This window comes from Cavia porcellus, unplaced genomic scaffold (genome assembly GCF_034190915.1).
Source record: "Cavia porcellus strain 051 isolate PalLab524CR breed Dunkin Hartley unplaced genomic scaffold, mCavPor4.1 scaffold_11, whole genome shotgun sequence".
NCBI lineage: Eukaryota > Metazoa > Chordata > Mammalia > Rodentia > Caviidae > Cavia > Cavia porcellus.
The window spans coordinates 84,881,640-85,458,355 of record NW_026947494.1 but is presented as its reverse complement, the minus strand read 5'-3'; positions in this window follow the sequence as shown (position 1 = coordinate 85,458,355).

The following is a 576,716-nucleotide window of genomic DNA, read 5'->3' as shown; positions in this document are numbered from 1 at the left end:
TTAAACCTAACTCTAAACCTCACCCTAACCCTAACTCTAACCCTAACTGTAACCCTAACACTAACCCTGACCCTAACCCTAACCCTAACACAAACCCTAAACCGAATGTTAACCCTATTCCTAAAACTAACCATACCACTAACCATTACCATAACCCTAACCTAATCATAACCATAAATCTAACCATAACCTGAAGCCTAACCCTAACCCTATCCCTAACACCTAACCCCTAAATTTAACGCTAACACTAAACCTAACCCTAACCCTAAACGTGACCCTAAACGCTGAGCCTAACCCTAAAAATATCCCTAACCCTAACCCTAAACGTAACTCTAAAGCTAACCCTAATCCTAACTCTAAACCTAACACTAACACTAACACTAAGCCTAACACTCAACCTAACCTCTAATGCTAAACCTAATCCTAAACCTAACCCTAAATCTCAACCTAACACTAACCCTAACCCTAAAGCCAAACCCTAATCCTTACCCTAACCCTAACTCTAAGCCTAACCCTACTTAACACTAACCCTAACTCTAACCCTATATCTAACACCTAACCACTAACCCTGACCATAACCCTAACCCTAAACCTAACCCTAACCCTAAAACTAACGCTAACACTGACCCTAAAACCTAACCCTAAAACAATCCCTAACACTAACTCTAACCCTAACACTAACCATAAAACTAATTGTAACCCTAAACCTAACAGAAACCCTAAGCCTAAACCTAACACTCTCCCTAACACCTAACCCCTAATTCTAACCCTAACTGTAACCCTAACCCAAACCTTAACCGTAACCCTAACCCTAAGCCTACACCTAAGCCTAACTTCTAATCCTAACCTTAAACCTAACCCTATCACTAAATGTAAACTTAAACCTAACCCTAAACTCTAACACTAAACCTGAACCTAACCCTAACCCTAACACTAACCCTAAACCTAACCCTAACCTAACACTAACCGTAATCCTAACACTAATCCTAACCCTAACCCTAACGCTATCCATAACACCTAACCACTAAGCCTAACCCTAACCCTAACCCTCACCCTAACCCTAACAATAACCCTAAACCTAAACCGAATGTTAACCCTAATCCTAAAACTAACACTAACACGAACAATTACCATAACACTAACTTAATCGTAACCATAAATCAAACCATAACCCGAAGCCTAAACCTAACCCTAATCCTATCCCTAACGCCTAACCCCTAAACATAACCCTAACCCTAACCCTAAACGTAACCTTAAACGCTGAGCCTAACCCTAAAAATATCCCTAACCCTAACCCTAAACGTAACTCTAAACCTAACGATAATTCTAACTCTAAACCTAACACTAACACTAACACTAAGCCTAACAGTCAACCTAAACTCTAATGCTAACGCTAACCCTAACCCTAACCCTAAACCTAACCCTAAACCTCAACCTAACCGTAACACTAAACCTGACGCCAAACCCTAATCCTTACCCTACTCTAACTCTAACCCTAACCCTACTTAACACTAACCCTAACTCTAACCCTATCCCTAAGACCTAACCACTAACCCTGACCATAACCCTAACCCTAACACTAACACTAACTAATTGTAACCCTAAACCTAACAGGAACCCTAAGCCTAAACCTAACACTCTCCCTAACATTTAACCCGTAATCTTAACCCTAACTCTAACCCTAACCTTAACTGTAACCCTAATCCTAAGCCTACACCTAAGCCTAACTTCTAATCCTAACCTTAAACCTAACCATAACCCTAAACGTAAACTTAACCCTAACCCTAACCTCTAACACTAAACCTAAACCTAACCCTAACCCTAACCCTAACCACTAACCCTAGCCTTAACCTTACCTCTAACACTAACCTCTAACTCTAACCTTAACCCTAAAACTAACCATAAACCTAAACCTAACACTAACCATTACCCTAAACTCTAACCCTAACCCTAACCCTAACCTTAACAATAAACATAACCTTAATGCTAAACTTAAAACTAACCCCTACCCTAATGTTCCCATAACCCAAAACCCTAACCCTAAACCTAACACTATCACAAACCGTAACCGTAACACTAATCATAACCCTAACCCTAACCCTAACCCTGAAACCCTACCAAAACCTAAATTATAACCCTAACCCTAAACCTAAACCTAACCCTAACCATAACCATAACCCTAAAGCAAAATTCTAAAGCTAACCCTAAATCTAAACATAAGCTTAAACCCTAACCATGACCCTAAACTTAACCTCTAAGCCTAACCTAACCATAACCCTAATGCTAACCTCTAACCCTAACCCTAAACCTAAACCTAACCCTAACGCTAAACTCGAACCGTAACCCTAACCCTAACTCTAACACTAAACCTAACCTCTAACCCTAACCCAAATCCTAACCCTACACCTAACTTCTAAACCAACCCTAATCCCAACACTAAACCAAAACCTAACTGTAACCCTAACACTAAACCGAGCCCTAACCATAACTCTAACCCTAACCCTAACCCTAACCCTAACCCTAACCTTATCCCTAACAACTAACAACTAACATAACTCTAACCCTAACCCTAAACCTAACACTAACCCAAAACATTACCCTAAACCTAACCCAACCATAACTCTAAACATAACACTAACCAAAACCCAAAACACAAATCCTAAACATAACCCTAACACTAACCCATACTTCTAAACCTAAACCTAACCCTAACCCTAACTGTTACCACTAACCCTAACCCTAACACGAACCCTAACACAAACACTAAACCAAACCCTAACTCTAACAATAAACCTAACCCTAACCCTAACACTAACACTAACACTAAATGCTAACCCTAACTCTAAATCTAACAATAACCCTAATCCTAACGCTAAACATAACCCTAAACCTAATGCAAACCTAAACCAAAACTTAATCCTAACCATAATCCATAAACCTAATCCTAACCCTAACGCTAAATGTAACCTAAAACCTAACCCTAACACTAACACTAAACTCTAACCCTAACCCTAACCCTAACCCTAACAATAACCCTAACCCTAACCCTAAAACTGTACTCGAACCGTAATCCTAAGCATTACCCTATCCCTAACCTAACACTAATTCCAACCCTAACCATAACCCTAACCCAAAACCTAACCTAAACCTAACACTAACACTATACCTAGCCCTAACCTTAACATCTAACACTAACCCTAACACTAACATTAACCCTAACCCTAACATTAACCCTAACCCTAAACCTAAACCTAACCCAAACACTAACTCTAAACCTAACACTATTTAACACTAACCCTAACTGTAACCCTATCCCTAACACCTAACCACTAACCCTGACCATAACCCTAAACCTAAACTTAACCCTAAAAATAACGCTAACCCTAATCCTAAAACTAGCCCTAAACATAACCCTTAACCTAAACTAACCTAATCCTAACCCTAAACCTAAACATAACCCGAAGCCTAACTCTAACCATATCCCTGAAACCTAACCTCTAGCCCCTAAACATAACCTTAAACATAAGACTAACGCTAACCCAAACACTAACCCTAGCCCTAAACCTAAACCTAACCCTAACGCTAACACTATCACTAACACCTAACCACTAACCCTAACCCTAATCCTAACCCTAAACCTAAACCTAACCCTAATCCTAACTCTAACCCTGACCATAACCCTAACCCTAACCCTAAACCTAACCCTAATGCTAACCCTAACAATAACCCTAGCCCTAAACCTAAACCTAACCCTAACCCTAACCCTGACCATAATCCTAACCTTAACCCTAAACCTAAACCTAACGCTAACCCTAATCCTAAAACTAGCCCTAACCATAACCCATAACCTAACCCTAACCTAATCATAACCCTAAACCTAACCGTAACCAAAAGCCTAACCCTAACCCTATTCCTAACACCTAACCCATAAATATAACACTAAAGCTAACTAACCCAAACCGTAACACTAACCCTAACCCTAACCCTAAACCTAAACCTAAGCCTAACTACAACCCTAACCCTAACCCTAACACTAACCCTAACCCTAACACTAAGACTAAATTCTAAGCCTAACACTAACTCTAACAATATCCCTAATGCTAGCCCTAAACTTATCCTCCAACCTTTAGCCTAACCCTTACATTATTTTGAAACCTAACCCTAAACCTAACCCTAAACCTAAACCGAACCCTAACACTAACACTATCTGAAAACCTAAATCCTAGCCCTAACCCTAACCATAACCATAACCATAACACTAACCTTAACCCTAACCCTAACCTCTAACCCTAACCCTAAACCTAACGCTCTAACCCTAAACCTAACACTAACACTAACCCTAACCCTAATGCTAATCCTAAACCCTACCGCCAAAACCTAATCCTAACCCTAACCCTAACACTAACACTAACCCTAAACCCAATTTTAAACCAAACCCTAACCCTAAACCTATCTAACCCTAGCTCTATTCCTAATCCTAACCCTAACCCTAAAACTAACCATAACGATTACCCTCACACTAACACTAACCTTAAACTCTAATCCAAACCCTAACCATAAGATTAAACTCTAATTCTAACTGTAAATCATGCCTCTAACTCTAAGCCTAACCCTAACCCTAACCCTAAAACTTATCCTAACACTAACACTCACCCTAAACTCTAACCCTAACCCTAACCATAACCCTAAACCTAACCAGAAGCCTAACCTAAAACGCTAACCCTAAGCCAAACCCGGATACTAACAATAACCCTAAACCTAATCCTAAACCTAACCCTTAACTCTAACCCCAATGCTAACCCTAATCCTAACACTCTAACCCTAACCATAACACCAACCCTAACCATAACGCCTAACATGAAACCATAATCCTAAAACTAACCCTAACTCTAACCCTAACACTAACACTGAACCTAACCCCAATCCTAAACCTAAAACTAACCCTAACACTGTCAAAACCTAACTCTAACACTAACCCTAAGCCTAAACCTAACCATGTCACTAACCTTAAACCTAACCTTAATCCTAACCCTAACCCTAACCCTTACCCTAACACTAATCTCTAACACTAAACCTAACCCTAAAACTAACCCTAACACTAACACTAAACTTAACTTCCAACCCTAACCCTAGTCCTCAACCTAACCGTAAACATAACCCTAATGACAAACCCTAATTCTAATCCTAACCCTGAATCTAACCCTAACCCTAAACCTAACCTACACCTAACACTAACCTGAAAACTAACCTATCCCTAACACTTAAACCCTAACTCTTACCCCAACCCAAAACCTAATGCTAACTCTAATCCTCATCCGACAACTAACCCTAACCCTAAGCATTACCTTAACCCTAACCTAATCGTAACCCTAACCCTAACCGTAATCGAAAGCCTAACCATAACCCTATCCCTAACACCTATCCCCTAAACCTACACTAACCCTAACAATAACCGTAACGCTAACCATTATACTAACCCTAAACCTAACCTTAATGCTAACTGTAACTCTAACCCTAACCCTAACACTAACCCAAACCCTAAACCTAACACTAACTCTAACCATAAACCTAACCTATAAACATAACCCTAACCCTAACCCTACCCTAAAACCAAACGTAACTTCTAACCCTAACCCTAATCCTAAACATAAACCTCAACATAACACTCACTGTAATACTTACGACTAACCCTAATCCTAAACCTAACACTAACCCTAAGCCTAAACCTAAACCTAAACCTAACACTAACCCTAGCCCTAAAACAAACCTAAATTATAAAACTCACTCTAAACCTAACCCTATACCTGAACCTAAACCTAACCCTAACCATAACCCTAAAGCTAACTTCTAACACTAACCATACCCCTAAACCTAGGCTTCAACCATAACACTGACTCTAACCCTAACTTCTAAGCCTAACCCTAACCCTAACCAAAAACCCTAACCCTAACGCTAACCCTAATCCTAACCCTAAATATAACGTTAACTTCTAACCATAACCCTAACATTAACCCTAACACTAACGCTAACCCTAACCCTAAACTCGAACGGTAAACCTAACCCTAACAGTAACTCTAACCCTAACTCTAAACCTAACTCTAACCACTAACCGTAACCCTAAACCTAACACTAACCCTAACCATAGACCTAAACCTAACCGTAATGCTAACCCTAACACTAATCCTAATGCTACCCTAACCCTAAACTCTAACCGTAACCTTAACCCTAACATTAACGCTAATCCTAACCCTAAACTCGAATAGTAACCCTAACCCTAACCCTAACTCTAACCCTAAAACTAACACTAACTGTAACGCTAAACCTAAACCTAACCCTAAAAATAACCCTAAACCTAACCCTAACGCTAACCCTAATACTAACCCTAACCCTAACCTAACCCTAACCTCTAACCCTAACCTCTAACCCTAACCTCTAAACCTAACCCTAACCCTAACCCTAACCCTAACCCTAACCCTAATGTTAAACCCTAATGCCAAACCCTACTCCTAACCCTAACACTAAACCTAAACCTTACCCCAATCCTAACCTTAACGCAAAACCTAACCCTAACCCTGTCTAACCCTAAACCTAAACCTAAACTAAAACCTAACACTAACACTAACCCTAACTCTAACCCTAACCCTAACCTTTAAACACAACCCTAACCCTAACCCTAAAACACTAAACTTTACTTCTAAACCTAACCACAATCCTGAACCTAAACCTCAACCTAACACTAACCATAACCTTAAAGACGAACCCTAACCCAAATCCTAACCCTAACCCTAACCGTAAAAATAACCCTAACCCTAAACCTAAACCTAACCCTAGCTCTAACCCTAACCCTAAATCTAACACTAACACTAACCCTAATGCTAACATTAATACTAAATTCTAACCCTAGCCCTAACTCTGACAATAACCCTAACCCTAACCATAAACCTATCCTCTAACCCTAAACCTAACACTTACCCTCTCACTAATCCTAAACCTAACCCTAACCCTAAACGTAAATCAAACCCGAATGCTAACCCTAGCCAAAAACCTAAATTCTAACCCTAACCTTAACCCTAACCCTAACACTAACCCTAACCCTAACCCTAACTCTAACCCTAAGCCTAACCTCTAACCATAACCCTAACCCTAAAGCTAAACCTAACACTAAACTTAACTTCTAACCGTAACCCTAATCCTGAACCGAAACCTCAACCTAACCCTAACCATAACCCTAAAGACAAACCCTAATCCTAATCCTAACCCTAACCCTAACCCTAACCTTAACCCTAATCCTAATGCGAACCCTAAACCTAACCCTAACCCTAACTTCTAACCCTAACACTAACCTTAAACCTAACCCTAACACAAACCTAATTTCTAACCCTCACACTAACCCTAACCGTAAACATCAACCTAACCATAACCCTAACCATAAACCTAAACATGACTTCTAAACCTAACCCTAACCCTAAACCTAACCTTCAACCCTAACCTTAACACTACCCCTAACATCTAAGCCTAGACCTAAGCCTAACCCCAACCCTAATCCTAACCCTAATCCTAACACTAAATCTAACCTTAACTTCTAACTCTAAACCTAACCCTAACACTAACCCTAAACTCGAACCGTAACCCTTACCCTACCCCTAACCATGACCCTAACCCTAAACCCTAACTTTAACAATAATCCTAATTTCTAACCATAACCCTAACCCTAACCCTAACCCTAAACCTAAGCCTAAACCTAACCCTAATGCTAACCCTAACACTAACCCTAACACTAAACTAACTCTAACCTCTAACCCTAACCCTAACCCTAACCCTAACACTAACACTAACACAAACCCTAACCTAACCCTAACCTCTAACCCTAACACTAACCCTAACCCTAACCCTAACCCTAACACTAACACTAACCCTAATGACAATCTTAACCCTAACTGTAACCCTAACACTAACCATAACGCTTACCCTAGCCCTAACACTAACATTAAACTCTAACCCTAACCCTAACCGTAACCCTAACCGTATCCATAAGACTAACCTCTAACCCTAACCCTAATCTGAACTGGAACACTAACCATAACCCTAACCCTAACACTAACACTAACCTCTAACCCTAACCATAACTTTAACCCTAACCATAACCCTAACTAAAAATCCTAATCCTAACTCTAACTCTAACCCTAACCCTAGCCTAAACCTAAGGCTAACCCTAACCCTAATCCAAAAACTAACACTAACCCTAACCCTTACTGTAACCCTAACAATATTGTAAACCTAACACTAACCATAACCCAAAGCCTAAACCTAAATCTATCCCTATCACAGATCCCTGAAACCTAACCCTAACCCTAACCTTAAACCTAACAGTCACAGTAACCCTAAGCCTAACCCTAACTCTAACCCTAATCCTAACCGTAACACTAACGCTAACCCTAACCCTAAGCCTAACACTAAACTCTAACCCTAACCCTAACCCTAACAATAACCTACACTACCCCTAAACCTATACTCTAACCCTAATCCTAAGCCTTATTCTATACCTAACCCTAACCCTAACCCTAAAAATAAATCTAACACTAAACCTAAACCTAAACCTAAACCTAACCCTAACCATAACCCTAAACACTAACACTAATGCTAACACTATCCCCAACCCTAACCCTAAACCTAACACTAAACCTAACGCTATAACTAACTATAAACATAACCCTAAAGCTAACCATAAGCTGTAAACCAAATACCTAACACTAACACTAAAAAACCTGACTTCTAACCCTAAACCTAGTGTTAACTCTAAACCTCAACCTAACCCTAACCCTAACCCTAATGCTAAACCTTATGCTAAAACTCAAACTAACATGAACCCTAATCCTAACGCCAAACTCTAATCCTAACCCTAATGCTAACCCTATCCCTAACCCTAACCCTAATCCTAACCTAACCTTATCCCTAAAACTAATCCTATCCCTAACACCTAACCACTAACCCTAACCCTAACCCTAACCCAAAACTAACCCTAAACCTAAACCTAACCCTAACCCTAAAACTAACGCTTACCCTAACCCAAACCTAATTGTAACCATAGCTCTACCGTTCCCGAAGCCTAACACTAACCCTATCCCTAACACCTAACAGCGAAACATAACCCTAACCCGAACCCTAACCGTAAGGCTAACACAAACCCTAAACCTAACCCTAACCTTAACCCTAACTCTAAACCTAACCCTAACACTAACCCTCACCCTAACACTAATGCTAACCCTAAATTCTAACTCGAACCCGAACCCTAAAAATAACCCTAACCCTAAACCTAAACCTGTACTCTAACCCTAATCCTAACCCTTACCCTATCACTAACCCTAACCCTAATCCTAACCTTAACCCTAAACCTAAACCAAACTCTAACGCTAACCCTAACTGAAAACCTAAACCCAAACCTAACCAAAAACCTAAACCCTAAACGTAAACCTACAACTATCCCTAAACCTAACCCTCACCCTAACCCTAACCCTAACATCTAGCCCTAACCCTAACCCTAACACGAACCCTAACCTTAACCCTAACACAAAGTTAAACCTAACCTTAACCTTAAAACAAACCTAACTTCTAACACTAACCGTAAACGTAACCCTAAACTTCAACCTAACCCTAACCCTAAATCTAACCATAACCCTAAAGCTAACTTCTAACCCAAACCCTAACACTAAACCTAAGCTTCAAACGTAACCCTAGGCCTGGCCATCGGTGTGCAGAGGAGGAGCTGGGCAGATCTGGGGTGTCTTCATTGGCCTCTCTGTGTGTCTGGAGGACTGTGGATATCTCCGCCCAGACTGCTGGAGTCCCTCCAGGATTCCAGGTGCAGTGAAGGGGAGAGGTGGATTTGAGGCTTCTACATCCGCCTCCCCATCCCGGTTGCACTTGCAGAACTGCTGAGCTCCCGACGTGTGGGCGGGCCCACACTGTCACCCGAGCCCAGCCTGTTTTGCTGCCGTGCCTGGCCATCAGTGTGCAGAGGAGGAGCTGGGCAGATCTGGGGTGCCTTCATCGGCCTCTCTGTGTGTCTGGAGGACTGTGGTTATCTCCGCCCAGACTGGTGGAGTCCCTCCAGGCTTCCAGGTGCAGTGAAGGGGAGAGGTGGGTTTGAGGCTTCTACATCCGCCTCCCCATCCTGGTTTGCACTTGGAAAACTGCGGAGCTCCCAATGGGTGGGTGGGCCCACACTGTCACCTGAGCCCAGCCTGTTTTGCTGCCGCGCCTGGCCATCAGTGTGCAGAGGAGGAGCTGCGCAGATCTGGGGTGCCTTCATGGGCCTCTCTGTATGTCTGGAGGACTGTGGATATCTCTGCAAGTAAGGAGGGATCACAGGTTCCTGAGGCACCGCGGCCTGTGGTGAGTACACTAACCCGGCTGCGATTGAAGAATTGTGGAGCTTCCAAGGGGCAGGTGGGAATGCAGTGTCCCTGAGGCCCAGCGTGTCTGGAACTGCAGAGTTCTGAGCAGGCAGAGGAGGGCCACTGGTTCTGCAGGCCCAATGGCTTGGGGTAGCATGGTGCCAGAGTCTCAGTAGCTGCAAACATGGAAGGGGATTTTCAACAGATCCTGAGGAAGCTTTCAAATAACACTTGAAACACAGAAATGACAAAACGAAAGACCAAATTACAACCTCAAACCTACAGCCCATCTCAAGAAACCCTAGGAGCAATGTATATAGAAGAAAATATATCCCATCCACCTCATATATCGGACACAATAGCCACTGAAATTGACAAGCAAATCCAGGAAGCTTTAAAGAAATTCAAACTCAAAATAATCTCCCAGATAAAAGAAGAAATGATAAAAGAAATAAAAGAGATTCTAAATATATCTAAAGAAAACACAGATAAAAAATTGGAGGAATTAAACAAAAAGATAGAATCCCTAGACGAGCACTATAAGAAACAAACAGAATACATAATGCAGATGCACAGAGATATACAGGAAATAAAAAACTCCACTGAAAGTTGTAAAAACCACCTTAATGAAAGTGAAGATAGAATTTCAGACCTTGAAAACAGGATTGCAGCTAGTGAACAGGAAAGGAAAGATCTTTTGAAAATAACAAGGAATCAGGAAACAACAATTCAACAACTGCAAGACGATGCAAAGAAGAATAACATAAGAATGATAGGGATTAATGAAAGAGAGAGAGACAACATGAAGGATGTCAGGAGGATATTTAGAGAAGTAATAGCTGAAAATTTCCCAAGCATGAGATCAGAAACTGTCATCAGGATCAGTGAATCATATAGAACTCCAAATAGACATAACCAAAATAAAACTACAACCAGACATGTAATAATCACCATCCCAGAAATCCAACACAAGAATAGATTATTAAAAGCTGTCACAGAGAAAAGACAGATCACTTATAAAGGAAAACCTATCAGAATCACAGCAGACTTCTCAGCACAAACGATAAAGTCAAGAAGAGCATGGAGTGAAGTATTCCAGATCCTAAAGCAAAATGATTTCCAACCTAGACCGATATATCCTGCAAAACTATCATTCAAAATAGATGGTGAAATACGATACCTCCATGACAAAGAGCAGCTGAAGAACTTCATGAACACCAAACCAACCCTGCAAAAAATATTGAAACACAATTTAGATACACAAAGGAAAAAACCACTAAGCAAAGCAAATAATTAAACAGAACAGAAAGATAAAGATGCAACAGCAGAGAGATAACATGTCAACAATAAACCAGCATTTAACAGTAATAACCATTAATGTAAATGGTCTCAATGCACCAATCAAAAGAAACAGACTAGCAGAATGGAGCAAGAAACAAAATCCAACCATATGCTGTTTACAGGAAACCCATCTAACCCAGAAGGATACTCACAGACTGAAATTCAAAGGATGGAAAACAATTCTTCATGCAGCAGGAATCCAAAAAAAGGCAGGAGAAGCCATTCTGTTTGCAGACAACGTGAACTTTAAACCAACAATGACCATAAAGGACAAAGAAGGTCACTACATACTCGTAAGGGGAAAACTCCAAGAGGAAGAGATAATTAAATATATACGCACCAAACTCCAGAGCACCCAGTTATATAAAACAATTATTAACAGAAATGAAAACTCAAATTATCAGTAACACAATTGTAACAGGAGACCTTAATACACCACTGACACCAAGGGACAGATCAACCAGACAGAAAATGAGCAAAGAAATAACAGAACTGAATCACACCTGTGAACAAATGGGTTTGATAGACATATACAGAATGTTCCACACAACAACATCAGAATACACATTCTTCTCAGCAGTACATGGATCATTTTCTAAAATAGACCATATATTAGCTCACAGAACATATTTAAACAATGCAAAAGAGTTGAAATCATCCCTTGCATGGTATCGGATCATAGCACTCTGAAATTAGAAATTAATGATAAAAGATACTGCAAAAATCTCGCAAACACATGGAAACTGAATAACACACTCTTGAGTAATCAGTGGGTCTCAGAAGAAATTAAAGAAGAAATTAAACAATACCTAAAAGAAAATGAAAATGCAGATAAAACTTACCGGAATCTGTGGGATGCAATGAAAGCCGTCCTGAGAGAAAAATTTATTGCTCTGAGTTCCCACATCAGGAAAACAGAACGAATACAAATAAATAACTTGATGCTACACCTCAAACAGCTAGAAAAAGAAGAGCAAGTCAAGCCCAAAGCCAAAAGAAGAGAGGAAATTATAAAAATCAGAGCAGAAATCAATGCAATAGAGACTAAGAAAACAATCCAAAGAATCAACGAATCAAAGAGTTGGTTCTTTGAAAGAATAAATAAAATCGATAAGCCCCTAGCCAACCTTATTTAAAAAAGGGAAGAAAAAGCTCAAATTCATGCAATAAGAAATAAAAAAGTGAAATCACTACAGACCCAATAGAAATACAGAATATCATCAACACCTATTTCGAAAACCTCTACTCTCAAAAGTTTGATAACACAGAAGAAATAGACAGATTCTTAGAAGCATATGAAGTACCAAAGCTAGATCAAGTGGATGTAAAACTGTTGAATAACCCAATCTCTGCTAATGAAATTGAAAATGTAATTAAGTCCTTACCCACCAAGAAGAGCCCAGGCCCAGATGGATTACCTGCAGGATTCTACAAGAAATACAAAGAAGACCTAATGCTGACACTCCTCAAACTATTCAATGAAATTGAAAGGGAAGCAATCCTTCCTAAGTCATTCCTGGAAGCAAATATTACTCTAGTACCAAAACCTGAGAAAGACCCAACTAAAAAAGAGAACTATAGACCGATCTCCCGAATGAACACAGATGCAAAAATCCTCAATAAAATATTGGCAAATAGGATCCAGCAAATCATCAAGAAGATTATACACCATGACCAAGTGGGATTCATCCCAGGAATGCAAGGATGGTTCAACATAAGCAAATCAATAAATGTAATCCACCATATCAATAAAGCCAAAAATAAGAATCACATGATCATTTCTATAGATGCAGAAAAAGCCTTCAATAAGGTCCAACATTTATTCATGATAAGAACTTTACAGAAAATTGGAATAAATGGTCTTTACCTCAATATAATAAAGGCCATTTATGACAAACCAACAGCCAGCATCATACTAAATGGCCAAAAATTGAAAGCCTTTACTTTAAAATCGGGCACAAGCCAAGGATGTCCTTTATCACCACTCTTATTTAATATAGTACTGGAAGTACTAGCCAGAGCAATTAGGCAAGAAAGAGAAATAAAAGGGGGTAAAGATGGGAAAAGAAGAAGTTAAATTATCATTGTTTTCAGATGACATGATACTCTACACAGAAGACCCCCTAAACTCCAGTGAAAGACTCTTTGATACAATAAATAAATTCAGTAATGAGGCTGGATACAAAATCAATACTCAGAAATCAATAGCATTCCTATACACGAACAACAAAATCACAGAGAGGGAAATAAGAGAAACTGGACTATCCACATTAGCAAGCAAAAAAATGAAATATTTAGGAATTACTCTTACGAAAGAAGTGAAAGACTTATACAGTGAAAATTATAATACACGGAAAAAGGAAATTGAAGATGATCTCAGAAAATGGAAAGACATCCCTTGCTCATGGATAGGAAGAACAAACATTGTGAAAATGGCCATTCTCCCAAAACTGTTATACAGATTCAATGCAATCCCAATAGAAATACCATCGACATACCTTATAGATCTAGAGAAATCACTCCTAAATTTCATCTGGAACCAGAAGAGACCTAGAATTGCAAAGGCAATTCTAAGCAGCAAAGACAAAGCAGGAGGCATCACAATCCCTGACTTGAAGTTATACTACAAAGCAACAGTAGTAAAATCAACATGGTATTGGAATCAAAACAGAGCCGAAGATCAATGGAATAGATTAGAAAATACAACCACAAATACAAACACACTCAACCACCTTCTCTTTGATAAAGGAGCCAAGCAGGTTCACTGGAAGAACGACAGTCTCTTTAATAAATGGTGCTGGAAAAACTGGCTCTCCATTTGCCGAAAACTAAAGCTAGACCCATGTCTATCACCATGTACTAAATTAAAATCTAAACGGGTCAAAGATCTGAATATTAAAACAGAAACACTAAATCTATTGGAAGACAAATTAGGTAGAAACCTTGGAGACGTAGGAGTAGGTAAAGAATTCATGAACAGGACACAAACCGCACAGGAAATACTTCCCAGAATCAATAACTGGGACCACTTCTTATTAAAAAGTTTCTGCATGTCAAAAGAAATCTCCAGCATAGTGAAAAGAAAACCCACAAACTGGGAAAAGATTTTAGTGAACTCTCTCTCAGACAAGGGACTCTTGTCTAAAACATATAAAGAATTAAAAAAACTCATACCTCCAAAATTCAAAGATCCAATCCAAAAATGGGCATCTGAGATGAATACGCAATTCTCAGATGAAGAAATGCAAATGGCAAATAAATACATGAAAAAATGCTCATCATCATTGGTCATTAGAGAAATGAAAATTAATACCACACTGAGATACCATCTCACTCCTGAAAGAATGGCCAGGATCAAGAAAACCAACAACAAACGCTGGAGAGGCTGTGGGGAAAAAGGAACTCTCCTGCACTGTTGTTGGGAGTGTAGACTGGTACAGCCTTTGTGGAGATCTGTCTGGAGACTTCTCAAAAAGTTGGGATGGAAAATCCCATTTATTCCAGTTATTCCACTTCTAGGGATATTCCCAGAAGAACTGAAAGCATCATACCACAGTGATATATGTGCACCTATGTTTATAGCAGCACAATTTGTAATCGCCAGATCTTGGAAACAACCCAAGTGTCCATCAACTGAGGAATGGATAAAAAAGTTGTGGTATTTCTATACAATGAAGTATTATTCAGCTATAAAGAAGGATCACATTGAGATATTTATCAATAAATGGGCGCAGCTGAGACTATACTCATAAGTGAAATAAATCAATCTCGCATGTGTGAATACCGAATAGTTTCCCTAATGTAAGTAATGATTCAAATATATAAAATATGTGGTAATCATGATTCCCCATTATGTGGCCTTGAAGCCTTATAAAGTTTTCACTCATTAATTAGAAAGGCTTTATTCTGGGCTTCTTGATATGGAAATATTTGAAGCTATAGTATATGAAGTTTTATCGAAATATTTCAAAGAAAAGCCAGACACTATGGTTGTCCGGAGCCGCTTTCGTCCTGCGGAATGGAGCACATGAACACTCAGCCTCTGCAAGCACCTTTATTGACTGGGCAGCAACCTCAATACATGTCCGTCCTCGACGGCTTCTTCCGTGTTGTGCGTCGGGCACTTCCTATACTTGGGCTTATATAGCTAATGTTATCCAATCATGGGATTACACGTGGGGACAGGCGATTGGGCGGCAACAAGGAAGCAATCAATCATTACCATATATGGCGGGGACAGTAAGCCGAGCAAGAACCAAGAAGCAGGATGTGTGTGCCATCTTGGGCACACGATGGGCGGGGGAGCAGCGGAGGCGGCAGGCGGGTGCCATCTTATGAATATGCTCTCATGAATAACATGGCAGGCTCCCAACATCTCCCCCTTTCTTATTTACAAGCAAATGACAGTGAGGTCTTCCAAGTGACTACAGTGGTCTGTACCCCGCTGTGCATGGCTCTGAGGTCATCCCCCGGCACAGGTTGGCCACCCCCGCATCGGAAGGGACCTCCAAGCCTCATCCTTTTGCGCAGGGCTAGGGTAATTTGGATGAAACCTAGATGCATACAGACATATAGCCTGACATCTCTCTTCAAAAACCCCAAGAGTAGAATGTCATGCAGTACCATCTGGTCTCGCACCTTGGTGCCTCTTGCTGTCATTGTGTGGAATGGGGCCTGTCTTAGGTTGAGCAAGGTGGGGTACCTCAGTCTTACCCGTCTTTGGCTCACCCATCCAGCATTTTATAACTGATGCTCTGCGACATGGAGGAGATATGCAGCCGCCTGGCTACCGGATGGGCCCCCCTCCGCCAGCTGCATTGCCGCCATAGCTGTGAACTTGACCTGCTGCTGGGTTTGCATCAAGCGGTCTAGCAAGCATTTGACGACCACCAACCCCACCAGTATGGCAACAACAATCAGAATCCAAGTAGTCAAATTGGGCCAAGAGAACCAGGAAGTGACATGGTCCCACAAACCTTTTAGAACATCCCTCAGGGTAGACAAATCAAACCTAACTGGGTTTAATTGAACCTTTTCTATCTCGTTTAACTCGTGATTAACAATCACAGACAGATTATGAAATTTTGGCAGATAAGTGTCCTGTAACCACGCGGTCATAGTTTTGTGGTTTCAGTCAAGTTGGTGTGAACGGGAGTGACACACACCCGGAAGGACAGCCACCTCTGGTCGCAAAGTTGAGTGGCGACCTGCCACAGGGCATCGATCTCTTGTCCGATGAGTTGGATTTCTTCTTGTAGCCAGAGTATTGCTTTGCTGTTTAGCTCTATCTGTTGCCTTTGAGCCTTGATGGTCTCTCGTGTGGCGTTGCTCAGCCGATTGACTGCATCCATGGTCAGCGTGAGCTGCTCGGAGGTCCATGCCTGCAAAACAGCCTGTCCCACTTCAGGGACAAACAGAGAAGAGACCACCCCCGCTGCCTGCCACAACCAATCTTTTATCCCTCCTTTTGTTCCGGTTGGCAACGAGGAGAGTGTCCTGGGCTTGGACAGGAACCCAAAGATCAGGGAGAGAACAGCATAGGCTGCTCATTTTTTTTTTTTGTCTTTTTTGTTTTTATCAGTACCAGGGATCAAACTCACGACTGCCTGTTTGCAAGGCAGGTGCTTATGCCACTGAGCTAAACCCCCAGCCCCTCCTGTCCCTCTTAGTGACGGCAGGCACAGGAGAGGTATTTCCTTGCAATTTGATGCCCAAGCCTTTGCCAGGGGTATAGCCCATCCGTTTCATCATGTTTTGAGCCACCTCGGAACATCCCGTATTGGCCACACTCAAAACATTTTTTACTCTTTTGCATCTGCTGTTGTGTTGCTGGAGGGCGGGAGCTGAGGGCGGCATTAATAGACGCGCTCACCAGGGTTGCAAGGCCTGAATTGGAAAGCAGCCCCCCTACCTCTCTGCATAACTTGGTCCAAGTCTCTAGACTCTTATTTTTGTGCGGTGTAATCACTGCACGGCAATCCTTGGTACACTGTTCAAAGACTAGCTGTTTTACCAGGGGCTGGGCTACACTAGGGTCTGGAAAGACCTTGCCAGCGGCATCTAACATCCTGGCCACAAAATCAGAAAAAGGCTCTGTCGTTCCCTGCACAATTTTAGTAAGACAGGCGGTATGTTCGCCTGGCTTGGCAAGCTGTTTCCAAGCGGCAATAGCGCACTTGGTAATTTAATCATAAACTGCCTGAGGGTGCTGGATTTGATCCTGTGCATGGGCTCCCTGGCCTAATAACATATCTTTGTTCCATCTAGCATTGCGCTCCCTAGCGTTCTTTTCGGCTTGCTCCCCACAATACTCGTCGTTCCAAACCTTCCAGTCCATAAATTGGCCTGGAGACAGGCATGCCTTTGCAAGCTGTGCCCAATCCGAGGGTGTCAAAGGGGTGGTTCCTATATTATCCAAAAGAGCCTGCGTAAAGTGGGCGTTGGGGCCGTAAGTGGAGACTGCCTCTTTTAACCCCTTAACCACTTTCATGTCCAGGGGCTGATAATAAGGCACGCCGGCCTGGTCCTGGAGGACCGGGTAGAAGCTGGGAGCATCATACGAGGCAAGGCCCCTACGCAAGACGTCCCATAAACGGCCATGAAATGAGCGGTGTCTGGAGGACGGAAGTGTGGCAGGGAAGGGAGGGGGCGGCCCCCAGCCTCCAGGTGTGCTCATTTCCTGGGGTGGCTCCCAGGGAGGGGCAGACGGGGTTGGTCTCGTCCCGCCTGGGGTATGTACTTCCTGTATATCATTCTCCACTCTCTCGAGCTCTTCCTCTAAGCTCTCCATCAACCCTTTACATAAGGCTCCAGCAGGATTATGAACTTTCTGCCCTGTATTGCGATGTGGGCCTATCTTACTGTCAGTTTCCTCCTTTGGGCCCAACTTAGGGTCTTCCCCCTCTGAATCTGAATGGCTCGGTGAGCCAACCTCTGAGGCCTCCCTGGAGCTCTCCGAGCGTGCCTGCTCGAAAGCGTGGCATGCCTCTTTGAGTCCCTGGGCTGCGCCTACCATACTTTCGGTTCTCAGACATGCACGAGCCATCTCCCAAATGGGGTGAACCATGGGGTCGACACCCGTGCCTTGCTCTTCTGCAAATTGAATGTCTCGTCCTAATTTCTCCCAGGAGGGCAAGGTGAGGGAGCCGGTGGGCAGGAACCACGGGGCCAAATCGTTGATGCATTTGAAGAATTGTAAAACCATTTGTTTTTCCATCCTAATTCCTCGTGCCCCAAGCAACATCCGCAATGATAGGGCGAGGGGGCCACAATTAACATTGCCCATTTCAGCAAATATAGAAAGCCCCGAGGCGCTATAGCCAGCAGGGGCCTGCCCTTCCTTTTCGGGCAAAATCGACCCTAACAAGGGGTCGACTAACAAATCCCTTAAAGTGCGTCCACCAAGGGCCGGGTTGAGCCTCCACTCACCCGCAGGTACGTACCGTCTCTCAACGCAGTCACAGGAGTTGCAGAAGGCACGGGAATGGTTTCGAGTCCCCGTACGGGCCACCAGCTGTCCGGAGCCACTTCCGTCCCGCGGAATGGAGCACACGAACACTCAGCCTCTGCAAGCACCTTTATTGACTGGGCAGCAACCTCAATACATGTCCGTCCTCAACGGCTTCTTCCATGTTGTGTGTCGGGCACTTCCTATACTTGGGCTTATATAGCTAATGTTATCCAATCATGGGATTACACGTGGGGACAGGCGATTGGGCGGCAACAAGGAAGCAATCAATCATTACCATATATGGCGGGGACAGTAAGCCGAGCAAGAACCAGGAAGCAGGATGTGTGTGCCATCTTGGGCACACGATGGGCAGGGGAGCAGCGGAGGCGGCAGGCAGGTGCCATCTTATGAATATGCTCTCATGAATAACATGGCAGGCTCCCAACATATGGTAACTACTATTAAGTAAGGTTATATGGTGGTGAAGTACTAGGTTGCTGAAACAGTCAAGCTTTGACCTCTATTGTTATATTGTTATGTCCTGTTTTATCTCAATCTCCCCCTTATTCTTTAAAAAATTAGTTATTTCTGTTTGTCTTAATTAAGGGGAAAAATTTAAAAAATTAGGATATATAATAGTAACTCTTTTTGATTTCCTATTAACTTGTTTTGAAGTATTGTAATACTCCCACAATCTTGTTTTGACTGATTAGACTCTGTTCCATTCTGTATGATAGTATCAAGTTTGAGGGTATAGGCAACTACTTTGAAGGCAATAAGATTCACTAAGATGCCCATGCTGGTTTGACTATTGTCTCCTTTGGAAGTCCTGTAATGTTTACAATGCCTAAGTTTTATTGGTCTTGTTCTCTACTGTTTTGTCCAACTTTATGATATCTAATGAGATAGACAATTCTTTGTAAGGAAACAAGAGACAACGTTAATAACCATTGTTGATAAACTTGTACTCTGTTCTACACCATGTGCTATGTCTATCCTTGGTTTTGACTGACAGCTTTGTTTCGCCATATTTGACTGTATTCTCTTCCCACCAAAAAAGTAATAAGAACTAAGGAGTAATAAAATCCAAAATGTGTAAATTTTGTTGTAAAAAAGAGAGGGGAAAAAAAGAGCTCTAACGGATATAACAGCAAGTGTGTTTAGGGGTGTTAAATAGCTGACTATATCAATGTTTTTGGATCACTGAACACAGCTGTTTGCAGTCTCCAAGTTTGAATGTCCACTTTGTATTCTTTGATACTGTGATTTGAGCAAGTATTTTCAAGATGATAATATGTAATCTATTAACAGGTGATTTCCTACTGTTATGTTTTTTTTTTTGTAGTTCTGTATTTCGTGTACCCTTACACCGTTTGTATTGTTTTGTGTTTTTTTTTCCTCTTAAATAAAATAAAAAATATATATAAATGTAATGCGAACCCCTAACAATAACACTAACCCTAACACTAAAGCTAAACCTAATCCTAAACTCAAACTGTAACTCTAACCCTAACACTAACTTTAACCCTAACCAGTAACACTAACCCTAAAACTAACCCTAACCCTAACCTCTAACCATAACCCTAACCCTAACCCTAAAACTAACCCTAACCCTAACCTCTAACTCTAACCCTAACCCTAATACTAAATCAAATTTCTAACCCAAACCGGAACTCTAAGCCTAAACCTAAACCTATCCCTAAACTTAAACCTGACCGTAACCCTAAACCTAACTCTAAAACCTAACCCTAACCCTAACACTGTACATAGCCCAAACCCTAAAACCAAACCTAACCCTAAACCTCTCTAAACCGAACGCTAACCCTAACTATAAACTCGAACCGTAACCCTAACCCTAACCCTAAACATAAACCTAACCCTAACCCTACACTCTAACCCGAAACCTAACCCTAACCCTAAACTTAAACTCTAACACTAATCCTAACCCTATCCCTAAAACTAACCTCTAACACTAACCCTAACCATAACCTTAACCCTAAGCCTAAACCTAACATCTAACAGTAACCCTAAAATTAACACTAACCCTAATGCTAACCATTACCCTAAGCCTAACACTAGCCCTTACCCTACCCTAATGCTATCACTAAATTCTAACCCTAACCCTAACAGTAACAATAACCATAGCCCTAAACCTAAACTGAATGCTAACGCTAACCCTAACCGAAAATCTAAACTCTAAACTTTAACCTAAAATTATCCCTAACCCTAAACCTAACCCTAAAGCTAACCCTAACCCTAACACTAACTCTAACCCTAAACTCTAACCCTAAACCTAACCCCAACCCTAACCCTAAACTTAACCCTAAAACAAACCTAACTTGTACCACTAACCCTAACCCTAACTGTAAACCTCGACCTAACCCTAACCCTAACCGTAACCCTAAAGCTAACTTCAAACCCTAACCCTAACCCTAACACTGACCCTAAGGTTCAACCATAACCCTAAGACTAACTCTAACCTCTAAGCCTAAATGTAATCCTAACTGTAAACCTAACCCTAATACTAACCCTAAATCTAATGCTAATTTCTAACCATAACCCTATCCCTAAACCTAAACCTAACCCTAAAGCTAACCCTAACCATAACACTAACTGTAACCCTAACCTCTAACCCTAACCATAACCCTAGCCCTAACCCTAAACCTCAAACTAACCCTAAGCCTTGCCCTAACCGTAACCCTAAATCCTAACCCACACCCTCACACTAATCCTAACACTAATCCTAACCCTAAAGCTAACCCTAACCCTAAACTTAATCCTAAACCTAACCCTAACCATAACACTAACCCTAACTCTAACACTAACCTCTAAACTTGACCCTAACCCTCACACTAATACTAACCCTAACACTAACCCTAACCCTAAATTTAATCCTAAGCCTAACCCTAAACCTAACACTAACCCTAACCCTAACCCTAAGACTAACCTCTAAACTTAACCTTATCCCTAACCCTAACCCTCAACATAACCTTAAACTTAATCCTAAACCTAACTCTAAACCAAACACTAACCCTAACACTAACCACTTAACTTAAACCTAACCCTAACCATAACCTTAATCCTAACAAAATCCTAGCTTCTAAACCTAACCATAATGCTAAAACTCAACTTAAACCTAACCCTAAACATAACACTAAATTCTAACCCTAAACTGAACCCTAACGCTAACCCTAACTGAAAATCTAAACACTAACCCTTAAGCTAAAACTATCCCTAAACCTAACCCTAAACCTTAAGCTAACCCTAACCCTAACACTAACTGTAACCCTAACCTCAAACCCTAACCATAGACCTAACCCTAACCTTAAACTTAACTCTAAAACAAACTTAACTTCTAACACTAACCCTAACCCTAAAGGTAAACATCAACCTAACCCTAACACTAACCATAACCGTAAAGCTAACTTCTAACCCTAACACTAACACTAACACTAAGCTTCAACGCTAACCCTAAACCTAACTCTAACCTCTAAGCCTAACCCTAACCCTAACCGTAACTCTAACCCTAATCCTAACCCTAAATCTAATGCTAACTTCTAACCATAACCCTAGCCCTAACACTAACGCTAAGCCTAATGCTAACCCAGCTTTAAACTCAAACCGTAACCCTAACCCTAATCCTAATTCTAACCTCTAACCCTAAGCCTAACCCTAACCCTAAACTTAATTCTAACCCTAATCCTAACCATAACCATTAACCTAACCCTTACCAAACCCTATCACTAAACCTAACCCTAACCCTAAACATAACCCTAAATGTAACACTAACCCTAAGCCTAAATCTAAACCAAACCCTAACTCTAACCCTAACACTAATCCCAACACTAACATTAACGCTAACCCTAACACTAACACAAAGCTCGGACCCTAAAAATAACCTAACGCTAACTCTAAGTCTATCCTCTAACCCTAATCCTAACCCTTACCGTATACCTAAACGTAACCCTAACCCTAAACATCAACCTAACCCTAAGACTAAAATTAACCATAACCCTACATCCTAACCCTAAGCTTCACACTAATCCTAACCCTACACTAACCCTAAACCTAACCCTAAAAATAACCCTAAACTTAATCCTAAAAATACACCTAACACTAACAATAACCCTAACACTAACAATACCACTAACACTAGACCTAAACTTAATTCTAAACCTAACCTAACCCTAACACTATCCCTAACACAAACCTCTAAACATAACCCTAAATGTAACTCTAAATATACCATAAACCCTAACCTTAATCCTAACACAAACCTGACTTCTAACCCTAACCCTAACCCTAATCCTAAACCTCAAACTACCCCTAACCCTAACCATAAGCCTAAAGCTAACTTCTAACCCTAAACCTAAGCTTTAACCCTAACCCTAAACATACCCCAAGCCTCTGAGCCAAAACGTAATCCTAACCCTAACACCAACCCTAACAATAAATCTAACGTGAACCTCTAACCATAACCCTAACACTACCCTTCACGCAAAACCTAACCCTAAACTCGAACCGTAACCCTAACGCAAAAACTAACCCTAACACTAACCCTAACCCTAACCTGTAACACTAACCCTAACCATAACACTAACCCTAAATTCTAAACATAACCCTAACCCTAACAATAACATTAACCTAACCCTAACTCTAACCCTAACTCTAAACTCGAACCCTAACCCTAACCCAACACTAACCTTAACCCTATCACTAACCTCTGACCCTAACCCTAACACTAACACTAAATCTAATTTCTAACTCAAACCCTAACCCTAACACTTATCCTAAACCTAACCCTAACCCTAAACCTAACAGTAACCCTAAACCTAACTTTGAACCCTAAACCTAACCCTAACACTATCCCTAACCCTACACCTAACCCTAAAGTGAATGGTGAACCTGACCCTAAACTCCAACCGTAACCCTAACCCTAACCCTACACCTAACCCTAACAATAAACTCTAACCCTAAACCTAACGTTAACCCTAACCCTAAACCTAACCCTAAATTCTAACACTAATCCTAACCCCAACCCTAAGACTAATCTCTAACACTAACCCTAACCCTAAACCTAAGCCTAAACCTAACCTCTAACCAGAACTATAACACTAATCCTAACCCTAGGCCTAAACCTATGCCTAACCCTAAACATAATGCTAACAATAAGCCTAACCCTAACCCTAAACCTATCCTCTAACACTCATCATAAGCCTTACACTATCCCTAACAGTAAGCCTAACCCTAACCATAACCATAACCATAACCCTAACCCTAACCCTAACCCTCTAACTCTAACCCTAACCCTAACCCTAACCCTAACCCTAACCCTAACCATAACCCTAACCATAACCCTAAACCTAACCCTAAGCCTAAACTCAAACACTCATTTGAAGACTAACACTAACACTAATCTCTAAATCTGACCCTAACCCTAACCCTAACCCTAAGCCTAAACCTAACAACAAACCGTAACCTTAATCCTAACACTAACCTAACCCTAACCATATCCCTAACACCTAACCAGTAACCTGACCCTAACCCTAACCCTACCCTAACCCTAAATGTAACGCTAAACCTAAACCTAAAACTACCCCTAAACATAACCTTTACCCTAACACTAACCTAATCATAACCCTAAACCTAACCTTAATCCGAACCCTAACACTAACCCTATGTTTAACACCTAACCCCTAAATATAACTCTAAACCTAACCCTAACCCTAAACGTAACCCTAACCCTAACCCTAATCCTAAAACTAACCCTAACCCTAACACAAAACTAACTTCTAACCATAAACCTAACCCTAACACTAAACCTCAACCTCACCCTAACACTAACCCTAACCCTAAACCTAACCCATACCTCTAACCCTAACCCTAACACTAACACTAACCCTAAACCTAACCCTAACCAAACCCTAACCCTAACACTAACCTTAATCCCTAACCTTAATCCTAAACCTAGCCCTAACCCTAACACTAACCCATACCTCTAACACTAACCCTAACACTAACCCTAAAACTAACCCTTACCCTAACCCTAACACTAACCCTAAACTCTAACAATAAACCTAACCCTAACCATAAGCCCTACCTCTATCCCTAACTGTAACGCGAACCCAAAACCTAAACATAACCCTAAACCTAACCCTAACCATAACCATAACACCAATGCCAAATCCTAATCATATCCCTAACCCTAACCCTAACACTAACCCTAAACCTAAGTCTAAACTTAACACTAACGTTAACACTAATATCTAACCATAAACTTAATCCTAAACCTAACCCTAACCCTAACCTTAACCCTAACACTAACCATAAACCTTACCATAGCAATAATCTCTAACCTTAACCCTAAACCTAACCCTAAAGCTAATCCAATGCTAAACCTAAAATTAACACTAAACCTAACGCTAAACATAACCCTAAACACTAACCCTTACCCTAACATTATTACTAACCCTAAACCTAAACCTAATCCTAAACCTAACACTGAACCTAACCCTAACCTTAACCCTAACCTAACCATAACTCTAACCCTAACCCTTAACCCTGAGACTACGCCTAACCTGAATCCTAACCCCAGCCCTAACCATAACCAAAACCAAAGATAACCCTAACAATAACCCTAACCCTAAGCCTAAACCTAACCCTAACCCTAAAACTAAAACTAAACTTAACACTAACACTAACATCTAACTGTAAACTTAATCCTAAACCTAACCCTAATGCTAACCCTAACCTTAACACTACACTAACCCTAACCCCAATACTAACCCTAACCCTAACCATGTCTAACCCTAAACCTAACCATAACCCTAGCCCTAACACTAACACTAACCGTAATCGTAACCCAAACCATAAACCTAAAGTTAATCCTAACCCTAACCCTAACCCTAACCCTAACACTAACCCTAACCCTAACCCTAATGCTAACACTAAATTGTAACCCTAAACCTCAAACTAAACCTAACACTAACCATAACCTTAAAGCAAACTTCTAAACCTAAGCCTAACCATAAACCTAAGCTTAAACACTAACCATAACCCGAACACTTAACTCTAAGCCTAGCCTAACCCTAACCCTAAACTTAACCCTAACCCTAACTGTAACACTAACGACAAACACTAATTTATGACCCTAAGTCTAAACACAACATTAACCCTAACCGAAACCTAACCTAAATCTAAAACTAAACTATCCCTAACACCTAACTCCTAACCCTTACACTAACCGTAAACCTAATGCTAACTCTAATCCTAAAACTAAAACTAACCATACTTCTAACCCTTACCCTAACCCTAACCTAATCGTAACACTAAGCCTAACCTTAATCAGAAGCCTAACCATAACCCTATCCCTAACACTTATCCCCTAAACCTAACCCTAACCCTAAGCCTAAAGCTAACCGTAACACTAACCCTAACCCTAAACGTAACCCAAACAATAACCCTAACCATAACACTAACATTAACCCTAAACCTAAACCTAAATCTAACCCTAAAACTAACCTCTAACCATAACACTAACGCTAACACCAAACATAACTTCTAACCCTAACCCTAACACTAAATATAAACCTCATCCAAACCCTAACCATAACCCTAAAGAGAACCCCTAATACTTATTCTAACCTTAACCCTAACACTAACCCTAACCCTAAACCTAACCCCAACCGTAACTCTAACTTAACCCTAACACTAAACCTAACACTAACCGTAACCTTAACCTAACCCTAACCTTTAAAACTAACCCAACCCAAACCCTAACCCAAATCCTAACCCTAACCTCTAACTATAACCTTAACGCTAACCCTCTAACAGTAACCCTAACCCTAACCCTAATCCTAAAACCTAACACAAACCCTAATCCTAACCCTAACCCTAAGCCTAACACTAACCCTAAACCTAACCCCAATCCTAGTCCTAACACTAACCCTAAAACTAACCCTGTCTAAACCTAACGCTATCTCTAAACCTAACCCTAACACTGACCCTAACACTAACCCTAACACTAACCCTAACGCTTGCTTTAACACTAACATTACCCGTTAAATCTAACCCTAACCCTAACCATAACCCTAAAATTAACCATAAGACTAAATTCTAACCCTAACCCTAATGGGAAGCGGAACACTAACCATAATTCTAACCCTAAATCTAACACTGACCTCTGACCCTAACAATAACCGTAACCCTAACATTAACCCTAACCCTAAATATAAATCTAACCCTAACGCTAACCCTAACAATAACAATAACAATAATCCTAAACCTAACTCTAAAACTAACCCAAAATCTAACCCTAACTTTAACCATAACCCTAAACCTAACCTCTATGTCTAACCTTAACACTAACCCTAACAAACCTAACTTCTAACCCTAACCCTAAACCTAACTCTAACCCTCAACCTAACACTAACCCTAAACCTAACCTTAACCCTAACCCTAAACCTAAACCTAACCAAATCCTAAACCTAACCCTAAAAATAAACCTAACGCTAACCCTATTCCTAAAATAACCCCAAAACTAACCCTTGCCCTAAACCTAACCTAATCGCAAGCGTAGCCCTAAACATAACGCGAAGCCTAACCCTAGTACTATTCCTAACACCTAACCCCAAAACATAACCCTAAGCGTAACCCTAATTCTAACCAATATAGTAACCCTAACCCTAACCCTAAACCTAACCCTAACCCTAACTCCAACCCTAAGCCTAACCCTAACATTAAACCTAACCCTAATGCTAACACTATTTCTAACCCTAACCCTAAATCTAACAGTATCCCTTACTCTAACCTTAACCTATCCTCTAACCCGAAGATTAACCATTAATGGATCACTAACCCTAACCCTAACCCTAACCCTAACCCTAAACCTAACCCTAACCCTGAACCTAACCCTAACCCTAATGCTAACAAAAACTGAAAACCTAAATCCTAACCCTAAACCTAACCCTAACCCTAACCCTAACCCTAACCCTAACTCTAACCCTAACCCTAAACCTAACCCTAACCCTAACCCTAACCCTAACCCTAATTCAAACCCTCCCCCTAACCCTAACCCTAAACCTAAGCCTTACCCTAAAACTTACTCTAACCCTAACCCTAACCCTAACACTAACAGTAACCATAAACCTAACTTTAACACTAAAACTAACCCTAACCCTAACCCTAACCCTAAACCCTAACCCTAACCCTAACCCTAAAACTAACCCTAACTCTAACCCTAAAACTAACCCTAACCCTAACCCTAACGCTAATCCTATCCCTAGCCGTAACCCTCTATCCCTAACCTCAAACCCTAACACTAACCCGAACCGTAACCCTCTAACCCTAACTTTAACCCTAAACCTAACCCTCTAACTCTCTAAACATAACCCTAACACTTATCTTGTAATCCTAACCCTAAGCCTAACCATAACCCTAAACCCAACCGTCACCCAAACCTAATCCTATCCCTAATCGTTACCCTAACCTAACACTAACCCTAACCCTTACACTTAATCTAACCCTAAGCCTAACCCTATCCCTAACCCTAACCATCTAACACTCTAACCCTAACACTAACGCTAAACCTAACCCTAACATTAACACAAACCCTAACCCTAAAACTATCCCTAACCCTAATCCTAAACCTAACCCTAACCCTAACACTAACCATAATCCTCTAAACCTAAGCCTAACACTATCCCTAAGCCTAACCCTGTAACGTTCTAACCCTAACACTCACCCTAACCCTAAGGCTAACCCTTAACCTAAACCTTACCCTTACTCAACCCTAACCCTAAACCTAACCTAAACCTAACAATAAATTTAACCTTAACATAAATTCTAACGGTAACACTAACCCTAAAACTTAACACTAACCCTAGCCCTAACACTAACCCTAACCCTAAACCCTAACACAAACCTTAACCCTAACCCTAACTGTAACAGTAACTCTAACTCTAAACCTAACCCTATACATAACCATAACCCTAACACTAACCATCCAATCGTCTAACCCTAGCCATAATCCTAAACCTTACCCTAACCCGAACCCTAACCCTAACCCTCTAACCGTATGTCTAACCATAATCCTCTAACGTGAACCCTAAACCTAACCCTAATCCTAACAATAATCCTGTAATGCTAAGCATATCCCTAACACTAACCCGAATCCTAACCCTCTAAAACTCTGACCCTAACCCTAACCATAACCCTAAACTTAACCCTAACCCTAAAACTAACACTCTAACGATAACCCTATCCTTAAGCCTCTAAAGCAAACCCTAACCCGAACCCTAAACCCAACACTCTAACCCTCTAACACTAACCCTAAATCTAACCCTAAATCTAACATTAACCCTAACCCTAACCATAACCCTAACCCTAAACATCCAACCCTCTAACCCTAAACCTAACATTAACCCTAAACCTAATACTAACTGTAAAGCTAACCCTAACACTAACCCTAATCCGAAACCTAAGCCTGAGCCTAAAACTAACCTTAAACCTAACCCTAACCCTCTAACACTAAGCCTAATCCTACGCCTAACCCTATCCCTCTAACGCTCTAACCCTAACACTAACACTAACCCTAAATCCTAACCCTAACCCTAACCCTAAAACTAATCTTAACCCTAAACCTAACCCTAAATCCTAACCGTAACCCTAACCCTAAAACTAACACTAACTCTAATCATAAACCTAACCCTATCCCTAGCCATGATCCTCTATCCCTAACACTAATACTAACCCTCAAACCCTAACACTAACCCTAACCGTAACACTCTAACCCTAACCTTAACCCTAACCATAACCCTCAAACTCTCTAAACATAACCCTAACACTTACCTTCTAATCTTAACCCTAAGCCTCACCATAATCCTAAAACCAACCCTCACCCAAAGCTAACCCTAACCCTAACCTTTACCCTAACCCTAACACTAACTCTAACACTAACTCTTAAACTTATTCTACCCCTAACCCTAACCCTAACTCTAACACTAAAAATAAATCTAACCCTAAACCTAACACTAACCCTAACACGAACCCTAACCTCTAACCTTAAGCCTAACCCTATCCCTAACGCTAACCCTCTAACACTATAACCCTAACACTAACACTATCACTAACCCTAAACTTTACCCTAACCCTAACTCTAACCCTAAAACTAACCCTAAAACTAACCCTAACCTAAACCCTTACCATAACGCTAATGCTAAAACTAACCCTAACTCTAACCCTAACCCTAACCCAAGCCCTAGGCCTAACCCTCTAACCCTAACACTAATACTAACCCTCATACCCTAACACTAACCTTAACTGTAACCCTCTAACCCTAACCTTAAACCCCAACCTAACCCTAACCCTCTGACTCTCTAAATATAACCAGAACACTTACCCTCTAATCCTAACCCTAAGCCTAACCATAACCCTAAACCCCAAACCTAATCCTAACCCAAACCGTTACACGAACCCTAACACTAACCCTAACCCTAACCCTAACACTTACTCTAACCCTAACCCTAACCCTAACACTAACCCTAACAATAAACCTAACCCTAACAATAACCCTAACCCTAACACTCTCACCCTAATCGTAAAACCAAACTGAACCCTAACTGCCACCCTAATCCTAAACCTAACCCTTAACGTGAACCTTACCCTTACCCCAACCTTAACCCTAAACCTAACCTAACCCTAACACTAAATCTAACCCTAACTGTAACTCTAACTCAAACCCTAACCCTAACAATTAACACTAACAATAGACCTAACACTAACCCAAACACTAAACCCTAACACCAACCTTAACCCTAACCCTAACAGTAATAGTAACTCTAAGTCTAACCATAACCCCATCCATAACCATAACCCTAACACTAACCATTCTATCGTCTAACCCTAGCCCTAACCCTAACCCTTATCCTAACCCTAACCCTAACCCTAATCCTCTAACCATAATTCTAACCATAATCCTCTAACGTGAACCCTAACCCTAACCCTAATCCTAAAAATAACCCTCTAATGCTAACCATATCACTAACACTAACCCGAACCCTAACCTTCTAACGCTCTAACTCTAATCCTAACCCTAAACGTAACCCTAACCCGAAATCTAACACTCTAACCCTAACCCTATCAATAATCCTCTAAATGTAACACTCTAAACCTAAACATAACTCTAACCCTAACACTAACACTAAACCTAACCTCTAACCCTAACGCTAACCCTGACCCTAAGACCAACCCTAACCCTCGAATCCTAACGCTAACGCTAACCCCAACCCTATAAACCTAACCAAAGTGATAAAACTAACCCTAAACATCCAACACTCCAACTCTAAAACTAACCTTAAGCCTAACTCTAATACTAACCGTAACGCTAACCCTAACACTAAACCTAATCCTAAACCTAAGCCTTACATTAAACCTAACCTTAACCCTAAACCTAACACTCTAAACCTAAGCCTACCCCTGCCCCTAACCTTATACCTCTAACACTCTAACCCTAACACTAACACTAACACTAACCCTAACCCTAAAACTAAACCTAACCCTAACACTAACCCTAACACTAACCATAATCTAACCCTAACCCTAAAACTAACACTAACCCTAACCCTAACCCAAACCTTAAACCCTAACCCTAATCCTAACCCTGAAACTAACCCTAAATCTAAACCTAAGCCTAACCCTATCTCTAGCCCTAACCCTCTATCGCTAACACTAATACCTACCCTCAAACCCTAACACTATCCCTACCGTAAGCCTGTAAACCTAACTTTAACCCTAACCCTAACCCTAACCCTTTAACTCTAAACATAACCCTAACACTTACCCTCTAATCCTAACCCTAAGCCTAAGCATAACCCTAAACCCAACCGTCACCCAAACCTAATCCTAACTGTTACCCTAAACCTAACACTAACTCTAAGCCTAACACTTACTCTAACCCTAACCTTAACCCTAACACTAACCCTAACCCTAACACTAACCCTAAACCTAACCTAACCCTAACCCTAAAACTAACACTCTAACTAAACCTAAATCTAACCGTAAGCCTAACCATATCCCTAGCCCTAGCCATCTATCCCTAACACTAATACTAACCCTTAAATCTTAACACAAACCCTAACCGTAACCCTCAAAACCTAACCTTAACCCTAACCCTAACCATAACCCTCTACCTCTCTAAACATAACCCTAACAATTACCCTCTAAACCTAACCCTAAGACTAACCATAAACCAAAACCCTACCGTCACCAAACCTAATCCTAACCCTAACCGTTACCCTAACACTAACACTTACTCTAAAACTAACCCTAACACTAACACTAAAACTAACCATAAAACTAACCCTAACCCCAACCCAAACCCTAACAATCTCCCTAACACCTAACCCCTAACCCTAACCTTTACCCTAAACCTAACACTAACTCTGACCCTAACACTTAATCTTACCCTACCCCTAACCCTAACACTAACTCTAACACTAAACATAACCCTAAACCTAAAACTCACCCTAACCCTAACCCTAACACTCTAACCCTAAGCCTAACCCTATCCCTAATGCTAACCCTCTAACACTATAACCCTAACACTAACACTATCACTAACGCTAACCCTAACCTTAACCCTAAAACTAACCCTAACACCTAACCATAAACCTAACCCTAAAACCTAACCATAACGCTAACCCTAAAAATAACCCTAACTCTAACCCTAACCATAACCCTAGCACTAGGCCTAACCCTCTAACCCTAACACTGATACAAACCCAAAAATCCTAACACTAACCTTAACCATAACTCTCTAACCCTAACCTTAACACCCACCCTAATCCTAACCCTCTAACTCTCTAAATATAACCCGAACACTTACCCTCTAATCCTAACCCTAAGCCTAACCATAACCCTAAACCCAACCGTCACCCAAACCTAAACCTAACCCTAACCATTACACGAACCCTAACACTAAACCTAACCCTAAACCTAATACTTACTCTAACCATAACCCTAACCGTAACACAAACCCTAACCATAAACCTAACCCTAACCATAACCGTAACCCTAACACTCTCACCCTAATCATAACCCCAAACCGAACCCTAACCCTCACCCTAACCCTAAACCTAACCCTTAACCTAAGCTTTACCCTTGCCCCAACCCTAACCCTAAACCTAACCTAACCCTAACACTAAATCTAACCCTAACTGTAACTGTAACACAAACCCTAACCCTAACACCTAACACTAACACTAGACCTAACACTAACCCTAACACTAAACCCTAACACCATCCTTAACCCTAATCCTAACAGTAACAGTAACTCTAACTCTAACCCTAACCCTATCCACAACCATAACCCTAAAATTAACCATCCAATTGTCTAACCCTAGCCCTAACCCTAACCCTTACCTAACCCTAACCCTCTAACCATAAGTGTAACCATAATACTCTAACGTGAACACTAACCCTAGCCCTAATCCTAAAAATAATGCGCTAATGCTAACCATATCACTAACACTAACCCGAACCATAATCCTCTAACCCTCTAACTCTAACCCTAACCATAAACCTAACCGTAACCCTAAATCTAACACTCTAACCCTAACCCTATCAATAAGTCTCTAAACGTAACACTCTAAACCTAAACATAACCCTAACACTAACACTAACACTAAACCTAACCTCTAATCCTAACGCTAACCCTGACCCTAAGACCAACCCTAACCCTCGAAACCTAACCCTAACGCTAACCCCAACCCTCTAAACCTAACCAAAGCCATAACCATAACCCTAAACATCCAACACTCTAACCCTAAACCTAACGCTAACCCTAACCTTAATACTAACCATAACGCTAACCCTAACACTAACCCTAATCCTAAACCTAAGCCTTACGTTAAACCTAACCTTAACCCTAAATCCTAACCCTCTAACACTAAGCCTAATCCTACCTCTAACCCTATCCCTCTTATGCTCTAAACCTAACACTAACACTAACCCTAACCCTAAACCTAACACTAAACCTAACGCTAACCCTAACACAAACCCTAACCCTAACACTAACACTAACCCTAACCCTAACCCTAAAACTAACCCTAACCCTAACCCAAACCCTAACCATAACCTTAAGCCCTAACCCTAATCCTAACCCTGAAACTAACCCTAAATCTAAACCTAAGCCTAAACCTGTCAGTAGCCCTAAGCCTCTATTGCTAACAATAATACTAACCCTCAAACCCTAACACTAACCCTAAACGTAACCCTCTAAACCTAACCTTAACCCTAACCCTAAACCTAACCCTCTAACTCTGTTAACATAACCCTAACACTTACACTCTAATCCTAACCCTAAGCCTAACCATAACCCTAAACCCTTCCGTCACCAAACCTAATCCTAACACTAACCGTTACCCTAACACTAACACTAACACTAACCCTAACCCTAACACTTACTCTAACCCTAACCCTAACTCTAACACTAACCCTAACCATAAACCTAACCCTAACCATAACCCTAACCCTAACACAATCACCCTAAACGTAACCCCAAACCTAACACTAACCCTCACCATAACCCTAACCCTCACCCTAACCCTAAACCTAACTCTTAACCTAAACCTTGTCCTTACCCCAACCCTAACCCTAAACCTAAACATAACCCTAACACTAAATCTAAACCTAACTGTAACTCTAACACTAACCCTACCCCTAACACCTAACACTAACCCTAGCCCTAACACTAACCCTAACCCAAAAGCCTAACACAAACCTTAACTCTAACACAAACAGTTACAGTAACTCTAACTCTAACGCTAACCCTATCCATAACCATAATCCTGACACTAACCATCCAATCGTCCAAACCTAGCCCTAACCCTAACCGGAACCATCCAACCATAATTCTAACTATAATCCTCTAACGTGAAGCCTAACCATAACCCTAAGCCTAACAATAACCCTCAAACGCTAACCATATCCCTAACACTAACCCGAACCCTATCCCCCTAACCCTCTAACCATAACGCTAACCCTAACACTAAAACTAACCCTAAAGCTAAAATTAACACTCTAACCCTAACTCTATCCCTAAGCCTCTAACCCTAACCCTAACCCAAACCCTAAACCTAAACTCTAACCCTCTGACCCTAACCATAACCCTAACCCTAACACTAACACTAAACCTAACCTCTAATCCTAACGCCAACCCTGACACTAAGACCAACCCTAACCCTCTAAACCTAACCCTAACGCTAACCCCAACCCTCTAAAATTAACCATAAACATAATCCTAATCCTAAACATCCAACCTTCTAACCCTAAACCTAACCCTAACCCTAATACTAATACTAACTGGAATGCTAACCCTAACACTAACCCTAATCCTAAACCTAAGCCTTATGCTAAACCTAACCTTAACCCTAACCCTAACCCTCTATCCCTAAGCCTAACCCTATCCCTAACACTAAACCTCTAATGCTCTAACCCTAACACTAACACTAACCCTAACCTAACCCAAAACCTAACCCTAACCCTACCACTAACACTAACCCTAACTATAACCCTAAAACTAACTCTAACCCTAACCCTAAGCATAAAACTAACCCTAAAATCTAATGCTAACCCTAACAATAAAAGTAACCCTAACACTAACTCTAACCTTAACCCTAGCCCTAGCCCTAACCCTCTAACCCTAACACTAATACTAACCCTCAAACCGTAACACTAACCCTAACAGTAACCATCTAACCCTAACCTTAACCCCAACCCTAACCCTAAGCCTCTAACTCTCTAAACATAACCATACCACTTACCCTCGAATCCTAACTCTAAGCATAACAATAAACCTAAACCCAACCTTCACACAAACCTAATCCTAACCCTAACCGTTACCCTAAAGGTAACACTAAACCTAAACCTAACACTTATTCTAACCCTAACCCTAACCCTAAAACTAGCTTAACACTAACACTAACCCTAACCCTAACACTAAACCTAACCCTAACCCTAAACCTAACCCTAACCATAACACTAACCCTAACCTCTAAGCCTAAGCCTAACCCTATCCCTAACCCTAACCCTCTAATTCTCTAACCCTAAAACCAACGCTAAACCTAACCCTAACCCTAAACCTAACCCTAACACTAACACTAACCCTAACACTCTAACTCTAAGCCTAACCCTATCCCTAACCCTAACCCTCTAATGCGCTACCCTAACACTAACGCTAAACCTAACCCTAACCCTAACACTAACCCTAAACCTAAAACTAACCCTAACCCTAACACTAAGCCCTAACTCTAACCATAACCCTAACCCTATCCCTACCCCTAAACCTCTATCCCTAACACTAATAGAAACCCTCAAACCCTAACACTAACCCGAACCGTAACCCTCTAACCCTAACATTAACCCTAACCCTAACCCTCTAAACATAACCCTAACACTTACCCTCTAATCCTAACCCTAAGCTTAACCATAACCCTAAACCCAAACATCACCCAAACGTAATCCTAACCCTAATCGTTACCCTAAACCTAAGACTAACACTAACCCTAACACCTACTCTCACCCTAACCCTAACACCAACCCTAAACCTAACACTCAACATAACCTTAACCCTAACACTAACCCTTAACCTAACCCTAACCCTAACACTAACCGTAACCCTAATGCTAACCCTAACCCTAAAACTAAACCTAACACTAAGCTAATCCTCAGCCTAACTCTACCCTAACCCTAACCCTAACAATGACTCTAACACTCCCACCCTAAACGTAACCACAAACCTAACCCTAACCCTCACCCTAACCCTAAAAATACACCTTAACATTATCCTTACTCTTAACCCAACCCTAACCCTAAACCTAACCTAAACCTAACAATAAATTTAACCCTAACTTTAACTCTAACCCTAACAGAAACCCTAACACCTAACACTAACCCTAGACCTAACTCGAACCCTAACCCTAACCCTCTAACCATATGTCTAACTATAATCCTCTAAGGTGAACCCTAACCCTAACCCTAATCCTAAACCTAACCTTACCCTAAACTTAACCTTAACCCTAACTCTAACCCGCTAACCCTAAGCCCAACCCTACCCCTAACCCTAACCCTCTAACGCTCTAACCCTAACCCTAACCCTAACCCTAACCCTAAACCTAACAATATCCCTAACCCTAATACTAACCGTAACGCTAACACTAACACTAAACCTAATCTTAAACCTAAGCCTTAACCTAAACCTAACATTAACCCTAACCCTAACCCTCTAACCCTAAGCCTAACCCTACCTCTAACCCTAACCCTCTAACGTTCAAACCCTAACATTAACACTAACCCTAAACCTAACCCTAACCCTAACACTAACCCTAACCCTCTAACACTAAGCATAACCCTATCCCTAACCCTAACCCTCTAAAGCTCTAACCCTAACACTAACACTAAACCTAAACTTAACCCTAAATTAACCCTAACCCTAAAACTAAACATAACCCTAATCCTGACCCAAAAACTAACCCTAAGCCAAACACTAAACCCTAACCCTAATCCTAACCCCAAAACTAACCCTAACTCTAACCCTAAGCCTAACCCTACCCCTAACCCTAACCCTCTAACGCTCTAACCCTAACACTAACACTAATCCTAACCCTAACCATAAACCTAACACTACCACTAACCCTAATACTAACCATAACGCTAATGCTAACACTAATCCTAATCCTAAACCTAAGCCTTACCCTAACCTAACTTTAACCCTAACCCTAAACCTCTAACCCTAAGCCTAACCCTACATCTAACCCTACCCCTCTAATGCTCTAAACCTAACATTAACACTAACCCTAACCCTAACCCTAAACCTAAACCTAACCCTAACACTAACCATAACCCTAACCCTAACACTAACCATAACACTAATCCTGACCCAAAAACTAACCCTAACCCTAACCCTAACCCTAAACCTAACCCTAAACTTAACCTTAACCTTCAAACTAACACTCTAACCCTAACCCTATCACTATCCCTAAGCCTCTAAAACTAACCCTAACCCTATCCCTAAAACTAACCTCTAACCCTCTAACCCTAACCATAACCCTACCCCTAACACTAACACTAAACCTAACCTCTAACCCTAACGCTAACCATGACCCTAAGACAAAACCTCACCCTCTAAACCTAACCTTAACGCTAACCCCAACCCTCTAAACTTAACCATAACCATAACACTAACCCTAAACATCCAACCCTCTAACCCTAAACATAACACTAACCATAACCCTAATACTAACCGTAACGCTAAACCAACACTAACCCTAATCCGAAACCTAAGCATTACCCTAAACCTAACATTAACCAAAACGCTAACCCTCTAACCCTAAGCCTAACCCTACCCCTAACACTATACCTCTAACGCTCTAACCCTAACACTAACTCTAACCCTAACCCTAACACTATCCATAACCATAACCCTAACACTTACCATAAAATCATCTAACCCTAGCCCTAACCCTAACCCTAACCATAACAATAACCGTAACTGTCTAACCCTAAGCCGAATGCTATCCCTAACCCTAACCCTGTAACGCTCTAACCCTAACACTAACGCTAACCCTAACCCTAACCCTAAACCTAATCCTAACCCTAACACCAACCCTAACAATTTAAACCTAAGCGTAACCATATCCCTAACCCTAACCCTCTAATGCTCTAACCCTAAAACTAACACTAACCCTAACACGCTCACCCTAAACGTAACAACAAACATAACCCTAACCCACACCCTAACACTAAACCTGAACATTAACCTAAACCTTACACTTACCCCAACCCTAACTCTAAACCTAACGTAACCCTAACACTAAATCTAACCCTAACTGTAACTCTAACCCTAATGCTAACATCTAACACTAACCCAAGCCCTAACACTAACCCTAACCCTAAACCCTAACACAAACCTTAAACCTAACCCTAACAGTAACAGTAACTCTAAGTCTAACCCTTACCCTATCCATAACAATAACCCTAACACTAACCATCCAATCGTCTAACCCTAGCCCTAACCCTAAACCTTACCCTAACCCGAATGCTAACCCTAACCCTTTAACCATAAGTCTAACCAAAATCCTCTAACGTGAACCCTAACCCTAAACATAATCGTAACAATAACCCTCTAACGCTAACCATATACCTAACACTAACTCAAACCCTAACCCTCTAACCCACTAACCCTAACCCTAAACCTAAACCTAAACCTAACTGTAACCCTAAAACTAACACTCTAACCCTCACTCTATCCCTAAGCCTCTAACCCTAACCTGAACCCGAACCCTAAAACAAAACTCTAACCCTCTGACCCTAACCATAACCCTAACCCTAACCCTAACACTAAACCTAACCTCTAAACCTAACGCTAACCATAACCCTAAGACCAACCCTAACCCTGTAAACCTAACCCTAACGCTAACCACAACCATCTAAACCTAACCATAACCATAACCCTAATCCTAAACATCCAACCCTCTAAACCTAAGCCTAATCCTAACCCTAACACTAAACCTCAAACGCTCTAACCCTAACACTAACACTAACCCTAAAACTAACCCTAAACCTAAACAAAACCCTAAGACTAAGCCTAACACTAACTCTAACCCTAAAACTAACCCTAACCCTAACCCTTACCCTAACACTAAAACCAACCCTAAACCCTAACCCTAACCCTAAAACTAACCCTAACGCTAACCCTAACCCTAACCCTAACCATAGCTCTAACCCTGTAACACGAACACTAATAGTAACACTCAAAACCTAACACTACCCCTAACCATAACCGTATAACCCTAACCTTAACCCCAACCCTAACCCTAGGCCTCTAAGTCTCTAAACATAACCCTAACACTTACCCTCTAACCCTAACCCTAACCCTAACCCAACCATCACCCAAACCTAATCCTAACCCTAACCGTTACCCTAACCATAACAGTAACCCTAAACCTAACACTTACTCTATCCTTAACCCTAACCCTAACCCTAACACTAACCATAACCCTAACCCTAACAATAACACTAACCCTAACCCTAACCCTAAACCTAAACCTAAACCTAACTCTAACACTAACACTAACCCTAACCCTCGAACACATAGCCTAACACTATCTCTAACCAAAACCCTCTAACGCTCTAACCCTAACACTAACGCTAACCCTTACACTAACCCTAACCCTAAACCTAAACCTAAACCTAACACTAACCCTAACCCTCTAACACTAAGACTAAGCCTATGCCTAACCCTAATCCTCTTACGCTCTAACCCTAACACTAACCCTAACCTTAAATCTAACACTAACCCTAACACTAACCATAAACCTAACCCTAAAACTAACCCTAACCCTAACTGTAACCCTAACCCTAAACCCTAACCCTAACCCTAACCCTAAAACTAACCCTAACTCTAACCCTAACCCTAACCCTATCCCTAGTTCTGACGCTCCAACCCTAACACTAATACTAACCCACAAACCATAACACTAACCCAAATCCTAACACTCTAACGCTCTAACCCTAACACTAACACTAACACTAACCCTAAAGCTAACCATAACCCTAACAATAACCCTAACCCTAAACCGAAACCTAACCCTAGCCCTAAACCTAACACTAACCCTAACACTAACCCTAACCCTAAACCTAACCCTAACCCTAAAACTAAACCTAACCCTAACCCTAACCCTAACCCTAACCTAATCCTAACTCTAACCCTAACCCGAACACTCTCACCCTAAATGTAACCCCCAAACCTCACCCTAACCCTCACCCTAACCCTAAACCTAACACTAACCCTAACTCTAACCCAAAACCTAACCCTAACCCTAACCCTAACCCTAACACTCTAGCACTAAGCCTAACCCTATCCCTAACCCTAACCCACTAACGCTCTAACCCTAACACTAACGCGAACCCTAACCCTAACTCTAACCCTAATCCTAACCCTAAACCTAAAACTAACCCTAACTCTAACCCTAACCCTAACCCTAACCCTAAATCTAACTTTAACTCTCACACTAACCCTAAACCTAGACCTAGCCCTGACGCTCTAACCCTAACAATAATACTAACCCTCAAACCCTAACACTTACCCTAACTGTAAACCTCTAACACTCTAACTCTAACACTAACATTAACCCTAACCCTAAACCTAAACCTAACCATAACCCTAACATTAACCCTAACCCTAAACCTAACCCTAACCCTAACCCTAAGCTAACCCTAATCCTAACCCTAACCCTAACTCTCTCACCCTAAACGTAACACCAAACCTAACCCTAACCCACACCCTAACCCTAAACCTGAACGTTAACCTAAATCTTAAACTTACCCCAACCCTAACCCTAAACCGAACCTAACCCTAACACTAAATTTAACCCTAACTGTAACTCTAACCCTAAAGCTAACACCTAACACTAACCCTAGCCCTAACACTAACCCTAACCCTAAACCCTTACACAAACCTTAACCCTAACCCTAACACTAACAGTAACTCTAACTCTAAACCTAACCCTATCCATAACCATAACCCTAACACTAACCATCCAATCGTCAAACCCCAGCCCTAACCCTAAACATTACCCTAACCCGTATGCTAACCCTAAACCTCTAACCCTAACCCTAACCCTAACTTTAAACTTAACTCTAACCCTAAAACTAACACTCTAACCCTGACCCTATCCCTAAGCCTCTAACCCTAACCCTAACCAGAATCCTAAACCTAAGACACTAACCCTCTAACCCTAACCATAACCCTAACCCTGACCCTAACAATAAATCTATCCTCTAAACTTAACGCTAACCCTGACCCTAAGACCAACCCTTACCTTCAACACCTAAAATTAACGCTAACCCGAACCCTCTTAACCTAACCATAACCATAACCATAACCCTAAATATCCAGCCCTCTAACCCAAAATCTAACCCTAACCCTAACCCTAATACTAACCGTAATGCTAAACCTAACACTAACCCTAATCCTAAACCTAAGCCTTACTCTAAAAATATCCTTAACCCTAACCCTAACCCTAACCCTCTAACCCGAAGCCTAACCCTACCCCTAACCCAATCCCTCTAACGCTCTAACCCTAACACTAAACCTAACACTACCCCTAACCCTAAACCCTAACCCTAACACTAAAACTAACCCTAACCCTAATGCTAAACCTAAAACTAGCCTTAAACCCTAACCCTAAACTTAACCCTAAAACTACCCCTAACTTAAACACTAACCCTATACCTAGCCGTAACCCTCTATCCCTAACACTAATACTGACCCTGAAACCGTAACATTAACCCGAACCGTAACCCTCTAACCCTAATATTAACCCTAACATTAACCCTAACCCTAACCCTCTAACTCTCTAAACATAACCCTAACACTTACCCTGTAATCCTAACCATAATCCTAACCATAACCCTAAACCCAACAGTCACACAAATGTAATCCTAACCCTAATCGTTACCCTAACCCTAACACTAACCCTAACCCTAACACTTACTCTAACCCTAAGCCTAAGCCTATCCCTAACCCAAACCATCTAACGCTCTAACCCTAACACTAACGCTAAAAATAACCCTAACACTAACACTAATCCTAACCCTAAAACTAACCCTAACCCTAAACCTAAACCTAACACTAACCCTAACAATAACCATAACCCTCTAACCATAAGACTAACACTATCCCTAACCCTAACCCTGTAACGTTCTAAACCTAACCCTCACCCTAACCCTAAACCTAACCCTTAACCTAAACCTTATCCTTACCCAACCCTAACCCTAAACCTAACCTAAACCTAACAATAAATTTAACCCTAACTGTAACTGTAACCCTAACACTAACCCTAACACCTAACCCTAAACCTAACCCTAACCATAACCATAATGCTAACCCTAAAACTAACTCTAACTCTAACCCTAACCATAACCCTAGCACTAGGCCTAACCCTCTAACACTAACACTGATACTAACCCTCAAACCCTTACACTAACCTTAACCGTAACTCTCTAAACCTAACCTTAACACCCACCCTAATCCTAACCATCTAACTCTCTAAATATAACCCAAACACTTACCCTCTAATCCTAACCCTAAGCCTAACCATAACCCTAAACCCAACCGTCACCCAAACCTAATCCTAACCCTAACCATTACAAGAACCCTAATCCTAACCCTAACCCTAAACCTGACACTTACTCTAACCCTAACCCTAACCCTAAAACTAACCCTAACCATAAACCTAACCATAACCCTAACCCTAACACTCTCACCCTAATCGTAACCCCAAACCGAACCCTAACCCTCACCCTAAACCTAAACCTAAAACTTAACCGAAGCTTTACACTTACCCCAACCCTAACCCTAAACCTAACCTAAACCTAACACTAAATCTAACCCTAACTGTAACTGTAACACAAATCCTAACCCTAACACCTAACACTAACACTAGACCTAACACTAACCCTAACCCTAAACCCTAACACCAACCTTAACCCTAACCCTAACAGTAACAGTAACTCTAACTCTAACCATAACCCTATCCATAACCATAACCCTAAAACTAACCATCCAATTGTCTAACCTTAGCCCTAACCCTAAACCTTACCCTAATCCTAACCCTAACCCTAACGCTCTAACCATAAGTCTAACCATAATACTCTAACATGAACCCTAACCCTAACCCTAGTCCTAAAAATAACGCTCTAATGCTAACCGTATCACTAACACTAACCTGAACCATAACCCTCTAACCCTCTAACTCTAAACCTAACCCTAAACCTAACCATAACCCTAAATCTAACACTCTAACCCTAACCCTATCAATAAGCCTCTAAACGTAAGACTCTAAACCTAAACATAACCCTAACCCTAACAATAACAATAACACTAAACTTAACCTCTAACCCTAATGCTAACCCTGAACCTAAGACCAACCCTAACCCTTGAAACCTAACCCTAACGCTAACCCCAAGCCTCTAAAACTAACCAAAGCCATAAGCCTAACCCTAAACATCCAACACTCTAGCCCTAAAACTAACCCTAACCCTAACCCTAATACTAACCATAACGCTAACCCTAACACTAACCCTAATTCTAAACCTAAGCCTTACATTAAACCTCATCTTAACCCTAAATCCTAACCTTCTAACACTAAGCCTAACCCTACCCCTAACCCTATCCCTCTAATGATCTAAAGCTAACACTAACACTAACCCTAACACTAACCCTAAACTTAACCCTAACCCTAACACAAACCCTAACCCTAACCCTAACCCTAAAACTAACCCTAACCCTAACCCTAACCCTAACCTTAAACCCTAACCCTAATCTTAACCCTGAAACTAACCCTAAATCTAAACCTAAGCCTAACCCTATCAGTAGCCCTAAGCCTCTATCGCTAACACTAATACTAACCGTCAAACCCTAACACTAACCCTAAACGTAACCCTCTAAACCTAACCTTAACCCTAACCCTAACCGTAACCCTCTAACTCTCTAAACATAACCCTAACACTTACACTCTAATCCTAACCCTAAGCCTAACCATAACCCTAAACCCTACCATCACCAAAACTTATCCCAACCCTAACCGTTACCCTAACCCTAAAACTCACCGTAACCCTAACACTTACTCTAACCAAAACTCTAACCTTAACACTAACCCTAACCATAAACCTAACCCTAACCCCAACCCTAACCCTAACACTCTCACCCTAAATGTAACCCCAAACCTAACACTAACCCTCACCCTAACCCTAAAAATAACCCTTAACCTAAACCTTGCACTTACCCAACCCTAACCCTAAACTTAAACATAAACCTAACACTAAATAAAAACCTAACTGTAACTCTAACACTAACCCTACCCATAAAACCTAACATTAACACTAGCCCTAACACTAACCCTAACCCAAAAGCCTAACACAAACCTTAAACCTAACCCAAACAGTAACAGTAACTCTAACTCTAACCCTAACCCTATCCATAACCATAATCCTGACACTAACCATCCAATCGTCTAAACCTAGTACTAACCCTAACCGGAAATCTCTAACCATAATTCTAACTATAATCCTCTAACGTGAACCCTAACCATAACCCTAATCCTAACAATAACCCTCTAACGCTAACCATATCCCTACACTAACCCGAACCCTATCCCTCTAACCCTCTAACCCTAACACTAACCCTAAACCTAAACCTAAACCTAACCCTAAAACTAACACTCTAACCCTAACTCTATCCCTAAGCCTCTAACCCTAACCCTAACCCGAACCCTAAACCTAAACTCTAACCCTCGGACCCTAACCATAACCCTAACCCTAACACTAACACTAAACCTAACCTCTAATCCTAACTCTAACCCTGACACTAAGACCAACCCTAACCCTCTAAACCTAACCCTAACGCTAACCCCAACCCTCTAAAATTAACCATAAACATAACCCTAATCCTAAACATCCAACCTTCTAACCCTAAACCTAACCCTAACCCTAATCCTAATACTAACCGTAATGCTAACCCTAACACTAACCCTAATCCTAAACCTAAGCCTTACGCTAAACCTAACCTTAACCTTAACCCTAACACTCTAACCCTAAGCCTAACCCTATCCCTAACACTAAACCTCTAACGCTCTAACCCTGACACTAACACTAACCCTAACCTAACTCAAAACGTATCTCTAACCCTACCACTAACCCTAAACCTAACTCTAACTAAAACTAACCCTAACCCTAACCATAACCTTAAACTAACCCTTAAATCTAACGCAAACCTTAACCATAAAAGTAACCCTAACGCTAACTCTAAACCTAACCTTGGCCCTAGCCCTAACCCTCTAACCCTAACACTAATACTAACCCACAAACCGTAACACTAACCCTAACAGTAACCCTCTAACCCTAACGTTAACGAAAACCATAAACCTAAGCCTCTAACTCTCTAAACATAACCCTACCACTTACCCTCGAATCCTAATCCTAAGCCTAACAATAAACCTAAACCCAACCGTCACACAAAACTAATCCTAACCCTAACCGTTACCCTAATGGTAACACTAAACCTAAACCTAACACTTATTCTAACCCTAAACCTAACCCTAAAACTAGCCTAACACTAACACTAACCATAACCCTAACACTAAACCTAACCCTAAAGCTAAACCTAACCCTAACCATAACACTAACCCTAACACTCTAACCCTAAGCCTAACAGTATCCCTAACCCTAAACCTCTAATGCTCTAACCCTAAAACCAACGCTAAACCTAACCCTAACCCAAAACCTAACCCTAACCATAAAACTAACCCTAACACTCTAAACCTAAGCCTAACCCTATCCCTAAGCCTAACCCTCTAATGCTCTAAAACTAACACTAATGCTAAACCTAACCCTAACACTAACACTAACCCTAAACCTAAAACTAACCCTAAACCTAAACTTAACCCTAACACTAACAGTAACCCTAACCCTAACTTTAAACCTAAAACTAACCCTAACCCTAACCCTAAACCCTAACTCTAACCCTAACCCTAACCCTATCCCTACCCCTAACCCTCTATCCCTAACACTAATAGTAACCCTGAAACCCTAACACTAACCTGAACCGTAACCCTCTAACCCTAACCTTAACCCCAACCCTAACCCACTAACTCTCTAAACATAACCCTAACACTTACCCTCTAATCCTAACACTAAGCTTAACCATAACCCTAAACCCAACCGTCACCCCAACCTAATCCTAACCCTAATCGTTACCCTAACCCTAAACCTAACACTAAAGCTAACTCTAAACCCTAAACCTAAACCTAACCCTAAAACTAACCCTAACCCTGATGCTAACCCTATCCTGAGCCTGGCGCTCTAACCCTAACACTAATACTAACCCTCAAACCCTAACACCAACCCTAACCCGAACTCTCTAACGCTCTAACGCTCACACTAACTCTAACCCTAACCCTAAACCTAAACCTAACCATAACGCTAACACTAACCCTAACCCTAACCCTTAACCTAACCATAACCCTAACACTAATCGTAACCCTAATGCTAACCCTAACCCTAAAACTAAACCTAACCCTAACCCTAATCCTAAGCCTAACCCTAACCTAACCCTAACCCTAACAATAACTCTAACACTCTCACCCTAAACGTAACCCCAAACCTAACCCTAAACCTCACCCTAACCCTATACCTAACCCTTAACCTAAACCTTACCCTTATCCAACCCTAATCCTAAACCTAACCTAAACCTAACAATAAATTTAACCCTAACTGTAACTCTAACCCTAACACTAACCCTAACACCTAACACTAACCCTAGACCTAACACTAACCCTAACACTAAACCCTAACACAAACCTTAACCCTAACCCTAAAAGTCACAGTAACTCTAACTCTAAACCTTACCCTATCCATAACCATAACTGTAACACTAACCATCCAATCGTCTAACCCTAGCCCTAATCCTAACCCTTACCCTAACCCGAACCCTAACCCTAACCCTCTAACCATATGTCTAACCATAATCCTCTAACATGAACCCTAACCCTAATCCTAATCCTAACAATAAACCTCTAATGCTACCCATATCCCTAACATTAACCCGAACCCTAAGCCTCTAACCCTCTGACCCTAACTCTAACCATAAACCTAAACTTAAGCCTAACCCTAAAACTAACACTCTAAACCTAGCCCTATCTCTAAGCCTCTAAAACAAACCCTAACCCAAACCCTAAACCTAACACTCTAACCTTGTAACCCTAACACTAACGCAAACACTAAACCTAAACCTAACCCTAACCTTAACCATAACCCTAACCCTAAACATCCAAACCTCTAACCCTAAACCTAACCCTAACCCTAACCCTAATACTAACTGTAACGCTAACCCTAACACTAACCCTAATCCGAAACCTAAGCCTGACCCTAAAACTAACCTTAACCCTAACCCTAACCCTCTAACACTAAGCCTAACCCTACGCCTAACCCTATCCCTCTAACGCACTAACCCTAAAACTAACACTAACCCTAACACTAACACTAAACCTAACCATAAGACTAACCCTAACCCTAACCCTAACCCTAACCCTAATGCTAAAATTAATCCTAACCCTAACTCTAACACTAAACCCGAACCCTAACCCTAAAACTAACACTAACTCTAAACATAAACCTAACCCTATCCCTAGCCATAACCCTGTATCCCTAACACTAATACTAACCCTCAGACCTTAACACTTAACCTAACCGTAACCCTCTAACCCTAACCTTAACCCTAGCCCTAACCCTAACCCTCTAACTCTCTAAACATAACCCTAACACTTGCCTTCTAATCCTAACCCTAAGCCTATCCATAAACCTAAACCCAACCGTCACCCAAACCTAATCCTAACCCTAAACTTTACCCTAACCCTAACACTAACTCTAACCCTAACACTTAATCTTACCCTACCCTTAACCCCAACCCTAACTCTAACACTAAAAATTACCCTAACCCTAAACCTAACCCTAACCCTAACACTAACCCTAACCCGTTAACCATAAGCCTAACCCTATCCCTAACGGAACCCTCTAATGCTCTAACCCTAACACTAACACTATCACTAACACTACCTTAACCCTAACCCTAACCCTAACCCTAAAACTAACCCTAACACTAACCGTAACCCTAACCCTAAGCCCTAACCATAACCCTAACCCTAAAAAAAACCCTAACTCTAACCCTAACCCTAACCCAAGCCCTAGGCTTAACCCTCTATCTCTAACACAAATACTAACCCTCAAACGCTAACACTAACCTTAACCGTAACCCTCTAACTCTAACCTTAACCCCCACCCAAACCCTAAACCTCTAACTCTCTAAACATAACCATAACACTTACCCTCTAACCCTAACCCTAACCCTAACCCTAACACTCTAACTCTAAGCCTAACCCTACCTCTAACCCTAACCCTCTAACGCTCTAACCATAACATTAACCCTAACCCTAACCCTAACCCTAAACCTAACCCTAACCCTAACACTAACCCTAACCCTCTAACCCTAAGCATAACCCTATCCCTAACCCTAACCCTCTAACGCTCTAAACCTAACACTAACACTAACTCTAACCCTAAAACTAGCCCTAACCCTAACCCTAACAGAAACCCTAACATTAACCCTAACCCTAACCCTAACACTAAAACTAACCTTAACACTAACCCTAACCCTAACCCTAAACCCTAAACCTAACACTAAATCTAACCCTAACTGTAACTCTACGACTAACCCTAACGCTAACACCTAACACTAACCCTAGCCATAACACTAATCCTAACACTAAACCCTAACACAAAACTTAACCCTAACCCTAACAGTAACAGTAACTCTAACTCTAAACCTAACCCTATCCATAACCATAACCCTAACACTCACCATCCAATCGTCTAACCCTAGCCCTAAACCTAACCCTAAGCCTAACGTTAACCCCAAACATAACCCTAAACCTAAACCTTACCGTCACCTGAAACCCAACCCTAACCCTCTAACCATAAGTCTAACCAAAATCCTCTAACGTGAACCATAAACCTAAGCCTAATCCTAACAATAACCCTCTAAAGTTAACCATATGCCTAACACTAACCCGAAACCTAACCCTCTTACCCTCTAACCCTAACCCTAACCCTAACCCTAAACCTAACCCTAACACTAAAATTCACACTCTAAACCTAACCCTATCCCTAAGCCTCTAACCCTAACCCTAAATCGAACCCTAAACCTAAACTCTAAACCTCTGACCCTAACCATAACCCTAACCCTAACCCTAACACTAAAACCATCATAGAATCCTAACGCTAACCCTAAACCTAAGACCAACTATAACCCTCTAAACCTAACCCTAACGCATACCCCAAACCTCTAAACCTAACCATAACCATAACCCTAATCCTAAACATCCAACCTTCCAACCCTAAACCTAACCCTAACCCTAATCCTAATACTAACCATAATGCTAACCCTAACACTAAACCTAATCCTAAACCTAAGCCTTACCCTAAACCAAACCTGAACCCTAACCCTAACCCTCTAACCCTAAGCCTAACACTATCCCTAATACTAAACCTCTAACGCTCTAACCCTAACACTAACACTAACCCTAACCCTAACCCTAAACCTAACCCTAACCCTAACACTAAAACTAAACCTAACACTAACCCTAAACCTAAACCATAACCCTAACCCTAAAACTAACCCTAACTCTAACCCTAACCCTAACCCTACCCTAGGCTTAACCTTCTATCCCTAAATCTAATACTAACCATCAAACCCTAACACTAAAACTAACCGTAACATTCTAACACTAACCTTAACCCTAATACTAACCCTAACCCTCTAACTCTCTAAACATAACCCTAACACATACCTTCTAATCCTAAACCTAAGCCTAACCATAACCCTAAACCCGACCGTCACCCAAACCTAAACCTAACCCTAACCTTTACCCTAACCTTAATACTAACCCTAACCCTAACACTTACTTTTACTCTAACCCTAATCCTAACCATAAACCTAACCCTAACCCTATCCCTAACACTAAACCTCTAACGCTCTAACCCTAACACTAACACTAACCCTAATCCTAAACCTAAACCTAACCCTAACCGTAACACTAACCCTAACCCTAACTGTAACCCTAAAACTAACCCTAACCCTAAACCTAAACCTAAAACTAACCCTAAACACAAGCCCTAACCCTAACCCTAAAACTAACCCTAACTCGAACCCTAACCCTAACCCTAACCCTAGTCCTAGCCCTAACCCTCTAACCCTAACACTAATACTAACCCTCAAACCCTAACACTAACCCTAACCATAACCCTCTAACCCTATCCTTAACCCCAACCCTACCCCTAACCCTCTAACTCTCTAAACATAACCCTAACACTTACCCTCTAATCCTAACCCTAAACCTAATCATAACCCTAAACCCAACCGTCACCCAAACGTAATCCTAACCCTAACCGTTACCCTAAACCTAACACTAACCCTAACTCTAACACTTACTTTAACCCTAAGTCTAACCCTAACCCTAACACTAACACTAACCCTAACCATAAACCTAACCCTAACCATAAACCTAACCCTAACATTCTCACACTAAACGTAACCCCAAACCTAACCCTAAACCTAATGCTTACCTTAAACCTTACCCGTACCCCAGCCCTAACCCTAAACTTAACCTAAACCTAACACTAAATTTAACCCTAACTGTAACTCTAACACTAACCCTAACACCTAACACTAACCCTAGCCCTAACACAAACCCTAACCCTAAACCCTAACACAAACCTTAACCCTAACCCTAATAGTAACAGTAACTCTAACTGTAACCATAACCCTATCGATAACCATAACCCTAACACTAACCATCCAATCGTCTAACGCTAGCCATAAACCTAACCCTAAGACTAACGCTAACCCTAAACCTAATCCTAAACATAACCCTAACCATAACCCTTACCCTAACCCGAACCTAAACCCTAACACTCTAACCATAAGTCTAACCAAGATCCTCTAACGTGAACTCTAACCCTATTCTTAATCCTAACAATAACCCTCTAACACTAACCACATACCTAACACTAACCCGAACACTGACCCTCTAACCCTCTAAACCAAAACCTAACCCAAAACCTAAACCTAACCCTAAACCTAAACCTAACCCTATCGCTAAAACCAACCCTCTAACCCTAACCATATCAATAAGCCTCTAATCCTAACCCTCTAACCCTAACCATAACCCTAAACCTAACCCTAACACTAAAGCTAACCTCTAATCCTAACGATAGCCCTGACTGTAAGACCAACCCTAACCCCCTAAACCTCACACTAATGCTAACCCCAACCCTCTAAACCTAACCATAACCATAACCTTAATCCTAAACATCCAACCTTCTATCCCTAAACCTAACCCTAACCCTATTAGTAACCATAATGCTAACCCTAACACTAATACTAACCCTAAACCTAAGGCTTACGCTAAACCTAACATTAACCCTAACCCTAACCCTCTAACCCTAAGCCTAACACTATCCCTAACCCTAACCCTCTAATGCTCTAAACTTAACACTAACCCTAGCCCTAACCCTAACCCTAAACCTCAACCTAAACCTAAACCTAAACCTTAACCTAAACCTTACACTTACCCCAGACCTAACCCTAAACCTAACCTAACCCTAACACTAAATCTATCCCTAACTGTAACTCTAACACTAACCCTAACCCTAACACCTAACACTAACCCTAGCCCTAACACTATCCCTAACCCTAAACCCTAACACAAACATTAAACCTAACCCTAACAGTAACAGTAACTCTAACTCTAATGCTTACCCGATCCATAACCATAACCCTAACACTAACCATCCAATCATCTAACCCTAGCCCTAACCCTCACCCTTACACTAACGCGAACCCTAACTCTAACCCTCTAAACATGTCTAACCATAATCCTCTAATGTGAACCCTAACCCTATATCTAATCTTAGACCTAAGCCTTACCCTAAACCTAACTTAAACCCTAACCCTAACCCGCTAACCCTAAGCCCAACCCTACCCCTAACCCTAACCCTGTAACGCTCTAACCCTAACACTAACCCTAACCCTAACCCTAAACCTAAACCTAACCCTAACCGTAACACTAGCCCTAAAACTAACACTCTAACCCTAACACTATCCCTATCTCTAAGCCTCTAAACCTAACCCTAACCCAACCCTAAAACTAACACTCTAACCCTCTAACCCTAACCATAACCCTAACCCTAACCCTAACACTAAACCTAACCTCTAACTCTAACGCTAACCATGACCCGAAGACCAACCCTCTCTCCCTAAAACTAACCTTAACGCTAACCCCAACCATCTAAACCGAACCATAACCATAACCCTAACACTAAACATCCAACCCTCTAACCCTAAACCTAACACTAACCATAATCCTAATACTAACCGTAACGCTAACCCTAACACTAACCCTAATCCAAAACCTAAGCGTTACCCTAAACCTAACATTAACGCTAACCCTAACCCTCTAACCCTAAGCCTAACCCTACCCCTAACACTATACCTCTAACGCTCTAACCCTAACCATAACACTAACCCTAACCCTAAACATAAAACTAACCCTAAACGCTAACCCTAACCCTAACCCTAAAACCAACCCTAATTCTAACCCTAACCCTAACCTTAGCCCTAGCCCTAACTCTCTAACCCTAACACTAATACTATCTCTTAAACCCTAACACTAACCCTAACCGTAACCCTCTAACCCTATCCTTAACCCCAATGCTACCCCTAACCCTCTAACTGTCTAAATATAACCCTAACACTTACCCTCTAATCCTAACCCTAAGCCTAATCATAATCCTTAACCCAACCGTCACCCAAACGTAATGCTAACCCTAACCGTTACCCTAAACCAAACACTAATCCTAACCCTAACACTTACTCTAACCCTAACCCTAACCCTAACACCTAACACTAACCCTAGCCCTAACACTATCCCTAACCCTAAACCCTAACACAAACCTTAACCCTAACCCTAACTGTAACAGTAACTCTAACACTAACCCTAACACTATCCATAACCATAACCCAATCCTAACCCTAACACTAAACCTAAACTCTAACCCTAACGCTAACCTTGACGCTAAGACCATCCCTAACCCTCTAAACCTAACACTAACGCTAATCCCAACCCTCTAAACCTAACGATAACCATAACCCTAACCCAAACATTCAACACTCTAACCCTAAACCTAACCATAACCCTAACCTTAATAATAACCGTAACGCTAACACTAACACTAATCCTAATCCTAAATGTAAGCCTTACCCTAAACCTAACCATAACCCTAACCCTAACCGTCTAACCCTAAGCCTAACCCTACCATTAACCCTATCCCTCTAACGCTCTAACCCTAACACTAACACTAAACCTAACCATAAACCTAAACCTAACACTAACCCTAACACTAACCCTAACCCTACTCTAAACTGAACTCTAAAACTAACCCGAACCCTAACCCTAACCCTAACCCTAAACCCTAACCCTAAACCTAACCCTAACCCTGAAATTAAACCTAAATCTCACCATAAGCCTAAACCTATCCCTAGCCCTAACCCTCTATACCTAACACTAATACAAACCCTCAAACCCTAACACTAACCCTAAACGTAACACTCTAAACCTAAACTTAACCCTAGCCCTAGCCCTAACCCTAACCCAATAACTCTCTAAACATAACCCTAACACTTACACTCTAAACCTAACCCAAAGCCTAACCATAACCCTAAAACCTACTGTCACCCAAACCTAATCCTAAGCCTAACCGTTATCCTAACACTAACCCTAACCCTAACACTAAACTGAACACTAACACTAACCCTAACCATAAACCTAAACCTAACCATAACCCTAAAACTAACACTCTCACCCTAAACGTAACCCCAAACCTAACCCTAACCTTCAACCTAACTCTAACCTTTACCCTAACCCTAAACCTAACTCTTAACCTAAACCTTGCCCTTACCCCAAGCCTAACCCTAAACTTAACCCTACTCCTAGCACTAAATCTAACCCAAACTGTAACTCTAAGACTAACACTAACCCTAACACGTAACACTAACCGTAGCCATAACACTAACCCTAACACTAAACCCTAACACAAACCTTAACCCTAATCCTAACTGTAACAGTAACTCTAACTCTAACCCTAACCCTATCCATAACCGTAACCCTAAAACTAACCATCCAATCATCTAACCCTAGCCCTAAATCTTACTCTAAGGCTAACGCTAACCCTAAACATAACCTTAAACCTAACCCTTACCCTAACCTGAAAACCCCACCTAACACTCTAACCATAAGTTGAACCAAAATCCTCTAATGTGAAACATAACACTAACCCTAATCCTAACAATAACCCTCTAAAGTTAACCATATGCCTAACACTAACCCGAATCCTAACCCTCTAACCCTCTAACCCTAACCCTAACCCTAACCCTAAACCTAACCCTAACACTAAAACTCACACTCTAAACCTAACCCTAAACCTAAGCCTCTAACTCTAACCCTAAATCTAACCCTAAACCTAAACTCTAACCCTCAGACCCTAACCATAACCCTAACCCTAAACCTAACACTAAACCTATCCTCTATTCCTAACGCTAACCCTTAACCTAAGACCAACTATAACCCTCTAAACCTAACCCTAACGCTTACCACAAACCTCTAAACCTAACCATAACCCTAACCCTAATCCTAAACATCCAAACCTGTAATCCTAAACCTAAACCTAACACTAATACTAACCATAATGCTAACCCTAACACTAACCCTACACATAAACCTAAGCCTTAAACTAAACCTAACCTTAACCCTAACCCTAACCCTCTAACCCTAAGCCTAAAAGTATCACTAATACTAAACCTCTAATGCTCTAAACCTAGCACTAACACTAACCCTAACCCTAACACTAAACCTAACCCTAATACTAACCCTAACCCTAACACTAAAAATAACCTAACACTAACCCTAACCCTAAACCCTAACCCTAACCCTAAAACTAACCCTAACTCTAACCCTAAAACTAACCCTATCCCAAGCACTAACCCTCTGTCCCTAAAACTAATACTAACTCTCAAACCCTAACACTAACCCTAACCGTAGGCTTCTAACCCTAACCTTAACCCTAACACTAACCCTAACTCTCTAACTCTCTAAACATAACCCTAACACTTACCTTCTAATCCTAAACCTAAGCCTAAACATAACCCTAAACCCAACCGTCACCCAAACCTAATCCTAACCCTAACCTTTACCCTAACCCTAACACTAACCCTAAACCTAACACTTAATCTTGCCCTAACCCTAACCCTAATCCTAACCATAACCCTAACCCTAAACCTAACCCTAACACTAAACCTATCCCTAAACCTATCTGTTACCCTAACACTAACCCTAACCCTCTAACCCTAAGCCTAACCCTATCCCTAACCCTAAGCCTCTAACGTTCTAACACTAAAACTAACACTAACACTAACCCAAAACCTAACCCTAACCAAAAACACTAACCCTAACCCTAACCCTCTAACCACAAGTCTAACCATAATCCTCTAACCTGAACCCTAACCCTAACCCTAATCCTAACAATAACCCTCTAATGCTAACCATATGCCTAACACTAACCCGAACCCTAACCCTCTAACCCTCTACCCATAACCCTAACCCTAACACTAAACCTAACCCTAACCCTAAAACTAACACTCTAACCCTAAACCTATCCCTAAGCCTCTAAACCTAACACTAACACGAACCCTAAACTTAAACTCTAATCCTCTGACCCTAACCATAACCCTAACCCTAACCCTAACACTAAAACTAACCTCTAATCCTAACACTAACCCTAACTCTAAGACCAACACTAACCCTCGAAACTTAACCCTAACGCTAACCCCAACCCTCCAAACCTAACCATAACCATAACTTTATCCTAAACATCCAACCTTTTAACCCTTAAACTAACCCTAACCCTAAGCCTAATACTAACCATAATGCTAACCATAACACTAAACCGAATCCTAAACCTAACCTTAACCCTAACCCTAAGACTCTAACACTAAGCCTAACCCTATCCTTAACACTAAACCTCAAACGCTCTAACACTAACACTAACACTAACACTAACCCTAAACCTAGCCCTAAACCTCTAACCCTAACACTAATAGTAACCCTCAAACCCTAACATAAACCCTAACCATAACCCTCTAACCCTATCCTTAACCCCAACCCTACCCCTAACCCTCTAACTCTCTAAAAATAACTCTAACATTACCCAATAATCCTAACCCTAAACCTAATCATAACCCTAAACCCAACTGTCACCCAAACATAATCCTAACCCTAACCGTTACACTAAACCTAACACTAACCCTAACCCTAACACTTACTCTAACCATAACTCTAACCCTAACACTAACCCTAACACTAATACTAACCCTAACCATAAACCTAACCCTAACCATAACCCTAACCCTAACCCTCTCACACTAAACCTAACCCCAAACCTAATCCTAACCCTCACCATAACCCTAAACCTAACCCTTACCCTAAACCTTACCCTTACCCCAACCCTAACCCAAAACCTAAACTAACCCTATCACTAAATCTAACCCTAACTGTAACTCTAACCCTAACCCTAACATATAACCCAACCCTAGCCCTAACACTAACACTAACCCTAAACCCTAAAACAAACCTTAACCCTAACCCTAAGCGTAACAGTAACTCTAACTGTAACCCTAACCCTATCCACAACCATAACCCTAACACTAACCATCCAATCGTCTAATCCTAGCCGTAAACCTAACCCTAAGACTAACGATAACCTGAAACCTAATCCTCAACCTAACCCTAACCATAACCCTTACCGTAACCTGAACCTAAACCCTAACCCTCTAACCATAAGTCTAACCATGGTCCTCTAACGTGAACCCTAACTCTAACCTTAATCCTAACAATAACCCTCGAACACTAACCACATGCCTAACACTAACCCGAACCCTGACCCTCTAACCCTCTAAACCTAACCCTAACCCTAAACCTAAACCTAAACCTAACCCTATCCCTAAAACCAACACTCTAACCCTAACCATATCAATAAGCCTCTAATCCTAACCCTCTAACCCTAACAATAACCCTAACCCTAACCCTAAAACTAACCCTACCTTTAACCCTAAACCTAACCCTAGCCCTTGCCCTAACCCTCTAACACTAACAGTAATACTAACCCACAAACACTAACACTAACATTAACCATAACCCTCTATCCCTAACCTTAACCTTAACCCTAACACTAACCCTCTAACTCTCTAAACATAACCCAAACACTTACCCTCTAATCCTAACCATAAGCCTAACCATAACCCTAAACCCAACCATCACCCAAACCTAATCCTAACCCTAAACTTTACACTAACCCTAACACTAACCCTAAACCTAACACTTACTCTAACCCTAACCATAAGCCTAACCATAACACTAACACTAACCCTAACCATAAACCTAACCCTAACCATAACTCTAACCATAACACTCTCACCCTAAACGTAACCCTAAACCTAACACTAACCCTAAGCCTAACCCTAAACCTAAATCTTAATCTAAACGTTACCCTTACCCCAACCCTAAACCTAAACCTAACCTAACCATAACACTAAATCTAACCCTAACTGTAACTCTAACCCTAACGCTAACCATAACACCTAACACTAACCCTAGCCCTAACACTAACACTAACCCTAAACCCTAAAACCAACCTTAACCCTAACACTAACAGTAACAGTAACTGTAACTGTAACACTAACCCTATCCATAAACATAACCCTAAAACTAACCATCCAATCATTTAAACCTAGCCCTACGCCTAAACCTTACCCAAACCTGAACCCTAACCCTAACCCTCTAAACATAAGTCTAACCATAATCGTCTAACGTGAACCCTAACCCTAACCCTAATCCGAACAATAACCCTCTAATGCTAACCATATCCCTAACCCTAACCCTAACCGTAACCATAACCCTAACCCTCTAACCCTCTAACTCTAAAGCTAACCCTAAAGCTAACCCTAACCTTAAATCTAACACTCTAACAGTAACCCTATCAATAAGCCTCTAACCCTAACCCTCTAACCATAACCATAACACTAACCCTAACACTAAACCTAACATCTAACCCTAATGCTAACCCTGACCCTAAGACCAACCTTAAGTGTCTAAACCTAGCACTAACGCTAACCCCAACACTCTAAACCTAACCATAACCACAACCCTAACCCTAAACATCTAACCCTCTAACCCTAAACCTAACCCTAACCCTAACCCTAACCCTAATACTAACCGTAATGCTAACCCTAACACTAACTCTAATCCTAAACCTAAGCCTTACCTTAAACCTAACCTTAACCCTAACCCTAAACATCGAACCCTAAGCCTACCCCTACCCGTAACCCTATCCCTCTAACGCAATAACCCTAACACTAACACTAACCCTAACACTAACCCTAAACTTAACCCTATCCCTAACACTAACCCAAAACCTAACACTAACACTAGCCCTAAAACTAACCCTTACCCTAACCCTAATCCTAACCCTAAACCCTAACCATAACAATAAACCTGAAACTAACCCTAAATCTAACACTAAGCCTAACCCTATCTCTAGCCCTAATTCTCTATCGTTAACACTAATACTAACCCTCAAATCCTAACACTAACCCTAACCGTAACTCTCTAAACCTAACCTTAACCCTAACCCTAATCCTCTAACTCTCTAAACATAACACTAACACTTACCCTCTATACCTAACCCTAAGCCTAACCATAACCTTAAACCCTACCATCACCGAAACCTAATCCTAACCCTAGCAGTTACCCTAACCCTAACCCTAACACTAACCCTAACACTTACACTAACACTAACCCTAACCCTAACACTAACACTAACCCTAACCATAAACCTAACCCTAACCTTAACCCTAAACCTAACACTGTCACCCTAAACGTAACCACAAACCTAACCCTAACTCTCACCCTTACCCTAAAACTAAACCTTAACCTAAACCTTGCCCTTACCCCAAACCTAATCCTAACCCTAACCTAACCCTAACACTAAATCTAACCCTAACTGTAACTCTAACCCTAACCCTAACCCTAACACCTAACACTAATCCTAGACCTAAAACTAACCCTAACCCTAACCCTAACACAAACCTTAACCCTAAACCTAACAGTAACAGTAACTCTAACTGTAACCCTAACCCTATCCATAACCATAACCCTAACACTAACCATCCAATTGTCTAACCCTAGCCCTAAACCTAACCCTAAGCCTAACACTAACCCTAAACCTAACCCTAAATCTAACCCTAAACCTAAGCCTTACCATAACCCGAACCCTAACCCTAAACCTCTAACCATAAGTCTAACCATAATCCTCTAAAGTGAACCCTAACCCTAACCCAAATCCTAACAATAACCCTCTAACGCTAACCATATGCCTAACACTAACTCGAACACTAACCCTCTAACCCTCTAACCCTAACCCTAACCCTAAACCCAACCCTAACCCTAAAACTAACACTCTAACAATAACCATATCCCTAAGCCTCTAACCCTAACCCTAACATGAACCCTAAACCTAAACTCTAATCCTCAATCCCTAAACATGACCCTAACACTAACCCTAACCCTAACCCTAACCCTAACCCTAACCTAAGCATTACCCTAAACCTAACCTTAACCCTAACCCTAAACCACTAATAATAAGCCCAAACCTACCCCTAACCCTAACCCTCTAAAGCACTAACCCTAACACTAACCCTAACCCATACACTAACCCTAAACCTAACAATAACCCTAACCCTAATACTAACCATAACACTAACACTAACACTAAACCTAATCCTAAACCTATGCCTTACCCTAAACCTAACATTAACCCTAACCCTAAACCTAAACGTAACCGTAACCCTGGCACTAATCCTAACCCTCTAACCCTAAGCATAACACTATCCCTAACCCTAACCCTCTAACGCTCTAACCCTAACACTAACACTAAACCTAACTCTAAGTATAACTAACCCTAACCCTAACCCTAACCCTAACCCTAATCCTAACGCAAAAACTAACCCTAACCCTAATCCTAAACCCTAACCCTAACCCTAACCCTAAAACTAACCCTAACTCTAACCCTAAGCCTAACCCTACCCCTAACACTAACCAAAACAAATCCTAACCCTAACCGTTACACTAACCCTAACACTATCCCTAACCCTAACACTTACGCTAACACTAAACCTAATCCTAACACTAACACTACCCCTAACCATAAACCTAACCCTATCCATAACCCTAACCCAAGCACTCTCAACCTAAACATAACCCCAAACCTAACCCTAACCCTCACCCTAACCCTAAACCTAACACTTAACCTAGACCTTGCCCTTACACCAACCCTAACCCTAAACCTACCCCTAACCCTAACACTAAATCTAACCCTAACTGTAACTCTAACCCTATACCTAACCCTAACACCTAATACTAACCCTAGCCCTAACACTAATCCTAACCCTAAACCCTAACACAAACCTTAACCCTAACCCTAACAGTAACGAGAACTCTAACTCTAACCCTAATACTATGCATAACCATAACCCTAACAATAACCATCCAATCGTCTAACGGTTGCACTAATCCTAACCCTTACCGTAACCAGAACCCTAACCCTGACCCTCTGCACATAAGTCTAACAATAATCCTCTAAAGTGAACCATAACACTAACACTAATCCAACAATAACACTCTAATGCTAACCATATCCCTAACACTAACCCAAACTCTAACCTTCTAACCCTCTAACCCTAAACCTAACCCTAACCCTAAACCTAAACCTAACCCTAAACATAAAATTAACACTCTAACACTAACCCTATCCCTAAGCCTCTAACACTAACCCTAACCCAAACCCTAAACCTAACCCTCTAACCCTCTAACCCTAACAATAACACTAACTCTAAACCTAACACTAAAACTAACCTCTAACACTAACGCTAACCCTGACACTAAGACCAACCCTAACCCTCTAAACCTAACCCTAACTTTAACCACACACCTCTAAACCTAACCATAACAATAACCCAAACCCTAAACATCAAAACCTCTAACCCTAATCCTAACCCTACCCCTAACCCTAAACCTAACCCTCTAACCCTCTAACCCTAACAATAACCCTAACCCTAAACCTAACACTAAAACTAACCTCTAACACTAACGCTAACCCTGACACTAAGACGAACACTAACCCTCTAAACCTAACCCTAACGTTAACCACACACCTCTAAACCTAACCATAACAATATCCAAACCCTAAACATCGAAACCTCTAACCCTAATCCTAGCCCTACCCCTAACCATAAACCTAATACTAACCATAACGCTAACACTAACACTAACCCTAATATTAAACCTAAGCCTTACCCGAAACCTAACCTTAACCTAACGATAACCCTCAGCCTAAACCTAACACTAACCCTAACCCTAAACCTCAACCTAACCCTAACATTAACACTAACACTAACCCTAATCCTAACCCTAAAACTAACACTAACACTAACCCTAACCCAAAACCCTAACCCTAACCGCAACCCTAAAAGTAACCCTAACTCTAACCCTAAACCTAACCCTAGCCCTAGCACTAACCCCCTAACCCTAACACTAATACTAACCCTCAAAACCTATCACTAACCCTAACCATAAGCCTCTAAATCTAACCTTAACCCAACCCTTACCCTAAGCCTCTAACTCTCTAAACATAACCCTAACACTTACCCTCTAATCCTAACCCTAAGCCTAACCATAACCTTAAGACCAACCATCACCCAAACCTAATCATAACCCTAACCGTTACCCTAAACTTAACACTAACCCTAACCCTAACAATTACTCTAACCCTAACCCTAACACTAACACTAACAATAACCCTAAACATAAACCTAACCCTAACCCTAACCCTAACCCTCTCACCCTAAACGTAACCCCAAACCTAACCCTAACGCTAACCCTCTAAACCTAAGCCTAACCCTATCACTAACACTAAACTTCAAATGCTCTAACCCTATCCCTAACCCTAACCCTAAACCTAAACCTAACCCTAACAATAACCCTAACCCTAACTCTAACCCTAAAACTAACCCTAAACCTAACCCTAAACCTAAAACTAACCCTAAACCCTAACCCTAACATTAAACCTAACACTAACCCTAAAACTCACACTCTAACACTAACCCTATCATTAAGCCTCTAACCATATGCCTAACACTAACGTGAACCCTAAACCTCAAACCTTCTAATCCTAAACCTAAACCTAACCCTAAACCGAAAAACTAACCCTAAAACTAACACTCTAACCCTAACCCTATCCTTAAGCCTCTAACCCTAACCCTAACACGAACCCTAAATCTAAACTCTAATCCTCTAACCCTAACCATAACCCTACCCCTAACCCTAACACTAAACTTAACCTCTAATCCTAACGCTAACCCTGACCCTAAGACCAACCCTAACCATCTATACCTAACCCTAAGGCTCACCACAACCCTCTAAACCTAACCATAACCATAACCCTTATCCTAAGCATCCAAATATCTAACCCTAAACTTAACCCAAACCCTAATTCTAATACTAACCATGATGCTAACCCTAACACTAAACTGAATCCTAAAGCTAAGCCTTACCCTAAACCTAACCTTAACCCTAACACTAACACTCTAACCCTAAGCCGAACCCTATCCCTAAAACTAAACCTCTAACGCTCTAAACCTAATGCTAACACTAACACTAACCCTAACCTTAAACCTAAACCTAACATTAAAACTAACCTTAACCCTAACTCAAACCCTAAAAGTAACCATACCCTAATCATAAACCTAAAACGAACCCTAAACCCTAAACCTAAACCTAACCCTAAAATGAATCCTAAATCTAACCCTAACCCTAGCTCTAGAGATAACCCTCTAACCCTAACACTAATGCTAACCCTCAAACACTAACACTCAACCTAACCATAACCCTCTAACCCTATCCTTAACCCCAACCCTAACCCTGTAACTCTCTAAACGTAAGCCTAACACTTACCCTCTAATCCTAACCCTAAGCCTAATCATAACCCTAAACCCAACCGTCACCCAAAACAAATCCTAACTGTTACCCTAAACCTAACACTATCCATAACCCTAACACTTACTCTAACCCTAACCCTAAACCTAACATTAACACTAACCCTAACCATAAACTTAACCCTAACCCTAACACTTACCCTAACCCGAACCCTAATCCTTACCCTCTAAACATAAGTCTAACCATAATCCTCCAACGTGAACTCTAAAAATAACCCTAACCCTAACCCTAACCCTCTAATGCTAACCATATCCCTAACACTAACCCGAACTCTAATCCTCTAACACTCTAACCCTAACAATAACCCTAAAGCTAAACCTAACCCTAACATTAACACCAACCCTAACCCTAACCCTAACCCTAACCCTAAAACTAACCCTAACCATAACCCTTACCCTAACCCGAACCCAAACCCTAACCTTCTAAACATAAGTCTAACCATGAACCTCTAACGTGAACCCTAACTCTAACCCTAATCCTAACAATAACTCTCTAATGCTAACCATATGCCTAATACTACCCCGAACCCGAACCCTCTAACCCTCTAAACCTAACCCTTAACCTAACCCTTACCCTAACCCTAAGCCTAAAACTAACACTCTAACCCTAACCATATCAATAATTCTCTAATCCTAACCCTCTAACCCTAACCATACCCCTAACCCTAACCCTAACACTAAATCTAACCTCTAATACTAACGCTAATCCTGAACATAAGACCAACCCTAACCCCCTAAACCTAACCCTAACGCTAACGCCAACCCTCTAAACCTAACCATAACCATAACCCTAACCCTAAACATCCAACTCTCTATCCATAAACATATCCCTAACACTAACCATAATGCTAAGCCTAACACTCAACCTAATCCTAAACCTAAGCCTTTTGCTAAACCTAACATTAACCCTAACCCTAACCCTCTAACCCTAAGCCTAACGCTATCCCTAACCCTAATCCTCTAACGCTCTAACCCTAACATTAAAACTAACCCTAACCCTAATACTAACCGTAACGCTAACACGAGCACTAAACCTAATCCTAAACCTAAGCCTTACACTAAACCTAACCTTAAATCTAACCCTAACACTCTAACCCTAAGCCTAATACTACCTCTAACCCTAACACTCTAATGCTCTAACCCTAACATTAAACCTAACCCTAACCCTAAACCTAAACCTAACACTAAACCTAACACTAACCCTCACACTCTAAAACTCAGTGTAACCATATCCCTAACCCTAACGCACTAACGCTCTAACCCTAAGCCTAACACTAACCCTAACCCTAACCCTAAACTAACACTAACACTAACCCTAACCGTAATCCTAAGCCTAATAGTAACCATAATGCTAACCCTAACACTAACCCTAATCCTAAACCTAAGCCTTACGCTAAACCTAACATTAACCCTAACCCTAACCCTCTAACCCTAAGCCTAACCCTATCCCAAACCCTAACCCTGTAACGCTCTAAACCTAACATTAACCCTAAACCTAACCCTAACCCTAAACCTCACCCTAACCCTAAAACTAAACCTTAACCTAATCCTTACACTTACCCCAACCCTAACCCTAAACCTAACGTAACCCCAACACTAAATCTAACCCTAAATGTAACTCTAACACTAACCGTAAACTTATCACTTAACAGTAACCCTAGCCCTAACACTAACCCTAACCCTAAACCCTAACACAAACCTTAAACCTAACCCTAACAGTAACAGTAACTCCAACTCTAATCCTAAACCGATCCATAACCATAACCCTAACACTAACCATCCAATCATCTAACCCTAGCCCTATACCTCACCGTTACCATAACGCGAACCCTAAGCCTACCCTCTAACCATAAGTCTAACCATAATCCTCTAACGTGAACCCTAACCCTAACCCTAATCCTAACAATAACCCTCTAACGCAAACCATATGCCTAACACTGACCCGAACCATAACCCTCTAACCCTCTAACCCTCTAACCCTAACCCTAACCCTAATCCTAAACTTATGCCTTACCCTAAACCTAAACTTAACCTGACCCTAACCATAAACCCTAACCCTAACCCTAACACTAAAACTAACCCTAACTCTAACCCTAACCGTAACCCTAGCCCTAGCCCTAATGCTCTAACCCTAACACTAATACTAACCCTCAAACCCTAACACTAACCCTAACCATAACACTCTAACACTATCCTTAAACCCAACCCTAACCATAACCCTCTAACTCTCTAAACATAATCCTAACACTTACACTCTAATCCTAACCCTAAGCTTAACCATAACCCTAAAACCAACATTAACCCAAAACATATCCTAACCGTAAACCTAACCCTAACCCTAACACTATCCCTAACCTTAACACTTACTCTAACCCTAACCCTAAACCTAACACTAAAACTAACCCTAACCATAAACCTAACGCTAACCATAACCCTAACCGTCTCACACTAAACGTAACACCTAACCTAACCCTAAACCTCAACCTAACCCTAAACCTAACCCTTAACCTAAACTTACCCTTACCCCAAACCTAACCCTAAACCTAACCTAACCTTAACACTAAGTCTAAACCTAATTGTAACTCTAAACCTAACCCTAACCCTAACACCTAACACTAACCCTACCCATAACATTAACCCTAACCCTAAACCCTAACACAAACCTTAACTCTAACCCTAAAGAAACAGTAATTCTAAATCTAACCCTAACCCTACCCATAACCATAACCCTAACACTCTAAACATAAGTCTAACCGTAATCCTCTAACGTGAATTCTAACCCTAACCCTAATCCTAACAATAACCCTCTAATGCTGACCATATCCCTAACACTAACCCGAACTCAAAACCTCTAACCCTCTAACTCTAACCCTAACCCTAACCCTAAAAGTAACCATAACCCTAAAACTAACACTCTAACCCTAACCCTATCCCTAAGCCTCTAACCCTAACACTAACCCGAACGCTAAACCTAACCCTCGAACCCTCTAACCCTAACCATAACCATAACCGTAACACTAGCACTAGACCTAACCTCTAACCCTAACGCTTACCCTGACACTAAGACCAACACTAATGCTCTAAACCTAACCCTAACGCCAACCCCAACACACTAAACTTAACCATAACCATAACGCTAACCCTAAATATCCAACCCTCTAACCCTAAACCTAACCCTAACCCTAAACCTAATCATAACCCTAAAACTAACCCTAATTTTAACCCTAACCCTAACCCTAGACCTAGCCCTAACCCTCTAATCCTAACACTAATACTAACCCTCAAACACAAACCCTAAACCTAACCCTAACCCTCTATCCCTAACCTTAACCCTAATCCAAACACTAACCCTCTAACTCTCTAAACATAACCCAAACACTTACCCTCTAATCGTAACCATAAGCCTGACCATAACCCTAAACCCAACCATCACCCAAACCTAATCCTAACCCTAAACTTTACACTAAAACTAACACTAACCATAAACTTAACACTTACTCTAACCCTAACCCTAACCCTAACACTAACACTGACCCTAACCATAAACCTAACCCTAACTGTAACTCTAACCCTAACACGCTCACCCTAAAAGTAACCCTAAACCTAACCCTAACCCTCACCCTAACCCTAAACCTAATCCTTAATCTAAACCTTACACTTACCCCAACCCTAAACCTAAACCTAACCTAACCCTAACGCTAAATCTAACCCTTACTGTAACTCTAACCCTAACCCTAACACAAACACGTAACACTAACCCTAGCCCTAACACTAACCCTAACCCTAAACCCAAACACCAACCTTAACCCTAACCCTAACAGTAACAGTAACTGTAACTCTAACACTAACCCTATCCATAACCATAACCCTTACACTAACCATCCAATCGTTTAAACCTAGCCCTATGCCTAAACCTTACCCTAACCCGAACCCTAACCCTAACCCTCTAAACATAAGTCTAACCATAATCCTTTAACGTGAACCCTAACCCTACCCTAATCTGAACAATAACCGTCTAATGCTAACCATATCTCTAACCCTAACCCTAACCATAACCCTAACCCTCTAACCCTCTAACCGTAACGTTAACCCTAAACCTAACCCTAACCTTAAATCTAACACTCTAACCCTAACCCTATCAATAAGCCTCTAAACCTAACCCTCTAACCCTAACCCTAACCCTAACACTAAAATTAACATCTAACCCTAATGCTAACCCTGACCCTAAGACCAACACTAACCCTCTAAACCTAACACTAACGCTAAAACCCAACACTCTAAACCTTACCATAACCATAACCCTAAACCTAAACATTTAACCCTCTAACCATAAACCTAACCCTAACACTAACCCTAATACTACCTGTAATGCTAACCCTTATACTAACCCTAATCCTAAACCTAAGCCTTACCCTAAACCTAACCATAACCCTAACCCTAACACTCTAACCCTAAGCCTAACCCTACCCCTAACCCTATCCCTCTAACGCTCTAACCCTAAAATTAACACTAACCCTAACACTAACCCTAAACCTAACCCTATCACTAACACTAACCCTAACCCTAAAACTAACACTAACCCTACAACTAACCCTTACCCTAACCCTAACCCTAACCCTAAACCCTAACCCTAACCCTAACCCTGAAACTAACCCTAAATCTTACCCTAAGCCTAACTCTATCTCTAGCCCTAACCCTCTATCCCTAACACTAATAGTAACCCTCAAATCCTAACACTAACCCTAAACCTAACACTCTAAACCTAACCTTAACCCTAACCCTAACCCTAACCCTCTAACTCTCTAAACATAACCCTAACACTTACCCTCTATACCTAACCCTAAGCCTAACCATAACCTAAAACCCTACCATCACCCAAACCTAATCCTAACCCTAGCCGTTACCCTAACCCTAACACTAACACTAACACTAACACTTACACTAATCCTAACCATAAGCCTAACCCTAACCATAACTCTCACCCTTACCCTAAACCTAACCCTCAACCTAAACCTTGTCCTTACCCCAAACCTAATCCTAACCCTAACCTAACGCTAACACTAAATCAAACCATAGTGTAACTCTAAACCTATGCCTAACGCTAACACCTAACACTAACCCTAGCCCTAACACTAACCCTAACCCTAAAACCTAACACAAACCTTAACCCTAACCCTAACAGTAACAGTAACTCTAACTCTAACCCTAACACTATCCATAACCATAACCCTAACACTAACAATCCAATCGTGTAACCGTAACCCTAACCATAAACCTTAGCCTAACCCGAACCCTAACCCTAATCCTCTAAACATAAGTCTAACCATAATTCTCTAACGTGAACCCTAACCCTAAACCTAATCCTAACAATAACCATCTAATGCTAAGCAAATCCCTAACACTAACCCGAACTCTGACCCTCTAACCCTCTAACCCTAAACCTAACCCTAACCATAAAGATAACCCTAACCCTAAAACTAACACTCTAACATTAATCCTTTCCCTAAGCCTCTAACCCTAACCCTAACCCGAACCCTAAACCTAACATTCTAACCCTCTAACCCTAACCATAACCATAACCCTAACCCTAACCCTAACCCTAACACTAAATGTAACCTCTAAACCTAACGCTTACCCTGACCATAAGACCAACCCTAACCCTCTAAATCTAACCCTAACGCTTACCCCAAACCTCTAATACTAACCATAACAATAACCCTAATCCTAACATCCCACCCTCCAATCCTAAACCTAACTCTAAACCTAACCCTAACCCTAATACTAACCATAAAGCTAACCCTAACACTAAAACTAATCCTAAACGTAAGCCTTACCCTAAACCTAACCTTAACCCTAACCCTAATCCTCTAAACCTAAGCCTAACCCTATCCCTAACAGTAAACCTCAAACGCTCTAACCCTATCCCTAACCCTAACCCTAAACCTAAACCTAACCCTAACAATAACCCTAACCCTAACTCTAACCCTAAAACTAACCCTAAACCTAACCCTAAACCTAAAACTAACCCTAAACCCTAACCCTAACACTAAACCTAACACTAACCCTAAAACTAACACTCTAACCCTAACCCTATCATTAAGCCTCGAACCATATGCCTAACACTAATGCGAACCCTAAACCTCAAACCTCCTAATCCTAAACCTAAACCTAACCCTAAACCGAACACTAACCCTAAAACTAACACTCTAACCCTAACCCTATCCTTAAGCCTCTAACCCTAACCCTAACACGAACCCTAAATCTAAACTCTAATCCTCTAACCCTAACCATAACCCTACCCCTAACCCTAACACTAAACTTAACCTCTAATCCTAACGCTAACCCTGACTCTAAGACCAACCCTAACCATCTATACCTAACCCTAAGGCTCACCCCAACCCTCTAAACCTAACCATAACCATAACCCTTATCCTAAACATCCAAATTTCTAACCCTAAACCTAACCCAAACCCTAATTCTAATACTAACCATGATGCTAACACTAACACTAAACTGAATCCTAAAGCTAAGCCTTACCCTAAACCTAACCTTAACCCTAACACTAACACTCTAACCCTAAGCCGAACCCTATCCCTAAAACTAAACCTCTAACGCTCTAAACCTAACACTTACACTAACCCTAACCCTAAACCTAAACCTAAACCTAACCCTAACACTAACCTTAACCCTAACTCAAACCCTAAAACTAACCCTAACCCTAATCATAAACCTAAAACTAACCCTAAACCCTAACCCTAACCCTAACCCTAACCCTAAAACGAATCCTAACTCTAACCCTAACCCTAGCTCTAGAGCTAACCCTCTAACCCTAACACTAATACTAACCCTCAAACACTAACACTCAACCTAACCATAACCCTCTAACCCTATCCTTAACCCCAACCCTAACCCTAACCCTGTAACTCTCTAAACGTAAGCCTAACACTTACCCTCTAATCCTAACCCTAAGCCTAATCATAACCCTAAACCCAACCGTCACCCAAAACAAATCCTAGCCCTAACAGTTACACTAAACCTAACACTATCCCTAACCCTAACACTTACTCTAACCCTAACCCTAAACCTAACACTAACACTAACCCTAACCATAAACTTAACCCTAACCCTAACACTTACCCTAACCCGAACCCTAACCCTTACCCTCTAAACATAAGTCTAACCATAATCCTCCAACGTGAACTCTAAAAATAACACTAATCCTAACAATAACCCTCTAATGCTAACCATATCCCTAACACTAACCCGAACTCTAACCCTCTAACACTCTAACCCTAACAATAACCCTAACCCTAACCCTAAAGCTAAACCTAACCCTAACATTAACACTAACCCTAACCCTAACCCTAACCCTAACCCTAACCATAACCCTTACCCTAACCCGAACCCAAACCCTACCCTTCTAAAATAAGTCTAACCATGATCCTCTAATGTGAACCCTAACTCTAACCCTAATCCTAACAATAACCCTCTAATGCTAACCATATGCCTAACACTACCCCGAACCCGAACCCTCTAACCCTCTAAACCTAACCCTTAAGCTAACCTTTACCCTAACCCTAAGCCTAAAACTAACACTCTAACCCTAACCATATCAATAATCCTCTAATCCTAACCCTCTAACCCTAACCATAACCCTAACCCTAACCCTAACACTAAATCTAACCTCTAATACTAACGCTAACCCTGAACATAAGACCTACCCTAACCCCCTAAACCTAACCCTAATGCTAACTTCAACCCCCTAAACCTAACCATAACCGTAACCCTAACCCTAAACATCCAATCCTCTATCCATAAACATAACCCTAACACTAACCATAATGCTAACCCTAACACTCAACCTAATACTAAACCTAAGCCTTTTGCTAAACCTAACATTAACCCTAACCCTAACCCTCTAACCCTAAGCCTAACGCTATCCCTAACCCTAATCCTCTAACGCTCTAACCCTAACATTAAAACTAACCATAACCCTAATACTAACCGTAAAGCTAACACTAACACTAAACCTAATCCTAAACCTAAGCCTTACACTAAACCTAACCTTAAAACTAACCCTAACACTCTAACCCTAATCCTAATCCTACCTCTAACACTAACCCTCTAATGCTCTAACCCTAACATTAAAACTAACCATAACCCTAACCCTAAACCAAACACTAAACCTAACACTAACCCGAACACTCTAACCCTCAGCGTAACCATATCCCTAACCCTGATGCACTAACGCTCTAACCCTAAGCCTAACACTAACCCTAACCCTAACCCTAAAATAACCCTAACCCTAACACTAACCCGAACCCTAATCCTAACCCTAAAACTAACCCTAACCCTAAACCCTAACCTTAACCCTAACCCTAAAGCTAACCAAACTCCAACCCTAACACTAACCCTCAAACCCTAACACTAATGCTATCCGTAACCCTCTAACCCTAACATTAACCCTTACCCTAACCCTAAACCTCTAAACTAACCCTACCCCTAACCCAATACCTCTAACGCTCTAACCCTCACACCAACACTAACCCTAAACCTAACCTTAACCCGAAAACTAACCCTAACTCGATCCCTAAACCTAACCCTATCATTAGTCCTAACCCTCTATCCCTAACACTATTACTAACCCTCAAAACCTAACACTAACCCTAGCCGTAACCCTCTAAACCTACCTTTAACCCTAAACCTAACCCTAACGCTCTAACTCTCTAAACATAACCCTAACCCTAAACCTCTAATCCTAACTCTAAGCCTAACCATAACCCTAAACCCAATGGTCCCCCAAACCTAATCATAACCCTAACCGTTATGCTAACCCTAACACTAACCCTAACCCTAACACTTACTCTAGCCCTAACCCTAACACTAACACTAACACTAACCCTAACCATAAACCTAACCTTAACCATAACACTAACCCTAGCACTCTCAACCTAAACGTAACCCCAAACCTAACCCTAACCCTCACCCTAACCCTAAACCTAAACCTTAACCAAAACCTTACTCTTATCCCAACCCTAACCCTAAACCTTACCTAAAGCTAACACTAAATCTAACCCTAAAAGGAACCCTAACCTTAACCCTAACCCTAACCCTAACCCTAACCCTAACACTAACCTAGCCCTAACACAAACCCTAACTCTAAACCCTAACACAAACCTTAAACCTAACACTAACAGTAACAGTAACTCTAACTCTAACCCTAACCCTATCCATAACCATAACCCTAACACTAACCATCCAATCATCTAACCCTAGCCCTAACCCTAAACCTTAACCTAACCCGAACCCTAACCCTAACCCTCTAACCACAAGTCTAACCATAATCCTCTAACGTGAACCCTAACCCTAACCCTATTCCTAATATTTATCCTCTAATGCTAACCATATCCCTAACACTAACCTGAACCCTAACCCTCTAACAATCTAAACCTAACCCTAACCCTAACCCTAACCCTAAACCTAACACTCTAACCCTCTAACCCTAACCCTAACCCTAACCCTAACACTAACTCTATCCCTAACCCTAACCCTAAAATTAACACTAACCCTAACCCTAATCCTAAACCCTAACCCTAACCCTAACCCTAAAACTAACCCTAAATCTAAACCTAACCCTAACCCTAACACTAGCCCTAACCCTATCCCTCTAACACTAACATTAACTCTAACATTAACACTCAAACCCTAACACTAACTAACATTAACACTCAAACCCTAACACTAACCCTAACCGTAACCCTCTAACCCTAACCTTAACACCAACCCTAACCCTAACCGTCTAACTCTCTAAACATAACCCTAACACTTACCGTCTAATCCTAACCCTAAGCCTAACCATAACCCTAAACCCAACCGTCAGCCAAACCAAATCCTAAACCTAACTGTTACCCTAATCCTAACACTATTCTTAACCCTAACACTTACTCTAACCCTAACCCTATACCTAACACTAACACTAACCCTAACCATAAACCTAAAACTAACCATAACCCTAACCCTAATACTCGCACCCTAAGCATAACCCCAACCCTAACCCTAACCCTCCCCCTAACCCTAAACCTAACCCTTAACCTATACCTTACCCTTACCCCAACCCTAACCCTAACCTAATCTAACCCTAAACTAACACTCTAACCATAACCCTATCCCTAAGCCCCAACCCTAACCATAACCTGAACCCTAAACCTAAACTTCTAACCCTCTAACCATAACCATAAACGTAACCCTAACCCTAACCATAACACTAAAGCTAAGCTCTAACGATAACGCTAACCCTGACCCTAAGACCAACCTTAACCCTCTAAGCCTAACACTCACGCTAACCCCAACCCTCTAAACCTAACCATAACCCTAACCCTAACACTAATACTAATCGTAAGGCTAACCCTAACACTAAAACTAATCCTAAACCTAAGCCTTACCCTAAACCAAACCTTAACTCTAACACTAACCCTCTAACCCTAAACCTATCCCTTCCCCTAACCCTACCCAACTAACACTCTAACCCTAACACTAACAGAAACCCTAACCCTAACCCTAAACCTAACCCTGACCCTAACACTAACCCTAACCCTAACCCTAAAACTAACCGTAACGCTAACCCTAACACTAACCCTAACCCTAAATCTAACCCAAACGCTAACCCAAGCCCTAGCCCTAACTCTCTAACCCTAACACTAATACTAACCCTCAAATCATAACACTAAGCCGAACCGTAACACTCTAACCCTAACCATAACCCCAACCCTAACCCTAACCCTCTATCTCTCTAAACATAACCCTAACACTTACACTCTAATCCTACCCTAAGCCTAACCATAACCCTAAACCCAACCATCACCCAAACCTAATCCTAACCCTAACCTTTACCCTAACCCTAACACTAACCCTAACCCTAACACTAACTCTAACCCTAACCCTAACACTAACAGTAACACTAACACTAACCCTAACCGTAAACCTAACCCTAACCATAACGCTAACCCTAACACTCTCACCCTAAACGTAACCCCAAACCTAACCCTAACCCTAACCCTAACCCTCACCCTCACCCTAAACCTAATCCTAAACCTAAACCATAACCTAAACCTTACACTTACCTCATCCCTCACCCTAAACCTAACCTAACCCTAACACTAAATCTAACCCTAACTGTAACTCTAACATTAACCCTAACACCTAACACTAAACCTAGCCTTAACACTAACCCTAACCCTAAAACTTAACACAAACCTTAACCCTAACCCTAACAGTAACAGTAACTCTAACTCTAACCCTAACCCTATCCATAACCATAACTCTAACACTAACCATACCATCGTCTAACCCTAGCCCTAACCCTAACCCTAACCCTAACCCTAACCATAACCCTAACCCTTACCCTAATACGAAACCTAACCCTAACCCTCTTACCATAAGTCTAACCATAATCCTGTAACGTGAACCCTAACACTAACACTAATCCTAAAATTAACTCTCTAATGCTAACCATATCCCTAACACTAACTCGAACCCTAACTCTGTAACGCTCTAACCCTAACCCTAACCCTAACCCTTACCCTAAAACTAACACTCTAACCCTAACCCTATCCCTAAGCCTCTAACGCTCTAACCCGAAGAGTAACCCTAACCCTAATCCTAACCCTCTAACGCTCTAACTCTAACATTAACACTAAACCTAACCCTAACCCTAAACCTAACCCTAACCCTAACACTAACTCTAACCCTCTAACCCTAAGCGTAACCCTATCCATAACCCTAAATCTCTAACGCTCTAGCCCTAACTCTAACACTAACCCTAACCCTAACCCTAAACTAACCCTAACACTAATCCTAACCCTAACCCTAACCCTAACCATAAACCGAACCCTAACGCTAATGCTAACACTCTAACCCTAAGCCTAAACCTATCCCTAACACTAAACCTCTAACGCTCTAACCCTAACACTATCACTATCTTAACCCTATACCTAAACCTAACCCTAACCATAACCCTAACACTAACCGTCTCACCCTAAACGTAACCCCAAACCTAAACCCAAACCTCACCCTAAACCTAAACCTAAACCTTAACCTAAATGTTACACTTACCCCAACCCTAACTCTAAACCTAACCTAACCCTAACACTAAATCTAACCCTAACTGTAACTCTAACACTAATCCTAACCCTAACACCTAACACTAACCCTAGCCCTAACACAAACCCTAACCCTAAACTCTAACACAAACCTTAACCCTAACCCTAACAGTAACAGTAACGCTAACTCTAATCCTAACCCAATCCATAACCATAACCCTAACACTAACCATCCAATCATCTAAACCTAGCCCTAAACCTCACCCTTACCCTAAGCCGAACCCTAACCCTAACCCTCTAACCATAAGTCTAACCATAATCCTCTAACATGAACCCTAAACCTAACCCTAATCCTAAACCTAAGCCTTAACCTAAACCTAAACTTAGCCCTAACCCTAATCGTCTAACCCTAAGCATAACCTACCCCTAACCTTAAAACTCTAATGCTCTAACCCTAACATTAAAACTAACCCTAACCCTAATACTAACTGTAAAGCTAACACTAACACTAAACCGAATCCTAAACCTAAGCCTTACCCTAAAACTAACCTTAAAACTAACCCTAACACTCTAACCATAGACTAACCCTACCTCTAACCCTAACCCTCTAACGCTCTAACCCTTACACTAACACTAACCCTAACCCTAAACTAACCCTAACCCTAACACTAACCCTAACACTCTAACCCTCACCGAAACCCTATCCCTAACCCTCTAACGTTCTAACCCTAACACTAACACTAACCCTAACCCTAACAATAACCCTAAACTAACCCTAACCCTAACACTAACCCGAACCCTAATCCTAACACCAAAACTAACCCTAAACCTAACCCTAAACCTTAACCCTAACCCTAAACCTAAAACTAAACCTAACTCCAACCCTAACCCTAACCCTCAAACCCTAACACTAACCCTAACAGTAACCCTCTAACCCTAACATTAACCCTTACCCTAACCCTAACCCTCTAGACTAACTGTACCCCTAACCCAATCCCTCTAAAGCTCTAACCCTAACACCAACACTAACCCTATCCCTAACCCTAATCCTAAAACTAACCGTAACTCTATCCCTAAACCTAACCCTATCCCTAGCCCTAACCCTCTATCCCTAACACTATTACTAACCCTCAAACCCGAACACTAACCCTAGCTGTAACCCTCTAAACCTACCCTTAACCCTAAACCTAACCCTAATGCTCTAACTCTCTAAACATAGCCCTAACACTTACCCTCGAATCCTAACCCTAAGCCTCACCATAAACCTAAACCCACCCGTCACCTAAACCTAATTATAACTCTAACCGTTACCCTAACCCTAACACTAACCCTAACCTTAACACTTACTCTAGCCCTAACCCTAACCCTAACACTAACACTAACCCTCACCATAAACCTAAACCTAACCATAACCCTAACCCTAACACTCACCTTAAACGTAACCCCAAACCTAACCCTAACCCTCACCCTAACCCTAAACCTAAACCTTAACCTAAACCTTACCCTTACCGCAAACCTAACCCTAAACCTAACCTAAACCTAACACTAAATCTAACCCTAACTGTAACTATAACCCTAACCCTAACCCTAACATCTAACCCTAACAGTAACAGTAACTCTAACTCTAACACTAACCCTATCCATAACCATAACTGTAACACTAAATATCCAATCGTCTAACCATAGCACTAAACCTAAACTTTACCCTAACCCGAAACCTAACCATAACCCTCTAACTGTAAGTCTAACCATAATCCTAACCCTAACCCTAAACCTCTTCCTATCATTAACTTCTAATGCTAACCATATCCCTAACACTAACCCGAACCCTAACCCTCTAACACTCTAAACCTAACCCTAACGCTAATCCTAAAATTAAACCTAAACCTAAACCTAACACTCTAACCTTCTAACCCTAAACATTACCCTAACACAAAACCTACCCTCTAAACCTAACGATAACCCTGACCCTAAGAACAACCTTAACCCTTTAAACCTAACCCGAAGGCTAACCCAACCCTCTAAACCTAACCATAACCATAACCCTAACCCTAAACATCCAACAATCTAACCCTAAACCTATCCCTAACCCTAACCCTAATACTAACAGTAATGCTAACACTAACACTAACCCTAATCCTAAACCTAAGCCTTACCCTAAACCTAACCATAACAATAACCCTAAAACTCTAACCCTAAGCCTAACACTACCCCTAACCCTATTCCTCTAACGCTCTAACCCTAACACTAACACTAACCCAAAAACCTAACCCTAAACCTAACACTAACACTAACACTAACCCTAACCCTAACCCAGCCCTAAAACTAACCTTAACCCCAACCCTAACCCAAACCTTAACCCTAACCCTAAACCCTAACCCAAACCCTAACCCTAAAATGAACCCTAACTCTAAACCTAAACCAAACCGTATCCCTAGCCCTAATCCTATATCCTTAACACTATTACTAACCCTCCAACCCTAACACTAACCCTAACAGTAACCCTCTAAACCTAACCTTAAACCTAACCCTAACCCTAACCCTCTAACTCTCTAAAGATAACCCTAACATTTACACTCTAATCCTAAACCTAAGCCTAACCATAACTCTAAACCCAACCATCACCCTAAACAAATTCTAACCCTAATCGGTACCAAAAACCTAACACTAACCCTAACGCAAACACTTACTCTAACACTACCCCTAACACTAACAGTAACCCTAACCCTAACCCTAACCCTAACCCTAACCCTAACCCTAACCATAACCTAACACTAAACCTAACGCTAACCCTAAACCTAACCCTAACCCTAACACTAACTCTAACCGTCTAACCCTAAGCCTAACACTATCCCTAAGCATAACACTCTAACGCTATAATCCTAACACTAACGCTAACACTAAACATAACCGTAAACCTAACCCTAACCCTAACACTAATCCTAACCCTAAACCTTACCCTAAAACCCTAACCCTAACCCTAACCCTAACCCTAAAACTAACCCTAATTCTAAACCTAACCGTAACCCTATCCATAGCCCTCACCCTCTAACACTAACACTAATACTAACCCTCAAACATTAACACAAACCCTAACCGTAACCCTTTAAACCTAACCTTAACCCCAACTCTACCCCTAACACTCTAAGTTTCTAAACATAACCCTAACACTTACCCTCTAATCCTAACCCTAATCCTAACCCTAACCCTAAACCCAACCATCACCAAAACCTAATCCTAACCCTAAAAGTTATCCTAACCCTAACACTAACCCTAAACCTAACACTTACTCTAACCATAACCCTAACCCTAAACCTAACCCTTAACCTAAACCTTACCCTTACCCCAACCATAACCCAAACCTAACCTAACCCTAACATTAAATCTAATGCTAACTAAACCCTTACCCTAACCCTAATCCTAACACCTAACACTAACCGTAGCCCTAACACTAACGCTAACTCTAAACCCTAACACAAACCTTATCCCTAACCGTAACAGTAACAGTAACTCTGAATCTAAACCTAATGCTATCCATAACCATAGCCCTAACACTAAACATCCAGTCGTCTAGCCCTAGCCCTAAACCAAAACATTACACTAACCCAAACCCTAACCCCAACCCTCTAACCATAAGTCTAACCAAAATCCTCTAACATGAACCCTAACACTAAACCTAATCCTAACAATAACAATCTAATGCTAACCATATCCCTAACACTAACCGGAACCCTAACCCTCTAACCATCTAAACCTAACCCTAACCCTAAACTTAACCCTAACCCTAAAACGAACACTCTAATCCTAACCCTATCCCTAAGCCTCTAAGCCTAACCCTAACCCGAACCCTAAACCTAACAATCTAACCCTCTAACTCTAACCATAACCCTAACCCTAACCCTAACACTAAATCTAACCTCTAACACTAAGGCTAACCCTGACCCTAAGACTAACCCTGACCCTCTAAACCTAACCGTAACACTAACCCCAACCCTCTAAACCTAACCATAACCATAACCATAACCCTAAGCATCCAACCCTCTAACCCTAAACCTAACACTAACCGTAACCCTAATACTAACCGTAACACTAACCGTAACACTAACCCGAATCCTAAACCTAAGCCTTACCCTAAAACGAACCTTAATCCTAACAGTAACACTCTAACACTAAGACTTACCCTACCCCTAACCCTATCCCTCTAAGGCTCTAACCCTCACACTAACCCTAACCCTAACACTAACCCTAAACTTAATCCTAACCCTAACCCTAAACCTAACCCTAAAACTAAACCTATCCCTAACCCAACCCCTAACCCTAACCACTAAACCTACCCCTAAACCTAAAACAAACCCTAACTTGAACCCTAACCTTAATCCTATCCCTAGCACTAACCCTCTATCCCTAACAATAATACTAACCCTCAAACCCTAACAGCAACCCTCACTGTAACCCTCTAACTCTAACCATAACCCTAATACTAAACCTAACACTTAAACTAACCTCTAACCTTAAGGCTAACCCTGACCCTAAGACCAACCCTCACCCTCTAAACCTAACCCTTACGCTAACCTCAACCCTCTAAACCTAACCATAAGCATAACCCTAACCCTAAGCATCCAACACTCTAACCCTAAACCTAACCCTAGCCCTAACACTAATACTAACCGTAACATTAACCGTAACACTAACACTAATAATAAACCTAAGCCTTACCCTAAAACTAACCTTAACCCTAACAGTAACACTCTAACACTAAGACTTACCCTACCCCTAACCCTATCCCTCAAACGCTCTAACACTAACACTAAACTTAACCCTAACACGAACACTAACCCTAACCCTAAACCTAAACCTAAAAGTTAACCCAACCACTAACCCTAAAACTTAACACTAATCCTGACCCTAAAACTAACCCTAAATCTAACCCTAACCCAAACCCTATCCTTAGCACTAACCATCTAATCCTAACACTACTACTAACCCTCAAACCCTAACAGTAACCGTAACCCTAACACTAACCCTAACCCAAACCCTAAACCTAACCCTAACCCTAACACTATCCCTGACCCTCTAACCCTATCCCTAACCCTAAACCTCTAACTATCTAATCCTAACACTAAAGCTAACGCTAAACCTAACCCTAACCCTAAACCTAACCCTAACACTATCACTAACCCTAAACCTAACCCTAACCCTAAAAGTAACCCTAACCCTAACCCTAAAACCTAACCATAACCCTAACCTTAAAATAACCCTAACACTAACCCTAACCATAACCCTAAACCTAACCCTAACCCTAACCCTAAACCCTAACCATAAACCTAACCTTAAACTAACCCTAACACTAACCCTAACCATAACCCTAAACCTAACCTTAACCCTAACACTAACCCTAACCCTAACACTTAATCTAGCCCTAACCCTAACCCTAACACTAACACTAACCCTAACCATAAACATAACCCTAACCATAATCTCAACCCTAACACTCTCACCCTAACCGTAACCCCAAACATAACACTAACGCTCACCCTAACCCTAAAGCGGAACCTTAACCTAAACGTTATCCTTACCCCAAACATAACCCAAAACTAACCTAACCCTAACACTAAATCTAACCCTAACTTTAACTCTAACACTAACCCTAAACCTAATACTAAACCTAGCCCTAACACTAACTGTAACCCTAAACCCTATCCATAACAATAACCCTAACACTAACCATCCAATTGTCTAACCCTAGCCCTAACCCTAAACTTTACCCTAACCCGAACCCTAACCCTAACCCTTTAAACATAAGTCTAACCATAATCCTCTAACATGAACCCTAACCCTAACCCTAATCCTAACAATAGCCCTCTAAGCTAACCGTATCCCTAACACTAACCCGAACCCTAACCCTGTAACCGTCTAACCCTAACCCTAACCCTAACCCTAAACTTAACCCTAACCCTAAAATTAACACTCTAACCCTAACTCTATCCCTAAGCCGCTAACCCTAACAACAACCCGATCCCTACACTTAACACTCTAACCCTCTGATCCTAACCATAACCCTAACCCTAACCATAACACTAAACCTAACCTGTAACCCTAATGATAACCCTGACCCTAAGACCAACCCTAACCCTCTAAACCTAACCCTAACGCTAACCCCACCTCTCTAAGCCTAACCATAACCATAACCCTAACCTTAAACATCCAACCCTCTAACCCTAACCCTAACCCTCACCCTAACCCTCTAACCCTAAACCTAATAGTAACCCTAACCCTAAACCTAACCCCAACCCTAACACTAACCCTAAACTTTACTCTAACCGTAAATCAAACTCTCTAACCCTAACTCTATCCCTAATCCTCTAACCCTAGCCCTAAACCGATCCCTAAACACAACACTCTAACCCTCTAACCCTATACATAACCCTAAGCCTAACCCTAACATTAAACCTAACCTCTAAACCTAACGCTAACCCTGATCATAAGACCAATCCTAACCCTAACGCTAACCCTAACCCTCTGATCATAACTATAACAATAACCCTAACCCTAAACATCCAACACTCTAAACCTAAACCTAACCCTAACCCTAACCCTAATACTAACCATAATGCTAACCCTAACACTAACCCTAACTGTAAACCTAAGCCTTACCCTAAATCTAACCTTAACCCTAACCCTAACACTCTAAACCTAACACTAACCCCACCCTTAACCGTATACTTCTAAAGCTCTAACACAAACACTAACACTAAACCTAACCCAAACCCTAACCATAAAACTAACCCTAAATCTAACCCTAACCCTAACCCTATCCCTATCCTTAACCCTCTAACCATAACACTATTACTAACCCTCAAACCCTAACACTAACCCTAGCCGTAACCCTCTAAACATAACCTTAACCCTAACCCTAACCCTAACGCTCTAACTCTCTAAACATAACCCTAGCACTTACCCTCTAATCCTAACCCTAAGCCTCACCATAACCCTAAACCAAACCATCACCCAAACTTAATCCTAACACTAACCGTTACATTAACCCTAAAATTAACCCTAACCTTAACACTTACTCTGGCCCTAACACTAACCCTAACACTAACACTAACCCTAACCATAAACCTAACCCTAATCATAACCCTAACCCTAACACTCTCACACTAAACGTAACCCCAAACTTAACCCTAAACCTCACCCTCAACCTAAACCTAAACCTAAAACTTAACCTAAACCTTACCCTTACCACAACCCTAACCCTAAACATAACCTAAACCTAACACTAAATCTAACCCTAACTGCAACTCTAACCCTAACCCTATCCCTAACCCTAACACCTAACACTAACCCTAGCCCTAACACTATCCCTAACACTAAACCCTAACACAAACCTTAAACCTAACCCTAACAGTAACAGTAACTCTAACTCTAAACCTAACCCTATTCATTACCATAACCCTAACACTAACCATCCACTCATATAACCCTAGCCGTAACCCTAAACCTTACACTAACCAGAACCCTAACCCTAACCCTCTAAGCATAAGTCTAACCATAATCCTTAAACATGATCCCTAACCCTAACCCTAATCCTAACAATAACCCTCTAATGCTAACCATATCCCTAACACTAACCCAAACACTAACCTTCTAACCCTCTAACCCTAAACCTAACCCTAACCGTAAACCTAACCCTAACACTAACCCTAACCCTAAACCTTACCATAAAACTAACCCTACCCCTAACACTAACCCTAAACCTAAACCCTAACCCTAACCCTAACCCTAAAAATAACCCTAACTCTAAACCTAACTTTAACCCTATCCATAGCCCTGACCCTCTAACACTAACACTAATACTAACCCTCAAACACAAACACTAACACTAACCATAACCCTCTAACCCTAACCTTAACCCAAACCTACCCCCAACCCTCTAACTTTCTAAAGATAACCCTAACACTTACACTCTAATCCTAACCATAAGCCTGACCATAACCCTAAACCCAACCATCACCCAAACCTAATCCTAACCCTAAACTTTACACTAAACCTAACACTAACCATAAACCTAACACTTACTCTAACCCTAACCCTAACCTTAACACTAACACTAACCCTAACCATAAACCTAACCTTAACCATAACTCTAACCCTAACACGCTCACCATAAATGTAACCCTAAACCTAACCCTAACCCTCACCCTAACCCTAAACCTAATCCTTAATATAAACCTTACACTTACCCCAACCGTAAACATAAACCTAACCTAACCCTAACGCTAAATCTAACCCTTACTGTAACTCTAACCCTAACCTTAACACAAACACCTAACACTAATCCTAGCCCTAATACTAACCCTAACCCTAAACCCTATCACAAACTTACCCTTTAATCCTAACCCTAAGCCTAACCATAATCCTAAACCCAACCATCACCCAAACCTGATCCTAACCCTAACCGTTACTCTAACCCTAACACTAACCCTAAACCTAACACTTACTCTAACCCTAACCCTAATCCTAACACTAACCCTAACACTAACCATAACCCTAACCCTAACTCTCTCACCCTAAACGTAACCCCAAACCTAACCCTAACCCTCACTCTAACCCTAAACCTAACCCTTAAACTAAACCTTACCCTTACCCCAACCATAACCCAAACCTAACCTAACCCTAAAACTAAATCTAACGCTAACTAAACTCTAACCCTAACCCTAATCCTAACACCTAAAACTAACACTAGCCCTAACACTAACGCAAACCCTAAACCCTAACATAAACCTTATCCCTAACCGTAACAGTAACAGTAACTCTAAATCTAAACCTAACTCTATCCATAACCATAACCCTAACACTAACCATCCAGTCGTCTAACCCTAGCCCTAACCCTAAACCTTAAACTAACCCGAACCCTAACCCCAACCCTCTAACCATAAGTCTAACCAAAATCCTCTAACGTGAACCCTAAACCTAACCCTAAACCTAACAATAACCCTCTAATGCTAACCATATCCCTAACACTAACCCGGACCCTAACACTCTAACGCTCTAAACCTAACCCTAACCCTAACCCTAAACTTAACCCTAACCCTAAAACTAAAATTCTAATCCTAACCCTATCCCCAAACCTCTAAGCCTTACCCTAAACCAAACCCTAAAGCTAACACTCTAAACCTATAACTCTAACCATAACCCTAACCCTAACACAAACACTAAATCTAACCTCTAACCCTAAGGCTAACCCTGACCCTAAGACTAACTCTGACCCTCTAAACCTAACCCTAACGCTAACCCCAACCCTCTAAACCTAACCATAACAATAACCATAACCCTAAGCATCAAACCCTCTAACCCTAAACCTAACACTAACCCTAACCCTAATACTAATCGTAACGCTAACCGTAACACTAACCCTAATCCTAAACCTAAGCCTTACCCTAAAACTAACCTTAAGCCTAACCGTAACACTCTAACACTAAGCCTAACCCAACACCTAACCCTATCCCTCTTACGCTCTAACCCTCACACTAACACTAAACCTAACCCTAACCCTAAACTTAACCCTAACACTAACACTAACACTAACCTTAACCCTAACCCTAACCCTAAAACAAAACCTAACCCTAACCCAACCCCAACCCTAAACCCTAACCCTACCCCTAAACCTAAAAATAACCCTAACTCGAACCCTAACCCTAACCCTATCGCTAGCACTAACCCTCTATCCCTAACACTTATAGTAACCCTCAAACCCTAACAGTAACCCTCACCATAACCCTCTAACTCTAATCATAACACTAACCCTAAACCTAACACTTAACCTAACCTCTAACCCTAAGGCTAAGCCTGACCGTAAGACCAACCCTCACCCTCTAAACCTAACCCTAATGCTAACCCCAACCCTCTAAACATAACCATAAGCATAACCCTAACACTAAGCATCCAGCCCTCTAACCCTAAACCTAACCCTAACCCTAACCCCAATACTAACCGTAACTCTAACCGTAACACTAAACCTAATCCTAAACCTAAGCCTAAACCTAAACCTAACCTTAACCCTAACCGTAACACTCTAACCCTAAGCCTAACCCTACCCCTAACCCTATCCCTCTAACGCTCTAACCCTAACACTATCACTAACCCAAAACCTAACACTAAACTTAACCCTAACACTAACCCTAACCCTAAACCTACACCTAAAACTCAACCTAACCCTAACTCAACCACTAACGCTAAACCCTAACACTAACCCTAAACCTAAAACTAACCCTAACTCTAACCCTAACCCTAACCCTATCCTTAGCAATAACCCTCCAACCCTAACATTACTACTAACCCTCAAACCCTAACAGTAACCCTAAACCTAACACAAAACCTAAGGCTAACCCTAAACCTAACCCTAACCCTAACACTATCCCTAAAATTCTAACCATAAGCCTAACCCTATCCCTAACCCTAACCCTCTACTGCTCTAACCCTAACACTAACGCTAACCCTAACCCTAAACCTAAACCTAACACTAACCCTAAACCTAACCCTAACCCTAAAACTAACCCTAAAGCTAAACCCTAACAGTAAACCTAACATTAAACTAAACCTAACACTAACCCTAACCCTAAATCTAACCCTAACACTAACACTAACCCTAACCCTAAAACTAAATCTTACTCAAACCTTAACCATAACCCTATCCCTAGCCCTAACCCTCTAACCCTAACCTTAACCCCAACCCTAACCCTAACCCTCTTACTCTCTAAACATAACCCTAACATTTACCCTCTAATCCTAACCCTAAGCCAAAGCATAACCCTAAACTCAACCGTCACCCAAACCTAATCCTAACACTAACCGTTACCCTAAACCTAACCCTAACCCTAAACACACACTCTAACACTAACCCTATCCCTAAGCCTCTAAACCTAACCCTAACGCGAACCCTAACCCTAAAACTCTAACCCTCTGACCATAAACCATAACCCTAACCCTAACCCTAACACTAAACCTAACTTCTAAACTTAAAGCTAACCATGACCCTAAAAACAACCCTAACACTCTAAACATAACCCTAACACTAACCCGAATCCTCGAAACCTAACCATAACCATAACCCTAACCCTAAACTTCCAACCCTATAACCCTAAACCTAACCCTAACCCTAACCTTAATACTAACCGTAATGCTAACCCTAACACTAACCCTAAACCTAAATCTAAGCCTTAACTTAAACCTAACTGTAACCCTAACCCTAACACTCTAATCCTAAGCCTAACACTACCCCTAACACTATCCCTCAAACATTCTAACCCTACCACTAACACTAACCCTAACCCTAACCCTAAACCTAAACCTAAACCTAAACCTAACGGTAAAACTAACCCTAACCCTAAACTTTAACCCTAACCCTAACCCTAAAATGAACCCTAACCCTAACCCTAACCCTAAACTTTAACCCTAACACTAACACTAAAACTAACCCTAACTCTAACCCTAACCCTAACCCTATCCCAAGCCTTAACCCTCTATTCCTAACATTATTACTAACCCTCCAACCCTAACACTAACCCTAACCATAACCCTCTAAAACTAACCTTAACTCTAACCCTAACCCTAACCTTCTAACTCTCTAAACATAACCCTAACACTTACCCTCTAATCCTAACCCTAAGCCTAACAATAACCCTAAACCCAACTGTCACCCAAACCTAATCCTAACGCTAACCATTACCCTAACCCTAACACTAACTCTAACCCTAACACTTACTCTAACACTAACACTAACCCTAAGCTTAACCATAACCCTAACCTAAACCTAACACTAACACTAACCCTAACGCTAACCCTAAACCTAACCCAAAAGTTAATACTAACTATAATGCTCTAACCCCAAACCTAACACTATCCCTAATCCTAAACCTCTAACGCTCTAACAGTAAAACTAACACTAACACTAACCCTAACCCTAAACCTAACCCTAAGCCTAAACCTAACCCTAACCCTAAAACTAACCCTAACCCTAACGCTAATGCGAAACCTAACCCTAACCCTAAAACTAACCCTAACTCTAACCCTAACCCTAATCCTAGCCCTAACCATCTAACCCTAACCTTAACTCCAACCCTAACCCTAACCCTCTAACTCTCTAAACATTACCCTAACACTTACCCTCTAATCCTAACCCTAAGCCTAACCATAACCCTAAACACAACCGTCACCCAAATGTAATCCTAACCCTAACCGTTACCCTAACCCTAACACTAACCCTAACCGTAACACTTACTCTAGCCCTAACCCTAACCCTAACCCTAACACTAACACTAACCCTAACCATAAACCTAACCCTAACCATAACACTAACACTAACACTCTCACCCTAACCGTAACCACAAACCTAACACTAACGCTCACCCTAACCCTAAACCTGAACCTTAACCCAAACCTTCACCTTACCCCAACCATAACCCAAATCTATCCTAACCCTAACACTAAATCTAACCCTAACTTTAACTCTAAAACTATCCCTAAACCTAACAGTAACACTAGCCCTAACGCTAACTGTAACCCTAAACCCTAACACAAACCATAACCCTAACACTAACTGTAACAGTAACTCTAACTCTAACCCTAACCCTATCCATAACCATAACCTTAACACTAACCATCCAATCGTCTAACCCTAGCCCTAACCCTAAACCTTATGCTAACCCCAACCCGAACCCTAACCCTCTAACCATAAGTCTAACCATAATCCTCTAACGTGAACCCTAACCCTAACCCTAATCCTATCAATAACCCTCTAATGTTAACCATATCCCTAACACTAACGCGAACCCTAACCCTGTAACCGTCTAACCCTAACCTTAACCCTAACCCTAAACTAACACTCTAACCCTAACTATATTCCTAAGCCTCTGACCCTCACCCCAACCCGATGCTTAAACCTAACACTCTAACCCTCTAACCCTAACCCTAACCCTGACCCTAATACCAACACTAACCCTCTAAACCTAACCCTAACACTAACCCCAACTCTCTAAACCTAACCATAACCATAACCCTAACCTTAATCACCCAAACCTCTAACCCTAAAACCTAACCGTAACTCTAACCCTAACCCTAACACTAACCCTAAACCTTACTGTAACCAAAAAAATAACACTCTAACCCTAACTCTATCCCTAAGCCTCTAACCCTAGCCCTAAATTGAACCCCAAACCTAACACTCTAACCCTATCAATAACCCTAAGCCTAACCCTAACACTAAACCTAAAATCTAACCCTAATGCTAACCCACACCGTAAGACCAAACCTAACACTGTAAACCTAACCCTTACGATAACCCCAACCCTCTGAACCTAACCATAACCAAAACCCTAACTCTAAACATCCAACACTCTAAAACTAAACCTAACCCTAACCCTAACAGTAATACTAACTTTAACGCTAACCCTAACACTAACCCTAATCCTAAACCTATGCCTTACCCTAAACCTAAACTTAACCCTAACCCTAACCGTAAACCCTAGCCCTAACCCTAACACTAAAACTAACCCTAACTCTAACGCTAACCCTAACCCTATCCCGAGCCCTAACCCTCTAACACTAACACTGATACTAACCCTCAAACCCTAACACTAACCATAACCGTAACACTCTAACACTATCCTTAACCCCAACCCTAACCCTAAACCTCTAACTCTCTAAACATAATCCTAACACTTACACTCTAATCCTAACCCTAAGCCTAACCATAACCCTAAACCCAACATTCACCCAAAACATATCCTAACCGTAAACCTAACCCTAACCCTAACACTTACTCTAACCCTAAGACTAAACCTAACACTAAAACTAACCCTAACCATAAACCTAACGCTAACCATAACCCTAACCCTAACCCTCTCACACTAAACGTAACACCTAACCTAACCATAACCCTCACCCTAACCCTGAACCTAACCCTTGACCTAAACTTACCCTTACCCCAAAACTAACCCTAAACCTAACCTAACCTTAACATTAAATCTAACCCTAACTGTAACTCTAAACCTAACCCTAACTCTAACACCTAAAACTAACTGTACCCCTAACATTAACCCTAACCCTAAACCCTAACACAAACCTTAACTCTAACCCTAAAAGTAACAGTAACTCTAAATCTAACCCTAACCCTATACATAACCATAACCCTAACACTAACCATTCAATCGTCTAACCCTAGCCCTAACCCTAAACCTTAGCCTAACCCAAACCCTAACCCTAACACTCTAAACATAAGTCTAACCATAATCCTCTAACGTGAATTCTAACCCTAACCCTAATCCTAACAATAACCCTCTAATGCTAACCATATCCCTAACACTAACCCAAACTCAAAACTTCTAACCCTCTAACTCTAACCCTAACCCTGACCCTAAAAGTAACCCTAACCCTAAAACTAACACTCTAACCCTAACCCTATCCCTAAGCCTCTAACCCTAACACTAACCCGAACGCTAAACCTAACCCTCGAACCCTCTAACCTTCACCATAACCATAACCATAACACTAACACTAAACCTAACCTCTAACCCTAACACTTACCCTGACACTAAGACCAACACTAACGCTCTAAACCTAACCCTAACGCCAACCCCAACACACTAAACTTAACCATAACCATAACGCTAACCCTAAATATCCAACCCTCGAACGCTAAACCTAACCCTAACCCTAAACCTAACCCTAAGCCTAAAACTAACCCTAATTTTAACCCTAACCCTAAACCTAGCCCTAGCCCTAACCCTCTAATCCTAACACTAATACTAACCCTCAAACACTAACCCTAACCCTAACCATAACCCTCTATCCCTAACCTTAACCCTAATCCAAACACTAACCCTCTAACTCTCTAAACATAACCCAAACACTTACCCTCTAATCCTAACCATAAGCCTGACCATAACCCTAAACCCAACCATCACCCAAACCTAATCCTAACCCTAAACTTTACACTAAACCTAGCACTAACCATAAACCTAACACTTACTCTAACCCTAACCCTAACACTAACACTAACACTAACACTAACACTAACACTAACCCTAACCATAAACCTAACCTTAACCATAACTCTAACCCTAACACGCTCACCCTAAATGTAACCCTAAACCTAACCCTAACCCTCACCCTAACCCTAAACCTAATCCTTAATCTAAACCTTACACTTACCCCAACCCTAAACATAAACCTAACCTAACCCTAACGCTAAATCTAACCCTTACTGTAACTCTAACCCTAACCTTAACACAAACACCTAACACTAACCTTAGCCCTAACACTAACCCTAACCCTAAACCCTAACACCAACCTTAACCCTAACCCTAACAGTAACAGTAACTGTAACTCTAACACTAACCCTATCCATAGCCATAACCCTAACACTAACCATCCAATCGTTTAAACCTAGCCCTATGCCTAAACCTTACCCTAACCCGAACCCTAACCCTAACCCTCTAAACATAAGTCTAACCATAATCCTTTAACGTGAACCCTAACCCTACCCTAATCTGAACAATAACTGTCTAATGCTAACCATATCTCTAACCCTAACCATAACCATAACCCTAACCCTCTAACCCTCTAACCGTAACGTTAACCCTAAATCTAACCCTAACCTTAAATCTAATACTCTGACGCTAACCCTAACAATAAGCCTCTAAAGCTAACCCTCTAACCCTAAGCATAACCATAACCCTAACCCTAACACTAAAACTAACATCTAACCCTACTGATAACCCTGACCCTAAGACCAACACTAACTCTCTAAACCTAACACTAACGCTAAACCCCAACACTCTAAACCTTACCATAACCATAACCCTAACCCTAAACATTTAACACTCTAGCCCTAAACCTAACCCTAACACTAACCGTAATACTACCTGTAATGCTAACCCTAACACTAACCCTAATCCTAAACCTAAGCCTTACCCTAAACCTAGCCTTAACCCTAACCCTAACACTCTAACCCTAAGCCTAACCCTACCCCTAACCCTATCCCTCTAACGCTCTAACCCTAAAATTAACATTAACCCTAACACTAACCCTAAACCTAACCCTATCACTAACAATAACCCTAAGTCTAAAACTAACACTAACCCTACAACAAACCCTTACCCTAACCCTAACCCTAACCCTAACCCTAAACCCTAACCCTAACCCTGAAACTAACCCTAAATCTTACCCTAAGCCTAACCCTATCTCTAGCCCTAACCCTCTATCCCTAACACTAATAATAACTCTCTAATCCTAACACTAACCCTAACCGTAACACTCTAAACCTAACCTTAACCCTAACCCTAACCCTAACCCTCTAACTCTCTAAACATAACCCTAACACTTACCTTCTATAACTAACCCTAAGCCTAACCATAACCTAAAACCCTACCATCACCCAAACCTAATCCTAACCCTAGCCGTTACCCTAACCCTAACACTAAAACTAACCCTAACACTTACACTAACCCTAACCATAAACCTAACCCTAACCATAACTCTCACCCTTACCCTAAACCTAACCCTTAACCTAAACCTTGCCCTTACCCCAAACCTAATCCTAACCCTAACCTAACCCTAACACTAAATCTAACCGTAACTGTAACTCTAACACTATCCCTAACCCTAACACCTAACACTAATCCTAGCCCTAACACTAACCCTCACCCTAAACCCTAACACAAACCTTAACCCTAATCCTAAAAGTAACAGTAACTCTAACTCTAACCCTAACACTATCCATAACCATGAACCTAACACTAACAATCCAATCGTGTAAGCCTAACCCTAACCCTAAACCTTACCCTAACCCGAACCCTAACCCTAATCCTCTAAACATAAGTCTAACCATAATTCTCTAACGTGAACCCTAACGCTAACCCTAATCCTAACAATAACCCTCTAATGCTGAGCATATCCCTAACACTAACCCAAACTCTAACCCTCTAACCCTCTAACCCTAAACCTAACCCTAACCCTAAAAGTAACCCTAACCCTAAAACTAACACTCTAACATTAATCCTTTCTCTAAGCCTCTAACCCTAACCCTAACCCGAACCCTAAACCTAACATTCTAACCCTCTAACCCTAACCATAACCATAACCCTAAACCTAACCCTAACACTAAACGTAACCTCTAAACCTAACGCTAACCCTGACCATAAGACCAACCCTAACCCTCTAAATCTAACCCTAACGCTTACCCCAAACCTCTAAACCTAACCATAACAATAACCCTAATCCAAACATCCCGCCCTCCAATCCTAAACCTAACCCTAAACCTAACCCTAACCCTAATACTAACCATAAAGCTAACCCTAACACTAAACCTAATCCTAAACCTAAGCCTTACCCTAAACCTAACCTTAACCCTAACCCTAACCCTCTAAACCTAAGCCTAACCCTATCCCTAACACTAAACCTCAAATGCTTTAACCCTATCCCTAACCCTAACCCTAAACCTAAACCTAACCCTAACCCTAACAATAACCCTAACCCTTACTCTAACCCTAAAACTAACCCTAAACCTCACCCTAAACCTAAAAGTAACCCTAAACCCTAACCCTAACACTAAACTTAACACTAACCCTAAAACTAACACTCTAACCCTAACCCTATCCCTAAGCCTCTAACCATATGCCTAACACTAACGCGAACCCTAAACCTAAAACCTTCTAACCCTAAACCTAAACCTAACCCTAAACCGAACACTAACCCTAAAACTAACACTCTAACCCTAACCCTATCCGTAAGCCTCTAACCCTAACCATAACACGAACCCTAAATCTAAACTCTAATCCTCTGACCCTATCCATAACCCTACCCCTAACCCTAACACTAAACTTAACCTCTAATCCTAACGCTAACCCTGACCCTAAGACTAACCCTAACCATCTATACCTAACCCTAAGGCTCACCCCAACCCTCTAAACCTAACCATAACCATAACCCTTATCCTAAACATCCAACTTTCTAACCCTAAACCTAACCCAAACCCTAATTCTAATACTAACCATGATGCTAAACCTAACACTAAACCGAATCCAAAAGCTAAGCCTTACCCTAAACCTAACCTTAACCCTAACACTAACACTCTAACCCTAAGCCTAACCCTATCCCTAAAACTAAACCTCCAACACTCTAAACCTAACACTTACACTAACCCTAACCCTAACCCTAAACCTAAACCTAACCCTAACACTAACCTTAACCCTAACTCAAACCCTAAAACTAACCCTAACCCTAATCATAAACCTAAAACTAACCCTAAACTCTAACCCTAACCCTAACCCTATAACGAATCCTAAGTCTAACCCTAACCCTAGCTCAAACTTAACCCTCTAACCCTAACACTAATACTAACCCTCAAACACTGACACTCAACCTAACCGTAACCCTCTAACCCTATCCTTAACCACAACCCTAACCCTAACACTGTAACTCTCTAAACGTAAGCCTAACACTTACCCTCTAATCCTAACCCTAAGCCTAACCATAACCCTAAACCCAACCGTCACCCAAAACAAATCCTATCCTTAACCGTTACCCTAAAACTAACACTATCCCTAACCCTAACACTTATTCTAACCCTAACCCTAAACCTAACACTAACACTAACCCTAACCATAAACTTAACCCTAACCCTAACACTTACCCTAACCCGAAGCCTAACCCTTACCCTCTAAACATAAGTATAACCATAATCCTCCAACTTGAACTCTAAACCTAACAATAATCCTAACAATAACCGTCTAATGCTAACCATATCCCTAACACTAACCCGAACCCTAACCCTCTAACACTCTAAACCTATCCCTAACCCTAACCCTCTAACTTTCTAACCCTAACACTAACACTAGCCCTAACCCTAACCCTAAACTAACCCTAACCCTAACACTAACCCGAACCCTAATCCTAACACAAAAACTAACCCTAAACCTAACCCTAAACCCTAACCCTAACCCTAAACCTAAAACTAAACCTAATTCCAACCCTAACCCTAACCCTCAAACCCTAACACTAAACCTAACAGTAACCCTCTAACCCTAACATTAACCCTTACCCTAACCCTAACACTCTAGCCTAAATCTATCCCTAACCAAATACCTCTAATGCTCTAACCCTAACACCAACACTAACCCTATCCCTAACCCTAATCCTAAAACTAAACCTAACTCTATCCCTAAACCTAACCCTATCCCTATCCCTAACCCTCTATCCATAACACTATTACTAACCCTCAAACCCGAACACTAACCCTAGCTGTAACCCTCTAAACCTACCCGTAACCCTAAACCTAACCCTAATGCTCTAACTCTCTAAACATAGCCCCAACACTTACCCTCGAATCCTAACCCTAAGCCTCACCATAACCCTAAACCCAACCGTCACCCAAACCTAATTATAACTCTAACAGTTACCCTAACCCTAACACTAACCCTAACCCTAACACTTACTCTAGCCCTAACCCTAACCCTAACACTAACACTAACCCTAACCATAAACCTAACCTTAATCATAACCCTAACCCTAACACTCTCACCCTAAACGTAACCCCAAACCTAACCCTAACCCTCACCCTAACCCTAAACCTAAACCTTAACCTAAAGCTTACCCTTACCCCAACCCTAACCCTAAACTTAACCTAAACCTAACACTAAATCTAACCCTAACTGTAACTCTAACCCTAACCCTAATCCTAACATCTAACACTAACCTAGACCTAACACAAACCCTAACCCTAAACCCTAACACAAGCCTTAAACCTAACCCTAACAGTAACAGTAACTCTAAATCTAACACTAACCCTATCCATAACCATAACCGTAACACTAAACATCCAATCGTCTAACCCTAGCACTAAACTTAAACTTTACCCTAACCCTAACCCTAACCATAATCCTCTAACTTGAACCCTAACCCTAAACCTCTTCCTATCATTAACCCTCTAATACTAACCATATCCCTAACACTAACCCGAACCCTATCCCTCTAACACTCTAAACCTAACCCTAACCCTAATCCTAAAATTAAACCTAACCCTAAACCCAACACTCTAATCCTCTAACCCTAAACACAACCCTAACACAAAACCTACCCTCTAAACCTAATGATAACCCTGACCCTAAGAACAACCTTAACCCTTTAAACCTAACCCTAAGGCTAACCCCAAACCTCTAAACTTAACCATAACCATAACCCTAACCCTAAACATCCAGCCATCTAACCCTAAACCTATCCCTAACCCTAACCCTAATACTAACCGTAATGCTAACACTAACACTATCCTTAATCCTAAACCTAAGCCTTACCCTAAACGTAAACATAACAATAATCCTAACCCTCTAACCCTAAGCCTAACACTACCCTAACCCTATTCCTCTAAAGCTGTAACCCTCACACTAACACTAACCCTAACAATAACCCAGCCCTAAAACTAACCCTAACCCCAACCCTAACCCTAACCCTAACCATAAACCCTAACCCTAACCCTAACCCTAAAACGAACCCTAACTCTAAACCTAAACCTAACCCTATCCCTAGCCCTAATCCTATATCCTTAACACTATTACTAACCCTGCACCCCTAACACTAACCCTAACTGTAAACCTCTAAACCTAACCTTAAACCTAACCCTAACCATAACCCTCTAACTCTCTAAAGATAACCGTAACATTTACACTCTAATCCTAAACCTAAGCCTAACCATAACACTAAACCCAACCGTCACCCTAAACTAATCCTAACCCTAAACGTTACCCTAAACCTAACACTAACTCTAACCCAAACACTTACTCTAACATTAACCCTAACCCTAACAGTAACCGTAACCCTAACCCTAACCCTAACCATAATCATAACCTAACACTAAACCTAACGCTAAAGCTAAACCTAACCCTAACCCTAACACTAACTCTAACCCTCTAACCATCAGCCTAACACTGTCCCTAACCATAACACTCTAACGCTATAATCCTAACTCTAACGCTAACACTAAACATAACCGTAAACCTAACCCTAACACTAACCCTAACCCTAACCCTAAACCTTACCCTAAAACTAACCCTAACCCTAACCCTAACCCTAACCCTAACCCTAACCCTAAACCCTAACCCTAACCCTAAAACTAACCCTAACTCTAAAACTAATCGTAACCCTATCCATAGCCCTCACCCTCTAACACTAAAACTAATACTAACCCTCAAACATTAACACAAACCCTAACCATAACCCTTTAAACCTAACCTTAACTGCAACTCTACCCCTAACACTCTAACTCTCTAAACATAACCCTAACACTTACTATGTAATCCTAACCCTAATCCTAACCCTAACCCTAAATCCAACCATCAGCGAAACCTAATCCTAACCCTAAAAGTTACCCTAACCCTAACACTAACCTTAAACCTAACACTTACTCTAAACATAACCCTAACCCTAACACTAACACTAACACTAACACTAACGCTAACGCTAACACTAACACTAACACTAACACTAACACTAACACTAACCCTAACCCTAACCATAACCCTAACCCAACCCTAACCCTAACCCTAACTCTCTCACCCTAAACGTAACCCCAAACCTAACCCTAACCCTCACCCTAACCCTTAAACTAAACCTTACCCTTACCCCAACCATAACCCAAACCTAACCTAACACTAACACTAAATCTAACACTAACTAAACTCTTACCCTAACCCTAAAACTAACACCTAACACTAACCCTAGCCCTAAAACTAACGCTGAACCTAAACCCTAACACAAACTTATCCCTAACCGTAACTGTAACAGTAACTCTGAATCTAAACCTAACCCTATCCATACGCATAGCCCTAACACTAACCATCCAGTCATCTAACCCTAGCCCTAAACCAAAACCTTACACTAACCCAAACCCTAACCCCAACCCTCTAACCATAAGTCTAACCAAAATCCTCTAACAAGGGGCTGGAGGTTTAGCTCAGCGGCATAAGCACCTGCCTTGGAAGCAGGCAGTCGTGAGTTCGATCCCCGGTACCGATAAAAACGAAAAAGCCAAAAAAAAAAAATCCTCTAACATGAACCCTAACACTAACCCTAATCCTAACAATAACAATCTAATGCTAACCATATTCCAAACACTAACCCGAACCCTAACCCTCTAACCATCTAAACCTAACCCTAACCCTAAACTTAACCCTAACCCTAAAACTAACACTCTAATCCTAACCCTATCACTAAGCCTCTAAGCCTAACCCTAACCCAAACCCTAAACCTAACACTGTAACCCTCTAACTCTAACCATAACCCTAACCCTAACCCTAACACTAAACCTAACCTCTAACACTAAGGCTAACTCTGACCCTAAGACTAACCCTGACCCGCTAAACCTAACCCTAACACTAACCCCAACCCTCTAAACCTTACCATAACCATAACCATAACCCTAAGCATCCAACCCTCTAACCCTAAAACTAACACTAACCGTAACCCTAAAACTAACCGTAAAACTAACCGTAACACTAACCCGAATCCTAAACCTAAGCCTTACTCTAAAACGAACCTTAACCCTAACAGTAACACTCTAACACTAAGACTTACCCTACCCCTAATCCTATCCCTCTAAGGCTCTAACCCACACATTAACACTAACCCTAACCCTAAGCCAGCCCTAAAACTAACCCTAACCCCAACCCTAACCCTAACCCTAAACCTAAACCCTAACCCTAACCCTCACCCTAAAACAAACCCTAACTCTAAACCTAAACCTAACCCTATCCCTAGCCGTAAACCTATATCCTTAACACTATTACTAACCCTCCAACCCTAACACTAACCCTAACCATAAACCTCTAAACCTAACCTTAAACCTAACCCTAACCCTCTAACTCTCAAAAGATAACCCTAACATTTACACTCTAATCCTAAACCTAAGCCTAACCATAACACTAAACCCAACCGTAACCCTAAACTAATCCTAACCCTAAACGTTACCCTAAACCTAACACTAACTCTAACCCAAACACTTATTCTAACACTAACCCTAAACCTAACAGTAACCCTAAACCTAACCCTAACCCTAACCATAACCATAACCTAACACTAAACCTAACGCTAACCCTAAACCTAAAGGTAACCCTAACACTAACTCTAACCCTCTAACCATAAGCCTAACACTATCCCTAACCATAACACTCTAACGCTATAATCCTAACGCTAACGCTAACACTAAACATAACCGTAAACCTAACCCTAACCCTAACACTAACCCTAACCCTAAACCTTACCCTAAAACTAACCCTAACCCTAACCCTAAACCTAACCCTAATCCTAAACCGTAACCCTAACCCTAACCCTAACCCTAAAACTAACCCTAACTCTAAACCTAACCGTAACCCTATCCATAGCCCTCACCCTCTAACACTAAAACTAATACTAACCCTCAAACATTAACACAAACCCTAACCATAACCCTTTAAACCTAACCTTAACCCCAACTCTACCCCTAACACTCTAACTCTCTAAACATAACCCTAAAACTTACCCTGTAACCCTAACCCTAATCCTAACCCTAACCCTAAACCCAACTGTCACCGAAACCTAATCCTAAACCTAAAAGTTACACTAACCCTAAAACTAACACTAAACCTAACACTTACTCTAACCATAACCCTAACACTAACACTAACCCTAACCATAACCATAACCCTAACCCAACCCTAACCCTAACCCTAACTCTCTCACCCTAAACGTAACCCCAAACCTAACCCCAACCCTCACCCTAACCCTAAACCTAACCCTTAAACTAAACCTTACCCTTACCCCAACCATAACCCAAACCTAACCTAACCCTAACACTAAATCTAACGCTAACTAAACACTTACCCTAAGCCTAACACCTAACACTAACCCTAGCCCTAAAACTAACGCTAACCCTAAACCCTAACACAAACCTTATCCCTAACCGTAACAGTAACAGTAACTCTGAATCTAAACCTAACCCTATCCATACGCATAGCCCTAACACTAACCATCCAGTCATCTAACCCTAGCCCTAAACCAAAACCTTACACTAACCCAAACCCTAACCCCAACCCTCTAACCATAAGTCTAACCAAAATCCTCTAACATGAACCCTAACACTAACCCTAATCCTAACAATAACAATCTAATGCTAACCATATTCCAAACACTAACCCGAACCCTAACCCTCTAACCATCTAAACCTAACCCTAACCCTAAACTTAACCCTAACCCTAAAACTAACACTCTAATCCTAACCATATCCCTAAGCCTCTAAGCCTAACCCTAACCCGAACCTAAAACCTAACACTCTAACCCTCTAACTCTAACCATAACCCTAACCCTAACCTTAACACTAAATCTAACCTCTAACACTAAGGCTAACCCTGACCCTAAGACTAACCCTGACCCTCTAAACCTAATCCTAACCCTAAAACTAACCCTAACCCTAACCCTAACACTAACGCTAAACCTAACCCTAACCCTAAAACTAACCCTAACTGTAACCCCAACCCTAACCCTAACCCTAATCCTAGCCCTAACCATCTAACCTTAACCTTAACTCCAACCCTAACCCTAACCCTCTAACTCTCTAAACATTACCCTAACACTTACCCTCTAATCCTAACCCTAAGCCTAACCATAACCCTAAACACAACCGTCACCCAAACGTAATCCTAACCCTAACCGTTACCCTAACCCTAACACTAACCCTAACCCTAACACTTACTAGAGCCCTAACCCTAACCCTAACACTAACACTAACCCTAACCATAAACCTAACCCTAAACATAACACTAACACTAACACTCTCACCCTAACCGTAACCACAAACCTAACCCTAACGCTCACCCTAACCCTAAACCTGAACCTTAACCTAAACCTTAACCTTACCCCAACCATAAGCCAAATCTATCCTAACCCTAACACTAAATCTAACCCTAACTTTAACTCTAAAACTAACCCTAAACCTAACAGTAACACTAGCCCTAACGCTAACTGTAACCCTAAACCCTAACACAAACCATAACCCTAACACTAACTGTAACAGTAACTCTAACTCTAACCCTAACCCTATCCATAACCATAACCTTAACACTAACCATCCAATCGTCTAACCCTAGCCCTAACCCTAAATCTTACCCTAAACCGAACCCGAACCCTAACCCTCTAACCATAAGTCTAACCATAATCCTCTAATATGAACCCTAACCCTAACCCTGATCCTATCAATAACCCTCTAGTGCTAACCATATCCCTAACACTAACGCGAACCCTAACCCTGTAACCGTCTAACCCTAACCCTAACCCTAACCCTAACCCTAAACTAACACTCTAACCCTAACTATATCCCTAAGCGTCTGACCCTCACCCCAACCCGATCCTTAAACCTAACACTCTAACCCTCTAACCCTAACCAAAATCTGACCCTAAGACCAACACTAACCCTCTAAACCTAACCCTAACACTAACCCCAACTCTCTAAACCTAACCATAACCATAACCCTAAACTTAATCACCCAAACCTCTAACCCTAAAACCTAACCGTAACTCTAACCCTAACCCTAACACTAACCCTAAACCTTACTGTAACCAAAAAATAACACTCTAACCCTAACTCTATCCCTAAGCCTCTAACCCTAGCCCTAAATCGAACCCCAAATCTAACACTCTAACCCTCTAACCCTATCAATAACCCTAAGCCTAACCCTAACACTAAACCTAAAATCTAACCCTAATGCTAACCCACACCGTAAGACCAACTCTAACACTGTAAACCTAACCCTTACGCTAACCCCAACCCTCTGAACCTAACCATAACCAAAACCCTAACCCTAAACATCCAACACTCTAACTCTAAACCTAACCCTAACACTAACACTAATACTAACTTTAACGCTAACACTAACACTAACCCTAATCCTAAACCTATGCCTTACCCTAAACCTAAACTTAACCCTAACCCTAACCGTAAACCCTAGCCCTAAACCTAACACTAAAACTAACCCTAACTCTAACGCTAACCCTAACACTAGCCCTAGCCCTAAGCCTCTAACCCTAACACTAATACTAACCCTCAAACCCTAGCACTAACCCTAACCGTAACACTCTAACACTATCCTTAACCCCAACCCTAACCCTAACCCTCTAACTCTCTAAACATAATCCTAACACTTACACTCTAATCCTAACCCTAAGCCTAACCATAACCCTAAACCCAACATTCACCCAAAACATATCCTAACCGTAAACCTAACCCTAAACCTAACACTTACTCTAACACTAACCCTAAACCTAACACTAAAATTAGCCCTAACCATAAACCTAACGCTAACCAAAACCCTAACCCTAACCCTCTCACACTAAACGTAACACCTAACCTAACCCTAACCCTCACCCTAACCCTAAACCTAACCCTTGACCTAAACTTACCCTTACCCCAAAACTAACCCTAAAACTAACCTAACCTTAACACTAAATCTACCCCTAACTGTAACTCTAAACCTAACCCTAACCCTAACACCTAACACTAACCCTACCCCTAACATTAACCCTAACCCTCACCCTAACCCTAAACCTAACCCTTGACCTAAACTTACCCTTACCCCAAAACTAACCCTAAACCTAACCTAACCTTAACACTAAATCTACCCCTAACTGTAACTCTAAACCTAACCCTAACCCTAACACCTAACACTAACCCTACCCCTAACATTAACCCTAACCCTAAACCCTAACACAAACCTTAACTCTAACCCTAAAAGTAACAGTAACTCTAAATCTAACCCTAACCCTATCCATAACCATAACCCTAACACTAACCATCCAATCGTCTAACCCTAGCCCTAACCCTAAACCTTAGCCTAACCCAAACCCTAACCCTAACACTGTAAACATAAGTCTAACCATAATCCTCTAACGTGAATTCTGACCCTAACACTAATCCTGACAATAACCCTCTAATGCTAACCATATCCCTAACACTAACCCGAATTCAAAACCTCTAACCCTCTAACTCTAACCCTAACCTTAACCCTAAAAGTAACCCTAACCCTAAAACTAACACTCTAACCCTAACCCTATCCCTAAGCCTCTAACCCTAACACTAACCCGAACGCGAAACCTAAATCTCGAACCCTCTAACCCTAACCATAACCATAACCGTAACACTAACACTAAACCTAACCTCTAACCCTAACGCTTACCCTGACACTAAGACCAACACTAACGCTCTAAACCTAACCCTAACGCCAACCCCAACACACTAAACTTAACCATAACCATAACGCTAACCCTAAATATCCAACCCTCTAACGCTAAACCTAACTCTAAACCTAAACCTAACCCTAACCCTAAAACTAACCCTAATTTTAAACCTAACCCTAACCCTAGCCCTAGCCCTAACCCTCTAATCCTAACACTAATACTCACCCTCAAACACTAACCCTAACCCTAACCATAACCCTCTATCCCTAACCTTAACCCTAATCCAAACACTAACCCTCTAACTCTCTAAACATAACCCAAACACTTACCCTCCAATCCTAACCATAAGCCTGACCATAACCCTAAACCCAACCATCACCCAAACCTAATCCTAACCCTAAACTTTACACTAAACCTAACACTAACCATAAACCTAACACTTACGCTAACCCTAACCCTAACCCTAACACTAACACTAACCCTAACCATAAACCTAACCTTAACCATAACACTAACCCTAACACGCTCACCCTAAATGTAACCCTAAACCTAACCGTAACCCTCACCCTAACCCTAAACCTAATCCTTAATCTAAACCTTACACTTACCCCAACCCTAAACATAAACCTAACCTAACCCTAATGCTAAATCTAACCCTTACTGTAACTCTAACCCTAACCTTAACACAAACACCTAACACTAACCATAGCCCTAACACTAACCCTAACCCTAAACCCTAACATCAACCTTAACCCTAACCCTAACAGTAACAGTAACTGTAACTCTAACACTAACCCTATCCATAGCCATAACCCTAACACTAACACTAAAACTCACCCTAACTATAACCCAAACCCTAACCCTAGCCCTAGCCCTAACCCTCTAACCCTAACCTTAACCCCAACCCTAACCCTAGTCCTCTAACTCTCTAAACATAACCCTAGCACTTATCCTCTAATCCTAACCCTAAGCCTAACCATAATCCTAAACTCAACCGTCAGCCAAACCTAAACCTAACCCTGACCGTTACCTAACCCTAACACTAACCCTAACCCTAACACTTACTCTAGCCCTAACCCTAACACTAACACTAACCCTAACCATAAACCTAACCCTAACCATAACCTCAACCCTAACACTCTCACCCTAACTGTAACCCCAAACATAACACTAACGCTCACCCTAACCCTAAAGCGGAACCTTAACCTAAACCTTATCCTTACCCCAAACATAACCCAAAACTAACCTAACCCTAACACTAAATCTAACCCTAACTTTAACTCTAACACTAACCCTAAACCTAATACTAAACCTAGCCCTAACAATAACTGTAACCTTAAAACCTATCCATAACCATAACCCTAACACTAACCATCCAATTGTCTAACCCTAGCCCTAACCCTAAACTTTACCCGAACCCGAACACTAACCTTAACCCTTTAAACATAAGTCTAACCATAATCCTCTAACGTGAACCCTAACCCTAACCCTAATCCTAACAATAACCCTCTAATGCTAACCGTATCCCTAACACTAACCCGAAACCGAACCCTGTAACCGTCTAACCCTAACCCTAACCCTAACCCTAACCCTAAACTTAACCCTAACCCTAAAATTAACACTCTAACCCTAACTCTATCCCTAAGCCTCTAACCCTAACCCCAAACCGATCCCTAAACTTAACACTCTAACCCTCTAATCCAAACCCTAACCCTAACCATAACCATAACACTAAAACTAACCTGTAACCCTAATGCTAACCCTGACCCTAAGACCAACCCTAGCCCTCTAAACCTATCCCTAACGCTAACCCCACCTCTCTAAGCCTAACCATAACCATAACCCTAACCTTAAACATCCAACCCTCAAACCCTAACAATAACACTAACCGTAACACTCTAACACTATTCTTAACCCCAACCCTAACCCTAACCCTCTAACTCTCTAAACATAATCCTAACACTTACACTCTAATCCTAACCCTAAGCCTAACCATAACCCTAAACCCAACATTCACCCAAAACATATCCTAACCGTAAACCTAACCCTAACCCTAACACTTACTCTAACCCTAACCCTAAACCTAACACTAAAATTAGCCCTAACCATAAACCTAACGCTAACCATAACCCTAACCCTAACCCTCTCACACTAAACGTAACACCTAACCTAACCCTAACCCTCACCCTAACCCTAAACCTAACCCTTGACCTAAACTTACCCTTACCCCAAAACTAACCCTAAACCTAACCTAACCTTAACACTAAATCTACCCCTAACTGTAATTCTAAACCTAACCCTAACCCTAACACCTAACACTAACCCTACCCCTAACATTAACCCTAACCCTAAACCCTAACACAAACCTTAACTCTAACCCTAAAAGTAACAGTAACTCTAAATCTAACCCTAACCCTATCCATAACCATAACCCTAACACTAACCATCGGATCGTCTAACCCTAGCCCTAACCCAAAACCTTAGCCTAACCCAAACCCTAACCCTAACACTGTAAACATAAGTCTAACCAAAATCCTCTAACGTGAATTCTAACCCTAACCCTAATCCTGACAATTACCCTCTAATGCTAACCATATCCCTAACACTAACCCGAACTCAAAACATCTAACCCTCTAACTCTAACCCTAACCCTAACCCTAACCCTAACCCTAAAAGTAACCCTAACCCTAAAACTAACACTCTAACCCCAACCCTATCCCTAAGCCTCTAACCCTAACACTAACCCAAACGCTAAACCTAACCCTCCAACCCTCTAACCCTAACCATAACCATAACCGTAACACTAACACTAAACCTAACCTCTAACCCTAACGCTTACCCTGACACTAAGACCAACACTAACGCTCTAAACCTAACCCTAACGCCAACCCCAACACACTAAACTTAACCATAACCATAACGCTAATCCTAAATATCCAACCCTCTAACACTAAACCTAACCCTAAACCTAAACCTAACCCTAACCCTAAAACTAACCCTAATTTTAAACCTAACCCTAACCCTAGCCCTAGCCCTAACCCTCTAATCCTAACACTAATACTAACCCTCAAACACTAACCCTAACCCTAACCATAACCCTCTATCCCTAACCTTAACCCTAATCCAAACACTAACCCTCTAACTCTCTAAACATAACCCAAACACTTACCCTCTAATCCTAACCATAAGCCTGACCATAACCCTAAACCCAACCATCACCCAAACCTAATCCTAACCCTAAACTTTACACTAAACCTAACACTAACCATAAACCTAACACTTACTCTAACCCTAACCCTAACACTAACACTAACACTAACACTAACACTAACCCTAACCATAAACCTAACCTTAACCATAACTCTAACCCTAACACGCTCACCCTAAATGTAACCCTAAACCTAACACTAACCCTCACCCTAACCCTAAACCCAATCCTTAATCTAAACCTTACACTTACCCCAACCCTAAACATAAACCTAACCTAACCCTAACGCTAAATCTAACCCTTACTGTAACTCTAACCCTAACCTTAACACAAACACCTAACACTAACTATAGCCCTAACACTAAACTTAACCCTAAACCCTAACACCAACCTTAACCCTAACCCTAACAGTAACAGTAACTGTAACTCTAACACTAACCCTATCCATAGCCATAACCCTAACACTAACCATCCAATCGTTTAAACCTAGCCCTATGCCTAAACCTTACCCTAACCCGAACCCTAACCCTAACCCTCTAAACATAAGTCTAACCATAATCCTTTAACGTGAACCCTAACCCTACCCTAATCCGAACAATAACTGTCTAATGCTAACCATATCTCTAACCATAACCATAACCATAACCCTAACCCTCTAACCCTCTAACCGTAACGTTAACCCTAAATCTAACCCTAACCTTAAATCTAACACTCTGACGCTAACCCTAACAATAAGCCTCTAAAGCTAACCCTCTAACCCTAAGCATAACCATAACCCTAACCCTAACACTAAAACTAACATCTAACCCTACTGATAACCCTGACCCTAAGACCAACACTAACTCTCTAAACCTAACACTAACGCTAAACCCCAACACTCTAAACCTTACCATAACCATAACCATAACCCTAAACATTTAACACTCTAGCCCTAAACCTAACCCTAACACTAACCGTAATACTACCTGTAATGCTAACCCTAACACTAACCCTAATCCTAAACCTAAGCCTTACCCTAAACCTAGCCTTAACCCTAACCCTAACACTCTAACCCTAAGCCTAACCCTACCCCTAACCCTATCCCTCTAACGCTCTAACCCTAAAATTAACATTAACCCTAACCCTAACCCTAACCCTAACTGTAACCCTAACACTAACCCTAACCATAAACCTAACCTTAACCATAACTCTAACCCTAACATGCTCACCCTAAATGTAACCCTAAACCTAACCCTAACCCTCACCCTAACCCTAACCTAATCCTTAATCTAAACCTTACACTTACCCCAACCCTAAACATAAACCTAACCTAACCCTAAAGCTAAATCTAACCCTTACTGTAACTCTAACCCTAACCTTAACACAAACACCTAACACTAACCATAGCCCTAACACTAACCCTAACCCTAAACCCTAACACCAACCTTAACCCTAACCCTAACAGTAACAGTAACTGTAACTCTAACACTAACCCTATCCATAGCCATAATCCTAACACTAACACTAAAACTCACCCTAACTATAACCCAAACCCTAACCCTAGCCCTAGCCCTAACCCTCTAACCCTAACCTTAACCCCAACCCTAACCCTAGTCCTCTAACTCTCTAAACATAACCCTAGCACTTATCCTCTAATCCTAACCCTAAGCCTAACCATAATCCTAAACTCAACCGTCAGCCAAACCTAAACCTAACCCTGACCGTTACCTAACCCTAACACTAACCCTAACCCTAACACTTACTCTAGCCCTAACCCTAACACTAACACTAACCCTAACCATAAACCTAACCCTAACCATAACCTCAACCCTAACACTCTCACCCTAACTGTAACCCCAAACATAACACTAACGCTCACCCTAACCCTAAAGCGGAACCTTAACCTAAACCTTATCCTTACCCCAAACATAACCCAAAACTACCCTAACCCTAACACTAAATCTAACCCTAACTTTAACTCTAACACTAACCCTAAACTTAATACTAAACCTAGCCCTAAAAATAACTGTAACCCTAAAACCTATCCATAACCATAACCCTAACACTAACCATCCAATTGTCTAACCCTAGCCCTAACCCTAAACTTTACCCGAACCCGAACACTAACCTTAACCCTTTAAACATAAGTCTAACCATAATCCTCTAACGTGAACCCTAACCCTAACCCTAATCCTAACAATAACCCTCTAATGCTAACCGTATCCCTAACACTAACCCGAAACCGAACCCTGTAACCGTCTAACCCTAACCCTAACCCTAACCCTAAACTTAACCCTAACCCTAAAATTAACACTCTAACCCTAACTCTATCCCTAAGCCTCTAACCCTAACCCCAAACCGATCCCTAAACTTAACACTCTAACCCTCTAATCCTAACCCTAACCCTAACCCTAACCATAACAATAAACCTAACCTGTAACCCTAATGCTAACCCTGACCCTAAGACCAACCCTAGCCCTCTAAACCTATCCCTAACGCTAACCCCACCTCTCTAAGCCTAACCATAACCATAACCCTAACCTTAAACATCCAACCCTCTAACCCTAACCCTAACCCTCACCCTAACCCTCTAACCCTAAACCTAATACTAACCCTAACCTTAACCCTAAACCTAACCCTAACCCTAACACTAACCCTAAACTTTACTCTAACCCTAAATCAAACTCTCTAACCCTAACCCTATCCCTAATCCTCTAACCCTAGCCCTAAACCAATCCCTAAACACAACACTCTAACCCTCTAACCATATCCATAACACTAAGCCTAACCCTAACATTAAACCTAAACTCTAAACATAATGCTAACCCTGACCATAAGACCAATCCTAACCCTAACGCTAATCCTAACCCTCTGAACATAACCATAACAATAACCCGAACCCTAAATATCCAACAATCTAACACTAAACCTAATCCGAACACTAACCCTAACACTAACCATAATGCTAACCCTAACACTAACCCTAACCGTAAACCTAAGCCTTACCCTAAATCTAACTTTAACCGGAACCCTAACACTCTAAACCTAAGCCTAAACCCACCCTTAACCGTATACCTCTAACGCTCTAACACTAACACTAAAACTAACCCTAACCCAAACCCTAACCCTAAAACTAACCCTAAATCTAACCCTAACCCTAACCCTATCCCTAGCCTTAACCCTCTAACCGGAACACTATTACTAACCCTCAAACCGTAACACTAACCCTAGCCATAACCCTCTAAACATAACCTTAACCCTAACCCTAACCCTAACGCTCTAACTATCTAAACATAACCCTAGCATTTACCCTCTAATCCTAACCCTAAGCCTCACCATAACCCTAAACCAAACTGTCACCCAAACCTAATCCTAACACTAACCGTTACCTTAACCCTAAAACTAACGCTAACCCTAACACTTACTCTGGCCCTAACACTAACCCTAATACTAACACTAAATCTAACCATAAACCTAACCCTAACCATAATCCTAACCCTAAAACTTTCACCCTAAATGTAACCCCAAACTTAACCCTAAATCTCACCCTCAACCTAAACCTAAACCTAAAACTTAACCTAAACCTTACCCTTACCCCAAGCCTAACCCTAAACACAACCTAAACCTAACACTAAATCTAACCCTAACTGCAACTCTAACCCTAAACCTATCCCTAACCCTAAACCAAACCCTACCCTTAACACTAACTCTAAACCTAACCCTAATCCTAAACCTAACCCTAACCCTAACCCTAAACCCTAACACTGAAACCTACACCCTAAACCCTAACCATAACCCTAACCCTAAAACTAACCCTAACTCTAACCCTAACCCTAAACCTAGCCCTAGCCTAACCCTCTATCCCTAACACTAATTCTAACCCTCAAACCCTAACACGAACCCTAACCATAACCGTCTAACCGTAACCTTAACTCTAACCCGAACCCAAACCCTCTAACTCTCTAAACATAACTCAACACTTACCCTCTAATCCTAACCCTAAGCCTAACCATAACCCTAAGCCCAACCATCACCCAAACCTAATCCTAACCCCAACACTAACCATAACCCTAACACTAACCCTAAACCTAATACTTACTCTAGCCCTACCCTAACCCTAACATTAACACTAACACTAACCCTAACCATAAACCTAACCATAACCATAACACTAACCCTAACACTCTCATCCTAAACGTAACCCCAAACCTAACCCTAACCCTCACCCTAACCCTAAACCTAAACCTTAACCTAAACCTTACGCTTACCCAACCCTAACCCTAAACCTAACCTAACCCTAACACTAAATCTAACCCTAAATGTAACTCTAAACCTAACCCTAACCCGAACACCTAACACTAACACTAGCCCTAAAACTAACCCTACCCCTAAACCCTAACACAAACCTTAAACCTAACCCTAACAGTAACAGTAACTCTAAATCTAAACCTAACCCTATCCAATAACCATAACCCTAATGCTAACCATCCAATTGTCTAACCCTAGCCCTAAACCTAAGCCTTACCCTAACTGGATCCCTAACCTTAAACCTCTAACCATAAGTCTAACCATAATCCTCTAACGTGAACCCTAACCTTAACCCTAATCCTAACAATAAGCCTCTAATGCTACCCATATCCCTAACACTAACCCAAACACTAACCCTCTAACACTAACTCTAACCCTAACCCTATACCTAACCCTAACGCTAATACTAACACTCTAAGCCTAACCCTATCCCTAAGCTTCTAAACATAATACTAACCGGAAGCCTAAACCTAAACATCTAACCCTCTAACTCTAACCATAACCGTAACCCTAACCCTAACACTAAACCTAACTTCTAACCCTAACGCTAACCCTGATCCTTTGAACAACATTAACCCTCTAAACCTCACCCTAACGCCAACCCCAACCCTCTAAACCTAACCATATCCATAAACCGAACCCTAAACATCCAACCTTCTAAACCTAAACCTAACCCTAACCCTAACCGTAATACTAACCGTAAAGCTAACACTAACACTAACCCTAATCATAAACATAAGCCTTATCGTAACCTAAAATTAACCCTAACCCTAACACTCTAACCCTAAGCCTAACCCTACCCTAAGCCTATCCCTGTAAAGCTCTAACCCTAACACTAACACTAACCCTAACACTAACCCTAAACCTAAACCTAACCCTAACACTAACCCTAACTCTAACACTAACCCTAAAACTAACCCTAACTCTAACCTTAACCCTAAACCCTAAGCCTAACCCTAACCCTAAAACTAACCCTAACTCTAACCCTAATCCTAACCCTATCCCTAGCCCTAACCCTCTATCCCTAACACTAATACTAACCCCCAAACACTAACACTAAGACTAACCATAACCCTCTAACCCTAACCTTAACCCTAACCCTCTAACTCTCTAAACGTAACCCTAACACTTACCCTCTAATCCTAACCCTAAGCCTAACCATAACCCTAAATGAAACCATCACCAAAACAAATCCTAACCCTAAACTTTACCGCAACCATAACACTAACCATAACCCTAACACTTACTCTTACCCTAACACTAACCATAACCCTAACCCTCACCCTAAAACTAAACCTAAGCCTGAACCTAAACTTAACATTAACCCTAACACTAACCCTAACCCTCTCTCCCAAAGCCTAACCCTATCCCTAACCCTAACCCTCTATAGATCTAACCCTAACCTTAACAATAACCCTAACCCTAAACCTAAACCTAACCCTAACACTAACCGTAACCCTAAAACTAAACCCAACACTAACCCTAACCCTAACACTTACTCTTAACCTAAGCCTAACCCTGACCCTAAAACTAACCATAACCCTAACACTAATCCTAACCCTAAACCCTAACCCTAACCCTAAAACTAACCCTAACTCTAACCCTAACCCTTACGCAAGCCCTAGCCCTAACCCTCTAACCCTACCACTAATACTAACCCTCAAACCCTAACAATAAACCTAACCATAACACTCTAACCTTAACCTTAACCCAAACCCAAACCCTAACCCTCTAACTCTCTAAACATAACCCTAACAATTACCCTCTATTCCTAACCCTAAGCCTAAACATAACCCTAAACCAAACCATCACCCAACCTAATCCTAACCCTAACCGTTAACCTAACCCTAACACTTACTCTAATCCTAACACTAACCCTAACCATAAACCTAACACTAACCATAACCCTAACCCTAACAGTCTCACCCTAAACATAACCCCAAACCTAACACTAACCCTCACCCTAACCCTAAACCTAACCCTTATAATAACCGTAACACTAAATCTAACACTAACCCTAATCCTAAATATATGCCTTACGCTAAACTTAACTTTAAGCCTTATCGTAACCTAACCTTAATCCTAAGCCTAACCCACTAACACTAAGCCTACCCCTACCCCTAACCCTATTCCTCTAAAGCTTTAATCATAACACTAAATCTAACCCTAATCCTAAACCTAAAACTAACGCTAACCCTAAACCTAACCCTAACCCTAGCCCTAAAACCTAACCTTAACCCTAACCCTAAAATGAGCAGTAACTCTAACAATAAACCTAACCCTATACGTAGCCCTAACAATCTAACCCTAACACTAATACTAACCCTCATACCCTAACACTAACACTAACCGTAACTCTCTAACCCTAACCTTAACCCCAACCCTAAGCCTAACCCTCTGACACTCTAAAAATAACCCTAACACTTAAACTCCAATCCTAACCCTAAGCCTAACCATGACTGTAAACCAAACCGTCACCCAAACCGAATCCAAACCCTAACCGTAACCCTAACCCTAACCCTAATCCTAACCCTAACTTACTCTAACCCTAACCATAAGCCTAACCCTAACCCTAACGCTAACACTAACCCTAACCATAAACCTAACCCTACCCATAACCGTAACCCTAAAACTCTCACCATAAACGTAACCCCAAACCTAACCCTAACCCTAACCCTCTAACCCAAAATGTAACCCAAAAGCTAACCCTAAACCTCACCCTAACCCTAAACCTAACCCTTAACCTAAACCTTTCCGTTACCACAACCCTAACACTAAACCTAACCTAAACTTAACACAAAATCTAACCTTAACTCTAACTCTAACCCTAACCCTAACCCTAACACCTAACACTAACCCTAACCCTAACACTACCACTACCACTAACACTAACCCTAACCCTAAACCTAACCCTAAACCAAACACTAAACCTAAACCCAACCATAACCCTAAACCTAACCTAACCGTAACACTAAATCTAACACTAACTGTAACTCGAAACTTCACCCTAACCCTAACTCCTAACACTCACACTAGCCCTAACAGTAACCCTAACCCTAAACCCTAACACAAACCTTAAACCTACACCTTACTGTAACAGTAACTGTAACTCTAACCCAAACCCTATCCATAACCCTAACCCTAACCATCCAATCATCTAACACGAGCCCTAATGCTAAACTTTACCCTAACCCGAACCCCACCCCTAACCCTCTAACCATAAGTCTAACCATAATCCTCTAACGTGAAACCTAACGCTAACCCTAATCCTAACAATAACTCTCTAATGCTACCCATATCCCTAACACTAATCTGAACCCTAACCCACTGACCCTCTAACACTAACCCTAACCATAACCCTATACCTAATCCTAACCCTAAAACTAACACTCTAACACTAACCCTATCCCTAAGCCTCTAAAGCTAACACTAACCCGAACCCTAAACCTAACACTCTAACCCTCTAACTCTAACCATAATCCTAACCCTAACACTAAACCTAACCTCTAACCCTTACGCTAACGCTGATCCTAAGAACAACCCTAACCCTCTAAACCTAAACCTAACGCTAACCCCAACCCTCTAAACCTAACCATAACCATAACCCGAACCCTAAACATCCAACCCTCTAACCCTCAACCTAACCCTAACACTAACCCTAATACTAAACTTAACGCTAACCCTAACACTAACCCTAATCCTAAATATAAGCCTTACCGTAACCTAACCTTACCCTCACCCTAAGCCTCTAACCCTAAGCCTAACACTACCCTAATGCTATCCCTCTAATGCTCTAACCGTAACACTAACACTAACCCTAACACTAACCCTAAACCTAACAATAACCCTAACCCTAACACTAAAACTAATACTAACCCTAACCCTAACCCTAACCCTAACCCTAAATCTAACCCTAAAACTAACCCTAACTCTAACCCTAAACCTAACCCTATCGCTAGGCCTAACCTTCTATCCCTAACACTAATACTAACACTCAAACACTAACCCTAACCCTAACCCTAACCGTAACAGTCTAACACTAACCTTAAACCTAACCCTAACCCTAAAGCTCTAACTCTCTAAACACAACCCTAACACTTACCATCTAATCCTAACCCTAAGCCTAACCATAACCTTAAACCCAACCGTAGCCCAAAACAAATCCTAACCCTAACCTTTACCCTAACCCTAACACTAAGCCTAAACCTAACACTAACCCTAAACCTAACCCTAAACCTAAACCTAACCCTAACCATAACAGTAACCTTAACGCTCTAACCCTAAGCCTAATCCTATTCCTAACCCTAACCGTCTAACGCTCTAACCCTAACACTAATGCTAACCCTAACCCTAAACCTAACCCTAACCTTAGCACTAACCCTAACCCTCTAACCCTAAGCCTAACTCTATCCCTAAGCCTAACCCTCTAACGCTCTAACCCTAACACTAACGCTAACACTAACCATAACCCTAAACCTAGCCCTAACCCTAATACTTACCCTAAACCTAACCCTAACCCTAAAATTAACACTAACCCTAACCCTAAACCTAAACCTTAACTTTAACCCTAACCTTAAAATAACCCTAACGCTAACCCTAACCCTAACCCTAAACCTAACCCTAACCCTAAAACTAACTCTACCCTTAACCCTAACCCTAAAACTAACACTAACCCTAACCCTAAACCCTAACTCTAAACCCTAACTCTAAACCCTAACTCTAATCCTAACAGTAACCCTAATCCTAAAACTAAACCTAACTCTAACCCTAACTCTAACCCTATTCCTAGCCTTAACCCTCTAACCCTAACAGTAATACTAACCCTCATACCCTAACATTAAGCCTATCCGTAACCCTCTAACACTAACTTTAATCCCAACCCGAACCCTAACCCTCTAACTCTCCAAACATATCCCTAACACTTACCCTCTAATCCTAACCCTAAGCCTAACCATAACCCTAAACCCAACCGTCACCCAAACTTAATCCAAACACTAACACTAACGATAACCCTAACACTAACCCTAACCCTAACACTTACTCTAGCCCTAACCCTAACCCTAACACTAACGCTAACCCTAACAATAAACCTAACCCTAACCATAAACCTAACCCTAACACTCTTACCCTAAACGTAACCCCAAAGCTAACCATAACCCTCAACCTAACTCTAAACCTAAACCTTAACCTAAACCTTACGCTTACCCAACCCTAACCCTAAACCTAACCTAACCCTAACACTAAATCTAACCCTAACTGTAACTCTAACCCTAACCCTAACCCGAACATCTAACACTAACCCTATCCCTAACACTAACCATAACCCTAAACCATAACACCAACCTTAACCCCAACCCTAACAGTAACAGTAATTCTAACTCTAAACCTAACCCTATCCATAACCATAACCCTAACACTAACCATCCAATCGTCTAAACCTAGCCCTAAACCTAAGCCTTACCCTAACCCGAACCCTAACCCTAACCCTCTAACCATAAGTCTAACCATAATCCTCTAACGTGAACCCTAACCCTAACCCTATTCCTAATAATAACCCTCTAATGCTACCCATATCCCTAACACTAACCCGAACCCTAACCCTCTAACACTAACCCTATCCCTAACCCTATATCTAACCCTAACGCTAATACTAACACTCTAAAACTAACCCTATCCCTAAGCCTCTAAACATAATACTAACCCAAACCCTAAACGTAAACCTCTAACCCTCTATTTCTAACCATAACCCTAACCCTGACCCTAGCACTAAACCTAACCTCTAAACCTAACGCTAACCCTGATCCTATGAACAACCCTAACCCTCTAAACCTAACCCTAACACCCCAACCCTCTAAACCTAACCATATCCATAACCCGAACCCTGAACATCCAACCTTCTAACCCTAAACCTAGCCCTAACCCTAATACTAATCATTACGCTAACACTAACCCTAATCCTAAATATAAGCCCTATCGTAACCAAACCTTAACCTTAACCCTAACCCTCTAACCCTAAGCCTAACCCTACCCTAACACTATCCCTCTAATGCTCTAACCCTAACACTAACACTAAACCTAACACTAACCCTAAACCTAACCATAAGCCTAACACTAACCCTAACTCTAACCCTAATCCTAAAACTAACCCTAACTCTAACCCTAACCCTAACCCTATCCCTAGCCCTAACCCTCTAACCCTAACACTAATACTAACCCTCATACCCTAACACTAACACTATCCGTAACTCTCTAACACTAATCTTAATCCCAACCCTAACCCTAACCCTCTAACTCTCTAAACATAACCCTAACACTTACCCCCTAATCCTAACCCTAAGCCTAACCATAAGCCTAAACCCAACCATCACCCAAACCTAATCCTAACCCTAACACTAACAATAACCCTAACACTAACCCTAAAACTAACACGTACTCTAGCCCTAACCCTAACCCTAATGCTAACACTAAGCCTAACCATAAACCTAACCCTAACACTCTCACCCTAAACGTAACCCCAAACCTAACCATAACCCTCACCCTAACCCAAAACGTAAACCTTAACCTAACCTTACGCTTACCCAACCCTAACCCTAACCCTAAAACTAACCTAACCCTAACACTAAATCTAACCCTAACTGTAACTCTAACCCTAACCGGAACACCTAACACTAACCCTAGCCCTAACACTAACCATAAACCTAAACCCTAACACCAACCTTAACCCTAACCCTAACAGTAACAGTAACTCTAACTCTAACCCTAACCCTATCCATAACCATAACCCTAACACTAACCATCCAGTCATCTAACCATAGCCCTAAACCTAACCCTAAGCCTAACGCTAACCCTAAACCTAACCCTATCCCTTACCCTAACCCGAACCATAACACTAATCCTAACAGTAACCCTAACACTAAAACTAACACATCTAACCCTAACCCTATCCCTAAGCCACTAACCCTAAGCCTAACCCGAACCATAAACCTAAACTCTAACCCTCTGACCCTAACCATACCCCTAACCCTAACCCTAACACTAAACCTATCCTCTAATCCTAACGCTAAACCTGAACCTAACAAGAACACAAACCCTCTAAATCTAACCCTAACGCTAACCCCAAGCACCTAAACCTAACCATAACCATAACCCTAATCCTAAACATCCAAACCTCTAACCATAAACCTAACCCTAACCCTAATCCTAATACTAACCATAATGCTAACCCTAACACTAACCCTAATATTAATCTAAGCCTTACCCTAAACCTAACTTTAACCCTAACCCAAACCCTCTAACCCTAAGCCTAACCCTATCCCTAACACTAAACATGTAACGCTCTAAATCTAACACTAACACTAACACTAACCCTAACCATAAACCTAACCCTAACCCTAACACTAAACCTAAGCATAACCCTAAACCTAAAACTAAACCTAACCCTAACCTTAACCCTAAAGCCTAAACCTAACCCTAACTCTAAACCTAACCCTAACCCTCTTACTCTCTAAACATATCCCTAACACTTACCTTCTAATCCTAACCCTAAGCCTAACCTTAACCCTAAACCCAACCGAAACCCAAACCTAATCCTAACCCTAAACTTTACCCTAACCCTAACACTAACCCTAACCCTAACACTTACTCTTACCCTAACCCTAACCCTAACCCTAACCCCAACACTAAACCTAACCCTAATCCTATCCCTAACCCTAACCTCTAATGCTCTAACCCCAACACTAACACTAACACTAACCCTAACACTAAAACTAACCCTAACCCAAACACAAACCCTAAAACCAACCATAACCCTAAACTTAACCTAACCCTAACACTAAATCTAACACTAACAGTAACTCTAAACTTCACCCTAATATTTACACCTAACACTAACACTAGCCCTAACACTAACCCTAACCCTAAACCCTAACACAAACCTTAACCGTAAAACCAACTGTAACAGTAACTCTAACTCTAACCCTAACCTTATCCATAACCATAACCCTAACACTAACCATCCAATCATCTAATCCTAGCCCTAATGCTAAACCTTACCCTAACTCGAACCCTAACCCTCTAACCATAAGTCTAACCATAATCCTCTAACGTGAAACCTAACCCTAACCCTAATTTTAACAATAACACTCTAATGCTAACCATATCCCTAATTCTAACTCGAACCCTAACCCTCTAACCCTCTAATCGTAACCATAACCCTAAACCTAAAACTAACCCTAACACTAATCGTAACCCTAACCCTAAGCCATAAACCTAACCCTAAACCTAAAACTAACCCTAACTCTAACCCTAAAACTAACCCTAACCCTCTAAACGTAAAACTAATACTAACCTTCAAACCATAGCACTAACCCTAACCGTAGCCCTCTAACCCTAACCTTAACCCCCTCCCTAACCCTAACACTCTAACACTCTAAATATGACCCAAACACTTACCCTCTAATCCTTACTCTAATCCTAACCATAACCCTAAACCCATCGGTCACCCAAACCTAATCCTAAACCTAACCGTTACCCTAAACCTAACACTAAAACTAACCCTAACACTCACTGTATCACTAACCCTAACACTAGAACTAACACTAACCCTAATCATAAACCTAACCCTAACCATAAGCATAACCCTAACACTCTCACTCTAAACGTAACCCCAAACCTAACCCTAACCCTCAACCCAACACTACACCTAACACTTAACTTAAACCTTACACTTACTCCAACCCTAACCCTAAATCTAACCTAAACCTAACACTAAATCTAATGCTAACGGTAACTCTAACCCTAAACCTAACCCTAACAACTAACACTAACACTAGCCCTAACACTAACCCTAAACCTAAACCCTAACACAAACCTTAACCCTAACCCTAACAGTAACAGTAAATCTAAATCTAAACCTAAACGTAACCCTATACATAACCATAACCCTAACACTAACCATCCAATCGTCTAACCCTAGCCCTAATGCTAAACCTTACCCTAACCTGAAACCTAACCCCAACCCTCTAAACATAAGTCTAACCAAATCCTCTAAAGTGAACACTAACCCCAACCCTAATCCTAACAATAACCTTCTAATGCTAACCATATCACTAACACTAACACGAACCCTAACCCTCTAACTCTCTAACCCTAACCCTAACCCTAAACCTAACCCTAACCCTAAAGCAAACACTCTAACCCTAACCCTATCAATAAGACTCTAAACCTAACCCTCTAACCCTAACCATAACCCTAACCCTAACTGTAACACTAAACCTAACCTCTAACCCTAAAGCTAACCCTGACCCTAAGACCAATCCTAACCCTCTAAACCTAACCCTAACGCGAACCCAAACCCTCTAAAACTAACCATAACCATAACCATAACCCTAAGCATCGAACCCTCTAACCCTAAACCTAAACCTAACCCTAACCCTAATACTAACCGTAACGCTAACCCTAACACTAACGCTAATCCTAAACCTAAGCCTTATGCTAAACCTAACCTTAACCCAAACCCTAACCCTCTAACCCTAAGCCTAACCCTACCCCTAACCCTATTCCTCTAACGCTCTAAACCTAACACTAACAATAACCCTAACCCTAAACCTAAACCTAACCCTAAACCTAAAACTAACCCTAACCCTAACCCAAAACCTAAAACTAAGCCTAATCCTAACCCTAACCCTAACACTAAACCTAAGCCCTAACCCTAACCCTAAAACTAACCATAACTCTAACCCTAACCCTAGCCCTAGCGCTAACCCTCTAATCCTAACACTAAAACTAACCCTAAACCCTAACACTAACCCGAACCGTAACCCTCTAACCCTAACCTTACCCCCACCCTAACCCTAACCCTCTAACTCTCTAAACATAACCCTAACACTTACCCTCTAATCCTAACCCTAAGCCTAACCATAACCCTAAACCCAACCGTCACCCAAACCAAATCCTAACCCTAAACGTTACCCTAACCCTAACACTAACCCTAACACTTACTCTAACACTAACCCTAACCCTAAGCCTAACCCTAATCCTAAATCTAACCCTAACTCTAACCCTAACCCTAAACCTAGCCCTAGCCCTAACCCTCTAACCCTAACACTAATACTAACCCTCAAATCCTAACTCTAACCACAACCGTAACCCTCTAAACCTAACCTTAACCCTAACCCTACCCAAACCCTCTAATTCTCTAAACATAACCCTAAAACTTACCCTCTAAACCTAACCCTAAGACTAACCATAACCATAAAACTAACACACTAACCCTAACCCAATCCCTAAGCCTCTAAACCTAACCCTAACCCGAACCGTAAACCTAACCCTCTAACGCTCTAACCCTAACCATAACCCTAAGCCTAAACCTAACACTAAACCTAACCTCTAACCCTAACGCTAAACCTGAACCTAAGACCAACCCGAACCCTCTAAACCTAACCCAAACACTAACCCCAAACCTCTAAACCTAACCATGACCATAACCCTAACCCTAAACATCCAAACCTCTATCCCTAAACCTAACCCTAAACCTAACACTAACCCTAATCCTAAACGGAACACTAACCCTAACACTAACCCTAATCCTAAAACTAAATCTTACCCTAAACCTAAACTTTACCATAACCCTAACGCTAACACTAACCCTAACCCTAACAATAACCCTAACCCTAAACCTAAACCTAACCCTAACATTAACACTAACACTAACACTAACCCTAACCCTAAAACTAACCGTAACACTAACCCTAACCCTAACCATAACCCTAAAAGTAACCCTAACTCTAACCCTACCCCTAGCCCTAGCCCTAACCGTCTAACCCTAAGACTAATACCCTCTAAACCTATCACTAACCCTAACCATAACCCTCTAACCCTAACCCTAACCGAAACCCTAAGTCTCTAAACATAACCCTAACACTTACCCTCTAAACCTAACCCTAAGCCTAACCATAACCTTAAACCCTACCATCACCCAAACCGAATCCTAACCCTAACCGTTAACATAAAACTAACACTAACACTAACCCTAACACTTACTCTAACCCTAACCCTAACCCTAACGCTAACACTAACCCTAACCATAAACCTAACCCTAACCATAACCCTAACCCTAACCCTCTCACACTAAACGTAACCCCAAACCTAACCCTAACCCTCACCCTAACACTAAACCTTACCCTTAACCTAAACCTTACACTTACCCCAACCCTAACTCTAAGCCTAACCTAACCCTAACACTAAATCTCACCGTAACTGTAACTCTAACCCTAACCCTAACCCTAACACCTAACACTAACCCTAGCCCAAACACTAACTCTAACCATAAACCCTAACACCAACCTTAACACTAACCCTAACAGTAACAGTAAATCTAACTCTAAACCTAACCCTATCCATTACCATAACCCTAACACTAACCATCCAATTGTCTAACCCCAGCCCTAAACCTAAAACTTACCCTAACCCGAAACCTAACCCTAACCCTCTAACCATAAGTCTAACCATAATCCTCTAACGTGAAGCCTAACCCTAACCCTAATACTAAAAATAACACTCTAATGCTAACCATATCCCTAACACTAACCCGAACGCTAACCCTCTAACCCTCTAAACCTAACCCTAACCCTAAACCTAACACTAACCCTAAATTTAACACTCTAACACTAACCCTATCAATAAGATTCTAAAACTAACCCTCTAACCCTAACCATAACCCTAACACTAACCCTAACACTAAACCTAACTTCTAACCCTAAAGCTAACCCTGACCCTAAGACCAACCCTAACCCTCGAAACGTAACCCTAACGCTAACCCCAACACTTTAAACCTAACCATAAGCATAACCCTAACCCTAAACATCCAACCCTCAAACCATAAACCTAACCCTAACTATAACACTAATACTAACCGTAATGCTAACCCTAACACTAACCCTAATACTAAACCTAACCGTTACACTAAGCCTAACCTTAACCTTAACCCTAACACTCTAACCCTAAGCCTAACCCTACCCCTAACCCTATCCCTTTAATGCTCTAACCCTAGCACTAACATTAACCCTAAACCTAACCCTCTAACCCTCTAACCCTAACCACAACCCTAACCCAAACCCTAACAGTAACAGTAACTCTAATACTAACCCTAACCCTATCCATAACCATAACCCTAACACTAACCATCCAATCCTTTAACCAAAGCCTAAGCCTTACACTTACCCTAACACGAACCCTAACCCTAACCCTCTAACCATAAGTCTAACCATAATCCTCTAACGTGAACCCGAACACTAACCCTAACCCTGACAATAACACTCTAATGCTAACCATATCCTTACACTAACCAGAATCCTAGCCCTCTAACCCTCCAACCCTAACCCTAACCCTAAACCTAACTCTAACCCTATATCTAACACTCTAACCCTAACCCTATCAATAAGCCTCTAAACCTAACCCTCTAACCCTTACCATAACCCTAAACGAAACCCAAACACTAAACCTAACCTCTAAACCTAACACTAACCCTGACCCTAAGACAAACCCTAAGCCTCTAAACCTAACCCTAACGCTAATCCCAACCCTCTAAACCTAACCATAAGCATAACCCTAACTCTAAACATCCAACCCTCTAACCCTAAACCTAACCCTAACCCTAACCCTAATACTAACCGTAATACTAACCCTAACACTAACCCTAATCCTAAACCTAAGCCTTACCCTTAACCTAACCTTAACCCTAACTCTAACTCTCTAACCCTAAGACTAACCCTACCCCTAATCTTATCTCTCTAACGCTGTAACCCTAACTGTAACACTAACCCTAAACATAACCCTAAACCTAACCCTATCCCTAACACTAAACCTAACCCTAAAACTAACCCTTACCCTAACCATAACCCTAACCCTAACCCTAACCCTAAACCCTAACCCTAACCCTAACCCTGAAACTAACCCTAAATCTAACCCTCAGCCTAACCCTATCTCTAGCCCAGACCCTCTATCACTAACACTAATACTAACCCTCAAACCCTAACACTAACTCTAACCATAACCCTCTAAACCTAACCTTAACCCTAACCCTAACCCTAACCCTCTAAGTCTCTAAACATAACCCTAACACTTACCCTCTAAATCTAACCCTAAGCCTAACCATAACCTTAACCATCACCCAAACCTAATACTAAACCTAACCGTTACCCTAACCCTAACACTAACACGTACTCTAACCCTAACCCTAACCCTAACACTAACACTAACACTAACCCTAACCCTAACCCTAACCATAACCCTAATCCTAAAACTGTAACCCTAAACGTAACACCAAAGCTAACCCTAACCCTCACCCTAACCCTAAACTTAACCTTTACCTAAGCCTTGCACTTACACCAACCCTAAACCTAACCCTAACACTAACACTAAATCTAACACTAACTGTAACTCTAAACCTAACACTAACCCTAACACCTAACAATAACCCTAGCCCTAAACTAACCCTAACCCTAACACAAACCTTAACCCTAAACCTAATAGTTACAGTAACTCTAACTCTAAACCTAACCCTATCCATAACCATAACCCTAACACTAACCATCCAATCATCTAACCCTAGCCCTAAACCTAACGCTAAGCCTAACGCTAACCATAAACCTAACCCTAAATCTAACCCTAAACCTAAACACTACCATAACCCGAATCCTAACCCTAACACTCTAAACATATGTCTAACCATAATCCTCTAACGTGAACCCTAACCCTAACCCTAACCATAACACTAACCCAAACACGAACCTAAACCAAACCCTAACATTAACATTAACACTAACCCTAACCCTAACCCTAAAACTAACCCTAACTCTAACCCTAAACCTAACTCTAGCACTAGCTCTAACCTTCTAACCCTAACACTAATACGAACCCTATAACCTATCACTAATCCTAACCATAACCCTTTAACACTAACCCTAACCCTAACACTATAAACATAATCATAACACTTACCCTATCAACCTAACCCGAAGCCTAACCATAACCTTAAAACCTACCATCACCCAAACCTAATCCTAACCCTAACGGTTACCCTAAACCTAACACTAACCCGAACCCTAACATTTACTCTAACCCTAACCCTAACCCTAACGCTAATACTAACACTAAACCTAACCATAAACATAACCCTAACCATAACCCCAACCCTAACACTCTCACCCTAAACGTAACCCCAAACCTAACCCTAACCCTCACCATAACCCTAAACCTAACCCTTAACCTAAACCTCACCCTTACACAACTCTAACCCTATACCTAACTTAAACCTAACAGTAAATCTAACCCTAAATGTAACTCTAACCCTAACCCTAACACTATCACCTAACACTAACCCTAGCCCTAACACTAACCGTAATCCTAAACCCTAATAACAACCTTATCCCTAACCCTAACAGTAACAGTAACTCTAACTCTAACCCTAACACTATCCATAACCATAACCCTAACACTAACCATCCAATCGTTTAACACTAGCCTAAGCCTAACACTTAACCTCACCTGAACCCTAACCCTAACCCTTTAACCATAAGTCTAACCGTAATCCTCTAACGTGAACCCTGACCCTAAACCTAATCATAACAATAACACTCTAATGCTAACCATATCCCTAACACTAACACGAACCCTAACCCTCTAACCCTCTAAACCTAACCCTAACCCTAAACCTAACCCTAACCCTAAATCTAACACTCTAACCCTAACCCTATCAATAAGACTCTAAAGCTAAACCTCTAACCCTAACCATAACCCTAACCCTAACCCTAACCATAACACTAAACCTAACATCTAACCCTAACGCTAACCCTGTCCTTAAGACAAACCCTAACCCTCTAACACTAACCCTAATGCTAAACCTAATCGTAACCATTTATCTAACACTCTAACCCTAACCCTATCAATAAGCCTATAAACCTAACCCTCTAACACTTACCATAACCCTAAACCTAATGCAAACACTAAACCTAATCTCTAACCCTAAAGCTAACCCTGACCCTAAGACTAACCCTAACCCACTAACCTAACCCTAATGCTAACCTCAAACCTCTAAACCAACCATAACCATAACACTAACCCTAAACATCCACCCTCTAACTCTAAACCTAACCCTAACCCTAACCCTAATACTAACCATAATGCTAACACAAACACTAACCCTAATCCTAAACCTAAGCCTTACCCTAAACCTAACCTTAACCGTTACCCTAACCCTAAACCTAACCCTAGCCCTAATCCTAACCCTAAACATAAACCTAAACTTAACCCTAACATTAACACTAACCCTAGCCCTAAAACTAACCGTAACACTAATCCTAACCCTAACCCTAAACCCTAACCCTAACCCTAAAAGTGACCCTAACTCTAACCCTAACACTAACCCTAGCCCTTGCCCTAACCCTCTAACACTAACACTAATACTAACCCTCTAAACCTAACACTAACCGTAACCGTAATCCTCTAACCCTAACCTTAACCTAAACACTAATCTTAACCCTCTAACTCTCTAAACATAACCCTAACACTTACCCTCTAATCCTAACCCTAAGCCTAACCATAAGCCTAAACACAACCATCACCCAAACCAATCCTAACCCTAACCGTAACCTAACCCAAACACTATCAATAACACTAACGCTTACTCTAACACTAAAACTAAACCTAACACTAACACTAACCCTAACCATAAACCTAACCCTATCCATAACCCTAACCCTAATATTCTCACCCTAAACGTAACCCCAAACCTAACCCTGACTCTCACCCTAACCCTAAACCTAACCCTTAACATAAACCTTACTCTTACATCAACCCTAAACCTAACCTAAACCTAACACTAAATCTAACCCGAACTGTAACTCTAACACTTACCCTAACCCTCACACCTAACACTAACCCTAGCCCTAACACTAACCCTAACCCTAAACCCTAACACAAACCTTAACCCTAACCCTAACTGTAACAGTAACTCTAACTCTAAACCTAACCCTATCCATAACCATAACCCTAACCCTAACCATCCAATCGTCTAATCCTTGCTCTAAACCTAACACTTACCCTCTAAACATAAGTCTAACCGTAATCCTCTAACGTGAACCCTAACCCTAACCCTAATCCTAACAATAACCCTCTAATGCTAACCATATCCCTAACACTAACCCAAACTCTAACCTGTAGCCCTCTAACCCTAACCCTAAACCTAAACCTAACCCTAAAACTAACACTCTAAACCTAACCCTATCCCTAAGCTTCTAACCCTAACACTAACCCGAACCCTAAAAATAACCCTCTAACTCTCTTACCCTAACCATAACAATAACCATAACTCTAACACTAAACCTACACCTCTAACCCTAACGCACAACCTGAACTTAAGACCAAACCTATTCCTCTAAACCTTACATTAACACTAACCCCAAACCTCTAATCCAAAAGATAACCATAACCCTAAACCTAAACGTCCAGCCGTCTAATCCTAAGCCTAACCATATGCCTATCCCTAACCCTGTAATGCTCTAACACTAACACTAACACAAACACTAACCCTAACCCTAACCCTAAACCTAACTCTAACCCTAACACTAACTCTAACCCTAAACCTAAACCTAAAACTAACCCTAACCCTAACCCTAACTCTAAATCCTAACCCTAACCCTAACCCTCTAACCCTAACACTAACACTAACCCTCAAACCCTAACACTAAGCCGAACCGTAACCCTCTAACCCTAACCTTAACCCCAACCCTAACCCTAACCCTCTAATTCTCTAAACATAACCCTAACACTTACCCTCTAATCGTAACCCTAAGCCTAACCATAACCCTAAACCCAACCGTCACCCAAACCTAATCCTAACCCTCTTACCCTAACCCTAACACTAACCCTAACCCTAACACTTACTGTAACCCTAACCCTAACGCTAACCCTAAACCTAACACTAACACTAACCCTAACCATAAACCTAACCCTAACCATAACCCTAACACTAACCCTCTAACCCTAAACGTAACCCCAAACCTAACACTAACCCTCACCCTAACCCTAAACTAAACCTTAACCTAAACCTTACACTTACCCCAAAATTAACCCTATACTTAACCTAACCCTAACACTAAATCTTACCCTAACTGTAACTCTAACACTAACCCTAACACCTAACACTAACCCTAACCCTAACACTAAACCTAACCTCTAACCCTAACGCAAACCATGACCCTAAAAACAACCCTAACCCTTTAAACATAACCCTAATGCTAACCCCAACCCTTCAACTTAACCGTAAACATAACCCTAAACCTAAACATCCAACCCTCTAACCCTAAACCTAACCCTAACACTAACCCTAATACTAACTATAACGCTAACACTAACACTAACCGTAATGCTAAACCTAAGCCTTACACTAAACCTAACCTTAACCCTAACCCTAACCCTCTAACCCTAAGCCTAACCCTACCCCTAACCTTATCCCTCTAACGCTCTAACCCTAACACTAACACTAACCTTAACCCTAACCCTAAACCTAAACCTAAACCTAACCCTAACCTTAAAACTAACACTTTAACCCTAACCCAATCCTTAAGCCTCTAACCCTAACCCAAACCCAAAACCTAACCCTCTCACACTCTAACTCTAACCATAACCCTAACTCTAACCCTAACAGAAACAGTAACTCTAATTCTAATCCTAACAATATCCATAACCATCAACCTAACACTAACCATCTAAATGTTTAACCCTAGCCTAAGTCTAACACTTACGCTAACCCGAACCCTAACCCTAACCCTCTAACCATAAGTCTAACCATAATCCTCTAACGTGAACCCGAACACTAACCCTAACCCTGACAATAACACTCTAATGCTAACCATATCCTTACACTAACCCGAACCCTAACCCTCTAACCCTCTAACCCTAACCCTAACCCTAAACCTAACCCTAACCATATATCTAACACTCTAACCCTAACACTATCAATAAGATTATAAACCTAACCCTCTAACCCTTACCATAACCCTAAACCTAACCCAAAAACTAAACCTAACCTCTAACACTAACGCTAACCCTGACCCTAAGACAAACTCTAAGACTCTAAACCTACCGCTAACGCTAACCATAGCCCTCTAAACCTAACCATAAGCATAGCCCTAACCCTAAACATCCAACCCTCTAACCCTAAACCTAACCCTAACCCTAACCCTAATACTAACCGGAATGCTAACCCTAACACTAACACTAATACTAAACCTTAGCCTTACCCTAAACCTAACCTTAACCCTAACTCTAACCCTCTAACCCTAAGCCTAACTCTACCCCTAACGATATCTCTCTATCGCTCTAACCCTAACACTAACACTAACCCTAACCATAACCCTAAAACTAACCCTATCCCTAACACTAACCCTAACCATAAACCTAACCCTAAAACTAACCCTTACCCTAATCCTAACCCTAGCGCTAAACCCTAACCCTAACCCTAAACCTGAAACTAAACCTAAATCTAACCCTAGCCTGACCCTATCTCTCTCCCTGACCCTCTATCCCTAACTATAATACTAACCCACTAACCCTAACTGTAACCCTCTAAACCTAACCTTAACCCTAACCCTAACCCTAACCCTTAAGTCTCTAAACATAACCCTAACACTAACCCTCTAAACCTAACCCTAAGCCTAACCATAACCTTCAACCCTACCATCAACCAAACCTAATCCTAAACCTAATCGTTACCCTAAACCTAACACTAACCTTAACACTAACATTTACTCTAACCCTAACCCTAACGCTAACACTAACACTAACCGTAACCATAAAACTAACCCTAACCATAACCCTAACCTAACACTGTCACTCTAAACGTAACCCCAAAGCTAACCCTAACACTCACCCTAACCCTAAACCTAACCCTTAACCTAAGCCTTGCACTTACAACAACCCTAAACCTTACCCTAACACTAACACTAAATGTAACCCTCACTGTAACTCTAAGCCTATCACTAACCCTAACACCTAACACTAACCCTAGCCCTAACACTAACCTTAACCCTAACCCTAACACAAACCTTAACCCTAAACCTAACAGTTACAGTAACTCTAACTTTAACCCTAACCATATCCATAACCATAACCCTAACACTAACCATCCAATCGTCTAATCCTAGCCCTAAACCTAACCCTAAGCCTAACGCTAACCGTAAACCTAACCCTAAATCAAACCCTAAACCTAAACAATACCATAACCCGAACCCTAACCCTAACACTCTAAACATAAATCTAACCGTAATCCTCTAACGTGAACCCTAACCCTAACACTAACCCTAACACAAACCTAAACCTAACCCTAATGTTAACAGTAACACTAACCCTAACCCTAACCATAAAAGGAACCCTAACTCTAACCCTAACCCTAACTCTAGCCCTAGCCCTAACCTTCTAACCCTAACACTAATACTAACCCTCTAAACCTATCACTAATCCTAACCATAACCCTCTAACCCTAACCCTAACCCTAACCCTAACACAATAAACATAACCCTAACACTTTCCCTCTAAACCTAACCCTAAGCCTAACCATAACGTTAAAATCTACCATCACCCAAACCTAATCCTAACCCTAACTGTTACCCTAAACCTAACACTAACCCTAACCCTAACATTTACTCTAACCCTAACACTAACCCTAACGCTAACACTAACACTAACCCTAACCATAAACCTAACCCTAACCATAACCCTAACCCTAACCCTCTCTCCTAAACGTAACCCCAAACCTAACCCTAACCCTCACCATAGCCCTAAACCTAACCCTTAACCAAAACCTTACCCTTACACAACTCTAACCCTATACCTAACTTAAACCTAACAGTAAATCTAACCATAACTATAACTCTAACCCTAACACTAACCCTAATACCTAACACTAACCCTAGCCCTAACACTAACCGTAACCCTAAACCCTAATACCAACCTTATCCCTAACCCTAACAGTAAAAGTAACTCTAACTCTAACCCTAACCCTATCCATAAACATAACCCTAACACTAAACATCCAGTCGTTTAACCCTAGCCTAAGCCTAACCCTTACCCTCACCGAACCCTAACCCTAACCCTTTAACCATAAGTCTAACCAAAATCCTCTAACGTGAACCCTGACCCTAAACCTAATCCTAACAATAACACTCTAATGCTAACCATATCCCTAACACTAACACGAACCCTAACCCTCTAACCCTCTAAACCTAACCCTAACCCTAAACCTAAACCTAATCCTAAATCTAACACTCTAACCCTAACCCTATCAATAAGACTCTAAACCTAACCCTCTAACCCTAACCATAACCGTAACCCTAACACTAAACCTAACATCTAACCCTAACACTAACGGTGTCCCTAAGACCAACCCTAACCCACTAACCCTAACACTAATACTAACCCCAAACCTCTAACCCTAACCATAACCATAACCCTAACCCTAAACATCAAACCCTCTCTCCCTAAACCTAACCCTAACCCTAACCCTAATACTAACCGTAATGCTAAAACTAACACTAACCCTAATCCTAAACCTAAGCCTTACCCTAAACCTAACCTTAACCGTTACCCTAACCCTAACACTAACCCTAACCCTAAACCTAAACCTAAACTTAACCCTAACATTAACACTAACCCTAACCCTAAACCTAACCCTAAAACTAACCGTAAGACTAACCACAACCCTAAACCTAAACCCTAACACTAACCCTAAAAGTGTTCCTAACTCTAACCCTAACCGTAACCCTAGCCCTTGTCCTAACCCTCTAACCCTAACACTAATACTAACACTTTAAACCTAACACTAACCGTAACCGTAATCCTCTAACCCTAACCTTAACCCCAACCCTAACCTTAACCCTCTAACTCTCTAAACATAACCCTAACACTAACCCTCTAATCCTAACCCTAAGCCTAACCATAAGCCTAAACCCAACCGTCACCCAAACCAAATCCTAACTCTAACCGTAACCTAACCCAAACACTATCCATAACACTAACGCTTACTCTAACCCTAAAACTAAACCTAACACTAACACTAACCCTAACCATAAACCTAACCCTATCCATAACCCTAACCCTAATATTCTCACCCTAAACGTAACCCCAAACCTAACTCTAACTCTCACCCTAACCCTAAACCTAACCCTTAACCTAAACCTTACCCTTACCCCAACCCTCAACCTAAACCTAACCTAAACCTAACACTAAATCTAATCCGAACTGTAACTCTAACCCTAACCCTAACCCTCACACCTAACACTAACCATAGCCCTAACACTAGCCCTAACCCTAACCTCTAACACAAACCTTAACCCTAACCCTAACGGTAACAGTAACTCTAACTCTAAACCTAACCCTATCCATAATGATAACCCTAACACTAACCATCCAATCGTCTAATCCAAGCCCTAACCCTAGCCCTTACCCTAGCCCTTACCCTAACCCTTACCCTCTGAACATAAGTCTAACCATATTCCTCTAACGCGAACCCTAACCCTAACCCTAATCCTAACAATAACCCTCTAATGCTAACCATATCCCTAACACTAACCCGAACTCTAACCCTGTAACACTCTAACCCTAACCCTAACCCTAAACCTAAACCTAACCCTAAAACTAACACTCTAAACCTAACCCTATCCCTAAGCCTCTAACCCTAACACTAACCTGAACCCTAAAAATAACCCTCTAATCCTCTTACCCAAACCATAACAATAACCATAACTCTAACACTAAACCTACACCTCTAACCCTAATGCAAAACCTGGCCTTAAGACCAAACCTATCCTTCTAAACCTTACCTTAACGCTGACCGCAAATCTCTAAACCAAACGATAACCATAACCGTAACCCTAAACATCCAGCCATCTAACCATAAACCTAACCCTAAGCCTAATACTAACCGTAACGCTAACCCTCAGAGTAACCCAAATCCTAAGCCTATGCTTTACCCTAAACCTAACCTTAACCCTAACCATAACCATAAACCTAAGCCTAAAACTAACACTACCCTTAACCCTAAACCTACTACCTAACCCTAACCCTAACACTAACCCTAACCCTAACCCTAAAAGTAAACCTAACAATAACCCTAACCCAAACTCTAAACTCTAACCCTAACCCTAAAACTAACCCTAATTCTAACCCTAACACTAACCCTAGCCCTAGCCCTAACCCTCTAACCCTAACACTAATACTAACCATCAAAACCTATCACTAACCCTAATCGTAACCATCTAACACTAACGTTAACCTAAACCGTAACCTGAACCCCCTAACTCTCTAAACATAACCCTAACACTTACCCTCTAATCCTAACCCTAAGTCTAACCATAACCCTAAACCCAACCGTCACCCAAACCTAATCCTAACCCTAACCGTTACCCTAAACCTAACTCTAACCCTAACCCTAACACTTAATCTAAACCTAACACTAACTCTAACACTAAGCCTAACCCTTATCATAAACCTAACCCTAACCATAACCGTAACCCTAAACTTCAAAGCCTAAAAGTAACCCCAAACCTAACCCTAACCCTCACCCTAACACTAAACCTAACACTTAACCTAAACCTTACCATTACCCCAACCCTAACCATAAACCTAACCTAAACCCAACACTAAAACTAACCCTAACTGTAACTCTAACCCTAACCCTAACACCTAACACTAACCCTAGCCCTAACACTAACCCTAACCCTAAACCCTACCACAAACCTTAACCCTAAACCTAACAGTAACAGTAACTCTAACTCTAACCTTAACCATATCCATAACCATAACCCTAACACTAACCAACCAATCATCTATCCGTAGCCGTAAACCTAACCCTAAGCCTAATGCTAACCCTAAACCTAACCCTAAAACTAACCCTAACCCTAACCCATACCCTAACCCGAACCCAAATGCTAACCCTCTAACCATAAGTCTAACCATAATCCTCTAACGTGAACCATAACCCTAACCCTAAACCTAACGCTAACACTAAAACTAACACACTAACCCTAACCATATCAATAAGCCTCTAAACCTAACCCTCTAACCCTAACAATAACCCTAACCCTAACCCTAACACTAAACCTAACCTCTAAACCTAACGATAACCCTGACACTAAGACCAACCTTAACTCCCTAAACCTAACCCTAACGCTAACCCTAACCCTCTAAACCTAACAATAACCATAACCCTAACCCTAAACATCTAACCCTCTAATCCTAAGCCTAAACCTATCCCTATCCCTAACACTGTAGCGCTCTAACACTAACACTAACCCTAACCCTAACCCTAACCCTAAACCTAACTCTAACCCTAAACCTAAACCTAAAACTAACACTAACCCTAACCCTAACCCTAAACCCTGAACCTAAGCCTAACCCTAAAACTAACCCTAACTCTAACCCTAAACCTAACCCTAGCCCTAGCCCTAACCCTCTAACCCTAACACTAATACTAACCATCAAATCCTAACACTAAGCCAAACCGTAACCCTCTAACCCTAACCTTAACCCCAACCCCAACCCTAACCCTCTAACTCTCTAAACATAACCCTAACACTTACCCTCTAATCGTAACCCAAGCCTAACCATAACCCTAAACCCAACAGTCACCCAAACCTAATGCTAACCCTTTACCCTAACCCTAACCCTAACACTTACTCTAAGCTAACCCTAACGCTAACCCTAAACCTAACACTAACACTAACCCTAACCATAAACCTAACCCTAACCATAACCCTAACACTAACCCTAAATTAAACCTTAACCTAAACCTTACACTTACCCCAAAACTAACCCTAAACCTAACCTAACCCTAACACTAAATCTTACCCTAACTGTAACTCTAACACTAACCCTAACCCTAACACCTAACACTAACCCTAGCCCTAAAACTAACCCTCACCCTAAACCCTAACACAAACCTTAACCCTAACCCTAACTGTAACAGTAATTCTAACTCTAATGCTAACCTGATCCATAACCATAACCCTAACACTAACCATCCGATCATCTAACCCTAGCCCGAAACCTCACAGTTACCCTAACACGAAACCTAACCCTAACCCTCTAAGCATAAGTCTAACCATAATCCTCTTACGTGAACCCTAACCCTAACACTAAACCTAACCCTAATCCTAAACCTAAGATTTACCCTAAACCTAACCTTAACCCTAACCCTAACTCTCTAACCGTAAGCCTAACCCTACACCTAACCCTAACCCTCTAACGCTCTATCCCAAACGCTAACACTAACCCTAACCCTAACCCTAAACCTATCATTAACCCTAACCCTAACACTCTCACACTAATCCTAAACCTACCTCTAGCCCTAACCCTCTAACACTCTAACCCAAACGCTAACACTAACCCTAGCACTGACCCTAAACCTATCTTTAACCCTAACCCTAACACTCTCACACTAAGCCTAACCCTACCTCTAGCCCTAACCCTCTAACGCTCTAACTGAAACGCTAACACTAACCCTAACCCTAACACTAACCCTAACCATCTAACCCTAAGCCTATCCCTATCCCTAATCCTAACCCTCTAATGCTCTAACCCTAACACTAACTTTAAACCTAACCCTAACCCTAAACTAACCCTAACCATAAAACTAACACTAACCATAATCCTAACCCTAAATCTAATTCTAACCCTAACCCTAAACCCTAACCCTAACCCTAAACCTAAAACTAAACCTAACTCTAACCCTAACCCTAACCCTATCCCTAGCACTAACCCTCTAACCCTAACACTAATACTAACCCTCAAACCCTAACACTAACCCTAACCGTAACCATATAACCCTAACCTTAACCCTAAACCTAACCCTAACCCTCTAACTCTCTAAACATAAACCTAACATTTAACCTCTAATCCTAACCCTAAGCCTAACCATAACCCTAAACCCAACCTTCACCCAAACCTAAACCTGACCCTAACCGTTAACCTAACTCCTAAAACTAACCCTATTCCTAACACTTACTCTAACACTATCCCTAAACCTAAAACTAACACTAAACCTAACCATAAACCTAACCCTAACCATAACCCTAACCCTAACACTCTCACCCTAAACATAACCCCAAATCTAACCCTAACCCTCACCCTAACCCTAAACCTAAAGCTTAACCTAAACCTTACCCTTACCCCAACCCTAACCCTAAACGTAACCTAGTCCTAACAATAAATCTAACCCTAACTGTAACTCTAACCCTAACCCTAACACTTACTCTAACACTATCCCTAAACCTAACACTAAACCTAAACCTAAACCTAACAATAAACCTACGCTAAACCTAACACTAAATCTAACCCTAACTATAACTCTAACCCTAACCCTAAACCTAACACCTAACACTAACCCTAGCCCTAACACTAACCCTAAGCCTAACACAAAACCTAAACCCTAACACAAAACTTAACCCTAAACCTAACATTAACATTAACTCTAAATATAACCCTAACCCTATCCATAACCATAACCCTAACACTAACCATCCAATCGTCTAACCCTAGCCCTAACCCTAACCCTTACGCTAAACCGAACCCTAACACTAACCTTCTAAACATAAGTCTAACCATAATCCTCTAACGTGAACCCTAACCCTAACCCTAATCTTAACAATAACCGTCTAATGCGAACCATATCCCTAACACTAACCCGAACCCTAACCCTCTAACACTAACCCTAACCCTAAGCCTATATCTAACCCTAACGCTAATACTAACACTCTAAACCTAACCCTATCTTAAGCCTCTAACCCTAACCCTAACCCGAACCCTAAACCTAACACTCTAACCCTCTAACCCTAACCATAACCCTAACCCTAAAATTAACACTAAACCTAACCTCTAACGCTAACCCTAACCATGATCCTAAGACCAATCCTAACCCTCTAAAGCTAACCCTAAGCTAACCCCAACCCTCTAAACCTAAATATAACCATAACCCGAACCCTCAACATCCAACCCTCTAAACCGAAACCTAACCCTAACCCTAACACTAACACTTAGTCTAACCCTAACCCTAACCCTAACATTAACCCTAACCCTAAAACTAACCCTAACTCTAACCCTAACACTCTCACCCTAAAAGTAACCCCAAACCTCAACCTAACCCCCACCCTCACCCTAAACATAAACCTAAAACTTAACCTAAACCTTACCCTTACCCGAATCCTAACCCTAAACCTGAACTAAACCTAACACTAAATCTAACCCTAACTGTAACTCTAACCCTAACCCTAAACCTAACACCTAACATTAACCCTAGCCCTAACACTAACCCTAACCCTAAACAATAACACAAACCTTAACCCTTACTCTAACAGTAACAGTAACTCTAAATATTCCCTAACCCTATCCATAACCATAACCCTAACACTAACCATCCTATCGTCTAATGCTAGCGCTAACCCTAAACATTACCCTAACCCGAACCCTAACCCTAACCTTCTAAATATAAGTCTAACCATAATCCTCTAACGTGAACCCTAACCCTAACCCTAACCCTAATAATAACCGTCTAATGCTAACCATATCCCTAACACTGACCCAAACTATAACCCTCTAACCCTCTAACCCTCCCCCTAACCCTAACCCTAAAACTAACACTCTAACCCTAACAATATTTTAAGCCTCTAACTCTAACGCTAACCTGAACCCTAAACCTAACACTCTAACTCTCTAACCCTAACCATTACCCTAACCGTAAAACTAACACAAAACCTAACCTCTAACTCTAACACTAACACTGACATTAAGACCAATCCTAACCCTCTAAACCTAACCCTAAAGCTAAACCCAACCCTCTAAACCTAACTATAGCCATAACTCGAACCCTAAACATCCAACACTCTAAACCTAAACCTAACCCTAACCCTAAACCTAACACTAAACCTAAACCTGAACCTAACCCTAACCTTAACCTTAACCCTAACCCTAAAACTAACGCTAACCCTAACCCTAACACTCGCACCCTAAAAGTAACCCCAAACCTAACCCTAACCCTCACCCTCACCCTAAACCTAAACATAAAATTTAACCTAAACCTTACCCTTATTTCAACCCTAACCCTAAACCTGAACTAACCCTAACACTTAATCTAACCCTAACTGTAACTCTAACCCTAACCCTAACCCTAACCCTAACATCTAAAAGTAACCCTAGCCCTAACACTAACCCTAACCCTAAAACCTAACACAAATTTTAACCCTAACCCTAACAGTTACAGTAACTCTAACTCTAACCCTAACCCTATCCATAACCATAACCCTAACACTAACCATCCTATCGTCTAACCCTAGCCCTAACATTAAACCTTACTCTAACGCGAACTCTAAACCTAACTCTCTAACCATAAGCCTAACGATAATCCTCTAACGTGAACCCTAACCCTAACCCTAATCCTAACATTAACCCTCTAATTCAAACCATATCCCTAACACTAACATGAACCCTAACCCTCTAACCCTCTAAACCTAAACCTAACCCTAACACTAACCCTATCCCTAAGCCTCTAATCCTAACCCTAACCCGAAACCTAAACCTAACACTCTAACCCTATACCCCTAACCATAACCCTAACCCTAACACTAACACTAAAACTAACCTCTAATCCTAACGCTAACCTTGACCCTAAGAAAAACCCTAACCCTCTAAACCAAACCCTAACTCTAACCCAAACTCTCTCAACCTAACCATAACCATAACCCTAACCTTAAACATCCAACCCTCTAACCTTAAACCTAACCTAACCCTAACCCTAACACTAACCCTATTCCTAAACCAAAGCCTTACCGTAAAGCTAACATTAACACTAATCCTAAACTTCTAACCCTAAGCCTAACCCTACCCATAACACTAACCCTCTAACGCTCTAAGCTAACACTAACACTAACCCTAAACCTAACCCTAAACCTAATCCTAAAACTAACAGCAACCCTAACCCTAACCCTAAACCTAAAACTAACCATAACCATAAACTAACCCTAACCCCTAACCGTAACCCTAAACTTAAAACTAACCGTGAATCTAACCCTAAACCTAACCCTATCCCAAGCCCTAACCGTCTATCCCTAACACTAATACTAACCCTCAAACCATAACACTAACCCTAACCGTAACCCTCAAACCCTAACCTTAACCCTAACCCAAACCTAAACCTCTAACTCTCTAAACATAACCCTAATACTTACAATCTAATCCTAACCCTAAGACGAACCATAATCCTAAACCCAACCATCACCCAAACCTAATCCTAAAACGAACCGTTACCCTAAACCTAACACTAACCCTAACCCTAAATCTTACTCTAACTCTAACCTCAACCCTAACACTAACCCTAACCCTAACCCTAACACTAACCCTTACCCTAAACCTAAATCTAACCCTAACCCTATCACTAACCCTAACTCTCTAACACTAAGGCTAGCCCTATCCCTAACCCTAACCCTCTAACACTCTGACCCTAAAACTAACACAAATACTAACCCTAACCCTAAACCTAACACTAACCCTAACACTAACCCTAACCCTTACCGTAACCCTAAAACTAACCCTAACCCTAACCATAAACCTTAACATTAACCCTCTGTCTCTCTAAACATAACCCTAACACTTACCTTCTAATCCTAACCCAAAGCCTAACCATAACCCTAAACCCAACCGTAACCTAAACTTAATCCTAAACCTCACCGTTACCCCAACCCTAACACTAACCCTAACCCTAACACTTACTCTAACCCTAACCCTAACCCTAACTGTAACCCTAATCCTAAAACTAAACCTAAATCTAACCCTAATCCTAAACCTAGCCCTAGCCCTAACCCTCTAACACTCACATTAATACTAACCTTCAAACCCTAACACTAACCGTAATGGTAACCCTCTAACCCTAACCTTAACCCGGACCCTAAACCTATCCATCTAACTCTCTAAATAAAACAAGAACACTTACCCTCTAATTCTAAAACTTAGTCTACCCATAACACTAAACCCAACCGTCACCCAAACCTAATCCTAAATCTAACCATTACCCTAAACCTATCCCTAAAACTATTACTAACCTTAACCCTAACCCTAAACCCTAACCCTAAACCTAACCCTAAAACTAACCCTAACTCTAACCCTAAAACTAACCCTAGCCTTAGCCTTAAACCTCTATCCCTAACACTAATACTAACACTCAAACCCTAACACTAACACTAACCGTAACCCTCTAACACTAACCTTAACCCCCAGCCTAACCCTACCCCTCTAACTCTCTAAATATACCCCGAACACTTACCCTCTAATCCTTAGCCTAAGCCTAACAATAACCCTAAACCCAACTGTCACCCAAACCTCAACTTAACCCTAACTGTTACACTAACCCTAACACTAACCATAACCCTAACTCTTACTCTAACACTAATCCTAACCCTAACACTAACACAAATCCTAACCATAAACCTAACCATAACTATAACCCTAACCCTAACACTCTCACCATAAACATAACCCCAAACCTAAACCTAACCCACACCATAACCCAAAAACTAACCCTTAACTTAAACCTTACACTTGCCCCAACCCTAGCCCTAAACCTAACCTAATCCAAACACTAAATCTAACCCTAAATGTAACTCTAACCCTAACCTTAACCCTAAAACCTAACACTAACACTAGAGCTAACACTAACCCTAATCCTAAACCCTATCACAAACTTTAACCCTAAACCTAACAGTAACAGTAACTCTAAATCTAAACCTAAGCCTATCCTTAACAATAACCCTAACACTAACCATCCAATCGTCTAACCCTAGCACTAACACTAACCCTTACACTAACCCTAACCCTAACCCTCTAACTATAAGTCTAACCATAATCCTCTAACGTGAACCCTAACCATAAACCTAATCCTAACAATAACCCGCTAATCCTAACCATATCCCTAACACTAACCTGAACACTAAAGCTCTAACACTCTAACCCTAACCCTAACCCTAAATCTAACACTCTAAACCTAACCCTATCAATAAGTCTCTAAACCTAACCCTCTAACCCTAACGATAACCCTAACACTAACACTAACAATAAACCTAACCTCTAACCCTAACGCTAACCCTGACCCTAAGATCAATCCTAACCCTCTAAACCTAACGCCCTAACGCTAACCCCAAACCTCTAAACCTTACCAAAACCATAACCATAACCCCAAACATCCAACGCTCTAACCCTAAAACTAACACTAACCCTAATACTAACCGTAACGCTCACCCTAACACTAAACCGAAACCGAAACCTAAGCCTTACCCTAAACCTAACTTTAAACCTAAACCTAACCTTCTAACCCTAAGCCTAACCCTACTCCTAGCACTAAACCTCTAAAGCTCTAAGCTAACACTAACACTAACCATTATTCTAACCCTAAACCTAATCCTAAACCCAACACTAACCCTAACACTAAACCTAAAACTAACCGTAACCCTACCCCTAACCCTAACCCTAAACCCTAACCCTAACCCTAACCCTAAAACTAAACCTGACTCTAACCCTAAACCTAACCCTATCCCTAGCCCTAACCCTCTATCCCTAACACTAATAATAACCCTCAAACCCTAACACTAACCCTAACCGTAACTTTCTAACCCTAACCTTAACCCTAAACCTAATCCTAAAACTCTAACTCTCTAAAAATAACCCTAATACAAACCGTTTAAATCTAACCCTAAGCCTAACCATAATCCTAAACCCAACCATCACCCAAACCTGATCCTAACCCTAGCCGTTACGCTAAACCTAATACTAACCCTAACCCTAACACTTACTCTAACCCTAACCGTAACCCTAACACTAACACTAACACTAACCCTAACCCTAACCCTAACCCTAACCCTAACCCTAACCCTAACTCTAACCCTAACCCTAAATCTAACGCTAACCCTAACACTTGCCCTAAAACTCTAACCCTAAGGCTAACCCTATCCCTAACCCTAACCCTCTAACGCTCTGACCCTAAAACTAACACAAATACTAACCCTAACCCTAAACCTAACCCTAACCCTAACACTAACCCTAACCCTCTAACGCTCTAAACATAACCCTAACACTTACCCTCTAATCCTAACCCTAAGCCTAACCATAACCCTACACCCAACCGTTACCGAAACCTAATCCTAACCCTCACCGTTACCCCAAACCTAACACTAACCCTAAACCTAACACTTACTCTAACCCTAACCCTCACCCTAAGCATAACCCTAATCCTAAAACTAAACCTAACTCTAACCCTAATCCTAACCCTAGCCCTAGCCCTAACCCTCTAACCCTCACACTAATACTAACCCTCAAACCCTAACACTAACCCTAACTGTAACCCTCTAACCCTAACGTTAACCGTGACCCTAACCCTAACCATCTAACTCTCTAAATAAAACCCGAACACTTACCCTCTAATCCTAACACTTAGCCTAAACATAACACTAAACCAAACCGTCACCCAAACCTAATCCTAACCCTAACCGTTACCCTAACCCTAACCCTAAAACTACCACTAACCTTAAGCCTAACCCTAAACCATAACCCTAACCCTATCCCTAACCCTAAACCTCTAACTCTCTAAACATAACCCTAATAATTACCCTCTAATCCTAACCCAAAGCCTAACCATAATCCTAAACCCAAACATCACCCAAACCTAATCCTAACCCTAACCATTACCCTAACCCTAACCCTTACCTTAACCCTAACCCTAACCCTAACCCTCTAACCATAAGTCTAACCATAGTCCTCTAACGTGACCCCTACACTAACCCTAATACTAACAATAACCCTCTAATGCTAACCATATCCCTAACACTAACATGAACACTAACGCTCTAACCCTCTAACCCTAACCCTTAATCTAAATCTAACACTCTAACCCTAACCCTATCAATAAGCCTCTAAACCTAACATTCAAACCCTAACGATAACCCTAACCCTAACACTAACACTAAACCTAAGCTCTAACCCTAACACTAACCCTGACCCTAAGATCAATCCTAACCCTCTAAACCTAACCCACTAACGCTAACCCCAACCCTCTAAACCTTACCAAAACCATAACCCTAACTCCAAGCATCCAACCCTCTAACCCTAAAACTAACCCTAACCCTAATACTAACCGTAACGCTCACCCTAACACTAACCCTAAACCGAAACCTAAGCCTTACCCTAAACCTAACTTTAAACCTAACCCTAACCCTCTAACCCTAAGCCTAACCCTACCCCTAACAATAACACTCTAACGCTATAAGCTAACAATAAAACTAACCATTAAACTAACCCTAAACCTAATCCTAAACCTAACACTAACCCTAACCCTAACCCTAAACCTAAAACTAACCATAACCTTAACTAACCCTAACCCTAAACCCTGACCGTAACCCTAACCCTAAAATTAACCCTGACTCTAACCCTAAACCTAACCCTATCCCTAGCCTTAACCCTCTATCCCTAACAAAAATACTAACCCTCAAACACTAACACTAACCTAACCGTAACCCTCTAACACTAAACTTAACCCTATCCCTAACCCTAAACTTCTAACTCTCTAAACATAACCCTAATAATTACCCTCTAAACCTAACCCTAAGCCTAACCATAACTCTAAACCGAACCGTCACCCAAACCTAATCCTAACCCTCACCGTTACCCCAACCCTAACACTAACACTAACCCTAACACTTACTGTAACCCTAACCCTAACCCTAAGCCTAACGGTAATCCTAAAACTAAACCTAACTCTAACCCTAATCCTAACCCTAGCCCTAGCCCTAACCCTCTAACCCTCACACTAATACTAACCCTCAAACCCTAACACTAACCCTAACGGTAACCCTATAACCCAAACCTTAATCCCGACCCTAACACTAAACCTAATCCGAAACCTAAGCCTTACCTTAAACCTAACCTTAACGCTAACCCTAACCCTCTAACCCTAAGCCTAACCCTACCCCTAAACCTATCCCTGTAACGTTCTTACCCTAACACAACACTAACCCTAACCCTAAACGTAAACCTAACCCTAATACTAACACTAAAACTAATCCTAACCCTAAACCTAACACTAAGACTAACACTAACACTAACCCTAACCCTCTAACCCTAAGCCTAACTGTATCCCTAACCCTAGCCCTCTAACGCTCTAAACCTAACACTAACACTAACCCTAACACTAACCTTAAACCTAACCCTGACCCTAACACTAACCCTAACTCTAACACTTACTCTAACCCTAACCCTACCCCTAACCCTCTAGCAATAAGTCTAACCATAATCCTCTAATGTGAACACTAACCCTAAAACTAATCCTAACAATAACCCTCTAATGCAAACTTTATCCCTAAAACTAACCCAAACCCTAACCCTCTAGCCCTCTAAAACTAAACCTAACACTAAACCTAACCCTTACCCTAAATCTAACAACCCAAACATAACCCTATCAATAAGCCTCTAAACCTAACCCTCTAACACTAACCCTAACCCTAACCCTAACACTAACTCTAACCTTAACCCTAAACCTAACCCTCTAACCCTAAGCCTAACCCTACCCCTAACCATAACCTTAACCCTAAAACTAACCCTGACTCTAACCCTAACCCTAACCTTAAACTCTAACTCCAACCCTAATGCTGAAACTAAGCCTAAATCTAACCCTAAGGCTAACCTTAGCCCTACCCCTAACCCTCTATCCCTAACACTAATACTAACCCTTAAACCCTAACACTAACCCTAACAGTAACCCTCTGAACCTAACCTTAACACTAACCATAACCCTAACCCTCTAACTCTCTAAACATAACCCTAATATTTACCCTCTAAACCTAAGCCTAAGCCTAACCATAACCCTAAACCCTACCATCACCCAAACCTAATCCTAACCCTAACCATTACCCTAACCCTAACACTAACCCTAAACTTAACACTTACTCTAACCCTAATCCTAACCCTAACCATTGCGCCAACCCTAACCATAAACCTATCCCTAAACCTAACATTAAATCTAAACCTAACTGTAACTCTAACCCCAACCCTAACCCTAAAACCTAACACTAACCCTAAACCTAACCCTAACCCTAACACGAACCATAATGCTAACCCTAACACTAACCCTAATCCTAAACCTAAGCCTTACCATAAACCTAACATTAACCCTAACCCTCACCCTCTAACCCTAAGACTATCCCTATCCCTAACCCTAACCCTCTAATATTCTAATCCTAACACTAACACTAACACTAACACTAACCCTAACCCTAAACCGAACCCTAACCCTAACACTAACTCTAACCATAACCCTAAATGTAAAATTATCCCTAACCCTAACCCTAACCCTAACACTAACCCTAAATCCTAACAATAACCCTGCAACTAAACCTAAATCTAACCCTAAACCTAACCCTAGCCCTAGCCATAACCCTCTAACCCTAACACTAACCCTCAAAACCTAACACTAACACTAACCATAACCCTATAACACTTACCTTAACTGCAACCCTAACCCTAACCCTCTAACTATCTAAACATAACTCTAAAATTAACCCTCTAATCCTAACCCTAAGCCTAACCATAACCCTAAACCCAACTGTCACCAAAACCTAATCCTAACTCTAACCGTTACACTAACCCTAACATTTACACTAACCCTAACACTAACTCTAACCCTAACTCTAACATTAACCCTAACCATAAACATAACCATAACCATAAACCTAACACTAACCCTCTCACCCTAAACGTAATCCCAAACCTAACCCTAACCCTCACCCTAACCCTAAACCTAACCTTAACCGAAACCTTACACTTACCCCAACCCTAACCCTAAACCTAACCTAACCCTAACACTAAATCTAACCCTAACTGTAATTCTAACCATAACCCTAACCCTAACACCTAACACTAACCCTAGCCCTAACACGAATCTAAACCTAAACCCTAACACAAACCTTAACTCTAACCCTAACATTAACAGAAATTCTAACTTTCACCCTAACCCTATCCATAACCATAACCCTAACACTAACCATACAATCGTCTAACCCTAGCCCTAACCCGACCCCTTACCCTAACCCGAACCCTAACCCTAACCCTAACCCTAACCCTCTAACGCTCTAACACTAAAACTAACACTAACCCTAACACTATCCCAAACCCTAACACTTCGACTAACCCTAACACTAACCCTAACACTAACTCTAACATTAACCCTAACCATAAACAGAACCCTAACCATAAACCTAACACTAACCCTCTCACCCTAAACGTAATCCCAAACCTAACACTAACCCTCACCCTAACCCTAAACCTAACCCTTAACCGAAACTTACACTTACCCCAACCCTAACCATAAACCTATCCCTAGCCCTAACGCTCAATCCCTAACACTAACACTAACCCTCAAACACTACAAACTAACCCTAAACCTAATCCTAACCCTAACCCTAAAACTAACACTCTAAACCTAACCTTAACCCTAACACTAACCCTAAACCTCACCCTAACCCTCTAACTCTCTAAACATAACCCTAACACTTACCTTCTAATCCTAACCCTAACCCTAACCCTAACCCTAACCCGCTCACCCTGACCCTAAGACCAACCCTAACCCTCTAAACCTGACCCTAACGCTAACCCCAAACCTCTAAACCTAACCATAACCAAAACCATAACCTTAAACATAAAATCATCTAACCCTAAACTTAACACTAACCCTAACCCTAATAATAACCGTAACACTAACCCTAACACTAACACTATTCCAAAACCTAAGCCTTACCCTAAACCTAACATTAACCATAACCTTAAACCTCTAACACTACCCCTAACCCTATCCCTCTAAAGCTTTAACCCTAACAATAACACTAACCCTAAACCTTACCCTAAACCTAACCCTAACCCAAAAAATAACCCTAAACCTAACCCTAACCCTAAAACTAACCCTAACCCAAAGCAAATCCCTAAACCCTAATCCTAACCCTAACCCTAAAACTAACGCTAACTCTAAACCTAACCCTAACCCTATCCCTAGCCATAACCCTCTATCCCTAACACTAATACTAACCCTCAAACCTTAACACTAACACTAACCGTAACCCTCTAAAAATAACCTTAACCCTAACCCTAACTCTAAACCTAACCCTAAACCTAAACCAAATCTAAACCTAACCCTAACCCTAACACTAACCCTAACCCTCTAACCCTAATAATAACCCTATCCCTAACCCTAAACCTCTAACGCTCTAACCCTAATACTAAAACTACACCTAACCCTAACACTAACCCTAACTCTAAACCTTACCCTAACCCTAAACCTAACCCTAATACTCTAGCCATAAGTCTAACCATAATCCTCTAACGTGAACCCTAATCCAAAACCTAATCCAAACAATAACCCTCTAATGCTAACCATATACCTAGCACTAACCCGAACCATAAACCTCTAACCTTCTAACCCTAACCCTAACGCTAACCATAAACATAACCCTAACCATAAAACTAACACTCTAACCCTAACCCTATCCCTAAGCCTCTAAACCAAACCCTAACCATACCCTAACACTCTAACCCTCTAACCCTAACCATAACCCTAACCCTACTCATAACACTAAACCTAACCTCTAACCCTAATGCTAACCCTGACCCTAAGACCAACCCTAACGCTCTAAACCTAACACTAACGCTAACCCCAACCCTCTAAACATAACCATAACCATAACCCTAACCCTAACCCTAAACATACAACCCTCTAACCCTAAACCTAACCCTAACCCTAAACCTAATACTAACCGTAACGCTAACCCTAACACTAAACCTAATCCGAAACCTAAGCCTTACCTTAAACCTAACCTTAACGCTAACCCTAACCCTCTAACCTTAAGCCTAACCCTACCCCTAAACCTATCCCTGTAATGTTCTAACCCTAACACAACACTAACCTTAACCCTAACCCTAAACCTAATCCTAACACTAACCCTAACCCTCTAACACTAAGCCTAACCGTATCCCTAACCCTAACCCTCTAACGGTATAACCCTAACACTAACCCTAAACCTAACCCTGACTCTAAAACTAACCCTAACTCTAACACTTACTCTAACCCTAAACCTACCCCTAACCCTCTAGCCATAAGTCTAACCATAATCCTCTAACGTGAACACTAACCCTAAAACTAATACTAACAATAACCCTCTAATGCTAACCATATCCCTAACACTAACCCGAACCCTCACCCTCAAACCCTCTAACCCTAAACCTAACACTAAACCTAGCCCTAACCCTAAATCTAACAACATAAACCTAACCCTATCAATAAGCCTCTAACCCTAACCCTCTAACCCTAACCCTAACACTAACTGTAACCTTAACCCTAAACCTAACCCTCTAACCCGAAGCCTAACCCTACCCCTAACCCTAACCTTAACCCTAAAACTAACCCTGACTCTAACCCTAACCCTAACCTTAAACCCTAACTCCAACCCTAACCCTGAAACTAACCCTAAATCTAACCCTAAGGCTAAACCTAGCCCTACCACTAACCCTCTATCCCTAACACTAATACTAACCCTTAAACCCTATCACTAACCCTAACAGTAACCCTCTGAACCTAACCTTAACCCTAACCCTAACCCTCTAACTCTCTAAACATAACCCTAACATTTACCCTCTAAACCTAACCCTAAGCCTAACCATAACCCTAAACCCTACCATCACCCAAACCTAATCCTAACCCTAACCATTACCCTAACCCTAACACTAACCCTAACCTTAACACTTACTCTAACCCTAACCCTAACACTTACGCCAACCCTAACACTAAACCTATCCCTAAACCTAACATTAAATCTAACCCTAAATGTAACTCTAACCCTAACCCTAATCCTAACACCTAACACTAACCCTAAACCTAACACTAACCCTAATACAAACCATAATGCTAACCCTAACATTAACCCTAATCCTAAACCTAAGCCTTACCATAAACCTAACACTAACCCTAACCCTAACCCTCTAACCCTAAGACTATCCCTATCCCTAACCATAACCCTCTAATATTCTAACCCTAACACTAACACTAACACTAACACTAACACTAACACTAACACTAACCCTAACCCTAAACCTAAACCTAAACCTAACCCTAACCCTAACACTAACTCTAACCCTAACCCTAAAACTAAAACTAACCCTAACCTTAAATCCTAACAATAACCCTGAAACTAAACCTAACTCTAACCCTAAACCTAACCCTACCCATATCCATATCCCTCTAACCCTAACACTAATACTAACCCTCAAAACCTAACACTAACACTAACCATAACCCTATAACCCTTACCTTAACCCCAACCCTAACCCTAACCCTCTAACTATCTAAACATAACCCTAAAATTAACACTCTAATCCTAACCCTAAGCCTAACCATAACCTAAAACCCTACCATCACCCAAACCTAATCCTAACCCTAGCCGTTACCCTAACCCTAACACTAACACTAACCCTAACACTTACACTAATCCTAACCATAAACCTAACCCTAACCATAACTCTCACCCTTACCCTAAACCTAACCCTTAACGTAAACCTAATCATCCAATCGTCTAACCCTAGCACTAAACCTAAACCTTATCCTGACCTGAACCCTAACCCTAACCCTCTAACCATAAGTCTAACCATAATCCTCTAACGTGAACACAAAACCTAACCCTCATCCTAACAATAACCCTCTAATGCTAACCATATCCCTAACACTAACTCGAACTTTAACACTCTAATCCTCTAACCCTAACCCTAACCCTAACCTTAACCCTAAAACTAACCCTGACTCTAACCCTAAACCTAACCTTAAGCCCTAACCCCAACCCTAACCCTGAAACTAACTCTAAATCTAACCCTAAGGCTAACCCTAGCCCTACCACTAACCCTCTATCCCTAACACTAATACTAACCCTTAAACCCTAACACTAACCCTAACGGTAACCCTCTGAACCTAACCTTAACCCTAACCCTAACCCTCTAACTCTCTAAACATAACCCTAACATTTACCCTCTAAACCTAACCCTAAGCCTAACCATAACCCTAAACCCTACCATCACCCAAACCTAATCCTAACCCTAACCATTACCCTAACCCTAACACTAACCCTAACCTTAACACTTACTCTAACCCTAACCCTAACACTTATGCCAACCCTAACCCTAAACCTATCCCTAAACCTAACATTAAATCTAACCCTAAATGTAACTCTAACCCTAACCCTAATCCTAACACCTAACACTAACCCTAAACCTAACCCTAACCCTAATACAAACCATAATGCTAACACTAACATTAACCCTAATCCTAAACCTAAGCCTTACCATAAACCTAACACTAACCCTAACCCTAACCCTCTAACCCTAAGACTATCCCTATCCCTAACCCTAACCCTCTAATATTCTAACCCTAACACTAACACTAACACTAACACTAACACTAACACTAACCCTAACCCTAAACCTAACCCTAAAACTAAAACTAACCCTAACCCTAACCTTAAATCCTAACAATAACCCTGAAACTAAACCTAACTCTAACCCTAAACCTAACCCTACCCCTAGCCATATCCCTCTAACCCTAACACTAATACTAACCCTCAAAACCTAACACTAACACTAACCATAACCCTATAACCCTTACCTTAACCCCAACCCTAACCCTAACCCTCTAACTATCTAAACATAACCCTAAAATTAACACTCTAATCCTAACCCTAAGCCTAACCATAACGCTAAACCCAACTGTCACCCAAACCTAATGCTAACCCTAACCGTTACATTAACCATAACACTAACCCTAACCCTAACACTTACACTAACCCTAACACTAACCCTAACCCTAACTATAACATTAACCCTAACCATAAACATAACCCTAACCATAACCCTAACACTAACCCACTCACCCTAAACGTAATCCCAAACCTAACCCTAACCCTAACCTTAAACCTAACCCTTAACCGAAACCTTATACTTACCCCAACCCTAACCCTAAACCTAACCTAACCGTAACACTAAATCTAACCCTAACTGTAACTCTAACCCTAACCCTAACCCTAACACCTAACACTAACTCTAAACCTAAACCCTAACACAAACGTTAACTCTAACCCTAACATTAACAGAAATTCTAACTTTAAACCTAAACCTATCCATAACGATAACCCTAACACTAACCATCCAATCGTCTAACCCCAGCCCTATACCTAACCCTTACCCTAACCCGAACACTAACCCTAACCCTCTAACCATAATGCTAACCATAATCCTCAAACGTGAACCCTAACACTAACCGTAACCCTAACCCTAACCGTCTAAAGCTCTAACACTAAAACTAACACTAACCCTAACCCTAACACTAAACCTAACCCTAACCCTAAACCTAAACCTAAACCTAACGCTAAACCTAAAACTAACCCTATCCAAAACCCTAACACTAATCCTAAACCCTAACGCTAGCCCTAACCCTAAAACTAACCCTAAATCTAACCATAAACTTAAAACTATCCCTAGCCCTAACCCTGAATCTCTAACCCTAACACTAACCCTCAAACACTAACACTAACCCTAAACGTGATCCTAACCCTAACCCTAAAACTAACACTCTAACCCTAACCTTAACCCTAACACTAACCCTAACCCTCACCCGAACCCTCTAACTCTCTAAACATAACCCTAACACTTACCTTCTAATCCTAACCCTAAGCCTAACCATAACCCTAAACCCAACCGTCAGCTAAACCTAATCCAAACCCTCACCGTTACCCCAAACCTAACCCTAACCCTAACCCTAACACTTACTCTAACCCTAACCCTAACCCTAAGCCTAACTCTAATCCTAAAACTAAACCTAACTCTAACCCTAATCATAACTCTAGCCCTAGCCCTAACCCTCTAACACTCACATTAATACTAACCTTCAAACCCTAACACTAACCATAACGGTAACCCTCTAACCCTAACCTTAACGTGGAACCTAAACCTAACCATCTAACTCTCTAAATAAAACCCGAACACTTATGCTCTGATCCTAACACTTAGCCTAACCATAACACTAAACCCAACCGTCACACAAACCTAATCCTAACCCTAACCGTTACCCTAACCCTATCCCTAAAACTACCACTAACCTTAACCCTAACCCTAAACCCTAACCCTAACCCTAAAACTAACCCTAACTCTAACCCTAAAACTAACCCTAGCCCTAGCCCTAACCCTCTATCCCTAACACTAATACTAACACTCAAACCCTAAAACTAACACTAACTGTAACCCTCTAACCCTAACCTTAACCCCCAGCCTAACCCTAACCCTCTAACTTTCTAAATATACCCCGAAAACTTACCCTCTAATTCTTAGCCTAAGCCTAACCGTAACCCTAAACCCAACTGTAACCCAAACCTCAACTTAAACCTAACCGTTACACTAACCCTAACACTAACCATAACCCTAACTCTTACTCTAACACTAATCCTAACCCTAACACTAACACAAACCCTAACTATAAACCTAACCATAACCATATCCCTAACCCTAACACTGTCACCCTAAACGTAACCCCAAACCTAACCCTAACCCTCACAATAACCCTAAACCTAACCCTTAACCTAAACTTTACACTTACCCCAACCCTAGGCCTAAACCTAACCTAACCCTAACACTAAATCTAACCCTAACTGTAACTCTAACCCTAACCTTAATCCTAACACCTAACACTAACACTAGCGCTAACACTAACCCTAATCCTAAACCCTATCACAAACTTTAACCCTAAACCTAACAGTAACAGTAACTCTAAATCTAAACCTAAGCCTATCCTTAACCAAATCCTAACCCTAACCATCCAATCGTCTAACCCTAGCACTAACCCTAACCCTTACCCTAACCCTAACCCTAACCCTCTAACCATAAGTCTAACCATAATCCTCTAACGTGAACCCTAACCCTGATCCTAATCCTAACAATAACCCTCTAATCCTAACCATATCCCTAACACTAACCTGAACATTAACGCTCTAACCCTATAACCCTAACCCTGACCCTAAATGTAACACTCTTATCCTAACCCTATCAATAAGCCTCTAAACCTAACCCTCTAACCCTAACGATAACCCTAATCCTAACATTAACACTAAACCTAACTTCTAACCCTAACGCTAACCCTGACCCTAAGATCAACCTTAACCCTCTAAACCTAACCCCCTAACGCTAACCCCAACCCTCAAAACCTTACCAAAACCATAACCATAACCCCAAACTTCCAAACCTCTAATCGTAAAACTAACCCTAACCCTAATACTAACCGTAACGCTCACCCAAACACTAACCCTAAACTAAAACCTAAGCCTTACCCTAAACCTAACTTTAAACCTAACCCTAACTTTCTAACCTTAAGCCTAACCCTGCCCCTAACACTAACCCTCTAATGCTCTAAGCTAACACTAACTCTAACCATTACCCTAACACTAAAACTAATCCTAAACCTAACACAAACCCTAACCCTAACCCTAAACCTAAAACTAACCGTAACCGTAACCCTAACCCTAAACCCTAACCCTAAACCTAACCCTAAAACTAACACTGACTCTAACCCTAAACCTAAACCTATCCCTAGCCCTAACCCTCTATCCCTAACACTAATAATAATCCTCAAACCCTAACACTAACCCTAAGCGTAACTCTCTAACCCTAACCTTAACCCAAAACCTAACCCTAAACCTCTAACTCTCTAAACATAACCCTACTACTTATACACTAATCCTAACCCTAAGCCTAACCATAATCCTAAACCCAGCCATCACCCAAACCTGATCCTAAACCTAACCGTTACCCTGACCCTAACACTAACCCTAACCCTAACACTTACTGTAACCCTAACTCTAACACTAACACTAACCCTAACCCTAACCCTAACCCTAACACTAACTCTAAACCTAACCCTAAAACTAACCCTAACCCTAACACTAGCCTTAAAACTCTAACCCTAAGGCTAACCCTATCCCTAACCCTAACTCTCTAACACTCTGACCCTAAAACTAACACTAACCCTATCCCTAACCCTAAACCTAACCCTAACCCTAACACTAACCCTAACCCTAACCGTAACCCGAACCCTAACCGTAACCCTAAAACCTAACCCTAATCCTAACCGTAAAACTAACCCTGACTCTAACCCTGAACCTAACCCTGTCCTTTGCCCTAACCATCTATCACTAACACTAATAATAACCGTCAAACCCTAACGCTAACCCTAACCGTAACTCTCTAAACCTAACCTTAACCCTAAACCTAATCCTAAAACTCTAACTCACTAAACATAACCCTAATACTTACCCTTTAATCCTAACCCTAAGCCTAACGATAATCCTAAACCCAACCATCACCCAAACCTGATCCTAACCCTAACCGTTACTCTAACCCTAACACTAACCCTAAACCTAACACTTACTCTAACCCTAACCCTAACCCTAACCCTAACCCTAACCCTAACACTAACACTAACACTAACCCTAACCCTAACCCTAACACTAACACTAACACTAACTCTAAACCTAACCAAAAATCTAACCATAACCCTAACACTAGCCCTAAAACTCTAACCCAAAGACTAACCCTATCCCTAACCCTAACCCTCTAACGCTCTGACCCTAAAACTAACAATAACCCTATCCCTAACCCTAAACCTAACCCTAACCCTAACACTAACCCTAACCCTAACCGTAACCCTAAAACTAACCCTAACCCTAACCCTAACCCTAACCCTCTAACTCTCTAAACATAACCCTAACACTTGCCCTCTAATCCTAACCCTAAGCCTAACCATAACCCTAAACCCAACTGTCACCGAAACCTTATCCTAACCCTCACCATTACCCAAACCTAACACTAACCCTAACCCTAACACTTACTCTAACCCTAACCCTAACCCTAAGCCTAACCCTAATCCTAAAACTAAACCTAACACTAACCCTAATCCTAACCCTATCCCTAGCCTTAACCCTCTAACACTCACATTAATACTAACCTTCAAAGCCTAACACTAACCATAACGGTAACCCTCTTACCCTAACCTTAATCCGGACCCTAAACCTAACCATATAAGTCTCGAAATAAAACCCGAACACTTACCCTCTAATCCTAACACTTAGCCTAACCATAACACTAAACCCAACTGTCACCCAAACCTAATCCTAACCCTAACCATTACCCTAACCCTATCCCTAAAACTACCACTAACCTTAACCCTAACCCTAAACCCTAACCCTAACCCTAACCCTAAAACTAACCCTAACTCTAACCCTAAAACTAACCCTAGCCCTAGCCCTAACCCTCTATCCCTAACACTAATACTAACACTCAAACCCTAACACTAACACTAACCGTAACCCTCTAACACTAACCTTAACCCCCAGCCTAACCCTAACCCTCTAACTCTCTAAATGTACCCCGAAAACTTACCCTCTAATTCTTAGCCTAAGCCTAACCATAACCCTAAACAAAACTGTCACCCAAACCTAAACTTAACCCTAACCGTTACACTAACGCTAACACTAACCATAACCCTAACTCTTACTCTAACTCTAATCCTAACCCTAACACTAACACAAACCCTAACCATAAACCTAACCATAACCATAACACTAACCCTAACACTCTCACCCAAAATGTAACCCCAAACCTAACCCTAACCCTCACCATAACCCTAAACCTAACACTTAACCTATACCTTACACTTACCCCAACCCCAGCCCTAAACCTAACCTAACCCTAACACTAAATCTAACCCTAACTGTAACTCTAGCCCTAACCTTAACTCTAACACCTAACACTAACACTAGCGCTAACACTAACCTCAATCCTAAACCCTATCACATACTTTAACCCTAAACCTAACAGTAACAGTAACTCTAAATCTAAACCTAAGCCTATCCTTAACTATAACCCTAACACTAACCATCCAATCGTCTAACCCTAGCACTAACACTAACCCTTACCCTAACCCTAACCCTAACCCTCTAACTATAAGTCTAACCATAATCCTCTAACGTGAACCCTAACCCTAACCCTAATACTAACAATAACCCTCTAATCCTAACCATATCCCTAACACTAACCCGAACACTAACGCTCTAACCCTCTAACCCTAACCCTAAACCTAAATCTAACACTCTAACCCTAACCCTATCAATAAGCCTCTAAACCTAACCCTCTAAACCTAACAATAAACCTAACCCTAACACTAACACTAAACCTAACCTCTAACCCTAACGCTAACCCTGACCCTAAGATCAATCCTAACCCTCTAAACCCAACCCCCTAACGCTAACCCCAACCCTCTAAACCTTACCAAAACCATAACCCTAACTCCAAGCATCCAATCCTCTAACCCTAAAACTAACCCTAACCCTAATACTAACCGTAACACTAAACCTAAACCGAAACATAAGCCTTACCCTAAACCTAACTTTAAACCTAACCCTAACCTTCTAACCCTAAGCCTACCCCTACCCCTAACACTAACCCTCTAATGCTCTAAGATAACACTAACACTAACCATTACCCTAACCCTAAACCTAATCCTAAACCTAAAACTAACCCTAACCCTAACCCTAAACCTAAAACTTACCGTAACCCTAAGCCTAAACCTAACTCTAAACCCTAAACCCTAACACTAACCCTAACCCTAAAACTAACCCTGACTCTAACCCTAAAGCTAACCCTATCCCTAGCCCTAACCCTCTATCCCTAACACTAATACTAACCCTCAAACACTAACACTAACCCTAAGCGTAACCCTCTAACACTAAACTTAACCCTATCCCTAACCCTAAACTTTTAACTCTCTAAACATAACCCTAATAATTACCCTCTAAACCTAACCCTAAGCCTAACCATAATCCTAAACCCAACCATCACCCAAACCTAATCCTAACCTTAACTGTTACCCTAACCCTAACACTAACCCTAACCCTAACACTTACTCTAACCCTAACCCTAACACTAACACTAACCCTAACCCTAACCCTAAAACTAACCCTAACCCTAACCCTAACCTTAACCCTAAAACTAACCCTGACTCTAACCCTAAACCTAACCTTAAGCCCTAACCCCAACCCTAACCCTGAAACTAACCCTAAATCTAACCCTAAGGCTAACCCTAGCCCTACCCCTAGGCCTCTATCCCTAACACTAATACTAACCCTTAAACCCTAACACTAACCCTAACGGTAACCCTCTGAACCTAACCTTAACCCTAACCATAACCCTAACCCTCTAACTCTCTAAACATAACCCTAACATTTATCCTCTAAACCTAAGCCTAAGTCTAACCATAACCCTAAACCCTATCGTCACCCAAACCTAATCCTAACCCTAACCATTACCCTAAACCTAACACTAACCCTAACCTTAACACTTACTCTAAACCTATCCCTAACCCTAACGCTTATGCCAACCATAACCCTAAACATATCCCTAAACCTAACATTAAATCTAACCCTAACTGTAACTCTAACCCTTACCCTAACCCTAACACCTAACACTAACCCTAAACCTAACCCTAACCCTAATACGAACCATACTGCTAACCCTAACACTAACCCTAATCCTAAACCTAAGCCTTACCATAAACCTAACATTAAACCTAACCCTAACACTCTAACCCTAAGACTATCCCTATCCCTAACCCTAACCCTCTAATATTCTAACTCTAACACTAACACTAACACTAACACTAACACTAACCCTAACCCTAACCCTAAACCTAACTCTAACCCTAACACTAACTCTAACCCTAACCCTAATCCTAAATCCTAACCCTAACCCTGAAACTAAACCTAATTCTAACCCTAAACCTAACTCTAGCCCTAGCCATAACCCTCTAACCCTAACACTAATACCAACCCTCAAAACCTAACACTAACACTAACCATAACCCTATAACCCTTACCTTAACCCCAACCCTAACCCTAACCCTCTAACTATCTAAAGGTAACCCTAAAATTAACCCTCTAATCCTAACCCTAGCCTAACCATAACGCTAAACCCAACTGTCACCCAAACCTAATGCTAACCCTAACCGTTACATTAACCCTAACACTAACCCAAACCCTAACACTTAAACTAACCCTAACACTAACCCTAACCCTAACTCTAACATTAACCCTAACTATAAACATAACCCTAACCATAACCTTAGCACTAACACTCTCACCCTAAACGTAATCCCAAACCTAACCCTAACCCTCACCCTAACCCTAAACCTAACCCTTAACCGAAACCTTATACTTACCCCAACCCTAACCCTAAACCTAACCTAACCCTAACACTAAATCTAACCCTAACTGTAACTCTAACCCTAATCCTAACCCTAACACCTAACACTAACCCTAGCCCTAACACTAACTCTAAACCTAAACCCTAACACAAACCTTAACTCTAACCCTAACATTAACAGAAATTCTAACTTTAACCTAACCCTACCCATAACCATAACCCTAACACTAACCATACAATCGTCTAAACCTAGCCCTAACCCGAACTCTTACCCTAACCCGAACCCTAACCCTAACCCTCTAACCATCTGTCTAACCATAATCCTCAAACGTGAACCCTAACCCTAACCCTAACCCTAACCCTCTAATGCTCTAACACTAAAACTAACCCTAACCAAAACCCTAACCCTAACCCTAAACCCTAACGCTAACCCTAACCTAAAACTAACCCTAACTCTAACCCTAACCTTAAACCTATCCCTAGCCCTAACCCTCAATCCCTAAAACTAACACTAACCCTCAAACACTAACAGTAACACTAAACCTAATCCTAACCCTAACCCTAAAACTAACACTCTAAACCTAACCTTAAACCTAACACTAACCCTAACCCTCACCCTAACCCTCTAACTCTCTAAACAAAACCCTAACACTTACCTTCTAATCGTAACCCTAAGCCTAACCATAACCCTAAACCCAACCGTCACCCAGACCTAATCCTAATCCTAACTTTTACCCTAACCCTAACACTAACCCTAACCATAACACTTACTCTTACCCTAACCCTAACCCTAACCCTAACCCTAACACTAACAATAAACCTAACCCTAACGCTAAACCTATCCCTAACCCTCACACTAACCCTAATACTCAAACCCTAAGCCTAACCGTATCCCTAACCCTAACCCACTAACGCTCTAGCCCTAACACTAACACTAACACTAACACTAACCCTAACCCTAACCCTAAAACTAACCCTAACACTAACCGTAACCCTAACCCTACACCCTAACCCTAACCCTAACCCTAACCCTAAAACTAACCGTAACTCTAAACCTAACACTAACCCTAGCCCTAGCCCTAACCCTCTAACCCTAACACGAATACTAACAATCAAACCCTAACCCTAACCCTAACTCTAAACCTAACCTGAAGCCCCACTCTAACCCTAATCCTCTAACTCTCTAAATGTACCCTGAACACTTACCCTCTAAACATTACCCTAACTCTAACCATAACCCTAAACCCAACCGTCACCCAAACCTAATCCTAACCCTAACCGTTACCATAACCCTAACACTACCTTAACCCTAACACTTACTCTTACCCTAACCCTAACCCTAACACTAACCCTCTAACACTAACCCTAACATTAACACTCTCACCCTAAATATAACCCCAAACCTAAACCTAACCATCACCCTAACCCTAAACCTTACCCTTAACCTAAACCTTACCCTTACCCCAACCTTAACCCTAACCCTAACCTAACCCTAACAGTAAATCTAACCTTAACTGTAACCCTAACCCTAAACCTAACGCCTAACACTAACACTAGCTGTAACAACTAACCCTAACGCTATACCCTAACACCAACCTTAAAACTAACCCTAACAGTAACTGTAACTCTAACTCTAAATCTAACCCTATCCATAACCATAACACTAACACTAACCATCCAGCTGTCTAACTCTAGCACTAACCCTAACGCTTTCCCTGAACCAAACCATAACCCTAACCCTCTAACCATAATCTAACCATAATCCTCTAACCTGTACCATAACCCTAAACCTAATCCTAACAATAACCCTCTAATGCTAACCATATCCCTAACATTAACACGAACCCTAACCCTCTAATGCTCTAACCCTAACCCTAACCCTAAACCTAACCCTAACCGTAAATCTAACACTCTAACCCTAACCCTATTAAGAAACCTCTAAACCTAACCCTCTAACCCTAATAACCCAAACCCTAACCCTAACACTAAACCTAAAATCCAAACCTAACACTAACCCTGACCCTAAGACAAACCCTAACACTCTAAACCTAACCCTAATGCTAACCTCAACCCTCTAAACCTAACCATAACCATAACCATAACCCTAAACATCCAACCCTCTAACCCTAAACATAACCCTAACCCTAAAACTAATACTAACCGTAACGCTAACCCTAACACTAAACCTAAACTGAAACCTAAGCCTTACCCTAAACCTAACCTTAACCCTAACCCTAATGCTCTAACCCGAAGCCTAACCCTACCCCTAACCTTATCCCTCTAACGCTCTAACCCTAAAACTAACACTAAACACAACCCTAACCCTAACCCTAAAACTAACCCTAACCCTAACTCTACAACTAACCCAAACCAAAACCCTAACCCTAACCCTAAACCCTAACGCTAATCCTAAACCTAAAACTAACCCTAACTCTAACCCTAACCTTAAACCTATCCCTAGCCCTAACCCTCAATCCCTAACACGAACACTAACCCTCAAACACTAACACTAACCCTAACCCTAATCTTAACCCTAACACTAAAACTAACACTCTAAGCCTAACCTTATCCCTAACACTAACCCTAACCCTCACCCTAACCCTCTAACTCTCTAAACATAACCCTAACACATACCTTCTAATCGTAACCCTAAGCCTACCCATAACCCTAAACCCAACCGTCACCCAAACCTAATTCTAACCCTAACCTTTACTCTAACCCTAACAGTAACCCTAACCATAACACTTACTCTTACCCTAAGCCTAACCCTAACCCTAACCCTAAACCTAACCCTAACAATAAACCTAACGATAACCCTAAACCTATCCCTAACCCTAACACTAATCCTAATACTCTAACCCTAAGCCTAAATCTAGCCCTAAATCTAACCCTCTAACGTTCTAACCCTAACACTAAAACTAACACAAACCCTAACCCTAAACCTAAAACTAAACCTAACACTAACCGTAACCCTAACCCTACATCCTAACCCTAACCCTAACCCTAAAACTAACCCTAACTCTAACCCTAACCCTAACCCTAACCCTAGCCCTAGCCCTAACCCTCTAACCCTAACACGAATACTAACAATCAAACCCAAACCCTAACCCTAACTCTAACCCTAACCTGAAGCCCCACGCTAGCCCTAACCCTCTAACTCTCTAAATATAACCTGAACACTAACCCTCTAAACCTTACCCTAAGCCTAACCATAACCCTAAACCCAACCTTCAAGCAAACCTAATCCTAACCCTAACCCTAACACTAACCCAAACCTAACACTTACTCTAACCCTAACGCTAACCCTAATACTAACACTAACCCTAAAGATAAAGCTAACACTAATCATAACCCTAACCCTAAACTTAACACTTAACCTAAAAATTGCACTTACCCCAACCCTAACCCTAAACCTAACATTAAATCTAAACCTAAATGTAACTCTAGCCCTAAACCTAACCCTAACACCTAACACTAACCCTAACCCTAACCCTAATACGAACCATAACACTAACCCTAACACTATCACTAATCCTAAACCTAAGCCTTATCATAAACCTAACATTAACCCTAACCCTAACCCTCTAACCCTAAGACTATTCCTATCCCTAACCCTAACCCTCTAATATTCTAACCCTAACACTAACACTAACAATAACCATAACCAAACCATAAATCTAACCATAACCCTAACACTAACTCTAACACTAACCCTAAACCTAAAACTAACCCTAACCCTAACCCTAACCCTAACCCTAACCCTAAACCTAAACCCAAACCCTAACCCTGAAACTAAATCTAACTCTAACCCTAAACCTAACCCTACCCCTAGCCCTAACCCTCTAACACTAACACTAATACTAACCCTCAAAACCTGACACTAACACTAACCGTAACCCTCTAACCCTTACCTTAACCCCAACCCTAACCCTAACCCTCAAACTATCTAAATATAACCCTAAAATTAACCCTCTAATCCTAACCCTAAGACTAACCATAACCCTAAACCCAACTGTCACCCAAACCTAATGCTAACCCTAACCATTACGTTAACCCTAACACTAACCTTAACCCTAACACTTACACTAACCCTAACACTAACCCTCTCACCCTAAACATAATCTCAAACCTAACCCTAACCCTCACCCTAAACCTAAACCTAACCCTTAACCAAAACCTTACACTTACCCCAACCGTAACCCTAAACCTAACCTAACCCTAACACTAAATCAAACCCTAACTGTAACTCTAACCCTAACCCTAACCCTAACACCTAACACTAACCCTAGCCCTAACACTAACTCAAACCTAAACCCTAACACAAACCTTAACTCTAACCCTAACATTAACAGTAATTCTAAATTTAACCCTAACACTATCCATACCATAAGCCTAACACTAACCATCCTATCGTCTAACCCTAGCCCTAAACCTAACCCTTACCCTAACCCGAACCCTAACCCTAACCCTCTAGTCATAAGTCTAACCATAATCCTCTAACGTGAACCCTAAACCTAAAACTAATCCTAACAATAACCCTCTAATGCTAACCATATCCCAAACAATAACCCGAACCCTAACCCTCTAACCCTCTAAACCTAAACCTAACACTAAACCTAACCCTAACCCTAAATCTAACAACCTAACCCTAACCCTATCAATAAGCCTCTAAACCTAACCCTCTAACCCTAACCCTAACCCAAACCCTAACCCTAACCCTAACCCTAACCCTAACCCTAACCCTAACCCTAATACTAACCTTAACGCTAAACCTAACCCTCTAACCCTAAGCCTAAACCTACCCCTAACCCTATACCTCTAACGCTCTAATCCTAAAATTAACACTAACCCTAAACTTAATCCTAACCCTAACCCTAACCCTAACATTAACCCTAAAACTAACCCTAATCTTAACCCTAAAACTAACCCTGACTCTAACCCTAACACTAACCTTAAGCCCTAACCCTAACCCTAACCCTGAAACTAACCCTAAATCTAACCCTAAGCCTAACCCTAGCCCTACCCCTAACCCTCTATCCCTAACACTAATACTAACCCTTAAACCCTAACACTAACCCTAACAGTAACCCTCTGAACCTAACCTTAACCCTAACCCTAACCCTAACCCTCTAACTATCTATACATAACCCTAACACTTACCCTCTAAACCTAACCCTAAGCCTAACCATTACCCTAAACCCTACCGTCACCCAAACCTAATCCTAACTCTAACCGTTACCCTAACCATAACACTAACACTAACCCTAACACTTACTCTAACCCTAACCCTAACCCTAATACTAACACTAACCCTAACCATAAACCTAACACTAACCATAACCCTAACCCTAAACCTAACACTTAACCTAAAAATTGCCCTTACCCCAACCCTAACCCTAAACAAAATCCTAAACCTAACATTAAATCTAATCCTAACTGTAACTCTAACCATAACCCTAACCCTAACAAATAACACGAACCCTATATACTAACCCTAACCCTAATACTAACTATAATGCTAACCCTAACACTAACCCTAATCCTAAACGTAAGCCTTACCATACACCTAACATTAACCCTAACCCTAACTCTCTAACCCTAAGACTATCCCTATCCCTAACCCTAACCCTCTAATATTCTAACCCTAACACTAACACTAATCCTAACCCTAACCCTAAACCTAAACCAAACCCTAACACTAACTCTAACCCTAACCCTAAACCTAAAACTAACCCTAACCCTAACCCTAACCCTAAATCCTAACCCTAACCCTGAAACTAAATCTAACTCTAACCCTAAACCTAACCCTAGCCCTAGCACTAACCCTCTAACCCTAACACTGATACTAAAGCTCAAAACCTAACACTAACACTAACCGTAACCCTCTAACCCTTACCTTAACCCCAACCCTAACCCTAACCCTCTAACTATCTAAACATAACCCTAAAATTAACCCACTAATCCCAACCCTAAGCCTAACCATAACCCTAACCCAACTGTCACACAAACCTAATGCTAACCCTAACCGTTACGTTAACCCTAACACAAACTCTAACCCTAACACTTACACTAACCCTAACACTAACCCTCTCACCCTAAACGTAATCCCAAACCTAACCCTAACCCTCACCCCAAACCTAAACCTAACCCTTAACCGAAACTTTACACTTACCCCAACCCTAACCCTAAACCTAACTTAACCCTAACACTAAATCTAACCCTAACTGTAACTCTAACCCTAACCCTAACACTAACACCTAACACTAACCCTAGCCCTAACAGTAACTCCAAACTAAACCCTAACACAAACCTTAACTCTAACCCTAACATTAACAGTAATTCTAACTTTAAACCTAACCCTATCCATAACCATAACCCTAACATTAGCCATCCAATCGTCTAACCCTAGCACTAAACCTAACCCTTATCCTAACCTGAACCCTAACCCTAACCCTCTAACCATAAGTCTAACCATAATCCTCTAACGTGAACACTAAACATAACCCTCATCCTAACAATAACCCTCTAATGCTCACCATATCCCTAACACTAACTCGAACTTTAACACTCTAATCCTCTAACCCTAACCCTAACAATAACCCTAATCCTAACCCTAACCCTAAAACTAACCCTAAACAGAACCGTAACCCTAACCCTAAACCCTAACGCTAACCCTAACCCTAAAAGTAACCCTAAACCTAACCCTAAACCTAACGCTAACCCTGATCCGAAGACCAACCCTATCCCACTAAACCTAAACATAACGCTAACCCCAACCCTCTAAACCTAACCATAACCATTACCCTAACCCTAAACATCCAGCCCTCTAAACCTAAACGTAACCCTAACCCTAAACCTAATACTAACCGTAACGCCAACCCTAACACTAAACCTAATCCTAAACCTAAGCCTTACCCTAAACCTAACCTTAACCCTAACCTAAACCCTCTAACTCTAAGCTAACCCTACTCCTAACCCTATCCCTCTAAAGCTCTAACACTAACACTAACACTAACACTAACCCTAACCCTAAACCTAAACCTAACACTAAGCCTAACACTAACCCTTACCCTAACCCTAACCCTAAAACTAACCCAAACCCTAACCCTAACCCTCACCTTAACCCTAACCCCTAAGCCAAACCCTAACCCTGAAACTAACCCTGAATCTAACCCTAAGCCTAACCCTATCCCTAGCTCTAACCCTCTATCCCTAACAGTAATACTAACCCTCAAACCCTATCAATATCCCTAACTGTAACCCTCTAAACTTAACCTTAAACCTAACACTAACCCTAACCCTCTAACTCTCTAAACATAACCCTAACACTTACCATATAAACCTAACCTAAGGCTAACCATAACCTTAATAATTAACATCACCCAAACATAATCCTAACTCTATCCGTTACCCTAACGCTAACACTAACCCTAACCCTAACACGTACTCTAACACTAACACTAAACCTAACCAAAAACCTAACCCTAACCCTAACCCTAACACTAACCATCCAATCGTCTAACCCTAGCCCAAAACCTAACCCTAAGCCTAACACTCACCCGAAACCTAAACCTAAACTTAAACCTAACCCTAAAATTAACAATCTAACCCTAACCCTATCCCAAAGAATCTAACCCTAACCCGAACCCGAAAACTAGCCCTAAATTCTGACCCACTGACCCTACCCATAAACCTAACCCTAACCCTAATACTAAAACTAACCTCAAATCCTAACACTAACACTTACCCTAAGACCAACCCTAATGCTCTAAACCTAACCCTAACGCTGACCCCAACACTCTAAAACTAACCATAATCATAACCCTAATCCTAAACATCCAAGCTTCTAACCCTAAACCGAACCCTAACATGAATGCTAAGACTAACCATAATGCTAAACCTAACACTAACCCTAATCCTAAACCTAAGCCTTACCATAAACCTAACATTAACCCTAACCCTAACCCTCTAACCCTAAGATTATCCCTATCCCTAACCCTAACCCTCTAATATTCTAACCATAACACTAACACTAACAATAACCATAACCAAACCATAAACCTAACCCTAACCCTAACACTAACTCTAACACTAACCCTAAACCTAAAACTAACCCTAACCCTAACCCTAACCCTAACCCTAACCCTAAACCTAAACCCTAACCCTAACCCTGAAACTAAATCTAACTCTAACCCTAAACCTATCCCTAGCCCTAGCCCTAACCCTCTAAGCCTAACACTAATACTAACCCTCAAAACCTAACACTAACACTAACCTTAACCCTCTAACCCTTGCCTTAACCCCAACCCTAACCCTAACCCTCTAACTATCTAAACATAACCCTAAAATTAACCCTCTAATCCTAACCCTAAGCCTAACCATAACCCTAAACCCAACTGTCACCCAAACCTAATGCTAACCCTAACCGTTATGTTAACCCTAACACAAACCTTAGCTCTAACACTTACACTAACCCTAACACTAACCCCCTCACCCTAAATATAATCCCAAACCTAACGCTAACCCTCACCCTAACCCTAAACCTAACCCTTAACCAAAACCTTACACTTACCCCAACCGTAACCCTAAACCTAACCTAAACCTTGCACTAAATCTAACCCTAACTGTAACTCTAACCCTAACCCTAACCCTAACACCTAACACTAACCCTAGCCCTAACACTAACTCAAACCTAAACCCTAACACAAACCTTAACTCTAACCCTAACATTAACAGTAATTCTAAATTTAACCCTAACACTATCCATAACCATAATCCTAACACTAACCATCCTATCATCTAACCCTAGCCCTAAACCTAACCCTTACCCTAACCTGAACCCTAACCCTAACCCTCTAACAATAAGTCAAACCATAATCCTCTAACGTGAACACTAACCCTAACCCTCATCCTAACAATAACCCTCTAATGCTAACCATATCCCTAACACTAACTCGAACTTTAACACTCTAATCCTCTAACCCTAACCCTAACAATAACCCTAATCCTAACCCTAACCCTAAAACTAACACTCTAACCCTAACCCTATCCCTAAGCCTCTAAACCAAACCCTAACCCGAACCGTAAACCTAACACTCTAACCCTCAAACCCTGACCATATCCCTAACCCTAGCCGTAACACTAAACCTAACCTCTAACACTAAAGATAACACTGACCCTAAGACCAAACCTAACGCTCTACACCTAACCCTAACGCTAACCCCAACACTCTAAACCTAACCATAACCATAACCCTAACCCTAAACATACAACCCTCTAACCCTAAACATAACCCTAACCCTAAACCTAATACTAACCATAACGCTAACTCTAACACTAAACCTAATCTGAAACCTAAGCCTTACGCTAATCCTAACCTTAACCCTAAACCTAACCCTCTAAAACTAAGCCTAACCCTACCCCTAAACCTATCCCTCTAACGTTCTAACCCTAACACTAACAGTAACCCTAACCCTAAACCTAACCCTAACACTAACACTAAACCTAACCCTAACCCTAAACCTAACACTAACGCTAACACTAACTCTAACACTCTAACCCTAAGCCTAACCCTATCCTTAACCCTAACCCTCTAACGGTATAACCCTAACCCTAACACTAACCCTAACCCTAACCCTAAACCTAACCCTGACCCTAACACTAACCCTAACTCTAACACTTACTCTAATCATGACCCTAACCCTAACCCTCTAGCCATAAGTCTAACCATAATCCTCTAACGTGAACCCTAACCCTAAAACTAATCCTAACAATAACCCTCTAATGCTAACCATATCCTTAACACAAACCCGAACGCTAACCCTCTAACCCTCTAAACCTAAACCTAACACTAAACCTAACCCTAACCCTAAATCTAACAACCTAACCCTAACCCTATCAATAAGCCTCTAAACCTAACCCTCTAACCCTAACCCTAAACCTAACCCTAACCCTAACACTAATACTAACCTTAACGCTAAACCTAACCCTCTAACCCTAAGCCTAAACCTACCCCTAACCCTATACCTCTAACGCTCTAACCCTAAAATTAACACTAACCCTAAACTTAATCCTAAACCTAACCCTAACCCTAACATTAACCCTAAAACTAACCCTAATCTTAACCCTAAAACTAACCCTGACTCTAACCCTAACACTAACCTTAAGCCCTAACCCTAACCCTAACCCTGAAACTAACCCTAAATCTAACCCTAAGCCTAACCCTAGCCCTACCCCTAACCCTCTATCCCTAACACTAATACTAACCCTTAAACCCTAACACTAACCGTAACAGTAACCCACTGAACCTAACCTTAACCCTAACCCTAACCCTAACCCTCTAACTATCTATACATAACCCTAACACTTACCCTCTAAACCTAACCCTAAGCCTAACCATTACCCTAAACCCTACCGTCACCCAAACCTAATCCTAACCTTAACCGTTACCCTAACCGTAACACTAACCCTAACCCTAACACTTACTCTAACCCTAACCCTAACCCTAATACTAACACTAACCCTAACCATAAACCTAACACTAACCATAACCCTAACCCTAAACCTAACACTTAACCTAAAAATTGCCCTTACCCCAACCCTAACCCTAAACAAAATCCTAAACCTAACATTAAATCTAATCCTAACTGTAACTCTAACCATAACCCTAACCCTAACACCTAACACTAACCCTATATACTAACCCTAACCCTAATACGAACTATAATGCTAACCCTAACACTAACCCTAATCCTAATCGTAAGCCTTACCATAAACCTAACATTAACCCTAACCCTAACTCTCTAACACTAAGACTATCCCTATCCCTAACCCTAACCCTCTAATATTCTAACCATAACACTAACACTAACACTAACAATAACCAAACCATAAACCTAACCCTACCCCTAACCCTAACCCTCTAACACTAAACCTAAACCTAAAACTAACCCTAACCCTAACCCTTACCCAAACCCTAAACCTAAACCCTAACCCTAACCCTGAAACTAAATCTAACTCTAACCCTAAACCTATCCCTAGCCCTAGCCCTAACCCTCAAAGCCTAACACTAATATTAACCCTCAAAACCTAACACGAACACTAACCATAACCCTCTAACCCTTGCCTTAACCCCAACCCTAAACCTAACCCTCTAACTATCTAAACATAACCCTAAAATTAACCCTCTAATCCTAACCCTAAGACTAACCATAACCCTAAACCCAACTGTCACCCAAACCTAATGCTAACCCTACCGTTACGTTCACCCTAACACTGACCTTAGCTCTAACACTTACACTAACTCTAACACTAACCCTCTCACCCTAAACGTAATCCCAAACCTAACCCTAACCCTCACCCTAACCCTAAACCTAACCCTTAACCGAAACCTTACACTTACCCCAACCGTAACCCTAAACCTAACATAACCCTTACACTAAATCTAACCCTAACTGTAACTCTAACCCTAACCCTAACCCTAACACCTAACACTAAACCTAGCCCTAACACTAACTCAAACCTAAACCCTAACACAAACCTTAACTCTAACCCTAACATTAACAGTAATTCTAAATTTAACCCTAACACTATCCATAACCATAAGCCTAACACTAACCATCCTATCGTCTAACCCTAGCCCTAAACCTAACCCTTACCCTAACCTGAACCAAACCCTAACCCTCTAACCATAAGTCTAACCATAATCCTCTAACGTGAACACTAACCCTAACCCTCATCCTAACAATAACCCTCTAATGCTAACCATATCCCTAACACTAACTCGAACTTTAACACTCTAATCTTATAACCCTAACCCTAACAATAACCCTAATCCTAACCCTAACCCTAAAACTAACACTCTAACCCTAACCCTATCCCTAAGCCTCTAAACCAAACCCTAACCCGAACCGTAAACCTAACACTCTAACCCTCTAACCCTGACCATAACCCTAACCCTAGCCGTAACACTAAACCTAACCTCTAACACTAAAGCTAACACTGACCCTAAGACCAAACCTCACGCTCTACACCTAACCCTAACGCTAACTCCAACCCTCTAAACCTAACCATAACCATAACCCTAACCCTAAATATACAACCCTCTAACCCTAAACATAACCCTAACCCTAAACCTAATACTAACCATAACGCTAACTCTAACACTAAACCTAATCTGAAACCTAAGCCTTACCCTAATCCTAACCTTAACCCTAACCCTAACCCTCTAACACTAAGCCTAGCCCTACACCTAACCCTATCCCTCTAACGTTCTAACCCTAACACTAACAATAACCCTAACCCTAAACCAAACCCTAACACTAACACTAAACCTAACCCTAACCCTAAACCTAACACTATCGCTAACACTAATTCTAACCCTCTAACCCTAAGCCTAACCCTATCCCTAACCCTAACCCTCTAACGGTATAACCCTAACACTAACACTAACCCTAACCCTAACCCTAAACCTAACCCTGACCCTAACACTAACCCTAACTCTAACACTTACTCTAATCATGACCCTAGCCCTAAGCCTCTAGCCATAAGTCTAACCATAATCCTCTAACGTGAACCCTAACCCTAAAACTAATCCTAACAATAACCCTCTAATGCTAACCATATCCCTAACAATAACCCGAACCCTAACCCTCTAACCCTCTAAACCTAAACCTAACACTAAACCTAACCCTAACCCTAAATCTAACAACCTAACCCTAACCCTATCAATAAGACTCTAAATCTAATCCTCTAACCCTAAACCTAACCCTAACCCTAACACTAACCCTAACCTTAACGCTAAACCTAACCCTCTAACCTTAAGCCTAAACCTACCCCTAACCCTATACCTCTAACGCTCTAACCCTAAAACTAACACTAACCCTAAACCTAACCCTAAACCTAACCCTAATCCTAACATTAACCCTAAAACTAACCCTAATCTTAACCCTAAAACTAACCCTGACTCTAACCCTAACACTAACCTTAAGCCCTAACCCTAACCCTAACCCTGAAACTAACCCTAAATCTAACCCTAAGCCTAACCCTAGCCCTACCCCTAACTTTCTATCCCTAACACTAATACTAACCCTTAAACCCTAACACTAACCCTAACAGTAACCCTCTTAACCTAACCTTAACCCTAACCCTAACCCTAACCCTCTAACTATCTATACATAACCCTAACACTTACCCTCTAAACCTAACCCTAAGCCTAACCATTACCCTAAACCCTACCGTCACACAAACCTAATCCTAACCCTAACCGTTACCCTAAACCTAGCACTAACCCTAACCCTAACACTTACTCTAACCCTAACCCTAACCCTAATACTAACACTAACCCTAACCATAAACCTAACACTAACCATAACCCTAACCCTAAACCTAACACTTAACCTAAAATTTGCCATTACCCCAACCCTTACCCTAAACCTAACCCTAAACCTAACATTAAATCTAATCCTAACCCTAACCCTAACCCTAACACTAACACCTAACACGAACCCTATATACTAACCCTAACCCTAATATGAACTATAATGCTAACCCTAACACTAACCCTAATCCTAAACGTAAGCCTTACCATACACCTAACATTAACCCTAACCCTAACTCTCTAATCCTAAGACTATCCCTATCCCTAACCCTATACCTCTAATATTCTAACCCTAACACTAACACTAATCCTAACCCTCACCCTAAACCTAAACCAAACCCTAAAACTAACTCTAACCCTAACCCTAAACCTAAAACTAACCCTAACCCTAACCCTAACCTTAAATCCTAACCCTAATCCTGAAACTAAATCTAACTCTAACCCTAAACCTAACCCTAGCCCTAGCACTAACCCTGTAACCCTAACACTGATACTAACGCGCAAAACCTAACACTAACACTAACCGTAACCCTCTAACCCTTACCTTTACCCCAAGCCTAACCCTAACCCTCTAACTATCTAAACATAACCCTAAAATTAACCCTCTAATCCTAACCCTAAGCCTAACCATAACCCTAACCCAACTGTCACACAAACCTAATGCTAACCCTAACCGTTACGTTAACTCTAACACTAACTCTAACCCTAACACTTACACTAACCCTAACACTAACCCTCTCACCCTAAACGTAATCCCAAACCTAACCCTAACCCTCACCCCAAACCTAAACCTAACCCTTAACCGAAACTTTACACTTACCCCAACCCTAACCTAACCCTAACCTAACCCTAACACTAAATCTAACCCTAACTGTAACTCTAACCCTAAGCCTAACACTAACACCTAAAACTAACCCTAGCCCTAACAGTAACTCAAAACTAAACCCTAACACAAACCTTAACTCTAACCCTAAGATTAACAGTGATTCTAAATTTAAACCTAACCCTATCTATAACCATAACCCTAACACTAACCATCCAATCGTCTAACCCTAGCCCTAAACCTAACCCTTATCCTAACCCAAACCCTAACCCAAACCCTCTAGCCATAAGTCTAACCATAATCCTCTAACGTGAACCCTAACCCTAAAACTAATCCTAACAATAACCCTCTAATGCTAACCATATCCCTAACAATAACCCGAACCCTAACCCTCTAACCCTCTAAACCTAAACCTAACACTAAACCTAACCCTAACCCTAAATCTAACAACCTAACCCTAACCCTATCAATAAGACTCTAAATCTAATCCTCTAACCCTAAACCTAACCCTAACCCTAACACTAACCCTAACCTTAACGCTAAACCTAACCCTCTAACCTTAAGCCTAAACCTACCCCTAACCCTATACCTCTAACGCTCTAACCCTAAAACTAACACTAACCCTAAACCTAACCCTAAACCTAACCCTAATCCTAACATTAACCCTAAAACTAACCCTAATCTTAACCCTAAAACTAACCCTGACTCTAACCCTAACACTAACCTTAAGCCCTAACCCTAACCCTAACCCTGAAACTAACCCTAAATCTAACCCTAAGCCTAACCCTAGCCCTACCCCTAACTTTCTATCCCTAACACTAATACTAACCCTTAAACCCTAACACTAACCCTAACAGTAACCCTCTTAACCTAACCTTAACCCTAACCCTAACCCTAACCCTCTAACTATCTATACATAACCCTAACACTTACCCTCTAAACCTAACCCTAAGCCTAACCATTACCCTAAACCCTACCGTCACACAAACCTAATCCTAACCCTAACCGTTACCCTAAACCTAGCACTAACCCTAACCCTAACACTTACTCTAACCCTAACCCTAACCCTAATACTAACACTAACCCTAACCATAAACCTAACACTAACCATAACCCTAACCCTAAACCTAACACTTAACCTAAAATTTGCCATTACCCCAACCCTTACCCTAAACCTAACCCTAAACCTAACATTAAATCTAATCCTAACCCTAACCCTAACCCTAACACTAACACCTAACACGAACCCTATATACTAACCCTAACCCTAATATGAACTATAATGCTAACCCTAACACTAACCCTAATCCTAAACGTAAGCCTTACCATACACCTAACATTAACCCTAACCCTAACTCTCTAATCCTAAGACTATCCCTATCCCTAACCCTATACCTCTAATATTCTAACCCTAACACTAACACTAATCCTAACCCTCACCCTAAACCTAAACCAAACCCTAAAACTAACTCTAACCCTAACCCTAAACCTAAAACTAACCCTAACCCTAACCCTAACCTTAAATCCTAACCCTAATCCTGAAACTAAATCTAACTCTAACCCTAAACCTAACCCTAGCCCTAGCACTAACCCTGTAACCCTAACACTGATACTAACGCGCAAAACCTAACACTAACACTAACCGTAACCCTCTAACCCTTACCTTTACCCCAAGCCTAACCCTAACCCTCTAACTATCTAAACATAACCCTAAAATTAACCCTCTAATCCTAACCCTAAGCCTAACCATAACCCTAACCCAACTGTCACACAAACCTAATGCTAACCCTAACCGTTACGTTAACTCTAACACTAACTCTAACCCTAACACTTACACTAACCCTAACACTAACCCTCTCACCCTAAACGTAATCCCAAACCTAACCCTAACCCTCACCCCAAACCTAAACCTAACCCTTAACCGAAACTTTACACTTACCCCAACCCTAACCTAACCCTAACCTAACCCTAACACTAAATCTAACCCTAACTGTAACTCTAACCCTAAGCCTAACACTAACACCTAAAACTAACCCTAGCCCTAACAGTAACTCAAAACTAAACCCTAACACAAACCTTAACTCTAACCCTAAGATTAACAGTGATTCTAAATTTAAACCTAACCCTATCTATAACCATAACCCTAACACTAACCATCCAATCGTCTAACCCTAGCCCTAAACCTAACCCTTATCCTAACCCAAACCCTAACCCAAACCCCCTAACCATAAGTCTAACCATAATCCTCTAACGTGAACACTAAACCTAACCCTCATCCTAACAATAACCCTCTAATGCTAACCATATCACTAACACTAACTCGAACTTTAACACTCTAATCCTCTAAACCTAACCCTAACAATAACCCTAATCCTAACCCTAAACCTAAAACTAACCCTAAACAGAACCGTAACCCTAACCCTAAACCCTAACGCTAACCCTAACCCTAAAAGTAACCCTAAACCTAACCCTAATCCTAACGCTAACCCTGATCCGAAGACCAACCCTATCCCTCTAAACCTAAACGTAACGCTAACCCCAACCCTCTAAACCTAACCATAACCATTACCCTAACCCTAAACATCCAACCCTCTAACCCTAAACCTAACCCTAACGCTAAACCTAATACTAACCGTAACGCCAACCCTAACACTAAACCTAATCCTAAACCTAAGCCTTACCCTAAACCTAACCTTAACCCTAACCCAAACCCTCTAACCCTAAGCTAACCCTACTCCTAACCCTATCCCTCTAAAGCTCTAACACTAACACTAACACTAACACTAACCCTAAACCTAAACCTAACACTAAGCCTAACACTAACCCTAACCCTAAACCTAACCCTAAAACTAACCCTAACCCTAACCCTCACCTTAACCCTAACCCCTAAGCCTAACCCTAACCCTGAAACTAACCGTGAATCTAACCCTAAGCCTAACCCTATCCCTAGCCCTAAACCTCTATCCCTAACAGTAATACTAACCCTCAAACCCTATCAATATCCCTAACTGTAACCCTCCAAACTTAACCTTAACCCTAACACTAAACCCTAACCCTCTAACTCTCTAAACATAACCCTAACACTTACCCTCTAAACCTAACCTAAGGCTCACCATAACCTTAATAATTAACATCACTCAAACATAATCCTAACTCTATCCGTTACCCTAATGCTAACACTAACCCTAACCCTAACACGTACTCTAACACTAACCCTAAACCTAACACTAACACTAAACCTAACCAAAAACCTAACCCTAACCCTAACCCTAACCCTAACACTAACCATCCAATCGTCTAACCCTAGCCCAAAACCTAACCCTAAGACTAACACTCACCCGAAACCTAAACCTAAACTTAAACCTAACCTTGAAATTAACACTCTAACCCTAACCCTATCCCAAAGAATCTAACCCTAACCCGAACCCGAACCCTAAACCTAAACTCTAACCCTCTGACCCTACCCATAAACCTAACCCTAACTCTAACACTAAAACTAACCTCAAATCCTAAAACTAACACTTACCCTAAGACCAAACCTAACGCTCTAAACCTAACCCTAATGCTGACCCCAACCCTCTAAACCTTACATAATCATAACACTAATCCTAAACATCCAAGCTTCTAACCCTAAACCGAACCCTAACATGAATCCTAAGACTAACCATAATGCTAACACTAACACTAACCCTAATCCTAAACCTAAGCCTTACCCTAAACCTAACCTTAACAATCATCCTAACACTCTAACCCCATACCTAACCTTACCCCTAACACTAAACCAATAATGCTCTAACCCTAACACTAACCCTAACCCTAAAACTAACCCTAAACCTAACCCTAACCCTAACACTAACCCTAAACCTAACTCTAAACCTAAAAATAACTCTAACCCTAACACTAACCCTAAAACTAAACCTAAACCCTAAAACTAACCCTAACCCTAAAACTAACCCTAACTCTAACCCTAACCCTAACCCTAGCACTAGCCCTAACCCTCTAACCCTAACACTAATACTAACCCTCAAACCCTAACACTAACCCTAACCATAACCTTCTAACCCTAACCTTAACCCCAAACCTAACCCTTAACCTCTAACTCGCTAAACATAAACCTAACACTTACCCTCTAATCCTAATCCTAAGCCTAACCATAACCCTGAACCCAACTCTAGGCCAAACCAAATCCTAAACCTACCCGTTACCCTAACCCTAACACTATCCATAACCCTAACACTTACACTAACCCTAACCCTAAAACTAACACTAACACTAACCCTGACCATAAACCTAACCCTAACAATAACCCTAACCCTAACATTCTCACCCTAAATGTAACCCCAACTCTAACCCTAACCCTCACCCTAACCCTAAACCTAACATTTAACATAAATCTTACCCTTACCTCAAACCTAACCCTAAACTTAACCTAAACCTAACATTAAATCTAACCCTAACTGTAACTCTAACCCTAACCCTAACTTTAACCCTAACACCTAACACTATCCCTAGCCCTAACACTAACCCTAACCCTAAACCCTAACACAAACCTTAACCCTCACCCTAACAGTAACAGTATCTCTAAATCTAACCCTAACCCTATCCATAACCATAAGCCTAAAACTAACCATGCAATCGTCTAACCCTAGCCCTAAACCTAACCCATACCCTAAACCTAGCCTTCTAAACATAAGTCTAACCATAATCCTCTAACGTGAACCCTAACCATAACCCTAATCCTAACAATAACCTTCTAATGATATCCATATCCCTAACAATATACCGAACTTTAACCCTCTATCCCTCTAACCCTAACCCGAACCCTAAACCTAACACTCTAACCCTCTAACCCTAACCATAACCCTAACCCTAACCCTAACACTAAACCTAACCTCTAACCCTAATCCTAACCCTGACTCTAAGATCAATGCTAACCCTATAAACCTAACCCTAATTCTAACCCAAACCCTCCATACCTAACTATAACCATAACCCGAACCCTAAAATTCTAACCCTCTAAACCTAAACCTAACCCTAAACCTCACCCTAACACTAAAGCTAAACCTAACCCTAACCCTAACACTAACCCTAACCCTAACTCTAGCCCTAACCCTAACATTAACCCTAAAACTAACACTAACGCTAACCCTAACCCTAAACCTAAATCTAACCCTAACCCTAACCTTAACGCTAGCCTTAACCCTCTAAATGTAACACTAATATTAACACTCAAATCATAACACTAACCCAAACCGTATCCCTCTAAACCTAACCTTAACCCCAACCCTAACCCTAACCCTCTAACTCTCTAAACATAACCCTAACACTTACCTAATCCTAACCCTAAGCCTAAACATAACCCTAAACTCAACCGTCACCCAACCTAATCCTGACCCTAACCGTTACCCTAACCCTAACACTAACCCTAACCATAACACTTACTGTAACCCTAACACTAACCCTAACCATAACACTAACATTAACCCTAACCATAAACCTAACCCTAACCATAACCCTAACCCTAACACTCTCACCCTAAACGTAACCCCAAACGTAACCCTAACCCACACCCTCACCCTAACCCTAAACCTAAAACTTAACCTAAACCTTACCCTTCCCGCAACACTAACTCTAAACCTGAACTAACCCTAACACTAAATCTAACACTAACTGTAACTCTAACCCTAACCCTAACACTAACATCTAAAACTAAGCCTAGCCCTAACACTAACCCTAACACTAAACACTAACACAAACCTTAACCCTAACCCTAACAATTACAGTAACTCTAACTCTAACCCTAACCCTATCCATAACTATAACCCTAACACTAACCATCCAATCGTCTAACCCTAATCCTAACATTAACCCTCTAATTCTAACCATAACCCAACACTAACACGAAGCCTACCCCTCTAACCCTCTAACCCTAACCCTAACCCTAACCCTAAACTTAACCCTAACCCTAAAACTAACACTCTAACTCTAACCCTATCCCTAAGCCTCTAACCCTAACCAGAATGCGAACCCTAAACCTAACACTCTAACCCTATAACCCAAACTATAACCCTAACACTAACCCTAACAAAATCCTAACCTCTAACCCTAACGCTAACATTGACACTAAGACCAACCCTAACCGCTAAACCTAAACCTAACTCTAACCGAAATTCTCTCAACCTAACCATAACCACAACCCTAACCTTAAACATCCAATCCTCTAACCTTAAACCTAACCTAACCCTAACCCTAACACTAAACCTAATCCTAAACCAAAGCCTTACCCTAAACCTAACCTAAAGCCTAACCCTAAATCTCTAACCCTAACACTAACCCTACCCCTAACACTATGCCTCTAATGCTCTAACCTAAAAAAAACACTAACCCTAATCGTAACCCTAAACCTAATCCTAAACCTAACACTAACCCTAACGCTAACCCTAAACCTAAAACTAACCCTAACCCTAACATTAACCCTAACCCTAAACCCTAACCGTATCCCTAACCCTAAAACTAACCCTGACTCTAACACTAAACCTAACCCTATCCATAGCCCTAACCCTCTATCCCTAAAACTAATACTAACCCTCAAACCCTAACACTAACCCTAACCATAACACTCTAACCCTAACCCTAACCCTAACCCTCTAACTCTGTAAACATAACCCTAACACTTACCCTCTAATCCTAACCCTAAGCCTAACCATAATCCTAAACCAAACCATCACCCAAAACTAATCCTAACGCTAACCGCTAGCCTAAATCTAACACTAAACCTTACCCTAACACTTACTCTAAACCTAATACTATCCCTAACACTAACACTAACACTAAACCTAACCCTAACCCTAACACTAACACTAACCCTAACCCTAACCCTAAATCTAACCCTAACCCTAACACTAACCCTAACCCTTTAAACCTAAGGCTAACCCTATCCCTAACCCTAACCCTCTAACGCTCTGACCCTAAAACTAACACTAACCCTAACCCTAACCCTAACCTTAACACTAACCCTAAACCTAACCGTAACCCTAAAACTAACCCTAACCCTAACCCTAAACCTAAACCCTAACCCTAACCCTCTAACTCTCTTAACATAACCCAAACACTTACCCTCTAACCATAACCCTAAGCCTAACCATAAGCCTAAACACAAGCGTCACCCAAACCTAATCCTAACACTCACCGTTACCCTAACCCTAACACTAACCTTAACCCTAACACTAACTCTAACCCTAACCCTAACCCTAAGCCTAAACCTAATCCTAAAACTAAAACTAATTCTAACCCTAATCCTAACCCTAGCCCTAGCCATAACCCTCTAACCCTCACACTAATACTAACCCTCAAACCCTAACACTAACCCTAACAGTAACCATCTAACCCTAACCTTAACCCCGACCCTAATCCTAACCGTCTAACTCTCTAAATAAAACCCGAACACTTAACTTCTAATCCTAACACTTAGCCTAACCATAACCCTAAACCCAACCGTCACCCAAACCTAATGTTAACCCTAACCGTTACCCTAACCCTATCCCTAAAACTATCACTAAACTTAACCCTAACCCTAAACCCTAACCCTAACCCTAACCCTAAAACTAACCCTAACTCTAACCCTAAAACTAACCCTAGCCCTAGCCCTAACCCTCTATCCCTAACACTAATATTAACACTCAAACCCTAAAACTAACACTAACCGTAACCCTCTAACCCTAACCTTAACCCCCACCCTAACCGTAACCCTCTAACTCTCTAAATATACCCCGAACACTTACCCTCTAATCCTTAGCCTAAGCCTAACAATAACCCTAAACCCAACTGTCACCCAAACCTCAACTTAACCCTAACTGTTACACTAACCCTAACACTAACCATAACCCTAACTCTTACTCTAACACTAATCCTAACCCTAACACTAACACAAACCCTAACCATAAACCTAACCCTAACCATAACCCTAAACCTAACACTCTCACCCTAAATGTAACCCCAAACCTAACGCTAACCCTCACCATAACCCTAAACCTAACCCTTAACCTAAACCTTACACTTACCCCAAACCTAGCCCTCAACCTAACCCAACCCTAACACTAAATCTAACCCTAACTGTAACTCTAACCCTAACCTGAACCCTAACACCTAATACTAACATTAGCGCTAAAACTAACCCTAATCCTAAACCCTATCACAAACTTTAACCCTAAACCTAACAGTAACAGTAACTCTAAATCTAAACCTAAGCCTATCCTTAACAATAACCCTAACACTAACCATCCAATCGTCTAACCCTAGCACTAACCCTAATCCTTACCCTATCCCGAACCCTAACCCTAACCCTCTAACCATAAGTCTAACCATAATCCTCTAACGTGAAACCTAACCCTAACCCTAATCCTAACAATAACCTTCTAAAGCTAACCATATGCCTAACAGAAACCCAAACCCTAACCCCAAAACACTCTAACCCTAACCCTAAACCTAACCCTCTAAACATAAGTCTAACCATAATCCTCTAATATGAACCCTAACCCTAAACCTAATCCTAACAATACCACTCTAATGCTAACCATATCCCTAACACTAACCCGAACACTAACGCTCAAACCCTCTAACCATAAACCTAACCCTAAATCTAACACTCTAACCCTAACCCTATCAATAAGTCTCTAAACCTAACCCTCTAACCCTAACGATAACCCTAACACTAACACTAACACTAAACCAAACCTCTAACCCTAACGCTATCCCTGACCATAAGATCAACCCTAACCCTCTAAACCTAACCCTCTACCGCTGACCCCAAACCTCTAAACCTTACCAAAACCATAACCCTAACCCCAAACATCCAACCCTCTAACCCTAAAACTAACCATAACCCTAATACTAATCGTAACGCTAACCCTAACACTAACCCTAAAACGTAACCTAAGCCTTACCCTAAACCTAACGTTAAACCTAACCCTAATCCTCTAACCCTAAGCCTATCCCAACCCCTAACACTAAACCTCTAACGCTCTAAGCTAACACTAACAATAACCCTAACCCTAAACCTAAACCTAATCCTAAACCTAACACTAACCCTAACCCTAACCCTAAACCTAAAAATAACCGTAAACCTAACCCTAACCCTAACCCTAACCCTAAAACTAAGCCTGACTCTAACACTAACCTAACCCTATCCCTAGCCCTAACCCTCTATCCCTAACACTAAAACTAACCCTCAAACACTATCACTAACCCTAACCGTAACCCTCTAACCCAAACCTTAACCCTAACCCTAAAATTAACCCTCTAACTCTCTAAACATAACCCTAATACTTGCCCTCTAATCCTAACCCTAAGCCTAACCATAACCCTAAACCCAACTGTCACCAAAACCTAAACTTAACCCTAACCGTTACACTAATCCTAACAATAAACCTAAACCTAACCCTAACCATAACACTAACCCTAGCACTAACCATAACCCTAACTCTTACTCTAACACTAATCTTAACCCTATCACTAACACTAACCCTAACCATAAACCTAACCCTAACCATAACCCTAACCCTAACACTCTCACCCTAAACGTAGCCCCAAACCTAACCCTAAACCTCACCATAACCCTAAACCTAACCCTTAACATAAACCTTACTCTTACCCCAACCCTAACCCTATACCTAACATAAGCCTAACACTAAATCTAACCCTACCTGTAACTCTAACTCTAACCCTAACCCTAACACCTAACACTATCCCTAGCCCAACACTAACCCTAACACTAAACCCTAACACAAACCTTAAACCTAACCCTAACAGTAACAGTAACTCTAACTCTAACTCTAACCCTATCCATAACCATAACCCTAACACTAACCATCTAATCATCTAACCCTAGCCCTAGCGCTAACTCTTACACTATCCTGAACCCTAACCTTAACCCACTAACCATAGGTCTAAACATAATCCTTTAACGTGAAACCTAACCCTAACCCTAATCCTAACAATAACCCTCTAATACTAACCATGTACTTAACACTAATCAGAACCCTAACCATCTAATCTTCTAACCCTAACCCTATCCCTGAGCCTCTAACTCTATCCCTAACCCAAACCCTAATCCTAAACCTCCAAACCTCTAAACCTAACCCTAACCTAACCCTAACCCTAACCCTAACTCTCTAAACATAACTCATAACACTTAACCTCTAATCCTAACCCTAAGCCTAAACATAACCCTAAACCCTACTGTCACCCAAACCTAATCCTAACCCTAACCGTTACCCTAAACCTAACACTAACCCTAACCCTAACACTTAATCTAACCCTAACCCTAACCGTAACACTAACACTAACCCTAACCCTAACCGTAAACCTAACCCTAATCATAACCCTAACTCTAACACTCTCACCCTAAACGTAACCCAAAACCTAACCCTAACCCTCACCCTCACCCTAAACCTAAACCTAAACCTTAACCTGAACCTTACCCTTGCCCGAAGCCTAACCCTAAACATAACCTAACCCTAACACGAAATCTGACCCTAACTGTAACTCTAAACCTAACCCTAACCCTAACACTAACTCTAGCCCTAACAATAACCCTAACCCTAAACCCTAACACAAACCTTAACCCACACTCTAACAGTAACAGTAACTGTAACTCTAAACCTAACCCTATCCATAACCATAACCCTAACACTAACCATCTAATCGTCTAACCCTAGCACTAACCCTAACCCTTAACCTAACCCAAACCCTAACCCTAACACTCTAACCATAAGTCTAACCATAATCCTCTAATGGGAACCCTAACCCTAACCCCAATTCTAACAATAACCCTCTAATGCTAACAATATCACTAACACTAACCCGAACGCTAACGATCTAACCCTCTAACCCTAACCCTCACCCTAAATCTAACACTCTAACCCTAACCCTATCAATAAGCCTCTAAACCTAACCCTATAATCCTAATGATAACCCTAAACCTAACATTAACACTAAACCTAACCTCTAACCATAAGGCTAACCCTGACCCTAAGATCAACCCTAACCCACTAAACCTGACACCCTAACGCTAACCCCAACCCTCTAAACTTTACCAAAACCATAACCCTAACCCCAAACATGCAACCCTCTAACCCTAAACCTAACCCTAACCCTAATACTAACTGTAACACTAACCCTAACACTAACCCTAATCCGAAACTTAGGCCATACCCTAAACCTAACTTTAACCCTAACCCTAAGCCTAAAACTACCCATAACACAATCCCTCTGACGCTCTAACCCTAACACTAACACTAACCCTAAACCTATCCCTAAAACTAACCCTAACCCTAACACTAACACTAACCCTAACCCTAACGCTCTAAACCTAACCCTAACAGTAACCCCAACCCTAAACCCTAACACAAACCTTAACACAAAACCTAACAGTAACAGTAACTCAAACTCTAACCCTAACCTAATCCATAACCGTAACGCTAACACTAACCATCCAATTCTAACCCAAGCCCTAAACCGAACCCTAAGCCTAACGCTAACCCTAAATCTAACCCTAAACCTAACCTTAAACCTAACCCTAACCCTAACCCTAACCCAAATCCTAACCCTAACCCTCTAACCATAAGTCTAACCATAATCCTCTATCATGAACCCTAACCCTAACCCTAATCCTAACAAAAACCCTATAACACTGACCATATGCCTAACACTAACCCAAACCCTAACCCTCTAACACTCTAAACCTAAACCTAACCCTAAACCTAACCCTAACGCTAAAACTAAAACTGTAACCCTAGCCCTATCTTTATCCTCTAACCCTAACACTAACCCTAACCTTAACCCTAACCCTAAGTCTAACCCTAACCCTAACACTAACCCTAACCCTCCAACCCTAAGGCTAACCCTATCCCTAACACTAATCCTCTAACGCTTGGAGCCTAAAACTAACAATAACCCTAACCCTAACCCTAACCCTAAACCTAACCCTATCCCTAACATTAACCTTAACCCTAACCGTAACCCTAAAACTAACCCTAACCCTAACCCTGACCCTAAACCCTAAACCTAACCCTCTAATTCTCTAAACATAACCCTAACACTTACCCTCTAATCCTAACCCTAAGCCTAACCATAACCCTAAACACAACCGTCACCCAAACCTAATCCTAACCCTCACCGTTACCCTAACCCTAACACTAACCATAAGCCTAACCCTAATCCTAAAACTAAACCTAACGCTAACTCTAATCCTAACCCTAGCCCTAGCCCTAACCCTCTAACCCTCACACTAATAATAACCCTTAAACCCTAACACTAACCCTAACTGTAAACCTCTAACCCTAACCTTAACCCTGACCCTAACCCTAACCGTGTAACTCTCTAAATAAAACCCGAACACTTACCCTCTAATCCTAACACTTAGCCTAACCATAACCCTAAACCCAACTGTCACCCAAACCTAATCCTAACCCTATTCGTTACCCTAACACTAACCCTAAAACTACCACTAACCTTAACCCTAACCCTAAACCCTAACCCTAACCCTAACCCTAAAACTAACCCTAACTCTAACCCTAAAACTAACCCTAGCCATAGCGCTAACCCTCTATCCCTAACACTAATACTAACACTCAAACCCTAACACTAACACTAACCGTAACCCTCTAAGCCTAACCTTAGCCCCCACCTAACCCTAACGCTCTAACTCTCTAAATATACCCCGAACACTTACCCTCTAATCCTTAGCATTAGCCTAACCATAAACCTAAACCCAACTGGCACCCAAACCTAAACTTAACACTAACCGTTACACTAACCCTAAAACTAACCATAACCCTAACTCTTACTCTAACACTAATCCTAACCGTAACACTAACACAAACCCTAACCATAAACCTAACCTTAACCATAACCCTAACCCTAACACTTTCACCCTAAACTTAACCCCAAACCTAACCCTAACCCTCACCATAACCCTAAACCTAACCCTTAACCTAAACCTTACACTTACCGCAACCCTAGCCCTAAACCAAAGCTAACTCTAACACTAAATCTAACCCTAACTGTAACTCTAACCCTAACTCTAACCCTAACACCTAAAACTAACACTAGTGCTAACACTAACCCTAATACTAAACCCTATCACAAACTTTAACCCTAAGCCTAACAGTAACAGTAACTCTAAATCTAAACCTAAGACTATCCTTAACCATAACCCTAACACTAACCATCCAATCGGCTAAACCTAGCACTAACACAATACCTTACCCTATCCCGAACCCTAACCCTAACCCTCTAATCATAAGTCTAACCATAATCCTCTAACGTGAACCCTAACCCTAACCCTAATCCTAACAATAACCCTCTAATGCTAACCATATTCCTAACACTAAGCCGAACCCTATGCTCTAACCCTCTAACCCTAACCCTAAACCTAAATCTAACACTCTAACCCTTACCCTATCAATAAGCCTCTAAACCTAACCCTCTAACCCTAACGATAACCCTAACCCTAACCCTAACACTAACCCTAATCCTAAACCAAAGCCTTACACTAAACCTAACCTAAACCCTAACCCTAAACCTCTAACCCTAAGCCTAACCCTACCCCTAACACTATCCCTCTAAAGCTCTAACGTAAAACTAACACTAACCCTAACCCTAACCCTAAACCTAATCCTAAACCTAACAATAACTCTAACGCCAACCCTAAACCTAAAACCAACCCTAACCCTAACAGTAACCCTAACGCTAAACCCTAACCCTATCCCTAACCCTAAAACTAACCCTGACTCTAACCCTAAACCTAACCTTATCCATAGCCCTAACCCTCTATCCCTAACACTAATACTAACCCTCAAACCCTAACACTAACCCTAAGTGTAACCCTCTAACCCTAACCTTAACCCTAACCTTAACCCTAACCCTCTAACTCTCTAAACATAACCCTAACACTTACCCTCTAATCATAACCCTAAGCCTAACCATAATCCTAAACCCAACCATCACCCAAACCTAATCCGAACCATAACTGCTACCCTAACACTAACACTAACCCTTACCATAACACTTACTCTAACCCTAACCCTAACACTAAACTAACCCTAACCCTAAAACTAACACTAACACTAACCCTAACCCTAACCCTAAATCTAACCCTAACCCTAAGACTAACCCTAACCCTCTAACCCTAAGGCTAACCCAATCCCTAACCCTAATCCTCTAACGCTCTGACCCTAAAACTAACACTAACCCTAACCCTAACCCTAAACCTAACCCTATCCCTAACACTAACCCTAAACCTAACCGTAACCCTGAAACTAACCCTAACCCTAAACCTAAACCCTAAACCTAACCCTCTAATTCTCTAAACATAACCCTATCACTTACCCTCTAATCCTAACCCTAAGGCTAACCATAACCCTAAACACAACTGTTACCCAAATCTAATCCTAACCCTCACGTTTACCCTAACCCTAACACTAACCCTAAGCCTAACCATAATCCTAAAACTAAACCTAACTCTAACTCTAATCCTAACCCTAGCCCTAGCCCTAACCCTCTAACCCTCACACGAATACTAACCCTTAAACCCTAACACTAACCCTAACTGTAAACCACTAACCCTAACCTTAAACCCGACCCTAACCCTAACCGTCTAACTCTCTAAATAAAACCCGAACACTTACCCTCTAATCCTAACACTTAGCCTAAACATAAACCTAAACCCAACTATCACCCAAACCTAATCCTAACCCTAACCGTTACCCTAACCCTAAAACTACCACTAACCTTAACCCTAAACCTAAAACCTCGCGCTAACCCTAACCCTAAAACTAACCCTAACTCTAACCCTAAAACAAACCCTAGCCTTAGACTTAACCCTTTATCCCTAACACCAATACTAACACTCAAACCCTAACACTAACACTAACCGTAACCCTCTAAGCCTAACCTTAACCCCCACCCTAACCCTAACCCTCTAACTCTCTAAATATACCCCGAACACTTACCCTCTAATCCTTAGCCTAAGCCTAACCATAACCCTAAACCCAACTGGCACCAAAACCTAAACTTAACGCTAACTGTTACACTAACCATAAAACTAACCATAACCCTAATTCTTACTCTAACACTAATCCTAACCCTAATACTAACACAAACCCTAACCATAAACCTAACCCTAACCATAACCCTAACCCTAAAACTCTCACCTTAAACGTAACCCCAAACCTAACGCTAACCCTCACCATAAACCTAAACCTAACCCTTAACCTAAGCCTTACACTTAACCCAACCCTAGCCCTAAACCTAAGCTAACCCTAACACTAAATCTAACCCTAAATGTAACTCTCACCCTAACCCTAACATTAACCCTAACACCTAACACTAACATTATCGCTAACACTAACCCTAATCCTAAATCCTATCACAAACTTTAACCCTAAACCTAACAGAAAGAGTAACTCTAAATCTAAACCTAAGCCTATCCTTAACAATAACCCTAACACTAACCATCCAATTGTCTAACCCTAGCCCTAACCCTAACCCTTACCCCAACCCGAACCCTAACCCTAACCCTCTAACCATAAGTCTAACCATAATCCTCTAACGTGAACCCTAACCCTAACACTTATTCTAACAATAACCCTCTAATGCTAACCATATCCCTAACACTAACCCGAACCCTAACGCTCTAACCCTCTAACCCTAACCCCAAACCTAAATCTAACACTCTAACCCCAACCCTATCAATAAGCCTCTAAACCTAACCCTCTAACCCTAACGAAAACCCTAACCCTAACACTAACACTAAACCTAACCTCTAACCCTAACGCTAACCCTGACCCTAAGATCAACCCTAACCCTCTAAACCTAACCCCCTAACGCTGACCCCAACCCTCTAAACCTTAACAAAACAATAACCTTAACTCCAAGCATCCAACCCTCTAACCCCAAAACTGACCCTACCCCTAATACAAACCGTAACACTAACCCTAACACTAACCCTAAACCAAAACCTAAGCCTTAACCTAAACCTAACTTTAAACCTAACCCTAAACCTCTAACCCTAAGCCTAACCCTAAGCCTAACACTAAACCTCTAACGGTCTAAGCTAACACTAACTCTAACCCTAACCTGAAACCTAAACCTAATCCTAAACCTAACACTAACCCTAACACTAACCCTAAACCTAAAACTAACCATAACCCTAACCCTAAACCCTAACCCTAACCCTAAACCTAAAACTAACCCTGACTCTAACCCTAAACGTAACTCTATCCCTAGACCTAACCCTCTATTTCTAACACTAATACTAACCCTCAAACCCTATCACTAACCCTAACCGTAACCCTCTACCTTCATTAACCCTAACCCTAACACTAACCCTCTAACTCTCTAAACATAACCCTAATGCTTACCCTCTAATCCTAACCCTAAGCCTATCCATAACCCTAAACCCAACTGTTACCCAAACCTAAACTTAACCCTAAACGTTACACTAACCCTAGCACTAACCCTAACCCTAAACCTAACCCTAACCCTAACACTAACACTAACACTAACCATAACCCTAACTCTTACTCTAACACTAATCCTAAACCTAACACTAACACTAACCCTAACCATAAACCTAACCCTAACCATAACCCTAACCCTAACACTCTCACCCTAAACGTAACCCCAAACCTAACCCTAAACCTCACCATAACCCTAAACCTAAAGCTTAACCTAAACCTTACCCTTCCCCCAACCCTAACCCTAACCCTAAACCTAACCTAACCCTAACACAAAATCTAACCCTAAGTCTAACTCTAAACCTAACCCTAACCCTAACACCTAAAACTAACACTAGAGCTAACATAACCCTAACCCTAAACCCTAACACAAACCTTATCCCTAATCCTAAAAGTATCAGGAACTCTAACTCTAAACCTAAGCCTATTCTTAACCATAACCCTAACACTAACCATCTAATCGTCTAACCCTAGCACTAACCCTAAACCTTAACCTAACCCAAACCCTAACCCTAACACTCTAACCATAAGTCTAACCATAATCCTCTAATGGGAACCCTAACCCTAACCCCAATTCTAACAATAACCCTCTAATGCTAACAATATCACTAACACTAACCCGAACCCTAACGATCTAACCCTCTAATCCTAACCCTCACCCTAAATCTAACACTCTAACCCTAACCCTATCAATAAGCCTCTAAACCTAACCCTATAATCCTAATGATAACCCTAAACCTAACTAACACTAAACCTAACCTCTAACCATAAGGCTAACCCTGACCCTAAGATCAACCCTAACCCACTAAACCTGACACCCTAACGCTAACCCCAACCCTCTAAACTTTACCAAAACGATAACCCTAACCCCAAACATTCAACCCTCTAACCCTAAACCTAACCCTAACCCTAATACTAACCGTAACGCTAACCCTAACACTAACCCTAATCCGAAACTTAGGCCTTACCCTAAACCTAACTTTAACCCTAACCCTAACCTCTAACCCTAAGCCTAAAACTACCCATAACCCAATCCCTCTGATGCTCTAACCCTAACACTAACATTAAACTAACACTATCCCTAAACCTAACCCTAACCCTAACCCTAACACTAACCCTAACCCTAACACTCTAAACCTAACCCTAACCCTAACCCCAACCCTAAACCCTAACACAAACCTTAACCCAAAACCTAACAGTAACAGTAACTCTAACTCTAACCCTAACCTAATCCATAACTGTAACCCTAACACTAACCATCCAATTCTAACCCAAGCCCTAAACCTAACCCTAAGACTAACGCTAACCCTAAATCTAACCCTAAACCTAACCCTAAACCTAACCCTAACCCTAACCCGAATCCTAACCCTAACCCTCTAACCATAAGTCTAACCATAATCCTCTATCGTGAACCCTAACCCTAACCCTAATCCTAACAGAAACCCTATAACGCTGACCATATGCCTAACACTAACACAAACCCTAACCCTCTAACACTCTAAACCTAAACCTAACCCTAAACCTAGCCCTAACGCAAAAACTAAAACTGTAACCCTAGCCCTATCTTTATCCTCTAACCCTAACACTAACCCTAACCTTAACCCTAACCCTAAGACTAACCCAAACCCTAACACTAACCCTAACCCTCTAACACTAAGGCTAACCCTATCCCTAACCCTAACCCTCTAACGCTTGGAGCCTAAAACTAACAATAACCCTAACCCTAACCCTAAACCTAACCCTATCCCTAACACTAACCCTAACCCTAACCGTAACCCTAAAACTAACCCTAACCCTAACCCTGACCCTAAACCCTAAACCTAACCCTCTAATTCTCTAAACATAACCCTAACACTTACCCTCTAATCCTAACCCTAAGCCTAACCATAACCCTAAACACAACCGTCACCCAAACCTAATCCTAACACTAACCGTTACCCTAACCCTAACCCTAAAACTACCACTAACCTTAACCCTAACCCTAAACCCTAACCCTAACCCTAACCCTAAAACTAACCCTAACTCTAACTCTAAAACTAACCCTAGCCATAGCGCTAACTCTCTATCCCTAACCCTAATACTAACACTCAAACCCTAACACTAACACTAACCGTAACCCTCTAAGCCTAACCTTAACCCCCACCCTAACCCTAACCCTCTAACTCTCTAAATATACCCCGAACACTTACCCTCTAATCCTTAGCATAAGCCTAACCATAACCCTAAACCCAACTGGCACCCAAACCTAAACTTAACGCTAACCGTTACACTAACCCTAAAACTAACCATAACCCTAATTCTTACTCTAACACTAATCCTAACCCTAATACTAACACAAACCCTAACCATAAACCTAACCCTAACCATAACCCTAACCCTAAAATTCTCACCCTAAACGTAACCCCAAACCTAACACTAACCCTCACCATAACCCTAAACCTAACCCTTAACCTAAGCTTTACACTTGCCCCAACCCTAGCCCTAAACCTAAACTAACCCTAACACTAAATCTAACCCTACTGTAACTCTAACCCAAACTCTAACCCTAACACCTAACACTAACACTAGTGCTAACACTAACCCTAATACTAAACCCTATCACAAACTTTAACCCTAAACCTAACAGTAACAGTAACTCTAAATCTAAACCTAAGCCTATCCTTAACAATAACCCTAACACTAAAAATCCAATTGTCTAACCCTAGCACTAATCCTAACCCTTACCCTATCCCGAACCCTAACCCTAATCCACTAACCATAAGTCTAACCATAATCCTCTAACGTGAACCCTAACCCTAACACTTATTCTAACAATAACCCTCTAATGCTAACCATATCCCTAACACTAACCCGAACAATAACACTCTAACACTCTAACCCTAACCCTAAACCTAAATCTAACACTCTAACCCCAACCCTATCAATAAGCCTCTAAACCTAACCCTCTAACCCTAACGAAAACCCTAACCCTAACACTAACACTAAACCTAACCTCTAACCTTAACGCTAACCCTGACCCTAAGATCAACCCTAACCCTCTAAACCTAACCCCCTAACGCTGACCCCAACCCTCTAAACCTTAACAAAACAATAACCTTAACTCCAAGCATCCAACCCTCTAACCCCAAAACTGACCCTACCCCTAATACAAACCGTAACACTAACCCTAACACTAACCCTAAACCAAAACCTAAGCCTTAACCTAAACCTAACTTTAAACCTAACCCTAAAACTCTAACCCTAAGCGTAACCCTACCCCTAACACTAAACCTCTAACGCTCTAAGGTAACACTAACTCTAACCCTAACCTGAAACCTAAACCTAATCCTAAACCTAACACTAACCCTAACACTAACCCTAAACCTAAAACTAACCATAACCCTAACCCTAAACCCTAACCCTAACCCTAAACCTAAAACTAACCCTGACTCTAACCCTAAACGTAACCCTATCCCTAGCCCTAACCCTCTATTTCTAACACTAATACTAACCCTCAAACCCTATCACTAACCCTAACCGTAACCCTCTACCTTCATTAACCCTAACCCTAACACTAACCCTCTAACTCTCTAAACAAAACCCTAATGCTTACCCTCTAATCCTAACCCTAAGCCTATCCATAACCCTAAACCCAACTGTTACCCAAACCTAAACTTAACCCTAAACGTTACACTAACCCTAACCCTGACCCTAACCCTAAACCTAACCCTAACCCTAACACTAACACTAACACTAACCATAACCCTAACTCTTACTCTAACACTAATCCTAAACCTAACACTAACACTAATCCTAACCATAAACCTAACCCTAACCATAACCCTAACCCTAACACTCTCACCCTAAACGTAACCCCAAACCTAACCCTAAACCTCACCATAACCCTAAACCTAACGCTTAACCTAAACCTTACCCTTCCCCCAACCCTAACCCTAACCCTAAACCTAACCTAACCCTAACACAAAATCTAACCCTAAGTCTAACTCTAAACCTAACCCTAACCCTAACACCTAACAATAACACTAGTGCTAACATAACCCTAACCCTCAACCCTAACACAAACCTTATCCCTAATCCTAACAGTATCAGGAACTCTAACTCTAAACCTAAGCCTATTCTTAACCATAACCCTAAAACTAACCATCTAATCGTCTAACCCTAGCACTAACCCTAACCCTTAACCTAACCCAAACCCTAACCCTAACACTCTAACCATAAGTCTAACCATAATCCTCTAATGGGAACCCTAACCCTAACCCCAATTCTAACAATAACCCTCTAATGCTAACAATATCACTAACACTAACCCGAACCCTAACGATCTAACCCTCTAACCCTAACCCTCACCCTAAATCTAATACTCTAACCCTAACCCTATCAATAAGCCTCTAAACCTAACCCTATAATCCTAATGATAACCCTAAACCTAACATTAACACTAAACCTAACCTCTAACCATAAGGCTAACCCTGACCCTAAGATCAACCCTAATCCACTAAACCTGACACCCTAACGCTAACCCCAACCCTCTAAACTTTACCAAAACCATAACCCTAACCCCAAACATTCAACCCTCTAACCCTAAACCTAACCCTAACCGTAATACTAACTGTAACGCTAACCCTAACACTAACCTTATTCCGAAACTTAGGCCTTACCCTAAACCTAACTTTAACCCTAACCCTAACCTCTAACCCTAAGCCTAAAACTACCCATAACCCAATCCCTCTGATGCTCTAACCCTAACACTAACACTAAACCTAACACTATCCCTAAACCTAACCCTAACCCTAACCCTAACCCTAACACTAACCCTAACCCTAACGCTCTAAACCTAACCCTAACCCTAACCCCAACACTAAACCCTAACACAAACCTTAACCCAAAACCTAACAGTAACCCTAACCCCAACACTAAACCCTAACACAAACCTTAACCCAAAACCTAACAGTAACCCTAACCCCAACACTAAACCCTAACACAAACCTTAACCCAAAACCTAACAGTAACAGTAACTCTAACTCTAACCCTAACCTAATCCATAACCGTAACCCTAACACTAACCATCCAATTCTAACCCAAGCCCTAAACCGAACCCTAAGCTTAACGCTAACCCTAAATCTAACCCTAAACCTAACTTTAAACCTAACCCTAACCCTAACCCGAATCCTAACCCTAACCCTCTAACCATAAGTCTAACCATAATCCTCTATTGTGAACCCTAACCCTAACCCTAATCCTAACAAAAACCCTATAACGCTGACCATATGCCTAACACTAACCCAAACCCTAACCCTCTAACACTCTAAACCTAAACCTAACCCTAAACCTAACCGTAACGCAAAAACTAAAACTGTAACCCTAGCCCTATCTTTATCCTCTAACCCTAACACTAACCCTAACCTTAACCCTAACCCTAAGTCTAACCCTAACCCTAACACTAACCCTAACCCTCTAACATTAAGGCTAACCCTATCCCTAACACTAACCCTCTAACGCTTGGACCCTAAATCTAACAATAACCCTAACCCTAACCCTAAACCTAACCCTATCCCTAACACTAACCCTGACCCTAACTGTAACCCTAAAACTAACCCTAACCCTAACCCTGACCCTAAACCCTAAACCTAACCCTCTAATTCTCTAAACATAACCCTAACACTTACCCTCTAATCCTAACCCTAAGCCTAACCATAACCCTAAACACAACCGTCACCCAAACCTAATCCTAACCCTCACCGTTACCCTAACCCTAACACTAACCGTAAGCCTAACCCTAATCCTAAAATTAAACCTAACTCTAACTCTAATCCTAACCCTAGCCCTAGCCCTAACCCTCTAACCCTCACACTAATAATAACCCTTAAACCCTAACACTAACCCTAACTGTAAACCTCTAACCCTAACCTTAACCCCGACCCTAACCCTAACCGTCTAACTCTCTAAATAAAACCCGAACACTTACCCTCTAATCCTAACACTTAGCCTAACCATAACCCTAAACCCAACTGTCACGAAAACCTAATCCTAACCCTAACCATTACCCTAACCCTAACCCTAAAACTACCACTAACCTTAACCCTAACCCTAAACCCTAACCCTAACCCTAACCTTAAAACTAACCCTAACTCTAACTCTAAAACTAACCCTAGCCATAGCGCTACCTCTCTATACCTAACCCTAATACTAACACTCAAACCCTAACACTAACACTAACCGTAACCCTCTAAGCCTAACCTTAACCCCCACCCTAACCCTAACCCTCTAACTCTCTAAATATACCCCGAACACTTACCCTCTAATCCTTAGCATAAGCCTAACCATAACCCTAAACCCAACTGGCACCCAAACCTAAACTTAACGCTAACCGTTACACTAACCCTAAAACTAACCATAACCCTAATTCTTACTCTAACACTAATCCTAACCCTAATACTAACACAAACCCTAACCATAAACCTAACCCTAACCATAGCCCTAACCCTAAAACTCTCACCCTAAACGTAACCCCAAACCTAACCCTAACCCTCACCATAACCCTAAACCTAACCCTTAACCTAAGCCTTACACTTACCCCAACAATAGCCCTAAACCTAAACTAACCCTAACACTAAATCTAACCCTACTGTAACTCTAACCCTAACCCTAACATTAACCCTAACACCTAACACTAACATTATCGCTAACACTAACCCTAATCCTAAACCCTATCACAAACGTTAACCCTAAACCTAACAGTAACAGTAACTCTAAATCTAAACCTAAGCCTATCCTTAACAATAACCCTAACACTAACCATCCAATTGTCTCACCCTAGCACTAACCCTAAACCTTACCCTATCCCAAACCCTAACACTAACCCTCTAACCATAAGTCTAACCATAATCCTCTAACGTGAACCCTAACCCTAACACTTATTCTATCAATAACCCTCTAATGCTAACCATATCCCTAACACTAACCCGAACCCTAACGCTCTAACCCTCTAACCCTAACCCTAAACCTAAATCTAACACTCTAACCCCAAGCCTATCAATAAGCCTCTAAACATAACCCTCTAACCCTAACGAAAACCCTAACCCTAACACAAACACTAAACCTAACCTCTAACCCTAACGCTAACACTGACCCTAATAATCAACCCTAACCCTCTAAATCTAACCCCCTAACGCTGACCCCAACCGTCTAAACCTTAACAAAACAATAACCTTAACTCCAGGCATCCAACCCTTGAACCCCAAAACTAACCCTACCCATAATACAAACCGTAACACTAACCCTAACACTAACCCTAAACCAAAACCTAAGCCTTAACCTAAACCTACCTTTAAACCTAACCCTAAACCTCTAACCCTAAGCCTAACCCTACCCCTAACACTAAACCTCTAACGCTCTAAGCTAACACTAACTCTAACCCTAACCCGAAACCTAAACCTAATCCTAAACCTAACACTAACCCTAACACTAACCCTAAACCTAAAACTAACCATAACCTTAACACTAACCCTAACCCTAAACCCTAACCCTAACCCTAAACCTAAAACTAACCCTGACTCTAACCCTAAACGTAAACCTATCCCTAGCCCTAACCCTCTATTTCTAACACTAATACTAACCCTCAAACCCTATCACTAACCCTAACCATAACCCTCTACCTTCATTAACCCTAACCCTAACACTAACCCTCTAACTCTCTAAACATAACCCTAATGCTTACCCTCTAATCCTAACCCTAAGCCTATCCATAACCCTAAACCAAACTGTTACCCAAACCTAAACTTAACCCTAAACGTTACACTAACCCTAACCCTAACCCTAACCCTAACCCTAAACCTAACCCTAACCCTAACACTAACACTAACACTAACCATAACCCTAACTCTTACTCTAACACTAATCCTAAACCTAACACTAACACTAACCCTAACCATAAACCTAACCCTAACCATAACCCTAACCCTAACACTCTCACCCAAAACGTAACCCCAAACCTAACCCTAAACCTCACCATAACCCTAAACCTAACGCTTAACCTAAACCTTACCCTTCCCCCTACCCTAACCCGAAACCTAACCTAACCCTAGCACAAAATCTAACCCTAAGTCTAACTCTAAACCTAACCCTAACCCTAACACCTAACACTAACACTAGTGCTAACATAACCCTAACCCTAAACCCTAACACAAACCTTATCCCTAATCCTAACAGTATCAGAAACTCTAACTCTAAACCTAAGCCTATTCTTAACCATAACCCTAACACTAACCATCTAATCGTCTAACCCTAGCACTAAACCTAACCGTTAACCTAACCCAAACCCTAACCCTAACACTCTAACCATAAGTCTAACCATAATCCTCTACTGGGAACCCTAACCCTAACCCCAATTCTAACAATAACCCTCTAATGCTAACAATATCACTAACACTAACCTGAACCCTAACGATCTAACCCTCTAAACCTAACCCTCACCTTAAATCTAACACTCTAACCCTAACCCTATTAATAAGCCTCTAAACCAAACCCTCTAATCCTAATGATAACCTAACCCTAACATTAACACTAAACCTAACCTCTAACCATAAGGCTAACCCTGAACCTAAGATCAACCCTAACCCACTAAACCTGACACCCTAACGCTAAACCCAACTCTCTAAACTTTACCAAAACCATAACCCTAACCCCAAACATTCAACCCTCTAATCCTCAACCTAACCCTAACCCTAATACTAACCGTAACACTAACCCTAACACTAACCCTAATCCGAAACTTAGGCCTTACCCTAAACCTAACTTTAACTCTAACCCTAAACTCTAACCCTAAGCCTAAAACTACCCATAACCCAATCCCTCTGACGCTCTAACACTAACACTAACACTGACCATAAAACTATCCCTAAACCTAACCCTAACCCTAACCCTAACACTAACCCAAACCCTAACCCTCTAACACTCTAAACCTAAACCTAACCCTAAACCTAACCCTAACGCTAAAACTAAAACTGTAACCCTAGCCCTATCTTTATCCTCTAACCCTAACACTAACCCTAAACTTAAACCTAACCCTAAGTCTAACCCTAACACTAACACTAACCCTAAGCCTCAACCCTAAGGCAAACCCTATCCCGACCCTAACCCTCTAACGCTCGGACCCTAAAACTAACAATAACCCTAACCCTAACCCTAAACCTAACCCTATCCCTAACACTAACCCTAACCCTAACCGTAACCCTAAAACTAACCCTAACCCTAACCCTGACCCTAAACCCTAAACCTAACCCTCTAATTCTCTAAACATAACCCTAACACTTGCCCTCTAATCCTAACCCTAAGCCTAACCATAACCCTAAACACAACCGTCACCCAAACCTAATCCTAACCCTCACCGTTACCCTAACCCTAACACTAACCGTAAGCCTAACCCTAATCCTAAATCTAAGCCTAACTCTAACTCTAATCCTAACCCTAGCCCTAGCCCTAACCCTCTAACCCTCACACTAATAATAACCCTTAAACCCTAACACTATCCATAACTGTAAACCTCTAACCATAACCTTAACCCCGACCCTAACCCTAACCGTCTAACTCTCTAAATAAAACCTGAACACTTACCCTCTAATCCTAACACTTAGCCTAACCATAACCCTAAATCCAACTGTCACCCAAACCAAATCCTAACCCTAACCGTTACCCTAAAACTAACCCTAAAACTGCCACTAACCTTAACCCTAACCCTATACCCTAACCCTAACTCTAACCCTAAAACTAACCCTAACTCTAACCCTAAAACTAACCATAGCACTAACCCTCTATCCCTAACACTAATACTAACACTCAAACCCTAACACTAACACTAACCGTAACCCTCTAAGCCTAACCTTAACCCCCACCCTAACCCTAACCCTCTAACTCTCTAAATATACCCCGAACACTTACCCTCTAATCCTTAGCCTTAGCCTAACCATAACCCTAAACCCAACTGGCACCCAAACCTAAACTTAACCCTAACTGTTACACTAACCCTAAAACTACCCATAACCCTAACTCTTACTCTAACACTAATCCTAACCCTAACACTAACACAAACCCTAACCATAAACCTAACCTTAACCATAACCCTAACCCTAACACTCTCACCCTAAATGTATCCCCAAACCTAACCCTAACCCTCACCATAACCCTAAACCTAACCCTTAACCTAAAGCTTACACTTACCCCAACCCTAGCCCTAAACCTAAGCTAACCCTAACACTAAATCTAACCCTAACTGTAACTCTAACCCTAACTCTAACCCTAACACCTAAAACTAACACTAGTGCTAACACTAACCCTAATACTAAACCCTATCACAAACTTTAACCCTAAGCCTAACAGTAACAGTAACTCTAAATCTAAACCTAAGCCTATCCTTAACCATAACCCTAACACTAACCATCCAATCGTCTAACCCTAGCACTAACACAATCCCTTACCCTATCCCGAACCCTAACCCTAACCCTCTAATCATAAGTCTAACCATAATCCTCTAACGTGAACCCTAACCCTAACCCTAATCCTAACAATAACCCTCTAATGCTAACCATATTCCTAACACTAACCCGAACCCTATGCTCTAACCCTCTAACCCTAACCCTAAACCTAAATCTAACACTCTAACCCTAACCCTATCAATAAGCCTCTAAACCTAACCCTCTAACCCTAACGATAACCCTAATCCTAACATTAACACTAAACCTAACCTCTAACCCTAACGCTAACGCTGACCCTAAGATCAACCCTAACCCTCTAAACCTAACCCTCTAACGCTGCCCCCAACCCTCTAAACCTTACCAAAACCGTAAACCTAACTCCAAGCATCCAACCCTCTAACCCTAAAACTAACCCTAACCCTAATACTAACCGTAACGCTAACCCTAACACTAACCCTAAACCGAAACCTAAGCCTTACACTAAACCTAACTTTAAACCTAACCCTAACCCTCTAACCCTAAGCCTAACCCTACCCCTAAATCTAAACCTCTAACGCTCTAAACATAACCCTAATGCTTACCCTCTAATCCTAACCCTAAGCCTAACCATAACCCTAACCATAAACCTAACCCTAACCATAACCCTTACCATAACACTCTCACCCTAAACGTAACCCCAAATCTAACCCTAAACCTCACCATAACCCTAAACCTAACGCTTAACCTAAACCTTACCCTTCCCCCAACCCTAACCCGAAACCTAACCTAATCCTAACACAAAATCTAACCCTAAGTCTAACTCTAAACCTAACCCTAACCCTAACACCTAACACTAACACTAGTGCTAACATAACCCTAACCCAAAACCCTAACACAAACCTTAACCCTAATCGTAACAGTAACAGGAACTGTAACTCTAAACCTAAGCCTATGCTAAACCATAACCCTAACACTTACCATCTAATCGTCTAACCCTAGCACTAACCCTAACCCTTAACCTAACCCAAACCCTAACCCTAACACTCTAACCATAAGTCTAACCATAATCCTCTAATGGGAACCCTAACCCTAACCCTAATTCTAACAATAACCCTCTAATGCTAACCATATCACTAACACTAACCCGAACCCTAATGATCTAACGCTCTAACCCTAACCCTCACCCTAAATCTAACACTCTAACCTTAACCCTATCAATAAGCATCTAAACCAAACCCTCTAATCCTAATGATAACCCTAACCCTAACATTAACACTAAACCTAACCTCTAACCATAAGGCTAACCCTGAACCTAAGATCAACCCTAACCCACTAAACCTGACACCCTAACGCTAACCCCATCCCTCTAAACTTTACCAAAACCATAACCCTAACCCCAAACATTCAACCTAACCCTAAACCTAACCCTAATACTAACCGTAACGCTAACCCTAACACTAACCCTAATCCGAAACCTAGGCCTTACCCTAAACCTAACTTTAACCCTAACCCTAACCTCTAACCCTATGCCTAACACTACCCATAAACCAATCCCTCTGATGCTCTAACCCTAACACTAACACTAACCCTAACACTATCCCTAAACCTAACCCTAACCCTAACCCTAACACTAATCCTAACCCCAACGCTCTAAACCTAACCCTAACCCTAACCCCAACCCTAAACCCTAACACAAACCTTAACCCTAAACCTAACAGTAACAGTAACTCTAACTCTAAACTTAGCCTAATCCATAACCGTAACCCTAACACTAACCATCCAATTCTAACCCAAGCCCTAAACCTAACCCTAAGCCTAACGCTAACCCTAAATCTAACCCTAAACCTAACCCTAACCCTAACCCTAACCCTAACCATAAGTCTAACCATAATCCTCTATCGTGAACCCTAACCATAACCCTAATCTTAACAATAACCCTAAAACGCTGACCATATGCCTAACACTAACCCGAACCCTAACCCTCTAACACTCTAAACCTAAACCTAACCATAAACCTAACCCTAACGCTAAAACTAACACTGTAACCATAGCCCTATCTTTATCCTCTAACCCTAACTAACCCGAACCCTACACCTAAACTCTAACCCTCTGACCCTAAACATAACCCTAACCCTAACACTAACCCTAACACTAAACCTAACATCTAATCCTATCGCTAACCCTTACCCTAAGACCAACCCTAACCCTCTAAACCTAACCCTAACGCTAACCCCAACTCTCTAAACCTAACCATAACCATAACCATAAAACTACTCCTAAACATCAAACATTCTAACCCTAAACCTAACACTAACACTAATCCTAATACTAACCATAATGCTAACACTAACACTATCCCTAATCCTAAACCTACGCCTTACACTAAACCTAACATTAACCCTAACCATAACCCCCTAAGCCTAACCCTATCCCTAAAACTAAACTTCTAACACTCTAAACCTAACACTAACACTAATCCTAGACCTAACAATAAAACTAAACCTAACCCTAAAACTAACCCTAACCCTAAATCTAACCCTAAAACTAACCCTAACCGTATCCCTAAATCTAAAACTACCCCTAAACCATAAATCTAACCGTAAACCTAAAATTAACCCTAACTCTAACCCTAACCCTAAGCCTAACACCAAACACTAACACTAGCCCAGCACTAACCGTAACCCTAAACTCTAACACCAACCTTAACCCTAACCCTAACAGTAACAGTAACTCTAACTCTAACCCTAACCCTATCCATAACCATAAACCTAACACTAACCTTCCAATCGTCTAACCCTAGCCCTAACCCTAACCCGAACACAAAACCGAACCCTAACGCTAAACCACTAACCATAAGTCTAACCATAATCCTCTAACGTGAACCCTAACCCTAATCCTAACAATTGCCCTCTAATGCTAAGCATATGCCTAACAATAACCCACACCCTAACACTCTAACCCTCTAACCCTAACCCAAACCCTAACACTAAACCAAAACCTAACCCTAAAACTAACACTCATACCCTAGCCCTATCCTTAGCCTCTAACCCTAACCCTAACCCGAACCCTAAACCTAAACTCTAACCCTCTGACCCTAACCATAACCCTAACCCTAACACTAAAACTAAACCTAACCTCTAATCCTAATGCTAACCCTAACCCTAAGACCAACCCTAACCCTCTAAACCTAACCCTAACGCTAACCTGAACCTTCTAAACCTAAACATAACCCTAATCCTAAACATCCAAAATTCTAACCCTAAACCTAACACTAAAACTAATCGTAATACTAACCATAATGCTAACCCTAACCTTAACCCTAACCCTCTAACCCTAAGCCTAACCCTATCCCTAACACTTAACCTCTAAAGCTCTAACTCTAACAGTAACACTAACCCTATCCCTAACCCTAAATCTAAACCTAACCCTAACACTAAACCTAAACCTAAATCTAAACCTAAAACTAACCCTAGCCCTAGCCCTAACTCTCTAACCCTAACACTAATACTAATGCTCAAACCCTAACACTAACCCTAACAGTAACCCTCTAACCCTAACCTTAACCCCAACCCTAACCCTAACCCTCTAATTCTCTATAAATACCCCTAACACTTACGCTCTAATCCTAACACTTAGCCTAAACATAACCCTAAACCCAACCGTCACCCAAACCTAATCCTAACCCACAGCCTAACCCTAACCCTAACACTTACTCTAACCCTAACCCTAAACCTAACACTAAACCTAACACTAACCCTAACCCTAAAACTAACACTAATCCTAACCCTAACCCTAGCCGTAACCTAAAACCCTAACCCTAACCCTAACCCTGAAACTAACCGTAAATCTAACCCTAAGCCTAAACCTATCCCTAGCCCTAACCCTCTATCCCTAACACTAATAGTAACCCTCAAACCCTAACACTAACCCTAACCATAACCCTCTAAACCTAACCTTAACTCTAACCCTAACCATAACCCTCTAACTCTCTAAACATAATCCTAACACTTACCCTCGAAAAATAATCCTAAGCCTAACCATAACCTTAAACCCTACCATCACCCAAAACTAATGCTAAACTTAACAGTTACACTAACCCTAACACTAAGCCTAACCTTAACACTTACTCTAACCCTAACCATAACCCTAACACTAAAACTAACCCTAACCACAAACCTAACCCTAACCATAACCCTAACCCTAACACTGTCATCCTAAACGTAACCCCAAAGCTAACACTAAACCTCACCCTAACCCTAAACCTAACCCTTAACCTAAACCTTGCCCTTACCACAACCCTAAACCTAACCCTAACCCGAAACCTAACACTAAATCTAACACTAACAGTAACTCTAACCCTAACCCTAACCCTAGCACCTAACACTAACCCTAGACCTAAAACAAACCCTAACCCTAACCCTAATACAAACCTTAACCCTAACCCTAACAGTAACAGTAACTCTAACTCTAACCCTAACCCTATCCATAACCATAACCCTAACACTAACCATCCAATCGTCTAACCCTAGCCCTAAACCTATCCCTAAGCCTAACGCTAACCCTAAACCTAACTCTAAGCCTAACACTAAACCTAACCCTTACCCTAACCCGAACCCTAACCCTAACCCTCTAACCAGAAGTCTAACGATAAACCTCTAACGTGACCCTAACCCTAACCCTAATCCTAACAATAACCCTCTAACGCTAATCATATGCCTAACACTAACACGAACCCTAACCTTCTAACCCTATAACCCTAACCCTAACGCTAACACTAAGCCTAACACTAACCCTAAAACTAACACTCGAACCCTAGCCCTATCCTTCTCCTCTTACCCTAACCCTAACCCGAACCCGAAACCATAACTCTAACCCTCTGACCCTAACCATAACCCTAACCCTAACCCTAACCCTAACAGAAAAACTAACCTCTAATCCTAACACTAACCCTGACCCTAAGACCAACCCTAACCCTCTAAACCTAACCCTAACACTAACCCCAACCTTCTAAACCTAACCATAACCATAAGACTACTCCTGAAGATCCGAAATTCTAACCCTAAACCTAACACTAACACTAATCATAATACTAACCATAATGCTAACCCTAACCCAAACCCTAACCCTCTGACACTAAGCCAAACCCTATCCCTAACACTAAACCAATAACGCTCCAAATCTAACAGTAACACTAACCCTATCCCGAAGCCTAAACCTAAACCTAACCCTAACACTAAACCTAACCCTATATTGAAACCTAAAACTAACCCTAAACCTAATTCTAACATTAACCCTAAAACTACCCCTAAATCCTAACCCTAACACTAACCGTAAAACTAACCCTAAATCTAACCCTAAACTTAACCCTAGCCCTAGCCCTAACACTCTAACCCTAACACTAATAATAACCCTCAAACCCTAACACTAACCCTAACAGTAACCCTCTAACCCTAACCTTAACCGCAACCCTAACCCTAACCCTCTAACTCTCTAAACATAACCCTAACACTTACCCTCTAATCCTAACCGTAACCCTAACCCTAACCCTAACACTCTCACCTTAAGCGAAACACCAAACCTAACACTAACACTCACCCTAACCCTAAATCTAACCCTTAACATAAACCTTACCCTTACCCGAACCTTACCGCTAAACCTAACCTAAACCTAACACTAAATCTAACCCTAACTGTAACTCTAACCCTCACCCTAACCAATACACCGAACACTAACACCAGCCCTAACACTAACCCTAACCCTAAACCCTAACAGGAACCTTAACCATAATCCTAACAGTAACAGTAATTCTAACTCTAACCCTAACCCTATGCATAATCATAACCCTAACACTAACCTTCCAAACGTCTAAACGTAGCCCTAAACCTAACCCTTACCCTAACCTGAACCCTAAACCTAACCCTCTAACCATAAGTCTAACAATAATACGCTAACGTGAACCCTAACCCTAATCCTAACAATAACCCTCTAGTGCTAACCATATCCCTAACACTAACCCGAACCCTAACCCTCTAACCCTCTAACCCTAACACTAACCCTAAACTTAACCCTAACACTAAGTCTAACACTCTAACCCTAACCCTATCAATAAGCCTCTAAACCTAACCCTCTCACCCGAACCATAAACCTAACCCTAACACTAACACTAAACCTAACCTCTAATCCTAACGCTAACCCTGACCCTAAGACCAACCCTAACCCTCTAAACCTAACCTCCTAACGCTAACCCTAACCCTCTGAACCTAACCATGACCATAACCGTAACCCTAAACATCCAACCATCTAACCCTAAACCTAACTCTAACACTAACACTAATACTAACCGTAACGCTAAAACTAACACTAACCCTAATCCTAAACCTAAGCCTTACCATAAACCTAACCTTAACCCTAACCCTAACCCTCTAAACCTAACCCTAACACACTAACCACAACCCTAAGCCTAACGCTAACCCTAAACCCAACCCTAAACCTAAGCCTAAATCTAACCCTTGCCCTAACCCGAAAGCTAACCCTAACCCTCTAAGCATAAGTCTAACCATAATCCTCTAAAGTGAACCCTACCCCTAAACCTAATCCTAAAAATAAACCTCTAACGCTAACCATATGCCTCACAGTAACCCGAACCTTAACCCTAAAATCCTCTAACCCTAACCCTAAACCTAAACCTAACACTAACCCTAAACTTAACACACTAACCCGAGCCCTATCCTTAGCCTCTAACGCTAACCCTAACCCGAACCCTAAACCTAAACTCTAACCCTCTGACCCTAACCATAACCCTAACCCTAACCCTAACAGTAACACTAAACCTAACCTCTAATCCTAACGTTAATCCTGACCCTAAGACCAACCCTAACCCTCTAAACCTAACCCTAACGCTAACCCAAACCCTCTAAACCTAACCATAACCGTAACCCTAATCCTAAACATCCAACATTCTATCCCTAAACCTAACAATAACACTAATCCTAATACTAACCATAATGCTAACCCTAACACTAACCCTAATCCTAAACCTAAGCCTTAACCTAAAACTAACATTAACCGTAACCTTCACCCTCTAACCCTAAGCCTAACCCTATCCCTAACACTAAACCTCTAACGCTCTAACCCTAACACTAACACTAACCCTAACACTAACCCTAAACCTAAACTTAAACCTAACACTAACCCTATACCTAACTCTATCCCTTAAACTAACCCTAACACAAACCCTAATATCCCCTAATCCCTAACCCTAAACCTAACCCTAAAACTAAACCTAAATCTAACCCTAACCCTAACCCTAGCCCTAGGCCTAACCCTCTCACCCTAACACTAATACTTATCCTCAAACCATAACACTAACCCTAACAGTAACCCTCTAACCCTAACATTAACCCCAACCCTAACCCTCACCCTCTAACTCTATAAACATACCCCTAACACTTACCCTCCAATCCTAACCCTAAGCCTAACCATAACCCTAAACACAACAGTCAGCCAAACCAAATCCTAATGCTAACCGTTACCCTAACCCTAACACTATCCCAACCCTAACACTTACTCTAACCCTAACCCTAAACCTAACACTAACCCTAACCCTAACCCTAAAACTAACACTAACCATAACCCTAACCCTAAACCCTAACCCTAACCATAACCCTGAAACTAACCGTAAATCTAATCCTAAGCCTAACCCTATCACTAGCCCTAACCCTCTATCCCTAACACTAATAGTTACCCTCAAACCCTAACACTAACCCTAAATGTAACGGTCTAAACCTAACCTTAACTCTAACCCTAACTATAACACTCTAACTCTCTAAACATAACCCTAACACTTACACTCGAAACCTAATCCTAAACCTAACCATAACCTTAAACCCTACCGTCACATAAAACTAATCCTAACCCTAAACCTTACACTAAATATAACACTAACCCTATCCCTAACTCTAACACATACTCTAACACTAACCATAACCCTAACACTAACACTAACACTAACCAAAAACCTAACCCTAACCATAACACTAACCCTAACACTGTCACCCTAACCCTAAACCTAACCCTTAACCTAAACCTTGCCCTCACCACAACCCTAAACCTAAGCTAACCCGAACCCTAACACTAAATCTAACACTAACAGTAACTCTAACCCTAACCCTAACCCTAGCACCTAACACTAACCCTAGACCTAACACTAACCCAAACCCTAACCCTAACAAAAACCATAACCCTAACCCTAACAGTAACAGTAACTCTAACTCTAACACTAACCCTATCCATAACCATAACCCTAACACTAACCATCCAATCGTCTAACCCTAGCACTAAACCTAACCCTAAGCATAACGCTAACCCTAAACCTAACCATAAACCTAACCCTAAACCTAACCCGAACCCTAACCTAATCCTCTAACCATAAGTCTAACAATAAACCTCTAACGTGAACGCTAACCCTTACGCTAATCCTAACAATAACCTTCTAACGCTAATCATATGCCTAACATTAACACGAACCCTAACCTTCTGACACTCTAACCCTAACCCTAACCCTAACACTAAACCTAACCCTAACCATAAAACTAACACTCGAACCCTAGCGCTATATTTCGACTCTTACCCTAACCCTAACCCGAACCCCAAACCAAAACTCTAACCCTCTGACCCTAACCATAACCCTAACCCTAACTGTAACAGTAAATCTAACCTCTAATCCTAATGCTAACCCTGACCCTAAGACCAACCCTAACCCTCTAAACCTAACCCTAACGCTAACCCCAACCTTCTAAACCTAACCATAAACATAAACATAATCCTAAACATCCAAAAATCTAACCACAAACCTAACACTAACACCAATCGTAATACTAAACATAATGCTAACCCTAACCCTAACCCTAACCCTAACCCTAACCCTAAGCCTAACCCTATCCCTAACACTAAACCTCTAACGCTCTAACCCTATAATTAACACTAACCCTAAACCTAACCCTAAACCTAAACCTAACCCTAACACTAAACATAATCCTAAATCTAAACATAAAACTAACCCTAACCCTAATTCTAACCCTAACCCTAAAACTGTCCGTAAACCCTAACCCTAACCCTAACGCTAAAACTAACCCTAACTCTAACCCTAACCTAACCCTAGCCCTAGCCCTAACCCTCTAACCCTAACACTAATACTAACCCTCAAACCCTAACACTAACCCTAACAGTAACCCTCTAACCCTAATCTTAACCCCAACCCTAACCCTAACCCTCTAACTCTCTAAACATAGCCCTAATACTTACCATCTAATCCTAACCCTAAGCCTAACCATAACCCTAAACCCAAACATCAGCCAAACCAAATCCTAACACTAACCATTATCGTAACCCTAACACTATCCCTAAAACTAACACTTACTCTAACCCTAACACTAACCCTAACACTAACACTAGCCCTAACCATAAACCAAACCCTAACCCTAACCCTAACACTCTCAACTTAAGCGAAAACATAAACCTAACCCTAACCCTCACCCTAACCCTAAACCTAAACCTTAACATAAACCTTACACTTACCCGAACCCTATCCCTAAACCTAACCTAAACCTAACACTAAATCTAACCCTAACTGTAACTCTAACCCTAACACTAACCCTAACACCTAACACTAACACCAGCCCTAACACTAAACCTAACCCTAAACCCTAACACGAACCTTAACCCTAACCCTAACAGTAACAGTAATTCTAAATCTAAACCTAACCCTATGCATAACCATAACCCTAACACTAACCCTCCAATCGTTTAACCCTAGCCCTAACACTAACCCGAACCCTAACCCTAACCCTCTAACCATAAGTCTAACAATAATACTCTAACGTGAACCCTAACCCTAACCCTAATCCTAACAATAACCCTCTAATGCAAACCATATCCCTAACACTAAAACGAACCGTAACCCTCTAACCCTCTAACCCTAAAACTAACCCTAAAATTTACCTTAACCGAAAATCTAACACTCTAACACTAGCCCTATCAATAAGCCTCTAAACCTAACCCTCTCACCTGAACAATAACCCTAACCCTAACCCTAACACTAAACCTAACCTCTAACCCTAATGCTAACCCTGACCCTAAGACCAACCCTAACCCTCTAAATCTAACGCCCTAACGCTAACCCCAACCCTCTAAACCTAATCATAACCATAACCGTAACCCTAAACATCCAACCATCTAAACCTAAACCTAACCTTAACCCTAACCCTAATACTAACCGTAACGCTAACACTGACACTAACCCTAATCCTAAACCTAAGCCTTACCTTAAAGCTAACCTTAACCCTAAACATAACCCTCTAACCCTAACCCTAACACTAACCAGAACCCTAAGCCTAACGCTAACCCTAAAACCAAGCCTAAACCTAACCTTAAATCTAAACCTTACCGTAACCCGAAACCTAACCCTAACCTTCTAACGATAAGTCTAACCATAATCCACTAACATGAACCCAAACCCTAACCCTAATCCTAACAATAAACCTCTAAAGCTAACCATATGAATAACAGAAACCCGAACCCTAACCCTAAAACACTCTAAACCTAACCCTAACCTTAACCCTAAACCTAACCCTAACCCTAAACCTAACCCACTAACCCTAGCCCTATCCTTAGCCTCTAACCCTAACCCTAACCCGAAACCTAAACCTAAACTCTAACCCTCTGACCCTAACCATAACCCTAACCCTAACACTAACCCTAACCTCTAATACTAACGCTAACCCTCACCCTAAGACCAACCCTAACCCTCTAAACCTAACCATAACCGTAACCCTATCCTAAACATCCAACATTCTAACCCTAAACCTAACACTAACACTAATCCTAATACTAAACATAATGCTAAGCCTAACACTAACCCTAATCCTAAACCTAAGCCTTAAACTAAACCTAACATTAATCCTAACCCTAACCCTCTAATCCTAAGACTAACGCTATCCCTAACACTAAACCTCTAACGCTAAAACCCTAACACAAACACTAACCCTAACACTAAACTTAAACCTAAACCTAACCCTAACATTAATCCCAACCCTAACCCTAACCCTCTAATTCTCTAAACATACCTCTAACACTTACCCTCTAATCCTAACCCTAAGCCTAACCATAACCCTAAACCCAACATTCAGCCAAACCAAATCCTAACCCTAACCGTTACCCTAACCCTAACACTATCCCAACCCTAACACTTACTCTAACCCTAACCCTAAACCTAACACTAACCCTAACCCTAAACCCTAACCCTAACCCTAACCCTGAAACTAACCGTAAATCTAACCCTAAGCCTAACCCTATCCCTAGCCCAAACCCTCTATCCCTAACACTAATACTAACACTCAAAGCCTAACACTAACCCTAACCATAACACTCTAAACCTAACCTTAACTCTAACCCTAACCATAACCCTCTAACACTCTAATCATAACCCTAAAACTAACCCTCGAAACCTAACCTAAGCCTAACCATAACCTTAAACCCTACCATCACCCAAACGTAATCCTAACCCTAACAGTTACCCTAACCCTAACACTAACCCTAACCGTAACACTTGCTCTAACCATAACCATAACCCTAACACGAAAACTAACCCGAACCACAAACCTAACCATAACCATAACCATAACCCTAACACTGTCACGCTAAACGTAACCCCAAAGCTAACCCTAACCCTCACCCTAACCCTAAACCTAACCCTTAACTTAAACCTTTCCCTTACCACAACCCTAAACTTAACCCTAACCCGAACCCTAACACTAAATCTAACACTAACAGTAACTCTAAACCTAGCCATAACCCTAGCACCTAACACTAACCCTAGACCTAACCCTAACCCTAACCCTAACCCTAACCATAACCCTAACACTAACTATCAGAATCGTCTAACCCTAGCCCTAAACCTAACCCTAAACCAAACGCTAACCCTAAACCGAACCCTAAACCTAAACCTTACTCTAACCCGTACCCTAACCCTAACCCTCTAACCATAAGTCTAACAATAAAACTCTAACGTGAACCCTAACCCTAACCCTAACCCTAACATTCTAACCCTCTAACCCTAACCCTAACACTAACACTAAACCTAACCCTAACCCTAAAACTAACACTCTAACCCTAGCTCTATCTTTCGACTCTTACCCTAACCCTAACCCGAACCCCAAACCAAAACTCTAACCCTCGGACCCTAACCATAAACCTAACCCTAACCTTAACCGTAACAGTAAACCTAACCTCTAATCCTAACGCTAACCCTGACCCTAAGACCAAGCCTAACCCTCTAAACCTAACCCTAACGCTAACCCCAACCTTCTAAACCTAACCATAACCATAAACATAATCCTAAACATCCGAAAATCTAAGCATAAACCTAACACTAACACTAATCGTAATACTAAACATAATGCTAACCCTAAACCTAAACCTAAACCTAACCCTAACCCTAAGCCTAACCCTATCCCTAACACTAAACCTCTAACGCTCTAACCCTATCATTAACACTAACCCTAACCCTAACCCTAAACCTAAACCTAACCCTAAAACTAAACCTAATCCTAAATCTAAACATAAAACTAACCCTAACCATAATTCTAACCCTAACCCTAAAACTATCCGTAAACCCTAAACCTAACCCTAACCCTAAAACTAACCCTAAACCTAATCCTAACCCTAACCCTAACCATAAACCTAACCCTAACCCTAAAACTCTCACCTTAAGCGAAACCCCAAACCTAACCCTAACCCTCACGCGAACCCTAAACCTAACCCTTAACATAAACCTTACACTTACCCAAACCCTATCCCTAAACCTAACCTAACCCTAACACTAAATCTAACCCTAACTGTAACTATAACCCTAACACTAACCCTAACACCTAACACTAACACCAGCCCTAACACTAAACCTAACCCTAAACCCTAACACGAACCTTAACCCTAACCCTAACAGTAACAGTAATTCTAACTCTAAACCTAACCCTATGCATAACCATAACCCTAACACTAACCCCCCAATCGTTTAACCCTAGCCCTAACCCTAAACCTTACCCCCAACCCGAACCCTAACCCTAACCCTCTAACCATAAGTCTAACAATAATACTCTAACGTGAACCCTAACCCTAACCCTAATCCTAACAATAACCCTCTAATGCTAACCATATCCCTAACACTAACCAGAAACCTAACCCTCTAACACTCTAACCCTAAAACTAACCCTAAACTATACCCTAACCCTAAATCTAACACTCTAACACTAACCCTATCAAAAAGCCTCTAAACCTAACCCTCTCACCCGAACAATAACCCTAACCCTAACCCTAACACTAAACCTAACCTCTAACACTAATGCTAACCCTGACCCTAAGACCAACCCTAACCCTCTAAATCTAACGCCCTAACGCTAACCCCAACCATCTAAACCTAACCATAACCATAACCGTAACCCGAAACATCCAACCATCTAAACCTAAACCTAACCTTAACCCTAACCCTAATACTAACCGTAACGCTAACGCTAACACTAACCCTAATCCTAAACCTAAGCCTTACCCTAAAGCTAACCTTAACACTAAACATAACCCTCTAACCCTAAACCTAACACTAACACTAACCACAACCCTAAGCCTAACGCTAACCCTAAACCCAACCCTAAACCTAATCCTAAATCTAACCCTTACCATAACCCGAAACCTAACCCTAACCTTCTAACCATAAGTCTAACCATAATCCACTAACGTGAACCCTAACCCTAACCCGAATCCTAACAATAAACCTCTAAAGCTAACCATATGAATAACAGAAACCCGAACCCTAACCCTAAAACACTCTAATCCTAACCCTAACCTTAACCCTAAACCTAACCCTAACCCTTAACCTAACACACTAACCCTAGCCCTATCCTTAGCCTCTAACCCTAACCCTAACCCGAAACCTAAACTTAAACTCTAATCCTCTGACCCTAACCATAACCCTAACACTAATCCTAACCTCTAATATTAACACTAACCCTCCCCCTAAGACCAACCCTAACCCTCTAAACCTAACCATAACCGTAACCCTAATCCTAAATATCCAACATTCTAACCCTAAACCTAACACTAACACTAATCCTAATACTAACCATAATGCTAATCCTAACACTAAACCTAATCCTAAACCTAAGCCTTAACCTAAACCTAACATTAACCCTAACCCTAACCCTCTAACCCTAAGATTAACCCTATCCCTAACACTAAACCTCTAACCCTATAACCCTAACACTAACCCTAACACTAACCCTAAACCTAAACCTAACCCTAACATTAACCCCAACCCTAACCCTAACCCTCTAATTCTCTAAACATACCCCTAACACTTACCCTCTGATCCTAACCCTAAGCCTAACCATAACCCTAAACCCAACATTCAGCCAAATCAAATCCTAACCCTAACCGTTACCCTAACCCTAACACTATCCCAACCCTAACACTTACTCTAACCCTGACCCTAAACCTAACCTAACCCTAGCCCTAAACCCTAACCCTAACCCTAACACTGAAACTAACTGTAAATCTAACCCTAAGCCTAAGCCTATCCCTAGCCCTAACCCTCTATCCCTAACAGTAATACTAACCCTCAAACCCTAACACTAACCCTAACCGTAACCCTCTAAACCTAACCTTAACTCTAACCCTAACCATAACCCTCTAACTCTCCAAATATAACCCTAACAATTACCCTCGAAACCTAACCTAAGCCTAACCATAACCTTAAACCCTAACATCACCCAGACTTAATCCTAACCCTAACTGTTACCCTAACCCTAACACTAACCCTAACCCTAACACTTACTCTAACCCTAACCATAACCCTAACACGAAAACTAACCCGAACCACAAACCTAACCATAACCATAACCATAACCCTAACACTGTCACCCTAAACGTAACCCCAAAGCTAACCCTAACCCTCACCCTAACCCTAAACCTAACCCTTAACATAAACCTTACCCTTACCCGAACCCTATCTCTAAACCTAACCTAACCCTAGCACTAAATCTAACACTAACAGTAACTCTAAACCTAACCCTAACCCTAGCACCTAACACTAACCCTAGACCTAACACTAACCCTAACCCTAACCCTAACACAAAACTTAACCCTAACCCTAACAGTAACAGTAACTCTAACTCTAGCCCTAACCCTTTCCATAACCATAACCCTAACACTAACCATCCAATCGTCTAACCCTAGCCCTAAACCTAACCCTAAACCTAATGCTAACCCTAAACCTAACCCTAAACATAACCCTAAACATAACCCTTACCCTAACCCGAACCCTAACGCTAACCCTCTAAACATAAGTCTATCGTTAAACCTCTAATGTGAACCCTAACCCCAACCCTAATCCTAACATTAACCCTCTAACGATAATCATATGCCTAACACTAACACAAACCCTAAACTTCTAACCCTCTAACCCTAACCCTAACCCTAACACTAAACCTAACCCTAACACTAAAACTAACACTCTAACCCTAGCCCTATCCTTCACCTCTTACCCTAACACTAACCCGAACCCAAAACCAAAACTCTAACCCTCTGACCCAAAACATAACCCTAAACCTAACCCTAACCCTAACCCTAACCCTAATCCTAACCCTAACCCTAACCATAACCCTAATTCTAAACATCCAAAATTCTAACTGTAAAATTAACACTAACACTAATCGTAATACTAACCATAATGATAAAACTAACCCTAAACCTAACCCTAACACTCTAACCCTTAGCCTAACCCTATCCCTAACACTAAACCCCTAACGCTCTAACCCTAACAGTAACACTAAACCTAACCCTAACCCTAAACCTAAACCTAACCCTAACACTTAACCTAACCCTAAATCTAAACTTAAAACTAAACATAACCCTAGCCCTAGCCATAACCCTCTAACCCTAACACTAATACTAACCCTCAAACCCTAACACTGACCCTAACAGTAACCCTCTAACCCTAACCTTAACCCCAAACCTAACCCTAACCCTCTAATTCTCCAAACATAACCTAAACACTTTCCCTCTAATCCTAACCCTAAGCCTAACCATAACTCTAAACCCAACTGTCAGCCAAACTAAATCCTAGCCCTAACCGTTACCCTAAACCTAAAACTATCGCTAAGCCTAAGACTTACTCTAAGCCTAAAACTAACCCTAACACTAACACTAACACTAATCCTAACCGTAAACCTAACAATAACCCTAACCCTAACACTCTCTCCTTAAGCGAAACCCCCAACCTAAACCTAACCCTCACCCTAACCCTAAACGTGACCCTTAACATAAAACTTACACTTACCCGAACCCTATCCCTAAACCTAACCTAACCCTAACACTAAATCTAAACCTAACTTTAACTCTAACACTAACCCTAACGCTAACAGCTAACACTAACACTACCCCTAATACTAAACCTAACCCTAAACCCTAACACGAACCTTAACCCTAACCCTAACAGTAACAGTAATTCTAACTCTAACCCTAACCCTATGCATAACCATAACCCTAACACTAACCTTCCAATCGTCTAAACCTAGCCCTAACCCTAACACTTACGCTAACCAGAACCCTAACCCTAACCCTCTGACCATAAGTCTAACAATAATATTCTAACGTGAACCCTAACCCTAACCCTAATCCTAACAATAACCCTCTAATGCTAACCATATTCCTAACACTAACCCGAACCCTAACCCTCTAACTCCCTAACCCTAAAACTAACCCTAAACTTTACCCTAACCCTAAATCTAACATTCTAACCCTAACCCTATCAATAAGCCTCTAAACCTAACCCTCTCACCCGAACAATAACCCTAACCCTAACACTAGCACTAAACATAACCTCTAACCCTAATGCTAACCCTGACGCTAAGACCAACCCTAACCCTCTAAACCTAACCCCCTAAGGCTAACCCCAACCCTCTAAACCTAACCATAACCATAACCATAACCCTAAACATCCAACCATCTAACCCAAAACCTAACGCGAACCCTAACCCTAATACTAACCGTAACGCTAACACTAACACTAACCCTAATCCTAAACCTAAGCCTTACCCTAAACCTAACCTTAACCCCAACTGTAAACCTCTAACCCTAACCCTAACACTAACCACAACCCTAAGCCTAACGCTAAACCTAAACCCAAACCTAAACCTAACCCTAAATCTAATCCTTACGGTAAACCGAACCTTAACCCTAACCCTCTAACCATAAGTCTAACCATAATCCTCTAACGTAAACCCTATCCCTAAAACTAATCCTAACAATAAACCTCTAAAGCTAACCATATGCTTAACAGAAACCCAAACCCTAACCCCAAAACACTCTAACCCTAACCCTAACCCTAACCCTAAAATTAAACCTAACCTTAAATCTAACACAAAACCCCTAGCCCTATCCTTAGCCTGTAACCCTAAACCTAACCCGAACCCTAAACCTAAACTCTAACCCTCTTACCCTAACCATAACCCTAACCCTAACACTAAACCTAAACTGTAATACTAACGCTAACCCTAACCCTAAGACCAACCCTAACCCTCTAAACCTAACCATAACCATAACCCTAATCCTAAACATCCAACATTCTAACCCTAAATCTAAAACTAACACTAATCCTAATACTAATCACAATGATAACCCTAACACTAACCCTAAACCTAAACCTAAGCCTTAACCTAAACCTAACATTAACTCTAACCCTAATCCTCTAACCCTAAGCCTAACCCTATCCCTAACACTAGACATCTAACGCTCTAACCCTAACACTAACACTAACCCTAACAATAACCCTAAACCTAAACCTAACCCTATCACTAAACCTAACCCGAACTCTAACCCTTAAAATAACCCTAACCCTGACCCTAACCCTAAAATCCCCTAATCCCTAACCCTAACCATAACCCTAAAACTAACCCTAACTCTAAACCTAACCGTAACCCTAGCCCTAGGCCTAACCATCTCACCCTAACACTAACACTAAGCCTCAAAACATAACACTAACCCTAACAGTAACCCTCTAACCCTAACATTAACCCCAACCCTAACCCTAACCCTCTAACTCTCTAAACATACCCCTAACATTTACCCTCTAATATTAACCCTAAGCCTAACCATAACCCTAAACCCAACAGTCAGCCAAAGCAAATCCTAACCCTAACCGTTACCCTAACCCTTACACTATCCGAACCCTAACATTTACTCTAACCCTAACCCTAAACCTAACACTAACCCTAACCCTAACCCTAACCCTAAAACTAACACTAACCCTAAACCCTAACCCTAACCCTAACGCTGAAACTAACCGTTAATCTAACCCTAAGCCTAAACCTATCCCTAGCCCTAACCCTCTATCCCTAACACTAATGGTAACCCTCAAACCCTAACACTAACCCTAACAGTAACCCTCTAAACCTAACCTTAACTCTAACCCTAACCATAACCCTCTAACTCTCTAAACATAACCCTAACACTTACCCTCGAAACCTAATCCTAAGCCTAACCATAACCTTAAACACTACCGTCACCAAAAACTAATCCTAACCCTAACCGTTACCCTAACCCTAAAACTAACCCTAACCCTAACACTTACTCTGACCCTTACCATAACCCTAACACTAACACTAACCCTAACCACAAACCTCACCCTAACCCTAACCCTAACACTAACACTGTCACCCTAAACGTAACCCCAAAGCTAACCCTAACCCTCACCCTAACCCTAAAACTAACCCTTAACCTAAACCTTGCCCTTACCACAACCCTAAACCTAACCTAACCCGAACCCTAACACTAAATCTAACACTAACAATAACTATAAGCCTAACCCTAACCCTAGCACCTAACACTAACCCTAGACCTAACACTAAACCTAACCCGAACACAAACCTTAACCCTAACCCTAACAGTAACAGTAACTCTAACTCTAACCCTAACCCTATCCATAACCATAACCCTAACACTAACCATCCAATCATCTAAACCTAGCCCTAAACCTATCCCTAAGCCTAACACTAACCCTAAACCTAACTTTAATCCTAACCCTAAACCTAACCCTTACCCTAACCCGAACCCTAACCCTAACCATCTAACCATAAGTCTAACGATAAACCTCAAACCTGAACCCTAACCCTAACCGTAATCCTTACAATAACCCTCTAAAGCTAATCATATGCCTAACACTAACACGAACCCTAACTTTCTAACCCTCTAACCCTAACCTAACCCTTACACAAAACCTAACCCTAGCGCTAAACCCAACCTTCTAAACCTAACCATAAACATAACCCTAATCCTAAACATCCAACATTCTAACCCTAAACCTAACACTAACATTAATCGTAATGCTAACCATAATGCTAACCCTAAACCTAACCCTACACTCTAACCCTAAGATTAACCCTATCACTAATATTAAACCTCTAACGCTCTAACCCTAACAGTAACACTAACCCTAACCCTAACACTAACCCTAAACCTAAACCTAACCCTAACACTAAACCTAACCCTAAATCTAAACCAAAAAGTAACCCTAACCCTAATTCTAACCCTAACCCTAAAACTACCCCTAAACCCTAAACCTAACCCTAAAACTAAACCTAACTCTAACCCTAACCCTAAACCTAGCCCTAGCCCTAACCCTCTAACCATAACACTAATACTAACCCTCAAACCCTAACACTAACCTTAACAGTAACACTCTAACCCTAACCTTTACCCCAACCCTAACCCTGACCCTCTAACTATCTAAACATAACCCTAATAAGTACCCTCTAATCCTAACCCTAAGCCTAGCCATAACCCTAAACCGAACCATCAGCCAAACCAAATCCTAACACTAACCATTACCCTAACCCTAACACTATCCCTAACCCTAACCCTTACACTAACCCTAACTCTAACCCTAACACTAACACTAACCCTAACCATAAACGTAACGCTAACCCTAACCCTAACCCTAACCCTAACACTCTCACCTTAAACAAAACCCCAAACCTAACCCTAACGCTCACCCTAATCCTAAACCTAAGCCTTAACATAAACCTTACCCGTACCCGAACCCTATCCCTAAACATAACCTAACCCTAACACTAAATCTAACCCTAACTGTAACTCTAACCCTAACCCTAACACTAACACCTAACACTAACACCAGCCCTAACACTAACCCTAACCGTAAAACCTAACATGAACCTTAACCCTAACCCTAACAGTAACAGTAATTCTAACTCTAACCCTAACCCTATACATAACCATAATCCTAACAATAACCTTCCAATCGTCTAACCCTAGCCCTAACAATAACACTTACACTAAACGAACCCTAACCCTAACCCTCTAACCATAGGTCTAACAATAACACTCTAACGTGAACCCTGACCCAAACCCTAATCCTAACAATAACTATCTAATGCTAACCATATCCCTAACACTAACCTGAACCCTAACCCTCTAACTCTATAAGCCTAAAACTAACCCTAAACTTTACCCTAACCCTAAATCTAACACTCTAACCCTAACCCTATCACTAAGCCTCTAAATCTAACCCTCTCAACCGAACTATAACCCTAACCCTAACACTAACACTAAACCTAACCTCTAACCCTAACGCTAACCCTGACCCTAAGACCAACACTAACCCACTAAACCTAACCCCCTAACGCTAATCTCAACCCTCTAAACCTAACCATAACCATAAACGTAACCCTAAACATCAAACCATCTAACTCTAAACCTAACCCGAACCCTAACGCTAATACTAACCGTAATGCTAACACTAACACTAACCCTAATCCTAATCCTAAGCTTTAACCTAAACCTAACCTTATCCCTAACCCTAACCCTCTAACCCTAACCCTAACACTAACCACAACCCTAAGCCTAACACTAACCCTAAACCCAACCCTAAAACTAACCCTAAATCTAACCCTTACCGTAACCCGAACCCTAACCCTAATCCTCTAACCATAAGTCTAACCATAATCCTCTAACGTGAACCCTAACCCTAATGCTAATTCTAACAATAATCCTCTAAAGCTAACCATATGCCTAACAGAAACCCGAACCCTAACCCTAAAACACTCTAACCCTAACCCTAACCCTAAACCTAACCCTAACCCTAAACCTAACACACTAACCCTAGCCCGATCCTTAGCCTCTAACCCTAACCCTAACCCGAACCCTAAACCTAAACTCTAACCCTCTGACCCTAACCATAACCCTAACCCTAACCCCAACCCTAACACTAAACCAAACCTCTAATACTAATGTTAACCCTGACCCTAAGACCAACCCTAACCCTCTAAACCTAACCATAACCATAACTCTAATCCTAAACATACAACATTCTAACCCTAAACCTAACACTAACACTAATCCTAATACTAACCATAATGCTAACCCTAACACTAACTCTAATCCTAAACCTAAGCCTTAAACTAAACCTAACCTTAACCCTAACCCTAACCCTCGAACCCTAAACCTAACACTAACACCAACCACAACCCTAAGCCTAACGCTAACACTAAACCCAACCCTAAACCTAACCCTAAATCTAATGCTTACCGTAACCGGAACCCTAACCCTAACCCTCTAACCATAAGTCTAACCATAATCCTCTAACGTGAACCCTAACCCTAACCCTAATCCTAACAATAATCCTCTAAAGCTAACCATATGCCTAACAGAAACCTGAACCCTAACCCTAAAACACTCTAACCTTAACCCTAACCCTAACCCTAACCCTAAACCTAACCCTAACCCTAAACCTAACACACTACCCCTGGCCCGATGCTTAGCCTCTAACCCTAACCCTAACCCGAACCCTAAACCTAAACTCTAACCCTCTGACCCTAACCATAACCCTAAACCTAACCCTAACCCTAACACTAAACCTAACCTCTAATACTAATGCTAACCCTGACCCTAAGACCAACCCTAACCCTCTAAACCTAACCATAACCATAACCCTAATCCTAAACATACAACATTCTAACACTAAACCTAACACAAACACTAATCCTAATACTAACCATAATGCTAATCCTAACACTAACCCTAATCCTAAACCTAACATTAACCCTAACCCTAACACATAACCCTAAACCTAATCGTATCCCTAACACTAAACCTCTAACGCTCTAACCCTAACACTAACACTAACCCTAACACTAAACCTACACCTAAACCTAACCATAACACTAACCCTAACCCTAACACTAACACTAACCCTAAACGTAAACCTAACCCTAACATTAACCCTAACGCTAACTCTAAACCTTAAACTATCCATATCCCTAACCCTAAACCTAAAATCCTCTAATCCCTAACCCTAACCCTAACCCTAAAACTAACCCTAACTATAACCCTAAACCTAAACCTAGTCCTAGGCCTAACCCTCTCACCCTAACACTAATATTAACCTTCAAACCATAACAGTAACTCTAACAGTAACCGTCTAACACTAACATTAACCCCAACACTAACCCTAACCCTCTAACTCTCTAAACATACCCCTAAAACTTACCCTCTAATCCTACTCTAAGCCTAACCATAACCCTAAACACAGCAGTCAGTGAAACCAAATCATAACCCTAACCATTACCCTAACCCTAACACTATCCCAACCCTAACACTTACTCTAACCCTAACCCTAAACCTAACACTAACCCTAACTCTAACCCTAACCCTAACCCTAAAACTAACACTAACCCTAACCCTAACCCTAAACCCTAACCCTAGCCCTAACCCTGAAACTACTCGTAAACCTAATCCTAAGCCTAACCATAACCTTAAACCCTACAGTCACCCAAAACTAATCCTAAACCTAACCGTTAATCTAACCCTAACACTAACCCTAACCCTAACACTTACTCTAACCCTTACCATAACCCTAACACTAACACTAAACCTAACCACAAACCTAACCCTAACCATAACCCTAACCCTAACACTGTCACCCTAAACGTAACCCCAAAGCTAACACTAACACTCACCCTAACCCTAAACCTTGCCCTAACCACAAACCTAAACCTAACGCTAACCCGAAACCTAACACTAAATCTAACACTAACAGTAACTCTAAACCTAACCCTAACGCTAGCACCTAACACTAACCCTAGACCTAACAATAACCCAAACCCTAACCCTAACACAAACCTTAACCCTAACCCTAACAGTAACGGTAACTCTAACCTAACCCTAACCCTATCCATAACCATAACCCTAACACTAACCATCCAATCATCTAACCCTAGCCCTAAACCTGTCCCTAAGCCTTACGCTAACCCTAAACCTAACTTTAATCCTAACCCTAAACCTAACCCTTACCCTAACCCGAACCCTAACCCTAACCATCTAACCATAAGTCTAACGATAAACCTCTAACGTGAACCCTAACACTAACCCTATTCCTAACAATAACCCTCTAACGCTAATCATATGCCTAACACTAACACGAACCCTAACCTTCTAACCCTCTAACCCTAACCCTAATCCTAACACTAAACCTAAACCTAACCCTAAAACTAACACTCTAACCGTAGCCCTATCCTTCGCCTAGTACCCTAACCCTAACCCGAACCCGAAACCAAAACTCTAACCCTCTGACCCTAACGATAACCCTAACCCTAACCCTAGCCCTAACACTAAACCTAACCTCTAATACTAACGCTAACCCTCACCCTAAGACCAACCCTAACCTTCTAAACCTAACCATAACAATAACCCTAATCCTAAACATCCAACATTCTAACACTAAACCTAACACTAAAACTAATCGTAATACTAACCATAATGCTAAACCTAACCCTAACCCTAACCCTCTAACTCTAAGCCTAACCCTATCCCTAACACTAAAACTCTAACGCTCTAACCCTAACAGTAACACTAACCCTAACCCTAACCCTAAACCTAAACCTAACCCTAAATCAAAACCTAAAACTAACCCTAACCCTAATTCTAACCCTGACACTAAAACTACACCTAAACCCTAACCCTAACGCTAACCCTAACCCTAACCCTAAAACTAACCCTATCTCTAGCCCTAACCCTAACCCTAGCCCTAGCCCTAACCCTCTAACCCTAACAATAATACTAACCCTCAAACCCTAAAACTAACCCTAACAGTAACCCTCTAATCCTAACCTTAACCCCAACCCTAAACCTAACCCTCTAACTCTCTAAGCATAACCCTAATACGTACCCTCTAATCCTTACCCTAATCCTAACCATAACCCTAAACCCAAACATCAGCCAAACCAAATCCTAACACTAACCGTTACCCTAAACCTAACACTATCCCTAAACCTAACACTTACTCTAAACTTAACACTAACCCTAACACTAACACTAACACTAACCATAAACAAAACCCTAACCCTAAACCTAACCCTAACTCTAACCCTAACCCTAACGCTAACCCTAAACCTAACCCTAAACCTAACCCTAAACCTAAACCTAACACACTAATTCTAGCCTTATCCTTAGCCTCTGACACTAAGCCTAACCATAGCACTAACCCAAAAACTAACAATAACCCTAACCCTAACCCTAACACTAAACCCTAACCCTGAAACTAAACGTAAATCTAACCCTAAGCCTAACCCTATCCCTAGTCCTAACCCTATATCCCTAACACTAATACTAACCCTCAAACCCTAACACTAACCCTAACCATAACCCTCTAAACCTAACCTTAACTCTAACACTAACCATAACCCTCTATCTCCTAAACATAACCCTAACACTTACCTTCGAAACCTAATCCTATGCCTAACCATAACCTTAACCCTACCGTCACCCAAAACTAATCCTAACCCTAACCGTTACCCTAATCCTAACAATAACACTAACCCTAACACTTACTCTAAACCTTACCATAGCCCTAACACTAACACTAACCATAACCACAAACCTAACCCTAACGTAACCCTAACCCTAACACTGTCACCCTAAATGTAACCCCAAACCTAACACTAACACTCACCCTAACCCTAAACCTTGCCCTAACCACAAACCTAAACCTAACGCTAACCCGAAACCTAACACTAAATCTAACACTAATAGTAACTCTAAACCTAACCCTAACGCTAGCACCTAACACTAACCCTAGACCTAACAATAACCCAAACCCTAACCCTAACACAAACCTTAACCCTAACCCTAACAGTAATGGTAACTCTAACCTAACCCTAACCCTATCCATAACCATAACCCTAACACTAACCATCCAATCATCTAACCCTAGCCCTAAACCTGTCCCTAAGCCTTACGCTAACCCTAAACCTAACTTTAATCCTAACCCTAAACCTAACCCTTACCCTAACCCGAACCCTAACCCTAACCATCTAACCATAAGTCTAACGATAAACCTCTAACGTGAACCCTAACACTAACCCTAATCCTAACAATAACCCTCTAACGCTAATCATATGCCTAACACTAACACGAACCCTAACCTTCTAACCCTCTAACCCTAACCCTAATCCTAACACTAAACCTAACCCTAACCCTAAAACTAACACTCTAACCGTAGCCCTATCCTTCGCCTAGTACCCTAACCCTAACCCGAACCCGAAACCAAAACTCTAACCCTCTGACCCTAACGATAACCCTAACCCTAACACTAAACCTAAACTCTAATACTAACGCTAACCCTCACCCTAAGACCAACCCTAACCTTCTAAACCTAACCATAACAATAACCCTAATCCTAAACATCCAACATTCTAACACTAAACCTAACACTAAAACTAATCGTAATACTAACCATAATGCTAAACCTAACCCTAACCCTAACCCTCTAACTTTAAGCCTAACCCTATCCCTCACACTAAAACTCTAACGCTCTAACCCTAACAGTAACACTAACCCTAACCCTAACCCTAAACCTAAACCTAACCCTAACACTAACCCTAACCCTAAATCAAAACCTAAAACTAACCCTAACCCTAATTCTAACCCTAACACTAAAACTACACCTAAACCCTAACCCTAACGCTAACCCTAACCCTAACCCTAAAACTAACCCTATCTCTAGCCCTAACCCTAACCCTAGCCCTAGCCCTAACCCTCTAACTCTAACAATAATACTAACCCTCAAACCCTAAAACTAACCCTAACAGTAACCCTCTAATCCTAACCTTAACCCCAACCCTAAACCTAACCCTCTAATTCTCTAAGCATAACCCTAATATGTACCCTCTAATCCTAACCCTAATCCTAACCATAACCCTAAACCCAACCATCAGCCAAATCAAATCCTAACACTAAACGTTACCCTAACCCTAACACTATCCCTAAACCTAACACTTACTCTAAACTTAACACTAACCCTAACCCTAACACTAACACTAACCATAAACAAAACCCTAACCCTAAACCTAACCCTAACTCTAACCCTAACCCTAACACTAACCCTAAACCTAACCCTAAACCTAACCCTAACCCTAAACCTAACACACTAACCCTAGCCTTATCCTTAGCCTCTGACACTAAGCCTAACCCTAACCCTAACCCTAAAACTAACACTAACCCTAACCCTAACCCTAACCCTAAACCCTAACCCTGAAACTAAACGTAAATCTAACCCTAAGCCTAACCCTATCCCTAGTCCTAACCCTATATCCCTAACACTAATACTAACCCTCAAACCCTAACACTAATCCTAACCATAACCCTCTAAACCTAACCTTAACTCTAACACTAACCATAACCCTCTATCTCCTAAACATAACCCTAACACTTACCTTCGAAACCTAATCCTATGCCTAACCATAACCTTAACACTACCATCACCCAAAACTAATCCTAACCCTAACCGTTACCCTAATCCTAACACTAACCCTAACCCTAACACTTACTCTAAACCTTACCATAGCCCTAACACTAACACTAACCATAACCACAAACCTAACCCTAACGTAACCCTAACCCTAACACTGTCACCCTAAATGTAACCCCAAACCTAACACTAACACTCACCCTAACCCTAAACCTAACCCTTAACCTAAACCTTGCCCTTACCACAACCCTAAACCTAAAACTAACCCGAACGCTAACACTAAATCTAACATTAACAGTAACTCTAAACCTAACCCAGACCCTAGCACCTAACACTAACCCTAGACCTAACACTAACCCTAACCCTAACCCTAACACAAACATTAACCCTAACCCTAACAGTAACAGTAACTCTAACGCTAACCCTAACCCTATCCATAACCATAACCCTAACACTAAACATCCAATCGTCTAACCCTAGCCCTAAACCTAACCCTAAACCTAACGCTAACCCTAAACCTAACCCTAAACCTAAGCTTAAACCTCACCCTTACCCTAACCCGAACCCTAACCTAATCCTCTATCCAGAAGTCTAAGAATAAACCTCTAACGTGAACGCTAACCCTAAGGCTAATCCTAAAAATAACCCTCTAACATTAATCATTTGCCTAACACTAACACAAACCCTAACCTTCTAACCATCTAACCCTAACCCTAACACTAAAACTAACCCTAACACTAAAACTAACACTCTAACTCTAGCCCTATCCTTCGCCTCTTACCCTAACCCTAACCCGAAACCGAAACCAAAACTCTAACCCGCGGACCCTAACCATAACCCTAACCCTAACCCTAACCCTAACCCTAACAGTACACCTAACCTCTAATCCTAACGCTAACCCTGACCCTAAGACCAGCGCTAACCCACTAAACCTAACCCTAATGCAAACCCCAACCTTCTAAACCTAACCATAACCATAAAACTCATCCTAAACATCCAAAATTCTAACCCTAAACCTAACACTAACACTAATCGTAATACTAACCATAATGCTAACACTAACTCTAACCCTAACCCTAACCCTCTAACCCTAAACCTAACCCTATCCCTAACACTAAACCTCTAACACTCTAACCCTAACAGTAACACTAACCCTAACCCTAACCCTAAACCTAAACCTAAACCTAACCCTAACACTAAACCTAAACCTAAACCTAAACCTAAAACTAACCCTAACCCTAATTCTAACCCTAACCCTGAAACTACCCCTAAACCCTAACCCTAACCCTAACCCTAACCCTAAAACTAACCCTAACTCTAACCTTAACCCTAACCCTAGCCCTAGCCCTAACCCTCTAACCCTAACACTAATACTAACCCTCAAACCCTAACACTAACCCTAACAGTAACCCTCTAACCCTAACCTTAACTCCAACCCTAACCCTAACCCTCTAACTCTCTAAACATAACCCTAACACTTACCCTCTAATCCGAACCCTAAGCCTAACCATAACCCTAAACCCAACCGTCAGCCAAACCAAATCCTAACCCTAACCGTTACCCTAACCCTAACAATATCCCTAACCCTAACACTTACTCTAACCCTAACACTAACCCTAACACTAACACTAACCCTAACCATAAAGCTAACCCTAACCCTAACCCTTGCCCTAACACTCTCACCTTAAGTGAAACCCGAAACCTAACCCTAACCGTCACCCTAACCCTAAACCTAACCCTTAACATAAACCTTACCCTTACCCGAAACCTATTCCTAAATCTAACCTAACCCTAACACTAAATCTAACCCTAACTGTAACTCAAACCCTAACCCTAATTGTAACAACTAACACTAACACCAGCCCTAACACTAACCCTAACACTAAACCGTAAAAACGAACCTTAACCCTATCCCTAACAGTAACAGTAATTCTAACTCTAACCCTAACCCTAACCCTATGCATAACCATAACCCTAACAATAACCTTCCAATCGTCTAACCCTAGCCCTAACGCTAAAACTTAAACTAACCTGAAGCCTAACCCTAACCCTCTAAGCATGAGTCTAACAATAATACTCTAACGTGAACCCTAACACTAATCCTAATCCTAACAATAACCCTCTAATGCTAACCATATAACTAACACTAACCCGAACCCTAACCCTCTAACTCTTTAAAACTAACACTAACCCTAATCCTAAACCTAAGCCTTAACCTAAACCTAACATTAACCCTAACCCTAACACTCTAACCCTAAGCCTAACCCTATCCCCAGCACTAAACCTCTAACGCTCTAACCCTAACAGTCACACTAACCCTAACACTAAACCTAAACCTAAACCTAACACTAACACTAACCCTAACTCTAACCCTTAAACTAACCCTAACCCTAACCCTAAAATCCCCTAATCCCTAACCCTAACCCTAACCCTAAAACTAACCCTAACTCTAACCCTAACCCTAACCCTAGCCCTAGGCCTAACCCTCTCACCCTAACACTAATACTAAACCTCAAAACATAACACTAACCATAACAGTAACCCTCTAACCGTAACATTAACCAAAACCCTAAGCCTAACCCTCTAACTCTCTAAACATACCACTAACACTTACACTCTAATCCTAACCCTAAGCCTAACCATAACCCTAAACACAACAGTCAGCCAAACCAAATCCTAACCCTAACCGTTACCCTAACCCTAACACTATCCCAACGCTAACAATTACTCTAACCCTAACCCTAAACGTAACACTAAAACTAACACTAACCCTAACCCTAAAATTAACACTACCCCTAACACTAACCCTAACCCTAAACCCTAACCCGAACCCTAACCCTGAAACTAACCGTAAATCTAACCCTAAGCCTAACCCCATCCCTAACCCTAACCCTCTATCCCTAACACTAATACTACCCTGCAATCCCTAACACTAACCCAAACCATAACACTCTAAACCTAACCTTAACTCTAACCCTAACCATAACCCTCTAACTCTCTAAACATAACACTAACACTTACCCTCGAAACCTAATCCTAAGCCTAACCATAACCTTAAACCCTACCGTCACACAAACGTAATCCTAAACCTAACCATTAACCTAACCCGAACACTAACCCTAACCCTAACACTGACTCTAACCCTGACCATAACAATAACACTAACACCAACCATAACCACAAACCTAACACTCACCATAACCCTAACCCTAACACTGTCACCCTAAACGTAACTCCAAAGCCAACCTTAAACTTCACCCTAAACCTAAACCTAAAACTTAACCTAAACCTTGCCCTTACCACAACCCTAAACCCAACCATAACCCGAACCCTAACACTAAATCTAACACTAACAGTAACTCTAACACTAACACTAACCCTAGACCTAACACTAACCCTAATCCTAACCCTAACAAAAACCTTAACCCTAACCCTAACAGTAACAGTAAGGCTAACTCTACCCTAACCCAATCCATAACCATAACCCTAACACTAACCATCCAATCGTCTAAACCTAGCCCCAAATCTAACCCTAAGCCTAACGCGAACCCTTAACCTAACCCTAAACCTAAGCTTAAGCCTAACCCTTACCCTAACACGAACCCTAACCTAATCCTCTAACCATAAGTCTAACAATAAACATCTAACGTGAACACTAACCCTAACGCTAATCCTAACAATAACCTTCTAAAGCTAATCATATGCCTAACTCTAACACGAACCCTAACCTTCTAACCCTCTAACCCTAACCCTAACACTAAACCTAATCCTAACCCTAAAACTAACACTCTAAACCTAGCCCTATCCTCCGCCCCGTACCCTAACCCTAACCCGAAACCGAAACCAAAACACTAACTCTCTAACCCTAACCATAACCCTAACCCTAACCTTAACCCTAACAGTAAACCTAACCTCTAATCCTAACGCTAAATCTGACACTAAGACCAGCCCTAACCCTCTAAACCTAACCCTAACGCTAACCCCAACCTTCTAAACCTAACCATAACCATAAACCTAATCCTAAACATCCAAAATTCTAAACCTAAACTTAAAACTAACACTAATCGTCATACTAACCATAATGCTAACACTAACCCTAACACTAACCCTAACCCTCTAACCATAAGCCTAACCCTATCCCTAAAACTAAACCTCTAACGCTCTAACCCTAAGAGTAACACTAACCCTAAACCTAACCCTAAACCTAAACCTAACCCTAACACTAAACCTAACCCTAACCTAAACCTAAAACTAACCCTTACCCTAATTCTAACCCTAACCCTGAAACTACCCCTAAACCCAAACCCTAACTCTAACCCTAACACTAACCCTAGCTCTAGCCCTAACCCTCTAACCGTAACACTAACCCTAACTCTAACCCTAACCCTAACCCTAACCCTAAAACTAACCCTAACTCTAACACTAACACTAACCCTAGCCCTAGCCCTAACCCTCTAAACCTAACACTAATACTAACCCTCAAACCTAACACTAACCCTAACAGTAACCTTAACCCCAACCCTAACCCTAACCCTCTAAATCTCTAAACATAACCCTAAAACTTACCCTCTAATCCTAACCCTAAGCCTAACCATAACCCTAAACCCAACCGTCAGCCAAACCAAATCCTAATCCTAACCGTTACCCTAACCCTAACACTATCCCTAAACCTAACACTTACTATAACCCTAACAGTAACCCTAACACTAACACTAACCCTAACCATAAACCTAAACCTAACCCTAACCCTAACCCTAACCATAACACTCTCACCTTAAGTGAAACCCGAAACCTAACCCTAACCCTCACCCTAACGTTAAATCTAACCCTTAACATAAACCTTACCCTTACCCGAACCCTATCCCTAAACCTAACGTAACCCTAACACTAAATCTAACCCTAACTGTAACTCTAACCCTAACCCTAACCCTAACACCTAACACTAACACCAGCCCTAACACTAACCCTAACCTTAAACCCTAACACGAACCTTAACCCTAACCCTAACAGTAACAGTAATTCTAACTCTAACCCTAACCCTATGCATAACCATAACTCTAACACTAACCTTTCAATCGTCTAACCCTAGCCCTAACCCTAAACCTTACCCTAACCTGAACCCTAACCCTTACCCTCTAACCATAAGTCTATCAATAATACTCTAATGTGAACCCTAACACTAATCCTAATCCTAACAATAACCCTCTAATGCTAACCATATCACTAACACTAACCCGAACCCTAAGCCTCTAACTCTCTAACCCTAACACTAAACCTAAACTTTATCCTAACCCTAAATCTAACCCTAACCCTATCAATAAGCCTCTAAACCTAACCCTCTCACCCGAACGATAACCTAACCCTAACCCTAACACTAAAACTAACCTCTAACCCTAACGCTAACCCTGACCCTAAGACCAACCCCAACCGTGTAAACCTAACAACCTACCGCTAAACCCAACCCTCTAAACCTAACAATAACCATAAACGTAACCATAAACATCAAATCATCTAACCCTAAACCTAACCCTAACCCTAACCCTAATACTAACCGTAATGCTAACACTAACACTAACCCTAATCCTAAACCTAAGCCTTACCCTAAGCCTAACCTTAGCCATAACCCTAACCCTCTAACCCTAACCCTAACACTAACACTAACTACAACCCTAAGCCTAATGCTAACCCTAAACACAACACTAAACCTAACCCTAAACCTAACCCTTACCCTAACCCGAACCCTAAACCTAACCCTCTAACCATAAGTCTAACCATAATCCTCTAACGTGAACACTAACCCTAATCCTAATCCTAACAATAAACCTCTAACGCTAACCATATGCCTAACAGTAACCCGAACCTTAACCCTAAAACCCTCTAAACCTAACCCTAAACCTAACCCTAACCCTAAACCTAACCCTAAACCTAAACCTAAAACACTAACCCTAGTCCTATACTTGGCCTCTATCCCTAACACTAACCCGAAACCTAAACCTAAACTCTAACCCACTGACCATAACCATAACCCTAACCCTAACCCTAACCCTAACACTAAACCTAATTTCTAATCCTAACGCTAACCCTGACCCTAAGACCATTCTTAACCCTCTAAACTTAAACATAACCATAACCCTAATCCTAAACATCCAACATTCTAACCATAAACGTAACACTAACACTAATCCTAATACTAACCATAATGCTAACCCTAACACTAACCCTAATCCTAAACCTAAGCCTTAACCTAAACCTAACATTAACCCTAACCCTAACCCTCTAACCCTAAGCCTAACCCTTTCCCTAACACTAAACCTCTAACGCTCTAAACCTAACACTAACACTAACCCTAACACTAACCCTATACCTAAATCTAACCCTAACACTAACCGTAAACCTAACTCTAACCCTTAAACTAACCCTAACCCTAACCCTAACCCGTAAATCCCCTAATCCCTAACCCTAAACCTAACCCAAAAACTAACCCTAAATCTAACCTGAACCCTAACCCTAGCCCTAGGCCTAACCCTCTCACCCTAACACTAATACTAACCCTCAAACCATAACACTAAACCTAACAGTAACCCTCTAACCCTAACATTAACCCCAACTCTAACCCTAACCCTCTAACTCTCTAAGCATACCCCTAACACTTACCCTCTAATCCTAACCCTAAGCCTAACCATAACCCTAAACCCAACCGTAAGCCAAACTGAATCCTAACCCTAACCGTTACCCTAACCCTAACACTATCCCAACCCTAACACTTACTCTAACCCTAACCCTAAACCTAACACTAACCCTAACCCTAACCCTAATCCTAAAACTAACACTAACCCTAACCCTAACCCTAACCCTAACCCTAACCCTAACCCTGAAACTAAACGTAAATCTAACCCTAAGCCTAACCCTATCCCTAGCCCTAACCCTCTATCCCTAACACTAATACTAACCCTCAAACCCTAACACTAACCCTAACTGTAACCCTCTAAACCTAACCTTAACTCTAACCCTAACCATAACCCTCTAACTCTCTAAACATAACCCTAACACTTACCCTCGAAACCTAATCCTAAGCCTAACCATAACCTTAAACACTACCGTCACCCAAACGTAATCCTAAACCTAACCGTTACCCTAACCCTAACACTAACCCTAACCCTAACACTGACTCTAATCCTAAACAAAACCCTAACACTAACACTAAGCATAACCAGAAACCTAACCCTAACGATAACCCTAACCCTAACACTGTCACCCTAAACGTAACCCCAAAGCCAACCCTAAACCTCACCCTAAACCTAAACCTAAACCTTAACCTAAATCTTGCCCTTACCACAAACCTAAACCTAACCCTAACCCGAAACCTAACACTAAATCTAACACTAACAGTAACTCTAACACTAACCCTAACCCTAGCACCTAACACTAACCCTAGACCTAACACTAACCCTAACCCTAATGCTAACACAAACCTTAACCCTAACCCTAACAGTAACAGTAATTCTAACTCTAACCCTAACACTATCCATAACCATAACCCTAACACTAACCATCCAATCGTCTAACCCTAGCCCTAAACCTAACCCTAAGCCTAACGCTAAACCTAAACCTAACGCTATACCTAACCCTAAACCTAACCCTAAACCTAACCCTTAACCTAACCCGAACCCTAACCTAACCCTCTAACCATAAGTCAAACAATAAACCTCTAATGTGGACCCTAACCCTAAACCTACTCCTAAAAATAACACTCTAACGCTAATCATATGCCTAACAATAACACGAACCCTAACCTTCTAAACCTCTTACCCTAACCCTAACCCTAACACTAAACATAACCCTAACCCTAAAACTAACACTCTAACCCTAGCCCTAACCTTCGCCTCTTACCCTAACCCTAACCAGAACCCGAAACCAAAACTCTAACTGTCTGACCCTAACCATAACCCTAACCCTAACCCTAACCCTAACCCTCACAGTAAACCTAAACTCTAATCCTAACGCTAACCCTGACCCTAAGACCAGCACTAACCCTCTAAACCTAACCCTAACGCTAACCCAAACCTTCTAAACCAAACCATTAACATCACCCTAATCCTAAACATACGAAATTCTAACCCTAAACCTAACACTAACACTAATCGTAATACAAACCATAATGCTAACCCTAACCCTACCCTCTAACCCTAAGCCTAACCCTATCACTAACATTAAACCTCTAACGCTCTAACCCTAACAGTAACACTAACCCTAACCTTAACCCTAAACCTAAACCTAAGCCTAACACTAAACCTAACCCTAAATCTAAACCAAAAACTAACCCTAACCCTAATTCTAACCCTAATCCTAAAACTACCCCTAAACCCTAAACCTAACCCTAACCCTAAAATTAACCCTAAATCTAGCCCTAACTCTAACCCTAGCCCTAGCCCTAACCCTCTAACCCTAACACTAATACTAACCCTCAAACCCTAACACTAACCCTAACAGTATCACTCTAAACCTAACCTTAGCCCCAGCCCTAACCCTAACCCTCTAACTCTCTAAACATAACCCTAATACGTACCCCCTAATCCTAACCCTAAGCCTAGCCATAACATTAAAGCCAACCATCAGCCAAACCAAATCCTAACACTAACCGTTACCCTAACCCTAACACTATCCCTAACACTAACCCTAACACTTACACTAACCCTAACACTAACCCTAACACTAACACTAACCCTAACCATAAACCTAATGCTAACCCTAACCCTAACCCTAACCCTAACACTCTCACCTTAAACGAAACCCCAAACCTAACCCTAACCCTCACCCTAACCCTAAACCTAACCCTTAACATGAACCTTACACTTACCCGAACTTTATCCCTGAACCTAACCTAACCCTAACACTAAATCTAATCCTAACTGTAGCTCTAACCCTATCCCTAACCCTAATACCTAACTCTAACGCCAGCCCTAACACTAACCCTAACCCTAAACCCTAACAAGAACCTTAACCCTAACCCTAACAGTAACAGTAATTCTAACTCTAACCCTAACCCTATGCATAACAATAACCCTAACACTAAACTTCCAATCATCTAACCCTAGCCCTAACCCTAACACTTACGCTAACCCGAACCCTAACCCTAACCCTTGAATCATAAGTCTAACAATAACACTCTAACGTGAACCCTAACCCTAACCCTAATCCTAACAATAACCCTCTAGTGCTAACCATATCCCTAAAACTAACCCGAACCCTAACCCTCTAAATCTCTAACCCTAACACTATCCGTAAACTTTACCCTAAGCCTAAATGTAACACTCTAACCCTAACCTTATCAAAGCCTCTAAACTTAACCCTCTCACCCGAACCATAACCCTAACCCTAACCCTAACACTAACCTAACCTCTAACCCTAACGCTAACCCTGACCCTAAGACCAACCCTAACCCTTTAAACCTAACCCCCTAATGCTAACCCCAACTCTCTAAACCTAACCATAACTATAAACGTAACCCTAAACATCCAACCATCTAACCCTAAACCTAACCTTAACCGTAACCCGAATACTAACCGTAACGCTAACACTAACACTAACCCTATTCCTAAACCTAAGCCATACCCTAAACCTAACCTTAACACTAACCATAACCCTCTAACACTAACCCTAACACTAACACTAACCAAAACCCTAAGCCTAACGTTAACACTAAACCCAACCCTAAACCTAACCCTAAATCTAACCCTTACTGTAACCCGAACCCTAACCCTAACCCTCTAACCATAAGTCTAACCATAATCCTCTAACGTGAACCCTAACCCTAACACTAATCCTAACAATAATCCTCTAAAGCTAACCATATGCCTAACAGAAACCAGAACCCTAACCCAAAAAACTCTAACCCTAACCCTAACCCTAAACCTAACCCTAACCCTAAACCTAACACACTAACCCTAGCCCTATCCTTAGCCTCTAACCCTAATCCTAACCCGAACCCTAAACCTAAATTCTAACCCTCTGACCCTAACCATAACCCTAACCCTAATCCTAAACTTAACACTAAACCTAAACTCTAATCCTAATGCTAACCCTAACCCTAAGACCAACCCTAACCCTCTAAACCTAACCAAAAGCATAATCCTAATCCTAAACATCCAACATTCTAACCCTAAACCTAACACTAACACTAATCCTAATACTAACCATAATGCTAACCCTAACACTAAACCTAATCCTAAACCTAAGCCTTAACCTAAACCTAACATTAACCCTAACCCTAACACATAACCCTAAGCCTAACCTTGTCCCTAACACTAAACCTCTAACGCTCTAACCCTAACACTAACACAAAACCTAAACCTAAACCTAACCCTAACGCTAACCCTAACCCTAACAATAACACTAACAATAAACCTAAACCTAACCCTAACACTAACCCTAACCCTAACTGTAACCCTTAAACTAACCATAACCCTAACCCTAACCCTAAAATCCCCTAATCCCTAACCCTAACCCTAACCCTAAAACTAAACCTAACTCTAACCCTAAACCTAACCATAGCCCTAGGCCTAACCCTCTCACCCTAACACTAATACTAACCTTCAAACCATAACAGTAAATCTAACAGTAACCTTCTAACACTAACATTAACCCCAACCCTAACCCTAACCCTCTCACTCTCTAAAAATACCCCTAACACTTACCCTCTAATCCTACCCTAAGCCTAACCATCACCCTAAACCCAACCGTCAGCCAAACCAAATCCTAACCCTAACCGTTACCCTAACCCTAAAACTATCCCAACCCTAACACTTACTCTAACCCTAACCCTAAACCTAACCCTAAGCCTAACCCTAACCCTAACCCTAATCCAAAAACTAACACTAACCCTAACCCTAACCCTAACCCTAACCCTAACCCTAACCCTGAAACTAACCGTAAATCTAACCCTAAGCCTAACCCTATCCCTAGCCCTAACCCTCTATCCCTAACACTAATACTAACCCTCAAACCCTAACACTAACCCTAACTGTAACCCTCTAAACCTAACCTTAACTCTAACCCTAACCATGACCCTCTAACTCTCTAAACATAACACTAACATTTACGCTCGAAACCTAATCCTAAACCTAACCATAATCTTAAACCCTACCGTAACCCTAACGTAATCCTAAACCCTACCGTTACTCTAACCCTAACACTAAACCTAACACAAACACTGACTCTAACCTTAATCATAACCCTAACACTAACACTAACCTTAACCAGAAACCTAACCCTAACCATAACCCTAACCCTAACACTGTCACCCTAAATGTAACCCCAAACCTAACACTAACACTCACCCTAAACCTAAACCTAAACCTTAAACTAAACCTTGCCCTTACCACAACCCTAAACCTAACCCTAACCCGAACCCTAACACTAAATCTAACACTAACAGTAACTCTAACACTAACCCTAACCCTAGAACCTAACAGTAACCCTAGACCTAACACTAACCCTAACCCTAACCCTAACACAAACCTTAATCCTAACCCTAACAATAACAGTAACTCTAACTCTAACCCTAACCATATCCATAACAATAACCCTAACACTAACCATCCAATCGTCTAACCCTAGCCCTAAACCTAACCCTAAGCCTAATGCTAACCCTAAACCTAACCCTAAACCTAACCTTAAACCTAACCTTTAACATAACCCGAACCCTAACCTAACCCTCTAACCATAAGTCGAACAATAAACCTCTAACGTGAACGCTAACCCTAACGCTAATCCTAACAATAACCCTCTAACGCTAATCATATGCCTAACACTAACACGAACCCTAGCCTTCTAACCCTCTTACCCTAACCCTAACCCTAACACTAAACCTAACTCTAACCCTAAAACTAACACTCTAACACTAGCCCTATCTTTCGCCTCTTACCCTAACCCTAACCAGAACCCGAAACCAAAACTCTAACCGTCTGGCCCTAACCATAACCCTAACCCTAACCCTAACAGTAAACCTAACCTCTAATCCTAACGCTAACCCTGACCCTAAGACCAGCCATAACCCTCTAAACCTAACCCTAACGCTAACCCAAACCTTCTGAACCTAACCATAACCATAACCCTAATCCTAAACATCCAAAATTCTAACTCTAAACCTAACACTAAAACTAATCGTAATACTAACCATAATGCTAACACTAACCCTAAACCTAACCCTAACCCTAACCCTCTAACCCTAAGCCTAACCCTATCCCTAACACTAAACCTCTAACGCTCTAACCCTAACAGTAACACTAACCCTAACCCTAACCCTAAACCTAAACCTAACCCTAACACTAAACCTAGCACAATAACCCTAGTCCTATACTTAGCCTCTAACCCTAACCCTAACCCTAAACCTAAACTCTATCCCTCTGACACTAACCCTAACCCTAACCCTAACCCTAACACTAAACCTAACCTCTAATCCTAACGCTAACCCTGACCCTAAGACCAACCCTAACCCTCTAAACCTAACCAGAACCATAACCCTAATCCTAAACATCCAACATTATAACCCTAACCCTAACAATAACACTAACCCTAAACCTAAACCTAACCCTAACACTAAACTTAACCCCAAACCTAAATCTAACCCTTAAACTAACCCTAACCCTAACCCTAACCCGAAAATCCCCTAATCCCTAACCCTAAACCTAACCCTAAAACTTAACCTAACTCTAACCATAACCCTAACCCTAGCCCTAGGCCTAACCCTCTCATCCTAACACTAATACTAACACTCAAACCGTAACCCTAACCCTAACAGTAACCCTCTAAAACTAACATTAACCCCAACCCTAACGCTAACCCTCTAACTCTCTAAGCATACCCCTAACACTTACCCTCTTATCCTAACTCTAACCCTAACCATAACCCTAACCCCAACCGTCAGCCAAACCAAATCCTAACCCTAACCGTTACCCTAACCCTAACACTATCCCAACCCTAACACTTACTCTAACCCTAACCCTAAACCTAACACTAACCCTAACCCTAACCCTAATCCTAAAACTAACATTAACCCTAACCCTAACCCTAACCCTAACCCTAACCCTAACCCTAACCCTGAAACTAACTGTAAATCTAACCGTAAGGCTAACCCTATCCCTAGCCCTAACCCTCTATCCCTAACACTAATATTAACCCTCAATCCCTAACATTAACATTAACTGTAACCCTCTAAACCTACCCTTAACTCTAACCCTAACCATAACCCTCTAACTCTCTAAACATAACCCTAACACTTACCCTCGAAACCTAACCTAAGCCTAACCATAACCTTAAACCCTACCATCACCCAAACGTTATCCTAACCCTAACAGTTACCCTAAACCTAACACTAACCCTAACCCTAACACTTACTCTAACCCTAACCATAACCCTAACACGAAAACTATCCCGAACCACAAACCTAACCATTACCATAACCATAACCCTAACACTGTCACCCTAAACGTAACCCCAAAGCTAACACTTACCCTCACCCTAACCCTAAACCTAACCCTTAACTTAAACCTTGCCCTTACCACAACCCTAAACCTAAGCCTTGCCCGAAACCTAACACTAAATCTAACACTAAGAGTAACTCTAAACCTAAACCTAACCCTAGCATCTAACACTAACCCTAGACCTAACACTAAACCTAACCCTAACCCTAACACAATACTTAACCCTAACACTAACAGTAACAGTAATTCTAATTCTAACCCTAACCCTATGCATAACCATAACACTAACACAAACCTCCCAATCGTCTAACCCTAGCCCGACCTCTAACCCTAACCCTAACCCTAACCCTAACCCTAACCCTCTAACCCTCTAACCCTAACACTAACCCTAAACTTAACCCTAACCCTAAATCTAACACTCTAACCATAACCCTATCAATAAACCTCTAAACCTAACCCTCTCACCCGAACCATAAGCCTAACCCTAACCCTAACACTAAACCTAACCTCTATCCCTAATGCTAACCCTAACCCTAAAACCAAACCTAAAACTCTAAACCTAACCCCCTAACACTAACCCCAACCCTGTAAACCTAACCAAAACCATGACCGTAACTCTAAACATCCAACCATCTAACCCTAAACCTAACCCTAACCCTAACCCTAATACTAACCGTAACGCTAACACTAACACTAACCCTAATCCTAAGCCTAAGCCTTATCCTAAACCTAACCTTAACGCTAACCCTAACCCTCTAACCCTAACCCTAATCCTAACACTAACCCTAATCCTAAACCTAAGTCTTACCCTAACCCTAACCGTTACCCTAACCCTAACCCTAAGCCTAACGATAACCCTAAACCCAACCTTAAACCTAAACCTAAACCTAACCCTTACCGTAACCCGAATCCTAACCCTAACCCTCTAACCATAAGTCTAACCTAATCCTCTAACATGAACCCTAAAACTAACCCTAATCCTAGCAATAAACCACTAATGCTAATTGTATGCCTAACGGTAACCCGAACCTTAACCCTAAAACCCTATAACCCTAATCCTAACCCTAACACTAAACCTAATCCTAAACCTAAACCTAACACACTAACCCTAGTCCTATACTTAGCCTCTAACCCTAACCCTAACCCGAACCCTAAACCTAAAGTCTAACACTCTGACCCTAACCATAACCATAACCCTAACCCTAACCCTAACCCTAACACTAAACCTAACCTCTAATCCTAACGCTAACCCTGACCCTAAGACCAACCCTAACCCTCTAAACCTAACCATAACCATAACCCTAATCCTAAACATCGAAAATTCTAACCCTAAACGTAACACTAACACTAATCCTAATACTAACCATAATGCTAACCCTAACACTAACACTAATCCTAAACCAAAGCCTTAACCTAAACCTAACATTAGCCCTAACCCTAACCCTCTAACCCTAAGCCTAACCCTATCCCTAACTCTAAACCTCTAACGCTCTAACGCTAACACAAACACTAACCCTAACACTAACCCTAAACTTAAACCTAACCATAAAACTAACCCTAACCCTAACTCTAATCCTTAAACTAACCCTAACCCTAACCCGTAAATCCCCTAATCCCTAACCCTAACCCTAACCCTAAAACTAACCCTAACTCTAACCCTAACCCTAACCCTAACCCTAACCCTAGCCCTAGGCCTAACCCTCTCACCCTAACACTAATACTAACCCTCAAACCATAACAGCAACCCTAACAGTAACACTCTAACCCTAACATTAACCCCAACCCTAACCCTAACCCTCTAACTCTCTAAGCATACCCCTAACACTTACCCTCTAATCCTAACCCTAAGCCTAACCATAACCCTAAACCCAACCGTCAGCCAAAGCAAATCCTAACCCTAACCGTTACCCTAACCCTAACACTATCCCAACCCTTACACTTACTCTAACCCTAACCCTCAACCTAACACTAACCCTAACCCTAACCCTAATCCTAAAACTAACACTAACCCTAACCCTAAACCTAATTCTAACACTAACCCTGAAACTAACCGTAAATCTAACCCTAAGCCTAAGCCTATCCCTAGCCCTAACCCTCTATCCCTAACACTAATACTTACCCTCAAACCCTAACACTAGCACTAACCATAACCCTCTAAACCTAAACTTAACTCTAACCCTAACCATAACCCTCTAACTCTCTAAACATAACACTAAAACTTACCGACGAAACCTAATCCTAAGCCTAACCATAACCTTAAACCCTACATCACCCAAACGTAATCCTAACCCTAACCGTTACCCTAACCCTAACACTCTCGCTAACCCTAACACTGACACTAACCCTAACCATAACCCTAACACTAACACTAACACCAGCCCTAACACGAACCCTAACCCTAAACCCTAACACGAACATTAACCCTAACCCTAACAGTAACAGTAATTCTAACTCTAAACCTAACCCTATGCATAATGATAACCCTAACACTAACCTTCCAATCGTCTAACCCTATCCCTACCCCTAACACTTACCCTAACCCGAACCCTAACCCTAACCCTCTAACCATAAGTCTAACAATAATACTCTAATGTGAATACTAACCTTAGCCTAATCCTAACAATAACCCTCTAATGCTAACCATATCCCTAACACTAACCGGAACCCTAACCATCTAACCCTCTAACCCTAACACTAACCGTAAACTTAACCCTAACCCTAAATCTAACACTCTAACCATAACCCTATCAATAAGCATCTAAACCTAACCCTCTTACCAAACCCTAACCCTAACCCTAACCCTAACACTAAACCTAACCTCTAACCCTAACGCTAACCCTGACCCTAAGACCAAACCTAAACCTCTAAACGTAACCCCCTAACATTAACCCCAACCCTCTAAACCTAACCATAGCCACAACAGTAACCCTATACATCCAACCATCTAACCCTAAATCTAATCCGTACCCTAACCCTAATACTAACCGTAATGCTAACACTAACACTAACCCGAATCCTAAACCTAAGCCTTACCCTAAACCTAACATTAAGCCTAACACTAACCCTCTAACCCTAACCCTCACACTAACACTAACCACAAACCTAAGCCTAACACTAACCCAAAACCCAACCCTAAACCTAAACCTAAACCTAAACCTTAACCTATCCCGAACACTAACTCTAACCCTCTAACCATAAGTCTAACCATAATCCTCTAACGTGAACGCTAACCATAACCCTAATCCTAACAATAAACCTCTAATGCTGACCATACGCCTAACAGTAACCCGAACATTAACCCTAAAACCCTCTAACCCTAACACTAACCCTAACCCTAAACCTAACCCTAACCCTAACCCTAAACCTAACACACTAACTCTACTCCTATCATTAGCCTTTAATGCTAACCCTAACCTGAACCCTAAACCTAAACTCTAACCCTCTGACCCTAACCATAACCTAAACCTAACCCTAACACCAAACCTTCCTCTAATCCTAACACTAACCCTGACCCTAAGACCAACCCTAACCCTCTAAACCTAAACATAACCATAGCCCTAATCCTAAACATCCAACATTCTAACCCTAAACCTAACACTAACACTAACCTAATACTAACCATAATGCTAACCCTAACACTAACCCTAATCCTAAACCTAAGCTTTAACCTAACCCTAACATTAACCCTTACCCAAACACTCTAACCCTAAGCCTAACCTTATCCCTAACACTAAACCTCTAACGCTCTAACCCTAACACTAACACTAACCCTAACATTAACCCTAAAACTAAACCTAAACATAACTCTAACCCTAACCCTAACTGTAACCCTTAAACTAACCCTAAACCAAACCCTAACCCTAAAATCCCCTAATCCCTAACCCTAAACCTAACCCTAAAATTAACCCTAACTCTAACCCTAACCATAACCCTAGCCCTAGGCCTAAACCTGTCACCCTAACACTAATACTAACCCTCAAACTATAACACTAACCATAACAGTATCCCTCTAACCCTAACATTGACCCCAACCCTAACCCTAACCCTCTAACTCTCTAAACATACCCCTAACATTAACCTCTAATCCTAACCCTAAGCCTAATCATAACCCTAAACCCACCAGTCAGCCAAACCAAATCCTAACCCTAAGCGTTACCCTAACCCTAAAACTATCCAAACCCTAAAACTTAATCTAACCCTAACCCTAAACCTAACACTAACCCTAACCCTAACCCTAATCCTAAAACTAACACTAACCCTAACCCTAACCCTAATCCTAACCCTAACCCTGAAACTAACCGTAAATCTAACCATAAGCCTAACCCTATCCCTAGCGCTAACCCTCTATCCCTAACACTAATACTAACCCTCAAACGCTAACACTAACCCTAACCGTAACCCTCTAAACCTAACCTTAACTCTAACTCTAACCATAACCCTCTAACTCTCTAAACATAACCCTAACACTTACCCTCGAAACCTAATCCTGAGCCTAACCATAACCGTAAACCCTACCGTCACCCAAAACTAATCCTAACCCTAACCGTTACAGTAATCCTAACACTAGCCCTAACCCTAACACTTACTCTAACCCTAACCATAACCCTAACACTAACACTAACACTAACCACAAACCTAACCCTAACCATAACCCGAACCCTAACACTGTCCCCTGAAACGTAACCCCAAAGCTAACCCTAAATCTCACCCTAACCCTAAACCTACCCTTAACCGAAACCTTGCCCTTACCACAAACCTAAACCTAACCCTAACCTGAACCCTAACACTAAATCTAACACTACAAGTAACTCTAACCCTAACCCTAACCCTAGCATCTAACACTAACCCTAGACCTAACACTAACCCTAATCCTAACCCTAACAAAAACCTTAACCCTAACCCTAACAGTAACAGTAACTCTAACTCTAACCCTAACCCTATCCATAACCATAACCCTAACACTAACCATCCAATCATTTAACCCTACCCCTAAACCTAACCCTAAGCCTAACGCTAACCTTAAACCTAACTCTAAACCAAACCCTAAACCTAACCCTTACCCTAACCCGAACCCTGACCCTAGCCCTCTAACCATCAGTCTAACAATAAACCTCTAACGTGAACCCTAAACCTAATCCTAATCCTAACATTAACCCTCTAAAGATAATCATATGCCTAACACTTATACAAACCCTAACCTTCGAACCCTCTAACCCTAACCCTAACCCTAACACTAAACCTAACCCTAACCCTAAAACTTACACTCTAAACCTAGCCCTATCCTTCGCCTCTTACCCTAACCCTAACCCGAACCCGAAACCAAAACTCTAACCCTCTGACCCTAACCATAAACCTAACCTTAACCCTAACCCTAACCCTAACAGTAAACTTAACCTCTAATTCTAACACTAACCCTGACCCTAAGACCAACCCTAACCCTCTAAACCTAACCCTAACGCTAACCCGAACCTTCTAAACCTAACCATAACCATAACCCTAATCCTAATAATCCAACATTCTAACCCTAAACCTAACACTAACACTAATCGTAATACTAACCATAATGCTAACACTAACTCTAACCCTAACCCTAACATTGTAACCCTAAGCCTAACCCTATCCCTAACACTAAACCTCTAACGCTCTAACCCTAACAGTAACACTAACCCGAACCCTAACCCTAAACCTAAACCTAACCCTAAGACTAAACCTAACACTAAATTTAACCTAAAACTTACCCTAACCCTAAATCTAACCCCAACCCTACAACTACCCCTAAACCCAAACCCTAAGTCTAAGCTTAAAACTAACCCTAACTCTAACCCTAAACGGAACCCTAACACGCTCACCTTAAGCGAAACCCCAAACCTAACCCTAACCCTCACCCTAAACCTAAACCTAACCCTTAACATAAACCTTACCCTTACCCGAACCCTATCCCTAAACTTAACCTAACCCTAAAACTAAATCTAACCCTAACTGTACCTCTAACCCTAACTCTATCCCTAACACCTAACACTAACACCAGCCCTAACACTAAACCTAACCCTAAACCCTAACACGAACATTAACCCTAACCCTAACAGTAACAATAATTCTAACTCTAACCCTAACCCTATGCATAACCATAACCATAACACTAACCTTCCAATCGTCTAACCCTAGCCCTAACCCTAACACTTATCCTAACCTGAACCCTAACCCTAACCCTCTAACCATAAGTCTAACAATAATACTCTAACGTGAACCTTAACCCTAACCCTAATCGTAACAATAAACCTCTAACGCTAACCATATGCCTAACAAAAACTCGAAACCTAACGCTAAAACACTCTAACCCTAACCCTAACCCTAACCCTAAACCTAACACACTAAACGTAGCCCTATCCTTAGCCTCTAACCCTAACCCTAACCCAAATCGTAAACCTAAACTCGAACCCTCTGACCCTAAACATAACGCTAACCCTAACCCTAACCCTAACACCTAACACTAACACCAGCCCTAACACGAACCCTAACCCTAAACCCTAACACGAACCTTAACCCTAACCCTAACAGTAACAGTAATTCTAACTCTAACCCTAACCCTATGCATAAATATAACCCTAACACTAACCTTCCAATCGTCTAAGCCTAGCCCTAACACTAACCCTTATCCTAACCCGAACCCTAACCCTAACCCTCTAACCATAAGTCTAACAATAAACTCTAACGTGAACCCTAACCCTAGCGCCAACCTAACCTGAAACGCTAACCAAAACTAACCCTACACTAACTCTACACCTAACAATGTCCCTAAAACTAATCATAACCTTAACCCTTACTGTAATCTGAAGCCTAACCATAACACTATCCCTAACACCTATCCCCTAAACCTAACCGATACCCTAACCCTAAAACTAATCGTAATCCTAACCTTGTCATTCAAAGCCTAAACCTAATCCTGTCCCTAACACCTATACCCTAAAACTAACCCTAAACCTAACCCTAACTCTAACCCTAAACCTAATCTCTAAATGTAACCCTAACTCTAACCTGAATCCTAGCCCTAATACTAAACATAACTTCTAACCATAAACCTAATCTTAACCCTAAACCTCAAATTAACCCTAACTATAAGTCTAATAACAAACACTAATCCCAATCCAAACCCTAATCCTAGCCCTAACCCTAACACTAAACCTAACCCTAACCCTAAATTTAACCCTAATATCTAACCCTAACCCTAACCCTAACCCTAAAACAAACCTAGCTTCTAACCCTCACCTTAACCCTAACCCTAAACCTCAACCTAACCCTAACATTAACCATAATCCTAAAGGTAACATCTAACCCTAACCCTAACCCAAAAGCTAAGCTTCAACACTAATCCTAACATCTAATCCTAACACTAACCCTAACCCTAACCTCTAAGCCTAACCCTAACCCTAACCCTAACCCTAACCCTAACCCTAATGCTAACCCTAACCATAACACTATCTGTAACAACCTATGCCCTAAACCTATCCATAACCCTAACCCTAAACCTAATTGTAACCCTAACCCTAACTGTAATCCGAAGCTTAACCTAACCCTGTCCCTAACACCTATCCCCTAAACCTAAACCTAAACCTAAACCTAACCCTAAAACTAACACTAACCCTAACCTCCAACCATAACCCTAACCCTAACCCTAACTGTAACACTAACCCTAATCCTAACCCTAAAGTTAAACCTAACCTTAAATGCTAACCAAAAACTAACGCTAACACTAACTCTAACCCTCACAATATGCCTAAAATTAATCATAACCCTAACCCTAACTGTAATCCGAAGCCTAATCATAACACTATCCCTAACACATATCCCTAAAGCTAACCATAACCCTAACCCTAAACCTAATCGTAACCTTAACACTAACAGTAATGCGAAGCCTAAACCTAACCCTTTCCCGAACAACTATCCCCTAAACCTAACCATAACCCTAACCCTAACCCTAAATCTAAACCTAACCCTAACTTCTAACCATAACACTAAACCTAACCCTAACCCTAACCCTAATACTAAACTTAATTTCTAACCCTAACCCTAATCCTAACACTAAACCTGAACCTAACCCTAACCATAAACCTAAAGACAAACCTTAATCCAAATCCAAACCCTAGCCCTAACCCTAACCCTAACCGTAACCCTAACCCAAACCCTAACACTAACCCTAACCCTAAGCGTAACACTAACCCTAACTCTAACCCTAAAGCTAACCCTAACCTTAAACACTAACCAAAAACTGACCCTAACACTAACTCTAAGCCTAAGAATATCCCTAAAACTAATCATAACCCTAACCCTAACTGTAATCCAAAGCCTAACCATAAAACTATCCCTAACACCTATCCCCTAAACCTAACCGTAACCCTAACCCTAAACCTAATCTTAACCCTAACCCTAACTGTAATCCGAAGGTTAAACCTAACCCTGTCCCTAACACTTATCCCCTAAACCTAACCCTAAACCTAACCCTAACTCTAACCCTAACCCGAACTTATAAGCATAACCCTAACCATAATCCTAACCCTAACACGAAACTTAACTTCTAACCCTAACCCAAATCCTAGCCTTAAACCTCAACTTAACCCTAACCGTAAGCCTAAGGACAAACACTAATCCCAATCCAAATCATAACCCTAGCCCTAACCCTAACACTAAACCTAACCCTAACCCTAACACTAAACCTAACTCAATCTCTAACTCTAACGCTAACCCTAAACATAACTTCTAACCCTAACCATTACCCTAACTCTAACCCTAACCCTAACCCTAACTCTAACCCTAACCCTAAATCCTAACACAAAACTAACCCTAACACTAACTCTAAGCCTAACAACATCCCCAAAACTAATCATAACCCTAACGCTAACTGTAATTCGAAGCCTAAACCTAACCCTATCCCTAAAACTTATCCCCTAAACCTAACCTTAACCCTAACACTAAACCTAATGTTATCCCTAACCTTAACTGTAATCCGAAACGTAAAACTAACCCTGTCCCTAACACCTATCCCCTAACCCTAACCTAAGCCTAACCTCAAACTGTAACCCTATCCCTAACTCTAAACTTAATACTAAACTTAACTTCAAACCCTAACCCTAATCCTAACCATAAACCTCAAACTAACCATAACCCTAAAGACAAAGCCTAATCCAGATCCTAACCCAAAACCTAACCCTACCTAACACTAAACCTAACCCTAAGACTAAACTTAACCCTAACCCTAACCTCTAACCCTAACCCTAATCTCTAACCCTAACCGTAACCCTAATACAAAGCTAACTTCTAACCCTCAAACTAAACCTAAGCCTAAACCTCATCCTAACACTAACCCTAAATATAACTCTAAAGCTAAATTCTAAACCTAACCCTAACCCTAAACCTAAGCTTCAACTCTAAACCTAACACTACACTAATCTCTAAGCCTAACCCTAACCCTAAATGAACCCTAATCCTAACACTAAATCTAACACTAACTTCTAACCCTAACCCTACCCTCTAACCCTAACCCTGTCTAACCCTAACCCTATACCTAACCCTAAACCTAAAACTAAAACTAACCTGTAATCCTAACATTAATCCTAAATATAATCCTAACCCTAACCCTAAACTTAACAATAACCTAAACTAATCCTGAACATAACCTCTAACTCTAATCCTAAGCATTACGATATCCCTAATTCTAAACCTAACCCTAACCCAAACAATAGCCCTAATGCTAAACATAAACATAACCCTAAACCTAACCCTAAACACTAACATTAAACTTAACACTATTCCAAACCCTAAATCTACAACTAATGCTAAACCTACCCTAAACCTAACCCTAACTGTAACCCTAACCCTAAACCTAACCTCTAACCCTAACCCTAATACTAAGCCTAACAAAAACCTTTCTTCTAACCCTAACCCTAACGTTAATTCTAAATCTCAACGTAACCCTAACCCTAACAATAACCATAACCATAACAACTAACGAATAACCCTTACCCTAACCATAAACCTAAACCTGACGCTAACCCTAATCCTAAAACTAAACCTAACTCTAAGCCTTACCCTAATCGTAACCGTAATCCGAACCTTAACCCGAAGCCTAACCCTAAAACTATCCATAACACCTAACCCCTAAACATAACCCTAACCCTAACCCTAACCGTAACCCTAAAACTAACCCTTAAACTAACCCTAGCCCCAACTCTAACCCTAACCTTAACCCTAACACTAACACTAACCCAAACCCTAACAGTAACACAACATTCTAACCCTAAACCTAACCCTAAAAATACCCCTAACCCTAATCCTAAACCTATCGTCTAAACCTAATCCTAACCTTTACCCTATCACTAACCCTAACCGTAACCCTAACCCTAACCCTAAACCTAAACCTAAACTGAAGCCTAATGCCACCCCTAACTGAAAACCTAAACCCTAGCCCTAACACTAACAGTATCCCTAACTCTAACCCTAACCCAAAACTCAACCCTAACCGTAACCCTAACGCTATCTCTAACCCTAAACCTAACCCTAACACTAACCAAACCCTAACCATAACCATAAAACTAACAGTAACCCTAACCTTAACCATAACACAAACCTAACGCTAACATTAACCCTAACGAAAAGATTTCTTCTAACACTGACCTTATCCCTAACCGTAAACCTCAACCTAACCCTAACACTAACCATAACCCTAAAGCTAACTTCTAACCCTAAGCCTAACACTAAACCTAAGCCTCAACACTAACCCTAACCATGACACTAACCTCTAAGCCTAACCCTAACCCTAACCATAACCCTAACCCTAATCCTAAACCTAAATGTAATGCTAACCTCTAACGAAAACCATAACCATAACACTATCCCTAACCCTAAGCCTATCTTTTAACCCTAATCCTAGCCCTCACCCTATACCTAAACCTAACCCTAACCCTAACACTAAACCTAACCCCAAATCTAAACCTAACCCTAAGCCTAAACCTAACCATAATCCTAAACCCTAACGCTAACCCTAACACTAACCCGAACCCTATTCCTAACCCTAACTCTAACCTAAATCTAACGCTGACCTCTAACTATAACCCGAACCCTAACACTAACACTAAACCTAAAGTCGAAGCGTAACCCTAACCCTTACACTAACACTCACCCTAACCTATAACCCTAACCCTAACCACTAACACTAATACTAAACCTAACTGTAAACCTAACCCTAACCCTAACCCAAACCCTAACAATACCAAACTGATAACTCTAACACTAACCCTAACCGTAATGCTAAACCTAACCCTAAACCCTAACCCAAAACTAACCCTAACACTAATTCTAACCCTAACCCTAACCCTAACCCTAACCGTAAACCTAAGCCCAACACTAACCCTCTCCCTAACACCTATCCCCTAACCCTAAGCCTAACCCTAACCCTAACCGTAACACTAACCTTAACCCTAACCCTAAAGCTAAACCTAACCCTAAACACTAACCAAAAACTAACCCTAACACTAACTCTAACCCTCACAATATGCCTAAAATTAATCATAACACTAACCCTAACTGTAATCCGAAGCCTAATCATAACACTATCCCTAACACCTATCCCTAAAGCTAACCATAACCCTAACTCTAAACCTAATCGTAACCTTAACCCTAACTGTAATGCGAAGCCTAAACCTAACCATTTCCCTAACAACTATCGCCTAAACCTAACCCTAACCCTAACCTTAAATCTAACCCTAACCCTAACTTCTAACCATAACCCTAACCCTAACCCTAACCCTAACCCTAACCCTAATACTAAACTTAACTTCTAAGCCTAACCCTAATCCTAACACTAAACCTGAACCTAACCCTAACCATAAACCTAAAGACAAACCTTAATCCAAATCCAAACCCTAGCCCTAACTCTAACGCTAACCCTAACCCTAACCCAAACCCTAGCACTAACCTTAACCCTAAGCGTAACACTAACCCTAAATCTAACGCTAAAGCTAACCCTAACCTTAAACACTAACCAAAAACTGACACTAACACTAACTCTAAGCCTAAGAATATCCCTAAAACTAATCATAACCCTAACCCTAACTGTAATCCAAAGCCTAACCATAACACTATCCCTAACACCTATCCCCTAAACCTAACCGTAACCCTAACCCTAAACCTAATCTTAACCCTAACCCTAACTGTAATCCGAAGGTTAAACCTAACCCTGTCCCTAACACTTATCCCTTAAAACTAACCCTAAACCTAAGCCTAACTCTAACCCTAACCCTAACTTCTAAGCATAGCCCTAACCCTAATCCTAACCCTAACACGAAACTTAACTTCTAACCCTAAACCAAATCCTAGCCTTAAACCTCAACTTAACCCTAACCGTAAGCCTAAGGACAAACACTAATCCCAATCCAAATCGTAACCCAAGCCCTAACCCTAAACTAAACCTAACCCTAACCCTAACACTAAACCTAACCCTAATCTGTAACTCTAACGCTAACCCTAAACATAACTTCTAACCCTAACCCTAACCTTAACTCTAAACCTAACCCTAACCCTAACTCTAACCCTAACACTAAATCCTAACACAAAACAAACCCTAACACTAACTCTAAGCCTAACAACATCCCCAAAACTAATCATAACCCTAATGCTAACTGTAATTCGAAGCCTAAACCTAACCCTATCCCTAAAACCTATCCCCTAAACCTAACCTTAACCCTAACACTAAACCTAATGGTATCCCTAACCCTAACTGTAATCCGAAAAGTAAACCTAACCCTGTCCCTAACACCTATCCCCTAACCCTAACCTAAGCCTAACCTCAAACTGTAACCCTAACCCTAACTCTAACCTTAATACTAAACTTAACTTCTAACCCTAACCCTAATCCTAACCATAAACCTCAAACTAACCATAACCCTAAAGACAAACCCTAATCCAGATCCGAACCCAAAACCTAACCCAACCTAACACTAAACCTAACCCTAAACCTAACCCTCATCTCTAACTCTAACGCTAACCCTAAACATAACTTCTAAACCTAACCCTAACCCTAACTCTAACCCTAACCCTAACGCTAACCCTAACCCTAAATCCTAACACAAAACTAACCCTAACACTAACTCTAAGCCTAACAACATCCCCAAAACTAATCATAACCCTAACGCTAACTGTAATTCGAAGCCTAAACCTAACCTTATCCCACAAACCTACCCCCTAAACCTAATCTTAACCCTAACCCTAAACCTACTGGTATCCCTAACCCTAACTGTAATCCGAAAGGTAAACCTAACCCTATCCCTAACACCAATCCCTTAACCCTAACCCTAACCATAAATCTAACCCTAAGCCTAACATCAAACTGTAACCCTAAACCTAACTCTAACCTTAATACTAAACTTAACTTCTAACCCTAACCCTAATCCTAACCACAAAACTCAAACTAACCATAACCCTAAAGACAAACCCTAATACAGATCCTAACACAAAACCTAACCCTCCCTTACACTAAACCTAACCCTAAACCTAACCCTAAACCTAACCCTAACCCTAACCTCTAACCCTAACCCTAATCTCTAACCCTAACCCTAACCATAACCCTAATCCTCACACGAAGCTAACTTCTAACCCTCACCCTAAACCTAAGCCTAAACCTCAACCTAACCCTAACCCTAAATATAACCCTAAAGCTAAATTCTAAACCTAACCCTAAGCGTAAACCTAAGTTTCAACTCTAAACCTAACACTACCCTAACCTCTAAGCCTAACTCTAACCCTTAATGAACCCTAATCCTAACACTAAATCTAACACTAACTTCTAACCCTAAAACAACACTCTAACTTTAACCCTGTCTAACCCTAACGCTATACCTAAACCCAAACCTAAACCTAAAACTAACCTGTAATCCTAGCATTAATCCTAAATATAATCCTAACCCTAACCCTAAAACTAACAATAAACTAAACTACTTCTAAACATAACCTCTAACTCTAATCCTAAGCATTACTCTATCCCTAATTCTCAACCTAACCCTAACCCAAACCATAGCCCTAATGCTAAACATAAACATAACCCTAAACCTAACCCTAAACACTAACATTAAACTTAACACTATTCCAAACCCTAAATCTACAACTAATGCTAAACCTACCCTAAACCTAACCCTAACTGTAACCCTAACCGTAAACCTAACCTCTAACACTAACCCTAATACTAAGCCTAACAAAAACCTAACTTCTAACCCTAACCCTAACCTTAATTCTAAATCTAAACATAACCCTAACCCTAACAATAACCATAACGAGAACAACTAACGAATAACCCTTACCCTAACCTAAAACTAACCCTAAACCTAACCCTAATCCTAAAACTAAACCTAACTCTAAGACTTACCCTAATAGTAACCGTAATCCGAACCTAACACGAAGCCTAACCCTAAACCTATCCCTAAAACCTAACCCCTAAACATAACCCTAAACCTAACCCTAACTGTAACCCTAACACTAACCAGTAACCTAACCCTAGCCCCAATTCTAATCCTAACCCTAACACTAACACTAACACTAACCCTAACACTAACATTAACACAAAATTCTAACCCTAAACCTAACCCTAAAAATAAACCTAACCCTAATCCTAAACCTATCGTCTAAACCTAATCCTAACCTTTATCCTATCACTAACCCTAACCGTAACCCTAACCCTAACCCTAAACCTAAACCTAAACCGAAGCCTAACGCTACCCCTAACTGAAAAACTAAACCCTAACCCTAACCCTAACAGTATCCCTAACCCTAACCCTAACCCAAAACTTAACCCTAACCATAACCCTAACGCTATCTCTAACCCTAAACCTAACCCTAACACTAACCAAACCCTAATCATAACCATAAAACTAACCCTAACCCTAACTTTAACCATAAAACAAACCTAACCCTAACATTAACACTAACACAAAGATATCTTCTAACAGTGACCTTATCCCTAACCGTAACCTCAACCTAACCCTAACACTAACCATAACCCTAAAGCTAACTTCTAACCCTAAGCCTAACACTCAACCTAAGCCTCAACACTGACCCTAACCGTAACTCTAACCTCTAAGCCTAAACCTAACCCTAACCATAACCCTAACCCTAATCCTAACCCTAAATGTAATGCTAACCTCTAACCAAAACCATAACCATAACCCTATCCCTAACCCTAAGCATATCTTTTAACCCTAATCCTAGCCAATAAAATATACCTAAACCTAACCCTACCCCTAACACTAAACCTAAACCCAAATCTAAACCTAACCGTAAGCCTAAACCTAACCATAATCCTAAACCCTAACCCTAACCCTAACACTAACCCGAACCCTGTCCCTAACCCTAACTCTAACCTAAATCTAACGCTAACCTCTAACCGTAACCCTAACCCTAGCACTAACACTAACCCTAAAGTCGAACCGTAACCGTAACCCTTACTCTAACCCTCACCCTAACCTATAACCCTAACGCTAACCACTAACACTACTACTAAACCTAACTGTAAACCTAAACCTAACCCTAACCCAAACCCTAACCCATACCTAACTGGTAACTCTAACACTAACCCTAACCATAATGCTAAACCTAACCTTAAACCCTAACCCAAAACTAACCCTAACACTAACTCTAATCCTAACCCTAACCCTACACTAACCCTAACCCTAACTGTAACCGTAAACCTAAGCCCAACCCTAACCCTCTCCCTAACACCTATCCCCTAACCCTAACCCTAACCCTAATCCTAACCCTAACCGTAACACTAACCTTAACCCTAACCCTAAAGCTAACCGTAACCCTAAACTCTAACCAAAAACTAACCCTAACACTAACTCTAAACCTCACAATATGCCTAAAATTAATCATAACCCTAACCCTAACTGTAATTCGAAGCCTAATCATAACACTATCCCTAACACCTATCCCTAAAGATAACCATAATCCTAACCCTAAACCTAATCGTAATGTTAACCCTAACTGTAATGTTAAGCCTAAACCTAACCCTTTCCATAACAACTATCCCCTAAAATTAACCCTAACCCTAACCCTAAATCTAACCCTAACCCTAACCTCTAACCATAACCCTAACGCTATCCCTAAACATAAACCTAACCCTAAGCCTAATACTAAACTTAACTTATAACCCTAACCCTAATCCTAACACTAAACCTGAACCTAAGCCTAACCATAAACCTAAAAACAAACCCTAATCCCAATCCAAACCCTAGCCCTGACCCTAACCCTAACCCAAAACCTAACACTAACCCTAACCCTAAGCGTAACACTAACCCTAACCCTAACCCTAAGGCTAACCCTAACCTTAAACGCTAATCAAAACTGACCCTAACACGAACTCTAAGCCTAAGAATATCCCTAAAACTAATCATAACTCTAACCCTAACTGTAATCCAAAGCCTAACCATAACACTATCCCTAACACCTATCCCCTAAGCCTAACCGTAACCCTAACTGTAATCCGAAGGTTAAACCTAACACTGTCCCTAACACTTATCCCCTAAACCTAACCCTAACCCTAAACCTAACTCTAACCCTAACTCTAACTTCTAAGCATAACCCTAACCCTAATCATAACCTTAACACGAAACATAACTTCTAACCCTAACCCTAATCCTAAACTTAAACCTCAACTTAACCCTAACCGTAAGCCTAAGGAAAAACACTAATCCCAATCCAACCCATAACCCCTAGCCCTAACCCTAACACTAAACCTAACCCTAACCCTAACCCTAAACCTAACCCTAATCTCTAACTCTAACGCTAACCCTAAACATACCTTCTAACCCTAAGCCTAACCCTAACTCTAATCCTAAACCTAACGCTAACCCTAACGCTAAATCCTAACACAAAACTAACCCTAACACTAACTCTAAGCCTAAAAACATCCCCAAAACTAATTATAACCTTATAACTAACTGTAATTCGAAGCCTAAACCTAACCCTATCTGGAAAACCTATCCCCTAAACCTAGCCTTAACCCTAAACCTAAACCTAATGGTATCGCTAACCCTAACTGTAATCCGAAACGTAAACCTAACCCTGTCCCTAACACCTATCCCCTAACCCTAACCCTAACCATAACTCTAACCCTAAGCCTAACATCAAATTGTAACCCTAACCCTAACTCTAACCTTAATACTAAACTTAACTTCTAACCCTAACCCTAATCCCAACCATAAACCTCAAACTAACCATAATCCTAAAGACAAACCCTAATCCAGATCCTAACCCAAAACCTAACCCTCCCTAGCACTAAAGCTAACCCTAACCCTAACCCTAAACCTAAACCTAACCCTAAACTTAACCCTAACCCTAACCTCTAACCCTAACCTTAATCTCTAACCCTAACCCTAACCCTAACCGTAACCCTAATCCTAACACAAAGCCAACTTCTAACCCTCACCCTAACCCTAACCCTAAACCTCAACCTAACCCTAACCCTAAATATAACACTAAAGCTAACTTCTAAACGTAACTCTAACCCTAAACCTCAGCTTAAACTCTAACCCTAACACTACCCTAACACCTAAGCCTAACCCTAACCCTAAATGAACCTTAATCCTGACACTAAATCTAACAATAACTTCTAACCCTAACCCTACCCTCTAACCCTAACCCTGTCTACCCCTAACCCTAAACCTAACCCTAAACCTAAACCTAAAACTAACCTCTAATCCTAACATTAATCCTAAATATAATCCTAACCCTAACCCTAAACCTAACAAAAACATAAACTAATCCTGAACATAACCTCTAACTCTAACCCTAAGCATTACTCTATCCCTAATTCTAAACCTAACCCTAACCATAACCATAACCCTAATCGTAAACATAAACATAACCATAAACTTAACCCTAAACCCTAACATTAAACTTAACACTATTCCAAACCCTAAATCTACAACTAAGGCTAAACCTAACCCTAAACCTAAACCTAACCGTAACCCTAACCCTAAACCTAACCTCTAACCCTAACCCTAATACTAAGCCTAACAGAAACCTAACTTCTAACCCTAACCCTAACCTTAATTGTAAATCGCAACGTAACCCTAACACTAACAATAACCATAACCATAACAACTAACGAATAACCCTTACCCTAACCCTAAATCTGAACCTGACGCTAACCCTAATCCTAAAACTAAACCTAACTCTAAGCCTTACCCTAATCATAACCGTAATCCGAACCTTAACAAGAAGCCTAAACCTAAACCTATCCCTAAACCTAACCCCTAAACATAACCCTAACCCTAACCGTAACCGTAAACCTAACACTAACCCTTAACCTAACCCTAGCCCCAACTCTAACCCTAACCCTAACCCTAACACTAACCCTAACAGTAACACAAAATTTTAACCCTAAACCTAACCCTAAAAATAACCATAAACCTAATCCGAAACCTATCATCTAAACCTAATCCTAACCTTTATCCTATCACAAACCCTAACCGTAACTCTAACCCAAACCCTAAACCTAAACCTAAACCGAAGCCTAACGCTACCCCTAAATGAAAACCTAAACCCTAGCCCTAACCCTAACAGTATCCCTAACCCTAACCCTAACCCAAAACTTAACCCTAACCATAACACTTAGGCTATCTCTAACCCTAAACCTAACCCTAACACTAACCAAACCCTAACCATAACCATAAAACTAACCCTAACCCTAATCTTAACCATAACACAAACCTAACCCTAACATTAACCCTAACGCAAAGATATCTTCTAACACTGACCTTATACCTAACCGTAAACCTCAACCTAACCCTAACATTAACCATAACCCTAAAGCTAACTTCTAAACCTAAGCCTAACACTAAACCTAAGCCTCAACACTACCCCTAACCGTAACTCTTACCACTAAACCTAACCCTAACCCTAACTTCAAATCTAACCCTAATCCTAACCCTAAATGTAATGCTAACCTCTAACCAAAACCATAACAATAACCCTATCCCTAACCCTAAGCCTATCTTTTAACCCTAATCCTAGCCCTTACCCTATACCTAAACCTAACCCTAACACTAAACCTAACATGAAATCTAAACGTAATGCTAAGCCTAAACCTAAACATAATACTAAACTCTAACCCTAACCCTAACACTAACCCGAACCTTGTCCCTAACCCTAACTCTAACCTAAATCTAACGCTAAACTCTAACCATAAGTCTAACTATAACACTAACACTAAAGCTAAAGTCGAACCGTAAACCTAACCCTTACTCTAACCCTCACCCTAACCTATAACCCTAACCCTAACCACTAACACTAACATTAAACCTAACTGTAAAACTAAACCTAACCCTAACCCAAACCCTATCCCATACCTAACTTGTAACTCTAACACTAACACTAACCATAATGCTAACCCTAACCCTAAACCCTAACCCAAAATTAACCCTAACACTAACTCTAACCCTAACCCTAACCCTAAACCGAACCCTATCCCTAACCCTAATCCTAAACGTAAACCTAAGACCAACCCTAACCCTCTCCCTAACAGCTATCCCCTAACCCTAACCATAAACCTAACCCTAAATCTAACCCTTACCCTAACCTCTAACCATAAACCTAATCCTATCCCTAACCCTAACCCTAACACTTAACCTAACCCTAATACTAAACTTAACTTCTAACCCTAACCATAATCCTAACAGAAAACCTGAACCTAACCCTAACCATAAACCTAAAGACAAACCCTAATCCCAATCCAAACCCTAACCCTGACGCTAACCCTAACCTAACCCTAACCCAAACCCTAACCCTAACCCTAACCCTAACCCTAACACTAACCATAACCCTAAAGCTAACTTCTAACCCTAAGCCTAACACTAAACCTAAGCCTCAACACTACCCCTAACCGTAACTCTTACCACTAAACCTCACCCTAACCCTAACCACAAATCTAACCCTACTCCTAACCCTAAATGTAATGCTAACCTCTAACCAAAACCATAACAATAACCCTATCCCTAACCCTAAGCCTATCTTTTAACCCTAATCCTAGCCCTTACCCTATACCTAAACCTAACCCTAACCCTAAAACTAAACCTAACACGAAATCTAAACGTAATGCTAAGCCTAAACCTAAACATAATCCTAAACTCTAACCCTAACCCTAACACTAACCCGAACCTTGTCCCTAACCCTCACTCTAACCTAAATCTAACGCTAAACTCTAACCATAAGCATAACTATAACACTAACACTAAAGCTAAAGTCGAACCGTAACCCTAACCCTTACTCTAACCCTCACCCTAACCTATAACCCGAACCCTAACCACTAACACTAACATTAAACCTAACTGTAAACCTAAACCTAACCCTAACCCAAACCCTAACCCATACCTAACTTGTAACTCTAACACTAACCAAAACCATAATGTAACCCTAACCCTAAACCCTAACCCAAAATTAACCCTAACACTAACTCTAACCCTAACCCTAACCCTAAACCGAACCCTATCCCTAACCCTAATCCTAACCGTAAACCTAAGCCCAACCCTAACCCTCTCCCTAACAGCTATCCCCTAACCCTAACCCAAACCCTAACCCTAAATCTAACCCTAACCCTAACCTCTAACCATAACCCTAATCCTATCCCTAACCCTAACCCTAACCCTAACCCTTAACCTAACCTTAATACTAAACTTAACTTCTAACCCTAACCATAATCCTAACAGAAAACCTGAACTTAACACTAACCATAAACCTAAAGACAAACCCTAATCCCAATCCAAACCCTAACCCTGACCCTAAACCTAACCTAACCCTAACCCAAACCCTAACACTAACCCTAACCCTAAGCATAACACTAACCCTAACCCTAACACTAAAGCTAACCCTAACCTTAAATGCTAACCAAAAACTAACACTAACACTAACTTTAAGCCTAAGAATATCCCTAAAACTAATCATAACGCTAACCCTAACTCTAATCCAAAGCCTAACCATAACACTATCCCTAACACCTATCCCCTGAACATAACCGTAACCCTAACCCTAAACCTAATAGTAACCCTAACCCTAACTGTAATCCGAAGGTTAAACCTAACACTGTCCCTAACACTTATCCCCTAAACCTAACCCTAACCCTAACCCTAACTCTAACCCTAACTCTAACTTCTAAGCATAAACCTCACCCTAATCCTGACCCTAACACGAACCTTAACTTCTAACCCTAACCCTAATCCTAACCTTAAACCTCAATTTAACCCTAACCGTAAGCCTAAGTACAAACACTAATCCCAATCCAAACTGTAACCATAGCCCAAACCCTAACACTAAACCTAAACCTAACCCTAACCCTAAACCTAACACTAATCTCTAACTCTAACGCTAACCCTAAACATAACTTCTAACCCTAACCCTAATCCTAACTCTAACCCTAACCCTAACGCTAACCCTAACCCTAAATCCTAACACAATACTAAACCTAACAAAAACTCTAAGCCTAACAACATCCCAAAAACTAATCATAACCCTAACGCTAACTGTAATTCGAAGCCTAAACCTAACCCTATCCCTCAAACCTATCCCCTAAACCTAACCTTAACCCTAACCCTAAACCAAATGGTATCCCTAGCCCTAACTGTAATCCGAAACGTAAACCTAACCCTGTCCCTAACACCTATCCCTTAACTCTAACCCTAACCATAACTCTAACCCTAAGCCTAACATCAAACTGTAAACCTAATCCTAACTCTAACCTTAAGACTAAACTTAACTTCTAACCCTAACCCTAATCCTAACCATAAACCTCAAACTAACCATTATCCTAAAGACAAACCCTAATCCAGATGCTAACCCAAAACCTAACCCTCCCTAACACTAAACCTAACCCTAACCCTAACCTCTAACCCTAACCCTAATCTCTAACCCTAACCATAACCCTATCCCTAATCCTAACACAAAGCTAACTTCTAACCCTCACCCTAAACCTAAGCCTAAACCTCAACCTAACCCTAAGCCTAAATATAACCCTAAAGCTAAATTCAAACCCTAACACTAACCCTAAACCTAAGCTTCAACTCTAAACCTAACACTACCCTAATATCTATGCCTAACCCTAACCCTAAATGAACCCTAATCCTAACACTAAATCTAACACTAACTTCTAACCCTAACCCTACCCTCTAACCCTAACCCTGTCTAACCCTAACCCTATACCTAACCTTAAAGCTAAACCTAAAACTAACCTGTAATCCTAACATTAATCCTAAATACAATCCTAACCCTAACCCTAAACATAACAATAACCTAAACTAATTCTAAACATAACCTCTACTCTAATCCTAAGCATTACTCTATCCCTAATTCTAAAACTAACCCATCCCTAACCATAACCCTAATCCTAAACATAAACTTAACCCTAAACCTAACCCTAATCCCTAACATTAAACTTAACAATATTCCAAACCCTAAATCTACAACTAATGCTAAACCTAACACAAAAACCTAACCCTAACCGTAACCCTAACACTAAACTTAAACTCTAACCCTAAACCTTATACTAAGCCTAACAAAATCCTAACTTCTAACCCTAACCCTAACCTTAATTCTAAATCTCAACGTAACCCTAACCCTAACAATAACCATAACCATAACAACTAACGAATAATCCTTACCCTAACCCTAAACCTAAACCTGACGCTAACCCTAATCCTGAAACTAAACCTAACTCTAAGCCTTACCCTAATCGTAACCGTAATCCGAACCTTAACCCGAAGCCTAACCCTAAACCTCTCCCTAAAACCTAACCCCTAAACATAACCCTAACCCTAACCCTAACCGTAACCCTAACACTAACCCTCAACCTAACCCTAGCCCCAACTCTAACCCTAACCCTAACCCTAACACTAACCCTAACACTAACAGTAACACAAAATTCTAACCCTAAACCTAACCCTAAAAATAACGCTAACCCGAATCCTAAACCTATCGTCTAAACCTAATCCTAACATTTACCCTATCACTAACCCTAACCGTAACCCTAACCCTAACCCTAAACCTAAAACTAAACCGCAGCCTAACGCTACCCCTAAATGAAAACCTAAATCCTAGCCCTAACCCTAACAGTATCCCTAAACTTAACCCTAACCCAAAACTTAACCCTAACCATAACCCTTAGGCTATCTCTAACCCTAAACCTAACCCTAACACTAATCAAACCCTAACCATAACCATAAAACTAACCCTAACCCTAACCTTAACCATAACACAAACCTAACACTAACATTAACCCTAACACAAAGATATCTTCTAACACTGACCTTATCCTAACCGTAAACCTCAACCTAACCCTAACACTAACCATAACCCTAAAGCTAACTTCTAACCCTAAGCCTAACACTAAACCTAAGCCTCAACACTAACCCTAACCGTAACTCTAACCTCTAAGCCTAAACCTAACACTAACCATAACCCTAACCCTAATCTTAACCCTAAATGTAATGCTAAACAAAACCATAACCATAACCCTATCCCTAACCCTAAGCCTATCTTTTAACCCTAATCCTAGCCCTTACCCTATAACTAAACCGAACCCTAACCCTAACACTAAACCTAACCCCAAATCTAAACCTAACCTTAAGCCTAAACGTAACATAATCCTACACCCTAACCCTAACCCTAACACTAAACCGAACCCTGTCCCTAACCCTAACTCTAACCTAAATCTAACGCTAACCTCTAACCATAACCCTAAACCTAACACTAACACTAACCCTAAAGTCGAACCGTAACGCTAACCCTTACTCTAACCCTCACCCTAACCTATAACCCTAACCCTAACCACTAACACTAATACTAAACCTAACTGTAAACCTAAATCTAACCCTAAACCAAACCCTAACCCATACCTAACTTGTAACTCTAACACTAACCCTAACCATAATGCTAAACCTAACCCTAAACCCTAACCCAAAACTAACCCTAACACTAATTCTAAACCTAACCCTAACCCTAACTTTAACCATAACCGTAAAACTAAGCCCAACCCTAACCCTCTCCCTAACACCTATCCCCTAACCCTAACCCTAACCCTAAAAATAATTGTAAAACTAACCTTAAGCCTAACCCTAAAGCTAACCCTAACCCTAAACACTAACAAAAAACTAACACTAACACTAACTGTAACCCTCACAATATGCCTAAAATTAACCATAACCCTAACAATAACTGTAATCCGAAGCCTAACCATAACACTATCCCTCACACCTATTGCTAAAGCTAACCATAACCCTAACCCAAAACCTAATCGTAACCTTAACCCTAACTGTAATGGAAAGCCTAAACCTAACCCTGTCCCTAACAACAATCCCCTAAACCGAACCCTAACCCTAACCCTAAATCTAACCCTAAACCTAACCTCTAACCATAACCATAACCCTAACCCTAACCCTAACCCTAACCCTAACCCTAATACTAAACTTAACTTCTAGTCCTAACCCTAATCCTAACACTAAACCTGAACCTAACCCTAACCATAAATCTAAAGACAAACCTTAATCCCAATCCAAACCCTAGCCCTAACCCTAACCCTAAACCTAACCCTAACCCAAACCCTAAAACTAACCCTAACCATAAGCGTAACACTAACACTAACCCTAAACCTAAAGCTAAGCCTAAACTTAAACGATAAATAAAAACTGACCCTAACACTAACTCTAAGCCTAAGAATATCCCTAAAACTAATCATAACCCTAACCCTAACTGTAATCCAAAGCCTAACCATAACACTATCCCTAACACCTATCCCCTAAACCTAACCGTAACCTGAACCCTAAACCTAATCTTAAACCTAACCCTAACTGTAATCAGAAGGTTAAACCTAACCCTGTCCCTAACACTTATCCCCTAAACCTAACCCTAAGCCTAACCCTAACTCTAACCCTAACCCTAACTTCTAAGCATAACCCTAACCCTAATCCTAACACTACACGAAACTTAACTTCTAACCGTAACCCAAAGTCTAGCCTTAAACCTAAACTTAAGCCTAACAATAAGCCTACTGACAAACACTAAACCAAATCAAAACTGTAACCCTAGCCCTAACCCTAAGAATAAACCTAAACCTAACCCTAACCCTAAACCTAACCCTAATCTCTAACTCTAATGCTAACCCTAAACATAACTTCTAACCCTCACCCTAGCCCCAACTCTAACCCTAACCCTAACCCTAACCCTAACACTAACACTAACCCTAACCCTAACAGTAACACAAAATTCTAACCCTAAACCTAACCCTAAAAATAACGTAACCCAAATCCTAAACCTATCGTCTAAACCTAATCCTAAAATTTACCCTATCACTAACCCTAACCGTAACCCTAACCCTAACCCTAAACATAAACCTAAACCGAAGCCTAACGCTACCCCTAAATGAAAACCTAAACCCTAGCCCTAACCCTAACAGTATCCCTAACCCTAACCCTAACCCAAAACTTAACCTTAACCGGAACCCTAACGCTATCTCTAACCATAAACCTAACCCTAACACTAACCAAACACTAACCATAACCATAAAACTAACCCTAACCCTAACCTTAAACATAACACAAAACTAACCCTTATATTAACCCTAACGCAAAGATATCTTCTAACACTGACCTTATCCCTAACCGTAAACCTCAACCTAACCCTAATACTAACCATAACACTAAAGCTAACTTCTAACCCTAAGCCTAACATTAAACCTAAGCCTCAACACTAACCCTAACCGTAACTCTAACCTCTAAGCCTAAACCTAACCCTAACCATAACCCTAACACTAATCCTAACCCTAAATGTAATGCTAACCTCTAACCAAAACCATAACCATAACCCTATCCCTAATCCTAAGCCTATCTTTTAACCCTAATCCTAGCCCTTACCCTATACCTAAACCTGACCCTAACCCTAACATTAAACCTAACCCCAAATCTAAACCTAAATCTAAGCCTAAACCTAAACATATTCCTAAACCCAAACCCTAACCCTAACACTAACCCATAACCCTGTCCCTAACACTAACTCTAACCTAAATCTAACGCTAACCTCTAACCATATCCCTAACCCTAACACTAACACTAACCCTAAAGTCGAACCGTAACCCTAACCCTTACTCTAACCCTCACCCTAACCTATAACCCTAACCCTAACCAATAACACTAATACTAAACCTAAATGTAAACCTAAACCTAACCCTAACCCAAACCCTAACCCATACCTAACTTGTAACTCTAACAATAACCCTAACCATAATGCTAAACCTAACTCTAAACCCTAACCCAAAACTAACCCTAACACTAAATCTAAACCTAACCCTAACCCTAACCATAACCTTAACCATAACCGTAAACCTAAGCCCAACCCTAACCCTCTCCCTAACCCCTATGCCCTAACCCTAACCCTAACCCTAACCCTAACCGTAACCCTAACCCTAACCGTAACACTAACCTTAAGCCTAACACTAAAGATAAACCTAACCCTAAACACTAACAAAAAACTAACCCTAACACTAACTCTAACCCTCACAATATGACTAAAATTAACCATAACCCTAACCCTAACTGTAATCCGAAGCCTAACCATAACACTATCCCTAACACCTATCGCTAAAGCTAACCATAACCCTAGCCCTAAACCTAATCATAACCTTAACCCTAACTGTAATGCAAAGCCTAAACCTAACCCTGTCTCTAACAATTATCTCCTAAACCTAACCCTAACACTAACCCTAAATCTAACCCTAAATCTAACCCTAACCCTAACCTCTAACCATAAACCTAACCCTAACCATAACCCTAACCCTCAACCTAACCCTAATACTAAACTTAACTTGTAACCCTAACCCTAATCCTAACACTAAACCTGAACCTAACCCTAACCATAAACCTAAAGACAAACCTTAATCCAAATCCAAACCCTAGCCCTAACTCTAACCCTAATCCTAACCCTAACCCAAACCCTAACACTAACCCTAATCCTAAGCGTAACACTAACCCTAACCCTAACCCTAAAGCTAACCCTAACCTTAAACACTAAGCAAAAACTGACCCTAACACTAACTCTAAGCCTAAGAATATCCGTAAAACTAATCATAACCCTAACCCTAACTGTAATCCAAAGCCTAACCATAACACTATCCCTAACACCTATCCCCTAAACCTAACCGTAACCCTAACCCTAAACCTAATCTTAAACCTAACCCTAACTGTAATCCGAAGGTTAAACCTAACCCTGTACCTAACACTTATCCCCTAAATGTAACCCTAAACCTAACCCTAACTCTAACCCTAACCCGAACTTATAAGCATAACCCTAACCCTAATCCTAACCCTAACACGAAACTTAACTTCTAACCCTAAACCAAATCCTAGCCTTAAACCTCAACTTAACCGTAACCGTAAGCCTAAGGACAAACACTAACCCCAATCAAAATCGTACCCCAAGCCCTAACCCTAAACTAAACTTAACCCTAACCCTAAGACTAAACCTAACCCTAATCTCTAACTCTAACGCTAACCCTAAACATAACTTCTAACCCTAACCCTAACCTTAACTCTAAACCTAACCCTAACCCTAACTCTAACCCTAACCCTAAATCCTAACACAAAACTAACCCTCACACTAACACTAACTCTAAGCCTAACAACATCCCCAAAACTAATCATAACCCTAACGCTAACTGTAATTCGAAGCCTAAACCTAACCCTATCCCTAAAACCTATCCCCTAAACCTAACCATAACCCTAACACAAAACCTAATGGTATCCCTAACCCTAACTGTAATCCAAAAAGTAAACCTAACCCTGTCCCTAACACCTATCCCCTAACCCTAACCTAAGCCTAACCTCAAACTGTAATCCTAACCCTAACTCTAAAATTAATACTAAACTTAACTTCTAACCCTAACCCTAATCCTAACCATAAACCTCAAACTAACCATAACCCTAAAGACAAACCCTAATCCAGATCCTAACCCAAAACCTAACCCAACCTAACACTAACCCTAACCCTAACCCTAAACCTAACCCTAATCTCTAACTCTAACGCTAACCCTAAACATAACTTCTAACCCTAACCCTAACCCTAACTCTAACCCTAACCCTAACGCTAACCCTAACCCTAAATCCTAACACAAAACTAACCCTAACACTAACTCTAAGCCTAACCACATCCCCAAAACTAATCATAACCCTAACGCTAACTGTAATTCGAAGCCTAAACCTAACCTTATCCCTCAAACCTATTCCCTAAACCTATCCTTAACCCTAACCCTAAACCTACTGGTATCCCTAACCCTAACTGTAATCCGAAAGGTAAACCTAACCCTATCCCTAACACCTATCCCCTAACCCTAACCCTAACCATAACTTTAACCCTAAGCCTAACATCTAACTGTAACCCTAATCCTAACTCTAACCTTAATACTAAACTTAAAATCTAACCCTAACCCTAATCCTAACCATAAAACTCAAACTAACCATAACCCTAAAGACAAAACCTAATCCAGATCCTAACCCAAAACCTAACCCTCCCTAACACTAAACTTAACCCTAAACCTAACCCTAAACCTAACCCTAACCCTAAACTCTAACCCTAACCCTAATCTCTAACCCTAACCCTAACCCTAACCCTAATCCTAACACAAAACTAACTTTTAACCCTCACCCAAAACCTAAGCCCAAAACCTCAACCTAACCCTAACCCTAAATATAACCCTAAAGCTAAATTCTAACCCTAACCCTAACCGTAAACCTAAGCTTCAACTCTAACCCTAACACTACCCTAACCTCTAAGCCTAACCCTAACCCTAAATGAACCCTAATCCTAACACTTAATCTAACACTAACTTCTAACCCTAACCCTACCCTCTAACCTTAACCCTAACACTAACGCTATACCTATCCCTAAACCTAAACCTAAAACTAACCTGTAATCCTAACATTAATCCTAAATATAATCCTAACCCTAACCCTAAACCTAACAATAACCTAAACTAATCCTGAACGTAACCTCTAACTCTAATCCTAAGCATTACTCTATCCCTAATTCTAAACCTAACCCTAACCATAAACCTAATCCAAAACATAAACATAACCCTAAACCTAACCCTAAACCCTAACATTAAACTTAACACTATTCCAAACCCTAAATCTACAACTAATGCTAAACCTAACCCTAAACCTAACCCTAACCGTAACCCTAACCCTAAACCTAACCTCTAACCCTAACCTTAATACTAAGCCTAACAAATACCTATCTTGTAACCCTAACCCTAAACTTAATTCTAAATCTCAACGTAACCCTAACCCTAACAATAACCATAACCATAACAACTAACGAATAACCCATACCCTAACCCTAAACCTAAACCTGACGCTAACCCTAATCCTAAAACTAAACCTAACTCTAAGGCTTACCTTAATCGTAACCGTAATCTGAACTTTAACCCGAAGCCTAACCCTAAACCTATCCCTAAAACCTAACCCGTAAACATAACCCTAACCCTAACCCTAACCGTAACCCTAACACTAACCCGTAACCTAACCCTAGCCCCAACTCTAACCCTAACCCTAACCCTAACACTAACACTAACCCTAACACTAACAGTAACACAAAATTCTAACCCTAAACCTAACCCTAAATATAACCCTAACCCTAATCCTAAACCTATCGTCTAAACCTAATCCTAACCTTTATCCTATCACTAACCCTGACCGTAACCCAAACACTAACCCTAAACCTAAAACTAAACCGAAGCCTAACGCTACCCTTAACTGAAAACCTAAACCCTAGCCCTAACCCTAACAGTATCCCTAACCCTAACCCTAACCCAAAACTTAACCCTAACCGTAAGCCTAACGCTATCTCTAACCCTAAACCTAACCCTAACACTAACCAAACACTAACCATAACCATAAAACTAACCCTAACCCTAACCTTAACCATAACACAAACCTAACCCTAACATTAACCCTAACCCAAAGATATCTTCTAACACTGACCTTATCCCTAACCATAAACCTCAACCTAACCCTAACACTATCCATAACTCTAAAGCTAACTTCTAACCCTAAGCCAAACACTAAACCTAAGCCTCAACAGTAACCCTAACCGTAACTCTAACCTCTAAGCCTAAACCTAACCCTAACCATAACCCTAACCCTAATCCTAACCCTAAATGTAATTCTAACCTCTAACCAAAACCATAACCATAACCCTATCCCTAACCCTAAGCCTATCTCTTAACCCTAATCCTAGCCCTTACCCTATACCTAAACCTAACCCTAACACTAACACTAAACCTAACCCCAAATCTAAACCTAACCCTAAGCCTAAACCTAACCATAATCCTAAACCCTAACCCTAACACGAACACTAACCCAAACCCTGTCCCTAACCTGAACTCTAACCTAAATCTAATGCTAACCTCTAACCATAACCCTAACCCTAACACTAACACTAACCGTAAAGTCAAACCGTAACCCTAACACTTACTCTAACACTCACCGTAACCTATAAGCCTAACGCTAACCACTAACACTACTACAAAACCTAACTGTAAACCTAAACCTAAACCTAAACCTAACCCAAACCCTAACCAATACCTAACTGGTAACTCTAACACTAACCCTAACGATAATGCTAAACCTAACCCTAAACCCTAACCCAAAACTAACCCTAACACTAACTCTAACCTAACCCTAACCCTAACCCTAACCGTAAACCTAAGCCCAACCCTAAACCTGTCCCTAAAAGCTATGCCCTAAACCTAACCATAAACCTAACCCTAACTCTAACCCTAACCCTAACCTCTAACCATAACCCTAACCCTAAGCCTAAGCCTAACCCTAATACTAAACTTAACTTCTAACCCTAACCCTAATCTTAACACTAAACCTGAACCTAACCCTAACCATAAACCTACAGACAAACCCTAATCCCAATCCAAACCCTAACCGTGACCCTAACCCTAACCCTAACCCTAACCCAAACCCTAACACTATCCCTAACCCTAAGCGTAACACTAACCCTAACCCTAACCCTAAAGCCAACCCTAACCTTAAACGCTAACCAAAAACTGACCCTAACACTAACTCTAAGCCTAAGAATATCCCTAAAACTAATCATAAGCCTAACCCTAACTGTAATCCAAAGCCTAACCATAACACTATCCCTTACAACAATCCCCTAAACCTAACCGTAAACCTAACACTAAACCTAATCGTAACCCTAACCCTAAACCTAATCGTAACCCTAACCCTAACTGTAATGCGAAGGTTAAACCTCTTCTTGTCCCTAACACTTATCCCCTAAACCTAACCCTAACCCTAACCCTAACCCTAATCCTAACCCTAACACGAAACATAACTTCTAACCGTAACCCTAATCCTAACCTTAAACCTCAACTTAACCCTAACCGTAAGCCTAAGGACAAACACTAATCCCAATCCAAACCGTAACCCCTAGCCCTAACCCTAACACTAAAACTAACCCTAACCCTAACCCTCAACCTTACCCTAATCTCTAACTCTAACGCTAACCCTAAACATTACTTCTAACCCTAACCCAAACCCTAACTCTAACCCTAACCCTAACGCTAACCCTAACCCTAAATCCTAACACAAAACTAAGCCGAACACAAACTCTAAGCCTAACAACATCCCCAAAACTAATCATAACCCTAACACTAACTGTAATTCGAAGCCTAAACCTAACCCTATCCCTAAAACCTATCACCTAAACCTAACCTTAACCCTAAACCTAAACCTAATGGTATCCCTAACCCTAACTGTAATCCGAAACCTAAACCTAACCTTGTCCCTAAAACCTATCCCCTAACCCTAACCCTAACCATAACTCTAACCCTAAGCCTAACATCACACTGTAACCCTAACCCTAATTCTAACCTTAATACTAAACTTAACTTCTAACCCTAACCCTAATCCTAACCATAAACCTGAAACCAACCATAATACTAAAGACAAACCCTAATCCAGATCCTAACCCAAAACCTAACACTCCCTAACACTAAACCTAACCCTAACCCTAACCCTAACCCTAAACCTAACCCTAACCCTAACCTCTAACCCTAACCCTAATCTCTAACCCTAACCCTAACCATAACCGTAACCCTAATCCTAACACAAAGCTAACTTCTAACCCTCACCCTAACCCTAACTCTAAACCTCAAACTAACCCTAACCCTAAATATAACCCTAAAGCTAACTTCTAAACCTAACCCTAACCCTAAACCTAAGCTTCAACTCTAACCCTAACACTACCCTAATTCCTAAGCCTAACCCTAACCATAAAGGAACCCTAATCCTAACACTAAATCTAACACTAACTTCTAACCCTAACCCTACCGTCTAACCCTACCCCTGTCTAACCCTAACCCTAAACCTAACCCTAAACCAAAACCTAAAACTAACCTCTAATCCTAACATTAATCCTAAATATAATCCTAACCCTAACCCTAAACGTAACAATAACCTAAATTAATCCTAAACATACCGTCTAACTCTAACCGTAAGCCTTACTCTATCCCTAACCCTAAACCTAACTCTAACTCTAACCCTAACCATAACCATAATCCTAAACATAAACATAACCCAAAACCTAACCCTAAACGCAACCCTAAACCGTAACACTAAGCTTAACACTATTCCAAACCCTAAATCTACAAGTAATGCTAAACCTAACCCTAAACTTAACCCTAACCGTCACCCTAACCCTAAACCTAACCTCTAACCCTAACCCTAATACTAAGCCTAACAAAAAACTAACTTCTAACCCTAACCCTAACCTTAATTATAAATCTCACCGTAACCCTAACCCTAGCCATAACCAAAACCATGACACCTCACCAATAACCCTTACCCTAACGCTAACCCTAACCCTAAACCTAAACCTAAACCTAACGTAACCCTAATCCTAAAACTAAACCTAACTCTAAGCCTTACCCTAATCGTAACCGTAATCCGAACCATAACACGAAGCCTAACACTAAACCTATCCCTAACACCTAACCCCTAAACATAACCCTAACCCTAACCCTAACCGTAACCCTAACACTAACCCTTAACTTAACCCTATCCCCAACTCTAACCCTAACCCTAACACTAACACTAACACTAACCGTAACACTAAGAGTAACACAAAACTCTAACCCTAAACCTAAAACTAAACCTATCGTCTAAACCTAATCGTAACCTTTACCCTATCACTAACCCTAACCGTAACCCGAACCCTAACCCTAAACCTAAACCTAAACCGAAAACCTAACGCTACCGCTAACTGAAAACCTAAACCCTAGCCCTAACCCTAACAGTATCCCTAACCCTAACCCTAACCCAAAACTTAACCCTAACCATAACCCTAACGCTATCTCTAACCCTAAACTTAACCCTAATACTAACAAAACCCTAACCCTAACCATAAAACAAACCCTAACCCTAACCTTAACCATAACACAAACCTAACCCTAACATTAACCCTAACGCAAAGATATCTTCTAACACTGACCTTATCCCTAACCTTAAAACTCAACCTAAACCTAACACTAACCATAAACCTAAAGCTAACTTCTAACCCTAAGCCTAACACTAAACCTAAGCCTCAACACTAACCGTAAACGTAACTCTAAACTCTAAGCCTAACCCTAACCCTAACCATAACCCTAACCCTAACCGTAACCGTAACCGTAAACCTAAGCCCAACCCTAACCTTCTCCCTAACACCTACCCCCTAACCCTAACCCTAAACCTAACCCTAACCCTAACACTAAACCTAACACGAAATCTAAACGTAATGCTAAGCCTAAACCTAAACATAATCCTAAACTCTAACCCTGACCCTAACACTAACCCGAACCTTGTCCCTAACCCTAACTCTAACCTAACTCTAATGCTAAACTCTAATCATAAGCCTAACTATAACACTAACACTAAAGCTAAAGTCGAACCGTAAACCTAACCCTTACTCTAAACCTCACCCTAACCTATAACCCTAACCCTAACCACTAACACTAACACTAAACCTAACTGTAAACCTAAACCTAACCCTAACCCAAACCCTAACCCATACCTAACTTGTAACTCTAACACTAACCCTAACCATAATGCTAACCCTAACCCTAAACCCTAACCCAAAATTAACCTAACACTAAATCTAACCCTAACCCTAACCCTAAACCGAACCCTATCCCTAACCCTAATCCTAACCGTAAACCTAACCCCAAGCCTAACTCTCTCCCTAACAGCTATCCCCTAAACCTAACCCTAACCCTAACCCTAACCGTAACACTAACCTTAACCCTAACCCTAAAGCTAACCCTAACCCTAAACACTAACCAAAAACTAACAGTAACACTAACTCTAACCCTCACAATATGCCTAAAATTAATCATAACCCTAACCCTAACTGTAATCAGAAGCCTAATCATAACACTAGTCCTAACACCTATCCCTAAAGCTAACCATAACCCTAACGCTAAACCTAATCGTAACCTTAACCCTAACTGTAATGCGAAGCCTAAACCTAACCCTGTCCCTAACAACTATCCCCTAACCCTAACCATAACCCTAAATCTAACCCTAACCCTAAACTCTAACCATAACCCTAACACTATCCCTAACCCTAACCCTAACCCTAACCATAATACTAAACTTAACTTCTAACCGTAACCCTAATCCTAACACTAAACCTGAACCTAACCCTAACCATAAACCTAAAGACAAACCCTAATCCCAATCCAAACCCTAACCCTAACCTTAACCCTAACACTAACCCTAACCCTAAGCGAAACACTAACCCTAACCCTAACCCTAAAGCTAACCCTAACCTTAAACGGTAACCAAAAACTGACACTAACACTAACTCTAAGCCTAAGAATATCCCTAAAACTAATCATAACCCTAACCCTAACTGTAATTCAAAGCGTAACCATAACACTATCCCTAACACCTATCCCCTAAAACTAACCGTAACCCAAACCCTAAACCTAATAGTAACCCTAACCCTAACTGTAATCCGAAGGTTAAACCTAACCCTGTCCCTAACACTATCCCCTAAACCTAACCCTAACCCTAACCCTAACTCTAACACTAACCCTAACTTCTAAGCATAACCCTAACCATAAACCTGACCCTAACACGAACCTTAACTTCTAACCCTAACCCTAATCCTAACCTTAAACCTCAACTTAACACTAACCGTAAGCCTAAGGACAAACACTAATCCCAATCCAAACCATAACTCTAGCCCTAACCCTAACACTAAAACTAACCCTAACCCTAAATCTAAACCTAACCCTAATCTCTAACTCTAATGCTAACCCTAAACATAACTTCTAACCCTAACCCTAATCTTAATTCTAACTCTAACCCTAACGCTAACCCTAACCCTAAATCCTAAGACACAACTAACCCTAACACTAACTCTAAGCCTAACAACATCCCCAAAACTAATCATAACCCTAACGCTAACTGTAATTCGAAGCCTAAACCTAACCCTATCCCTCAAACCTATACCCTAAACCTAACCTTAACCCTAACCCTAAAGCTAATGGTATCCCTAACCCTAACTGTAATCCGAAACGTAAATCTAACCCTGTCCCTAACACCTATCCCCTAACCCTAACCCTAACCATAACGATAACACTAAGCCTAACATCAAACTGTAACCCTAACCCTAACTCTAACCTTAATACTAAACTTAACTTCTAACCCTAACCCTAATCCTAACCATAAAACTCAAACTAAACATAACCCTAAAGACAAACCCTAATCCAGATCCTAGCCCAAACCCTAACCCTCCCTAACACTAAACCTAACCCTAAACCTAACCCTAAACCTAACCCTAACCCTAACCTCTAACCCTAACGCTAATCTCTAACCCTAACCCTAACCGTAACCCTAATCCTAACACAAAGATAACCTCTAACCCTCACCCTAAACCTAAGCCTAAACCTCAACCTAACCCTAACCCTAAATATAACCCTCAAGCTAAATTCTAACCCTAACCCTAACCGCAAACCTAAGCTTCAACTCTAAACCTAACACTACCCTAACCTATAAGCCTAACCCTAACCCTAAATGAACCCTAATCCTAACACTAAATCTAACACTAACTTCTAACCCTAACCCTACCCTCTAACCTTAACCCTGTCTAACCCTAACGCTATACGTAACCCTAAAGCTAAACCTAAAACTAACCTGTAATCCTAACACTAATCCTAAATATAATCCTAACCCTAACCCTAAACCTAACAATGACCTAAACTAATCCTCAACATAACCTCTAACTCTAATCCTAAGCATTACTCTATCCCTAATTCTAAACCTAACCCTAACCCTAACCATAACCCTAATCCTAAACATAAACATAATCCTAAACCTAACCCTAAACCCTAACATTAAACTTAACACTATTCCAAACCCTAAATCTACAACTAATGCAAAACCTAACCCTAACCCTAACCCTAACCGTAACACTAACCTTAACCCTAACCCTAAAGCTAACCCTAACCATAAACACTAACCAAAAACTAACACTAACACTAACTTTAACCCTCACAATATGCCTAAAATTAATCATAACCCTAACCCTAACAGTAATCCGAAGCCTAATCATAACACTATTCCAAACACCTATCCTCTAAACCTAACCATAACCCTAACCCTAAACCTAATCGTAACCCTAACCCTAACTGTAATACGAAGCCTAAGCATAACACTGTCCCTAACACTTATCCCCTAAACCTAACCCAAACCCTAACCCAAATTCTAACCCTAACCCTAACTTCTAAGCATAACCGTAACGCTAACCCTAACACTAAACTTAACCCTAACCCTAACCACTAACCCTAAACCTAATCTCTAACCCTAACCGTAACCATAATCCTAACACAAAGCTAACTTCTAACTCTCACCCTAACCCCAAACCTAAACGTCAACCTAACCCTAACCCTAAATATAACCCTAAAGTTAACTTCTAATCCTAACCCTAACACTAAACCTAAGCTTCAACTCTTACCGCAACACTACCCTAACTCCTAAGCCTAAACCTAACCCTAACTGTAATCGAAGCCTAACCATAACACTATCCCTAACACCTATCGCTAAAGCTAACCATAACCCTAACTTTAAACCTGATCGTAACCTTAACCCTAACTGTAATGCAAAGCCTAAACCTAACCCTGTCCCTATCAACTATCCCCTAAAACTAACCCTAACCCTAACCCTAAATCTAACCCTAACCCTAACCTCTAACCATATCCCTAACCCTAACCCTAACCCTAACCCTAACCCTAATACTAATCTTAACTTCTAACCCTAACCCTAAGCTCTAACCATAAACCTAACCCTATCCCTAACCCTACCCCTGAACCTAACCCTAACACTAAACTTAACTTCTAACCCTAACCCTAATCCTAACACTAAACCTCAACCTAACCCTAACCATAAAGCTAAAGACAAACCCTTATCCCAATCCAAACCCCAACCCTAACCCTAACCCTAACCCTAACCCTAACGCAAACCCTAACACTATCCCTAACCCTAAGCGTAACACTAACCCTAACCCTAACCCTAAAGCTAATCCTAACCTTAAACGCTAACCAAAAACTGACACTAACACTAACTCTAAGCCTAAGAATACATCTAAAACTAATCATAACCCTAACCCTAACTGTAATCCAAAGCCTAACCATAACGCTATCCCTAACACCTATGCCCTAAACCTAACCGTAACCCTAACAGTAAACCTAATCTTAACCCTAATCCTAACTGTAATCCGAAGGTTAAACCTAACCCTGTCCCTAACACTTATCCCCTAAACCTAACCCTAACCCTAACCCTAACTCTAACCCTAATCCTAACTTCTAAGCATAAACCTAACCCTAAACCTGACCCTAACACGAACCTTAACTTCTAACCCTAACCCTAATCCTAACCTTAAACCTCAACTTAACCCTAACCATAAGCCTAAGGACAAACACTAATCCCAATCCAAACCATAACTCTAGCCCTAACCCTAACACTAAACCTAACCCTAACCCTAAACCTAACCCTAATCTCTAACTCTAACGCTAAACCTAAACATAACTTCTAACCCTAACCCTAACCCTAACTGTAACCCTAACTATAACGCTAACCCTAAACCTAAATCCTAACACAAAACTAACCCTAACACAAACTCTAAGCCTAACAACATCCCCAAAACTAATCATAACCCTAACGCTAACTGTAATTCGAAGCCTAAACCTAACCCTATCCCTCAAACCTATCCCCTAAACCTAACCCTAACCGAAACACTAAACCTAATGGTATCCCTAAACCTAACTGTAATCCGAAACGTAAACTTAACCCTGTCCCTAACACCTATCCCCTAACCCTAACCCTAACCATAAATCTAACCCTAAGCCTAACATCAAACTGTAACCCTAACCCTAACTCTAACCTTAATACTAAACTTAACTTCTAACCCTAACCCTAATCTTAACCATAAAACTCAAACTAACCATAACCCTAAAGACAAACCCTAATACAGATCCTAACAAAAAACCTAACCCTCCCTTACACTAAACCTAACCCTAAACCTAACCCTAAACCTAACCCTAACCCTAACCTCTAACCCTAACCCTAATCTCTAACCCTAACCCTAGCCATAACCCTAATCATAACACGAAGCTAATTTCTAACCCTCACCCTAAACCTAAGCCTAAACCTCATCCTAACCCTAACCCCAAATATAACCCTAAAGCTAAATTCTAACCCTAACCCTAACCGTAAACCTAAGTTTCAACTCTAAACCTAACACTACCCTAACCTCTAAGCCTAACTCTAACCCTTAATAAACCCTAATCCTAACACTAAATCTAACACTAACTTCTAGCCCTAAACCAACACTCTAACTTTAACCCTGTCTAACCCTAACGCTATACCTAACCCCAAACCTAAACCTAAAACTAACCTGTAATCCTAGCATTAATCCTAAATATAATCCGAACCCTAACCCTAAATCCTAACACAAAACTAACCCTAACACTAACTCTAAGCCTAACAACATTCACAAAACTAATTATAACCCTAAAACTAACTGTAATTCGAAGCCTAAAACTAACCCTATCCGGAAAACCTATCCACTAAACCTAACCTTAACCCTAAACCTAAACCTAATGGTATCGCTAACCCTAACTGTAATCCGAAACGTAAACCTAACCCTGTCCCTAACACCTATCCCCTAACCCTAACCCTAACCATAACTCTAACCCTAAGCCTAACATCAAACTGTAACCATAACCCTAACTCTAACCTTAATACTAAACTTAACTTCTAACCCTAAACCTAATCCCAACCATAAACCTCAAACTAACCATAATCCTAAAGACAAACCCTAATCCAGATCCTAACCCAAAACCTAACCCTCCCTAACGCTAAACCTAAAGCTAACCCTAACCCTAACCCTAAACCTAACCCTAAACCTCACCCTAAACCTAACCTCTAACCCTAACCTTAATCTCTAACCCTAACCCTAACCCTAACCATAACCCTAATCCTAACACAAAGCCAACTTCTAACCCTCACCCTAACCCTAACCCTAAACCTCAACCTAACCCTAACCCTAAATATAACACTAAAGCTAACTTCTAAACGTAATCGTAACCCTAAACCTCAGCTTAAACTCTAACACTAACACTACCCTAACACCTAAGCCTAACCCTAACCATAAATGAACCTTAATCCTGACACTAAATCTAACAATAACTTCTAACCCTAACCCTACCCTCTAACCCTAACCCTGTCTACCCCTAACCCTAAACCTAACCCTAAACCTAAACCTAAAACTAAAATCTAATCCTAACATTAATCCTAAATATAATCCTAACCCTAACCCTAAACCTAACAAAAACCTAAACTAATCCTGAACATAACCTCTAACTCTAACCCTAAGCATTACTCTATCCCTAATTCTAAACCTAACCCTAACCATAACCATAACCCTAATCCTAAACATAAACATAACCCTAAACCTAACCCTAAACCCTAACATTAAACTTAACACTATTCCAAACCCTAAATCTACAACTAATGCTAAACCTAACACTAAACCTAACCCTAACCGTAACCCTAACCCTAAACCTAACCTCTAACCCTAACCCTAATACTAAGCCTAACAGAAACCTAACTTCTAACCCTAATCCTAACCTTAATTGTAAATCTCAACGTAACCCTAACCCTAACAATAACCATAACCATAACAACTAACGAATAACCCTTACCCTAACCCTAAATCTAAACCTGACACTAACCCTAATCCTAAAACTAAACCTAACTCTAAGCCTTACCCTAATCATAACCGTAATCCGAACCTTAACCCGAAGCCTAACCCTAAACCTATCCCTAAACCTAACCCCTAAACATAACCCTAAACCTAACACTAACCGTAACCCTAACACTAACCCTTAACCTAACCCTAGCCCCAACTCTAACCCTAACCCTAACTCTAACACTAACCCTCTCATTAACAGTAACACAAAATTCTAACCCTAAACCTAACCCTAAAAATAACCCTAAACCTAATCCTAAACCTATCATCTAAACCTAATCCTAACCTTTATCCTATCACTAACCCTAACCGTAACTCTAACCCAAACCCTAAACCTAAACCTAAACCGAAGCCTAACGCTACCCCTAACTGAAAAGCTAAACCCTAGCCCTAACCCTAACAGTATCCCTAACCCTAACCCAAAACTTAACCCTAACCATAACCCTAACGCTATCTCTAACCCTAAACCTAACCCTAACACTAACCAAACCCTAACCATAACCATAAAACTAACCCTAACCCTAACCTGAACCATAACACAAACCTAACCCTAACATTAACCCTAACGCAAAGATATCTTCTAACACTGACCTTATCCCTAACCGTAAACCTCAACCTAACCCTAACACTAACCATAACCCTAAAGCTAACTTCTAACCCTAAGCCTAACACAAAACCTAAGCCTAAACACTACCCCTAACCGTAACTCTTACCACTAAGCCTAACGCTAACCCTAACCACAAACCTAACCCTAATCCTAACCCTAAATGTAATGCTAACCTCTAACCAAAACCATAACCATAACCCTATCCCTAACCCTAAGCCTGTCTTTTAACCCTAATCCTCGCCCTTACCCTATACCTAAACCTAACCCTAACCCTAACACTAAACCTAACACGAAATCTAAACGTAATGCTAAGCCTAAACCTAAACATAATCCTAAACTCTAAACCTGACCCTAACACTAACCCGAACCTTGTCCCTAACCCTAACTCTAACCTAAATCTAATGCTAAACTCTAATCATAAGCCTAACTATAACACTAACACTAAAGATAAAGTCGAACCGTAAAGCTAACCCTTACTCTAACCCTCACCCTAACCTATAACCCTAACCCTAACCACTAACACTAACACTAAACCTAACTGTAAACCTAAACCTAACCCTAACCCAAACCCTAACCCATACCTAACTTGTAACTCTAACACTAACCCTAACCATAATGCTAACCCTAACCCAAAATTAACCCTAACACTAACTCTAACCCTAACCCTAACCCTAAACCGAACCCTATCCCTAACCCTAATCCTAACCGTAAACCTAACCCCAACCCTAACCCTCTCCCTAACAGCTATCCCCTAAACCTAACCTTAACCCTAACCCTAACCGTAACACTACCCTTAAACCTAACCTTAAAGCTAACTCTAACCCTAAACACTAACCAAAAACTAACACTAACACTAACTCTAAACCTCACAATATGCCTAAAATTAATCATAACCCTAAACCTAACTGTAATCCGAAGCCTAATCATAACACTATCCCTAACACATATCCCTAAAGCTAACCATAACCCTAACCCTAAACCTAATTGTAACATTAACCCTAACTTTAATGTGAAGCCTAAACCTAACCCTTTCCCTAACAACTATCCCTAAACCTAACCCTAACCCTAACCCTAACCCTAAATCTAACCCTAACCCTAACCTCTAACCATAACCCTAATCCTAATCCTAACCCTAACCCTAACCCGAACCCTTAACCTAACCCTAAGACTAAACTTAACTTCTAACCCTAACCATAATCCTAACAGAAAACCTGAACCTAACCCTAACCATAAACCTAAAGACGAACCCTAATCCGAAGCCAAACCCTAACCCTAACACTAACCCATAACCCTGTCCCTAACCCTAACTCTAACCTAAATCTAACGCTAACCTCTAACCATATCCCTAACCCTAACACTAAAACTAATCCTAAAGTCGAACCGTAACACTAACCCTTACTCTAACCCTCACCCTAACCTATAACCCTAACCCTAACCACTAACACTAATACTAAACCTAACTGTAAACCTAAACCTAACCCTAACCCAAACCCTAACCCATACCTAACTTGTAACTCTAACACTAACCCTAACCATAATGCTGAACCTAACCCTAAAGCCTAACCCAAAACTAACCCTAACAGTAACTCTAAACCTAACCCTAACCCTAACCCTAACCTTAACCATAACTATAAACCTAAGCCCAACCCTAACCCTCTCCCTAACCCCTATCCCCTAACCCTAACCCTAACCCTAACCCTAACCCTAACCGTAACCCTAACCCTAACCGTAACACTAACCTTAAGCCTAACACTAAAGCTAACCCTAACTCTAAACACTAACAAAAAACTAACCCTAACACTAACTCTAACCCTCACAATATGCCTAAAATTAACCATAAACCTAACCCTAACTGTAATCCGAAGCCTAACCATAACACTATCCCTAACACCTATCGCTAAAGCTAACCATAACCCTAGCCCTAAACCTAATCGTAACCTTAACCCTAACTGTAATGCAAAGCCTAAACCTAACACTGTCTCTAACAATTATCTCCTAAACCTAACCCTAACCCTAACCCTAAATCTAACCCTAAATCTAACCCTAACCCTAACCTCTAACCATAAACCTAACCCTAACCCTAACCCTAACCCTAATAGTAAACTTAAATTCTAACCCTAACCCTAATCCTAACAGTAAACCTGAACCTAACCCTAACCATAAACCTAAAGACAAACCTTAATCCCAATCCAAACCCTAGCCCTAACCCTAACCCTAAGCCTAACCCTAACCCAAACCCTAACACTAACCCTAACCCTAAGCGTAACACTAACCCTAACCCTAAACCTAAAGCTAACCCTAACCTTAAACGCTAACCAAAACCTGACACTAACACTAACTCTAAGCCTAAGAATATCCCTAAAACTAATCATAACCCTAAACCTAACTGTAATCCAAAGCCTTATCATAACACTATCCCTAACACCTATCCCCTAAACCTAACCGTAACCCTAAACCTAAACCTAATAGTAACCCTAACACTAACTGTAATCCGAAGGTTAAACCTAACCCTGTCCCTAACACTTATCCCCTAAACCTAACCCTAAACCTAACCCTAACTCTAACCCTAAACCTAACTTCTAAGCATAACCCTAACCCTGATCCTAAACCTACACGAAACTTTACTTCTAACCCTAACCCAAATTCTAGACTTAAACCTCAACTTAACCCTAACAATAAGCCTAAGGACAAACACTAATCAAAATCCAAACCGTAACCTTAGCCCTAACCATAAGACTAAACCTAAACCTAACCCTAACACTAAACCTAACCCTAATGTCTAACTCTATCGCTAACCCTAAACATAACTTCTAACCCCAACCCTAACCCTAACTCTAACCCTAACCCTAACCCTAACTCTAACCCTAACCCTAAATCCTAACACAAAACTAACCCTAACACTAACTCGAAGCATAACAACATCCCCAAAACTAATCATAACCCTAACGCTAACTGTAATTCGAAGCCTAAACCTAACTCTATCCCTAAAACCTATCCCTTAAACCTAACCTTAACCCTAACCCTAAACCTAAGAGTAATCCGAAACATAAACCTAACCCTGTCCCTAACACCTATCCCCTAACCCTAACCCTAGCACTAACCATAACACTAACCCTAAGCCTAACCTCAAACTGTAACCGTAACCCTAACTCTAACCTTAATACTAAACTTAACTTCTAACCCTAACCCTATTCCTAACCATAAACCTCAAACTAACCATAACCCTAAAGAAAAACCCTAATCCAGATCCTAACCCAAAACCTAACCCTCGCTAACACTAAACCTAACTCTAACCCTTACCCTAAACCTAGCCCTAACCCTAACCTCTAATCCTAACCCTAATCTCTAACCCTAACCCTAATCCTAACACTAACCCTAATCCTAACACAAAGCTAACTTCTAACCCTCACCCTAAACCTAAGCCTAAACCTCAACCTAACCCTAACCCTAAATATAACCCTAAAGCTAAACTCTAACCCTAACCCTAACCCTAACCCTAAACCTAAGCTTCAACTCTAACCCTAACACTACCCTAACCTATAAGCCTAACCCTAACCCTAAATGAACCTTAATCCTAACACTAAATCTAACACTAACTTCTAACCCTAACCCTACCCTCTAACCCTAACCCTGTCTAACCCTAACCCTATACCTAACCCTAAACCTAAACCTAAAACTAACCTGTAATCCTAACATTAATCCTAAATATAATCCTAACACTAAACCTAAACCTAACAATAACCTAAACTAATCCTAAACATAAACTCTAACTCTAATCCTAAGCATTACTCTATCCCTAATTCTAAACCTAACCATAACTCTAACCATAACCCTAATGCTAAACATAAACATAACCCTAAACCTAAGCCTAAACCCTAACATTAAACAAAACACTATTCCAAAAGCTAAATCTACAACTAATGCTAAACCTAACCCTAAACCTAACCCTAATCGTAAACCTAACCCTAAACCTAACCTCTAACACTAACCCTAATACTAACCCTAACAAAAACCTAACTTCTAACCCTAACCCTAACCTTAATTCTAAATCTCAAAGTAACTCTAACCCTAACAATAACCATAACCATAACAACTAACGAATAACCCTTACCCTAATACTAAACTTAAACCTAATGCTAACCCTAATCCTAAAACTAAATCTAATTCTAAGCCTTAGCCTAATCGTAACCGTAATCCGAACCTTAACCCGAAGCCTAACCCTAAACCTCTCCCTAAAACCTAACCCCTAAACATAACCCTAACCCTAACCCTAACCATAACCCTAACAATAACCCTTAACCTAACCCTAGCCCCAACTCTAACCCTAACCCTAACCCTAACAATAACACTAACACTAACCCTAACAGTAACACAAAACTCTAACCCTAAACCTAACCCTAAAAATAACCCTAACCCTAAACCTAAACCTATCGTCTAAACCTAATCCTAAACTTTACCCTATCACTAACCCTAACCGTAACCCTAACCTTAACCCTAAAACTAAACCGAAGCCTAACGCTACACCGAAATGAAAACCTAAACCCTAGCCCTAACCCTAACAGTATCCCTAACCCTAAACCTAACCCAAAACTTAACCCTAACCGTAACCCTAACGCTATCTCTCACCCTAAACCTAACCCTAACACTAACCAAACCCTTACCATAACCATAAAACTAACCCTAAAACCTAACCTTAACCATAACACAAACCTAACCCTAACATTAACCCTAACACAAAGATATCTTCTAACACTGACCTTATCCCTAACCGTAAACCTCAACCTAACCCTAACACTAACCATAACCCTAAAGCTAACTTCTAACCCTAAGCCTAACACTAAACCTAAGCCTCAACACTAACCCTAACCGGAACTCTAATCTCTAAGCCTAAACCTAACTCTAACCATAACCCTAACCCTAATCCTAACCCTAAATGGAATGCTAAACTCTAACCAAAACCATAACCATAACCCTATCCCTAACCCTAAGCCTATCCTTTAACCCTAATAATAGGCCTTACCCTATACCTAAACCTAAACCTAACCCTAACACTAAACCTAACCCCAAATCTAAACCTAACCCTAAGCTTTAACCTAACCATAATCCTAAACCCGAACCCTAACCCTAACACTAACCCGAACCCTGTCCCTAACCCTAACTCTACTCTAAATCTAACGCTAAACTCTAACCATAACCCTAACCCTAACACTAACAATAACCCTAAAGTCGAACCGTAAGCCTAACCCTTACTCTAACCCTCACCCTAACCTATGACCCTAACTCTAACCACTAACCCTAACACTAAACCTAAATGTAACCTTAAACCTAACCCTAACCCAAACCCTAACCCATACCTAACTTGTAATTCTAACACTAACCCTAACCATAATGCTAACCCTAACCATAAACCCTAACCCAAAACTGACCGTAACACTAACTCTAACCCTAACACTAACCTTAACCTAACCCTAATCCTAACCATAAACCTAAGCCCAACCCTAACCCTCTCCCTAACAGCTGTCCCCTAAACCTCACCCTAACCCTAACCCTAACCGTAACACTAATCTTAACCCTAACCCTAAAGCTAATCCTAACCCTAAACACTAACCAAAAACTAACCCTAACACTAACTCTAACCCTCACAATATGCCTAAAATTAATCATAACCCTAACCCTAACTGAAATCCGAAGCCTAATCATAACACTATTCCTAACACCTATCCCTAAAGCTAACCATAACCCTAACCCTAAACCTAATCGTAACATTAACCCTAACTGTAATGCGAAGCCTAAACCTAACCCTGTCCCTAACAACTATCCCCTAAACCTAACCCTAACCCTAACCCTAAATCTAGCCCTAACCCTAACCTCTAACCATAACCCTAACCCTATCCCTAACCCTAACCCTAACCCTAACCCTAACCCTAACCCTAATACTAAACTTAACTTCTAACCCTAACACTAACCTCTAACCAAAACCCTAACCCTATCCCTAACCCTAACCCTAACCCTAACCCTAACCCTAATACTAAACTTAACTTCTAACCCTAACCCTAATCCTAGCACTAATCCTGAACATAACCCTAACCATAAACCTAAAAACAAACCCTAATTGCAATCCAAAACCTAACCCTAACCCTAAACCTAACCCTAACCCAAACCCTAACACTAACACTAACCTTAAGCGTAACACTAACCCTAACCCTAACCCTAAAGCTAACCCTAAACTTAAACGCTAACCAAAAACTGACACTAACACTAACTCTAAGCCTAAGAATATCCCTAAAACTAATCATAACCCTAAACCTAACTGTAATCCAAAGCCTAACCATAACACTATCCCTAACACCTATCCCCTAAACCTAACTGTAACCCTAACCCTAAAACTAATCGTAACCCTAACCCTAAGTATAATCCGAAGGTTAAACTTCATCCTGTCCCTAACACTTATCCCCTAAACCTAACCCTAACCCTAACCCTAACTCTAACACTAACCCTAACTTCTAAGCATAACCCTAACCCTAAACCTGACCCTAACACGAACCTTAAGTTCTAACCCTAACCCTAATCCTAAACTTAAATCTCAACTTAACCGTAACCGAAAGCCTTAGGACAAACACTAATCCCAATTCAAACCATAACTCTAGCCATAACCCTAACACTAAACCTAACCCTAACCCTAACCCTAAACCTAACCCTAATCTCTAAATCTAACCCTAACCCTAAACATAACTTCTAACCCTAACCCTAACCCTAACTCTAACCCTAACCCTAACGCTAACCCTAACCCTAAATCCTAACACAAAACTAACCCTAACACTAACTCTAAGCCTAACAACATCCCCAAAACTAATCATAACATTAACGCTAACTGTAATTCGAAGCCTAAACCTAACCCTATCCGTAAAACCTATCCCCTAAACCTAACCTTAACCCTAACCCTAAACCTAATGTTATCCCTAACCCTAACTGTAATCTGAAAGGTAAACCTAAACCTGTCCCTAACACCTCTCCCCTAACCCTAACCCTAACCATAACTCTAACCTTAAGCCTAACATCAAACCGTAACCCTAACCCTAACTCTAACCTTAATACTAAACTTAACTTCTAACCCTAACCCTAATCTTAACCATAAACCTCAAACTAACCATAACCCTAAAGACAAACCCTAATCCAGATCCTAACACAAAACCTAACCCTCCCTAACACTAAACCTAACCCTAACCCTAACCCTCAACCTAACCCTAACCCTAACCTCTAACCCTAACCCTAATCTCTAAACCTAACCCTAACCCTAACCGTAACCCTAATCCTAACACAAAGCTTACTTCTAACCCTCACCCTAACCCTAACCCTAAACCTCAACCTAACCTTAACCCTAAATATAACCCTAAAGCTAACTTCTAATCCTAACCATAAAACTAAGCTTCAACTCTAACCCTAACACTACCCTAACTCCTAAGCCTAACCCTAACTATAAATGAACCCTAATCATAACACTAAATCTAACACTAAGTTCTCACCCTAACCCTACCCTCTAACCCTAACCCTGTCTAACCCTAACCCTATACCTAACCCTAAACCTAAACCTAAAACTAACCTGTAATCCTAATTAATCCTAAATATAATCCTAACCCTAACCCTAAACCTAACAATAACCTAAACTAACGCTGAACATAACCTCTAACTCTAATCCTAAGCATTACTCTATCCCTAATTCTAAACCTAACCCTAACCCTAACCATAACCCTAATCCTAAACATAAACATAACCCTAAACCTGACCCTAAACCCTAACATTAAACTTAACACTATTCCAAACCCTAAATCTACAACTAATGCTAAACCTAACCCTAAACCTAACCCTAACCGTAACCCTAACACTAAACCTAACCTCTAACCCTAACCCTAATACTAAGCCTAACAAAAACCTATCTTCTAACCCTAACCCTAACCTTAATTCTAAATCTCAACGTAACCCTAACCCTAACAATAACCATAACCATAACAACTAACGAATAACCCTTACCCTAACCCTAAACCTAAACCTGACGATAACCCTAATCCTAAAACTAAACCTAACTCTAAGCCTTACCCTAATCGTAACCGTAATCTGAACCTTAACCCGAAGCCTAACCCTAAACCAAACCCTAACCCTAACCCCAACCCTAACACAAACCCTAACACAAACACTAAATCTAAGCGTAACACTAACCCTAACCCTAACCCTAAAGCTAACCCTAACCTTAAACGCTAACCAAAAACTGACACTAACACTAACTCTAAGCCTAAGAATATCCCTAAAACTAATCATAACCCTAACCCTAACTGTAATCCAAAGCCTAACAATAACACTATCCCTTACACCTATCCCCTAAACCTAACCGTAACCCTAACCCTAAACCTAATAGTAACCCTAACCCTAACTGTAATCCGAAGGTTAAACCTAACCCTGTCCCTAACTCTTATCCCCTAAACCTAACCCTAACCCTAACCCTAAGTCTAACCCTAACCCTAACTTCTAAGCATAACCCTAACCCTAATCCTAACACTAACACGAACCTTAACTTTTAACCCTAACCCTAATCCTAACCTTAAACCTCAACTTAACCCTAACCGTAAGCCTAAGGACAAACACTAATCCCAATCCAAACCATAACACTAGCCCTAACACTAACACTAAAACTAACCCTAACCCTAACCCTAACGCTAACCCTAACCCTAACTCTAACCCTAACATTAATCTCTAAACCTAACGCTAACCCTAACCCTAAACCTAACCCTAACCCTAACCTCTAACACTAACCCTAATCTCGAACCCTAACCCTAACCCTAATCCTAACACAAAGCTAACTTCTAACCCTCACCCTAAACCTAACCCTAAAACTCAACCTAACCCTAACCCTAAATATAACCCTAAAGCTAAAATCTAACCCTAACCCTAACCCTAAACCTGAGCTTCAACTCTAACCCTAACACTACACTAATTCCTAAGCCTAACCCTAACCCTAAATGAACCCTAATCATAACACTAAATATAACACTAACTTCTAAACCTAACCCTACCCTCTAACCCTAACCCTGTCTAACCCTAACCCTAAAACTAACCCTAAACCTAAGCCTAAAACTAACCTCTAATCCTAACATTAATCCTAAATATAATCCTAGCCCTAACCCTAAACCTAACAATAACCTAAACTAATTCTAATCATACCCTCTAACTCTAATTCTAAGCCTTACTCTATCCCTAACCCTAATCCTAACCCTAACCCTAACCATAACCCTATTCCTAAACATAAACATAACCCTAAACCTAACCCTAAAAGCAACCCTAAACCCTAACACTAAGCTTAAAATTATTCCAAACCCCAAATCTACGACTAATGCTAAACCTAACCCTAAACCTAACCCTAACCGTAACCCTAAACCTAAACCTAACCTCTAACCCTAACCCTAATACTAAGCCTAACAAAAACCTAACTTCTAACCATAACCCTAATCTTAATTCTAAACCTCAACGTAAACCTAACCCCAGCCATAACCATAACCATAACACCTAACCAATAAACCTTACCCTAACTCTAAACCTAAACCTAACCCTAAACATAACGCTAACCCTAATCCTAAAACTAAACCTAACTCTAAGCCTTACCCTAATCGTAACCGTAATCCGAACCTTAACCCAAAGCCTAACCCTAAACCTGTCCCTAACACCTAACCCCTAAACATAACCCTAACCCTAACCCTAACCGTAACACTAACACTAACCCCTAACCCTAACCCTAACCCTAACCCTAACCCTAACCCTAACATTAACACTAACCCTAACCCTTAACCTAACCCTAGGCCCAACTTTAACCCTAACCCTAACCCTAACACTAACACTAACCCTAACCCTAACAGTAACACAAAACTCTAAACCTAAACCTAACCCTAAAAATAACCCTAACCCTAAACATAAACCTAACGTCTAAACCTAATTCTAACCTTGACCCTATCACTAATACTAAGCGTAACCCTAACCCTAACCCTAAACCTGAACCTAAACCGAAACCTAACGCTACCCCTAACTGAAAACCTAAACCCTAGCCCTAACCCTAACAGTATCCCTAACCCTAACCCTAACCCAAAACTTAACCCTAACCGTAACCCTAACGCTATCTCTAACCCTAAACCTAACCCTAACACTAACCAAACCCTAACCATAACCATAAAACTAACACTAAAACCTAACCTTAACGATAACACAAACCTAACCCTAACATTAACCCTAACACAAAGATATCTTCTACCACTGAACTTATCCCTAACCGTAAAACTCAACCTAACCCTAACACTAACCATAACCCTAAAGCTAACTTCTAACCCTAAGCCTAACACTAAACCTAAGCCTCAACACTAACCCTAAACGTAACTCTAAACTCTAAGCCTAACCCTAACCCTAACCATAATCCTAACCCTAATCCTAACCCTAAATGTAATGCTAACCTCTAACCAAAACCAGAACCAGAACCCTATCCCTAAACCTAAGGCCATCTTTTAACCCTAATCCTAGCCCTTACCCTAACACTAACCCTAACCCTAACCGTAAACCTAAGCCCAACCCTAACCCTCTCCCTAAGACCTATCCCCTAACCCTAACCCTAACCCTAACCCTAACCATAACCATAACACTAACCTTAAGCCTAACCCTAAAGCTAACCCTAACCCTAAACACTAAACAAAAACTAAAACTAACACTAACTCTAACCCTCACAAAATGCCTAAAATTAACCATAACCCTAACCCTAACTGTAATCGAAGCCTAAACATAACACTATCCCTAACACCTATCGCTAAAGCTAACCATAACCCTTACCCTAAACCTGATCGTAACCTTAACCCTAACTGTAATGCAAAGCCTAAACCTAACCCTGTCCCTATCAACTATCCCCTAAACCTAACCCTAACCCTAACCCTAAATCTAACCCTAACCCTAACCTCTAACCATATCCCTAACCCTAACCCTAATACTAATCTTAACTTCTAACCCTAACCCTAAGCTCTAATCATAAACCTAACCCTATCCCTAACTCTAACCCTAACCCTAACCCTAATACTAAACTTAACTTCTAACCCTAACCCTAATCCTAACACTAAACCTGAACCTAACCCTAACCATAAAGCTAAAGACAAACCCTAATCCCAATCCAAACCCCAACCCTAACCCTAACCCTAACCCTAACACTAACCCAAACCCTAACACTAACCCTAACCCTAAGCGTAACACTAACACTAACCCTAACCCAAAAGCTAATCCTAACCTTAAACGCTAACCAATAACTGACACTAACACTAACTCTAAGCCTAAGAATATCCCTAAAACTAATCATAACCCTAACCCTAACTGTAATCCAAAGCCTAACCATAACCCTATCCCTAACACCTATGCCCTAAACCTAACCGTAACCCTAACACTAAACCTAATCATAATCCTAACCCTAACTGTAATCCGAAGGTTAAACCTAACCCTGTCCCTAACACTTATCCCCTAAACCTGACCCTAACCCGAACCCTAAATATAACCCTAATCCTAACTTCTAAGGATAACCCTAACCCTAATCCTGACCCTAACACGAACCTTAACTTCTAACCCTAACCCTAATCCTAAACTTAAACCTCAACTTAACCCTAACCATAAGCCTAAGGACAAACACTAATCCCAATCCAAACCATAACTCTAGCCCTAACCCTAACACTAAACCTAACACTAGCCCTAAACCTAACCCTAATCTCTAACTCTAACGCTAAACCTAAACATAACTTCTAACCCTAACCCTAACCCTAACTCTAACCCTAACTATAACGCTAACCCTAAACCTAAATCCTAACACAAAACTAACCCTAACACAAATTCTAAGCCTAACAACATCCCCAAAACTATTCATAACCCTAACGCTAACTGTAATTCGAAGCCTAAACCTAACCCTATCCCTCAAACAATAAACTAAACTACTTCTAAACATAACCTCTAACTCTAATCCTAAGCATTACTCTATCCCTAATTCTCAACCTAACCCTAACCCTAACCATAACCCTAATGCTAAACATAAACATAACCCTAAACCTAACCCTAAACACTAACATTAAACTTAACACTATTCCAAACCCTAAATCTACAACTAATGCTAAACCTACCCTAAAGCTAACCCTAACTGTAACCATAACCCTAAACCTAACCTCTAACACTAACCCTAATAATAAGCCTAACAAAAACCTAACTTCTAACCCTAAACCTAACCTTAATTCTAAATCTAAACATAACCCTAACCCTAACAATAACCATAACCAGAACAACTAACGAATAACCCTTACCCTAACCTAAACCTAAACCTGACGCTAACCCTAATCCTAAAACTAAACCTAACTCTAAGACTTACCCTAATCGTAACCGTAATCCGAACCTAACCCGAAGCTTAACCCTAAACCTATCCCTAAAACCTAACCCTTAAACATAACCCTAAACCTACCCTAACCGTAACCCTAACACTAACACTTAACCTAACCCTAGCCCCAATTCTAACCCTAACCCTAACCCTAACACTAACACTAACCCTAACACTAACATTAACACAAAATTCTAACCCTAAACCTAACCCTAAAAATAACCCTAACCCTAATCCTAAACCTATCGTCTAAACCTAATCCTAACCTTTATCCTATCTCTAACCCTAACCGTAAACCTAACCCTAACCCTAAACCTAAACCTAAACCGAAGCGTAAGGCTACCCCTAACTGAAAAACTAAACCCTAACCCTAACCCTAACAGTATCCCTAACCCTAACCCTAACCTAAAACTTAACCCTAACCATAACCCTAACGTATCTCTAACCCTAAACCTAACCCTAACACTAACCAAACCCTAACCATAACCATAAAACTAACCCCAACCCAAACTTTAACCATAACACAAACCTAACCCTAACATTAACCCTAACACAAAGATATCTTCTAACACTGACCTTATCCCTAACTGTAACCTCAACCTGACCCTAACACTAACCATAACCCTAAAGCTAACTTCTAACCCTAAGCCTAACACTAAACCTAAGCCTCAACACTAACCCTAACTGTAATTCTAACCTCTAAGCCTAACCCTAACCCTAACCATAACCCTAACCCTAATCATAACCCTAAATGTAATGCTAACCTCTAACCAAAACCATAATCATAACCCTATCCCTAACCCTAAGCATATCTTTTAACCCTAATCCTAGCCAATACCCTATACCTAAACCTAACCCTACCCCTAACACTAAACCTAAACCCAAATCTAAACCTAACCCTAAGCCTAAACCTAACCATAATCCTAAACCCTAACCCTAAGCCTAACACTAACCCGAACCCTGTCCCTAACCCTAACTCTAACCTAAATCTAACGCTAACCTCTAACCGTAACCCTAACCCTAACACTAACACTAACCCTAAAGTCGAACCATAACCCTAACCCTTACGCTAACCCTCACCCTAACCTATAACCCTAACGCTAACCACTAACACTACTACTAAACCTAACTGTAAACCTAAACCTAACCCTAACCCAAACCCTAACCCATACCTAACTGGTAACTCTAACACTAACCCTAACCATAATGCTAAACCTAACCTTAAACCCTAACCCAAAACTAACCCTAACACTAACTCTAATCCTAACCCTAACCCTAACACTAACCCTAACCCTAACTGTAACCGTAAACCTAAGCCCAACCCTAACCCTCTCCCTAACACCTATCCCCTTACCCTAGCCCTAACCCTAACCCTAACCCTAAACCTAACCGTAACACTAACCTTAACCCTAACACTAAAGCTAACCGTAACCCTAAACACTAACCAAAAACTAACCCTAACACTAACTCCTAACCTCACAATATGCCTAAAATTAATCATAACCCTAACCCTAACTGTAATCCGAAGCCTAATCATAACACTATCCCTAACACCTATCCCTAAAGCTAACCATAATCCTAACCCTAAACCTAATCCTAACGTTAACCCTAACTGTAATGTGAAGCCTAAACCTAACCCTTTCCATAACAACTATCCCCTAAAATTAACCCTAACCCTAACCCTAAATCTAACCCTAACCCTAACCTCTAACCATAACCCTAACCCTATCCCTAAACATAACCCTAACACTAACCCTAATACTAAACTTAACTTATAACCCTAACCCTAATACTAAACCTGAACCTAAGCCTAACCATAAACCTAAAGACAAACCCTAATCCCAATCCAAACACTAACCCTGACCCTAACCCAAAACCTAACACTAACCCTAACCCTAACCCTAACCCTAACCATAACCCTATCCCTAACCCTAAGCCTATCTTTTAACCCTAATCCTAGCCCTTACCCTATACCTAAACCTAACCCTAACCCTAACACTAAACCTAACACGAAATCTAAACGTAATGCTAAGCCTAAATCTAAACATAATCCTAAACTCTAAGCCTAACCCTAACACTAACCCGAACCTTGTCCCTAACCCTAACTCTAACCTAAATCTAACGCTAAACTCTAACCATAAGCATAACTATAACACTAACACTAAAGCTAAAGTCGAACCGTAAACCTAACACTTACTCGAACCCTCACCCTAACCTATAACCCTAACCCTAACCACTAACACTAACACTAAACCTAACTGTAAACCTAAAACTAACCCTAACCCAAACCCTAACCCATACCTAACTTGTAACTCTAACACTAACCCTAACCATAATGCTAACCTTAACCCTAAACCGAAACCCAAAATTAACCCTAACACTAACTCTAACCCTAACCCAAACCCTAAACCGAACCCTATCCCTAACCCTAATCCTAACCGTAAACCTAAGCCCAACTCTAACGCTCTCCCTAACAGCTATCCCCTAAAACTAATCCTAACCCTAACCCTAACCCTAACACTAATCCTAAACCTAAGCATCAACTCTAAACCTAACACTACCATAATCTCTATGCCTAACCCTAACCCTAAATGAACACTAATCCTAACATTAAATCTAACACTAACTTCTAACCCTAACCCTACCCTATAACCCTAACCCTGTCTAACCCTAACCCTATACCTAACCCTAAACCTAAACCTAAAACTAACCTGTAATCCTAACATTAATCCTAAATATAATCCTAACCCTAACCCTAAACATAACAATAACCTAAACTAATTCTAAACGTAACCTCTAACTCTAATCCTAAGCATTACTCTATCCCTAATTCTAAACCTAACCCATCCGTAACCATAACCCTAATCCTAAACATAAACATAACCCTAAACCTAACCCTAATCCCTAACATTAAACTTAACAATATTCCAAACCCTAAATCTACAACTAATGCTAAACCTAACAATAAACCTAACCCTAACCGTAACCCTAAAACTAAACTTATCCTCTAACCCTAACCCTAATACTAAGCCTAACAAAATACTAACTTCTAACCCTAACCCTAACCTTAATTCTAAATCTCAACGTAACCCTACCCCTAACAATAACCATAACCATAACAACTAACAAATAACCCTTACCCTAACCCTAAATCTAAACCTGACGCTAACCCTAATCCTGAAACTAAACCTAACTCTAAGCCTTACCCTAATCGTAACCGTAATCCGAACCTTAACCCGAAGCCTAACCCTAAACCTATCCTTAACACCTAACCCCTAAACATAACATTAACCCTAACCCTAACCGTAAGCCTAACACTAACCCTCAACCTAACCCTAGCCCCAACTCTACCCTAACCCTAACCCTAACACTAACATTAACCCTAACACTAACAGTAACACAAAATTCTAACCCTAAACCTAACACTAAAAATAACCCAAACCCTAATCTGAAATCTATCGTCTAAACCTAATCCTAACATTTACCCTATCACTAACCCTAACCGTAACCCTAACCCTAACCCTACATCAAAACCTAAACCGAAGCCTAACACTACCCCTAAATGAAAACCTTAACCCTAGCCCGAACCCTAACAGTATCCCTAACCCTAACCCTAACCCAAAACTTAACCCTAACCATAACCCTTAGGCTATCTCTAACCCTAAACCTAACCCTAACACTAACCAAACCCTAACCATAACCATAAAACTAACCCTAACCCTAACCTTAACCATAACACAAACCTAACCATAACATTAACCCTAACACAAAGATATCTTCTAACACTGACCTTATCCCTAACCGTAAACCTCAACCTAACCCTAACACTAACCATAACCCTAAAGCTAACTTATAACATTAAGCCTAACACTAAACCTAAGCCTCAACAGTAACCCTAACTGTAACTCTAACCTCTAAGCCTAAACCTAACCCTAACCATAACCCTAACCCTAATCCTAACCCTAAATGTAATGCTAACCAAAACCATAACCATAACCCTATCCCTAACCCTAAGCCTATCTTTTAACCCTAATCCTAGCCCTTACCCTATAACTAAACCTAACCCTAACCCTAACACTAAACCTAACCCCAAATCTAAACCTAACCTTAAGCCTAAACGTAACATAATCCTAAACCCTAACCCTAACCCTAACACTAAACCGAACCCTGTCCCTAATCCTAACTCTAACCTAAATCTAACGCTAACCTCTAACCATAACCCTAAACCTAACACTAACACTAACCTTAAAGTCGAACCGTAACCCTAACCCTTACTCTAACCCTCACCCTAACCTATAACCCTAACCCTAACCAGTAACACTAATACTAAACCTAACTGTAAACCTAAATCTAACCCTAAACCAAACCCTAACCCATACCTAACTTGTAACTCTAACACTAACCCTAACCATAATGCTAAACCTAACCCTAAACCCTAACCCAAAACTAACCCTAACACTAATTCTAAACCTAACCCTAAACCTAACCCTAACTTTAACCATAACCGTAAACCTAAGCCCAACCCTAACCCTCTCCCTAACACCTATCCCCTAACCCTAACCCTAACCCTAAACCTAATCGTAACACTAACCTTAGGCCTAACCCTAAAGCTAACACTAACCCTAAACACTAACAAAAAACTAACAATAACACTAACTGTAACCCTCACAATATGCCTAAAATTAACCATAACCCTAACCCTAACTGTAATCCGAAGCCTAACCATAACACTATCCCTCACACCTATCGCTAAAGCTAACCATAACCCTAACCCTAAACCTAATCGTAACCTTAACTCTAACTGTAATGCACAGCCTAAACCTAACCCTGTCCCTAACAACTATCCCCTAAACCTAACCCTAACCCTAAAACTAAATCTAACCCTAAACCTAACCTCTAACCATAACCCTAACCCTAACCCTAACCCTAACCCTAACCCTAATACTAAACTTAACTTCTAACCCTAACCCTAATCCTAACACTAAACCTGAACCTAACCCTAACCATAAACCTAAAGAAAAACCTTAATCCCAATTCAAACCCTAGCCCTAATCCTAACCCTAAACCTAACCCTAAACCAAACCCTAACACTAACCCTAACCCTAAGCGTAACACTAAAACTAACCCTAAACCTAAAGCTAAGCCTAAACTTAAACGATAAATAAAAACTGACACTAACACTAACTCTAAGCCTAAGAATATCCCTAAAACTAATCATAACCCTAACCCTAACTGTAATCCAAAGCCTAACCATAACACTATCCCTAACACCTATCCCCTAAACATAACTGTAACCTGAATCCTAAACCTAATCTTAACCCTAACCCTAACTGTAATCCGAAGGTTAAACCTAACCCTGTCCCTAACACTTATCCCCTAAACCTAACACTAACCCTAACCCTAACTCTAAACCTAACCCTACCTTCTAAGCATAACCCTAACCCTAATCCTAACCCTACACGAAACTTAACTTCTAACCGTAACCCAAATTCTAGCCTTAAACCTCAACTTAACCCTAACAATAAGCCTAATGACAAACACTAAACCCAAACAAAACCGTAACCCTAGCCCTAACCCTAAGAATAAACCTAAACCTAACCCTAACCCTAAACCTAACCCTAATCTCTAACTCTAATGCTAACCCTAAACATAACTTCTAACCCTCACCCTAGCCCCAACTCTAACCCTAACCCTAACCCTAACCCTAACCCTAACACTAACACTAACCCTAACCCTAACAGTAACACAAACTTCTAACCCTAAACCTAACACTAAAAATAACCCTAACCCTAAACCTAAACCTATCGTCTAAACCTAATCCTAAACTTTACCCTATCACTAACCCTAACTGTAACCCTAAACCTAACCCTAAACATAAACCTAAACCTAAGCCTAACGCTACCCCTAAATGAAAATCTAAACCCTAGCCCTAAACCTAACAGTATCCCTAACCCTAACCCTAACCCAAAACTTAACCTTAACCGTAACCCTAACGCTATCTCTAAAAATAAACCTAACCCTAACACTAACCAAACACTAACCATAACCATAAAACTAAGCCTAACCCTAACCTTAACCATAACAAAAACCTAACCCTTATATTAACCCTAACGCAAAGATATCTTCTAACACTGACCTTATCCCTAACCGTAAACCTCAACCTAACCCTAACACTAACCATAACCCTAAAGCTAACTTCTAACGCTAAGCCTAACACTAAACCTAAGCCTCAACACTAACCCTAACCGTAACTCTAACCTCTAAGCCTAAACCTAACCCTAACCATAACCCTAACCCTAATCCTAACCCTAAATGTAATGCTAACCTCTAACCAAAACCATAACCATAACCCTATCCCTAATCCTAAGCCTATCTTTTAACCCTAATCCTAGCCCTTACCCTATACCTAAACCTAACCCTAACCCTAACACTAAACCTAACCCCAAATCTAAACCTAAACCTAAGCCTAAACCTAACCATAATCCTAAACGCAAACACTAACCCTAACACTAACCCATAACCCTGTCCCTAACCCTAACTCTAACCTAAATCTAACGCTAACCTCTAACCATATCCCTAACCCTAACACAAACACTAACACTAAAGTCGAACCGTAACCCTAACCCTTACTCTAAAACTCACCCTAACCTATAACCCTAACCCTAACCACTAACACTAATACTTAACCTAACTGTAAACCTAAACCTAACCCTAACCCAAACCCTAACCCATACCTAACTTGTAACTCTAACATTAACCCTAACCATAATGCTAAACCTAACCCTAAACCCTAACCCAAAACTAACCCTAACACTAACTCTAAACCTAACCCTAACCCTACCCCTAACCTTAACCATAAACGTAAACCTAAGCTCAACCCTAACCCTCTCCCTAACCGCTATCCCCTCACCCTAACACTAACCCTAACCCTAACCGTAACCCTAACCCTAACCGTAACACTAAACTTAAGCCTAACACTAAAGCTAACCCTAAACCTAAACACTAATAAAAAACTAACCCTAACAATAACTCTAACCCTCACAATATGCCTAAAATTAACCATAACCCTAACCCTAACTGTAATCCGAAGCCAAACCATAACACTATCCCTAACACCTATCGCTAAAGCTAACCATATCCCTAGCCCTAAACCTAATCGTAACCTTAACCCTAACTGTAATGCAAAGCCTAAACCTAACCCTGTCTCTAACAATTATCTCCTAAACCTAATCCTAACCCTAACCCTAAATCTAACCCTAAATCTAACCCTAACCCTAACCTATAACCATAAACCTAACCCTAACCCTAACCCTAACCCTAACCCTAACCCTAATAGTAAACTTAACTTCTAACCCTAACCCTAATCCTAACACTAAACCTGAACCTAACCCTAACCATAAACCTAAAGACAAACCTTAATCCCAATCCAAACCCTGGCCCTAACCCTAACCCTAAGCTTAACCCTAACCCAAACCCTAACACTAACCCTAACCCTAAGCGTAACACTAACCCTAACCCTAACCCTAAAGCTAACCCTAAACTTAAACGCTATGCAAAAACTGACACTAACACTAACTCTAAGCCTAAGAATATCCCTAAAACTAATCATAACCCTAACCCTAACTGTAATCCAAAGCCTAACCATAACACTATCCCTAACACCTATCCCCTAAACCTAACCGTAACCCTAAACCTAAACCTAATAGTAACCCTAAACCTAACTGTAATCCGAAGGTTAAACCTAACCCTGTCCCTAACACTTATCCCCTAAACCTAACCCTAAACCTAACCCTAACTCTAACCCTAAACCTAACTTCTAAGCATAACCCTAACCCTAATCCTAAACCTACACGAATCCTTACTTCTAACCCTAACCCAAATTCTAGCCTTAAACCTCAACTTAACCCTAACAATAAGCCTAAGGACAAACACTAATCCAAATCCAAACCGTATCCTTAGCCCTAACCCTAAGACTAAACCTAAACCTAACCCTAACACTAAACCTAACCCTAATCTCTAACTCTAACGCTAACCCTAAACATAACTTCTAACCCCAACCCTAACCCTAACTCTAACCCTAACCCTAACCCTAACTCTAACCCTAACCATAAATCCTAACACAAAACTAACCCTAACACTAACTCTAAGCATAACAACATCCCCAAAACTAATCATAACCCTAACGCTAACTGTAATTCGAAGCCTAAACCTAACTCTATCCCTAAAACCTATCCCTTAAACCTAACCTTAACCCTAACCCTAAACCTAACTGTAATCCGAAATCTAAACCTAACCCTGTCCCTAACACCTATCCCCTAACCCTAACCCTAGCCCTAACCATAACTCTAACCCTAAGCCTAAACTCAAACTGTAACCGTAACCCTAACTCTAACCTTAATACTAAACTTAACTTCTAACCCCAACCCTAATCCTAACCATAAACCTCAAACTACCCATAACCCTAAAAAAAAACCCTAATCCAGATCCTAACCCAAAACCTAACCCTCGCTAACACTAAACCTAATACTAACCCTTACCCTAAACCTAACCCTAACCCTAACCTCTAACCCTAACCCTAATCTCTAACCCTAACCCTAATCCTAACACTAACCCTAATCCTAACACAAAGCTAATTTCTAACCCTCACCCTAAACCTAAGCCTAAACCTCAACCTAACCCTAACCCTAAATATAAACCTAAAGCTAAATTCTAAACCTAACCCTAACCCTAAACCTAAGCTTCAACTCTAACCCTAACACTACCCTAACCTATAAGCCTAACCCTAACCCTAAATGAACCCTAATCCTAACACTAAATCTAACACTAACTTCTAACCCTAACCCTACCCTCTAACACTAACCCTGTCTAACCCTAACGCTATACCTAACCCTAAACCTAAACCTAAAACTAACCTGTAATAATAATATTAATCCTAAATATAATCCTAAAACTAAACCTAAACCTAACAATAACCTAAACTAATCCTAAACATAACCTCTAACTCTAATCCTAAGCATTACTCTATCCCTAATTCTAAACCTAACCCTAACCCTAACCATAACCCTAATGGTAAACATAAACATAACCCTAATGGTAAACATATACATAACCCTAAACCTAACCCTAAACCCTCACATTAAACAAAACACTATTCCAAAAGCTAAATCTACAACTAATGCTAAACCTAACCCTAAACCTAACCCTAACCGTAACCCTAACCATAAACCTAACCTCTAACACTAACCCTAATACTAACCCTAACAAAAACCTAACTTCTAACCCTAACCCTAACCTTAATTCTAAATCTCAACGTAACCCTAACCCTAACAATAACCATAACCATAACAACTAACGAATAACCCTTACCCTAACACTAAACTTAAACCTAATGCTAACCCTAATCCTAAAACTAAATCTAATTCTAAGCCTTAGCCTAATCGTAACCGTAATCCAAACCTTAACCCGAACCTAACCCTAAACCTATCCCTAACACCTAACCCCTAAACATAACCCTAACGCTAACCCTAACCGTAACCCTAACACTAACCCTTAACCTAACCCTAGCCCCAACTCTAACCCTAACCCTAACCCTAACAATAACACTAACACTAACCCTAACAGTAACACAAAACTCTAACCCTAAACCTAACCCTAAAAATAACCCTAACCCTAAACCTAAACCTATCATCTAAACCTAATCCTAAACTTTACCCTATCACTAACCCTAACCGTAACCCTAACCTTAACCCTAAACCTAAACCGAAGCCTAACGCTACCGCTAAATGAAAACCTAAACCCTAGCCCTAACCCTAACAGTATCCCTAACCCTAACCCTAACCCAAAACTTAACCCTAACCGTAACCCTAACGCTATCTCTCACCCTAAACCTAACCCTAACACTAACCAAACCCTTACCATAACCATAAAACTAACCCTAAAACCTAACCTTAACGATAACACAAACCTAACCCTAACATTAACCCTAACACAAAGATATCTTCTACCACTGACCTTATCCCTAACCGTAAACCTCAACCTAACCCTAACACTAACCATAACCCTAAAGCTAACTTCTAACCTCAAACCTAACACTAAACCTAAGCCTCAACACTAACCCTAACCGTAACTCTAACCTCTAAGCCTAAACCTAACTCTAACCATAACCCTAACCCTAATCCTAACCCTAAATGGAATGCTAAACTCTAACCAAAACCATAACCATAACCCTATCCCTAACCCTAAGCCTATCCTTTAACCCTAATCCTAGGCCTTACCCTATACCTAAACCTAAACCTAACCCTAACACTAAACCTAACCCCAAATCTAAACCTAACCCTAAGCCTTAACCTAACCAGAATCCTAAACCCTAACCCTAACCCTAACACTAACCCGAACCCTGTCCCTAACCCTAACTCTAAACTAAATCTAATGCTAAACTCTAACCATAACCCTAACCATAACACTAACAATAACCCTAAAGTCGAACCGTAAGCCTAACCCTTACCCTAACCATCACCCTAACCTATGACCCTAACTCTAACCACTAACCCTAACACTAAACCTAACTGTAAACCTAAACCTAACCCTAACCCAAACCCTAACCCATACCTAACTTGTAACTCTAACACTAACCCTAACCATAATGCTAACCCTAACCCTAAACCCTAACCCAAAACTGACCGTAACACTAACTCTAACCCTAACACTAACCCTAAACCTAACCCTAATCCTAACCATAAACCTAAGCCCAACCCTAACCCTCTCCCTAACAGCTGTCCCCTAAACCTAACCCTAACCCTAACCCTAACCGTAACACTAATCTTAACCCTAACCATAAAGCTAACCCTAACCCTAAACACTAACCAAAAACTAACCCTAACACTAACTCTAACCCTCACAATATGCCTAAAATTAATCATAACCCTAACCCTAACTGAAATCCGAAGCCTAATCATAACACTATTCCTAACACCTATCCCTAAAGCTAACCATAACCCTAGCCCTAAACCTAATCGTAACCTTAACCCTAACTGTAATGCAAAGCCTAAACCTAACACTGTCTCTAACAATTATCTCCTAAACCTAACCCTAACCGTAACCCTAAATCTAACCCTAAATCTAAACCTAACCCTAACCTTTAACCATAAAGCTAACCCTAACCCTAACCCTAACACTAACCCTAACCCTAATAGTAAACTTAACTTCTAACCCTAACCCTAATCCTAACACTAAACCTGAACCTAACCCTAACCATAAACCTAAAGACAAACCTTAATCCCAATCCAAACCCTACCCCTAACCCTAACCCTAAGACTAACCCTAGCCCTAAACCTAATCGTAACCTTAACCCTAACTGTAATGCAAAGCCTAAACCTAACCCTGTCCCTAACAACTATCCCCTAAACCTAACCCTGACCCTTACCCTAAATCTAACCCTAACCCTAACCTCTAACCATAACCCTAACCCTATCACTCACCCTAACCCTAACCCTAACCCTAACCCTAATACTAAACTTAACTTCTAACCCTAACACTAACCTCTAACCAAAACCCTAACCCTATCCCTAACCCTAACCCTAACCCTAACCCTAATACTAAACATAACTTCTAACCCTAACCCTAATCCTAACACTAAACCTGAACCTAACCCTAACCATAAACCTAAAGACAAACCCTAATCCTAATCCAAAACCTAACCCTAACCCTAAACCTAACCCTAACCCAAACCCTAACACTAACCCTAACCCTAAGCATAACACTAACCCTAACCCTAACCCTAAAGCTAACCCTAACCTTAAACGCTAACCAAAAACTGACACTAACACTAACTCTAAGCCTAAGAATATCCCTAAAACTAATCATAACCCTAACCCTAACTGTAATCCAAAGCCTAACCATAACACTATCCCTAACACCTATCCCCTAAACCTAACCGTAACCCTAAACCTAAACCTAATAGTAACCCTAAACCTAACTGTAATCCGAAGGTTAAACCTAACCCTGTCCCTAACACTTATCCCCTAAACCTAACCCTAAACCTAACCCTAACTCTAACCCTAAACCTAACTTCTAAGCATAACCCTAACCCTAATCCTAAACCTACACGAAACCTTACTTCTAACCCTAACCCAAATTCTAGCCTTAAACCTCAACTTAACCCTAACAATAAGCCTAAGGACAAACACTAATCCAAATCCAAACCGTATCCTTACCCCTAACCCTAAGACTAAACCTAAACCTAACCCTAACACTAAACCTAACCCTAATCTCTAACTCTAACGCTAACCCTAAACATAACTTCTAACCCCAACCCTAACCCTAACTCTAACCCTAACCCTAACCCTAACTCTAACTCTAACCCTAAATCCTAACACAAAACTAACCCTAACACTAACTCTAAGCATAACAACATCCCCAAAACTAATCATAACCCTAACGCTAACTGTAATTCGAAGCCTAAACCTAACTCTATCCCTAAAACCTATCCCTTAAACCTAACCTTAACCCTAACCCTAAACCTAACTGTAATCCGAAACCTAAACCTAACCCTGTCCCTAACACCTATCCCCTAACCCTAACCCTAGCCCTAACCATAACTCTAACCCTAAGCCTAACCTCAAACTGTATCCGTAACCCTAACTCTAACCTTAATACTAAACTTAACTTCTAACCCCAACCCTAACCCTAACCATAAACCTCAAACTAACCATAACCCTAAAAAAAAACCCTAATCCAGATCCTAACCCAAAACCTAACCCTCATTAACACTAAACCTAATACTAACCCTTACCCTAAACCTAACCCTAACCCTAACCTCTAACCCTAACCCTAATCTCTAACCCTAACCCTAATCCTAACACAAAGCTAACTTCTAACCCTCACCCTAAACCTAAGCCTAAACCTCAACCTAACCCTAACCCTAAATATAACCCTAAAGCTAAATTCTAAACCTAACCCTAACCCTAAACCTAAGCTTCAACTCTAACCCTAACACTACCCTAACCTATAAGCCTAACCCTAACCCTAAATGAACCCTAATGCTAACACTAAATCTAACACTAACTTCTAACCCTAACCGTACCCTCTAACCCTAACCCTGTCTAACCCTAACGCTATACCTAACCCTAAACCTAAACCTAAAACTAACCTGTAATAATAATATTAATCCTAAATATAATCCTAACACTAAACCTAAACCTAACAATAACCTAAACTAATCCTAAACATAACCTCTAACTCTAATCCTAAGCATTACTCTATCCCTAATTCTAAACCTAACCCTAACCCTAACCATAACCCTAATGCTAAACATAAACATAACCCTAAACCTAACCCTAAACCCTAACATTAAACAAAACACTATTCCAAAAGCTAAATCTACAACTAATGCTAAACCTAACCCTAAACCTAACCCTAACCGTAACCCTAACCCTAAACCTAACCTCTAACACTAACCCTAATACTAACCCTAACAAAAACCTAACTTCTAACCCTAACCCTAACCTTAATAATAAATCTCAACGTAACCCTAACCCTAACAATAACCATAACCATAACAACTAACGAATAACCCTTACCCTAACACTAAACTTAAACCTAATGCTAACCCTATTCCTAAAACTAAATCTAATTCTAAGCCTTAGCCTAATCGTAACCGTAATCCAAACCTTAACCCGAAGCCTAATCCTAAACCTATCCCTAACACCTAACCCCTAAACATAACCCTAACGCTAACCCTAACCGTAACCCTAACACTAACCCTTAACCTAAACCTAGCCCCAACTCTAACCCTAACCCTAACCCTAACAATAACACTAACACTAACCCTAACAGTAACACAAAACTCTAACCCTAAACCTAACCCTAAAAATAACCCTAACCCTAAACCTAAACCTATCATCTAAACCTAATCCTAAACTTTACCCTATCACTAACCCTAACCGTAACCCTAACCTTAACCCTAAACCTAAACCGAAGCCTAACGCTACTGCTAAATGAAAACCTAAACCCTAGCCCTAACCCTAACAGTATCCCTAACCCTAACCCTAACCCAAAACTTAACCCTAACCGTAACCCTAACGCTATCTCTCACCCTAAACCTAACCCTAACACTAACCAAAACCTTACCATAACCATAAAACTAACCCTAAAACCTAACCTTAACGATAACACAAACCTAACCCTAACATTAACCCTAACACAAAGATATCTTCTACCACTGAACTTATCCCTAACCGTAAACCTCAACCTAACCCTAACACTAACCATAACCCTAAAGCTAACTTCTAACCTCAAACCTAACACTAAACCTAAGCCTCAACACTAACCCTAACCGTAACTCTAACCTCTAAGCCTAAACCTAACTCTAACCATAACCCTAACCCTAATCCTAACCCTAAATGGAATGCTAAACTCTAACCAAAACCATAACCATAACCCTATCCCTAACCCTAAGCCTATCCTTTAACCCTAATCCTAGGCCTTACCCTATACCTAAACCTAAACCTAACCCTAACACTAAACCTAACCCCAAATCTAAACCTAACCCTAAGCCTTAACCTAACCAGAATCCTAAACCCTAACCCTAACCCTAACACTAACCCGAACCCTGTCCCTAACCCGAACTCTAAACTAAATCTAATGCTAAACTCTAACCATAACCCTAACCATAACACTAACAATAACCCTAAAGTCGAACCGTAAGCCTAACCCTTACCCTAACCATCACCCTAACCTATGACCCTAACTCTAACCACTAACCCTAACACTAAACCTAACTGTAAACCTAAACCTAACCCTAACCCAAACCCTAACCCATACCTAACTTGTAACTCTAACACTAACCCTAACCATAATGCTAACCCTAACCCTAAACCCTAACCCAAAACTGACCGTAACACTAACTCTAACCCTAACACTAACCCTAAACCTAACCCTAATCCTAACCATAAACCTAAGCCCAACCCTAACCCTCTCCCTAACAGCTGTCCCCTAAACCTAACCCTAACCCTAACCCTAACCGTAACACTAATCTTAACCCTAACCATAAAGCTAACCCTAACCCTAAACACTAACCAAAAACTAACCCTAACACTAACTCTAACCCTCACAATATGCCTAAAATTAATCATAACCCTAACCCTAACTGAAATCCGAAGCCTAATCATAACACTATTCCTAACACCTATCCCTAAAGCTAACCATAACCCTAGCCCTAAACCTAATCGTAACCTTAACCCTAACTGTAATGCAAAGCCTAAACCTAACACTGTCTCTAACAATTATCTCCTAAACCTAACCCTAACCGTAACCCTAAATCTAACCCTAAATCTAAACCTAACCCTAACCTTTAACCATAAAGCTAACCCTAACCCTAACCCTAACACTAACCCTAACCCTAATAGTAAACTTAACTTCTAACCCTAACCCTAATCCTAACACTAAACCTGAACCTAACCCTAACCATAAACCTAAAGACAAACCTTAATCCCAATCCAAACCCTACCCCTAACCCTAACCCTAAGACTAACCCTAGCCCTAAACCTAATCGTAACCTTAACCCTAACTGTAATGCAAAGCCTAAACCTAACCCTGTCCCTAACAACTATCCCCTAAACCTAACCCTGACCCTTACCCTAAATCTAACCCTAACCCTAACCTCTAACCATAACCCTAACCCTATCACTCACCCTAACCCTAACCCTAACCCTAACCCTAATACTAAACTTAACTTCTAACCCTAACACTAACCTCTAACCAAAACCCTAACCCTATCCCTAACCCTAACCCTAACCCTAACCCTAATACTAAACATAACTTCTAACCCTAACCCTAATCCTAACACTAAACCTGAACCTAACCCTAACCATAAACCTAAAGACAAACCCTAATCCTAATCCAAAACCTAACCCTAACCCTAAACCTAACCCTAACCCAAACCCTAACACTAACCCTAACCCTAAGCATAACACTAACCCTAACCCTAACCCTAAAGCTAACCCTAACCTTAAACGCTAACCAAAAACTGACACTAACACTAACTCTAAGCCTAAGAATATCCCTAAAACTAATCATAACCCTAACCCTAACTGTAATCCAAAGCCTAACCATAACACTATCCCTAACACCTATCCCCTAAACCTAACCGTAACCCTAAACCTAAACCTAATAGTAACCCTAAACCTAACTGTAATCCGAAGGTTAAACCTAACCCTGTCCCTAACACTTATCCCCTAAACCTAACCCTAAACCTAACCCTAACTCTAACCCTAAACCTAACTTCTAAGCATAACCCTAACCCTAATCCTAAACCTACACGAAACCTTACTTCTAACCCTAACCCAAATTCTAGCCTTAAACCTCAACTTAACCCTAACAATAAGCCTAAGGACAAACACTAATCCAAATCCAAACCGTAACCTTAGACCTAACCCTAAGACTAAACCTAAACCTAACCCTAACACTAAACCTAACCCTAATCTCTAACTCTAACGCTAACCCTAAACATAACTTCTAACCCCAACCCTAACCCTAACTCTAACCCTAACCCTAACCCTAACTCTAACTCTAACCCTAAATCCTAACACAAAACTAACCCTAACACTAACTCTAAGCATAACAACATCCCCAAAACTAATCATAACCCTAACGCTAACTGTAATTCGAAGCCTAAACCTAACTCTATCCCTAAAACCTATCCCTTAAACCTAACCTTAACCCTAACCCTAAACCTAACTGTAATCCGAAACCTAAACCTAACCCTGTCCCTAACACCTATCCCCTAACCCTAACCCTAGCCCTAACCATAACTCTAACCCTAAGCCTAACCTCAAACTGTATCCGTAACCCTAACTCTAACCTTAATACTAAACTTAACTTCTAACCCCAACCCTAACCCTAACCATAAACCTCAAACTAACCATAACCCTAAAAAAAAACCCTAATCCAGATCCTAACCCAAAACCTAACCCTCATTAACACTAAACCTAATACTAACCCTTACCCTAAACCTAACCCTAACCCTAACCTCTAACCCTAACCCTAATCTCTAACCCTAACCCTAATCCTAACACTAACCCTAATCCTAACACAAAGCTAACTTCTAACCCTCACCCTAAACCTAAGCCTAAACCTCAACCTAACCCTAACCCTAAATATAACCCTAAAGCTAAATTCTAAACCTAACCCTAACCCTAAACCTAAGCTTCAACTCTAACCCTAACACTACCCTAACCTATAAGCCTAACCCTAACCCTAAATGAACCCTAATGCTAACACTAAATCTAACACTAACTTCTAACCCTAACCCTACCCTCTAACCCTAACCCTGTCTAACCCTAACGCTATACCTAACCCTAAACCTAAACCTAAAACTAACCTGTAATAATAATATTAATCCTAAATATAATCCTAACACTAAACCTAAACCTAACAATAACCTAAACTAATCCTAAACATAACCTCTAACTCTAATCCTAAGCATTACTCTATCCCTAATTCTAAACCTAACCCTAACCCTAACCATAACCCTAATGCTAAACATAAACATAACCCTAAACCTAACCCTAAACCCTAACATTAAACAAAACACTATTCCAAAAGCTAAATCTACAACTAATGCTAAACCTAACCCTAAACCTAACCCTAACCGTAACCCTAACCCTAAACCTAACCTCTAACACTAACCCTAATACTAACCCTAACAAAAACCTAACTTCTAACCCTAACCCTAACCTTAATTCTAAATCTCAACGTAACCCTAACCCTAACAATAACCATAACCATAACAACTAACGAATAACCCTTACCCTAACACTAAACTTAAACCTAATGCTAACCCTATTCCTAAAACTAAATCTAATTCTAAGCCTTAGCCTAATCGTAACCGTAATCCAAACCTTAACCCGAAGCCTAACCCTAAACCTATCCCTAACACCTAACCCCTAAACATAACCCTAACGCTAACCCTAACCGTAACCCTAACACTAACCCTTAACCTAACCCTAGCCCCAACTCTAACCCTAACCCTAACCCTAACAATAACACTAACACTAACCCTAACAGTAACACAAAACTCTAACCCTAAACCTAACCCTAAAAATAACCCTAAACCTAAACCTAAACCTATCATCTAAACCTAATCCTAAACTTTACCCTATCACTAACCCTAACCGTAACCCTAACCTTAACCCTAAACCTAAACCGAAGCCTAACGCTACCGCTAAATGAAAACCTAAACTCTAGCCCTAACCCTAACAGTATCCCTAACCCTAACCCTAACCCAAAACTTAACCCTAACCGTAACCCTAACGCTATCTCTCACCCTAAACCTAACCCTAACACTAACCAAACCCTTACCATAACCATAAAACTAACCCTAAAACCTAACCTTAACGATAACACAAACCTAACCCTAACATTAACCCTAACACAAAGATATCTTCTACCACTGACCTTATCCCTAACCGTAAACCTCAACCTAACCCTAACACTAACCATAACCCTAAAGCTAACTTCTAACCTTAAACCTAACACTAAACCTGAGCCTCAACACTAACCCTAACCGTAACTCTAACCTCTAAGCCTAAACCTAACTCTAACCATAACCCTAACCCTAATCCTAACCCTAAATGGAATGCTAAACTCTAACCAAAACCATAACCATAACCCTATCCCTAACACTAAGCCTATCCTTTAACCCTAATCCTAGGCCTTACCCTATACCTAAACCTAAACCTAACCCTAACACTAAACCTAACCCCAAATCTAAACCTAACCCTAAGCCTTAACCTAACCAGAGTCCTAAACCCTAACCCTAACCCTAACACTAACCCGAACCCTGTCCCTAACCCTAACTCTAAACTAAATCTAATGCTAAACTCTAACCATAACCCTAACCATAACACTAACAATAACCCTAAAGTCGAACCGTAAGCCTAACCCTTACCCTAACCATCACCCTAACCTATGACCCTAACTCTAACCACTAACCCTAACACTAAACCTAACTGTAAACCTAAACCTAACCCTAACCCAAACCCTAACCCATACCTAACTTGTAACTCTAACACTAACCCTAACCATAATGCTAACCCTAACCCTAAACCCTAACCCAAAACTGACCGTAACACTAACTCTAACCCTAACACTAACCCTAAACCTAACCCTAATCCTAACCATAAACCTAAGCCCAACCCTAACCCTCTCCCTAACAGCTGTCCCCTAAACCTAACCCTAACCCTAACCCTAACCATAACACTAATCTTAACCCTAACCATAAAGCTAACCCTAACCCTAAACACTAACCAAAAACTAACCCTAACAGTAACTCTAACCCTCACAATATGCCTAAAATTAATCATAACCCTAACCCTAACTGAAATCCGAAGCCTAATCATAACACTATTCCTAACACCTATCCCTAAAGCTAACCATAACCCTAGCCCTAAACCTAATCGTAACCTTAACCCTAACTGTAATGCAAAGCCTAAACCTAACACTGTCTCTAACAATTATCTCCTAAACCTAACCCTAACCCTAACCCTAAATCTAACCCTAAATCTAACCCTAACCCTAACCTCTAACCATAAACCTAACCCTAACCCTAACCCTAACCCTAACCCTAACCCTAACCCTAATAGTAAACTTAACTTTTAACCCTAACCTTAATCCTAAGACTAAACCTGAACCTAACCCTAAACATAAACCTAAAGACAAACCTTAATCCCAATCCAAACCCTAGCCCTAAACCTAACCCTAAGCCTAACCCTAGCCCTAAACCTAATCGTATCCTTAACCCTAACTTTAATGCGAAGCCTAAACCTAACCCTGTCCCTAACAACTATCCCCTAAACCTAACTCTAACCCTAACCCTAAATCTAACCCTAACCCTAACCTCTAACCATAACCCTAACCCTATCACTCACCCTAACCCTAACCCTAACCCTAATCCTAATACTAAACTTAACTTCTAACCCTAACACTAACCTCTAACCAAAACCCTAACCCTATCCCTAACCCTAACCCTAACCCTAACCCTAATACTAAACTTAACTTCTAACCCTAACCCTAATCCTAACACTAAACCTGAACCTAACCCTAACCATAAACCGAAAGACAAACCCTAATCCCAATCCAAAACCTAACCCTAACCCTAAACCTAACCCTAACCCAAACCCTAACACTAACCCTAACCCTAAGCGTAACACTAACCCTAACCCTAACCCTAAAGCTAACCCTAACCTTAAACGCTAACCAAAAACTGACACTAACACTAACTCTAAGCCTAACAATATGCCTAAAACTAATCATAACCCTAACCCTAACAGTAATACAAAGCCTAACCATAACACTATCCGTAACACCTATCCCCTAAACCTAACCGTAACCCTAACCCTAAAACTAATCGTAACCCTAACCCTAACTGTAATCCGAAGGTTAAAACTAATCCTGTCCCTAACACTTATCCCCTAAACCTAACCCTAAACCTAACCCTAACTCTAACACTAACCCTAACTTCTAAGCATAACCCTAACCATGAACCTGACCCTAACACGAACCTTAACTTCCAACCCTAACCCTATACCTAACCCTAAGCCTATCTTTTAACCCTAATCCTAGCCCTTACCCTATAACTAAACCTAACCCTAACCCTAACACTAAACCTAACCCCAAATATAAACCTAACCTTAAGCCTAAACGTAACATAATCCTAAACCCTAACCCTAACCGTAACACTAAACCGAACCCTGTCCCTAACCCTAACTCTAACCTAAATCTAACGCTAACCTCTAACCATAACCATAAACCTATCACTAACACGAACCCTAAAGTCGAACCGTAACCCTAACCCTTCCTCTAACCCTCACCCTAACCTATAACCCTAACCCTAACCACTAACACTAATACTAAACCTAACTGTAAACCTAAATCTAACCCTAAACCAAACCCTAACCCATACCTAACTTGTAACTCTAACACTAACCCTAACCATAATGCTAAACCTAACCCTAAACCCTAACCCAAAACTAACCCTAACACTAATTCTAACCCTAACCCTAACCCTAACCCTAACTTTAACCATAACCGTAAACCTAAGCCCAACCCTAATCCTCTCCCTAACACCTATCCCCTAACCCTAACCCTAACCCTAAACCTAATCGTAACACTAACCTTAAGCCTAACCCTAAAGCTAACCCTAACCCTAAACACTAACAAAAAACTAACAATAACACTAACTGTAACCCTCACAATATGCCTAAAATTAACCATAACCCTAACCCTAACTGTAATCCGAAGCCTAACCATAACACTATCCCTCACACCTATCGCTAAAGCTAACCATAACCCTAACCCTAAACCTAATCATAACCTTAACCCTAACTGTAATGCAAAGCCTAAACCTAACCCTGTCCCTAAAAACTATCCCCTAAACCTAACCCTAACCCTAACCCTAAATCAAACCCTAAACCTAACCTCTAACCATAACCCTAACCCTAACCCTAACCCTAACCCTAATACTAAACTTAACTTCTAACCCTAACCCTAATCCTAACACTAAACCTGAACCTAACCCTAACCATAAACCTAAAGACAAACCTTAATCCCAATCCAAACCCTAGCCCTAATCCTAACCCTAAACCTAACCCTAAACCAAACCCTAACCCTAACCCTAACGCTAAGAGTAACACTAAAACTAACCCTAAACCTAAAGCTAAGCCTAAACTTAAACGATAAATAAAAACTGACCCTAACACTAACTCTAAGCCTAAGAATATCCCTAAAACTAATCATAACCCTAACCCTAACTGTAATCCAAAGCCTAACCATAACACTATCCCTAACACCTATCCCCTAAACCTAACCGTAACCTGAACCCTAAACCTAATCTTAAGCCTAACCCTAACTGTAATCCGAAGGTTAAACCTAACCCTGTCCTTAACACTTATCCCCTAAACCTAACCCTAAGCCTAACCCTAACTCTAACCCTAACCCTAACTTCTAAGCATAACCCTAACCCTAATCCTAACCCTACACGAAACTTAACTTCTAACCGTAACCCAAATTCTAGCCTTAAACCTCAACTTAACCCTAACAATAAGCCCAATGACAAACACTAATCCCAATCAAAACCGTAACCCTAGCCCTAACCCTAAGAATAAACCTAAACCTAACCCTAACCCTAAACCTAACCCTAATCTCTAACTCTAATGCTAACCCTAAAATAACTTCTAACCCTCACCCTAGGCCCAACTCTAACCCTAACCCTAACCCTAACCCTAACCCTAACACTAACCCTAACCCTAACAGTAACACAAACTTCTAACCCTAAACCTAACCCTAAAAATAACCCTAACCGGAATCCTAAACCTATCGTCTAAACCTAATCCTAAACTTTACCCTATCACTAACCCTAACCGTAACCCTAACCCTAACCCTAAACATAAACCTAAACCTAAGCCTAACGCTACCCCTAAATGAAAACCTAAACCCTAGCCCTAACCCTAACAGTATCCCTAACCCTAACCCTAACCCAAAACTTAACCTTAACCGTAACCCTAACACTATCTCTAACCATAAACCTAACCCTAACGCTAACCAAACACTAACCATAACCATAAAACTAAGCCTAACCCTAACCTTAACCATAACACAAACCTAACCCTTATATTAACCCTAACGCAAAGATATCTTCTAACACTGACCTTATCCTTAACCGTAAACCTCAACCTAACCCTAACACTAACCATAACACTAAAGCTAAATTCTAACCCTAAGCCTAACATTAAACCTAAGCCTCAACACTAACCCTAACCGTAACTCTAACCTCTAAGCCTAAACCTAACCCTAACCATAAACCTAACACTAATCCTAACCCTAAATGTAATGCTAACCTCTAAACAAAACCATAACCATAACCCTATCCCTAATCCTAAGCCTATCTTTTAACCCTAATCCTAGCCCTTACCCTATACCTAAACCTAACCCTAACCCTAACACTAAATCTAACCCCAAATCTAAACCTAAACCTAAACCTAAACCTAACCATAATCCTAAACGCAAACCCTAACCCTAACACTAACCCATAACCCTGTCCCTAACCCTAACTCTAACCTAAATCTAACGCTAACGTCAAACCATATCCCTAACCCTAACACAAACACTAACCCTAAAGTCGAACTGTAACCCTAACCCTTACTCTAACCCTCACCCTAACCTATAACCCTAACCCTAACCACTAACACTAATACTTAACCTAACTGTAAACCTAAACCTAACCCTAACCCAAACCCTAACCCATACCTAACTTGTAACTCTAACACTAACCCTAACCATAATGCTAAACCTAACCCTAAACCCTAACCCAAAACTAACCCTAACACTAACTCTAAACCTAACCCTAACCCTAACCCTAACCTTAACCATAACCGTAAACCTAAGCTCAACCCTAACCCTCTCCCTAACCCCTATCCCCTCACCCTAACCCTAACCCTAACCCTAACCGTAACCCTAACCCTAACCGTAACACTAACCTTAAGCCTAACACTAAAGCTAACCCTAACCCTAAACACTAATAAAAAACTAACCCTAACACTAACTCTAACCCTCACAATATGCCTAAAATTAACCATAACCCTAACCCTAACTGTAATCCGAAGCCAAACCATAACACTATCCCTAACACCTATCGCTAAAGCTAACCACAACCCTAGCCCTAAACCTAATCGTAACCTTAACCCTAACTGTAATGCAAAGCCTAAACCTAACTCTGTCTCTAACAATTATCTCCTAAACCTAACCCTAACCCTAACCCTAAATCTAACCCTAAATCTAACCGTAACCCTAACGTCTAACCATAAACCTAACCCTAACCCTAACCCTAACCCTAATAGTAAACTTAACTTCTAACCCTAACCCTAATCCTAACACTAAACCTGAACCTAACCCTAACCAAAAACCTAAAGACAAACCTTAATCCCAATCCAAACCCTAGCCCTAACCCTAACCCTAAGCTTAACCCTAACCCAAACCCTAACACTAACCCTAACCCTAAGCGTAACACTAACCCTAACCCTAACCCTAAAGCTAACCCTAAACTTAAACGCTAAGCAAAAACTGACACTAACACTAACTCTAAGCCTAAGAATATCCCTAAAACTAATCATAACCCTAACCCTAACTGTAATCCAAAGCCTAACCATAACACTATCCCTAACACCTATCCCTAAAACCTAACCGTAACCCTAAACCTAAACCTAATAGTAACCCTAAACCTAACTGTAATCCGAAGGTTAAACCTAACCCTGTCCCTAACACTTATCCCCTAAACCTAACCCTAAACCTAACCCTAACTCTAACCCTAACCCTAACTTCTAAGCATAACCCTAACCCTAATCCTAAACCTACACGAAACTTTACTTCTAACCCTAACCCAAATTCTAGCCTTAAACCTCAACTTAACCCTAACAATAAGCCTAAGGACAAACACTAATCCAAATCCAAACCGTATCCTTACCCCTAACCCTAAGACTAAACCTAAACCTAACCCTAACACTAAACCTAACCCTAATCTCTAACTCTAACGCTAACCCTAAACATAACTTCTAACCCCAACCCTAACCCTAACTCTAACCCTAACCCTAACCCTAACTCTAACCCTAACCCTAAATCCTAACACAAAACTAACCCTAACACTAACTCGAAGCATAACAACATCCCCAAAACTAATCATAACCCTAACGCTAACTGTAATTCGAAGCCTAAACCTAACTCTATCCCTAAAACCTATCCCTTAAACCTAACCTTAACCCTAACCCTAAACCTAACTGTAATCCGAAACCTAAACCTAACCCTGTCCCTAACACCTATCCCCTAACCCTAACCCTAGCCCTAACCATAACTCTAACCCTAAGCCTAACCTCAAACTGTAACCGTAACCCTAACTCTAACCTTAATACTAAACTTATCTTCTAACCCCAACCCTAATCCTAACCATAAACCTCAAACTAACCATAACCCTAAAAAAAAAAACCCTAATCCAGATCCTAACCCAAAACCTAACCCTCATTAACACTAAACCTAATACTAACCCTTACCCTAAACCTAACCCTAACCCTAACCTCTAACCCTAACCCTAATCTCTAACCCTAACAGTAATCCTAACACTAACCCTAATCCTAACACAAAGCTAACTTCTAACCCTCACCCTAAACCTAAGCCTAAACCTCAACCTAACCCTAACCCTAAATATAACCCTAAAGCTAAATTCTAAACCTAACCCTAACCCTAAACCTAAGCTTCAACTCTAACCCTAACACTACCCTAACCTATAAGCCTAACCCTAACCCTAAATGAACCCTAATCCTAACACTAAATCTAACACTAACTTCTAACCCTAACCCTACCCTCTAACCCTAACCCTGTCTAACCCTAACGCTATACCTAACCCTAAACCTAAACCTAAAACTAACCTGTAATAATAATATTAATCCTAAATATAATCCTAACACTAAACCTAAACCTAACAATAACCTAAAGTAATCCTAAACATAACCTCTAACTCTAATCCTAAGCATTACTCTATCCCTAATTCTAAACCTAACCCTAACCCTAACCATAACCCTAATGCTAAACATAAACATAACCCTAAACCTAACCCTAAACCCTAACATTAAACAAAACACTATTCCAAAAGCTAAATCTACAACTAATGCTAAACCTAACCCTAAACCTAACCCTAACCGTAACCCTAACCCTAAACCTAACCTCTAACACTAACCCTAATACTAACCCTAACAAAAACCTAACTTCTAACCCTAACCCTAACCTTAATTCTAAATCTCAACGTAACCCTAACCCTAACAATAACCATAACCATAACAACTAACGAATAACCCTTACCCTAACACTAAACTTAAACCTAATGCTAACCCTATTCCTAGAACTAAATCTAATTCTAAGCCTTAGCCTAATCGTAACCGTAATCCAAACCTTAACCCGAAGCCTAACCCTAAACCTATCCCTAACACCTAACCCCTAAACATAACCCTAACGCTAACCCTAACAGTAACCCTAACACTAACCCTTAACCTAACCCTAGCCCCAACTCTAACCCTAAACCTAACCCTAACAATAACACTAACACTAACCCTAACAGTAACACAAAACTCTAACCCTAAACCTAACCCTAAAAATAACCCTAACCCTAAACCTAAACCTATCATCTAAACCTAATCCTAAACTTTACCCTATCACTAACCCTAACCGTAACCCTAACCTTAACCCTAAACCTAAACCGAAGCCTAACGCTACCGCTAAATGAAAACCTAAACCCTAGCCCTAACCCTAACAGTATCCCTAACCCTAACCCTAACCCAAAACTTAACCCTAACCGTAACCCTAACGCTATCTCTCACCCTAAACCTAACCCTAACACTAACCAAACCCTTACCATAACCATAAAACTAACCCTAAAACCTAACCTTAACCATAACACAAACCTAACCCTAACATTAACCCTAACACAAAGATATCTTCTACCACTGAACTTATCCCTAACCGTAAACCTCAACCTAACCCTAACACTAACCATAACCCTAAAGCTAACTTCTAACCCTAAGCCTAACACTAAACCTAAGCCTCAAAACTAACCCTAACCGTAACTCTAACCTCTAAGCCTAAACCTCACTCTAACCATAACCCTAACCCTAATCCTAACCCTAAATTGAATGCTAAACTCTAACCAAAACCATAACCATAACCCTATCCCTAACCCTAAGCCTATCCTTTAACCCTAATCCTAGGCCTTACCCTATACCTAAACCTAAACCTAACCCTAACACTAAACCTAACCCCAAATCTAAACCTAACCCTAAGCCTTAACCTAACCATAATCATAAACCCGAACCCTAACCCTAACACTAACCCGAACCCTGTCCCTAACCCTAACTCTAAACTAAATCTAATGCTAAACTCTAACCATAACCCTAACCCTAACACTAACAATAACCCTAAAGTCGAACCGTAAGCCTAACCCTTACTCTAACCATCACCCTAACCTATGACCCTAACTCTAACCACTAACCCTTACACCAAACCTAACTGAAAACCTAAACCTAACCCTAACCCAAACCCTAACCCATACCAAACTTGTAACTCTAACACTAACCCTAACCATAATGCTAACCCTAACCCTAAACCCTAACCCAAAACTAACCGTAACACTAACTCTAACCCTAACACTAACCCTAACCCTAACCCTAATCCTAACCATAAACCTAAGCCCAACCCTAACCCTCTCCCTAACAGCTGTCCCCTAAACCTAACCCTAACCCTAACCCTAACCGTAACACTAATCTTAACCCTAACCATAAAGCTAACCCTAACCCTAAACACTAACCAAAAACTAACCCTAACACTAACTCTAACCCTCACAATATGCCTAAAATTAATCATAACCCTAACCCTAACTGAAATCCGAAGCCTAATCATAACACTATTCCTAACACCTATCCCTAAAGCTAACCATAACCCTAGCCCTAAACCTAATCGTAACCTTAACCCTAACTGTAATGCAAAGCCTAAACCTAACACTGTCTCTAACAATTATCTCCTAAACCTAACCCTAACCCTAACCCTAAATCTAACCCTAAATCTAACCCTAACCCTAACCTCTAACCATAAACCTAACCCTAACCCTAACCCTAACCCTAACCCTAACCCTAACCCTAATAGTAAACTTAACTTCGAACCCTAACCCTAATCCTAACACTAAACCTGAACCTAACCCTAACCATAAACCTAAAGACAAACCTTAATCCCAATCCAAACCCTAGCCCTAACCCTAACCCTAAGCCTAACCCTAGCCCTAAACCTAATCGTAACCTTAACCCTAACTGTAATGCGAAGCCTAAACCTATCCTTGTCCCTAACAACTATCCCCTAAACCTAACCCTAACCCTAACTCTAAATCTAACCCTAAACCTAACCTCGAACCATAACCCTAACCCTATCACTCACACTAACCCTAACCCTAACCCTAACCCTAATACTCAACTTAACTTCAAACCCTAACACTAAACTCTAACCAAAACCCTAACCCTATCCCTAACCCTATCCCTAACCCTAACCCTAATACTAAACTTAACTTCTAACCCTAACCCTAATCCTAACACTAAACCTGAACCTAACCCTAACCATAAACCTAAAGACAAACCCTAATCCCAATCCAAAACCTAACCCTAACCCTAAACCTAACCCTAACCCAAACCCTAACACTAACCCTAACCCTAACCCTAAAGCTAACCCTAACCTTAAACGCTAAACAAAAACTGACACTAACACTAAATCTAAGCCTAAGAATATCCCTAAAACTAATCATAACCCTAACCCTAACTGTAATAGAAAGCCTAACCACAACACTATCCCTAACACCTATCCCCTAAACCTAACCGTAAACCTAACCCTAAAACTAATCGTAACCCTAACCCTAACTGTAATCCGAAGGTTAAACCTAATCCTGTCCCTAACAGTTATCCCCTAAACCTAACCCTAACCCTAACCCTAACTCTATCAGTAACCCTAACTTCTAAGCATAACCCTAACCATAAACCTGACCCTAACACGAACCTTAACTTCTAACCCTAACCCTAACCCTAACCTTAAACCTCAACTTAACCCTAACCGTAAGCCTAAGGACAAACACTAATCCCAATCCCAACCATAACTGCAGCCCTAACTCTAACACTAAACCTAACCCTAACGCTAAACCTAAACCTAACCCTAATGTCTAACACTAACGCTAACCCTAAACATAACTTCTAACCCTAACCCTAACCTTAACTCTAACCCTAACCCTAATGCTAACCCTAACCCTAAATCCTAACACAAAACTAACCCTAACTCTAACTCTAAGCCTAACAACATCCCCAAAACTAATCACAACACTAACGCTAACTGTAATTCGAAGCCTAAACCTAACCCTATCCCTCAAACCTATCCCCTAAACCTAACCTTAACCCTAACCCTAAACCTAATGGTATCCCTAACCCTAACTGTAATCCGAAACGTAAACCTAACCCTGTCCCTAACACCTATCCCCTAACACTAAGGCTAACCATAACTCTAACCCTAAGCCTAACATCAAACTGTAACCCTAACCCTAACTCTAACCTTAATACTAAACTTAACTTCTAACCCTAACCCTAATCCTAACCATAAACCTCAAACTAACCATAACCCTAAAGACAAACCCTAATCCAGATCCTAACCCAAAACCTAACCCTTCCTAACACTAAACCTAACCCTAAACCTAACCCTAAACCTAACCTCTAACCCTAACCCTAATCTCTAACCCTAACCCTAACCCTAACCCTAACCCTAACCCTAATCCTAACACAAAGATAACTTCTAAACCTCACCCTAAACCTAAGCCTAAACCTCAACCTAACCCTAACCCTAAATATAACCCTAAGGCTAAATTCTAACCCTAAACCTAACCGCAAACCTAAGCTTCAACTCTAAACCTAACACTACCCTGACCTGTAAGCCTAACCCTAACCCTAAATTAACCCTAATCCTAACAGTAAATCTAACACTAACTTCTAACCCTAACCCTACCCTCTAACGTTAACCCTGTCTAACCCTAATGCTATACCTAACCCTAAACCTAAACCTAAAACTAATCTGTAATCCTAACATTAATCCTAAATATAATCCTAACCCTGACCCTAAACTTAACAATAACCTAAACTAATCCTGAACATAACCTCTAACTCTAATCCTAAGCATTACTCTATCCCTAATTCTAAACCTACCCCTAACCCTAACCGTAACACTAACGTTAATCCTAACTCTAAAGCTAACCCTAACCCTAAACAATAACCGAAAACTAACACTAACACTAACTCTAACCCTCACAATATGCCTAAAATTAATCATAACCCTAACCCTAACTGTAATCAGAAGCCTAATCATAACACTATTCCTAGCACCTATCCCCTAAACCTAACCATAACCCTAACCCTAAACCTAATTGTAACCCTAACCTTAACTGTAATCCGAAGGTTAAACCTAACCATATCCCTAACATTTATCCCCTAAACCTAACCCTAGCCCTAACTCTAACTCTAACCCTAACCCTAACTTCTAAGCACAACCCTAAGCCTAACCCTAACCCTAAACCTAACCCTAACCATAGCCTCTAACACTAACCCTAATCTCTAACCCTAACCCTAAACCTAACCGTAACACTAATCCTAACACAGAGCTAACTTCTAACCCTCACCCTAACCCCAAACCTAAACCTCAAACTAACCCAAACCCTAAATATAACGCTAAAGCTAACTTCTAAACCTAACCCTAACCCTAAACATAAGCTTCAACTCTAACCCTTACACTACTCTAACTCCTAAGCCTAACCCTAACCCTAAAGGAACCCTAATCCTAACACTAAATCTAAAACTAACTTCTAACCCTAACCCTACCCTCTAACCCTAACGCTGTCTAACCCTAACCCTAAACCTAACCCTAAACCTAAACCTAAAACTAACCTCTAATCCTAACATTAATCCTAAATATAATCCTAACCCTAACCCTAAACCTAACCCTAACCATAACCATAACCCGAATCCTAAACATAAACATAACCCTAAACCTAACCCTAAAAGCAACCCTAAACCCAAACATTAAGCTTAACACTATTCCAAACCCTAAATCTACAACTAATGCTAAACTTAACCCTAAACCTAACCCTAACCGAAACCCTAACCCTAAACCTAACCTCTAACCCTAACCCTAACGCTAAGCCTAACAAAAACCTAACTTCTAACCCTAACCCTAACCTTAATTCTAAACCTCAACGTAACCCTAACCCTAGCCATAAACATAACCATAACACCTAACCAATAACCCTTACCCTAACCCTAAACATAATCCTAAACCTAAACCTAAACCTAACGCTAACCGTAATCCTAAAACCAGAGCTAACTCTAAGCCTTAGCCTAATCGTAACCGTAATCCGAACCTTAACCCGAAGCCTAACCCTAAACCTATCCCTAACACATAACCCCTAAACATAACCCTAACCGTAACCCTAACACTAACCCTTAACCTAACCCTAGCCCCAACTCTAACCCTAACCCTAACCCTAACACTAACACTAACCCTAACCCTAACAGTAACACAAAACTCTAACGCTAAACCTAACCCTAAAAATAACCCTAACCCTAATCCTAAACCTATTGTCTGAACCGAATCTTAACCTTTACCCTATCACTACCCCTAACCGTAACCCTAACTCTAACCCTAAACCTAAACCTAAACCAAAGCCTAACGCTACCCCTAACTGGAAACCTAAACCCTAGCCCTAACCCTAACACTATCCCTAATCCTAAGCCTAACCCAAAACTTAAGCCTAACCGTAACCCTAACGCTATCTCTAACCCTAAACCTAACCCTACCACTAACCAAACCCTAACCATAACCATAAAACTAACCCTAACCCTAACCTTAACCATAACACAAACCTAACCCTAACATTAACCCTAACGCAAAGATATCTTCTAACACTGACCTTATCCCTAACTGTAAATCTCAACCTAACCCTAACAGTAACAATAAACCTAAAGGTAACTTCTAACCCTAAGCCTAACACTAACCTAAGCCTCAACACTAACCCTAACCGTAACTCTAACCTCTAAGCTTAAACCTAACCCTAACAATAACTCTAACCCTAATCCTAACCCTAAATGTAATGCTAACCTCTAAACAAAACCATAACCATAACCCTATCCCTAACCCTAAGCTTATCCTTTAACCCTAATCCTAGCACTTACCCTATACCTAAACCTAACCCTAACCCTAACACTAAACCTAACACCAAATCTAAACCTAACCCTAAGACTAAACCTAACCATAATCCTAAACCCTAACCCTAACCCTAACACTAAACCAAACCCTGTCCCTAACCCTAACTCTAACCTAAATCTAACGCTAAACTCTTAGCATAACCCTAACCCTAACACTAACACTAACCCTAAAGTCAAACCGTAACACTAACCCTTACTCTCACCCTCACCCTAACCTATAACCCTAACCCTAACCACTAAAACTAATACTAAACCTAACTCTAAACCTAAACCTAAGCCTAACCCAAACCCTAACCCATACCTAACTGGTAACTCTAACACTAACCCTAACCATAATGCTAAACCTAACTCTAAACCCTAACCCAAAACTAACCCTAACACTAACTCTATCCGTAACCCTAACCCTAACCGTAACCCTAACACGAATCCTAACCGTAAACCTAAGCCCAACCCTAACAGTCTCCCTAAGAGCTATCCCCTAAACCTAACCCTAACACTAACCCTAACCATAACACTAATCTTAACCCTAACCCTAAAGCTAACCCTAACCCTAAACACTAACCAAAAACTAACCCTAATAATAACTCTAACCCTCACAATATGCCTAAAATTAATCATAACCCTAACCCTAACTGTAATCCGAAGTCTAATCATTACACTATTCCTAGCACCTATCACTAAAGCTAACCATAACCCTAACCCTAAACCTAATCGTAACCTTAACCCTAACTGTAATGCAAAGCCTAAACCTAACCCTGTCCCTAACAACTATCCCCTAAACCTAACCCTAACCCTAACCCTAAATCGAACCCTAAACCTAACCCGTAACCATAAGCCTAACACTATCCCTAACCATAAGCCTAACCCTAACCACAATACTAAACTTAACTTCTAACCCTAACCCTAATCCTAACACTAAACCTGAACCTACACCCTAACCATAAACCTAAAGACAAACCCTAATCCCAATCCAAACCCTAACCCTAACAGTAACCCTAACCCAAACCCTAACACTAACCCTAACCCTAAGCGAAACATTAACCCTAACCCTAAACCTAAAGCTAACCCTAACCTTAAACGCTAACCAAAAACTGACACTAACACTAACTCTAAGCCTAAGAATATCCCTAAAACTAATCATAACCCGAACCCTAACTGTAATCCAAAGCCTAACCATAACACTATCCCTAACACCTATCCCCTAAAACTAACCGTAACCCGAACCCTGAACCTAATAGTAAACCTAACCCTAACTGTAATCCGAAGGTTAAACCTAACCCTGTCCCTAACACTTATCCCCTAAACCTAACACTAACCCTAACCCTAACTCTAACCCTAACCCTAACTTCTAAGCATAACCCTAACCATAAACCTGACCCTAACACGAACCTTTACTTCTAACCCTAACCCTAATCCTAACCTTAAACCTCAACTTAACACTAACCGTAAGCCTAAGGACAAACACTAATCCCAATCCAAACCATAACTCTAGCCTTAACCCTAACAATAAACCTAACCCTAACCCTAAACCTAAACCTAACCCTAATCTCTAACTCTAACGCTAACCCTAAACATAACTTCTAACCCTAACCCTAATCTTAACTCTAACCCTAACCCTAACGTTAACCCTAACCCTAAATCCTAACACACAACTAACCCTAACAATAACTCTAAGCCTAACAACATCCCCAAAACTAATCATAACCCTAACGCTAACTGTAATTCGAAGCCTAAACCTAACCCTATCCCTCAAACATATACCCTAAACCTAACCTTAACCCTAACCCTAAACCTAATGGTATCCCTAACCCTAACTGTAATCCGAAACGTAAACCTAACCCTGTCTCTAACACCTATCCCCTAACCCTAACCCTAACCATAACTCTAACACTAAGCCTAACATCAAACTGTAACCCTAACCCTAACTCTAACCTTAATACTAAACTTAACTTCTAACCCTAACCCTAATCCTAACCATAAACCTCAAACTAAACATAACCCTAAAGACAGACCCTAATCCAGATCCTAACCCAAAACCTAACCCTCCCTAACACTAAACCTAACCCTAAACCTAACCCTAACCCTAACCTCTAACTCTAACGCTAATCTCTAACCCTAACCCTAACCGTAACCTTAATCCTAACACAAAGCTAACCTCTAACCCTCACCCTAAACCTAAGCCTGAATATCAAACTAACCCTAACCCTAAATATAACCCTAAAGCTAAATTCTAACCCTAACCCTAACCGCAAACCTAAGCTTCAACTCTAAACCTAACACTACCCTAACCTCTAAGCCTAACCCTAACCCTAAATGAACCCTAATCCTAACACTAAATCTAACACTAACTTCTAACCCTAAACCTACCCTCTAACGTTAACCCTGTCTAACCCTAACGCTATACGCAACCCTAAAGCTAAACCTAAAACTAACCTGTAATCCTAACATTAATCCTAAATATAATCCTAAACCTAACCCTAAACCTAACAATAACCTAAACTAATCCTCAACATAACCTCTAACTCTAATCCTAAGCATTACTCTATCCCTAATTCTAAACCTAACCCTAACCCTAAACATAACCGTAATCCTAAACATAAACATAACCCTAAACCTAACCCTAAACCCTAACATTAAACTTAACACTATTCCAAACCCTAAATCTACAACTAATGCAAAACCTAACCCTAAACCTAACCCTAACCGTAACCCTAAAGCTAAACCTAACCTCTAACCCTAACCCTAACCCTAACTCTAACAATAACCATAACCATAACAACTAACGAATAACCCTTACCCTGACCCTAAACCTAAACCTGACGCTAACCCAAATCCTAAAACTAAACCTAACTCTAAGCCTTAACCTAACCATAACCGTAATCCGAACCTTAACCCGAAGCCTAACCCTAAACCTATCCCTAACACCTAACCCCTAAACATAACCCTAACCCTAACCCTAACCGTAACCCTAACACTAACCCTTAACCTAACCCTAGCCCTAACTCTAACCCTAACCCTAACCCTAACACTAACACTAACACTAACAATAACACAAAATTCTAACACTAAACCTAACCCTAAAAATAACCCTAACCCTAATGCTAAACCTATCGTCTGAAGCGAATCCTAACCTTTACCCTATCACTAACCCTAACCGTAATCCTAACCCTAAACCTAAACCTAAGCCTAACGCTACCCCTAAATGAAAACCTAAACCCAAGCCCTAACCCTAACAGTATCCCTAACCCTAACCCTAACCCAAAACTTAACCCTAACCATAACCCTAATCCTAACACAAAGCTAACTTCTAACCCTCACCCTAAAAGTAAGCCGAAACCTCAACCTAACCCTAACCCTAAATATAACCCTAAAGCTAAATTCTAACCCTAACCCTAACCGTAAACCTAAGCTTCAACTCTAAACCTAACACTACCCTAACCTCTAAGCCTAACCCTAAACCTAAATGAACCCTAATCCTAACACTAAATCTAACACTAACTTCTAACACTAACCCTACCCTCTAACCTTAACCCTGTCTAACCCTAACGCTATACCTAACCCTAAACCTAAACCTAAAACTAACCTGTAATAATAACATTAATCCTAAATATAATCCTAACACTAAACCTAAACCTAACAATAACCGAAACTAATCCTGAACATAACCTCTAACTCTAATCCTAAGCATTACTCTATCCCTAATTCTAAACCTAGCCCTAACCCTAATCATAACCCTAATCCTAAACATAAACATAAATCTAAAGCTAACCCTAAACCATAACATTAAACTTAACACTATTCCAAACCCTAAATCTACAACTAATGCTAAACCTAACCCTAAACCTAATCCTAACCGTAACCCTAACACTAAACCTAACCTCTAACCCTAACCCTAATACTAAGCCTAACAAAAACCTAACTTCTAACCCTAACCCTAACCTTAATTCTAAATCTCAACGTAACCCTAACCCTAAAAATAACCATAACCATAACAACTAACGAATAACCCTTACCCTAACCCTAAACCTAAACCTGACGCTAACCCTAATCCTAAAACTAAACCTAACTCTAAGCCTTACCCTAATTGTAACCGTAATCCGAACCTTAAACCGAAGCCTAACCCTAAAGCTATCCCTAACACCTAAACCCTAAACATAACCCTAACCCTAACCCTAACCGTAACCCTAACACTAACCCTTAAACTAACGGTAGCCCCAACTCTAACCCTAACCCTAAACGTAACACTAACACTAACCCTAACGCTAACAGTAACACAAAATTCTAACCCTAAACCTAACCCTAAAAATCACCCTAACCCTAATCCTAAACATATCGTCTAAACCTAATCCTAACCTTTACCCTATCACTAACCCTAACAGTAACCCTAACCCTAACCCTAAACCTAAACCTAAACCTAAGCCTAACGCTACCCCTAAATGAAAACCTAAACCCTAGCCCTAACCCTAACAGTATCCCTAAACCTAACCCAAAACTTAACCCTAACCATAACCCTAACGCTATCTTTCACCCTAAAATTATCCCTAACACTAACCAAACCCTAACCATAACCATAAAACTAACCCTAACCCTAACTTTAACCATAACACAAACCTAACCCTAACATTAACCCTAACGCAAAGATATCTTCTAACACTGACCTTATCCCTAACCGTAAACCTCAACCTAACCCTAACACTAACCATAACCCTAAAGCTAACTTCTAACCCTAAGCCTAACACTAAACCTAAGCCTCACCACTAACCCTAACCACAACTCTAAAATCTAAGCGTAAACCTAACCCTAACCATAAACCTACCCCTAATCATAACCCTAAATGTAATGCTAAACTCTAACCAAAACCATAACCATAACCCTATCCCTAACCCTAAGCCTATCTTTTAACCCTAATCCTAGCCCTTACCATATACCTAAACCTAACACTAAACCTAACCCCAAATCTAAACCTAACCCTAAGCCTAAACCTAACCATAATCCTAAACCCTAACCCTAACCCTAACACTAACCCGAACCCTGTCTCTAACCTTAACTCAAACCTAAATCTAACGCTAACCTCTAACCATAACCCTAACCCTAACACTAACACTAACCCTAAAGTCAAACCGTAACACTAACCCTTACTCTCACCCTCACCCTAACCTATAACCCTAACCCTAACCACTAAAACTAATACTAAACCTAACTCTAAACCTAAACCTAAGCCTAACCCAAACCCTAACCCATACCTAACTGGTAACTCTAACACTAACCCTAACCATAATGCTAAACCTAACTCTAAACCCTAACCCAAAACTAACCCTAACACTAACTCTAACCCTAACCCTAATCCTAACCTAACGCTAACCCTAACCCTAATCCTAACCGTAAACCTAAGCCCAACACTAACCCTCTCCCTAACACCTATCCCCGAACCGTAACCCTAACAATAACCCTAACCATAACACTAACCTTAACCCTAACCCTAAAGCTAACCCTAACCCTAAACACTAACCAAAAACTAACACTAACACTAACTCTAACCCTCACAATACGCCTAAAACTAATCATAACCATAACCCTAACTGTAATCCGAAGCCTAATCATAACACTATTCCTAACACCTATCCTCTAAAGCTAACCGTAACCCTAACCCTAAACCTAATCGTAACCCCAACCCTAACTGTAATACGAAGCAAAAACCTAACCCTGTCCCTAACACTTATCCCCTAAACCTAACCCAAACCCTAACCCAAACTCTAACCCTAACCCTAACTTCTAAGCATAACTCTAACCCTAACCCTAACCCTAAACCTAACCCTAACCCTAAGCTCTAACCCTAAACCTAATCTCTAACCCTAACCCTAACCCTAACTGTAACCCTAATCCTAACACAAAGCTAACTTCTAACCGTCACCCTAACCCCAAACCTAAACGTCAACCTAACCCTAACCCTAAATATAACCCTAAAGCTAACTTCTAAACCTAACCCTAACACTAAACCTAAGCTTCAACTCTAACCCTAACACTACCCTAACTCCTAAGCCTAACCCTAACCCTAAACGAACCCTAATCCTAACACTAAATCTAACATTAACTTCTAACACTAACCCTACCCTCTAACCCTAACCCTGTCTAACCCTAACAATAAATCTAACCCTAAACCTAAACCTAAAACTAACCACTAATCCTAACATTAATCCTAAATATAATCCTAACGCTAACCCTAAAATTAACAATAACCTAAACTAATCCTAAACATACATTCTGATTCTAATCGTAAGCCTTACTCTATCCCTAACCCTAAACCTAACACTAACCCTAACCATAGCCCTAAAACTAAACATAAACATAACCCTAAACCTAACCCTAAACGCAACCCTAAACCCTAACACTAAGCTTAACACTATTCCAAACCCTAAATCTACAACTAATGCTAAACTTAAACCTAAACTTAACCCTAACCCTAACCCTAACCCTAAACCTAAGCCTAACCCTAAACCTCAACCTAACGCTAACCCTAATCCTAAAACTAAAACTAAATCTAAGCCTTACCCTAATCGTAACCGTAATCCGAACCTTAACCCAAAGCCTAACCCTAAACCTATCCCTAACACCTAACCCCAAAACATAACCCTAACCGTAACCCTAAGCGTAACACTAACACTAACCCTTAACCTAACCCTAGCGCCAACTCTAACCCTAAACCTAACACTAAAACTAACACTAACACTAACACTAACACTAACCCAAACAGTAACACAAAGCTCTAACCCTAAACCTAACCCTAAAGCTAAACCTATCGTCTAACCTAATCCTAACCTTTACCCTAATACTAACCCTAACCGTAACCCTAACCCTAACCTTAAACCTAAACCTAAACCGAAGCCTAACGCTACCCCTAAATGAAAACCTAAACCCTAGCCCTAACCCTAACAGTATCCCTAACCCTAACCCAAAACTTAACCCTAACCATAACCCTAACGCTATCTTTCACCCTAAAATTATCCCTAACACTAACCAAACCCTAACCATAACCATAAAACTAACCCTAACCCTAACTTTAACCATAACACAAACCTAACCCTAACATTAACCCTAACGCAAAGATATCTTCTAACACTGACCTTATCCCTAACCGTAAACCTCAACCTAACCCTAACACTAACCATAACCCTAAAGCTAACTTCTAACCCTAAGCCTAACACTAAACCTAAGCCTCACCACTAACCCTAACGGTAACTCTAAAATCTAAGCCTAAACCTAACCCTAACCATAACCCTACCCCTAATCATAACCCTAAATGCAATGCTAAACTCTAAGCAAAACCATAACCATAACCCTATCCCTAACCCTAAGCCTATCTTTTAACCCTAATCCTAGCCCTTACCATATACCTAAACCTAACCATAACCCTAACACTAAACCTAACCCCAAATCTAAACCTAACCCTAAGCCTAAACCTAACCATAATCCTAAACCCTAACCCTAACCCTAACACTAAACCGAACCCTGTCTCTAACCTTAACTCAAACCTAAATCTAACGCTAACCTCTAACCATAACCCTAACCCTAACACTAACACTAACCCTAAAGTCAAACCGTAACACTAACCCTTACTCTCACCCTCACCCTAACCTATAACACTAACCCTAACCACTAAAACTAATACTAAACCTAACTCTAAACCTAAACCTAAGCCTAACCCAAACCCTAACCCATACCTAACTGGTAACTCTAACACTAACCCTAACCATAATGCTAAACCTAACCCTAAACCCTAACCCAAAACTAACCCTAACACTAACTCTAACCCTAACCCTAATCCTAACCTAACGCTAACCCTAACCCTAATCCTAACCGTAAACCTAAGCCCAACACTAACCCTCTCCCTAACACCTATCCCCCAACCGTAACCCTAACAATAACCCTAACCATAACACTAACCTTAACCCTAACCCTAAAGCTAACCCTAACCCTAAACACTAACCAAAAACTAACACTAACACTAACTCTAACCCTCACAATACACCTAAAATTAATCATAACCCTAACCCTAACTGTAATCCGAAGCCTAATCATAACACTATTCCTAACACCTATCCTCTAAAGCTAACCGTAACCCTAACCCTAAACCTAATCGTAACCCCAACCCTAACTGTAATACGAAGCAAAAACCTAACCCTGTCCCTAACACTTATCCCCTAAACCTAACCCAAACCCTAACCCAAACTCTAACCCTAACCCTAACTTCTAAGCATAACTCTAACCCTAACCCTAACCCTAAACCTAACCCTAACCCTAAGCTCTAACCCTAAACCTAATCTCTAACCCTAACCCTAACCCTAACTGTAACCCTAATCCTAACACAAAGCTAACTTCTAACCGTCACCCTAACCCCAAACCTAAACGTCAACCTAACCCTAACCCTAAATATAACCCTAAAGCTAACTTCTAAACCTAACCCTAACACTAAACCTAAGCTTCAACTCTAACCCTAACACTACCCTAACTCCTAAGCCTAACCCTAACCCTAAACGAACCCTAATCCTAACACTAAATCTAACATTAACTTCTAACACTAACCCTACCCTCTAACCCTAACCCTGTCTAACCCTAACAATAAATCTAACCCTAAACCTAAACCTAAAACTAACCACTAATCCTAACATTAATCCTAAATATAATCCTAACGCTAACCCTAAAATTAACAATAACCTAAACTAATCCTAAACATACATTCTGATTCTAATCGTAAGCCTTACTCTATCCCTAACCCTAAACCTAACACTAACCCTAACCATAGCCCTAAAACTAAACATAAACATAACCCTAAACCTAACCCTAAACGCAACCCTAAACCCTAACACTAAGCTTAACACTATTCCAAACCCTAAATCTACAACTAATGCTAAACTTAAACCTAAACTTAACCCTAACCCTAACCCTAACCCTAACCCTAAACCTAAGCCTAACCCTAAACCTCAACCTAACGCTAACCCTAATCCTAAAACTAAACCTAAATCTAAGCCTTACCCTAATCGTAACCGTAATCCGAACCTTAACCCAAAGCCTAACCCTAAACCTATCCCTAACACCTAACCCCAAAACATAACCCTAACCGTAACCCTAAGCGTAACACTAACACTAACCCTTAACCTAACCCTAGCGCCAACTCTAACCCTAACCCTAACACTAAAACTAACACTAACACTAACACTAACACTAACCCAAACAGTAACACAAAGCTCTAACCCTAAACCTAACCCTAAAAATAAACCTAACCCTAAAGCTAAACCTATCGTCTAACCTAATCCTAACCTTTACCCTAATACTAACCCTAACCGTAACCCTAACCCTAACCTTAAACCTAAACCTAAACCGAAGCCTAACGCTACCCCTAAATGAAAACCTAAACCCTAGCCCTAACCCTAACAGTATCCCTAACCCTAACCCAAAACTTAACCCTAACCATAACCCTAACGCTATCTTTCACCCTAAAATTATCCCTAACACTAACCAAACCCTAACCATAACCATAAAACTAACCCTAACCCTAACTTTAACCATAACACAAACCTAACCCTAACATTAACCCTAACGCAAAGATATCTTCTAACACTGACCTTATCCCTAACCGTAAACCTCAACCTAACCCTAACACTAACCATAACCCTAAAGCTAACTTCTAACCCTAAGCCTAACACTAAACCTAAGCCTCACCACTAACCCTAACGGTAACTCTAAAATCTAAGCCTAAACCTAACCCTAACCATAACCCTACCCCTAATCATAACCCTAAATGCAATGCTAAACTCTAAGCAAAACCATAACCATAACCCTATCCCTAACCCTAAGCCTATCTTTTAACCCTAATCCTAGCCCTTACCATATACCTAAACCTAACCATAACCCTAACACTAAACCTAACCCCAAATCTAAACCTAACCCTAAGCCTAAACCTAACCATAATCCTAAACCCTAACCCTAACCCTAACACTAAACCGAACCCTGTCTCTAACCTTAACTCAAACCTAAATCTAACGCTAACCTCTAACCATAAGCCTAACCCTAACACTAACACTAACCCTAAAGTCAAACCGTAACACTAACCCTTACTCTCACCCTCACCCTAACCTATAACACTAACCCTAACCACTAAAACTAATACTAAACCTAACTCTAAACCTAAACCTAAGCCTAACCCAAACCCTAACCCATACCTAACTGGTAACTCTAACACTAACCCTAACCATAATGCTAAACCTAACCCTAAACCCTAACCCAAAACTAACCCTAACACTAACTCTAACCCTAACCCTAATCCTAACCTAACGCTAACCCTAACCCTAATCCTAACCGTAAACCTAAGCCCAACACTAACCCTCTCCCTAACACCTATCCCCGAACCGTAACCCTAACAATAACCCTAACCATAACACTAACCTTAACCCTAACCCTAAAGCTAACCCTAACCCTAAACACTAACCAAAAACTAACACTAACACTAACTCTAACCCTCACAATACACCTAAAATTAATCATAACCCTAACCCTAACTGTAATCCGAAGCCTAATCATAACACTATTCCTAACACCTATCCTCTAAAGCTAACCGTAACCCTAACCCTAAACCTAATCGTAACCCCAACCCTAACTGTAATACGAAGCAAAAACCTAACCCTGTCCCTAACACTTATCCCCTAAACCTAACCCAAACCCTAACCCAAACTCTAACCCTAACCCTAACTTCTAAGCATAACTCTAACCCTAACCCTAACCCTAAACCTAACCCTAACCCTAAGCTCTAACCCTAAACCTAATCTCTAACCCTAACCCTAACCCTAACTGTAACCCTAATCCTAACACAAAGCTAACTTCTAACCGTCACCCTAACCCCAAACCTAAACGTCAACCTAACCCTAACCCTAAATATAACCCTAAAGCTAACTTCTAAACCTAACCCTAACACTAAACCTAAGCTTCAACTCTAACCCTAACACTACCCTAACTCCTAAGCCTAACCCTAACCCTAAACGAACCCTAATCCTAACACTAAATCTAACATTAACTTCTAACACTAACCCTACCCTCTAACCCTAACCCTGTCTAACCCTAACAATAAATCTAACCCTAAACCTAAACCTAAAACTAACCACTAATCCTAACATTAATCCTAAATATAATCCTAACGCTAACCCTAAAATTAACAATAACCTAAACTAATCCTAAACATACATTCTGATTCTAATCGTAAGCCTTACTCTATCCCTAACCCTAAACCTAACACTAACCCTAACCATAGCCCTAAAACTAAACATAAACATAACCCTAAACCTAACCCTAAACGCAACCCTAAACCCTAACACTAAGCTTAACACTATTCCAAACCCTAAATCTACAACTAATGCTAAACTTAAACCTAAACTTAACCCTAACCCTAACCCTAACCCTAAACCTAAGCCTAACCCTAAACCTCAACCTAACGCTAACCCTAATCCTAAAACTAAACCTAAATCTAAGCCTTACCCTAATCGTAACCGTAATCCGAACCTTAACCCAAAGCCTAACCCTAAACCTATCCCTAACACCTAACCCCAAAACATAACCCTAACCGTAACCCTAAGCGTAACACTAACACTAACCCTTAACCTAACCCTAGCGCCAACTCTAACCCTAACCCTAACACTAAAACTAACACTAACACTAACACTAACACTAACCCAAACAGTAACACAAAGCTCTAACCCTAAACCTAACCCTAAAAATAAACCTAACCCTAAAGCTAAACCTATCGTCTAACCTAATCCTAACCTTTACCCTAATACTAACCCTAACCGTAACCCTAACCCTAACCTTAAACCTAAACCTAAACCGAAGCCTAACGCTACCCCTAAATGAAAACCTAAACCCTAGCCCTAACCCTAACAGTATCCCTAACCCTAACACTAACCCAAAACTTAACCCTAACCGTAACCCTAACGCTATCTCTAACACTAACACTAATCCCAACCCTAACACCAAACCTAAACTTAAACCTAACCCTAACCCTAACCCTAAACCTAACCCTAACTGTAACCCTAACCCTAAACCTAACCTCTAACCCTAACCTTAATACTAAGCCTAACAAAAACCTAACTTCTAACCCTAACCCTAACCTTAATTCTAAATCTCAACGTAACCCTAACCCTAACAATAACCATAACCATAACAACTAACGAATAACCCTTACCCTAACCCTAAACCTAAACCTGACGCTAACCCTAATCCTAAAACTAAACCTAACTCTAAGCCTTACCCTAATGGTAACTGTAATCCAAACCTTAACCCGAAGCCTAACCCTAAACCTATCCCTAACACCTAACCCCTAAACATAACCCTAACCCTAACCCTAACCGTAACCCTAACAATAACCCATAACCTAACTCTAGCCCCAACTCTAACCCTAACCCTAACCCTAACACTAACACTAACCCTAACCCTAACAGTAACACAAAATTCTAACCCTAAACCTAAACCTAAAAAGAACCCTAACCCTAATCCTAAACCTATCGTCTAAACCTAATCCTAACCTTTACCCTATCACTAACCCTAACCGTAACCCTAACCCTAACCCTAAACCTAAACCTAAACCGAAGCCTAACGCTACCCCTAAATGAAAACCTAAACTCTAGCCTTAACCCTCACAGTATCCCTAACCCTAACACTAACCCAAAACTTAACCCTAACCGTAACCCTAACGCTATTTCTAACCCTAACCCTAACCCCAACCCTAACCCTAAACCTAACCTTAAACCTAACCCTAACCCTAACCCTAACCCTAACCCTAAACCTAACCCTAACTGTAACCCTAACCCTAAACCTAACCTCTAACCCTAACCTTAATACTAAGCCTAAAAAAAACCTAACTTCTAACCCTAACCCTAACCTTAATTCTAAATCTCAAGGTAACCCTAACCCTAACAATAACCATAACCATAACAACTAATGAATAACCCTTACCCTAACCCTAAACCTAAACCTGACGCTAACCCTAATCCTAAAACTAAACCTAACTCTAAGCCTTACCCTAATCGTAACCGTAATCCGAACCTTAACCCGAAGCCTAACCCTAAACCTATCCCTAACACCTAACCCCTAAACATAACCCTAACCCTAACCCTAAACGTAACCCTAACAATAACCCATAACCTAACTCTAGCCCCAACTCTAACCCTAACCCTAACCCTAACACTAACACTAACCCTAACCCTAACAGTAACACAAAATTCTAACCCTAAACCTAAACCTAAAAATAACCCTAACCCTAATCCTAAAACTATCGTCTAAACCTAATCCTAACCTTTACCCTATCACTAACCCTAACCGTAACCCTAACCCTAACCCTAAACCTAAACCTAAACCGAAGCCTAATGCTACCCCTAAATGAAAACCTAAACCCTAGCCCTAACCCTAACAGTATCCCTAACCCTAACCCTAACACAAAAATTAACCCTAACCGTAAGCCTAACGCTATCTCTAACCCTAAACCTAACCCTAAAAATAAACCTAACCCTAAAGCTAAACCTATGGTCTAACCTAATCCTAACCTTTACCCTAATACTAACCCTAACCGTAACCCTAACCCTAACCTTAAACCTAAACCTAAACCGAAGCCTAACGCTACCCCTAAATGAAAACCTAAACCCTAGCCCTAACCCTAACAGTATCCCTAACCCTAACACTAACCCAAAACTTAACCCTAACCGTAACCCTAACGCTATCTCTAACCCTAACCCTAACCCCAACCCTTACCCTAAACCTAACCTTAAACCTAACCCTAACCCTAACCCTAACCCTAAACCTAACCCTAACTGTAACCCTAACCCTAAACCTAACCTCTAACCCTAACCTTAATACTAAGCCTAACAGAAACCTAACTTCTAACCCTAACCCTAACCTTAATTCTAAATCTCAACGTAACCCTAACCCTAACAATAACCATAACCATAACAACTAACGAATAACCCTTACCCTAACCCTAAATCTAAACCTGACGCTAACCCTAATCCTAAAACTAAACCTAACTCTAAGCCTTACCCTAATCGTAACCGTAATCCGAACCTTAACCCGAAGCCTAACCCTAAACCTATCCCTAACACCTAACCCCTAAACATAACCCTAACCCTAACCCTAACCGTAACCCTAACAATAACCCTTAACCTAACTCTAGCCCCATCTCTAACCCTAACCCTAACCCTAACACTAACACTAACCCTAACCCTAACAGTAACACAAAATTCTAACCCTAAACCTAAACCTAAAAATAACCCTAACCCTAATCCTAAACCTATCGTCTAAACCTAATCCTAACCTTTACCCTATCACTAACCCTAACCGTAACCCTAAACCTAACCCTAAACCTAAACCTAAACCGAAGCCTAATGCTACCCCTAAATGAAAACCTAAACCCTAGCCCTAACCCTAACAGTATCCCTAACCCTAACCCTAACCCAAAACTTAACCCTAACCGTAAGCCTAACGCTATCTCTAACCCTAAACCTAACCCTGACACTAACCAAACCCTAACCATAACCATAAAACTAACCCTAACCCTAACCTTAACCATAAAATAAACCTAAACCTAACATTAACCCTAACGCAAAGATATCTTCTAACACTGACCTTATCCCTAACCGTAAACCTCAACCTAACCCTAACACTAACCATATCCTTAAAGCTAACTTCTAACGCTAAGCCTAACACAAAACCTAAGCCTCAACACTAACCCTAACCGTAACTCTAACCTCTAAGCCTAACCCTAACCCTAACCATAACCCTAAACGTAATCCTAACCCTAAATATAATGTTAAACTCTAACCAAAACCATAACCATAACCCTAGCCCTAATCCTAAGCCTATCTTTGAACCCTAATCCTAGCCCTTACCCTATACCTAAACCTAACCCTAACCCTAACACTAAACCTAACCCCAAATCTAAACCTAACCCTAAGACTAAACCTAACCATAATCCTAAACCCTAACCCTAAACCTAACACTAACCCGAACCCTGTCCCTAACCCTAACTCTAAACTAAATCTAACGCTAACCTCTAACCATAACCCTAACCCTAACACTAACACTAATCCTAAAGTCGAACTGTAACCCTACCCCTTACTCTAAACCTCACCCTAACCGATAACCCTAACCCTAACCACTAACATTAACACTAAACCTAACTGTAAACCTAAACCTAACCCTAACCCAAAACCTAACCCATACCTAACTTGTAACTCTAACACTAAACCTAACCATAATGCTAAACATAACCCTAAACCCTAACCCGAAACTAACCCTAACACTTACTCTAACCCTAACACTAACCCTAAACCTAACCCTAACCGTAAACCTAAGCCCAACCCTAACCCTCTCCCTAACACCTATCCCCTAACCCTAACCCTAACCCTAACCCTAACCCTAACCGTAACACTAACCTTAAGCCTATCCCTAAAGCTAACCCTAACCCTAAACACTAACCAAAAACTAAACCTAACACTAACTCTAACCCTCACAAAATGCCTAAAATTAACCATAACCCTAACCCTAACTGTAATCGAAGCCTAAACATAACACTATCCCTAACATCTATCGCTAAAGCTAACCATAACCCTAACCCTAAACCTGATCATAACCTTAACACTAACTGTAATGCAAAGCCTAAACCTAACCCTGTCCCTATCAACTATCCCCTAAACCTAACCCTAACCCTAACCCTAAATCTGACCCTAACCCTAACCTCTAACCATATCCCTAACACTAACCCTAACCCTAACCCTAACCCTAATACTAAACTTAACTTCTAACCCTAACCCTAAGCTCTAACCATAAAACTAACCCTATCCCTAACCCTAACCCTAACCCTAACACTAAACTTAACTTCTAACCTTAACCCTAATCCTAACACTAAACCTGAACCTAACCCTAACCATAAAGCTAAAGACAAACCCTAATCCCAATCCAAACCCCAACCCTAAACCTAACCCTAACCATAACCCAAAACCTAACACTAACCCTAACCCTAAGCATAACACTAACACTAACCCTAACCCTAAAGCTAATTCTAACCTTAAACGCTAACCAAAAACTGACACTAACACTAACTCTAAGCCTAAGAATGTCCCTAAAACTAATCATAACCATAACCCTGAATGTAATCCAAAGCCTAACCATAACACTATCCCTAACACCTATGCCCTAAACCTAACCCTAACCCTAACACTAAACCTAATCTTAACCCTAACCCTAACTGTAATCCGAAGGTTAAACCTAACCCTGCCCCTAACACTTATCCCCTAAACCTAACCCTAACCCTAACCCTAACTCTAACCCTAATCCTAACTTCTAAGCATAACCCTAAACCTAAACCTGTCCCTAACACGAACCTTAACTTCTAACCCTAACCCTAATCCTAACCTTAAACCTCAACTTAACCCTAACCATAAGCCTAAGGACAAACACTAATCCCAATCCAAATCATAACTCTAGCCCTAACCTAACACTAAACCTAACCCTAACCCTAACCCTAAACCTAACCCTAAAAATAAACCTAACCCTAAAGCTAAACCTATCGTCTAACCTAATCCTAACCTTTACCCTAATACTAACCCTAACCGTAACCCTAACCCTAACCTTAAACCTAAACCTAAACCGAAGCCTAACGCTACCCCTAAATGAAAACCTAAACCCTAGCCCTAACCCTAACAGTATCCCTAACCCTAACACTAACCCAAAACTTAACCCTAACCGTAACCCTAACGCTATCTCTAAACCTAACCCTAACCCCAACCCTAATCCTAACCCTAAACCTAACCTTAAACCTAACCCTAACCCTAACCCTAACCCTAACCCTAAACCTAACCCTAACTGTAACCCTAACCCTAAACCTAACCTCTAACCCTAACCTTAATACTAAGCCTAACAAAAACCTAACTTCTAACCCTAACCCTAACCTTAATTCTAAATCTCAACGTAACCCTAACCCTAACAATAACCATAACCATAACAACTAACGAATAACCCTTACCCTAACCCTAAACTTAAACCTGACGCTAACCATAATCCTAAAACTAAACCTAACTCTAAGACTTACCCTAATCGTAACCGTAATCCGAACCTTAACCCGAAGCCTAACCCTAAACCTATCCCTAACACCTAACCCCTAAACATAACCCTAACCCTAACCCTAACCGTAACCCTAACAATAACCCATAACCTAACTCAAGCCCCAACTCTAACCCTAACCCTAACCCTAACACTAACACTAACCCTAACCCTAACAGTAACACAAAATTCTAACCCTAAACCTAAACCTAAAAATAACCCTAAACCTAATCCTAAACCTATCGTCTAAACCTAATCCTAACCTTTACCCTATCACTAACCCTAACCGTAACCCTAACCCTAACCCTAAACCTAAACCTATACCGAAGCCTAATGCTACCCCTAAATGAAAACCTAAACCCTAGCCCTAACCCTAACAGTATCCCTAACCCTAACCCTAACCCAAAACTTAACCCTAACCGTAAGCCTAACGCTATCTCTAACCCTAAACCTAACCCTAACACTAACCAAACCCTAACCATAACCATAAAACTAACCCTAACCCTAACCTTAACCGTAAAACAAACCTAAACCTAACAATAACCTAACGCAAAGATATGTTCTAACACTGACCTTATCCCTAACCGTAAACCTCAACCTAACCCTAACACTAACCATAAACTTAAAGCTAACTTCTAACGCTAAGCCTAACACTAAACCTAAGCCTCAACACTAACCCTAACCGTAACTCTAACCTCTAAGCCTAAACCTAACACTAACCATAACCCTAACCCTAATCCTAACCCTAAATGTAATGTTAAACTCTAACCAAAACCATAACCATAACCTATCCCTAACCCTAAGCCTATCTTTTAACCCTAATCCTAGCCCTTACCCTATACCTAAACCTAACCCTAACCCTAACACTAAACCTAACCCCAAATCTAAACCTAACGCTAAGCCTAAACCTAACCATAATCCTAAACCCTAACCCTAAAACTAACACTAACACGAACCCTGTCCCTAACCCTAACTCTAAACTAAATCTAACGCTAACCTCTAACCATAACCCTAACCCTAACACTAACACTAATCCTAAAGTCGAACCGTAACCTTACCCCTTACTCTAAACCTCACCCTAAGTATAACCCTAACCATAACCACTAACACTAACATTAAACCTAACTGTAAACCTAAACCTAACCCTAACCCAAACCCTAACCCATACCTAACTTGTAACTCTAACACTAAACCTAACCATAATGCTAAACCTAACCCTAACACCTAACCCAAAACTAACCCTAACACTTACTCTAACCCTAACACTAACCCTAACCCTAACCCTAACCCTAACCGTAAACCTAAGCCCAACCCTAACCCTCTCCCTAACACCTATCCCCTAACCCTAACCCTAACCGTAACACTAACCTTAAGCCTAACCCTAAAGCTAACCCTAACCCTAACCCTAAACACTAACCAAAAACTAAACCTAACACTAACTCTAACCCTCACAAAATGCCTAAAATTAACCATAACCCTAACCCTAACTGTAATGGAAGCCTAACCATAACACTATCCCTAACACCTATCGCTAAAGCTAACCATAACCCTAACCCTAAACCTGATCGTAACCTTAACCCTAACTGTAATGCAAAGCCTAAACCTAACACTGTCTCTAACAATTATCTCCTAACCCTAACCCTAACCCTAACCCTAATACTAAACTTAATTTCTAACCCTAACCCTAAGCTCTAACCATAAAACTAACCCTATCCCTAACCATAACCCTAACCCTAACCCTAACACTAAACTTAACTTCTAACCCTAACACTAATCCTAACACTAAACCTGAACCTAACCCTAACCATAAAGCTAAAGACAAACCCTAATCCCAATCCAAACCCCAACCCTAACCCTAACCCTAACCCTAACCCAAAACCTAACACTAACCCTAACCCTAAGCATAACACTAACACTAACCCTAACCCTAAAGCTAATCCTAACTTAAACGCTAACCAAAAACTGACACTAACACTAACTCTAAGCCTAAGAATATCCCTAAAACTAATCATAACCCTAACCCTAAATGTAATCCAAAGCCTAACCATAACACTATCCCTAACACCTATGCCCTAAACCTAACCGTAACCCTAACACTAAACCTAATCTTAACCCTAACCCTAACTGTAATCCGAAGGTTAAACCTAACCCTGTCCCTAACACTTATCCCCTAACCCTAACACTAACCCTAACCCTAACTCTAACCCTAATCCTAACTTCTAAGCATAACCCTAACCCTAAACCTGACCCTAACACGAACCTTAACTTCTAACCCTAACCCTAATCCTAACCTTAAACCTCAACTTAACCCTAACCATAAGCCTAAGGACAAACACTAATCCCAATCCAAACCATAACTCTAGCCCTAACCTAACACTAAACCTAACCCTAACCCTAACCCTAAACCTAACCCTAAAAATAAACCTAACCCTAAAGCTAAACCTATCGTCTAACCTAATCCTAACCTTTACCCTAATACTAACCCTAACCGTAACCCTAACCCTAACCTTAAACCTAAACCTAAACCGAAGCCTAACGCTACACCTAAATGAAAACCTAAACCCTAGCCCTAACCCTAACAGTATCCCTAAGCCTAACACTAACCCAAAACTTAACCCTAACCGTAACCCTAACGCTATCTCTATCTCTAACCCTAACCCCAACCCTAAGCCTAAACCTAACCTTAAACCTAACCCTAACACTAACCCTAACCCTAACCCTAAACCTAACCCTAACTGTAACCCTAACCCTAAACCTAACCTCTAACCCTAACCTTAATACTAAGCCTAACAAAAACCTAACTTCTAACCCTAACCCTAACCTTAATTCTAAATCTCAACGTAACCCTAACCCTAACAGTAACCATAACCATAACAACTAACGAATAACCCTTACCCTAACCCTAAACTTAAACCTGACGCTAACCATAATCCTAAAACTAAACCTAACTCTAAGACTTACCCTAATCGTAACCGTAATCCGAACCTTAACCCGAAGCCTAACCCTAAACCTATCCCTAACACCTAACCCCTAAACATAACCCTAACCCTAACCCTAACCGTAACCCTAACAATAACCCATAACCTAACTCAAGCCCCAACTCTAACCCTAACCCTAACCCTAACACTAACACTAACCCTAACCCTAACAGTAACACAAAATTCTAACCCTAAACCTAAACCTAAAAATAACCCTAACCCTAATCCTAAACCTATCGTCTAAACCTAATCCTAACCTTTACCCTATCACTAACCCTAACCGTAACCCTAACCCTAACCCTAAACCTAAACCTATACCGAAGCCTAATGCTACCCCTAAATGAAAACCTAAACCCTAGCCCTAACCCTAACAGTATCCCTAACCCTAACCCTAACCCAAAACTTAACCCTAACCGTAAGCCTAACGCTATCTCTAACCCTAAACCTAACCCTAACACTAACCAAACCCTAACCATAACCATAAAACTAACCCTAACCCTAACCTTAACCATAAAACAAACCTAAACCTAACATTAACCCTAACGCAAAGATATCTTCTAACACTGACCTTATCCCTAACCGTAAACCTCAACCTAACCCTAACACTAACCATAAACTTAAAGCTAACTTCTAACGCTAAGCCTAACACAAAACCTAAGCCTCAACACTAACCCTAACCGTAACTCTAACCTCTAAGCCTAACCCTAACCCTAACCATAACCCTAACCCTAATCCTAACCCTAAATATAATGTTAAACTCTAACCAAAACCATAACCATAACCCTATCCCTAACCCTAAGCCTATCTTTTAACCCTAATCCTAGCCCTTACCCTATACCTAAACCTAACCCTAACCCTAACACTAAACCTAACCCCAAATCTAAACCTAACCCTAAGCCTAAACCTAACCATAATCCTAAACCCTAACCCTAAACCTAACACTAACCCGAACCCTGTCCCTAACCCTAACTCTAAACTAAAACTAACGCTAACCTCTAACCATAACCCTAACCCTAACACTAACACTAATCCTAAAGTCGAACCGTAACCCTACCCCTTACTCTAAACCTCACCCTAACCTATAACCCTAACCCTAACCACTAACACTAACACTAAACCTAACTGTAAACCTAAACCTAACCCTAACCCAAACCCTAACCCATACCTAACTTGTAACTCTAACACTAAACCTAACCATAATGCTAAACCTAACCCTAACACCTAACCCAAAACTAACCCTAACACTTACTCTAAGCCTAACACTAACCCTAACCCTAACCCTAACCCTAACCGTAAACCTAAGCCCAACCCTAACCCTCTCCCTAACACCTATCCCCTAACCCTAACCCTAACCATAACACTAACCTTAAGCCTAACCCTAAAGCTAACCCTAACCCTAAACTCTAACCAAAAACTAAACCTAACACTAACTCTAACCCTCACAAATGCCTAAAATTAACCATAACCCTAACCCTAACTGTAATCGAAGCCTAACCATAACACTATCCCTAACACCTATCGCTAAAGATAACCATAACCCTAACCCTAAACCTGATCGTAACCTTAACCCTAACTGTAATGCAAAGCCTAAACCTAACCCTGTCCCTATCAACTATCCCCTAAACCTAACCCGAAACCTAACGCTAAATCTAACCCTAACCCTAACCTCTAACCATATCCCTAACCCTAACCCTAACCCTAACCCTAACCTTAACCCTAACCCTAATACTAAACTTAATTTCTAACCCTAACCCTAAGCTCTAACCATAAAACTAACCCTATCCCTAACCCTTACCCTAACCCTAACACTAAACTTAACTTCTAACCCTAACCCTAATCCTAACACTAAACCTGAACCTAACCCTAACCATAAAGCTAAAGACAAACCCTAATCCCAATCCAAACCCCAACCCTAACCCTAACCCTAACCCAAAACCTAACACTAACCCTAACCCTAAGCATAACACTAACACTAACCCTAACCATAAGCTAATCCTAACCTTAAACGCTAACCAAAAACTGACACTAACACTAACTCTAAGCCTAAGAATATCCCTAAAACTAATCATAACCCTAACCCTAAATGTAATCCAAAGCCTAACCATAACACTATCCCTAACACCTATGCCCTAAACCTAACCGTAACCCTAACACTAAACCTAATCTTAACCCTAACCCTAACTGTAATCCGAAGGTTAAACCTAACCCTGTCCCTAACACTTATCCCCTAACCCTAACACTAACCCTAACCCTAACTCTAACCCTAATCCTAACTTCTAAGCATAACCCTAACCCTAAACCTGACCCTAACACGAACCTTAACTTCTAACCCTAACCCTAATCCTAACCTTAAACCTCAACTTAACCCTAACCATAAGCCTAAGGACAAACACTAATCCCAATCCAAACCATAACTCTAGCCCTAACCTAACACTAAACCTAACCCTAACCCTAACCCTAAACCTAACCCTAAAAATAAACCTAACCCTAAAGCTAAACCTATCGTCTAACCTAATCCTAACCTTTACCCTAATACTAACCCTAACCGTAACCCTAACCCTAACCTTAAACCTAAACCTAAACCGAAGCCTAACGCTACACCTAAATGAAAACCTAAACCCTAGCCCTAACCCTAACAGTATCCCTAAGCCTAACACTAACCCAAAACTTAACCCTAACCGTAACCCTAACGCTATCTCTATCTCTAACCCTAACCCCAACCCTAAGCCTAAACCTAACCTTAAACCTAACCCTAACACTAACCCTAACCCTAACCCTAAACCTAACCCTAACTGTAACCCTAACCCTAAACCTAACCTCTAACCCTAACCTTAATACTAAGCCTAACAAAAACCTAACTTCTAACCCTAACCCTAACCTTAATTCTAAATCTCAACGTAACCCTAACCCTAACAGTAACCATAACCATAACAACTAACGAATAACCCTTACCCTAACCCTAAACTTAAACCTGACGCTAACCATAATCCTAAAACTAAACCTAACTCTAAGACTTACCCTAATCGTAACCGTAATCCGAACCTTAACCCGAAGCCTAACCCTAAACCTATCCCTAACACCTAACCCCTAAACATAACCCTAACCCTAACCCTAACCGTAACCCTAACAATAACCCATAACCTAACTCAAGCCCCAACTCTAACCCTAACCCTAACCCTAACACTAACACTAACCCTAACCCTAACAGTAACACAAAATTCTAACCCTAAACCTAAACCTAAAAATAACCCTAACCCTAATCCTAAACCTATCGTCTAAACCTAATCCTAACCTTTACCCTATCACTAACCCTAACCGTAACCCTAACCCTAACCCTAAACCTAAACCTATACCGAAGCCTAATGCTACCCCTAAATGAAAACCTAAACCCTAGCCCTAACCCTAACAGTATCCCTAACCCTAACCCTAACCCAAAACTTAACCCTAACCGTAAGCCTAACGCTATCTCTAACCCTAAACCTAACCCTAACACTAACCAAACCCTAACCATAACCATAAAACTAACCCTAACCCTAACCTTAACCATAAAACAAACCTAAACCTAACATTAACCCTAACGCAAAGATATCTTCTAACACTGACCTTATCCCTAACCGTAAACCTCAACCTAACCCTAACACTAACCATAAACTTAAAGCTAACTTCTAACGCTAAGCCTAACACTAAACCTAAGCCTCAACACTAACCCTAACCGTAACTCTAACCTCTAAGCCTAACCCTAACCCTAACCATAACCCTAACCCTAATCCTAACCCTAAATATAATGTTAAACTCTAACCAAAACCATAACCATAACCCTATCCCTAACCCTAAGCCTATCTTTTAACCCTAATCCTAGCCCTTACCCTATACCTAAACCTAACCCTAACCCTAACACTAAACCTAACCCCAAATCTAAACCTAACCCTAAGCCTAAACCTAACCATAATCCTAAACCCTAACCCTAAACCTAACACTAACCCGAACCCTGTCCCTAACCCTAACTCTAAACTAAAACTAACGCTAACCTCTAACCATAACCCTAACCCTAACACTAACACTAATCTTAAGTCGAACCGTAACCCTACCCCTTACTCTAAACCTCACCCTAACCTATAACCCTAACCCTAACCACTAACACTAACACTAAACCTAACTGTAAACCTAAACCTAACCCTAACCCAAACCCTAACCCATACTAACTTGTAACTCTAACACTAAACCTAACCATAATGCTAAACCTAACCCTAACACCTAACCCAAAACTAACCCTAACACTTACTCTAAGCCTAACACTAACCCTAACCCTAACCCTAACCCTAACCGTAAACCTAAGCCCAACCCTAACCCTCTCCCTAACACCTATCCCCTAACCCTAACCCTAACCGTAACACTAACCTTAAGCCTAACCCTAAAGCTAACCCTAACCCTAAACTCTAACCAAAAACTAAACCTAACACTAACTCTAACCCTCACAAATGCCTAAAATTAACCATAACCCTAACCCTAACTGTAATCGAAGCCTAACCATAACACTATCCCTAACACCTATCGCTAAAGATAACCATAACCCTAACCCTAAACCTGATCGTAACCTTAACCCTAACTGTAATGCAAAGCCTAAACCTAACCCTGTCCCTATCAACTATCCCCTAAACCTAACCCGAAACCTAACCCTAAATCTAACCCTAACCCTAACCTCTAACCATATCCCTAACCCTAACCCTAACCCTAACCCTAACCTTAACCCTAACCCTAATACTAAACTTAATTTCTAACCCTAACCCTAAGCTCTAACCATAAAACTAACCCTATCCCTAACCCTTACCCTAACCCTAACACTAAACTTAACTTCTAACCCTAACCCTAATCCTAACACTAAACCTGAACCTAACCCTAACCATAAAGCTAAAGACAAACCCTAATCCCAATCCAAACCCCAACCCTAACCCTAACCCTAACCCAAAACCTAACACTAACCCTAACCCTAAGCATAACACTAACACTAACCCTAACCATAAGCTAATCCTAACCTTAAACGCTAACCAAAAACTGACACTAACACTAACTCTAAGCCTAAGAATATCCCTAAAACTAATCATAACCCTAACCCTAAATGTAATCCAAAGCCTAACCATAACACTATCCCTAACACCTATGCCCTAAACCTAACCGTAACCCTAACACTAAACCTAATCTTAACCCTAACCCTAACTGTAATCCGAAGGTTAAACCTAACCCTGTCCCTAACACTTATCCCCTAAACCTAACACTAACCCTAACCCTAACTCTAACCCTAATCCTAACTTCTAAGCATAACCCTAACCCTAAACCTGACCCTAACACGAACCTTAACTTCTAACCCTAACCCTAATCCTAACCTTAAACCTCAACTTAACCCTAACCATAAGCCTAAGGACAAACACTAATCCCAATCCAAACCATAACTCTAGCCCTAACCTAACACTAAACCTAACCCTAACCCTAACCCTAAACCTAACCCTAAAAATAAACCTAACCCTAAAGCTAAACCTATCGTCTAACCTAATCCTAACCTTTACCCTAATACTAACCCTAACCATAACCCTAACCCTAACCTTAAACCTAAACCTAAACCGAAGCCTAACGCTACCCCTAAATGAAAACCTAAACCCTAGCCCTAACCCTAACAGTATCCCTAACCCTAACACTAACCCAAAACTTAACCCTAACCGTAACCCTAACGCTATCTCTAACTCTAACCCTAACCCCAACCCTAAGCCTAAACCTAACCTTAAACCTAACCTTAACACTAACCCTAACCCTAACCCTAAACCTAACCCTAACTGTAACCCTAACCCTAAACCTAACCTCTAACCCTAACCTTAATACTAAGCCTAACAAAAACCTAACTTCTAACCCTAACCCTAACCTTAATTCTAAATCTCAACGTAACCCTAACCCTAACAATAACCATAACCATAACAACTAACGAATAACCCTTACCCTAACCCTAAACTTAAACCTGACGCTAACCATAATCCTAAAACTAAACCTAACTCTAAGACTTACCCTAATCGTAACCGTAATCCGAACCTTAACCCGAAGCCTAACCCTAAACCTATCCCTAACACCTAACCCCTAAACATAACACTAACCCTAACCCTAACCGTAACCCTAACAATAACCCATAACCTAACTCAAGCCCCAACTCTAACCCTAACCCTAACCCTAACACTAACACTAACACTAACCCTAACAGTAACACAAAATTCTAACCCTAAACCTAAACCTAAAAATAACCCTAACCCTAATCCTAAACCTATCGTCTAAACCTAATCCTAACCTTTACCCTATCACTAACCCTAACCGTAACCCTAACCCTAACCCTAAACCTAAACCTATACCGAAGCCTAATGCTACCCCTAAATGAAAACCTAAACCCTAGCCCTAACCCTAACAGTATCCCTAACCCTAACCCTAACCCAAAACTTAACCCTAACCGTAAGCCTAACGCTATCTCTAACCCTAAACCTAACCCTAACACTAACCAAACCCTAACCATAACCATAAAACTAACCCTAACCCTAACCTTAACCATAAAACAAACCTAAACCTAACATTAACCCTAACGCAAAGATATCTTCTAACACTGACCTTATCCCTAACCGTAAACCTCAACCTAACCCTAACACTAACCATAAACTTAAAGCTAACTTCTAACGCTAAGCCTAACACAAAACCTAAGCCTCAACACTAACCCTAACCGTAACTCTAACCTCTAAGCCTAACCCTAACCCTAACCATAACCCTAACCCTAATCCTAACCCTAAATATAATGTTAAACTCTAACCAAAACCATAACCATAACCCTATCCCTAACCCTAAGCCTATCTTTTAACCCTAATCCTAGCCCTTACCCTATACCTAAACCTAACCCTAACCCTAACACTAAACCTAACCCCAAATCTAAACCTAACCCTAAGCCTAAACCTAACCATAATCCTAAACCCTAACCCTAAACCTAACACTAACCCGAACCCTGTCCCTAACCCTAACTCTAAACTAAAACTAACGCTAACCTCTAACCATAACCCTAACCCTAACACTAACACTAATCCTAATGTCGAACCGTAACCCTACCCCTTACTCTAAACCTCACCCTAACCTATAACCCTAACCCTAACCACTAACACTAACACTAAACCTAACTGTAAACCTAAACCTAACCCTAACCCAAACCCTAACCCATACCTAACTTGTAACTCTAACACTAAACCTAACCATAATGCTAAACCTAACCCTAACACCTAACCCAAAACTAACCCTAACACTTACTCTAACCCTAACACTAACCCTAACCCTAACCCTAACCCTAACCGTAAACCTAAGCCCAACCCTAACCCTCTCCCTAACACCTATCCCCTAACCCTAACCCTAACCGTAACACTAACCTTAAGCCTAACCCTAAAGCTAACCCTAACCCTAAACACTAACCAAAAACTAAACCTAACACTAACTCTAACCCTCACAAATGCCTAAAATTAACCATAACCCTAACCCTAACTGTAATCGAAGCCTAAACATAACACTATCCCTAACACCTATCGCTAAAGCTAACCATAACCCTAACCCTAAACCTGATCGTAACCTTAACCCTAACTGTAATGCAAAGCCTAAACCTAACCCTGTCCCTATCAACTATCCCCTAAACCTAACCCGAAACCTAACCCTAAATCTAACCCTAACCCTAACCTCTAACCATATCCCTAACCCTAACCCTAACCCTAACCCTAACCTTAACCCTAACCCTAATACTAAACTTAATTTCTAACCCTAACCCTAAGCTCTAACCATAAAACTAACCCTATCCCTAACCCTAACCCTAACCCTAACACTAAACTTAACTTCTAACCCTAACCCTAATCCTAACACTAAACCTGAACCTAACCCTAACCATAAAGCTAAAGACAAACCCTAATCCCAATCCAAACCCCAACCCTAACCCTAACCCTAACCCAAAACCTAACACTAACCCTAACCCTAAGCATAACACTAACACTAACCCTAACCCTAAAGCTAATCCTAACCTTAAACGCTAACCAAAAACTGACACTAACACTAACTCTAAGCCTAAGAATATGCCTAAAACTAATCATAACCCTAACCCTAAATGTAATCCAAAGCCTAACCATAACACTATCCCTAACACCTATGCCCTAAACCTAACCGTAACCCTAACTCTAAACCTAATCTTAACCCTAACCCTAACTGTAATCCGAAGGTTAAACCTAACCCTGTCCCTAACACTTATCCCCTAAACCTAACCCTAACCCTAACCCTAACTCTAACCCTAATCCTAACTTCTAAGCATAACCCTAACCCTAAACCTGACCCTAACACGAACCTTAACTTCTAACCCTAACCCTAATCCTAACCTTAAACCTCAACTTAACCCTAACCATAAGCCTAAGGACAAACACTAATCCCAATCCAAACCATAACTCTAGCCCTAACCTAACACTAAACCTAACCCTAACCCTAACCCTAAACCAAACCCTAAAAATAAACCTAACCCTAAAGCTAAACCTATCGTCTAACCTAATCCTAACCTTTACCCTAATACTAACCCTAACCGTAACCCTAACCCTAACCTTAAACCTAAACCTAAACCGAAGCCTAACGCTACCCCTAAATGAAAACCTAAACCCTAGCCCTAACCCTAACAGTATCCATAACCCTAACACTAACCCAAAACTTAACCCTAACCGTAACCCTAACGCTATCTCTAACTCTAACCCTAACCCCAACCCTAAGCCTAAACCTAACCTTAAACCTAACCCTAACACTAACCCTAACCCTAACCCTAAACCTAACCCTAACTGTAACCCTAACCCTAAACCTAACCTCTAACCCTAACCTTAATACTAAGCCTAACAAAAACCTAACTTCTAACCCTAACCCTAACCTTAATTCTAAATCTCAACGTAACCCTAACCCTAACAATAACCATAACCATAACAACTAACGAATAACCCTTACCCTAACCCTAAACTTAAACCTGACGCTAACCATAATCCTAAAACTAAACCTAACTCTAAGACTTACCCTAATCGTAACCGTAATCCGAACCTTAACCCGAAGCCTAACCCTAAACCTATCCCTAACACCTAACCCCTAAACATAACCCTAACCCTAACCCTAACTGTAACCCTAACAATAACCCATAACCTAACTCAAGCCCCAACTCTAACCCTAACCCTAACCCTAACACTAACACTAACCCTAACCCTAACAGTAACACAAAATTCTAACCCTAAACCTAAACCTAAAAATAACCCTAACCCTAATCCTAAACCTATCGTCTAAACCTAATCCTAACCTTTACCCTATCACTAACCCTAACTGTAACCCTAACCCTAACCCTAAACCTAAACCTATACCGAAGCCTAATGCTACCCCTAAATGAAAACCTAAACCCTAGCCCTAACCCTAACAGTATCCCTAACCCTAACCCTAACCCAAAACTTAACCCTAACCGTAAGCCTAACGCTATCTCTAACCCTAAACCTAACCCTAACACTAACCAAACCCTAACCATAACCATAAAACTAACCCTAACCCTAACCTTAACCATAAAACAAACCTAAACCTAACATTAACCCTAACGCAAAGATATCTTCTAACACTGACCTTATCCCTAACCGTAAACTTCAACCTAACCCTAACACTAACCATAAACTTAAAGCTAACTTCTAACGCTAAGCCTAACACAAAACCTAAGCCTCAACACTAACCCTAACCGTAACTCTAACCTCTAAGCCTAACCCTAACCCTAACCATAACCCTAACCCTAATCCTAACCCTAAATATAATGTTAAACTCTAACCAAAACCATAACCATAACCCTATCCCTAACCCTAAGCCTATCTTTTAACCCTAATCCTAGCCCTTACCCTATACCTAAACCTAACCCTAACCCTAACACTAAACCTAACCCCAAATCTAAACCTAACCCTAAGCCTAAACCTAACCATAATCCTAAACCCTAACCCTAAACCTAACACTAACCCGAACCCTGTCCCTAACCCTAACTCTAAACTAAATCTAACGCTAACCTCTAACCATAACCCTAACCCTAACACTAACACTAATCCTAAAGTCGAACCGTAACCCTACCCCTTACTCTAAACCTCACCCTAACCTATAACCCTAACCACTAACACTAACACTAAACCTAACTGTAAACCTAAACCTAACCCTAACCCAAACCCTAACCCATACCTAACTTGTAACTCTAACACTAAACCTAACCATAATGCTAAACCTAACCCTAACACCTAACCCAAAACTAACCCTAACACTTACTCTAACCCTAACACTAACCCTAACCCTAACCCTAACCCTAACCATAAACCTAAGCCCAACCCTAACCCTCTCCCTAACACCTATCCCCTAACCCTAACCCTAACCGTAACACTAACCTTAAGCCTGACCCTAAAGCTAACCCTAACCCTAAACACTAACCAAAAACTAAACCTAACACTAACTCTAACCCTCACAAAATGCCTAAAATTAACCATAACCCTAACCCTAACTGTAATCGAAGCCTAACCATAACACTATCCCTAACACCTATCGCTAAAGCTAACCATAACCCTAACCCTAAACCTGATCGTAACCTTAACCCTAACTGTAATGCAAAGCCTAAACCTAACCCTGTCCCTACCAACTATCCCCTAAACCTAACCCTAACCCTAACCCTAAATCTAACCCTAACGCTAACCTCTAACCATATCCCTAACCCTAACCCTAAACCTAACCCTAACCCTAACCCTAATACTAAACTTAATTTCTAACCCTAACCCTAAGCTCTAACCATAAAACTAACCCTATCCCTAACCCTAACCCTAACCCTAACCCTAACACTAAACTTAACTTCTAACCCTAAACCTAATCCTAACACTAAACCTGAACCTAACCCTAACCATAAAGCTAAAGACAAACCCTAATCCCAATCCAAACCCCAACCCTAACCCTAACCCTAACCCTAACCGAAAACCTAACACTAACCCTAACCCTAAGCGTAACACTAACACTAACCCTAACCATAAAGCTAATCCTAACCTTAAACGCTAACCAAAAACTGACACTAACACTAACTCTAAGCCTAAGAATATCCCTAAAACTAATCATAACCCTAACCCAAAATGTAATCCAAAGCCTAACCATAACACTATCCCTAACACCTATGCCCTAAACCTAACCGTAACCCTAACACTAAACCTAATCTTAACCCTAACCCTAACTGTAATCCGAAGGTTAAACCTAACCCTGTCCCTAACACTTATCCCCTAAACCTAACACTAACCCTAACCCTAACTCTAACCCTAATCCTAACTTCTAAGCATAACCCTAACCCTAAACCTGACCCTAACACGAACCTTAACTTCTAACCCTAACCCTAATCCTAACCTTAAACCTCAACTTAACCCTAACCATAAGCCTAAGGACAAACACTAATCCCAATCCAAACCATAACTCTAGCCCTAACCTAACACTAAACCTAACTCTAACCCTAACCCTAAACCTAACCCTAAAAATAAACCTAACCCTAAAGCTAAACCTATCGTCTAACCTAATCCTAACCTTTACCCTAATACTAACCCTAACCGTAACCCTAACCCTAACCTTAAACCTAAACCTAAACCGAAGCCTAACGCTACCCCTAAATGAAAACCTAAACCCTAGCCCTAACCCTAACAGTATCCCTAACCCTAACACTAACCCAAAACTTAACCCTAACCGTAACCCTAACGCTATCTCTAACTCTAACCCTAACCCAAACCCTAAGCCTAAACCTAACCTTAAACCTAACCCTAACACTAACCCTAACCCTAACCCTAAACCTAACCCTAACTGTAACCCTAACCCTAAACCTAACCTCTAACCCTAACCTTAATACTAAGCCTAACAAAAACCTAACTTCTAACCCTAACCCTAACCTTAATTCTAAATCTCAACGTAACCCTAACCCTAACAATAACCATAACCATAACAACTAACGAATAACCCTTACCCTAACCCTAAATCTAAACCTGACGCTAACCATAATCCTAAAACTAAACCTAACTCTAAGACTTACCCTAATCGTAACCGTAATCCGAACCTTAACCCGAAGCCTAACCCTAAACCTATCCCTAAAACCTACCCCTAACATAACCCTAACCCTAACCCTAACCGTAACCCTAACAATAACCCATAACCTAACTCAAGCCCCAACTCTAACCCTAACCCTAACCCTAACACTAACACTAACCCTAACCCTAACAGTAACACAAAATTCTAACCCTAAACCTAAACCTAAAAATAACCCTAACGCTAATCCTAAACCTATCATCTAAACCTAATCCTAACCTTTGCCCTATCACTAACCCTAACCGTAACCCTAACACTAAACCTAAACCTAAACCTATACCGAAGCCTAATGCTACCCCTAAATGAAAACCTAAACCCTAGCCCTAACCCTAACAGTATCCCTAACCCTAACCCTAACCCAAAACTTAACCCTAACCGTAAGCCTAACGCTATCTCTAACCCTAAACCTAACCCTAACACTAACCAAACCCTAACCATAACCATAAAACTAACCCTAACCCTAACCTTAACCATAAAACAAACCTAAACCTAACATTAACCCTAACGCAAAGATATCTTCTAACACTGACCTTATCCCTAACCGTAAACCTCAACCTAACCCTAACACTAACCATAAACTTAAAGCTAACTTCTAACGCTAAGCCTAACACTAAACCTAAGCCTCAACACTAACCCTAACCGTAACTCTAACCTCTAAGCCTAACCCTAACCCTAACCATAACCCTAACCCTAATCCTAACCCTAAATATAATGTTAAACTCTAACCAAAACCATAACCATAACCCTATCCCTAACCCTAAGCCTATCTTTTAACCCTAATCCTAGCCCTTACCCTATACCTAAACCTAACCCTAACCCTAACACTAAACCTAACCCCAAATCTAAACCTAACCCTAAGCCTAAACCTAACCATAATCCTAAACCCTAACCCTAAACCTAACACTAACCCGAACCCTGTCCCTAACCCTAACTCTAAACTAAAACTAACGCTAACCTCTAACCATAACCCTAACCCTAACACTAACACTAATCCTAAAGTCGAACCGTAACCCTACCCCTTACTCTAAACCTCACCCTAACCTATAACCCTAACCCTAACCACTAACACTAACACTAAACCTAACTGTAAACCTAAACCTAACCCTAACCCAAACCCTAACCCATACCTAACTTGTAACTCTAACACTAAACCTAACCATAATGCTAAACCTAACCCTAACACCTAACCCAAAACTAACCCTAACACTTACTCTAAGCCTAACACTAACCCTAACCCTAACCCTAACCCTAACCGTAAACCTAAGCCCAACCCTAACCCTCTCCCTAACACCTATCCCCTAACCCTAACCCTAACCGTAACACTAACCTTAAGCCTAACCCTAAAGCTAACCCTAACCCTAAACTCTAACCAAAAACTAAACCTAACACTAACTCTAACCCTCACAAATGCCTAAAATTAACCATAACCCTAACCCTAACTGTAATCGAAGCCTAACCATAACACTATCCCTAACACCTATCGCTAAAGATAACCATAACCCTAACCCTAAACCTGATCGTAACCTTAACCCTAACTGTAATGCAAAGCCTAAACCTAACCCTGTCCCTATCAACTATCCCCTAAACCTAACCCGAAACCTAACCCTAAATCTAACCCTAACCCTAACCTCTAACCATATCCCTAACCCTAACCCTAACCCTAACCCTAACCTTAACCCTAACCCTAATACTAAACTTAATTTCTAACCCTAACCCTAAGCTCTAACCATAAAACTAACCCTATCCCTAACCCTTACCCTAACCCTAACACTAAACTTAACTTCTAACCCTAACCCTAATCCTAACACTAAACCTGAACCTAACCCTAACCATAAAGCTAAAGACAAACCCTAATCCCAATCCAAACCCCAACCCTAACCCTAACCCTAACCCAAAACCTAACACTAACCCTAACCCTAAGCATAACACTAACACTAACCCTAACCATAAGCTAATCCTAACCTTAAACGCTAACCAAAAACTGACACTAACACTAACTCTAAGCCTAAGAATATCCCTAAAACTAATCATAACCCTAACCCTAAATGTAATCCAAAGCCTAACCATAACACTATCCCTAACACCTATGCCCTAAACCTAACCGTAACCCTAACACTAAACCTAATCTTAACCCTAACCCTAACTGTAATCCGAAGGTTAAACCTAACCCTGTCCCTAACACTTATCCCCTAAACCTAACACTAACCCTAACCCTAACTCTAACCCTAATCCTAACTTCTAAGCATAACCCTAACCCTAAACCTGACCCTAACACGAACCTTAACTTCTAACCCTAACCCTAATCCTAACCTTAAACCTCAACTTAACCCTAACCATAAGCCTAAGGACAAACACTAATCCCAATCCAAACCATAACTCTAGCCCTAACCTAACACTAAACCTAACCCTAACCCTAACCCTAAACCTAACCCTAAAAATAAACCTAACCCTAAAGCTAAACCTATCGTCTAACCTAATCCTAACCTTTACCCTAATACTAACCCTAACCGTAACCCTAACCCTAACCTTAAACCTAAACCTAAACCGAAGCCTAACGCTACCCCTAAATGAAAACCTAAACCCTAGCCCTAACCCTAACAGTATCCCTAACCCTAACACTAACCCAAAACTTAACCCTAACCGTAACCCTAACGCTATCTCTAACTCTAACCCTAACCCCAACCCTAAGCCTAAACCTAACCTTAAACCTAACCTTAACACTAACCCTAACCCTAACCCTAAACCTAACCCTAACTGTAACCCTAACCCTAAACCTAACCTCTAACCCTAACCTTAATACTAAGCCTAACAAAAACCTAACTTCTAACCCTAACCCTAACCTTAATTCTAAATCTCAACGTAACCCTAACCCTAACAATAACCATAACCATAACAACTAACGAATAACCCTTACCCTAACCCTAAACTTAAACCTGACGCTAACCATAATCCTAAAACTAAACCTAACTCTAAGACTTACCCTAATCGTAACCGTAATCCGAACCTTAACCCGAAGCCTAACCCTAAACCTATCCCTAACACCTAACCCCTAAACATAACACTAACCCTAACCCTAACCGTAACCCTAACAATAACCCATAACCTAACTCAAGCCCCAACTCTAACCCTAACCCTAACCCTAACACTAACACTAACACTAACCCTAACAGTAACACAAAATTCTAACCCTAAACCTAAACCTAAAAATAACCCTAACCCTAATCCTAAACCTATCGTCTAAACCTAATCCTAACCTTTACCCTATCACTAACCCTAACCGTAACCCTAACCCTAACCCTAAACCTAAACCTATACCGAAGCCTAATGCTACCCCTAAATGAAAACCTAAACCCTAGCCCTAACCCTAACAGTATCCCTAACCCTAACCCTAACCCAAAACTTAACCCTAACCGTAAGCCTAACGCTATCTCTAACCCTAAACCTAACCCTAACACTAACCAAACCCTAACCATAACCATAAAACTAACCCTAACCCTAACCTTAACCATAAAACAAACCTAAACCTAACATTAACCCTAACGCAAAGATATCTTCTAACACTGACCTTATCCCTAACCGTAAACCTCAACCTAACCCTAACACTAACCATAAACTTAAAGCTAACTTCTAACGCTAAGCCTAACACAAAACCTAAGCCTCAACACTAACCCTAACCGTAACTCTAACCTCTAAGCCTAACCCTAACCCTAACCATAACCCTAACCCTAATCCTAACCCTAAATATAATGTTAAACTCTAACCAAAACCATAACCATAACCCTATCCCTAACCCTAAGCCTATCTTTTAACCCTAATCCTAGCCCTTACCCTATACCTAAACCTAACCCTAACCCTAACACTAAACCTAACCCCAAATCTAAACCTAACCCTAAGCCTAAACCTAACCATAATCCTAAACCCTAACCCTAAACCTAACACTAACCCGAACCCTGTCCCTAACCCTAACTCTAAACTAAAACTAACGCTAACCTCTAACCATAACCCTAACCCTAACACTAACACTAATCCTAATGTCGAACCGTAACCCTACCCCTTACTCTAAACCTCACCCTAACCTATAACCCTAACCCTAACCACTAACACTAACACTAAACCTAACTGTAAACCTAAACCTAACCCTAACCCAAACCCTAACCCATACCTAACTTGTAACTCTAACACTAAACCTAACCATAATGCTAAACCTAACCCTAACACCTAACCCAAAACTAACCCTAACACTTACTCTAACCCTAACACTAACCCTAACCCTAACCCTAACCCTAACCGTAAACCTAAGCCCAACCCTAACCCTCTCCCTAACACCTATCCCCTAACCCTAACCCTAACCGTAACACTAACCTTAAGCCTAACCCTAAAGCTAACCCTAACCCTAAACACTAACCAAAAACTAAACCTAACACTAACTCTAACCCTCACAAATGCCTAAAATTAACCATAACCCTAACCCTAACTGTAATCGAAGCCTAAACATAACACTATCCCTAACACCTATCGCTAAAGCTAACCATAACCCTAACCCTAAACCTGATCGTAACCTTAACCCTAACTGTAATGCAAAGCCTAAACCTAACCCTGTCCCTATCAACTATCCCCTAAACCTAACCCGAAACCTAACCCTAAATCTAACCCTAACCCTAACCTCTAACCATATCCCTAACCCTAACCCTAACCCTAACCCTAACCTTAACCCTAACCCTAATACTAAACTTAATTTCTAACCCTAACCCTAAGCTCTAACCATAAAACTAACCCTATCCCTAACCCTAACCCTAACCCTAACACTAAACTTAACTTCTAACCCTAACCCTAATCCTAACACTAAACCTGAACCTAACCCTAACCATAAAGCTAAAGACAAACCCTAATCCCAATCCAAACCCCAACCCTAACCCTAACCCTAACCCAAAACCTAACACTAACCCTAACCCTAAGCATAACACTAACACTAACCCTAACCCTAAAGCTAATCCTAACCTTAAACGCTAACCAAAAACTGACACTAACACTAACTCTAAGCCTAAGAATATGCCTAAAACTAATCATAACCCTAACCCTAAATGTAATCCAAAGCCTAACCATAACACTATCCCTAACACCTATGCCCTAAACCTAACCGTAACCCTAACTCTAAACCTAATCTTAACCCTAACCCTAACTGTAATCCGAAGGTTAAACCTAACCCTGTCCCTAACACTTATCCCCTAAACCTAACCCTAACCCTAACCCTAACTCTAACCCTAATCCTAACTTCTAAGCATAACCCTAACCCTAAACCTGACCCTAACACGAACCTTAACTTCTAACCCTAACCCTAATCCTAACCTTAAACCTCAACTTAACCCTAACCATAAGCCTAAGGACAAACACTAATCCCAATCCAAATCATAACTCTAGCCCTAACCTAACACTAAACATAACCCTAACCCTAAACCTAAACCTAACCCTAAAAATAAACCTAACCCTAAAGCTAAACCTATCGTCTAACCTAATCCTAACCTTTACCCTAATACTAACCCTAACCGTAACCCTAACCCTAACCTTAAACCTAAACCTAAACCGAAGCCTAACGCTACCCCTAAATGAAAACCTAAACCCTAGCCCTAACCCTAACAGTATCCATAACACTAACACTAACCCAAAACTTAACCCTAACCGTAACCCTAACGCTATCTCTAACTCTAACCCTAACCCCAACCCTAAGCCTAAACCTAACCTTAAACCTAACCCTAACACTAACCCTAACCCTAACCCTAAACCTAACCCTAACTGTAACCCTAACCCTAAACCTAACCTCTAACCCTAACCTTAATACTAAGCCTAACAAAAACCTAACTTCTAACCCTAACCCTAACCTTAATTCTAAATCTCAACGTAACCCTAACCCTAACAATAACCATAACCATAACAACTAACGAATAACCCTTACCCTAACCCTAAACTTAAACCTGACGCTAACCATAATCCTAAAACTAAACCTAACTCTAAGACTTACCCTAATCGTAACCGTAATCCGAACCTTAACCCGAAGCCTAACCCTAAACCTATCCCTAACACCTAACCCCTAAACATAACCCTAACCCTAACCCTAACTGTAACCCTAACAATAACCCATAACCTAACTCAAGCCCCAACTCTAACCCTAACCCTAACCCTAACACTAACACTAACCCTAACCCTAACAGTAACACAAAATTCTAACCCTAAACCTAAACCTAAAAATAACCCTAACCCTAATCCTAAACCTATCGTCTAAACCTAATCCTAACCTTTACCCTATCACTAACCCTAACTGTAACCCTAACCCTAACCCTAAACCTAAACCTATACCGAAGCCTAATGCTACCCCTAAATGAAAACCTAAACCCTAGCCCTAACCCTAACAGTATCCCTAACCCTAACCCTAACCCAAAACTTAACCCTAACCGTAAGCCTAACGCTATCTCTAACCCTAAACCTAACCCTAACACCAACCAAACCCTAACCATAACCATAAAACTAACCCTAACCCTAACCTTAACCATAAAACAAACCTAAACCTAACATTAACCCTAACGCAAAGATATCTTCTAACACTGACCTTATCCCTAACCGTAAACTTCAACCTAACCCTAACACTAACCATAAACTTAAAGCTAACTTCTAACGCTAAGCCTAACACAAAACCTAAGCCTCAACACTAACCCTAACCGTAACTCTAACCTCTAAGCCTAACCCTAACCCTAACCATAACCCTAACCCTAATCCTAACCCTAAATATAATGTTAAACTCTAACCAAAACCATAACCATAACCCTATCCCTAACCCTAAGCCTATCTTTTAACCCTAATCCTAGCCCTTACCCTATACCTAAACCTAACCCTAACCCTAACACTAAACCTAACCCCAAATCTAAACCTAACCCTAAGCCTAAACCTAACCATAATCCTAAACCCTAACCCTAAACCTAACACTAACCCGAACCCTGTCCCTAACCGTAACTCTAAACTAAATCTAACGCTAACCTCTAACCATAACCCTAACCCTAACACTAACACTAATCCTAAAGTCGAACCGTAACCCTACCCCTTACTCTAAACCTCACCCTAACCTATAACCCTAACCACTAACACTAACACTAAACCTAACTGTAAACCTAAACCTAACCCTAACCCAAACCCTAACCCATACCTAACTTGTAACTCTAACACTAAACCTAACCATAATGCTAAACCTAACCCTAACACCTAACCCAAAACTAACCCTAACACTTACTCTAACCCTAACACTAACCCTAACCCTAACCCTAACCCTAACCGTAAACCTAAGCCCAACCCTAACCCTCTCCCTAACACCTATCCCCTAACCCTAACCCTAACCGTAACACTAACCTTAAGCCTGACCCTAAAGCTAACCCTAACCCTAAACACTAACCAAAAACTAAACCTAACACTAACTCTAACCCTCACAAAATGCCTAAAATTAACCATAACCCTAACCCTAACTGTAATCGAAGCCTAACCATAACACTATCCCTAACACCTATCGCTAAAGCTAACCATAACCCTAACCCTAAACCTGATCGTAACCTTAACCCTAACTGTAATGCAAAGCCTAAACCTAACCCTGTCCCTACCAACTATCCCCTAAACCTAACCCTAACCCTAACCCTAAATCTAACCCTAACGCTAACCTCTAACCATATCCCTAACCCTAACCCTAAACCTAACCCTAACCCTAACCCTAATACTAAACTTAATTTCTAACCCTAACCCTAAGCTCTAACCATAAAACTAACCCTATCCCTAACCCTAACCCTAACCCTAACCCTAACACTAAACTTAACTTCTAACCCTAAACCTAATCCTAACACTAAACCTGAACCTAACCCTAACCATAAAGCTAAAGACAAACCCTAATCCCAATCCAAACCCCAACCCTAACCCTAACCCTAACCCTAACCGAAAACCTAACACTAACCCTAACCCTAAGCGTAACACTAACACTAACCCTAACCATAAAGCTAATCCTAACCTTAAACGCTAACCAAAAACTGACACTAACACTAACTCTAAGCCTAAGAATATCCCTAAAACTAATCATAACCCTAACCCAAAATGTAATCCAAAGCCTAACCATAACACTATCCCTAACACCTATGCCCTAAACCTAACCGTAACCCTAACACTAAACCTAATCTTAACCCTAACCCTAACTGTAATCCGAAGGTTAAACCTAACCCTGTCCCTAACACTTATCCCCTAAACCTAACACTAACCCTAACCCTAACTCTAACCCTAATCCTAACTTCTAAGCATAACCCTAACCCTAAACCTGACCCTAACACGAACCTTAACTTCTAACCCTAACCCTAATCCTAACCTTAAACCTCAACTTAACCCTAACCATAAGCCTAAGGACAAACACTAATCCCAATCCAAACCATAACTCTAGCCCTAACCTAACACTAAACCTAACTCTAACCCTAACCCTAAACCTAACCCTAAAAATAAACCTAACCCTAAAGCTAAACCTATCGTCTAACCTAATCCTAACCTTTACCCTAATACTAACCCTAACCGTAACCCTAACCCTAACCTTAAACCTAAACCTAAACCGAAGCCTAACGCTACCCCTAAATGAAAACCTAAACCCTAGCCCTAACCCTAACAGTATCCCTAACCCTAACACTAACCCAAAACTTAACCCTAACCGTAACCCTAACGCTATCTCTAACTCTAACCCTAACCCAAACCCTAAGCCTAAACCTAACCTTAAACCTAACCCTAACACTAACCCTAACCCTAACCCTAAACCTAACCCTAACTGTAACCCTAACCCTAAACCTAACCTCTAACCCTAACCTTAATACTAAGCCTAACAAAAACCTAACTTCTAACCCTAACCCTAACCTTAATTCTAAATCTCAACGTAACCCTAACCCTAACAATAACCATAACCATAACAACTAACGAATAACCCTTACCCTAACCCTAAATCTAAACCTGACGCTAACCATAATCCTAAAACTAAACCTAACTCTAAGACTTACCCTAATCATAACCGTAATCCGAACCTTAACCCGAAGCCTAACCCTAAACCTATCCCTAACACCTAACCCCTAAACATAACCCTAACCCTAACCCTAACCGTAACCCTAACAATAACCCATAACCTAACTCAAGCCCCAACTCTAACCCTAACCCTAACCCTAACACTAACACTAACCCTAACCCTAACAGTAACACAAAATTCTAACCCTAAACCTAAACCTAAAAATAACCCTAACCCTAATCCTAAACCTATCGTCTAAACCTAATCCTAACCTTTACCCTATCACTAACCCTAACCGTAACCCTAACCCTAACCCTAAACCTAAACCTATACCGAAGCCTAATGCTACCCCTAAATGAAAACCTAAACCCTAGCCCTAACCCTAACAGTATCCCTAACCCTAACCCTAACCCAAAACTTAACCCTAACCGTAAGCCTAACGCTATCTCTAACCCTAAACCTAACCCTAACACTAACCAAACCCTAAACATAACCATAAAACTAACCCTAACCCTAACCTTAACCATAAAACAAACCTAAACCTCACATTAACCCTAACGCAAAGATATCTTCTAACACTGACCTTATCCCTAACCGTAAACCTCAACCCAACCCTAACACTAACCACAAACTTAAAGCTAACTTCTAACGCTAAGCCTAACACAAAACCTAAGCCTCAACACTAACCCTAACCGTAACTCTAACCTCTAAGCCTAACCCTAACCCTAACCATAACCCTAACCCTAATCCTAACCCTAAATATAATGTTAAACTCTAACCAAAACCATAACCATAACCCTATCCCTAACCCTAAGCCTATCTTTTAACCCTAATCCTAGCCCTTACCCTATACCTAAACCTAACCCTAACCCTAACACTAAACCTAACCCCAAATTTAAACCTAACCCTAAGCCTAAACCTAACCATAATCCTAAACCCTAACCCTAAACCTAACACTAACCCGAACCCTGTCCCTAACCCTAACTCTAAACTAAAACTAACGCTAACCTCTAACCATAACCCTAACCCTAACACTAACACTAATCCTAAAGTCGAACCGTAACCCTACCCCTTACTCTAAACCTCACCCTAACCTATAACCCTAACCCTAACCACTAACACTAACACTAAACCTAACTGTAAACCTAAACCTAACCCTAACCCAAACCCTAACCCATACCTAACTTGTAACTCTAACACTAAACCTAACCATAATGCTAAACCTAACCCTAACACCTAACCCAAAACTAACCCTAACACTTACTCTAACCCTAACACTAACCCTAACCCTAACCCTAACCCTAACCCTAACCGTAAACCTAAGCCCAACCCTAACCCTCTCCCTAACACCTATCCCCTAACCCTAACCCTAACCATAACACTAACCTTAAGCCTAACCCTAAAGCTAACCCTAACCCTAAACACTAACCAAAAACTAAACCTAACACTAACTCTAACCCTCACAAATGCCTAAAATTAACCATAACCCTAACCGTAACTGTAATCGAAGCCTAACCATAACACTATCCCTAACACCTATCGCTAAAGCTAACCATAACCCTAACCCTAAACCTGATCGTAACCTTAACCCTAACTGTAATGCAAAGCCTAAACCTAACCCTGTCCCTATCAACTATCCCCTAAACCTAACCCGAAACCTAACCCTAAATCTAACCCTAACCCTAACCTCTAACCATATCCCTAACCCTAACCCTAACCCTAACCCTAACCTTAACCCTAACCCTAATACTAAACTTAATTTCTAACCCTAACCCTAAGCTCTAACCATAAAACTAACCCTATCCCTAACCCTAACCCTAACCCTAACACTAAACTTAACTTCTAACCCTAACCCTAATCCTAACACTAAACCTGAACCTAACCCTAACCATAAAGCTAAAGACAAACCCTAATCCCAATCCAAACCCCAACCCTAAACCTAACCCTAACCCTAACCCAAAACCTAACACTAACCCTAACCCTAAACATAGCACTAACACTAAACCTAACCCTAAAGCTAATCCTAACCTTAAACGCTAACCAAAAACTGACACTAACACTAACTCTAAGCCTAAGAATATCCCTAAAACTAATCATAACCCTAACCCTAAATGTAATCCAAATCCTAACCATAACACTATCCCAAACACCTATGCCCTAAACCTAACCGTAACCCTAACACTAAACCTAATCTTAACCCTAACCCTAACTGTAATCCGAAGGTTAAACCTAACCCTGTACCTAACACTTATCCCCTAAACCTAACCCTAACCCTAACCCTAACTCTAACCCTAATCCTAACTTCTAAGCATAACCCTAACCCTAAACCTGACCCTAACACGAACCTTAACTTCTAACCCTAACCCTAATCCTAACCTTAAACCTCAACTTAACCCTAACCATAAGCCTAAGGACAAACACTAATCCCAATCCAAACCATAACTCTAGCCCTAACCTAACACTAAACCTAACCCTAACCCTAACCCTAAACCTAACCCTAAAAATAAACCTAACCCTAAAGCTAAACCTATCGTCTAACCTAATCCTAACCTTTACCCTAATACTAACCCTAACCGTAACCCTAACCCTAACCTTAAACCTAAACCTAAACCGAAGCCTAACGCTACCCCTAAATGAAAACCTAAACCCTAGCCCTAACCCTAACAGTATCCATAACCCTAACACTAACCCAAAACTTAACCCTAACCGTAACCCTAACGCTATCTCTAACTCTAACCCTAACCCCAACCCTAAGCCTAAACCTAACCTTAAACCTAACCCTAACACTAACCCTAACCCTAACCCTAAACCTAACCCTAACTGTAACCCTAACCCTAAACCTAACCTCTAACCCTAACCTTAATACTAAGCCTAACAAAAACCTAACTTCTAACCCTAACCCTAACCTTAATTCTAAATCTCAACGTAACCCTAACCCTAACAATAACCATAACCATAACAACTAACGAATAACCCTTACCCTAACCCTAAACTTAAACCTGACGCTAACCATAATCCTAAAATTAAACCTAACTCTAAGACTTACCCTAATCGTAACCGAAATCCGAACCTTAACCCGAAGCCTAACCCTAAACCTATCCCTAACACCTAACCCCTAAACATAACCCTAACCCTAACCCTAACCGTAACCCTAACAATAACCCATAACCTAACTCAAGCCCCAACTCTAACCCTAACCCTAACCCTAACACTAACACTAACCCTAACCCTAACAGTAACACAAAATTCTAACCCTAAACCTAAACCTAAAAATAACCCTAACCCTAATCCTAAACCTATCGTCTAAACCTAATCCTAACCTTTACCCTATCACTAACCCTAACCGTAACCCTAACCCTAACCCTAAACCTAAACCTAAACCGAAGCCTAATGCTACCCCTAAATGAAAACCTAAACCCTAGCCCTAACCCTAACAGTATCCCTAACCCTAACCCTAACCCAAAACTTAACCCTAACCGTAAGCCTAACGCTATCTCTAACCCTAACCCTAACCCTAACACTAACCAAACCCTAACCATAACCATAAAACTAACCCTAACCCTAACCTTAACCATAAAACAAACCTAAACCGAACATTAACCCTAACGCAAAGATATCTTCTAACACTGACCTTATCCCTAACCGTAAACCTCAACCTAACCCTAACACTAACCATAAACTTAAAGCTAACTTCTAACGCTAAGCCTAACACTAAACCTAAGCCTCAACACTAACCCTAACCGTAACTCTAACCTCTAAGCCTAACCCTAACCCTAACCATAACCCTAACCCTAATCCTAACCCTAAATATAATGTTAAACTCTAACCAAAACCATAACCATAACCCTATCCCTAACCCTAAGCCTATCTTTTAACCCTAATCCTAGCCCTTACCCTATACCTAAACCTAACCCTAAACCTAACACTAAACCTAACCCCAAATCTAAACCTAACCCTAAGCCTAAACCTAACCATAATCCTAAACCCTAACCCTAAACCTAACACTAACACTAATCCTGAAGTCGAACCGTAACCCCACCCCTTACTCTAAACCTCACCCTAACCTATAACCCTAACCCTAACCACTAACACTAACACTAAACCTAACTGTAAACCTAAACCTAATGCTAACCCAAACCCTAACCCATACCTAACTTGTAACTCTAACACTAAACCTAACCATAATGCTAAACCTAACCCTAACACCTAACACAAAACTAACCCTAACACTTACTCTAACCCTAACACTAACCCTAACCCTAACCCTAACCCTAACCGTAAACCTAAGCCCAACCCTAACCCTCTCCCTAACACCTATCCCCTAACCCTAACCCTAACCGTAACACTAACCTTAAGCCTAACCCTAAAGCTAACCCTAACCCTAAACACTAACCAAAAACTAAACCTAACACTAACTCTAACCCTCACTAAATGCCTAAAATTAACCATAACCCTAAACCTAACTGTAATCGAAGCCTAACCATAACACTATCCCTAACACCTATCGCTAAAGCTAACCATAACCCTAACCCTAAACCTGATCGTAACCTTAACCCTAACTGTAATGCAAAGCCTAAACCTAACACTGTCCCTATCAACTATCCCCTAAACCTAACCCGAACCCTAACCCTAAATTTAACCCTAACCCTAACCTCTAACCATATCCCTAACCCTAACCCTAACCCTAACCCTAATACTAAACTTAATTTCTAACCCTAACCCTAAGCTCTAACCATAAAACTAACCCTATACCTAACACTAACCCTAACCCTAACCCTAACCCTAACACTAAACTTAACTTCTAACCCTAACCCTAATCCTAACACTAAACCTGAACCTAACCCTAACCATAAAGCTAAAGACAAACCCTAATCCCAATGCAAACCCCAACCCTAACCCTAACCCTAACCCTAACCCAAAACCTAACACTAACTCTAACCCTAAGCATAGCACTAACACTAACCCTAACCCTAAAGCTAATCCTAACCTTAAACGCTAACCAAAAACTGACACTAACACTAACTCTAAGCCTAAGAATATCCCTAAAACTAATCATAACCCTAACCCTAAATGTAATCCAAATCCTAACCATAACACTATCCCTAACACCTATGCCCTAAACCTAACCGTAACCCTAACACTAAACCTAATCTTAACCCTAACCCTAACTGTAATCCGAAGGTTAAACCTAACCCTGTCCCTAACACTTATCCCCTAAACCTAACCGTAACCCTAAAACTAACTCTAACCCTAATCCTAACTTCTAAGCATAACCCTAACCCTAAACCTGACCCTAACACGAACCTTAACTTCTAACCCTAACCCTAATCCTAACCTTAAACCTCAACTTAACCCTAACCATAAGCCTAAGGACAAACACTAATCCCAATCCAAACCATAACTCTAGCCCTAACCTAACACTAAACCTAACCCTAACCCTAACCCTAAACCTAACCCTAAAAATAAACCTAACCCTAAAGCTAAACCTATCGTCTAACCTAATCCTAACCTTTACCCTAATACTAACCCTAACTGTAACTCTAACCCTAACCTTAAACCTAAACCTAAACCGAAGCCTAACGCTACCCCTAAATGAAAACCTAAACCCTAGCCCTAACCCTAACAGTATCCCTAACCCTAACACTAACCCAAAACTTAACCCTAACCGTAACCCTAACGCTATCTCTAACTCTAACCCTAACCCCAACCCTAAGCCTAAACCTAACCTTAAACCTAACCCTAACACTAACCCTAACCCTAACCCTAAACCTAACCCTAACTGTAACCCTAACCCTAAACCTAACCTCTAACCCTAACCTTAATACTAAGCCTAACAAAAACCTAACTTCTAAGCCTAACCCTAACCTTAATTCTAAATCTCAACGTAACCCTAACCCTAACAATAACCATAACCATAACAACTAACGAATAACCCTTACCCTAACCCTAAACTTAAACCTGACGCTAACCATAATCCTAAAACTAAACCTAACTCTAAGACTTGTCCTAATCATAACCGTAATCCGAACCTTAACCCGAAGCCTAACCCTAAACCTATCCCTAACACCTAACCCCTAAACATAACCCTAACCCTAACCCTAACCGTAACCCTAACAATAACCCATAACCTAGCTCAAGCCCCAACTCTAACCCTAACCCTAACCCTAACACTAACACTAACCCTAACCCTAACAGTAACACAAAATTCTAACCCTAAACCTAAACCTAAAAATAACCCTAACCCTAATCCTAAACCTATCGTCTAAACCTAATCCTAACCTTTACCCTATCACTAACCCTAACCGTAACCCTAACCCTAACCCTAAACCTAAACCTATACCGAAGCCTAATGCTACCCCTAAATGAAAACCTAAACCCTAGCCCTAACCCTAACAGTATCCCTAACCCTAACCCTAACCCAAAACTTAACCCTAACCGTAAGCCTAACGCTATCTCTAACCCTAAACCTAACCCTAACACTAACCAAACCCTAACCATAACCATAAAACTAACCCTAACCCTAACCTTAACCATAAAACAAACCTAAACCTAACATTAACCCTAACGCAAAGATATCTTCTAACACTGACCTTATCCCTAACCGTAAACCTCAACCCAACCCTAACACTAACCATAAACTTAAAGCTAACTTCTAACGCTAAGCCTAACACAAAACCTAAGCCTCAACACTAACCCTAACCGTAACTCTAACCTCTAAGCCTAACCCTAACCCTAACCATAACCCTAACCCTAATCCTAACCCTAAATATAATGTTAAACTCTAACCAAAACCATAACCATAACCCTATCCCTAACCCTAAGCCTATCTTTTAACCCTAATCCTAGCCCTTACCCTATACCTAAACCTAACCCTAACCCTAACACTAAACCTAACCCCAAATTTAAACCTAACCCTAAGCCTAAACCTAACCATAATCCTAAACCCTAACCCTAAACCTAACACTAACCCGAACCCTGTCCCTAACCCTAACTCTAAACTAAAACTAACGCTAACCTCTAACCATAACCCTAACCCTAACACTAACACTAATCCTAAAGTCGAACCGTAACCCTACCCCTTACTCTAAACCTCACCCTAACCTATAACCCTAACCCTAACCACTAACACTAACACTAAACCTAACTGTAAACCTAAACCTAACCCTAACCCAAACCCTAACCCATACCTAACTTGTAACTCTAACACTAAACCTAACCATAATGCTAAACCTAACCCTAACACCTAACCCAAAACTAACCCTAACACTTACTCTAACCCTAACACTAACCCTAACCCTAACCCTAACCCTAACCGTAAACCTAAGCCCAACCCTAACCCTCTCCCTAACACCTATCCCCTAACCCTAACCCTAACCGTAACACTAACCTTAAGCCTAACCCTAAAGCTAACCCTAACCCTAAACACTAACCAAAAACTAAACCTAACACTAACTCTAACCCTCACAAATGCCTAAAATTAACCATAACCCTAACCCTAACTGTAATCGAAGCCTAACCATAACACTATCCCTAACACCTATCGCTAAAGCTAACCATAACCCTAACCCTAAACCTCATCGTAACCTTAACCCTAACTGTAATGCAAAGCCTAAACCTAACCCTGTCCCTATCAACTATCCCCTAAACCTAACCCGAAACCTAACCCTAAATCTAACCCTAACCCTAACCTCTAACCATATCCCTAACCCTAACCCTAACCCTAACCCTAACCTTAACCCTAACCCTAATACTAAACTTAATTTCTAACCCTAACCCTAAGCTCTAACCATAAAACTAACCCTATCCCTAACCCTAACCCTAACCCTAACCCTAACACTAAACTTAACTTCTAACCCTAACCCTAATCCTAACACTAAACCTGAACCTAACCCTAACCATAAAGCTAAAGACAAACCCTAATCCCAATCCAAACCCCAACCCTAATCCTAACCCTAACCCAAAACCTAACACTAACCCTAACCCTAAGCATAACACTAACACTAACCCTAACCCTAAAGCTAATCCTAACCTTAAACGCTAACCAAAAACTGACACTAACACTAACTCTAAGCCTAAGAATATGCCTAAAACTAATCATAACCCTAACCCTAAATGTAATCCAAAGCCTAACCATAACACTATCCCTAACACCTATGCCCTAAACCTAACCGTAACCCTAACTCTAAACCTAATCTTAACCCTAACCCTAACTGTAATTCGAAGGTTAAACCTAACCCTGTCCCTAACACTTATCCCCTAAACCTAACCCTAACCCTAACCCTAACCCTAACTCTAACCCTAATCCTAACTTCTAAGCATAACCCTAACCCTAAACCTGACCCTAACACGAACCATAACTTCTAACCCTAACCCTAATCCTAACCTTAAACCTCAACTTAACCCTAACCATAAGCCTAAGGACAAACACTAATCCCAATCCAAATCATAACTCTAGCCCTAACCTAACACTAAACCTAACCCTAACCCTAAACCTAAACCTAACCCTAAAAATAAACCTAACCCTAAAGCTAAACCTATCGTCTAACCTAATCCTAACCTTTACCCTAATACTAACCCTAACCGTAACCCTAACCCTAACCTTAAACGTAAACCTAAACCGAAGCCTAACGCTACCCCTAAATGAAAACCTAAACCCTAGCCCTAACCCTAACAGTATCCATAACCCTAACACTAACCCAAAACTTAACCCTAACCGTAACCCTAACGCTATCTCTAACTCTAACCCTAACCCCAACCCTAAGCCTAAACCTAACCTTAAACCTAACCCTAACACTAACCCTAACCCTAACCCTAAACCTAACCCTAACTGTAACCCTAACCCTAAACCTAACCTCTAACCCTAACCTTAATACTAAGCCTAACAAAAACCTAACTTCTAAGCCTAACCCTAACCTTAATTCTAAATCTCAACGTAACCCTAACCCTAACAATAACCATAACCATAACAACTAACGAATAACCCTTACCCTAACCCTAAACTTAAACCTGACGCTAACCATAATCCTAAAACTAAACCTAACTCTAAGACTTACCCTAATCGTAACCGTAATCCGAACCTTAACCCGAAGCCTAACCCTAAACCTATCCCTAACACCTAACCCCTAAACATAACCCTAACCCTAACCCTAACCGTAACCCTAACAATAACCCATAACCTAACTCAAGCCCCAACTCTAACCCTAACCCTAACCCTAACACTAACACTAACCCTAACCCTAACAGTAACACAAAATTCTAACCCTAAACCTAAACCTAAAAATAACCCTAACCCTAATCCTAAACCTATCGTCTAAACCTAATCCTAACCTTTACCCTATCACTAACCCTAACCGTAACCCTAACCCTAACCCTAAACCTAAACCTAAACCGAAGCCTAATGCTACCCCTAAATGAAAACCTAAACCCTAGCCCTAACCCTAACAGTATCCCTAACCCTAACCCTAACCCAAAACTTAACCCTAACCGTAAGCCTAACGCTATCTCTAACCCTAAACCTAACCCTAACACTAACCAAACCCTAACCATAACCATAAAACTAACCCTAACCCTAACCTTAACCATAAAACAAACCTAAACCTAACATTAACCCTAACGCAAAGATATCTTCTAACACTGACCTTATCCCTAACCGTAAACCTCAACCTAACCCTAACACTAACCATAACCTTAAAGCTAACTTCTAACGCTAAGCCTAACACTAAACCTAAGCCTCAACACTAACCCTAACCGTAACTCTAACCTCTAAGCCTAACCATAACCCTAACCCTAATCCTAACCCTAAATGTAATGCTAACCTCTAACCAAAACCATAACCATAACCCTATCCCTAACCCTAAGCCTATCTTTTAACCCTAATCCTAGCCATTACCCTATACCTAAACCTAACCCTAACCCTAACACTAAACCTAACCCCAAATCTAAACCTAACCCTACGCCTAAACCTAAGCATAATTCTAAACCCTAACCCTAACCCTAACACTAACCCGAACCCTGTCCCTAACCCTAACTCTAACCTAAATCTAACGCTAAACTCTAACCATAACACTAACCCTAACACTAACACTAACCCTAAAGTCGAACCGTGACCCTAACACTTACTCAAACCCTCACTCTAACCTATAACCCTTACCCTAACCACTAACACTAACACTAAACCTAACTGTAAACCTAAACCTAACCCTAACCTAAACCTAAGCCCAAACCTAACCCTCTCCCTAACAGCTATCCCCTAAACCTAACCCTAACCCTAACCCTAACCATAACACAAACCTTAAGCCTAACCCTAAAGCTAACCCTAACCCTAAACACTAATCAAAATCTAACACTAACACTAGCTCTAACCCTCACAATATGCCTAAAATTAATCATAACCCTAACCCTAACTGTAATCCGAAGCCTAATCATAACACTATCCCTAACACATATCCCTAAAGCTAACCATAACCCTAACCCTAAACCTAATCCTAACCTTAACCCTAACTGTAATGCGAAGCCTAAACCTAACCCTGTACCTAACAACTATCCCCTAAACCTAACCCTAACCCTAACCCTAAATGTAACCCTAACCCTAACCTCTAACCCTAACCCTAACCCTAACCCTAAACTCTAACCATAACCCTAACCCTATCGCTAACCCTAACCCTAACCCTAATACAAACTTAAATTCTAACCCTCACCCTAATCCTAACACTAACGCTAACCCTAACAATAACCATAAACCTAAAAACAAACCCTAATCCCATTCCAAACACTAAGCGTAACCCTGACCCTAACACTAACCCAAACCCTAACACTAACCCTAAACCTAAGCGTAACACTAACCCTAACCCTAACCCTAAAGCTAACCCTAACCTTAAACGCTAACCAAAAACTGACACTAACACTAACTCTAAGCCTAAGAATATCCCTAAAACTAATCATAACCCTAACCCTAACTGTAATCCAAAGCCTAACCATAACACTATCCCTAACACCTATCCCCTAAACCTAACTGTAACCCTAACACTAAAACTAATAGTAACCCTAACCCTAACTGTAATCCGAAGGTTAAACCTAACCCTGTCACTAACACTTTTCCCCTAAACCTAACCCTAACCCTAACCCTAACTCTAACCCTAACCCTAAATTCTCAGCATAACCCTAACCCTAATCCTAACCCTAACACGAACCTTAACTTCTAAACCTAAATCTAATCCTAAGCATTACCCTATCCCTAATTCTAAACCTACCCCTAACCCCAACCATAACCCTAATCCTAAACATAAACATCACCCTAAACCTAACCCTAATCCCTAACATTAAACTTAACACTATTCCAAACCTTAAATCTACAACTAATGCTAAACCGAACCCTATACCTAACCCTAACCGTAACCCTAACACTAAACCTAACCTCTAACCCTAACCCTAATACTAAGCCTAACAAAAACCTAACTTCTAACCCTAACCCTAACCTTAATTCTAAATCTCAACGTAACCCTAACCATAACAATAACCATTACCATAACAACTAACGAATAACCCTTACCCTAACCCTAAAACTAAACCTGACACTAACCCTAATCCTAAAACTACACCTAACTCTAAGCCTTACCCTAATCGTAACCGTAATCCGAACCTTAACCCGAAGCCTAACCCTAAACCTATCCCTAACACCTAACCCCTAAACATAACCCTAAACCTAACCCTAACTGTAACCTTAACACTAACCCTTAACCTAACCCTAGCCCCAACTCTAACCCTAACCCTAACCCTAACACTAACACTAACCCTAACATTATCAGTAACACAAAATTCTAACCCTAAACCTAACCCTAAAAATAACCCTATCCCTAATCCTAAACCTATCGTCTAAACCTAATCCTAACCTTTACCCTATCACTAACCCTAACCATAACCCTAACCCTAACCCTAAACCTAAACCTAAACCTAAACCGAAGCCTAATGCTACCCCTAAATGAAAACCTAAACCCTAGCCCTAACCCTAACAGTATCCCTAACCCTAACTCTAACCCAAAACTTAACCCTAACCGTAAGCCTAACGCTATCTCTAACCCTAAACCTAACCCTAACACTAACCAAACCTCAACCATAACCATAAAACTGACCCTAACCCTAACCTTAAGCATAACACAAACCTAACCCTAACATTAACCCTAACGCAAAGACATCTTCTAATACTGACCTTATCCCTAACCTGAAACCTCAACCTAACGCTAACACTAACCGTAACCCTAAAGCTAACTTCTAACCCTAAGCCTAACACTAAACCTAAGCCTCAACACTAACCCTAACCGGAACTCTAACCTCTAAGCCTAACCCTAACACTAACCATAACCATAACCCTAATCCTAGCGCTAAATGTAATGCTAACCTCTTACCAAAACCATAACCATAACCCTATCCCTAACCCTAAGCCTATCTTTTAACCCTAATCCTAGCCCTTACCCTATACCTAAACCTAACCCTAATCCTAACACTAAACCTAACCCCAAATCTAAACCTAACACTAAGCCTAAACCTAACCATAATCCTAAACCCTAACCCTAACCCTAACACTAACCCGAATCCTGTCCTTAACCTTAATCTAACCTAAATCTAACGCTAACCTGTAACCATAACCCTAACCCTAACACTAACACTAACCCTAAAGTCGAACCGTAACCCTAACCCTTACTCACCCTAACCTCTAACCCTCACTCTAACCTCTAACCTTAACCCTAACCACTAACACTAACACTAAACCTAACTGTAAACCTAAACCTAACCCTAACCCAAACCCTAACTCATACCTAACTTGTAATTCTAACTCTAACCCTAACAATAATGCTAACCCTAACCCTAATCCCTAACCCAAAACTAACCCTAACACTAACTCTAACCCTAACCCTAACCCTAACCCTAACCCTAACCCTAATCCTAACTGTAAACCTAAGCCCAACACTAACCCTCTCCCTAACAGCTATATCCTAAACCTAACCCTAACCCTAAACCTAACCGTAACACTAACTTTAACCCTAAACCTAAGGCTAACCCTAACCCTAAACACTAATGAAAAACTAACCCTAAAACTAACTCTAACCCTCACAATATGCCTAAAATTAATCATAACCCTAACCCTAACTGTAATCAGAAGCCTAATCATAACACTATACCTAACACCTATCCGTAAAGCTAACCATAACCCTAACCCCAAACCTAATCGTAACCTTAACCCTAACTGTAATGCAAAGCCTAAACCTAACCCTGTCCCTAACAACTATCCCCTAAACCTAACCCTAACCCTAAATCTAACCCGAACCCTAACCTCTAAACATAACCCTAAACCTATCCCTAACCCTAACCCTAACCCTAACCCTAATACTAAACCTAACTTCTAACCCTAACCCTAACCTTAATTCTAAATCTAAATGTAACCCTAACCCTAACAATAACCATAACCATAACAACTAACCAATAACCCTTACCCTAACCCTAAACCTAAACCTAATGCTAACCCTAATCCTAAAACTAAATCTAATTCTAAGCCTAACCCTAATCATAACCGTAATCCGAACCTTAACCCGAAGCCTAACACTAAACCTATCCCTAACACCTAACACCTAAACATAACCCTAACTCTAACCCTAAACGTAACCCTAACACTAACCCTTAACCTAACCCTAGACACAACTCTAACCCGAACCCTAACCCTAACACTAACACTAACCCTAACACTAACAGTAACACAATACTCTAACCCTAAAACTAACCCTAAAAATAACCCTAACCCTAAACCTAAACCTATCGTCTAAACCTAATCCTAACCTTTACCCTATCACTAACCCTAACCGTAACCCGAAACCTAAACCTAAACCGAAGCCTAACGCTACCCCTAACTGAAAACCTAAACACTAGCCCTAAATCTAACAGTATCCCTAACCGTAACCTTAACCCAAAACTTAACCCTAACCGTAACCCTAACGCTATCTCTAACCATAAACCTAACGCTAACACTAACCAAACACTAACCAAAACCATAAAACTAACCCTAACCCTAACCTTAACCATAACACAAACCTAACCCTAACATTAAACCTAACGCAAAGATATCTTCTAACACTGACCTTATCCCTAACCGGAAACCTCAACCTAACCCTAACACTAACCATAACCCTAAAGCTAACTTCTAACCCTAAGCCTAACACTAAACCTAAGCCTCAACACTAACCCTAAACGTAACTCTAAACTCTAAGCCTAACCCTAACCCTAACCATAATCCTAACCCTAATCCTAACCCTAAATGTAATGCTAACCTCTAACAAAAACCAGAACCAGAACCCTATCCCTAACCCTAAGCATATCTTTTAACCCTAATCCTAGCCCTTACCCTATACCTAAACCTAACCCTAACCCTAACACTAAACCTAACCCCAAATCTAAACCTAACCCTAAGCCTAAACCTAACCATAATCCTAAACCCTAACCCTAACCCTAACACTAACCCGAACCCTGTCCCTAACCCAAACTCTAACTTAAATCTAACGCTAAACTCTAACCATAACCCTAACCCTAACACTAACACTAACCCTAAAGTCGAACCGTAACCCTATCCCTTATTCAAACCCTCACACTAACCTATAACCCTAAGCATAACCACTAACCCTAACACTAAACCTAACTGTAAACCTAAACCTAACCCTAACCCAAACCCTAACCCATACCTAACTTGTAACTCTAATACTAACCCTAACCATAATGCTAACCCTAGCCTAAACCCTAACACAAAACTAACCCTAACACTAACTCTAACCCTAACCCTAACCCTAACCCTAATCCTAACAGTAAACCTAAGCCCAACCCTAACCCTCTCCCTAACAGCTATCCCCTAAACCTAACCGTAACCCTAACCCTAACCATAACACTAACCTTAACCCTAACCCTAAAGCTAACCCTAACCCTAAACACTAAACAAAAATTAACCATAACACTAACTCTAACCCTCGCAATATGCCTAAAATTAATCATAACCCTAACCCTAACTGTAATCAGAAGCCTAATCATAACACTATGCCTAACACCTATCCCTAAAGCTAACCATAACCCTAAACCTAAAACTAATGGTAACCTTAACCCTAACTGTAATGCGAAGACTAAACTTAACCCTGTCCCTGACAACTATCACCTAAACCTAACGCTAAACCTAATCCTAAATCTAACACTAACCCTAACCTCTAACCATAACCCTAACCCTATCCCTAACCCTAACCCTAATACTAAACTTAACTTCTAACCCTAACCCTAACCTCTAACCAAAACCCTAACCCTATCCCTAACCCTAAGCCTAACCCTAACCCTAATCCTAATACTGAACTTAACTTCTAACCCTAACCCTAATCCTAACACTAAACCTGAACCAAACCCTAACCATAAACCGAAAGACAAACCCTAATTGCAATCCAAAACCTAACCCTAACCCTAAACCTAACCCTAACCCAAACCTTAACACTAACCCTAACCCTAAGCGTAACACTAACCCTAACCCTAACCCTAAAGCTAACCCTAACCTTAAACTCTAACCAAAAACTGACACTAACATTAACTCTAAGCCTAAGAATATCCCTAAAACTAATCATAACCCTAACCCTAACTGAAATCCAAAGCCTAACCATAACACTATCCCTAACACCTATCCCCTAAACCTAACCGTAACCCTAACCCTAAAACTAATCTTAACCCTATCCCTAACTGTAATCCGAAGGTTAAACCTAACCTTGTCCATAACACTTATCCCCTAAACCTAACCCTAACCCTAACCCTAACTCTAAACCTAACCGTAACTTCTAAGCATAACCCTAACCCTAATCCTGACCCTAACATGAACCTTAACTTCTAACCCTAACACTAATCCTAACCTTAAACCTCAACTTAACCCTAACCGTAAGCCTAAGGACAAACACTAATCCCAATCCAAACCATAACTCTAGCCCTAACCTAACACTAAACCTAACCCTAACCCTAACCCTAAACCTAATCCTAATCTCTAACTCTAACGCTAACCCTAAACATAACTTCTAACCCTAACCCTAACCCTAAATCTAACCCTAACCCTAACCCTAACTCTAACCCTAACCCTAACACTAACCCTATCCCTAAATCCTAACACAAAACTAACCCTAAAACTAACTCTAAGCCTAACAATATCCCCAAAACTAATCATAACCCTAACACTAACTGTAATTCGAAGCCTAAACCTAACCCTATCCCTCAAACCTATCCCCTAAACCTAACCTTAACCCTAACCCTAAACGTAATGGTATCCCTAACCCTAACTGTAATCCGAAACATAAACCTAACCCTGTCCCTAACACCTATCCCCTAACCCTAACACTAACCATAACTCTAACCCTAAGCCTAACATCAAACTGTAACCCTAACCCTAACTCTAACCTTAATACTAAACTTAACTTCTAACCCTAACCCTAATCCTAACCATAAACTTCATACTAACCATAACCCTAAAAACAAACCCTAATCCGGATCCTAACCCAAAACCTAACCCTCCCTAACACTAAACCTAACCCTAAACCTAACCCTAAACCTAACCCTAACCCTAACCTCTAACCCTAACCCTAATCTCTAACCCTAACCCTAACCCTAACCCTAATCCTAACACAAAGCTAACTTCTAACCCTCACCCTGAACCTAAGCCTAAACCTCAACCTAACCCTAACCCTAAATATAACCCTAAAGCTAAATTCTAACCCTAACCATAACCCTAAACCTAAGCTTCCACTCTAAACCTAACACTACCCTAATCTCTAAGCCTAACCCTAACCCTAAATGAACTCTAATCCTAACACTAAATCTAACACTAACTTCTAACCCTAACCCTACCCTCTAACCCTAACCCTGTCTAACCCTAACGCTATACGTAACCCTAAAGCTAAACCTTAAACTAACCTGTAATCCTAACATTAATCCTAAATATAATCCTAACCCTAACCCTAAACCTAACAATAACCTAAACTAATCCTGAACATAACCTCTAACTCTAATCCTAAGCATTACTCTATGACTAATTCTAAACCTAACCCTAACCCTAACCATAACCCTAATCCTAAACATAAACATAACCTTAAACCTAACCCTAAACCCTAACATTAAACTTAAACTATTCCAGAACCTAAATGTACAACTAATGCTAAACCTAACCCTAAACCTAACCCTAACCCTAACCCTAACCCTAACCCTAACCCTAACCTAACATTAACCCTAACGCAAAGATATCTTCTAACACTGACCTTATACCTAACCGTAAACCTCAACCTAACCCTAACACTAACCATAACCCTAAAGCTAACTTCTAACCCCAAGCCTAACACTAAACCTAAGCCTCAACACTACCCCTAACCGTAACTCTTACTACTAAACCTAACCCTAACCCTAACCACAAATCTAACCCTAATCCTAACCCTAAATGTAATGCTAACCTCTAACCAAAACCATAACAATAACCCTATCCCTAACCCTAAGCCTATCTTTTAACCCTAATCCTAGCCCTTACCCTATACCTAAACCTAACCCTAACACTAAACCTAACATGAAATCTAAACGTAATGCTAAGCCTAAACCTAAACATAATACTAAACTCTAACCCTAACCCTAACACTAACCCGAACCTTGTCCCTAACCCTAACTCTAACCTAAATCTAACGCTAAACTCTAAACATAAGTCTAACTATAACACTAACACTAAAGCTAAAGTCGAACCGTAAACCTAACCCTTACTCTAACCCTCACCCTAACCTATAACCCTAACCCTAACCACTAACACTAACATTAAACCTAACTGTAAAACTAAACCTAACCCTAACCCAAACCCTAACCCATACCTAACTTGTAACTCTAACACTAACACTAACCATAATGCTAACCCTAACTCTAAACCCTAACCCAAAATTAACCCTAACACTAACTCTAACCCTAACCCTAACCCTAAACCGAACCCTATCCCTAACCCTAATCCTAACCGTAAACCTAAGACCAACCCTAACCCTCTCCCTAACAGCTATCCCCTAACCCTAACCATAAACCTAACCCTAAATCTAACCCTTACCCTAACCTCTAACCATAAACCTAATCCTATCCCTAACCCTAACCCTAACCCTTAACCTAACCCTAATACTAAACTTAACTTCTAACCCTAACCATAATCCTAACAGAAAACCTGAACCTAACCCTAACCATAAACCTAAAGACAAACCCTAATCCCAATCCAAACCCTAACCCTGACGCTAACCCTAACCTAACCCTAACCCAAACCCTAACCCTAACCCTAACCCTAACACTAACACTAACCATAACCCTAAAGCTAACTTCTAACCCTAAGCCTAACACTAAACCTAAGCCTCAACACTACCCCTAACCGTAACTCTTACCACTAAACCTAACCCTAACCCTAACCACAAATCTAACCCTACTCCTAACCCTAAATGTAATGCTAACCTCTAACCAAAACCATAACAATAACCCTATCCCTAACCCTAAGCCTATCTTTTAACCCTAATCCTAGCCCTTACCCTATACCTAAACCTAACCCTAACCCTAAAACTAAACCTAACACGAAATCTAAACGTAATGCTAAGCCTAAACCAAAACATAATCCTAAACTCTAACCCTAACCCTAACACTAACCCAAACCTTGTCCCTAACCCTAACTCTAACCTAAATCTAACGCTAAACTCTAACCATAAGCATAACTATAACACTAACACTAAAGCTAAAGTCGAACCGTAACCCTAACCCTTACTCTAACCCTCACCCTAACCTATAACCCGAACCCTAACCACTAACACTAACATTAAACCTAACTGTAAACCTAAACCTAACCCTAACCCAAACCCTAACCCATACCTAACTTGTAACTCTAACACTAACCAAAACCATAATGTAACCCTAACCCTAAACCCTAACCCAAAATTAACCCTAACACTAACTCTAACCCTAACCCTAACCCTAAACCGAACCCTATCCCTAACCCTAATCCTAACCGTAAACCTAAGCCCAACCCTAACCCTCTCCCTAACAGCTATCCCCTAACCCTAACCCAAACCCTAACCCTAAATCTAACCCTAACCCTAACCTCTAACCATAACCCTAATCCTATCCCTAACCCTAACCCTAACCCTAACCCTTAACCTAACCCTAATACTAAACTTAACTTCTAACCCTAACCATAATCCTAACAGAAAACCTGAATTTAACACTAACCATAAACCTAAAGACAAACCCTAATCCCAATCCAAACCCTAACCCTGACCCTAAACCTAACCTAACCCTAACCCAAACCCTAACACTAACCCTAACCCTAAGCATAACACTAACCCTAACCCTAACACTAAAGCTAACCCTAACCTTAAATGCTAACCAAAAACTAACACTAACACTAACTTTAAGCCTAAGAATATCCCTAAAACTAATCATAACGCTAACCCTAACTCTAATCCAAAGCCTAACCATAACACTATCCCTAACACCTATCCCCTAAACATAACCGTAACCCTAACCCTAAACCTAATAGTAACCCTAACCCTAACTGTAATCCGAAGGTTAAACCTAACACTGTCCCTAACACTTATCCCCTAAACCTAACCCTAACCCTAACCCTAACTCTAACCCTAACTCTAACTTCTAAGCATAAACCTCACCCTAATCCTGACACTAACACGAACCTTAACTTCTAACCCTAACCCTAATCCTAACCTTAAACCTCAATTTAACCCTAACCGTAAGCCTAAGTACAAACACTAATCCCAATCCAAACCGTAACCATAGCCCAAACCCTAACACTAAACCTAAACCTAACCCTAACCCTAAACCTAACACTAATCTCTAACTCTAACGCTAACCCTAAACATAACTTCTAACCCTAACCCTAATCCTAACTCTAACCCTAACCCTAACGCTAACCATAACCCTAAATCCTAACACAATACTAAACCTAACAAAAACTCTAAGCCTAACAACATCCCAAAAACTAATCATAACCCTAACGCTAACTGTAATTCGAAGCCTAAACCTAACCCTATCCCTCAAACCTATCCCCTAAACCTAACCTTAACCCTAACCCTAAACCTAATGGTATCCCTAGCCCTAACCGTAATCCGAAACGTAAACCTAACCCTGTCCCTAACACCTATCCCTTAACACTAACCCTAACCATAACTCTAACCCTAAGCCTAACATCAAACTGTAAACCTAATCCTAACTCTAACCTTAAGACTAAACTTAACTTCTAACCCTAACCCTAATCCTAACCATAAACCTCAAACTAACCATTATCCTAAAGACAAACCCTAATCCAGATGCTAACCCAAAACCTAACCCTCCCTAACACTAAACCTAACCCTAACCCTAACCTCTAACCCTAACCCTAATCTCTAACCCTAACCATAACCATATCCCTAATCCTAACACAAAGCTAACTTCTAACCCTCACCCTAAACCTAAGCCTAAACCTCAACCTAACCCTAAGCCTAAATATAACCCTAAACTAAATTCTAACCCTAACACTAACCCTAAACCTAAGCTTCAACTCTAAACCTAACACTACCCTAATATCTATGCCTAACCCTAACCCTAAATGAACCCTAATCCTAACACTAAATCTAACACTAACTTCTAACCCTAACCCTACCCTCTAACCCTAACCCTGTCTAACCCTAACCCTATACCTAACCTTAAAGCTAAACCTAAAACTAACCTGTAATCCTAACATTAATCCTAAATACAATCCTAACCCTAACCCTAAACATAACAATAACCTAAACTAATTCTAAACATAACCTCTACTCTAATCCTAAGCATTGCTCTATCCCTAACTCTAAACCTAACCCATCCCTAACCATAACCCTAATCCTAAACATAAACATAACCCTAAACCTAACCCTAATCCCTAACATTAAACTTAACAATATTCCAAACCCTAAATCTACAACTAATGCTAAACCTAACACAAAAACCTAACCCTAACCGTAACCCTAACACTAAACTTAAACTCTAACCCTAAACCTTATACTAAGCCTAACAAAATCCTAACTTCTAACCCTAACCCTAACCTTAATTCTAAATCTCAACGTAACCCTAACCCTAACAATAACCATAACCATAACAACTAACAAATAACCCTTACCCTAACCCTAAACCTAAACCTGACGCTAACCCTAATCCTGAAACTAAACCTAACTCTAAGCCTTACCCTAATCGTAACCGTAATCCGAACCTTAACCCGAAGCCTAACCCTAAACCTCTCCCTAAAACCTAACCCCTAAACATAACCTAACCCTAACCCTAACCGTAACCCTAACACTAACCCTCAACCTAACCCTAGCCCCAACTCTAACCCTAACCCTAACCCTAACACTAACCCTAACACTAACAGTAACACAAAATTCTAACCCTAAACCTAACCCTAAAAATAACGCTAACCCGAATCCTAAACCTATCGTCTAAACCTAATCCTAACATTTACCCTATCACTAACCCTAACCGTAACCCTAACCCTAACCCTAAACCTAAAACTAAACCGCAGCCTAACGCTACCCCTAAATAAAAACCTAAATCCTAGCCCTAACCCTAACAGTATCCCTAAACTTAACCCTAACCCAAAACTTAACCCTAACCATAACCCTTAGGCTATCTCTAACCCTAAACCTAACCCTAACACTAACCAAACCCTAACCATAACCATAAAACTAACCCTAACCCTAACCTTAACCATAACACAAACCTAACACTAACATTAACCCTAACACAAAGATATCTTCTAACACTGACCTTATCCCTAACCGTAAACCTCAACCTAACCCTAACACTAACCATAACCCTAAAGCTAACTTCTAACCCTAAGCCTAACACTAAACCTAAGCCTCAACACTAACCCTAACCGTAACTCTAACCTCTAAGCCTAAACCTAACACTAACCATAACCCTAACCCTAATCTTAACCCTAAATGTAATGCTAACCAAAACCATAACCATAACCCTATCCCTAACCCTAAGCCTATCTTTTAACCCTAATCCTAGCCCTTACCCTATAACTAAACCTAACCCTAACCCTAACACTAAACCTAACCCCAAATCTAAACCTAACCTTAAGCCTAAACGTAACATAATCCTACACCCTAACCCTAACACTAACACTAAACCGAACCCTGTCCCTAACCCTAACTCTAACCTAAATCTAACGCTAACCTCTAACCATAACCCTAAACCTAACACTAACACTAACCCTAAAGTCGAACCGTAACGCTAACCCTTACTCTAACCCTCACCCTAACCTATAACCCTAACCCTAACCACTAACACTAATACTAAACCTAACTGTAAACCTAAATCTAACCCTAAACCAAACCCTAACCCATACCTAACTTGTAACTCTAACACTAACCCTAACCATAATGCTAAACCTAACCCTAAACCCTAACCCAAAACTAACCCTAACACTAATTCTAAACCTAACCCTAACCCTAACTTTAACCATAACCGTAAAACTAAGCCCAACCCTAACCCTCTCCCTAACACCTATCCCCTAACCCTAACCCTAACCCTAAAAATAATTGTAACACTAACCTTAAGCCTAACCCTAAAGCTAACCCTAACCCTAAACACTAACAAAAAACTAACACTAACACTAACTGTAACCTCACAATATGCCTAAAATTAACCATAACCCTAACAATAACTGTAATCCGAAGCCTAACCATAACACTATCCCTCACACCTATTGCTAAAGCTAACCATAACCCTAACCCAAAACCTAATCCTAACCTTAACCCTAACTGTAATGGAAAGCCTAAACCTAACCCTGTCCCTAACAACAATCCCCTAAACCGAACCCTAACCCTAACCCTAAATCTAACCCTAAACCTAACCTCTAACCATAACCCTAAACCTAACCCTAACCCTAACCCTAACCCTAACACTAAACTTAACTTCTAACCCTAACCCTAATCCTAACACTAAACCTGAACCTAACCCTAAACATAAATCTAAAGACAAACCTTAATCCCAATCCAAACCCTAGCCCTAACCCTAACCCTAAACCTAACCCTAACCCAAACCCTAAAACTAACCCTAACCATAAGCGTAACACTAACACTAACCCTAAACCTAAAGCTAAGCCTAAACTTAAACGATAAATAAAAACTGACCCTAACACTAACTCTAAGCCTAAGAATATCCCTAAAACTAATCATAACCCTAACCCTAACTGTAATCCAAAGCCTAACCATAACACTATCCCTAACACCTATCCCCTAAACCTAACCGTAACCTGAACCCTAAACCTAATCTTAAACCTAACCCTAACTGTAATCAGAAGGTTAAACCTAACCCTGTCCCTAACACTTATCCCCTAAACCTAACCCTAAGCCTAACCCTAACTCTAACCCTAACCCTAACTTCTAAGCATAACCCTAACCCTAATCCTAACCCTACACGAAACTTAACTTCTAACCGTAACCCAAATTCTAGCCTTAAACCTCAACTTAAGCCTAACAATAAGCCTACTGACAAACACTAATCCAAATCAAAACTGTAACCCTAGCCCTAACCCTAAGAATAAACCTAAACCTAACCCTAACCCTAAACCTAACCCTAATCTCTAACTCTAATGCTAACCCTAAACATAACTTCTAACCCTCACCCTAGCCCCAACTCTAACCCTAACCCTAACCCTAACCCTAACACTAACACTAACCCTAACCCTAACAGTAACACAAAATTCTAACCCTAAACCTAACCCTAAAAATAACCTAACCCGAATCCTAAACCTATCGTCTAAACCTAATCCTAACATTTACCCTATCACTAACCCTAACCGTAACCCTAACCCTAACCCTAAACATAAACCTAAACCGAAGCCTAACGCTACCCCTAAATGAAAACCTAAACCCTAGCCCTAACCCTAACAGTATCCCTAACCCTAACACTAACCCAAAACTTAACCTTAACCGTAACCCTAACGCTATCTCTAACCATAAACCTAACCCTAACACTAACCAAACACTAACCATAACCATAAAACTAACCCTAACCCTAACCTTAACCATAACACAAAACTAACCCTTATATTAACCCTAACGCAAAGATATCTTCTAACACTGACCTTATCCCTAACCGTAAACCTCAACCTAACCCTAATACTAACCATAACCCTAAAGCTAACTTCTAACCCTAAGCCTAACATTAAACCTAAGCCTCAACACTAACCCTAACCGTAACTCTAACCTCTAAGCCTAAACCTAACCCTAACCATAACCCTAACACTAATCCTAACCCTAAATGTAATGCTAACCTCTAACCAAAACCATAACCATAACCCTATCCCTAATCCTAAGCCTATCTTTTAACCCTAATCCTAGCCCTTACCCTATACCTAAACCTAACCCTAACCCTAACACTAAACCTAACCCCAAATCTAAACCTAAATCTAAGCCTAAACCTAAACATATTCCTAAACCCAAACCCTAACCCTAACACTAACCCATAACCATGTCCCTAACCCTAACTCTAACCTAAATCTAACGCTAACCTCTAACCATATCCCTAACCCTAACACTAACACTAACCCTAAAGTCGAACCGTAAGCCTAACCCTTACTCTAACCCTCACCCTAACCTATAACCCTAACCCTAACCAATAACACTAATACTAAACCTAAATGTAAACCTAAACCTAACCCTAACCCAAACCCTAACCCATACCTAACTTGTAACTCTAACAATAACCCTAACCATAATGCTAAACCTAACCCTAAACCCTAACCCAAAACTAACCCTAACACTAAATCTAAACCTAACCCTAACCCTAACCCTAACTTTAACCATAACCGTAAACCTAAGCCCAACCCTAACCCTCTCCCTAACCCCTATCCCCTAACCCTAACCCTAACCCTAACCCTAACCGTAACCCTAACCCTAACCGTAACACTAACCTTAAGCCTAACACTAAATATAAACCTAACCCTAAACACTAACAAAAAACTAACCCTAACACTAACTCTAACCCTCAAAATATGACTAAAATTCACCATAACCCTAACCCTAACTGTAATCCGAAGCCTAACCATAACACTATCCCTAACACCTATCGCTAAAGCTAAGCATAACCCTAGCCCTAAACCTAATCATAACCTTAACCCTAACTGTAATGCAAAGCCTAAACCTAACCCTGTCTCTAACAATTATCTCCTAAACCTAACCCTAACCCTAACCCTAAATCTAACCCTAAATCTAACCCTAACCCTAACCTCTAACCATAAACCTAACCCTAACCATAACCCAAAGCCTAAACCTAACCCTAATACTAAACTTAACTTCTAACCCTAACCCTAATCCTAACACTAAACCTGAACCTAACCCTAACCATAAACCTAAAGACAAACCTTAATCCAAATCCAAACCCTAGCCCTAACTCTAACCCTAATCCTAACCCTAACCCAAACCCTAACACTAACCCTAATCCTAAGCGTAACACTAACCCTAAACCTATCCCTAAAGCTAACCCTAACCTTAAACACTAAGCAAAAACTGACCCTAACACTAACTCTAAGCCTAAGAATATCCGTAAAACTAATCATAACCCTAACCCTAACTGTAATCCAAAGCCTAACCATAACACTATCCCTAACACCTATCCCCTAAACCTAACCGTAACCCTAACCCTAAACCTAATCTTAAACCTAACCCTAACTGTAATCCGAAGGTTAAACCTAAACCTGTACCTAACACTTATCCCCTAAATCTAACCCTAAACCTAACCCTAACTCTAACCCTAACCCGAACTTATAAGCATAACCCTAACCCTAATCCTAACCCTAACACGAAACTTAACTTCTAACCCTAAACCAAATCCTAGCCTTAAACCTCAACTTAACCGTAACCGTAAGCCTAAGGACAAACACTAACCCCAATCAAAATCGTACCCCAAGCCCTAACCCTAAACTAAACTTAACCCTAACCCTAAGACTAAACCTAACCCTAATCTCTAACTCTAACGCTAACCCTAAACATAACTTCTAACCCTAACCCTAACCCTAAATCTAACCCTAACCCTAACCCTAACTCTAACCCTAACCCTAACTCTAACCCTAACCCTAAATCCTAACACAAAACTAACCCTAACACTAACTCTAAGCCTAACAACATCCCGAAAACTAATCATAACCCTAACGCTAACTGTAATTCGAAGCCTAAACCTAACCCTATCCCTAAAACCTATCCCCTAAACCTAACCATAACCCTAACACAAAACCTAATGGTATCCCTAACCCTAACTGTAATCCGAAAAGTAAACCTAACCCTGTCCCTAACACCTATCCCCTAACCCTAACCTAAGCCTAACCTCAAACTGTAACCCTAAGCCTAACTCTAAAACTAATACTAAACTTAACTTCTAACCCTAACCCTAATCCTAACCATAAACCTCAAACTAACCATAACCCTAAAGACAAACCCTAATCCAGATCCTAACCCAAAACCTAACCCTACCTAACACTAACCCTAACCCTAACCCTAAACCTAACCCTAATCTCTAACTCTAAAGCTAACCCTAAACATAACTTCTAACCCTAACCCTAACCCTAACTCTAACCCTAACCCTAACGCTAACCCTAACCCTAAATCCTAACACAAAACTAACCCTAACACTAACTCTAAGCCTAACCACATCCCCAAAACTAATCATAACCCTAACGCTAACTGTAATTCGAAGCCTAAACCTAACCTTATCCCTCAAACTTATTCCCTAAACCTAACCTTAACCCTAACCCTAAACCTAATGGTATCCCTAACCCTAACTGTAATCCGAAAGGTAAACCAAACCCTATCCCTAACACCTATCCCCTAACCCTAACCCTAACCATAACTCTAACCCTAAGCCTAACATCAAACTGTAACCCTAATCCTAACTCTAACCTTAATACTAAACTTAAAATCTAACCCTAACCCTAATCCTAACCATAAAACTCAAACTAACCATAACCCTAAAGACAAAACCTAATCCAGATCCTAACCCAAAACATAACCCTCCCTAACACTAAACTTAACCCTAAACCTAACCCTAAACCTAAGCCTAACCCTAAACTCTAACCCTAACCCTAATCTCTAACCCTAACCCTAACCCTAACCCTAATCCTAACACAAAGCTAACTTTTAACCCTCACCCAAAACCTAAGCCCGAAACCTCAACCTAACCCTAACCATAAATATAACCCTAAAGCTAAATTCTAACCCTAACCCTAACCGTAAACCTAAGCTTCAACTCTAACCCTAACACTACCCTAACCTCTAAGCCTAACCCTAACCCTAAATGAACCCTAATCCTAACACTAAATCTAACACTAACTTCTAACCCTAACCCTACCCTCTAACCTTAACCCTGTTTAACACTAACGCTATCCCTATCCCTAAACCTAAACCTAAAACTAACCTGTAATCCTAACATTAATCCTAAATATAACCCTAACCCTAACCCTAAACCTAACAATAATCTAAACTAATCCTGAACATAACCTCTAACTCTAATCCTAAGCATTACTCCATCCCTAATTCTAAACCTAACCCTAGCCCTAACCATAACCCTAATCCAAAACATAAACATAACCCTAAACCTAACCCTAAACCCTAACATTAAACTTAACACTATTCCAAACCCTAAATCTACAACTAATGCTAAACCTAACCCTAAACCTAACCCTAACCGTAACCCTAACCCTAAACCTAACCTCTAACCCTAACCTTAATACTAAGCCTAACAAATACCTATCTTGTAACCCTAACCCTAAACTTAATTCTAAATCTCAACGTAACCCTAACCCTAACAATAACCATAACCATAACAACTAACGAATAACCCATACCCTAACACTAAACCTAAACCTGACGCTAACCCTAATCCTAAAACTAAATCTAATTCTAAGCCTTAGCCTAATCGTAACCGTAATCTGAACTTTAACCCGAAGCCTAACCCTAAACCTATCCCTAAAACCTAACCCGTAAACATAACCCTAACCCTAACCCTAACCGTAACCCTAACACTAACCCTTAACCTAACCCTAGCCCCAACTCTAACCCTAACCCTAACCCTAACACTAACACTAACCCTAACACTAACAGTAACACAAAATTCTAACCCTAAACCTAACCCTAAATATAACCCTAACCCTAATCCTAAACCTATCGTCTAAACCTAATCCTAACCTTTATCCTATCACTAACCCTGACCGTAACCCTAACACTAAACCTAAACCTAAAACTAAACCAAAGCCTAACGCTACCCTCAACTGAAAACCTAAACCCTAGCCCTAACCCTAACAGTATCCCTAACCCTAACCCTAACCCAAAACTTAACCCTAACCGTAAGCCTAACGCTATCTCTAACCCTAAACCTAACCCTAACACTAACCAAACACTAACCATAACCATAAAACTAACCCTAACCCTAACCTTAACCATAACACAAACCTAACCCTAACATTAACCCTAACTCAAAGATATCTTCTAACACTGACCTTATCCCTAACCGTAAACCTCAACCTAACCCTAACACTATCCATAACTCTAAAGCTAACTTCTAACCCTAAGCCTAACACTAAACCTAAGCCTCAACACTAACCCTAACCGTAACTCTAACCTCTAAGCCTAAACCTAACCCTAACCATAACCCTAACCCTAATCCTAACCCTAAATGTAATGCTAACCTCTAACCAAAACCATAACCATAACCCTATCCCTAACCCTAAGCCTATCTCTTAACCCTAATCCTAGCCCTTACCCTATACCTAAACCTAACCCTAACACTAACACTAAACCTAACCCCAAATCTAAACCTAACCCTAAGCCTAAACCTAACCATAATCCTAAACCCTAACCCTAACACGAACAATAACCCAAACCCTGTCCCTAACCTGAACTCTAACCTAAATCTAATGCTAACCTCTAACCATAACCCTAACCCTAACACTAACACTAACCGTAAAGTCAAACCGTAACCCTAACACTTACTCTAACACTCACCGTAACCTATAACCCTAACGCTAACCACTAACACTACTACAAAACCTAACTGTAAACCTAAACCTAAACCTAAACCTAACCCAAACCCTAACCAATACCTAACTGGTAACTCTAACACTAATCCTAACGATAATGCTAAACCTAACCCTAAACCCTAACCCAAAACTAACCCTAACACTAACTCTAACCTAACCCTAACCGTAACCCTAACCGTAAACCTAAGCCCAACCCTAACCCTGTCCCTAAAAGCTATGCCCTAAACGTAACCATAAACCTAACCCTAACTCTAACCCTAACCCTAACCTCTAACCATAACCCTAACCCTAACCCTAAGCCTAACCCTAATACTAAACTTAACTTCTAACCCTAACCCTAATCCTAACACTAAACCTGAACCTAACCCTAACCATAAACCTACAGACAAACCCTAATCCCAATCCAAACCCTAACCGTGACCCTAACCCTAACACTAACCCTAACCCAAACCCTAACACTATCCCTAACCCTAAGCGTAACACTAACCCTAACCCTAACCCTAAAGCTAACCCTAACCTTAAACGCTAACCAAAAACTGACCCTAACACTAACTCTAAGCCTAAGAATATCCCTAAAACTAATCATAACCCTAACCCTAACTGTAATCCAAAGCCTAACCATAACACTATCCCTTACAACAATCCCCTAAACCTAACCGTAAACCTAACACTAAACCTAATCGTAACCCTAACCCTAAACCTAATCGTAACCCTAACCCTAACTGTAATCCGAAGGTTAAACCTAACCTTGTCCCTAACACTTATCCCCTAAACCTAACCCTAACCCTAACCCTAACCCTAATCCTAACCCTAACACGAAACATAACTTCTAACCGTAACCCTAATCCTAACCTTAAACCTCAACTTAACCCTAACCGTAAGCCTAAGGACAAACACTAATCCCAATCCAAACCGTAACGCCTAGCCCTAACCCTAACACTAAAACTAACCCTAACCCTAACCCTCAACCTTACCCTAATCTCTAACTCTAACGCTAACCCTAAACATTAGTTCTAACCCTAACCCAAACCCTAACTCTAACCCTAACCCTAACGCTAACCCTAACCCTAAATCCTAACACAAAACTAAGCCGAACACAAACTCTAAGCCTAACAACATCCCCAAAACTAATCATAACCCTAACACTAACTGTAATTCGAAGCCTAAACCTAACCCTATCCCTAAAACCTATCACCTAAACCTAACCTTAACCCTAAACCTAAACCTAATGGTATCCCTAACCCTAACTGTAATCCGAAACCTAAACCTAACCTTGTCCCTAAAACCTATCCCCTAACCCTAACCCTAACCATAACTCTAACCCTAAGCCTAACATCACACTGTAACCCTAACCCTAATTCTAACCTTAATACTAAACTTAACTTCTAACCCTAACCCTAATCCTAACCATAAACCTGAAACCAACCATAATCCTAAAGACAAACCCTAATCCAGATCCTAACCCAAAACCTAACACTCCCTAACACTAAACCTAACCCTAACCCTAACCCTAACCCTAAACCTAACCCTAACCCTAACCTCTAACCCTAACCCTAATCTCTAACCCTAACCCTAACCATAACCGTAACCCTAATCCTAACACAAAGCTAACTTCTAACCCTCACCCTAACCCTAACTCTAAACCTCAAACTAACCCTAACCCTAAATATAACCCTAAAGCTAAGTTCTAAACCTAACCCTAACCCTAAACCTAAGCTTCAACTCTAACCCTAACACTACCCTAATTCCTAAGCCTAACCCTAACCATAAAGGAACCCTAATCCTAACACTAAATCTAACACTAACTTCTAACCCTAACCCTACCGTCTAACCCTACCCCTGTCTAACCCTAACCCTAAACCTAACCCTAAACCAAAACCTAAAACTAACCTCTAATCCTAACATTAATCCTAAATATAATCCTAACCCTAACCCTAAACGTAACAATAACCTAAATTAATCCTAAAAATACCGTCTAAATCTAACCGTAAGCCTTACTCTATCCCTAACCCTAAACCTAACTCTAACCCTAACCCTAACCATAACCATAATCCTAAACATAAACATAACCCAAAACCTAACCCTAAACGCAACCCTAAACCGTAACAATAAGCTTAACACTATTCCAAACCCTAAATCTACAAGTAATGCTAAACCTAACCCTAAACTTAACCCTAACCGTCACCCTAACCCTAAACCTAACCTCTAACCCTAACCCTAATACTAAGCCTAACAAAAAACTAACTTCTAATCCTAACCCTAACCTTAATTATAAATCTCACCGTAACCCTAACCCTAGCCATAACCAAAACCATGACACCTCACCAATAACCCTTACCCTAACGCTAACCCTAACCCTAAACCTAAACCTAAACCTAACGTAACCCTAATCCTAAAACTAAACCTAACTCTAAGCCTTACCCTAATCGTAACCGTAATCCGAACCATAACACGAAGCCTAACACTAAACCTATCCCTAACACCTAACCCCTAAACATAACCCTAACCCTAACCCTAACCGTAACCCTAACACTAACCCTTAACTTAACCCTATCCCCAACTCTAACCCTAACCCTAACACTAACACTAACACTAACCGTAACACTAAGAGTAACACAAAACTCTAACCCTAAACCTAAAACTAAACCTATCGTCTAAACCTAATCCTAACCTTTACCCTATCACTAACCCTAACCGTAACCCGAACCCTAATCCTAAACCTAAACCTAAACCGAAAACCTAACGCTACCGCTAACTGAAAACCTAAACCCTAGCCCTAACCCTAACAGTATCCCTAACCCTAACCCTAACCCAAAACTTAACCCTAACCATAACCCTAACGCTATCTCTAACCCTAAACTTAACCCTAACACTAACAAAACCCTAACCCTAACCATAAAACAAACCCTAACCCTAACCTTAACCATAACACAAACCTAACCCTAACATTAACCCTAACGCAAAGATATCTTCTAACACTGACCTTATCCCTAACCTTAAAACTCAACCTAAACCTAACACTAACCATAAACCTAAAGCTAACTTCTAACCCTAAGCCTAACACTAAACCTAAGCCTCAACACTAACCGTAAACGTAACTCTAAACTCTAAGCCTAACCCTAACCCTAACCATAAACCTAACCCTAACCGTAACCGTAACCGTAAACCTAAGCCCAACCCTAACCTTCTCCCTAACACCTACCCCCTAACCCTAACCCTAAACCTAACCCTAACCCTAACACTAAACCTAACACGAAATCTAAACGTAATGCTAAGCCTAAACCTAAACATACTCCTAAACTCTAACCCTGACCCTAACACTAACCCGAACCTTGTCCCTAACCCTAACTCTAACCTAAATCTAATGCTAAACTCTAATCATAAGCCTAACTATAACACTAACAATAAAGCTAAAGTCGAACCGTAAACCTAACCCTTACTCTAAACCTCACCCTAACCTATAACCCTAACCCTAACCACTAACACTAACACTAAACCTAACTGTAAACCTAAACCTAACCCTAACCCAAACCCTAACCCATACCTAACTTGTAACTCTAACACTAACCCTAACCATAATGCTAACCCTAACCCTAAACCCTAACCCAAAATTAACCTAACACTAACTCTAACCCTAACCCTAACCCTAAACCGAACCCTATCCCTAACCCTAATCCTAACCGTAAACCTAACCCCAAGCCTAACCCTCTCCCTAACAGCTATCCCCTAAACCTAACCCTAACCCTAACCCTAACCGTAACACTAACCTTAACCCTAAACCTAAAGCTAACCCTAACCCTAAACACTAACCAAAAACTAACAGTAACACTAACTCTAACCCTCACAATATGCCTAAAATTAATCATAACCCTAACCCTAACTGTAATCAGAAGCCTAATCATAACACTAGTCCTAACACCTATCCCTAAAGCTAACCATAACCCTAACGCTAAACCTAATCGTAACCTTAACCCTAACTGTAATGCGAAGCCTAAACCTAACCCTGTCCCTAACAACTATCCCCTAACCCTAACCATAACCCTAAATCTAACCCTAACCCTAAACTCTAACCATAACCCTAACACTATCCCTAACCCTAACCCTAACCCTAACCATAATACTAAGCTTAACTTCTAACCGTAACCCTAATCCTAACACTAAACCTGAACCTAACCCTAACCATAAACCTAAAGACAAACCCTAATCCCAATCCAAACCCTAACCCTAACCCTAACCCTAACACTAACCCTAACCCTAAGCGAAACACTAACCCTAACCCTAACCCTAAAGCTAACCCTAACCTTAAACGGTAACCAAAAACTGACACTAACACTAACTCTAAGCCTAAGAATATCCCTAAAACTAATCATAACCCTAACCCTAACTGTAATTCAAAGCGTAACCATAACACTATCCCTAACACCTATCCCCTAAAACTAACCGTAACCCAAACCCTAAACCTAATAGTAACCCTAACCCTAACCGTAATCCGAAGGTTAAACCTAACCCTGTCCCTAACACTATCCCCTAAACCTAACCCTAACCCTAACCCTAACTCTAACACTAACCCTAACTTCTAAGCATAACCCTAACCATAAACCTGACCCTAACACGAACCTTAACTTCTAACCCTAACCCTAATCCTAACCTTAAACCTCAACTTAACACTAACCGTAAGCCTAAGGACAAACACTAATCCCAATCCAAACCATAACTCTAGCCCTAACCCTAACACTAAAACTAACCCTAACCCTAAATCTAAACCTAACCCTAATCACTAACTCTAACGCTAACCCTAAACATAACTTCTAACCCTAACCCTAATCTTAATTCTAACTCTAACCCTAACGCTAACCCTAACCCTAAATCCTAAGACACAACTAACCCTAACACTAACTCTAAGCCTAACAACATCCCCAAAACTAATCATAACCCTAACGCTAACTGTAATTCGAAGCCTAAACCTAACCCTATCCCTCAAACCTATACCCTAAACCTAACCTTAACCCTAACCCTAAAGCTAATGGTATCCCTAACCCTAACTGTAAACCGAAACGTAAATCTAACCCTGTCCCTAACACCTATCCCCTAACCCTAACCCTAACCATAACTCTAACACTAAGCCTAACATCAAACTGTAACCCTAACCCTAACTCTAACCTTAATACTAAACTTAACTTCTAACCCTAACCCTAATCCTAACCATAAAACTCAAACTAAACATAACCCTAAAGACAAACCCTAATCCAGATCCTAGCCCAAACCCTAACTCTCCCTAACTCTAAACCTAACCCTAAACCTAACCCTAAACCTAACCCTAACCCTAACCTCTAACCCTAACGCTAATCTCTAACCCTAACCCTAACCGTAACCCTAATCCTAACACAAAGATAACCTCTAACCCTCACCCTAAACCTAAGCCTAAACCTCAACCTAACCCTAACCCTAAATATAACCCTCAAGCTAAATTCTAACCCTAACCCTAACCGCAAACCTAAGCTTCAACTCTAAACCTAACACTACCCTAACCTATAAGCCTAACCCTAACCCTAAATGAACCCTAATCCTAACACTAAATCTAACACTAACTTCTAACCCTAACCCTACCCTCTAACCTTAACCCTGTCTAACCCTAACGCTATACGTAACCCTAAAGCTAAACCTAAAACTAACCTGTAATCCTAACACTAATCCTAAATATAATCCTAACCCTAACCCTAAACCTAACAATAACCTAAACTAATCCTCAACATAACCTCTAACTCTAATCCTAAGCATTACTCTATCCCTAATTCTAAACCTAACCCTAACCCTAACCATAACCCTAATCCTAAACATAAACATAATCCTAAACCTAACCCTAAACAATAACATTAAACTTAACACTATTCCAAACCCTAAATCTACAACTAATGCAAAACCTAACCCTAACCCTAAACCTAACCGTAACACTAACCTTAACCCTAACCCTAAAGCTAACCCTAACCCTAAACACTAACCAAAAACTAACACTAACACTAACTTTAACCCTCACAATATGCCTAAAATTAATCATAACCCTAACCCTAACAGTAATCCGAAGCCTAATCATAACACTATTCCAAACACCTATCCTCTAAACCTAACCATAACCCTAACCCTAAACCTAATCGTAACCCTAACCCTAACTGTAATACGAAGCCTAAACATAACACTGTCCCTAACACTTATCCCCTAAACCTAACCCAAACCCTAACCCAAATTCTAACCCTAACCCTAACTTCTAAGCATAACCGTAACGCTAACCCTAACACTAAACTTAACCCTAACCCTAACCTCTAACCCTATACCTAATCTCTAACCCTAACCGTAACCATAATCCTAACACAAAGCTAACTTCTAACTCTCACCCTAACCCCAAACCTAAACGTCAACCTAACCCTAACCCTAAATAAAACCCTAAAGTTAACTTCTAATCCTAACCCTAACACTAAACCTAAGCTTCAACTCTAACCCCAACACTACCCTAACTCCTAAGCCTAACCCTAACCCTAACTGTAATCGAAGCCTAACCATAACACTATCCCTAACACCTATCGCTAAAGCTAACCATAACCCTAACTTTAAACCTGATCGTAACCTTAACCCTAACTGTAATGCAAAGCCTAAACCTAAGCCTGTCCCTATAAACTATCCCCTAAAACTAACCCTAACCCTAACCCTAAATCTAACCCTAACCCTAACCTCTAACCATATCCCTAACCCTAACCCTAACCCTAACCCTAACCCTAACCCTAATGCTAATCTTAACTTCTAACCCTAACCCTAAGCTCTAACCATAAACCTAACCCTATCCCTAACCCTACCCCTGAACCTAACCCTAACACTAAACTTAACTTCTAACCCTAACCCTAATCCTAACACTAAACCTCAACCTAACCCTAACCATAAAGCTAAAGACAAACCCTAATCCCAATCCAAACCCCAACCCTAACCCTAACCCTAACCCTAACCCTAACGCAAACCCTAACACTAACCCTAACCCTAAGCGTAACACTAACCCTAACCCTAACCCTACAGCTAATCCTAACCTTAAACGCTAACCAAAAACTGACACTAACACTAACTCTAAGCCTAAGAATACATCTAAAACTAATCATAACCCTAACCCTAACTGTAATCCAAAGCCTAACCATAACGCTATCCCTAACACCTATGCCCTAAACCTAACCGTAACCCTAACACTAAACCTAATCTTAACCCTAATCCTAACTGTAATCCGAAGGTTAAACCTAACCCTGTCCCTAACACTTATCCCCTAAACCTAACCCTAACCCTAACCCTAACACTAACCCTAATCCTAACTTCTAAGCATAACCCTAACCCTAAACCTGACCCTAACACGAACCTTAACTTCTAACCCTAACCCTAATCCTAACCTTAAACCTCAACTTAACCCTAACCATAAGCCTAAGGACAAACACTAATCCCAAGCCAAACCATAACTCTAGCCCTAACCTAACAATAAACCTAACCCTAACACTAACCCTAAACCTAACCCTAATCTCTAACTCTAACGCTAAACCTAAACATAACTTCTAACCCCAACCCTAACCCTAACTGTAACCCTAACTATAACGCTAACCCTAAACCTAAATCCTAACACAAAACTAACCCTAACACAAACTCTAAGCCTAACAACATCCCCAAAACTAATCATAACCCTAACGCTAACTGTAATTCGAAGCCTAAACCTAACCCTATCCCTCAAACCTATGCCCTAAACCTAACCCTAACCGAAACACTAAACCTAATGGTATCCCTAAACCTAACTGTAATCCGAAACGTAAACTTAACCCTGTCCCTAACACCTATCCCCTAACCCTAACCCTAACCATAAATCTAACCCTAAGCCTAACATCAAACTGTAACCCTAACCCTAACTCTAACCTTAATACTAAACTTAACTTCTAACCCTAACCCTAATCTTAACCATAAAACTCAAACTAACCATAACCCTAAAGACAAACCCTAATACAGATCCTAACAAAAAACCTAACCCTCCCTTACACTAAACCTAACCCTAAACCTAACCCTAAACCTAACCCTAACCCTAACCTCTAACCCTAACCCTAATCTCTAACCCTAACCCTAACCATAACCCTAATCCTAACACGAAGCTAATTTCTAACCCTCACCCTAAACCTAAGCCTAAACCTCATCCTAACCCTAACCCCAAATATAACCCTAAAGCTAAATTCTAACCCTAACCCTAACCGTAAACCTAAGTTTCAACTCTAAACCTAACACTACGCTAACCTCTAAGCCTAACTCTAACCCTTAATGAACCCTAATCCTAACACTAAATCTAACACTAACTTCTAGCCCTAAACCAACACTCTAACTTTAACCCTGTCTAACCCTAACGCTATACCTAACCCCAAACCTAAACCTAAAACTAACCTGTAATCCTAGCATTAATCCTAAATATAATCCAAACCCTAACCCTAAATCCTAACACAAAACTAACCCTAACACTAACTCTAAGCCTAACAACATCCCCAAAACTAATTATAACCCTAAAACTAACTGTAATTCGAAGCCTAAACCTAACCCTATCCGGAAAACCTATCCACTAAACCTAACCTTAACCCTAAACCTAAACCTAATGGTATCGCTAACCCTAACTGTAATCCGAAACGTAAACCTAACCCTGTCCCTAACACCTATCCCCTAACCCTAACCCTAACCATAACTCTAACCCTAAGCCTAACATCAAACTGTAACCCTAACCCTAACTCTAACCTTAATACTAAACTTAACTTCTAACCCTAACCCTAATCCCAACCATAAACCTCAAACTAACCATAATCCTAAAGACAAACCCTAATCCAGATCCTAACCCAAAACCTAACCCTCCCTAACACTAAACCTAACCCTAACCCTAACCCTAACCCTAAACCTAACCCTAAACCTCACCCTAAACCTAACCTCTAACCCTAACCTTAATCTCTAACCCTAACCCTAACCCTAACCGTAACCCTAATCCTAACACAAAGCCAACTTCTAACCCTCACCCTAACCCTAACCCTAAACCTCAACCTAACCCTAACCCTAAATATAACACTAAAGCTAACTTCTAAACGTAATCGTAATCCTAAACCTCAGCTTAAACTCTAACACTAACACTACCCTAACACCTAAGCCTAACCCTAACCATAAATGAACCTTAATCCTGACACTAAATCTAACAATAACTTGTAACCCTAACCCTACCCTCTAACCCTAACCCTGTCTACCCCTAACCCTAAACCTAACCCTAAACCTAAACCTAAAACTAAAATCTAATCCTAACATTAATCCTAAATATAATCCTAACCCTAACCCTAAACCTAACAAAAACCTAAACTAATCCTGAACATAACCTCTAACTCTAACCCTAAGCATTACTCTATCCCTAATTCTAAACCTAACCCTAACCATAACCATAACCCTAATCCTAAACATAAACATAACCCTAAACCTAACCCTAAACCCTAACATTAAACTTAACACTATTCCAAACCCTAAATCTACAACTAATGCTAAACCTAACACTAAACCTAACCCTAACCGTAACCCTAACCCTAAACCTAACCTCTAACCCTAACCCTAATACTAAGCCTAACAGAAACCTAACTTCTAACCCTAATCCTAACCTTAATTGTAAATCTCAACGTAACCCTAACCCTAACAATAACCATAACCATAACAACTAACGAATAACCCTTACCCTAACCCTAAATCTAAACCTGACACTAACCCTAATCCTAAAACTAAACCTAACTCTAAGCCTTACCCTAATCATAACCGTAATCCGAACCTTAACCCGAAGCCTAACCCTAAACCTATCCCTAAACCTAACCCCTAAACATAACCCTAAACCTAACCCTAACCGTAACCCTAACACTAACCCTTAACCTAACACTAGCCCCAACTCTAACCCTAACCCTAACTCTAACACTAACCCTAACACTAACAGTAACACAAAATTCTAACCCTAAACCTAACCCTAAAAAGAACCCTAAACCTAATCCTAAACCTATCATCTAAACCTAATCCTAACCTTTATCCTATCACTAACCCTAACCGTAACTCTAACCCAAACCCTAAACCTAAACCTAAACCGAAGCCTAACGCTACCCCTAACTGAAAAGCTAAACCCTAGCCCTAACCCTAACAGTATCCCTAACCCTAACCCAAAACTTAACCCTAACCATAACCCTAACGCTATCTCTAACCCTAAACCTAACCCTAACACTAACCAAACCCTAACCATAACCATAAAACTAACCCTAACCCTAACCTTAACCATAACACAAACCTAACCCTAACATTAACCCTAACGCAAAGATATCTTCTAACACTGACCTTATCCCTAACCTTAAAACTCAACCTAAACCTAACACTAACCATAACCCTAAAGCTAACTTCTAACCCTAAGCCTAACACTAAACCTAAGCCTCAACACTACCCCTAACCGTAACTCTTACCACTAAGCCTAACGCTAACCCTAACCACAAACCTAACCCTAATCCTAACCCTAAATATAATGCTAACCTCTAACCAAAACCATAACCATAACCCTATCCCTAACCCTAAGCCTGTCTTTTAACCCTAATCCTCGCCCTTACCCTATACCTAAACCTAACCCTAACCCTAACACTAAAACTAACATGAAATCTAAACGTAATGCTAAGCCTAAACCTAAACATAATCCTAAACTCTAACCCTGACCCTAACACTAACCCGAACCTTGTCCCTAACCCTAACTCTAACCTAAATCTAATGCTAAACTCTAATCATAAGCCTAACTATAACACTAACACTAAAGCTAAAGTCGAACCGTAAAGCTAACCCTTACTCTAACCCTCACCCTAACCTATAACCCTAACCCAAACCACTAACACTAACACTAAACCTAACTGTAAACCTAAACCTAACCCTAACCCAAACCCTAACCCATACCTAACTTGTAACTCTAACACTAACCCTAACCATAATGCTAAACCTAACCCTAAACCCTAACCCAAAACTAACCCTAACAGTAACTCTAAACCTAACCCTAACCCTAAACCGAACCCTATCCCTAACCCTAATCCTAACCGTAAACGTAACCCCAACCCTAACCCTCTCCCTAACAGCTATCCCCTAAACCTAACCTTAACCCTAACCCTAACCGTAACACTAACCTTAACCCTAACCTTAAAGCTAACTCTAACCCTAAACACTAACCAAAAACTAACAATAACACTAACTCTAAACCTCACAATATGCCTAAAATTAATCATAACCCTAAACCTAACTGTAATCCGAAGCCTAATCATAACACTATCCCTAACACATATCCCTAAAGCTAACCATAACCCTAACCCTAAATCTAATTGTAACATTAACCCTAACTTTAATGTGAAGCCTAAACCTAACACTTTCCCTAACAACTATCCCTAAACCTAACCCTAACCCTAACCCTAAATCTAACCCTAACCCTAACCTCTAACCATAACCCTAATCCTAATCCTAACCCTAACCCTAACCCGAACCCTTAACCTAACCCTAATACTAAACTTAACTTCTAACCCTAACCATAATTCTAACAGAAAACCTGAACCTAACCCTAACCATAAACCTAAAGACGAACCCTAATCCGAATCCAAACCCTAACCCTAACACTAACCCATAACCCTGTCCCTAACCCTAACTCTAACCTAAATCTAATGCTAACCTCTAACCATATCCCTAACCCTAACACTAACACTAACCCTAAAGTCGAACCGTAACCCTAACCCTTACTCTAACCCTCACCCTAACCTATAACCCTAACCCTAACCACTAACACTAATACTAAACCTAACTGTAAACCTAAACCTAACCCTAACCCAAACCCTAACCCATAACTAACTTGTAACTCTAACACTAACCCTAACCATAATGCTAAACCTAACTCTAAACCCTAACCCAAAACTAACCGAACAGTAACTCTAAACCTAACCCTAACCCTAACACTAACCTTAACCATAACTATAAACCTAAGCCCAACCCTAACCCTCTCCCTTACCCCTATCCCCTAACCCTAACCCTAACCCTAACCCTAACCGTAACCCTAACCCTAACCGTAACACTAACCTTAAGCCTAACACTAAAGCTAACCCTAACCCTAAACACTAACAAAAAACTAACCCTAACACTAACTCTAACCCTCACAATATGCCTAAAATTAACCATAAAGCTAACCCTAACTGTAATCCGAAGGCTAACCATAACACTATCCCTAACACCTATCGCTAAAGCTAACCATAACCCTAGCCCTAAACCTAATCGTAACCTTAACCCTAACTGTAATGCAAAGCCTAAACCTAACACTGTCTCTAACAATTATCTCCTAAACCTAACCCTAACCCTAACCCTAAATCTAACCCTAAATCTAACCCTAACCCTAACCTCTAACCATAAACCTAACCCTAACCCTAACCCTAACCCTAACCCTAATAGTAAACTTAAATTCTAACCCTAAACCTAATCCTAACAGTAAACCTGAACCTAACCCTAACCATAAACCTAAAGACAAACCTTAATCCCAATCCAAACCCTAGCCCTAACCCTAACCCTAAGCCTAACCCTAACCCAAACCCTAACACTAACCCTAACCCTAAGCGTAACACTAACCCTAACCCTAACCCTAAAGCTAACCCTAACCTTAAACGCTAACCAAAAACTGACACTAACACTAACTCTAAGCCTAAGAATATCCCTAAAACTAATCATAACCCTAACCCTAACTGTAATCCAAAGCCGAACCATAACACTATCCCTAACACCTATCCCCTAAACCTAACCGTAACCCTAAACCTAAACCTAATAGTAACCCTAACACTAACTGTAATCCGAAGGTTAAACCTAACCCTGTCCCTAACACTTATCCCCTAAACCTAACCCTAAACCTAACCCTAACTCTAACTCTAAACCTAACTTCTAAGCATAACCCTAACCCTGATCCTAAACCTACACGAAACCTTACTTCTAACCCTAACCCAAATTCTAGACTTAAACCTCAACTTAACCCTAACAATAAGCCTAAGGACAAACACTAATCAAAATCCAAACCGTAACCTTAGCCCTAACCATAAGACTAAACCTAAACCTAACCCTAACACTAAACCTAACCCTAATCTCTAACTCTATCGCTAACCCTAAACATAACTTCTAACCCCAACCCTAACCCTAACTCTAACCCTAACCCTAACCCTAACTCTAACCCTAACCCTAAATCCTAACACAAAACTAACCCTAACACTAACTCTAAGCATAACAACATCCCCAAAACTAATCATAACCCTAACGCTAACTGTAATTCGAAGCCTAAACCTAACTCTATCCCTAAAACCTATCCCTTAAACCTAACCTTAACCCTAACCCTAAACCTAACAGTAATCCGAAACATAAACCTAACCCTGTCCCTAACACCTATCCCATAACCCTAACCCTAGCACTAACCATAACACTAACACTAAGCCTAACCTCAAACTGTAACCGTAACCCTAACTCTAACCTTAATACTAAACTTAACTTCTAACCCTAACCCTATTCCTAACCATAAACCTCAAACTAACCCTAACCCTAAAGAAAAACCCTAATCCAGATCCTAACCCAAAACCTAACCCTCGCTAACACTAAACCTAACTCTAACCCTTACCCTAAACCTAACCCTAACCCTAACCTCTAACCCTAACCCTAATCTCTAACCCTAACCCTAATCCTAACACTAACCCTAATCCTAACACAAAGCTAACTTCTAACCCTCACCCTAAACCTAAGCCTAAACCTCAACCTAACCCTAACCCTAAATATAAACCCTAAAGCTAAACTCTAACCCTAACCCTAACCCTAAACCTAAGCTTCAACTCTAACCCTAACACTACCCTAACCTATAAGCCTAACCCTAACTCTAAATGAACCTTAATCCTAACACTAAATCTAACACTAACTTCTAACCCTAACCCTACCCTCTAACCCTAACCCTGTCTAACCCTAACCCTATACCTAACCCTAAACCTAACCCTAAAACTAACCTGTAATCCTAACATCAATCCTAAATATAATCCTAACCATAACCCTAAACCTAACAATAACCTAAACTAATCCTAAACATAAACTCTAACTCTAATCCTAAGCATTACTCTATCCCTAATTCTAAACCTAACCCTAACTCTAACCGTAACCCTAATGCTAAACATAAACATAACCCTAAACCTAAGCCTAAACCCTAACATTAAACAAAACACTATTCCAAAAGCTAAATCTACAACTAATGCTAAACCTAACCCTAAACCTAACCCTAACCGTAAACCTAACCCTAAACCTAACCTCTAACACTAACCCTAATACTAACCCTAACAAAAACCTAACTTCTAACCCTAACCCTAACCTTAATTCTAAATCTCAACGTAACTCTAACCCTAACAATAACCATAACCATAACAACTAACGAATAACCCTTACCCTAACACTAAACTTAAACCTAATGCTAACCCTAATCCTAAAACTAAATCTAATTCTAAGCCTTAGCCTAATCGTAACCGTAATCCAAACCTTAACCCGAAGCCTAAACCTAACCCTGTCCCTAACAACTATCCCCTAAACCTAACCCTAACCCTAACCCTAAATCTAGCCCTAACCCTAACCTCTAACCATAACCCTAACCCTATCCCTAACCCTAACCCTAACCCTAACCCTAACCCTAATACTAAACTTAACTTGTAACCCTAACACTAACCTCTAACCAAAACCCTAACCCTATCCCTAACCCTAACCCTAACCCTAACCCTAACCCTAATACTAAACTTAACTTCTAACCCTAACCCTAATCCTAGCACTAAACCTGAACATAACCCTAACCATAAACCTAAAAACAAACCCTAATTGCAATCCAAAACCTAACCCTAACCCTAAACCTAACCGTAACCCAAACCCTAACACTAACCCTAACCTTAAGCGTAACCCTAACCCTAACCCTAACCCTAACCCTAACCCTAATCCTAACACAAAGCTTACTTCTAACCCTCACCCTAACCCTAACCCTAAACCTCAACCTAACCCTAACCCTAAATATAACCCTAAAGCTAACTTCTAAACCTAACCATAAAACTAAGCTTCAACTCTAACCCTAACACTACCCTAACTCCTAAGCCTAACCCTAACTATAAATGAACCCTAATCATATCACTAAATCTAACACTAAGTTCTCACCCTAACCCTACCCTCTAACCCTAACCCTGTCTAACCCTAACCCTATACCTAACCCTAAACCTAAACCTAAAACTAACCTGTAATCCTAATTAATCCCAAATATAATCCTAACCCTAACCCTAAACCTAACAATAACCTAAACTAACGCTGAACATAACCTCTAACTCTAATCCTAAGCATTACTCTATCCCTAATTCTAAACCTAACCCTAACCCTAACCATAAACCTAATCCTAAACATAAACATAACCCTAAACCTAACACTAAACCCTAACATTAAACTTAACACTATTCCAAACCCTAAATCTACAACTAATGCTAAACCTAACCCTAAACCTAACCCTAACCGTAACCCTAACACTAAACCTAACCTCTAACCCTAACCCTAATACTAAGCCTAACAAAAACCTATCTTCTAACCCTAACCCTAACCTTAATTCTAAATCTCAACGTAACCCTAACCCTAACAATAACCATAACCATAACAACTAACGAATAACCCTTACCCTAACCCTAAACCTAAACCTGACGATAACCCTAATCCTAAAACTAAACCTAACTCTAAGCCTTACCCTAATCGTAACCGTAATCTGAACCTTAACCCGAAGCCTAACCCTAAACCAAACCCTAACCCTAACCCCAACCCTAACACAAACCCTAACACAAACACTAAACCTAAGCGTAACACTAACCCTAACCCTAACCCTAAAGCTAACCCTAACATTAAACGCTAACCAAAAACTGACACTAACACTAACTCTAAGCCTAAGAATATCCCTAAAACTAATCATAACCCTAACCCTAACTGTAATCCAAAGCCTAACAATAACACTATCCCTTACACCTATCCCCTAAACCTAACCGTAACCCTAACCCTAAACCTAATAGTAACCCTAACCCTAACTGTAATCCGAAGGTTAAACCTAACCCTGTCCCTAACTCTTATCCCCTAAACCTAACCCTAACCCTAACCCTAAGTCTAACCCTAACCCTAACTTCTAAGCATAACCCTAACCCTAATCCTAACACTAACACGAACCTTAACTTTTAACCCTAACCCTAATCCTAACCTTAAACCTCAACTTAACCCTAACCGTAAGCCTAAGGACAAACACTAATCCCAATCCAAACCATAACACTAGCCCTAACACTAACACTAAAACTAACCCTAACCCTAACCCTAACCCTAACCCTAACCCTAACTCTAACCCTAACATTAATCTCTAAACCTAACGCTAACCCTAACCCTAAACCTAACCCTAACCCTAACCTCTAACACTAACCCTAATCTCTAACCCTAACCCTAACCCTAACCCTAATCCTAACACAAAGCTAACTTCTAACCCTCACCCTAAACCTAACCCTAAAACTCAACCTAACCCTAACCCTAAATATAACCCTAAAGCTAAATTCTAACCCTAACCCTAACCCTAAACCTGAGCTTCAACTCTAACCCTAACACTACACTAATTCCTAAGCCTAACCCTAACCCTAAATGAACCCTAATCATAACACTAAATAAAACATTAACTTCTAAACCTATTCCTACCCTCTAACCCTAACCCTGTCTAACCCTAACCCTAAAACTAACCCTAAACCTAAACCTAAAACTAACCTCTAATCCTAACATTAATCCTAAATATAATCCTAGCCCTAACCCTAAACCTAACAATAACCTAAACTAATTCTAATCATACCCTCTAACTCTAATTCTAAGCCTTACTCTATCCCTAACCCTAATCCTAACCCTAACCCTAACCATAACCCTATTCCTAAACATAAACATAACCCTAAACCTAACCCTAAAAGCAACCCTAAACCCTAACACTAAGCTTAAAACTATTCCAAACCCCAAATCTACGACTAATGCTAAACCTAACCCTAAACCTAACCCTATCCGTAACCCTAAAGCTAAACCTAACCTCTAAACCTAACCCTAATACTAAGCCTAACGAAAACCTAACTTCTAACCATAACCCTAATCTTAATTCTAAACCTCAACGTAAACCTAACCCCAGCCATAACCATAACCATAACACCTAACCAATAACCCTTACCCTAACTCTAAACCTAAACCTAACCCTAAACCTAACGCTAACCCTAATCCTAAAACTAAACCTAACTCTAAGCCTTACCCTAATCGTAACCGTAATCCGAACCTTAACCCAAAGCCTAACCCTAAACCTATCCCTAACACCTAACCCCAAAACATAACCCTAACCCTAACCCTAACCGTAACACTAACACTAACCCTTAACCTAAACCTAGGCCCAACTTTAACCCTAACCCTAACCCTAACATTAACACTAACCCTAACCCTTAACCTAACCCTAGGCCCAACTTTAACCCTAACCCTAACCCTAACACTAACACTAACCCTAACCCTAACAGTAACACAAAACTCTAAACCTAAACCTAACCCTAAAAATAACCCTAACCCTAAACATAAACCTAACGTCTAAACCTAATTCTAACCTTGACCCTATCACTAATACTAACCGTAACCCTAACCCTAACCCTAAACCTGAACCTAAACCGAAACCTAACGCTACCCCTAACTGAAAACCTAAACCCTAGCCCTAACCCTAACAGTATCCCTAACCCTAACCCTAACCCAAAACTTAACCCTAACCGTAACCCTAACGCTATCTCTAACCCTAAACCTAACCCTAACACTAACCAAACCCTAACCATAACCATAAAACTAAGCCTAACCCTAACCTTAACCATAACACAAACCTAACCTAACATTAACGCTAACGCAAAGATATCTTCTAACACTGACCTTATCCCTAACCGGAAACCTCAACCTAACCCTAACAGTAACCATAACCCTAAAGCTAACTTCTAACCCTAAGCCTAACACTAAACCTAAGCCTCAACACTAACCATAAACGTAACTCTAAACTCTAAGCCTAACCCTAACCCTAACCATAATCCTAACCCTAATCCTAACCCTAAATGTAATGCTAACCTCTAACCAAAACCAGAACCAGAACCCTATCCCTAAACCTAAGCCCATCTTTTAACCCTAATCCTAGCCCTTACCCTAACACTAACCCTAACCCTAACCGTAAACCTAAGCCCAACCCTAACCCTCTCCCTAACACCTATCCCCTAACCCTAACCCTAACCCTAACCCTAATCATAACCATAACACTAACCTTAAGCCTAACCCTAAAGCTAACCCTAACCCTAAACACTAAACAAAAACTAAAACTAACACTAACTCTAACCCTCACAAAATGCCTAAAATTAACCATAACCCTAACCCTAACTGTAATCGAAGCCTAAACATAACACTATCCCTAACACCTATCGCTAAAGCTAACCATAACCCTTACCCTAAACCTGATCGTAACCTTAACCCTAACTGTAATGCAAAGCCTAAACCTAACCCTGTCCCTATCAACTATCCCCTAAACCTAACCCTAACCCTAACCCTAAATCTAACCCTAACCCTAACCTCTAACCATATCCCTAACCCTAACCCTAACCCTAATACTAATCTTAACTTCTAACCCTAACCCTAAGCTCTAATCATAAACCTAACCCTATCCCTAACTCTAACCCTAACCCTAACCCTAATACTAAACTTAACTTCTAACCCTAACCCTAATCCTAACACTAAACCTGAACCTAACCCTAACCATAAAGCTAAAGACAAACCCTAATCCCAATCCAAACCCCAACCCTAACCCTAACCCTAACCCTAACCCTAACCCAAACCCTAACACTAACCCTAACCCTAAGCGTAACACTAACCCTAACCCTAACCCAAAAGCTAATCCTAACCTTAAACGCTAACCAATAACTGACACTAACACTAACTCTAAGCCTAAGAATATCCCTAAAACTAATCATAACCCTAACCCTAACTGTAATCCAAAGCCTAACCATAACCCTATCCCTAACAACTATGCCCTAAACCTAACCGTAACCCTAACACTAAACCTAATCATAATCCTAACCCTAACCGTAATCCGAAGGTTAAACCTAACCCTGTCCCTAACACTTATCCCCTAAACCTGACCCTAACCCGAACCCTAAATATAACCCTAATCCTAACTTCTAAGCATAACCCTAACCCTAATCCTGACCCTAACACGAACCTTAACTTCTAACCCTAACCCTAATCCTAAACTTAAACCTCAACTTAACCCTAACCATAAGCCTAAGGACAAACACTAATCCCAATCCAAACCATAACTCTAGCCCTAACCCTAACACTAAACCTAACCCTAACCCTAAACCTAACCCTAATCTCTAACTCTAACGCTAAACCTAACATAACTTCTAACCCTAACCCTAACCCTAACTCTAACCCTAACTATAACGCTAAGCCTAAACCTAAATTCTAACACAAAACTAACCCTAACACAAATTCTAAGCCTAACAACATCCGCAAAACTATTCATAACCCTAACGCTAACTGTAATTCGAAGCCTAAACCTAACCCTATCCCTCAAACAATAAACTAAACTACTTCTAAACATAACCTCTAACTCTAATCCTAAGCATTACTCTATCCCTAATTCTAAACCTAACCCTAACCCTAACCATAAGCCTAATGCTAAACATAAACATAACCCTAAACCTAACCCTAAACACTAACATTAAACTTAACACTATTCCAAACCCTAAATCTACAACTAATGCTAAACCTACCCTAAAGCTAACCCTAACTGTAACCCTAACCCTAAACCTAACCTCTAACACTAACCCTAATAATAAGCCTAACAAAAACCTAACTTCTAACCCTAAACCTAACCTTAATTCTAAATCTAAACATAACCCTAACCCTAACAATAACCATAACCAGAACAACTAACGAATAACCCTTACCCTAACCTAAACCTAAACCTGACGCTAACCCTAATCCTAAAACTAAACCTAACTCTAAGACTTACCCTAATCGTAACCGTAATCCGAACCTAACCCGAAGCTTAACCCTAAACCTATCCCTAAAACCTAACCCTTAAACATAACCCTAAACCTACCCTAACCGTAACCCTAACACTAACACTTAACCTAACCCTAGCCCCAATTCTAACCCTAACCCTAAACCTAACACTAACACTAACCCTAACACTAACATTAACACAAAATTCTAACCCTAAACCTAACCCTAAAAATAACCCTAACCCTAATCCTAAACCTATCGTCTAAACCTAATCCTAACCTTTATCCTATCTCTAACCCTAACCGTAAACCTAACCCTAACCCTAAACCTAAACCTAAACAGAAGCGTAAGGTACCCCTAACTGAAAAACTAAACCCTAACCCTAACCCTAACAGTATCCCTAACCCTAACCCTAACCTAAAACTTAACCCTAACCATAACCCTAACGTATCTCTAACCCTAAACCTAACCCTAACACTAACCAAACCCTAACCATAACCATAAAACTAACCCCAACCCAAACTTTAACCATAACACAAACCTAAACCTAACATTAACCCTAACACAAAGATATCTTCTAACACTGACCTTATCCCTAACTGTAACCTCAACCTAACCCTAACAATAACCATAACCCTAAAGCTAACTTCTAACCCTAAGCCTAACACTAAACCTAAGCCTCAACACTAACCCTAACTGTAACTCTAACCTCTAAGCCTAACCCTAACCCTAACCATAACCATAACCCTAATCATAACCCTAAATGTAATGCTAACCTCTAACCAAAACCATAATCATAACCCTATCCCTAACCCTAAGCATATCTTTTAACCCTAATCCTAGCCAATACCCTATACCTAAACCTAACCCTACCCCTAACACTAAACCTAAACCCAAATCTAAACCTAACCCTAAGCCTAAACCTAACCATAATCCTAAACCCTAACCCTAACCCTAACACTAACCCGAACCCTGTCCCTAACCCTAACTCTAACCTAAATCTAACGCTAACCTCTAACCGTAACCCTAACCCTAACACTAACACTAACCCTAAAGTCGAACCATAACCCTAACCCTTACGCTAACCCTCACCCTAACCTATAACCCTAACGCTAACCACTAACACTACTACTAAACCTAACTGTAAACCTAAACCTAACCCTAACCCAAACCCTAACCCATACCTAACTGGTAACTCTAACACTAACCCTAACCATAATGCTAAACCTAACCTTAAACCCTAACCCAAAACTAACCCTAACACTAACTCTAATCCTAACCCTAACCCTAACACTAACCCTAACCCTAACTGTAACCGTAAACCTAAGCCCAACCCTAACCCTCTGCCTAACACCTATCCCCTTACCCTAACCCTAACCCTAACCCTAACCCTAAACCTAACCGTAACACTAACCTTAACCCTAACCCTAAAGCTAACCCTAACCCTAAACACTAACCAAAAACTAACCCTAACACTAACTCCTAACCTCACAATATGCCTAAAATTAATCATAACCCTAACCCTAACTGTAATCCGAAGCCTAATCATAACACTATCCCTAACACCTATCCCTAAAGCTAACCATAATCCTAACCCTAAACCTAATCCTAACGTTAACCCTAACTGTAATGTGAAGCCTAAACCTAACCCTTTCCATAACAACTATCCCCTAAAATTAACCCTAACCCTAACCCTAAATCTAACCCTAACCCTAACCTCTAACCATAACCCTAACCATATCCCTAAACATAACCCTAACACTAACCCTAATACTAAACTTAACTTATAACCCGAACCCTAATACTAAACCTGAACCTAAGCCTAACCATAAACCTAAAGACAAACCCTAATCCCAATCCAAACACTAACCCTGACCCTAACCCAAAACCTAACACTAACCCTAACCCTAACCCTAACCCTAACCCTAACCATAACCCTATCCCTAACCCTAAGCCTATCTTTTAACCCTAATCCTAGCCCTTACCCTATACCTAAACCTAACCCTAACCCTAACACTAAACCTAACACGAAATCTAAACGTAATTCTAAGCCTAAATCTAAACATAATCCTAAACTCTAAGCCTAACCCTAACACTAACCCGAACCTTGTCCCTAACCCTAACTCTAACCTAAATCTAATGCTAAACTCTAACCATAAGCCTAACTATAACACTAACACTAAAGCTAAAGTCGAACCGTAAACCTAACACTTACTCTAACCCTCACCCTAACCTATAACCCTAACCCTAACCACTAACACTAACACTAAACCTAACTGTAAACCTAAAACTAACCCTAACCCAAACCCTAACCCATACCTAACTTGTAACTCTAACACTAACCCTAACCATAATGCTAACCTTAACCTAAACCCTAACCCAAAATTAACCCTAACACTAACTCTAACCCTAACCCTAACCCTAAACCGAACCCTATCCCTAACCCTAATACTAACCGTAAACCTAAGCCCAACCCTAACGCTCTCCCTAACAGCTATCCCCTAAAACTAATCCTAACCCTAACCCTAACCGTAACACTAACCTTAACCCTAACCCTAAAGCTAACTCTAACCCTAAACACTAACCAAAAACTAACACTAACACTAACTCTAAACCTCACAATATGCCTAAAATTAATCATAACCCTAACCCTAACTGTAATTCGAAGCCTAATCATAACACTATCCCTAACACATATCCCTAAAGCTAACCATAACCCTAACCCTAAACCTAATCGTAACATTAACCCTAACTTTAATGCGAAGCCTAAACTTAACCCTTTCCCTAACAACTATCCCCTAAACCTAACCCTAACCCTAACCCTAAATCTAACCCTAACCCTAACCTCTAACCATAACCCTAATCCTATTCCTAACAATAAACCTAACCCTAACCCTAAACCTTAACCTAACCCTAATACTAAACTTAACTTCTAACCCTAACCATAATCCTAAAACAAAACCTGAACCGAACCCTAACCATAAACCTAAAGACAAACCCTAATCCCAATCCAAACCCTAACCCTGACCCTAACCCTAACCTAACCCTAACCCAAAACCTAACACTAACCCTAACCCTAAGCATAACACTAACCCTAACCCTAACACTAAAGCTAACCCTAACCTTAAACGCTAACCAAAAACTAACACTAACACTAACTTTAAGCCTAAGAATATCCCTAAAACTAATCATAACACTAACCCTAACTGTAATACAAAGCCTAACCATAACACTATCCTTAACACCTATCCCCTAAACATAACCGTAACCCTAACCCTAAACCTAATAGTAACCCTAACCCTAACTGTAATCAGAAGGTTAAACCTAACACTGTCTCTAACACTTATCCCCTAAACCTAACCCTAAACCTAACCCTAACTCTAACCCTAACTCTAACTTCTAAGCATAAACCTCACCCTAATCCTGACCCTAACACGAACCTTAACTTCTAACCCTAACCCTAATCCTAACCTTAAACCTCAACTTAACCCTAACTGTAAGCCTAAGTACAAACACTAATCCCAATCCAAACCATAACACTAGCCCTAACACTAACACTAAAACTAACCCTAACCCTAACCCTAACCATAGCCCAAACCCTAACACTAAACCTAAACCTAACCCTAACCCTAAACCTAACACTAATCTGTAAATCTAACGCTAAACCTAAACATAACTTCTAACCCTAACCCTAATCCTAACTCTAAACCTAACCCTAACACTAACCCTAACCCTAAATCCTAACACAATACTAACCCTAACACAAACTCTAAGCCTAACAACATCCCAAAAACTAATCATAACCCTAACGCTAACTGTAATTCGAAGCCTAAACCTAACCCTATCCCTCAAACCTATCCCCTAAACCTAACCTTAACCTTAACCCTAAACCTAATGGTATCCATAGCCCTAACTGTAACCCGAAACGTAAACCTAACCCTGTCCCTAACACCTATCCCTTAACCCTAACCCTAACCAAAACTCTAACCCTAAGCATAACATCAAACTCTAAACCTAATCCTAACTCTAACCTTAATACTAAACTTAACTTCTAACCCTAACCCTAAATCTAACCATAAACCTCAAACTAACCATTATCCTAAAGGCAAACCCTAATCCAGATGCTAACCCAAAACCTAACCCTCCCTAACACTAAACCTAACCCTAACCCTAACCTCTAACCCTAACCCTAATCTCTAAACCTAACCATAACCCTAACCCTAATCCTAACACAAAGCTAACTTCTAACCCTAACCCTAAACCTAAGCCTAAACCTCAACCTAACCCTAAGCCTAAATATAACCCTAAAGCTAAATTCTAACCCTAACACTAACCCTAAACCTAAGCATCAACTCCAAACCTAACACTACCATAATCTCTATGCCTAACCCTAACCCTAAATGAACACTAATCCTAACATTAAATCTAACACTAACTTCTAACCCTAACCCTACCCTATAACCCTAACCCTGTCTAACCCTAACCCTATACCTAACCCTAAACCTAAACCTAAAACTAACCTGTAATCCTAACATTAATCCTAAATATAATCCTAACCCTAACCCTAAACATAACAATAACCTAAACTAATTCTAAACATAACCTCTAACTCTAATCCTAAGCATTACTCTATCCCTAATTCTAAACCTAACCCATCCGTAACCATAAACCTAATCCTAAACATAAACATAACCCTAAACCTAACCCTAATCCCTAACATTAAACTTAACAATATTCCAAACCCTAAATCTACAACTAATGCTAAACCTAACACTAAACCTAACCCTAACCGTAACCCTAACACTAAACTTATCCTCTAACCCTAACCCTAATACTAAGCCTAACAAAATACTAACTTCTAACCCTAGCCCTAACCTTAATTCTAAATCTCAACGTAACCCTACCCCTAACAATAACCATAACCATAACAACTAACAAATAACCCTTACCCTAACCCTAAATCTAAACCTGACGCTAACCCTAATCCTGAAACTAAACCTAACTCTAAGCCTTACACTAATCGTAACCGTAATCCGAACCTTAACCCGAAGCCTAACCCTAAACCTATCCCTAACACCTAACCCCTAAACATAACATTAACCCTAACCCTAACCGTAACCCTAACACTAACCCTCAACCTAACCCTAGCCCCAACTCTACCCTAACCCTAACCCTAACACTAACATTAACCCTAACACTAACAGTAACACAAAATTCTAACCCTAAACCTAACACTAAAAATAACCCAAACCCTCATCCGAAACCTATCGTCTAAACCTAATCCTAACCTTTACCCTATCACTAACCCTAACCGTATCCCTAACCCTAACCCTAAATCAAAACCTAAACTGAAGCCTAACACTACCCCTAAATGAAAACCTAAACCCTAGCCCTAACCCTAACAGTATCCCTAACCCTAACCCTAACCCAAAACTTAACCCTAACCATAACCCTTAGGCTATCTCTAACCCTAAACCTAACCCTAACACTAACCAAACCCTAACCATAACCATAAAACAAACCCTAGCCCTAAACTTAACCATAACACAAACCTAACCATAACATTAACCCTAACACAAAGATATCTTCTAACACTGACCTTATCCCTAACCGTAAACCTCAACCTAACCCTAACACTAACCATAACCCTAAAGCTAACTTATAACACTAAGCCTAACACTAAACCTAAGCCTCAACACTAACCCTAACCGTAACTCTAACCTCTAAGCCTAAACCTAACCCTAACCATAACCCTAACCCTAATCTTAACCCTAAATGTAATGCTAACCAAAACCATAACTATAACCCTATCCCTAACCCTAAGCCTATCTTTTAACCCTAATCCTAGCCCTTACCCTATAACTAAACCTAACCCTAACCCTAACACTAAACCTAACCCCAAATCTAAACCTAACCTTAAGCCTAAACGTAACATAATCCTAAACCCTAACCCTAACCATAACACTAAACCGAACCCTGTCCCTAACCCTAACTCTAACCTAAATCTAACGCAAACCTCTAACCATAACCCTAAACCTAACACTAACACTAACCCTAAAGTCGAACCGTAAACCTAACCCTTACTCTAACCCTCACCCTAACCTATACCCCTAACCCTAACCACTAACACTAATACTAAACCTAACTGTAAACCTAAATCTAACCCTAAACCAACCCTAACCCATACCTAACTTGTAACTCTAACACTAACCCTAACCATAATGCTAAAACTAACCCTAAACCCTAACCCAAAACTAACCCTAACACTAATTCTAAACCTAACCCTAACCCTAACCCTAACTTTAACCATAACTGTAAACCTAAGCCCAACCCTAACCCTCTCCCTAACACCTATCCCCTAACCCTAACCCTAACCCTAAACCTAATCGTAACACTAACCTTAAGCCTAACCCTAAAGCTAACCCTAACCCTAAACACTAACAAAAAACTAACAATAACACTAACTGTAACCCTCACAATATGCCTAAAATTAACCATAACCCTAAACCTAACTGTAATCCGAAGCCTAACCATAACACTATCCCTCACACCTATCGCTAAAGCTAACCATAACCCTAACCCTAAACCTAACTGTAACCTTAACTCTAACTGTAATGCACAGCCTAAACCTAACCCTGTCCCTAACAACTATCCCCTAAACCTAACCCTAACCCTAACCCTAAATCTAACCCTAAACCTAACCTCTAACCATAACCCTAACCCTAACCCTAACCCTAACCCTAACCCAAATACTAAACTTAACTTCTAACCCTAACCCTAATCCTAACACTAAACCTGAACCTAACCCTAACCATAAACCTAAAGACAAACCTTAATCCCAATTCAAACCCTAGCCCTAATCCTAACCCTAAACCTAACCCTAAACCAAACCCTAACACTAACCCTAACCCTAAGCGTAACACTAAAACTAACCCTAAACCTAAAGCTAAGCCTAAACTTAAACGATAAATAAAAACTGACACTAACACTAACTCTAAGCCTAAGAATATCCCTAAAACTAATCATAACCCTAACCCTAACTGTAATCCAAAGCCTAACCATAACACTATCCCTAACACCTATCCCCTAAACCTAACTGTAACCTGAACCCTAAACCTAATCTTAACCCTAACCCTAACTGTAATCCGAAGGTTAAACCTAACCCTGTCCCTAACACTTATCCCCTAAACCTAACCCTAAGCCTAACCCTAACTCTAACCCTAACCCTACCTTCTAAGCATAACCCTAACCCTAATCCTAACCCTACACGAAACTTAACTTCTAACCGTAACCCAAATTCTAGCCTTAAACCTCAACTTAACCCTAACAATAAGCCTAATGACAAACACTAATCCCAAACAAAACCGTAACCCTAGCCCTAACCCTAAGAATAAACCGAAACCTAACCCTAACCCTAAACCTAACCCTAATCTCTAACTCTAATGCTAACCCTAAACATAACTTCTAACCCTCACCCTAGCCCCAACTCTAACCCTAACCCTAACCCTAACCCTAACCCTAACACTAACACTAACCCTAACCCTAACAGTAACACAAAATTCTAACCCTAAACCTAACCCTAAAAATAACCCTAACCGGAATCCTAAACCTATCGTCTAAACCTAATCCTAAACTTTACCCTATCACTAACCCTAACTGTAACCCTAACCCTAACCCTAAACATAAACCTAAACCTAAGCCTAACGCTACCCCTAAATGAAAACCTAAACCCTAGCCCTAACCCTAACAGTATCCCTAACCCTAACCCTAACCCAAAACTTAACCCTAACCGTAAGCCTAACGCTATCTCTAACCCTAAACCTAACCCTAACACTAACCAAACCCTAACCATAACCATAAAACTAACCCTAACCCTAACCTTAACCATAAAACAAACCTAAACCTAACATTAACCCTAATGCAAAGATATCTTCTAACACTGACCTTATCCCTAACCGTAAACCTCAACCTAACCCTAACACTAACCATAACCCTAAAGCTATCTTCTAACGCTAAGCCTAACATTAAACCTAAGCCTCAACACTAACCCTAACCGTAACTCTAACCTCTAAGCCTAAACCTAACCCTAACCATAACCCTAACCCTAATCCTAACCCTAAATGTAATGCTAACCTCTAACCAAAACCATAACCATAAACCTATCCCTAATCCTAAGCCTATCTTTTAACCCTAATCCTAGCCCTTACCCTATACCTAAACCTAACCCTAACCCTAACACTAAACCTAACCCCAAATCTAAACCTAAACCTAAGCCTAAACCTAACCATAATCCTAAACGTAAACCCTAACCCTAACACTAACCCATAACCCTGTCCCTAACCCTAACTCTAACCTAAATCTAACGCTAACCTCTAACCATATCCCTAACCCTAACACAAACACTAACCCTAAAGTCGAACCGTAACCCTAACCCTTACTCTAACCCTCACCCTAACCTATAACCCTAACCCTAACCACTAACACTAATACTTAACCTAACTGTAAACCTAAACCTAACCCTAACCCAAACCCTAACCCATACCTAACTTGTAACTCTAACATTAACCCTAACCATAATGCTAAACCTAACCCTAAACCCTAACCCAAAACTAACCCTAAGACTAACTCTAAACCTAACCCTAACCCTAACCCTAACCTTAACCATAACCGTAAACCTAAGCTCAACCCTAACCCTCTCCCTAACCGCTATCCCCTCACCCTAACCCTAACCCTAACCCTAACCGTAACCCTAACCCTCACCGTAACACTAACCTTAAGCCTAACATTAAGCTAACCCTAAACCTAAACACAAATAAAAAACTAACCCTAACACTAACTCTAACCCTCACAATATGCCTAAAATTAACCATAACCCTAACCCTAACTGTAATCCGAAGCCAAACCATAACACTATCCCTAACACCTATCGCTAAAGCTAACCATAACCCTAGCCCTAAACCTAATCGTAACCTTAACCCTAACTGTAATGCAAAGCCTAAACCTAACCCTGTCTCTAACAATTATCTCCTAAACCTAACCCTAACCCTAACCCTATATCTAACCCTAAATCTAACCCTAACCCTAACCTCTAACCATAAACCTAACACTAACCCTAACCCTAACCCTAAGCCTAACCCTAATAGTAAACTTAACTTCTAACCCTAACCCTAATCCTAACACTAAACCTGAACCTAACCCTAACCATAAACCTAAAGACAAACCTTAATCCCAATCCAAACTCTAGCCCTAACCCTAACCCTAAGCTTAACCCTAACCCAAACCCTAACACTAACCCTAACCCTAAGCGTAACACTAACCCTAACCCTAACCCTAAAGCTAACCCTAAACTTAAACGCTATGCAAAAACTGACACGAACACTAACTCTAAGCCTAAGAATATCCCTAAAACTAATCATAACCCTAACCCTAACTGTAATCCAAAGCCTAACCATAACACTATCCCTAACACCTATCCCCTAAACCTAACCGTAACCCTAAACCTAAACCTAATAGTAACCCTAAACCTAACTGTAATCCGAAGGTTAAACCTAACCCTGTCCCTAACACTTATCCCCTAAACCTAACCCTAAACCTAACCCTAACTCTAACCCTAAACCTAACTTCTAAGCATAACCCTAACCCTAATCCTAAACCTACACGAAACCTTACTTCTAACCCTAACCCAAATTCTAGCCTTAAACCTCAACTTAACCCTAACAATAAGCCTAAGGACAAACACTAATCCAAATCCAAACCGTATCCTTAGCCCTAACCCTAAGACTAAACCTAAACCTAACCCTAACACTAAACCTAACCCTAATCTCTAACTCTAACGCTAACCCTAAACATAACTTCTAACCCCAACCCTAACCCTAACTCTAACCCTAACCCTAACCCTAACTCTAACCCTAACCCTAAATCCTAACACAAAACTAACCCTAACACTAACTCTAAGCATAACAACATCCCCAAAACTAATCATAACCCTAACGCTAACTGTAATTCGAAGCCTAAACCTAACTCTATCCCTAAAACCTATCCCTTAAACCTAACCTTAACCCTAACCCTAAACCTAACTGTAATCCGAAACCTAAACCTAACCCTGTCCCTAACACCTATCCCCTAACCCTAACCCTAGCCCTAACCATAACTCTAACCCTAAGCCTAAACTCAAACTGTAACCGTAACCCTAACTCTAACCTTAATACTAAACTTAACTTCTAACCCCAACCCTAATCCTAACCATAAACCTCAAACTACCCATAACCCTAAAAAAAAACCCTAATCCAGATCCTAACCCAAAACCTAACCCTCGCTAACACTAAACCTAATACTAACCCTTACCCTAAACCTAACCCTAACCGTAACCTCTAACCCTAACCCTAATCTCTAACCCTAACCCTAATCCTAACACTAACCCTAATCCTAACACAAAGCTAATTTCTAACCCTCACCCTAAACCTAAGCCTAAACCTCAACCTAACCCTAACCCTAAATATAAACCTAAAGCTAAATTCTAAACCTAATCCTAACCCTAAACCTAAGCTTCAACTCTAACCCTAACACTACCCTAACCTATAAGCCTAACCCTAACCCTAAATGAACCCTAATCCTAACACTAAATCTAACACTAACTTCTAACCCTAACCCTACCCTCTAACCCTAACCCTGTCTAACCCTAACGCTATACCTAACCCTAAACCTAAACCTAAAACTAACCTGTAATAATAATATTAATCCTAAATATAATCCTAAAACTAAACCTAAACCTAACAATAACCTAAACTAATCCTAAACATAACCTCTAACTCTAATCCTAAGCATTACTCTATCCCTAATTCTAAACCTAACCATAACCCTAACCATAACCCTAATGGTAAACATAAACATAACCCTAAACCTAACCCTAAACCCTCACATTAAACAAAACACTATTCCAAAAGCTAAATCTACAACTAATGCTAAACCTAACCCTAAACCTAACACTAACCGTAACCCTAACCATAAACCTAACCTCTAACACTAACCCTAATACTAACCCTAACAAAAACCTAACTTCTAACCCTAACCCTAACCTTAATTCTAAATCTCAACGTAACCCTAACCCTAACAATAACCATAACCATAACAACTAATGAATAACCCTTACCCTAACACTAAACTTAAACCTAATGCTAACCCTAATCCTAAAACTAAATCTAATTCTAAGCCTTAGCCTAATCGTAACCGTAATCCAAACCTTAACCCGAAGCCTAACCCTAAACCTATCCCTAACACCTAACCCCTAAACATAACCCTAACCCTAACCCTAACCGTAACCCTAACACTAACCCTTAACCTAACCCTAGCCCCAACTCTAACCCTAACCCTAACCCTAACAATAACACTAACACTAACCCTAACAGTAACACAAAACTCTAACCCTAAACCTAACCCTAAAAATAACCCTAACCCTAAACCTAAACCTATCATCTAACCCTAATCCTAAACTTTACCCTATCACTAACCCTAACCGTAACCCTAACCTTAACCCTAAACCTAAACCGAAGCCTAACGCTACCGCTAAATGAAAACCTAAACCCTAGCCCTAACCCTAACAGTATCCCTAACCCTAACCCTAACCCAAAACTTAACCCTAACCGTAACCCTAACGCTATCTCTCACCCTAAACCTAACCCTAACACTAACCAAACCCTTACCATAACCATAAAACTAACCCTAAAACCTAACCTTAACCATAACACAAACCTAACCCTAACATTAACCCTAACACAAAGATATCTTCTACCACTGACCTTATCCCTAACCGTAAACCTCAACCTAACCCTAACACTAACCATAACCCTAAAGCTAACTTCTAACCTTAAACCTAACACTAAACCTAAGCCTCAACACTAACCCTAACCGTAACTCTAACCTCTAAGCCTAAACCTAACTCTAACCATAACCCTAACCCTAATCCTAACCCTAAATGGAATGCTAAACTCTAACCAAAACCATAACCATAACCCTATCCCTAACCCTAAGCTTATCCTTTAACCCTAATCCTAGGCCTTACCCTATACCTAAACCTAAACCTAACCCTAACACTAAACCTAACCCCAAATCTAAACCTAACCCTAAGTCTTAACCTAACCAGAATCCTAAACCCTAACCCTAACCCTAACACTAACCCGAACCCTGTCCCTAACCCTAACTCTAAACTAAATCTAATGCTAAACTCTAACCATAACCCTAACCATAACACTAACAATAACCCTAAAGTCGAACCGTAAGCCTAACCCTTACCCTAACCATCACCCTAACCTATGACCCTAACTCTAACCACTAACCCTAACACTAAACCTAACTGTAAACCTAAACCTAACCCTAACCCAAACCCTAACCCATACCTAACTTGTAACTCTAACACTAACCCTAACCATAATGCTAACCCTAACCCTAAACCCTAACCCAAAACTGACCGTAACACTAACTCTAACCCTAACACTAACCCTAACCCTAACCCTAATCCTAACCATAAACCTAAGCCCAACCCTAACCCTCTCCCTAACAGCTGTCCCCTAAACCTAACCCTAACCCTAACCCTAACCGTAACACTAATCTTAACCCTAACCATAAAGCTAACCCTAACCCTAAACACTAACCAAAAACTAACCCTAACACTAACTCTAACCCTCACAATATGCCTAAAATTAATCATAACCCTAACCCTAACTGAAATCCGAAGCCTAATCATAACACTATTCCTAACACCTATCCCTAAAGCTAACCATAACCCTAGCCCTAAACCTAATCGTAACCTTAACCCTAACTGTAATGCAAAGCCTAAACCTAACACTGTCTCTAACAATTATCTCCTAAACCTAACCCTAACCGTAACCCTAAATCTAACCCTAAATCTAACCCTAACCCTAACCTCTAACCATAAACCTAACCCTAACCCTAACCCTAACCCTAAGCCTAACCCTAATAGTAAACTTAACTTCTAACCCTAACCCTAATCCTAACACTAAACCTGAACCTAACCCTAACCATAAACCTAAAGACAAACCTTAATCCCAATCCAAACCCTACCCCTAACCCTAACCCTAAGCCTAACCCTAGCCCTAAACCTAATCGTAACCTTAACCCTAACTGTAATGCACAGCCTAAACCTAACCCTGTCCCTAACAACTATCCCCTAAACCTAACCCTAACCCTTACCCTAAATCTAACTCTAACCCTAACCTCTAACCATAACCCTAACCCTATCACTCACCCTAACCCTAACCCTAACCCTAACCCTAATACTAAACTTAACTTCTAACCCTAACACTAACCTCTAACCAAAACCCTAACCCTATCCCTAACCCTAACCCTAACACTAACCCTAATACTAAACTTAACTTCTAACCCTAACCCTAATCCTAACACTAAACCTGAACCTAATCCTAACCATAAACCTAAAGACAAACCCTAATCCTAATCCAAAACCTAACCCTAACCCTAAACCTAACCCTAACCCAAACCCTAACACTAACCCTAACCCTAAGCATAACACTAACCCTAACCCTAACCCTAAAGCTAACCCTAACCTTAAATGCTAACCAAAAACTGACACTAACACTAACTCTAAGCCTAAGAATATCCCTAAAACTAATCATAACCCTAACCCTAACTGTAATACAAAGCCTAACCATAACACTATCCCTAACACCTATCCCCTAAACCTAACCGTAACCCTAACCCTAAAACTAATCGTAACCCTAACCCTAACTGTAATCCGAAGGTTAAACCTAATCCTGTCCCTAACACTTATCCCCTAAACCTAACCCTAACCCTAACCCTAACTCTAACACTAACCCTAACTTCTAAGCATAACCCTAACCATAAACCTGACCCTAACACGAAACTTAACTTCCAACCCTAACCCTATCCCTAACCCTAAGCCTATCTTTTAACCCTAATCCTAGCCCTTACCCTATAACTAAACCTAACCCTAACCCTAACACTAAACCTAACCCCAAATCTAAACCTAACCTTAAGCCTAAACGTAACATAATCCTAAACCCTAACCCTAACCCTAACACTAAATCGAACCCTGTCCCTAACCCTAACTCTAACCTAAATCTAACGCTAACCTCTAACCATAACCCTAAACCTATCACTAACACTAACCCTAAAGTCGAACCGTAACCCTAACCCTTACTCTAACCCTCACCCTAACCTATAACCCTAACCCTAACCACTAACACTAATACTAAACCTAACTGTAAACCTAAATCTAACCCTAAACCAAACCCTAACCCATACCTAACTTGTAACTCTAACACTAACCCTAACCATAATGCTAAACCTAACCCTAAACCCTAACCCAAAACTAACCCTAACACTAATTCTAAACCTAACCCTAACCCTAACCCTAACTTTAACCATAACCGTAAACCTAAGCCCAACCCTAACCCTCTCCCTAACACCTATCCCCTAACCCTAACCCTAACCCTAAACCTAATCGTAACACTAACCTTAAGCCTAACACTAAAGCTAACCCTAACCCTAAACACTAACAAAAAACTAACAATAACACTAACTGTAACCCTCACAATATGCCTAAAATTAACCATAACCCTAACCCTAACTGTAATCCGAAGCCTAACCATAACACTATCCCTCACACCTATCGCTAAAGCTAACCATAACCCTAACCCTAAACCTAATCGTAACATTAACCCTAACTGTAATGCAAAGCCTAAACCTAACCCTGTCCCTAAAAACTATCCCCTAAACCTAACCCTAACCCTAACCCTAAATCTAACCCTAAACCTAACCTCTAACCATAACCCTAACCCTAACCCTAACCCTAACCCTAACCCTAACCTTAATACTAAACTTAACTTCTAACCCTAACCCTAATCCTAACACTAAACCTGAACCTAACCCTAACCATAAACCTAAAGACAAACCTTAATCACAATCCAAACCCTAGCCCTAATCCTAACCCTAAACCTAACCCTAAACCAAACCCTAACACTAACCCTAACCCTAAGCGTAACACTAAAACTAACCCTAAACCTAAAGCTAAGCCTAAACTTAAACGATAAATAAAAACTGACCCTAACACTAACTCTAAGCCTAAGAATATCCCTAAAACTAATCATAACCCTAACCCTAACTGTAACCCAAAGCCTAACCATAACACTATCCCTAACACCTATCCCCTAAACCTAACCGTAACCTGAACCCTAAACCTAATCTTAACCCTAAACCTAACTGTAATCCGAAGGTTAAACCTAACCCTGTCCCTAACACTTATCACCTAACCTAACCCTAAGCCTAACCCTAACTCTAACCCTAACCCTAACTTCTAAGCATAACCCTAACCCTAATCCTAACCCTACACGAAACTTAACTTCTAACCGTAACCCAAATTCTAGCCTTAAACCTCAACTTAACCCTAACAATAAGCCTAATGCCAAACACTAATCCCAATCAAAACCGTAACCCTAGCCCTAACCCTAAGAATAAGCCTAAACCTAACCCTAACCCTAAACCTAACCCTAATCTCTAACTCTAATGCTAACCCTAAACATAACTTCTAACCCTCACCCTAGCCCCAACTCTAACCCTAACCCTAACCCTAACCCTAACCCTAACACTAACACTAACCCTAACCCTAACAGTAACACAAACTTCTAACCCTAAACCTAACCCTAAAAATAACCCTAACCGGAATCCTAAACCTATCGTCTAAACCTAATCCTAAACTTTACCCTATCACTAACCCTAACCGTAACCCTAACCCTAACCCTAAACATAAACCTAAACCTAAGCCTAACGCTACCCTAAATGAAAACCTAAACCCTAGCCCTAACCGTAACAGTATCCCTAACCCTAGCCCTAACCCAAAACTTAACCTTAACCGTAACCCTAACGCTATCTCTAACCATAAACCTAACCCTAACACTAACCAAACACTAACCATAACCATAAATCTAAGCCTAACCCTAACCTTAACCATAACACAAACCTAACCCTTATATTAACCCTAACGCAAAGATATCTTCTAACACTGACCTTATCCCTAACCGTAAACCTCAACCTAACCCTAACACTAACCATAACCCTAAAGCTAACTTCTAACCCTAAGCCTAACATTAAACCTAAGCCTCAACACTAACCCTAACCGTAACTCTAACCTCTAAGCCTAAACCTAACCCTAACCATAACCCTAACACTAATCCTAACCCTAAATGTAATGCTAACCTCTAACCAAAACCATAACCATAACCCTATCCCTAATCCTAAGCCTATCTTTTAACCCTAATCCTAGCCCTTACCCTATACCTAAACCTAACCCTAACACTAAACCTAACCCCAAATCTAAACCTAAACCTAAGCCTAAACATAACCATAATCCTAAACGCAAACCCTAACCCTAACACTAACCCATAACCCTGTCCCTAACCCTAACTCTAACCTAAATCTAACGCTAACGTCTAACCATATCCCTAACCCTAACACAAACACTAACCCTAAAGTCGAACCGTAACCCTAACCCTTACACTAACCCTCACCCTAACCTATAACCCTAACCCTAACCACTAACACTAATACTAAACCTAACTGTAAACCTAAACCTAACCCTAACCCAAACCCTAACCCATACCTAACTTGTAACTCTAACACTAACCCTAACCATAATGCTAAACCTAACCCTAAACCCTAACCCAAAACTAACCCTAACACTAACTCTAAACCTAACCCTAACCCTAACCCTAACCTTAACCATAACCGTAAACCTAAGCTCAACCCTAACCCTCTCCCTAACCCCTATCCCCTCACCCTAACCCTAACCCTAACCCTAACCGTAACCCTAACCCTAACCGTAACACTAACCTTAAGCCTAACACTAAAGCTAACCCTAACCGTAAACACTAATAAAAAACTAACCCTAACACTAACTCTAACCCTCACAATATGCCTAAAATTAACCATAACCCTAACCCTAACTGTAATCCGAAGCCAAACCATAACACTATCCCTAACACCTATCGCTAAAGCTAACCATAACCCTAACCCTAAACCTAATCGTAACCTTAACCCTAACTGTAATGCAAAGCCTAAACCTAACCCTATCTCTAACAATTATCTCCTAAACCTAACCCTAACCCTAACCCTAAATCTAACCCTAAATCTAACCCTAACCCTAACATCTAACCATAAACCTAACCCTAACCCTAACCCTAACCCTAACCCTAATAGTAAACTTAACTTCTAACCCTAACCCTAATCCTAACACTAAACCTGAACCTAACCCTAACCATAAACCTAAAGACAAACCTTAATCCCAATCCAAACCCTAGCCCTAACCCTAACCCTAAGCTTAACACTAACCCAAACCCTAACACTAACCCTAACCCTAAGCGTAACACTAACCCTAACCCTAACCCTAAAGCTAACCCTAAACTTAAACGCTGAGGAAAAACTAACACTAACACTAACTCTAAGCCTAAGAATATCCCTAAAACTAATCATAACCCTAACCCTAACTGTAATCCAAAGCCTAACCATAACACTATCCCTAACACCTATGCCCTAAACCTAACCGTAACCCTAAACCTAAACCTAATAGTAACCCTAAACCTAACTGTAATCCGAAGGTTAAACCTAACCCTGTCCCTAACACTTATCCCCTAAACCTAACCCTAAACCTAACCCTAACTCTAACCCTAAACCTAACTTCTAAGCATAACCCTAACCCTAATCCTAAACCTACACGAAACATTACTTCTAACCCTAACCCAAATTCTAGCCTTAAACCTCAACTTAACCCTAACAATAAGCCTAAGGACAAACACTAATCCAAATCCAAACCGTAACCTTAGACATAACCCTAAGACTAAACCTAAACCTAACCCTAACACTAAACCTAACCCTAATCTCTAACTCTAACGCTAACCCTAAACATAACTTCTAACCCCAACCCTAACCCTAACTCTAACCCTAACCCTAACCCTAACTCTAACCCTAACCCTAAATCCTAACACAAAACTAACCCTAACACTAACTCTAAGCATAACAACATCCCCAAAACTAATCATAACCCTAACGCTAACTGTAATTCGAAGCCTAAACCTAACTCTATCCCTAAAACCTATCCCTTAAACCTAACCTTAACCCTAGCCCTAAACCTAACTGTAATCCGAAACCTAAACCTAACCCTGTCCCTAACACCTATCCCCTAACCCTAACCCTAGCCCTAACCATAACTCTAACCCTAAGCCTAACCTCAAACTGTATCCGTAACCCTAACTCTAACCTTAATACTAAACTTAACTTCTAACCCCAACCCTAATCCTAACCATAAACCTCAAACTAACCATAACCCTAAAAAAAAACCCTAATCCAGATCCTAACCCAAAACCTAACCCTCATTAACACTAAACCTAATACTAACCCTTACCCTAAACCTAACCCTAACCCTAACCTCTAACCCTAACCCTAATCTCTAACCCTCACCCTAATCCTAACACTAACCCTAATCCTAACACAAAGCTAACTTCTAACCCTCACCCTAAACCTAAGCCTAAACCTCAACCTAACCCTAACCCTAAATATAACCCTAAAGCTAAATTCTAAACCTAACCCTAACCCTAAACCTAAGCTTCAACTCTAACCCTAACACTACCCTAACCTATAAGCTTAACCCTAACCCTAAATGAACCCTAATCCTAACACTAAATCTAACACTAACTTCTAACCCTAACCCTACCCTCTAACCCTAACCCTGTCTAACCCTAACGCTATACCTAACCCTAAACCTAAACCTAAAACTAACCTGTAATAATAATATTAATCCTAAATATAATCCTAACACTAAACCTAAACCTAACAATAACCTAAACTAATCCTAAACATAACCTCTAACTCTAATCCTAAGCATTACTCTATCCCTAATTCTAAACCTAACCCTAACCCTAACCATAACCCAAATGCTAAACATAAACATAACCCTAAACATAACCCTAAACCCTAACATTAAACAAAACACTATTCCAAAATCTAAATCTACAACTAATGCTAAACCTAACCCTAAACCTAACCCTAACCGTAACCCTAACCATAAACCTAACCTCTAACACTAACCCTAATACTAACCCTAACAAAAACCTAACTTCTAACCCTAACCCTAACCTTAATTCTAAATCTCAACGTAACCCTAACTCTAACAATAACCATAACCATAACAACTAATGAATAACCCTTACCCTAACACTAAACTTAAACCTAATGCTAACCCTAATCCTAAAACTAAATCTAATTCTAAGCCTTAGCCTAATCGTAACCGTAATCCAAACCTTAACCCGAAGCCTAACCCTAAACCTATCCCTAACACCTAACCCCTAAACATAACCCTAACCCTAACCCTAACCGTAACCCTAACACTAACCCTTAACCTAACCCTAGCCCCAACTCTAACCCTAACCCTAACCCTAACAATAACACTAACACTAACCCTAACAGTAACACAAAACTCTAACCCTAAACCTAACCCTAAAAATAACCCTAACCCTAAACCTAAACCTATCATCTAAACCTAATCCTAAACTTTACCCTATCACTAACCCTAACCGTAACCCTAACCTTAACCCTAAACCTAAACCGAAGCCTAACGCTACCGCTAAATGAAAACCTAAACCCTAGCCCTAACCCTAACAGTATCCCTAACCCTAACCCTAACCCAAAACTTAACCCTAACCGTAACCCTAACGCTATCTCTCACCCTAAACCTAACCCTAACACTAACCAAACCCTTACCATAACCATAAAACTAACCCTAAAACCTAACCTTAACCATAACACAAACCTAACCCTAACATTAACCCTAACACAAAGATATCTTCTACCACTGACCTTATCCCTAACCGTAAACCTCAACCTAACCCTAACACTAACCATAACCCTAAAGCTAACTTCTAACCTTAAGCCTAACACTAAACCTAAGCCTCAACACTAACCCTAACCGTAACTCTAACCTCTAAGCCTAAATCTAACTCTAACCATAACCCTAACCCTAATCCTAACCCTAAATGGAATACTAAACTCTAACCAAAACCATAACCATAACCCTATCCCTAACCCTAAGCCTATCCTTTAACCCTAATCCTAGCCCTTACCCTATACCTAAACCTAAACCTAACCCTAACACTAAACCTAACCCCAAATCTAAACCTAACCCTAAGCCTTAACCTAACCATAATACTAAACCCAAACCCTAACCCTAACACTAAACCGAACCCTGTCCCTAACCCTAACTCTAAACTAAATCTAATGCTAAACTCTAACCATAAAGCTAACCCTAACACTAACAATAACACTAAAGTCGAACCGTAAGCCTAACCCTTACCCTAACCATCACCCTAACCTATGACCCTAACTCTAACCACTAACCCTAACACTAAACCTAACTGTAAACCTAAACCTAACCCTAACCCAAACCCTAACCCATACCTAACTTGTAACTCTAACACTAACCCTAACCATAATGCTAACCCTAACCCTAAACACTAACCCAAAACTAACCATAACACTAACTCTAACCCTAACACTAACCCTAACCCTAACCCTAATCCTAACCATAAACCTAAGCCCAACCCTAACCCTCTCCCTAACAGCTGTCCCCTAAACCTAACCCTAACCCTAACCCTAACCGTAACACTAATCTTAACCCTAACCATAAAGCTAACCCTAACCCTAAACACTAACCAAAAACTAACCCTAACACTAACTCTAACCCTCACAATATGCCTAAAATTAATCATAACCCTAACCCTAACTGAAATCCGAAGCCTAATCATAACACTATTCCTAACACCTATCCCTAAAGCTAACCATAACCCTAGCCCTAAACCTAATCGTAACCTTAACCCTAACTGTAATGCAAAGTGTAAACCTAACACTGTCTCTAACAATTATCTCCTAAACCTAACCCTAACCCTAACCCTAAATCTAACCCTAAATCTAACCCTAACCCTAACCTCTAACCATAAACCTAACCCTAACCCTAACCCTAACCCTAACCGTAATAGTAAACTTAACTTCTAACCCTAACCCTAATCCTAAGACTAAACCTGAACCTAACCCTAACCATAAACCTAAAGACAAAACTTAATCCCAATCCAAACCCTAGCCCTAACCCTAACCCTAAGCCTAACCGTAGCCCTAAACCTAATCGTATCCTTAACCCTAACTGTAATGCGAAGCCTAAACCTAACCCTGTCCCTAACAACTATCCCCTAAACCTAACTCTAACCCTAACCCTAAATCTAACCCTAACCCTAACCTCTAACCATAACCCTAACCCTATCACTCACCCTAACCCTAACCCTAACCCTAACCCTAATACTAAACTTAACTTCTAACCCTAACACTAACCTCTAACCAAAACCCTAACCCTATCCCTAACCCTAACCCTAACCCTAACCCTAATACTAAACTTAACTTCTAACCCTAACCCTAATCCTAACACTAAACCTGAACCTAACCCTAACCATAAACCTAAAGACAAACCCTAATCCCAATCCAAAACCTAACCCTAACCCAAACCCTAACACTAACCCTCACCCTAAGCGTAACACTAACCCTAACCCTAACCCTAAAGCTAACCCTAACCTTAAACGCTAACCAAAAACTGACACTAACACTAACTCTAAGCCTAAGAATATGCCTAAAACTAATCATAACCCTAACCCTAACTGTAATACAAAGCCTAACCATAACACTATCCCTAACACCTATCCCCTAAACCTAACCGTAACCCTAACCCTAAAACTAATCGTAACCCTAACCCTAACTGTAATCCGAAGGTTAAACCTAATCCTGTCCCTAACACTTATACCCTAAACCTAACCCTAAACCTAACCCTAACTCTAACACTAACCCTAACTCCTAAGCATAACCCTAACCATAAACCTGACCCTAACACGAACCTTAACTTCCAACCCTAACCCTATGCCTAACCCTAAGCCTATCTTTTAACCCTAATCCTAGCCCTTACCCTATAACTAAACCTAACCCTAACCCTAACACTAAACCTAACCCCAAATCTAAACCTAACCTTAAGCCTAAACGTAACATAATCCTAAACCCTAACCCTAACCCTAACACTAAACCGAACCCTGTCCCTAACCCTAACTCTAACCTAAATCTAACGCTAACCTCTAACCATAACCCTAAACCTATCACTAACACTAACCCTAAAGTCGAACCGTAACCCTAACCCTTACTCTAACCCTCACCCTAACCTATAACCCTAACCCTAACCACTAACACTAATACTAAACCTAACTGTAAACCTAAATCTAACCCTAAACCAAACCCTAACCCATACCTAACTTGTAACTCTAACACTAACCCTAACCATAATGCTAAACCTAACCCTAAACCCTAACCCAAAACTAACCCTAACACTAATTCTAAACCTAACCCTAACCCTAACCCTAACTTTAACCATAACCGTAAACCTAAGCCCAACCCTAACCCTCTCCCTAACACCTATCCCCTAACCCTAACCCTAACCCTAAACCTAATCGTAACACTAACCTTAAGCCTAACACTAAAGCTAACCCTAACCCTAAACACTAACAAAAAACTAACAATAACACTAACTGTAACCCTCACAATATGCCTAAAATTAACCATAACCCTAACCCTAACTGTAATCCGAAGCCTAACCATAACACTATCCCTCACACCTATCGCTAAAGCTAACCATAACCCTAACCCTAAACCTAATCGTAACCTTAACCCTAACTGTAATGCAAAGCCTAAACCTAACCCTGTCCCTAAAAACTATCCCCTAAACCTAACCCTAACCCTAACCCTAAATCTAACCCTAAACCTAACCTCTAACCATAACCCTAACCCTAACCCTAACCCTAACCCTAACCTTAATACTAAACTTAACTTCTAACCCTAACCCTAATCCTAACACTAAACCTGAACCTAACCCTAACCATAAACCTAAAGACAAACCTTAATCACAATCCAAACCCTAGCCCTAATCCTAACCCTAAACCTAACCCTAAACCAAACCCTAACACTAACCCTAACCCTAAGCGTAACACTAAAACTAACCCTAAACCTAAAGCTAAGCCTAAACTTAAACGATAAATAAAAACTGACCCTAACACTAACTCTAAGCCTAAGAATATCCCTAAAACTAATCATAACCCTAACCCTAACTGTAATCCAAAGCCTAACCATAACACTATCCCTAACACCTATCCCCTAAACCTAACCGTAACCTGAACCCTAAACCTAATCTTAACCCTAAACCTAACTGTAATCCGAAGGTTAAACCTAACCCTGTCCCTAACACTTATCACCTAACCTAACCCTAAGCCTAACCCTAACTCTAAACCTAACCCTAACTTCTAAGCATAACCCTAACCCTAATCCTAACCCTACACGAAACTTAACTTCTAACCGTAACCCAAATTCTAGCCTTAAACCTCAACTTAACCCTAACAATAAGCCTAATGCCAAACACTAATCCCAATCAAAACCGTAACCCTAGCCCTAACCCTAAGAATAAGCCTAAACCTAACCCTAACCCTAAACCTAACCCTAATCTCTAACTCTAATGCTAACCCTAAACATAACTTCTAACCCTCACCCTAGCCCCAACTCTAACCCTAACCCTAACCCTAACCCTAACCCTAACACTAACACTAACCCTAACCCTAACAGTAACACAAACTTCTAACCCTAAACCTAACCCTAAAAATAACCCTAACCGGAATCCTAAACCTATCGTCTAAACCTAATCCTAAACTTTACCCTATCACTAACCCTAACCGTAACCCTAACCCTAACCCTAAACATAAACCTAAACCTAAGCCTAACGCTACCCTAAATGAAAACCTAAACCCTAGCCCTAACCGTAACAGTATCCCTAACCCTAGCCCTAACCCAAAACTTAACCTTAACCGTAACCCTAACGCTATCTCTAACCATAAACCTAACCCTAACACTAACCAAACACTAACCATAACCATAAATCTAAGCCTAACCCTAACCTTAACCATAACACAAACCTAACCCTTATATTAACCCTAACGCAAAGATATCTTCTACCACTGACCTTATCCCTAACCGTAAACCTCAACCTAACCCTAACACTAACCATAAACCTAAAGCTAACTTCTAACCCTAAGCCTAACATTAAACCTAAGCCTCAACACTAACCCTAACCGTAACTCTAACCTCTAAGCCTAAACCTAACCCTAACCATAACCCTAACACTAATCCTAACCCTAAATGTAATGCTAACCTCTAACCAAAACCATAACCATAACCCTATCCCTAATCCTAAGCCTATCTTTTAACCCTAATCCTAGCCCTTACCCTATACCTAAACCTAACCCTAACACTAAACCTAACCCCAAATCTAAACCTAAACCTAAGCCTAAACCTAACCATAATCCTAAACGCAAACCCTAACCCTAACACTAACCCATAACCCTGTCCCTAACCCTAACTCTAACCTAAATCTAACGCTAACGTCTAACCATATCCCTAACCCTAACACAAACACTAACCCTAAAGTCGAACCGTAACCCTAACCCTTACACTAACCCTCACCCTAACCTATAACCCTAACCCTAACCACTAACACTAATACTTAACCTAACTGTAAACCTAAACCTAACCCTAACCCAAACCCTAACCCATACCTAACTTGTAACTCTAACACTAACCCTAACCATAATGCTAAACCTAACCCTAAACCCTAACCCAAAACTAACCCTAACACTAACTCTAAACCTAACCCTAACCCTAACCCTAACCTTAACCATAACCGTAAACCTAAGCTCAACCCTAACCCTCTCCCTAACCCCTATCCCCTCACCCTAACCCTAACCCTAACCCTAACCGTAACCCTAACCCTAACCGTAACACTAACCTTAAGCCTAACACTAAAGCTAACCCTAACCGTAAACACTAATAAAAAACTAACCCTAACACTAACTCTAACCCTCACAATATGCCTAAAATTAACCATAACCCTAACCCTAACTGTAATCCGAAGCCAAACCATAACACTATCCCTAACACCTATCGCTAAAGCTAACCATAACTCTAGCCCTAAACCTAATCGTAACCTTAACCCTAACTGTAATGCAAAGCCTAAACCTAACCCTATCTCTAACAATTATCTCCTAAACCTAACCCTAACCCTAACCCTAAATCTAACCCTAAATCTAACCCTAACCCTAACCCTAACCGTAATAGTAAACTTAACTTCTAACCCTAACCCTTACATTAACACTAAACCTGAACCTAACCCTAACCATAAACCTAAAGACAAACCTTAATTCCAATCCAAACCCTAGCCAAAACCCTAACCCTAAGCCTAACCCTAGCCCTAAACCTAATCGTATCCTTAACCCTAACTGTAATGCGAAGCCTAAACCTAACCCTGTCCCTAAAAACTATCCCCTAAACCTAACCCTAACCCTAACCCTAAATCTAACCCTAACCCTAACCTCTAACCATAACCCTAACCCTATCACTCACCCTAACCCTAACCCTAATACTAAACTTAACTTCTAACCCTAACACTAACCTCTAACCAAAACCCTAACCCTATCCCTAACCCTAACCCTAACCCTAACCCTAATACTAAACTTAACTTCTAACCCTAACCCTAATCCTAACACTAAACCTGAACCTAACCCTAACCATAAACCTAAAGACAAACCCTAATCCCAATCCAAAACCTAACCCTAACCCTAAACCTAACCCTAACCCAAACCCTAACACTAACCCTCACCCTAAGCGTAACACTAACCCTAACCCTAACCCTAAAGCTAACCCTAACCTTAAACGCTAACCAAAAACTGACACTAACACTAACTCTAAGCCTAAGAATATGCCTAAAACTAATCATAACCCTAACCCTAACTGTAATACAAAGCCTAACCATAACACTATCCCTAACACCTATCCCCTAAACCTAACCGTAACCCTAACCCTAAAACTAATCGTAACCCTAACCCTAACTGTAATCCAAAGGTTAAACCTAATCCTGTCCCTAACACTTATCCCCTAAACCTAACCCTAAACCTAACCCTAACTCTAACACTAACCCTAACTCCTAAGCATAACCCTAACCATAAACCTGACCCTAACACGAACCTTAACTTCCAACCCTAACCCTATCCCTAACCCTAAGCCTATCTTTTAACCCTAATCCTAGCCCTTACCCTATAACTAAACCTAACCCTAACCCTAACACTAAACCTAACCCCAAATCTAAACCTAACCTTAAGCCTAAACGTAACATAATCCTAAACCCTAACCCTAACCCTAACACTAAACCGAACCCTGTCCCTAACCCTAACTCTAACCTAAATCTAACGCTAACCTCTAACCATAACCCTAAACCTATCACTAACACTAACCCTAAAGTCGAACCGTAACCCTAACCCTTACTCTAACCCTCACCCTAACCTATAACCCTAACCCTAACCACTAACACTAATACTAAACCTAACTGTAAACCTAAATCTAACCCTAAACCAAACCCTAACCCATACCTAACTTGTAACTCTAACACTAACCCTAACCATAATGCTAAACCTAACCCTAAACCCTAACCCAAAACTAACCCTAACACTAATTCTAAACCTAACCCTAACCCTAACCCTAACTTTAACCATAACCGTAAACCTAAGCCCAACCCTAACCCTCTCCCTAACACCTATCCCCTAACCCTAACCCTAACCCTAAACCTAATCGTAACACTAACCTTAAGCCTAACACTAAAGCTAACCCTAACCCTAAACACTAACAAAAAACTAACAATAACACTAACTGTAACCCTCACAATATGCCTAAAATTAACCATAACCCTAACCCTAACTGTAATCCGAAGCCTAACCATAACACTATCCCTCACACCTATCGCTAAAGCTAACCATAACCCTAACCCTAAACCTAATCGTAACCTTAACCCTAACTGTAATGCAAAGCCTAAACCTAACCCTGTCCCTAAAAACTATCCCCTAAACCTAACCCTAACCCTAACCCTAAATCTAACCCTAAACCTAACCTCTAACCATAACCCTAACCCTAACCCTAACCCTAACCCTAACCTTAATACTAAACTTAACTTCTAACCCTAACCCTAATCCTAACACTAAACCTGAACCTAACCCTAACCATAAACCTAAAGACAAACCTTAATCACAATCCAAACCCTAGCCCTAATCCTAACCCTAAACCTAACCCTAAACCAAACCCTAACACTAACCCTAACCCTAAGCGTAACACTAAAACTAACCCTAAACCTAAAGCTAAGCCTAAACTTAAACGATAAATAAAAACTGACCCTAACACTAACTCTAAGCCTAAGAATATCCCTAAAACTAATCATAACCCTAACCCTAACTGTAATCCAAAGCCTAACCATAACACTATCCCTAACACCTATCCCCTAAACCTAACCGTAACCTGAACCCTAAACCTAATCTTAACCCTAAACCTAACTGTAATCCGAAGGTTAAACCTAACCCTGTCCCTAACACTTATCACCTAACCTAACCCTAAGCCTAACCCTAACTCTAAACCTAACCCTAACTTCTAAGCATAACCCTAACCCTAATCCTAACCCTACACGAAACTTAACTTCTAACCGTAACCCAAATTCTAGCCTTAAACCTCAACTTAACCCTAACAATAAGCCTAATGCCAAACACTAATCCCAATCAAAACCGTAACCCTAGCCCTAACCCTAAGAATAAGCCTAAACCTAACCCTAACCCTAAACCTAACCCTAATCTCTAACTCTAATGCTAACCCTAAACATAACTTCTAACCCTCACCCTAGCCCCAACTCTAACCCTAACCCTAACCCTAACCCTAACCCTAACACTAACACTAACCCTAACCCTAACAGTAACACAAACTTCTAACCCTAAACCTAACCCTAAAAATAACCCTAACCGGAATCCTAAACCTATCGTCTAAACCTAATCCTAAACTTTACCCTATCACTAACCCTAACCGTAACCCTAACCCTAACCCTAAACATAAACCTAAACCTAAGCCTAACGCTACCCTAAATGAAAACCTAAACCCTAGCCCTAACCGTAACAGTATCCCTAACCCTAGCCCTAACCCAAAACTTAACCTTAACCGTAACCCTAACGCTATCTCTAACCATAAACCTAACCCTAACACTAACCAAACACTAACCATAACCATAAATCTAAGCCTAACCCTAACCTTAACCATAACACAAACCTAACCCTTATATTAACCCTAACGCAAAGATATCTTCTACCACTGACCTTATCCCTAACCGTAAACCTCAACCTAACCCTAACACTAACCATAAACCTAAAGCTAACTTCTAACCCTAAGCCTAACATTAAACCTAAGCCTCAACACTAACCCTAACCGTAACTCTAACCTCTAAGCCTAAACCTAACCCTAACCATAACCCTAACACTAATCCTAACCCTAAATGTAATGCTAACCTCTAACCAAAACCATAACCATAACCCTATCCCTAATCCTAAGCCTATCTTTTAACCCTAATCCTAGCCCTTACCCTATACCTAAACCTAACCCTAACACTAAACCTAACCCCAAATCTAAACCTAAACCTAAGCCTAAACCTAACCATAATCCTAAACGCAAACCCTAACCCTAACACTAACCCATAACCCTGTCCCTAACCCTAACGCTAACCTAAATCTAACGCTAACGTCTAACCATATCCCTAACCCTAACACAAACACTAACCCTAAAGTCGAACCGTAACCCTAACCCTTACACTAACCCTCACCCTAACCTATAACCCTAACCCTAACCACTAACACTAATACTTAACCTAACTGTAAACCTAAACCTAACCCTAACCCAAACCCTAACCCATACCTAACTTGTAACTCTAACACTAACCCTAACCATAATGCTAAACCTAACCCTAAACCCTAACCCAAAACTAACCCTAACACTAACTCTAAACCTAACCCTAACCCTAACCCTAACCTTAACCATAACCGTAAACCTAAGCTCAACCCTAACCCTCTCCCTAACCCCTATCCCCTCACCCTAACCCTAACCCTAACCCTAACCGTAACCCTAACCCTAACCGTAACACTAACCTTAAGCCTAACACTAAAGCTAACCCTAACCGTAAACACTAATAAAAAACTAACCCTAACACTAACTCTAACCCTCACAATATGCCTAAAATTAACCATAACCCTAACCCTAACTGTAATCCGAAGCCAAACCATAACACTATCCCTAACACCTATCGCTAAAGCTAACCATAACTCTAGCCCTAAACCTAATCGTAACCTTAACCCTAACTGTAATGCAAAGCCTAAACCTAACCCTATCTCTAACAATTATCTCCTAAACCTAACCCTAACCCTAACCCTAAATCTAACCCTAAATCTAACCCTAACCCTAACCCTAACCGTAATAGTAAACTTAACTTCTAACCCTAACCCTTACATTAACACTAAACCTGAACCTAACCCTAACCATAAACCTAAAGACAAACCTTAATTCCAATCCAAACCCTAGCCAAAACCCTAACCCTAAGCCTAACCCTAGCCCTAAACCTAATCGTATCCTTAACCCTAACTGTAATGCGAAGCCTAAACCTAACCCTGTCCCTAAAAACTATCCCCTAAACCTAACCCTAACCCTAACCCTAAATCTAACCCTAACCCTAACCTCTAACCATAACCCTAACCCTATCACTCACCCTAACCCTAACCCTAATACTAAACTTAACTTCTAACCCTAACACTAACCTCTAACCAAAACCCTAACCCTATCCCTAACCCTAACCCTAACCCTAACCCTAATACTAAACTTAACTTCTAACCCTAACCCTAATCCTAACACTAAACCTGAACCTAACCCTAACCATAAACCTAAAGACAAACCCTAATCCCAATCCAAAACCTAACCCTAACCCTAAACCTAACCCTAACCCAAACCCTAACACTAACCCTCACCCTAAGCGTAACACTAACCCTAACCCTAACCCTAAAGCTAACCCTAACCTTAAACGCTAACCAAAAACTGACACTAACACTAACTCTAAGCCTAAGAATATGCCTAAAACTAATCATAACCCTAACCCTAACTGTAATACAAAGCCTAACCATAACACTATCCCTAACACCTATCCCCTAAACCTAACCGTAACCCTAACCCTAAAACTAATCGTAACCCTAACCCTAACTGTAATCCAAAGGTTAAACCTAATCCTGTCCCTAACACTTATCCCCTAAACCTAACCCTAAACCTAACCCTAACTCTAACACTAACCCTAACTCCTAAGCATAACCCTAACCATAAACCTGACCCTAACACGAACCTTAACTTCCAACCCTAACCCTATCCCTAACCCTAAGCCTATCTTTTAACCCTAATCCTAGCCCTTACCCTATAACTAAACCTAACCCTAACCCTAACACTAAACCTAACCCCAAATCTAAACCTAACCTTAAGCCTAAACGTAACATAATCCTAAACCCTAACCCTAACCCTAACACTAAACCGAACCCTGTCCCTAACCCTAACTCTAACCTAAATCTAACGCTAACCTCTAACCATAACCCTAAACCTATCACTAACACTAACCCTAAAGTCGAACCGTAACCCTAACCCTTACTCTAACCCTCACCCTAACCTATAACCCTAACCCTAACCACTAACACTAATACTAAACCTAACTGTAAACCTAAATCTAACCCTAAACCAAACCCTAACCCATACCTAACTTGTAACTCTAACACTAACCCTAACCATAATGCTAAACCTAACCCTAAACCCTAACCCAAAACTAACCCTAACACTAATTCTAACCCTAACCCTAACCCTAACCCTAACTTTAACCATAACCGTAAACCTAAGCCCAACCCTAACCCTCTCCCTAACACCTATCCCCTAACCCTAACCCTAACCCTAACCCTAAACCTAATCGTAACACTAACCTTAAGCCTAACCCTAAAGCTAACCCTAACCCTAAACACTAACAAAAAACTAACAATAACACTAACTGTAACCCTCACAATATGCCTAAAATTAACCATAACCCTAACCCTAACTATAATCCGAAGCCTAATCATAACACTATCCCTCACACCTATCGCTAAAGCTAACCATAACCCTAACCCTAAACCTAATCGTAACCTTAACCCTAACTGTAATGCAAAGCCTAAACCTAACCGTGTCCCTAAAAACTATCCCCTAAACCTAACCCTAACCCTAACCCTAACCCTAAATCTAACCCTAAACCTAACCTCTAACCATAACCCTAACCCTAACCCTAACCCTAACCCTAACCCTAATACTAAACTTAACTTCTAACCCTAACCCTAATCCTAACACTAAACCTGAACCTAACCCTAACCATAAACCTAAAGACAAACCTTAATCCCAATTCAAACCCTAGCCCTAATCCTAACCCTAAACCTAACCCTAAACCAAACCCTAACACTAACCCTAACCCTAAGCGTAACACTAACACTAACCCTAAACCTAAAGCTAAGCCTAAACTTAAACGATAAATAAAACTGACCCTAACACTAACTCTAAGCCTAAGAATATCCCTAAAACTAATCATAACCCTAACCCTAACTGTAATCCAAAGCCTAACCATAACACTATCCCTAACACCTATCCCCTAAACCTAACCGTAACCTGAACCCTAAACCTAATCTTAAGCCTAACCCTAACTGTAATCCGAAGGTTAAACCTAACCCTGTCCCTAACACTTATCACCTAACCTAACCCTAAGCCTAACCCTAACTCTAACCCTAACCCTAACTTCTAAGCATAACCCTAACCCTAATCCTAACCCTACACGAAACTTAACTTCTAACCGTAACCCAAATTCTAGCCTTAAACCTCAACTTAACCCTAACAATAAGCCTAATGACAAACACTAATCCCAATCAAAACCGTAACCCTAGCCCTAACCCTAAGAATAAACCTAAACCTAACCCTAACCCTAAATCTAACCCTAATCTCTAACTCTAATGCTAACCCTAAACATAACTTCTAACCCTAACCCTAACACTAACACTAACCCTAACCCTAACCCTAACCCTAAGCCTAACACTAACACTAACCCTAACCCTAACAGTAACACAAACTTCTAACCCTAAACCTAACCCTAAAAATAACCCTAACCGGAATCCTAAACCTATCGTCTAAACCTAATCCTAAACTTTACCCTATCACTAACCCTAACCGTAACCCTAACCCTAACCCTAAACATAAACCTAAACCTAAGCCTAACGCTACCCCTAAATGAAAACCTAAACCCTAGCCCTAACCCTAACAGTATCCCTAACCCTAACCCTAACCCAAAACTTAACCTTAACCGTAACCCTAACGCTATCTCTAACCATAAACCTAACCCTAACACTAACCAAACACTAACCATAACCATAAAACTAAGCCTAACCCTAACCTTAACCATAACACAAACCTAACCCTTATATTAACCCTAATGCAAAGATATCTTCTAACACTGACCTTATCCCTAACCGTAAACCTCAACCTAACCCTAACACTAACCATAACCCTAAAGCTAACTTCTAACCCTAAGCCTAACATTAAACCTAAGCCTCAACACTAACCCTAACCGTAACTCTAACCTCTAAGCCTAAACCTAACCCTAACCATAACCCTAACACTAATCCTAACCCTAAATGTAATGCTAACCTCTAACCAAAACCATAACCATAACCCTATCCCTAATCCTAAGCCTATCTTTTAACCCTAATCCTAGCCCTTACCCTATACCTAAACCTAACCCTAACCCTAACACTAAACCTAACCCCAAATCTAAACCTAAACCTAAGCCTAAACCTAACCATAATCCTAAACGCAAACCCTAACCCTAACACTAACCCATAACCCTGTCCCTAACCCTAACTCTAACCTAAATCTAACGCTAACGTCTAACCATATCCCTAACCCTAACACAAACACTAACCCTAAAGTCGAACTGTAACCCTAACCCTTACTCTAACCCTCACCCTAACCTATAACCCTAACCCTAACCACTAACACTAATACTTAACCTAACTGTAAACCTAAACCTAACCCTAACCCAAACCCTAACCCATACCTAACTTGTAACTCTAACACTAACCCTAACCATAATGCTAAACCTAACCCTAAACCCTAACCCAAAACTAACCCTAACACTAACTCTAAACCTAACCCTAACCCTAACCCTAACCTTAACCATAACCGTAAACCTAAGCTCAACCCTAACCCTCTCCCTAACCCCTATCCCCTCACCCTAACCCTAACCCTAACCCTAACCGTAACCCTAACCCTAACCGTAACACTAACCTTAAGCCTAACACTAAAGCTAACCCTAACCCTAAACACTAATAAAAAACTAACCCTAACACTAACTCTACCCTCACAATATGCCTAAAATTAACCATAACCCTAACCCTAACTGTAATCCGAAGCCAAACCATAACACTATCCCTAACACCTATCACTAAAGCTAACCATAACCCTAGCCCTAAACCTAATCGTAACCTTAACCCTAACTGTAATGCAAAGCCTAAACCTAACACTGTCTCTAACAATTATCTCCTAAACCTAACCGAACCCTAACCCTAAATCTAACCCTAAATCTAACCCTAACCCTAACCTCTAACCATAAACCTAACCCTAACCCTAACCCTAACACTAACCCTAATAGTAAACTTAACTTCTAACCCTAACCCTTACATTAACACTAAACCTGAACCTAACCCTAACCATAAACCTAAAGACAAACCTTAATTCCAATCCAAACCCTATCCCTAACCCTAACCCTAATCCTAACCCTAGCCCTAAACCTAATCGTAACCTTAACCCTAACTGTAATGCGAAGCCTAAACCTAACCCTGTCCCTAACAACTATCCCCTAAACCTAACCCTAACCCTAACCCTAAATCTAACCCTAACCCTAACCTCTAACCATAACCCTAACCCTATCACTCACCCTAACCCTAACCCTAACCCTAACCCTAATACTAAACTTAACTTCTAACCCTAACACTAACCTCTAACCAAAACCCTAACCCTATCCCTAACCCTAACCCTAACCCTAACCCTAATACTAAACTTAACTTCTAACCCTAACCCTAATCCTAACACTAAACCTGAACCTAACCCTAACCATAAACCTAAAGACAAACCCTAATCCCAATCCAAAACCTAACCCTAACCCTAAACCTAACCCTAACCCAAACCCTAACACTAACCCTAACCCTAAGCGTAACACTAACCCTAACCCTAACCCTAAAGCTAACCCTAACCTTAAACGCTAACCAAAAACTGACACTAACACTAACTCTAAGCCTAAGAATATCCCTAAAACTAATCATAACCCTAACCCTAACTGTAATCCAAAGCCTAACCATAACACTATCCCTAACACCTATCCCCTAAACCTAACCGTAACCCTAACCCTAAAACTAATCGTAACCCTAACCCTAACTGTAATGCGAAGGTTAATCCTAATCCTGTCCCTAACACTTATCCCCTAAACCTAACCCTAACCCTAACCCTAACTCTAACACTAACCCTAACTTCTAAGCATAACCCTAACCATAAACCTGACCCTAACACGAACCTTAACTTCCAACCCTAACCCTATCCCTAACCCTAAGCCTATCTTTTAACCCTAATCCTAGCCCTTACCCTATAACTAAACCTAACCCTAACCCTAACACTAAACCTAACCCCAAATCTAAACCTAACCTTAAGCCTAAACGTAACATAATCCTAAACCCTAACCCTAACCCTAACACTAAACCGAAGCCTGTCCCTAACCCTAACTCTAACCTAAATCTAACGCTAACCTCTAACCATAACCCTAAACCTATCACTAACACTAACCCTAAAGTCGAACCGTAACCCTAACCCTTACTCTAACCCTCACCCTAACCTATAACCCTAACCCTAACCACTAACACTAATACTAAACCTAACTGTAAACCTAAATCTAACCCTAAACCAAACCCTAACCCATACCTAACTTGTAACTCTAACACTAACCCTAACCATAATGCTAAACCTAACCCTAAACCCTAACCCAAAACTAACCCTAACACTAATTCTAAACCTAACCCTAACCCTAACCCTAACTTTAACCATAACCGTAAACCTAAGCCCAACCCTAACCCTCTCCCTAACACCTATCCCCTAACCCTAACCCTAACCCTAACCCTAAACCTAATCGTAACACTAACCTTAAGCCTAACCCTAAAGCTAACCCTAACCCTAAACACTAACAAAAAACTAACAATAACACTAACTGTAACCCTCACAATATGCCTAAAATTAACCATAACCCTAACCCTAACTATAATCCGAAGCCTAATCATAACACTATGCCTCACACCTATCGCTAAAGCTAACCATAACCCTAACCCTAAACCTAATCGTAACCTTAACCCTAACTGTAATGCAAAGCCTAAACCTAACCGTGTCCCTAAAAACTATCCCCTAAACCTAACCCTAACCCTAACCCTAACCCTAAATCTAACCCTAAACCTAACCTCTAACCATAACCCTAACCCTAACCCTAACCCTAACCCTAACCCTAATACTAAACTTAACTTCTAACCCTAACCCTAATCCTAACACTAAACCTGAACCTAACCCTAACCATAAACCTAAAGACAAACCTTAATCCCAATTCAAACCCTAGCCCTAATCCTAACCCTAAACCTAACCCTAAACCAAACCCTAACACTAACCCTAACCCTAAGCGTAACACTAAAACTAACCCTAAACCTAAAGCTAAGCCTAAACTTAAACGATAAATAAAACTGACCCTAACACTAACTCTAAGCCTAAGAATATCCCTAAAACTAATCATAACCCTAACCCTAACTGTAATCCAAAGCCTAACCATAACACTATCCCTAACACCTATCCCCTAAACCTAACCGTAACCTGAACCCTAAACCTAATCTTAAGCCTAACCCTAACTGTAATCCGAAGGTTAAACCTAACCCTGTCCCTAACACTTATCCCCTAAACCTAACCCTAAGCCTAACCCTAACTCTAACCCTAACCCTAACTTCTAAGCATAACCCTAACCCTAATCCTAACCCTACACGAAACTTAACTTCTAACCGTAACCCAAATTCTAGCCTTAAACCTCAACTTAACCCTAACAATAAGCCTAATGACAAACACTAATCCCAATCAAAACCATAACCCTAGCCCTAACCCTAAGAATAAACCTAAACCTAACCCTAACCCTAAACCTAACCCTAATCTCTAACTCTAATGCTAACCCTAAACATAACTTCTAACCCTAACCCTAACACTAACACTAACCCTAACCCTAACCCTAACCCTAACCCTAACACTAACACTAACCCTAACCCTAACAGTAACACAAACTTCTAACCCTAAACCTAACCCTAAAAATAACCCTAACCGGAATCCTAAACCTATCGTCTAAACCTAATCCTAAACTTTACCCTATCACTAACCCTAACCGTAACCCTAACCCTAACCCTAAACATAAACCTAAACCTAAGCCTAACGCTACCCCTAAATGAAAACCTAAACCCTAGCCCTAACCCTAACAGTATCCCTAACCCTAACCCTAACACAAAACTTAACCTTAACCGTAACCCTAACGCTATCTCTAACCATAAACCTAACCCTAACACTAACCAAACACTAACCATAACCATAAAACTAAGCCTAACCCTAACCTTAACCATAACACAAACCTAACCCTTATATTAACCCTAATGCAAAGATATCTTCTACCACTGACCTTATCCCTAACCGTAAACCTCAACCTAACCCTAACACTAACCATAACCCTAAAGCTAACTTCTAACCCTAAGCCTAACATTAAACCTAAGCCTCAACACTAACCCTAACCGTAACTCTAACCTCTAAGCCTAAACCTAACCCTAACCATAACCCTAACACTAATCCTAACCCTAAATGTAATGCTAACCTCTAACCAAAACCATAACCATAACCCTATCCCTAATCCTAAGCCTATCTTTTAACCCTAATCCTAGCCCTTACCCTATACCTAAACCTAACCCTAACCCTAACACTAAACCTAACCCCAAATCTAAACCTAAACCTAAGCCTAAACCTAACCATAATCCTAAACGCAAACCCTAACCCTAACACTAACCCATAACCCTGTCCCTAACCCTAACTCTAACCTAAATCTAACGCTAACGTCTAACCATATCCCTAACCCTAACACAAACACTAACCCTAAAGTCGAACTGTAACCCTAACCCTTACTCTAACCCTCACCCTAACCTATAACCCTAACCCTAACCACTAACACTAATACTTAACCTAACTGTAAACCTAAACCTAACCCTAACCCAAACCCTAACCCATACCTAACTTGTAACTCTAACACTAACCCTAACCATAATGCTAAACCTAACCCTAAACCCTAACCCAAAACTAACCCTAACACTAACTCTAAACCTAACCCTAACCCTAACCCTAACCTTAACCATAACCGTAAACCTAAGCTCAACCCTAACCCTCTCCCTAACCCCTATCCCCTCACCCTAACCCTAACCCTAACCCTAACCGTAACCCTAACCCTAAACGTAACACTAACCTTAAGCCTAACACTAAAGCTAAACCTAACCCTAAACACTAATAAAAAACTAACCCTAACACTAACTCTACCCTCACAATATGCCTAAAATTAACCATAACCCTAACCCTAACTGTAATCCGAAGCCAAACCATAACACTATCCCTAACACCTATCGCTAAAGCTAACCATAACCCTAGCCCTAAACCTAATCGTAACCTTAACCCTAACTGTAATGTAAAGCCTAAACCTAACACTGTCTCTAACAATTATCTCCTAAACCTAACCCTAACCCTAACCCTAAATCTAACCCTAAATCTAACCCTAACCCTAACCTCTAACCATAAACCTAACCCTAACCCTAACCCTAACACTAACCCTAATAGTAAACTTAACTTCTAACCCTAACCCTTACATTAACACTAAACCTGAACCTAACCCTAACCATAAACCTAAAGACAAACCTTAATTCCAATCCAAACCCTATCCCTAACCCTAACCCTAATCCTAACCCTAGCCCTAAACCTAATCGTAACCTTAACCCTAACTGTAATGCGAAGCCTAAACCTAACCCTGTCCCTAACAACTATCCCCTAAACCTCACCCTAAACCTAACCCTAAATCTAACCCTAACCCTAACCTCTAACCATAACCCTAACCCTATCACTCACCCTAACCCTAACCCTAACCCTAACCCTAATACTAAACTTAACTTCTAACCCTAACACTAACCTCTAACCAAAACCCTAACCCTAACCCTAACCCTAACCCTAATACTAAACTTAACTTCTAACCCTAACCCTAATCCTAACACTAAACCTGAACCTAACCCTAACCATAAACCTAAAGACAAACCCTAATCCCAATCCAAAACCTAACCCTAACCCTAAACCTAACCCTAACCCAAACCCTAACACTAACCCTAACCCTAAGCATAACACTAACCCTAACCCTAACCCTAAAACTAACCCTAACCTTAAACGCTAACCAAAAACTGACACTAACACTAACTTTAAGCCTAAGAATATCCCTAAAATTAATCATAACCCTAACCCTAACTGTAATCCAAAGCCTAACCATAACACTATCCCTAACACCTCTCCCCTAAACTTAACCGTAACCCTAACCCTAAAACTAATCATAACCCTAACCCTAACTGTAATCCGAAGGTTAAACCTAATCCTGTCCCTAACACTTATCCCCTAAACCTAACCCTAACCCTAACCCTAACTCTAACACTAACCCTAACTTCTAAGCATAACCCTAACCATAAACCTGACCCTAACACGAACCTTAACTTCCAACCCTAACCCTATGCCTAACACTAAGCCTATCTTTTAACCCTAATCCTAGCCCTTACCCTATAACTAAACCTAACCCTAACCCAAACACTAAACCTAACCCCAAATCTAAACCTAACCTTAAGCCTAAACGTAACATAATCCTAAACCCTAACCCTAACCCTAACACTAAACCGAACCCTGTCCCTAACCCTAACTCTAACCTAAATCTAACGCTAACCTCTAACCATAACCCTAAACCTAACACTAACACTAACCCTAAAGTCGAACCGTAACCCTAAACCTTACTCTAACCCTCACCCTAACCTATAACCCTAACCCTAACCACTAACACTAATACTAAACCTAACTGTAAACCTAAATCTAACCCTAAACCAAACCCTAACCCATACCTAACTTGTAACTCTAACACTAACCCTAAGCATAATGCTAAACCTAACCCTAAACCCTAACCCAAAACTAACCCTAACACTAATTCTAAACCTAACCCTAACCCTAACCCTAACTTTAACCATAACCGTAAACCTAAGCCCAACCCTAACCCTCTCCCTAACACCTATCCCCTAACCCTAACCCTAACCCTAAACCTAATCGTAACACTAACCTTAAGCCTAACCCTAAAGCTAACCCTAACCCTAAACACTAACAAAAAACTAACAATAACACTAACTGTAACCCTCACAATATGCCTAAAATTAACCATAACCCTAACCCTAACTATAATCCGAAGCCTAACCATAACACTATCCCTCACACCTATCGCTAAAGCTAACCATAACCCTAACCCTAAACCTAATCGTAACCTTAACCCTAACTGTAATGCAAAGCCTAAACCTAACCCTGTCCCTAACAACTATCCCCTAAACCTAACCCTAACCCTAACCCTAAATCTAACCCTAAACCTAACCTCTAACCATAACCCTAACCCTATCACTCACCCTAACCCTAACCCTAACCCTAACCCTAATACTAAACTTAACTTCTAACCCTAACCCTAATCCTAACACTAAACCTGAACCTAACCCTGACCATAAACCTAAAGACAAACCTTAATCCCAATCCAAACCCTAGCCCTAATCCTAACCCTAAACCTAACCCTAAACCAAACCCTAACACTAACCGTAACCCTAAGCGTAAAACTAAAACTAACCCTAAACCTAAAGCTAAGCCTAAAATTAAACGATAAATAAAAACTGACCCTAACACTAACTCTAAGCCTAAGAATATCCCTAAAACTAATCATAACCCTAACCCTAACTGTAATCCAAAGCCTAACCATAACACTATCCCTAACACCTATCCCCTAAACCTAACCGTAACCTGAACCCTAAACCTAATCTTAACCCTAACTCTAACTGTAATCCGAAGGTTAAACCTAACCCTGTCCCTAACACTTATCACCTAACCTAACCCTAAGCCTAACCCTAACTCTAACCCTAACCCTAACTTCTAAGCATAACCCTAACCCTAATCCTAACCCTACACGAAACTTAACTTCTAACCGTAACCCAAATTCTAGCCTTAAACCTCAACTTAACCCTAACAATAAGCCTAATGACAAACACTAATCCCAATCAAAACCGTAACCCTAGCCCTAACCGTAAGAATAAACCTAAACCTAACCCTAACCCTAAATCTAACCCTAATCTCTAACTCTAATGCTAACCCTAAACATAACTTCTAACCCTAACCCTAACACTAACACTAACCCTAACCCTAACCCTAACCCTAACACTAACACTAACACTAACCCTAACCCTAACAGTAACACAAACTTCTAACCCTAAACCTAACCCTAAAAATAACCCTAACCGGAATCCTAAACCTATCGTCTAAACCTAATCCTAAACTTTACCCTATCACTAACCCTAACCGTAACCCTAACCCTAACCCTAAACATAAACCTAAACCTAAGCCTAACGCTACCCCTAAATGAAAACCTAAACCCTAGCCCTAACCCTAACAGTATCCCTAACCCTAACCCTAACCCAAAACTTAACCTTAACCGTAACCCTAACGCTATCTCTAACCATAAACCTAACCCTAACACTAACCAAACACTAACCATAACCATAAAACTAAGCCTAACCCTAACCTTAACCATAACACAAACCTAACCCTTATATTAACCCTAATGCAAAGATATCTTCTAACACTGACCTTATCCCTAACCGTAAACCTCAACCTAACCCTAACACTAACCATAACCCTAAAGCTAACTTCTAACCCTAAGCCTAACATTAAACCTAAGCCTCAACACTAACCCTAACCGTAACTCTAACCTCTAAGCCTAAACCTAACCCTAACCATAACCCTAACACTAATCCTAACCCTAAATGTAATGCTAACCTCTAACCAAAACCATAACCATAACCCTATCCCTAATCCTAAGCCTATCTTTTAACCCTAATCCTAGCCCTTACCCTATACCTAAACCTAACCCTAACCCTAACACTAAACCTAACCCCAAATCTAAACCTAAACCTAAGCCTAAACCTAACCATAATCCTAAACGCAAACCCTAACCCTAACACTAACCCATAACCCTGTCCCTAACCCTAACTCTAACCTAAATCTAACGCTAACGTCTAACCATATCCCTAACCCTAACACAAACACTAACCCTAAAGTCGAACTGTAACCCTAACCCTTACTCTAACCCTCACCCTAACCAATAACCCTAACCCTAACCACTAACACTAATACTTAACCTAACTGTAAACCTAAACCTAACCCTAACCCAAACCCTAACCCATACCTAACTTGTAACTCTAACACTAACCCTAACCATAATGCTAAACCTAACCCTAAACCCTAACCCAAAACTAACCCTAACACTAACTCTAAACCTAACCCTAACCCTAACCCTAACCTTAACCATAACCGTAAACCTAAGCTCAACCCTAACCCTCTCCCTAACCCCTATCCCCTCACCCTAAACCTAACCCTAACCCTAACCGTAACCCTAACCCTAACCGTAACACTAACCTTAAGCCTAACACTAAAGCTAACCCTAACCCTAAACACTAATAAAAAACTAACCCTAACACTAACTCTACCCTCACAATATGCCTAAAATTAACCATAACCCTAACCCTAACTGTAATCAGAAGCCAAACCATAACACTATCCCTAACACCTATCGCTAAAGCTAACCATAACCCTAGCCCTAAACCTAATCGTAACCTTAACCCTAACTGTAATGCAAAGCCTAAACCTAACACTGTCTCTAACAATTATCTCCTAAACCTAACCCTAACCCTAACCCTAAATCTAACCCTAAATCTAACCCTAACCCTAACCTCTAACCATAAACCTAACCCTAACCCTAACCCTAACACTAACCCTAATAGTAAACTTAACTTCTAACCCTAACCCTTACATTAACACTAAACCTGAACCTAACCCTAACCATAAACCTAAAGACAAACCTTAATTCCAATCCAAACCCTATCCCTAACCCTAACCCTAAGCCTAACCCTAGCCCTAAACCTAATCGTAACCTTAACCCTAACTATAATGCGAAGCCTAAACCTAACCCTGTCCCTAACAACTATCCCCTAAACCTAACCCTAACCCTAACCCTAAATCTAACCCTAACCCTAACCTCTAACCATAACCCTAACCCTATCACTCACCCTAACCCTAACCCTAACCCTAACCCTAATACTAAACTTAACTTCTAACCCTAACACTAACCTCTAACCAAAACCCTAACCCTATCCCTAACCCTAACCCTAACCCTAACCCTAATACTAAACTTAACTTCTAACCCTAACCCTAATCCTAACACTAAACCTGAACCTAACCCTAACCATAAACCTAAAGACAAACCCTAATCCCAATCCAAAACCTAACCCTAACCCTAAACCTAACCCTAACCCAAACCCTAACACTAACCCTAACCCTAAGCGTAACACTAACCCTAACCCTAACCCTAAAGCTAACCCTAACCTTAAACGCTAACCAAAAACTGACACTAACACTAACTCTAAGCCTAAGAATATCCCTAAAACTAATCATAACCCTAACCCTAACTGTAATCCAAAGCCTAACCATAACACTATCCCTAACACCTATCCCCTAAACCTAACCGTAACCCTAACCCTAAAACTAATCGTAACCCTAACCCTAACTGTAATGCGAAGGTTAATCCTAATCCTGTCCCTAACACTTATCCCCTAAACCTAACCCTAACCCTAACCCTAACTCTAACACTAACCCTAACTTCTAAGCATAACCCTAACCATAAACCTGACCCTAACACGAACCTTAACTTCCAACCCTAACCCTATCCCTAACCCTAAGCCTATCTTTTAACCCTAATCCTAGCCCTTACCCTATAACTAAACCTAACCCTAACACTAACACTAAACCTAACCCCAAATCTAAACCTAACCTTAAGCCTAAACGTAACATAATCCTAAACCCTAACCCTAACCCTAACACTAAACCGAACCCTGTCCCTAACCCTAACTCTAACCTAAATCTAACGCTAACCTCTAACCATAACCCTAAACCTATCACTAACACTAACCCTAAAGTCGAACCGTAACCCTAACCCTTACTCTAACCCTCACCCTAACCTATAACCCTAACCCTAACCACTAACACTAATACTAAACCTAACTGTAAACCTAAATCTAACCCTAAACCAAACCCTAACCCATACCTAACTTGTAACTCTAACACTAACCCTAACCATAATGCTAAACCTAACCCTAAACCCTAATCCAAAACTAACCCTAACACTAATTCTAACCCTAACCCTAACCATAACCCTAACTTTAACCATAACCGTAAACCTAAGCCCAACCCTAACCCTCTCCCTAACACCTATCCCCTAACCCTAACCCTAACCCTAACCCTAAACCTAATCGTAACACTAACCTTAAGCCTAACCCTAAAGCTAACCCTAACCCTAAACACTAACAAAAAACTAACAATAACACTAACTGTAACCCTCACAATATGCCTAAAATTAACCATAACCCTAACCCTAACTATAATCCGAAGCTTAATCATAACACTATCCCTCACACCTATCGCTAAAGCTAACCATAACCCTAACCCTAAACCTAATCGTAACCTTAACCCTAACTGTAATGCAAAGCCTAAACCTAACCGTGTCCCTAAAAACTATCCCCTAAACCTAACCCTAACCCTAACCCTAACCCTAAATCTAACCCTAAACCTAACCTCTAACCATAACCCTAACCCTAACCCTAACCCTAACCCTAACCCTAATACTAAACTTAACTTCTAACCCTAACCCTAATCCTAACACTAAACCTGAACCTAACCCTAACCATAAACCTAAAGACAAACCTTAATCCCAATTCAAACCCTAGCCCTAATCCTAACCCTAAACCTAACCCTAAACCAAACCCTAACACTAACCCTAACCCTAAGCGTAACACTAAAACTAACCCTAAACCTAAAGCTAAGCCTAAACTTAAACGATAAATAAAACTGACCCTAACACTAACTCTAAGCCTAAGAATATCCCTAAAACTAATCATAACCCTAACCCTAACTGTAATCCAAAGCCTAACCATAACACTATCCCTAACACCTATCCCCTAAACCTAATCGTAACCTGAACCCTAAACCTAATCTTAAGCCTAACCCTAACTGTAATCCGAAGGTTAAACCTAACCCTGTCCCTAACACTTATCCCCTAAACCTAACCCTAAGCCTAACCCTAACTCTAACCCTAACCCTAACTTCTAAGCATAACCCTAACCCTAATCCTAACCCTACACGAAACTTAACTTCTAACCGTAACCCAAATTCTAGCCTTAAACCTCAACTTAACCCTAACAATAAGCCTAATGACAAACACTAATCCCAATCAAAACCGTAACCCTAGCCCTAACCCTAAGAATAAACCTAAACCTAACCCTAACCCTAAACCTAACCCTAATCTCTAACTCTAATGCTAACCCTAAACATAACTTCTAACCCTAACCCTAACACTAACACTAACCCTAACCCTAACCCTAACCCTAACCCTAACACTAACACTAACCCTAACCCTAACAGTAACACAAACTTCTAACCCTAAACCTAACCCTAAAAATAACCCTAACCGGAATCCTAAACCTATCGTCTAAACCTAATCCTAAACTTTACCCTATCACTAACCCTAACCGTAACCCTAACCCTAACCCTAAACATAAACCTAAACCTAAGCCTAACGCTACCCCTAAATGAAAACCTAAACCCTAGCCCTAACCCTAACAGTATCCCTAACCCTAACCCTAACACAAAACTTAACCTTAACCGTAACCCTAACGCTATCTCTAACCATAAACCTAACCCTAACACTAACCAAACACTAACCATAACCATAAAACTAAGCCTAACCCTAACCTTAACCATAACACAAACCTAACCCTTATATTAACCCTAATGCAAAGATATCTTCTACCACTGACCTTATCCCTAACCGTAAACCTCAACCTAACCCTAACACTAACCATAACCCTAAAGCTAACTTCTAACCCTAAGCCTAACATTAAACCTAAGCCTCAACACTAACCCTAACCGTAACTCTAACCTCTAAGCCTAAACCTAACCCTAACCATAACCCTAACACTAATCCTAACCCTAAATGTAATGCTAACCTCTAACCAAAACCATAACCATAACCCTATCCCTAATCCTAAGCCTATCTTTTAACCCTAATCCTAGCCCTTACCCTATACCTAAACCTAACCCTAACCCTAACACTAAACCTAACCCCAAATCTAAACCTAAACCTAAGCCTAAACCTAACCATAATCCTAAACGCAAACCCTAACCCTAACACTAACCCATAACCCTGTCCCTAACCCTAACTCTAACCTAAATCTAACGCTAACGTCTAACCATATCCCTAACCCTAACACAAACACTAACCCTAAAGTCGAACTGTAACCCTAACCCTTACTCTAACCCTCACCCTAACCTATAACCCTAACCCTAACCACTAACACTAATACTTAACCTAACTGTAAACCTAAACCTAACCCTAACCCAAACCCTAACCCATACCTAACTTGTAACTCTAACACTAACCCTAACCATAATGCTAAACCTAACCCTAAACCCTAACCCAAAACTAACCCTAACACTAACTCTAAACCTAACCCTAACCCTAACCCTAACCTTAACCATAACCGTAAACCTAAGCTCAACCCTAACCCTCTCCCTAACCCCTATCCCCTCACCCTAACCCTAACCCTAACCCTAACCGTAACCCTAACCCTAACCGTAACACTAACCTTAAGCCTAACACTAAAGCTAACCCTAACCCTAAACACTAATAAAAAACTAACCCTAACACTAACTCTACCCTCACAATATGCCTAAAATTAACCATAACCCTAACCCTAACTGTAATCCGAAGCCAAACCATAACACTATCCCTAACACCTATCGCTAAAGCTAACCATAACCCTAGCCCTAATCCTAATCGTAACCTTAACCCTAACTGTAATGCAAAGCCTAAACCTAACACTGTCTCTAACAATTATCTCCTAAACCTAACCCAAACCCTAACCCTAAATCTAACCCTAAATCTAACCCTAACCCTAACCTCTAACCATAAACCTAACCCTAACCCTAACCCTAACACTAACCCTAATAGTAAACTTAACTTCTAACCCTAACCCTTACATTAACACTAAACCTGAACCTAACGCTAACCATAAACCTAAAGACAAACCTTAATTCCAATCCAAACCCTATCCCTAACCCTAACCCTAATCCTAACCCTAGCCCTAAACCTAATCGTAACCTTAACCCTAACTGTAATGCGAAGCCTAAACCTAACCCTGTCCCTAACAACTATCCCCTAAACCTCACCCTAACCCTAACCCTAAATCTAACCCTAACCCTAACCTCTAACCATAACCCTAACCCTATCACTCACCCTAACCCTAACCCTAACCCTAACCCTAATACTAAACTTAACTTCTAACCCTAACACTAACCTCTAACCAAAACCCTAACCCTAACCCTAACCCTAACCCTAATACTAAACTTAACTTCTAACCCTAACCCTAATCCTAACACTAAACCTGAACCTAACCCTAACCATAAACCTAAAGACAAAACTTAATCCCAATCCAAACCCTAGCCCTAACCCTAACCCTAAGCTTAACCCTAACCCAAACCCTAACACTAACCCTAACCCTAAGCGTAACACTAACCCTAACCCTAACCCTAAAGCTAACCCTAAACTTAAACGCTAAGCAAAAACTGACACTAAAACTAACTCTAAGCCTAAGAATATCCCTAAAACTAATCATAACCCTAACCCTAACTGTAATCCAAAGCCTAACCATAACACTATCCCTAAGACCTATCCCCTAAACCTAACCGTAACCCTAAACCTAAACCTAATAGTAACCCTAAACCTAACTGTAATCCGAAGGTTAAACCTAACCCTGTCCCTAACACTTATCCCCTAAACCTAACCCTAAACCTAACCCTAACTCTAACCCTAACCCTAACTTCTAAGCATAACACTAACCCTAATCCTAAACCTACACGAAACCTTACTTCTAACCCTAACCCAAATTCTAGCCTTAAACCTCAACTTAACCCTAACAATAAGCCTAAGGACAAACACTAATCCAAATCCAAACCGTATCCTTAGCCCTAACCCTAAGACTAAACCTAAACCTAACCCTAACACTAAACCTAACCCTAATCTCTAACTCTAACGCTAACCCTAAGCATAACTTCTAACCCCAACCCTAACCCTAACTCTAACCCTAACCCTAACCCTAACTCTAACCCTAACCCTAAATCCTAACACAAAACTAACCCTAACACTAACTCTAAGCATAACAACATCCCCAAAACTAATCATAACCCTAACGCTAACTGTAATTCGAAGCCTAAACCTAACTCTATCCCTAAAACCTATCCCTTAAACCTAACCTTAACCCTAACCCTAAACCTAACTGTAATCCGAAACCTAAACCTAACCCTGTCCCTAACACCTATCCCCTAACCCTAACCCTAGCCCTAACCATAACTCTAACCCTAAGCCTAACCTCAAACTGTAACCGTAACCCTAACTCTAACCTTAATACTAAACTTAACTTCTAACCCCAACCCTAATCCTAACCATAAACCTCAAACTAACCATAACCCTAAAAAAAAAACCCTAATCCAGATCCTAACCCAAAACCTAACCCTCATTAACACTAAACCTAATACTAACCCTTACCCTAAACCTAACCCTAACCCTAACCTCTAACCCTAACCCTAATCTCTAACCCTAACCCTAATCCTAACACTAACCCTAATCCTAACACAAAGCTAACTTCTAACCCTCACCCTAAACCTAAGCCTAAACCTCAACCTAACCCTAACCCTAAATATAACCCTAAAGCTAAATTCTAAACCTAACCCTAACCCTAAACCTAAGCTTCAACTCTAACCCTAACACTACCCTAAACTATAAGCCTAACTCTAACCCTAAATGAACCCTAATCCTAACACTAAATCTAACACTAACTTCTAACCCTAACCCTACCCTCTAACCCTAACCCTGTCTAACCCTAACGCTATACCTAACCCTAAACCTAAACCTAAAACTAACCTGTAATAATAATATTAATCCTAAATATAATCCTAACACTAAACCTAAACCTAACAATAACCTAAACTAATCCTAAACATAACCTCTAACTCTAATCCTAAGCATTACTCTATCCCTAATTCTAAACCTAACCCTAACCTTAACCATAACCCTAATGCTAAACATAAACATAACCCTAAACCTAACCCTAAACCCTAACATTAAACAAAACACTATTCCAAAAGCTAAATCTACAACTAATGCTAAACCTAACCCTAAACCTAACCCTAACCGTAACCCTAACCCTAAACCTAACCTCTAACACTAACCCTAATACTAACCCTAACAAAAAGCTAACTTCTAACCCTAACCCTAACCTTAATTCTAAATCTCAACGTAACCCTAACTCTAACAATAACCATAACCATAACAACTAACGAATAACCCTTACCCTAACACTAAACTTAAACCTAATGCTAACCCTATTCCTAGAACTAAATCTAATTCTAAGCCTTAGCCTAATCGTAACCGTAATCCAAACCTTAACCCGAAGCCTAACCCTAAACCTATCCCTAACACCTAACCCCTAAACATAACCCTAACGCTAACCCTAACAGTAACCCTAACACTAACCCTTAACCTAACCCTAGCCCCAACTCTAACCCTAAACCTAACCCTAACAATAACACTAACACTAACCCTAACAGTAACACAAAACTCTAACCCTAAACCTAACCCTAAAAATAACCCTAACCCTAAACCTAAACCTATCATCTAAACCTAATCCTAAACTTTACCCTATCACTAACCCTAACCGTAACCCTAACCTTAAACCTATACCTAAACCGAAGCCTAACGCTACCGCTAAATGAAAACCTAAACCCTAGCCCTAACCCTAACAGTATCCCTAACCCTAACCCTAACCCAAAACTTAACCCTAACCGTAACCCTAACGCTATCTCTCACCCTAAACCTAACCCTAACACTAACCAAACCCTTACCATAACCATAAAACTAACCCTAAAACCTAACCTTAACCATAACACAAACCTAACCCTAACATTAACCCTAACACAAAGATATCTTCTACCACTGACCTTATCCCTAACCGTAAACCTCAACCTAACCCTAACACTAACCATAACCCTAAAGCTAACTTCTAACCCTAAGCCTAACACTAAACCTAAGCCTCAAAACTAACCCTAACCATAACTCTAACCTCTAAGTCTAAACCTCACACTAACCATAACCCTAACCCTAATCCTAACCCTAAATTGAATGCTAAACTCTAACCAAAACCATAACCATAACCCTATCCCTAACCCTAAGCCTATCTTTTAACCCTAATCCTAGGCCTTACCCTATACCTAAACCTAAACCTAACCCTAACACTAAACCTAACCCCAAATCTAAACCTAACCCTAAGCCTTAACCTAACCATAATCCTAAACCCGAACCCTAACCCTAACACTAACCCGAACCCTGTCCCTAACCCTAACTCGAAACTAAATCTAATGCTAAACTCTAACCATAACCCTAACCCTAACACTAACAATAACCCTAAAGTCGAACCGTAAGCCTAACCCTTACTCTAACCATCACCCTAACCTATGACCCTAACACTAACCACTAACCCTAACACTAAACCTAACTGAAAACCTAAACCTAACCCTAACCCAAACCCTAACAAATACCTAAATTGTAACTCTAACACTAACCCTAACCATAATGCTAACCCTAACCCTAAACCCTAACCCAAAACTAACCGTAACACTAACTCTAACCCTAACACTAACCCTAACCCTAACCCTAATCCTAACCATAAACCTAAGCCCAACCCTAACCCTCTCCCTAACAGCTGTCCCCTAAACCTAACCCTAACCCTAACCCTAACCGTAACACTAATCTTAACCCTAACCATAAAGCTAACCCTAACCCAAAACACTAACCAAAAACTAACCCTAACACTAACTCTAACCCTCACAATATGCCTAAAATTAATCATAACCCTAACCCTAACTGAAATCCGAAGCCTAATCATAACACTATTCCTAACACCTATCCCTAAAGCTAACCATAACCCTAGCCCTAAACCTAATCGTAACCTTAACCCTAACTGTAATGCAAAGCCTAAATCTAACACTGTCTCTAACAATTATCTCCTAAACCTAACCCTAACCCTAACCCTAAATCTAACCCTAAATCTAACCCTAACCCTAACCTCTAACCATAAACCTAACCCTAACCCTAACCCTAACCCTAACCCTAACCCTAACCCTAACCCTAATAGTAAACTTAACTTCTAACCCTAACCCTAATCCTAACACTAAACCTGAACCTAACCCTAACCATAAACCTAAAGACAGACCTTAATCCCAATCCAAACCCTAGCCCTAACCCTAACCCTAAGCCTAACCCTAGCCCTAAACCTAATCGTAACCTTAACCCTAACTGTAATGCGAAGCCTAAACCTATCCCTGTCCCTAACAACTATCCCCTAAACCTAACCCTAACCCTAACCCTAAATCTAACCCTAACCCTAACCTCTAACCATAACCCTAACCCTATCACTCACCCTAACCCTAACCCTAACCCTAACCCTAATACTCAACTTAACTTCTAACCCTAACACTAAACTCTAACCAAAACCCTAACCCTATAACTAACCCTAACCCTAATACTAAACTTAACTTCTAACCCTAACCCTAATCCTAACACTAAACCTGAACCTAACCCTAACCATAAACCTAAAGACAAACCCTAATCCCAATCCAAAACCTAACCCTAACCCTAAACCTAACCTTAACCCAAACCCTAACACTAACCCTAACCCTAAGCGTAACACTAAACCTAACCCTAACCCTAAAGCTAACCCTAACCTTAAATGCTAACCAAAAACTGACACTAACACTAACTCTAAGCCTAAGAATATCCCTAAAACTAATCATAACCCTAACCCTAACTGTAATAGAAAGCCTAACCACAACACTATCCCTAACACCTATCCCCTAAACCTAACCGTAACCCTAACCCTAAAACTAATCGTAACCCTAACCCTAACTGTAATCCGAAGGTTAAACCTAATCCTGTCCCTAACACTTATCCCCTAAACCTAACCCTAACCCTAACCCTAACTCTAACACTAACCCTAACTTCTAAGCATAACCCTAACCATAAACCTGACCCTAACACGAACCTTAACTTCTAACCCTAACCCTAACCCTAACCTTAAACCTCAACTTAACCCTAACCGTAAGCCTAAGGACAAACACTAATCCCAATCCCAACCATAACTGCAGCCCTAACTCTAACACTAAACCTAACCCTAACGCTAAACCTAAACCTAACCCTAATCTCTAACTCTAACGCTAACCCTAAACATAACTTCTAACCCTAACCCTAACCTTAACTCTAACCCTAACCCTAATGCTAACCCTAACCCTAAATCCTAACACAAAACTAACCCTAACTCTAACTCTAAGCCTAACAACATCCCCAAAACTAATCACAACACTAACGCTAACTGTAATTCGAAGCCTAAACCTAACCCTATCCCTCAAACCTATCCCCTAAACCTAACCTTAACCCTAACCCTAAACCTAATGGTATCCCTAACCCTAACTGTAATCCGAAACGTAAACCTAACCCTGTCCCTAACACCTATCCTCTAACCCTAAGCCTAACCATAACTCTAACCCTAAGCCTAACATCAAACTGTAACCCTAACCCTAACTCTAACCTTAATACTAAACTTAACTTCTAACCCTAACCCTAATCCTAACCATAAACGTCAAACTAACCATAACCCTAAAGACAAACTCTAATCCAGATCCTAACCCAAAACCTAACCCTTCCTAACACTAAACCTAACCCTAAACCTAACCCTAAACCTAACCTCTAACCCTAACCCTAATCTCTAACCCTAACCCTAACCCTAACCCTAATCCTAACACAAAGATAACTTCTAAACCTCACCCTAAACCTAAGCCTAAACCTCAACCTAACCCTAACCCTAAATATAAACCTAAAGCTAAATTCTAACCCTAAACCTAACCGCAAACCTAAGCTTCAACTCTAAACCTAACACTACCCTGACCTGTAAGCCTAACCCTAACCCTAAATGAACCCTAATCCTAACAGTAAATCTAACACTAACTTCTAACCCTAACCCTACCCTCTAATGTTAACCCTGTCTAACCCTAATGCTATACCTAACCCTAAACCTAAACCTAAAACTAATCTGTAATCCTAACATTAATCCTAAATATAATCCTAACCCTAACCCTAAACTTAACAATAACCTAAACTAATCCTGAACATAACCTCTAACTCTAATCCTAAGCATTACTCTATCCCTAATTCTAAACCTACCCCTAACCCTAACCGTAACACTAACGTTAATCCTAACCCTAAAGCTAACCCTAACCGTAAACAATAACCGAAAACTAACACTAACACTAACTCTAACCCTCACAATATGCCTAAAATTAATCATAACCCTAACCCTAACTATAATCAGAAGCCTAATCATAACACTATTCCTAGCAACTATCCCCTAAACCTAACCATAACCCTAACCCTAAACCTAATCGTAACCCTAACCTTAACTGTAATCCGAAGGTTAAACCTAACCATGTCCCTAACATTTATCCCCTAAACCTAACCCTAGCCCTAACTCTAACTCTAACCCTAACCCTAACTTCTAAGCACAACCCTAACCCTAACCCTAACCCTAAACCTAACCCTAACCATAGCCTCTAACACTAACCCTAATCTCTAACCCTAACCCTAAACCTAACCGTAACACTAATCCTAACACAGAGCTAACTTCTAACCCTCACCCTAACCCCAAACCTAAACCTCAAACTAACCCTAACCCTAAATATAACGCTAAAGCTAACTTCTAAACCTAACCCTAACCCTAAACATAAGCTTCAACTCTAACCCTTACACTACTCTAACTCCTAAGCCTAACCCTAACCCTAAAGGAACCCTAATCCTAACACTAAATCTAACACTAACTTCTAACCCTAACCCTACCCTCTAACCCCAACGCTGTCTAACCCTAACCCTAAACCTAACCCTAAACCTAAACCTAAAACTAACCTCTAATCCTAACATTAATCCTAAATATAATCCTAACCCTAACCCTAAACCTAACCCTAACCATAACCATAACCCTAATCCTAAACATAAACATAACCCTAAACCTAACCCTAAAAGCAACCCTAAACCCAAACATTAAGCTTAACACTATTCCAAACCCTAAATCTACAACTAATGCTAAACTTAACCCTAAACCTAACCCTAACAATAACCCTAACCCTAAACCTAACCTCTAACCCTAACCCTAACGCTAAGCCTAACAAAAACCTAACTTCTAACCCTAACCCTAACCTTAATTCTAAACCTCAACGTAACCCTAACCCTAGCCATAAACATAACCATAACACCTAACCAATAACCCTTACCCTAACCCTAAACATAACCCTAAACCTAAACCTAAACCTAACGCTAACCGTAATCCTAAAACTAAACCTAACTCTAAGCCTTACCCTAATCGTAACCGTAATCCGAACTTTAACCCGAAGCCTAACCCTAAACCTATCCCTAACACATAACCCCTAAACATAACCCTAACCGTAACCCTAACCGTAACCCTAACACTAAGCTTTAACCTAACCCTAGCCCCAACTCTAACCCTAACCCTAACCCTAACACTAACACTAACCCTAACACTAACAGTAACGCAAAACTCTAACGCTAAACCTAACACTAAAAATAACCCTAACCCTAAACCTAAACCGATCGTCTGAACCGAATCCTAACCTTTACCCTATCACTACCCCTAACCGTAACCCTAACTCTAACCCTAAACCTAAACCTAAACCAAAGCCTAACGCTACCCCTAACTGGAAACCTAAACACTAGCCCTAACCCTAACACTATCCCTAATCCTAAGCCTAACCCAAAACTTAACCCTAACCGTAACCCTAACGCTATCTCTAACCCTAAACCTAACCCTACCACTAACCAAACCCTAACCATAACCATAAAACTAACCCTAACCCTAACCTTAACCATAACACAAACCTAACCCTAACATTAACCCTAACGCAAAGATATCTTCTAACACTGACCTTATCCCTAACTGTAAATCTCAACCTAACCCTAACAGTAACAATAAACCTAAAGGTAACTTCTAACCCTAAGCCTAACACTAACCTAAGCCTCAACACTAACCCTAACCGTAACTCTAACCTCTAAGCTTAAACCTAACCCTAACAATAACCCTAACCCTAATCCTAACCCTAAATGTAATGCTAACCTCTAAACAAAACCATAACCATAACCCTATCCCTAACCCTAAGCTTATCCTTTAACCCTAATCCTAGCACTTACCCTATACCTAAACCTAACCCTAACCCTAACACTAAACCTAACCCCAAATCTAAACCTAACCCTAAGACTAAACCTAACCATAATCCTAAACCCTAACCCTAACCCTAACACTAAACCAAACCCTGTCCCTAACCCTAACTCTAACCTAAATCTAACGCTAAACTCTTAGCATAACCCTAACCCTAACACTAACACTAACCCTAAAGTCGAACCGTAATCCTAACCCTTACTCAAACCCTCACCCTAACATATAACCCTAACCCTAACCACTAACCCTAACACTAAACCTAACTGTAAACCTAAACCTAACCCTAACCCAAACCTAACCCATACCTAACTTGTAACTCTAACACTAACCCTAACCATAATGCTAACACTAACCCTAAACCCTAACCCAAAACTAACCCTAACACTAACTCTAACCGTAACCCTAAACCTAACTGTAACCCTAACACGAATCCTAACCGTAAACCTAAGCCCAACCCTAACAGTCTCCCTAAGAGCTATCCCCTAAACCTAACCCTAACCCTAACCCTAACCATAACACTAATCTTAACCCTAACCCTAAAGCTAACCCTAACCCTAAACACTAACCAAAAACTAACCCTAATAATAACTCTAACCCTCACAATATGCCTAAAATTAATCATAACCCTAACCCTAACTGTAATCCGAAGTCTAATCATTACACTATTCCTAGCACCTATCACTAAAGCTAACCATAACCCTAACCCTAAACCTAATCGTAACCTTAACCCTAACTGTAATGCAAAGCCTAAACCTAACCCTGTCCCTAACAACTATCCCCTAAACCTAACCCTAACCCTAACCCTAAATCGAACCCTAAACCTAACCCGTAACCATAACCCTAACACTATCCCTAACCATAAGCCTAACCCTAACCACAATACTAAACTTAACTTCTAACCCTAACCCTAATCCTAACACTAAACCTGAACCTACACCCTAACCATAAACCTAAAGACAAACCCTAATCCCAATACAAACCCTAACCCTAACCCTAACCCTAACCCAAACCCTAACACTAACCCTAACCCTAAGCGAAACATTAACCCTAACCCTAACCCTAAAGCTAACCCTAACCTTAAACGCTAACCAAAAACTGACACTAACACTAACTCTAAGCCTAAGAATATCCCTAAAACTAATCATAACCCGAACCCTAACTGTAATCCAAAGCCTAACCATAACACTATCCCTAACACCTATCCCCTAAAACTAACCGTAACCCGAACCCTGAACCTAATAGTAACCCTAACCCTAACTGTAATCCGAAGGTTAAACCTAACCCTGTCCCTAACACTTATCCCCTAAACCTAACACTAACCCTAACCCTAACTCTAACCCTAACCCTAACTTCTAAGCATAACCCTAACCATAAACCTGACCCTAACACGAACCTTAACTTCTAACCCTAACCCTAATCCTAACCTTAAACCTCAACTTAACACTAACCGTAAGCCTAAGGACAAACACTAATCCCAATCCAAACCATAACTCTAGCCCTAACCCTAACAATAAACCTAACCCTAACCCTAAACCTAAACCTAACCCTAATCTCTAACTCTAACGCTAACCCTAAACATAACTTCTAACCCTAACCCTAATCTTAACTCTAACCCTAACCCTAACGCTAACCCTAACCCTAAATCCTAACACACAACTAACCCTAACAATAACACTAAGCCTAACAACATCCCCAAAACTAATCATTACCCTAACGCTAACTGTAATTCGAAGCCTAAACCTAACCCTATCCCTCAAACATATACCCTAAACCTAACCTTAACCCTAACCCTAAACCTAATGGTATCCCTAACCCTAACTGTAATCCGAAACGTAAACCTAACCCTGTCTCTAACACCTATCCCCTAACCCTAACCCTAACCATAACTCTAACACTAAGCCTAACATCAAACTGTAACCCTAACCCTAACTCTAACCTTAATACTAAACTTAACTTCTAACCCTAACCCTAATCCTAACCATAAACCTAAAACTAAACATAACCTTAAAGACAGACCCTAATCCAGATCCTAACCCAAAACCTAACCCTCCCTAACACTAAACCTAACCCTAAACCTAACCCTAACCCTAACCTCTAACTCTAACGCTAATCTCTAACCCTAACCCTAACCGTAACCTTAATCCTAACACAAAGCTAACCTCTAACCCTCACCCTAAACCTAAGCCTGAATCTCAACCTAACCCTAACCCTAAATATAACCCTAAAGCTAAATTCTAACCCTAACCCTAACCGCAAACCTAAGCTTCAACTCTAAACCTAACACTACCCTAACCTCTAAGCCTAACCCTAACCCTAAATGAACCCTAATCCTAACACTAAATCTAACACTAACTTCTAACCCTAAACCTACCCTCTAACGTTAACCCTGTCTAACCCTAACGCTATACGCAACCCTAAAGCTAAACCTAAAACTAACCTGTAATCCTAACATTAATCCTAAATATAATCCTAAACCTAACCCTAAACCTAACAATAACCTAAACTAATCCTGAACATAACCTCTAACTCTAATCCTAAGCATTACTCTATCCCTAATTCTAAACCTAACCCTAACCCTAACCATAACCCTAATCCTAAACATAAACATAACCCTAAACCTAACCCTAAACCCTAACATTAAACTTAACACTATTCCAAACCCTAAATCTACAACTAATGCAAAACCTAACCCTAAACCTAACCCTAACCGTAACCCTAACGCTAAACCTAACCTCTAACCCTAACCCTAACCCTAACTCTAACAATAACCATAACCATAACAACTAACGAATAACCCTTACCCTAACCCTAAACCTAAACCTGACGCTAACCCAAATCCTAAAACTAAACCTAACTCTAAGCCTTAACCTAACCATAACCGTAATCCGAACCTTAACCCGAAGCCTAACCCTAAACCTATCCCTAACACCTAACCCCTAAACATAACCCTAACCCTAACCCTAACCGTAACCCTAACACTAACCCTTAACCTAACCCTAGCCCCAACTCTAACCCTAACCCTAACCCTAACACTAACACTAACACTAACACTAACAATAACACAAAATTCTAACACTAAACCTAACCCTAAAAATAACCCTAACCCTAATGCTAAACCTATCGTCTGAACCGAATCCTAACCTTTACCCTATCACTAACCCTAACCGTAACCCTAACCCTAACCCTAAACCTAAACCTAAACCTAAGCCTAACGCTACCCCTAAATGAAAACCTAAACCCAAGCCCTAACCCTAACAGTATCCCTAACCCTAACCCTAACCCAAAACTTAACCCTAACCATAACCCTAATCCTAACACAAAGCTAACTTCTAACCCTCACCCTAAAAGTAAGCCGAAACCTCAACCTAACCCTAACCCTAAATATAACCCTAAAGCTAAATTCTAACCCTAACCCTAACCGTAAACCTAAGCTTCAACTCTAAACCTAACACTACCCTAACCTCTAAGCCTAACCCTAAACCTAAATGAACCCTAATCCTAACACTAAATCTAACACTAACTTCTAACACTAACCCTACCCTCTAACCTTAACCCTGTCTAACCCTAACGCTATACCTAACCCTAAACCTAAACCTAAAACTAACCTGTAATAATAACATTAATCCTAAATATAATCCTAACACTAAACCTAAACCTAACAATAACCGAAACTAATCCTGAACATAACCTCTAACGCTAATCCTAAGCATTACTCTATCCCTAATTCTAAACCTAACCCTAACCCTAATCATAACCCTAATCCTAAACATAAACATAACCCTAAAGCTAACCCTAAACCATAACATTAAACTTAACACTATTCCAAACCCTAAATCTACAACTAATGCTAAACCTAACCCTAAACCTAATCCTAACCGTAACCCTAACACTAAACCTAACCTCTAACCCTAACCCTAATACTAAGCCTAACAAAAATCTAACTTCTAACCCTAACCCTAACCTTAATTCTAAATCTCAACGTAACCCTAACCCTAAAAATAACCATAATCATAACAACTAACGAATAACCCTTACCCTAACCCTAAACCTAAACCTGACGCTAACCCTAATCCTAAAACTAAAGCTAACTCTAAGCCTTACCCTAATTGTAACTGTAATCTGAACCTTAACCCGAAGCCTAACCCTAAACCTATCCCTAACACCTAACCCCTAAACATAACCCTAACCCTAACCCTAACCGTAACCCTAACAATAACCCTTAAACTAACGGTTGCACCAACTCTAACCCTAACCCTAAACCTAACACTAACACTAACCCTAACACTAACAGTAACACAAAATTCTAACCCTAAACCTAACCCTAAAAATCACCCTAACCCTAATCCTAAACATATCGTCTAAACCTAATCCTAACCTTTACCCTATCACTAACCCTAACAGTAACCCTAACCCTAACCCTAAACCTAAACCTAAACCTAAGCCTAACGCTACCCCTAAATGAAAACCTAAACCCTAGCCCTAACCCTAACAGTATCCCTAACCCTAACCCAAAACTTAACCCTAACCATAACCCTAACGCTATCTTTCACCCTAAAATTATCCCTAACACTAACCAAACCATAACCATAACCATAAAACTAACCCTCACCCTAACTTTAACCATAACACAAACCTAACCCTAACATTAACCCTAAAGCAAAGATATCTTCTAACACTGACCTTATCCCTAACCGTAAACCTCAACCTAACCCTAACACTAACCATAACCTTAAAGCTAACTTCTAACGCTAAGCCTAACACAAAACCTAAGCCTCAACCCTAACCCTAACCGTAACTCTAACCTCTAAGCCTAACCCTAACCCTAACCATAACCCTAACCCTAATCCTAACCCTAAATACAATGTTAAATTCTAACCAAAACCATAACCATAACCCTATCCCTAACCCTAAGCCTATCTTTTAACCCTAATCCTAGCCCTTACCATATACCTAAACCTAACCCTAACCCTAACACTAAACCTAACCCCAAATCTAAACCAAACCCTAAGCCTAAACCTAACCATAATCCTAAACCCTAACCCTAACCCTAACACTAACCCGAACCCTGTCTCTAACCCTAACTCAAACCTAAATCTAACGCTAACCTCTAATCATAACCCTAACCCTAACACTAACACTAACCCTAAAGTCAAACCGTAACACTAACCCTTACTCTCACCCTCACCCTAACCTATAACCCTAACCCTAACCACTAACACTAATACTAAACCTAACTCTAAACCTAAACCTAAGCCTAACCCAAACCCTAACCCATACCTAACTGGTAACTCTAACACTAACCCTAACCATAATGCTAAACCTAACCCTAAACCCTAACCCAAAACTAACCCTAACACTAACTCTAACCCTAACCCTAATCCTAACCTAACGCTAACCCTAACCCTAATCCTAACCGTAAACCTAAGCCCAACACTAACCCTCTCCCTAACACCTATCCCCCAACCGTAACCCTAACAATAACCCTAACCATAACACTAACCTTAACCCTAACCCTAAAGCTAACCCTAACCCTAAACACTAACCAAAAACTAACACTAACACTAACTCTAACCCTCACAATACGCCTAAAATTAATCATAACCCTAACCCTAACTGTAATCCGAAGCCTAATTATAACACTATTCCTAACACCTATCCTCTAAACCTAACCGTAACACTAACTCTAAACCTAATCGTAACCCCAACCCTAACTGTAATACGAAGCAAAAACCTAACCCTGTCCCTAACACTTATCCCCTAAACCTAACCCAAACCCTAACCCAAACTCTAACCCTAACCCTAACTTCTAAGCATAACTCTAACCCTAACCCTAACCCTAAACCTAACCCTAACCCTAAGCTCTAACCCTAAACCTAATCTCTAACCCTAACCCTAACCCTAACTGTAACCCTAATCCTAACACAAAGCTAACTTCTAACAGTCACCCTAACCCCAAACCTAAACGTCAACCTAACCCTAACCCTAAATATAACCCTAAAGCTAACTTCTAAACCTAACCCTAACACTAAACCTAAGCTTCAACTCTAACCCTAACACTACCCTAACTCCTAAGCCTAACCCTAACCCTAAACGAACCCTAATCCTAACACTAAATCTAACACTAACTTCTAACACTAACCCTACCCTCTAACCCTAACCCTGTCTAACCCTAACAATAAATCTAACCCTAAACCTAAACCTAAAACTAACCACTAATCCTAACATTAATCCTAAATATAATCCTAACGCTAACCCTAAAATTAACAATAACCTAAACTAATCCTAAACATACCTTCTGATTCTAATCGTAAGCCTTACTCTATCCCTAACCCTAAACCTAACCCTAACCCTAACCATAGCCCTAAAACTAAACATAAACATAACCCTAAACCTAACCCTAAACCTAACCCTAACCCTAACCATAGCCCTAAAACTAAACATAAACATAACCCTAAACCTAACCCTAAACGCAACCCTAAACCCTAACACTAAGCTTAACACTATTCCAAACCCTAAATCTACAACTAATGCTAAATTTAAACCTAAACTTAACCCTAACCCTAACCCTAACCCTAAACCTAAGCCTAACCCTAAACCTCAACCTAACGCTAACCCTAATCCTAAAACTAAACCTAAATCTAAGCCTTACCCTAATCGTAACCGTAATCCGAACCTTAACCCGAAGCCTAACCCTAAACCTATCCCTAACACCTAACCCCAAAACATAACCCTAACCGTAACCCTAACCGTAACACTAACACTAACACTTAACCTAACCCTAGCGCCAACTCTAACCCTAACCCTAACACTAAAACTAACACTAACACTAACACTAACACTAACACTAACCCAAACAGTAACACAAAGCTCTAACCCTAAACCTAACCCTAAAAATAAACCTAACCCTAAAGCTAAACCTATCGTCTAACCTAATCCTAACCTTAACCCTAATACTAACCCTAACCGTAACCCTAACCCTAACCTTAAACCTAAACCTAAACCGAAGCCTAACGCTACCCCTAAATGAAAACCTAAACCCTAGCCCTAACCCTAACAGTATCCCTAACCCTAACACTAACCCAAAACTGAACCCTAACCGTAACCCTAACGCTATCTCTAACCCTAACACTAATCCCAACCCTAACACTAAACCTAAACTTAAACCTAACCCTAACCCTAAACCTAACCCTAACTGTAACCCTAACCCTAAACCTAACCTCTAACCCTAACCTTAATACTAAGCCTAACAAAAACCTAACTTCTAACCCTAACCCTAACCTTAATTCTAAATCTCAACGTAACCCTAACCCTAACAATAACCATAACCATAACAACTAACGAATAACCCTTACCCTAACCCTAAACCTAAACCTGACGCTAACCCTAATCCTAAAACTAAACCTAACTCTAAGCCTTACCCTAATCGTAATCCAAACCTTAACCCGAAGCCTAACCCTAAACCTATCCCTAACACCTAACCCCTAAACATAACCCTAACACTAACCCTAACCGTAACCCTAACAATAACCCATAACCTAACTCTAGCCCCAACTCTAACCCTAACCCTAACGCTAACACTAACACTAACCCTAACCCTAACAGTAACACAAAATTCTAACCCTAAACCTAAACCTAAAAAGAACCCTAACCCTAATCCTAAACCTATCGTCTAAACCTAATCCTAACCTTTACCCTATCACTAACCCTAACCGTAACCCTAACCCTAACCCTAAACCTAAACCTAAACCGAAGCCTAACGCTACCCCTAAATGAAAACCTAAACCCTAGCCCTAACCCTAACAGTATCCCTAACCCTAACACTAACCCAAAAATTAACCCTAACCGTAAACCTAACGCTATCTCCAACCCTAACCCTAACCCCAACCCTAAGCCTAAACCTAACCTTAAACCTAAACCTAACCCTAACCCTAACCCTAACCCTAAACCTAACCCTAACTGTAACCCTAACCCTAAACCTAACCTCTAACCCTAACCTTAATACTAAGCCTAACAAAAACCTAACTTCTAACCCTAACCCTAACCTTAATTCTAAATCTCAACGTAACCCTAACCCTAACAATAACCATAACCATAACAACTAATGAATAACCCTTACCCTAACCCTAAACCTAAACCTGACGCTAACCCTAATCCTAAAACTAAACCTAACTCTAAGCCTTACCCTAATCGTAACCGTAATCCGAACCTTAACCCGAAGCCTAACCCTAAACCTATCCCTAACACCTAACCCCTAAACATAACCCTAACCCTAACCCTAAACGTAACCCTAACAATAACCCATAACCTAACTCTAGCCCCAACTCTAACCCTAACCCTAACCCTAACACTAACACTAACCCTAACCCTAACAGTAACACAAAATTCTAACCCTAAACCTAAACCTAAAAATAACCCTAACCCTAATCCTAAACCTATCGTCTAAACCTAATCCTAACCTTTACCCTATCACTAACCCTAACCGTAACCCTAACCCTAAATCTAAACCTAAACCTAAACCGAAGCCTAATGCTACCCCTAAATGAAAACCTAAACCCTAGCCCTAACCCTAACAGTATCCCTAACCCTAACCCTAACCCAAAACTTAACCCTAACCGTAAGCCTAACGCTATCTCTAACCCTAAACCTAACCCTAAAAATAAACCTAACCCTAAAGCTAAACCTATGGTCATACCTAATCCTAACCTTTACCCTAATACTAACCCTAACCGTAACCCTAACCCTAACCTTAAACCTAAACCTAAACCGAAGCCTAACGCTACCCCTAAATGAAAACCTAAACCCTAGCCCTAACCCTAACAGTATCTCTAACCCTAACACTAACCCAAAACTTAACCCTAACCGGAAACCTAATGCTATCTCTAACCCTAACCCTAACCCCAACCCTTACCCTAAACCTAATCTTAAACCTAACCCTAACACTAACCCTAACCCTAACCCTAAACCTAACCCTAACTGTAACCCTAACCCTAAACCTAAACTCTAACCCTAACCTTAATACTAAGCCTAACAAAAACCTAACTTCTAACCCTAACACTAACCTTAATTCTAAATCTCAACGTAACCCTAACCCTAACAATAACCATAACCATAACAACTAATGAATAACCCTTACCCTAACCCTAAACCTAAACCTGACGCTAACCCTAATCCTAAAACTAAACCTAACTCTAAGCCTTTCCCTAATCGTAACCGTAATCCGAACCTTAACCCGAAGCCTAACCCTAAACCTATCCCTAACACCTAACCCCTAAACATAACCCTAACACTAACCCTAAACGTAACCCTAACAATAACCCATAACCTAACTCTAGCCCCAACTCTAACCCTAACCCTAACCCTAACACTAACACTAACCCTAACCCTAACAGTAACACAAAATTCTAACCCTAAACCTAAACCTAAAAATAACCCTAACCCTAATCCTAAACCTATCGTCTAAACCTAATCCTAACCTTTACCCTATCACTAACCCTAACCGTAACCCTAACACTAACCCTAAACCTAAACCTAAACCGAAGCCTAATGCTACCCCTAAATGAAAACCTAAACCCTAGCCCTAATCCTAACAGTATCCCTAACCCTAACCCTAACCCAAAACTTAACCCTAACCGTAAGCCTAACGCTATCTCTAACCCTAAACCTAACCCTAAAAATAAACCTAACCCTAAAGCTAAACCTATGGTCATACCTAATCCTAACCTTTACCCTAATACTAACCCTAACCGTAACCCTAACCCTAACCTTAAACCTAAACCTAAACCGAAGCCTAACGCTACCCCTAAATGAAAACCTAAACCCTAGCCCTAACCCTAACAGTATCTCTAACCCTAACACTAACCCAAAACTTAACCCTAACCGTAAACCTAACGCTATCTCTAACCCTAACCCTAACCCCAACCCTTACCCTAAACCTAATCTTAAACCTAACGCTAACACTAACCCTAACCCTAACCCTAAACCTAACCCTAACTGTAACCCTAACCCTAAACCTAACCTATAACCCTAACCTTAATACTAAGCCTAACAGAAACCTAACTTCTAACCCTAACCCTAACCTTAATTCTAAAACTCAACGTAACCCTAACCCTAACAATAACCATAACCATAACAACTAACGAATAACCCTTACCCTAACCCTAAATCTAAACCTGACGCTAACCCTAATCCTAAAACTAAACCTAACTCTAAGCCTTACCCTAATCGTAACCGTAATCAGAACCTTAACCCGAAGCCTAACCCTAAACCTATCCCTAACACCTAACCCCTAAACATAACCCTAACCCTAACCCTAACCGTAACCCTAACACTAACCCTTAAGCTAACCCTAGCCCCAACTCTAACCCTAACCCTAACCCTAACAATAACACTAACACTAACCCTAACAGTAACACAAAACTCTAACCCTAAACCTAACCCTAAAAATAACCCTAACCCTAAACCATACCTATCATCTAAACCTAATCCTAAACTTTACCCTATCACTAACCCTAACCGTAACCCTAACCCTAACCCTAAACCTAAACCTAAACCGAAGCCTAATGCTACCCCTAAATGAAAACCTAAACCCTAGCCCTAACCCTAACAGTATCCCTAACCCTAACCCTAACCCAAAACTTAACCCTAACCGTAAGCCTAACGCTATCTCTAACCCTAAACCTAACCCTGACACTAACCAAACCCTAACCATAACCATAAAACTAACCCTAACCCTAACCTTAACCATAAAACATACCTAAACCTAACATTAACCCTAACGCAAAGATATCTTCTAACACTGACCTTATCCCTAACCGTAAACCTCAACCTAACCCTAACACTAACCATAACCTTAAAGCTAACTTCTAACGCTAAGCCTAACACTAAACCTAAGCCTCAACACTAACCCTAACCGTAACTCTAAACTCTAAGCCTAACCCTAACCCTAACCCTAACCATAACCCTAAACGTAATCCTAACCCTAAATATAATGTTAAACTCTAACCAAAACCATAACCATAACCCTAGCCCTAATCCTAAGCCTATCTTTTAACCCTAATCCTAGCCCTTACCCTATACCTAAACCTAACCCTAACCCTAACACTAAACCTAACCCCAAATCTAAACCTAACCCTAAGCCTAAAACTAACCATAATCCTAAACCCTAACCCTAAACCTAACACTAACCCGAACCCTGTCCCTAACCCTAACTCTAAACTAAATCTAACGCTAACCTCTAACCATAACCCTAACCCTAACCCGAACACTAATCCTAAAGTCGAACTGTAACCCTACCCCTTACTCTAAACCTCACCCTAACCTATAACCCTAACCCTAAGCACTAACATTAACACTAAACCTAACTGTAAACCTAAACCTAACCCTAACCCAAACCCTAACCCATACCTAACTTGTAACTCTAACACTAAAACTAACCATAATGCTAAACCTAACCCTAAACCCTAACCCGAAACTAACCCTAACACTTACTCTAACCCTAACACTAACCCTAACCCTAAACCTAACCGTAAACCTAAGCCCAACCCTACCCCTCTCCCTAACACCTATCCCCTAACCCTAACCCTAACCCTAACCCTAACCGTAACACTAACCTTAAGCCTAACCCTAAAGCTAACCCTAACCCTAAACACTAACCAAAAACTAAACCTAACACTAACTCTAACTCTCACAAAATGCCTAAAATTAACCATAACCCTAACCCTAACTGTAATCGAAGCCTAAACATAACACTATCCCTAACACCTATCGCTAAAGCTAACCATAACCCTAACCCTAAACCTGATCGTAACCTTAACACTAACTGTAATGCAAAGCCTAAACCTAACCCTGTCCCTATCAACTATCCCCTAAACCTAACCCTAACGCTAACCCTAAATCTAACCCTAACCCTAACCTCTAACCATATCCCTAACCCTAACCCTAACCCTAACCCTAATACTAAACTTAACTTCTAACCCTAACCCTAAGCTCTAACCATAAAACTAACCCTATCCCTAACCCTAACACTAAACTTAACTTCTAACCTTAACCCTAATCCTAACACTAAACCTGAACCTAACCCTAACCATAAAGCTAAAGACAAACCCTAATCCCAATCCAAACCCCAACCCTAACCCTAACCCTAACCATAACCCAAAACCTAACACTAACCCTAACCCTAAGCATAACACTAACACTAACCCTAACCCTAAAGCTAATTCTAACCTTAAACGCTAACCAAAAACTGACACTAACACTAACTGTAAGCCTAAGAATATCCCTAAAACTAATCATAACCCTAAACCTAAATGTAATCCAAAGCCTAACCATAACACTATCCCTAACACCTATGCCCTAAACCTAACCGTAACCCTAACACTAAACCTAATCTTAACCCTAACCCTAACCCTAACTGTAATCCGAAGGTTAAACCTAACCCTGTCCCTAACACTTATCCCCTAAACCTAACCCTAACCCTAACCCTAACTCTAACCCTAAGCCTAACTTCTAAGCATAACCCTAAACCTAAACCTGACCCTAACACGAACCTTAACTTCTAACCCTAACCCTAATCCTAACCTTAAACCTCAACTTAACCCTAACCATAAGCCTAAGGACAAACACTAATCCCAATCCAAACCATAACTCTAGCCCTAACCTAACACTAAACCTAACCCTAACCCTAACCCTAAACCTAACCCTAAAAATAAACCTAACCCTAAAGCTAAACCTATCGTCTAACCTAATCCTAACCTTTACCCTAATACTAACCCTAACCGTAACCCTAACCCTAACCTTAAACCTAAACCTAAACCGAAGCCTAACGCTACCCCTAAATGAAAACCTAAACCCTAGCCCTAACCCTAACAGTATCCCTAACCCTAACACTAACCCAAAACTTAACCCTAACAGTAACCCTAACGCTATCTCTAACCCTAACCCTAACCCCAACCCTAACCCTAACCCTAAACCTAACCTTAAACCTAACCCGAACCCTAACCCTAACCCTAACCCTAACCCTAAACCTAACCCTAACTGTAACCCTAACCCTAAACCTAACCTCTAACCCTAACCTTAATACTAAGCCTAAAAAAAACCTAACTTCTAACCCTAACCCTTACCTTAATTCTAAATCTCAATGTAACCCTAACCCTAACAATAACCATAACCATAACAACTAACGAATAACCCTTACCCTAACCCTAAACCTAAACCTGACGCTCACCCTAATCCTAAAACTAAACCTAAATCTAAGCCTTACCCTAATCGTAACCGTAATCCGAACCTTAACCCGAAGCCTAACCCTAAACCTATCCCTAACACCTAACCCCTAAACATAACCCTAACCCTAACCTTAACCGTAACCCTAACAATAACCCTTAACCTAAATCTAGCCCCAACTCTAACCCTAACCCTAACCCTAACACTAACACTAACCCTAACCCTAACAGTAACACAAAATTCTAACCCTGAACCTAAACCTAAAAATAACCCTAACCCTAATCCTAAACCTATCGTCCAAACCTAATCCTAACATTTACCCTATCACTAACCCTAACCGTAACCCTAACCCTAACCCTAAACCTAAACCTAAACCGAAGCCTAATGCTACCCCTAAATGCAAACCTAAACCCTAGCCCTAACCCTAACAGTATCCCTAACCCTAACCCTAACCCAAAACTTAACCCTAACCGTAAGCCTAACGCTATCTCTAACCCTAAACCTAACCCTAACACTAACCAAACCCTAACCATAACCATAAAACTAACCCTAACCCTAACCTTAACCATAAAACAAACCTAAACCTAACATTAACCCTAACGCAAAGATATCTTCTAACACTGACCTTATCCCTAACCGTAAACCTCAACCTAACCCTAACACTAACCATAACCTTAAAGTTAACTTCTAACGCTAAGCCTAACACTAAAGCTAAGCCTCAACACTAACCCTAACCATAACTCTAACCTCTAAGCCTAACCCTAACCCTAACCATAACCCTAACCTAATCCTAAACCTAAATATAATGTTAAACTAACCAAAACCATAACCATAACCCTATCCCTAACCCTAAGCCTATCTTTTAACCCTAATCCTAGCCCTTACCCTGTACCTAAACCTAACCCTAACCCTAACACTAAACCTAACCCCAAATCTAAACCTAACCCTAAGCCTAAACCTAACCATAATCCTAAACCCTAACCCTAAACCTAACACTAACCCGAACCCTGTCCCTAACCCTAACTCTAAACTATATCTAACGCTAACCTCTAACCATAACCCTAACCCTAACACTAACACTAATCCTAAAGTCGAACCGCAACCCTACCCCTTACTCTAAACCTCACCCTAACCTATAACCCTAACCCTAACCACTAACACTAACACTAAACCTAACTGTAAACCTAAACCTAACCCTAACCCAAACCCTAACCCATACCTAACTTGTAACTCTAACACTAAACCTAACCATAATGCTAAACCTAACCCTAACACCTAACCCAAAACTAACCCTAACACTTACTCTAACCCTAACACTAACCCTAACCCTAACCCTAACCCTAACCGTAAACCTAACCCCAACCCTAACCCTCTCCCTAACACCTATCCCCTAACCCTAACCCTAACCGTAACACTAACCTTAAGCCTAACCCTAAAGCTAACCCTAACCCTAAACACTAACCAAAAACTAAACCTAACACTAACTCTAACCCTCACAAAATGCCTAAAATTAACCATAACCCTAACCCTAACTGTAATCGAAGCCTAACCATAACACTATCCCTAACACCTATCGCTAAAGCTAACCATAACCCTAACCCTAAACCTGATCGTAACCTTAACCCTAACTGTAATGCAAAGCCTAAACCTAACCCTGTCCCTATCAACTATCCCCTAAACCTAACCCTAACCCTAACCCTAAATCTAACCCTAACCCTAACCTCTAACCATATCCCTAACCCTAACCCTAACCCTAACCCTAACCCTAACCCTAATACTAAACTTAATTTCTAACCCTAACCCTAAGCTCTAACCATAAAACTAACCCAATCCCTAACCCTAACCCTAACCCTAACACTAAAATTAACTTCTAACCCTAACCCTAATCCTAACACTAAACCTGAACCTAACCCTAACCATAAAGCTAAAGACAAACCCTAATCCCAATCCAAACCCCAAACCTAACCCTAACCCTAACCCTAACCCAAAACCTAACACTAACCCTAACCCTAAGCATAACACTAACACTAACCCTAACCCTAAAGCTAATCCTAACCTTAAACGCTAACCAAAAACTGACACTAACACTAACTCTAAGCCTAAGAATATCCCTAAAACTAATCATAACCCTAACCCTAAATGTAATCCAAAGCCTAACCATAACACTATCCCTAACACCTATGCCCTAAACCTAACCGTAACCCTAACACTAAACCTAATCTTAACCCTAACCCTAACTGTAATCCGAAGGTTAAACCTAACCCTGTCCCTAACACTTATCCCCTAAACCTAACCCTAACCCTAACCCTAACTCTAACCCTAATCCTAACTTCTAAGCATAACCCTAACCCTAAACCTGACCCTAACACGAACCTTAACTTCTAACCCTAACCCTAATCCTAACCTTAAACCTCAACTTAACCCTAACCATAAGCCTAAGGACAAACACTAATCCCAATCCAAACCATAACTCTAGCCCTAACCTAACACTAAACCTAACCCTAACCCTAACCCTAAACCTAACATTAAAAATAAACCTAACCCTAAAGCTAAACCTATCGTCTAACCTAATCCTAACCTTTACCCTAATACTAACCCTAACCGTAACCCTAACCCTAACCTTAAACCTAAACGTAAACCGAAGCCTAACGCTACCCCGAAATGAAAACCTAAACCCTAGCCCTAACCCTAACAGTATCCCTAAACCTAACACTAACCCAAAACTTAACCCTAACCGTAACCCTAACGCTATCTCTAACCCTAACCCTAACCCCAACCCTAACCCTAACCCTAAACCTAACCTTAAACCTAACCCGAACCCTAACCCTAACCCAAAACCTAACACTAACCCTAACCCTAAGCATAACACTAACACTAACCCTAACCCTAAAGCTAATCCTAACCTTAAACGCTAACCAAAAACTGACACTAACACTAACTCTAAGCCTAAGAATATCCCTAAAACTAATCATAACCCTAACCCTAAATGTAATCCAAAGCCTAACCATAACACTATCCCTAACACCTATGCCCTAAACCTAACCGTAACCCTAACACTAAACCTAATCTTAACCCTAACCCTAACTGTAATCCGAAGGTTAAACCTAACCCTGTCCCTAACACTTATCCCCTAAACCTAACCCTAACCCTAACCCTAACTCTAACCCTAATCCTAACTTCTAAGCATAACCCTAACCCTAAACCTGACCCTAACACGAACCTTAACTTCTAACCCTAACCCTAATCCTAACCTTAAACCTCAACTTAACCCTAACCATAAGCCTAAGGACAAACACTAATCCCAATCCAAACCATAACTCTAGCCCTAACCTAACACTAAACCTAACCCTAACCCTAACCCTAAACCTAACATTAAAAATAAACCTAACCCTAAAGCTAAACCTATCGTCTAACCTAATCCTAACCTTTACCCTAATACTAACCCTAACCGTAACCCTAACCCTAACCTTAAACCTAAACGTAAACCGAAGCCTAACGCTACCCCGAAATGAAAACCTAAACCCTAGCCCTAACCCTAACAGTATCCCTAAACCTAACACTAACCCAAAACTTAACCCTAACCGTAACCCTAACGCTATCTCTAACCCTAACCCTAACCCTAACCCTAACCCTAACCCTAACCCTAACCCTAACCCTAACCCTAGCCCTAACCTAACACTAAACCTAACCCTAACCCTAACCCTAAACCTAACCCTAAAAATAAACCTAACCCTAAAGCTAAACCTATCGTCTAACCTAATCCTAACCTTTACCCTAATACTAACCCTAACCGTAACCCTAACCCTAACCTTAAACCTAAACCTAAACCGAAGCCTAACGCTACCCCTAAATGAAAACCTAAACCCTAGCCCTAACCCTAACAGTATCCCTAAACCTAACACTAACCCAAAACTTAACCCTAACCGTAACCCTAACGCTATCTCTAACCCTAACCCTAACCCCAACCCTAACCCTAACCCTAAACCTAACCTTAAACCTAACCCTAACCCTAACCCTAACCCTAAGCCTAATCCTAACCCTAACTGTAACCCTAACCCTAAACCTAACCTCTAACCCTAACCTTAATACTAAGCCTAAAAAAAACCTAACTTCTAACCCTAACCCTTACCTTAATTCTAAATCTCAATGTAACCCTAACCCTAACAATAACCATAACCATAACAACTAACGAATAACCCTTACCCTAACCCTAAACCTAAACCTGACGCTCACCCTAATCCTAAAACTAAACCTAACTCTAAGCCTTACCCTAATCGTAACCGTAATCCGAACCTTAACCCGAAGCCTAACCCTAAACCTATCCCTAACACCTAACCCCTAAACATAACCCTAACCCTAACCCTAACCGTAACCCTAACAATAACCCTTAACCTAATTCTAGCCCCAACTCTAACCCTAACCCTAACCCTAACACTAACACTAACCCTAACCCTTACAGTAACACAAAATTCTAACCCTGAACCTAAACCTAAAAATAACCCTAACCCTAATCCTAAACCTATCGTCCAAACCTAATCCTAACATTTACCCTATCACTAACCCTAACCGTAACCCTAACCCTAACCCTAAACCTAAACCTAAACCGAAGCCTAATGCTACCCCTAAATGAAAACCTAAACCCTAGCCCTAACCCTAACAGTATCCCTAACCCTAACCCTAACCCAAAACTTAACCCTAACCGTAAGCCTAACGCTATCTCTAACCCTAAACCTAACCCTAACACTAACCAAACCCTAACCATAACCATAAAACTAACCCTAACCCTAACCTTAACCATAAAACAAACCTAAACCTAACATTAACCCTAACGCAAAGATATCTTCTAACACTGACCTTATCCCTAACCGTAAACCTCAACCTAACCCTAACACTAACCATAACCTTAAAGCTAACTTCTAACGCTAAGCCTAACACTAAACCTAAGCCTCAACACTAACCCTAACCGTAACTCTAACCTCTAAGCCTAACCCTAACCCTAACCATAACCCTAACCCTAATCCTAAACCTAAATATAATGTTAAACTCTAACCAAAACCATAACCATAACCCTATCCCTAACCCTAAGCCTATCTTTTAACCCTAATCCTAGCCCTTACCCTGTACCTAAACCTAACCCTAACCCTAACACTAAACCTAACCCCAAATCTAAACCTAACCCTAAGCCTAAACCTAACCATAATCCTAAACCCTAACCCTAAACCTAACACTAACCCGAACCCTGTCCCTAACCCTAACTCTAAACTATATCTAACGCTAACCTCTAACCATAACCCTAACCCTAACACTAACACTAATCCTAAAGTCGAACCGCAACCCTACCCCTTACTCTAAACCTCACCCTAACCTATAACCCTAACCCTAACCACTAACACTAACACTAAACCTAACTGTAAACCTAAACCTAACCCTAACCCAAACCCTAACCCATACCTAACTTGTAACTCTAACACTAAACCTAACCATAATGCTAAACCTAACCCTAACACCTAACCCAAAACTAACCCTAACACTTACTCTAACCCTAACACTAACCCTAACCCTAACCCTAACCCTAACCGTAAACCTAAGCCCAACCCTAACCCTCTCCCTAACACCTATCCCCTAACCCTAACCCTAACCGTAACACTAACCTTAAGCCTAACCCTAAAGCTAACCCTAACCCTAAACACTAACCAAAAACTAAACCTAACACTAACTCTAACCCTCACAAAATGCCTAAAATTAACCATAACCCTAACCCTAACTGTAATCGAAGCCTAACCATAATACTATCCCTAACACCTATCGCTAAAGCTAACCATAACCCTAACCCTAAACCTGATCGTAACCTTAACCCTAACTGTAATGCAAAGCCTAAACCTAACCCTGTCCCTATCAACTATCCCCTAAACCTAACCCTAACCCTAACCCTAAATCTAACCCTAACCCTAACCTCTAACCATATCCCTAACCCTAACCCTAACCCTAACCCTAACCCTAACCCTAATACTAAACTTAATTTCTAACCCTAACCCTAAGCTCTACACATTAAACTAACCCTATCCCTAACCCTACCCCTAACCCTAACCCTAACACTAAAATTAACTTCTAACCCTAACCCTAATCGTAACACTAAACCTGAACCTAACCCTAACCATAAAGCTAAAGACAAACCCTAATCCCAATCCAAACCCCAAACCTAACCCTAACCCTAACCCTAACCCAAAACCTAACACTAACCCTAAACCTAAGCATAACACTAACACTAACCCTAACCCTAAAGCTAATCCTAACCTTAAACGCTAACCAAAAACTGACACTAACACTAACTCTAAGCCTAAGAATATCCCTAAAACTAATCATAACCCTAACCCTAAATGTAATCCAAAGCCTAACCATAACACTATCCCTAACACCTATGCCCTAAACCTAACCGTAACCCTAACACTAAACCTAATCTTAACCCTAACCCTAACTGTAATCCGAAGGTTAAACCTAACCCTGTCCCTAACACTTATCCCCTAAACCTAACCCTAACCCTAACCCTAACTCTAACCCTAATCCTAACTTCTAAGCATAACCCTAACCCTAAACCTGACCCTAACACGAACCTTAACTTCTAACCCTAACCCTAATCCTAACCTTAAACCTCAACTTAACCCTAACCATAAGCCTAAGGACAAACACTAATCCCAATCCAAACCATAACTCTAGCCCTAACCTAACACTAAACCTAACCCTAACCCTAACCCTAAACCTAACCCTAAAAATAAACCTAACCCTAAAGCTAAACCTATCGTCTAACCTAATCCTAACCTTTACCCTAATACTAACCCTAACCGTAACCCTAACCCTAACCTTAAACCTAAACCTAAACCGAAGCCTAACGCTACCCCTAAATGAAAACCTAAACCCTAGCCCTAACCCTAACAGTATCCCTAAACCTAACACTAACCCAAAACTTAACCCTAACCGTAACCCTAACGCTATCTCTAACCCTAACCCTAACCCCAACCCTAACCCTAACCCTAAACCTAACCTTAAACCTAACCCTAACCCTAACCCTAACCCTAAGCCTAATCCTAACCCTAACTGTAACCCTAACCCTAAACCTAACCTCTAACCCTAACCTTAATACTAAGCCTAAAAAAAACCTAACTTCTAACCCTAACCCTTACCTTAATTCTAAATCTCAATGTAACCCTAACCCTAACAATAACCATAACCATAACAACTAACGAATAACCCTTACCCTAACCCTAAACCTAAACCTGACGCTCACCCTAATCCTAAAACTAAACCTAACTCTAAGCCTTACCCTAATCGTAACCGTAATCCGAACCTTAACCCGAAGCCTAACCCTAAACCTATCCCTAACACCTAACCCCTAAACATAACCCTAACCCTAACCCTAACCGTAACCCTAACAATAACCCTTAACCTAATTCTAGCCCCAACTCTAACCCTAACCCTAACCCTAACACTAACACTAACCCTAACCCTTACAGTAACACAAAATTCTAACCCTGAACCTAAACCTAAAAATAACCCTAACCCTAATCCTAAACCTATCGTCCAAACCTAATCCTAACATTTACCCTATCACTAACCCTAACCGTAACCCTAACCCTAACCCTAAACCTAAACCTAAACCGAAGCCTAATGCTACCCCTAAATGAAAACCTAAACCCTAGCCCTAACCCTAACAGTATCCCTAACCCTAACCCTAACCCAAAACTTAACCCTAACCGTAAGCCTAACGCTATCTCTAACCCTAAACCTAACCCTAACACTAACCAAACCCTAACCATAACCATAAAACTAACCCTAACCCTAACCTTAACCATAAAACAAACCTAAACCTAACATTAACCCTAACGCAAAGATATCTTCTAACACTGACCTTATCCCTAACCGTAAACCTCAACCTAACCCTAACACTAACCATAACCTTAAAGCTAACTTCTAACGCTAAGCCTAACACTAAACCTAAGCCTCAACACTAACCCTAACCGTAACTCTAACCTCTAAGCCTAACCCTAACCCTAACCATAACCCTAACCCTAATCCTAAACCTAAATATAATGTTAAACTCTAACCAAAACCATAACCATAACCCTATCCCTAACCCTAAGCCTATCTTTTAACCCTAATCCTAGCCCTTACCCTGTACCTAAACCTAACCCTAACCCTAACACTAAACCTAACCCCAAATCTAAACCTAACCCTAAGCCTAAACCTAACCATAATCCTAAACCCTAACCCTAAACCTAACACTAACCCGAACCCTGTCCCTAACCCTAACTCTAAACTATATCTAACGCTAACCTCTAACCATAACCCTAACCCTAACACTAACACTAATCCTAAAGTCGAACCGCAACCCTACCCCTTACTCTAAACCTCACCCTAACCTATAACCCTAACCCTAACCACTAACACTAACACTAAACCTAACTGTAAACCTAAACCTAACCCTAACCCAAACCCTAACCCATACCTAACTTGTAACTCTAACACTAAACCTAACCATAATGCTAAACCTAACCCTAACACCTAACCCAAAACTAACCCTAACACTTACTCTAACCCTAACACTAACCCTAACCCTAACCCTAACCCTAACCGTAAACCTAAGCCCAACCCTAACCCTCTCCCTAACACCTATCCCCTAACCCTAACCCTAACCGTAACACTAACCTTAAGCCTAACCCTAAAGCTAACCCTAACCCTAAACACTAACCAAAAACTAAACCTAACACTAACTCTAACCCTCACAAAATGCCTAAAATTAACCATAACCCTAACCCTAACTGTAATCGAAGCCTAACCATAATACTATCCCTAACACCTATCGCTAAAGCTAACCATAACCCTAACCCTAAACCTGATCGTAACCTTAACCCTAACTGTAATGCAAAGCCTAAACCTAACCCTGTCCCTATCAACTAGCCCCTAAACCTAACCCTAACCCTAACCCTAAATCTAACCCTAACCCTAACCTCTAACCATATCCCTAACCCTAACCCTAACCCTAACCCTAACCCTAACCCTAATACTAAACTTAATTTCTAACCCTAACCCTAAGCTCTACACATTAAACTAACCCTATCCCTAACCCTACCCCTAACCCTAACCCTAACACTAAAATTAACTTCTAACCCTAACCCTAATCGTAACACTAAACCTGAACCTAACCCTAACCATAAAGCTAAAGACAAACCCTAATCCCAATCCAAACCCCAAACCTAACCCTAACCCTAACCCTAACCCAAAACCTAACACTAACCCTAAACCTAAGCATAACACTAACACTAACCCTAACCCTAAAGCTAATCCTAACCTTAAACGCTAACCAAAAACTGACACTAACACTAACTCTAAGCCTAAGAATATCCCTAAAACTAATCATAACCCTAACCCTAAATGTAATCCAAAGCCTAACCATAACACTATCCCTAACACCTATGCCCTAAACCTAACCGTAACCCTAACACTAAACCTAATCTTAACCCTAACCCTAACTGTAATCCGAAGGTTAAACCTAACCCTGTCCCTAACACTTATCCCCTAAACCTAACCCTAACCCTAACCCTAACTCTAACCCTAATCCTAACTTCTAAGCATAACCCTAACCCTAAACCTGACCCTAACACGAACCTTAACTTCTAACCCTAACCCTAATCCTAACCTTAAACCTCAACTTAACCCTAACCATAAGCCTAAGGACAAACACTAATCCCAATCCAAACCATAACTCTAGCCCTAACCTAACACTAAACCTAACCCTAACCCTAACCCTAAACCTAACCCTAAAAATAAACCTAACCCTAAAGCTAAACCTATCGTCTAACCTAATCCTAACCTTTACCCTAATACTAACCCTAACCGTAACCCTAACCCTAACCTTAAACCTAAACCTAAACCGAAGCCTAACGCTACCCCTAAATGAAAACCTAAACCCTAGCCCTAACCCTAACAGTATCCCTAAACCTAACACTAACCCAAAACTTAACCCTAACCGTAACCCTAACGCTATCTCTAACCCTAACCCTAACCCCAACCCTAACCCTAACCCTAAACCTAACCTTAAACCTAACCCTAACCCTAACCCTAACCCTAAGCCTAAACCTAACCCTAACTGTAACCCTAACCCTAAACCTAACCTCTAACCCTAACCTTAATACTAAGCCTAAAAAAAACCTAACTTCTAACCCTAACCCTTACCTTAATTCTAAATCTCAATGTAACCCTAACCCTAACAATAACCATAACCATAACAACTAACGAATAACCCTTACCCTAACCCTAAACCTAAACCTGACGCTCACCCTAATCCTAAAACTAAACCTAACTCTAAGCCTTACCCTAATCGTAACCGTAATCCGAACCTTAACCCGAAGCCTAACCCTAAACCTATCCCTAACACCTAACCCCTAAACATAACCCTAACCCTAACCCTAACCGTAACCCTAACAATAACCCTTAACCTAATTCTAGCCCCAACTCTAACCCTAACCCTAACCCTAACACTAACACTAACCCTAACCCTTACAGTAACACAAAATTCTAACCCTGAACCTAAACCTAAAAATAACCCTAACCCTAATCCTAAACCTATCGTCCAAACCTAATCCTAACATTTACCCTATCACTAACCCTAACCGTAACCCTAACCCTAACCCTAAACCTAAACCTAAACCGAAGCCTAATGGTACCCCTAAATGAAAACCTAAACCCTAGCCCTAACCCTAACAGTATCCCTAACCCTAACCCTAACCCAAAACTTAACCCTAACCGTAAGCCTAACGCTATCTCTAACCCTAAACCTAACCCTAACACTAACCAAACCCTAACCATAACCATAAAACTAACCCTAACCCTAACCTTAACCATAAAACAAACCTAAACCTAACATTAACCCTAACGCAAAGATATCTTCTAACACTGACCTTATCCCTAACCGTAAACCTCAACCTAACCCTAACACTAACCATAACCTTAAAGCTAACTTCTAACGCTAAGCCTAACACTAAACCTAAGCCTCAACACTAACCCTAACCGTAACTCTAACCTCTAAGCCTAACCCTAACCCTAACCATAACCCTAACCCTAATCCTAAACCTAAATATAATGTTAAACTCTAACCAAAACCATAACCATAACCCTATCCCTAACCCTAAGCCTATCTTTTAACCCTAATCCTAGCCCTTACCCTGTACCTAAACCTAACCCTAACCCTAACACTAAACCTAACCCCAAATCTAAACCTAACCCTAAGCCTAAACCTAACCATAATCCTAAACCCTAACCCTAAACCTAACACTAACCCGAACCCTGTCCCTAACCCTAACTCTAAACTATATCTAACGCTAACCTCTAACCATAACCCTAACCCTAACACTAACACTAATCCTAAAGTCGAACCGCAACCCTACCCCTTACTCTAAACCTCACCCTAACCTATAACCCTAACCCTAACCACTAACACTAACACTAAACCTAACTGTAAACCTAAACCTAACCCTAACCCAAACCCTAACCCATACCTAACTTGTAACTCTAACACTAAACCTAACCATAATGCTAAACCTAACCCTAACACCTAACCCAAAACTAACCCTAACACTTACTCTAACCCTAACACTAACCCTAACCCTAACCCTAACCCTAACCGTAAACCTAAGCCCAACCCTAACCCTCTCCCTAACACCTATCCCCTAACCCTAACCCTAACCGTAACACTAACCTTAAGCCTAACCCTAAAGCTAACCCTAACCCTAAACACTAACCAAAAACTAAACCTAACACTAACTCTAACCCTCACAAAATGCCTAAAATTAACCATAACCCTAACCCTAACTGTAATCGAAGCCTAACCATAATACTATCCCTAACACCTATCGCTAAAGCTAACCATAACCCTAACCCTAAACCTGATCGTAACCTTAACCCTAACTGTAATGCAAAGCCTAAACCTAACCCTGTCCCTATCAACTATCCCCTAAACCTAACCCTAACCCTAACCCTAAATCTAACCCTAACCCTAACCTCTAACCATATCCCTAACCCTAACCCTAACCCTAACCCTAACCCTAACCCTAATACTAAACTTAATTTCTAACCCTAACCCTAAGCTCTAACCATTAAACTAACCCTATCCCTAACCCTACCCCTAACCCAAAACCTAACACTAAAATTAACTTCTAACCCTAACCCTAATCGTAACACTAAACCTGAACCTAACCCTAACCATAAAGCTAAAGACAAACCCTAATCCCAATCCAAACCCCAAACCTAACCCTAACCCTAACCCTAACCCAAAACCTAACACTAACCCTAAACCTAAGCATAACACTAACACTAACCCTAACCCTAAAGCTAATCCTAACCTTAAACGCTAACCAAAAACTGACACTAACACTAACTCTAAGCCTAAGAATATCCCTAAAACTAATCATAACCCTAACCCTAAATGTAATCCAAAGCCTAACCATAACACTATCCCTAACACCTATGCCCTAAACCTAACCGTAACCCTAACACTAAACCTAATCTTAACCCTAACCCTAACTGTAATCCGAAGGTTAAACCTAACCCTGTCCCTAACACTTATCCCCTAAACCTAACCCTAACCCTAACCCTAACTCTAACCCTAATCCTAACTTCTAAGCATAACCCTAACCCTAAACCTGACCCTAACACGAACCTTAACTTCTAACCCTAACCCTAATCCTAACCTTAAACCTCAACTTAACCCTAACCATAAGCCTAAGGACAAACACTAATCCCAATCCAAACCATAACTCTAGCCCTAACCTAACACTAAACCTAACCCTAACCCTAACCCTAAACCTAACCCTAAAAATAAACCTAACCCTAAAGCTAAACCTATCGTCTAACCTAATCCTAACCTTTACCCTAATACTAACCCTAACCGTAACCCTAACCCTAACCTTAAACCTAAACCTAAACCGAAGCCTAACGCTACCCCGAAATGAAAACCTAAACCCTAGCCCTAACCCTAACAGTATCCCTAAACCTAACACTAACCCAAAACTTAACCCTAACCGTAACCCTAACGCTATCTCTAACCCTAACCCTAACCCCAACCCTAACCCTAACCCTAAACCTAACCTTAAACCTAACCCTAACCCTAACCCTAACCCTAAGCCTAAACCTAACCCTAACTGTAACCCTAACCCTAAACCTAACCTCTAACCCTAACCTTAATACTAAGCCTAAAAAAAACCTAACTTCTAACCCTAACCCTTACCTTAATTCTAAATCTCAATGTAACCCTAACCCTAACAATAACCATAACCATAACAACTAACGAATAACCCTTACCCTAACCCTAAACCTAAACCTGACGCTCACCCTAATCCTAAAACTAAACCTAACTCTAAGCCTTACCCTAATCGTAACCGTAATCCGAACCTTAACCCGAAGCCTAACCCTAAACCTATCCCTAACACCTAACCCCTAAACATAACCCTAACCCTAACCCTAACCGTAACCCTAACAATAACCCTTAACCTAATTCTAGCCCCAACTCTAACCCTAACCCTAACCCTAACACTAACACTAACCCTAACCCTTACAGTAACACAAAATTCTAACCCTGAACCTAAACCTAAAAATAACCCTAACCCTAATCCTAAACCTATCGTCCAAACCTAATCCTAACATTTACCCTATCACTAACCCTAACCGTAACCCTAACCCTAACCCTAAACCTAAACCTAAACCGAAGCCTAATGGTACCCCTAAATGAAAACCTAAACCCTAGCCCTAACCCTAACAGTATCCCTAACCCTAACCCTAACCCAAAACTTAACCCTAACCGTAAGCCTAACGCTATCTCTAACCCTAAACCTAACCCTAACACTAACCAAACCCTAACCATAACCATAAAACTAACCCTAACCCTAACCTTAACCATAAAACAAACCTAAACCTAACATTAACCCTAACGCAAAGATATCTTCTAACACTGACCTTATCCCTAACCGTAAACCTCAACCTAACCCTAACACTAACCATAACCTTAAAGCTAACTTCTAACGCTAAGCCTAACACTAAACCTAAGCCTCAACACTAACCCTAACCGTAACTCTAACCTCTAAGCCTAACCCTAACCCTAACCATAACCCTAACCCTAATCCTAAACCTAAATATAATGTTAAACTCTAACCAAAACCATAACCATAACCCTATCCCTAACCCTAAGCCTATCTTTTAACCCTAATCCTAGCCCTTACCCTGTACCTAAACCTAACCCTAACCCTAACACTAAACCTAACCCCAAATCTAAACCTAACCCTAAGCCTAAACCTAACCATAATCCTAAACCCTAACCCTAAACCTAACACTAACCCGAACCCTGTCTCTAACCCTAACTCTAAACTATATCTAACGCTAACCTCTAACCATAACCCTAACCCTAACACTAACACTAATCCTAAAGTCGAACCGCAACCCTACCCCTTACTCTAAACCTCACCCTAACCTATAACCCTAACCCTAACCACTAACACTAACACTAAACCTAACTGTAAACCTAAACCTAACCCTAACCCAAACCCTAACCCATACAGAACTTGTAACTCTAACACTAAACCTAACCATAATGCTAAACCTAACCCTAACACCTAACCCAAAACTAACCCTAACACTTACTCTAACCCTAACACTAACCCTAACCCTAACCCTAACCCTAACCGTAAACCTAAGCCCAACCCTAACCCTCTCCCTAACACCTATCCCCTAACCCTAACCCTAACCGTAACACTAACCTTAAGCCTAACCCTAAAGCTAACCCTAACCCTAAACACTAACCAAAAACTAAACCTAACACTAACTCTAACCCTCACAAAATGCCTAAAATTAACCATAAACCTAACCCTAACTGTAATCGAAGCCTAACCATAACACTATCCCTAACACCTATCGCTAAAGCTAACCATAACCCTAACCCTAAACCTGATCGTAACCTTAACCCTAACTGTAATGCAAAGCCTAAACCTAACCCTGTCCCTATCAACTAGCCCCTAAACCTAACCCTAACCCTAACCCTAAATCTAACCCTAACCCTAACCCTAACCCTAACCCTAACCCTAATACTAAACTTAATTTCTAACCCTAACCCTAAGCTCTAACCATAAAACTAACCCTATCCCTAACCCTAACCCTAACCCTAACACTAAAATTAACTTCTAACCCTAACCCTAATCCTAACACTAAACCTGAACCTAACCCTAACCATAAAGCTAAAGACAAACCCTAATCCCAATCCAAACCCCAAACCTAACCCTAACCCTAACCCTAACCCAAAACCTAACACTAACCCTAACCCTAAGCATAACACTAACACTAACCCTAACCCTAAAGCTAATCCTAACCTTAAACGCTAACCAAAAACTGACACTAACTCTAAGCCTAAGAATATCCCTAAAACTAATCATAACCCTAACCCTAAATGTAATCCAAAGCCTAACCATAACACTATCCCTAACACCTATGCCCTAAACCTAACCGTAACCCTAACACTAAACCTAATCTTAACCCTAACCCTAACTGTAATCCGAAGGTTAAACCTAACCCTGTCCCTAACACTTATCCCCTAAACCTAACCCTAACCCTAACCCTAACTCTAACCCTAATCCTAACTTCTAAGCATAACCCTAACCCTAAACCTGACCCTAACACGAACCTTAACTTCTAACCCTAACCCTAATCCTAACCTTAAACCTCAACTTAACCCTAACCATAAGCCTAAGGACAAACACTAATCCCAATCCAAACCATAACTCTAGCCCTAACCTAACACTAAACCTAACCCTAACCCTAACCCTAAACCTAACCCTAAAAATAAACCTAACCCTAAAGCTAAACCTATCGTCTAACCTAATCCTAACCTTTACCCTAATACTAACCCTAACCGTAACCCTAACCCTAACCTTAAACCTAAACCTAAACCGAAGCCTAACGCTACCCCGAAATGAAAACCTAAACCCTAGCCCTAACCCTAACAGTATCCCTAAACCTAACACTAACCCAAAACTTAACCCTAACCGTAACCCTAATGCTATCTCTAACCCTAACCCTAACCCCAACCCTAACCCTAACCCTAAACCTAACCTTAAACCTAACCCGAACCCTAACCCTAACCCTAAACCTAACTGTAACCCTAACCCTAAACCTAACCTCTAACCCTAACCTTAATACTAAGCCTAAAAAAAACCTAACTTCTAACCCTAACCCTTACCTTAATTCTAAATCTCAATGTAACCCTAACCCTAACAATAACCATAACCATAACAACTAACGAATAACCCTTACCCTAACCCTAAACCTAAACCTGACGCTCACCCTAATCCTAAAACTAAACCTAACTCTAAGCCTTACCCTAATCGTAACCGTAATCCGAACCTTAACCCGAAGCCTAACCCTAAACCTATCCCTAACACCTAACCCCTAAACATAACCCTAACCCTAACCCTAACCGTAACCCTAACAATAACCCTTAACCTAATTCTAGCCCCAACTCTAACCCTAACCCTAACCCTAACACTAACACTAACCCTAACCCTTACAGTAACACAAAATTCTAACCCTGAACCTAAACCTAAAAATAACCCTAACCCTAATCCTAAACCTATCGTCCAAACCTAATCCTAACATTTACCCTATCACTAACCCTAACCGTAACCCTAACCCTAACCCTAAACCTAAACCTAAACCGAAGCCTAATGCTACCCCTAAATGAAAACCTAAACCCTAGCCCTAACCCTAACAGTATCCCTAACCCTAACCCTAACCCAAAACTTAACCCTAACCGTAAGCCTAACGCTATCTCTAACCCTAAACCTAACCCTAACACTAACCAAACCCTAACCATAACCATAAAACTAACCCTAACCCTAACCTTAACCATAAAACAAACCTAAACCTAACATTAACCCTAACGCAAAGATATCTTCTAACACTGACCTTATCCCTAACCGTAAACCTCAACCTAACCCTAACACTAACCATAACCTTAAAGCTAACTTCTAACGCTAAGCCTAACACTAAACCTAAGCCTCAACACTAACCCTAACCGTAACTCTAACCTCTAAGCCTAACCCTAACCCTAACCATAACCCTAACCCTAATCCTAAACCTAAATATAATGTTAAACTCTAACCAAAACCATAACCATAACCCTATCCCTAACCCTAAGCCTATCTTTTAACCCTAATCCTAGCCCTTACCCTGTACCTAAACCTAACCCTAACCCTAACACTAAACCTAACCCCAAATCTAAACCTAACCCTAAGCCTAAACCTAACCATAATCCTAAACCCTAACCCTAAACCTAACACTAACCCGAACCCTGTCCCTAACCCTAACTCTAAACTATATCTAACGCTAACCTCTAACCATAACCCTAACCCTAACACTAACACTAATCCTAAAGTCGAACCGCAACCCTACCCCTTACTCTAAACCTCACCCTAACCTATAACCCTAACCCTAACCACTAACACTAACACTAAACCTAACTGTAAACCTAAACCTAACCCTAACCCAAACCCTAACCCATACCTAACTTGTAACTCTAACACTAAACCTAACCATAATGCTAAACCTAACCCTAACACCTAACCCAAAACTAACCCTAACACTTACTCTAACCCTAACACTAACCCTAACCCTAACCCTAACCCTAACCGTAAACCTAAGCCCAACCCTAACCCTCTCCCTAACACCTATCCCCTAACCCTAACCCTAACCGTAACACTAACCTTAAGCCTAACCCTAAAGCTAACCCTAACCCTAAACACTAACCAAAAACTAAACCTAACACTAACTCTAACCCTCACAAAATGCCTAAAATTAACCATAACCCTAACCCTAACTGTAATCGAAGCCTAACCATAATACTATCCCTAACACCTATCGCTAAAGCTAACCATAACCCTAACCCTAAACCTGATCGTAACCTTAACCCTAACTGTAATGCAAAGCCTAAACCTAACCCTGTCCCTATCAACTATCCCCTAAACCTAACCCTAACCCTAACCCTAAATCTAACCCTAACCCTAACCTCTAACCATATCCCTAACCCTAACCCTAACCCTAACCCTAACCCTAACCCTAACCCTAACCCTAATACTAAACTTAATTTCTAACCCTAACCCTAAGCTCTAACCATTAAACTAACCCTATCCCTAACCCTACCCCTAACCCAAACCCTAACACTAAAATTAACTTCTAACCCTAACCCTAATCGTAACACTAAACCTGAACCTAACCCTAACCATAAAGCTAAAGACAAACCCTAATCCCAATCCAAACCCCAAACCTAACCCTAACCCTAACCCTAACCCAAAACCTAACACTAACCCTAAACCTAAGCATAACACTAACACTAACCCTAACCCTAAAGCTAATCCTAACCTTAAACGCTAACCAAAAACTGACACTAACACTAACTCTAAGCCTAAGAATATCCCTAAAACTAATCATAACCCTAACCCTAAATGTAATCCAAAGCCTAACCATAACACTATCCCTAACACCTATGCCCTAAACCTAACCGTAACCCTAACACTAAACCTAATCTTAACCCTAACCCTAACTGTAATCCGAAGGTTAAACCTAACCCTGTCCCTAACACTTATCCCCTAAACCTAACCCTAACCCTAACCCTAACTCTAACCCTAATCCTAACTTCTAAGCATAACCCTAACCCTAAACCTGACCCTAACACGAACCTTAACTTCTAACCCTAACCCTAATCCTAACCTTAAACCTCAACTTAACCCTAACCATAAGCCTAAGGACAAACACTAACCCCAATCCAAACCATAACTCTAGCCCTAACCTAACACTAAACCTAACCCTAACCCTAACCCTAAACCTAACCCTAAAAATAAACCTAACCCTAAAGCTAAACCTATCGTCTAACCTAATCCTAACCTTTACCCTAATACTAACCCTAACCGTAACCCTAACCCTAACCTTAAACCTAAACCTAAACCGAAGCCTAACGCTACCCCGAAATGAAAACCTAAACCCTAGCCCTAACCCTAACAGTATCCCTAAACCTAACACTAACCCAAAACTTAACCCTAACCGTAACCCTAACGCTATCTCTAACCCTAACCCTAACCCCAACCCTAACCCTAACCCTAAACCTAACCTTAAACCTAACCCGAACCCTAACCCTAACCCTAAACCTAACTGTAACCCTAACCCTAAACCTAACCTCTAACCCTAACCTTAATACTAAGCCTAAAAAAAACCTAACTTCTAACCCTAACCCTTACCTTAATTCTAAATCTCAATGTAACCCTAACCCTAACAATAACCATAACCATAACAACTAACGAATAACCCTTACCCTAACCCTAAACCTAAACCTGACGCTCACCCTAATCCTAAAACTAAACCTAACTCTAAGCCTTACCCTAATCGTAACCGTAATCCGAACCTTAACCCGAAGCCTAACCCTAAACCTATCCCTAACACCTAACCCCTAAACATAACCCTAACCCTAACCCTAACCGTAACCCTAACAATAACCCTTAACCTAATTCTAGCCCCAACTCTAACCCTAACCCTAACCCTAACACTAACACTAACCCTAACCCTTACAGTAACACAAAATTCTAACCCTGAACCTAAACCTAAAAATAACCCTAACCCTAATCCTAAACCTATCGTCCAAACCTAATCCTAACATTTACCCTATCACTAACCCTAACCGTAACCCTAACCCTAACCCTAAACCTAAACCTAAACCGAAGCCTAATGCTACCCCTAAATGAAAACCTAAACCCTAGCCCTAACCCTAACAGTATCCCTAACCCTAACCCTAACCCAAAACTTAACCCTAACCGTAAGCCTAACGCTATCTCTAACCCTAAACCTAACCCTAACACTAACCAAACCCTAACCATAACCATAAAACTAACCCTAACCCTAACCTTAACCATAAAACAAACCTAAACCTAACATTAACCCTAACGCAAAGATATCTTCTAACACTGACCTTATCCCTAACCGTAAACCTCAACCTAACCCTAACACTAACCATAACCTTAAAGCTAACTTCTAACGCTAAGCCTAACACTAAACCTAAGCCTCAACACTAACCCTAACCGTAACTCTAACCTCTAAGCCTAACCCTAACCCTAACCATAACCCTAACCCTAATCCTAAACCTAAATATAATGTTAAACTCTAACCAAAACCATAACCATAACCCTATCCCTAACCCTAAGCCTATCTTTTAACCCTAATCCTAGCCCTTACCCTGTACCTAAACCTAACCCTAACCCTAACACTAAACCTAACCCCAAATCTAAACCTAACCCTAAGCCTAAACCTAACCATAATCCTAAACCCTAACCCTAAACCTAACACTAACCCGAACCCTGTCCCTAACCCTAACTCTAAACTATATCTAACGCTAACCTCTAACCATAACCCTAACCCTAACACTAACACTAATCCTAAAGTCGAACCGCAACCCTACCCCTTACTCTAAACCTCACCCTAACCTATAACCCTAACCCTAACCACTAACACTAACACTAAACCTAACTGTAAACCTAAACCTAACCCTAACCCAAACCCTAACCCATACCTAACTTGTAACTCTAACACTAAACCTAACCATAATGCTAAACCTAACCCTAACACCTAACCCAAAACTAACCCTAACACTTACTCTAACCCTAACACTAACCCTAACCCTAACCCTAACCCTAACCGTAAACCTAAGCCCAACCCTAACCCTCTCCCTAACACCTATCCCCTAACCCTAACCCTAACCGTAACACTAACCTTAAGCCTAACCCTAAAGCTAACCCTAACCCTAAACACTAACCAAAAACTAAACCTAACACTAACTCTAACCCTCACAAAATGCCTAAAATTAACCATAACCCTAACCCTAACTGTAATCGAAGCCTAACCATAATACTATCCCTAACACCTATCGCTAAAGCTAACCATAACCCTAACCCTAAACCTGATCGTAACCTTAACCCTAACTGTAATGCAAAGCCTAAACCTAACCCTGTCCCTATCAACTATCCCCTAAACCTAACCCTAACCCTAACCCTAAATCTAACCCTAACCCTAACCTCTAACCATATCCCTAACCCTAACCCTAACCCTAACCCTAACCCTAACCCTAACCCTAATACTAAACTTAATTTCTAACCCTAACCCTAAGCTCTAACCATTAAACTAACCCTATCCCTAACCCTACCCCTAACCCAAACCCTAACACTAAAATTAACTTCTAACCCTAACCCTAATCGTAACACTAAACCTGAACCTAACCCTAACCATAAAGCTAAAGACAAACCCTAATCCCAATCCAAACCCCAAACCTAACCCTAACCCTAACCCTAACCCAAAACCTAACACTAACCCTAAACCTAAGCATAACACTAACACTAACCCTAACCCTAAAGCTAATCCTAACCTTAAACGCTAACCAAAAACTGACACTAACACTAACTCTAAGCCTAAGAATATCCCTAAAACTAATCATAACCCTAACCCTAAATGTAATCCAAAGCCTAACCATAACACTATCCCTAACACCTATGCCCTAAACCTAACCGTAACCCTAACACTAAACCTAATCTTAACCCTAACCCTAACTGTAATCCGAAGGTTAAACCTAACCCTGTCCCTAACACTTATCCCCTAAACCTAACCCTAACCCTAACCCTAACTCTAACCCTAATCCTAACTTCTAAGCATAACCCTAACCCTAAACCTGACCCTAACACGAACCTTAACTTCTAACCCTAACCCTAATCCTAACCTTAAACCTCAACTTAACCCTAACCATAAGCCTAAGGACAAACACTAATCCCAATCCAAACCATAACTCTAGCCCTAACCTAACACTAAACCTAACCCTAACCCTAACCCTAAACCTAACCCTAAAAATAAACCTAACCCTAAAGCTAAACCTATCGTCTAACCTAATCCTAACCTTTACCCTAATACTAACCCTAACCGTAACCCTAACCCTAACCTTAAACCTAAACCTAAACCGAAGCCTAACGCTACCCCGAAATGAAAACCTAAACCCTAGCCCTAACCCTAACAGTATCCCTAAACCTAACACTAACCCAAAACTTAACCCTAACCGTAACCCTAACGCTATCTCTAACCCTAACCCTAACCCCAACCCTAACCCTAACCCTAAACCTAACCTTAAACCTAACCCTAACCCTAACCCTAACCCTAAGCCTAAACCTAACCCTAACTGTAACCCTAACCCTAAACCTAACCTCTAACCCTAACCTTAATACTAAGCCTAAAAAAAACCTAACTTCTAACCCTAACCCTTACCTTAATTCTAAATCTCAATGTAACCCTAACCCTAACAATAACCATAACCATAACAACTAACGAATAACCCTTACCCTAACCCTAAACCTAAACCTGACGCTCACCCTAATCCTAAAACTAAACCTAACTCTAAGCCTTACCCTAATCGTAACCGTAATCCGAACCTTAACCCGAAGCCTAACCCTAAACCTATCCCTAACACCTAACCCCTAAACATAACCCTAACCCTAACCCTAACCGTAACCCTAACAATAACCCTTAACCTAATTCTAGCCCCAACTCTAACCCTAACCCTAACCCTAACACTAACACTAACCCTAACCCTTACAGTAACACAAAATTCTAACCCTGAACCTAAACCTAAAAATAACCCTAACCCTAATCCTAAACCTATCGTCCAAACCTAATCCTAACATTTACCCTATCACTAACCCTAACCGTAACCCTAACCCTAACCCTAAACCTAAACCTAAACCGAAGCCTAATGGTACCCCTAAATGAAAACCTAAACCCTAGCCCTAACCCTAACAGTATCCCTAACCCTAACCCTAACCCAAAACTTAACCCTAACCGTAAGCCTAACGCTATCTCTAACCCTAAACCTAACCCTAACACTAACCAAACCCTAACCATAACCATAAAACTAACCCTAACCCTAACCTTAACCATAAAACAAACCTAAACCTAACATTAACCCTAACGCAAAGATATCTTCTAACACTGACCTTATCCCTAACCGTAAACCTCAACCTAACCCTAACACTAACCATAACCTTAAAGCTAACTTCTAACGCTAAGCCTAACACTAAACCTAAGCCTCAACACTAACCCTAACCGTAACTCTAACCTCTAAGCCTAACCCTAACCCTAACCATAACCCTAACCCTAATCCTAAACCTAAATATAATGTTAAACTCTAACCAAAACCATAACCATAACCCTATCCCTAACCCTAAGCCTATCTTTTAACCCTAATCCTAGCCCTTACCCTGTACCTAAACCTAACCCTAACCCTAACACTAAACCTAACCCCAAATCTAAACCTAACCCTAAGCCTAAACCTAACCATAATCCTAAACCCTAACCCTAAACCTAACACTAACCCGAACCCTGTCTCTAACCCTAACTCTAAACTATATCTAACGCTAACTTCTAACCATAACCCTAACCCTAACACTAACACTAATCCTAAAGTCGAACCGCAACCCTACCCCTTACTCTAAACCTCACCCTAACCTATAACCCTAACCCTAACCACTAACACTAACACTAAACCTAACTGTAAACCTAAACCTAACCCTAACCCAAACCCTAACCCATACCTAACTTGTAACTCTAACACTAAACCTAACCATAATGCTAAACCTAACCCTAACACCTAACCCAAAACTAACCCTAACACTTACTCTAACCCTAACACTAACCCTAACCCTAACCCTAACCCTAACCGTAAACCTAAGCCCAACCCTAACCCTCTCCCTAACACCTATCCCCTAACCCTAACCCTAACCGTAACACTAACCTTAAGCCTAACCCTAAAGCTAACCCTAACCCTAAACACTAACCAAAAACTAAACCTAACACTAACTCTAACCCTCACAAAATGCCTAAAATTAACCATAACCCTAACCCTAACTGTAATCGAAGCCTAACCATAACACTATCCCTAACACCTATCGCTAAAGCTAACCATAACCCTAACCCTAAACCTGATCGTAACCTTAACCCTAACTGTAATGCAAAGCCTAAACCTAACCCTGTCCCTATCAACTAGCCCCTAAACCTAACCCTAACCCTAACCCTAAATCTAACCCTAACCCTAACCTCTAACCATATCCCTAACCCTAACCCTAACCCTAACCCTAACCCTAACCCTAATACTAAACTTAATTTCTAACCCTAACCCTAAGCTCTAACCATAAAACTAACCCTATCCCTAACCCTAACCCTAACCCTAACACTAAAATTAACTTCTAACCCTAACCCTAATCCTAACACTAAACCTGAACCTAACCCTAACCATAAAGCTAAAGACAAACCCTAATCCCAATCCAAACCCCAAACCTAACCCTAACCCTAACCCTAACCCAAAACCTAACACTAACCCTAACCCTAAGCATAACACTAACACTAACCCTAACCCTAAAGCTAATCCTAACCTTAAACGCTAACCAAAAACTGACACTAACTCTAAGCCTAAGAATATCCCTAAAACTAATCATAACCCTAACCCTAAATGTAATCCAAAGCCTAACCATAACACTATCCCTAACACCTATGCCCTAAACCTAACCGTAACCCTAACACTAAACCTAATCTTAACCCTAACCCTAACTGTAATCCGAAGGTTAAACCTAACCCTGTCCCTAACACTTATCCCCTAAACCTAACCCTAACCCTAACCCTAACTCTAACCCTAATCCTAACTTCTAAGCATAACCCTAACCCTAAACCTGACCCTAACACGAACCTTAACTTCTAACCCTAACCCTAATCCTAACCTTAAACCTCAACTTAACCCTAACCATAAGCCTAAGGACAAACACTAATCCCAATCCAAACCATAACTCTAGCCCTAACCTAACACTAAACCTAACCCTAACCCTAACCCTAAACCTAACCCTAAAAATAAACCTAACCCTAAAGCTAAACCTATCGTCTAACCTAATCCTAACCTTTACCCTAATACTAACCCTAACCGTAACCCTAACCCTAACCTTAAACCTAAACCTAAACCGAAGCCTAACGCTACCCCGAAATGAAAACCTAAACCCTAGCCCTAACCCTAACAGTATCCCTAAACCTAACACTAACCCAAAACTTAACCCTAACCGTAACCCTAACGCTATCTCTAACCCTAACCCTAACCCCAACCCTAACCCTAACCCTAAACCTAACCTTAAACCTAACCCGAACCCTAACCCTAACCCTAAACCTAACTGTAACCCTAACCCTAAACCTAACCTCTAACCCTAACCTTAATACTAAGCCTAAAAAAAACCTAACTTCTAACCCTAACCCTTACCTTAATTCTAAATCTCAATGTAACCCTAACCCTAACAATAACCATAACCATGACAACTAACGAATAACCCTTACCCTAACCCTAAACCTAAACCTGACGCTCACCCTAATCCTAAAACTAAACCTAACTCTAAGCCTTACCCTAATCGTAACCGTAATCCGAACCTTAACCCGAAGCCTAACCCTAAACCTATCCCTAACACCTAACCCCTAAACATAACCCTAACCCTAACCCTAACCGTAACCCTAACAATAACCCTTAACCTAATTCTAGCCCCAACTCTAACCCTAACCCTAACCCTAACACTAACACTAACCCTAACCCTTACAGTAACACAAAATTCTAACCCTGAACCTAAACCTAAAAATAACCCTAACCCTAATCCTAAACCTATCGTCCAAACCTAATCCTAACATTTACCCTATCACTAACCCTAACCGTAACCCTAACCCTAACCCTAAACCTAAACCTAAACCGAAGCCTAATGCTACCCCTAAATGAAAACCTAAACCCTAGCCCTAACCCTAACAGTATCCCTAACCCTAACCCTAACCCAAAACTTAACCCTAACCGTAAGCCTAACGCTATCTCTAACCCTAAACCTAACCCTAACACTAACCAAACCCTAACCATAACCATAAAACTAACCCTAACCCTAACCTTAACCATAAAACAAACCTAAACCTAACATTAACCCTAACGCAAAGATATCTTCTAACACTGACCTTATCCCTAACCGTAAACCTCAACCTAACCCTAACACTAACCATAACCTTAAAGCTAACTTCTAACGCTAAGCCTAACACTAAACCTAAGCCTCAACACTAACCCTAACCGTAACTCTAACCTCTAAGCCTAACCCTAACCCTAACCATAACCCTAACCCTAATCCTAAACCTAAATATAATGTTAAACTCTAACCAAAACCATAACCATAACCCTATCCCTAACCCTAAGCCTATCTTTTAACCCTAATCCTAGCCCTTACCCTGTACCTAAACCTAACCCTAACCCTAACACTAAACCTAACCCCAAATCTAAACCTAACCCTAAGCCTAAACCTAACCATAATCCTAAACCCTAACCCTAAACCTAACACTAACCCGAACCCTGTCCCTAACCCTAACTCTAAACTATATCTAACGCTAACCTCTAACCATAACCCTAACCCTAACACTAACACTAATCCTAAAGTCGAACCGCAACCCTACCCCTTACTCTAAACCTCACCCTAACCTATAACCCTAACCCTAACCACTAACACTAACACTAAACCTAACTGTAAACCTAAACCTAACCCTAACCCAAACCCTAACCCATACCTAACTTGTAACTCTAACACTAAACCTAACCATAATGCTAAACCTAACCCTAACACCTAACCCAAAACTAACCCTAACACTTACTCTAACCCTAACACTAACCCTAACCCTAACCCTAACCCTAACCGTAAACCTAAGCCCAACCCTAACCCTCTCCCTAACACCTATCCCCTAACCCTAACCCTAACCGTAACACTAACCTTAAGCCTAACCCTAAAGCTAACCCTAACCCTAAACACTAACCAAAAACTAAACCTAACACTAACTCTAACCCTCACAAAATGCCTAAAATTAACCATAACCCTAACCCTAACTGTAATCGAAGCCTAACCATAATACTATCCCTAACACCTATCGCTAAAGCTAACCATAACCCTAACCCTAAACCTGATCGTAACCTTAACCCTAACTGTAATGCAAAGCCTAAACCTAACCCTGTCCCTATCAACTATCCCCTAAACCTAACCCTAACCCTAACCCTAAATCTAACCCTAACCCTAACCTCTAACCATATCCCTAACCCTAACCCTAACCCTAACCCTAACCCTAACCCTAATACTAAACTTAATTTCTAACCCTAACCCTAAGCTCTAACCATTAAACTAACCCTATCCCTAACCCTACCCCTAACCCAAACCCTAACACTAAAATTAACTTCTAACCCTAACCCTAATCGTAACACTAAACCTGAACCTAACCCTAACCATAAAGCTAAAGACAAACCCTAATCCCAATCCAAACCCCAAACCTAACCCTAACCCTAACCCTAACCCAAAACCTAACACTAACCCTAAACCTAAGCATAACACTAACACTAACCCTAACCCTAAAGCTAATCCTAACCTTAAACGCTAACCAAAAACTGACACTAACACTAACTCTAAGCCTAAGAATATCCCTAAAACTAATCATAACCCTAACCCTAAATGTAATCCAAAGCCTAACCATAACACTATCCCTAACACCTATGCCCTAAACCTAACCGTAACCCTAACACTAAACCTAATCTTAACCCTAACCCTAACTGTAATCCGAAGGTTAAACCTAACCCTGTCCCTAACACTTATCCCCTAAACCTAACCCTAACCCTAACCCTAACTCTAACCCTAATCCTAACTTCTAAGCATAACCCTAACCCTAAACCTGACCCTAACACGAACCTTAACTTCTAACCCTAACCCTAATCCTAACCTTAAACCTCAACTTAACCCTAACCATAAGCCTAAGGACAAACACTAATCCCAATCCAAACCATAACTCTAGCCCTAACCTAACACTAAACCTAACCCTAACCCTAACCCTAAACCTAACCCTAAAAATAAACCTAACCCTAAAGCTAAACCTATCGTCTAACCTAATCCTAACCTTTACCCTAATACTAACCCTAACCGTAACCCTAACCCTAACCTTAAACCTAAACCTAAACCGAAGCCTAACGCTACCCCTAAATGAAAACCTAAACCCTAGCCCTAACCCTAACAGTATCCCTAACCCTAACACTAACCCAAAACTTAACCCTAACCGTAACCCTAATGCTATCTCTAACTCTAAACCTAACCCCAACCCTAAGCCTAAACCTAACCTTAAACCTAACCCTAACACTAACCCTAACCCTAACCCTAAACCTAACCCTAACTGTAACCCTAACCCTAAACCTAACCTCTAACCCTAACCTTAATACTAAGCCTAACAAAAACCTAACTTCTAACCCTAACCCTAACCTTAATTCTAAATCTCAACGTAACCCTAGCCCTAACAATAACCATAACCATAACAACTAACGAATAACCCTTACCCTAACCCTAAACTTAAACCTGACGCTAACCATAATCCTAAAACTAAACCTAACTCTAAGCCTTACCCTAATCGTAACCGTAATCCGAACCTTAACCTGAAGCCTAACCCTAAACCTATCCCTAACACCTAACCCCTAAACATAACCCTAACCGTAACCGTAACCGTAACCCTAACAATAACCCATAACCTGACTCAAGCCCCAACTCGAACCCTAACCCTAACCCTAACACTAACACTAACCCTAACCCTAACAGTAACACAAAATTCTAACCCTAAACCTAAACCTAAAAATAACCCTAATCCTAATCCTAAACCTATCGTCTAAACCTAATCCTAACCTTTACCCTATCACTAACCCTAACCGTAACCCTAACCCTAACCCTAAACCTAAACCTAAACCGAAGCCTAATGCTACCCCTAAATGAAAACCTAAACCCTAGCCCTAACCCTAACAGTATCCCTAACCCTAACCCTAACCCAAAACTTAACCCTAACCATAAGCCTAATGCTATCTCTAACCCTATCTCTAACCCTAACACTAACCAAACCCTAACCATAACCATAAAACTAACCCTAACCCTAACCTTAACCATAAAACAAACCTAAACCTAACATTAACCCTAACGCAAAGATATCTTCTAACACTGACCTTATCCCTAACCGTAAACCTCAACCTAACCCTAACACTAACCATAAACTTAAAGCTAACTTCTAACGCTAAGCCTAACACTAAACCTAAGCCTCAACACTAACCCTAACCGTAACTCTAACCTCTAAGCCTAACCCTAACCCTAACCATAAACCTAACACTAACCCGAACCCTGTCCCTAACCCTAACTCTAAACTAAATCTAACGCTAACCTCTAACCATAACCCTAACCCTAACACTAACACTAATCCTAAAGTCGAACCGTAACCCTACCCCTTACTCTAAACCTCACCCTAACCTATAACCCGAACCCTAACCACTAACACTAACACTAAACCTAACCCCAAATCTAAACCTAACCCTAAGCCTAAACCTAACCATAATCCTAAACCCTAATATCTAACGCTAACCTCTAACCATAACCCTAACCCTAACACTAACACTAATCCTAAAGTCGAACCGCAACCCTACCCCTTACTCTAAACCTCACCCTAACCTATAACCCTAACCCTAACCACTAACACTAACACTAAACCTAACTGTAAACCTAAACCTAACCCTAACCCAAACCCTAACCCATACCTAACTTGTAACTCTAACACTAAACCTAACCATAATGCTAAACCTAACCCTAACACCTAACCCAAAACTAACCCTAACACTTACTCTAACCCTAACACTAACCCTAACCCTAACCCTAACCCTAACCGTAAACCTAAGCCCAACCCTAACCCTCTCCCTAACACCTATCCCCTAACCCTAACCCTAACCGTAACACTAACCTTAAGCCTAACCCTAAAGCTAACCCTAACCCTAAACACTAACCAAAAACTAAACCTAACACTAACTCTAACCCTCACAAAATGCCTAAAATTAACCATAACCCTAACCCTAACTGTAATCGAAGCCTAACCATAACACTATCCCTAACACCTATCGCTAAAGCTAACCATAACCCTAACCCTAAACCTGATCGTAACCTTAACCCTAACTGTAATGCAAAGCCTAAACCTAACCCTGTCCCTATCAACTATCCCCTAAACCTAACCCTAACCCTAACCCTAAATCTAACCCTAACCCTAACCTCTAACCATATCCCTAACCCTAACCCTAACCCTAACCCTAACCCTAACCCTAATACTAAACTTAATTTCTAACCCTAACCCTAAGCTCTAACCATAAAACTAACCCTATCCCTAACCCTAACCCTAACACTAACACTAAAATTAACTTCTAACCCTAACCCTAATCGTAACACTAAACCTGAACCTAACCCTAACCATAAAGCTAAAGACAAACCCTAATCCCAATCCAAACCCCAAACCTAACCCTAACCCTAACCCTAACCCAAAACCTAACACTAACCCTAACCCTAAGCATAACACTAACACTAACCCTAACCCTAAAGCTAATCCTAACCTTAAACGCTAACCAAAAACTGACACTAACACTAACTCTAAGCCTAAGAGTATCCCTAAAACTAATCATAACCCTAACCCTAAATGTAATCCAAAGCCTAACCATAACACTATCCCTAACACCTATGCCCTAAACCTAACCGTAACCCTAACACTAAACCTAATCTTAACCCTAACCCTAACTGTAATCCGAAGGTTAAACCTAACCCTGTCCCTAACACTTATCCCCTAAACCTAACCCTAACCCTAACCCTAACTCTAACCCTAATCCTAACTTCTAAGCATAACCCTAACCCTAAACCTGACCCTAACACGAACCTTAACTTCTAACCCTAACCCTAATCCTAACCTTAAACCTCAACTTAACCCTAACCATAAGCCTAAGGACAAACACTAATCCCAATCCAAACCATAACTCTAGCCCTAACCTAACACTAAACCTAACCCTAACCCTAACCCTAAACCTAACCCTAAAAATAAACCTAACCCTAAAGCTAAACCTATCGTCTAACCTAATCCTAACCTTTACCCTAATACTAACCCTAACCGTAACCCTAACCCTAACCTTAAACCTAAACCTAAACCGAAGCCTAACGCTACCCCGAAATGAAAACCTAAACCCTAGCCCTAACCCTAACAGTATCCCTAAACCTAACACTAACCCAAAACTTAACCCTAACCGTAACCCTAACGCTATCTCTAACCCTAACCCTAACCCCAACCCTAACCCTAACCCTAAACCTAACCTTAAACCTGACCCGAACCCTAACCCTAACCCTAACCCTAACCCTAAACCTAACTGTAACCCTAACCCTAAACCTAACCTCTAACCCTAACCTTAATACTAAGCCTAAAAAAAACCTAACTTCTAACCCTAACCCTTACCTTAATTCTAAATCTCAATGTAACCCTAACCCTAACAATAACCATAACCATAACAACTAACGAATAACCCTTACCCTAACCCTAAACCTAAACCTGACGCTCACCCTAATCCTAAAACTAAACCTAACTCTAAGCCTTACCCTAATCGTAACCGTAATCCGAACCTTAACCCGAAGCCTAACCCTAAACCTATCCCTAACACCTAACCCCTAAACATAACCCTAACCCTAACCCTAACCGTAACCCTAACAATAACCCTTAACCTAATTCTAGCCCCAACTCTAACCCTAACCCTAACCCTAACACTAACACTAACCCTAACCCTTACAGTAACACAAAATTCTAACCCTGAACCTAAACCTAAAAATAACCCTAACCCTAATCCTAAACCTATCGTCCAAACCTAATCCTAACATTTACCCTATCACTAACCCTAACCGTAACCCTAACCCTAACCCTAAACCTAAACCTAAACCGAAGCCTAATGCTACCCCTAAATGAAAACCTAAACCCTAGCCCTAACCCTAACAGTATCCCTAACCCTAACCCTAACCCAAAACTTAACCCTAACCGTAAGCCTAACGCTATCTCTAACCCTAAACCTAACCCTAACACTAACCAAACCCTAACCATAACCATAAAACTAACCCTAACCCTAACCTTAACCATAAAACAAACCTAAACCTAACATTAACCCTAACGCAAAGATATCTTCTAACACTGACCTTATCCCTAACCGTAAACCTCAACCTAACCCTAACACTAACCATAACCTTAAAGCTAACTTCTAACGCTAAGCCTAACACTAAACCTAAGCCTCAACACTAACCCTAACCGTAACTCTAACCTCTAAGCCTAACCCTAACCCTAACCATAACCCTAACCCTAATCCTAAACCTAAATATAATGTTAAACTCTAACCAAAACCATAACCATAACCCTATCCCTAACCCTAAGCCTATCTTTTAACCCTAATCCTAGCCCTTACCCTGTACCTAAACCTAACCCTAACCCTAACACTAAACCTAACCCCAAATCTAAACCTAACCCTAAGCCTAAACCTAACCATAATCCTAAACCCTAACCCTAAACCTAACACTAACCCGAACCCTGTCCCTAACCCTAACTCTAAACTATATCTAACGCTAACCTCTAACCATAACCCTAACCCTAACACTAACACTAATCCTAAAGTCGAACCGCAACCCTACCCCTTACTCTAAACCTCACCCTAACCTATAACCCTAACCCTAACCACTAACACTAACACTAAACCTAACTGTAAACCAAAACCTAACCCTAACCCAAACCCTAACCCATACCTAACTTGTAACTCTAACACTAAACCTAACCATAATGCTAAACCTAACCCTAACACCTAACCCAAAACTAACCCTAACACTTACTCTAACCCTAACACTAACCCTAACCCTAACCCTAACCCTAACCGTAAACCTAAGCCCAACCCTACCCCTCTCCCTAACACCTATCCCCTAACCCTAACCCTAACCGTAACACTAACCTTAAGCCTAACCCTAAAGCTAACCCTAACCCTAAACACTAACCAAAAACTAAACCTAACACTAACTCTAACCCTCACAAAATGCCTAAAATTAACCATAACCCTAACCCTAACTGTAATCGAAGCCTAACCATAATACTATCCCTAACACCTATCGCTAAAGCTAACCATAACCCTAACCCTAAACCTGATCGTAACCTTAACCCTAACTGTAATGCAAAGCCTAAACCTAACCCTGTCCCTATCAACTATCCCCTAAACCTAACCCTAACCCTAACCCTAAATCTAACCCTAACCCTAACCTCTAACCATATCCCTAACCCTAACCCTAACCCTAACCCTAACCCTAACCCTAACCCTAATACTAAACTTAATTTCTAACCCTAACCCTAAGCTCTAACCATTAAACTAACCCTATCCCTAACCCTACCCCTAACCCTAACCCTAACACTAAAATTAACTTCTAACCCTAACCCTAATCCTAACACTAAACCTGAACCTAACCCTAACCATAAAGCTAAAGACAAACCCTAATCCCAATCCAAACCCCAAACCTAACCCTAACCCTAACCCTAACCCAAAACCTAACACTAACCCTAAACCTAAGCATAACACTAACACTAACCCTAACCCTAAAGCTAATCCTAACCTTAAACGCTAACCAAAAACTGACACTAACACTAACTCTAAGCCTAAGAATATCCCTAAAACTAATCATAACCCTAACCCTAAATGTAATCCAAAGCCTAACCATAACACTATCCCTAACACCTATGCCCTAAACCTAACCGTAACCCTAACACTAAACCTAATCTTAACCCTAACCCTAACTGTAATCCGAAGGTTAAACCTAACCCTGTCCCTAACACTTATCCCCTAAACCTAACCCTAACCCTAACCCTAACTCTAACCCTAATCCTAACTTCTAAGCATAACCCTAACCCTAAACCTGACCCTAACACGAACCTTAACTTCTAACCCTAACCCTAATCCTAACCTTAAACTTCAACTTAACCCTAACCATAAGCCTAAGGACAAACACTAATCCCAATCCAAACCATAACTCTAGCCCTAACCTAACACTAAACCTAACCCTAACCCTAACCCTAAACCTAACCCTAAAAATAAACCTAACCCTAAAGCTAAACCTATCGTCTAACCTAATCCTAACCTTTACCCTAATACTAACCCTAACCGTAACCCTAACCCTAACCTTAAACCTAAACCTAAACCGAAGCCTAACGCTACCCCGAAATGAAAACCTAAACCCTAGCCCTAACCCTAACAGTATCCCTAAACCTAACACTAACCCAAAACTTAACCCTAACCGTAACCCTAACGCTATCTCTAACCCTAACCCTAACCCCAACCCTAACCCTAACCCTAAACCTAACCTTAAACCTAACCCTAACCCTAACCCTAACCCTAAGCCTAAACCTAACCCTAACTGTAACCCTAACCCTAAACCTAACCTCTAACCCTAACCTTAATACTAAGCCTAAAAAAAACCTAACTTCTAACCCTAACCCTTACCTTAATTCTAAATCTCAATGTAACCCTAACCCTAACAATAACCATAACCATAACAACTAACGAATAACCCTTACCCTAACCCTAAACCTAAACCTGACGCTCACCCTAATCCTAAAACTAAATCTAACTCTAAGCCTTACCCTAATCGTAACCGTAATCCGAACCTTAACCCGAAGCCTAACCCTAAACCTATCCCTAACACCTAACCCCTAAACATAACCCTAACCCTAACCCTAACCGTAACCCTAACAATAACCCTTAACCTAATTCTAGCCCCAACTCTAACCCTAACCCTAACCCTAACACTAACACTAACCCTAACCCTTACAGTAACACAAAATTCTAACCCTGAACCTAAACCTAAAAATAACCCTAACCCTAATCCTAAACCTATCGTCCAAACCTAATCCTAACATTTACCCTATCACTAACCCTAACCGTAACCCTAACCCTAACCCTAAACCTAAACCTAAACCGAAGCCTAATGCTACCCCTAAATGAAAACCTAAACCCTAGCCCTAACCCTAACAGTATCCCTAACCCTAACCCTAACCCAAAACTTAACCCTAACCGTAAGCCTAACGCTATCTCTAACCCTAAACCTAACCCTAACACTAACCAAACCCTAACCATAACCATAAAACTAACCCTAACCCTAACCTTAACCATAAAACAAACCTAAACCTAACATTAACCCTAACGCAAAGATATCTTCTAACACTGACCTTATCCCTAACCGTAAACGTCAACCTAACCCTAACACTAACCATAACTTTAAAGCTAACTTCTAACGCTAAGCCTAACACTAAACCTAAGCCTCAACACTAACCCTAACCGTAACTCTAACCTCTAAGCCTAACCCTAACCCTAACCATAACCCTAACCCTAATCCTAAACCTAAATATAATGTTAAACTCTAACCAAAACCATAACCATAACCCTATCCCTAACCCTAAGCCTATCTTTTAACCCTAATCCTAGCCCTTACCCTGTACCTAAACCTAACCCTAACCCTAACACTAAACCTAACCCCAAATCTAAACCTAACCCTAAGCCTAAACCTAACCATAATCCTAAACCCTAACCCTAAACCTAACACTAACCCGAACCCTGTCCCTAACCCTAACTCTAAACTATATCTAACGCTAACCTCTAATCATAACCCTAACCCTAACACTAACACTAATCCTAAAGTCGAACCGCAACCCTACCCCTTACTCTAAACCTCACCCTAACCTATAACCCTAACCCTAACCACTAACACTAACACTAAACCTAACTGTAAACCTAAACCTAACCCTAACCCAAACCCTAACCCATACCTAACTTGTAACTCTAACACTAAACCTAACCATAATGCTAAACCTAACCCTAACACCTAACCCAAAACTAACCCTAACACTTACTCTAACCCTAACACTAACCCTAACCCTAACCCTAACCCTAACCGTAAACCTAAGCCCAACCCTACCCCTCTCCCTAACACCTATCCCCTAACCCTAACCCTAACCGTAACACTAACCTTAAGCCTAACCCTAAAGCTAACCCTAACCCTAAACACTAACCAAAAACTAAACCTAACACTAACTCTAACCCTCACAAAATGCCTAAAATTAACCATAACCCTAACCCTAACTGTAATCGAAGCCTAACCATAATACTATCCCTAACACCTATCGCTAAAGCTAACCATAACCCTAACCCTAAACCTGATCGTAACCTTAACCCTAACTGTAATGCAAAGCCTAAACCTAACCCTGTCCCTATCAACTATCCCCTAAACCTAACCCTAACCCTAACCCTAATCTAACCCTAACCCTAACCTCTAACCATATCCCTAACCCTAACCCTAACCCTAACCCTAACCCTAACCCTAACCCTAATACTAAACTTAATTTCTAACCCTAACCCTAAGCTCTAACCATTAAACTAACCCTATCCCTAACCCTACCCCTAACCCTAACCCTAACACTAAAATTAACTTCTAACCCTAACCCTAATCATAACACTAAACCTGAACCTAACCCTAACCATAAAGCTAAAGACAAACCCTAATCCCAATCCAAACCCCAAACCTAACCCTAACCCTAACCCTAACCCAAAACCTAACACTAACCCTAAACCTAAGCATAACACTAACACTAACCCTAACCCTAAAGCTAATCCTAACCTTAAACGCTAACCAAAAACTGACACTAACACTAACTCTAAGCCTAAGAATATCCCTAAAACTAATCATAACCCTAACCCTAAATGTAATCCAAAGCCTAACCATAACACTATCCCTAACACCTATGCCCTAAACCTAACCGTAACCCTAACACTAAACCTAATCTTAACCCTAACCCTAACTGTAATCCGAAGGTTAAACCTAACCCTGTCCCTAACACTTATCCCCTAAACCTAACCCTAACCCTAACACTAACTCTAACCCTAATCCTAACTTCTAAGCATAACCCTAACCCTAAACCTGACCCTAACACGAACCTTAACTTCTAACCCTAACCCTAATCCTAACCTTAAACCTCAACTTAACCCTAACCATAAGCCTAAGGACAAACACTAATCCCAATCCAAACCATAACTCTAGCCCTAACCTAACACTAAACCTAACCCTAACCCTAACCCTAAACCTAACCCTAAAAATAAACCTAACCCTAAAGCTAAACCTATCGTCTAACCTAATCCTAACCTTTACCCTAATACTAACCCTAACCGTAACCCTAACCCTAACCTTAAACCTAAACCTAAACCGAAGCCTAACGCTACCCCGAAATGAAAACCTAAACCCTAGCCCTAACCCTAACAGTATCCCTAACCCTAACACTAACCCAAAACTTAACCCTAACCGTAACCCTAACGCTATCTCTAACTCTAAACCTAACCCCAACCCTAAGCCTAAACCTAACCTTAAACCTAACCCTAACACTAACCCTAACCCTAACCCTAAACCTAACCCTAACTGTAACCCTAACCCTAAACCTAACCTCTAACCCTAACCTTAATACTAAGCCTAAAAAAAACCTAACTTCTAACCCTAACCCTAACCTTAATTCTAAATCTCAACGTAACCCTAGCCCTAACAATAACCATAACCATAACAACTAACGAATAACCCTTACCCTAACCCTAAACTTAAACCTGACGCTAACCATAATCCTAAAACTAAACCTAACTCTAAGCCTTACCCTAATCGTAACCGTAATCCGAACCTTAACCTGAAGCCTAACCCTAAACCTATCCCTAACACCTAACCCCTAAACATAACCCTAACCGTAACCCTAACCGTAACACTAACAATAACCCATAACCTAACTCAAGCCCCAACTCGAACCCTAACCCTAACCCTAACACTAACACTAACCCTAACCCTAACAGTAACACAAAATTCTAACCCTAAACCTAAACCTAAAAATAACCCTAATCCTAATCCTAAACCTATCGTCTAAACCTAATCCTAACCTTTACCCTATCACTAACCCTAACCGTAACCCTAACCCTAACCCTAAACCTAAACCTAAACCGAAGCCTAATGCTACCCCTAAATGAAAACCTAAACCCTAGCCCTAACCCTAACAGTATCCCTAACCCTAACCCTAACCCTAACCCAAAACTTAACCCTAACCGTAAGCCTAACGCTATCTCTAACCCTATCTCTAACCCTAACACTAACCAAACCCTAACCATAACCATAAAACTAACCCTAACCCTAACCTTAACCATAAAACAAACCTAAACCTAACATTAACCCTAACGCAAAGATATCTTCTAACACTGACCTTATCCCTAACCGTAAACCTCAACCTAACCCTAACACTAACCATAAACTTAAAGCTAACTTCTAACGCTAAGCCTAACACTAAACCTAAGCCTCAACACTAACCCTAACCGTAACTCTAACCTCTAAGCCTAACCCTAACCCTAACCATAACCCTAACCCTAATCCTAAACCTAAATATAATGTTAAACTCTAACCAAAACCATAACCATAACCCTATCCCTAACCCTAAGCCTATCTTTTAACACTAATCCTAGCCCTTACCCTATACCTAAACCTAACCCTAACCCTAACACTAAACCTAACCCCAAATCTAAACCTAACCCTAAGCCTAAACCTAACCATAATCCTAAACCCTAACCCTAAACCTAACACTAACCCGAACCCTGTCCCTAACCCTAACTCTAAACTAAATCTAACGCTAACCTCTAACCATAACCCTAACCCTAACACTAACACTAATCCTAAAGTCGAACTGTAACCCTACCCCTTACTCTAAACCTCACCCTAACCTATAACCCTAACCGTAACCACTAACACTAACACTAAACCTAACTGTAAACCTAAACCTAACCCTAACCCAAACCCTAACCCATACCTAACTTGTAACTCTAACACTAAACCTAACCATAATGCTAAACCTAACCCTAACACCTAACCCAAAACTACACTAACACTTACTCTAACCCTAACCCTAACCCTAACCCAAAACTTAACCCTAACCGTAAGCCTAACGCTATCTCTAACCCTAAACCTAACCCTAACACTAACCAAACCCTAACCATAACCATAAAACTAACCCTAACCCTAACCTTAACCATAAAACAAACCTAAACCTAACATTAACCCTAACGCAAAGATATCTTCTAACACTGACCTTATCCCTAACCGTAAACCTCAACCTAACCCTAACACTAACCATAACCTTAAAGCTAACTTCTAACGCTAAGCCTAACACTAAACCTAAGCCTCAACACTAACCCTAACCGTAACTCTAACCTCTAAGCCTAACCCTAACCCTAACCATAACCCTAACCCTAATCCTAAACCTAAATATAATGTTAAACTCTAACCAAAACCATAACCATAACCCTATCCCTAACCCTAAGCCTATCTTTTAACCCTAATCCTAGCCCTTACCCTGTACCTAAACCTAACCCTAACCCTAACACTAAACCTAACCCCAAATCTAAACCTAACCCTAAGCCTAAACCTAACCATAATCCTAAACCCTAACCCTAAACCTAACACTAACCCGAACCCTGTCCCTAACCCTAACTCTAAACTATATCTAACGCTAACCTCTAATCATAACCCTAACCCTAACACTAACACTAATCCTAAAGTCGAACCGCAACCCTACCCCTTACTCTAAACCTCACCCTAACCTATAACCCTAACCCTAACCACTAACACTAACACTAAACCTAACTGTAAACCTAAACCTAACCCTAACCCAAACCCTAACCCATACCTAACTTGTAACTCTAACACTAAACCTAACCATAATGCTAAACCTAACCCTAACACCTAACCCAAAACTAACCCTAACACTTACTCTAACCCTAACACTAACCCTAACCCTAACCCTAACCCTAACCGTAAACCTAAGCCCAACCCTACCCCTCTCCCTAACACCTATCCCCTAACCCTAACCCTAACCATAACACTAACCTTAAGCCTAACCCTAAAGCTAACCCTAACCCTAAACACTAACCAAAAACTAAACCTAACACTAACTCTAACCCTCACAAAATGCCTAAAATTAACCATAACCCTAACCCTAACTGTAATCGAAGCCTAACCATAATACTATCCCTAACACCTATCGCTAAAGCTAACCATAACCCTAACCCTAAACCTGATCGTAACCTTAACCCTAACTGTAATGCAAAGCCTAAACCTAACCCTGTCCCTATCAACTATCCCCTAAACCTAACCCTAACCCTAACCCTAATCTAACCCTAACCCTAACCTCTAACCATATCCCTAACCCTAACCCTAACCCTAACCCTAACCCTAACCCTAACCCTAATACTAAACTTAATTTCTAACCCTAACCCTAAGCTCTAACCATTAAACTAACCCTATCCCTAACCCTACCCCTAACCCTAACCCTAACACTAAAATTAACTTCTAACCCTAACCCTAATCGTAACACTAAACCTGAACCTAACCCTAACCATAAAGCTAAAGACAAACCCTAATCCCAATCCAAACCCCAAACCTAACCCTAACCCTAACCCTAACCCAAAACCTAACACTAACCCTAAACCTAAGCATAACACTAACACTAACCCTAACCCTAAAGCTAATCCTAACCTTAAACGCTAACCAAAAACTGACACTAACACTAACTCTAAGCCTAAGAATATCCCTAAAACTAATCATAACCCTAACCCTAAATGTAATCCAAAGCCTAACCATAACACTATCCCTAACACCTATGCCCTAAACCTAACCGTAACCCTAACACTAAACCTAATCTTAACCCTAACCCTAACTGTAATCCGAAGGTTAAACCTAACCCTGTCCCTAACACTTATCCCCTAAACCTAACCCTAACCCTAACACTAACTCTAACCCTAATCCTAACTTCTAAGCATAACCCTAACCCTAAACCTGACCCTAACACGAACCTTAACTTCTAACCCTAACCCTAATCCTAACCTTAAACCTCAACTTAACCCTAACCATAAGCCTAAGGACAAACACTAATCCCAATCCAAACCATAACTCTAGCCCTAACCTAACACTAAACCTAACCCTAACCCTAACCCTAAACCTAACCCTAAAAATAAACCTAACCCTAAAGCTAAACCTATCGTCTAACCTAATCCTCACCTTTACCCTAATACTAACCCTAACCGTAACCCTAACCCTAACCTTAAACCTAAACCTAAACCGAAGCCTAACGCTACCCCTAAATGAAAACCTAAACCCTAGCCCTAACCCTAACAGTATCCCTAACCCTAACACTAACCCAAAACTTAACCCTAACCGTAACCCTAACGCTATCTCTAACTCTAACCCTAACCCCAACCCTAAGCCTAAACCTAACCTTAAACCTAACCCTAACACTAACCCTAACCCTAACCCTAAACCTAACCCTAACTGTAACCCTAACCCTAAACCTAACCTCTAACCCTAACCTTAATACTAAGCCTAACAAAAACCTAACTTCTAACCCTAACCCTAACCTTAATTCTAAATCTCAACGTAACCCTAGCCCTAACAATAACCATAACCATAACAACTAACGAATAACCCTTACCCTAACCCTAAACTTAAACCTGACGCTAACCATAATCCTAAAACTAAACCTAACTCTGAGCCTTACCCTAATCGCAACCGTAATCCGAACCTTAACCTGAAGCCTAACCCTAAACCTATCCCTAACACCTAACCCCTAAACATAACCCTAACCGTAACCCTAACCGTAACCCTAACAATAACCCATAACCTAACTCAAGCCCCAACTCGAACCCTATCCCTAACCCTAACACTAACACTAACCCTAACCCTAACAGTAACACAAAATTCTAACCCTAAACCTAAACCTAAAAATAACCCTAATCCTAATCCTAAACCTATCGTCTAAACCTAATCCTAACCTTTACCCTATCACTAACCCTAACCGTAACCCTAACCCTAACCCTAAACCTAAACCTAAACCGAAGCCTAATGCTACCCCTAAATGAAAACCTAAACCCTAGCCCTAACCCTAACAGTATCCCTAACCCTAACCCTAACCCAAAACTTAACCCTAACCGTAAGCCTAACGCTATCTCTAACCCTATCTCTAACCCTAACACTAACCAAACCCTAACCATAACCATAAAACTAACCCTAACCCTAACCTTAACCATAAAACAAACCTAAACCTAACATTAACCCTAACGCAAAGATATCTTCTAACACTGACCTTATCCCTAACCGTAAACCTCAACCTAACCCTAACACTAACCATAAACTTAAAGCTAACTTCTAACGCTAAGCCTAACACTAAACCTAAGCCTCAACACTAACCCTAACCGTAACTCTAACCTCTAAGCCTAACCCTAACCCTAACCATAACCCTAACCCTAATCCTAACCCTAAATATAATGTTAAACTCTAACCAAAACCATAACCATAACCCTATCCCTAACCCTAAGCCTATCTTTTAACACTAATCCTAGCCCTTACCCTATACCTAAACCTAACCCTAACCCTAACACTAAACCTAACCCCAAATCTAAACCTAACCCTAAGCCTAAACCTAACCATAATCCTAAACCCTAACCCTAAACCTAACACTAACCCGAACCCTGTCCCTAACCCTAACTCTAAACTAAATCTAACGCTAGCCTCTAACCATAACCCTAACCCTAACACTAACACTAATCCTAAAGTCGAACCGTAACCCTACCCCTTACTCTAAACCTCACCCTAACCTATAACCCTAACCGTAACCACTAACACTAACACTAAACCTAACTGTAAACCTAAACCTAACCCTAACCCAAACCCTAACCCATACCTAACTTGTAACTCTAACACTAAACCTAACCATAATGCTAAACCTAACCCTAACACCTAACCCAAAACTACACTAACACTTACTCTAACCCTAACCCTAACCCTAACCCTAACCGTAAACCTAAGCCCAACCCTAACCCTCTCCCTAACACCTATCCCCTAACCCTAACCCTAACCGTAACACTAACCTTAAGCCTAACCCTAAAGCTAACCCTAACCCTAAACACTAACCAAAAACTAAACCTAACACTAACTCTAACCCTCACAAAATGCCTAAAATTAACCATAACCCTAACCCTAACTGTAATCGAAGCCTAACCATAATACTATCCCTAACACCTATCGCTAAAGCTAACCATAACCCTAACCCTAAACCTGATCGTAACCTTAACCCTAACTGTAATGCAAAGCCTAAACCTAACCCTGTCCCTATCAACTATCCCCTAAACCTAACCCTAACCCTAACCCTAAATCTAACCCTAACCCTAACCTCTAACCATATCCCTAACCCTAACCCTAACCCTAACCCTAACCCTAACCCTAACCCTAACCCTAATACTAAACTTAATTTCTAACCCTAACCCTAAGCTCTAACCATTAAACTAACCCTATCCCTAACCCTACCCCTAACCCAAACCCTAACACTAAAATTAACTTCTAACCCTAACCCTAATCGTAACACTAAACCTGAACCTAACCCTAACCATAAAGCTAAAGACAAACCCTAATCCCAATCCAAACCCCAAACCTAACCCTAACCCTAACCCTAACCCAAAACCTAACACTAACCCTAAACCTAAGCATAACACTAACACTAACCCTAACCCTAAAGCTAATCCTAACCTTAAACGCTAACCAAAAACTGACACTAACACTAACTCTAAGCCTAAGAATATCCCTAAAACTAATCATAACCCTAACCCTAAATGTAATCCAAAGCCTAACCATAACACTATCCCTAACACCTATGCCCTAAACCTAACCGTAACCCTAACACTAAACCTAATCTTAACCCTAACCCTAACTGTAATCCGAAGGTTAAACCTAACCCTGTCCCTAACACTTATCCCCTAAACCTAACCCTAACCCTAACCCTAACTCTAACCCTAATCCTAACTTCTAAGCATAACCCTAACCCTAAACCTGACCCTAACACGAACCTTAACTTCTAACCCTAACCCTAATCCTAACCTTAAACCTCAACTTAACCCTAACCATAAGCCTAAGGACAAACACTAACCCCAATCCAAACCATAACTCTAGCCCTAACCTAACACTAAACCTAACCCTAACCCTAACCCTAAACCTAACCCTAAAAATAAACCTAACCCTAAAGCTAAACCTATCGTCTAACCTAATCCTAACCTTTACCCTAATACTAACCCTAACCGTAACCCTAACCCTAACCTTAAACCTAAACCTAAACCGAAGCCTAACGCTACCCCGAAATGAAAACCTAAACCCTAGCCCTAACCCTAACAGTATCCCTAAACCTAACACTAACCCAAAACTTAACCCTAACCGTAACCCTAACGCTATCTCTAACCCTAACCCTAACCCCAACCCTAACCCTAACCCTAAACCTAACCTTAAACCTAACCCGAACCCTAACCCTAACCCTAAACCTAACTGTAACCCTAACCCTAAACCTAACCTCTAACCCTAACCTTAATACTAAGCCTAAAAAAAACCTAACTTCTAACCCTAACCCTTACCTTAATTCTAAATCTCAATGTAACCCTAACCCTAACAATAACCATAACCATAACAACTAACGAATAACCCTTACCCTAACCCTAAACCTAAACCTGACGCTCACCCTAATCCTAAAACTAAACCTAACTCTAAGCCTTACCCTAATCGTAACCGTAATCCGAACCTTAACCCGAAGCCTAACCCTAAACCTATCCCTAACACCTAACCCCTAAACATAACCCTAACCCTAACCCTAACCGTAACCCTAACAATAACCCTTAACCTAATTCTAGCCCCAACTCTAACCCTAACCCTAACCCTAACACTAACACTAACCCTAACCCTTACAGTAACACAAAATTCTAACCCTGAACCTAAACCTAAAAATAACCCTAACCCTAATCCTAAACCTATCGTCCAAACCTAATCCTAACATTTACCCTATCACTAACCCTAACCGTAACCCTAACCCTAACCCTAAACCTAAACCTAAACCGAAGCCTAATGCTACCCCTAAATGAAAACCTAAACCCTAGCCCTAACCCTAACAGTATCCCTAACCCTAACCCTAACCCAAAACTTAACCCTAACCGTAAGCCTAACGCTATCTCTAACCCTAAACCTAACCCTAACACTAACCAAACCCTAACCATAACCATAAAACTAACCCTAACCCTAACCTTAACCATAAAACAAACCTAAACCTAACATTAACCCTAACGCAAAGATATCTTCTAACACTGACCTTATCCCTAACCGTAAACCTCAACCTAACCCTAACACTAACCATAACCTTAAAGCTAACTTCTAACGCTAAGCCTAACACTAAACCTAAGCCTCAACACTAACCCTAACCGTAACTCTAACCTCTAAGCCTAACCCTAACCCTAACCATAACCCTAACCCTAATCCTAAACCTAAATATAATGTTAAACTCTAACCAAAACCATAACCATAACCCTATCCCTAACCCTAAGCCTATCTTTTAACCCTAATCCTAGCCCTTACCCTGTACCTAAACCTAACCCTAACCCTAACACTAAACCTAACCCCAAATCTAAACCTAACCCTAAGCCTAAACCTAACCATAATCCTAAACCCTAACCCTAAACCTAACACTAACCCGAACCCTGTCCCTAACCCTAACTCTAAACTATATCTAACGCTAACCTCTAACCATAACCCTAACCCTAACACTAACACTAATCCTAAAGTCGAACCGCAACCCTACCCCTTACTCTAAACCTCACCCTAACCTATAACCCTAACCCTAACCACTAACACTAACACTAAACCTAACTGTAAACCTAAACCTAACCCTAACCCAAACCCTAACCCATACCTAACTTGTAACTCTAACACTAAACCTAACCATAATGCTAAACCTAACCCTAACACCTAACCCAAAACTAACCCTAACACTTACTCTAACCCTAACACTAACCCTAACCCTAACCCTAACCCTAACCGTAAACCTAAGCCCAACCCTAACCCTCTCCCTAACACCTATCCCCTAACCCTAACCCTAACCGTAACACTAACCTTAAGCCTAACCCTAAAGCTAACCCTAACCCTAAACACTAACCAAAAACTAAACCTAACACTAACTCTAACCCTCACAAAATGCCTAAAATTAACCATAACCCTAACCCTAACTGTAATCGAAGCCTAACCATAATACTATCCCTAACACCTATCGCTAAAGCTAACCATAACCCTAACCCTAAACCTGATCGTAACCTTAACCCTAACTGTAATGCAAAGCCTAAACCTAACCCTGTCCCTATCAACTATCCCCTAAACCTAACCCTAACCCTAACCCTAAATCTAACCCTAACCCTAACCTCTAACCATATCCCTAACCCTAACCCTAACCCTAACCCTAACCCTAACCCTAACCCTAATACTAAACTTAATTTCTAACCCTAACCCTAAGCTCTAACCATTAAACTAACCCTATCCCTAACCCTACCCCTAACCCAAACCCTAACACTAAAATTAACTTCTAACCCTAACCCTAATCGTAACACTAAACCTGAACCTAACCCTAACCATAAAGCTAAAGACAAACCCTAATCCCAATCCAAACCCCAAACCTAACCCTAACCCTAACCCTAACCCAAAACCTAACACTAACCCTAAACCTAAGCATAACACTAACACTAACCCTAACCCTAAAGCTAATCCTAACCTTAAACGCTAACCAAAAACTGACACTAACACTAACTCTAAGCCTAAGAATATCCCTAAAACTAATCATAACCCTAACCCTAAATGTAATCCAAAGCCTAACCATAACACTATCCCTAACACCTATGCCCTAAACCTAACCGTAACCCTAACACTAAACCTAATCTTAACCCTAACCCTAACTGTAATCCGAAGGTTAAACCTAACCCTGTCCCTAACACTTATCCCCTAAACCTAACCCTAACCCTAACCCTAACTCTAACCCTAATCCTAACTTCTAAGCATAACCCTAACCCTAAACCTGACCCTAACACGAACCTTAACTTCTAACCCTAACCCTAATCCTAACCTTAAACCTCAACTTAACCCTAACCATAAGCCTAAGGACAAACACTAATCCCAATCCAAACCATAACTCTAGCCCTAACCTAACACTAAACCTAACCCTAACCCTAACCCTAAACCTAACCCTAAAAATAAACCTAACCCTAAAGCTAAACCTATCGTCTAACCTAATCCTAACCTTTACCCTAATACTAACCCTAACCGTAACCCTAACCCTAACCTTAAACCTAAACCTAAACCGAAGCCTAACGCTACCCCGAAATGAAAACCTAAACCCTAGCCCTAACCCTAACAGTATCCCTAAACCTAACACTAACCCAAAACTTAACCCTAACCGTAACCCTAACGCTATCTCTAACCCTAACCCTAACCCCAACCCTAACCCTAACCCTAAACCTAACCTTAAACCTAACCCTAACCCTAACCCTAACCCTAAGCCTAAACCTAACCCTAACTGTAACCCTAACCCTAAACCTAACCTCTAACCCTAACCTTAATACTAAGCCTAAAAAAAACCTAACTTCTAACCCTAACCCTTACCTTAATTCTAAATCTCAATGTAACCCTAACCCTAACAATAACCATAACCATAACAACTAACGAATAACCCTTACCCTAACCCTAAACCTAAACCTGACGCTCACCCTAATCCTAAAACTAAACCTAACTCTAAGCCTTACCCTAATCGTAACCGTAATCCGAACCTTAACCCGAAGCCTAACCCTAAACCTATCCCTAACACCTAACCCCTAAACATAACCCTAACCCTAACCCTAACCGTAACCCTAACAATAACCCTTAACCTAATTCTAGCCCCAACTCTAACCCTAACCCTAACCCTAACACTAACACTAACCCTAACCCTTACAGTAACACAAAATTCTAACCCTGAACCTAAACCTAAAAATAACCCTAACCCTAATCCTAAACCTATCGTCCAAACCTAATCCTAACATTTACCCTATCACTAACCCTAACCGTAACCCTAACCCTAACCCTAAACCTAAACCTAAACCGAAGCCTAATGGTACCCCTAAATGAAAACCTAAACCCTAGCCCTAACCCTAACAGTATCCCTAACCCTAACCCTAACCCAAAACTTAACCCTAACCGTAAGCCTAACGCTATCTCTAACCCTAAACCTAACCCTAACACTAACCAAACCCTAACCATAACCATAAAACTAACCCTAACCCTAACCTTAACCATAAAACAAACCTAAACCTAACATTAACCCTAACGCAAAGATATCTTCTAACACTGACCTTATCCCTAACCGTAAACCTCAACCTAACCCTAACACTAACCATAACCTTAAAGCTAACTTCTAACGCTAAGCCTAACACTAAACCTAAGCCTCAACACTAACCCTAACCGTAACTCTAACCTCTAAGCCTAACCCTAACCCTAACCATAACCCTAACCCTAATCCTAAACCTAAATATAATGTTAAACTCTAACCAAAACCATAACCATAACCCTATCCCTAACCCTAAGCCTATCTTTTAACCCTAATCCTAGCCCTTACCCTGTACCTAAACCTAACCCTAACCCTAACACTAAACCTAACCCCAAATCTAAACCTAACCCTAAGCCTAAACCTAACCATAATCCTAAACCCTAACCCTAAACCTAACACTAACCCGAACCCTGTCTCTAACCCTAACTCTAAACTATATCTAACGCTAACTTCTAACCATAACCCTAACCCTAACACTAACACTAATCCTAAAGTCGAACCGCAACCCTACCCCTTACTCTAAACCTCACCCTAACCTATAACCCTAACCCTAACCACTAACACTAACACTAAACCTAACTGTAAACCTAAACCTAACCCTAACCCAAACCCTAACCCATACCTAACTTGTAACTCTAACACTAAACCTAACCATAATGCTAAACCTAACCCTAACACCTAACCCAAAACTAACCCTAACACTTACTCTAACCCTAACACTAACCCTAACCCTAACCCTAACCCTAACCGTAAACCTAAGCCCAACCCTAACCCTCTCCCTAACACCTATCCCCTAACCCTAACCCTAACCGTAACACTAACCTTAAGCCTAACCCTAAAGCTAACCCTAACCCTAAACACTAACCAAAAACTAAACCTAACACTAACTCTAACCCTCACAAAATGCCTAAAATTAACCATAACCCTAACCCTAACTGTAATCGAAGCCTAACCATAACACTATCCCTAACACCTATCGCTAAAGCTAACCATAACCCTAACCCTAAACCTGATCGTAACCTTAACCCTAACTGTAATGCAAAGCCTAAACCTAACCCTGTCCCTATCAACTAGCCCCTAAACCTAACCCTAACCCTAACCCTAAATCTAACCCTAACCCTAACCTCTAACCATATCCCTAACCCTAACCCTAACCCTAACCCTAACCCTAACCCTAATACTAAACTTAATTTCTAACCCTAACCCTAAGCTCTAACCATAAAACTAACCCTATCCCTAACCCTAACCCTAACCCTAACACTAAAATTAACTTCTAACCCTAACCCTAATCCTAACACTAAACCTGAACCTAACCCTAACCATAAAGCTAAAGACAAACCCTAATCCCAATCCAAACCCCAAACCTAACCCTAACCCTAACCCTAACCCAAAACCTAACACTAACCCTAACCCTAAGCATAACACTAACACTAACCCTAACCCTAAAGCTAATCCTAACCTTAAACGCTAACCAAAAACTGACACTAACTCTAAGCCTAAGAATATCCCTAAAACTAATCATAACCCTAACCCTAAATGTAATCCAAAGCCTAACCATAACACTATCCCTAACACCTATGCCCTAAACCTAACCGTAACCCTAACACTAAACCTAATCTTAACCCTAACCCTAACTGTAATCCGAAGGTTAAACCTAACCCTGTCCCTAACACTTATCCCCTAAACCTAACCCTAACCCTAACCCTAACTCTAACCCTAATCCTAACTTCTAAGCATAACCCTAACCCTAAACCTGACCCTAACACGAACCTTAACTTCTAACCCTAACCCTAATCCTAACCTTAAACCTCAACTTAACCCTAACCATAAGCCTAAGGACAAACACTAATCCCAATCCAAACCATAACTCTAGCCCTAACCTAACACTAAACCTAACCCTAACCCTAACCCTAAACCTAACCCTAAAAATAAACCTAACCCTAAAGCTAAACCTATCGTCTAACCTAATCCTAACCTTTACCCTAATACTAACCCTAACCGTAACCCTAACCCTAACCTTAAACCTAAACCTAAACCGAAGCCTAACGCTACCCCGAAATGAAAACCTAAACCCTAGCCCTAACCCTAACAGTATCCCTAAACCTAACACTAACCCAAAACTTAACCCTAACCGTAACCCTAACGCTATCTCTAACCCTAACCCTAACCCCAACCCTAACCCTAACCCTAAACCTAACCTTAAACCTAACCCGAACCCTAACCCTAACCCTAAACCTAACTGTAACCCTAACCCTAAACCTAACCTCTAACCCTAACCTTAATACTAAGCCTAAAAAAAACCTAACTTCTAACCCTAACCCTTACCTTAATTCTAAATCTCAATGTAACCCTAACCCTAACAATAACCATAACCATGACAACTAACGAATAACCCTTACCCTAACCCTAAACCTAAACCTGACGCTCACCCTAATCCTAAAACTAAACCTAACTCTAAGCCTTACCCTAATCGTAACCGTAATCCGAACCTTAACCCGAAGCCTAACCCTAAACCTATCCCTAACACCTAACCCCTAAACATAACCCTAACCCTAACCCTAACCGTAACCCTAACAATAACCCTTAACCTAATTCTAGCCCCAACTCTAACCCTAACCCTAACCCTAACACTAACACTAACCCTAACCCTTACAGTAACACAAAATTCTAACCCTGAACCTAAACCTAAAAATAACCCTAACCCTAATCCTAAACCTATCGTCCAAACCTAATCCTAACATTTACCCTATCACTAACCCTAACCGTAACCCTAACCCTAACCCTAAACCTAAACCTAAACCGAAGCCTAATGCTACCCCTAAATGAAAACCTAAACCCTAGCCCTAACCCTAACAGTATCCCTAACCCTAACCCTAACCCAAAACTTAACCCTAACCGTAAGCCTAACGCTATCTCTAACCCTAAACCTAACCCTAACACTAACCAAACCCTAACCATAACCATAAAACTAACCCTAACCCTAACCTTAACCATAAAACAAACCTAAACCTAACATTAACCCTAACGCAAAGATATCTTCTAACACTGACCTTATCCCTAACCGTAAACCTCAACCTAACCCTAACACTAACCATAACCTTAAAGCTAACTTCTAACGCTAAGCCTAACACTAAACCTAAGCCTCAACACTAACCCTAACCGTAACTCTAACCTCTAAGCCTAACCCTAACCCTAACCATAACCCTAACCCTAATCCTAAACCTAAATATAATGTTAAACTCTAACCAAAACCATAACCATAACCCTATCCCTAACCCTAAGCCTATCTTTTAACCCTAATCCTAGCCCTTACCCTGTACCTAAACCTAACCCTAACCCTAACACTAAACCTAACCCCAAATCTAAACCTAACCCTAAGCCTAAACCTAACCATAATCCTAAACCCTAACCCTAAACCTAACACTAACCCGAACCCTGTCCCTAACCCTAACTCTAAACTATATCTAACGCTAACCTCTAACCATAACCCTAACCCTAACACTAACACTAATCCTAAAGTCGAACCGCAACCCTACCCCTTACTCTAAACCTCACCCTAACCTATAACCCTAACCCTAACCACTAACACTAACACTAAACCTAACTGTAAACCTAAACCTAACCCTAACCCAAACCCTAACCCATACCTAACTTGTAACTCTAACACTAAACCTAACCATAATGCTAAACCTAACCCTAACACCTAACCCAAAACTAACCCTAACACTTACTCTAACCCTAACACTAACCCTAACCCTAACCCTAACCCTAACCGTAAACCTAAGCCCAACCCTAACCCTCTCCCTAACACCTATCCCCTAACCCTAACCCTAACCGTAACACTAACCTTAAGCCTAACCCTAAAGCTAACCCTAACCCTAAACACTAACCAAAAACTAAACCTAACACTAACTCTAACCCTCACAAAATGCCTAAAATTAACCATAACCCTAACCCTAACTGTAATCGAAGCCTAACCATAATACTATCCCTAACACCTATCGCTAAAGCTAACCATAACCCTAACCCTAAACCTGATCGTAACCTTAACCCTAACTGTAATGCAAAGCCTAAACCTAACCCTGTCCCTATCAACTATCCCCTAAACCTAACCCTAACCCTAACCCTAAATCTAACCCTAACCCTAACCTCTAACCATATCCCTAACCCTAACCCTAACCCTAACCCTAACCCTAACCCTAATACTAAACTTAATTTCTAACCCTAACCCTAAGCTCTAACCATTAAACTAACCCTATCCCTAACCCTACCCCTAACCCAAACCCTAACACTAAAATTAACTTCTAACCCTAACCCTAATCGTAACACTAAACCTGAACCTAACCCTAACCATAAAGCTAAAGACAAACCCTAATCCCAATCCAAACCCCAAACCTAACCCTAACCCTAACCCTAACCCAAAACCTAACACTAACCCTAAACCTAAGCATAACACTAACACTAACCCTAACCCTAAAGCTAATCCTAACCTTAAACGCTAACCAAAAACTGACACTAACACTAACTCTAAGCCTAAGAATATCCCTAAAACTAATCATAACCCTAACCCTAAATGTAATCCAAAGCCTAACCATAACACTATCCCTAACACCTATGCCCTAAACCTAACCGTAACCCTAACACTAAACCTAATCTTAACCCTAACCCTAACTGTAATCCGAAGGTTAAACCTAACCCTGTCCCTAACACTTATCCCCTAAACCTAACCCTAACCCTAACCCTAACTCTAACCCTAATCCTAACTTCTAAGCATAACCCTAACCCTAAACCTGACCCTAACACGAACCTTAACTTCTAACCCTAACCCTAATCCTAACCTTAAACCTCAACTTAACCCTAACCATAAGCCTAAGGACAAACACTAATCCCAATCCAAACCATAACTCTAGCCCTAACCTAACACTAAACCTAACCCTAACCCTAACCCTAAACCTAACCCTAAAAATAAACCTAACCCTAAAGCTAAACCTATCGTCTAACCTAATCCTAACCTTTACCCTAATACTAACCCTAACCGTAACCCTAACCCTAACCTTAAACCTAAACCTAAACCGAAGCCTAACGCTACCCCTAAATGAAAACCTAAACCCTAGCCCTAACCCTAACAGTATCCCTAACCCTAACACTAACCCAAAACTTAACCCTAACCGTAACCCTAATGCTATCTCTAACTCTAAACCTAACCCCAACCCTAAGCCTAAACCTAACCTTAAACCTAACCCTAACACTAACCCTAACCCTAACCCTAAACCTAACCCTAACTGTAACCCTAACCCTAAACCTAACCTCTAACCCTAACCTTAATACTAAGCCTAACAAAAACCTAACTTCTAACCCTAACCCTAACCTTAATTCTAAATCTCAACGTAACCCTAGCCCTAACAATAACCATAACCATAACAACTAACGAATAACCCTTACCCTAACCCTAAACTTAAACCTGACGCTAACCATAATCCTAAAACTAAACCTAACTCTAAGCCTTACCCTAATCGTAACCGTAATCCGAACCTTAACCTGAAGCCTAACCCTAAACCTATCCCTAACACCTAACCCCTAAACATAACCCTAACCGTAACCGTAACCGTAACCCTAACAATAACCCATAACCTGACTCAAGCCCCAACTCGAACCCTAACCCTAACCCTAACACTAACACTAACCCTAACCCTAACAGTAACACAAAATTCTAACCCTAAACCTAAACCTAAAAATAACCCTAATCCTAATCCTAAACCTATCGTCTAAACCTAATCCTAACCTTTACCCTATCACTAACCCTAACCGTAACCCTAACCCTAACCCTAAACCTAAACCTAAACCGAAGCCTAATGCTACCCCTAAATGAAAACCTAAACCCTAGCCCTAACCCTAACAGTATCCCTAACCCTAACCCTAACCCAAAACTTAACCCTAACCATAAGCCTAATGCTATCTCTAACCCTATCTCTAACCCTAACACTAACCAAACCCTAACCATAACCATAAAACTAACCCTAACCCTAACCTTAACCATAAAACAAACCTAAACCTAACATTAACCCTAACGCAAAGATATCTTCTAACACTGACCTTATCCCTAACCGTAAACCTCAACCTAACCCTAACACTAACCATAAACTTAAAGCTAACTTCTAACGCTAAGCCTAACACTAAACCTAAGCCTCAACACTAACCCTAACCGTAACTCTAACCTCTAAGCCTAACCCTAACCCTAACCATAAACCTAACACTAACCCGAACCCTGTCCCTAACCCTAACTCTAAACTAAATCTAACGCTAACCTCTAACCATAACCCTAACCCTAACACTAACACTAATCCTAAAGTCGAACCGTAACCCTACCCCTTACTCTAAACCTCACCCTAACCTATAACCCGAACCCTAACCACTAACACTAACACTAAACCTAACCCCAAATCTAAACCTAACCCTAAGCCTAAACCTAACCATAATCCTAAACCCTAATATCTAACGCTAACCTCTAACCATAACCCTAACCCTAACACTAACACTAATCCTAAAGTCGAACCGCAACCCTACCCCTTACTCTAAACCTCACCCTAACCTATAACCCTAACCCTAACCACTAACACTAACACTAAACCTAACTGTAAACCTAAACCTAACCCTAACCCAAACCCTAACCCATACCTAACTTGTAACTCTAACACTAAACCTAACCATAATGCTAAACCTAACCCTAACACCTAACCCAAAACTAACCCTAACACTTACTCTAACCCTAACACTAACCCTAACCCTAACCCTAACCCTAACCGTAAACCTAAGCCCAACCCTAACCCTCTCCCTAACACCTATCCCCTAACCCTAACCCTAACCGTAACACTAACCTTAAGCCTAACCCTAAAGCTAACCCTAACCCTAAACACTAACCAAAAACTAAACCTAACACTAACTCTAACCCTCACAAAATGCCTAAAATTAACCATAACCCTAACCCTAACTGTAATCGAAGCCTAACCATAACACTATCCCTAACACCTATCGCTAAAGCTAACCATAACCCTAACCCTAAACCTGATCGTAACCTTAACCCTAACTGTAATGCAAAGCCTAAACCTAACCCTGTCCCTATCAACTATCCCCTAAACCTAACCCTAACCCTAACCCTAAATCTAACCCTAACCCTAACCTCTAACCATATCCCTAACCCTAACCCTAACCCTAACCCTAACCCTAACCCTAATACTAAACTTAATTTCTAACCCTAACCCTAAGCTCTAACCATAAAACTAACCCTATCCCTAACCCTAACCCTAACACTAACACTAAAATTAACTTCTAACCCTAACCCTAATCGTAACACTAAACCTGAACCTAACCCTAACCATAAAGCTAAAGACAAACCCTAATCCCAATCCAAACCCCAAACCTAACCCTAACCCTAACCCTAACCCAAAACCTAACACTAACCCTAACCCTAAGCATAACACTAACACTAACCCTAACCCTAAAGCTAATCCTAACCTTAAACGCTAACCAAAAACTGACACTAACACTAACTCTAAGCCTAAGAGTATCCCTAAAACTAATCATAACCCTAACCCTAAATGTAATCCAAAGCCTAACCATAACACTATCCCTAACACCTATGCCCTAAACCTAACCGTAACCCTAACACTAAACCTAATCTTAACCCTAACCCTAACTGTAATCCGAAGGTTAAACCTAACCCTGTCCCTAACACTTATCCCCTAAACCTAACCCTAACCCTAACCCTAACTCTAACCCTAATCCTAACTTCTAAGCATAACCCTAACCCTAAACCTGACCCTAACACGAACCTTAACTTCTAACCCTAACCCTAATCCTAACCTTAAACCTCAACTTAACCCTAACCATAAGCCTAAGGACAAACACTAATCCCAATCCAAACCATAACTCTAGCCCTAACCTAACACTAAACCTAACCCTAACCCTAACCCTAAACCTAACCCTAAAAATAAACCTAACCCTAAAGCTAAACCTATCGTCTAACCTAATCCTAACCTTTACCCTAATACTAACCCTAACCGTAACCCTAACCCTAACCTTAAACCTAAACCTAAACCGAAGCCTAACGCTACCCCGAAATGAAAACCTAAACCCTAGCCCTAACCCTAACAGTATCCCTAAACCTAACACTAACCCAAAACTTAACCCTAACCGTAACCCTAACGCTATCTCTAACCCTAACCCTAACCCCAACCCTAACCCTAACCCTAAACCTAACCTTAAACCTGACCCGAACCCTAACCCTAACCCTAACCCTAACCCTAAACCTAACTGTAACCCTAACCCTAAACCTAACCTCTAACCCTAACCTTAATACTAAGCCTAAAAAAAACCTAACTTCTAACCCTAACCCTTACCTTAATTCTAAATCTCAATGTAACCCTAACCCTAACAATAACCATAACCATAACAACTAACGAATAACCCTTACCCTAACCCTAAACCTAAACCTGACGCTCACCCTAATCCTAAAACTAAACCTAACTCTAAGCCTTACCCTAATCGTAACCGTAATCCGAACCTTAACCCGAAGCCTAACCCTAAACCTATCCCTAACACCTAACCCCTAAACATAACCCTAACCCTAACCCTAACCGTAACCCTAACAATAACCCTTAACCTAATTCTAGCCCCAACTCTAACCCTAACCCTAACCCTAACACTAACACTAACCCTAACCCTTACAGTAACACAAAATTCTAACCCTGAACCTAAACCTAAAAATAACCCTAACCCTAATCCTAAACCTATCGTCCAAACCTAATCCTAACATTTACCCTATCACTAACCCTAACCGTAACCCTAACCCTAACCCTAAACCTAAACCTAAACCGAAGCCTAATGCTACCCCTAAATGAAAACCTAAACCCTAGCCCTAACCCTAACAGTATCCCTAACCCTAACCCTAACCCAAAACTTAACCCTAACCGTAAGCCTAACGCTATCTCTAACCCTAAACCTAACCCTAACACTAACCAAACCCTAACCATAACCATAAAACTAACCCTAACCCTAACCTTAACCATAAAACAAACCTAAACCTAACATTAACCCTAACGCAAAGATATCTTCTAACACTGACCTTATCCCTAACCGTAAACCTCAACCTAACCCTAACACTAACCATAACCTTAAAGCTAACTTCTAACGCTAAGCCTAACACTAAACCTAAGCCTCAACACTAACCCTAACCGTAACTCTAACCTCTAAGCCTAACCCTAACCCTAACCATAACCCTAACCCTAATCCTAAACCTAAATATAATGTTAAACTCTAACCAAAACCATAACCATAACCCTATCCCTAACCCTAAGCCTATCTTTTAACCCTAATCCTAGCCCTTACCCTGTACCTAAACCTAACCCTAACCCTAACACTAAACCTAACCCCAAATCTAAACCTAACCCTAAGCCTAAACCTAACCATAATCCTAAACCCTAACCCTAAACCTAACACTAACCCGAACCCTGTCCCTAACCCTAACTCTAAACTATATCTAACGCTAACCTCTAACCATAACCCTAACCCTAACACTAACACTAATCCTAAAGTCGAACCGCAACCCTACCCCTTACTCTAAACCTCACCCTAACCTATAACCCTAACCCTAACCACTAACACTAACACTAAACCTAACTGTAAACCTAAACCTAACCCTAACCCAAACCCTAACCCATACCTAACTTGTAACTCTAACACTAAACCTAACCATAATGCTAAACCTAACCCTAACACCTAACCCAAAACTAACCCTAACACTTACTCTAACCCTAACACTAACCCTAACCCTAACCCTAACCCTAACCGTAAACCTAAGCCCAACCCTACCCCTCTCCCTAACACCTATCCCCTAACCCTAACCCTAACCGTAACACTAACCTTAAGCCTAACCCTAAAGCTAACCCTAACCCTAAACACTAACCAAAAACTAAACCTAACACTAACTCTAACCCTCACAAAATGCCTAAAATTAACCATAACCCTAACCCTAACTGTAATCGAAGCCTAACCATAATACTATCCCTAACACCTATCGCTAAAGCTAACCATAACCCTAACCCTAAACCTGATCGTAACCTTAACCCTAACTGTAATGCAAAGCCTAAACCTAACCCTGTCCCTATCAACTATCCCCTAAACCTAACCCTAACCCTAACCCTAAATCTAACCCTAACCCTAACCTCTAACCATATCCCTAACCCTAACCCTAACCCTAACCCTAACCCTAACCCTAACCCTAATACTAAACTTAATTTCTAACCCTAACCCTAAGCTCTAACCATTAAACTAACCCTATCCCTAACCCTACCCCTAACCCTAACCCTAACACTAAAATTAACTTCTAACCCTAACCCTAATCCTAACACTAAACCTGAACCTAACCCTAACCATAAAGCTAAAGACAAACCCTAATCCCAATCCAAACCCCAAACCTAACCCTAACCCTAACCCTAACCCAAAACCTAACACTAACCCTAAACCTAAGCATAACACTAACACTAACCCTAACCCTAAAGCTAATCCTAACCTTAAACGCTAACCAAAAACTGACACTAACACTAACTCTAAGCCTAAGAATATCCCTAAAACTAATCATAACCCTAACCCTAAATGTAATCCAAAGCCTAACCATAACACTATCCCTAACACCTATGCCCTAAACCTAACCGTAACCCTAACACTAAACCTAATCTTAACCCTAACCCTAACTGTAATCCGAAGGTTAAACCTAACCCTGTCCCTAACACTTATCCCCTAAACCTAACCCTAACCCTAACCCTAACTCTAACCCTAATCCTAACTTCTAAGCATAACCCTAACCCTAAACCTGACCCTAACACGAACCTTAACTTCTAACCCTAACCCTAATCCTAACCTTAAACTTCAACTTAACCCTAACCATAAGCCTAAGGACAAACACTAATCCCAATCCAAACCATAACTCTAGCCCTAACCTAACACTAAACCTAACCCTAACCCTAACCCTAAACCTAACCCTAAAAATAAACCTAACCCTAAAGCTAAACCTATCGTCTAACCTAATCCTAACCTTTACCCTAATACTAACCCTAACCGTAACCCTAACCCTAACCTTAAACCTAAACCTAAACCGAAGCCTAACGCTACCCCGAAATGAAAACCTAAACCCTAGCCCTAACCCTAACAGTATCCCTAAACCTAACACTAACCCAAAACTTAACCCTAACCGTAACCCTAACGCTATCTCTAACCCTAACCCTAACCCCAACCCTAACCCTAACCCTAAACCTAACCTTAAACCTAACCCTAACCCTAACCCTAACCCTAAGCCTAAACCTAACCCTAACTGTAACCCTAACCCTAAACCTAACCTCTAACCCTAACCTTAATACTAAGCCTAAAAAAAACCTAACTTCTAACCCTAACCCTTACCTTAATTCTAAATCTCAATGTAACCCTAACCCTAACAATAACCATAACCATAACAACTAACGAATAACCCTTACCCTAACCCTAAACCTAAACCTGACGCTCACCCTAATCCTAAAACTAAATCTAACTCTAAGCCTTACCCTAATCGTAACCGTAATCCGAACCTTAACCCGAAGCCTAACCCTAAACCTATCCCTAACACCTAACCCCTAAACATAACCCTAACCCTAACCCTAACCGTAACCCTAACAATAACCCTTAACCTAATTCTAGCCCCAACTCTAACCCTAACCCTAACCCTAACACTAACACTAACCCTAACCCTTACAGTAACACAAAATTCTAACCCTGAACCTAAACCTAAAAATAACCCTAACCCTAATCCTAAACCTATCGTCCAAACCTAATCCTAACATTTACCCTATCACTAACCCTAACCGTAACCCTAACCCTAACCCTAAACCTAAACCTAAACCGAAGCCTAATGCTACCCCTAAATGAAAACCTAAACCCTAGCCCTAACCCTAACAGTATCCCTAACCCTAACCCTAACCCAAAACTTAACCCTAACCGTAAGCCTAACGCTATCTCTAACCCTAAACCTAACCCTAACACTAACCAAACCCTAACCATAACCATAAAACTAACCCTAACCCTAACCTTAACCATAAAACAAACCTAAACCTAACATTAACCCTAACGCAAAGATATCTTCTAACACTGACCTTATCCCTAACCGTAAACGTCAACCTAACCCTAACACTAACCATAACTTTAAAGCTAACTTCTAACGCTAAGCCTAACACTAAACCTAAGCCTCAACACTAACCCTAACCGTAACTCTAACCTCTAAGCCTAACCCTAACCCTAACCATAACCCTAACCCTAATCCTAAACCTAAATATAATGTTAAACTCTAACCAAAACCATAACCATAACCCTATCCCTAACCCTAAGCCTATCTTTTAACCCTAATCCTAGCCCTTACCCTGTACCTAAACCTAACCCTAACCCTAACACTAAACCTAACCCCAAATCTAAACCTAACCCTAAGCCTAAACCTAACCATAATCCTAAACCCTAACCCTAAACCTAACACTAACCCGAACCCTGTCCCTAACCCTAACTCTAAACTATATCTAACGCTAACCTCTAATCATAACCCTAACCCTAACACTAACACTAATCCTAAAGTCGAACCGCAACCCTACCCCTTACTCTAAACCTCACCCTAACCTATAACCCTAACCCTAACCACTAACACTAACACTAAACCTAACTGTAAACCTAAACCTAACCCTAACCCAAACCCTAACCCATACCTAACTTGTAACTCTAACACTAAACCTAACCATAATGCTAAACCTAACCCTAACACCTAACCCAAAACTAACCCTAACACTTACTCTAACCCTAACACTAACCCTAACCCTAACCCTAACCCTAACCGTAAACCTAAGCCCAACCCTACCCCTCTCCCTAACACCTATCCCCTAACCCTAACCCTAACCGTAACACTAACCTTAAGCCTAACCCTAAAGCTAACCCTAACCCTAAACACTAACCAAAAACTAAACCTAACACTAACTCTAACCCTCACAAAATGCCTAAAATTAACCATAACCCTAACCCTAACTGTAATCGAAGCCTAACCATAATACTATCCCTAACACCTATCGCTAAAGCTAACCATAACCCTAACCCTAAACCTGATCGTAACCTTAACCCTAACTGTAATGCAAAGCCTAAACCTAACCCTGTCCCTATCAACTATCCCCTAAACCTAACCCTAACCCTAACCCTAATCTAACCCTAACCCTAACCTCTAACCATATCCCTAACCCTAACCCTAACCCTAACCCTAACCCTAACCCTAACCCTAATACTAAACTTAATTTCTAACCCTAACCCTAAGCTCTAACCATTAAACTAACCCTATCCCTAACCCTACCCCTAACCCTAACCCTAACACTAAAATTAACTTCTAACCCTAACCCTAATCATAACACTAAACCTGAACCTAACCCTAACCATAAAGCTAAAGACAAACCCTAATCCCAATCCAAACCCCAAACCTAACCCTAACCCTAACCCTAACCCAAAACCTAACACTAACCCTAAACCTAAGCATAACACTAACACTAACCCTAACCCTAAAGCTAATCCTAACCTTAAACGCTAACCAAAAACTGACACTAACACTAACTCTAAGCCTAAGAATATCCCTAAAACTAATCATAACCCTAACCCTAAATGTAATCCAAAGCCTAACCATAACACTATCCCTAACACCTATGCCCTAAACCTAACCGTAACCCTAACACTAAACCTAATCTTAACCCTAACCCTAACTGTAATCCGAAGGTTAAACCTAACCCTGTCCCTAACACTTATCCCCTAAACCTAACCCTAACCCTAACACTAACTCTAACCCTAATCCTAACTTCTAAGCATAACCCTAACCCTAAACCTGACCCTAACACGAACCTTAACTTCTAACCCTAACCCTAATCCTAACCTTAAACCTCAACTTAACCCTAACCATAAGCCTAAGGACAAACACTAATCCCAATCCAAACCATAACTCTAGCCCTAACCTAACACTAAACCTAACCCTAACCCTAACCCTAAACCTAACCCTAAAAATAAACCTAACCCTAAAGCTAAACCTATCGTCTAACCTAATCCTAACCTTTACCCTAATACTAACCCTAACCGTAACCCTAACCCTAACCTTAAACCTAAACCTAAACCGAAGCCTAACGCTACCCCGAAATGAAAACCTAAACCCTAGCCCTAACCCTAACAGTATCCCTAACCCTAACACTAACCCAAAACTTAACCCTAACCGTAACCCTAACGCTATCTCTAACTCTAAACCTAACCCCAACCCTAAGCCTAAACCTAACCTTAAACCTAACCCTAACACTAACCCTAACCCTAACCCTAAACCTAACCCTAACTGTAACCCTAACCCTAAACCTAACCTCTAACCCTAACCTTAATACTAAGCCTAAAAAAAACCTAACTTCTAACCCTAACCCTAACCTTAATTCTAAATCTCAACGTAACCCTAGCCCTAACAATAACCATAACCATAACAACTAACGAATAACCCTTACCCTAACCCTAAACTTAAACCTGACGCTAACCATAATCCTAAAACTAAACCTAACTCTAAGCCTTACCCTAATCGTAACCGTAATCCGAACCTTAACCTGAAGCCTAACCCTAAACCTATCCCTAACACCTAACCCCTAAACATAACCCTAACCGTAACCCTAACCGTAACACTAACAATAACCCATAACCTAACTCAAGCCCCAACTCGAACCCTAACCCTAACCCTAACACTAACACTAACCCTAACCCTAACAGTAACACAAAATTCTAACCCTAAACCTAAACCTAAAAATAACCCTAATCCTAATCCTAAACCTATCGTCTAAACCTAATCCTAACCTTTACCCTATCACTAACCCTAACCGTAACCCTAACCCTAACCCTAAACCTAAACCTAAACCGAAGCCTAATGCTACCCCTAAATGAAAACCTAAACCCTAGCCCTAACCCTAACAGTATCCCTAACCCTAACCCTAACCCTAACCCAAAACTTAACCCTAACCGTAAGCCTAACGCTATCTCTAACCCTATCTCTAACCCTAACACTAACCAAACCCTAACCATAACCATAAAACTAACCCTAACCCTAACCTTAACCATAAAACAAACCTAAACCTAACATTAACCCTAACGCAAAGATATCTTCTAACACTGACCTTATCCCTAACCGTAAACCTCAACCTAACCCTAACACTAACCATAAACTTAAAGCTAACTTCTAACGCTAAGCCTAACACTAAACCTAAGCCTCAACACTAACCCTAACCGTAACTCTAACCTCTAAGCCTAACCCTAACCCTAACCATAACCCTAACCCTAATCCTAAACCTAAATATAATGTTAAACTCTAACCAAAACCATAACCATAACCCTATCCCTAACCCTAAGCCTATCTTTTAACACTAATCCTAGCCCTTACCCTATACCTAAACCTAACCCTAACCCTAACACTAAACCTAACCCCAAATCTAAACCTAACCCTAAGCCTAAACCTAACCATAATCCTAAACCCTAACCCTAAACCTAACACTAACCCGAACCCTGTCCCTAACCCTAACTCTAAACTAAATCTAACGCTAACCTCTAACCATAACCCTAACCCTAACACTAACACTAATCCTAAAGTCGAACTGTAACCCTACCCCTTACTCTAAACCTCACCCTAACCTATAACCCTAACCGTAACCACTAACACTAACACTAAACCTAACTGTAAACCTAAACCTAACCCTAACCCAAACCCTAACCCATACCTAACTTGTAACTCTAACACTAAACCTAACCATAATGCTAAACCTAACCCTAACACCTAACCCAAAACTACACTAACACTTACTCTAACCCTAACCCTAACCCTAACCCAAAACTTAACCCTAACCGTAAGCCTAACGCTATCTCTAACCCTAAACCTAACCCTAACACTAACCAAACCCTAACCATAACCATAAAACTAACCCTAACCCTAACCTTAACCATAAAACAAACCTAAACCTAACATTAACCCTAACGCAAAGATATCTTCTAACACTGACCTTATCCCTAACCGTAAACCTCAACCTAACCCTAACACTAACCATAACCTTAAAGCTAACTTCTAACGCTAAGCCTAACACTAAACCTAAGCCTCAACACTAACCCTAACCGTAACTCTAACCTCTAAGCCTAACCCTAACCCTAACCATAACCCTAACCCTAATCCTAAACCTAAATATAATGTTAAACTCTAACCAAAACCATAACCATAACCCTATCCCTAACCCTAAGCCTATCTTTTAACCCTAATCCTAGCCCTTACCCTGTACCTAAACCTAACCCTAACCCTAACACTAAACCTAACCCCAAATCTAAACCTAACCCTAAGCCTAAACCTAACCATAATCCTAAACCCTAACCCTAAACCTAACACTAACCCGAACCCTGTCCCTAACCCTAACTCTAAACTATATCTAACGCTAACCTCTAATCATAACCCTAACCCTAACACTAACACTAATCCTAAAGTCGAACCGCAACCCTACCCCTTACTCTAAACCTCACCCTAACCTATAACCCTAACCCTAACCACTAACACTAACACTAAACCTAACTGTAAACCTAAACCTAACCCTAACCCAAACCCTAACCCATACCTAACTTGTAACTCTAACACTAAACCTAACCATAATGCTAAACCTAACCCTAACACCTAACCCAAAACTAACCCTAACACTTACTCTAACCCTAACACTAACCCTAACCCTAACCCTAACCCTAACCGTAAACCTAAGCCCAACCCTACCCCTCTCCCTAACACCTATCCCCTAACCCTAACCCTAACCATAACACTAACCTTAAGCCTAACCCTAAAGCTAACCCTAACCCTAAACACTAACCAAAAACTAAACCTAACACTAACTCTAACCCTCACAAAATGCCTAAAATTAACCATAACCCTAACCCTAACTGTAATCGAAGCCTAACCATAATACTATCCCTAACACCTATCGCTAAAGCTAACCATAACCCTAACCCTAAACCTGATCGTAACCTTAACCCTAACTGTAATGCAAAGCCTAAACCTAACCCTGTCCCTATCAACTATCCCCTAAACCTAACCCTAACCCTAACCCTAATCTAACCCTAACCCTAACCTCTAACCATATCCCTAACCCTAACCCTAACCCTAACCCTAACCCTAACCCTAACCCTAATACTAAACTTAATTTCTAACCCTAACCCTAAGCTCTAACCATTAAACTAACCCTATCCCTAACCCTACCCCTAACCCTAACCCTAACACTAAAATTAACTTCTAACCCTAACCCTAATCGTAACACTAAACCTGAACCTAACCCTAACCATAAAGCTAAAGACAAACCCTAATCCCAATCCAAACCCCAAACCTAACCCTAACCCTAACCCTAACCCAAAACCTAACACTAACCCTAAACCTAAGCATAACACTAACACTAACCCTAACCCTAAAGCTAATCCTAACCTTAAACGCTAACCAAAAACTGACACTAACACTAACTCTAAGCCTAAGAATATCCCTAAAACTAATCATAACCCTAACCCTAAATGTAATCCAAAGCCTAACCATAACACTATCCCTAACACCTATGCCCTAAACCTAACCGTAACCCTAACACTAAACCTAATCTTAACCCTAACCCTAACTGTAATCCGAAGGTTAAACCTAACCCTGTCCCTAACACTTATCCCCTAAACCTAACCCTAACCCTAACACTAACTCTAACCCTAATCCTAACTTCTAAGCATAACCCTAACCCTAAACCTGACCCTAACACGAACCTTAACTTCTAACCCTAACCCTAATCCTAACCTTAAACCTCAACTTAACCCTAACCATAAGCCTAAGGACAAACACTAATCCCAATCCAAACCATAACTCTAGCCCTAACCTAACACTAAACCTAACCCTAACCCTAACCCTAAACCTAACCCTAAAAATAAACCTAACCCTAAAGCTAAACCTATCGTCTAACCTAATCCTCACCTTTACCCTAATACTAACCCTAACCGTAACCCTAACCCTAACCTTAAACCTAAACCTAAACCGAAGCCTAACGCTACCCCTAAATGAAAACCTAAACCCTAGCCCTAACCCTAACAGTATCCCTAACCCTAACACTAACCCAAAACTTAACCCTAACCGTAACCCTAACGCTATCTCTAACTCTAACCCTAACCCCAACCCTAAGCCTAAACCTAACCTTAAACCTAACCCTAACACTAACCCTAACCCTAACCCTAAACCTAACCCTAACTGTAACCCTAACCCTAAACCTAACCTCTAACCCTAACCTTAATACTAAGCCTAACAAAAACCTAACTTCTAACCCTAACCCTAACCTTAATTCTAAATCTCAACGTAACCCTAGCCCTAACAATAACCATAACCATAACAACTAACGAATAACCCTTACCCTAACCCTAAACTTAAACCTGACGCTAACCATAATCCTAAAACTAAACCTAACTCTGAGCCTTACCCTAATCGCAACCGTAATCCGAACCTTAACCTGAAGCCTAACCCTAAACCTATCCCTAACACCTAACCCCTAAACATAACCCTAACCGTAACCCTAACCGTAACCCTAACAATAACCCATAACCTAACTCAAGCCCCAACTCGAACCCTATCCCTAACCCTAACACTAACACTAACCCTAACCCTAACAGTAACACAAAATTCTAACCCTAAACCTAAACCTAAAAATAACCCTAATCCTAATCCTAAACCTATCGTCTAAACCTAATCCTAACCTTTACCCTATCACTAACCCTAACCGTAACCCTAACCCTAACCCTAAACCTAAACCTAAACCGAAGCCTAATGCTACCCCTAAATGAAAACCTAAACCCTAGCCCTAACCCTAACAGTATCCCTAACCCTAACCCTAACCCAAAACTTAACCCTAACCGTAAGCCTAACGCTATCTCTAACCCTATCTCTAACCCTAACACTAACCAAACCCTAACCATAACCATAAAACTAACCCTAACCCTAACCTTAACCATAAAACAAACCTAAACCTAACATTAACCCTAACGCAAAGATATCTTCTAACACTGACCTTATCCCTAACCGTAAACCTCAACCTAACCCTAACACTAACCATAAACTTAAAGCTAACTTCTAACGCTAAGCCTAACACTAAACCTAAGCCTCAACACTAACCCTAACCGTAACTCTAACCTCTAAGCCTAACCCTAACCCTAACCATAACCCTAACCCTAATCCTAACCCTAAATATAATGTTAAACTCTAACCAAAACCATAACCATAACCCTATCCCTAACCCTAAGCCTATCTTTTAACACTAATCCTAGCCCTTACCCTATACCTAAACCTAACCCTAACCCTAACACTAAACCTAACCCCAAATCTAAACCTAACCCTAAGCCTAAACCTAACCATAATCCTAAACCCTAACCCTAAACCTAACACTAACCCGAACCCTGTCCCTAACCCTAACTCTAAACTAAATCTAACGCTAGCCTCTAACCATAACCCTAACCCTAACACTAACACTAATCCTAAAGTCGAACCGTAACCCTACCCCTTACTCTAAACCTCACCCTAACCTATAACCCTAACCGTAACCACTAACACTAACACTAAACCTAACTGTAAACCTAAACCTAACCCTAACCCAAACCCTAACCCATACCTAACTTGTAACTCTAACACTAAACCTAACCATAATGCTAAACCTAACCCTAACACCTAACCCAAAACTACACTAACACTTACTCTAACCCTAACCCTAACCCTAACCCTAACCGTAAACCTAAGCCCAACCCTAACCCTCTCCCTAACACCAATCCCCTAACCCTAAACCTAACCGTAAAACTAACCTTAAGCCTAACCCTAAAGCTAACCCTAACCCTAAACACTAACCAAAAACTAAACCTAACACTAACTCTAACCCTCACAAAATGCCTAAAATTAACCATAACCCTAACCCTAACTGTAATCGAAGCCTAACCATAACACTATCCCTAACACCTATCGCTAAAGCTAACCATAACCCTAACCCTAAATCTGATCATAACCTTAACGCTAACTGTAATGCAAAGCCTAAACCTAACCCTGTCCCTATCAACTATCCCCTAAACCTAACCCTAACCCTAACCCTAAATCTAACCCTAACCCTAACCTCTAACCATATCCCTAACCCTAACCCTAACCCTAACCCTAACCCTAACCCTAACCCTAATACTAAACTTAATTTCTAACCCTAACCCTAAGCTCTAACCATAAAACTAACCCTATCCCTAACCCTAACCCTAACCCTAACCCTAACCCTAACACTAAACTTAACTTCTAACCCTAACCCTAATCCTAACACTAAACCTGAACCTAACCCTAACCATAAAGCTAAAGACAAACCCTAATCCCAATCCAAACCCCAAACCTAACCCTAACCCTAACCCTAACCCAAAACCTACCACTAACCCTAAACCTAAGCATAACACTAACACTAACCCTAACCCTAAAGCTAATCCTAACCTTAAACGCTAACCAAAAACTGACACTAACACTAACTCTAAGCCTAAGAATATCCCTAAAACTAATCATGACCCTAACCCTAAATGTAATCCAAAGCCTAACCATAACACTATCCCTAACACCTATGCCCTAAACCTAACCGTAACCCTAACACTAAACCTAATCTTAACCCTAACCCTAACTGTAATCCGAAGGTTAAACCTAACCCTGTCACTAACACTTAGCCCCTAAACCTAACCCTAACCCTAACCCTAACTCTAACCCTAATCCTAACTTCTAAGCATAACCCTAACCCTAAACCTGACCCTAACATGAACCTTAACTTCTAACCCTAACCCTAATCCTAACCTTAAACCTCAACTTAACCCTAACCATAAGCCTAAGGACAAACACTAATCCCAATCCAAACCATAACTCTAGCCCTAACCTAACACTAAACCTAACCCTAACCCTAACCCTAAACCTAACCCTAAAAATAAACCTAACCCTAAAGCTAAACCTATCGTCTAAACTAATCCTAACCTTTACCCTAATACTAACCCTAACCGTACCCCTAACCCTAACCTTAAACCTAAACCTAAACCGAAGCCTAACGCTACCCCGAAATGAAAACCTAAACCCTAGCCCTAACCCTAACAGTATCCCTAACCCTAACACTAACCCAAAACTTAACCCTAACCATAACCCTAACGCTATCTCTAACTCTAACCCTAACCCCAACCCTAAGCCTAAACCTAACCTTAAACCTAACCCTAACACTAACCCTAACCCTAACCCTAAACCTAACCCTAACTGTAATCAAAGCCTAACCATAACACTATCCCTAACACCTATCGCTAAAGCTGACCATAACCCTAACCCTGAACCTGATCGTAACCTTAACCCTAACTGTAATGCAAAGCCTAAACCTAACCCTGTCCCTATCAACTATCCCCTAAACCTAACCCTAGCCCTAACCCTAAATCTAACCCTAACCCTAACCTCTAACCATATCCCTAACCCTAACCCTAACCCTAACCCTAACCCTAACCCTAATACTAAACTTAATTTCTAACCCTAACCCTAAGCTCTAACCATAAAACTAACCCTATCCCTAACCCTAACCCTAACCCTAACCCTAACCCTAACCCTAACACTAAACTTAACTTCTAACCCTAACCCTAATCCTAACACTAAACCTGAACCTAACCCTAACCATAAAGCTAAAGACAAACCCTAATCCCAATCCAAACCCCAAACCTAACCCTAACCCTAACCCTAACCCAAAACCTAACACTAACCCTAACCCTAAGCATAAGTCTAACACTAAACCTAACCCTAAAGCTAATCCTAACCTTAAACGCTAACCAAAAACTGACACTAACACTAACTCTAAGCCTAAGAATATCCCTAAAACTCATCATGACCCTAACCCTAAATGTAATCCAAAGCCTAACCATAACACTATCCCTAACACCTATGCCCTAAACCTAACCGTAACCCTAACACTAAACCTAATCTTAACCCTAACCCTAACTGTAATCCGAAGGTTAAACCTAACCCTGTCCTTAACACTTATCCCCTAAACCTAACCCTAAGCCTAACCCTAACTCTAACCCTAACCCTAACTTCTAAGCATAACCCTAACCCTAATCCTAACCCTACACGAAACTTAACTTCTAACCGTAACCCAAATTCTAGCCTTAAACCTCAACTTAACCCTAACAATAAGCCTAATGACAAACACTAATCCCAATCAAAACCGTAACCCTAGCCCTAACCCTAAGAATAAACCTAAACCTAACCCTAACCCTAAACCTAACCCTAATCTCTAACTCTAATGCTAACCCTAAACATAACTTCTAACCCTAACCCTAACACTAACACTAACCCTAACCCTAACCCTAACCCTAACCCTAACACTAACACTAACCCTAACCCTAACAGTAACACAAACTTCTAACCCTAAACCTAACCCTAAAAATAACCCTAACCGGAATCCTAAACCTATGGTCTAAACCTAATCCTAAACTTTACCCTATCACTAACCCTAACCGTAACCCTAACCCTAACCCTAAACATAAACCTAAACCTAAGCCTAATGCTACCCCTAAATGAAAACCTAAACCCTAGCCCTAACCCTAACAGTATCCCTAACCCTAACCCTAACCCAAAACTTAACCTTAACCGTAACCCTAGCGCTATCTCTAACCATAAACCTAACCCTAACACTAACCAAACACTAACCATAACCATAAAACTAAGCCTAACCCTAACCTTAACCATAACACAAACCTAACCCTTATATTAACCCTAACGCAAAGATATCTTCTAACACTGACCTTATCCCTAACCGTAAACCTCAACCTAACCCTAACACTAACCATAACCCTAAAGCTAACTTCTAACCCTAAGCCTAACATTAAACCTAAGCCTCAACACTAACCCTAACCGTAACTCTAACCTCTAAGCCTAAACCTAACCCTAACCATAACCCTAACACTAATCCTAACCCTAAATGTAATGCTAACCTCTAACCAAAACCATAACCATAACCCTATCCCTAATACTAAGCCTATCTTTTAACCCTAATCCTAGCCCTTACCCTATACCTAAACCTAACCCTAACCCTAACACTAAACCTAACCCCAAATCTAAACCTAAACCTAAGCCTAAGCCTAACCATAATCCTAAACGCAAACCCTAACCCTAACACTAACCCATAACCCTGTCCCTAAACCTAACTCTAACCTAAATCTAACGCTAACGTCTAACCATATCCCTAACCCTAACACAAACACTAACCCTAAAGTCGAACCGTAACCCTAACCCTTACTCTAACCCTCACCCTAACCTATAACCCTAACCCTAACCACTAACACTAATACTTAACCTAACTGTAAACCTAAACCTAACCCTAACCCAAACCCTAAACCATACCTAACTTGTAACTCTAACACTAACCCTAACCATAATGCTAAACCAAACCCTAAACCCTAACCCAAAACTAACCCTAACACTAACTCTAAACCTAACCCTAACCCTAACCCTAACCTTAACCATAACCGTAAACCTAAGCTCAACCCTAACCCTCTCCCTAACCCCTATCCCCTCACCCTAACCCTAACCCTAACCCTAACCGTAACCCTAACCCTAACCGTAACACTAACCTTAAGCCTAACACTAAAGCTAACCCTAACCCTAAACACTAATAAAAAACTAACCCTAACACTAACTCTACCCTCACAATATGCCTAAAATTAACCATAACCCTAACCCTAACTGTAATTCGAAGCCAAACCATAACACTATCCCTAACACCTATCGCTAAAGCTAACCATAACCCTAGCCCTAAACCTAATCGTAACCTTAACCCTAACTGTAATGCAAAGCCTAAACCTAACCCTGTCTCTAACAATTATCTCCTAAACCTAACCCTAACCCTAACCCTAAATCTAACCCTAAATCTAACCCTAACCCTAACCTCTAACCATAAACCTAACCCTAACCCTAACCCTAACCCTATCCCTAACCCTAACCCTAATAGTAAACATAACTTCTAACCCTAACCCTAATCCTAACACTAAACCTGAACCTAACCCTAACCATAAACCTAAAGACAAAACTTAATCCCAATCCAAACACTAGCCCTAACCCTAACCCTAAGCTTAACCCTAACCCAAACCCTAACACTAACCCTAACCCTAAGCGTGACACTAACCCTAACCCTAACCCTAAAGCTAACCCTAAACTTAAACGCTAAGCAAAAACTGACACTAAAACTAACTCTAAGCCTAAGAATATCCCTAAAACTAATCATAACCCTAACCCTAACTGTAATCCAAAGCCTAACCATAACACTATCCCTAAGACCTATCCCCTAAACCTAACCGTAACCCTAAACCTAAACCTAATAGTAACCCTAAACCTAACTGTAATCCGAAGGTTAAACCTAACCCTGTCCCTAACACTTATCCCCTAAACCTAACCCTAAACCTAACCCTAACTCTAACCCTAACCCTAACTTCTAAGCATAACCCTAACCCTAATCCTAAACCTACACGAAACCTTACTTCTAACCCTAACCCAAATTCTAGCCTTAAACCTCAACTTAACCCTAACAATAAGCCTAAGGACAAACACTAATCCAAATCCAAACCGTATCCTTAGCCCTAACCCTAAGACTAAACCTAAACCTAACCCTAACACTAAACCTAACCCTAATCTCTAACTCTAACGCTAACCCTAAACATAACTTCTAACCCCAACCCTAACCCTAACTCTAACCCTAACCCTAACCCTAACTCTAACCCTAACCCTAAATCCTAACACAGAACTAACCCTAACACTAACTCTAAGCATAACAACATCCCCAAAACTAATCATAACCCTAACGCTAACTGTAATTCGAAGCCTAAACCTAACTCTATCCCTAAAACCTATCCCTTAAACCTAACCTTAACCCTAAAACTAAACCTAACTGTAATCCGAAACATAAACCTAACCCTGTCCCTAACACCTATCCCTAAACCTAACCCTAACCCTAGCCCTAACCATAACTCTAACCCTAAGCGTAACCTCAAACTGTAACCGTAACCCTAACTCTAACCTTAATACTAAACTTAACTTCTAACCCCAACCCTAATCCTAACCATAAACCTCAAACTAACCATAACCCTAAAAAAAAACCCTAATCCAGATCCTAACCCAAAACCTAACCCTCGCTAACACTAAACCTAATACTAACCCTTACCCTAAACCTAACCCTAACCCTAACCTCTAACCCTAACCCTAATCTCTAACCCTAACCCTAATCCAACACTAACCCTAATCCTAACACAAAGCTAACTTCTAACCCACACCCTAAACCTAAGCCTAAACCTCAACCTAACCCTAACCCTAAATATAACCCTAAAGCTAAATTCTAAACCTAACCCTAACCCTAAACCTAAGCTTCAACTCTAACCCTAACACTACCCTAACCTATAAGCCTAACCCTAACCCTAAATGAACCCTAATCCTAACAGTAAATCTAACACTAACTTCTAACCCTAACCCTACCCTCTAACCCTAACCCTGTCTAACCCTAACGCTATACCTAACCCTAAACCTAAACCTAAAACTAACCTGTAATAATAATATTAATCCTAAATATAATCCTAACACTAAACCTAAACCTAACAATAACCTAAACTAATCCTAAACATAACCTCTAACTCTAATCCTAAGCATTACTGTATCCCTAATTCTAAACCTAACCCTAACCCTAACCATAACCCTAATGCTAAACATAAACATAACCCTAAACCTAACCCTAAACCCTAACATTAAACAAAACACTATTCCAAAAGCTAAATCTACAACTAATGCTAAACCTAACCCTAAACCTAACCCTAACCGTAACCCTAACCCTAAACCTAACCTCTAACACTAACCCTAATACTAACCCTAACAAAAACCTAACTTCTAACCCTAACCCTAACCTTAATTCTAAATCTCAACGTAACCCTAACCCTAACAATAACCATAACCATAACAACTAACGAATAACCCTTACCCTAACACTAAACTTAAACCTAATGCTAACCCTAATCCTAAAACTAAATCTAATTCTAAGCCTTAGCCTAATCGTAACCGTAATCCAAACCTTAACCCGAAGCCTAACCCTAAACCTATCCCTAACACCTAACCCCTAAACATAACCCTAACGCTAACCCTAACCGTAACCCTAACACTAACCCTTAACCTAACCCTAGCCCCAACTCTAACCCTAACCCTAACCCTAACAATAACACTAACACTAACCCTAACAGTAACACAAAACTCTAACCCTAAACCTAACCCTAAAAATAACCCTAACCCTAAACCTGAACCTATCATCTAAACCTAATCCTAAACTTTACCCTATCACTAACCCTAACCGTAACCCTAACCTTAACCCTAAACCTAAACCGAAGCCTAACGCTACCGCTAAATGAAAACCTAAACTCTAGCCCTAACCCTAACAGTATCCCTAACCCTAACCCTAACCCAAAACTTAACCCTAACCGTAACCCTAACGCTCTCTCTCACCCTAAACCTAACCCTAACACTAACCAAACCCTTACCATAACCATAAAACTAACCCTAAAACCTAACCTTAACCATAACACAAACCTAACCCTAACATTAACCCTAACACAAAGATATCTTCTACCACTGACCTTATCCCTAACCGTAAATCTCAACCTAACCCTAACACTAACCATAACCCTAAAGCTAACTTCTAACCCTAAGCCTAACACTAAACCTAAGCCTCAAAACTAACCCTAACCGTAACTCTAACCTCTAAGCCTAAACCTCACACTAACCATAACCCTAACCCTAATCCTAACCCTAAATTGAATGCTAAACTCTAACCAAAACCATAACCATAACCCTATCCCTAACCCTAAGCCTATCCTTTAACCCTAATCCTAGGCCTTACCCTATACCTAAACCTAAACCTAACCCTAACACTAAACCTAACCCCAAATCTAAACCTAACCCTAAGCCTTAACCTAACCATAATCCTAAACCCGAACCCTAACCCTAACACTAACCCGAACCCTGTCCCTAACCCTAACTCTAAACTAAATCTAATGCTAAACTCTAACCATAACCCTAACCCTAACACTAACAATAACCCTAAAGTCGAACCGTAAGCCTAAGCCTTACTCTAACCATCACCCTAACCTATGACCCTAACTCTAACCACTAACCCTAACACTAAACCTAACGGTAAACCTAAACCTAACCCTAACCCAAACCCTAACCCATACCTAACTTGTAACTCTAACACTAACCCTAACCATAATGCTAACCCTAACCCTAAACCCTAACCCAAAACTAACCGTAACACTAACTCTAACCCTAAAACTAACCCTAACCCGAACCCTAATCCTAACCATAAACCTAAGCCCAACCCTAACCCTCTCCCTAACAGCTGTCCCCTAAACCTAACCCTAACCCTAACCCTAACCGTAACACTAATCTTAACCCTAACCATAAAGCTAACCCTAACCCTAAACACTAACCAAAAACTAACATTAACACTAACTCTAACCCTCACAATATGCCTAAAATTAATCATAACCCTAACCCTAACTGAAATCCGAAGCCTAATCATAACACTATTCCTAACACCTATCCCTAAAGCTAACCATAACCCTAGTCCTAAACCTAATCGTAACCTTAACCCTAACTGTAATGCAAAGCCTAAACCTAACACTGTCTCTAACAATTATCTCCTAAACCTAACCCTAACCCTAACCCTAAATCTAACCCTAAATCTAACCCTAACCCTAACCTCTAACCATAAACCTAACCCTAACCCTAACCCTAACCCTAACCCTAATAGTAAACTTAACTTCTAACCCTAACCCTAATCCTAACACTAAACCTGAACCTAACCCTAACCATAAACCTAAAGAAAAACCTTAAACCCAATCCAAACCCTAGCCCTAACCCTAACCCTAAGCCTAACCCTAGCCCTAAACCTAATCGTAACCTTAACCCTAACTGTAATGCGAAGCCTAAACCTATCCCTGTCCCTAACAACTATCCCCTAAACCTAACCCTAACCCTAACCCTAAATCTAACCCTAACCCTAACCTCTAACCATAACCCTAACCCTATCACTCACCCTAACCCTAACCCTAATACTCAACTTAACTTCTAACCCTAACACTAAACTCTAACCAAAACCCTAACCCTATCCCTAACCCTAACCCTAACCCTAACCCTAATACTAAACTTAACTTCTAACCCTAACCCTAATCCTAACACTAAACCTGAACCTAACCCTAACCATAAACCTAAAGACAAACCCTAATCCCAATCCAAAACCTAACCCTAACCCTAAACCTAACCCTAACCCAAACCCTAACACTAACCCTAACCCTAAGCGTAACACTAACCCTAACCCTAACCCTAAAGCTAACCCTAACCTTAAACGCTAACCAAAAACTGACACTAACACTAACTCTAAGCCTAAGAATATCCCTAAAACTAATCATAACCCTAACCCTAACTGTAATAGAAAGCCTAACCACAACACTATCCCTAACACCTATCCCCTAAACATAACCGTAACCCTAACCCTAAAACTAATCGTAACCCTAACCCTAACTGTAATCCGAAGGTTAAACCTAATCCTGTCCCTAACACTTATCCCCTAAACCTAACCCTAACCCTAACCCTAACTCTAACACTAACCCTAACTTCTAAGCATAACCCTAACCATAAACCTGACCCTAACACGAACCTTAACTTCTAACCCTAACCCTAACCCTAACCTTAAACCTCAACTTAACCCTAACCTTAAGCCTAAGGACAAACACTAATCCCAATCCCAACCATAACTGCAGCCCTAACTCTAACACTAAACCTAACCCTAACGCTAAACCTAAACCTAACCCTAATGTCTAACTCTAACGCTAACCCTAAACATAACTTCTAACCCTAACCCTAACCTTAACTCTAACCCTAACCCTAATGCTAACCCTAACCCTAAATCCTAACACAAAACTAACCCTAACTCTAACTCTAAGCCTAACAACATCCCCAAAACTAATCACAACACTAACGCTAACTGTAATTCGAAGCCTAAACCTAACCCTATCCCTCAAACCTATCCCCTAAACCTAACCTTAACCCTAACCCTAAACCTAATGGTATCCCTAACCCTAACTGTAATCCGAAACGTAAACCTAACCCTGTCCCTAACACCTATCCCCTAACCCTAAGCCTAACCATAACTCTAACCCTAAGCCTAACATCAAACTGTAACCCTAACCCTAACTCTAACCTTAATACTAAACTTAACTTCTAACCCTAACCCTAATCCTAACCATAAACCTCAAACTAAACATAACCCTAAAGACAAACCCTAATCCAGATCCTAACCCAAAACCTAACCCTTCCTAACACTAAACCTAACCCTAAACCTAACCCTAAACCTAACCTCTAACCCTAACCCTAATCTCTAACCCTAACCATAACCCTAACCCTAATCCTAACACAAAGATAACTTCTAAACCTCACCCTAAACCTAAGCCTAAACCTCAACCTAACCCTAACCCTAAATATAACCCTAAAGCTAAATTCTAACCCTAAACCTAACCGCAAACCTAAGCTTCAACTCTAAACCTAACACTACCCTGACCTGTAAGCCTAACCCTAACCCTAAATGAACCCTAATCCTAACAGTAAATCTAACACTAACTTCTAACCCTAACCCTACCCTCTAACGTTAACCCTGTCTAACCCTAATGCTATACCTAACCCTAAACCTAAACCTAAAACTAATCTGTAATCCTAACATTAATCCTAAATATAATCCTAACCCTAACCCTAAACTTAACAATAACCTAAACTAATCCTGAACATAACCTCTAACTCTAATCCTAAGCATTACTCTATCCCTAATTCTAAACCTACCCCTAACCCTAACCGTAACACTAACGTTAATCCTAACCCTAAAGCTAACCCTAACCCTAAACACTAACCGAAAACTAACACTAACACTAACTCTAACCCTCACAATATGCCTAAAATTAATCATAACCCTAACCCTAACTGTAATCAGAAGCCTAATCATAACACTATTCCTAGCACCTATCCCCTAAACCTAACCATAACACTAACCCTAAACCTAATCGTAACCCTAACCTTAACTGTAATCCGAAGGTTAAACCTAACCATGTCCCTAACATTTATCCCCTAAACCTAACCCTAGCCCTAACTCTAACTCTAACCCTAACCCTAACTTCTAAGCACAACCCTAACCCTAACCCTAACCCTAAACCTAACCCTAACCATAGCCTCTAACACTAACCCTAATCTCTAACCCTAACCCTAAACCTAACCGTAACACTAATCCTAACACAGAGCTAACTTCTAACCCTCACCCTAACCCCAAACCTAAACCTCAAACTAACCCTAACCCTAAATATAACGCTAAAGCTAACTTCTAAACCTAACCCTAACCCTAAACATAAGCTTCAACTCTAACCCTTACACTACTCTAACTCCTAAGCCTAACCCTAACCCTAAAGGAACCCTAATCCTAACACTAAATCTAACACTAACTTCTAACCCTAACCCTACCCTCTAACCCTAACGCTGTCTAACCCTAACCCTAAACCTAACCCTAAACCTAAACCTAAAACTAACCTCTAATCCTAACATTAATCCTAAATATAATCCTAACCCTAACCCTAAACCTAACCCTAACCATAACCATAACCCTAATCCTAAACATAAACATAACCCTAAACCTAACCCTAAAAGCAACCCTAAACCCAAACATTAAGCTTAACACTATTCCAAACCCTAAATCTACAACTAATGCTAAACTTAACCCTAAACCTAACCCTAACCGTAACCCTAACCCTAAACCTAACCTCTAACCCTAACCCTAACGCTAAGCCTAACAAAAACCTAACTTCTAACCCTAACCCTAACCTTAATTCTAAACCTCAACGTAACCCTAACCCTAGCCATAAACATAACCATAACACCTAAACAATAACCCTTACCCTAACCCTAAACATAACCCTAAACCTAAACCTAAACCTAACGCTAACCGTAATCCTAAAACTAAACCTAACTCTAAGCCTTAGCCTAATCGTAACCGTAATCCGAACTTTAACCCGAAGCCTAACCCTAAACCTATCCCTAACACATAACCCCTAAACATAACCCTAACCGTAACCCTAACCGTAACCCTAACACTAACCCTTAACCTGACCCTAGCCCCAACTCTAACCCTAACCCTAACCCTAACACTAACACTAACCCTAACCCTAACAGTAACACAAAACTCTAACGCTAAACCTAACCCTAAAAATAACCCTAACCCTAATCCTAAACCTATCGTCTGAACCGAATCTTAACCTTTACCCTATCACTACCCCTAACCGTAACCCTAACTCTAACCCTAAACCTAAACCTAAACCAAAGCCTAAGGCTACCCCTAACTGGAAACCTAAACCCTAGCCCTAACCCTAACACTATCCCTAATCCTAAGCCTAACCCAAAACTTAACCCTAACCGTAACCCTAACGCTATCTCTAACCCTAAACCTAACCCTACCACTAACCAAACCCTAACCATAACCATAAAACTAACCCTAACCCTAACCTTAACCATAACACAAACCTAACCCTAACATTAACCCTAACGCAAAGATATCTTCTAACACTGACCTTATCCCTAACTGTAAATCTCAACCTAACCCTAACAGTAACAATAACCCTAAAGGTAACTTCTAACCCTAAGCCTAACACTAACCTAAGCCTCAACACTAACCCTAACCGTAACTCTAACCTCTAAGCTTAAACCTAACCCTAACATTAACCCTAACCCTAATCCTAACCCTAAATGTAATGCTAACCTCTAAACAAAACCATAACCATAACCCTATCCCTAACCCTAAGCTTATCCTTTAACCCTAATCCTAGCACTTACCCTATACCTAAACCTAACCCTAACCCTAACACTAAACCTAACCCCAAATCTAAACCTAACCCTAAGACTAAACCTAACCATAATCCTAAACCCTAACCCTAACCCTAACACTAAACCAAACCCTGTCCCTAACCCTAACTCTAACCTAAATCTAACGCTAAACTCTTAGCATAACCCTAACCCTAACACTAACACTAACCCTAAAGTCGAACCGTAATCCTAACCCTTACTCAAACCCTCACCCTAACATATAACCCTAACCCTAACCACTAACCCTAACACTAAACCTAACTGTAAACCTAAACCTAACCCTAACCCAAACCTAACCCATACCTAACTTGTAACTCTAACACTAACCCTAACCATAATGCTAACCCAAACCTAAACCCTAACCCAAAACTAACCCTAACACTAACTCTAACCGTAACCCTAACCCTAACCGTAACCCTAACACGAATCCTAACCGTAAACCTAAGCCCAACCCTAACAGTCTCCCTAAGAGCTATCCCCTAAACCTAACCCTAACCCTAACCCTAACCATGACACTAATCTTAACCCTAACCCTAAAGCTAACCCTAACCCTAAACACTAACCAAAAACTAACCCTAATAATAACTCTAACCCTCACAATATGCCTAAAATTAAACATAACCCTAACCCTAACTGTAATCCGAAGTCTAATCATTACACTATTCCTAGCACCTATCACTAAAGCTAACCATAAACCTAACCCTAAACCTAATCGTAACCTTAACCCTAACTGTAATGCAAAGCCTAAACCTAACCCTGTCCCTAACAACTATCCCCTAAACCTAACCCTAACCCTAACCCTAAATCGAACCCTAAACCTAACCCGTAACCATAACCCTAACACTATCCCTAACCATAAGCCTAACCCTAACCACAATACTAAACTTAACTTCTAATCCTAACCCTAATCCTAACACTGAACCTGAACCTACACCCTAACCATAAACCTAAAGACAAACCCTAATCCCAATACAAACCCTAACCCTAACCCTAACCCTAACCCAAACCCTAACACTAACCCTAACCCTAAGCGAAACACTAACCCTAACCCTAACCCTAAAGCTAACCCTAACCTTAAATGCTAACCAAAAACTGACACTAACACTAACTCTAAGCCTAAGAATATCCCTAAAACTAATCATAACCCGAACCCTAACTGTAATCCAAAGCCTAACCATAACACTATCCCTAACACCTATCCCCTAAAACTAACCGTAACCCGAACCCTGAACCTAATAGTAACCCTAACCCTAACTGTAATCCGAAGGTTAAACCTAACCCTGTCCCTAACACTTATCCCCTAAACCTAACACTAACCCTAACCCTAACTCTAACCCTAACCCTAACTTCTAAGCATAACCCTAACCATAAACCTGACCCTAACACGAACCTTAACTTCTAACCCTAACCCTAATCCTAACCTTAAACCTCAACTTAACACTAACCGTAAGCCTAAGGACAAACACTAATCCCAATCCAAACCATAACTCTAGCCCTAACCCTAACAATAAACCTAACCCTAACCCTAAACCTAAACCTAACCCTAATCTCTAACTCTATCGCTAACCCTAAACATAACTTCTAACCCTAACCCTAATCTTAACTCTAACCCTAACCCTAACGCTAACCCTAACCCTAAATCCTAACACACAACTAACCCTAACAATAACTCTAAGCCTAACAACATCCCCAAAACTAATCATAACCCTAACGCTAACTGTAATTCGAAGCCTAAACCTAACCCTATCCCTCAAACATATACCCTAAACCTAACCTTAACCCTAACCCTAAACCTAATGGTATCCCTAACCCTAACTGTAATCCGAAACGTAAACCTAACCCTGTCTCTAACACCTATCCCCTAACCCTAACCCTAACCATAACTCTAACACTAAGCCTAACATCAAACTGTAACCCTAACCCTAACTCTAACCTTAATACTAAACTTAACTTCTAACCCTAACCCTAATCCTAACCATAAACCTCAAACTAAACATAACCCTAAAGACAGACCCTAATACAGATCCTAACCCAAAACCTAACCCTCCCTAACACTAAACCTAACCCTAAACCTAACCCTAACCCTAACCTCTAACTCTAACGCTAATCTCTAACCCTAACCCTAACCGTAACCTTAATCCTAACACAAAGCTAACCTCTAACCCTCACCCTAAACCTAAGCCTGAATCTCAACCTAACCCTAACCCTAAATATAACCCTAAAGCTAAATTCTAACCCTAACCCTAACCGCAAACCTAAGCTTCAACTCTAAACCTAACACTACCCTAACCTCTAAGCCTAACCCTAACCCTAAATGAACCCTAATCCTAACACTAAATCTAACACTAACTTCTAACCCTAAACCTACCCTCTAACGTTAACCCTGTCTAACCCTAATGCTATACGCAACCCTAAAGCTAAACCTAAAACTAACCTGTAATCCTAACATTAATCCTAAATATAATCCTAAGCCTAACCCTAAACCTAAAAATAACCTAAACTAATCCTCAACATAACCTCTAACTCTAATCCTAAGCATTACTCTATCCCTAATTCTAAACCTAACCCTAACCCTAACCATAACCGTAATCCTAAACATAAACATAACCCTAAACCTAACCCTAAACCCTAACATTAAACTTAACACTATTCCAAACCCTAAATCTACAACTAATGCAAAACCTAACCCTAAACCTAACCCTAACCGTAACCCTAACGCTAAACCTAACCTCTAACCCTAACCCTAACCCTAACTCTAACAATAACCATAACCATAACAACTAACGAATAACCCTTACCCTAACCCTAAACCTAAACCTGACGCTAACCCAAATCCTAAAACTAAACCTAACTCTAAGCCTTAACCTAACCATAACCGTAATCCGAACCTTAACCCGAAGCCTAACCCTAAACCTATCCCTAACACCTAACCCCTAAACATAACCCTAACCCTAACCCTAACCGTAACCCTAACACTAACCCTTAACCTAACCCTAGCCCCAACTCTAACCCTAACCCTAACCCTAACACTAACACTAACACTAACAATAACACAAAATTCTAACACTAAACCTAACCCTAAAAATAACCCTAACCCTAATGCTAAACCTATCGTCTGAACCGAATCCTAACCTTTACCCTATCACTAACCCTAACCGTAACCCTAACCCTAACCCTAAACCTAAACCTAAACCTAAGCCTAACGCTACCCCTAAATGAAAACCTAAACCCAAGCCCTAACCCTAACAGTATCCCTAACCCTAACCCTAACCCAAAACTTAACCCTAACCATAACCCTAATCCTAACACAAAGCTAACTTCTAACCCTCACCCTAAAAGTAAGCCGAAACCTCAACCTAACCCTAACCCTAAATATAACCCTAAAGCTAAATTCTAACCCTAACCCTAACCGTAAACCTAAGCTTCAACTCTAAACCTAACACTACCCTAACCTCTAAGCCTAACCCTAAACCTAAATGAACCCTAATCCTAACACTAAATCTAACACTAACTTCTAACACTAACCCTACCCTCTAACCTTAACCCTGTCTAACCCTAACGCTATACCTAACCCTAAACCTAAACCTAAAACTAACCTGTAATAATAACATTAATCCTAAATATAATCCTAACACTAAACCTAAACCTAACAATAACCGAAACTAATCCTGAACATAACCTCTAACTCTAATCCTAAGCATTACTCTATCCCTAATTCTAAACCTAACCCTAACCCTAATCATAACCCTAATCCTAAACATAAACATAAACCTAAAGCTAACCCTAAACCATAACATTAAACTTAACACTATTCCAAACCCTAAATCTACAACTAATGCTAAACCTAACCCTAAACCTAATCCTAACCGTAACCCTAACACTAAACCTAACCTCTAACCCTAACCCTAAAAATAACCATAACCATAACAACTAACGAATAACCCTTACCCTAACCCTAAACCTAAACCTGACGCTAACCCTAATCCTAAAACTAAACCTAACTCTAAGCCTTACCCTAATTGTAACTGTAATCCGAACCTTAAACCGAAGCCTAACCCTAAAGCTATCCCTAACACCTAACCCCTAAACATAACCCTAAACCTAACCCTAACCGTAACCCTAACACTAACCCTTAAACTAACGGTAGCCCCAACTCTAATCCTAACCCTAAACTTAACACTAACACTAACCCTAACACTAACAGTAACACAAAATTCTAACCCTAAACCTAACCCTAAAAATCACCCTAACCCTAATCCTAAACATATCGTCTAAACCTAATCCTAACATTTACCCTATCACTAACCCTAACAGTAACCCTAACCCTAACCCTAAACCTAAACCTAAACCTAAGCCTAACGCTACCCCTAAATGAAAACCTAAACCCTAGCCCTAACCCTAACAGTATCCCTAACCCTAACCCAAAACTTAACCCTAACCATAACCCTAACGCTATCTTTCACCCTAAAATTATCCCTAACACTAACCAAACCCTAACCATAACCATAAAACTAACCCTCACCCTAACTTTAACCATAACACAAACCTAACCCTAACATTAACCCTAACGCAAAGATATCTTCTAACACTGACCTTATCCCTAACCGTAAACCTCAACCTAACCCTAACACTAACCATAACCCTAAAGCTAACTTCTAACCCTAAGCCTAACACTAAACCTAAGCCTCACCACTAACCCTAACCGTAACTCTAAAATCTAAGCCTAAACCTAACCCTAACCATAACCCTACCCCTAATCATAACCCTAAATGTAATGCTAAACTCTAACCAAAACCATAACCATAACCCTATCCCTAACCCTAAGCCTATCTTTTAACCCTAATCCTAGCCCTTACCGTATACCTAAACCTAACCCTAACCCTAACACTAAACCTAACCCCAAAACTAAACCTAACCCTAAGCCTAAACCTAACCATAATCCTAAACCCTAACCCTAACCCTAACACTAACCCGAACCCTGTCTCTAACCTTAACTCAAACCTAAATCTAACGCTAACCTCTAACCATAACCCTAACCCTAACACTAACACTAACCCTAAAGTCAAACCGTAACACTAACCCTTACTCTCACCCTCACCCTAACCTATAACCCTAACCCTAACCACTAACACTAATACTAAACCTAACTCTAAACCTAAACCTAAGCCTAACCCAAACCCTAACCCATACCTAACTGGTAACTCTAACACTAAACCTAACCATAATGCTAAACCTAACCCTAAACCCTAACCCAAAACTAACCCTAACACTAACTCTAACCCTAACCCTAATCCTAACCTAACGCTAACCCTAACCCTAATCCTAACCGTAAACCTAAGCCCAACACTAACCCTCTCCCTAACACCTATCCCCCAACCGTAACCCTAACAATAACCCTAACCATAACACTAACCTTAACCCTAACCCTAAAGCTAACCCTAACCCTAAACACTAACCAAAAACTAACATTAACACTAACTCTAACCCTCACAATACGCCTAAAATTAATCATAACCCTAACCCTAACTGTAATCCGAAGCCTAATCATAACACTATTCCTAACACCTATCCTCTAAAGCTAACCGTAACCCTAACCCTAAACCTAATCGTAACCCCAACCCTAACTGTAATACGAAGCAAAAACCTAACCCTGTCCCTAACACTTATCCCCTAAACCTAACCCAAACCCTAACCCAAACACTAACCCTAACCCTAACTTCTAAGCATAACTCTAACCCTAACCCTAACCCTAAACCTAACCCTAACCCTAAGCTCTAACCCTAAACCTAATCTCTAACCCTAACCCTAACCCTAACCGTAACCCTAATCCTAACACAAAGCTAACTTCTAACCGTCACCCTAACCCCAAACCTAAACGTCAACCTAACCCTAACCCTAAATATAACCCTAAAGCTAACTTCTAAACCTAACCCTAACACTAAACCTAAGCTTCAACTCTAACCCTAAACCTACCCTAACTCCTAAGCCTAACCCTAACCCTAAACGAACCCTAATCCTAACACTAAATCTAACACTAACTTCTAACACTAACCCTACCCTCTAACCCTAACCCTGTCTAACCCTAACAATAAATCTAACCCTAAACCTAAACCTAAAACTAACCACTAATCCTAACATTAATCCTAAATATAATCCTAACGCTAACCCTAAAATTAACAATAACCTAAACTAATCCTAAACATACCTTCTGATTCTAATCGTAAGCCTTACTCTATCCCTAACCCTAAACCTAACCCTAACCCTAACCATAGCCCTAAAACTAAACATAAACATAACCCTAAACCTAACCCTAAACGCAACCCTAAACCCTAACACTAAGCTTAACACTATTCCAAACCCTAAATCTACAACTAATGCTAAACTTAAACCTAAACTTAACCCTAACCCTAACCCTAACCCTAAACCTAAGCCTAATCCAAAAACCTCAACCTAACGCTAACCCTAATCCTAAAACTAAACCTAAATCTAAGCCTTACCCTAATCGTAACCGGAATCCGAACCTTAACCCAAAGCCTAACCCTAAACCTATCCCTAACACCTAACCCCAAAACATAACCCTAACCGTAACCCTAACCGTAACACTAACACTAACCCTTAACCTAACCCTAGCGCCAACTCTAACCCTAACCCTAACACTAAAACTAACACTAACACTAACACTAACACTAACCCAAACAGTAACACAAAGCTCTAACCCTAAACCTAACCCTAAAAATAAACCTAACCCTAAAGCTAAACCTATCATCTAACCTAATCCTAACCTTTACCCTAATACTAACCCTAACCGTAACCCTAACCCTAACCTTAAACCTAAACCTAAACCGAAGCCTAACGCTACCCCTAAATGAAAACCTAAACCCTAGCCCTAACCCTAACAGTATCCCTAACCCTAACACTAACCCAAAACTTAACCCTAACCGTAACCCTTACACTATCTCTAACACTAACACTAATCCCAACCCTAACACCAAACCTAACATTAAACCTAACCCTAACCCTAACACTAACCCTAAACCTAACCCTAACTGTAACCCTAACCCTAAACCTAACCTCTAACCCTAACCTTAATACTAAGCCTAACGAAAACCTAACTTCTAACCCTAACCCTAACCTTAATTCTAAATCTCAACGTAACCCTAACCCTAACAATAACCATAACCATAACAACTAACGAATAACCCTTACCCTAACCCTAAACCTAAACCTGACGCTAACCCTAATCCTAAAACTAAACCTAACTCTAAGCCTTACCCTAATGGTAACTGTAATCCAAACCTTAACCCGAAGCCTAACCCTAAACCTATCCCTAACACCTAACCCCTAAACATAACCCTAACCCTAACCCTAACCGTAACCCTAACAATAACCCATAACCTAACTCTAGCCCCAACTCTAACCCTAACCCTAACCCTAACACTAACACTAACCCTAACCCTAACAGTAACACAAAATTCTAACCCTAAACCTAAACCTAAAAAGAACCCTAACCCTAATCCTAAACCTATCGTCTAAACCTAATCCTAAACTTTACCCTATCACTAACCCTAACCGTAACCCTAACCCTAACCCTAAACCTAAACCTAAACCGAAGCCTAACGCTACCCCTAAATGAAAACCTAAACCCTACGCCTAACCCTAACAGTATCCCTAACCCTAACACTAACCCAAAACTTAACCCTAACCGTAACCCTAACGCTATTTCTAACCCTAACCCTAACCCCAAACCTAACCCTAAACCTAACCTTAAACCTAACCCTAACCCTAACCCTAACCCTAAACCTAACCCTAACTGTAACCCTAACCCTAAACCTAACCTCTAACCCTAACCTTAATACTAAGCCTAACAAAAACCTAACTTCTAACCCTAACCCTAACCTTAATTCTAAATCTCAAGGTAACCCTAACCCTAACAATAACCATAACCATAACAACTAATGAATAACCCTTACCCTAACCCTAAACCTAAACCTGACGCTAACCCTAATCCTAAAACTAAACCTAACTCTAAGCCTTACCCTAATCGTAACCGTAATCCGAACCGTAACCCGAAGCCTAACCCTAAACCTATCCCTAACATCTAACTCCTAAACATAACCCTAACCCTAACCCTAAACGTAACCCTAACAATAAACCATTACCTAACTCTAGCCCCAAATCTAACCCTAACCCTAACACTAACACTAACACTAACCCTAACCCTAAGAGTAACACAAAATTCTAACCCTAAACCTAAACCTAAAAATAACCCTAACCCTAATCCTAAACCTATCGTCTAAACCTAATCCTAACCTTTACCCTATCACTAACCCTAACCGTAACCCTAACCCTAACCCTAAACCTAAACCTAAACCGAAGCCTAATGCTACCCCTAAATGAAAACCTAAACCCTAGCCCTAACCCTAACAGTATCCCTAACCCTACCCCTAACACAAAACTTAACCCTAACCGTAAGCCTAACGCTATCTCTAACCCTAAACCTAACCCTAAAAATAAACCTAACCCTAAAGCTAAACCTATGGTTTAACCTAATCCTAACCTTTACCCTAATACTAACCCTAACCGTAACCCTAACCCTAACCTTAAACCTAAACCTAAACCGAAGCCTAACGCTACCCCTAAATGAAAACCTAAACCCTAGCCCTAACCCTAACAGTATCCCTAACCCTAACACTAACCCAAAACTTAACCCTAACCGTAACCCTAACGCTATCTCTAACCCTAACCCTAACCCCAACACTTACCCTAAACCTAACCTTAAACCTAACCCTAACCCTAACCCTAACCCTAACCCTAAACCTAACCCTAACTGTAACCCTAACCCTAAACCTAACCTCTAACCCTAACCTTAATACTAAGCCTAACAGAAACCTAACTTCTAACCCTAACCCTAACCTTAATTCTAAATCTCAACGTAACCCTAACCCTAACAATAACCATAACGATAACAACTAACGAATAACCCTTACCCTAACCCTAAATCTAAACCTGACGCTAACACTAATCCTAAAACTAAACCTAACTCTAAGCCTTACCCTAATAGTAACCGTAATCTGAACCTTAAGCCGAAGCCTAACACTAAACCTATCCCTAACACCTAACCCCTAAACATAACCCTAACCCTAACCCTAACCGTAACCCTAACAATAACCCTTAACCTAACTCTAGCCCCATCTCTAACCCTAACCCTAACCCTAACACTAACACTAACCCTAACCCTAACAGTAACACAAAATTCTAACCCTAAACCTAAACCTAAAAATAACCCTAACCCTAATCCTAAACCTATCGTCTAAACCTAATCCTAACCTTTACCCTATCACTAAACCTAACCGTAACCCTAACCCTAACCCTAAACCTAAACCTAAACCGAAGCCTAATGCTATCCCTAAATGAAAACCTAAACCCTAGCCCTAACCCTAACAGTATCCCTAACCCATAACCCTAACCCAAAACTTAACCCTAACCGTAAGCCTAACGCTATCTCTAACCCTAAACCTAACCCTGACACTAACCAAACCCTAACCATAACCATAAAACTAACCCTAACCCTAACCTTAACCATAAAACAAACCTAAACCTAACATTAACCCTAACGCAAAGATATCTTCTAACACTGACCTTATCCCTAACCGTAAACCTCAACCTAACCCTAACACTAACCATAACCTTAAAGCTAACTTCTAACGCTAAGCCTAACACTAAACCTAAGCCTCAACACTAACCCTAACCTTAACTCTAACCTCTAAGCCTAACGCTAACCCTAACCATAACCCTAAACGTAATCCTAACCCTAAATATAATGTTAAACTCTAACCAAAACCATAACCATAACCCTAGCCCTAATCCTAAGCCTATCTTTTAACCCTAATCCTAGCCCTTACCCTATACCTAAACCTAACCCTAACCCTAACACTAAACCTAACCCCAAATCTAAACCTAACCCTAAGACTAAACCTAACCATAATCCTAAACCCTAACCCTAAACCTAACACTAACCCGAACCCTGTCCCTAACCCTAACTCTAAACTAAATCTAACGCTAACCTCTAACCATAACCCTAACCCTAACACTAAAACTAATCCTAAAGTCGAACTGTAACCCTACCCCTTACTCTAAACCTCACCCTAACCTATAACCCTAACCATAACCACTAACATTAACACTAAACCTAACTGTAAACCTAAACCTAACCCTAACCCAAACCCTAACCCATACCTAACTTGTAACTCTAACACTAAACCTAACCATAATGCTAAACATAACCCTAAACCCTAACCCGAAACTAACCCTAACACTTACTCTAACCCTAACACTAACCCTAACCCTAACCCTAACCGTAAACCTAAGCCCAACCCTAACCCTCTCCCTAACACCTATCCCCTAACCCTAACCCTAAACCTAACCCTAACCCTAACCCTAACCGTAACACTAACCTTAAGCCTATCCCTAAAGCTAACCCTAACCCTAAACACTAACCAAAAACTAAACCTAACACTAACTCTAACCCTCACAAAATGCCTAAAATTAACCATAACCCTAACCCTAACTGTAATCGAAGCCTAAACATAACACTATCCCTAACACCTATCGCTAAAGCTAACCATAACCCTAACCCTAAACCTGATCGTAACCTTAACACTAACTGTAATGCAAAGCCTAAACCTAACCCTGTCCCTATCAACTATCCCCTAAACCTAACCCTAACCCTAACCCTAAATCTAACCCTAACCCTAACCTCTAACCATATCCCTAACCCTAACCCTAACCCTAACCCTAACCCTAATACTAAACTTAACTTCTAACCCTAACCCTAAGCTCTAACCATAAAACTAACCCTATCCCTAACCCTAACCCTAACCCTAACCCTAACACTAAACTTAACTTCTAAACTTAACCCTAATCCTAACACTAAACCTGAACCTAACCCTAACCATAAAGCTAAAGACAAACCCTAATCCCAATCCAAACCCCAACCCTAAACCTAACCCTAACCATAACCCAAAACCTAACACTAACCCTAACCCTAAGCATAACACTAACACTAACCCTAACCCTAAAGCTAATTCTAACCTTAAACGCTAACCAAAAAATGACACTAACACTAACTCTAAGCCTAAGAATATCCCTAAAACTAATCATAACCCTAACCCTAAATGTAATCCAAATCCTAACCATAACACTATCCCTAACACCTATGCCCTAAACCTAACCCTAACCCTAACACTAAACCTAATCTTAACCCTAACCCTAACTGTAATCCGAAGGTTAAACCTAACCCTGCCCCTAACACTTATCCCCTAAACCTAACCCTAACCCTAACTCTAACCCTAATCCTAACTTCTAAGCATAACCCTAAACCTAAACCTGACCCTAACACGAACCTTAACTTCTAACCCTAACACTAATCCTAACCTTAAACCTCAACTTAACCCTAACCATAAGCCTAAGGACAAACACTAATCCCAATCCAAACCATAACTCTAGCCCTAACCTAACACTAAACCTAACCCTAACCCTAACCCTAAACCTAACCCTAAAAATAAACCTAACCCTAAAGCTAAACCTATCATCTAACCTAATCCTAACCTTTACCCTAATACTAACCCTAACCGTAACCCTAACCCTAACCTTAAACCTAAACCTAAACCGAAGCCTAACGCTACCCCTAAATGAAAACCTAAACCCTAGCCCTAACCCTAACAGTATCCCTAACCCTAACACTAACCCAAAACATAACCCTAACCGTAACCCTAACGCTATCTCTAACCCTAACCCTAACCCCAACCCTAACCCTAACCCTAAACCTAACCTTAAACCTAACCCTAACACTAACCCTAACCCTAAACCTAACCCTAACTGTAACCCTAACCCTAAACCTAACCTCTAACCCTAACCTTAATACTAAGCCTAACAAAAACCTAACTTCTAACCCTAACCCTTACCTTAATTCTAAATCTCAATGTAACCCTAACCCTAACAATAACCATAACCATAACAACTAACGAATAACCCTTACCCTAACCCTAAACCTAAACCTGACGCTCACCCTAATCCTAAAACTAAACCTAACTCTAAGCCTTACCCTAATCGTAACCGTAATCCGAACCTTAACCCGAAGCCTAACCCTAAAGCTATCCCTAACACCTAACCCCTAAACATAACCCTAACCCTAACCCTAACCGTAACACTAACAATAACCCTTAACCTAATTCTAGCCCCAACTCTAAACCTAACCCTAACCCTAACACTAACACTAACACTAAACCTAACAGTAACACAAAATTCTAACCCTAAACCTAAACCTAAAAATAACCCTAACCCTAATCCTAAACATATCGTCCAAACCTAATCCTAACATTTACACTATCACTAACCCTAACCGTAACCCTAACCCTAACCCTAAACCTAAACCTAAACCGAAGCCTAATGCTACCCCTAAATGCAAA